Source organism: Pongo pygmaeus, chromosome 18 (genome assembly GCF_028885625.2).
Source record: "Pongo pygmaeus isolate AG05252 chromosome 18, NHGRI_mPonPyg2-v2.0_pri, whole genome shotgun sequence".
Lineage (NCBI taxonomy): Eukaryota > Metazoa > Chordata > Mammalia > Primates > Hominidae > Pongo > Pongo pygmaeus.
The window spans coordinates 14,003,329-14,470,843 of NC_072391.2; the positions used below are offsets into that span (position 1 = coordinate 14,003,329).

Consider the following 467,515-nt stretch of genomic DNA (forward strand, 5'->3'; position numbering starts at 1 on the left):
CATACCTGCGTGGTTGACTAGTGCAGTCATGTCTGTGCATCTGAGAGGTTATTTTCTTCTCTGGACCATTATTAACCATTAGAGCTAGCATTTGTACCCAGGTCCCAGGCACTGTGCAAGTCTTCACCTACATTATCCTACTACCTCATAAGATAGTTTGGATGCATGTTCCCTCCAAACCTCATGTTGAAATGTGACCCCCAATGTTGGAGGCGGGGCTTGGCGAGAGGTATTTTGGTCATGGGAGCAGATCCCTCATGAATAGCTTGGTGCCCTCCCTGAGTAATGAGTGAGCTCTCACTCTTAGTTCATGGCGAGGTCTGATTGTTAAAAAAGTGTTTGGCACCCCTCCTGTCTCTCTCTATCACCCCCTTCTCACCATGTGACACATCTGCTCCCCTTTCACCCTCCACAATGAGGAAAAGCTTCCTGAGGTCTCACCAGAAGCAGATGCTGGCATCATGCTTCTTGTACAGCCTGCAGAACCGTGAGCTAAACAAACCTCTTCTCTTATAAATTACCCACCCTCAAGTATTCCTTTATAGCAACGCAAAACAGGCTAAGACACCTCAATGGACTAATACATAACAGCCCCATAAGGTGAGTGCCACCATCTCCCCCACCTTACAGATCAGGAAACAGGGGCTCTGAAAAACTGTGGCTCACTCAAGGTCATACCGCTTGTTAAGTGCAGAGATAGGATTCCGACTCAGAGGCATCTGGCTCAAGAACCCACGTGTCTGTGTTTCAGGTTGCAATGCTGAGGTTAAACAAGAGGATGTGTGCTAGGAGCCTCAGCACACCACAGGGGCTGGGACACATTATTGCATCGAGTTTGAGTCCAACACACGGTCTTATTCCTCTCTCGTCACCCACCACTCAGCCTAGAAAAAGGGTCAGAAGGTTGACTCCACTTTCAGAAGCTTGCCAGCTCCAGCCAGTCAGCCAGAGTGAAGCTGACAAGAGCAATGAGGGAAATACGGAAAGATAAATCCAGATGTGGACAATGAGACCGTGTCCCCTGAGAACTGTGGTGGAGAATCGCTTGAACTTGGGAGGCTGAGGTTGCAGTGAGCCAACATCACAACACTGCACTCCAGCCTGGGTGACAGAGTGAGACTCTGTCTCAAAATAAATAAAAATAAAAGAATTAGAAAATAATGCTCATATTTTTTACCACCCTCTGTTTCAATCAGAAACTATAATTATCTCCTTGGGCTTGGTGGGGTGGCTCACACCTGTAATACCAGCACTTTGAGAAGCCGAGGTGGGTGGATTATTTGATGTCAGGAGTTCCAGACCAGTCTGGCCAAAATGGTGAAACCCCATCTCTACTAAAAATACAAAAAAAATTAACCAGGCATGGCTGGGTGTGGTGGCTCATGCCTGTAATCCCAGCACTTTGGGAGGCCGAGGCGGGCGGATCACCTGAGGTCAGGAGTTCAAGACCAGCCTGGCCAACATGGTAAAACTCCATCTCTACAAAAGTACAAAAATTAGCCTGCATGATGGCAGGTGCCTATAATCCCAGCTACTCGGGGGGCTGAGGCGGAAGAATCACTTCAACCCCAGTGGCGGAAGTGGCAGTGAGCCGATTGTGCCATTGCACTTCAGCCTGGGAGAGTGCGACTGTCTCAAAAAGAAAAAAAAATTTAGCCAGGCATGGTGGTGCTGTAGTAGGAGAGCCTCAGATAAAACCTCTCAGACACCAAGTTGTAGAAGGAAGGACTTTATTCAGCTGGGAGCATTGGCAAGCTACTGCCCTAAAATCCGAGCTCCTTGAGTGCACAATTTCTGTCCCTTTTAAGGGCTCACAACACTAAAGATTTCACATGAAAGGGTCGTGATTGATTGAGCAATCTAGGGGATACGTAACACGGGTTTCACGCATCGGTAGTCAGAGTGAAACAGAACAGGGCAGGGAGTTTCACAATGTTCTTCTATATAATGTCTTGAATATATGAATAACATCAGTTTCTAAGTTATGAGTTGATTTTTAACTACTAGGTCTAGGCCAGGCAGGCCCAGGCCTGGTTTCAGGCCTGCTGCTGGGTTGCCTGTCTTTGATTTCACTTCCTTGTTTTTTTTCTTAAAACAGGTACTGAGTATAAAACAATATGAGATGGTCTCTCTCTTCCCTCCGTGCATGCCTGTACTCCCAGCTACTCCAGAGCCTGAGGCAGGAGAATCGCTTGAACCCAGGAGGCAAAGATTGCAGTGAGAGGAGATTGTGACACTGCACTCCAGCCTGGGTGACAGAGTGAGACTCCCTCTCAAAAAAAGAAAAGAAACTATAATTATCTCCTCATTTGGTTTTATCTGATACTAGTTTGATACAAGAGCCACTTCTAAATGAAGTCTATTTCTCAGCTATTGCATTGGATCTCAAAGTGTAGTCCCAAAGCAGCAGCAGCAGCAGCAGCACCTGGGAACATGCTAGAAATGTAAATTACAAAGTCCCACCCAGAATGCCTGAATCCAAAACTCAAGATTAGCGGTCAGCCTTGGGTTTTTGTTGTTTGCTTTTGTTTTGTTTGAGATGAGTCTCCCTTTGTCACCCAGACTGGAGTGCAGTGGTGTGATCTCGGCTCACTGCAAACTCTGCCTCCCAGGTTCAAGCAATTCTCCTGCCTCAGCCACCTGGGTAGCTGGGATTACAGGCATCCACCACCACACCTGGCTAATTTTTGTATTTTTAGTAGAGACGGGATTTCACCATGTTGGTCAGGCTGGTCTTGAACTCCGACCTCAAACAATCTGTCTGCCTCGGCCTCCCAAATTGCTGGAATTACAGGTGTGAGCCACTGCACCCGGCCAGCCCTGTTTTAATAAGCATTTTAATACATGCTAGAGTTTGAGAACCACTGAGCTACTGCAGTACTTTACATCTAGGGCTGTCAGGTTAAATACAGACTACTCAGATAAAACACTGAATACTTTTTTAGTATAATTGGAACCCAAATACTGTCTGAGATATGCTTATACTTTAAAAATTCAGTGTTTATCTCAAATTTAAATTTAAGTGGGCACACTATATTTTTATTTGCTAAATATGGTAGTGCTATTTAAACCTTTCTCGTGTAGCTTTTAAATTTAGACTTATAAGAACATAGGATGAATCCATCCTTTTTTAGGTTAACTTTTTTCTTTTTTGTTGAGATGGAGTCTCACTATGTCACCCTGGCTGGAGTGCACTGGCGCAATCTCAGGTCACTGCAACCTCCACCTCCTGAGTTCAAGTGATTCTCCCACTTCAGCCTCTGGAGTAGCTTGGATTATAGGCATGCACCACTATGCCTGGCTAATTTTTTTGTATTTTTAGTAGAGACGGTTTCACCATGTTGGCCACGCTAGTCTCGAACTCCTGACCTCTAATGATCCACCCCTCTTGGCCTCCCAAAGTACTAGGATTACAGGCATGAGCCACCGTGCCTGGCCTGTATTTTTCTTTACACAAGTAATTTCATAAAGAAAATCTGAAGAAGATGACTAAGTTGATTTTTTTTTTTTTTTAAAGAACACTCTATTCACTGAAAAACCAGTATGGGCCGGGTGCAGTGGCTCATGTCTGTAATCTCAGCTCTTTGGGAGGCCGGGCAGGTGGATTGCTTGAGGTAAGGAATTCAAGACCAGCCTGACCAACATGGTGAAACCCTCCTCCACTAAAAGTACAAAAATTAGCCGGGCATAGTGGTGGGTACCTGTAGTCTCACCCACTTGGGAGGCTGAGGCAGGAGACTCCTTTGAACCCAGGAGGCAGAGGTTGCAGTGAGCTGAGATCGCACCACTGCACTCCCGCCTGGGTGACAGAGCCTGACTAGGTCTCAAAAAAAAAAAAAAAGGCTGTGTGATAAAATACACCAAAATGTTCACAATGTTTTGCATGGCAGAATGGTATCATGAATAACATTGATTTATAAACTCCGCCAGGATGAATGGCAGGGCAGATTTTTTTCACTTTCTCAGGCTGAGCTAATTTTTACTTTCTGAACCTAATTTTATCTATGTGATATGTCATGGGTTTAGGAAAGTAAATTAGTTCCTACTACTATTTTGATTTCTTAAGAAGTCTTTTTAAAAAGTTAAAACCAATTTATTACAGTGTAATTTTCATAGAATCATATATACCTATTTTAAGTGTACGATGAGTTTTGTCAAATGTATGTATTTGTGACACTACCACAACAGTCAAGATACAGAATATCCCATACCCCAAAACATTCCCCTTTATATACTTGGGTTTGTTTCTGGACTGTCTCTTCTGTTTTTCTTTTTTTCTTTTTTTTTTTTTTTTTTTTGAGACATGCTCTCTGTCACCCAGACTGGAGTGCCTTGGGGCAATCTCAGCTCACTGTAATCTCTGCCTCCCGGGCTCAAGCGATCATCCCACCTCAGCTTCCCAAGTAGCTGGGACTACAGTCATGTGCCACCAAGCCCAGCTAATTTTTGTCTTTTTTGCAGAGGCAGGGTTTCACCATGTTGCCCAGGCTGGTCTTAAACACCTGAGCTCAAGCAATCTACCTGCCTCTGCCTCCTGAAGTGCTGGGATTACAGGCGTGAGCCACAACACCAGGTCAAGCCACTGCACCCGGCCTCTTTTTTTTTTTGAGATGGAGTCTCACTCTGTTGCCCAGGCTGGAGTGGTATACAGTGATATGATCTCAGCTTACTGCAACCTCCATTTCCTGGGTTCAAGCAATACTCCTGTGTCGGCTTCCCAGTAACTGGGATTACAGGTGCATGCTACCATGCCCAGCTAATTTTTGTATTTTAGTAAAGACTGGGTTTCACCATGTTAGCCAGGCTGGTCTTGAGCTCGTGACGTCAGGTGCTCCACCCACCTCAGCTTCCCAGAGTGCTGGGATTACAGGCTTGAGCCACCACACCCAGCCAGGACATACTTTTGTTGCTTGAAATACCTACTCTTGGAACAGTCTTTCCTAACCCACTTGCTAGGCCCAACAGAGCACAGGAGGAACCAAAGAGTGTTTATATTTGACCCCAACACCTCTGAAGGTCCTTCAGTGGAGCCTGAATAAAGGTGGAAACCAACGTCTTGCGCATCTCCTTTTCTGCTGGTTACAGGGTAGTTGCAGGATCCTGAGAAGGAAGAATATCTTATACATAGGACTCAAGTCATCTTTTTAAAATAAGATTAAAATATCTAAACTCTTTTTTTGTTTTCGGCTTCTATAACAGAATACCACACACTGGGTGATTTATAAAGAATAGAAGTTTAATTGGCTCACGGTTCTGGAGGGTGAGAAGTCTAAGATCAAGGGACCAGCCGGTCACGGTGGCTCACGCCTGTAATCCCAGCACTTTGGGAGGCTGAGGTGGGTGGATCACAAGGTCAGGAGATCGAGACCATCCTGGCCAACATGGTGAAACCCCATTTCTACTAAAAATATAAAAAAAATTAGCCGGGCACGGCGGCACACACCTGTAGTCCCAGCTACTCAGGAGGCTGAGGCAGGAGAATCGCTTGAACCCAGGAGGCAGAGGCTGCAGTGAGCTGAGATTGTTCCACTACATTCTAGCCTGGGCAACAGATGGAGACCGTGTCTCAAAAAAAAAAGTGGGGGGCCAAAGCTTGTGAGGGCCTTCTTGCAGTGCCATACCATGGCAGACAGGCAAACAAGCACAAGACACAGAGAGTGGATGGAAACTGAACTTATCCTTTTATCAGAAGCCCACTCCCTGGATAATGTAACTGGCTCTCGAGATACCAGTGTTAATCCATTCATGAAGGCAGAAGCCCCGTGTCCTAATCACCTGTTAAGGGTCCCACCTCTTTTTTTTTTTTTTTGAGACGGAGTCTCACTCTGTCGCCCAGGCTGGGGTGCAGTGGCACGATCTCTGCTCACTGCAAGCTCTGCCTCCCAGGTTCACGCCATTCTTCTGCCTCAGCCTCCCAAGTATCTGGGACTACGGGCGCCTGCCACCACGCCCAGCTAATTTTTTGTGTTTTTAGCAGAGACAGGGTTTTATTGTGTTAGCCAGGATGGTCTCGATCTCCTGACCTCATGATCTGCCCACCTCAGCCTCCCAAAGTGCTGGGATTACAGGCATGAGCCACCACACCTGGCCTGGTAGAACCTATTCTTAAGCATGGTACACTTTGGATTTTTTATCACTTTAAATTGCTTTATAGGATGTGATTAGAGAAATGTGCCAAGTTATAGATTATTTTATTTTGCTTTGTTTTCTCATCGATTTATTTAGAGACAGAGCCTTGCTCTGTCACCCAGGCTTGAGTGCAGTGGCATGATCTCAGCTCACTACAACCAGTTCAAGTGATTCTCGTGCCTCAGCCTCCCAAGTAACTGGGACTACAGGTGTGCACCACCACGCCTGGATGATTTTTCTATTTTTAGTAGTGTTGGGGTTTCACCATGTTGGCCAAGCTGGTCTCCTCTGCTCAAGTGATCCACCTGCCTCAGTCTCCCAAAGTGCTAGGATTACAGGCATGAGCTACTGCAGCCAGCCTCATGTCATAGTCTATTAATCACTTATTCTAAGAAAAAAATTGGCCAGGCACGGTGGCTCACTCCTGTAATCCCAGCCCTTTGGGAGGCCAAGGTGGCTGGATCACCTGAGGTCTGGAGTTTGAGACCAGCCTGGCCAACATGGTGAAACCCCGTCTCTACTAAAAATATAAAAAAATTAGCTGGATGTGGTGGCACATGCCTGTAATCTCAGCTACTTGGGAGGCTGAGGCAGGAGAATCACTTGAACCCAGGAGGCAGAGGTTGCAGTGAGCCGAGATTGCACCACTGCCCTCCAGCCTGGGTGACAGAGTGAGACTCTGTCTCAAAAAAAAAAAAAGATTCATTAAGCTTTCTCAATTATAAATATTCCCTTTGTATAGAAATCTCTCTATAGGTAATGGTACATACCTGTAGACCCAGCACTTTGAGAGGCCAAGGCAGGAGGATTGCTAGAGGCCAGGAGTTTCGAGACTAGCCTGGGGAACAAAGCGAGAACCCACCTCTAGGAAAAATAAAATAAGAAATTAATTGGGCATGGTGGTAGCCACCTATAGTACAAGCTACTCAGGAGGCTGAGATCAGAGGATCACTTGAGCCCAGCAGTTCAAGGCTGAGTGAGCTATGATTGAGCCACTTCCCTCCAGCTTGGGTGACAGGGTGAGACCCTGTCTCAAAAAAAAAAAAAAAGTCAAAGTCCGGGTGAGAATGGAAACACCACCCATACACCTCCCCCACCTCCACACACACACACACACACACACACGCGCGCTAAACGTCCTCATTTCTTCCTGCCTATGGGTTTGATGCCTTCTCTGTGGAGAGGTGCTCTCAGCGGGACATCTCTGCAGGTTCCATGGGGCTCATCCTAAGGCACTTGCTGGAAGGCAGAATGCCAATGTGCTTGCACACAGGCCCACAGGGGCAGGTGAGGCAGCCAGAGAGGGATCAGCTATGCGTCAGAAAGGGCTGGGGAAATGGAGAGGAAAACCTCACAGCTTTTTCCCTCCCTCCCCAGGGAAGATGCACACAATGCCGGGAGCCCAGAGCAACCTGGGGTGACTCCCCAGGCTCTCCTGGACCTCCTACAGTTCACAAGGGAGGAGGGCACCCAGGGCCGGCCTTGGGCCCTCCCTGTCACTATGTCCTACTTAGATCTCCACCAGGAAAGGATGAGGCCTCGAACTGATTGGAAGAGGAGCAACAAAGGGTCAAAATAAGACCTGGTTCTAGAAAAAAGCTCTACTCTGGCAGGAGGGAGGTCAGGCGAGACCTGGAAATACAGTGGCTGGGGTGGCAGACGGTACAACTCTGAGAACAGAGCAGGGAAAGGAAACCGATCCCCAGAAAGCAAGCAGCCTCTGTATGGAAAACTGCCCTTCCCCCTCACTGCTTCCACAGGGTTTGACCTCCTGGACACTGCATAGGGAGACCTGGTGATCCCAGAAGACTGTAGGGAAAGCATCCTGATTCCTGGCCTCGTGGAGAGAAGCCTATCACTAGCTTTGCTGATTTTATAGGAGGCCGACGATGATGATTTTTTTTTTTTTTTCTGAGACAAGAGTCTCTCTCTCCCAGGCTGGAGTGCAGTGGCAGCCATCTCTGCTCATAGCAACCTCCACCTCCCGGGTTCAAGTGATCCTCCTGCCCCAGCCTCCCGAGTAGCTAGGATTATAGGCACCTGCCACTACGGCTGGCTAATTTTGTATTTTTAGTACAGACACGGTTTTGCCATGTTGCCCAGGCTGGCCTCGAACTCCAGACCTCAAGTGATCCGCCCACCTTGGTTGCCCAAAGTGTGGGGATTATAGGCGTGAGCCACCGCGCGCCGGGCCTATTATTATTTTTATATGGAACGCTTCACATATTTGCGTGCCATCCTTGCACAGGGGCCTGCTAATCTTCTCTGTATCGTTCGAGTTTCAGTATATGTGCTGCCGAAGCGAGCACAACTAGCTTTGCTGATTTTGAGCAGCCTTTCCTGTTGGCCAATGGAAATTGGACTGTTGGATGCACCGGCCTCAACCAGCGCTCCTCCTGCAGTCATGCTGTGCTCAAGGTGAAGGTGAGGCCGTTGACAGGGCTTAGGACCTGGGAAAGCCCTGGAGCCTAAGCCAAGCACGAGACCGTTGCTCTTACTCCCAGGTGGACCAGCAGGAATGTTTGGCCACATCTTGCCAGTGGGAGAGAAACCTCTATCTGATTGACTAGTCTGATGCAGAGGAAGCCAGCGCACAGGCAACAAGGGCCTTGGGCTAAAGACAGTGGAGCCATCTCCACCTCCCGCTTTGTGGTGGGCAAGGCAGTGGATGTGCTGAACCAGGACCTCCCTCATGTGCTTCCCCTGGACAACAAGCTCACTCGCCTGTTGCAGGTCAAGCCCACCCGTGTCAGGGCAAATTGGCTGGAGAAGGATGTTCTCAAGCCTGCTCAAGGTGGGGTGTGGGGAAGAGCAGCTGAGGCACAAGCAGGCTGGACTTCTTTTTTTTTTGAGACGGATTATAGGAATGTGCTATGTCATAGCTTATTTTATTTTGTTTTTTTTTTAATTAATTAATATTATTATTAGTTTTGAAACTGAATCTCGCTCTGTCACCCAGCCTGGAGTGCAGTGCGCATAGGACACCCGAGTGAAGTAGGTGAAGTCCCAGAGGACACGCGAGTGGTAGAGGTGTCTGTGGTTTCAGAAAATCATCAGCTAGAGGAGATGGTAGAGGTCCCAGAGTACACTCGAGTAAAACAGGTGGTTGAGATCCCAGGGGACAGGCGACTGGTGGAGCTGGAGAAGGTGGTAGAGGTACCAGAAGACACTCGAGGGAAGGTGTCTTTGGTCTTAGAAAATCATCAACTGGGAGATCCGTGTTTCTACCAAGATGGTGGCGCTGGGCTCGGGGTGACTACAGGAGCCGACAGGGCCTTTTCCCTTTGCCACCGGTCACTCGCTGGCGCACCCCTCTGCCACGAAGCCATCCGCCAGCTGGGGCGCCCGCCATCCGCCGCCTACTTACTTCACCTCTGCCCACAGGCGCGCTGGGCTGCGGGTGGCGGCGCCTCCTTTGGCTCCTCCTCGGAGTAGCTCGCGGCCTGTAGCCGCTGCCAGGAGGGCCTGGCAGCACCCCCGTGTGGCCATGCAGGGACGGCCGGGAACGAAAGCCGGGATTTCGGGGCGGCTCCGGCGCCCCCTTTCCCCGCCTCGGTTTCCGGAAAAGGAAGCGCGGGTCCCGCATGAACCCTGCGGAGGGCGGAAGCGAAAGGGAACCAGGCGGTGGCGGGCAGAGGCGGAGGGCGAGGGCGACGATGACCAGTGAGGCGGCCCCGCGGCCCAGGCGCGGGGGAGACGACAGAGGGGAGGTATGGTGTCAAGAAAACACAGTCACCATTATTATCAAAATTAAAATATGGAAGAGATGATCCCTACCATCAACCAGCTTACAACTAGAGGCACTGACAAATGTATACAGATAGCTGTAATGTTAACAATCTCTAAGAGCCTGATTTTAGAATTCACCAGCTCCTCAGAAGTTTGGCGAAATATGAGTTGTTGAGCTTACGCTCAGATCAAGGTAGCAGCTAGACTGGTGTGACAACCTGTTTTTAATCAAAGCTGTGATCACCCCGATGTCACCGAATGGCCACAGTTTGTAAAAGATCACCAGGAGAACCTCATTCTGACAATATCGAAGCTAGATGAATGAAGCGAGCAGCTGCAAAGCATCAAATAGAATGCTACTACCAGTTAACTGAGGGCTGTGGAAATGAGGCCTGCACAAGTGAGTTTTGTGCTTCCTGTCCAACTTTTCCTTGTATGGATAATAATGTAGCAGTTATTAAACCCTTCGAGCTTTATAACATTAATGCAAAACTCTGTGGTCCTCATCCCTCCAAGAAAGGAGCAATCTCAGCTTACCTTGAGAACTCGAAAGATGCCCCGAACAACTCCTGCTCTGAGATAAAAATGAACAAGAAAGGCGCTAGAATTGCTTTTAAAGATGTGACTTACTTAACAGAAGAGAAGGTATATGAAATTCTTGAATTGCGTAGAGAAAGAGAGGATTATTCCCCTTTAATCCATGTTATTGGAGGAGTTTTTTTCTAGTGCTGAGGCATTGGTACAGAGCTTCCGGAAAGTTAAACAACACACCAAGGAAGAACTGAAATCTCTTTAAGCAAAGGATGAAGAAAAGGATGAAGATGAAAAGGAAAAAGCTGCATGTTCTGCTGCTGCTATGGAAGAAGACTCAGAAGCATCTTCCTCAAGGATAGGTGATCGCTCACAGGGAGACAACAATTTGCAAAAATTAGGCCCTGATGATGTGTCTGGGGATATTGATGCCATTAGAAGGTTCTACACCAGATTGCTCTCTAATGAAAAAATTGAAACTGCCTTTCTCAATGCACTTGTATATTTGTCACCTAACGTGGAATGTGACTTGACATATTACAACGAATACTCTCCAGATGCTAATTATCTGAATTTGTTCATTATTGTAATGGAGAATAGAAATCTCCACAGTCCTGAATATCTGGAAATGGCTTTGCCATTATTTTGCAAAGCAATGAGCAGGCTACCCCTTGCAGCCCAAGGAAAACTGATCAGACTGTGGTCTATATACAATGCAGACCAGATTCGGAGAATGATGGAGCCATTTCAGCAACTTATTACAAAGTCATAAGCAATGAATTTAACAGTCAAAATCTAGTGAATGATGATGATGCCATTGTTGCTGCTTTGAAGTGCTTGAAAATGGTTTACTATGCAAATGCAGTGGGAGGGGAAGTGGACACAAATCACAGTGAAGAAGATGATGAGGAGCCCATCCCTGAGTCTAGTGAGCTGACACTTCAGGAGCTTTTGGGAGAAGAAAGAAGAAATAAGAAAGGTCCTCGAGTGGACCCCCTGGAAACTGAACTTGGTGTTAAAACCCTGGATTGTCAAAAACCACTTATCCCTTTTGAAGAGTTTATTAATTAACCACTGAATGAGGTTCTATAAATGGATAAAGATTATACTTTTTTCAAAGTAGAAACAGAGAACAAGTTCTTTTATGACATGTCCCTTTATATTGAATGCTGTCACAAAGAATTTGGGATTATATTATGACAATAGAATTCACATGTACAGTGAATGAAGACTCAGTATTCTCTACAGCTTAGTTCAAGGACAGCAGTTGAATCCATATTTGAGACTCAAAGTTAGACGTGACCCTATCATAGATGATGCACTTGTCTGGCTAGAGCTGATCGTGATGGAAAATCCTGCAGACTGGAAGAAGCAGTTGTATGTGGAATTTGAATGAGAACAAGGAGTTGATGAGGGAGGTGTTTCCAAAGAATTTTTTCAGCTGATTTTGGAGGAAATCTTCAATCCAGATACTAGTATGTTCACATATGATGAATCTACAGAATTGTTTTGGTTTAATCCATCTTCTCTTGAAACTGAGGGTCAGTTTACTCTGATTGGCGTAGTACTGGGTCTGGCTATTTACAATAACTGTATACTGGATGTACATTTTCCCATGGTTGTCTACAAGAAGCTAATGGGGAAAGAAGGAACTTTTCATGACTTGGGAGACTCTCACCCAGTTCTATATCAGAGTTTTAAAGATTTATTGGATTATGAAGGGAATGTGGAAGATGACATGATGAGCACTTTCCAGATATCACAGACAGTTTTGGTAACCCAATGACGTATGACCAAAGGAAAATGGTGATAAAATTCCAATGACAAATGAAAACAGGAAGGAATTTGCTAATCTTTATTCTGACTACATTCTCAATAAATCAGTAGAAAAACAGTTCAAGGCTTTTCGGAGAGGTTTTCATATGGTGACCAGTGAATCTCTCTTAAAGTACTTACTCAGAACAGAAGAAATTGAATTGTTTATATGTGGAGACCGGAATCTACATTTCCAAGCACTAGAAGAAACTACAGAATATGACGGTGTCTATACCAGGGACTCTGATCTGATTAGGAAGCTCTGGGAAATTGTTAATTCATTTACAGACAAACATAAAAGACTCTTCTTGCAGTTTAAAATGGGCACAGACAGAGCACCTGTGGGAGGACTAGGAAAATTAAAGATGATTATACCCAAAAATGGCCCAGACAAGAAAGGTTACCTACATCTCATACTTGCTTTAATGTGCTTTTACTTCCGGAATATTCAAGGAAGGAAAAACTTAAAGAGAGATTGTTGAAGGCCATCACATATGCCAAAGGATTTGGCACGCTGTAAAACAAAACAAAATGAAAAAAAAAAAGGAAGAAAAAAATTTAAAACCTTTAAAAAATATAAAAACGGGGATAAATTTTTGGTGGAGATAAGTGTCCCAGTACAAAAAGGCTGTAAGATAGAGAACCACAGTAGTCACCTGTGTCTGTGCCTCCCTTCTTTACTGGGGACATGAGGATTGGAACAGCACATTTCAGCTACATATATGAACAAATCCTTTATTATTATTATAATATTTTTTGTGTGAAAGCGTTACAAATTTTTTCACTTGTACGTACAGAGAGGTTTTTCTGAATATTTATTTTAAGGGTAAAATCACTTTTGCTTGAGTTTATTACTGCTTGAGGTTGAGCCTTTTGAGCATTTAAAAAATATATGCCAAGAGAACTACTCTCCCAAGGAAAATATTGCCACAATTTGTAGACAATGTAACCTTCAAGCATGTGCTACTTTTTTGTCCCTGTATCTAAATCAAATCAGGAACTGTGTATATATTTTTTAAAGATTTGCTTTTGAAACTTGAAGTCTTTAAAACAGTGTGATGCAATTACTGCTGTTCTAGCCCCCAAAGAGTTTTCTGTGCAAAACCTTGAGAATCAATAAAGACGGAAGGGAGAAATTGGAATGTTTTAACTGCAGCCCTCAGAACTTTAGTAACAGCATAACAAATTAAAAATAACTCATGCCACAGTATGTCGTCTTCGTGTGTCTTGCAATGAACTGTTTCAGTGGCCAGTCCTCTTTCTTAGTATGTGAAAGGACAAGGATTTTTGTTCTTGTTGTTATTTTAAGTTTACTGGGGAAAGTGCATTTGGCAAAATGAAATGGTAGTCAAGCCTATTGCAACAAAATTAGGAAGTTTGTTGTTTATTATAAACAGAAAGTATGTGAAAGTACACTTAAGATACAGTTTTTATTAATTACTTATTGCCTAGATTTTCAATAGACAATCCAAAGTCTCCCCTTCGTGTTGCCATCATCTTGTTAAATCAGCCATTTTAGAGAGGCACGTGATGAGTGTTGCAACATAATGACCAGATGGCTACTGTGCCTTGTGTTAATGAATCATACAGTAATCTAACCTGGAAATGAATGAAACTATTACTCCTGAGAATTACATTGTATAGCCCCACAGGTAAAATTTAATTCAAAACATGTTAAACATTACTTTCATGTACTATGGACAAGTACAAATAGGTTTACATTACTGGATTTTCAGAAGTAAGTAGTTTCCCTTTTCCTAGTCTTCTGTGCATGTGATGATAATTTCTTCTACTGCATTATGAAATAAAAGAATTATGTATTTTAACTAAAACAAAACAATAAAAACAACAACAACAAAATAGAGAGAAAATAATCAACTAGAGAAAATGGTACAGGTCCCAGGGGACATGAGACTGGAAATGTCAGTCCTCTCAAAAAATCATCAACTAGAGAGGAAGAAAAGGTACCAGAAGACACTTGAGGGGAGGTGTCTGTGATGCCAGAAAATCATCAGCTTGAGAAAATGGTAGGGGTCCCAAGGGAAAGTCAACTGCAGGTGTCTGTGGTCTCAGAAAATCATCCGCTGGAGACGGTGGCTGAGGTGCCAGAAGACACTCGAGGGGACATGTCTGTGGTCTTAGAAAATCATCAACTGGAGAAGGTGGAAGAGGAACCAAAGACACTTGAGAAGTGTCTTGAGTCTGAGAAAATCATCAGCTGGAGAAAATGGTACCGGTCCTAGGCGACACTCGATAGGAGGTGTCTGTGGTCCCAGAAAATCATCACCTGGAGAAGGTGGAAAAGGTATGAGAAGATGCTCAGGAGGTGTCTGCAATCTCAGAAAATCATCAGCTGGAGAAAATGATCGTGGTCCCAGGGGACAGTTGATGGGAGGTGTCTATGCTCTCAGAAAATCATCAACTGGAGAAGGTGGAAGAGGTACCAGAAGACACTCGGGAGGTGTCTGCACTCTCAGAAATTCATCAACTGAAAAAAATGGTACAGGTCCCAGGTGACACTCGATGGGAGGTGTCTGTGGTCTCAGAAAAACATCAACTGGAGAAGGTGGAAGATGTACCAGAAGACACTGGAGGGGAGGTGTCTGTGGTCTTAGAAAATCCTCAGCTGGAGAAGGTGGTTGAGCGACCAGAAGACACTTGAGGCAAAGTGCCTGTTGTCTCAGAATATCATAACCTGGAGAAAATCATCATGGTCATAGGGGACACTCAATGGGAGGTGTCTCTGGTCTGAGAAAATCATCAACTGGAGAAGGTGAAAGAGGTACCAAAAGACACTCGAGGGGAAGTGTGTGTGGTATCAGAAAATCAACAGTTGGAGAAAACCTTTGAGGTCCCAGGGGACACTCTACAGGAGGTGTTTGTGGTCCCAGAAAATCATCAACTGGAGAAGGTGGAAGAGGTACCAGAAGACACTTGGGAGGTGTCTGCAGTACCAGAAAATCATCAGCTGGAGAAAATGGTACAGGTCCCAGGCTACAATAGACGGGAGGTGTAGGTGGTCTCAGAAAATTATCAAATGGAGAAGGTGGAAAAGCTACCAGAAGACAGCGGAGGGGAGGCGTCTGTGGTCTTAGAAAATCATCAGCTAGAGAAGATGGTTGAGGAAAGAGAAGACACTCGAGGCAAAGTGTCTGTCGTCTGATAAAATCTTCAGCAGCAGAAAAAGGTCACCGTCCCAGTGGACACTCGACCGGAGGTGTCTGTGGTCTCAGAAAATCATCAACTGGAGAAGGTGGAAGAGGTATAAAAAGACACTCGGGAGGAGTCTCTAGTCTCAGAAAATAATTAGATTGAGAAAATGGTCCAGGTCCCAGGTGACACTCGATGGGAGGTGTCTGTGGTCTCACAAAATAATCAACTGGAGAAGGTGGAAAAGGTACCAGAAGACACTCGGGAGGTGTGTGCAGTCTCAGAAAATCATCAACTGGAGAAGTTGGAAGAGGAACCAGAAGACACTCAGGGGGTGTCTTGAGGCTGAGAAAAACATCAGCTGGAGAAAACGGTACAGGTCCCAGGTGACACACGATGGGTGGTGTCTGCAGTCTCAGAAAATCACCAACTGGAGAAGGTGGAAGAGGTACCACAACACACTTGGGAGCTGTCTCTAGTCTCAGAAAATCATAAACTGGAAAAGGTGGAAGAGGTACCAGAACACACTCGGGAAGTGTCTGCAGTCTCAGAAAATCATCATCTGGAGAAGGTGGAAGAGGTACAAAAAGACACTCGGGAGGTGTCTTGAGTCTTGGAAAATCATCAGCTTGAGAAAATGGTCCAGGTCCCAGGCGACACTTGACGGGAGTTGTCTGTGGTGTCAGAATATCATCTACTGGAGAAGGTGGAAGAGGTACCAGAAGACACTCGGGAGGTGTCTTGAGGCTCAGAGAATCATCAACTGGAGAAGGTGGAAGACATACGAAAAGACACTCGGGAGGGGTCTTGAGTCTCGGAAAATCATCACCTTGAGAAAATGGTCCAGGTCGCAGGCGACAGTGGACGGGATGTGTCTGTGGTCTGAGAAAATCATCAACTGGAGAAGGTGGAAGAGGTACCAGAAGACACTCGGGAGGTGTCTTGAGGCTGAGAGAATCATCAACTGGAGAAGGTGGAAGAGGTATGAAAAGACACTCGGTGGGGGTGTCTTCAGTCTTGGAAAATCATCAGCTTGAGAAAACGGACCAGGTCCCAGGCGACAGTGGATGGGACGTGTCTGTGGTCTGAAAATATCATCAACTGGAGAAGGTGGAAGAGGTACCAGAAGACACTCGAGAGGTATCTTGAGGCTCAGAGAATCATCAACTGGAGAAGGTGGAAGAGGTACAAAAAGACACACAGGAGGTGTCTTGAGTCTCCTAAAATCATCAGCTTGAGAAAATGGTCCAGGTCACAGGTGACAGTGGATGGGAGGTGTCTGTGGTCTCACAAAATCATAAACTGGAGAAGGTGGAAGACGTACCAGGAGACACTAGGGCGGTGTCTTGAGGGTCAGAGAATCATCAACTGGAGAAGGTGGAAGAGACAACAAAAGACACTCGGGAGGTGTCTTGAGTCTCGGAAAATCATCAGCTTGAGAAAATGGTCCAGGTCCCAGGCGACAGTGGACGGGACGTGTCTGTGGTCTGAGAAAATCATCAAATGGAGAAGTTGGAAGAGGTACCAGAAGACACTCGGGAGGTGTCTTGAGGCTCAGAGAATCATCAACTGGAGAAGGTGGAAGAGGTATGAAAAGACACTCGGGGGTGTCTTCAGTCTCGGAAAATCATCAGCTTGAGAAAATGGACCAGGTCCCAGGTGAGAGTTGACAGGACGTGTTTGTGGTCTGAGAATATCATCAACTGGAGAAGGTGGAAGAGGTAGCAGAAGACACTCGGGAGGTGTCTTGAGGCTCAGAGAATCATCAACTGGAGAAGGTGGAAGAGGTACGAAAAAACAGTCGGGAGGTATCTTGTTTCAACTAAAATCATCAGCTCAAGGAAATGGTACAGGTCCCAGGTGACAGTGGATGGGAGGAGTCTGTGGTGTCAGTAAATCATCAACTGGAGAAGGTGGAAGAGGTACCAGAGGACACTCAGGAGGTGTCCTGAGGCTCACAGAATCCACTGGAGAAGGTGGAAGAGGTACGGAAAACACTCGGGAGGTGTCTTGAGTCTCGGAAAATGATCAGATTGAGAAAATGGTCCAGGTCCCAGGTGAGAGTGGACAGGAGGTATTGGTGCTGTCAGAAAATCAACTGGAGAAGGCGGAAGAGGTACCAGAAGACACTCGAGAGGTATCTTGAGGCTCAGAGAATTATCAACTGGAGGAGGTGGAAGAGGTACGAAACGACAGTCGGGAGGAGTCTTGAGTCTCCGAATATCATGAGCTTTAGAAAATGGTCCAGGTCGCAGGCGAGAGTGGACGGGAGCTGTCTGTGGTCTCACAAAGTCATCAACTGGAGAAGGTGGAAGAGGTGCCAGAAGACACTCAGGCGCTGTCTGGAGGCTCAGAGAATCATCTACTGGAGAAGATGGAAGAGGTAAGAAAAAACAGTCGGGAGGTGTCTTGAGTCTCCTAAAATCATCAGCTCGAGGAAATGGTAGAGGTCCCAGGCGACACTCGACCGGAGGTGTCTGTGGTATCAGAAAATCATCAACTGGAGAAGGTGGAAGAGGTACCAGAAGACACTCGGGAGGTGTCTTCAGGCTCAGAGAATCATCAACTGGAGAAGGTGGAAGGGGTGCGAAAAAACACTCGGGAGGTTCCTTGGGTCTCCTAAAATCATCAGCTCGAGGAAATGCTACAGGTCCCAGGCGACGCTCGATGGGAGGTGCCTGTGGTGTGAGAAAATCATCAACTGGAGAAGGTGGAAGGGGTACCAGAAGACACTCGGGAGGTGTCTTCAGGCTCAGAGAATCATCAACTGGAGAAGGTGGAAGGGGTGCGAAAAAACAGTCAGGAGGTTTCTTGAGTCTCCTAATATCATCAGCTCGAAATGGTACAGGTCTCAGGTGACACTGTAGTTGAGGTGTTTTTGGTGTGAGAAAATCATCAACTGCAGAAGGTGGAAGAGGTACCAGAAGACACTCGGGAGGTGTCTTCAGGCTCAGAGAATCATCAACTGGAGAAGGTGGAAGGGGTGCAAAAAAACAGTCAGGAGCTCCCTCTCCCTCTCACTCTCCCCCTCCCCCTCACTCTCCCCCTCCCCCTCCCCCTCTCCCCTTCCCCCTCCCCCTCCCCCTCCCCTTTCTTCGGTCTCCCTCTGTTGCCAAAGCTTGACTGTACTGCCGTAATCTCGGCTCACTGCAACCTCCCTGCCTCGGCCTGCCCAGTGCCTGGGATTGCAGGCACGCACCACCACGTCTGACTGGTTTTTGTGTTTTTGGTGGAGACGGAGTTTCGCTGTGTTGACCCGGCTGGTCTCCAGCTCCTGGCCTGGAGTGATCTGCCCACCTCGGCCTCCCGAGGTGCTGGGATTGTAGACGGAGTCTCGCTCACTCAATGCTCAATGTTGCTCAGGCTGGAGTGCAGTGGCGTGATCTTGGCTCGCTACAACCTCCACCTCACAGCCGCCTGCCTTGGCCTCCTAAAGTGCTAAGACTACAGCCTCTGCCCCACCGCCACCCAGTCTAGGAAGTGAGGAGAGTCTCTGCCTGGCCGCCCATTGTCTGGGATGTGAGGAGCCCCTCTGCCCGGCTGCCCCATCTGCGAAGTGAGGAGCGCCTCTGCCTGGCCGCCATCCCGTATAGGAAGTGAGGAGCGTCTCTGCCCGGCTGCACATCATCTGGGATGTGAGGAGCGCCTCTGCCCGGCTGCCCTGTCTGGGAAGTGAGGAGCACCTCTGCCCAGCCGCCCCGTCTGGGAGGTGAGGAGCGCCTCTACCCGGCCGCCACCCCATCTGGGAGGAAGTGAGTAGCACCTCTGCCCGGCCGCCCCGTCTGGGAAGTGAGGAGCGCCTCTACCTGGTCACCCTGTCTGGAAAGTGAGGAGCGCTTATGCCCGGCTGCCTCGTCTGGGAAGTGAGGAGCACCTCTGCCCGGCCGCCCCATCGGGGAGAAGAGGAGCGCCTCTGCCTGGCCACCCAACGTCTGGGAAGTGAGGAGCGCCTCTGCCCGGCTGCCCCATCTGGGAGATGAGGAGCACCTCTGTCCGGCCGCCCCATCTGGGAGGTGAGGAGCACCTCTGCCAGGCCGCCACCCCTTCTGGGAGGAAGTGAGGAGCACCTCTGCCCGGCCGCCCCGTCTGGGAAGTGAGGAGCGCCTCTACCTGGCCACCCTGTCTGGAAAGTGAGGAGCACTTCTGTCCGGCCGCCCCGTCTGGGAGATGAGGAGCACCTCTGTCCGGCCGCCCCATCTGGGAGGTGAGGAGCGCCTCTGCCTGGCCGCCCAACGTCTGGGAAGTGAGGAGCGCCTCTGCCCGGCTGCCCCATCTGGGAGATGAGGAGCACCTCTGTCCGGCCGCCCCATCTGGGAGGTGAGGAGCACCTCTGCCAGGCCGCCACCCCTTCTGGGAGGAAGTGAGGAGCATCTCTGCCTGGCAGCCCCATCTGGGAGGCGAGGAGCGCCTCTGCCCGGCCTCCCCGTCTGGGAGGGGAGGAGAGCCTCTACTCGGCCACCCATCATCTGGGATGTGAGGAGCGCCTCTGCCCGGCCACCCTGTCTGGGATGTGAGGAGCACCTCTACCCGGCCACCCATCGTCTGGGATGTGAGGAACGCCTCTGCCCGGCCGCCCCGTCTGGGAAGTGAGGAGCACCTCTGCCCGGCCTCCCTATCTGGGAAGTGAGGAATGCCTCTGCCCAGCCGCCCTGTCTGGGAGGTGTACCCAACAGCTCCAAAGAGACAGCGACCATCGGGAGCAGCCCATGAGGATGATGGCAGCTTTGTTGAAGAGAAGAGGGGGAAGTGTGGGGAAAGGAAGGAGAGATCAGATTGTTGCTGTGTCTGTGTAGAAAGAGGTGGGCATAGGAGACTCCATTTTGTTCTGACTAGGAGAAATTCTTCTGCCTTGGGATGCTGTTGATCTATGGCCTTTCCCCCAGCCCCCTGCTCTCTGAAACATGTGCTGTGGCAACTCAGGGTTAAATGGATTAAGGGCGGTGCAAGATGTGCTTTGTTAAACAGATGCTTGAAGGCAGCATGCTCTTTAAGAGTCATCACCACTCCCTAATCTCAAGTACCCAGGGACACAAACACTGCAGAAGGCCGCAGGGACCTCTGCCTAGGAAAACCAGAGACCTTTGTTCATGTGTTTATCTCCTGACCTTCCCTCCACTGTTATCCTATGACCCTCCCATATCCCCCTCTCCGAGAAACACCCAAGAATCATCATAAATACTTCATAAAAAAAAAAAATTTCTGGAATTCACATTTTAAAAATAAAAAACCAAACAGGTGAATTTAACTTTTATTTAACTCAATATATCTAAAATACCAAATATCATTTCAATATATAATAAATATAAAATTACTAGACTCTTTTACAGTTTCTGGTCTTATGGCTTTGACATGTGGTGTGTAATTTAAGCTTATAGCACATCTCAATTTAGACTATCGCATTTCAAGTCTCGGTAGTCACCTGTCATTAATGGCTACTGTAATGGGCATTAAAAGTCTAAGAACTTGTCTTCTGTAGTTTTCCTACATAGGGAGATAATTTCTGGGCAGTCTGTTGTCAGTATATGGCCCTTTGAAAATGATGCCTAGTTGTTATTGAAACAGAATAAATTGGCCATTGGGCATTTGGTACCAAAAAAAAAAAAAAAAAAGAGCTTACTCTATACAGGCATTGGGGGCTAAGCAGTGAAAAAAATCTAAGCACCTACACTCAAGGAGTTTATAGTCAAAGTGACTGAAATACAAATAAACTAGCAGTTCTAAAAGTGAGAAAAGCTTAGGGTTCTGGGAGTGGGGGAGTGATGAAAAAATGCTTATCATATGATAGGTGCACAATCAATACTTAAATGAATTTATGTGTTGCAAAAATGATGAATAAATAGAATCAACAACATAACAGACGCCTTCCTCCAACACAATAAAAATAAAACAAAAAACAAACACAAAAGCAAACAAAACAAAAAACGGTCAAAACAGTCAGGAGGTTTCTTGAGTCTCCTGATATCATCAGCTCGATGAAATGGTACAGGTCTCAGGTGACACTGGACGGGAGGTGTTTGTGGTCTCAGAAAATCATCAACTGGAGAAGGTGGAACAGGTACCAGAAGACACTCGGGAGGTGTCTTCAGGCTCACAGAATCATCAACTGGAGAAGGTGGAAGGGGTGCGATAAAACACTCGGGAGGTTCCTTGGGTCTCCTAAAATCATCAGCTCGAGGAAATGCTACAGGTCCCAGGCGACGCTCGATGGGAGGTGCCTGTGGTGTGAGAAAATCATCAACTGGAGAAGGTGGAAGGGGTACCAGAAGACACTCGGGAGGTGTCTTCAGGCTCACAGAATCATCAACTGCAGAAGGTGGAAGGGGTGCGAAAAAACACTCGGGAGGTTCCTTGGGTCTCCTAAAATCATCAGCTCGAGGAAATGCTACAGGTCCCAGGCGACGCTCGATGGGAGGTGCCTGTGGTGTGAGAAAATCATCAACTGGAGAAGGTGGAAGGGGTACCAGAAGACACTCGGGAGGTGTCTTCAGGCTCAGAGAATCATCAACTGGAGAAGGTGGAAGGGGTGCAAAAAAACAGTCAGGAGGTTTCTTGAGTCTCCTAATATCATCAGCTCGATGAAATGGTACAGGTCTCAGGTGACACTGTAGTTGAGGTGTTTTTGGTGTGAGAAAATCATCAACTGCAGAAGGTGGAAGAGGTACCACAAGACACTTGGGAGGTTTCTTCAGGCTCAGAGAATCATCAACTGGAGAAGGTGGAAGGGGTGCAGAAAAACAGTCAGGAGGTTTCTTGAGTCTCCTGATATCATCAGCTCGAGGAAATGCTACAGGTCCCAGGCGACAACGCTTGATGGGAGGTTCCTGTGATGTGAGAAAATCATCAACTGGAGAAGGTGGAAGGGGTAAGAAAAAACAGTCGGGAGGTTCCTTGGGTCTCCTAAAATCATCAGCTTGAGGAAATGCTACAGGTCCCAGGTGACGACGCTTGATGGGAGGTGCCGGTGGTGTGAGAAAATCATCTACTGGAGAAGGTGGAAGGGGTACCAGAAGACACTCGGGAGGTGTCTTCAGGCTCAGAGAATCATCAACTGGAGAAGGTGGAAGGGGTGCGAAAAAACAGTCAGGAGGTTTCTTGAGTCTCCTGATATCATCAGCTCGAGGAAATGCTACAGGTCCCAGGCGACAACGCTTGATGGGAGGTTCCTCTGATGTGAGAAAATCATCAACTGGAGAAGGTGGAAGGGGTAAGAAAAAACAGTCGGGAGGTTCCTTGGGTCTCCTAAAATCCTCAGCTTGAGGAAATGCTACAGGTCCCAGGTGATGACGCTTGATGGGAGGTGCTGGTGGTGTGAGAAAATCATCAACTGGAGAAGGTGGAAGGGGTACCAGAAGACACTCGGGAGGTGTCTTCAGGCTCAGAGAATCATCAACTGGAGAAGGTGCAAGGGGTGCAAAAAAAAAGTCAGGAGGTTTCTTGAGTCTCCTGATATCATCACCTCGAGGAAATGCTACAGGTCCCAGGCGACAACGCTTGATGGGAGGTTCCTCTGATGTGAGAAAATCATCAACTGGAGAAGGTGGAAGGGGTAAGAAAAAACAGTCGGGAGGTTCCTTGGGTCTCCTAAAATCCTCAGCTTGAGGAAATGCTACAGGTCCCAGGTGATGACGCTTGATGGGAGGTGCTGGTGGTGTGAGAAAATCATCAACTGGAGAAGGTGGAAGGGGTACCAGAAGACACTCAGGAGGTGTCTTCAGGCTCAGAGAATCATCAACTGGAGAAGGTGCAAGGGGTGCAAAAAAAAAGTCAGGAGGTTTCTTGAGTCTCCTGATATCATCAGCTCGAGGAAATGCTACAGGTCCCAGGCGACAACGCTTGATGGGAGGTTCCTCTGATGTGAGAAAATCATCAACTGGAGAAGGTGGAAGGGGTAGCAGAAGACACTCGGGAGGTGTCTTCAGGCTCAGAGAATCATCAACTGGAGAAGGTGGAAGTGATAAGAAAAAACAGTTGGGAGGTTCCTTGGGTCTCCTAAAATCATCAGCTCGAGGAAATGCTACAGGTCCCAGGTGATGACGCTTGATGGGAGGTGCCTGTGGTGTGAGAAAATCATCAACTGGAGAAGGTGGAAGGGGTACCAGAAGACACTCGGGAGGTGTCTTCAGGCTCACAGAATCATCAACTGGAGAAGGAGGAAGGGGTGCAAAAAAACAGTCAGGAGGTTTCTTGAGTCTCTGGATATCATCAGCTCGATGAAATGGTACAGGTCTCAGGTGACACTGGACGGGAGGTGTTTGTGGTCTCAGAAAATCATCAACTGGAGAAGGTGGAAGGGGTACCAGAAGACACTCGGGAGGTGTCTTGAGGCTCAGAGAATCATCAACTGCAGAAGGTGGAAGTGGTGTGAAAAAACAGTCGGGAGGTTCCTTGGGTCTCCTAAAATCATCAGCTTGAGGAAATGCTACAGGTCCCAGGCGACGACGCTCGATGGGAGGTGCCTGTGGTGTGAGAAAATCATCAACTGGAGAAGGTGGAAGGCATACCAGAAGACACTTGGGAGGTGTCTTCAGGCTCACAGAATCATCAACTGGAGAACGTGGAAGGGGTGCGAAAAAGCACTCGGGAGGTTCCTTGGGTCTCCTAAAATCATCAGCTCGAGGAAATGCTACAGGTCCCAGGCGACGCTCGATGGGAGGTGCCTGTGGTGTGAGAAAATCATCAACTGGAGAAGGTGGAAGGGGTACCAGAAGACACTCAGGAGGTGTCTGCAGCCTCAGAGAATCATCAACTGGAGAAGGTGGAAGGGGTGTGAAAAAACAGTCAGGAGGTTTCTTGAGTCTCCTAATATCATCAGCTCGATGAAATGGTACAGGTCTCAGGTGACACTGTAGTTGAGGTGTTTTTGGTGTGAGAAAATCATCAACTGCAGAAGGTGGAAGAGGTACCACAAGACACTCGGGAGGTGTCTTCAGGCTCAGAGAATCATCAACTGGAGAAGGTGGAAGGGGTGTGAAAAAACAGTCAGGAGGTTTCTTGAGTCTCCTGATATCATCAGCTTGATGAAATGGTACAGGTCTCAGGTGACACTGGACGGGAGGTGTTTGTGGTCTCAGAAAATCATCAACTGGAGAAGGTGGAAGGGGTACCAGAAGACACTCGGGAGGTGTCTTCAGGCTCAGAGAATCATCAACTGGAAAAGGGGAAATTGGTATGAAAAGACCCTCGGGAGGTGTCTTGAGTCTCGGAAAATCATCAGCTCGAGGAAGTGGTTCAGGTCCCAGGGCACACTCGTCTTGAGGTGTCTCTCTTCTCAGAAAATCATCAGTTGTTGAATGTGGTTGAGGTCCTAGTAGACACTGTAGTCGAGAAAGAGTCAGCAGTCTCAGACACCCTTTAACTGATGGATGTGGTTGACCTCTCAGATCACACTGAGGTGGAGGAGTTGGCTTGTGGCCCATCCTTTTTCTTAAAGTTTCAGCCATGAGGTAGGGCCAGTAGGGCAACCCTGAGGAATGATGGTGCTCCACTGCCGCCATCCTGACCTGTAGGGCCGAAGGAGGAAATGTTTTCACACATATTCATTTGATGGACAAAATTACCGCCACCAACACAGGCTGCACCTTCTGTTGCTGGTGATAGATTTTTGCACCTTTCCCTCCTCCAGGTTTCAAAATAGCAGTATCAGTGTCATAATATCACCCTTCCACTGAGTACTGCCCACAGCTGGGGAGTAAAGAAAAGTCACTGGGACACACTGTTGTCTCCACATGCCACTGTGTCTGTTTGCAAATGGAGGCAGGCTGGGGTCCTGCCCCAGGGAAGACAGAGTAATAACAGGGTAATAAAGAAGCATGTTTGAGACACAGGAGTGTCTATGTCTATCCTCTTTCCTCCCTCACAGCCAGCACCAGAGCACGTTTCTTGCACCAGGTCAACAGAGAGTAAGAGAGGCATGAAAAGCCCATTGTCCACACATGTTGCAGCTTCTTTTTGGAGAATGTTTTCCAGGCCTTTTATGTTCTGTCTCTGATTCTCAGAACTCTGCAAGGTCAGTGTGACCACCCTGCTCCAAATCGAAGAAAACAGAGGTTTCCAGAGGAAGGAGAAATTGTGCCCAGGGTCACACAGCTTGCAAGAGGCAGAGTGGAAGTTGATTCCAGCTCTGCCTGCGGGACCCTCTCATTTCCCCTCTGTTTCCCTTCTGGACAAAGGATCTTCTTCACTCTGGAGGTGCCACCCATGAGAACAAAGAGCTCTGGAGAGATGTGGATTCCTGAAGAGCTTCAGGGGAACTGGGAGAGGGATTTCTGACAGAACAATCTTATCTCAAGAAGTCAGTTAGACATGGCTGTAATATTTCTTTTCACTCCCAGGTAATACCAAATTGTAAGTGCACTACGACATAAAGAATACCCCATGGAAAAATGAGGTGGGAGTTCTAAAGAAAGCAAGTTTTAAAACTGTGTTTCACTTCAAGTGTACAAGTCCCATCATGTGTAATCATAGGACTCGGCAGCTTTTGAAGGTACAGAGGCCACACAAGAATCAGCTTAGCTGAGCATCATTTAAGGCCTTCATTTGGAATTGTCCCTGTAGGTAATAAGTTACATTCACTCTTCACTAATTTACAGTCAGGGCCTATTTGCTATTACAAATATGGAACCTCTGACACTTAGAATATTAGATCAGGGGCCCCACTGGGTGGGTATGAAGGTGTTTTTGCACAACATGGTTACCAACAGGGATGGGACTGTGACGAACTATGGAATTGGCCTTGTCAAAGAGCATTCAAAATTGCACAAAGCACAAATTAATGTTAGATTAATGCGTTTTCACTATTTTCACTTCTGGGAATACAGCAGATATTTCAAACGTTAATCACCTACATTACGGCAGAATGCAAACAAAATCACAGCAAAAGAAAATCCCACATATTTCGGAAATGAGACCCCACAACATCTTGGGTAAGGTGGATCAGTCAGAGTTCACCGCGCCATGAGACCTACAGTACTGGAGGTCAGTGGTGCCTCCTCGTGTTATTTCTGGAAACAGAACAGTAAAAGCCCTTCAGCCCTCGGTCCCTGAGCTTTTATGGATTCTGGAGGTGCCACCAACGATGATCAGCTGGGAACGGAGAAGCCTGAAAGCTCATGGAGAAGATTTTGCTTCTCAAGAAGTCGAGACAGAAAAGGCACCACAGAACCTACAGAGCAGAGGCCAGGCCAGGAGAGGGCATTGTCGGAAAAGACCAAAGCGTCCTGATATAGGAAGAGTGAAAACGTCCCCAGCATTTACCTTTGTCTTCTCTGTGTTTTCAGCTGGGACGCCGCTGCTGTTCCTCATGGGAACCCAATGAGGTCCTGAATCTGCTAAGGGCCAGAGAAGGGAATGGGGCTAAATCTGGCTTGCATGTTCTGTGCAGAATAAGAAACCCTCCACACCCTCCGATGCCATCTCACTCTCTGCCACACAGGTCCCTTACCAGAGGCACAGGGTTTATTGACCACATGCCTCAGAGGACTCTGGAGCCCTCTGGACCCTCGTCCTTGAGGAAGATACCACAGAGCCCTGGTCCAGGGGTATTCTTAACTCTCAACAGGCTGTGAACAGGTCAGGCTCTAACCAGCTGGAAATGAGCTCTAAATCAGTACATATCAGAGGAAATCACTCATCATGTGAGCACAGACTCAAAATTAAAATAGGAACAGCCATGGTTGGAAGAATATCAATAAACCCTGGACAGGAACAGCACTGCTCCTCTTCTTCAAGCCATAGGGACATTTAAAATTCTGTGGATTCATAGTTAATCTAACTTTCATACCTGGCCAGGTATTATCAATACTTATTAACAGAAATGGACATAAAGAGATGAACAGTCATGAGAAAAGGTAAGAGCTACAGAAATTAACTGGAAAGTTTTAGGGTTACACTTCAAATGTTAGAGGAGTAGGATTACATAGAAATCTAACTTACTAATGGAGTTATATAGTTGACAATAAACAACTTAAACAAAAAGAATGAAGGAAGTTCCAAAAAGTGTAAATAAATGCTTCTTTTCTTAAAGCAGATCTCAAGCTACAATATTGATCCATGAAGACATGGCCAGAAAATCTGTGCTCTCATCAGCCCATGTGGCTCCCATTCTAAAGTGTTATTATTGTTTTCTCAAGTGAAAGAAAAATAAATCCTTCACACTGAGTGAAGGTGGAAAGGGGAGCTGGCCCACCTGCCTTCTAGGCTCAATTCCTCAGTTAAAAGTAACCAAGACATCAGGGTGGGGCAACGTCCACAGTCAGTGGAGCGGCCTGAGCTCCACCATTCACAGGGGACTAGCCAAGAGCCATTCAGCTCGGGCACCTGAGAAAAATAGTGTCCTGCCACCCAGCGAAACAACTGTTCTCTTTATAAGTGCTTGGAATTGTTTCCAGGAAACATAACAATCACCCCACCCGAGCCCTCATCCCCAAAAGGAGAAGCAAGGTGTGTGGATTGTGCAGCACCAATTAAGCGGCTGCCTTCACAGCAAGCTCCTACCCCTCCAGAAAGGGTTCTCTAGGCCCGGTCGTCCCTGGACTGGCTCCTGACTCATGTGTCTCTCTGGCACTCTCTGCTTTTGCCTCATTTCACACCTAGAAGACATAGAAAGAATTGACTTGAAGAATTAAAACACCAAGTTCTTTACTAGATGCTCAAAGCTGTATCTCAAAACAAAAACATCCTTTAAAATGTCCATCACAATGACCTACCTGTGCCGCTTGTAGGCAGCCTTCCTCTCTGCCATCCACCTTTGCAAGGCTTGAGCACAGAGGTGTGGGGAGAAAAATACATCCATGTCCTGACCTGGCAGACTATGTCCAAAAGCAAGGAAAACAAACAAACTTCCCGAGTTGGCAAGAGGCTTTCTTGCAGAAGCGGTGATCTGAAAAAGCCAACACATGAGAAATTGAATGTTGAGAGAGTCTAAGGGCAGTGGCATCATCTGCATCAGCACTGAACTATCCTGCAACTGCGGGGAGGAAGCTCCTTACTTTGCATCTGTAGTAGTCCTCTTCCCACCGCTGCAACTCTTGCGTGCGTTGAAACGGTTGCCTATGGATTACAATCACTTTCATCAGATAAAGCACCACTTTCAGGATGACTTTAAATAATCTGCCATGTTTCTGTTATCCTCACAACTGTACCCTTACACAATCTATCTATACCTAGAAAACGTATTTCAGATGGCTGTAAGAGTACAGTCTGAGCCGGTCGCGGTGGCTGACGCCTGTAATCCCAGCACTCTGGGAGGCCGAGGCGGGTGGATCACGAGGTCAGGAGATTGAGAACATCGTGGCTAATACGGTGAAACCCCATCTCTACTAAAAATACAAAGAATTAGCCGGGCGTGGTGGCAGGCACCTGTAATCCCAGCTACTTGGGAGGCTGAGGCAGGGGAATCACTTGAACCTAGGAGGCGGAGGTTACAGTGAGCCAAGATCACGTCATTGCACTCCAGGCTGGGTGACAGAGTGAGACTCCACCTCAGAAAAAAATAACAAAAACAAAAACAAAAACAGTACAGTCTGATCCAAACTGTTGCTGTATTGATTCCTCCTCTTTTGCTTATTGCCTGCTGACTTCTGAGTTGACAATTTCCTTCCCCATTCTCAGTATATCCCTAATTCATCCTTCATTGAGCATCTTTTATCATAAAGCTCTATTCTCTTTGTATTAATATCCTTTCCGTGTTTCACAGGGCAGAAACAGCTGGGCTTATAAACAGGCATAGTCCTTTTGAAGGATGTGGTTGATCCTACAACAACACACTTTCCTAAGGATGACAACAACTCACTCCACCCCTAGAATAGCTGGTAACTGAGTTTCCACACAGTCTAGCTGGCAATGGGGTCAGGAGACGTTTTGCTACTTCACATCTTTTGGTCACTGGTAAATCTTAAGGTACTTTGTTTTCTGTTTTGTCAACTCTCTCTCTCTCTCTCTGGATATGTCTTCTGACCATTTGTTTCTATTTCTGCATTGACTGGGTCTAAACATTGTACAAAGGTTAAAAACAACATTCCAATGGGGGTTTCCTAAGAGGGTGGGGTTCAGTTTCTCAACTCACAGTTGGGTGTGTATTTCTTTCATATCCAATTTCCCATTCTCCTCTGCCTCTGATAGCTGCCTCTCATTTTCTGCTTGCTCACATTCTTTCATGTTTTGTTTCCTGAGATTGGAAGGGAGGGAAATGCACACACATGATCCACCAGCCCGTGTGGGATTCCCTCTGCCCTTCTGGCATCTGAAGGCTGTGATTCAAAGATCCCCCCTGCAACCTTCCCATAAATGAACCAACTGATTCTCACAACCAAAGGGAGAATTGACCCCTCTCATTGAGGGACAAAGAAATATCACACTCTGGCCTGCTGGCAAGTCACCTGTCATTTCTAGCTCATCTTCATAGTTCTATAGTTAGTCCTATTCTTTAGTAAATATAAAGACTATTAAAAGCTTCTATGAGGTGCACTATGTGTGTCTCTGGGGTCAGTCTTGTGCTTGACACAGCGAAAGCTCATTTTAGTTCAGTGTGAAAAACCAGACCTCACCAACTCATCACAACTAACTCCATCGGAAGCAGAGGATTGCTCCTCATCTGCCTCCTCCTGTGGGAGACCTGATTCTCAGTCAGAGGCTGATGCCGGAACTGAGACCATCAGCCATAGAGAGATCCTTCCAGAATATGGTGTCATTAACCCTGCAGTTCACTACTGCACTTTGCCATGATTCAGGACTGGAACTCTTGTCATCGACTTTAAAGATCCTGGTTGAGAGAAAAGGCAATCTGAATGCTGGGCGCATCTATTGAATTAGAAATGATCGGAATGGCTCCTAAGTCAGGGTGTTATGTCCTGAAAATAGATGACAACTGCAAACCCTCCACCCTGGTGTTGACTGACTTTAACAAGGTTCAGTTCACAGAGAGTGAGGGCAGAAAAAGGAAATGGCCTAAAAAGGTAAGTGTGCTGTGTTGCCCTCACACCACTTGATTCATGCTCCTGATCCTAAGGACCTCACCTGATACTTGGTTTTATAAGAAGGATGTGTAAAATTCCCAGAATGCTACGAAACAGGGACAAAAACACTTCAAAGAGAAAGTTAATGAACTTGTTTCTGACCACAGGGCATCCTTCAGCACATGCTGTCTGGAGTGGCCTCAAATAAGGAGTGTGTGGTGAGGTGCTGAGAATGCAATGGGAGCAGGGTCCTGTCCCCACGCTAAATGAGCTCACAGATTAATGCAAATGAGAAGCCAGTGAGGACCTCACTACTCCTGCTGTGCACTTGGGAACTACAAACACAAAACCTGATTCTGGAAGGAAGCTAAGGAAGCATTCTAATCTTGAGTTGACATAAGTGCATCTGAAGCTTCCGATCTCCGATGAGAACGATGGGGGACACCAAACAGAATATAAAACCCATGATTGAATACATCAAATTGCTAACATGGCAGTAAACAGACATGAGGTCAAGATGGAGAAGAAGGAAACCCAGGACGAAAGTCAGCCTTGCATTTGGAACCCATTTCCCTGAGTTTCATTGCTGAATTCCAGAAGGGACTACTGAGATGCAAAGAAGCAGAGCAGCTTTTGTACACATGCATGCGATTAGATGAAAAACAAGTGGATTGAGAGTCTGCCAATGAAAGCGACCCGTACTGAAGTCCACTGGCTCTGGTTGAGACCCAGAAGAGTCACACATCAGAACAGAGGTGGATAGGAAATACCCTGGTCTTTGTAGGGACTAAGCCTGCACTGACGACCTCAATTGCAGCCTGTATGGAGGACCCCGACCATCCCCCAGAAGTAGACTCCCATCTCTTCTGCAACAAGATAACATGCTACTAGGCCTCAATTCATTGCTAAATATTTTTTAACAAGTATCTCACATTTAACAAAAAAAGATCAGTCATATGGCAGCAAAATACAATGTAATACGACCAAAACGTGAAAGACTGAAAATGAATCTGGAGGTGAGCCAAGCATTGAATTCAACAATCCAGGCTGGGAGCAGTGGCTCACGCTGGGAGGCAGACGCAGGCGGATCACCTGAGGTCATGAGTTCAAGACTAGCCTGGCCAACATGGTGAACCCCGGTCTTTACTAAAAATACAAAAATTGGGCTGGGCACAGTGGCTCACGCCTGTAATCCCAGCACATTGGGAGGCCAAGGTGTGCAGATCATGATGTCAGGAGTTCTAGACCAGCCTGGCCAATATGGTGAAACCCCACCTCTACTAAAAATACAAAAATTATCCGGGCATGGTGGCATATGCCTGTAGTCCCAGCTACTCAAGAGGCTGAGGGATAAGAATCACTTGAACCTGGGAGGCGGAGGTTGCAGTGAGCCAAGATCACACCACTGCACTCTAGCCTGGGTGACAGAGTGAGACTCTGTCTCAAAAAAAAAAAAAAAAAAAAAAATTGGCTGACTGTGGTGGCACACACCTGTAATCCAAGCTACTCGGGAGGCTGAGGCAGAATTGCTTCAACCTGGGAGGCAGAGGTTGCAGTGAGCCAATATTGGGCCATAGCACTCCAGCCTGGCGACAGAGTGAGACTCTATCTCAAAATTTAAAAAAAAAAAAAGGCTGGGTATGGTGGCTCACACCTCTAATCCAGCACTTTGGGAGCCTGAGGCGGGTGGATCACCTGAGGTCAGAAGTTCGAGACCAGCCTGGACAACATGGCAAAACCCCATCTCTAGTAAAAATACAAAAATTAGCTGGGCATGGTGGTGGGCACCTGTAATCCCAGCTACTTGGGAGGCTGAGGCAGGAGAATTGCTTGAACCCAAAAGGCAGTGAGTCGAGATTCTGCCATTGCACTACAGCCTGGGCAACAAGAGCAAAGCTCCATCTCAGGAAAAAAAAAAGAGAAAGGAAAACCAATGCCAGTACTAGCACCTCCTCTTCCCCCGAAAAAATTACAAACAAGAATGTAGGAAAGGAAAGGAATTATGCGGATTAAACTAATCAAGCAGAAAGGACAAACTCAATTTTGAACCCACTGAATTTGCCACAAATATTGTAGAAAATATTCTCAAGGACTTTACAGTTGTCTACTTTGATTGGCACGTGGTTCATAACAACAGTATTTGTGTCAAGGCACATCTTACTCTTCCTCGGCAGTCTTCCTCTGTCCATTGATTTTGTAATGACTGTTGACCTTCCTTGTCACCTTACGGACTTCAGCTGGAACTTTGGCTTCCATATGTCTCCATGAAGTAAAGAGGTCTTCCCGGCCAAATTTAATTCCTGGAAAGGAAGAAACCCTTTTCTTTGTGTGCATACAAATGGACCTCGGCCCTTGGTGAGGGTGAGGAGAGGAGAAGGTGAGAAACCTGAGGGCAAGAAGCTGTTCTTTCCCTTTCCAGGGCAAACTCATTTCCACACTATGGGGACTCCAACAGAGCCATACCTTCCCGGCTACGGCTATTGGACCTCCAGGCTTTCCGCTGTACATCCTTGGATCCGTCATGTACATTTTGTGACTTTAAGACAGTCTTGAGGAAAGACACCTAGGAAATAATAATTTAAGAATGACGGCTGGGCACGCTGGCTCATGCCTATAATCCCAGCACTTTGGGAGGCCGAGGTGGGTGGATCACGGGGTCAGGAGTTCAAGACCAGCTGGCCAAGATGGTGAAACCCCGTCTCTACTAAAAATACAAAAATTAGCCGGGCATGGCTGCGGGCACCTGTAATCCGAGCTACTCGGGAGGCTGAGGCAAAGAACCATTTGAAGCCGGGAGGCGGAAGTTGCAGTGAGCCAAGATCACCGGGAGGTGGTGCATGCCTGTAATCCCAACTACTCGGGAGGCTGAGGCAGGAGAATCACTTGAACCCAGGAGGAAAATGTTGTAGTGAGCTGAGATTGTGCCATTGCACTCCAACCTGGGCAACAAGATTGAAACTCTGTCTCAAAAAAAAAAAAAAAATAGGCCAGGTGCGGTAGCTCACGCCTGTAATCCCAGCACTTTGGGAGGCTGAGGCAGGTGAATCACAAGGTCAAGAGACGGAGACCATCCTGGCCAACATGGTGAAACCCCGTCTCTACTAAAAATGCAAAAATTAGCTGAGCATGGTGGCGCACGCCTGTAGTCCCAGCTACTCGGGAGGCTGAGGCAGGAGAACTGCTTGAACCCGGGAGGCAGAGGTTGCAGTGAGCCGAGATCACACCACTGCACTCCAGCCTGGTGACAGAGACTCCATCTCAAAAAAAAAAAAAAAAAAAAAAAAACAAAAAAAAAAACATGAATATACTTCACACAACTGAACTGTACACTTCAACACGGTTAGATGGTAATTATCATGTTATAAGTATTTTACCACAGGTTAACATGTTTCACAACTTGAAAAGGAAGTAATTACCTTCAGCTCTCCGAGTTCTAGAATTTCTAACATTTCACCCCCTGCTCCTTCCTGGTCTGCACTGGAGCATCTTCCTTCTATCCCTGCTCTACTCAGAGTCCACTTTCCCTTCCCTCACATCAGCTTCATTGAGGCTGGTTTGAACCTAACGCAAAACATTCTCACTAACGACTGAATTCCCACCAAGATTTCCATATTATCACAGTATGCTTTTAATCTTCTAAGATATTAAATATTTGTTCTCATCATAGCTAAAATGCAATGCAAATCCCATCTCAGAAATGGGTCAGATACCTATGAATCTCCTGAGGTAGTTATTGAAATAACTTTTTTTTTTTTTTTGAGATGGAGTGTCACTCTCACCCATGCTGAAGTGCGGTGGCGCTACCTTGGCTCACGGCAACCTCCACCTCCCAGATTCAAGCGATTCTTGTGCCTCAGCCTCCCAAGTAGCTGGGATTACGGGTGCCCGCTACCATGCCTGGCTAATTTTTGTCTTTTTAGTAGAGATGGGGTTGCACCATGTTGGCCCATCTGGTCTTGAACTCCTGACCTCAAGTGATCCACCTGCCTCAGCCTCCCAAAGTGCTGGGATTACAGGCATGAGCCACCACACCTGGCCTGAAATAATATCTTTCAAATTCTTTGCAGAATTTGTTCTTTTCTGATTTCTGCACATAGGATAAAAAACAAAACATGTACTAGGATTTTGAGAGAAGCACGGGTAATCTAAAAAGATGAAAGAGCAACCACATCTATCCCACAGCTACTGCTAGATTTCATAGGAAAGGTAGCTGGCCCAGTTTGGAGCTAGGAGGAATGTCAAACACATGAAGAAATCAGAAGCAAGGAAATGCCATCATGCATGAATGCTTCATGGCACCCATGATGTCCCTGCTTAGGAGGTAGTGGTATAGATGACTAGATGATAAGGACAAAGATGAGAAGGTGTGAAGTTGTCCAAGTCCAACAGCTCAACTGAACTTTCCTCAATGGAATTTTTAAAAAGCGGTAAATTTAAAAACTTCCCCCGGCTCACGTGGGAATCATGCTTGTAATCCCAGCTCACGCTTGTAATCCCAGCACTTTGGGAGGCTGAGGCAGGCGGATCATTTGAGGTCGGGTTTTGAGACTAGCCTGGCCAACATGGTAAAACCCCGACTCTACTAAAAATACAAAAATTAGCTGGGCATGGTGGTGGGCACCTGTAATCCCAGCTACTTGAGAGGCTGAGGCAGGGGAATCGCTTGAAGCCAGGAGGTGGAGGTTGCAGTGAGCCAAGATCACACCATTATACTCCAGCCTGGGCAACACAGGGAGACTCATCTCGGGGCTGGGGGAAAAAAAAAAAACTTCCTCCAATTTATACCGAAAATTCTCTCTTCAGGACTAAGTGGCATAGAGAATGTTAAATGTGCCTCGATATCTTCATAACTCATATATTTTCTGTTTTCTACATATCTTGAAAGGCAGTGCCAAATGACGTGTAATTATCTAGGTAGTAAAACTGAAACATACTTCCTCTTCCCTTGAACATAAAAAAGCATTGTGGTATTAGTACTTTTATCTTGGATCATTGTTCAGAAGGAGGTTCAGCCCCCAGACAACCACATTTTTACTGCCATGAATGGCAAGAGAAAATGTAGAGCTCAACTTACCCAATGGAAAAAAGGCTCAAAAGACAAATTATGGCACAACTTAGCAGCCAAATTCTTACCAAGTACAGACTTTTGACATACTGATCTCTCTCCAGTTGCAACTGTGAACATGCACTTTGAATGATGTCATTCAAAATTACCCTGCCCAGACACACTTTTCATTGATTCTCTGGAGGGCAGTTCTAAGAGATTCTCTGGGGCTTTCTCTGCATCATGAGACGCAGTGCAGTTCTGCCCTTCACCTTCTGGCAGTTTGGCACCTCATCCCTATGACCTCAGAGGAACTTTGTCTCAGGCCAATTGTTTGTTCCTTGAGCTCTTCCATTTCCCCTAAAAATCATTTGCTGCCCCTCTAAATGGCCTACATCTCCATCTATCTCCCTCTCCCCTCAGAAGAGGGTGCTCTTTAAGCATCAACCATCCGGCCCTTCTAGCAGTCTCATTTTTCAGCTGGTTCCCATGTTTATGCCTGTTCTATGTTTTTCTTCTCCTGTTAAGCTGTCTGTTGTCAGCTCATTTCTGCAGTGAATCTTCAGAGAGGAGACTGGAAGCTTTCCTTCCACCCATATGCTAGAACTATAAAGCAGAAGAGTTTAGAAACAATTTCCTATTTAAGTGATGAAACCTCATACTCCATTTCTGATAAATAACACTAAGGTTAAAAAAAGTTATTTTTGACCAAAAGCTCTGTTGACATTTTATTAAACAAACACCAACCTATTTAATTTTCATAATGTAAATGGCAAATATTTTCATAATTCTTATGCTAATAAATCATTTCCCTGATTTTTTGGGTAAAACCACATATTCATAATGAAGTCCAGAAACGTGAATTGTTTTAAATAATTTATTCTTATTTGTGATTACAAGTATACCTCTACAGAAAGTTAGTATACTCACACAAAGGCTAGTTTTCCAGAGGAAAATGGCAAGTGTAGAAATTCCCAGAAACACAATAATGATAACTATCCAAGGAATTCCACAAAAGTCAGTCCCAGGATGAAAATCATCAGGCAGAGAATTGATAACCTGGAATAATAATAGTTGAAATAATGAAAAGGTCAATGACACTGACAATATTTCACTCAGAAAGAATCATCCTTAGAAACCGTCAACCTCCTCCAAAAGGTAACCACATCCCTCAGATATCACCGTGGGATTCCACTGCTACAAAAAAGAACAGAAGTTAGAAGTCTCATGTTTTTCAGATGGCTGGTAGTGTTTTTAGGCATTGCAAATGTGGGGTGTCGTCCTTCTTGGTATAAAGCAGGGATATCCAATCTTTTGGCTTCCCTGGCTATATTAAAAGAAGCAAAGTTGTCTTGAGCCACACATAACATACACTAACACTAACAATAGCTGATGATCTAAAAAAAACTCTTTTTTTTTTTTTTTTTTTTTGGAGACAGTGTTCCACTCCGCTCAGTCGTCCAGGCTGGAGTGCAGTGGTGCAATCCTGGCTCACTGCAACCTCCAGCTCCTGGGCTCAAGCCATTCTCCTCCCTCAGCCTCCCGAGTAGCTGAGATTACAGGTCTCTGCCACCATGCCTGACTAATTTTTGTATTTTTAGTAGAGATGAGGTTTCACCATGTTGGCCAGGCTGGTCTCAAACTCCTGACAGGCGATCTGCCTGCCTCGCTCTCCCAAAGTGCTGGGATTACAGGTGTGAGCCACCGTGCCCTGCCATTTTTTTGCTTTTGTTTTTGTTTGTTGTTTGTTTTTGAGATGGGGTCTCACTCTGTCACCCAGGCTGGAGTGCAGTGGCATGCTCTCGGCTCATTGCAACCTCTGCCTCTCAGGTTCAAGTGATTCTCCTGCCTCAGCCTCCTGAGTAGCTGGGAGTATAGGTGCCTGACAGTGCACTCAGCAAATTTTTGTATTTTTTGTGGAGATGGGGTTTTGCCATGTTGGCCAGGGTGGTCTCAAACTCCTGACCTCAGGTAATCTGCCCACCTCAGCCTCCCAAAGTGCTGGGATTAGAGGCAAGAGCCACTGCACCTGGCCAAAATCTCATAATGTTTTAAGAAAGTTTACAAATTTGTGTTGAACTGCATTCAAAACTGTCCTGGGCCACATGCAGCCCATCACTCATGGGTAAGACAAGCTAAGTATAAAGTAATTATCTTATCTTTTCTTTTCTGTTTTGAGACAAAGTCTTGCTCTGTTACCCAGGCTAGATTGCAGTGGCATGATCTCAGGTCACTGCAACCTCTGCCTCCCGGGTTCAAGCGATTCTCCTGCCTCAGCCTACTGAGTAACTGGGATTACAGTTGCCTGCCACCGTGCTCGGCTAAATTTTGTATTTTTAGTAGAGACAGGGTTTCACCATGTTGGCCAGGCTGGTCTCCAACTCCTGACCTCATGATCTACCTGCCTCGGCCTCCCAAAGTGCTGGGAATACAGGTGTGAGCCACCGCGCCTGGCTAGTAGTTATCTTTTCTTTAAAGTTATTTACTTGTTTTTTAAATTGACATGTAACATTGGATGCATTTATTATATATCATATGATAAAAGAATCCCTCTAAATAATACTTCTCTCTTGGATTATGTGAATCTTTGTCATTTAAAGCTCAGCATAAGTAAAAAAAAAAAAAAAAAAAGAAGGGATTACTTCATTCACAAATAAGTATCAAATTTTAGTGCTTAAAAATTAACAAGGTGGGCCGGGCGCGGTGGCTCATGCTTGTAATCCCAGCAATTTGGGAAGCCGTGGTGGCTGGATCACGAGATCAGGAGATTGAGACCATCCTAGCTAACATGGTGAAACCCCATCTCTATTAAAAATACAAAAAATTAGCAGGGCCTGGTGGCACGTGCCTATAGTTCCAGCTACTCGGCAGGCTGAGGCAGAAGAATCACTTGAACCGGGGAGGCAGAGGTTGCAGTGAGCCGAGATTGCACCACTGCACTTCAGCCTGGGTGACAGAGTGAGACCCCGTTTCCAAAAAAAAAAAAAAAAAAAAAAAAAATACCAAGGTGCAGATCATGAAAATGGCATGAAGTGTGTGGGATTTCTCTAAGATTGTTGATATTCATTCCATTAGACTCTTATGTGAGTGAAGACGAAGACTTCCCCTGAGTAAGTTCAGACAGCTTGTGATAGCATTTCTACATCGATTCCTCAGGATTTAACTATATATTTTTGAAAACATCTCAATTTTAAATGTTTCTTTCAAGATGGTGAATTAAACAGAGATAGCCCTTCAACAGGTTGAACTCAGCATATGCTGAGTCTGAAATGCAAATGATGCAGTTAGAGAACCATACAACAAAGGTAATGATTCAGAAACATGGTGTTGAGCAGAAGAAGGCAGACACAAAAGAGTACCTATGGCATGGCATGCATCTGTATACGCGAAATTCCAGAATAAGCAAGCTAACCCATCATAAGAAACAGACTGGCCGGGAAGAGTGAGAGTTCACTATCTGGGGTGATGTAATAGTTAGATCTTCGCTGGGCACCGTGGTTTACGCCTGTAATCCCAATGCTTTGGGAGGCCGAGGCGGGCGGATCACCTGAGGTCGGGAGTTCACAACCAGCCTGACCAACATGGAGAAATCCTATCTCTACTAAAAATACAAAATTAGCTGGGCGTGGTGGCACACGGCTGTAATCCCAGCCACTCAGGAGGCTGAGGCAGGACAATTGCTTGAACCCCGGAAGCGGAGGTTGCAGTGAGCCGAGATCTTGCCACTGCACTCCAGCCTGGGCAACAGAGTGAGACTGTCTTAAAAAAAAAAAAAAAAAGTCGTCAAGCCAGATGACACAAATCAAATGATATTTCACTTTCTTTTGGTCCATTTTGTTTTTTCAAGACAAGAGTGCAGCGGGGGCATCTCGGCTAACTGCAACTTCCAGCTCTTAGGCCCAAGGATCCTTCCACCTCAGCCTCTCCGGTAACTGGGATAACAGGTATGAACCACCAGGCCCGACTAATCTTTTTTGGAATTTTTTGTAGAGATGCGGTTTCGCTATGATGCCCTGGCTAGTCTTCAACTCCTGGACTCAAGTGATCTGCCCACCTCGGCCCCCTAAAGTGCTGGGATTACAGGCCTGAGCTGTGTAATTTCACACCGCGTGACACAGCCCGGGAACAAGGAAGAAACCCCGCGGGTCCAGCGTCTACTCACATAGGTGGGGTGATGGCTGATAAATCCCAGCAGGAGGAGCCAAAAGAGCAGCCACCACACCGGCATGTCCTGGTCCTCTCAGGGCGCCCTGAGGTGGCCAGGACAGAGGTGGGGGTGGCTTAGAGCAGGGGGAGGGAAGGGGATGGGGATGGGGAGGCAGAGGGAAGGGGGAGGGGAGGGCAGGGAAGGGAAGGGAAAGGAGGAGAAGGGGGCTGTTGGGCACTTGGAGGTGGAAGAGGAGGAGGAGGAGGAGGAGGAGAAAGGGGTCTGGGAAAGGATCCGGTTCAAATTAAGTTCTCAAGCGCTGGTGGAAGGTTTAGTTACAGGTCACGGAGAAGTTCAATCAGGGAAGCAACAGGACGCGCAGGGCAAGGGAGCGTGAGGCTTAGAAGCAGTTAGATGGAGACCAAGGTTCTGCTTTCCACCAAACCACCAAACCTTCTTCTGTCTGGGCCCTCTCTTAGCAACCCTGGGATTTTATACTCCCTCTCCATCAATCCCTGATGTCAGTGGTGCCGCCTCACAATGGACGGTCTGCACGCGCCCCGCCATTCCAATGCCCCCTCCCCCATCTCAGCCCCCCATGCTCCTCCCAAGGACAGGTCCTCTCTGGAACCTTCACAAACCTGATTTCTGGTCCTCCCCAACCAGCTCCCTGTCCCTGCTTCTGGGCACTCCTTCCTTCCTGAGCTCCCAGGGTTCCTCAAGGTCAAACATGGAGAAACCCTATCTCTACTAAAAATACAAAATTAACTGGGTGTGGTGGCACACGGCTGTAATCCCAGCCACTCAGGAGGCTGAGGCAGGAGAATTGCTCGAACCTGGGAAGCAGAGGTTGCAGTGACCTGATATTGTACCACTGTACTCCAATGGGCAACAAGGGATATTGTGCCATTGCACTCCAGCCTGGGCAACAAGGGAGAAACCCTGTCTCAAAAAAATAGTAATAATAAAATAAAAATAAAAATAATAAAATTAAAATAATGTAGATCTTGAACGGGGGTTGGGTTATGCTGGTGTACGTACTTTCCAAAGTTAGTAAACTTACACTTAAGGTTATATATTTTGGCCGGGTGTGGTGGCTCACGCCTGTAATCCCAGCACTTTGGGAGACTGAGGCAGGTGGATCACGAGGTCGAGAGATGGAGACTATCCTGGCGAACATGGTGAAACCCCGTCTATACTAAAAATACAAAAATTAGCCAGGCGTGGTGGTCTGCGCTTGTAATCCCAGCTACTCAGGAGGCTGAGGCAGGACAATTGCTTGAACCCTGGAGGCGGAGGTTGCAGTGAGCCGAGATCTTGCCACTGCACTCCAGCCTGGGCAACAGAGTGAGACTGTCTTAAAAAAAAAAAAAAAAAAAAAAAAAAAGTCGTCAAGCCAGATGACACAAATCAAATGATATTTCACTTTCTTTTGGTCCATTTTGTTTTTTCGAGACAAGAGTGCAGCGGGGCCATCTCAGCTAACTGCAACTTCCAGCTCTTAGGCCCAAGGGATCCTTCCACCTCAGCCTCTCCGGTAACTGGGATAACGGGTATGAACCACCAGGCCCAACTAATCTTTTTTGGAATTTTTTGTAGAGATGGGGTTTCGCTATGATGCCCTGGCTAGTCTTCAACTCCTGGACTCAAGTGATCTCCCCACCTCCGCCCCCTAAAGTGCTGGGATTACGGGCCTGAGCTGTGTAATTTCACGCCGCGTGACACAGCCCGGGAACAAGGAAGAAACCCCGCGGGTCCAGCGTCTACTCACATAGGTGGGGTGATGGCTGATAAATCCCAGCAGGAGGAGCCAAAAGAGCAGCCACCACACCGGCATGTCCTGGTCCTCTCAGGGCGCCCTGAGGTGGCCAGGACAGAGGTGGGGGTGGCTTAGAGCAGGGGGAGGGAAGGGGATGGGGATGGGGAGGCAGAGGGAAGGGGGAGGGGAGGGGAGGGAAGGGAAGGGAAAGGAGGAGAAGGGGGCTGTTGGGCACTTGGAGGTGGAAGAGGAGGAGGAGGAGGAGGAGGAGGAGAAAGGGGTCTGGGAAAGGATCCGGTTCAAATTAAGTTCTCAAGCGCTGGTGGAAGGTTTAGCTACAGGTCACGGAGAAGGTCAATCAGGGAAGCAACAGGACGCGCAGGGCAAGGGAGCGTGAGGCTTAGAAGCAGTTAGATGGAGACCAAGGTCCTGCTTTCCACCAAACCACCAAACCTTCTTCTGTCTGGGCCCTCTCTTAGCAACCCTGGGATTTTATACTCCCTCTCCATCAATCCCTGATGTCAGTGGTGCCGCCTCACAATGGACGGTCTGCACGCGCCCCGCCATTCCAATGCCCCCTCCCCCATCTCAGCCCCCCACGCTCCTCCCAAGGACAGGTCCTCTCTGGAACCTTCACAAACCTGATTTCTGGTCCTCCCCAACCAGCTCCCTGTCCCTGCTTCTGGGCACTCCTTCCTTCCTGAGCTCCCAGGGTTCCTCAAGGTCAAACATGGAGAAACCCTATCTCTACTAAAAATACAAAATTAACTGGGTGTGGTGGCACACGGCTGTAATCCCAGCCACTCAGGAGGCTGAGGCAGGAGAATTGCTCGAACCTGGGAAGCAGAGGTTGCGGTGACCTGATATTGTACCACTGTACTCCAATGGGCAACAAGGGATATTGTGCCATTGCACTCCAGCCTGGGCAACAAGGGAGAAACCCTGTCTCAAAAAAATAGTAATAATAAAATAAAAATAAAAATAATAAAAATAAAATAATGTAGATCTTGAACGGGGGTTGGGTTATGCTGGTGTACGTACTTTCCAAAGTTAGTAAACTTACACTTAAGGTTATATATTTTGGCCGGGCGCGGTGGCTCACGCCTGTAATCCCAGCACTTTGGGAGACTGAGGCAGGTGGATCACGAGGTCGAGAGATGGAGACTATCCTGGCGAACATGCTGAAACCCCGTCTATACTAAAAATACAAAAATTAGCCAGGCATGGTGGTCTGTGCTTGTAATCCCAGCTACTCAGGAGGCTGAGGCAGGACAATTGCTTGAACCCCGGAAGCGGAGGTTGCAGTGAGCCGAGATCTTGCCACTGCACTCCAGCCTGGGCAACAGAGTGAGACTGTCTTAAAAAAAAAAAAAAAAGAAAAAAAACTCGTCAAGCCAGATGACACAAATCAAATGATATTTCACTTTCTTTTGGTCCATTTTGTTTTTTCGAGACAAGAGTGCAGCGGGATCATCTCGGCTAACTGCAACTTCCAGCTCTTAGGCCCAAGCGATCCTCCCACCTCAGCCTCTCCAGTAACTGGGATAACAGGTATGAACCACCAGGCCCGACTAATCTTTTTTGGAATTTTTTGTAGAGATGGGGTTTTGCTATGATGCCCTGGCTAGTCTTCAACTCCTGGACTCAAGTGATCTGCCCACCTCCGCCCCCTAAAGTGCTGGGATTACAGGCCTGAGCCGTGTAATTTCACGCCGCGTGACACAGCCCGGGAACAAGGAAGAAACCCCGCGGGTCCAGCTCTACTCACATAGGTGGGGTGATGGCTGATCAATCCCAGCAGGAGGAGCCAAAAGAGCAGCCACCACACCGGCATGTCCTGGTCCTCTCAGGGCGCCCTGAGGCAGCCAGAACAGAGGTGGGGGTGGCTTAGGGCAGGGGGAGGGAAGGGGACGGGGATGGGGAGGCAGAGGGAAGGGGGAGGGGAGGGGAGGGGAGGGAAGGGAAGGGAAAGGAGGAGAAGAGGGCTGTTGGGCACCTGGAGGTGGAAGAGGAGGAGGAGGAGGAGGAGAAAGGGGTCTGGGAAAGGATCCGGTTCAAATTAAGTTCTCAAGCGCTGGTGGAAGGTTTAGCTACAGGTCACGGAGAAGGTCAATCAGGGAAGCAACAGGACGCGCAGGGCAAGGGAGCATGAGGCTTAGGAGCAGTTAGATGGAGACCAAGGTTCTGCTTTCCGCCAAACCGCCAAACCTTCTTTGGTCTGGGCCCTCTCTTAGCAACCCTGGGATTTTATATTCCCTCTCCACCAATCCCTGATGTCAGTGGTGCCACCTCACAGTGGACGGTCCACACGCGCCCCACCATTCCAATGCCCCCTCCCCCATCTCAGCCCCCCATGCTCCTCCCAAGGAGAGGTCCTCTCTGCAACCTTCACAAACCTGATTTCTGGTCCTCCCCAACCAGCTCCCTGTCCCTGCTTCTGGGCACTCCTTCCTTCCTGAGCTCCCAGGATTCCTCAAAGTCACTCTTGGTGACAAAACATAAAAAACGAATGATGGCAGGACGGCAGGAAGAACCTCATACCCAAGCAGAGTGCTAGGTTTTACAGCCCCCGCTCAGCCATTCATATCCTAAGCAACAAAACATCAGCAGGATGCGGAAGGTCCCAATAGTAAACCATCTCCATCACATCCATGTAGCCATCAGGCCATCAACCTGTATCTCAGGGACAAATTTTGTAGGTACACTCATTTTAAGCATGCATGGTACATTTACAAAAATTAACCTGACTTATTTTGTTCCAGCAAATCTCAATATATTTTAGAGCAATCAGATCACACAGCATGTTTCTGATCATATAACTGTGCTAGAAGTCAATGATTAAAAGCTAACTCCAAATTATTATTTGCTTGGAAATTCAAAGTGCCCTTATAAGATATAAACATAAGAAAGAATCCAAAATGAAACAAGATTGCCTTTAAACTCAATGATAAGATCATAACATGGCAAGAAAATGTCTCCCTCTGGCCTGGGAATTCCACTTTGTGGCACAAGGTTGTGTGATCTCACATCACCCCTAACCCACCTAGACATGTTAACATCCGAAACAGAGTGATGATGTCACTTATCTATATCATCTTATTGCCTGTGTGCGTGGACTTTAATTTCTGAACCCAAATAAGGGGGAGAAAACCAGGTTGACTTTCATGATTGACCTTTCAGGGATGTCCAAGAAATCTGTGTTTCAAGAAACAAAGTTCATCAGCTTCTCTCCTAGGGTATTTGGCCACAATACCCAGAGGGCTTGGCAGCATCATGAGTGATGGGTGGGGAGCACCAAGCAGGTGGGCAGGACCCAGGGCCTGGTGACCAGGACAGCCCCCACTATCCATCACCTTTGCAGGCCCTGTCCTCAGCTAAACTTCCCAAAGGCCTTCTTCTGCCCGATCACACAAAGTGTGCCCAAACTCACTCAGGCCTCTGGCAGTTGGACACAATGGCTCATGCCTGTAATCACAGCACTTTGACAGGCCAAGGCGGGTGGATTACGAGGCCAGGAGTTCAAGACCAGCCTGGCCAAGATGGTGAAACCCCGTTTCTACTAAAAATGCAAAATTAGCCAGCGTAGTGACGGACGCCTGTAATTCCAGCTACTCAGGAGGCTGAGAGAGAGAATTGCTTGATCCCAGGAGGCGAAGGTTTCAGTGAGCTGAGATCGTGCCACTACAATCCAGTCTGGGTGACAGAGCAAAACTCAATAAATAAATAAATAAAATAAGGGGCTGAGCACCATGACTCATGCCTATAATCCCAGCAATTTGGGAAGCTGAAGTAGGTGGATCATCTGATGTCAGGAGTTGGAGACCAGCCTGAGAAACAGGGTGAAACCCCGTCTCTACTAAAAAGACAAAAAATAAATCAGGCGTGGTGGTGCACACCTGTAATCCCAGCTACTCGTGAGGCTGAGGCAGGAGAAGCGCTTGAACCTGGGAGGCGGAGGTTGCAGTGAGCTGAGATTGCACCATTGCACCTCAGCCTGGACAACAAGAGCGATCACTTTGGGATTGTGATTTTTGAGATTTTAGATGTGAGGGATTTTGATCTTTCAGGATTTAATGTATTTTACAGTTGAGCAGACTGAGCCACAGAGAGGGGATGTGAACTGCCCAAGGTCTCACAGGTGGTGAATGTTTGTAGCTGGAACCTGAACTAAGGAAGGAGACCGCTACTACTGCTGCCCTCCTCCCACCATCTTGCCTAGTTCACAAGACAGGAGGAAAGAGAGAAAGCAAAAATTTAGAAACAAAAGTGAGATAAATAGCCAGACAACCTTGGCACCACCACCTGCCATAGGAGTTAAAAATAATAATAATGACATCAACCCCTGACCTAAACTACCTGTGTTATCTGTAAATTCCAGACATTGTATGAAAAAGCATTGCAAAACTTTCTGTTCTGTTAGCTGACGCATGTAGCCCCCAGTCACGTTCCCCATGCTTGCTCGATTTATCACGACCCTTTCACATGGATCCTTTAAAGTTGTAAGCCTTTAAAAAGGCCAAGAATTTCTTTTTCGGGGAGCTCGGCTCTTAAGACACAAATCTGCCGATGCTCCCGGCCAAATAAACCTTTTCCTTCTTTAATCCAGTGTCTGAGGAGATTTGTCTGTGGCTTGTCCTGCTAGAGAACCAGGGTCTACCTTGGCAAGGTATTCCACACTGAGTCTCCTCCTGAAAAGCCTGCTCTCAGGGGTTTTGAGGAAATTCATGGTCAGTAAACTGTGTCTCAGGAAATTGTTCCTCTCATGCCATTAGTACCTCTAATGCATCAGTCAGGATAAACAAGATTATGATGCAATAACAAGCAACCTCCATTCTCCCTCTCTTTGTTTTGTTTTGTTTTTTGGAGAGAAGAATCTTGCTCTGTTGCTCAGGCAGGAGGGCAGTGGTGTGACCTTGGCTCACTACAACCTCTACCTCTTGGTTCAAGCAATTTTCCTGCCTCAGCCTCCTGAGTAGCTGGGATTACAGGCATGCCTCACCACACCTGGCTAATTTTTGTATTTTTAGTAGAGATGGGGTTTCACTGTGTTAGCCAGGCTGGTCTTGAACTCCTGGCCTGAAGTGGTCCACCAGCCTTGGGCTCCCAAAGTGCTAGAATTACAGGCATGAGTCATTCTGGCTGGTGCACCCCCCGTTCTCCATCGAGAAATCAACACAAGATATCCACAACAGCCTTGGATTAGTCTGCACTGGAAACATCCAGAGTCCTGTGGCACAAAGAAAAGAGACATGCCTGGCCACTTACTGACTCTGAAAGTTTCTGCTAAATAATGACACGGGTTCAGGCCAGTCGTGGTGGCTCACGCCTGTAATCCCAGCACTTTGGGAGGCCGAGGTGGGCAGATCACGAGATCAGGAGATCGAGATCATCCTGGCTAACACAGTGAAACCCCGTCTCTACTAAAAATACAAAAAATTAGCCAGGCACGGTGGCAGATGCCTGTAGTCCCAGCTACTCAGGAGGCTGAGGCAGGAGAATGGCATGAACCCGGGAGGTAGAGCTTGCAGTGAGCTGAGATCGCGCCACTGCACTCCAGCCTGGGTGACAGAGCAAGACTCCCATCTCCGAAAAAACAGAAACAAAAATTAGCCGGGCGTGTTGGCATGTGCCTGTAGTCCCAGCTACTCGAGAGGCTGAGGCAAGAGAATCGCTTGAACCAGGGGGACAGAGGTTGCAGTGAGCCGAGACTGCGCTACTGCACTTCAGCCTGGGAGACAGAGTGAGACTCCGTCTCAGAAAAAATGCTTTCCTCCAACTTACACAAGCCGGAAGAAGAAAATGTCATTTATTTTCATGGTAGGAGATTTATGCCATGATTTTACACCAGGTGGAGACCTGTACCAGCTCCCTCTGCTCCCATCTCCCAGAGTTCTAGGAATTTACTCTTGCACACTGGCTCTTTCATGTCTCTTGGACTTTGCCTACGGAGGTCTCTCTGCCTAGCACGCCTTCTCTCCATGTCTCACTGTTATCCTCCCGCTTTATTTATTTATTTATTTATTTTATTTTTATTGTTTGAGAAAGTGTCTGACTTTGCCACCCAGGCTGGAGTGCAGTGGCGTGGTCACTGTTGACTGCAGCCTCAAATTCCTGGGCTCAAGAAATCCTCCCATCTCAGCCTCCCAAGTAGGTATGCATCACCACACCCAACTAGTTTTTTAATTTGTGTGTGTGTGTTTGGTAGAGATGGTAGAGATGTTGCCCAGGCTGGTCTCAAACTCCTGGGCTCCACTGATCCTCCCACCTAAGCCGCCCAAAGTGCAGAGATTACAGGTATGAGCCACCACACACACCCAGACTCTCCATCTATTTTGTTTATTTATTTATTTATTTTTGAGACACAGTCTCCCTCTGTGACCCACACTGGTGTGCAGTGGCGCAATCTTGGGTTCACCGCAACTTTTGACTCCCAGGTTCAAGTGATTCTCCTGCCTCAGCTTCCAGAGTAGCTGGGATTACAGGCATGCACCATCACACCCAGCTAATGTTTCTCTTTTTAGTAGAGATGGGGTTTTGCCATGTTGGCCAGGCTGGTCTCAAACTCCTGACCTCAAGGGATGCACCTGCCTCAGCCTCCCAAACTGCTGAGATTAAAGGCCTGAGCCACCATGCCCTGCTACTGCACCCAGCTACTCAAGGCAAATATGGAGCCAACATACTTGACCATCTGCAGGGGTCCACCCAGGGTAGGGGAGATGTGAGCACTGGCGTCGGAGGGAGCCCAGCTTATTGGCCCAACTCGGAGATAGACCCATTTCCCGGTGGGCATAGCACTCCAAGGCTTGTCACTCACAGCCTCTGCAACTCCAAGTCTTGGTATGCCTGAAACCCATACTCCACAAGAGCAAGCCTTCACTGAGCACCTAGGGTGGGACAGATAGGCCAGGGCTGAGCACGCAAGAGGAAGGAGACCCAGACTTTGCCTTGAGGAGATCACATTCAGCCAGGAACAGAATTACTCCAGAGTGTCGCAGACAAAGGGACCAAAGCCTCTGATTTTCTTTTCTTTTTTTTTTCTAATTTTTTTGAGATGGAGTTTCACTCTTGTTTCCCAGGCTGGAGTGCAATGGCATGATCTCGGCTCACTGCAACCTCTGCCTCCTGGGTTCAAGAGATTCTCCTGCCTCAGCCGCCCATGTAGCTGGGATTACAGGCACCCGCCACCACACTCAGCTAATTTTTTGTATTTTGAGTAGAGACAGGGTTTCACCATATTGGCCAGGCTGGTCTCAAATTCCTGACCTCAGGTGATCCACCCACCTAGGCCTCCTAAAGTGCTGGGATCACGGGTGTGAGCCACCGTGCCTAGCCGTCTCCAATAGAAGGAGGCAGAGAGAGGTTTGGCACCCAACAGAAATGAGTTTAAATCTTGGTTCCCCTGGTTCTTGGCTCAAGCTTCTCTGGTGCCCAGTGTCTTCCTATGAAAGGGAATGAGAGGGGTCTGGGGTTGTGACAAAATCATGTTTCTAGTGCTGGGCAAGGTGATATGCACATGTAATATCAGCAACTCAGGAGCCTGACGAGGGAGGATTGCTTGAAGTCAGAAATTCCAGCCCAGGCCGGGCGCAGTGGCACACAACTGTAATCCTAGCACTTTGGGAGGCTGAGGTGGGCAGATTTCCTAAGGTCAGGAGTTTGAGACCAGCCTGGGCAACGTGGTGAAATCCTGCCTCTACTAAACATACAAAAAGTAGCTGGGCATAGTGACAGACAGCTGTAGTCCCAGCTACTCCCAACCTGGGAGGCAGAGGTTGCAGTGAGCCAACATCGTGCCACTGCACTGCAGCCTGGGTGACAAGAGCAAAACTCCATCTCAAAAAATAAAAATAAATAAATAAAATAAAAATAAAAATAAAAATAAATTCAACCTTAGCCTGGGCAACATAGGGAGACCCCATCACAAAAAAAATAAAAGGCCAGGCACGGTGGCTCACACCTGTAATCCCAGCACTTTGGGAAGCCAAGGCGGGTGGATCACCTGAGGTCAGGAGTTCAAGATGAGCCTGGCCAACATGGTAAATTCCTATCTCTACTAAAAATACAAAAACTAGCTGGGCGTGGTGGCACATGCCTGTAGTCCTAGCTACTTGGGAGGCTGAGGCAGGAGAATCGCTTGAACCTGGAGGCAGAGGTTGCAATGAGCTGAGATGACACCACTGCACTCCAGCCTGGGCATCAGAGTGAGACTCTATCTCAAAAAAAAAAAAAAAAAAAGGAGTCAGGAAGAGACATCAACAAAATTTCATGATGAATGGGGTAGCAGTGGCACTGGGGAAACAAAAGGGAACAGATATTTTGCACTGCAATTGTCATCTCGTTCGTTTCTTTTTTTTTTTGAGATGGAGTCTCCTTCTGTTGCCAGGCTGGAATACAGTGGTGTGATCTCAGCTCACTGCAACCTCCACCTGCCGGGTTCAAGTGATTCTCCTGCCTTAGCCTCCCAAATAGCTGAGACTACAAGCACATGCCACCATGCCCAGCTAATTTTTTTATTTTTAGTAGACACAGGGTTTCACCATTTTGGTTAGGATTGTCTTGATCTCTTGAACTTCTGATCTGCCCACTTCATCCTCCCAAAGTGCTGGGATTACAGGTGTGAGCCATCATGCCTGGTCAATTGTCATCTCTTTTCAATATTGAGCACATATGGATATGCTGTAAAGGAAATTTTAAAATCTCAGGATCCCAGCCCCCCATCTTCTTATGCAAAAGAGAAAGTCATTGCAACACCCTTTTCCAAATGAATAGCTGTTCCTAAGATCATGTAACAGCCAGATAGATGTCTACTCAGCAAGGAAAGGCCTCAGGCATCTGGGAAGGGCTGCGCCCCATAGATCATTCATAAGTAAATTATTTGCTGGCCTCCTATAATCATGGACATGCCAATGTTAACGTTAGGTCTACAAACTTTTTTTTTCTTTGAGATGGAGTCTCCCTCTGTCACCTAGGCTGGAGTGTAGTTGTGCAATCTGGGCTCACTGCAACCTCTGCCTCTCAGGCTCGAGCAATTCTCTTGCCTCAGCCACCCGAGTAGCTGGGATTATGGGCGTGTGCCTCCACACTGGACTAATTTTTGTATTTTTAGTACAGATGGGGTTTCACCATGTTGGCCAGGCTGTTTTTGAACTCCTGACCTCAGGTGATCCACCCGCCTTGGCCTCCCAAAGTGCTGGAATTACAGGTGTGAGCCACTGCACCCAGCTGAGTAAATTTCTTGATTGCACAGGATGTGTGGTGATATTGGTGGACTTAAGGACATTGAATTGTTTATCAGGAATAAAGTATTATATGTGTTTTCTGGGGTCCTGGATAATGCTGTAGCATTCAGGGTAGATTGAGTAAAAAAAATGTAGAGATGGTTTCCTAGTTACTTGTTTTTGCTTCTAATTTTCATTCATTTGCTATTTATTCTCTTCTGGCTTTGCTTGTGTATGCATATATATAAAACCATTATTATTATTATTATTTTTAGTTTCTAGTGGAGGGCTTTTATTTGGTTCTGTGAATAGTCATTTTATTTCCTATGTATTTCTAGCAAGTTGTATTCATTCCATTGATCTAGAATTCCTAGGCTGCCTTTGTCGGGCCTGCAGGAATTAATGGAGCATACCAGCTTTTTACTTTTTATATTTATTTTTTGAGACAGAGTCTCACTCTGTCGCCCAGGCTGGAGTGCAGTGGAGCAATCTCAGCTCACTGCAACCTCCTCCTCAGAGGTTCAAGTGATTCTCCTGCCTCAGCCTCTGGAATAGCTGGGACTACGGGCACCCACTACCACACCTGGCTAACTTTTTGTATTTTTAGTGGAGATGGGGTTTCATCATGTTGGCCAAGCTGGTCTCAAACTCCTGATCTCAGGTGATCCGTCTGCCTTGGCCTCCCAAAGTGCTGGGAGTACAGGCATGAGCCACCCCATCCAGCGAGTATACTTTCATAAATAGAATTTGAGTCATATTTCTGTCTCTGCCTAATTTCTCCAAAATTTGTAAACTATTTGTGAATATTCTTAATTCATGACAATGTGTTTGTTGGCATACAGTTGAACAGGGTCCCCAGGGCCGATCAGGGAGAGAGAGCCCAGAAACTTGACATGTTGGCACTACTGTAACTGCTCAAGGGGGTGACGTTGCGCACTGCCTAGACAGAGCCGATTCATGAAGACAGGTGAATTGTAATTGACCAACATGGTGAAATCCTGTCTCTACTAAAAAAATACAAAATTAGCTGAGCATGGTGGCGGGCACCTCTAATCCCAGCTACTTGGGAGCCTGAGGCAGGAGAACCAGTGGAACTCGGGAGGTGGAGATTGTAGTGAGCCAGGATCGTGCCATTGCACTGCAGCCTGGGTGACAGAAATAAAGAAAGAAAGAAAGAAAGAAGAAAGGAAGGAAGGAAAGGGAGAAAGAGAGAAAGAAAGAAAGCTGCTAACCCAAGCGGAACAAAAAATTAATTGAATACCAAAAAAATACTTTGCTAAATTTTTATGTTAAAACAGCTGATACCGAAATTGTTTGGATAAACAGTTTGGTTTTTGTTGTTGTTGTTTGTTTTTGTTATTTGCTTTTTGCTTTTTTGAGATGGAGTCTCAATCTGTCACCCAGGCTGGAGTGCAATGGAGTGATTTTGGCTCACTGCAACCTCTGCCTCCCGGGTTCAAGTGATTCTCGTACCTCAGCCTTCTGAGTAGCTGGGATTACAGGTGCCCACCACTATGCCTGGCTAATTTTTTTGAATTTTTAGTAGAGACGGGGTTTCACCATGTTGGTAAGGCTGGTCTTGAACTCCCAAACTCAGGTGATCCACCCGCCTTGGCCTCCCAAAGTGCTGGGATTACAGGCATGAGCCACCACGCCTTTTTTGTTGTTTTTGAAACAGGGTCTCACTCTGTCGCCCAGGCTGGAGTGCAGTGGAGCAATTTCCCCTCACTGCAACCTCCTCCTCCTGGGTTCAAGGGATTCTCCCATCTCCTCCCAAGTAACTGGGATTACAGGCTTGTGCCACCATGCCCAGCTAATTTTTTGTGGGCTCGCCCAGCCTAGATATACAATTTGAATGAACTCCAAGGTCTAAGTCAAATTACCTATGATAACCCATTAGGTATCAGTGCTATGCACGTAAACTGGAGAAACAACTGATATTCAAGAGCACGTAAGTCTGATGTTAACCATGGACTCATGGAGAATCAAGATGGTCACCTTGTCCTTCCTGACTCCTTAAAGTGTTTGTTATTAAAGGTTCTGCAGTTGGGCGTGGTGGCTCACACCTGTAATCCCAGCACTTTGGGAGGCCGAGGCGGGCGAATCACCTGAGGTCGGGAGTTCGATATCAGCCTCACCAACATGGAGAAACCCCATCTCTACTAAAAATACAAAAAATTAGCCGGGCGTGGTGGCTCATGCCTGTAATCCCAACTACTCAGGAGCCTGAAGCAGGAGAGTCGCTTGAACCCAGGAGGCGTAGGTTGCAGTGAGCCGAGATAGCATCATTGCACTCCAACCTGGGCAACAAGAATGAAACTCTGTCTAAAAACGAAAAACAAAGGGCTCTGCCTTCCACGACTCATCATGGAAAAGATAAAATGATCTAAATTAAGTATGTATTGGTGTGCTGACTTATAAATTGCTAAAATAGTTCACAACCAATGTTTCGTTTGTCAAATCCATGTTCCTGGGAAGACAATCAAAGCTTCAGGTGCATTTGGCTACCTCATGGGCCGTTTGAACATTTCAGTTGTCAATTGTCATTTTCGATGCATGTTTTCTGGTTGCTTTCCCATGCAGGAGGGCTGATATTACAACAGTAGATCATTATGGTACAGAGTATTTTCTCCAGGTATTGAAAGCTTTTTATGGCTCACTGACTGGGGACAATCAATTCCTTCACAATCTAGAACCTGAAGATTGGATCTTCTGAGAACATCAGAGAAAGAATGTCCTTGCCATCCACACTACAGCAAAACTTCAGGACCTTGAACTTTGGGTTCATAATCTCACAAGAGGGAAGTTTTTCGCCGGAAGAAGATGGCATCCTTGATGTGAGCAGCTTTTCCCAAGATCACAGATGAAGACTTCTCTTTTTTTTTTTTGAGACAGAGTCTTTTTTTTTTTTTGAGACAGAGTCTCGGTCTTGTCGCTCAGGTTGGAGTGGAATAGCGCGATCTTGGCTCAATGCAACCTCCGCCTCCTGGGTTCAAATAATTCTGCTGACTCAGCCTCCCGAGTAGCTGGGATTACAGGTGCCCACCACCATGCCCAGCTAATTTTTTTGTATTTTAGTGGAGACAGGGTTTCACCATGTTGGCCAGGCTGGTTTCGAACTCCTGACCTCAGGTGATCCACCTACCTCGGCCTCCCAAAGCGCTAGGATTACAGGCATGAGTCACCGTGCCCGGCCTTGTGATAGTGTCTTACTCTGTCACCCAGGCTGGAGTGCAGTGGTGCAATCTTGGCTCACTGCAACCTTCGCCTCCCAGATTCAAGCGATTCTTGTACCTCAGCCTCCTGAGCCGCTGAGACTACAGGCACGTGCCACCGTGCCTGGTTAATTTTGTGTGTGCATGTGTGTGTGTGTGTGTGTGTGTGTTTGTGTGTGATGGAGTTTTGCTCTTGTTGCCCAGGCTGGAGTGCAGTGGTGCCATCTTCGCTCACTGCAACGTCTGCCTCCCAGGTTCAAGCGATTCTCCTGCTTCGGGCTCCTGAGTAGTTGGGATTATAGGCACCCAACACCATAACCGGGGAATTTTTTGTATTTTTAGTAGAGACGGAGTTTCATCATGTTGGCCAGGCTGGTCTCGAACTCCTGACCTCAGGTGATCCACCCGCCTCGGTGTCCCAAAGTGCTGGGATTACAGGCGTGAGCCCTGTGCCCAGCCTCTGTCTCTCTCTCTCTCTCTCTCTCTCTCTCGACTAGAGAGACTGACTGGGGACAATCAACTCTCTCCAGACTGACAGAGAGAGGGAGAGAGAGAGAGAGAGCGAGAAAGAGACAGAGTCTGGCTCTCACCCAGGCTGGAGTGCAGTGGTGTGATCTTGGCTCACTGCAACCTCCGTTTTCCGTGTTCAAGCGATTCCTGTGTCTCAGCCTCCCAAGTAGCTGGGATTGTAGGTCCACACCACCATGCCCGGCTAATTTTTGTATTTTTAGTAGAGACGGCTTTGCCATATTGGCCAGGCTGGTTTTGAACTCCTGACCTCAGGTGATCCGCCAGCCTTGGCCTTCCAAAGTGCTAGGATTACAGGCGTGAGTCACCGCGCCCGGCCAAATAAAACAAAATGTTAAAGTAAATTCAGAACTACCCCTCCTTCAAGTCTTCTGTCCCCTTTGGGCGCCCACGTGAGCGGGGGAGGGTCGGGGGGAATAATAACATCAAAAGAGCGCCTTTTCCTCCCTTATTCCGAGGAGACTTCCCTGGGGATGACTCCCGGTCCTGTCCTCAGCGCCCCGCGGCCTCTCGAGCCCCTTCAGTGGCCAAGATGCAGAGATCAGGACGCCTTTGCGCCGCCCCAGGTGCCCGCCCCTAGCTGCCTCCGCCTGGGCCCCGACGGAAGGTGAGGTCGGGGGCCGGGCCGGGGCGTGGCAGCCGGGGTGTGTGTCCGCTGGGCTTGGTGCCTCCGGTGGCCCAGCAGCACCGTCCCACCTCTGCCACCCTCCGATGGGGCCGCTACCTGTGTGCCTGCCAATCATGCTGCTCCTGCCGCTGCCGTCGCTGCTGCTGCTGCTTGGACCTGGCCCCGGGACCGGTGAGGGTGAGTGAGGAAGGGGCTTTCCCGGAACTCAGGGGTTCCGGGATTCCTCTAGCCTTTCCTAGGGACCCAGCAGCCCTGCCTCCCATCCTTCTCCAAGTTCCTAGTTGCCCTAGAGCCCCCAGCTCGCTCTTCTAATGCTCACCCACACTGTGCGCCCCAGCCTTCTGCAGGGCCCCCCACTCACTCCTCCCAGGGACCCAGAACTAACCCAGTCCTTCCCCAGGGGCGCAGAGTCCTCTCCTGGCTCCCTCCCCTAACCGGCTGTGACCCTCTCCGGCAGCCCGGGAGCCTCCCGGTTGTCCTGATCTGGGGTCCGCGAACTTATCCTTCATTCCACCTGTCCCTGAGATGTGAGACACCAGAGGGTGGGAGGAGCAGGGGCAGAAAGGCCCGGCTTGGGGGTGGGAGAAGAATATATTGTGCCGCTGTACAAGAAACACCTGTGACAAAAAAAAAAAAAAATAGAACATACTGTCCCTATCTCACTATCCATCCTTTGGGGTCACTGTAGAGAGGTCCCCTGGGTGACTGCCTATTTCTGGGGTGCACAGATACATGTACCCGCAGAGTACTATGCAGACACCGCCAGCACACAGATGCGGAGGCACAGCACCAGCCCCAGACTCACCTGGCCCTCAGGTGTGCAGCTCGCGGTGTGCGGCTCCCGTAGGCTAAAATACTGAGATACCACTAGGGGGACACACGCACACACAGCTCAAGGATACCCGGGACCACACTCAGGACAATTCAGATGAGCCGTGTACACACACACACACACACACACACACACAGAGCCGCACAGACACACGTATGTGCACATAGACCCAGGGGCTCACAGGATGCACAGACAACCCTGGCCCTCCCCGAGGAGGCTGCAGCAGGCAGACAGGGCAAACAGACCCTAGCGTGACCTGCCCCACCTATGTTGGCACAGAGGGAGTGTTTTGCTTGGTTATAAGCACAGTGCTCGATGCCCGCCCCATGCCTAGAACCCTCCCTCTCTAGGGCTGTTGCTAGGGCTCTGAGATACCAGAGAGTGGTCAGGGAGGGTGGCAGGGGAACCTTTGGGGACAGCTTCAGGGTATGGTGTTGGGACTGGGACATTGTCAGGGTGCTCAGAGAGGGCGTGTTCCCTGGGTCTTGATGGATTTAGAGGTCAAGGGACCATTTCTGGAAGCTCACTGTGTGCCAGGGCAGCTTATATCAGAGCTCAGTGTTTTTTTTTTTTTTTTGAGACAGAGTCTCACTGTTGCCCAGGCTGGAGTGCAATGGCATGATTTCAGCTCACTGCAACCTCCACCTCCCGGGTTCAAGAGATTCTCCTGCCTCAGCCTCCTGAGTAGCTGGGACTACAGGCATGTGCCACCACACCTGGCTAATTTTTGTATTTTTAGTAGAGACAGGGTTTCACCATGTTAGCAAGGCTGGTCTCGAACTCCTGACCTCAGGGGATCCACCTGCCTTGGCCTCCGATTGTGCTGAGATTACAGGCATAAGCCACTGCGCTTGGCCAGAGATCTGCTCTGGAAGACCCCCCAGGCCGGAGGGCACTGCCACAAGCAGACAGTATGGCGAGGGTCCATATGGCCACCTGGCAGGCAAGGTGGATTCTGGAGGGAGGTGGCCTGGAAGCAGGCTGAGGATGGGGTGAGGGCATTTGAGCAGCAGACTGTCTGCGTGAGGGGGCATAACTGGAGGAAGAGTAAATGACTCTTGTGTGAGAGGATGAGGGAGGGGTGAGAGGGGCTGACTACCCCCAGGACTTGGGGTGCATTGAGACTCCTTAGCTTTATCCAGACTTGTGGGAGCCATGGAGGTTTGAGGCAGAGGTGTGGGCTGCTGGGAGAGTGACCATCCAGAGAGGAAGACAAAGCTTTCAACTGCAAATGCCATTTTATTTTTGTGTGTTGTTTTTGTTTTTGTTTTTGTTTTTTGAGACGGAGTTTCACTCTTGTTGCCCAGGCTGGAGTGCAACGGCACGATCTCGGCTCACTGCAACCTCTGCCTCCCGGGTTCAAGCAATTCTCCTGCCTCAGCCTCCCAAGTAGCTGGGATTACAGGTGTGCACCACCATGCCTGGCTAATTTTGTATTTTTAGTAGAAACAGGTTTCTCCATGTTGGTCAGGTTGGTCTGGAACTGCTCGCTTCAGGTGATCTGCCTGCCTCAGCCTCCCAAAGTGCTGGGATTAGAGGCGTGAGCCACCGCGCCTGGCCCCAAATGCATTTTACATTTTCTTCCTCTTTGATTCATCTTTGTCCTCCAACATAAATATGCTACTTTTTCTACTGATAAAAAAACAAAATGGAATTTAAATCTGGCCTGGACTTCTCAAAAATTCAGTGTGATGAAAACTGTTCAAGATAAAACAGAAATGAGACTGGGCATAGTGGTTCATGCCTGGAATCCCAGCACCTTGGGAGGCCAAGGCAGGAGAATCACTTGAGGCCAGGAGTTTGTGAACAGCCTGGGCAACATAATGAGACCCCGTATCTACAAAAAATTGAAAAATTAGCTGGGCATGGTGGTGCATGCCCGTATGTCTGGAGGCTGAGGCAGGAGGATCGCTTGAGCCCAGGATTTGGAGGCTGCAGTGAACTATGATTGTGCCACTGCCCTCCAGTGTTGGTGACAAAGTAAGACCCTGTCTCTAAAAAAAAAGAGAGACAAGATGATCAGGATAAGCATAGTGGCTCATGCCTATAATCCTAGCACTTTGGGAGGCCAAAGCAGGCGGATCATTTGAGGTCAGGAGTTTGAGACCAGCCTGGCCAAGATGGTGAAACCCCGTTTCTACTAAAAATACAAAAATTAGCTGGGCATGGTGGTGCACGCCTGTGATCCCAGCTACTTGGGAGGCTAAGGCAGGAGAATTGCTTGAACCTGGGAGGCAGAAGTTGCTGTGAGCAAGATTACACCGCTATGCTCCAGCCTGGGCAACAAGAATGAGACTCTGTCTCAAAAAAAAAAAAAAAAAAAAAAAAAAAAAAAGATGATCAAACACAATGCGTCAACTTCCCGGAGCCATATAAACCCTAACCCTAACCCAGGAAGCAGGCAAGCCTGTGTGTGAGTTTCCACTCTATTGCTGGTACCACTTGGCTCTGGCAACCCCGAAGGCCACCTTCCCCTGTTGTTACTGTGTAAGGAGGAAGAAGCACTGGTTTGCAAGTCAGAAGCCTGGGTTGAAGCCTCTGCTTGAGATCCTGCTGGCTGTGGGAATGTGGGGTTACATTTCCCGGCTGGCCTCCTTTCCTACATGTCCAGTGCAGGGGTTCCAGTCACATGCATTAGGCACCATTACGTGTCCGAGCTGTGCCAAGATCTAGAATAATGGCTGGGCTCAGGCCAAGGGGGCTTCCTGTCTGGCAGTGAAAATAAGAGGAGATACCAAGGGTCCTGAGCCTGAGTCTGGAGGGGAAGTCATGAGCACAGGGCAGTGCCAGGGCCCGGGAGCTGCCACAGAGGAGCCCACCTTGGTGACAGACACCTGTAGGCTCATCCGTGATGCCCAGTGCCCAACACAGGGAACTGGACAAACGTTTCATGCATGACTCTTTTTTCCCTTGTTGGCTACCTTGAGGACCTTGATTATAATAGTTAGCCTTTTTTTTTTCTTTTTTTGAGAGTCTTGCTCTGTCATCCAGGTTGGAATGCAGTGGCAAAATCTTGGCTCACTGCAACCTTCCCCTCTCAGTTTCAAGTGACTCTTCTTCCTCAGCCTCCCTAGTAGCTGGGATTACAGGCGTGCACCACTATGCTAGGCTAATTTTTGTATTTTTACTACAGGTGGGGTTTCACCATGTTGGCCAGGCTGATCTTGAACTCCTGACCTCAGGTGATCTGCCCGCCTGGGCCTCCCAAAATGTTGGGATTACAGGTGTGAGCCACTGAGCCCAGGTGGATTATAATACCCTTTTCATGCACCAGGGGCTTTATACTCATTATCTCATTTCGTTCATATGAGTTGAAGTCAGCTTATCTGCCATTTCACAGACGAGGAAACCAAGGCCCAGAGAGGTTAGGAATTTGTCCAAGGTCACACAGCTAGGAAGTAGGATTCGAACCCAGACAGCCAGGCTGTAACACCTAGGCTCTTCTCAGGCTAATGCCCTTCCCAGGGGTCTGGGAAGCCCTGACCTGCAGCCTGTCACCTTTGTTTACCCCCCAGCCTCCAGGACATTACATGTGCACCGGCGTGGGATCCTGGAACTGGCAGGAACTGTGGGTTGTGTTGGTCCCCGAACCCCCATCGCCTATATGAAATATGGTTGCTTTTGTGGCTTGGGAGGCCATGGCCAGCCCCGTGATGCCATTGACTGGTGAGTGCATGCCTGGGAGGAGGCCGCAAAATCCCTCACACTCTGGGGTAGTCAAAGCTTATGAGGAAGTACCCAAAACTGAAGTTGGGATTTGGTCCAGGGAGATCCCAGTGTGCAGTACTACTTTGCAGGCAGGCAGAGGCCTCTTGGATAACATGGCCAATGAGGCCAGATCTTGGTACCAGCTTCCCCTTACCCTGGACTTGGGCTGATTACATTGCCTTAAAAAATTGGCCAGGAGCGGTGGCTTACTCCTCTAATCCCAGCACTTCGGGAGGCTGAGGCGGGCAGATCACTTGAGGTCAGGAGTTCAAGACCAGCCTTGCCAATATGGTGAAACCCCATCTCTACTAAAAATGCAAAAATTAGCTGTGTGTGGTGGCAGGCATCTGTAATCCCAGCTACTCGGGGGACTGAGGCAGAATTGCTTGAACCCAGGAGGTGGAGTTTGCAGTGAGTTGAGATTGCACCACTGCGTTCCAACCCAGGCGACAGTGCGAGACCCTGTCTCAAAAGAAAAAAATAATAATAATATAAAGTGACCAGGTGTGGTGACTCACACCTGTAATCCCACCACTTTGGGCCGAAGCAGGAGGATCACTGGAGACCACGAGTTTGAAACCAGCCTAGGCAACATAGTGAGACCCTGTCTCTTTATTAAACACACACACACACACACACACACACACACACACAAAGGCAGCCAGACTATGCACTAGGAACTGCCCTGGGAATCCCTTTGCATTCTCACAAGAATCCCATTTCGCAGATGAAGAAACCAAGGCACAGAAATATTAAGTAACGTGTCCAGGTGTGGGGGCTCATACCTGTAATCCCAGTACTTTGGGAGGCTGAGGCAGGCAGATCACGAGGTCAGGAGTTTGAGACCATCCTGGCCAACATGGTGAAACCCTGTCTCTACCAAAAATACAAAAATTAGCTGGGTGTGGTGGCAGGCACCTGTAGTCCCAGCTACTCAGGAAGCTGAGGCAGGAGAATCGCTTGAACCTGGGAGGCGGAGGTTGCAGTAACCTGAAATCACGCCACTGCACTCTAGCCTGGGGTCTCGCTTTTGCCCAGGTTAGAGCGCAGTGGCACAATCATAGTGGCTCACTGCAGCCTCAAATTCTTGGGCTGAAGGGAATCCTCCCACCTCAGCCTCCCAAGTAGCTAGGACTATAGGCATGTGCCATCATGGCGAGCTAATTTTTTGTGTGTTTTTATTTTCTCGAGACAGAGTCTTGCTCTGTTGCTCAGGCTGGAGTGCAATGGTGCAAACTTGGCTCACTGCAACCTCCACCTCCTGGGTTCAAGTGATTCTCCTGCCTCAGCCTCCCGAGTAGCTGGGATTACAGGCATGCACCACCATGCCTGGCGAATTTTGTATTTTTAGTAGAGACAGGATTTTGCCGTGTTGGCCAGGCGGTTCTCGAACTCCTGACCTTGTGATCCACCTGCCTCGGCCTCTCAAAGTGTTGGGATTACAGGCATGAGCCACTGAGCCTGGCCTGGTGAGCTAATTTTTAAATTTGTTATAGAGACAAGAGAGACAAGAGTCTCCTTATGTTGTCCAGGCTGGTCTCGACCCCCTGGCCTCAAGTGATCATCCCACCTCAGCCTCCCAAAGTGCTGGGATTACAGATGGGTGTCACCGCACCTGGCCTCTAAGGAGGGTTTCATTATAAACCTACCCTGAAGGGAGAGAATCTGATTTTACGAGAGGGTATAGCCTGGTGAGGCCTGGATGACCTCTGGAGGTAGGGGCTTGTGCCTGGGCTGAGACCTAAGGGACAAAGGGCAGACATGAAGTTGCCCCAGGCAGAGGGCAAAGTCAGGAAGTGGCAGGGCTTGGATCACTCCAGGAAGAGAGAGGAGTCGTGTCACAGGAGCTCGAGACCCAGACAGTGAGGCAGGCAGGCAGGGACCAAGTTTGGGCACAGCCAGGGAGGCAGGACAGGGCATGGTGGGGCCAATGGAATCATTACCCAAGACGGGGATTTTCAGGGAAACAGCTTAGATAAGGCCAGGCGTACAGTAGCTCCCACCTGTAATCCCAGCATTTGGGGAGGCTGAGGTAGGAGGACTGCTTGGGCCTGGGAGTTCGAGACCAGCCTAGGCAACATAGTGAGACCCCATATCTACAAAAACTTTTAAAAAGGAGTCTGTGTTCCTGTAGTAGCATACTTTGGAGGTTGAGGTGGCAGTATCATTTGAGCCCGGGAGTTCAAGGCTAAAGTGAGATGACTGAGCCATTGCACTCCAGCCTGAGCGGCAGAGAGATATGCTGTCTCAAAGGAAATAGAAATTAAAAATCCAGCTGGGCAGGCTGGCGTGTGCCTGTAGTCTCAGCTACTTGGGACACTGAGGTGGGAGGATCGCTTGAGCCCAGGAGTTCAAGGCTGCCGTGAGCTATGAATGTGCCACTGCACTCCAGCCTGGGTGACAGAGAAAGACCCTGTCCCTTAAAAAAAAAAAAAAAAAAGAAAAAAAGCTTAGATAAGAGGATGCTGTGCCTCCCCGGGGGTCTTCAGTCACCCATGGTCCTGGCAAGAGAGGAGGTCTAGGAGAGAGCTTCACCCACCTGCTGTCCTGCCCATGTGACATCCGCAGGTGCTGCCATGGCCACGACTGTTGTTACACTCGAGCTGAAGAGGCCGGCTGCAGCCCCAAGACAGAGCGCTACTCCTGGCAGTGCGTCAATCAGAGCGTCCTGTGCGGTGAGTCCCCAGCACCACCATGCCACACACCCCGAGTATCCCCTGGGCATCCTGGCATAGCCAGATGACTTCCGTGCCCCTGTTGCAATAACCACTGCTTCCAACTCTCTATAGACCACCCCTTGGGTATATCTAATGTAAGTGACATTTATTTTATTTATTTTTTGAGTCAGAGTCTCGCTCTGTCACCCAGGTTAGAGTGTGGTGGTGTGATCTTGGCTCACTACAACCTCTGCCTCCTGGGTTCAAGCGATTCTCATGCCTCAGCCTCCCAAGTGGCTGGGACTACAGGCATGCACCACCACGCCCAGATAATTTTTGTATTTTTTTCAGTAGAGGTGGGGTTTCACCAAGTTGGCCAGGCTGGTCTCAAACTCCCCACCTCAAGTGGTCTGCCTGCCTCGGCCTCCCAAAGTGCTGGGATTACAGGCGTGAGGCATAGTGTCCGGCCCTAATGTGAGTGATCTCTAACACTGAGCACTTGAAAAAGAAAACCCTGAAGAAACCTAATTCTTTGATGTCCGGACGACAAGGAAGAAGACAGAAATGGCATCAGATAATAAACAATGTAAATGTTTATCAGAAAGGGGCTGGGGGTGGGGACCAGAAGGAGGATCGCTTGAGGCCAGGAGTGCATCTCTACAAAAAAGTTAAAGGATTTTTTAACATTGGCCAGGCGTGGTGGCACGCATCTGTGATCCCAGCTACTTGGGAGGCTGAGGTGGGAGGATCGCTTGAAGCCCAGGAGGTTGAGGCTGCAGTGAGCTGTGATCGAGCCACAGCACTCCAGCCTGTGTAACAGGGCAAAACCAGTCTCAAAAAAAAAAAAATTTACCTAACCAACCACTTCTAAAGATATATAAAAAAAAAACCCTGCAATTAAAAACCTCAGGTCCCTCAGGGCAATCTTACCAGATTTTGAAACAAAGCAATAACATAAGGACTGTAGTGTTTTATGTTTATATTATTTATTTATTGTTTGTTTGTTTTTGGAGTGTGGGTTTTTTTGTTTGTTTGTTTTTTGATATTTTTGTTTGTTTTTTTTGAGACAGAGTTTTACTCCTATTGCCCAGGCTGGAGTGCAATGGCGTGTTCTTGGCTTACTGCAACCTCCGCCTCAGGTTCAAGTGATTCTCCTGCCTCAGCCTCCTGAGTAGCTGAGATTACAGGTGCACGCCACTACACCTGGCTAATATTTTTGTATTTTTAGTAAAGATGAGGTTTCGTCATGTTGGCCAGGCTGGTCTTGTACTCCTGACTTCAAGCAATCCACCCGCCTCAGCCTCTCAAAGTGCTGGAATTACAGTCATGAGCCACTGCATCTGGCCGTGGTATTTATTTTTAAGATTCCATTTTGGGCCGCGTGCTGTGGCTCACACCTACAGTTCCAGCACTTTGGGAGGCCAAGGCAGGTGGATCACTTGAGGCCAGGAGTTTGAGAGCAGCCTCAATGGTGAAACCCCGTCTCTACTAAAAATACAAAATTACCCTGGTATGTTGGTGCATGCTTGTAATCCCAGCTACTCGAGAGTCTGATGCAGGAGAATCACTTGAATCCAGGAGGGACAGGTTGCAGTGAGCCGAGATCGCACCACTGTACTCCAGCCTGGGCAACAGAGTGAGACTCGATATCTCAAACAAAAACAAAAAGAAATAGATTCCATTCTGATGTATGGCATTTTCCATTTATAGTTTCCCTTCAAATAAATAAGAAAGCTAAAACAATGAAAACAACTAGGAAGTGAGTAATGGTACAGGGAGAATGTAGATAAGGCTTGAGTTTCGGCAGCGAGACTCAAAGTTATCTGAAGAGCTAGTCATGATCCAGACCACTAGTTCCATCCCTTTTTTTCTATTTTCTGTTACTTGAAAATAGACATAACAGGCTCGGTGCTGTGGCTCACTCCTGTAATCTCAAGACGGACAGATGGCTTGAGCCTAGGAATTCAAGACCAGCCTGGGCAACATGGTGAAACCCTATCTCTACAAATAATACGAAAACTAGCATGGTGTGGTGGTTTGCACCTGCAGTCTCAGCTACTTGGAAGGCTGAGGTAGGAGGATCACCTGAGCCCAGGGAAGCTGAGGCTGTAGTGAGCCAAGATTGCACCACTGCACTTCAGCCTGGGCAACAGAGTGAGATCCCGTCTCAAAAAAAAAAAAAAAAAAAAGAGTAAAGAAAAAAAGAGGCTGGGCATGGTGGCTCACACCAGTAATCTCAACACTTTGGGAGGCTGAGGTGGGCGGATCACGAGGTCAGGAATTCCAGACCAGCCTGGCCAACATGGTGAAACCATGTCTCTACTAAAATACAGGTGGGTGCTTTTGATCCCAGCTACTCAGAAGGCTGAGGCAGGAGAATTGCTTGAATCCAGGAGGTGGAGGTTGCAGTGAGCCGAGACTGCACCAATGCACTCCAGCCTGGGCGACAGAGTGGGACTCTGTCTCAAAAACAACAACAACAACAAAAAAGAAAATAGACATAACATAAAATTAACTATGTTAAAGTGTATAATTCAGTGATACTTAGTATATTCACAATGTCATCCAACCACCACCTAAACATTTTCATCACTCCGCCTCGAAAAATCCCTTTCCCCTTAAGCAATCTGTTCCCATTCCTCCCTACCACCAACACCTGGTAAACTTACCAGGTTACCAGTTTTCTATCTCTGGATTTACCCTGTCTAGATATTTCATATAAATAGAATCATACACTATGTTTCTAGCTTCTTCACTTAGTATAATATTTTTGAGGTTTGCTCATTTTCTTTCTTTCTTTTTTTTTGACACGAAATCTCGCTCTGTCACCCAGGCTGGAGTGAAGTGGTGCCATCTCAGCTCACTGCAACCTCCGCCTCCCGGGTTCAAGCGATTCTCCTGCCTCAGCCTCCTGAGTAGCTGGGATTACAGATGTGCACCACCATGCCTGGGTAATTTTGGTATTTTTAGCAGAGATGGAGTTTTACCATGTTGGCCAGGCTGGTCTTGAACTCCTGACCTCAAGTGATCCGCCTGCCTCAGCCTCCCAAAGTGCTGCGATTACAGGCGTGAGCCACCACACCCATCCTGTTCATGTTGTATTAATAGCATGTGTCAGTACGTCATTCCTTTTATGGCTGAATAACATCCGCTGCATGTATAGATCACATTTCATTTATCCATTCATTCAACGATGGGCATTTGGGTTGTTTCCACCTTTTGGCTTATGTGAATAGTGCTGCTATGAACATTCATAAACAAATACTTATTTGAGTACCTGGTTTCAGTATTTTGGAGTATATACCTAGGAGTGGAATTGCTGGGTCATACGGTAATCCTGATTTACTTCTCTTGTTGAGACAGGGTCTCACTCTGTCACCCAGGCTGGAGTACAGTGGCATGATCATGGCTCACTGCAGCCTCAAACTCCTGGGCTCAAACTATCCTCTTGGCTCAGCCTCCTGAGTAGCTGGGACTATAGGTGTGTGGCACGATGCTGGGGTAATTTTTTTGAGACAGTCTCACTTTGTCACCCAGGCTGGAGTGCAGTGGCACGATCACGGCTCACTACAACCTCTGCCTCCCAGGTTTTAGCGATTCTCCTGCCTCAGCCTCCTGAGTAGCTGGGATTACAGGTGCCTGCTACCACGCCCAGCTAATTTTTGTATTTTTAGTAGAGGCTGGGTTTCAACCGGTTGGTCAGGCTGGTCTCAAATTCCTGACCTCAAGCAATCCACCCGCCATGGCCTCCCAAAGTGCTGGGATTACAGGCATGAGCCACTGTGCCTGGCCAAGTGCCCAGCTAATTTTTAGCCTTTTTTTTTTTTTTTTTTTTTTTGTCGAGATGGAGTCTCACTCTTTTTGTCCAGTCTGGAGTGCAATGGTGTGATCTCGGCTCACTTCAGCCTCCGCCTCCTGAATTCAAGCGATTCTCCTGTCTCAGGCATGTGCCACCACGCCCGGCTAATTTTTATATATTTTGTAGTAGAGACAGGGTTTCACCATGTTGGCCAGGCTGGTCTCGAACTGCTGACCTCATGATCCATCTGCCTTGGCCTCCCAAAGTGCTGGGATTACAGGTGTGAGCCACCACGCCTGGCCATTTTTCAACTTTTTGTAGAGGTAAGGTCTCCCTATGTTGCCCAGGCTGGTCTCAAAATCTTGGCTTCAAGCAATCCTTCTGCCTCTCTGCCTCTGAAAGTGCTGGGATTACAGGCATGAATCACCATGCCCAGTTAAGAGTTCTTTATATATTGTGGATACTGACTCTTACCAGATATGTGATTTGCAAATATTTTCTCCCATTATGTAAGTTGTCTTTTCTCTTCCTTGATAGTGTCTTTGCACAAAAGTGTTTAAGTTTGATGAAGTTCAATTAATCTGTTGTCTTTTGTTGCTCATGTTTTTGGTGTCCTTAGAATCCACTGCCAAATCCAAAGTTATAAATATTTACCCTTAAGTTTTCTTCTAATAGGTTTATCATATTTAACTCTAATATTTAGGTCATTGATCCATTTTGAGTTAATTTTTGTCTACGGAGTGAGGTCGGAGGTTGAACTTTATTGTTTTGCATGTTGTTATCCAGTTATCTCAGCCCTCTTGGTTGAAGAGACTCTTCCCCATTGAATCATCCTGCTACCTTTGCTGAAAATCACAGCCAGGAGTGGTGGCTCACACCTGTAATCCTAGCATTTTGGGAGGCTGAGGCAGATGGATTGCCTGAACTCAGGAGTTCGAAACTAGCCGGGGCAGCACGGTGAAACCCCATCTCTACAAAATACAAAAAAAAATTAGCCAGGTGTGGCAGCGTGCACCTGTAGTCCCAGCTACTCGGGAGGCTGAGGCAGGAGAATTGCTTGAACCTGGGAGGTGGAGATTGCAGTAAGCAGAGATTGCACCACTGCACTCCAGCCTGGGCAACAGAGCAAGACTCCATCTCAAAAAAAAAAAGAAAGAAAGAAAAAGAAAATCACTTGGCTCTAGATGGAGGAGGGTTTCATCACTTTGAGCTAATAACTTGACTTCTCTTAACCTCAGCTTCCTTACCTGTGAGATAGGTGTTGTGAAGATGAGAAAAGGTTTGTAAGATGAGAAACAGATTTTGTTTTTGTTTTGAGATGGAGTCTTGCTCTGTCGCCCAGGCTGAAATGCAGTGGCGCGATCTCTGCCCACTGCAAACTCTGCCTCCTGGGTTCAAGTGATTATCTTGCCTCAGCCTCCCGAGTAGCTGGGATTACAGGCCCGTGCCACCACACCCAGCTGATTTTGATATTTTTAGTAGAGATGGGGTTTCACCATGTTAGCCTGGCTGGTCTCAAACTCCTAACCTCAGGTGATCTGCCCACCTCGGCCTCCCAAAGTGCTGGGATTACAGGCATGAGCCACCGCGTCCAGCTGAGAAACAGATTGGATGGGAATTTTTCTTCTATCTCCTCCTCCCATCCTTATCTGAACTTCTCTCTGACCCCTGCTAACTCCTAGAGAGAATCAAAGATCTGTTCCAACTCTTGATTAAAACTCCAGGTTCTGCTGACTTGGTCTGCTCTGGTGGCAAAGAGGCTATTGTAAGCGTTATTAGAAGTATGTTTTTATTTTTATTTATTTTTTGAGACAGAGTCTTACTCTGTAGACCAGGCAGGAGTACAGTGGAATGATCTCAACTCACTGCAACCTCTGCCTCCCGGGTTCAAGTGATTCTCATGCCTCAGTCTCCTGAGTAGCTGGGACTAGAGGTGGGGCCACCATGCCCGGCTAATTTTTTTGTATTTTTAGTAGAGACAGGGTTTCACCATGTTAGCCAGGCTGGTCTTGAACTCCTGATCCATCCTCCTCAGCCTCCCAAAGTTTTGGGATTACAGGCACGAGCCACCGCGCCTGGCCTACTTGAAGTATGTTTTTTTAGATCTTCAGCTATATCTTCTTACTACGGATTAGAACTTGGCATAAGATCAAAGCTGAATTAATATGATGATATAATCAATTTTTAGGCCTGAACATGCCCCAGGTATCATCTCATCCAACCCTCTCATTTAGAGTTGGGGAAACTGGCTGGGCATGGTAGCTCATACCTATAATCCCAGCACTTTGAGAGGCCAAGGCAGGAGGATAGCTTGAGCTCAGGAGTTCGAGACCACCCTGGCAGCATAGAGAGACCCCATCTCTACAAAAGACATAAATAAAGGGGAAACTGAGGCTCAGAGAGAGTAAGTGACTTATTCCCAAAACTGCCCCCTTCTGGTGTGGGTGATGAGGAGGTGAAATGAGGCTTCAGTGGGAAGTCTGTTGAAAATCTTTCCTTTCTCCCTTCAACTTGCATATTCTGCTTGCTCCTACCCAGGTGGAAATGATATTTATAAAACGTTGGTGTGTCTGTTGGTAGAGTCTGTGCCTGTTTACAGAACTGTCTTCTCTGAACCAAATGAAAGGAACTAAAATATCTATTATGCATTTTGGACTAAAAATATTATCTTATTCTGTTTGGAGATATTCTGAACATAGTTGTTTATTTAATTACAGGTTTGGCCCATTTTCCATTTATGGGCCTGACTTAAATATATTTAAAAAAATTTAAACCTATAATAATATTTACTAGCAGGCCTTAATTTTAAACTTAACCCTCGGGAGCTATTTTTCCTTTCAAATTTTTATTCTTCTTCAAAACGTGATGCCATCGGGTCCCTGAGGTCATGGAGCAGTGAGGCCAGGTCTTGCTGTTGGAGGAACCTTTGTTGCTCAAGGAGAAAAGTAAGAGGACAAGCAGAGGCGTTGGGTCAGGAGACCCTGGGCTGGAATCCTGGTCCACCCCTTCCCAGTTCTGTGACCTTGGATGAGTTACCGAATTCCTGTAAGCCTCACTTTCCTCATCTCTAAAATGGGAATAACAGACCAGAGTTGCTGGGGTTGTGTGAGCACTGGAGATTGTGTATGGCTTTGCTTTTCTTTTCCCTCCCCTCCCCTCCTCTCTCCCTCTCCACCTCCCTCTCCCCCCTCCCCCTTTTCTTTTCTTTTCTTTTCTCTTTTCTTTTCTTTTCTTTGAGATACAGTCTCACTCTGTTGCCCAGGCTGGAGTGCAATGGTGCTATCTCAGCTCACTGCAACCTCCACCTCCCTGGTTCAAGCCATTCTCCTGCCTCAGCCTCCCAAGTAGCTGGGACTACAGGCACACCACCACACCCAGCTAAATTTTTTTGTATTTTTAGTAGAGACGGGGTTTCATCATGTTGGCCAGGCTGGTCTTGAACTCCTGACCTCAAGTGATCTGCCCACCTCAGCCTCCCAAAGTGCTGGGATTACAGGCATGAGGATGAATGGCTTTTCTAAGGCTTTTCTACGGACTGCCAACCAATATTACTGTGAGTCTACTCTGCCGGGCTCCATGCTAGGTTTTGGGCAAGGCAGAGCCACAAGGTATTGTTTAAAAGGAGGAGACAGGAAGTAGTGTGTGCACCAAGTGCTTTATAACTATTGTGTTGAGAGATAAAGCAGGTGAATTACTATACCTGCTACAACATGGATGAACTTTGAAAATATGATAGGCTGGGTACGATGGCTCCCACCTGTAATCCCAACACTTTGGGAGGCCAAGGCAGGATTATCACTTGAGCCCAGAAATTTGAGACCAGCCTGGGCAACATAGCGAGACCCTGGCATAGTAGCGTATGCCTGTAGTTCCAGCTACTTGGGAGGCTGAGGTGGGAGGATCACTTGAGCTCAGGAGGTCCAGGCTGCAGTGAGCCGTGATCACGCCACTGCATTCCAGGCTGGGTGACAGAGTGAGACCCTGCCTCAACAAAAAAGGCCAGGCAGTGTCTCACGCCTGTAATCCCAGCACTTTGAGAGGCTTAGGCTGGTGAATCACTTGAGGTCAGGAGTTTGAGATCAGCCTCGCCAACATGGTGAAACCCCGTCTCTACTAGAAATATGAAATTAGCCAGTTGTGGTGGCAGGTGCCTGTAATCCCAGCTATTCGGGAGGTTGAGGCAGGAGAATTGCTTGAACCTGGAAGACAGAGAAGTTGCAATGAGTGGAGATCATGCCACTGCCCTCCAGCCTGGGCGACTGAGAGAGACTCTTTCAAAAAAAAAAAAAAAAATGAAAAGCAAAAAGAAAGAAAGAAGAAATACAGCATTGAGTGAACAGAGCCAGACATACGAGGTCACATATATAGGCTTTCTGTTGCTCTGTTAGGAATACAAAAAAGAGGTCACGTATATTGTATGACTTCGTTTATATGAATTGTCCAGAATAGGCAAATCCACAGACATAGAAAGTAGACTAGTGGTTGCTGGGATTGCAGAAGAGTGGGAATGGGGAGCGAATGCTTTAAAAGAGTTGGGTTTCTTCTGCAGTGACCATCTCAATCTGTCACCCAGGCTGGGTGCAGTGGCATGATCACAACTCACTGCAGCCTCAAAATCCTGGAATTAAGGGATTCTTCTGCCTCAGCCTCTCATGTAGCTGGGATTACAGGCATGTGCCACCGTGCTGAGCTAATTTTTGTATTATTATTATTATTATTATTATTATTATTATTATTATTATTTGAGGTTGAGTCTTGCTCTTGTTGCCCAGGCTGGAGTGCAATGGCATGATCTCGGCTCACTGCAACCTCTGCCTCCTGAGTTCAAGTGATTCTCCTGCCTCAGCCTCCCTAGTAGCTGGTATTACAGGCATGTGCCACCACACCTGGCTAATTTTTGTATTTTTAGTAGGGATGGGGTTTCTCCATGTTGGCCAGGCTGTTCTTGAACTCCTGACCTTGTGAACCACCCACCTCGGCCTCCCAAAGTGCTGAGATTACAGGCATGAGCCACCACGCCTGGCCTGTAGTTTTTGTAGAGATGGTGTCTTGCTATGCTGCCTAGGTTTGTCTTGAACTCCTGACCTCAAGCAATCCTCCTGACTCAGCCTCCGAAAGTGTTGAGATTACAGCCCTAAGCCACCGTGCTCAGCCTGGGGTGATAACAGTGTTTTAGTACTAGATAGGTGCCCAGCATTGTGAAGGTACTAAATGCTACTGACTATACACTTTAATATGGTAAATTTTAGGTTGTGAGAATTTTGCCCCAATAACAAAAAGCAGGAGTGCATGGTGAGGATTTCTCTGTTACTGAGAGTGGTTGGGGTGAGAGAAAGTCTCCCAGAGACACCAATGAAGCAGAGACCTGAGGAATAGAGGAGACAGCCATGTGGAGGTGATGGAACAGCTAGTACAAGGGCCCTGGGGTACGCACAAGTGCCTGGGTGGTCTGAGGATCACAAGGAGGGTGGTGAGGCTGGAGCAGAGTCCCCCAGTGACAGAAGTAGGGGATGATGTTGGAGAGTGATAGGGGCTAGATTCCTAGGGCATTGGAGACTGTTCTCTGAGAGAGATGGGGAGCCAAGGAGGGTTTTGAGCAGGGGAGGGACATGACCTGATTTGCAGTTTTGTTTTTTTTTTGAGACAGTCTTGCTCTGTCACCCAGGCTGGAGTGCAGTGGTGTGATCTCGGCTCACTTCAACCTCTGCCTTTTGGGCTCAAGCGATCCTCCCACCTCAGCCTCCTGACTAGCTTGAATCACAGGTGTGTGCCACCATGCCCTGCTAATTTATGTACTTTTAGTAGAGATGGAGTTTGACCATGTTGGCCAGGCTGGTCTCAAAACTTCTGACCTCAGGTGATCCACCTGCCTCAGCCTCCCAAAATGTTGGGATTACAGGCGTGAGCCACCGCACTCGGCCTTGATTTGTATTTTAACCAAACCACTCTGGCTGCCACATGGTACAAACCCAGGAGGGGGAAATGGTGGAAACTGGATGTGGCTATCAGGCTGTTGCAGTGGTCTTGGAGAGAGGTGGCTTGGGCAGGGGGTGGCAGTGGAGATGGTGGAAGGGGCTGGCTTCTGGTCAAATCTGGCAGATGGAACTGCAGGACTTGCCAGTGGATGGCTGAGGGTGTGAGGGGAAGAGGAGCTGGCTGGGGTATTTGTCCCCGTCGCCCTGTAGCTGACCACTCTCCTGTCCTTGGACAGCCGGCCTTCAGCCAGCCCTGTATGCCACCCTGGGGCTATAGCCAGGAAGCTACAGTGGCTCCTTCCTCAAGAGTCCCCTCCCCACTACATCATATTTCTCTGAGGGTTTCTGTTGTGTAGCAGCCCATGGAAAGCTTACAGGCAGGAAGGCTTGTTCCTGCACTGGCTGGTTCTATGACTAATTTTTACACATATTATTTTTATCCATTCATCTGTCTCGCCATCTATTCATCCGTTATCCATTCACCTGTCATCCATCTATCCATCCATCCATCATCCATTCATTCATTCATCCATCTATCCATCCATCCATCCATCCATCCATCCATCCATCCATCCATCCATCACCCATCCATCCAATTTCCATCCATCCATCATCCATCCATCCATCTTGCATCCATCCACCCACCATCCATCTATCCAGCCATCCATTGTCCATCATCCATCATCCATCCATCCATCCATCCACCCATGGGGAGTGCCTGCTTGAGGGGAACGGGGTTTCTTCCAGGGTGATAAAAATGTTCTAGAACTCCGGGCGCAATGGCTCATGCCTGCAATTTAGGAGGCTAAGGTGGGCAGATCACGAGGTCAAGAGATTGAGAGCATCCTGGCTAACATGGTAAAACCTGGTCTCTACTAAAAACACAAAAATTAACTAGGCATGGTGGTGTGCGCCTGTAGTCCCAGCTACTCGGGAGGCTGAGGCAGGAGAATTGCTTGAACCCGGGAGGCGGAGGTTGCAGTGAGCTGAGATCGTGCCACTGCACTCCAGCCTGGCAACAGAGTGAAACTCCGTCTCAAAAAAAAAAAAAAAAAAAAAAAAAAAGAAAAGTTTTAGAACTAGATAGATGCCCAGCATTGTGAATGTACTAAATGTCACTGACTTGTACACTTTGAAATGATACATTTTGTGTTGTGAGAATTTTGCCCTGGTAACAAGAAGCAGGAGTGCATGGTGAGGGATCCATTTATCCCACCATTCATTCAACCATTCATTTACATACTTTTTCTGATTCAAACCCAATACATGTTTGTTATGAAAAATTAAAACATTCCAGAAATATTCTTTTGAAAATTTTTACTTATTTATTTCACTAGCCTTAGGGGTACAAGTGGTTTTTGGTTACATGGATGAATTGTATAGTGGTGAAATCTGAGTTTTCAGTGCACCCATCACCCAAGTAGTCTACATTGTACTCAATACATAGCTTTTTATCCCTCCCCACCTCGGAGTCTCCAATGTGTCCATTATACCACTCTGTATCCCTTTGTGTACCCCCCATAGCTTAGCTCTCACTTATAAGTGATAACGTACAGTATTTGGTTTTCCATTCTTAAGTTTCATCAGTTAGAATAAGTGAAGTAACTTCTTTGCAATCCCTATCAAAATACCAACATCAGTTCATCAAGTTGCTTCATCCAGCTTCATCCAAGTTGCTGCAGAAGACATTTTGTTCTTTTTTATGGCTAAGTAGTATTCCATGGTGTATATGTAACCACATTTTCTTTTCTTTTCCTTTTTTTTTGAGGAGTCTCGCTCTGTCACCCAGGTTGGAGTGCAGTGGCGTGATCTTGGCCCCCTGCAATCTCCACCTCCTGGGTTCAAGTGATTCTCCTGTCCCAGCCTCCCAAGTAGCTGGGATTACAGGCACTGCCACCATGCCTGGCTAATTTTTGTATTTTTAGTAGAGATGGGGTTTCACCATATTGGTGAGGCTGGTCTTGAACTCCTGACCTCGTGATCCACCCACCTCGGCCTCCCAAAGTGCTGGCATTATAGGCATGAGCCACTGCACCCAGCCACCACATTTTATCTGCTCATTGGTTGATGGGCACTTAGGTTAGTTCTATATCTTTATATAGATATCTTTATATCTATATAAAGATATAGGTTGGTTCTGTATCTTTGCAATTGTGACTGTGCTGTGATAAACAAATGCGTGCACGTCTTTTTGATATAATGATTTATTTTCCTTTGGGTAGATACCTAGTAGTGGGATGGCTAGGAAGAATAGTAGATTTACTTTTCGTTCTTTGAGAAATCTCCATACTGTTTTCCATGGAGGTTGTGCTAACTGATCTTAGCACCAGCAGTCTAAAAGCATTCTTTTTTCATCACATTCAGGTCAATGTCTCTTTTGACTTTTCAATAATGGCCATTCTGGCTGGGGTAAGGTAGTATCTCATTGTGGTTTTAATTTGCAGCTCCCCGATGATGAGTGATGTTAAACATTTTTTCATTTGCTGGTCATTTATATATCTTTTGAGAAATGTCTATTCATGTCATGTGCCCACTTTTTTTTTTCTTTTTTTTTTGAGTCTTGCTCTGTCAGCTAGGCTGGAGTGCAGTGGCACAATCTCGACTCACTGCAGCCTCTGCCTCCCGGGTTCAAATGATTCTCCTGCCTCAGCCTCCCAAGTAGCTGGGATTACAGGCATGAGCCACCACACTCGGCTAATTTTTGTATTTTTAGTAGAGACGGGGTTTCACCATGTTGGCCAGGCTGGTCTCGAACTCCTGACCTCATGATCTGCCCACCTTGGCCTCCCAAAGTGCTGGGATTACAGGTGTGAGCCACCGTGCCTGGCCATGTGCCCACTTTTTGATGAGGTTTTTTCTTTTCTTCTTGCTGATTTGAGTTTTTTGTAGATTCAGGATATTAGTCCTTTGTCAGATATGTAGTTTGCAAATATTTTCTCCCATTCTGTGGGTTTTCTGTTGACTCTGATGATTAGTTCTTTTGCTGTGCAGAAGCTTTTTAGTTCAATTAAGTCCCATTTATTTATTTTTGTTTTTGTTTCATTTGCTTTTGGGGTCTTAGTCATAAATTCCTTGCCTAGGTCAATGTCCAGGGGAGTTTATCCCAGGTTTTCTTCTAGAATTCTTATGGTTTCAGGTCTTAGATTTAAGTCTTTAATCCATCTTGAGTTGATGTATATGGTGAGTTTTGTAGATGGTGAGAGATAGGGATCCAGTTTCATTCTTCTACATGTAGCTATCCAGTTTTCCCAGTACTATTTATTGAATAGGGTGTCATTTCCCCAATTTATGTTTTTGAGTGTTTTTTTTTTTTTTTGAGATGGAGTTTCACTCTTGTTGCCCAGGCTGGAGTGCAATGGTGCAATCTCGGCTCACTGCAACCTCCTCCTTCCGGGTTCAAGCGATTCTCCTGCCTCAGCCTACCGAGTAGCTGGGATTACAGGCATGTACCACCACGCCTGGCTGATTTTGTATTTTTAGTAGAGACAAGGTTTCTCCATGTTGGTCAGGCTGGCCTCAAACACTGAACCTCAGGTGATCCGCTCGCCTTGGCCTCCCAAAGTCCTGGGATTACAGGCATGAGCCACTATGCCTGGCCTTGAGTGCTTTGTTGAAGATCAGTTAGTTGTACGTGTTTAGCTTTATTTCTGGGTTTTCTATTCTGTTCTGTTGGTCTATGTATCTACTTTTATATTAGTACCATGCTGTTTTGGTTACTATAGCCTTGTAGTATAATTTGAAGCTTGGTAGTGACGCCTACAGATTTTTTCTTTTTTCTTTTTTTTTTTTAGACGGAGTCTCTCTGTCACCCAGGCTGGAGTACAGGGGGCATGATCTCAGCTCACTGCTACCTCTGCCCCCCAGGTTTAAGCGATTCTCCTGCCTTAGCCTCCTGATCAGCTGGGATTATAGGCGCACACCATCATGCCTGGCTAATTTTTGTATTTTTAGTAGAAATGGGGTTTTACCATGTTGGCCAGGCTGGTCTCGAACTCCTGACCTCAAGTGATTCACCCACCTCAGCCTCTCAATGTGCTGGGATTAGAGGTGTGAGCCACTGTACCTGGCCCGATTTGTTCTTTTTGCTTAACATTACTTTACTTTGGCTATTAGGCTCTTTTTTCTTTGTTTTTTTGTTTTGTTTTGTTTTGTTTTTGTTTTTGTTTTTTTTTTTTTTTTTTTTGAGACAGTCTCATTCTGTCGCCCAGGCTGGAGTGCAGTGGCACAATCTCAGCTCACCACAACCTCTGCCTCCCGGGTTTAAGCGATTCTCCTGCTTCAGCCTCCTAAGTAGCTCGGATTACAGGTGTCTGCCACCACGCCCGGCTAATTTTTGTGTTTTTAGTAGAGACGAGGTTTCACCATGTTAGCCAGGCTGGTCTCGAACTCCTGACCTCAGGTGCTCCACCCACCTTGGCCTCGCAAAGTGCTAGGATTACAGGCATGAGCCACTGTGCCCAGCCTATTTGGCTCTTTTTTAGTTCCATGTAAATTTTAGGATTGTTTCTTCTAATTCTGTGAAAAATGATTTTGGTATTTTGATAGGAATTGCATTGAATCTGTAGATTGCTTTGGGTAGTATAGGCATTTTCATTACATTGATTCTTCCAATCCATGAGCATCGGATGTATTTCCATTTGTTTGTGTCATCTATGATTTCTTTCAGCAGTGTTTTTTAGTTCTCTTTGTAGAGATCTTTCACCTTCCTGCTTAAGTATATTACTAGGTTTGGGGTAGCTATTTTCCTTTTTTTTTTTTTTCCAGCTATTATAAAAGGGACTGAGTTCTTGATTTCATTCTCAGCTTAGTCCTTATTGATGTATAGCAGTGCTACTGGTTTGTAACCTGAGACTTTATTGAATTCATTTGTCAAATCTAGGAGTCTTTTGGAGGAGTCTTTAGGATTTTCTAGGTATACGATCGTATCATGGGCAGAGGTAGTTTGATTTCCTCTTTTCCCATTTGGATGCCCTTTCTTTCTTTCTCTTTCCTGACTGCTCTGGCTAGGACTTCCAGTACTATGCTGAATAGAAGTGGTGAGAGTGGGCATCCTTGTCTTGTTCCAGCTCTTAGGGGGAATGAATGCTTTCAACTCATCCCCATTCAGTATGATGTTGGCTATGGGTTTGTCATCTATCACTTTTATTATTTTGAGGTATGTTCCTTCTATGCCTAGTATATTGAGGAGAAGTATGTTTTTAAAAAAATATATTATTATGGGCTGAGAGTGGTGGCTCGTGCCTGTAATCCCAGCACTTTGGGAGGCTGAGGCGGGTGGATCGCTTGAGCTCAGGAGTTCAAGACCAGCCTGGCAATATGGCAAAACCCCATCTCTACTAAAAATACAAATATTAGCTGGGCATGGTGGTGGGCCTGTAGTCCCAGCCACATGGGAGGCTGAGGTGGGAGAATGGCTTGAGTCCAGGAGGCGGAGGCTGCAGTGAGTCACAACCTTGCCACTACACTCCAGCCTGGGTGACAGAGACAGACCTTATCTCAAAAAATAATTACTATTATTATTTTTAAATAAGGGAATCCCCAAATGAAGTTGTGTAATATCAGGCCAGGCATGGTGGCTCACGCCTGTAATCCCAGCACTTTGGGAGGTCGAGGTAGGTGGATCACCTGAGGTCAGGAGTTCGAGACCATCCTGGCAAACACGACGAAACCCCGTCTCCACTAAAAATACAAAAAAAATTAGCTGGGTGTGGTGGCCTGTGCCTTTAGTCCCAGCTACTTGGGAGGCTGAGGCAGGAGAATCGCTTGAACCCGGGAGGCGGAGGCTTCAGTGAGCTGAGATCATGCCACTGCACTCCACCCTGGGCGACAGAGCAAGCCCCCATCTCGGGAAAAAAAAAAAAAAAAAGAAAAGAAAAGAAAAGAAAAAAGAAATCGGGTAATATCGATGCAGAAGAGCAGTATGGCAGACTTTGGACTCTCCATTTGAAACTTTCAATTTCCTTTTCTGTAAAATGGGGCTGACATCACCTGCTTCCTGGGGAGCCGTGCAGATGGAGATCACGTGGTGAGCTGTCAAGTGTCTCAGAAATGTTATTTATGACCCGTCCTGCCTCTTGCTTTACTGGTTTCCCGTGAGCCTCTCCAGGTCCCTGCTCTAATCTCAGTTTTCCCACTTTTTCCAGGACCGGCAGAGAACAAATGCCAAGAACTCTTGTGCAAGTGTGACCAGGAGATTGCTAACTGCTTAGCCCAAACTGAGTACAACTTAAAGTACCTCTTCTACCCCCAGTTCCTATGTGAGCCGGACTCGCCCAAGTGTGACTGACTACCTTGACTTGAAACGCTCTTTTGCACAAGGAAATAAAGCGTCCTCTCAGTAATGAACAACAGCATTCAGTTATTTGCAGAAGGGAACCGAAGCCAAGTGATAAAGCCACAGCCTTGTGTTTGCTTTCTCTCCCAATCCCAGAACTCAGGACTGGAGCCCATGTGGTTTGCAGTTAAAGGCCAAAAGTCCTGCACCTATTTTTATAAAACTACGACTGTGTTTATCACTGTGTTGGGTTTGGTTCAATTTTTGAGGTTCCATCTTTATGAAAAGATAACCTGTCTTCTAACCTGCTTGGATGGCTGGTAGTCAAATGTGAACGAACACCTACAGTGTGCCTGGCCATGTTCCATGTTCTAGGCTGCAGCAATCAACAAGACGGCCATACAACACCCACCCGGTGAAGTTCAAGTCCAGTAGCTCTGAGCTTAAGAAAGAGTATTCCCTTATCCCACTGCACCTTAAAATGTATTTGCTGTCCTGCAGCATTGGCTCATTTCTGTAAGCCCAGCACAATGATTACAAAAGTGGTACATACTTGTTGCTTTTTTAAAAAATGAAAGTGCAGAGAAATATAGAGCAGAAAGAAAAATCACTCTAATTCCCACAATTCAGAATAATCTGTTAGGATCTATAGTTTTAAAAATGTAGTTCAAGGCCGGGTGCTGTGGCTCATGCCTGTAATCCTAGCACTTTGGGAGGCCGAGGCGGGTGAATCACAAGGTCAGGAGTTTGAGACCAGCCTGACCAACATGGTGAAACCCCGTCTCTACTAAAAATACAAAAATTAGCCAGGCATGGTGGCACGCACCTGTAATCCCAGCTACTCAGGAGGCTGAGGCAGGAGAATCACTTGGACCCAGGAGGTGGAGGTTGCAGTGAGAAGAGATCGTGCCATTGCACTCCAGCCTGGGTGACAGAACGAGACTCCATCTCAAAAAAAAAAAAAAAAAAAAGGGTAGTTCAGATTATACTGTATGATGTTTATAAACTTTTCTCCATGTCATAAAAAATCTTTGGAAACTTCATTTAAAATGTCTGTGTTAGGGTTGGATGAGGTGGCTTATGCCTATAAGCTCAATACTTTGGGAGGCTAAGGAGGGAGGACTACATGAGGCCATGAGTTCAAGACCAGCCTGGGCAACATAGCAAGACTCTATCTGTATAAAACAAAAAAAATTAGTAAGGCGTGGTGGCATGCACCTGTAGTCCCACCTACTCGGGAGGCCGAAGAGGGAAGATAACTTGTGCCTAGGAGTTCAAGGTTGCAGTGAGCTATGATTACATCACTGTACTCCAGTCTGGGCAACAGAACAGGACCTTGACTGAAATAAATAAATAAATAATAAATAAATAAATAAATAAATAAATAAGTGTATTAGATACCATTTTATAGATTGACAGTTTTTGTATATTGGAGCTATTTTCTGTTTCCATTAGTTGCTTGATGAGGATGCTTGTAAACAAATCTTCACCACTCCCATCCCCATAACCTATTCCTTAGCCCAGATTTGCAGAAATCGCATTTTTGGATCAAAGGATCTGAATATTTTTTGAGACAGGGTCTCACTCTATCAACTAGGCTGGAGTGCAGTGGTGCAATCTCAGCTCATTGCAGCCTCGACCTCCTGGGCTCAGGCAAATCTCACTTCAGCCTCCCAGGTAGCTAGGACTACAGGTGCGTGCACTCACATCTGGCTAGTTTATTTTTAGTAGAGATGAGGTTTCAACATGTTGTCTAGGTTGGTCTCGAACTCCTAGGCTCAAGTGATCTGCCCACTTCAGCCTCTCAAAGTGTTAGGATTACAGGTGCGAGCCACCACACCCAGCCAGGTCTGAGTGTTTTATTTTTATTTTGCATTTTTCAGAGACAGAGTCTCACTGTGTCGCCCAGGCTGGAGTGCAGTGGGGCAATCTCGGCTCACTGCAACCTTTGCCTCCTGCGTTCAAGCGATTCTCCTGCCTCAGCCTTCCGAGTAGTTGGGATTACAGGTACTGCCACCACACCCAGCTAATTTTTTGTATTTTTTCCCCCTGAGACGGAGTCCTGCCCTGTCGCCCAGAGCTGGAGTGCAATGGTGTGATATCGGCTCACTGCAACCCCCACCTCCTGGGTTCAAGCAATTCTCCTTCCTCAGCCTCCCAAGTAGCTGGGATTACAGGCACACGCCACCACACCTGGCTAATTTTTGTATTTTTAGTAGAGATGGGGTTTCACCGTGTTGGCCAGGCTGGTCTCGAACTCCTGACCTTGTGATCCACCCCGCCTTGGCCTCCCAAAGTGCTGGGATTACAGGTGTGAGCCACTGTGCCTTGCCAATTTTTTGTATTTTTAGTAGAGATAGGGTTTCACCATGTTGGTCAGGGTGGTCTTGAACTCCTGACCTCAGATAATCTGCCCACCTCAGCCTCCCAAAGTGCTAGGATTATAGGCATGAGCCACTGCGTCCAGCCTGGACTATTTTAGACACCCCCTTTAGATGTACCCATCCTGCTATGATTGGTAAGAAGCGGTAGAGGCAGCCTGTGGCCCCTCATCTGAGTGTGCCCGTCCCTCCTGCTGGTGATAAGGAGTAAGATCCTGCCCAGCCTGTTTGCTCTAGGCCATGGCTTTGCCCCAGTCCCTGAGCAAATCTGGGTATTACTCATCTTTGAAGCAGGGTGTGGGAGCAGGTGGGGACAATGTGAGAGGCCATGGGGTGGAGGTGAGTGGCCCAGGCCCAGCTCTGCCAAAGCCAGCCAGCACCAACTTGGTGACTTTTGCCAGCCAGCCTCCATATTCACCTGTAAAGGATACTGGCAACCCCTGGGTGGCATGAGACCAGGGATATGCAAACACTGCCATGTGAGTGTCCATGGGAGGTCACAAGCATTAAATAGGTAAAGTCAAGCAACCCTGGGGCTTGATGTGCAAACACAAGCAGGAAAAACCCCATTTTCCCTTAGGGTGGCTCCTTGGCTCAGTATCTGCGTCAGGCTGGGGGATTTAAGCATGACTAGATTGACTAGATGATTTTTTTTTTTTTTTTTTTTGAGATGGAATCTTGCTCAGTCACCCAGATGGAGTTCAGTGGCATGATCTTGGCTCAATGCAACTTCTGCCTCCCGGGTTCAAGTGATTCTCTTGCCTCAGCCTCCCAAGTAGCTGGGACTACAGGTGCGCACCACCGGGCCTGGCTAATTTTTGTATTTTCAGTGGAGACAGGGTTTCACCATGTTCGTCAGGCTGGTCTCGAACTCCTGACCTCAAGTGATCCATCTGCCTTGGCCTCCCAAAGTGCCGGGCTTATAGGCGCGAACCACCAAGCTCGGCCCATGGCTAGAAGATTCTATCCGGCAATGCAGAAGTTTTGTGTTTTCTAGACAATTGCTTTTTCTCTACATATAGGTTTTATCTGTATAAAAATCTTTATTTTTATTTCAAGTAATTTATTCAAACTTCCAGATGCAACTTTTGAGTAAAATCTTCACTCAAAGATACAAAGGGTTAATGAATGGTTCATGGAGTCACAAGAGAATATTTTGGATGTAGGCCTATTTCTGCAAGGCCAGTCTTCCGAGATGACATTTCACATCTGCTGTGTTCACACTGGAAGGAAATAAAGGCCATAGTTCACTTCATTCCGCATTTATAACTAGAGCACTTGGTGTAATTATACCTGCTGTATTATACATCAGGATAGGACAATAAAGATTATATCTGTGAGGTCAATTTACAAAATATTTCCTTGAACAAAACGACTATCCTGGAATTTATTTTACAGATGATTTTTTTTTTTTTTTTTTTTTTTAAGACAGAGTCTCGGCCGGGCGCGGTGGCTCACGCCTGTAATCCCAGCACTTTGGGAGGCCGAGACGGGTGGATCACGAGGTCAGGAGATCGAGACCATCTTGGCTAACACCGTGAAACCCCATTTCTACTAAAAATACAAAAAATTAGCCGGGCGTGTTGGCAGGCGCCTGTAGTCCCAGCTACTCGGGAGGCTGAGGCAGGAGAATGGCATGAACCCAGGAGGAGGAGCTTGCAGTGAGCTGAGATCGCGCCACTGCACTCCAACCTGGGGGACACGGCGAGACTCCAAAAAAAAAAAAAAAAAAAGAGTTTTCCTCTGTCACCCAGGTTGAAGTGCAGTGGTGCAGTCTCCCTCCCTGCAACCTCCGCCTCCCGGGTTCAGGCGATTTCCAATTCCAAGTAGCTGGGATTACAGGTGTGTGCCACCACACTTGGCTAATTTTTGTATTTTTAGTAGAGACAAGGTTTCACCATGTTGGCCAAGCTGGTCTCGAAGTCCTGGCCTCAAGTGATCTGCCTGCCTCACCCTCCCAAAGTGCTGGGATTACAGGGGTGAGGCATCACCAAAACAATTTTAAATAACATGGAGGCCACTCAATCTAATGGGAACTGCCTGACATCCCTCTCAATCTCTCCATTCAGAGAAAGAGATCCAGACCTTCAATGATTTCCATAAAGCAAAACAAAAGCCCAGTGACTACAAGTCTAACCATCATTCTAGGCTCAAACTGAATCCTTTGAGTTTTACTCTGAATCCTAGCAACTCTTCAATAAGACAGAATTGTTGATTGAATTTTGGGTTTTCTTCGGTATTTTGTATGTGCAACTCCCTATGCCTATGACAGAATCTTATCCTTGTTTCCCTAAACTTGACTTAGAGGACAGGCCAGGCCCCAGTAAGCCTGGTCTCAGGCTCTGAGATCTGGGATCTTCTGTCAGTCACTGAGGTTGGGGAGGGGACTGATGTGTTGCCCTTCTGATGTCACCCACACCATGTCCACTGAGGACCCTGAGTCTTGCCAGCCATTGGGGACTGAGCCTCCTAGTCCCTGTGAGGAAGGTGGCTGGGTGGGAAGGGCTGCTGCTGTGTCAGCCAAACAGACAATCCTCCCTGCGCGGATGTCAGTCCTTGCTTGTGCCACCCACAGGCCGAGGGGGAGAGGATATGGTTGGAGCATTTGACATACAAAGCAGCACCTTGTTTTACTGGGGGTAGAAAACAGGAAGTCCGCTCCCTGCCTCACCCCTCTTAAGCATCAAAGCTCAGACGTCAGCGGGACTTGAAGAGTCTCAGCCTGGGCAGTGCCAGTCACAACACCTGGGTTTCCAGCCGCCGGAGTTCCTTGACCACAAGATCAATGTTAATAATTGGGTTAAAGTACAGGGCCCAGTAAAACAAACAGTTGCAAACAAACTGAGGGATGAGGGGCCAGAACATGGCCACAAAAAGTCCCTGCGTTGATACTTTCCAGAAATGGCTCCACATCCTCTGAGGCACGGTCCTGAAACAAGAAGAGAAGAGGCTGAATCGGAAGCGCTTCTCATGACCACGCCCAGGAGTCCGCACCCTGGGCCTTTTCTGGGTGCCGGGAAGAGCATGGCTGCCCGTGCTGAATGTCCTTGTCTTCTGTCCCCGGTGCCTGAGACCTCTGCCTACTCAACCCATCTTTTAACTCTCAAGGACATGACCTAGAGGGAGTTTGTTTGCCCCTACACCGGGCAAGGCCTCCCTGTGACAGCCTCAACTTCACCTGCTTCATCACTTTGTTACATTTACATAATTTTTTTTTCTTTTGAGAGAGGGTCTCATTCCTTTGTCCAGCCTGGGAGTGCAGTGGTGCAAATGTGGCTCAACTGCAGCCTTGACCTCCAGGTCTCAAGTGATCCTCCTGAGTAGCTGGGACCACAGGCACACATCACCAAATCTGGCTAATTTTTTTTTTTTTTTTTTAGTAGGGACAAGGTCTCGCTATGTTACCCAGGCTGGTCTCAAACACCTGGACTCAGGTGATCCTCCACCTCAACCTCCTGAGTAGCTGGGACTACAGGTGTGCACCACCAGGCCCAGTTAATTTTTTGTATTTTTAGAGACAGGTTTTGCCACATTGCCCAGGCTGCACTTGAACTCCTGGCCTCAAGCAATCCTCTCGCCTCCCAAAGTGCTGGGATTACCGGCATGAGCCAAGGTGCCTGGCCATCTATTTTTTAACGTACATATTTTCTTTGCTAGGCTGTAGGGCCTCACAGTATAGACTGTCTTCTTTACCAAAAGATCTGCCATGCCCAACAGAGAACCAGGAGTACAGTAGGGGCATAAATATGCATATTGTATATAAATAAGTGAGTTTGTTAAATGGAAAGAAATGAGGGAGATTCTTTTTTATCTTTACCTAGTGAGTCACCATTGGAAAGGTGAGGGAGATTGTTGGGTTCTCAGAACGATTCATAAGGCTGCCAGTCAGAATGTCAAGGTAAAAGGCTGCAAGGGTGGCAGTGTTACTTCTGCCTGTCCCTTTCTTCTGGAAATAGCTTCTAAGTTTTTGGGGGTTTTTTGAGATGGAGTCTCGCTTTGTCGCCCAGGGTGGAGTGCAATGGCGCAATCTTGGCTCACTGCAACCTCCAATTCCCTGGGTTCAAGCGATCCTCCTGCCTCAGCCTCCAGAGTAGCTGGGATTACAGGCACCCACCACCACGCCTGGCTAATTTTTGTATTTTTGGTAGAGATGAGGTTTCACTATGTTGGCCAGGCTGGTCTCGAACTCCTGACCTCAGGTGATCCACCTGCCTTGGCCTCCCAAAGTGCTAGGATTACAGGCATGAGCCACTGCACCCGACAACAGCCTCTAAGTTTTGGGGATTCTCTCTCCTTTGTTCTTTTCCATGTGGTCTGGGTAGGGCTGAAACCAGCCTCTGGTTGTGGGGTGAGCTCATGCCCCAAGCCTGGGTCCATCAGAACAAAGGCATGTGAGCCCTGAGACCTTTTCCAGTGCCACAGGGAAGGAAGTGCTTTCTTTCTGGAGGTTTGTTAAGCTGCACAGATCAAAGTCTGGAGTGGAGAAGCCAAGAGCCCCCACATGAAGAGAGCTGCCTGAGGCAGAAAACACAAGAACAGTGCTGTGAGGGACAGAGAAAGAGTCAGTCCTGGTGACAGCGTTTGGGTCTCAGGGTTCAGTTATGCTTGAAGCCTAAGTTATTATTATCCTAGTTGGTTACAGATCAGGATTAGAACTCATGCCTACAGAATTTCCCATGAGATCTCTTTATGCTCTACCTTACTGCATTTTCTATAAAGCACCCTGTGGAGGCCAAAGCCACTCTATATTGGATGCTAATCCGCCATGTTGACTTCTCACTAACTCTGGTTTGGGGGAAGCCTCTAAGATCTCTGGTTTATCTAATGTTTCTTGTGTAAGAGCACGTACATCATGTAAATCCTGCCCCTTGGTGAAACAGCCTTGATGTTCTCTTACTTACCATAAATCCTGACCCTAAGCAATTGTTCTGCACATCCTTTCTGAAGCATGTATGCCCGTTCCCTATGTATACAAGCCCTGAGTCTGGGGATCCACCATCTTGTCTTGCTACCATCCAAGACACAGATAGGGCTTCTGTTTGCAAGGCCTTATTAAATGTTTCTTTCTGAGAAACTGAATTTGCCAGCTTCTTCCTTCAGCCCCTCAGCTTCCTCTGATTTAGGGGATAGGTTTGCACAGGCCTGCCTACCTTAAAACAGACCCTTTTCTATTCAGTTGCTTATTCCTTGATTATTACAATCCTTTGACCCCCTCCCCCTGAAATTAAATGGTATATTATTGCATAGAGATAAGACATAGAGGAAAATACTTTTAACAATGAGCACCACAACCCCCACCCCCAAAACACAGGTAATTGTCCTATTCACTGCTTAAGCTAGGTTTCTCAAAGCAGAGTCTGAAGGGTCTGGGTGGACGGAGGATTTATTTCAAGTGTGAGAAATAAAAGAGGATCTTTCTCTCACTTGGTATTTCTTTCCCATCCCCTGTTGTGACAACCATTAAAATATACTTACTTCAGTTCACTTCTCGACCAGATTCTCCAAAAGGAGAATAATTCCAGAACTGAGAGTAACATAGCATTGATGATGAGAAACCGTGATGTCCAGTAATGGACCTCCAACCAGTCCCAAGCAAACTCGGCAATCAGCTGGTATGGAAGGAAGGAGTATTTGACCAGGAACTCTCTCCACTGCTTCCACGTAGGCTCCTTAAGATCCTTAAAAAATAACACACAGACACAAAAAGTCATGAGGACTGACTTTTACACAAAATATTGTGATGATCAGGCTAGGCACGGTGGCTCACACCTGTAATCCCACCACTTTGGGAGGCCTAAGTGGGCGGATCACCTGAGGTCAGGAGTTCAAGACCAGGCTGGCTAACATGGTGAAAACCCCACCTCTACTAAAAAAATTCAAAAATTGGCCAGACGTGGTGGTGTGTGCCTGTAATCCCAACTACTCTAGAGGCTGAGGCAAGATAATCACTTGAACCCGGGACGTGGAGGTTGCAGTGAGTTGAGATTGCACCACTGCACTCCACCCTGAGTGACAGGGGGAGACTCTGTCTCAAAAAAAATTGTGATGATCACAGTGAGTTCTACATTGATTACCACACACACACACATCCAACAATCTAAAATGAAATTTCCATCCATCAACTCATCTTGTAATAGTTTGTTTTTTTTTTTTTTTTTGAGACGGAGTCTTGATCTGTTACCCAGGCTGGAATGCAGTGGTGCTATCTCGGCTCACTGCAGCCTCCACCTCCTGGGTTCAAGTGATTCTCCTGTCTCAGCCTCCTGAGTATGTTCTCGTACTTACCATAAATCCTGACCCTAAGCAATTGTTCTGCACATCCCTTCTGAAGCATGTATGCCCCTTCCCTATGTATACAAGCCCTGAGTCTGGGGATCCACTATCTTGTCTTGCTACCATCCAAGACACAGACAGGGCTTCTGGGATTAAAGGTGTACACCACCACGCCCGGCTAATTTTTGTATTTTTAGTAGAGACGAGGTTTTGCCATGTTGGCCAGGCTGGTCTTGAAACTCCTGACCTCAGGTGATTTGCCCGCCTCTGCCTCCCAAAGTGCTTGGATTACAGGTGTGAACCACCGCACCTGGCCATAATTAATCTCAAATTAAGTAAATGTTAGCAAAAAAGTTGAAATGAAATGCTTGTCATATAATTGTGGAAGTTCAGCAAAAAGAAAAAAAAAAGCATGAATTATGAATACATTGAAATAAATTTAAATTAACCAGTGTTTTATTCTCCCATCACTGCACAGGTAGCTTGAACCATTTCCTAAATTCAACATTGGCTATAGTAGAATAATGGTAGTTTCTGGGAAAATTACAAACACTCCCTCCTCCCTCCAAAAAAAGGTAATTTTTTTTGTGGTGGCAGGAGGAGAAGCTTTTTAATTACACATATTAGTAGATAAAAAATTAGCCTGATGATGGCCGGGAGCAGTGGCTCACGCCCGTAATCCCAGCACTTTGGAAGGCCGAGGCGGGCGGATTACGAGGTCAGGAGATCAAGACCATCCTGGCTAACACAGTGAAACCCCATCTCTACTAAAAACACAAAAAATTAGCCGGGTGTGGTGGCAGGTACCTGTAGTCCCAGCTACTCAGGAGGCTGAGGCAGGAGAATGGCATGAACCCGGGAGGTGGAGGTTGCAGTGAGTCAAGATTGCGCCACTGCACTCCAGCCTGGGTGACAGAGCAAGACTCTGTCTCAAAAAAAAAAAAAAAAAAAAAAAATTAGCCTGATGAACAGGCAGAGGCTGTTGGAGTTCGTTAAAATTGAAGGGTTGGGTGCCAGGTGTAGTGGCTCACGCCTATAATCTCAACACTTTGGGAGGGCAAGGTGGGAGTAAGGGAGGAGACCACCCCTCATGTTGTCTTATGCCCAATTTCTGCCTCCAAAGAAAGAAGAAGTAAAAACTAAAAGGCAGAAATGAAATCCACAGGCAGACAGCCCGGCGCTGCGTCCTGGGCCTGGTAGTTAAAGATCGATCCCTGACCTAACCGGTTATGTTATCTATAGATTCCAGACATTGTATGGAAAAGCACTGTAAAAATCCCTGTTGTATTCTCTTCCATTCTGATTACCGGCGCATGCAGCCCCCAGTGACGTATCCCACTGCTTGCTTAATCGATCCCGACCCTCTCACGTGGACTCCCTTAGAGCTGTGAGCCCTTAAAAGGGACAGGAATTGCTCACTCGGGGAGCTCGGCTCTTGAGACAGGAGTCTTGCCGATGCTCCAGGCCAAATAAACCCCTTCCTTCTTTAACTCGGTGTCTGAGGGGTTGTGTCTGCAGCTCTTCCTGCTACAGGAGGATGGTTTGAATTCAGGAGTTCAAGACCAGGCTGCGCAACATGGTGAAACCCTGTCTCTGCAAAAAATGCAACAATTAGCTGGGTGGTGGTGCTCGCCTGTAGTCCCAGCTACTTGGGAGGCTGAGGTGTGAGGATCACTTGAGCCCAGGAGGTCGAGGCTGCAGTGAGCTATGATTGTGCCACTGCACTCCAGCCTGGGAGAAAGGGTGAGACCCCATCTCAAACATTAAATCAATAAATAAAATTAAAGGTCAGGGTCTCTGCACAGCCAGTCTGGTGAGGTAAACAGCAAGTGGAGACTGGGTAATTAGGGGAGGAATGTGCAAGGGAGCTGATTAGCAGGCTTCAGACTATATTCAAGGCTGAAACCAGTTAGCCAGCACTTGATTGTAGTATTTACAAGGGTCTTTGGGGGAAAAAAAGGATCTCTGGAGATTTCAAAATTCTGTTTTTATTATTTATGGGTGTGGATTATACTTGATGATTCCTCTATGCATGTGACTTGATATGAACAGGTCAGAAGGACTGGCCCCAAGAGAAGCAAAGCAAAGGATATTACTCTCAAATGACCTATCAGACATTCTGAAGGAGTTCATGGGTCAAACTGAAGACACATGGCACCCATGGTGGGTAGCAATCTCTGCAAATAACTTGACCGTGGAATAACTTTATTCCAGGCACTGTGCAGACCTACCAGAAGCTTGGTGACAATGTCCTCCCCAGAGCTGTCTTCTTGCAGAGGGCAGATGGTGTGGATGAAAGGTAGGAAGGTGTCGGTGTAGTCAAACAGGTACAGGTAGAGCAGACTCAGCCTGGGGGAGCTCTTGAGGGCGTATAGCAGGAACAAGGACCTGCCTGGGTTCACAGCCTGCAGAGGAGAAGAGTACAGGGCCACATTACAACCATGGTGGCCAGCTACCCACCCACGCTCCTTCCCATCTCTCACTTGTTGCCATCAGCCTTTTTGCATGGTACACACAATGCATGAATAAATGAATGGCAGAAGAGGCCAAGTGATCCACATTTTGGGTTACATTGTATAAAGATCCGATCTTGGTGGAGCATGGTGGCTCACGCCTGTAAATCCCAACACTTGGGGAGGCTGAGGTGGACGGATCACTTGAGGTTAGGGGTTTGAGACCAGCCTGGCCAACATGGTGAAATGCTGTCTGTACTACAAATACAAAAATTAGCTGGGCGTGGTGGCGCATGCCCTGTAGTCCCAGCTACTCAGGAGGCTGAGGCTGCAGAATCGCTTGAACCCGGGAGGTGGAGGTTGCAGTGTGCCGAGATCACACCTCTGCACTCCAGCCTATGCAATAGAGTGAGATTCCAGCTCAAAAAAAAAAAAAGATCCAATCTCTAGCTATAGCTGTGGGGAAGGGTGAAAAGCATACTCTTGCACCCTGCTTGCAGAATATAGCCTTTTTAAAAAGCTATTTTGAAAAAGGTATCAAATAGTCTTAAAATTGTTTAATTCAATCAGTCTGTAAGTAGGCACCACTTAATGCAAATAATCTGAAATACAGACTTTATATACAAGATGTTTAGTACTGCACTGAGTATAACAGTGAAACCAGTGAAATCTATGGTTACAGCAGATACTTAACATGGAATTCACATAGCCATTTTCATTTTCTTCAGTTTTTTAAATCAAATTTTACTACAGTGAATGTTTACTTCCTTATTATAAAAGTAACTGAATAGATGATTCAGGGTAAGCGCGGTGGCTCATGCCTGTAATCCTAACACTTTGGGAGGCAAGAGGGTTGCTTGAGGCCAGGAGTTCAAGACCAGCCTGAGCAACAAAGCAAGACCCAGTCTCTTAATTTTTTTATTTTTTTGAGACAGTCTTGCTCTGTCGCCCAGGCTGGAGTGCAGTGGTGCATTTTTGGCTCACTGCAACATCTACCTCCCAGGTTGAAGCAATTCTCCTGCCTCAGCCTCCCAAGTAGTTGGGATTACAAGTGAGTAATGCCACGCCTGGCTAATTTTTGTATTTTCAGTAGACACTGGGTTTCACTATGTTGGCCAGGCTGGTCTCGAACTCCTGAACTCAGGTGATCCACCTGCCTCGGTCTCCCAAAGTGCTGGGATTACAGGTGTGAGCCACCACGCCTGGCCCAAGACCTCGTTTCTTTAAAAAAAAAAAAAAAAAAAAAAGGCTGGGTGCGGTGGCTCACACCTGTAATCCCAGCACTTTGGAAGGCCAAGGCGGGTGGATCACCTGAGGTCAGGAGTTCGAGACCAGCCTGACCAATATGATGAAACCCTGTCTCTACTAAAAATACAAAAATTAGCTAGGCTTGGTGGCATGCGCCTGTAATCCCACCTACTCGAGAGGCTGAGACAGGACAATCGCTTGAACCCAGGAGGCAGAGGTTGCAGTGAGCCGAGATCTTGCCATTGAAATCCAGCCTGGGCAACAAGGGCAAAACTCCATCTCAAAAAAAAAAAAGATTCAATTTATTTGATTCTTAGTAGCATCAAAATAAAATAAACAGTTTACCACAGAAGATATAAGGATGGCAAATAAGCATGTGAATGCAAATTAAATGAGAAATGCAAATCAAATCCCCAGTGTCCAGTGGAGATCACTGCATCCTTGGAATTGGGAGGGCTGGGAGGGAGGGCTTAACAGGGGCAGGAGGAAACTTCTGGGAGTGATGGAGATGTTCCCCATCTTCATCGTGTGATGGTTTCATGGGTGTGCATATGTCAAAACTTATCACATCATACACTTTAAGTAGGTGTATATCAATTTTACCTCAATAAAAACTGTTAAAACATTCAACTTACCTGATGCTATGAATAACTTACTGTTAGATTTTTAAAAAGTGTGATGATGATTGCATTTTTAAAAAGATTCTTTCTCTTTAGAAACGTATACTATAGAGGCCAGGCGTGGTGGCTCACGCCTGTAATCCCAGCACTTTGGGAGGCTGAGGCAGGCAGATCACCTGAGGTCAGGAGTTCGAGACCAGCCTGGCTAAAATGGTGAAATCCCGTCTCTACTAAAAATACAAAAAATTAGCCAGGCATGGTGGTGGGTGCCTGTAGTCCCAGCTACTCGGGAGGCTGAGGCAGGAGAATGGTGTGAACCCAGGAGGTGGAGCTTGCAGTGAGTGGAGATCGCGCCACTGCACTCCAGCCTGGGCGACAGAGTGAGACTCCATCTCAAAAAAAAAAAAAAAAAAGTATACTATAGAGGCCGTACACGGTGGCTCATGCCCATAATCCCAGCACTTTGGGAGGCTGACACAGGCAGATCGCCTGAGGTCAGGAGTTCGAGACCAGCCTGACCAACATGATGAAACCCTGTCTCAACTAAAAATACAAAAAAAATTAGCCAGTGTGGTGGTGGGCACCTGTAGTCCCAGCTACTTGGGAGGCTGAGGCAGGAGAATCACTTGAACCTGGGAGGTGGAGGTTGCAGTGAGCCAAGATCGTGCCACTGCACTCCATCCTGGAGACAGAGCGAGACTCTGTCTCAAAAAAAAAAAAAAAAAAAAAAATTGCATACTACAGGCTGGGCATGGTGGCTCACGCCTATAATCCCAGCATTTTGGGAGGCTGAGGCAGGTGGATCACCTGAGATCAGCAGTTTGAGATCAGCCTGGCCAACATGGTGAAACCCCGTCCCTACTAAAAATACAAAAAATTAGCTGGGCATGGAGGCGCACACCTGTAGTCCCAGCTACTCAGGAGGCTGAGGCAGGGGAATCGCTTGAACCCGGGAGGCGGAGTTTGCAGTGAGCTGAGATTACGCCATTGCACTCCAGCCTGGGTGACAAGAGCAAAACTCCATCTCAAAAAAAAAAAAAAAAAAATCATAATTACTATTAATTGGTGGAGGGATGTACAATGGTGATACTGTAATTTTGTCTTTTAAAAAGTCCTTACTTTACAAGCAGGACATGGGAGTGATACAGGAGTTAAGAAGAAATTACTTAGGCAGATAGTGAGGGTAAGGGAGTCCTCATTAAGGTTTTCCATTTTTTTTTTTTTTTTTTTTTTGAGATGGAGTCTTGGTCTGCCACCCAGGCTGGAGTGCAGTGGCACGATTTCGGCTCACTGCAAGCTCCGTCTCCCCGGTTCACGGTATTTTCCTGCCTCAGCCTCCCCAGTAGCTGGGACTACAGGCGCCCACCACCACGCCCGGCTAATTTTTTTTTGTATTTTAGTAGAGATGGGGTTTCACCATGTTAGCCAGGATGGAGGTTTTCCTTTTAATGAAAAGCAGCCCCAAATCATTTTCCTTTCTAACAAACAGCAGCCTGTAAAATGGAACTGCGGACACAGATGCCGGCAGTTATGTCAATCATGTTCAAGATAGAGGCTCCATCTTTCCTTCTCTTTGTCAGACACATGTACAGTACAGTAAGGAGCAGACAAGATAGCACCAGCCAAGGGGACAGAAAGTTCCTTTGCATAATAAGATTAGGGTGGGGTGACCACCCTTCCTGTGCACTATGGAAACATCATACCTCATTGAACTAATCTGTGAGCCCTATGTAAATCAGACACCGCCTCCCCAAAACTGACTAAAAAATCCAGCGCATCTGCTGCCTGCCAGTCTTTTCCTCTTGGAAGTCCCCTCTCTCTTGCTAGAGACAAAGCTGTTTTCCTTTCTCTTACTTTTGCCTATTAAACCTCTGCTCAACTCCTCTTGTGTGTCTGTGTCCTAAATTTTCCTGGTGCAAGATGACAAACTCCAGTTCTTCACCCCAGGCAATGTAGCTGCTTCAGTAGCCTGTGCCTGTAGCCCCAGCTACTTGGGAGGTTGAGATGGGAGGATTACTTGACCAGGAATTTGAGACCAGCCTGGGCAACACAGTGAGACTCCGTTTCAAAAAAAAAAATTTTTTTTTTTTTTTAGAGATTAATGCTGAAATATTTACCTATGAAAAATATGGCAGCTTGGCTGGGCACAGTGGCTCACGCCTGTAATCCCAGCACTTTGGGAGGCTGAGGAGGGCAGATCACCTGAGGTCAGGAGTTCAAGACTAGCCTGGCCAACATAGCAAAACTCCGTCTCTACTAAAAATACAAAATTAGCTGGGCATGGTGGCACTTGCATGTATTCCTAGCTACTCTGGAGGCTGAGATATGAGAATCGCTTGAACCTGGAGGGCAGAGGTTGTAGTGAGCTAAGGTCGCACCACTGCACTCCAGTCTGGGAAACAGTGAGACTCTGTCTCAAAAAAACAAAAACAGGTCAGGCGCAGTGGCTCACACCTGTAATCCCAGCACTTTGGGAGGCTGAGGCAGGCAGATCACAAGGTCAGGAGATCCAGACTATCCTGGTTAACACAGTGAAACCTCATCTCTACCAAAAAATACAAAAGATTAGCCGGGCATGGTGGTGGGCGCCTGTAGTCCCAGCTACTTGGGAGACTGAGGCAGGAGAATGGCGTGAACCCAGTAGGCAGAGCTTGCAGTGAGCTGAGATCGTGCCACTGCACTACAGCCTGGGCGACAGAGCGAGACACCCTCTCAAAAAACAAAACAAAACAAAAACAAAAACCAAATAACACAAAAAATAACAAACATTCTATTTCAGGAGCTCCATGCACACTCTTTACAATATTTGAAACTAGTTATTAAAGTAATACATGCACATACTAAAGAAGCATTTTTTTCTTCTCTTTTTTCATTTGAGACAGTGTCTCACTCTGTCACCCAGGCTGGAGTGCAGTGGCACCATCTCAGCTCACTGCAACCTCCGCCTCCTTAGTTCAAGCAATTCTCCTGCCGTAGCATCCTGAGTAGCTGGGATTATAGGCATGCACCACCACACCTGGCTAATTTTTGTGTTTTTAGTAGAGATGGGGTTTCACCATGTTGGTCAGGCTGGTCTGGAACTCCTGGCATCAAGTGATCAGCCTGCCTTGGGCTCCCAAAGTGCTGGGATTACAGGCTTGAGCCCACGCCTAGCACAACATTCCTTATTAACACAAAGTCTTTGTCCCCTTTTCCAGTGGCTGTCTACATGGGTGTGCCTTATTTATTCAACTTGTTCCTAATGAGGGGCACTTAGGTTGTTTTCTACTCCCCGCAATTACCAACAATGCTGCAGTGAATAACTTGTTTAACGACTTTCCATTAATCAAACATTGGAGTCTCACAATGACCCTCTAAGGTTATTTACCCAGGAGGACACAGGCAAGGAGAGGCGCAGGTACTTGCTGGTGTTCCAACAGGTGGTGTGTCTTGGAGGAGCTGGCCCAGGCAGGCTAGTGCCAGGGCCTTACTTTTTTTTTTTTTCTGAAACAGGGTCTCAACTCTCTCGCCCAGGCTGGAGTGCAGTGCTTCAATCATAGTTTAGTGCAGCCTCAGCCTCGCAAATGGCTGGCATCACCACACTCAACTAATTTTTTTTGTGTTTGTACTTTTTGTAGAGATGGGGTCTTGCCATGTTACCCAGGCTAGTCTTGAACTCCTGAGCTCAAGCAATCCTCCCACCTCAGCCTTCCAAAGTACTAGCATTGTAGCTGTAAACCACCATGCCCGCCCACAGCGTTACTCTTTTTGTTTCTGTTCTTTGTTTTTTTTTTTTGAGACGGAGTCTTGCTCTGTCCCCTAGGCTGCTGTGCAGCAGTGTGATCTCGGCTACTGCAGCCTCAACCTCCCAGGTTCAAGCATTTCTCCTGCCTCCAAGGAAATGGACCTACAGGCGTGCGCCACCACACCCAGCTAATTTTTGTGATTTAAGTAGAGACGGGGTTTCACCATGTTGGCCAGGCTGGTCTCAAACTGCTGACCTCAGGTCATCCCCCCACCTTGGCCTCCCAAAGTGCTGGGATTACAGTTGTGAGCCACCGTGCCCAGCCCAGAGCCTCACTCTTGATCACCGTGCTGTGCTGCCTCCATTCCAAGTGCAAAGGAGTGAAATGCTGGCTTAAAGAGCAGATGCGGTTTAAACTGAAATGTTATTGACAAATTGTCCTCCAGTGATATTCCAACAATTCAAGGTCCCCAAAACATGTAAGTGTCTCTTTCATTATTTGTTTGTAAAACAGGCCGGGCGCGGTGGCTCACGCCTGTAATCCCAGCACTTTGGAAGGCTGAGATCAGGAGGCAGGCGGATCACCTGAGGTCAGGAGTTTGAGATCAGCCTGGCCAACATCATGAAACCATCTCTACTAGAAACATAAACATTAGCCTGGCATGGTGGCGGGTGCCTGTAATCCCAGCTGCTGGTGAGGCTGGGGCAGGAGAATCGCTTGAACCTGGGAGGTGGAGGTTGCAGTGAGCCAGAAAAAAGAAAGAAAGAAAGAAAAAATTAGCTGGGTAGGGTAATCCCAGCTACTCTGGAGGCTGAGGTAGGAGAATCACTTGAACCTGGGAGGCAGAGGTTGCACTGAGCTGAGATTGCGCCATTGCACTCCAGCCTGGGTGACAGAACAGGACTCTGTCTCAAAATAAAATAAATAAATAAATAAGTAAACAAACAGTCAAAAATAAAAAAGAAAACCCTGCAATTAAAAAAAATTAACAAAAAATAAAAATAAAAAGTAAAAAAATAATAAAAAATAACTCAAAAAAAAAATTAAGGTGTTCACCTTATATTCCCAGAGATTCTGTGGGGGCTTCACGCCTAATGCTTTGACACGTTCTAGCTCCACGAGGATGGCCCTCCTGTGGCTGCTGTTTTCTATGGTATATGGCGTCTTGGAAAATTCTTCCTCTGTCAAAGTTAAAAGCAACCTGCAGAGGGGCAGGAGGAGATTTATTTTGTGATTATATACTGGAAGCAAACTCTATACTGAGTTCCATCTTACTAATATAAATATTGTAGGCTTGAGGTATGGTGAGACATTTCACATTTAACAACATCAATAGCAGCAAATAATTGAATGCTTACTATTTACCAGTGACAATCTATAAATACTTTCATAAGTCATCACTGATCTGTATAACAATTATTCAGGGTAGGTGGCGTTATGCTGCTTTTGTAGATCAGAAAACTCGCTTTGGCTGGGTGCAGTGGCTCATGCCTATAATCCCAGCTCTTTGGGAAGCTGAGGCAGGCAGATCACTTGAAATCAGGTGTTTAACACCAGCCCAGCCAACATGGTGAAACCACGTCTCTACTAAAAGTACAAAAATTAGCGTGCACCTGTAATCCCAGCTACTTGGGAGGCTGAGGCATGAGAATTGCTTGAAACTGGGAAGTGGAGGTTGCAGTGAGCTAAGATCTCCTCACTGCCCTCCAGCCTCCAGCCCAGGTAACAGAGTGAGACTCCATCTCAAAAAAAAAAAAAAAAAAAAAAAAAGGAAAACTCACTTAGAGAAATAAGGTGACTTTCCCAAGGCATTGCTAGGTCTGTTTTGTTCTTAAGCCTTTGATCTTTCAGTTATACGCTCTGACCTCTCACATATTACTCTATTTTTAAAACTGTGTGTATGTATAGGAAAAATTAGAAGGAAATCCAATAAAACATTACAACATTAAGAATAGTTCGCGCTTTGGGAGGCCGAGGCGGGCGGATCACGAGGTCAGGAGATCGAGACCATCCTGGCTAACACGGTGAAACCCCGTCTTTATTAAAAATACAAAAAAATTAGCCAGGTGTCGTGGCGGGCGCCTATAGTCCCAGCTACTCGGGAGGCTGAGGCAGAAGAATGGCATGAACCCGGGAGGCGGAGCTTGCAGTGAGCCGAGATGGCACCGTTGCACTCCAGCCTGGGTGACAGAGCGAGACTCCGCCTCAAAAAAAAAAAAAAATAGTTCTTAGATGGGCACAGTGGCTTACACCTATAATCCCAGTGCTTTGGTAGGCTGAGGCAGAAGGATCACTTGAGCCCAGGAGTTTGAGACCAGCCTGGGCAACACAGTGAGACCCTGTCTCTCCAAAAAAAGTAGCCAGGCATGGTGGCATGCACCTGTTGTTTTAATTACTTGGGAGGCTGAGACAACAGGATTGCTTGAGCCCAGGACTTTGAGGCTGTAGTGAGCTATGATACTGCTACTGCACTCTAGCCTTGGTGACAGAAAGAGACTCTGTCTCTTGAAGAAAAAAGAGTAGTTGTTTTAAGGTAGGGATTTAATTTAATAAAAATAATTGGAGATCCCGTATCTGCTTTCCTCATCAGAAAACACAAATTCTGGCTGGGGGCGGTGGCTCATGCCTGTAATCCAGCACTTTGGGAGGCTGAGGCAGGTAGATCATCTGAGATCAGGAGTTTGAGACCAGCCTGGCCAACGTGGTGAAACCTCGTCTCTACTAAAAATACAAATTAGGCGGGCGTGGTGGTGTGCGCCTGTAATCCCAGCTACTCGGGAGGCTGAAGCAGGAGAATCGCTTGAACCCAGGAGGTGAAGGTTGCAGTGAGCCAAGATCGCGCCACTGCACTCCAGCCTGGGCAACAAGAGTGAAACTGTCTCAAAAAAATTAAAATAAAATAAAAAAACACAAGAAAACACAAATTCCCCTCCACAGTGATTCGTCATTAAAAACATCACTGTAAGCTGGCCAGAGAGCTATTAACAGGCATATGCAACTACTAGTTGAGTAGTGTAAATTGATGGTTCTTTTATGGGTAATTTGGTGATGCTTATTAAATTTGTACAGATTTACTATCTTTGGCCCAGCAATTCCAGTTCCAGGAATTTGTCCTCTAGAAAACTATGTGAAAATACATTGTATTAACTAGGTAGAAAAATTTTTATACCATAATTTTGCGGGAGGTGAATTTCTATATCAAGCTAATTAAAGTAGGAGCATGCCATTTCCTCAAAACAGAGTCAGTCAACTGTTGAAAACTGCATGGTGAGGAGGGAAAAAGTCAATGGAGTAGGAGGGGTGGCAGTCAGGCAGCCAGGCAGTGGGTGAAGTGGGTGTCTGAAACAAATGAATCAGGGAGAGAGGATGCTCTTATCACTGTGTGATGTTATATGTAACACCCTTAGGGGGTGGATATAGATGTAAATATATATATACATGTATACATACAAACACAGGTCTGTTTAGTACAACCATATTTTCAGTTTAAATTAAAAAACACATTTATATATTTATATCTGTGTAAGTACTGAAACATCTGGAAAGGTGTCTAGCAAGATAAATTGTTTTCTGAAGAGTAGGATTACAAGAGTATGTCACTTCCAATATCACATAGTTCTTTATTATTTTTTTAAAAATAAAAATATACATATGCCAGGTGTGGTGGCTCACACGTGTAATCCTAGCACTTTGGGAGGCCGAGGTGGGTGGATCACCAGAGGTCAGGAGTTTCAGACCAGCCTGGTCAACATGGCGAAACCCCATCTCTACTAAAAACACAAAAGTAGCCAAGCATGATGGCAGATGCCTATAATCCCAGCTACTCGGGAGGCTGAGGCAGGAGGATCACCCAAAACTGGGAGGCGGAGGTTGCAGGGAGCCGAAATCGCTGTCACTGCACTCCAGCCTGGGAGAGAGAGTAAGACTCCATCTCAAAAAAATAAAATAAAAATAAATATGTATTAATGTGGTGTTATATATCGGCTTTCGTCCATAGTTCCCGGCTCATAGCTGCTGTATCCCTTATTCCAATCTGTGTTAAAATGCTGGAGGCCGAGCACAGTGGTTCACGCCTATAATTCCAGCACTTTGGGAGGCCAAGGCGGGTGGATCACCTGAGGTCAGTAGTTCAACACCAGCCTGGTCAACGTGGTAAAACCCCATCTCTACTAAAAATACAAAAATTAGCCAGGCGTGGTGGTGGGCACTTGCAGCGCCAGCTACTCGGGAGGCTGAGGCAGGAGAATCGCTTGAACCCAGGAGGCGGAGGTTGCAGTGAGCCAGGATCACACCACTATACTCCAACCTGAAGGACAGAGCGAGACTCCATCTAAAAAAAAAAAAAAAGTTGGGCATGTCAGGCCTCAGTGCAAGCATCTGACCTCCTGCTCTCCTTTCACTCTAATCTTTTCCTACCTTTCTGATTGTGGGTCTTAAGAATCTTCCATGAGGAGGGTGCAGGGGCTCATGCCTATAATCACAACATTTTGGGAAGCTCAGGCGGGTGGATTGTTTGAGTCCAGGAGTTCAAGGTCAGCCTGGGTGACATGGCAAAACCCTGTCTCTATTAAAAATACAAAAATTAGCTGGGCATGGTGGCATGTGCCTGCAGTCCCAGCTACTTGGGAGGCTGAGGTAGGAGGACTCCTTGAGCCCTAGAGGCAGAGGTTGCAGTGAGTTGAGGTTGTGCCACTGCACTCCAGCCTGGGCTACAGAGTGAAACTCTGTCTGAAAAAACAAAAACAAAAACAAAATACTCAAGGGGACAGGATTCAGTGAGCTTCTGGATAGCTGAGCATGTGAGGTTCCTGGACGGGAGCGCACCCATGGAGAGCATGGAAGCTCTGTGCCCCTTCCCCCATACCTTGCCGTAAGTGTCTCTTTATCTGTATCTTTTGCAATATCCTTTATAATAAACCAGTGAAAGTACGTGTTTCCCTGAGTTCTGTGAGCTGCTCCAGCAAATTAATTGAACCCAAAGAGGGAATCATGGGAACTCCAAGTTGAAGCTGGTGGGTCAGAAATTCTGGAAGCCTGGATTTGTGACTAGAATTAGTCAGGGGCAGTCTTGGGGACAGAGCCCTCACCCTGTGGGATCTCACACTATCTCTGGGTAGACAGTGTAGGAACTGAATTAGAGGACATCCAGCTGGTGTCTGCTGCTGGATGTGTGCGGAAGAACCCCACACATTTGGTCACAAAAGTCTTCTGTGTTGATTCTTGTGATTAGAGAGAATTTTTCCTTACACAATTTGATAATCTGGAAGCAACAAAGAAATTTAAATGTCATGGACATTAAACGGTGTAGCTGCTGTGGAAAATAGTTTGACAGTTAAACATAGAGACCAAATAGAGTTACCATATGACTCAGTCATTCCACTCGAAGACGTATTGAAAATACACGTTCATGCAAGAATCTGCACATTAACGATCATAGCATCATTATTCATAATAGCCAAAAAATGGAATCAGCCCAAATGTCCATCAACCAATGAATGGATAAATAAAATATGGTATACTCTTACAGAATTATTATTCAGCCATAAAACGGAATGAAGTACTGATACATGCTATATCACGGGTAAACCTTGAAAAAGATTATGCTAAGTGAAAAAGCCAGACACAAAATAACACGCATTGTATGAATCCATTTATATCAAATGTCCAGAATAGACAAATCCATAGAGACAAAGTAGAATGGTGTTTGCCAGGGGCTTGGGGTTGGAGAGAAATGAGGATTGACTAAAGGGTAAAAGCTTTCTTTTAGGGTGATGAAAATGTTCTAAAACCAGCTGTGGTGATAATCACACTATTTGTGAACACATTAAAAACCATGGATTGTGCACTTCAAACGTGTGAATTTTATGTGGATTACATCTCTCTCTCTCTTTTTTTGAGATGGATTCTTGCCCTGTTGCCTAACCTAGGCTGGAGTGCAGTGGCATGATCTTGGCTCACTGCAACCTCCACCTCTTGGGTTCAAGTGATTCTCCTGTCTCAGCCTCCCAAATAGATGGGATTACAAGGTGTGCACTACCACGCCCGGTCAATTTTTTTTTTGTATTTTTAGTAGAGATGGGGTTTCATCGTATTGGTCAGGCTGGTCTCGAACTCCCGACCTCAAATGATCCATCCGCCTCGGCCTCCCAAAGTGCTGGGATACAGGTGTGAGCCACCGCGCCTGGCCTGGATTATATCTCAATAAAGCTGTTTTCTAAAATGTCCATGGTGTGTCAGAAGACTTTGCTCCTCACCTTCCATTTACTCGTTCAGATAAAAACCTTTCCCTGTAAAGAGAGGCCCAAGGGCCCAGCTGCTCCAGCCAGAGGACAACTTCTTCCGCCGTCCATTTGGCCACAGCCTTGTGGACCAGGAGGTCGTGTTCAGATTCCCTGCTGCTCCAGTGATAGACAAGCAGGACCACCTGGGGAAAAGTGACAGGGACTTTAAACCATGGAGAGGCAGAGATGCCAGTTTCTAAATATGTGGGTGGGAGGTGGGGAAAGGAAGAGGCTGAGCTCACAGGGAATGATGCGGAGTCCGTACACAGAAGCAGGGCAACGCCACTGCCACAGAGAACTGGGGACCACAGTTCTCCTCAGGTGCCTCTCTCTGCTGATTGCGTGGCAGTGAGGGCACACAGGCGAGAACAGGACTTATCTCAGGCACCTGGGAGCAGGTGGTGCCTTGACTCCATCAACTTGCTCAACATAACTGACTTGTGCCTTTTCTACTGGAAAAACATTTAGATTTTTTATGCACAGAACTTTAAAAGAAAATAGTCTCCATATTGGAAGTTAGTAAACTGGTAGGTTCTTAAGACTGTATTACCAAGGAAGTCCAGACGTGGTGGCTCACGCCTATAATCCCAGCACTTGGGGAGTCTGAGGCGGGCGGATCACTTGAGGTCAGGAGTTCCAGACCATCCTGGCCAACATGGTAAAACCCCATCTCTACTAATCACACAAAAATTAGCCTGTTGCGGTGGCGCATGCCTGTAATCCCAGCTACCTGGGAAGCTGAGGCAGGAGAATCACTTGAACCCGGGAGGTGGAGGTTGCAGTGAGCCGAGATCATGCCACTGCACTCTAGCCTAGGCAACAGGGCAAGACTTCATCTCAATAAAAAAAAAAAAAAAAAAAAAAAAAGAGCGAGAGATGTAATCCACATCATAAAATTCACACATTTGAAGTGCACAATCCATGGTTTTTAATGTGTTCACAAATATGTGTAATCATCACCACAGCTGGTTTTAGTTCATTTTCATCACCCTAAAAGAAAGTTTTTACCTAAATCGCACCACTGCACTCCAGCCTGGGTGACAGATCAAGAGTCCGTCTCAAAAACAAAACGAAACGAAACAAAACAAAAAAAGATTGTATTACCAAGGCAGACATGGTTTTGAATTCCAGTTCTACCACCTTTCTCCATTTACTAGGTACTATGATCTGATCTACCTGAGTAAGCAACATTCCTGAAGAAATCATAGAACCCAGCAGATTTCAATGTACGTAGTAAATTACATGGAGTCACATCATCAATTATTTAAGTGATTTCAACAGAACTGACTTCAATTGAAATCGGGGGTCGGGGGGTGAGGTGTTGGGGGCACAGAGGAACACAGTGATCGACTTACTGCCACTCCAGTTAAAGCTGTGAGCACACCGGAAAAGAATCCCCCTCCTCTCTGCTGATTCGCTGGGCCTGTGTTAGGAGCTAAAGGAATCTGATCATTCCCATATTTCTGAAAGGCTGCAAGGCTTTGGACTATGTCATTATTCTGCTGAATGTCTTCAAATCTCATTCTAATGGCATCAGGAAATAACTTTTCAATGGCATCCCTATGGAGAATATAAAAAAAAATTAAGACAGTTGTTTGACTAAATATTATGCTTAGAGGCCAAAAAAGCCCTGACAGTCAACATCTAATAATATATAGCTACCCTAGGAGAACTGACAAGAAATATATTATAGTCCTGTGGTAAAAGCAAAAAATTTGAAATAATCTATTAGGTTGTTTACCATTACTTTCTCCTTTTGTTTTTTTGAGACGGAGTCTTACTCTGTCGCCCAGGCTAGAGTGCAATGGCGCGATCTTGACTCACCGGTGCACACCACCATACCTGGATAATTTTTTTTTTGCATTTTTAGTAGAGATAGGGTTTCACTATGTTGCCCAGGCTGGTACTGAACTCCTGAGCTCAGGCAATCTGCCCACCTCGGCCTCCCAAAGTGCTAAGATTAGAGGCATGAGCCACTGCACCCAGCCTACCATTACTTTCAATGGTAAAAACCACAATTACTTGTGCACCAACCTGATAATATACATTTACTACTAGGTAAAAGGCTAAATGAAATATGGTATATTCATACAATGAAGTATCACAATTTTAAATGCATTTGCTGTATCACTAAATGTGTCAAGGTGGAGAAATTTAAAATGTATATAGTTGATTTAAAATAATAAACATGCAGAGAGCACATCAATGATGTGAGAAAATACTTGCATTTTCTATTGGCACTTTTTTTTTTTTTTTGAGACAGAGTCTTGCTCTGTCACCCAGGCTGGAGTGTAGTGTCATGATCTCAGCTTACCGCAACCTCCGCGTCCTTCAAGTGATTCTCATGTCTCAGCCTCCTGAGTAGCTGGGATTACGGGCATGCGCCATTACACCAGGCTAATTTTTGTATTTTTGGTCATGTTGGCTAGGCTGGTCTTGAATTCCTGGCCTCATAAGATCTGCCTGCCTCGGCCCTCCCAAGGTACTGGGATTACAGGCATGAGTCACCGTGCCCAGCCTGGCACATGTATGTTTAAAAGTATTTTTAAGCTGGGCGTGGTGGCTCACGCATGTAATCCCAGCACTTCGGGAGGCCGAGGTGGGCAGATCACTTATGGTCAGGAGTTCCAGACCAGCCTGGCCAACATGGTGAAACCCTGTTTCTACTAAAAATACAAAAATCGACCAGGTGTGGTGGTGGGCGCCTGTAATCCAAGCTACTTGGGAGGCTGAGGCAGGAGAATCGCTTAAACCTGGGAGGAGGAGGTTGCAGTGAGCTGAGATAGCACCATTGCACTCCAGCCTGGGCAACAGAGCGAGACTCTGTCTCAAAAAAGAGTATTTTTAAAAATCTGAGGCTGGGTGTAGTGGCTCACGCCTGTAGTCTCAGCAGTGTGGGATGCTGAGGCAGGAGGTTCACTTGAGCTCAGCAGTTGGAGACCAGCCTGGGCAACATAGTGAGACCTCAACTCTACTAAAAAGTTAAAAAAAAAAAGTATTTAAAAAAATCTGAACAAAAGCACAACTAAGTCATAACTGAAATTACTCTGAGGAAAAAGGAAAGGATTCTAAGATGGGAAAATGAGGGGTCAAAGGGATCTTTAGTTTTATCAGTAATTTTCCAATATTTTAAAAAGAGGCTGGGCGTGAGGGCTTATGCCTGTAATCCCAGACTTTGGGAGGCTGAGGCGAGTGGATCACCTGAGGTCGGGAGTAGGAGACCAGCCTGACCAACATGGAGAAACTCTGTCTCTATGAAAAATACAAAATTAGCCAGGAATGGTGGCACATGCCTGTAATCCCAGCTACTTGGGAGGCTGAGGCAGGAGAATTGCTTGAACCTGGGAGACGGAGGTTGCGGTGAGCCGAGATTGTGCACTGCACTCCAGCCTGGGCAACAAGGGTGAAACTCCATCTTAAAAAAAAAAATTTTAGCTGAGCATTTGGCCAGGCACAGTGGCTCACGCCTGTAATCCCAGCACTTTGGGAGGCCAAGACAGGTGGATCACTAGAGGTCAAGAGTTCGAGACCAACCTGGTCAAAATCGTGAAACCCCGTCTCTACTGAAAATACAAACATTCGCCAGGCGCGGTGGCTCATGCCTATAATCCCAGCACTTTGGGAGGCCAAGGCGGGCGGATCATATGAGGTAAGGAGTTTGCGACTAGCCTCACCAACATGGGGAAACCCCGTCTCTACTAAAAATACAAAATTAGCCGGGCATGGTGGCAGGTGCCTGTAATCCCAGCTACTAGGGAAGCTGAGGCAGGAGAACTGCTTGAACCCGGGAGGGAGAGGTTGTGGTAAGTCGAGATCACGCCATTGCACTCCAGCCTAGGAACAAGAGTGAAACTCCGTCTCAAAAAACAAAAAACAAACAAAAAAACCCCAAAATTAGCTGGACGTGGTAGCAGGCTCCTGTAATCCCAGTTACTCCAGAGGCTGAGGCAGAAGAATCACTTGAACCTAGGAGGTGGAGGTTGCAGTGAGCCAAGGTCGCACCACTGCACTCCAGCCTGGGCGACAGAGTGAGACTTTGTCTCAAAGAATATAAACAATGAATATATGTATGTATGTGTGTGTGTGTGTGTGTGTGTGTGTATGTGTATATATATATATGTATCTTATGTTATTAAAATCAGTTTATAAGAAGGGAAAAAAAGCAAAATTCAGTAATAAGAGAAAGACCAACTGTCAGCTTAAATTGTAAGGCTCTTTTTAAATGTTCAGTTATACACAAAGAACCCTCCTTTAATTTAAGATTAAATTTAACCTTCAGCTAAAGCAAGATTGACAGGTAAGAGCAAAGTGTAAACACATCTTTTGTGAAAAAGAAAAGGTTGGGTTCATGGAACTTTCTAGTACTCTGCTGAAATCAAGAAGGGCACACACATTGTTAGACAATAGAAGAGGGGAAGACGATTTAAGCCTCAGAGGCTTCACAGGTACTTTATGAGCCAAAGAAGCAGAAAATAACAAGCTATCTGAAAGGTGGCTTTGGCACTGTGATGCTACACATGAGAAACTCTGTTAATGTGATAACTGGAACTGGGGTTATTTAAAGATTATTAAAATCAGCAACAAACCAGTTATTCACAATTATACAGTTATACCATTTGCTTTCTTTCCTTTTTTTTTTTTTTTGAGACAGGGTCTTGCTCTGTTGCCCAGGCTGGAGTGTAGTGGTGTGAGCTCATTGCAGCCTTGACCTCCCAGGCTCAAGCAATCCTCCCACCTCAGCCACTGGCATAGCCGGGACTATAGGCATGTGCCACCACACCTGGCTAATTTTTAAAACTTTCTGTAGAGATAAGGACTCACCATGTTGCCCAGGCTGGTTCTAAATTCCTGGCGTCAAGCAACGTTCCTACCTCAGCCTCTGAAAGTGTTGGGATTACAGGCATGAGCCATTGGTCTGGCCTTTATATGACAGGATTACCAGCAACGGTCTGCTAACCAGACTTTCTTTCTTTCCTTCATTCATAATAAATAATTTAAAAAGTCATGGTCACCTATGAGGAAGATAATCTGGATTTCCAGTTCCTTGAGCTCTCTGACTCATATTCCAGAATATTCCAGAAGATCCACTCATATTCCAGAAGACCCACCCCCAAGGAGGTGGGCTCCAAGTGTGCGACCTTTCAAACACTGCTGTTCCCGTTAGGAGAAAGCCCATTGGCCAGACATGGGGACTCACACCTGTAATCCCAGCACTTTGGGAGGCTTAAGTGGGAGGATCACTTGAGGTCAGGAGTTTGAGACCAGCCTGGGCAACACAGTGAGACCCCATCTCTGTGGAAAAAAAAAAAAAAAAAAGCAAGAGAGAAACCACATTTTATGGGCTGTCTGTGCTACCAATACAGGCTGAGCATTACCTGAGGAGAATATTGACTTTGGGGAAACCTTCCCATTTTTCTCTGCATTCTGGACATTCTGTTTTCTTTGAAGATGCCCACCATAAAGCAAGGCAGTGACGGCAGAAGCTGTGCCCACAGTTCAAGGTGGTGGGGTTAACCAGGATGTCGTAGCAGCAGTGGCAAGAAAATTCACTAACAGAAATCTGAGGGCCGGTGCTTTTGAGAGGTTCATCTTTCTCAAGGTCCATTGTGTTCAGATAGCTTTTCTGAGGTTCCTCCATCTCTTAGCAAATTCTGGGTTCCAGAGACAAAAAATTTCAGACGTAGAAAACTGCTGCAAAACATCATTAATCTAGGAAAAAAAAAAACAGAGACAAAAATAAGGCACATAGTAGTTGTTTGAAGAGCAGTTAATATAAAAGTATTGACATTCTATTGAAGCGCTAATTTTTTTTTTTTTTTTTTGAGACAGAGTCTTGCTCTCTGGCCCAGGATGGAGTGCAGTGGCGTGATCTCGGCTCACTGCAACCTCCACCTCCTGGGTTCAAGCAATTCTCCTGCCTCAGCCTCCCCAGTAGCTGGGACTACAGGTGCAAGCCACCATACCCAGCTAATTTTTCGTATTTTTTTTCTAGCAGAGATGGGGTTTCACTGTGTTAGCCAGGATGGTCTCGATCTCCTGACCTCGTGATCTGCCTGCCTTGGCCTCCCAAAGTGCTGAGATTACAGGCATGAGCCACTGTGCCCGGCCTGATTTTTTTTTTTTTGGCGGGGGAGTCGGGGAGGCTTTCTGATAAAGACCAGAAAACCTTCTAGACAAATTGTAAAGGAGTTGTAATAATAAAGCTCTAATTTTTATTAATTAATTCATTCATTCTCAACAAGGCTGGAGTCCAGTGGTGCAATCACAGCTCACTGCCGCCTCGACTTCCCAGGCTCAGGTGATCCTCCACCTCACCCTCCTGAGTAGCTGGGACTACAGGTGTGCACTACTACGCCCGGGTAATTTTTTGTATTTTTAGTAGAGATGCAGTTTCGCCACGTTGCCCAAGCTGGAGCTCTAATTTTTTAAAGTGACAAATTTGATTTATTAAAATTCACACACCATAAACCACATAATCAGCATTCAATTTCTTTCTGGCCTATTTGTTATACTTTTCAAAAGTAGTAAAGCAAAATAATATCTGTAGTGGAAGGTTCCATAGACTCGAAGGATGTGGGCAGAGATTTCTGGATCATTCTCTTTCACTAACTTCCTTAGAAAATGAAATTTCCCTGATCTCAGTGTTCTCAATTAAATTTCCTTTTTTTTTTTTTGAGACGAAGTCTCACTCTGTCACCCAGGCTGGAGTGCGGTGGTGTGATCTTGGCTCACATCAACCTCTGCCTGCCAGGTTCAAGCAATTCTGCCTTGGCCTCCCAAGTAGCTGGGATTACAGGTGTGTGCCATTGGGCCCAGCTAATTTTTGTATTTTTAGTAGAGATGGGTTTTCGCCATGTTAGCCAGGCTGGTCTTGAACTCCTGACCTCAGGTGATCCACCCTCTTCAGCCTCCCAAAGTGCTGGGATTACAGGTGTGAGCCGCCACATCTGGCTTTAATTTTTGTATTTTTAGTAGAGGCAGGTTTTCACCAGGTTGGCCAGGCTGGTCTCGAACTCCTGACCTCGAGTGATCTGCCGGTCTTGGCCTATCAAAGTGCTGGGATTACAGGTGTGAGCTACTATGCCTGGCCTCAATTAAATTCCGAAAGACCTTTCCAGGTCTATGATTTTAAATAAACCAGCTTCTTGGCCTAGTAAAATGTTTGGGGTTGGTAACAACAGATATGCTTCCTGTAGATAACACTTTTTGTGCACACAAATCTGCCTTCTCATTAGGCAATCATTATTTTATAAATATTTGACTTCAGAGGCTCTACTGCGAGCAATTCCAAGAAGTGAGTGAAGCCTCATTTTCCAGCTGTGCCAGGCCAAATCTGCCATGGCTCAATATACCCTTTCTCTCCAAATCAACCCAAAAATGCATCTCATGCCCTCCGGATCCAGCCAGCTTGGTGCCACAGAAATGTTAACGTTACTAATATGCAAACAACAAAAGGTACGCAAATGACAAAGGACCATTCTCTTCTCGTTTTCATCTGGGTTTTAGGAGATATTTTTAAAACTTTTTTTTAATTGAGAAGTAGTATGACACAGATCTTGGAGTTAGACTCTTAACTCCCCCAAGTCACTAGCTCTGTGATTGTGCAGAAGTTACTCGAGCTCTCTGATCAAGTTTCCTCAACTGTGAAATGGTGGTCACAGTACACAAACCATCAAGATATCTTGTGAGGATTAGAGACAGTGAAGGAAAGTGGCTCAGAATTTGTATGGTGTAAATACGCACTACAGAAATGATTATTCATACTATTTCTGGTGAGTTTCTCAATCTTGCTATTGTGAAGGAAAAGAATGAAAATTGCTCTCCACCGCCCACACTGGCCACGCAGGGAAGGGCTCATGCTTCATGCTCTGGAGGCACAGTGGTTAGGAACACAGGTCCCACGGCTGGGCTGCCTGGGTTCTCGCCCCACCTCTGCCATTTACCAGTGGTGAGGCTCAGCTTGCTCACCGTATAGATAGATGAGGGACAATGACAGTACTTAACCACAGTGGGAGTTTTGCAGCATTAAAGAAGAGAATTCGAGTCAAGTGCCTAGTACAGAGCCTGGCACATGGTAAGTCTACCATAAATGTTAACAATTCACTTGATTTTTATTTTTATTTTTTTATTTTATCTTTTGAGATAGAGTTTCGCTCTTTTTGCCCAGGCTGGAGCGCAATAGCGCAACCTCAGCTCACTGCAACCTCCGCCTCCTGGGGTTCAAGTGATTCTCCTGCCTCAGCCTCCTGAGTAGCTGGGATTACAGGCATGCGCCACCACATCCGGCTAATTTTGTATTTTTAGTCGAGATGGGGTTTCACCATGTTGGCCAGGTTGGTCTTGAACTCCTGACTGCAGGTGATCCGCCCGCCTTGGCCTCCCAAAGTGCTGGGATTACAGGTGTGAACAACCAAGCCTGGCCCAATTCACTTGATTTTTAAAATACAGTGATCAGAGAATTTTATCATCCTTTATAGGGTACAAAATTTTACATATGACATAAAAACACCATATTTTAAATAAGTTAATCTAGAAATAGAGACCAGAAGATAGTCAGTGGTAGGTGTGTTTAATGGGGGAGGGTTATGAGTGACTTTTTTTGTTTTTTCTTCTGCATTTATCAAGTTGTTTTTTAATGGAAATGTGTGATTTGCATAATAATTGTAAAAAACATAATGCAGTTGTAAAAAAATATATTGTATTACTTGTGGCCAAACATAGTGGGAGAGCTTCAACTCAGGGAAGAAACACAGCTACATTTTATGCCCCATGTTAAGAGTGGAATGGAGGTTACTCATCCAAGCAATAAAAAGATAATTAGGTCAAGATAAGATAAACATAAATTTTAAAAATATAACTAATACATTTATTCACAGTAAAAGATGACTGTAAAGATGGGAGCAATCGGCTGGGTGCGGTGGTTAATGCCTGTAATCCCAGCACTTTGGGAGGCCGAGGTAGGCAGATCACCTGAGGTCAGGAGTTTGAGACTAGCCTGGCAAACATGGTGAAACCCTGTCTCTACTAAAAATACACAAAGTAGCTGAGCATGGTGGCGGGTGCCTGTAATCCCAGATACTTGGGAAACTGATGCAGGAGAATTGCTTGAACCGGTGAGGGGACGGTTGCAGTGAGCAGAGACCTCGTCACTGCACTCCAGTCTGGGTGACAGAGTGAAACTTCAGCTCAAAAAAAAAAAAAAAAAAAAAGGGGGAGCAATCTTCCACATAGTCCCTTCAAAAACCATTCTTTTAGGCTGGGCACAGTGGCTCATGCCTGTAATCCCAGCATATTGGTAGGCTGAGTGGGAGGATCACTTGAGGCCAGAAGTTTGAGACCAGCCTGGGCCACATAGTGAGACTCTGTCTTTATTTATTTTATTATTTTTGAGACAGTCTTGCTCTGTTGCCCAGGCTGGAGTGCAGTGGCGCCATCTAGGCTCACCGCAAACTCCGCCTCCCGGGTTCCCACCATTCTCCTGCCTCAGCCTCCCGAGTAGGTTGGGACTGCAGGCGCCCGCCACCACTCCCGGCTAAGTTTTCATATTTTTAGTAGAGATGGGGTTTCACCGTGTTACCCAGTTTGGTCTCGATCTCCTGACCTCGTGATCCGCCCGCCTCGGCCTCTCAAAGTGCTGGGATTACAGGCGTGAGCCACCACGCCCGGCCGAAGACCCTGTCTTTACAATAAAAATTTTTAAAAAGTTGGCTGGCTGTGGTGGCGCAAGTCTGTAGCCCCATCTACTTGGGAGTACTGCTTGAGCCCAGGAGTTGGAGGTTACAACGAACTATGATTGTACCACTGCACAGCAGCCTGGCCAACAGAGCAAGTCCCCATCTCTAACAAAACAACAAAAAAACGTTCTTTTTCTCTTCATTTTTTTTGAGACAGGGTCTTGCTCTGTCGTCCAGGCTGGAGTGCAGTGGCACGATCTGGGCTCATTGCAACCTCTGCCTCTCAAGTTCAAGTGACTTTCCCATCTCAGCCTCCCTAGTAGCTGGGATTACAGGTGCCTGCCACCATGCCCAGCTCATTTTTGTATTTTTAGTAAAGACAGGGTTTCACATACAAAAAATTAGACAGGCGTGGTGGCAGGTGCCTGTAATCCCAGCTACTTGGGAGGCTGGGGCAGGACGATCGCTTGAACCCGGGAGGCAGAGGTTGCAGTTAACCGAGATCGCACCATTGCACTCCAGCCTGGGTGACAAGAGTGCGACTCCATTAAAAAAAAAAAAAAAAAAAAGACAGGGTTTCGCGATGTTGGTCAGACGGATCTCAAACTCCTGACCTCAAGTGATCTGCTCGCCTCGGGCTCCCAAAGTGCTGGGATTACAGAAAGAAGCCACTACGCCTGGCAAAAAACTGTTTTTTGTTTGTTTTTTGAGACGGAGTCTCGCTCTGTCGCCCAGGCGGGACTGCAGTGGCCTGATCTCGGCTCACTGCAAGCTCCGCCTCCCGGATTCACGCCATTCTCCGGACTCAGCCTCCAGAGTAGCTGGGACTACAGGTGCCCGCCACCACCCCTGGCTAATTTTTTGTATTTTTAGTAGAGACGGGGTTTCACCGTGTTAGCCAGGATGGTCTCGATTTCCTGATCTCGTGATCCGTCTGTCTCGGCCTCCGGAAGTGCGGGGATTACAGGCGTGAGCCACTGCGCCGGTGGCAGTGCCTTTTAAGTGATAAAAGCTAGTTCCAACACCAAAGTTAGAAGCTGTGGTGTTCTGACTTGGGTAAACACACCGTCCTGCACTGGCAATAATTAAAGGCCTCTTTGAGAAGACCTCCAGCTCTTAAGGATGTTTACAGTTGTTCTCTGCACAGGTGGCTAGCTCTCAGCAGCAGGCTGCAGGCATTAGAAGCAGCTCTCAGCTACTCTTCTCTTCACTGTTTTCTCCATCTCAAAGGATCCAAAGACAAGGGGGTAAGGGCAGGATTGCGGGGAGGAGAATCATTCTATTCCCACCCCTGGTGCTCCATTTATATGGATACACTTGTGTTTAGGAAATTATAACTGTTAATTACCCAGTTTAGTTGATCTTAGCCAAAAGGCCGAGAAGCAATAATTACTTAGTTCAAAAACGAATGGGAAGAATGACTGGGTTTGGAAAAATCTACAAAACAGCAAACAAACAAGTTTAAAACCACAGACTGAACACCATAGAACTTAAAAGGACAGCAAAACCTCAGGAGTTCCCATAGGCACTGAGTCACTCTGAAGAGTTGAGGTTTCTGAATAAAAAGTTGGGTCTTCAACTGGAGTCTGGAGAGATGCCTTGGGAAGTCTGAATTCCGTGCCACGCTTGTGTTTGTGTATGGTATATCCATGTTTCTGGAAGGCAGTCTACAGGGTTTATTAGGCTCTCAGAAGGGGTCAACTCTCAGAGGAGGTTAAGAGCTACTGCTGATCTACTGGGATAAGAGGGTGGTAATGTGCGACACACTTCTGCCTCTTGCAGTGGTTATAAGGAAGCAGGTGAGCCTCACCACGGTGATGCACCATTATTATCATGATCATCCATCTTCCGTGTCCTGGAACAGTCTCACCATCAGTAGCCACCGCCCTACAGGGGCAACATCTGGCCTGCAGGGAGGCTTTCCTTCACCTGGTGTTTTTTCTCCCTTTTCAAGTTAAATGAGGTGCCAGCATTTACAAAAAAAAAAATCTGATATGACATAAAAATCTAGATTCCTGGCTTCTCTTGAAAAAAAAAAAACAAAAAAACCCAGAGATCTGGCAACAATGGAATCGTATCATGCATGACAAGATCAGCTCGAGCAGAGGAACTCAGCAGCTATGCCAGCGTCAGCTTGCTACATTCCTCTCCCACCTGTCCATTTCAGTTCTGTTACCTGCCTGACCCCCGAGCTTTCATCCCCTGTCCCATAATGTGATGCCTTCTTCCAAGTGTACTAATGGGTATATATGGTTGTTTCTAGGCAGCTTGGCTTTAGGCTAGTTAGCTTTTGGAGTTCTGTCAGCTTCGAGCTTTCCTCTCTCTCTTCTTCTTTTTTTTTTTTGGAGCTAGGTCTCACTCTGTTGCCCAGGCTGGAGTGCAGTTGTGAGATCATGGCTCACTGTAGCCTCGACCTCCCCAGGCTCAGGTGATCCTCCTGCCTCAGCCTCCTATGTAGCCTGGACTACAGGTGTGTGCCACCACACCTGGCTAATTTTTTGCAGAGATGGGATTTTGCCATGTTGCCCAGGCTGATCTCCAACTCCTAAACTCAAGCAATCTGCCTACCGCAACCTCCTAAAATGCTGGGGTTACAGGTGTGAGTCACTGTGCCTAACCAGAGCTTTCCTCTCTCTTGATTTCACGTCAGGTCGTTACTTATCATTGTTGGCACAACTGACAGGAAACCAATATCATAATCTCTGAGGATTTGGACAATTCCAAGATACATAATCAACATGACCTTCTCTATGTTTTCCTGAAGACATGCCTAACTGACAAAGTATAATTATCTTTAAATCCCTAAAAGAAAAGGAAAGACTGGGAACACACACAATCTCCCAATGATGCATGTAGCTAAAGAACTTGTTTCTGGCCTGGCGTGGTGGCTCACGCCTGTAATCCTAGCACTTTAGGAGGCTCTCTCTCCCAAAATGGAGGTGGGTGGATCACCTGAGGTTAGGAATTCGAGACAAGCCTGGTCAACGTGGTGAAACTCCGTCTCTACTAAAAATACAAAAATTAGCCGGGCATGGTGGTGCACGACTGTAATCCCAGCTACTCAGGAGGCTGAGGCAGGAGAATCATTGGCATCTGGGACGTGGAGGATGCAGTGAGACAAGATTGCACCACTGCACTCCAGCCTGGGTGACAGAGTGAGACTCTGTCTGAAAAAAAAAAAGAACTTATTTCTTAGTTCTGGGATGCTGGGATGAATGTGGCTATTCTTCCCCGGACTTTGGGAGGCTGAGGCGGGTGGACTGCTTGAGTCCAGGAGTTGGAGACCAGCCTGCCAGCCTGGGCAACATGGTAAAACCCGGTCTCTACAAAGGAACTTGTTTTTCTGACTTGGTGAATTTGAATGATCATCTACGGATCTATCCAGAGGGCTATTCTCCAGGAGGCAGTGGCACCCTGTTTGCTTCTTTAGTTGTCCAATTAACACTTAGGAAAGTCAATTAATACAATCAGGCTTACTGAGTTTATTAAAGAGGAATCATTAATTCTGAGTTTAAGAATTTTTCTTTTTTTTTTTCTTTTTGAGACAAGTCTTACTCTGTTGCCTAAGCTAGAGTGCAGTAGTGCAATCTCGGCTCACTGCAACCTCCGCCTCCTGGATTCAAGCAATTCTCATGCCTCAGCCTCCTGAGTAGTTGGGATTACAGGCGCCCACCACCATGCCTGGCTAATTTTTGTATTTTTAATAGAGATGGGGTTTTGCCATGTTGGCCAGACTGGTTTCAAACTCCTGATCTCACGTGATCCACCCATCTTGGCCTCCCAAAGTGTTGGGATTACAGGCGTGAGCCACTGCACCCAGGCTAAGAATTTTTATACCCTTACTTATAAAGATCTTGTGATGTAATGATTGTTAACTCTTTAGAAATTGTAATCTTTATCCAGAATCACAGGGAAAATAAAAAAAGAAATCGTAATTTTTAAACTACTTGGTTCAGCAGTATAAGATCATGGTTGTACCCCTTCACTCAACATACATTTATTATGACCATTGTATACGGCTAATATTTTAAGAATGATACTTTTAAGGGCTAATTTATTGGAAGTCCAGCCTGAAAAATATGATTTCAATCATTTCTTCTTTTTTAGAGACAGGGTCTCACTCTGTTGCCCAGGCTGGAGAGCAGTGGTGCAATCATGGATCACTGCAGGCTTGAACTTTCGGGCTCCAGAGATCCTCCCACCTCAGCCTCCCAAGTAGCTGGGACCACAGGCATGTGCCACCACACCCAGCTAATTAAAATTTTTTTTATATAGACAGGGTCTTGTTAAGTTGTCCATGATGGTCTCGAGTTCCTGGGCTCAAGCAATCATCTGGTCTCGGCTTCCCAAAGGGCTGGGATTATGGCATGAGCCCAGATGACCTCAATTGTTTCTTAGCAAGAAGGTTCAGTGTAAGAATAGAAAGATTTTGGCTTCCATGGGCCTCTGGTTAGGCTAAATTCTCTCGTTATATATTAACTGACAATAGATGACTCTTTACTTCGCAATGATTGCCTGTATTTATCACCTTATTTTTCCAGGGTACAAACTGAAAAACAAAATCAAAGAGAGAAATTAAACTTCTCTAGCAGCAGGGAAAATACAGCATTGGAAATAAAATACATTGTAGGAAAAAAAAAATGACTTCTTTTTTTTTTTTTTTGAGATGGAGTCTTGCTCTGTCACCCAGGCTGGAGTGCAGTGGCACAATTTTGGCTCACCTCAACCTCTGCCTCCTGGGTTCAAGCGATTCTCCTGCCTCAGCCTCCCAAGTAGCTGGGATTACAAGCACGCGCCACCAAGCCTGGCTAAATTTTTCATAGAGACGGGGTTTCACCATGTTGGCCAGGCTGGTCTCAAACTCCTGACCTCAGGTGATCTGCCTGCCGCGGCCTCTCAAAGTGCTGGGATTTACAGGCGTGAGCCATTGCAACCTGTGACAATTATTAATATTTACTGAAGCCTTATAATATTAAGGGCATAACAATCATATGGAATAAGCATTACTACCATGTCCATTTCACAGATGAGAAAATGGAGTTCTAACTAGTAAAGGGCAGAGCCATGTTTTAAATCATGGTCTGGTCCCTGGTTGGAAATCAGGTGGAAACACCAAAAGAAAAAAAAAATCGTGGTCTGACTTAAAGCCTGTCTTCCTAATACGCCATTATCCTGATAAAGTAATCAATAATGGTTATTAGTTCAAAGGACTGATTTACTCCTTTATCATCTAGGCCACATCATAGAGATGCTACTGCACAGCTGAGAAAAACAAACTAGCATTTGACCACACTGCATTTTGGAACATGAACTCTAGCTGGTAGCTGTTAGGGTGAGTATGCAGAGACATTTACAATAGAAATAGGGGTAGGAATGGGTGGGGGAAACCCCTATTTCTGACATTCCAGGTCCATTCCTGGATACATCACTATAACTACCAGCAGAATACTACAGAAATTATTAAATATCTAGAGTGCACACCCATTTATAGTGACTACAAAATTAAAACGTGCTCAAATGTAAGCAAGGCAAGGTTCAGGAACCACAAACAAAACAGAATACAATGTGCACTTCCTGCAGGCAGCAAAAGCCGGCTCTCCCATTAACATAAGAGAAGCATTAGGCCGGGGCAGTGGCTCACGCCTGTAATCCCACCACTTTGGGAGGCCGAGGCGGGTGAATCAAGAGGTCAGGAGTTTGAGACCAGCTTGGCCAATATGGTGAAACCCCGTATCTACTAAAAATATTAAAATTAGCTGGGTGTGGGACTCCATCTTAAAAAAAAAAAAAAGAGAAGCATTTCCAGTCACTTACTGTATAAAACGTTGAGTTTTCAAACTCCAACTAGAATTTTTTTCTGGACAGGGTCAGAAACCAGTAGAGCAAAGGTGACTAGCTCCTCTAGATGCTGACTTGCTGCCTAGACCTTAAAGCCCTGTGATTTATTGCCTTAGGTGGTGTTGGGTAAGACGAAGGTGGGCTGAGAAGTCTATCCTGGCTCTTGCTGGAGCCTGCCCTCTTTGATTTCTCGTGGCATATATTCAAGGACCCACCCTGTACTATACTCTGTAGATGTTCAGTAACTCAGATAGCTATCAAAAACTGTGGGTAGTTACCAAGTCAATAACTCAGATAGCTATCAAAAACTATGGGTAGTTACCAAGTTACCCACACCTTAACTATTGGGGTTTGTTTTCAATCTTTTATGTCTTTGAGACTGAGTCTCACTCTGTCGCCCAGGCTGGAGTGCAGTGGCACACTCTCGGCTCACTGCAACATCTGCCTCCTGGGTTCATGCGATTCTTGTTTCTCAGCCTCCCAAGTAGCTGGAACTTCAGGCACCCACCACCATGCCCAGCTAATTTTTGTATTTTTAGTAGAGATGGGGTTTCACCATGTATCCCAAGCTGATCTTGAACACCTGAGCTCAAGCAATCTGCCCGCCTTGGCCTCCCAAAGTGCAGGGATTACAGGCATGAGCCACAGTGCCTGGCCTTGGACATTTTTCCTTATCCTCACATTGTTCCCTTCATCTGTAACACAACTTCACAACATTGCTGGGTCAAAAGTATCCAACTGGAAAGACCCAAATCAACTGTCACTTGAAAGTCTTTAATGACTAACTCCTCAACACCCAAATTAATCTTTCTTGTCTCTGTGCATTAGCATAACTTTTATTTGTGTACGTTTTCTCATCTCCTGGACTATAATTTCCTTAGGCTGGTAGAGTTGAAACAGTATGGTCTTAGGAGTGACACTGATCTGGGTTCCAAATCGGGTCACGATTTATTCTTCCTAAACTTCCTATTTCCCACTGATCCGTCTAGGATAATCATGTCAACTTCGACGGGCTGTTGGGAAGTTTACTTTAAAAAAAATTTTTAAGAGACAGCGTCTCCCTATGTTGCCTAGGTTGGTCTGGTCTCCTGGGCTCAAGGGATACTCCCACTTCCGCCTCCCAAACTGCTGTGATTACAGGCGTGAGTTGCGGAGCCCCACCCTGCTGTGAGGTTTAGATGACAAACTATCTATAGGTACTCAAAGTTTGCTGTGTGGCTGATCGGCATTATTAACAGAATTAGCAATAGCAGCATTTATTGAGTGATGGCTACCTACTTAGTGGCACTGCCAAAAGCTGGAGCCAAAAAACAAAAAGAACTGCCCTAGAGAAATACAATGTTTCCATCAAGTTTATGGATATAGGGAAATGCAGAGCACACCTGTCAGGATACACCCAGACTGGATGTTGACAAAACAGCAGCCACAAAAACAAACAAAACAACCCCATCAGCACGTGCAGTCCGTGCCGGCTCGGGGGTATGTCCTGGGAAGAGAGTAAAGCTCTTTCCTACTGGCGATTTGGAGCGTGACATCAAGATCACCCCCTTGCAAAGGACCGACCAATGGGCTTCGGCGGGGAGGACCCAACGGCGACAGTTGAGGGCTTAACAGCGTCTAGGCTCTCACTTTCTCTTTTCCGCTAAAGCTGGGATGCTGCCTCCTGCCCCGCCATAGATCCCCATTTAGACACAACCTGACTCTCATTTGTCGCCCCCTCCCGCCGGCTTTTTTAATAAAAGACAATTCTCGGCCGGGCGCGGTGACTCACGCCTGTAAACTCCCCACTTTGGGAGTCCGAGGCGGGTGGATCACTTGAGGCCAGGGGTTCGAGAACACTCTGACCAACATGGTGAAAACCCGTCTCTACTAAAAATACAAACATCAGCCGGGCATGGTTGCGCGTAATCCCAGCTACTCAGAAGGCTGAGGCAAGAGAATCGCTTGAACCCGGGAGGCGGAGGTTGCAGTGAGCCGAGATTGCTCCACTGCACTACAGCCTGGGCGACAGAGCAAGACTCCGTCTCAAAAAAGAAAAAAAAGGAAATTCTCTTTTGCATAAGTTATTTCCAAGTCGCAGAATCAGAAGAGCCGAGTTCTTGCCTGGCCGCAGTGTGACTTTGGGATTTCACTTTCTCCCTTCTGCGCTTCGGTCACCCTACTTTAAAGAATGGGCACAATCGCTCCGCCTTAGGCCAGGAACGTGACTCGACAATTAGACCGTAAACTCAGTGTGGCGACTATCAGGAGCCTCATCAATTCCGGTCCGGCTGTTGCATGGTGCGGCAAGCGCTCCTAGCGGGCAGGCGCCCCGTGGTCCCCCTCTAAGGTGTTTGGAAGCGACCCCTCCTCCTTCCCGCCCTAGGGAGCCCCTGGAGCGAGTGGCTCTGACCCTGACCCCCGAAAGGACGCAGGCGAGGCCCAGCGACCGGCTGTGCGGACGTGGGGCTCTCGGGAAGGGATAGCGCAGTTGGCCAAGCTGGGGTCCGAACCCCGCGGCCAGGAGTGTGGATGCTCAGGACTCGGGCCTGCGTGAGGAGACGCCCCGCGCGCCTCCTACGACCCGGCTGGGGAGGCTCCGCAGAAGGGATTCCCGCTCCGTCTTCCACATCACTCCCCGATATCAAGCCTGAGTCGCCCCCTCAGCACCCCCCAGCCGTGTCGCGGCTTACCATTCCACTCGTCCCGGGCCAACCGGGCCATTATTCTCAGCCCAGACCCCCGCGGGAGCAGAGGAAGAGATAGAGGCTTCGCTACCGGAAGTAAGACACTGCGGGGAGCTTGCCCCGGACCCGTAACCATAGAGGAGAGGCCGCTCTCCTTTCACAAGCCCCCTCAACCCCGCGACCTCCCCGCTGCCTAGAGCGGCCACTCCCAGCCGGAGGAAGTGGGCGCATGCGTAACACCTCCGGTCCCGCCTCTTCCTCTTCACCCACAGACCGAGTACCCCGGCTCGGCAGTCACAGCCCAAGGGGTGACAGATGTGTGTCAGTGTCCGCTCCTCCTGGGCGGCTGTTCTTGTATCCGGAGGATACAAGCTTTGCCTAGAAATTAAAATGATATTACAAGGCCGCACTGTACTCTCTACAGTTATTTTTTGCCTTCACGTTTTATGTAGAAAATCACAGGACTATACGTTCAATTTGCGGTGTTAAGAATCGGAATTAAATGATTTTTATTTCTATTAAAATATTTTTTTCATAGAGATGGGGTCTCGCTGCGTTTTCCAGGCTGATCTTGAACATCTGGCCTCAAGGGATCCTCCTGCCTCAGCCTTACAAAGTGCTGAGATTACAGGCTTGAGCCACCTCGTACAGCTTGAAATGATTTTCTTATCACCACGTTTCGCCCCTTCCCAGCGTCTAGGTCACAGCGTCTACAACTTATGCTGATTATCTGGTTTTGTTTTGTTGTTGTTCTTTGTTTTTGAGACAGAGTCTCACTCTGTCACCCGCCAGGCTGGCGTAGAGTGGCACGATCTTGGCTCTCTGCAACCTCCGCCTCCTGGGTTCAAGCGACTATCCCACCTCAGCCTCCAGAATAGTTGGGAGTACAGGCGTGCACAACCACGGCTGGCTCATTTTAAAATTTCATTTTATTTTTATAGAGACAGGGTCTCGCTCTGTTCCCCAGGCTGGTCTGGAACTCCTGGGCTCAGGTGATTCTCCTGCCTCAGCCCCCGAAAACGCTGGGATTACAGGTGTGAGTCATGGCGCCAAGCCCCCATTAAACAGTTATTTATACAGATTTATTAATACGGTGCTTCCCAGTTCACATTCATTAGCACCACTAAGCCTCAGTACAATCCCAGGAAATTGAGGTTTAGGAAGGTTTAATACATTCCAGAACTAATAAGTTGCTGAGATAGATTTTGGAAATAGGTCTTCTAATCAACTTTCTGTTTGTTTGTTTTGGAGACCGAGTCTCGCTCTGTCGCCCAGGTTGGAGTGCAGTGACACAATCTTGGCTCACTGCAACCTCCGCCTCCCGAGTTCAAGCAATTCTGCCTCAGCCTCCCGAGTAGCTGGGACGGGACTACAGGGGTGCGCCACCACGCCAGGCTAATTCTTTGTATTTTAGTAGAGATGGGGTTTCACTGTGTTGCCCACGCTGGTCTCGAGCTCCTGGCCTCAGGCAATCCGCCTGCCTCGACCTCCCAAAGTGCCAGGATCACAGGCGTGAGCCACTGCACCCGGCACTAACCAACTTTTCATAGTTGGCTTTTGTGAAAGACCAACCTGAATGTATTCATTCAACCCATGCTTATTGAGTGTCTGCTACGTATCAGCCCAGTGCTAGGCATTGGAGAACAGCAACCCCAAACCAACATACAATTCCATTAGGGCCGGGCCTCATATGTTGCACTCGACATAGTATTCCCAGAGGCTAATGCAGTAGCTAAGGGTCTCAGCTTTGCTCTCCGTGATCACCTAAGTAACAACCCCTATTATTCTTTTAATTTAATTAATTTTTTTTTTTTTTGAAAAGAAGTCTCGTTCTGTCACCCAGGCTGGAGTGCAGTGGCGTGATCTCGGTTCACAGCAACCTCCGCCTCCCGGATTCAAGAGATTGTCCTGCCTCACTCTCCCGAGTAGCTGGGATTACAGGTGCACACCACTGCACCCGGCTAATTTTTTGTATTTTTAGTAGAGACAGGGTTTCACCATGTCGGCCAGGCTGCTCTTGAACTCCTGACCTCAGGTAATCCGCTCGCTTTAGCCTCCCAAAGCGCTAGGATTACAGGCGTGAGTCACCAAGCCCAGCCAATTTTTGTATTTTTAGTAGAGACAGGGTTTCACTATGTTTGCCAGGCTGGTCTCGAACTCCTGACTTCATGATCCGCCCGCCTCGGCCTTCCAAAGTGCTGGGATTACAGGCATAAGCCACCGGGTCCGGGCTAATTTTATTTTTTTAAGAGACAGGTCTCACTATGCTGTCCAGGCTGGTCTTGAACTCTTCAGTTCAACGGATCCTCCCGCCTCGGCTTCCCAAAGTGCTAAGCTTACAGGCGTGAGCCACCGCGTGCAGATCCCATTATTTTCTATTACATCGCCCCGCTCTTTTTCTTAATAGCGATTTTCATGTGTTACCAAATGGCAAGTTTGACTCCCGCCTGAATTTCCCCTTACCCCAAGTTTAAGCTAAAATGGGGCAGGGAGCACGTTTTCCTGTTCATCACTGTATCTCCACCCCTGTAAGAGTGGCTAGCATATCATAGAAAGCCAGTAAGTATTTCCTGGTCGACTGGATGTCGAGACACGCACATTTTTTCTACTAAAGTGAATGCCCGCACAAATTAGGCCACGCCTTGGGGACTTCGATAGCCACGCCCCTCCTCTGTCCCTATAAGGAGGGAAAGGAGCCCAGCCTTGGCCCCGCCCCCGCCGCCGGGTAGGCGCTGACGCAAGCGCAGCAGGCGCGCGCTGTTTCCGGAAGTCGCGGCCGGCGTCACCGCTGCTGCTGCCTCAGCTACTGCCGCGGTCGCCGCGGAATTCGGCGAGTAGAACCGCTGAGGCGGGCGCGGGGCCGGGTTTCCGGCCACTCTGCAGAATGGAGATAATCAGGAGCAGTGCGTGTCCGCCGTGCACCTCCCCGCCTCCCCACACCCGGCTGCCCCTGGCCTGCTAGGCCGAGACCATGGCCGGCGTGTTTGGCTGGGCCTGGGGCTGAGGCAGCCAGCCCTTCAGGGCTTTTCCCTCCTTAAGCTGGTGCGCCTCTTGGGGTCTTGTCCCGCTGCGGACCGTGCACCCTAGGGGCCTTGTACTTACTCCTCCAACCCCGGCACCACCCGGGGCCTTGTCCTTCTCCGGGCCGGGCACCCCCCGGGGCTTGTCCCCCCTGGCCCATGCACCCCTCGAGGACTTGATTCCTCTCGCCCCGGTGCACACCTCCGGGACTTTTCCCCTTCCGGCTCTCAGCCTCGGCGCTCCTTCCCTCTCCCCTTAGCAGGAATTCAGGCCACTGGTTCTGAGCCTCTTTTTCGGTTTCTCCGCAGATTTTAAGAGTAATCTTCACAAAGTGTACCAGGCCATAGAGGAGGCCGACTTCTTCGCCATCGATGGGGAGTTTTCAGGTATCCCCCCCCCTTACAAGCTCAGGCTAGCACTTTGCAGTGCGTAGCCAAGGCTCCTTCAATCCCCCAGCCCCCAACTTCTTAATGCTTGGTGGTGGCCTCTTGCTGTTAGTAGCCTTGGGCGGGTTTCACAGGTCTCAGTGTTACCCTTTAAACGTTTCAAAAGCACGAAAGAAATGAAGATACGCCGTAGGTTTGTGATTGGACTCAGGATTTCAGATAGAGATGATGGTTTTGGTGCTGCTTAAAACAGTGCGGCGTGTACATTGCAGAGAGCTTGAGGATTAGGGTCAGAGTTTTTTTTTCTTAATTTTTTTTCTTGATGGTAAAATAGGTGTAACATGAAATTTCCCATTTTAAGTGGCTTTACAGTTAAGTGGCATTAAGTACATTCACACTGCTGTGCAAACATCACCATCCATCTCTAGGACTTCTTCATCTTCACAGTCTGAAACTCTTTACACATTAAACTGGCCATTCCTCCTTTCCCCCAGCCTTTAGCAACCGCCATTTGTCTCTGAACTTGACTGCCCTTGACATCTCATATAAGTGGAATCTTACAATATTTGCCCTTTTGTGACCGGCTAGGGTCAGGTTTTTGCAGATAAATGAGATATTTCTTTATGCGTTAGTGGACGTGTTCATTGCCTGCCTCAACAGGTGTGTATACAAGAAATACTTCACTGACACTTAAAGTTGCAAATTTTTTTTTCCCTTTTTTAGGGGGAGCAAAGACTAGTTTTTAAATTGTTGATGTCAATATGAACGGTTCACTCCCTTTGATATGGACATCCATTTTTGCTGTCTGATTTTCCATGTTTGAATCATGCAGGAATCCATGCAGGGGTAAATAGTATCCTTGGCTTTAAGTAGTGTCTAGTTGGAGTCACTTCCCTAAGAAGCTAAGAGTTTTCACCAGAAATAATTTTCTCTTAACCTTGAAGATACATTCTTTGTATAGATATTAACCACTCCAAACTCTTGACCAAGACTGGAACTCTGGCAATAATATACTTAGGGATTTATTGATGTCTGTTTATACAAGAATCTTTTAAAGTAGCAAAACTTATTCAAGCATAGAGGTTGTTTTCTTACATGATTACTGTGTTTTAAGTCATGTTTTAGACACTGGAACTGCCTATTCTCATGTTGAAACATTCGCATCTCTAAGTTCGTTATTAGAGGGTTTAACCTGGTGGCCACTGAAATTAATGCTTATTTTGAAAAAGTAAGTTAGGGAGTGCTTCCAAGTAACCTTAATTCATGATACGACATTATAGAGGCACTGAATGGTTGACTGGCATTTTTACGTTAGTATTTATTAGTAAGCTAAAAATTTTTATTTCTTAAAATCTAGGAATCAGTGATGGACCTTCAGTCTCTGCATTAACAAATGGTTTTGACACTCCAGAAGAGAGGTATCAGAAGCTTAAAAAGGCAAGTGGATGTGCTAGAAAATCTTTTTCTTTCTCATGTTAGTCTTCCTTATGTTAAATGATAGAGAAATATTGTTACTAAACTTGTGCATTAAGGTTTTGTAAGTGCAGTATTTTCTCCTCAAACCTAGCCATGAAGTGATTTTTTTTTGTTTTGTCTTGTTTTAGAGACAAGGTCTCGCTGTGTCACCCAGGCTGGGGTGCAGTGGCATGATCATTGCTCTGTGGAGTCTTGAACTCCTGGCTCAAGTGATTCTCCTGCCACAGCCTCCCAAGTAGTTGGGACTACAGGCGCAAGCCACTGTGCCCAGCCAATTATTATTTTTTTTAATTTTTACATATTTCTTTTGTGGAGATCGGTCTCACTTTGTTGACCAGTCTGGTCTCGAACTTCTGGTGTCAAATGATCCTCCTACTTTAGCCTCCCAAAGTGCTGGGATTACAGGTGTGAGCCACCACACCTGGCTTTAAAGTGTTATTTTAATGATATTTAAAACAGCAAAAATAATTGTTTGCTGGAAAACATTTTGGGGAAGGTTTAGCATTTTCAGTGTTAATTTGATTCATAGGAAATATGAGGCAGTTATTTTAATCATTTGGAAATAGACCTAATATGATTCTTTGGATGATGGATAAATAGGTCCTTAAATGGGAAAAGTATTATGAAATGTATACAAATTAATAAGGCTTCTGATTCATATGTGTTATCTGTTCTAATTGGAAGTATTCTGCTGAAGTCTCATTGAGTAATTCAGAAAGCCCACCTGTTTGAAAATGCTATGCTCACATGGAATATGCAGCACTTTTGTGACAGATATTTTATTTCCCTTTTCCAGCATTCCATGGACTTTTTGCTATTTCAGTTTGGCCTTTGCACTTTTAAGTATGACTACACAGATTCAAAGTAGGTTGTGTTAACAAACGTTGGGAATTCTGTTTTTGTGGCACAATGTCGCCTCCTAAGTCTCCTTTTATCTTATCCCAGGTATATAACGAAGTCATTTAACTTCTATGTTTTCCCGAAACCCTTCAATAGATCCTCACCAGATGTCAAATTTGTTTGTCAGGTAAGTAGCATAATTGAGATTTTTCTTTTCCGATGGCTGATGAGGCAGCATGGAGATGTGAAATCAGAATTTGGTTCTACTACTAATTTTGGGCTTTGGGGCAAATCATTTCACCTTTGACCTTCAGTTTTAGGGTAATAAATTAATGACCCTGTTATCTCCTCCTTTGCTGTAGAATGAATTAAGGAGGGCCAGGTGTGGCAGCTCATGCCTGTAATTCCAGCACTTTGGGAGGCCCGGGGCGGGCAGATCACGAGGTCAGGAGATCTAGACCATCCTGGCTAACACGGTGAAACCCTGTCTCTACTAAAAGTACAAAAAAAAAAAATTTGCCGAGCGTGGTCATGGGTGCGTGTAATCCCAGCTACTCAGGGAGGCTGAGGCAGGAGAATGGCATGAACCTGGGAGGTGGAGGTTGCAGTGAGCCGAGATCACGCCACTGCACTCCAACCTGGGCAACAGAGCGAGACTCTGGCTCAAAAAAAAAAAAAAAAAGAATGAATTAAGGAATAAGATGCAGAGACAGACAGATATGAGAACATGAGATTTAGTAATTCTAAAGCTGAATTTGATAACATAGCTTCATAACTCCATTTGGGACTTTTATTATCTTACCCCCAAGTTGAACCACCTACACATCAAGACTTTCAGGCTTCTTGGCTGGACATGGTGGTTTACGCCTGTAATCCTAGCAGTTTTGGAGGCCGAGACGGGAGAATCACTTGAGCTCAGGAGTCTGAGACCAGCCTGAGCATAAAATAGTGAAACCTCATCTCTATTTTAAAATAAAAATTAAAATAAAAGACTTGGAGGCTTCTCCTTATCCTTACTCATTCTCCTCGCATCCACTCCGAGGGTGTAGACCTTTATTTTCTGGAAAAGCAGAGTGTGTGTGTATCCTATCCAAAAAGAGAAAGCCCAGAAGAGGTTCAACTATTTATGCTGACTTCCTTTTCTCAAGCTCACTAATTAGGAAAGGGGGGTAGGAAAAAAACTACTGTTTCTCTTGAGAAGAGAGCTTAATTGATGGGTCAATATTAGGGAGGTTCTCCTTCAGGATATGCCCTCTAGAAGTGTTGTAGCTGACCTGGTAGACACTCAGTAAATATCACTTTTTCCTTTTTGCTCTCTTGATTATCTGTTGTAATGGATAAGGAGAATGTGAGTAAGGGGTGTGGGTATGTGGCTATGTGATTAAAGGTAAGTCTTAATCTTTTCTCCCTTAAAATCTTGCATCCTATCTTCTCTCCCACTAACAACATGAATTTATTTGAGTCTTGCCATCTTTCCCTTCTCTTGCAGATTAATGGTAATGCAGTTATGAAAGTCTCGAGGGTAGGCTTCAGAGTGATTGAGTTATGTCAAATTCTTTCTCAAAACTGGCAGTACATAAACAAATGAAATCGAGAGTTAATCATATGCTTGTGGGCAAAAGAGAAAAGGTGAAGGTTAAATTCTGGTCTTACAGACAGTTTCCTAAATTAGCAAGTAAACCAGTTGACATTTTACCTTTACCCTGCAATCAGTTAATAGCTATTTATCAATCACCGTGGTATGGGATACTTAAAGAGTATTTATAAATTTTCTTTTCTTTTTTTTTTTTGAGACGAAGTTTCGCTCTTCTTGCCCAGGCTGGAGTGCAATGGCATGATCTTGGCTCACCGCAACCTCTGCCTCCCGGGTTGAAGCGATTCTCCTGCCTCAGCCTCCCGAGTAGCTGGGATTACAGGCATGCACCAAGATGCTCAGCTAATTTTGTATTTTTAGTAGAGATGGGGCTTCTCCATGTTGATCAGGCTGGTCTCGAACTCTCAACCCCAGGTGATCTGCCCACCTCGGCCTCCCAAAGTGCTGAGATTACAGGCATGAGCCACCGCACCCGGCCTTACAGTTTTTTTTTGGTAAATTTTCATTGAGGGAAAAGTAGGCTCAGTTGGGAAATTTGTGTGGATATAGTTTTCTAGCAGTACCAGCAACACAGAATTATTTAAAATGGGTTCCATGGCTTTGGGTTAATCAAACAAAAGCAGAGGGTGGCAATGGGACACCTTGGGGCTTTGTTCTTTTTTTTTTGTTCTTTGTTTTTTGTTCTTTGTTTTTTTTTGTTCTTTGTTTTGAATGGCACTTTGTTCTTTTTTTTTTTGAGATGGAGTTTCGCTCTTGTTGCCCAGGCTAAAGTGTAAAGGCACAATCTCAGCTCATTGCAACCTCCGCCTCCCGGGTTTAAGTGATTCTCCTGCGTCAGCCTCCTGAGTAGCTGTTACTACAGGCATGCACCATCACGCCGGCTGATTTTATATTTTTAGTAGAGATAGGGTTTTTCCATGTTGGTCAGGCTGGTCTTGAACTCCCGACCTCAGGTGATCCTCCCATCTTGGCCTCCCAAAGTGCTGGGATTACAGGCATGCACCACCACGCCGGCTAATTTTATATTTTTAGTAGAGACGGGGTTTCTCCATGTCGGTCAGGCTGGTCACGAATTCCCGACCTCAGGTGATCCTCCCACTTTGGCCTCCCAAAGTGCTAGGATTACAGGCATAAGCCACCACATCTGGCCGATGGCACTCTGTTCTAAACGATCAAGACAAAACTGGTTATTTTGGGAAATGTATTGGAAACAGATCAGAGGAACTTCACCCACTGTACAAACCATGATTGTACACGTGGAATACTTAATACAGTTGTAGTTGACAGCCACTCTTTTAAAAAAAGCTATCATAGACTTGAAGATAGTCCAGAGAGTAATGTCTAAAACAGATGAATAAAAATGCTGGGATTCTCTAGTGTGGAAAAGCAAAGGCAGAGAAAAGGTTTAGACTCTGTAAATTTGGGAATTGTATGAAAAGGTAAATGTATTTTTCGATTTTCTTTGGTCTCTCATTTAAGGTGTTTGTTTTATTTAAAATTCTATAGTTGTAGCAGAGTTGCATACAAGGGCATTAGGTTCTGGAGTTAGTAAGTAGGGTAAAAATTGGGTCAAAATCTCTCGCAGAAAGCTCTTATCACCCTTAAAGCATACAGGATTTGAGGATGCAACAACTTAATACGTTCTTTAAAAAATAAGACCCTGTGTGCGCAGTGAGATGCTCCCATGTGCTTGTCAAGATGTGGAGGAATGGGCTGACAGAACCACACTCACACCCAGAAGAGTGTGTTTGTAGAATAGTAGGGCAGTCAGCATAGCATGAAATTTACATCATTTTTGTCTTCTCCTTTTTCTTTTCTTCCTCTTTCTTTTTCAGGCTGAAGATCTGTAGTTGAATTCATAGAAGGTATTTTATATATATAGTTGAGAAAAACTGAAACATAACTGCTGTATGTAGAGTAACAGATGTGTTTCTTTTCTTTTCTTTTTTTTTTTTTTTGAGATGGAGTCTTGCTCTGTTGCCCAGGCTGGAGTGCAGTGGTGTGATTTCGGCTCACTGCACCCTCCGCCTCCCAGGTTCAAGCAATTCTCTTGTCTCAGCCTCCTGAGTATCTGGGACTACAGGCACCTGCCACCACGCCCTGCTAATTGTTGTATTTTTAATAGGTACAGCGTTTCACCATATTGGTCAGGCTGGTCTCGAACTCCTGACCTCAGGTGATCCACCCGCCTTGGCCTCCCAGTGTGCTGGGATTACAGACGTTAGCCATTGCGCCTGGCCAGATGTGTTTCTTTTTTTTTTTCTTGTTTTTGTTTTTGAGACGGGGTTTTGCTCTGTTGCCAGGCTGGAGTGCAGTGGTGCGATCTTGGCTCACCACAACCTCCACCTCCTGGGTTCAAGCGATCCTCCTGCCTCAGCCTCCTGAGTAGCTGGGACTACAAACACGTGCTACCACGCCCAGCTAATTTTTGTATTTTTAGTAGAGACGGGGTTTCACCATGTTGGCCAGGATGGTCTCGATCTCTTGACCTCGTGATCTGCCCACCTCGGCCTCCCAAAGTGCTGGGATTACAGGTGTTAGCCACCATGCCTGGCTGTGTTTCCCTTCTTATATCCTTTTCCCATGCCACTTCCTTCCCATTTTACTCCTTTTTTCCTAGCTTTTATGTACATGTATACATATACACATATGCCTAAACACACATACATATTAGCTTTTTTTTTTTTTTTTGGAGACAGAGTCTCTCTGTCACCAAGGCTAGAGTGCAGTGGTGTTGTCATGGCTTACTGCGGCCTTGACCTCACCGGCTCAAGTGATCCTCCTGCCTTAGCCTCCTCAGTAGCTGGAACTATAGGCACATGCCACCATGCCCAGCTAATTTTTGTATTTTTTGTAGAGCCAAGGTTTTACCATGTTGCCTTGGCTTGTCTCGAACTCCTGGGCTCAAGCGATCTGCCCACTTTGGCTTCCCAAAGTGCTGGGATTACAAGAGTGTACCACTGCGCCAGGCTTACATTGTAAAAAATGGGCCAGGCGTGGTGGATCACACCTGTAATCCCAGCACTTTGGGAGGCAGAGGCGGGCGGATCACAAGGTCAGGAGATTGAGACCATCCTGGCCAACGCGGTGAAACCCCGTCTCTACTAAAAATACAAAAAAAATTAGCCAGGCGTGGTGGCAGGCGCCTGTAGTCCCAGCTACTTGGGAGGCTGAGGCAGGAATGGCGTGAACCCGGGAGGCAGAGCTTGCACTGAGCCAAGATCACGCCACTGCACTCCAGCCTGGGTGACAGAGTGAGACTCCGTCTCAAATATATATTTGTGGAATCCTAATCACATTTTATGCAACTCGCATTTGCCAGTCAGCAGAATGTCTTTTATTTCGTAGTATGGATATATATAATTTGTTTAATCAGTTACTTAATTGAAATTTGGAGGCTTTCCAATGGTTATCAGCAATTCTGTAGTCAACTTCTGTGTTCAGTATATCTTTTTGTATATGTAAGAATTTTTTCCTATTATAGATTTCCTAGAAGGGGAGTTGTTGAGACATAGGATATATGCATTTAAAGTTTTGATGGATGTCTCAAATTGTCCTACCAAATATCTGTTCTCATGTCTTGAATCTTTCCATTTTATTTTTTTTTTGAGACGGAGTCTCACTCTGTCACCCAGGCTGGAGTGCAGTGGCATGATCTTGGCTCACTGTAACCTCCGCCTCCCGAGTTGAAGTGGTTCTTCCGCCTCAGCCTCCCAAGTATTTGGGTCTACAGGTGCGTGCCACCATGTCTGGCTAATTTTTGTATTTTTAGTAGAGACAGGGTTTCACCATGTTGGCCAGGCTGGTCACGAATTCCTGACCTCAAGTGATCCACCCGCCTTGGCCTCCCAAAGTGCTGGAATTACAGGCATGAGACACTGCTCCCAGCCTCATCTCTTCAATCATGAACATGTTACATTTATGACAAATCAAAGGTAGTGGCTAGTAAACCCCAAAAGGTTTTGTTAGTTCAAAGGTTTTTTTTTTTTTTGAGATGGAGTCCCTGTCACCTAGGTTGGAGTGCAGTGGCACGATCTTGGCTCACTGCAAGCTCTGCCTCCCGTGTTCACGCCATTCTCCTGCCTCAGCTTCCCAAGTAGCTGGGACTACAGGAGCCGCCACCATGCCCAGCTTATTTTTTGTATTTTTAGTAGAGACAGGGTTTCACCGTATTAGCCAGGATAGTCTTGATCTCTTGACCTCGTGATCTGCCTGCCTCGGCCTCCCAGAGTGCTTGGATTACAGGCGTGAGCCACTGTGTCTGGCCAAGTTCAAAGGTTTTCTTAAAAATTGTGGTAAAATATACATAACATAAATTTTACTATTCTAACCGTATTTAAATGTATAGCTCAGTGGCATTAAGTACATTGACACTATTGTACAACCCAAAGAGTGTTGTTTAGATTAGAAAATAAGCAGCTTCAGAAAAGGCATAGATGACTCTGACTTTGAATTCAGTGGGATAAAGGAAAGTAGGATGTTTTGGTGTCTAGTACTAGAAGGACAAAAATGTCTTCCACAGTTTGTCTTTCAGTGTCTTTGTCAGAGACGGAATGTTTAGGTGGGCAGAGTTATAAGAACACTCCAGCCATGGTAGACAGAAGCCCGCAGACCAAATCAAAATACACTGAGTCTTGGTTCTTGGTTCAGGACAGGATTAGAAAAGAAGTGGGGGTAGGGAAAGATTGCTTGTTGTAAAGTATAAAAGCCTGGCCATGATGGAAGTGATTTGCATGCACTCCCATTTGTTTATGTGTTTTTCTGTGTTCAGATTGTCTTTTTATATCTCACCGTTTTAAAACGATTTGTTTTGGTTATTAAAGATATATATGGTATTTACCTTTCAACATAAGATTAAAAAATTCGTAAATGAAAATTTGAAAGAAAAGAAAAATGATACAATCACTATGGTATGAATAGAACACAGAATTTGTACCAAAGAAAGTGTAATTTGTTTGTCCCTGAGCTTCCTAGCAGCAAAGAAAAGAGGGAAACACAGTCGTTCCGTGGTCCATAGGATTAGGACAATCCAGAACTCAGGATTAATATAGCTTTCCCCAGAATAGAGACCTCAGAACATTTACCCTTGAATTATAAGTAAATGATTACTGTAGAAAACCTGATCTTCAATCACATCTCTGAAGTCAGTACTGTGATGAATTTAATGGAACTGTTTGTTACCATGTCCTTCAATCTAGACTGATGGCATAATGTCAAAGTACAGTGCAGGAAAGGGACCGGATGAAAATGATTCAGATGTGTAGCCTGCTGATGTTCTGACTTGGCCAAGAATAAAATTAGAGTAGCTACAGTAATGCTTATTTCTTAAGTTCATTTGAGTATGAACTCCATAATTTTGCCATGCTTGTGTTTCATCTATAGTATTGTTCACTTAATACAGTGTTTTTTGTTTTTTGTTTTTTGTTTTTGAGATGGAGTCTCGCTCTGTCACCCAGGCTGGAGTGCAGTGGCACAATCTCAGCTCACTGCAAGCTTCACCTCCCTGGTTCACGCCATTCTCCTGCCTCAGCCTCCCGAGTAGCTGGGACTACAGGTGCCCACTACCGCGCCTGGCTAATTTTTTGTATTTTTAGTAGAGACGGGGTTTCACCGTGTTTGCCAGGGTGGTCTCGATCTCCTGACCTTGTAATCCGCCCGCCTGGGCCTCCCAAAGTGCTGGGATTACAGGCATGAGCCACCACGTCCGGCCAATGGTTTTTTTTTTTTTTTTTTGAGACAGAGTCTTGCTCTGTCACCCAGGCTGGAGTGCAGTGGCATGATCTCGGCTCACTGCAACCTCCGCCTCCTGGGTTCACGCCATTCTCCTGCCTCAGCCTCCTGAGTAGCTGGGATTACAGGTGTGTACCACCACGCCTGGCTAATTTTTGTATTTTTAGTAGAGACGGGGTTTCACCATGTTGGTCAGGCTGGCCTCGAACTCCTGACCTCTTGATCCGCCTGCCTCAGCCTCCCAAAGTGCTGGGATTACATGCATGAGCCACCACACTCAGCCTGTTCTTTGTTTTTTTTTTTTTAAGAGACAGAGTCTTGTTCTGTCACCGACGCTGGAGTCCAGCGGTGTGATCACAGCTCACTGCAGACTTGAACTCCTGGGCTGAAATGATTTTCTGATTCTCCCACCTCAGTCTGTGGGATAGTTGGGAGTACAGATGGGAACCACCACACTTGGCTAATTTTTAAATTTTTTGTAGAGATGGGTCTCCCTATGTTACTCAGGCTGGTCTCAAACTCTTGGGCTCAAGCGATCCTCCCACCATCTCCTAAAGTGCTGGGATTACAGGTATGAGCCACTGTACCCAGCCTAATATATACTTATTTTTAAATAATTTTATTATTATTATTTTTAATTGAGATGGGGTCTTGCCATGTTGCCCAGGCTGGTCACACAAACTCCTGGGCTCAAGCGATGCAACCACCTCAGCCTCCCAAAGTGCTGGGATTACAGGTGTGAGCCACCATGTCCAGCCCAGTCTAATGTTTTTATTTAAATCTGGGAACATATTTTGGCTCATGCTGGGTTCGAGATATATTTGTTTCATAAGGCTTATTATTGGGAACTTCTCTTTTGATCTTTTTTTTTTTGAGACAAGGTCTCACTTTGTCACTCAGCCTGGAGTGCAGTGTCATGATGGTAGCCCACTACAGCCTCAACCTCCTGACCTTCCATACTTAAGTGATCCTCCTACCTCAGCCCCTGGGTAGCTGGGACTGCAGGCATGTGCTACCATGCCTGGCTAATTTTTAAATTTTTTGTGGAGATAGGATCTCACTGTTTTGCCCAAGCTGGTCTTTAACTCCTGGGCTCAAGTGATCTTCCTCCCTTGGCCTCCCTAAGTGCTAGGATTACAGGTGCGAGCCACCGTGCCTGGTCTCTCTTTTGATCTTCAACATTGAGAACATTTAATTAAGATTTTGGGTTTTCATTATCTAATTTGAGGTGGATGTCAGTGTCTTATAACCTGTGCATGTGGCTATGTTAAACTTGAACCTGGGACAGGGTAATAAAATACATATTAGTTCTATTTATAGTTTCCTAGTCAGTACTACAGCAGTCAAGCGATCAGGAGCTTTCTGCCTATTGGGAGAATATCTGTTTGCCCAGTGGATTTTTTTTTTTTCTTTTCTTTTTTTTTTTTTTGAGACAGAGTCTTGCTCTGTCACCTGGGCTGGAGTGCAGTGGCTCTCTTGGCTCACTGCAACCTCCACCTCCCAGACTCAAGCAATTTTCCTGCCTCAGCCTCCTGAGTAACTGGGATTGCAGGTGCACACCACCACACCTGGCTAATTTTTTTTTTTTTTGAGACAGAGTCTTGCTCTGTCACCCAGCCTGGAGTGCAGTGGCACGATCTCGGCTCACTGCAAGCTCTGCCTCTCAGGTTTACTCCATTCTCCTGCCTCAGCCTCCCAAGCAGCTGGGACTAGAGGCACACACTGCCTCGCTGGCTAATTTTTTTGTATTTTTAGTAGAGACGGGGTTTGACCATGTTAGCCAGGATGGTCTTGATCTCCTGACCTCGTGATCTACCCGCCTTGGCCTCCCAAAGTGCTGGGATCACAGGTGCGAGCCACCACACCTGGCACACCCGGCTAATTTTTGTATTTTTAGTAGAGACAGGGTTTCACCATGTTGACCAGGCTGTTCTCAAACTTCTGACCGGCCGGTCTCGAACTTCTGACCTCAAGTGATGTGCCCACCTCTGCCTCCCAAAGTGCTGGGATTACAGGCCTGAGCCACTGTGCTGGTCTACCCAGTAGATTTTTTAAAAATATTATGAAGCAGGCTGGGTGTGGTGACTCAACATCTGTAATCCCAGCACTTTGGGGAGCCGAGGCAGGAGGATCGCTTGAGTCCAGAAGTTTGAGACCAGCCTGGGCAACATAGTGAGACCCTGTCTATAAAAAAAAAAAAATTGTGAAACAAAGGATGTTTGTTTTGTAAGCTATAAAGGAGAAGAGCCCAAATGTTTTAAGCAAGTTAATGGATCGTTTGTGGAGTAGAAATTCCTTGTATTGTGACCTTTGGCACATTGCTTCCTTGCCTTATTGTCTTTGTTTTCTTGTTTGAGTTACTTCTCTGCATCTCTTTATATCCTGCCACTAATGTGTTCTGTTTACTCTGTTTCAGAGCTCCAGCATTGACTTTCTAGCAAGCCAGGGATTTGATTTTAATAAAGTTTTTCGAAATGGTAAGATTATGGGTAATCTATCTTTAGAGCTTATAAACCTTCAAAATGTCCTTGGGAAGTAAGTCTGAACTTGGTTGAGAATTATTATTTTGTGCCTGCTGAGACACAATCTCAGAGTTCCAGCATACATGTGTAGCGAGTACACATATGCAGTCTTAGAATTTTTAAAAACTTGCTTACTGTGATTTTTTTTTTTTTTTTTTGAGAGGGGTCTTGCTTGTTGCCCAGGCTGAAGTGCAGTGGCATGATCTCAGCTCACTGCAAGCTCTGCCTCCCAGGTTTACGCCATTCTCCTGCCTCAGCCTCCCTAGTAGCTGGGACTACAGGTGCCCGCCACCACGCCTGGCTGATTTTTTGTATTTTTAGTAGAGACAGCGTTTCACCGTGTCAGCCAGGATGGTCTTGATCTCCTGACCTCATGATCTGCCCACCTCGGCCTCCAAAAATCCTGGGATTACAAGTGTGAGCCACCAAGCCTGGCCTACTGTGATTTTTTTTTTTTTTTTTTAAAAAAAACATAATCAGCCATGAGCTGAACACAATAGATGCTACTTCATTTAACTCTGATAAGGCCTTTGAAACTCCTGTTTTTATTGAGTGCAGTTTATTCTACCACTGGTGTGATATAGTGGCCTAAGTCACCACCTATGGGGAGTGCTTCCTTGTTTTCTTCCAGTGTAACAAGAGGTATGTAGTTTAGAAATGTCCTGTATTCCACTGATGCTATAATGAAAACCTTCTTTTCCAGCTAGTGCATGTTTATGTTTATTTTATTTTTTATGTTTATTTTTTATAACACCTCTGGCTGGCAGGAATTATTTTTAATTTTTTTTTTTTTTTGAGACAGGGTCCCACTCTGTTGCCCAGGCTGAGTGCAGTGGTGCAATCATAGCTCACCGGATCCTTGACCTCCTGGGCCCAAATGATCCTCCCACCTCACCCTCCCAAGTAGCTGGGACTACAGCTGTGCACCAGCATGCCTGGCTGATTTTCGAATTTTTTGTAGAAATGGGATTTTGCCATTGCCCAGGCTGGTCCCAAACTCCTGTCCTCGAACAATCCACCTGCCTTGGCCTCCCAGCCTGCTGGGATTACAGGCATGAGACACCACACCCTGCCTACCTGTTGCTTTTTTAATAGTTGGAGACAGTTTCTTAGTTTCTTATGGGAGAAGAAAAGTGGAGACTGCATGATTGATAATGGCTAACTTGCTAGAGTGATGGCCTGGGGAGCACCTGAGGAAGGGACTGTGTCTGGTTCATTTCACATCCCCTTGCATAGCATGATTTCTCTTCTGTATCAGGGAGGTGACCACTAAATATTTGATGCATAAATGGGTGCATGAGTACTGGACATCAGAGCATTTCAGATTGGTTTTCCTTCCTCTTCATTTGTTTCTCTAAAAGTGTTTGGAAGGACTGTGCTTTTTGCAGTGGTATTAAGTATGCACAAGGTCAATATTTTAATTTAATTGTTTACATAAATTTTGTTTTTTTTCCCCCATGGTGAATGTAGAATTAATGAATGAAAGAGGGAAGGAGGTTTATCCCAACAAAAATAACTGAACTTTTCTCAAAAAATAGTACATGGGCTTCAAATGAATTCCCCTCTTCTCAGCAGAACCTCTTTGCAGGGTGTTTAGTACCCATGCCATATTGGTGTTTTTTTTTTTTTTTTTTGAGACAGAATCTCACTGTGTCGCCCAGGCTGGAGTGCAATGGTGTGATCTCGACTCACCGCAGCCTCCGCCTAACAGGTACAAGCAATACTCATGCCTCAGCCTCCCGAGTAGCTGAGACCACAGGCACATGCCACCACGCACACCTAATTTTTGTATTTTTAGTAGAGACGGGATTTCACTACGTTGGCTGGGCTGGTCTTGAACTCCTGACCTCAAGTGATTCACTCACCTTTGCCTCTTAAAGTGCTGGGATTACAGGCATGAGCCACCGGGCCTGGCCTATATTGTTTTTTAATTGCTTCAGTGGTGCTGTGTCTTAATTTTTACTGATTTTGATCTTTGGAGGTAATAAACTTGTTTTGAGCCAAAACTGCTTCACATAGTGACTGAACCAGCAGAGCAATACAGTTTGGGTATTATAAAGAAATTTTTTTTATTCGTCTCATACTTGACTCTGAAAGCCATTATAAAATAGAAGTTCCAAATGCATTTAGAGCACTGTATTGGACTAGTGGCAGCATCTCTTGAAGGAACCACTTTATCTGGTACTCGTATGGATGCATAGTTCTAACTTGGTTTTTTTTTTTTTCATAAAAGAAGAGGAACAGCCAGGTTAGAATGTGCCTCTTTCTTCTGCTTTATAGTCATGCCCTGGAATATTTTAGTCACGATAGTCAGGACGCCCAGGTCATCCATACTACCAAGCCTCATCCCATGCTGTTGTTGATATGCTCTAAATCTGACTTAGACCCTCATCTCTCTCCATTTTCAAGGCTTTCCATTCAGGCTGTGTAAATGTCAGGCCCTTTACAGCAGTCTTCTCTCAAGTTCCTTTGATTTCCTTGTCTGGAAGGAAACCAGGTGACTCCTTGTTAGTTTCCCCCTGTAGCCTTCTCCATCCCTGGTGGTTTTCCCTCTCACTCTTGTCTTCCTCTGGCCAGGCTGTGCTAGGTGTCCTCCTTGTTTCCCCACGCCACCTTCAGACGCCTGAATTTTCTTTTCTTTTCTTTTTTTTTTTTTTTTTTTTTTTGAGACAGAGTTTCGCTCTCGTTGCCCACGCTGGAGTGCAATGGTGCGATCTCAGCTCACCGCAACCTCTGCCTCCTGGGTTCAAGTAATTCTCCTGCCTCACCCTCCCAAGTAGCTGGGATTACAGGCACGTGTCACCACACCCAGCTAATTTTGTATTTTTAGTAGAGACAGTTTCTCCATGTTGGCCAGGCTGGTCTCCAACTCCCGACCTCAGATGATCCACCTGCCTCGGCCTCCCAAAGTGCTGGGATTACGGGTGTGATCGCCGTGCCCGGCCCCTGAATTTTCTTTTGTACAGGAGCCACCATTCTCAGGCTGTCACCAGCTCTGCCGCCCCTCTATGCTGACTCCTGTAGGCACAGCGTGCTTCGTAGCCTTGGCTTTGGTGTGTTATCATTCTGTCCACTCCTGCCCCTCTCTGGGTGACTTTAGTATCCTCAAGGATAACCAGCAAATGCTCTGGTCTGTTTCTTGACCAGGTGGTCAGCATCTTTCTATCTCTCTTTAGTCCTCTATACCAATGGCAGCGTCATGGGTCTTAGGGTCAAAAACTGCACCTCTCATTTACTCTTCTTTTTTTTTTTTTTTCCATTTTTGAGACAGGGTGTTGCTTTGTCACCAGGCTGGAGTGCACTGGCACATTCATGACTCACTGCAACGTTGACCTCCTGGGCCCAAGTGATTCTCCCACCTCAGCCTTCCGTGTAGCTGGAACCATAGGTGCACACCATCGTGCGCAGCTAATTTTTACGTTTTTTATAGAGGCAGGGTCTCACTATATTGTCCAGGCTGGTCTCAAACTCCTGGGTTCAAGCAGTATTCCTGCCGCCACCCCCTAAAGCTCTGGGATTATAGGAATGACCTGTTGTGCATGGTCTCATTTATTGTTTTTAGTGTTTTTACTGTTTCTTTTTTTGAGAGTACTACTTCTTGTGCTTCTAATTCACTTGCTCTGGTACCTATTTCAGCAATCTGTTGACTTTCATTGCTTTTTCACTATCTGTTGCCTTCCCCGCTTCTCCTCTCTGTGTTCTTCTCCGTGTATCATACCAGGAGGCACATGATATCATTTGTCCCATTACTGGTGATGTTAACTTGGACCACTTTTTTTGCCAGTTAGTTTTAGCATCTATTGATAGTTCTTGCTTTAAGCAATTATCGTTGAGTGATGGTGGTTTTCTACGTTCATTGTTCTTTCTACAAATTCCTTAGTGTCCCATGGCTTTGTTGTTATTGTTGTTTTGAGATAGTCTCACCCTGTCATCCAGGCTGGAGTGCAGTGGCGTGATCTTGGCTCACTGCAACCTCCACCTCCCAGATTCAAGTGATTCTCCCACCTCAGCCTCCTGAGTACCTGGGACTACAGGTGCGTGCCACCATGCGTGGCAAATTTTTGTATTTTTTGGTAGAGAGAGGATTTTACCATATTGAACAGGCTGGTCTTAAACTCTTGATCTTAAGTGATCTGCCCTCCTCAGCCTCCCAAAGTGGTGGGATTATAGGCATGAGCCAGGTGCCTGGCCTCCCATGGTGTTTTTGTTTTTTTTTTTTTGAGATGGAGTTTCGCCCTTGTTGCCCAGGCTGGAGTGGAATGGCGCAATCTTGACTCACCGCAACCTCTGCCTCCCAGGTTCAAGCGATTCTCCTGCCTCAGCCTCCTGAGTAGTTGGGATTACAGGCATGTGCCACCACGCCCGGCTAATTTTGTATTTTTAGTAGAGACAGGGTTTCTCCATGTTGGTCAGGCTGGTCTCGAACTCACGACCTCAGGTGATCTGCCCGCCTTGGCCTCCCAAAGTTCTGGGATTACAGGCGTGAGCAACTGTGCCCGGTCCCCATGGCTTTTAATACCACCCATGTCCCAATGATAAATAAATGTATATCTCAACACCTTTCTCTTGAGCTATAGGCTTGTAACTGCAACTTTTAATTTGTGTATACCCTTAGATGATTTAACATGTCCGTGGCCGGGCGTGGTGGCTCACGCCTGTAATCTCAGCACTTTTAGAGGCTGAGATGGGCAGAGCACCTGAGGTCAGGAGTGCAAGACCAGCCTGGCCAACATGTTGAAACCTTGTCTCTACTAAAATACAAAAATTAGCTGGGTATGGTGGCGGATGCCTGTAATCCCAGCAACTTGGGAGGCTGAGGCAGGAGAATTGCTTGAACCCAAGAGGTGGCGGTTGCAGTGAGCCGAGATCATGCCGTTGCACTCTAGCCTGGGTGACAGAGCAAGACTTTGTCTTAAAAAGAAAAAAAAGAAAAAAAAATAGTATGTCCAAAAGGTAGCTTTTGATTTTCACTCCTTGGACCCCAATACCTATTTTTCCCCTCATTGTCTTCACATCTGTTAGTGGCCCTACCATCTTCCAAATTGCTTGAACCAAATAGCAAGGTGTTTATTTTTATTTTTATTTTTATTTTTATTTTTTTTGAGACAGAGTCTCACACTGTCGCCAGGCTGAAGTGCAGTGGCGCGATCTCGGCTCACTGCAACCTCTGCCTCCTGTGTTCAAGTGATTCTCCTGCCTCAGCTTCCCAAGTAGCTGGGACTACAGGCATGCGCCACCATGCCCAGCTAATTTTTGTATTTTTAGTAGAGACGGGGTTTCACCATGTTGGCCAGGCTGGTCTCCATCTTTTGACCTCGTGATCCGCCTGCCTCGGCCTCTCAAAGTGGTTGGATTATAGGCGTGAGCCACCATACCTGGCCGCAAGGTGTTATTCTTGATTTTGCCTTTCCCTTTATCCTTCATCTCCAGGATATCAGTAAGTGTTACCTCTTATGTCTAGAAAATCACTGTCCCCTTCTACCCTGCCATCTCTACACCAGGGTTACAAACGAGAGCCCACTGCTGGCTCCTTGTTTTGTAAATAAGATTTGTTGGACTACAGCTATGCCCATACATGTACATTTTGTGTATGGCTGCTTTTGTGCCACAACAGCAGGGTTGAGTATTGCAACAGAGACCCCCATTGCCCGCAAGCCTAAAACATTTACTATCGAGCCCTTTAAGAAAAAGTTTGCTGGCCGGGCGTGGTGGCCATGGCTCCCGCCTGTAATCCCAGCACTTTGGGAGGCTGAGGCGGGCAGTGAGGTCTGGAGTTCGAAACCAGCCTGGCCAACATGGCGAAACCCCGTCTCTACCGAAAATACAAAAATTAGCCTGGTGTGATGGTGTACACTTGTAATTCCAGCTACTTGGGAGGCTGAGACAGAAGAATTGCTTGAACCCAGGAGGCAGGGTTTGCAGGGAGCTCAAATTGTGCCATTGCATGCCAGCCTGGGTGACAGAGTAAGACTGTCTCACAACAAAACAAAACAAAGAAAAAGTTTGCTGACCTCTGATCTGAGCTCTTGTCTCTTGCCTGGACAATTGCTCCTGACTTGTTTCCCAACTTCCACTCTCAGAGTAGTCATCATGGCCTTTGAAACATTATGCAGATAAGGTAATTATGTTGCTTAAAATCTTCTAATGTTGTCCAGCCACTGTTAGAATAATGTACATTTCTTAGCCCGGCCTGTGAGGGCCTACAGAATCTTGCTCCATACTCTCTCCAATCTGATGCTGTACCATTCCATTTTTGCTCATGGCATCTGGCCACACCAGCTCCTTGCTGCTCCTGGAATCGTCCAAGCCATTTCCATGTTCTGGGTATCAATACTTGTTTCCCCTACCCGAAAGACTCTTCCCCTAGCTCCTTTCGTATCCGACTTACTCTCATCCTTTGGGTTTTCCCTGACTTTCCTGATTTTCTTGTCAGAAGTAGTTCCCTTCACTACAAAGCAGGATGCATCAGCTTGTCACTGTTCATTCCCCAGTGCCTAATATAATGCTTTGGCACAGCATAAGTGCCAGATAAACGTTTCTTGAAAGAAGACTGAATGAATGGATGAATGATAAACACATTTCAAAATCACTTGCCTTTCTGTTCATTTTTCGAGATGTAGTTAAATATGGTAAATCTTTCCTGAGTAATTTAGACTCTTTGGTTTGTTAAACAAATTTTATGTTAGACAGTTATTTCTGCTAATGCATTCTTTTTAAAATCATGTTTAGGAATTCCATATTTAAATCAGGAAGAAGAAAGACAGTTAAGAGAGCAGTATGATGAAAAACGTTCACAGGCGAATGGTGCAGGAGCTCTATCCTACGCATCTCCTAACACTTCAAAATGTCCTGTCACGATTCCTGAGGATCAAAAGAAGTTTATTGACCAAGTGGTGTAAGTTCCTAAACTAAAACTAAGCATGCATTGTGTGCTATATATTGGGGCATGACAGGCATCTATATCTCAAACCTGTGCTTTACAAACATAGTACACACACAGGTGTGGTGTTGTGAATGGCAGGATATAATTGTGGCATATTAAAAAAATTTTTTTTTTTTTTTTTTTTTTTTGAGACAGTCTTGCTCTGTTGCCCAGGCTGGAGTGCGATGGTGCAATCCTGGCTTACTGCAACCTCTGCCTCCTAGGTTCAAGCAATTCTTTTGCCTCAGCCTCCCGAGTAGCTGGGATTATAAGCGTGCACCACAACACCCGCCTAATTTTTATATTTTCAATAGAGATGAGGTTTCGCCATGTTGGCCATGCTGGTCTCGAACTCCTGGCCTCAAGTGATCCGCCCGCCTCAGCCTCTCAAAGTGTTGAGATTACAGGCATAAGCCAGCATGCCTAGCCAGCATATTCAAATTTGTGTAACAGCAACAAATTGTAAATAGAGTTCCATGTATTGTACTTGGACTTGCTACATGTCACTAGGCAAGGGATTTCAGTACGTGGGCAGACCTGCGTGGATTTTTTATTTTATTTTATTTTTTTAAATAGAGACGTATCTCACTATGTTTCCCAGGCTGGTGTCAAACTCCTGAGCTCAAGGGATCTTCCTGCCTCCGCCTCCCAGAGTGCTGGGATTACAGGCATGAGCCATTGCCCGGCCCCTTTTCTTGTTTTTTAAATGCTAGTCAGCTGACTTCTAAAACTTGCATGGACTGAATACCTGACAGCCACTGTCCAATGTCCTTGAAGGCAGAGGAGTGGATCAGGCTTATCCAGCCTGCAGCATGTCCATGTTCTCTTTGCTTGCAGTAAAGGTGCCGACAAGCAGATGTGATCTTGGACAAGTGTCTGGTCTTGCTCAGCTTAGTTGTTGGTGTAACCATTTTACTGGGAAAGTCAAAAATTAAATCACTTGTATTGATGAGTCCTTGAGAAGTTGTGACTAATAAATAGCAGCAGTAACCCTCTTCCCCCCAAAATATGCCAAATAAAGCTTTTTTATTTTATGTTATTTAGTTTTTGAGACAGGGTCTCGCTCTGTTGCCAAGGCTGGAGTGCAGTGACGGGATCACAGCTCACTGCAGCCTCAACTTCCTGGGCTCAGGCGATCCTCCCACCTCCGCTTCTGGAGTAGCTGGGACCACAGTTACACTGCATCACGCCCAGCTGATTTTTAAGATTTATTTTCTGTAGTGAGGGGCTCTCAGTATATTGCCCAGGCTGGTCGTGAACTCCTGGGCTCAAGTGATCTACCCAGCGTCGACCTCCCAAAGTGCTGGGATTCTATGCCTAGGTCAAAATAAAGTATTTTTTAAAAAGTCTTTAAACTAAAAGTTCTAGGGTAATTTGGTAGAATTACATTGTCACATGTTCTTATATTTAGACTGTTTTTGGTTGTGATTATTTTCTTGGTTGATGACTTCATTCCTTAAAGATACTGATGGTTATGGTCTATTCTAATTCCTCAGAGAGAAAATAGAGGATTTATTACAAAGTGAAGAAAACAAGAACTTGGATTTAGAGCCGTGTACCGGGTTAGTTGTCCTGAACATTTTTGCATGTTCTTTTTTTGGAAAGGTAGATGATTTGTGGCATTTGATGCATCTAGTCTTTTAAAAACAGCTTTATAAAGGGTCTTTTTATTATTGGTATGTTCTCAAGAATTAAACACTAACTTTAGCGTTACACAGTGGGGATGACTGTGTACACTGAGACACTGAATGAATGCTTTGTCCTGTACTTGGAGCGGAGAAAACTGTTGTGCAACCTTGACTTTCAGTTATGCCCAAGAGTGGCATAATTAATTTGGCCTTGAGGAGCGCTTAATACGTGAAGCCTTCAGAAGAAAGAATTCACTTTCAGGCTACTTCCACCCTTCTAATTTCTCTCTGTATTCAAAGAACATTAGCATTTCAAACACTCAGTAACGTGATTGTCTTTTTTTCCTTTTACTTTGTGAGGAGTTTCACAAAAGTATTTCAATGCATCTGTCTACTTTAAACTCTCTTTATGCAGCTGCAGGAAGCACTATTTTGATTAGACAAGAACTTCTACCTCTTCAATAAAAGCAGCATAATATTAAAGAAAATTTTAGAAGACAAGTGATGAGGAATTCCCCCCACCTCAAATAACCTGCGTATTTTTGTTTGCAAATTACCTATCAGTTCTAATGAAGTCACTTTTTAAAGTGAAATCCTTCTCAACAAATGCTTGATCAGTTCGGATTTACTTCTAATGAGCCAAAATCAATACCTTTTCTTTTGTTTTTATAGGTTCCAAAGAAAACTAATTTATCAGACTTTGAGCTGGAAGTAAGTATTTATATTGTATGCAGGAGCTCTGTGGGGGACCCAGGATTTAAAGACTAAATATAATCTCTTAGCTCTCATTTCCTTTTTGAAATTCTGCGGTTCTCAAGTGATTTGACCACATGAAGTTCCCCCTACTTTCTTAAGTTGAATACTCACTTAATTTTCTTTTGTTATTGTTTTTTAACAGATGCTTTAAGGCTTCTTAAAATAATTATCACTTTGGTGCATCCGTTAAGCTATGGCTTGGTAGTGTTTTTGTCCTTTGGGGTATACAATAAATATTTGGTTTTCAGACCTAGGAAATACTCAGATGAATGCTTTTGGTAAAGCAAGAGTTCTTAACTTAGGGTGAGACTATGGATGGGTTTCAGGAGGTCTGTGAATCCCCTGAAATAACATCCAGACTTTTGTGTGTGTATTTTTCCAAGGATGTTTCCCTTGGTTTCCTTATGTTTGCAGGTGGGTCTTCAACTCAGAAACTGAATGTTGACATAGACAGGTGGACATTTCCATTTGACTTTGGGGACCTTGTTCTTCTGTTGGAATCTACCAGTGACATGTATACTGGGAATATACTTTGAACACAATAGGAAAGGGCTGTTTAGTTTGCCCACACTCCTTTCCTGTCATGTCGTCCTTGCAGCCTACTCCACCTGCATTCCAGATCCCTCTCCTCCTTGGCTGATGCAAGCTGTTAATACCATGCAAGACTACAGTAGAGTTGGCCGTCTAAAACCTCCTCTTTATATGCCCCGTGCAATCTAAAAAGACTTTCAGGCTGGGCACGGTGGCTCACTCCTGTAATCCTAGTACTTTGGGAGGCCGAGGTGGGCAGATCACCAGAGGTCAGGAGTTCAAAACCAGCCTGGCCAACATGGTGAAACCCCGTCTCTACTACAAATACAAAATTTAGCTGGACATGGTGGCACATGCCTGTGATCCGAGCTACTTGGGAGGCAAAGGCAGGAGAATCTCTTGAACCCGGGAGGCAAAGGTTGCAGTGAGCCAAGATTGCAGCTTGGCACTCCAGCCTGAGTGGCAGAGTGAGACTCCATCTCAAAAAAATAAATAAATAAATAAAATAAAAAGACTTTCACAATTTCAGTTAGGAAACATTTTTATATTTGGAAGCAAGATTTGACTCTGTGGTAATGAGTTGACTGTATTTTGAGATGTAGGACATTTTAGAAAGTGCCTAAGTCCTGGCCAGGTGCATTGGCTCACACCTGTAATCCTAACACTTTGGGAGGCCCAGGCGGCAGGATCACGAGGTCAGGAGATGGAGACCATCCTGGCTAACATGGTGAAACTCCGTTTCTACTATAAATACAAAAAATTAGCCGGGTGTGGTGGCGGATGCCTGTAGATCCAGCTACTTGGGAAGCTGAGGCAGGAGAATGGCATGAACCAGGGAGGCGGAGCTTGCAGTGAGCCGAGATCGCGCCACTGCCCTCCAGCCTGGGCGACAGAGAGAGACTCTTGTCTCCAAAAAAAAAAAAAAAAAAAAAATACCTAAGTCCTAAAAAAACTAATTTGAAGTCAAATCCGTGTTTATGTGTTTAAGAACAAGGGTAAGGAAACATTTAGCAGCTGAAACGTTATAAAATAAATGTGCTGTAAAGTCTCCATTGTAGTGATAATTATTTCGTAGTTAATAAAACTTACATTACTTAATTTATAGCTGGATAGTTGCTTATAAAATACTTTGGGATTTAGCTGTCATTGACTCATCTACTGATACCATGTTTTTCTTTTCTTTAGGTATCCGAAAGGCATTCATGTTGAGACTTTAGAAACTGAAAAGGTAACCCCAAAAATTATCTAGGGCTAACATGAAACACATCCATTGTTACACTGATGTGGGTTTCTTTTTTTTTCTTTTTTTTTTCCCCTCAGGGTCTTGCTCTGATTACCCAGGCTGGAGTGCAGTGGGCGATCACGGCTCACTGCAGCCTTGACTTCCTGGGCTCAGGTGATCCTCCTACCTCAGCCTCCCAAGCTGGGACTACAGGCTCGTGCCACTATGCCTGGCTAATTTTTTATATTTTTAGTAGAGACAGGGTTTCGCCCTGTTGCCAATGCTAGTCTTGAACTCCTGGGCTCAAACAATTTGCCTGCCTCGGCCTCGCAGAGTGCTGGATTACAGGCCTGAGCCACTGCGCTCAATCCTTAGTGTGCTGAAAGTCAGAATTTGTACCTTGTCTGTGCTTGTTATGAGCTGGGTAACCTAGGGTAAGTCGTTTGACCTCTTCAAGCCTCATTTTCCTTTTCTGTACATTAGGACTGAGCGTGATAACGGTGATCTGTACTTTCTCATAGCTTTTTTATGGTGATACCGTGGGTAAGTGGAAGTGATGCCTTGTAAACTTGAAAGTATACAAATGTTACTTTGTATTCTTAGTATGACAGAAAGCTATGATGGTACATGTGAAGAAATGGCTTCATGTTGCGTGGGCAGATAAAATTAAATTTCAGAATCTGGGTCATAAGCATAGCTATTGTCCTGAGTACACAGGGTACACTGATAGAATTGTGATGGGAAGTGGGTGGCTAGTGGTGGGTTCCTTCTGCAGTGTTTCAATTTTATAATTTGTTGTTGCTCTTAAGTCAGGTATAAAATTGGAGATTAAATAAAGTAGAAAAATAATCTTGGTAGATGATTTATCTTTAGTGGACACAAAATATATATGAGAAAGAAAGTACTAGTTATCTGACACGTTGGCAGAAAATCCAGGGTTTTTTCTTATGGTAATACAACATATAACATATATGTAAGTTTTGTTAATGTTAATACAACATACACATTTTACTTTAAAACTTTTCAGAAATCGATGTTCAAATGCAATATAACTTTTTTAGTATTTGTCATAGGAAATGTCTTATTCTCACAGTCTGTTGATATTTTTAACTGATGTCTGTTGGGTTGAATTAATAAACCGTAGGAAAATGTCATGGAAACACAGAGACAAAATTTGGTTTGTAATGCATCAGCTCAACTTATGTTGGCATTTCAAAGTATTTTCTGTTGTCTTTGGCTCATGAAAGACTACAGTGGCTGGGCATGGTGGCTCAGGCCTGTAATCCCAGCACTTTGAGAGGCTGAGATGAACAGGTCATTTGAGCCCAGGAGTTTGAGACCAGCCTGGACAACATGGTGAAACTCCGTCTCTACTAAAAATATAAAAAGAAATTAGCCAGGCATAGTGGTACATGCCTGTAGTCCCAGCTACTCAGGAGGCTGAGGTGAGAGGATCATCTGAGCCCAGGAATTTGAGGCTGCAGTGAGCTGTGATCATGCCACTGCACTCCAACCTGAGCAATGGGAGTGGTAACCTGTCACACGTACAAAAAGTGTGCAGTTACAAAAATTATAACTTCTGGCTGGGTGTGGTGGCTCATGCCTGTAGTCCCAGCACTTTGGGATGCCAAGGTGGGCAGATCACTTGAGGTCAGGAGTTTGAGACCAGCCTGGGCAACATGATGAAACCCTGTCTCTACTACAAATAAAAAAATTAGCTGGGCATATTGGTGCGCACCTGTAATCTTGGTTACTCTGGAGGCTGAGGCAGGAGAATCGCTTGAATCTGGGAGGCAGAGTTTGCAGTGAGCTGAGGTTGTGCCACTGCACTTCAGCTTGGGTGACAGAGTGAGACTGTCTCAAAAAAAAATTGTAACGGCAGCAGAAATCTGAATTTTTTGGATTAAGTTGCCTCTAGAAAATTGTATATATCTGTGGCCAGGACCGTGGCTCACACCTGTAATCCCAGCACTTTGGGAGACCAAGGCGGGTAGATCACCTGAGGTGGGGGAGTTTGAGACCAGCCTGACCAACATGGAGAAACTCCGTCTCTACTAAAAATACAAAAATTAGCCGGGTGTGGTGGCACAAGCCTGTGATCCCAGCTACTTGGGAGGCTGAGGTAAGATAATCGCTTGAACCCAGGAGGCGGAGGTTGCAGTGAGCCGAGATCGTGCCATTGCACTCCAGCCTGAGCAACAAGAGCGAAACTCTGTCTCAATAAAAAAGAAAGAGAAAAGAAAATCGTATATCTGCTTTATGTCTTTTAGAAGGAGCGATATATAGTTATCAGCAAAGTAGATGAAGAAGAACGCAAAAGAAGAGAGCAGCAGAAACATGCCAAAGAACAGGTAATTGGGCTATGTTAATTCTTGGGGGGTGAGAAATGGCAACATAAATATTGATTTATTCCTGTCTATTTCAGATCATATGTTGGATTCAATTTAATGAATAGTTTTCTTTCATAGAACAATGGAATTGGCAGAAAAACTTGGACTAGAATAAGGGGAAGTTAGGTTTAAGCATGAGACGTAGCTAGCAAAGTGAGTCTGATATCACTGTTGACCAGTGTCTACTTAAGCCAGTCCTGAAGAAAGTACTCTTGATTCTCATTTAGCTTGTGTCACTGAGCGTCACTGTCCTTTAATACTGCAATGTCTAATTTCATGTATAGTTACTACTTTTCCTTAAAGCAAGTTGAGAGCACATGATCTGACAGATGAGGATGACATGCTTAGGTTGTACTGTTGGAACATCACCCTGCTTGCTGTGTGAAGAATGGTTTTGAGTGAGTAAGACTGGAGGCAGGAGACCAGTTAAGCTGTGGAGTAACCTAGCTAGGAGATGTTGGTGACCTGGCGTAGGATAGTGAGTAGCAGTGTAGATGGAATCTGGAGATATTTGGAAGGTAGAATCCATGGAATTTATGACTGAATGTGGGTGGTGGAGGAGGAAGGAGGAAGGAGGAAGATGCTCATGCCAGAGATTTGCACAACGGGGTAGACTGCATTCCATTCACTTGGAGGGGTTGGCTGGAGTGACATTGGTTTGGGGGAAAGGTGGAGGAGAGAGGAGTGGGTTTGCACGTGGATGAATGTCATGCTCATAAGTACATTAGGCAGGGTCACTCCTAATTGACTCAACCACAGTGACCCACTTTGGGAGACAGCATATTACCTACACAGAGAAAGATTAGCAAAATGTGCTGCCTGTGGTCCCTGTCCCACATACTAAAAAGGACAACGCAGAAACAAAAGGTGCCAGTTAGAGGCCACGTGTGGTGGCTCATGACTGTAATCGCAGCACTACTTCAGGAGGCTGAGGTGGGAGGATCACTTTGAGCTCAGTAGTTTGAGACCAGCCTGAGCAACATAGCGAAACCCCATCTCTACAAAAAATACAAAAAAAATTATCCAGGTGTGGTGATGTGCGCCTGTAGTCCTAGCTACTTGGGAGGCTGATGCTGGAGAATTGCTTGAACCCGGGAGGTGGAGGTTGCAGTTGCAGTGAGTTGAGATTATGCCACTGTACTCCAGCTGGGGTGACAGAGTGAGACCTTGTCTTAAAAAAAAAAAAAAGGATGATTGCAGCATGTGTTGTGTGATGTGGCTTCACTGAGGAATGAATTCTAGGCTGCAGCTCAGGGCTTTGATACTCTGCAGCTCTCTTCTGACAGGGGCGAGGCAGAGAGCCCCACACCTCCTCAGAACCCAGGAGGCAGTGAGGAACTGTTTCATGACAGCCTCCCAGGAGTGACAGGGAAGGGGGTGGGAGCTGGCCTCATAGCAGTTCCTTAGAAGCCTCTGCCTCCCACCCTTCCCTCCTGATGTGTTCTGCCAAGATGCAGATGAGTCTGTGGCCAAGACGCAGATTAGCCTTTACCTGCATGGCCTGTTTTGATATATGCAAGGCCACCAGGGCACCATCGCGTCCCGCAGAGTGGAAAAAGATGTTCCATTCTGGTTTTGACCTGATGAGGTTTCGGGTGTTTTTAGGACATGCAAGGGTGGATGTCCTCTCAGCAGGTTTGTCAGTGTTCAGCACAGGAGAGGGGTGAGGGCTAGGCATGATTGTCATTGGCAGAGAGACTGGGACTGGATCAGAGCAACTGCGGAGTACGTGAGGAATGAGAAGAGGACCTGGGGCTGAATCCTGAGGACCAACAGCATTTAAATGATAGGCAGAAGTCGACAAAATGTACCGGGAGATTATTGTGGTACACAGCCAAGGGAAGAGAGAAGAAGGGGCAGTCAGCAATGTCAGCTCCCATGTAGGGGTTAGGATTGAGACATGGCTGTTGGATTCAGCCCTGGCAGTAGTTTTTTTAAACTATAATTGAAGCAATTTTTCCCTATCTCTACTAAAAGTACAAAAAAATTAGCCGGGCACAGTGGCATGCGCCTGCAATCCCAGCTACTCGGGAGCCTGAGGCAGGAGAATTGCTTGAACCCGGGAGGCAGAGGTTGCAGTGAGCCGAGATCACGCCACTGCACTCCAGCCTGGACGACAGAGTGAGACTCTGTCTCAAAAACAAAAAACAAAACCAAAAAAGCAATTTTTGTTTTTGTTTGAAATGGAGCCTTGCTTGCAGTGACATGATCTCGGCTCACTGCAACCTCCACCTCCTGAGTTCAAGCGATTCTCCTGCCTCAGCCTCCCATGTAGCTGGGATTACAGGTGCACGCCACCGCATCCGGCTAATTTTTGTGTTTTTAGTGGAGACGGGGTTTCGCCATGCTGGCCAGGCAGGTCTTGAACTCTTGACCTCAGGCGATCTGCCTGCCTCAGCCTCCCAAAGTGCTGGGATTACCAGTGTGAGCTACCATGCCTGGCCTCCAAAAATAATTTTTAATTGTGGTAAAATACACATAACAAAATTTATCATCTTAACTATTAAATGTATAGTTCAGTGACATCAGGTACTTTAACATTGCTGTGCAATCATCACCACCATCCATCTCCAGAATTCTCTTCATCTTGCAAAACCGAAACTCTCTACTAATCAAGCAACTCTCCATCTCCCACCCCTGACACCCAGCCCCTGGCAACCACTGTTCTACTTTCTGTCATATGAATTTGGTCACTCTGAGTACCTCATATAAGTACAGTATTTGTCCTCCTGTGACTGGCTTATTTTTCTTAGCATAGCATCCTCAAGGTTCCCCATGTTATAGCATGTGTCAGAATTTCCTTCCTTTTTAAGGCTGAATAATATTCCATTGTATGGCTGGACCACATTTTGTTTATCCATTTGTTTGTGGACACCTGGGTTGCTTTTGACTGTTGTGAATAATGCTCTTGTGAACTCAGGTATGCAAATACCTATTTGAGTCCCTGCTTTCAGTTCTTTGGGGTATATACCCAGAAATGGAATTGCTGGGTAATATGGGAATTCTTTTTGGGATGAGCCGCCATACTGTTTTCCTTAGCTGCTGCACTGTTTTAACATTTTCATCAACAGCACACGGGTTCCAGTTTCTCTACATCCTTGCAAATTGTTAGTCTTGGGGTTAGTTTTTTTTTGTTTGTTTGTTTTTTGAGATGCAGTTTCGCTCTTATTGCCCAGGCTGGAGTGCAATGGCGCGATCTCGGCTTACTGCATGCAACCTCCGTCTCCTGGGTTCAAGCGATTCTCCTGCCTCAGCCTCCGGAGTAGCTGGGATTACAGGCATGCACCACCACGTCCGGATGATTTTTTGTTTTTAGTAGAGACAGGGTTTCACCATGTTGGTCAGGCTGGTCTCGAACTCCCGACCTCAAGTGATCCATCTGCCTCTGCCTCCCAAAGTGCTCAGATTACAGGCATGAGCCATTGCGCCCGGCCAGTGTTGGGGTTAGTTTTAAGGAGGTGAGCAATTTCAGTGAGCATGAAGACAGAGGGCTGGGAACACCTGGGAGTTAAACTGGAGAAAGCAAGTTAGCTTTGATGAGACAAGTAGAAGGGGCAGTAGTCTGAGAGAGCTTAGAGGAGGGGAGGGTTTTCAAGATAAGAGAGACACTGAGCCTCTTTCAACACTGCTGGAAAGAATATAGGAGAGAAGAAGGTGGATGGGAGAATTTTGTAAAAATGTATTTTTCAAGGGAAAAAAATCAGGAATTATGAAAATACTTAATTTGAGCAGTTAACTGCCAGATGGATTTCCTCAGAATTGAATGTGTTACTGAGTTTAGCCTGCAACTTGGAAATTTTAAAGAAGTCGGTGAAGTGGTGGATAAACCCTAAGCATTGTTGTTTTAGTAACTAATGAATAATTTTCCATTTGTTCATTCCACTTTCTAAAATAGAAGAAAAGTATGTACGTAGATCATTTTAGATGCAGATGTTTGGGAAGATAGGCACAAAGCACAGGAAACTAAAGCTATCTAACTTGATACAAAATTTCAGTGTCTTTTTTTGGGTAGTTTTTTAATTCATTCACATAAGGAATATTTATACATCAATAATACATATATATATTTTTTTTTTTTAATTAGGAGGAGCTGAATGATGCTGTGGGATTTTCTAGAGTCATTCATGCCATTGCTAATTCGGTAAGTGAGCCAGACTTTTTAGCAAGATTGCAGAACATGCTATTTCAGGTGAAGTATCTAATTATCATTGCAGATTAATAATTTCATCTCATTTAGAATGTTTACCTGGAACATTCTAAGAAGTTAGAACTTCATCAAGATAGACTGTTGTTATAATGCACTTGGTGAGACATAATTGCTAAATTGTATTCAAATCAATTTTCAGAGAGCCTTGCTTGAAAAATGCATAGGAGGGTTACACTATGTTGTCCGTATATGGGTACGTGGAAACCAAGAGTTATCATTCTCAAAACCAGTAAGAAGTCGAAAAAGAAAGTAAGGAATAAGGGGAGAAACAATCAGATATTTGACCGAAGGTGTTTTGTTCCCTAAGTAGAAGAATCTAGAGGGTAAAAATAATGATGTCTTTGTTTAGTGCTACATAAGTGTAATTGAATCTTATTCTTAATAATATTTGATACATTTTAAAAAGATATTGGCCATTTGTGTAAATGTGCTGGGGGCTCTGTGATAGATATGATGGGTGTTTTTCCTTGCTTTGTGAGGCCTTTCTGAAAACAGGTGGCCCGGCATAGTGGCTCATGTCTGTAATCCCAGCACTTTGGGAGGCCGATGAGGGTGGATTGCTTGAGCTCAGGAGTTCGAGACCAGCCTGGGAAATATGGGGAAACCCCATGTCTACCAAAAATAGAAAAATTAGCCAGGTGTGGTGGTATATGCCTGTGGTTCCAGCTACTTGGGAGGCTGAGGTGGGAGGATCGCTGGAGCTCGGGAAGTCAAGGCTGCAGCGAGCTGTGATCACGCCATTGCACCCCAGCCTGGGTGACAGACAGACCCTGTCTCAAAAAAAAAAGAGGAGAAAGAAAACAGGCATCCACATCTTACATAGGTAAACTAGGTCATGCTGCTGGTTCTAGACAGACAACTTGCTTGGATGCTGAATTGCCTGTAGTCTAGGACATTCTCTTCTTTGAGCACTTGGCCCTGGGAGAAGGAATCATCTTGTACCTTAGATGCTGAACTTTGCATCAGGGAAGCTTTAAGGCCATAGAAACCCTCTCAAAGTTTCATGCTGTCTCACTGCCAGCTGCAGGCTTGTAAACACAGGGGCGCTGTAGGGAAGGCCCCTGCTGTCCTCATTCTGGGATAAACAGAGGTTTACAGAGCCTTGTAAAAGAAGAGGGTTGGCTCATGAGGACTTCTCTGGCTCAAGTAAGTGGGGCGATTAAAGTCGAATAGAAAGTTGGAAAGATCCGGAGAGAAACAAAGCTGTGAGCCTCTTCAGCAGTGGCTGAGATTACAGGTATCCAGAAAAGCAGAGTTGAGTTTCTGGTTCCATTTGCTCATGTTGTGCACACCTAGCCAGCAGACTTTAGATAAGTGGTGGTTTTGATTGAGGCGGGCCCTAAAATTCAGAGATATGGAACATCAGTTGGTTTTGAGCTCTTTTGTAGCCGTCGTGATAGTTCAGTCAGCTTTTCCAAGATTGGACATTTGTTTGCCTTATACACATTCGGATACCTTAGCTTGCTGTACCTGTTTTCTCTTCTTTGACATCTTCTACAGAATATTCATAACCTGTTGCTGACCGTTGGTAGTCAACATCCCAAAGCATACACAAAAAAGCCCTGTTTATTAGCGATCTGGACATTTAAAATTTTTGAGTCTTGAATGAAAGTTGACTAAATAAAATAAGATGCGTAAATCCCATACCTTAAATATATATATATATATATTTTTTTTTTTGAGCCGGAGTCTCGCTCTGTTGTCCTGCTGGAGTGCAGTGGCGCAATCCTGGCTCACCACAACCTCCGCCTCTTGGGTTCAAGCAAGTCTCCTGCCTCAGCCTCCCAAGTAGCTGGGATTACAGGCGCCTGCTACCATGCCTGGCTAATTTCTGTATTTTTAGTTGAGACGGGCTTTCACCACGTTGGCCAGGCTGGTCTCGAACTCTTGACCTCAAGTAATCTGCCTCCTTCAGCCTCCCAAGATACTGGGTTTACAGGCGTGAGCCACCATTCCCGGCTGTATAACTTGGATACTTTTGAATGGTATTGATTGCTGTTCTGTCAGAAGTCCCCCAGTTGGAATTTGTCTCACATTTTCTCATGACTGATCTGAGGATATATGGTTTGGCAAGAATACCACAGAAATGATGGTTCATGATGTCGATCAATTTTTTTTTTTTTTGAGTTGGAGTCTTGCTTTGTCGCCCAGGCTGGAGCGCGGTGGCACGATCTTGGTGTACTGCAAGCTCCGCCTCCTGAGTTCACGCCATTCTCCTGCCTCAGCCTCCTGAGTAGCTGGGACTACAGGCACCTGCCACCACACCAGGCTAATTTTTTGGTATTTTTAGTAGAGACGGGGTTTCACCATGTTAGCCAGGATGGTCTCGGTCTCCTGACCTTGTGATCTGCCCGCTTTGGCCTCCCAAAATGCTGGGATTACAGGCATGAGCCACCGTGCCCTGCCCATGATGTTGATCTTGATTGCTTGGTTAAGGTGGTGTCGGCTGGATTTGTGTTCTGTGAAATTAACTTTATAGTTAATAAGTTAACTATATCATTAAATTATAGTTAAATTAACTATATAGTTTATAGTTTATGAATATCTTGGGGGAGATACTTTGAGACCATGAAAATCCTGTTTTCCCTCAAACTTTGCCTACTAATATTATCGTCTATCAACATATCTTGCCTGCAGCAGTTATTACTGTGGTATTCTAATGGCAAGTTTATATTTCCTTCGTCCTTTTTACATTTATTCTTGGAATTCTTCTATAAAGAAAAAATGGGCTGGGCGTGGTGGCTAACACATGTAATCCCAGTACTTTGGGAGGCCGAGGGGGGCAGATCACTGGAGGTCAGGAGTTCGACACCAGCCTAACCAACGTGGTGAAATCCCATCTCTACTGAAAATACAAAAATTAGCTGGGCGTGGTGGCACATACCTGTAATTCCAGCTACTTGGGAGGCTGAGGCAGGAGAATTGCTTGAACCTAGGAGGCGGGGGTTGCAGTAACCTGAGATCGCGTGATTGTACTCTAGCCTGGTCACAAAGTTGAGACCCTGTCTCAAAAAAAAAAAAAAAAGGGAAAGAAAAAAATGTCCTTTTCCCCTGTTTATTTATGTATTTATTTAATTTTGAGACACAGTCTCTGTTCCCCAAGCTGGGAGTACACTGGCTCACTGCAGCCTCCACCTCCCGGGCTCAAGCGATCCTCCCTCCTCCTTAGCCTCCTGAGTAGCTGGGACTACAGGCATGCATTACCACACGCGGATAATTTTATATATATATATATTTTTTGTGGAGACGGGGGTCTTCCTATGTTGTCCAGGCTGGTCTTGAACTCTTAGGCTCAAGCAGTCTCCCCCGCCTCAGCCTCCCAAAGTATTTGGATTATAGGAACGAGCCACCACACCCAGCCCTTTCCCTTGTTTATTTAATTGTTTTTATGTATATGAGTATGGACTCAGGGATATTTTTTTTTATTCTACAGATTATTATCTAGTATTTTTACTGTTTACTTTGTTGCTTAAATTGTACCACCTTTGGCCATTGGAGCTTCTTTAACTTGGCTCCTGTGCCCTCTGAACAAGCCCCCCATCCTTTTCTGAGCACTTCTTTGCTTTCTGGTATTCTTGTAGTTTCTCTGGCTCAGCTATGGAATGAATGACTTCTCCACGGAGCTCTGGTTCCTCTTAATGGGGAATGACGTTTAGAAACCAAGATCTGGCCCTAGGTTACTGCTGTGATATTATTGCTTCTAAGCCCTCTCACTGGACAGAACTAAGAACCATATGTATATAGACCTAGGCATGTACACACACAGCTATATTTCTGTGTCTCTCTGTATATTTATGTGTGTGTGGATCTATATAAATGTGGATGTAGCTGGGCATGGTGGCTCAACCCTGTAATCCCACACTTACGGAGGTCAAGGCAGGAGGACTGCTTCAGGCCAGTAGTTCAAGACCAGCCTGGGCAACATGGGAGACCCCCCCTCTACAAAAAATGTAAAAATTGGCTGGGTGTGGTGGCTCGCTCCTGTAATCCCAGCACTTTGAGAGGCCAAGGCGGGCAGATCACGTGAGGTCAGAAGTTTGAGACCAGCCTGGCCAACATGGTAAAACCCCGTCTCTACTAAAAATCCAAAAATTAGCTGGTGTGGTGGTGCCATCTGCAATCCCAGCTACTCAGGAGGCTGAGGCAGGAGAATCTCTTGAACCTGGAAGGCGGAGGTTGCAGTGAGCTGAGATTGTGCCACCACACTCCAGCCTGGGCAACAGAGCAAGACTGCATTTCAAAAAAAAAAAAAAAAAATTAAAAAATTAGCCAGGAGTGGTGGCACATGCCTGTGGTCCCAGCTGTAGGGGAGGCTGAGGTGGGAGGATTGCTTGAGCATGGGAGTTTGAGGCTGCAGTGAGCCATGATGGTGCCATTGCACTACAGCCTGGGCAACAGAGCGAGACCCTGTCTCTAAATAAATAAGTGTGTGTGTGTGCACATGGGTGTATGCATGCCTTTATACTGATACCTCAGGTTCCAGTACAATACCACATGACTTATTTTTAGCTTCTTCTCTTTTCTTATTTGTGCCTTCTTTCTCAACAGTGAGAAATCCAGTTTCTGTTACTTCCATTATGTTTATTTGTTTAAACCTGGTATACACATAAAGTAGCTTCAGAGCTACTAACCCATGCCTCGCGAGAAGTACATTTATTGATGAAATTCTAACATTTATGATTTATGTGCAATTCCTTTTGTTTTTAGCCTTACAGTATCTAGTCAAGATGCTCTTTTCCAAGTTAGTTTGTTTCTTCTTAACCTTCAGTGTGGTTATGGTAGTCATTTATAATACAGTTTGGTTCATTTCTTAGTGTTTGCATTCCATTTGGGGTTGCCTACACATCTTTTCTGTGGTTTCAATCAATGCTCATTATTTTAGCGTAGCATAGGTATTCAGAACGTACACCAATAATGAGCCAAAAGGACAGCTTCTCTGTTAGATTTGGGAGATTTTGTGTAGGATTATTTCAGATAATTAATGTGTAGTCCCATGAATCAAGCAGTGTTACACTGAAGGTCCTTTGGGACATAGTAAAAGCTCCATCGTGGTAACCTGATTTTTTTTTTTTTTTTTTAAGACAGAGTCTGACTCTGTCGCCCAGGCTGGAGTGCAGTGGTGCGATCTCAGCTCACTGCAACCTCTGCCTCCTGGGTTCAAGCCATGCTTTTGCCTCAGCCTCCCGAGTTGCTGAGATTACAGGCATCTGCCACCACGCCCAGCTAATTTTTTTGTTCTTAGTAGATACAGGGTTTTGCCATGTTGGGCAGGCTGTTCTCAAACTCCTGACCTCAGGTAATCCGCCTGCCTTGGCCTCTCAAAGTGCTGGGATTAACAGGTGTGAGCCACCGCGCCCGGCCCCTGATGTTTTATGTTAAAAATGGTGTCACCTGGCTGGCTAAATCTAAATTTATGTTCCATTTTGGAAATTTAATTTTTATCAAAATGGACTAATTTGTTGTACATATAGCGTGAGACAGACACACTGCCCATTGCACGAAATGGGCTGCCAGCACATATATTGTATTTTGGTTGGCTGAAAGGCAGTGACTTTTAATGGATATGTGTTTAAGAACATGCCCCATGAATTTTGACATAATGATATAGGAAATGCAATTCTGTTTAATATAGCTAGAAATTAGTTATTTTTACCTTTTAGCATTGGTATGAATGTATCTTTTAAAATAAGTGGGTTGTTTTAAAGGATGCAGCCCTAAAATTTGTGTTTAGTTTTTTCCCAAATTATTTGACAGTTTAAGGGAGTCAACGCTTTCAGATTTTCCTTTTTTTTTTTTTTTGAGACGGGGTCTCACTCTGTTGCCCAGGCTGGAGTGCAGTGGTGCAATCTTGGCTCACTGCAGCCTCTGCCTCCCGGGTTCCAGCGATTCTCCTGCCTCAGCCTCCTCGGTAGCTGGGGTTATAGGCATGCACCACCACACCTGGCTAATTTTTCTATTTTTAGTAGAGATGGGATTTCGCCATGTTGGCCAGGCTGGTCTCGAACTACTGACCTCAGGCGATCCACCCGCCTTGACCTCCCAAAGTGCTAGGATAACAGTTGTGAGCCACCGCGCCCAGCCCAGATTTTACTTTTAAAAAAACTTTTCAATCAAAATTTTACTACTTCTGATTCATGAGGGTGGCATAATTAATAAAAATTCAAGAAAAAGATCAGTGACATCAAAGTAATTTGGCACTTTCACTTTGCCTTCTGGATTTAACATTCCAAAATGGAGGAGGAATGAAGCCAGCCCAAATTTGCTTATTTGTACTTTTTTTTTTTTTTTTTTTAGCATGGAAAGCAAGTTTAGTACAAAGTCCTCTTGGAATCTGAACTATACATTCTCAAACCCCAGTATAATTTTGAATGTAGAAGTCTTTTTTCTAACCTTGACTTTCTTTAGGGAAAACTTGTTATTGGACACAATATGCTGTTGGACGTCATGCACACAGTTCATCAGTTCTACTGCCCTCTGCCTGCGGTAAGTGACCTGTCGGTCTGTGTTCAATATTAGCAGGATTCTTTTTATCTGAAAAAATATTATTATGATGCTTTTAACTGAACTGTCCTCTACTTGGGTGCCATTTCCTTGTATGCAGCATTATCCCAGAGAGAATATTATGCACTCAGTTGCACATTTTTTTTTCCTTGAGATGTACTCTCACTCTGTTGCCCAGGAGTGCAGTGGCGCAATCTTGGCTTGCTGCAACCTCCATCTCTCGGGTTCAAGTGAGTCTCCTGCCTCAGCCTCCTGAGTAGCTGGGATTACAGGCACCCGTCACCACGCCCAGCTACTTTTTGTATTTTTAGTAGAGATGGGGTTTCACCATGTTGGCCAGGTTGTTCTCGAACTCCTGACCTCATGATCCACCTGCCTTGGCCTCCCATAGTGCTGGGATTACAGGCCTGAGCTACCGCGCCTGGCCACAAGCTTTTTTATTAAGGGATCTTCAGTCACTGCCATTGCCAGAGGAAGATTAAACATTTGTTTCATCGTCTTAATGCCAGTGGTTTGCTCATTTAGTGCTGGGCAGGGATTCCCAGGCCATAGGTGTGGGCTGCTAGTTTGGTCCTGCTAAAATTAGACATAGCAGGGCCATTGAAGGTAAGTGGTGGCAGCTGAAGTGGGTCCAGTCCTACAGAATTCTCAGTCGCCCTTGCTAGGCTGCTTCCCTTAGATTCTCTGCTGACCTCAGTAGTGCATTTTTCAGTCCTTGAGCCAAGTTGCCTTGGTTGACCAAAGCACAAGCTGCTTTGGTTCCTCTACTGGCTCTCCCTCTTCTGCTCCATACGGTGTGCGTGGCCTCACGTTACTTGTCCCTCGCCACTCTGTGCTCCACTCTTTTATTTCCTCTTCATCTTTTTTGTCTTTTAGTGATCTCACTCACTTTACAGCTTCAGCTGTAGACACCAGCGTCTTTATCCCCAGCTGTGGTCTCTCTTCAGATCCAGGTATACATTTCATGCTGGACTCCAGACATCCCTACCTGGATAGCCCCCAGACTAAGTGTTGTTTTGAATTGACGTGGCTCAAATGAGATATTTAACTTGTACTTCTTTTCTTTCTTACTGTCTCCAAACCACTTCTTTCTCCTCATCCCGTTACTATAAGTGATTCCCAGTTACCAACCCTGTTTTTAGCATCAGTTTTGACTCTTGCTCTGTCTCCAGATCTGGTCATTTCCAAAATTCTGACGATTTTATCTCCATGCCCTCTCTCACATCTGGATTCTTTTTTTTTTTTTTTTGAGATGGAGTCTCACTGTTTCACCAGGCTGGAGTGCAGTGGCATGATCTCGGCTCCCTGCAACGTCCGCCTCCTGGGTTCAAGTGATTCTCCTGCCTCAGCCTCCCGAGTAGCTGGGACTACAGGTGTGTGGCACCATGCCCAGCTAGTTTTTTTGTATTTTTAGTAGAGACACGGTTTCACCGTGTTGGCCATGATGGTCTCAATCTCCTGACCTTGTGATCTGCCCACCTCAGCCTCCCAAACTGCTGGGATTACAGGTGTGAGCCACTATGCCCAGCTGATTCTTTTTCTTTTTGTTGCAAGCGGCCTTATTTCTCATCTTGGAGTTTAGAAATTCCAGGCAGCATTTCCTGGCCCCCTTCAACCTTCAGCCCATCCTTTAAAATAAAAGTTAGCACGTTTTCTATAAAGGGCCAGATAGTAAAATATTTTCAGCTTTCCAGGCTGCATAGTTTCTGTCACAACTCTTAGCTCTGCCATTGTAACCCCCAAATGCCATAGAATACGTAAACAAATTGGCATAGCCATATTGCAATAAAACTTTATTTACAAAATAATTGGTGGGCTGTATTTGGCCTATGGACCATAGTATGCCACTGGACTAATCTTTTTCTTATTTTAAATAGTTTTTTTCCTTATATCTTTTTTTTTTTTTTTTTTTTTTTAGAGATGGAGTCTTCTGTTGCCAGGCTGGAGTGCAGCGGTGCAATCTCAGCTCACTGCAACCTCCGCCTCCCAGGTTCAAGTGTTTCCCCAGCCTCAGCCTCCCGAGTAGCTGGGACTACAGGCGTGCACCACCACGCCCTGCTAATTTTTTTGTATTTTTAGTGGAGATGGGGTTTCACCATGTTGGCCAGGATGGTCTTGATCTCCTGGCCTCATGATCTGCCTGCCTTGGCCTCCCAGAGTGCTCCCAGAGAGCAAGTCCCAGCACTTGCTCTGTGGCCCAGGGTGGAGTGCAGTGGCACGATCTTGGCTCACTGCAACCTCTGCCTACCAGATCCAAGCGATTCTCCTGCCTTAGCCTCCCGAGTAGCTGGGATTACAGGCACCTGCCACCATGCCCAGCTAATTTTTATATTTTCAGTAGAGACGGAGTTTCACCATGTTGGCCAGGCTGGTCTTGAAACCCTGACTTCAGGTGATCCACCTGCTTTGGCCTCCCAATGCTCTGGGATTACAGGTGTGAGCCACCGCACCCAGCCTGTTCATTTGTTTTTTTGAGACAGAGTCTCACTCTGTCGCCAGGCTGGAGTGCAGTGGTGTGATTTTGGCTTACTGCAACCTCCCTCTCCCAGGTTCAAGTGATTCTCATGTCTCAGTCTCCCGAGTAGCTGGGATTACAGGTGTACGCCACCACATCCGACTAATTTTTGTATTTTTTTTAGTGGAGATGGGATTTTACCATGCTTGCCAGGCTGGTCTCGAAATTCCAGCCTCAAGTGATCCACCCGCTTGGCCTTCCAAAGTGCTGGGATTACAGGAATGAGCCACCACACCCAGCCCTTTTTGATCTTTAAAGCAATGAAGTTATCAGCAAGGCAAGAGGCAAATGTATTTAATTCTGTGCTTCTAGGTGTTTTGAATACTGAATAGAGCTTGGCACTAGAAGGCAGAAGGCATTAAATATCGATGTAACAAATGAAGTATCTCCCGATTGCCAGTTTTGTAATCTTCTGATGTATGGCTCCGTTGCTGTCACTGACCCTGCTGTAAATTCTAAATTAATCCCACACTGTTTGTTTTCTAGGCAGTTAACTATTTTTACCCCTGCATAACAGGCTTTCTGTGATCCAGCCCAACCTTTCTGGGTAGTCTAATCCCTTGGTACTCTCCTTTTTCCGAGACTGACTTATTTGTTCCCTAAGAGGTGCTTTGTTTAATTTCTTCCAACTTGAATTTTCTCTTGTTGTTCTCAATGTTTGTTGTTCACAACTTTCCCTTAACTTTCCGCGGTGCAGCTTTTGCCTTCTCCATGAAGTTTTTACTGCCTGCTACCTTGCCCACGAGGTGATCTTTCCTTTCTCTCAACTCCCACAGAACATTGTACATCTCTGTTACATAAATTTTGTCTTGTATTATACAGCATAACCCCCTTCTAGGTGGTTGGCTCCTTGGACAAGGGGTGTAGCCATTTTGTTGTGTAAGTGCGTAACATAACACATTGCGTGTAAGCAGTTAATGAATGGCATAACGTAACACATTGTATGTAAGCAGTTAATGAACGTTAAGTGGAATGAAAATGGTGTTGAATTAAATTCTGGTAGAAAGAGCAAATGATTTGTTGTAGAGTAGTAAGTGGGTTAGGATAAGCAGTTTTATCCTTCACTTAATTACTAAGGCTACCTGGTAAGTTACTTAACTTCTTTATGTTCTGGCATTGTCAGAGAAAGAAAATGTTTTGTTTTGTTTTTTTCCATCTACCTTTAGAAGAAGTGATGAGAAGAAATTAGAAAGCCTAATAAATTAGACGGCTGGGTGTAATGGTGCATACCTGCAGTGCCTGCTACTTGAGAGGCTGTTACAGGAGAATTGCTTGAGTCCGGGAGTTCAAGGCTAGTCTGGGCAACATAGTGAGACCCTGACTTGATAAAAAGGTAGAACTTTTACATGCACTGGTATCAAAATTTGCATTTAAAAGGACACTAAATAATCCACATTTTGGAGTTGCCTTTTAGGGGAGAGTGTTTTCTTATGAACTATCTTGATACCTGAGCATGACCTTTTAGAAGACATTGGTCTAGAACTGTCCTATATGTTGGCCCTGGAGGTGGCTGTAATTCTCCTTGTTCCTTGCTTGTAAAGCTTTCTAGTGGTATTGAGAGATTACAAACATCATTATTGCATTTTTTGACTTTGCATTGAAACCGCCTGTTCATGCTTTGCCCATTAATTTATAGCCATTGAAAAGCTGGTAAATATGTCAGGCTAGCTAAATACAGTCTGTATTTACAGGCTTGAAAAGCTAATTGGAAACAGCAGTTTCCTATGAAGCATGAATAACATTGAAGAGAAGTGTAGTTTACAAAGGGTCAGGAGTATGACTACTCAGTCTAGCATGGCAATTATGTATGTAAATGAGTTAATTCAAAATTAGAGGACTCTCATTTCAGCTGTAGACTTCCTGATCAAAATAAACTTGAGAAATGAATTGTCTAATCTAGGCACTTGCTATTAGTGCCACTTGAGCAATTTTCTGGAGTTGAAACAGGAATCATATGTGTATTGAAAAGCGTGTGTTTCCAAGGCCATTTTTACTAACATTTCAAAGGTGATCTCAGGAAAGGTCTAAGCTAGTTTACAGTATGTCCATTTCCTGTATAAACCATTTAAATTTAAATGATTCTGCTTCTCTCACTGTTACGATAAATTTGTGTGGTAGATCGTAGCCTGTTAGCTATTACTGGAAGTTTTCTGGATTTATTACAGGCCTCTCAAATAGGTAGTTTTTAACATTTTATTGGACCCCCTGCCGCTTCCCAATTTCAACTATTAAATCCTTAAATTTGTTGTTTTGGTTATGCAGAAGTTAGTTTCAGGTTATATGGTTCCCAATGAGTGAGGAAATTGGGAAGGTTTTGGGTTTTTTTTTTGTACTTGTTAACTAGAAATGGGTTTTGTAGTTTAGCTTAAGGGCTCCAACAGCTTGTTTGAGAAGACAGCTATGGAACTTGAGCTGTTTACATGTTTTTTAATACTGCGAGTGTATTAGGAAAATTGTAACAAGTCCTTCTCTTGTTCTTTAGGACTTAAGTGAGTTTAAAGAGATGACAACATGTGTTTTCCCCAGGTAAGCTTTCTTTGAGGATTTGTCTTTCATTTAAAAAAGTCGGCTGTGCACGGCGGCTCACACCTATAATCCCACCACTTTGGGAGACTGAGGTGGGAGGATCACTTGAGCCTAGGGAGTTCAGAACCAGCCTGGGCAACATAGTGAAACCACATCTCTACAAAAAATAAAAAATTAGCTGGGTGTGGTGGGATACCTGTGGTCCAGCTACTCAGGAGGCTGAAGTGGGCGAATTGCTTGAACCCAGGAGGTCCAGGTTGCAGTGAGCCATAATAGTGCTACTATCCAGCCTGGGTGACAGAGTGAGATCCTGTCGCAAAAAAAAAAAAAAAAAAAAAAAAAGTCATTGTGACATACACAATACAAATAGGTATATAGTAATTTGTTAAAACCATTAGATCATGTTCATATAAGCTTGGAACTTATTTAATGTCTCCAATGTTGTGGTGGCTTGTTTTTAAAATTTATGATTGGTTTTGTTGTCAAAAAATCACAGTTTGAACTGAGAGTGAAAGTAGACAGCGACTCCTTTTTTCTTATCCCTCATCTTGCTGTCTGAAGAACTGGTGAAGCCTCCTTGAGATGGCTCTTGTCTGTCTTGCATGTAGGATGTACCTTGTAACTATTGAAGTGTCCAATTGAGAGTGTTCAAGAGTCATTCAAGAACTGTCCGTCTGGCTAGAGATTTTTTTTTTCCATCCACTTCAAGTCAGTGCCTTTTCCTGTTGGTGTTTTCCACAGTTATTATTGCCCCCTTGTTCTGATAGGTCACATGTCACATATCTCTGAGACATCACAGGTCAGCCATGTGGAGCCTACCGAACAAGTGTTTTTGTCTTAGGACCTGTTGAAGAGGGATAGGCGTGGTGTTCGAGCAGTTTCTCTTTCAGCTGGGCTTATTTCTGTCCTGTTACCCACTCTGTTCACATTTATATGAAAAAAAAATAGAGAAATAGAGTTTTCATGTGGGTTTCTCCCCACCCTCCCCTTTTGGTGTTTCTGATCTCTGAAATAGAATAATAAATAAAAACAACAGCATGAAAGTACTGATTGCAGATTTTGGCCCTCCAGAAGAATTTATAGTTTACAAACCTGAGGAGTAGGAGTAGATGGTAGCAGTTTGGGAATGGTAGACCGGCAGCAGTATTTGAACCACATACAACCATGTGAGAGTATTTGACTCACCCTTGAGACTGATGGAGCCCAGGCTCTCTGAGGATCCAGGTGAATCTAGAACTTGTACTCCAAGTGTGGACTCTCCTGCAGTTGCTCAATGAAGTCGCTGATGATGGGACTGAGTACCTACTCCAACGTAGCAGGGATGCTGGTGCTGGGTTCAAAACGGCCGATGTGTTTAATTCCTTTGTCTGTGTTTAAGTATTTTCTGTATTAAATATTTTATGTTTTAAGTATGTTTTTTATGTATTATTTTAAGTAGCTTACATATTTGAGTAAAAGACATTTTAAACATTGATATACATTTTGTTTACCTTGTTAAAAATTCTTTTTAGACTCTTGGATACTAAATTGATGGCCAGCACACAACCTTTTAAGGTATTATTCATTTGCTACTTTATAAAGCGACTGCATATTACCGAATGAAATGAATGCCAGAACAATATAGCCTTCTGGCAGAAGGTTTGGAGGTATTTAATGCATCTGTAAAGATCTTTATTCATTTGGTTATACTTTGTATATTATAAAAATTAAACTAGCTGCTTCTCTTTCACATTGAAAAAAACGAAGACTTCTGTGTTTCTTTGAAGAACACAAGGAGGCAGTACTAGATGCTGTCTTTTTTTTTTTTTTTTGGGTCAGTGAATCTCTTTAATATATTGTACTGAGATGATGAAATCTCATAATTCTTTGCTTCCTGGTTTGCAGGATATCATTAACAACACATCCCTTGCGGAATTGGAAAAGCGGTTAAAAGAGACACCTTTCAGCCCTCCTAAAGTTGGTAAGAATATTAAACAAACCGGAAACCCTCCAAACTGTTTGTAATAATTATTGATGTATATTGTAGAAGAAAAGCAGAATGGCTCTGGAAACCATATTGTTTGTTTATAGGTTTTGGCTGAATTCACTTGGACATGCCGTGTGTTGAATTATTGTTTTTTGAATAAAGATGGTCTTTTAATTCTACATCTATTTTATGTTAATGGAGTTGGGTAGCCATCATTGAGAATTTTAGCAATTAAAGCTTCAAGGCTTTTATTTTCTAATATATGGAATTCTCCTAAAACTTGATGTGCCCTTCTATTCTTTCATACATTATTGAAGCAGAGACAAAGAGCTAGTGATTAATCACCAGGGGTAGAGTAAAAAATACATTTTCCATCTCAGAAAAGCCCGAGAACTGGATTTACAGATGAGATTAAGGCAAGTCCCCACCCTGCCTCCTTTTCAGCTGGTTTAGAGAGTAGAAACAGCAGCACTGAGGAAAACCCGAAGTAGGGAGATGCGATGGAGGTGTTTTGCCACCTCCGGCCACCACCAAGGTATGTGGAGAGCCTTCCAGGTGCTACTTCCTTGGTCCCTGTTAACCTGATTGTGCTGCTGATATGGTGATTAGCGAGCCATTAGCTATAGCCTGAAAACTTCTAAAGACATAGATAATAGGACTAATGGTGTAGAAATTGATAATGCAAGGTATTAAAGCAGCCAAGATTACAGTTATTTGCCTCTTTCTGGGTAATAGTCCAAGAAAGGAATTAAGAAAAGTGGTGGTGGGCCATTGGGGGAGAAAACTTGGACCTTTTCTATAACAATATAATGGAAATATTTTGGAAAGAATGTGTCTCAGTTGATGATGGAGTAGAAGATATTACTTAGCTGGCTACCATGTTAAAAGGCTTTTTTATAGGCATCAAGTCTAATATTTAATACGGAGTTATAGAATTCTTGCTTAAAGAGCATTGTATTGACATAAAAACAGTTACAGCCTTTTCATTGTTAATTTCCATCTATGCTTTTGATTCTGTGTTATAGTAACCTTCCTGACATTCATTTCCAGAATGGTTCTAGGATATAATTATTTATGAGTTATAGTTTTATGTTATTATTTCCATATAAAATAGTGGTATCTAGTAGAGAATTCAGTCTAAAGCAGGTCATTCCTCTTAGAGTTTATCTGGTCACATCTGTATTTATCAGTGTCACAAAAGAACCATATTGTATATAAAGTGGTCTTTGCTGTAAAGTGACTCCATGATCCAAGGCCAGCATTATAGCAAGTTCGATTTATTTTTGGAGTCGGTTATGCTGTCACCTTTCGATCTCTAAGCTTGGGAACATGGTAGAGGACAGTAGTGAGTTGCAGCTGTTGATATTGAATTGCAGTCTTCTCTTTTTTTGGGGGAGGGTTGCCTCAGGTATTGATAGATAACAGTTTTTGAGCACTTACCATGTACCAAGCACTAGGTAAGAGTTTAACTTATATTATCTCATCTGATCCTAACAATAACCTTTTGAAGAAGGTTTGATTATCATCTCCATTTTACAAAACTGGAAGCTTAGGGATGAAGTGACTTTCCCAAGGTCATACAGCAAATAAATGGTGGAGCAGAGATTCGAACTCAGTGTGACTCCAGAGCCCACGCTCTTAATCTTTACTTTCGATCGTCTATTGTGTCCTGATGTGACCATCTTGTATAAGGGAAGAATATCCTTTTCATGGCCTTAGAAAGCAAGCAGAAGAGGAATAATTGTCCTAGAGTGAGTTATGGATGATCATAAATAGCACCCACCAGTGTGGGATGAGAAAGCCCACGGCTGAGTCCTTCATAATGTAATTGAGGCATTTCTGTATCCTAGACCAAAGCCCTCCTTTTCAGTGACTCTGTTATTTTGTATTTTAAGGTTTTATATAGAGAAAATTAAGGAATAGATAGCTTTTTTTCTGCCTATTTAGGGTATTTCTCTAGCATATACTAATGCAATTTGGATTGGTAGGGCAATGTGCTTACTAGTCTTTGTTTTGAGGAAAACTTTTTCCTTTTTTTTCTTAGAAAGTGCCGAAGGTTTTCCAAGTTATGACACAGCCTCTGAACAACTCCACGAGGCAGGCTACGATGCCTACATCACAGGGCTGTGTTTCATCTCCATGGCCAATTACCTGGGTACGCATTACATGTGTTTCAGTCAAACATGCAGTGATCTAGGGTGGATCTTACCTGTCTCCTGGCTTAGGCTGCTGTAGTAAATTACTGTAGACTGTGGGACTTAAACAACAGACATTTATTTCTCATGTTCAGGAGGCTGGAAAGTCCAAGACCCAGTTGCCAGCAGACCTAGTATCTGGTGAGAGCCCACTTCCTGGTTTGCAGATGGCTGCCTTCTTGTGTCCTTACGTGGTGGAGAGCAGAGAGAGCAGAAGCTGTGCCGCCTCTTTTTTAAGAGTCAGGGTCTCACTCTGTCACCCAGGCTGGAAGTACAGTGGTATAGTCGTAGCTTACTGCAACGCTGAACTCCTGGGCTCAAGAGATCCTCCTACCTCAGCCTCCAAAGTAGCTGGGACTACTGGTGTGCATCACTGTGCCCGGCTAACTTTTTAATTTTTTTATAGAGATAGGGTCTTCCTGTGTTAACCAGGCTGATCTAGAATTTCTGGGCTCAAGTGATCCTCCTACCTCAGCCTCCCAAAGTGCTGGAATTACAGGCTTGAGCCACCGCACCCAGCCTCCTGACCCTTCTTATAAGGGTACTAATTCCCTCATGACCTAATTACCTCCCAAAGGTCTCACTTCCAAATACCGTCGTATTGGGGAGGCTTCAACATATGAATTTTAGGGGGACACAAACATTGAACCTATAGCACTACCATTTCCTTGGGATCCACTCACCCAGTTAGAAGTGGGAGGGTTTTGAGGTAGGAGTGGGAGGAGATGAGGGGAGGAGGAAATCTTCAAGAAAACCACTGACACTTCCTGTGGTATGGTACTTGGTCCATAAGAATACCTTTCATAGGCTGGGCGTGGTGGCTCACTCCTGTAATCTCAGCACTTTAGGAGGCTGAGGCGGGCGGATCACCTGAGGTTAGGAGTTTGAGACCAGCCCGACCAACATGGAGAAACCCTGTCTCCACTAAAAATACAAAATTAGCTGGGCATGGTGGCACATGTCTGTAATCCCTGGTCCTCAGGAGGCTGAGGCAGGAGAATCACTTGAATCTGGGAGGTGGAAGTTGCAGTGAACCAAGATTGCGCCATTGCACTCCAGCCTGGGCAACAAGAGTGAAACTCCGACTCAAAAAAAAGAATACCTTTCACCCTTGTTGAACCATGCTGTTAATTTAAATCTGTTTTGGTCTGAACTTTCAGGCTTGGTCTGTGTGACTAGGAATAATAATACCTCTCTTCTTTTCTTCATTAGGTTCTTTTCTCAGCCCTCCAAAAATTCATGTGTCTGCCAGATCAAAACTCATTGAACCTTTTTTTAACAAGTAAGTAATCAGAGAGTTCCAGTTTCCAAGTTCTCTCACTGTGGAACAGCCTCATATCTTGGGATGTCAGTTTGGAGTTATTGGGAGCTATAGCACATTTTTAGATAAAATGTTTTTCATCTCGAGTGACTCACATGTGTTTTGAAAGTAGAAAGTGACCTTTTGGGGAACAAATGTATTAAAAATACAGGCTTAAAAAAAAAAAAAAGAAAACATTGCTAGACGTAGTGCATCTCTTCCAAGAAAAAGAACTGGTAGTTCTGGCATTTAAATTTCCTATGAGGGGCTGGGTGTGGTGGCTCACGCCTGTAATCCCAGCACTTTGGGAGGCTGAGGTGGGCAGAGCGCTTGAGGTGAGGAGTTCGAGGCCAGCCTGGCCAACATGGTAAAACCTCGTCTCTATTAAAAATAAAAAATTAGCCAGGCGTGGTGGCGTGTGCCTGTAATCCCAGCTACTTGGGAGGCTGTAGTGGGAGAATTGCTTCAACCCAGGAGGCAGAGGTTGCAGTGAGCCAAGATTGCACCACTGCACTCCAGCCTGGGCAACACAGCAAAACTCTGTCTGGAAAAAAAAAAAAAAAGAAAGAAAATTTCCTGGCCAGGTGCAGTGGCTCACGCCTGTAATCCCCCCACTTTGGGAGGCTGAGGCAGGCGGATCACGAGGTCAGGAGATTGAGACCATCCTGGCTAACAAAATGAAACCCCGTCTCTACTAAAAATACAAAAAATTAGCTGGCGTGGTGGCGGGCGCCTGTAGAAAACATGATTTTCTTAGCTCGTTTATTTTTTGGGGCAGTGTTTGTCTTTGGAAATGTAGCCTTTGCCGTAGACCATGGAACCTACGGGTGATTGATGTTAAATATAGTTCTTTTTTTTTTTTTTTGAGATGGTGTCTCACTCTGTCACCCAGGCTGGAGTGTGGAGTGCAGTGGCACAATCTCAGCTCACTGCAATGTCTGCCCCCTGGGTTCAAGCAATCCTCCTGCTGCAGCCTCTGGAGTAGCTGGAACTACAGGCATGTACCACCATGCCTGGCTAATTTTTATATTTTTAGTAGAGATGGGGTTTCACCATGCTGAATAGGCTGCTCTCAAACTCCCCAACCTCAGGTTATCTGCCCACCTCAGCCTCCCAAAGTGCTGGGATTACAGGTGTGAACCACTGTGGCCAGCTAAATATAGGTCCAATTATGATTGTTCCCTTACATTTTTATGTACTTGATGTTAAATTCATTGTTCTGCAGTATTTTTCAACTGAGAGATGTTGACTCATTTGTAATTATTATTTTTTTGAGGCACGGTCTTGCTCTTTTTTCCATGCTGGAGTGCAGTGGCATGATCTCGGCTCACTGCAGCCTCCACCCCCTGAGCTCAAGCGATCCTTCCACCTCAGTCTCCTGAGTAGTCATTTGTAAATATTTATGTGGTGTAAATATTAAAACAGTAATCCTGCTTCTCCACTAAAGTCAGCTCCTTATAAAATGAGATGTTGGATACAAACTGGGTTAGAAGTGGGCTGCATCTAGTTCATCAGCCATGTATGTGACCAACATGCAGAGCAATCAAAATAAACTTTGATTAAAAAGCTTAGCTGGGCTGGGTATAGTGGCTCACGCCTGTAATCCCAGCACTTTGGGAGAACGAGGTGGGCAGATCACTTGAGGTCAGGAGTTCGAGACCAGCCTGGCCAGCGTGGTGAAACCTGGTCTGTACTAAAAGTATAAAAATTAGCCTGTATTCCCAGCTACTCGGGAGGCTAAGGCAGGAGAATCGCTTGAAACCAGGAAGCGGAAGCTGCAGTGAGCCAAGATCACACCACTGCACTCCAGCCTGGGCAACAGAGTGAGACTCCCTCTCAAAAAAAAAAAAAGAAAAAAAAAGCTAGCTGAGACTTTCTGTATTTCTAGATCAATCTAATATTGCTAATACTGTGCAGGACTATTATTGAAAAGAACTAGACAGTAAATATATAGCTTTATTTTGAATTGGGACATCTGTCCATTCAGAATTTTTTTGTAAAACCTAGATGCATACCAAGAGTAGTTGAATAGGAGGTGGGATTCGGGAATCCTTCTGTGATTTTTTTTTTTTTGGTCTATTTTTTTCCAATCTGTAAAGGAAGAATATTTTCTTCATCATTGAAGGAAAAATATTCCTGCAAGATTTGAAATACAAAATAAGAACTGGGTTTTTTTTTTTTTTTTCCTGAGATGTTGTTTCGCTCTTGTTGCTTGTTGCCCAGGCTGGAGAGCAATGGCGTGATCTCGGCTCACCACAACCTCTGCCTCCCAGGTTCAAGTGATTCTCCTGCCTTAGCTTCCCGAGTAGCTGGGATTACAGGCAAGTGCCACCATGCCCGGCCATTTTTTTGTATTTTTAGTAGAGATGGGGTTTCTCCATGTTGGTTGGGCTGGTCTCGAACTCCCGACCTCAGGTGATCCACCCGCCTCGGCCTCCCAAAGTGCTGGGGTTACAGGCGTTAGTCACTGCGCCTAGCCAAGAACTGTTTTTCTTACTCTTTTTTTTTTTTTTTTTTTTTGTGAGACAGAGTCTCGCTCTGTCATCTAGGCTGGAGTGCAGTGGCGTGATCTCAGCTCACTGCAACCTCCACCTCCTAGGTTCAAGCGATTCTCCTGCCTCAGTCTCCCGAGTAGCTGGGACTACAGGCTCGTACCACCACGCCCTGCTAAATTTTGTATTTTTAGTAGAGACAGGGTTTCACCATGTTGGCCAGGCTGGTCTCAAACTCCTGATCTCAGGTAATCCACCTGCCTTGGCCTCCCAAAGTGCTGGGATTACAGGCGTGAGCCACCATGCATGGCCTGTTTTTATTATTATTTATTGGAATAAGTTGGTTAAGTATAGGCATTCATTCTTAACCCCCTTAGAAAGTGGGTTTTATGGCCAGATGCGTTGGCCCATGTCTGTAATCCCAGCACTTTGGGAGGCTGAGGCGGGCGGATCACCTGAGGTCAAGAGTTCAAGACCAGCCTGGCCAACATGGCGAAACCGTGTCTCTACTAAAAATACAAAAATTAGCCGGGCATGTTGATGGGTGCCTGTAATCCCAGCTACTGCGGGGGCTGAGGCAGGAGAATTGCTTAAACCCAGGAGGCAGAGGTTGCAGTGAGCCGAGATTGCACCACTGCATTCCAGCCTGGGCAACAAGAGTGAGACTCCATCTCAAAAATAAATAAATAAATGTAACTAAGTAAGTAAAGTGGGTTTTCTGGACCCGGTGCCATGGCTCATGCCTGTAAACCCACCACTTTATGAAGGTGAGGAAGGAGGGTTGCTTGAGCCCAGGAGTTTGAGAGCAGCCTGGACAATGTGGCAAAACCCAGTCTCTACAAAAAACACAAAAATTAGCTGGGTGTAGGGGCACACACCTGTAGTCCCAGCTACTCGGGAGGCTGAGGCAGGAGGATCACTTGAGTGTGGGAACAGGAGACCAAAAAGAAAAAAAAAAGGAAAAACAATTCCTTCTTTTGACATCTCTTTCTATGTTAATACTGACCTTGTTTTTACTTACTTGCAGGTGATTTAGGATATTAAACCTTGATTTTTGTCATTTTTCATGGTTACCCTTGTAGAAAAACATTCGGTAGTTGCCCCCAACATTATCTCAAGCTGATGATTTTAGAAAAATATGCAAGATTTTCTGAAGATTAATTTATTTTGACACCAGTCTTTTCTAAATGTAACCTTTACCAAACATGCATACTCCTAACATAAATTTGGGTGGACATTAAACTGCCCACATATGCAAACAATATTTTATTTTGCTCTCACCAGACTTAACATTTAAAAAGTAAACCTTGAGGGGAAATAAACTTCACTTATTTCTGCATTATTCTAAATTAGCATTTAGTAGCATCACTTATGCCATTTTGGGAAGCTTTACCAAGTCAACTATTGAGGAAATCCTGAGACCACTGTTGTTTAAGCAGTATGCAAAGACTGAATGTGATATGAGGTGTTTTTTTAAGCCATACTGGTCTGGAAGAATGTCCCATGAGGGTTTTGCATGGTGCCATTTTGTCTTTTTCATGGCCTGGGCACCTCCCATAGTTCTCCTTGCTTTTTTGGAATCAGGAGGAAAGTCATGAGAGAATTGAGCCATGGAAATCGGGATCACGCCACTGCTAATGACAGCCTGTGTGGAATGCACTCTGTTTATATTGGAGGCTCTCTCGTCAGGAAATAATGTACCTCCTTTTATAACCTTGGTCAGTTTTAATCAATGCATTGAAAACCAGACTTAATGTTAAGATCCTTTGGTCGAATCCAGATCTAAAATCTAAGAGCTAAAAATACTCTCTGCTTTTGCTTTTTATTGTACAACAGAAAGCACAAAATCAGACGTTTGCCTTATGTTTTGTTAACTGTCTTCGGTATTGTCAAGACACCTTGACCCTTTTATGAAGGTTTTCGGGAAGGTTGTTTTCTGTTTACCTCAGTTCTTAGAAAGAGGAAGAATAAGCAGGTCTCTTTTTTGGCTATTTTCAGTAAGCACTGGAATGCGAAAAGATGAGCTAGATGCCTGCAGTTTACTCTACAGGACTGCTTCCTTGTTTTGAATCTGAACAGGGTTCCGCTGGAAATGTAGGCCTTCCTGGAATGACACTGCTTTATGGTCTTTCTGAGCTACCGATGAGACAAGGAATGATATGCTCTCGGACAAATGTTTTCTCCTCTGTAAAATGGGGATAAAATGATTCACCTTCTGTATTGGTCCATTTTCATGCTGCTAATAAAGACATAACTGAGACAGGGCAATTTACAAAATAAAGAGGTTTATTGGACTTGTAGTTTCACGTGGCTGGGGAGGCCTCACAGTCATGGCAGAAGGTGAAAGCCACATCTCACATGGCAGCAGACAAGAGAAGAGAGCTTGTGCAGGGAAACTCCCATTTTTAAAACCATCAGATCTTGTGAGATTCATTCACTATCATGAGAACAGTGCAGGAAAGACCTGCCCCATAATTCTATCACCTCCCACCGGGTTCCTCCCATGACGTGGGAATTGTGGGAGTTAAAATTCAAGATGAGATTTGGGTGGGGACACAGCCAAACCATATAATTCCACCCTCGGCTCCTCCCAAATCTCATGTCCTCACAATTCGAAACCAGTCATGCCTTCCCAACAGTCCCCCAAAGTCTTATTTCAGCATTAACTTAAAAGTCCACAGTCCAAACTCTCATTTGAGTCAAGGCAAGTCTCCCTTCCGCCTATGAGCCTGTAAAATCACAAGCAAGTTAGTTACTTCCTAGATATAATGGGGGTACAGGCTATGGATAAATACAGCCATTCCAAATGGGAGTAATTGGCTACAGGCTCTTATTACCAGTGTGATCTTGGGCAAGTTACGCAAGTCTGAAATCCAGCAGGGCAGTCAAATCTTAAAGCTCCAAAATGATCTCCTTTGACTCTATGTCTCATGTTCAGATTACGCTGATGCAGGAGGCGAGTTCCCATGGTCTTGGGCAGCTCTGCTCCTGTGGCTTTGCAGGGTTACAGCCTCCCTCCTGGCTCCTTTCATGTGCTGGCGTTGAGTGTCTGTGGCTTTTCCAGATGCATGGTGCAAGCTGTTGGTGGATCTACCATTCTGGGGTCTGAAGGACAGTGGCCCTCTTCTCACAGCTCCACTAGGTGGTGCCCCAGCAGGGACTCTGTGTGGGGGCTCTGACCCCACATTTCCCTTCTGCACTGCCCTAGCAGAAGTTCTCCATGAGGGCCCCACCCCTGCAGCAGACTTCTTCCTGGGCATCCAGGCATGTCCATACATCTTCTGAAATCTAGGTAGAGGTCCCCAAACCTCAATTCTTGACTTCTGTGCGCCCGCAGGCTCAATGCTGCATGGAAGTTGCAAAGGCCTAGGGCTTCCACCCTCTGAAGCAACAGCCTGAGCTATACCTTGGCCACTTCTAGTCACGGCTGGAGCAGCTGGGATGCAGGGCACCAAGTCCCTAGACTGCACACAGCAGAGGGCCCTTGGGCCTGGCCAATGAAACCATTTTTTCCTCCTAAACTTCCGGGCCTGTGAAGGGAGGGCCTGCCTTGAAGACCTCTGACACGCCCTGGAGACATTTTCCCCGTTGTCTTTGGCTCCTCGTTACTTACGCAAATTTCTGCAGCCAGCTTAATTTCTCCTCAGAAAACGGGATTTTCTTTTTTTCTTTCTTTTTTTTTTTTTTTTTTTTTTTTTGAGATGGAGTCTCACTCTGTCGCCCAGGCTGGAGTGCAGTGGCGCAGTCTTGGCTCACTGCAACCTCCACCTCCTGGGTTCAAGTGATTCTCCTGCCTCAGCCTCCTGAGTAGCTGGGATTACAGGCATGCGCCACCATGCCCAGCTAATTTTTGTATTTTTAGTAGAGATGGGATTTCACCATGTTGGTCAGGCTCGTCTCGAACTCCTGACCTCATGATCTGTCCACCTTGGCTTCCCAAACTGCTGGGATTACAGGCATGAGGCACCATGCCCGGCCAGGATTTTCTTTTCTATCACATTGTCAGGTTTCAAATTTTCCAAACTTTTATGCTCTACTTCCCTCATAAAACTGAATGCCTTTAACAGCACTCAGGTCACCTCTTGAATACTTGGCTGCTTAGCAATTTCTTCTGCCAGATACCCTAAATTATTTCTCTCAAGCTCAAAGTTCTACAAATCTCTAGGGCAAGGGCAAAATGCTGCCAGTGTCTGCTAAAACATAACAAGAGTCACCTTTGCTCCAGTTCCCAAAAAGTTCCTCATCTCCATCTGAGACCATCTCAGCTTGGATTTCATTATCCATGTCATTATCAGCATTTTGGTCAAAACCATTCAACAAGTCTCTAGGGAGTTCCAAACTTTCCCACATTTTTCTGTCTTCTTCTGAGCCCTCCAAACTGTTCCAGCCTCTGCCTGTTACCCAGTTTCAAAGTCACTTTCACATTTTTTGATAGCTTTTTGGCACCGCCCCCCCTCCCCCGTACCAATTTACTGTATTAGTCCATTTTCATGCTGCTGATAAAGACATACCTGAGACTGGGCAAGTTACAAAAGAAAGAGGTTTATTGGACTTACAGTTCCATGTGGCTGGGGAGGCCTCACAATCATGATAGAAGATAAAAGGCACATCTCACATGGCAGCAGACAAGAGAGCTTGTGCAGGGAACCTCCCGTTTTTAAAAGCATCAGATCTCATGAGACTCATTCACTATCAAAAGAACAGTACAGGAAAGACCCGCCCCCATAATTCAATCACCTTCCATCACGTTCCTCCCACAACATGTGGGAATTGTGAGAGTTACAATTCAAGATAAGATTTGGATGGGGACATAGCCAAAGCATATCATCTTCCGTCGAGGTTATAAGGATTGTACGAGATGTGAAAGGACTTTGATAGTTCCTAGAACTTAGTAAGTGCCCAGCATATATTCTTTTCCGTTTCTTGAAATATAAGGGGTGCGGAGAGGATTGGGGAGATATTGGTCAAAGGACACAAAATTTCAGTTAGTAGGAATAAGTTCAAGAGATCTGTTATACAGCATGGTGACTGTAGTTACTAACAGTGTATTGTAAACTTGAAAATTACCAGAAGAGTAGGTTTTAAGTGTTTTCACTGCAAAAAGTGAGTATGTTGGGTAATGGATATATTAGTCTAATTTAGCCATCTTACAGTGTATACATATTTCAAAACATGTACATATCAATATATACAATTTTTAGTTGTTAATTGAAAATAAATAAATAAAGTTGGGCATGGTGGCTCATGCCTATAATCCTAGCACTTTGGGAGGCCAGGGAGGTGGACTGCTTGAGGCCAGGAGTTGAGACCAGGCAGGGGAACATAGCGAGACTCCATCTCTTAAAAAAAAATTAGCTGGGAATGGTGGCACATGCCCGTAGTCCCAGCTACTCAGGAGGCTGAGGCAGGAGGATTGCTTCAGCCCAGGAGGTTGAGGCTGCAGTGAGCCATGGTTGCAGCACTGCACTCCAGCTTTGGTGACAGAGCGTGACCCTGTCTCAAAAAAAAAAAAAGAAAAAATACAAGAAGATCTAACACGCTAGGAGATTCAGTAGAGGTAGAGGTGGTAGCAGAATGTGTTTTATGTTTTAGTTTAATGAAAAAGAAACCTTGTTAGCTTGTGGACATAAAATTGGAGTGCAGTAGCAACAAATGTGAAGTGTCTACTTTTGCTTGTACCTCCCCATTAGTGTTTGCTTATGAAAAATCAGATGATGATTGTGTCATGTTGGTATGTAATAGAAGCATGATGGCTTTGGTTTGGAGCATTTTTTAAAGTTTTGTTTTTGAAATGAATATAACGCAGCAGTGTATGGAGGATTGAGTAGGTATACATAACAGCTGTACGTACAGACGGGAGAGGAAGGAAACTATGGTGCCTGAAATAAAAGCACACCAGTATTTTCCCTTTTTCTCCATAGAAAGCAGTTGCATGCTGTTAGCAAATTGGGTTTTTCTTATAATATGCATGTGCTTGACATTTAACATCAGAGAGATTTTAAACTGAAGAATTAAAGATTTCTTCCCAGTGTCAACTTATTTTGGGTGACCAAAAAAAAAAAAAAAGAGTTCTTCCCAGCCCTCTCGCCAGTAATGGACAGAGCAAGGCTTTATTTGCTGCTTACTAGCACAACTGCCATTCGTGCCCAGCAGCATGGCATGCAGGGTCGCAGTGGGTTGTTAAGGGACCCCGTGTGTCAAGCTTGTCTCCCTGGAGGGTGCTGCCTGATCACCTGCAGGGAAGCCCTCGCTTAACCTTCTGCTGTCCAGCCTGTCCCTCCCTCATACAGAGGAGCAGTGTATTAAATTGAGTCTTAGAGTAATTCCGCCTCCCTCCTCCATGGGACTTCAGCTTCCCAACATAAACACGAGTTTTAACATAGCTTTATTGTTGGTAAGCGCATAGCTGTCAGTGTCACAACACTCCACAGGATTCATTTCCATTTGAATTTAAATATTTAAAAAGCCATTTGATTGATTTCTCCAGTAGGATTGCTTCACTTCAGGATATTGTGGAGCGTAGTATAGTACAGTTGAATCCCGGCTCTGCTCCTTATTACCTGTGTGATCTTGGGCAAGTTACTTACCCTCTCTGTACCTCAGCTTCCTCGTCTGTAAATTGAGAATATTAGAACTCGTTTGATAGGGTTGTTGTGAGGATGAAATGAGAGAGTGTGTGTAAAATGCACAGTGCCTGGTACATCATAGGCCTCAGTTAACTTGTCACTGCTGTCACTGCTGTGGTGACATAGTTTGAGACGCTTCTCTGACTAGATGTGGGGAACAGAAGGAGGGCTGTTTGGTTTTCATAGAAGATGTTGTATGATGCACTGTGTACATCCAGTAAACAGGACTTTGTTTTGAATTATTGAGCCTTGACCAGAAAGCAGAGGAGACCCACCCAAAAAACCTACATGTAACTAAATAATATGCAGAGAGAAGATTGAATATGTTACTGTTTTTTGTTTCTCCCCTTTGAATCATATGGTTAGTTCTTACTCTTAGTTCTGTATTGTGTTTTCAGTTTTAGACTTTTTTTTTTTTTTTTTTTTGAGTTGGAATCTTGCTCTGTTGCCCAGGCTGGAGTGCAGTGGTGCAATCTTGGCTCACTGCAGTCTCTGCCTCCGCCTCCTGATAGTTGGGATTACAGGCGCCCGCCACCACTCCTAGCTAATTTTTATATTTTTGGTAGAGATGGGCTTTCACCAAGTTGGCTAGGCTGGTCTTGAACTCCTGACCTCAAGTGAACCACCCACCCTGGCCTCCCAAAGTGTTGGAATTACAGGCATGAGCCACTGCGCCTGGAGTTTTAGACTTTTATTGGGAAAAGGAAGTAAAGAAATATATCTTCTAAGTGAACTATTAGAAGCTGTTTCTTTCCTTTTTTAAATTTTAACTTTAATTCTTTTCTTTTTCTTTCCCTTGAGACAGGGTCTTGCTCTGTCACCCAGGCTGGAGTGCAGAGGCATGATCATGGCTCACTGCACCCTCAACCTTCTGGGCATAAATGGTCCTCCTGCCTCAGCCTCCCAAGTAGCTACCAAAGGCGCATGCCACCATGCCTGGCTAATTTTTTTTTTTTTTTTTTGTAGAGATGGGGGCCTCACTATGTTGCCCTCACTGGTCTTGACCTCCTGGGTTCAAACGATCCTCCAACCTCAGCCTCCCAAAGTTCTGGGATTACAGACGTGACCCACGGTGCCTAGCCTCTTTCCTTTTTCTTTTTTCTTTTTTTTTTTTTTGAGATGGAGTCTCACTCTTTCGCCCAGGCTGGAGTGCAGTGGCATGATCTTGGCTCACTGCAACCTCCACCTCCCAGGTTCAAGGGATCCTCCTACCTCAGCCTCTCAAGTAGCTGAGACTACAAGCACGCGCCACCATGTCTGGCTAATTTTTGTACTTTTAGTATAAGAGACAGGGTTTCACCGTGTTGGGCAGGCTGGTCTCAAACTCTTGACCTCATGATCCGCCCGCCTCGGTCTCCCAAAGTGGTGGGATTACAGGCATGAGCCACAGTGCCCGGCCCTCTTTCCTTTTTTCTTTTCTTTTTTTGAGACAGAGTCTCGCTCTGCCACCTAGGCTGGAGTGCAGTGTGATACCACCTCCCAGATTCAAGCAATTCTTCTGCCCCAGCCTCCTGAGTAGTTGGGATTACAGGCACGCGCCACCGCACCCTGCTAATTTTTGTATTTTTAGTAGAGTCAGGGTTTCACCATGTTGGCCAGGCTGGTCTTGAACTCCTGCCTCGGCCTGCCTCGGCCTCTCAAAGTGCTGGGATTACAGGCGTGAGCCACCGCACCCGGCCTCCTCTTTCCTATTTCAAAACCACTTTATTGAGATATAAATTCATATACCATATAGTTCACTCATTTAAAGTGTATAGTTCATTGGTTTTTGGCATATTACATTATTAATTTTTTAAAATTTGGTAAAATATACAACTTTTGCCATTTAACCATTTAAAATGTACAGTTTGATGGCATTAATTACATTCACAATATTATACAACCATAGCCACTATTTCCAGAACTTTTCATCACCCCAAACAGAAACTCTAACCAGCAAGCCAGTAACTCCCTATCTTCCGCCTCCCCTCAGCTCCTGGTTACCTCTAATCTGTCTATGAATGTATCCTTTTGTGAACTGTTCTTTTTGAGCAACTCGTTGCTTCACTGACATTTTAATTTATTAAAACAATGATATTTTGCATCACCTGGAGCATTTTTCTTTTGTAATTGTATTACTGCCTTATGTTTAGATGACACCTTGGGCACATAAACTTTAAGATACATAGATGTGGATCTGTGCCACATCTCAGCTAGGGTGGCTTATATGTAAGGCAGCAGGAGCATAAGGGAAATAGCTGAGGCTTCAGGGTGGGTCGGTTGGATTGATGCCACCGGAGGGGAGATTTGTCTTGCCAAAGCTAGGTTTCTAGTCTTTCAACTGGAGATCATAATCTCCACCTGGTTGGGTAGCAGCGCTGATAAGGCTGTTTGGTGTTGGGTGTGGCATGTAGTAGGTGTGCAGAAAGGGTGGTTGTTACTGTGACTTACACTGCAGTGAACTTGAAGAAAATAATGGAAATCTTGTTTCTCATTTCATTTCGTTTTTTTAAATTCTTTTTTTTTTTAATTTATATGTATTTTTTGAGACAGTCTCCTCCATCGCCCAGGCTGGAGTGCAGTGGCGTGATCTCGTCTCACTGCAACCTTCACCTTCGAGGCTCTAGCAATTCTCATGCCTCAGCCTCCTGAGTAGCTGGGATTACAGGCTCAAGCCACCATACCCGGCAAATTTTTGTATTTTTAGTAGAGATGGGGTTTAACCATGGTGGCCAGGCTGGTCTCGAACTCTTGGCCTCGAGTGATCCGCCTACCTCAGCCTCTCAAAGCGTTGAGTGCACAGACATGAGCCACTGTCCCCGCATTTTTTTTTAAATTTAATTTAATTTAATGTTTTTTGAGATGGAGACTTGCTCTGTTGCCAGGCTAGAGTGCAGTGGCGTAATCTCGGCTCACTGCAACCTCCGCCTCCCAGGTTCAAGCGATTCCCCTGTCTCAGCCTCCCGAGTAGCTGGGACTACAGGCACGTGCCACCATGCCCTGCTAACTTTTTGTATTTTTAGTAGAGACAGCGTTTCACCATGTTGGACAGGATGGTTTTGATCTCTGCCCGCCTCAGCCTCCCAAAGTGCTGGGATTGCAGATGTGGGCCACCGCGCCCGGCCAGCGCCCGGCATTTTTTTAAATTATTTTTTTAAATTATTTTTTTGAGACAGGGTCTGGTTCTGTCACCCAGGCTGGAGTGCAGTGGAGCAAACATGGCTCATTGCATCCTGGTCCCAAGGGATCCTCCTGCTCCACCCTCCAAATAGCAGGGAGTACAGGTGCATGCTACCACACCCAGCTATCTTTTTTTTTAAAGTTTTTCATACCAGCCTGGCCAATGTGGTGAAACCCCGTCTCTACTGAAAATACAAAAAAATTAGCCGGGCATGGTGGCGGGCACCTTTAGTCCCAGCTACTCGGGAGGCTGAAGCGGGATAATCGCTTGAACCCAGGAGGCAGAGGCTGTGGCGAGCCGAGATCGTGCCACTGCACCCCAGCCTGGGCAACAGGGTGTGAGACTCCATCTCAAAAAAAAAATAAAGGTAAAAAAAAAAAAAAAAAAAGTTTGTCATAGAGATGAGGTCTCGCAATGTTGCCCAGACTGGTCTTGAACTTCTGGACCCAAAAGATTCTCCCGTCTCGGCCTCCCACAGTGCTGGGTAGGTTTTCATTTTATGAAAGAAACACAGCAGGCGGTGTGTTCTGAGCTGAGGACCCTTGGGTGACAGTCTCTCTGTGTTGATAGAAGCAAAGTGGCCCACATACATGTTGCCAACAAAAACTTTTTAATAGAGAATGGCAATTTAGATATCTTCTTAAGAAAACACTTTATAACTGTCTTTGCATCTTAATTTTAAAGGTCTTGCTGCAAAGTTGGGTTGTAAGTGAAAAGAAAATACCTGCCCTGTGTGTTATTTGCACTAATTTGTGTTGAACCTTCTGACGCTGGGGAGGCTGTGTGATTTGTGAGGCATTAGGGTCGAGAACACAGCCTCCTCCATTTGTCTGCCTGTGCCAGGCACATCCCTTCTCATCCCTTTCTCAGAAGCACCTGGTGATGCCAGAACCGAGGTCAGGGAAGGCAGGAAGGAGGCCACTTACAGCAGTGGTGATCATGGGCCCCTTCTTTCTTATTGGCTGGCTTTCCCAAGAACTTGGTAGTAGTTATCCTTTAATTTTATATTAATGTGCTTGCATGAAGGAGTAACAAATCTTTTAAAAGGTGATATCATCTGCCCTGTAGCTTTTACCAAAAATGGATATGAACCTGGACTAGGCAGCACAGCTTATCATAAACTGGCTGCATGTGGACAGTGGTATGATTGTTGATATTACTCTTTAATCATAAAGAGCCCAGGAAATATGTCTTTAAAAAAATGGAGTCCCCATTTTCAGCCTCTTCTGGATTGTGTAAATTTTGGAGTCAGGTGCCATGGAGGAGTGAAATTATAGCACTGCAGATGCTTCAAGCAGCCTCCTAGATTCCAGAAGGCTTGAAGCCTGTTTTTCCCTAGTTCACAAAATATATTTTCCCCTAATACACAAGATGCATTTTTTCTTCCTCACATACTTTAACCAAAGCCATTTATTTTGCCTCAAAGTCTTGTTTATTTCGTTTTTGGCTCCCCAAGTTACCGTGATAAAAAGAATCTCCATGAATTGGCTTGGTTTGATTACCCTCGAAGTTTAATGCACTCACTGATTTTCACAAAGTCAAAAGACAGGGCACATTAAATTACTGTGAAGCCTTGAGTCTGGTTTTTTAAGACTGGAAACAAGTGCTACTTCAGGGAAGGGACTGCTTGCCTCAAGTTGATACTGTCTTATTTAATTTCTGCCTTGTGATCTTGATTGCCACTTCTGTGGCAGCATCAAAAGGCTGCTTTTTAAAGAAACCTTCAGGCCACCCACCCAGCAACCTGTACTTGGTATGCTAGCCCTTCAGCACTGCAGGGGCAGTCCACGTGCTGAGCTCTTCTAGTCTCGTGTTTGCTCTGGTTACTTTAAAGTACATTCCTCTCTGGCTTAATAGCTTGTTTATTATTATAATTTAAAAAGTAACTTGTTGAGGTAAAAGGAGATCAGTCAACCTTTGGATGTATATTTAAGCAGCTTGCCTCCTCTGTAGTAGGGTATTGGATTAGTGTTCTGTGGCTGCTGTGACAAGTTACTACAAGCTTGGTGGCTTAAAATACTAAGTGTTTTAGGTGAATACATCTCTCATGGTTCTGGAGGCCAGAAGTTTCAAATCAAGTCATCAGCATTGCCGAGCTCCCTCCAGAGGCTCTGGGGAAGAATCTGTCCCTTACCTCCTCTGGCTTCCAGTGGCTGCAGGCATTCCTTGGCATCCTTCTGCTTAGGGCCACATCACGCCAGTCTCTGTCCCCATGGTCACATTGCCTCCTCCTCCTCTGTGTGTGTGTCCTGTCTGTCTCTGCCTCTCTCTTATGAGGACACATATGATGGCAGTGAGGCCCCACTTGTATAATCCCAGATAATATCATCTCAGGGTCCTTAATATAATAACATCTGCTAAGACTCCTTTTCCAACTAAGGTAGCACTCAGAGGTTCCAGGGAGTAGAAAGTGGACATATCTTTTTGGAGGCCACCATTCAGCCCACTGTAGGCATGCTAGTGGTAAAGTCAGCATTCTTAGCTATTTCCAGCCTTGCATTGGTCCTGGCTTGGAGCAAGTGGGTAATAGTTATTTCCAAGACTATTTAGCATTTAATTTGCAGTGTTCAAGGATTAGCAGTATACTCTAAGAAATTTGAGCTACCTATCAAATAGCTTATCGATTGAACACCTTCCACTATGCACAGTATGTCACCTGCATTGACTATTTTTTCTAAAGGCAGCCCTCATAGGTAGGGGAAAATGTGCCCATTTTAAAGCCGAGACATCTGCCTAGGGCCCCAGGAGTGGCAGTCAGGGATATCAAGCCTGTGCTCCACTCAGAAGGGATTCTTCCTCCATAGCACACAGTGTCTATAAGGGACAATGCTGTAGTTGGTTGCATATCTTTTTAAGAGACAATGTTAGTCTCTTTGAAAGAAGATTTCCGTTTCTCTCAATGTTTGGCCTGAGCACAGACTCTAAAAGATGTTGACTTAGACTGTTGGATTGTGTGGGGCTTGTTTCCTCTGACACTTTACAGTATGTTGTTTTACAGGCACTGCAGGCATTGCCTTTGTATAATGTTTAATTTAATGTTTTTAGTTGATGTGATTTGATATGCTTCATTTGGAGACTGTTGAAATGAGCTGCTGGTTTTGTTTTTTTCTTCCTTTTTTTTTTTTTTTGCCTTTGTTTCTAGTGTATGTATTTAAGAAAGGACATGAGTTGGCTTCAGGACAAATGTTGAGTAACACTCTATTTGTCAAAACAGCAAGCGGCTAGATTGAAAACTGTATTCCCCCCACCTGAGTGAAATTAAAATAACTGATGCCACAGTCACTCCCATCTAGCCAGTGGTTACCCTTATTTTACACAGGAGCTTTAGTGAGCAAAATGAATGAGCTTATTTTGTGAGAGATGTCTGCATGCTTCCTACCCTGGATGATAAAATTAGTTTTTTATAGCACATAAATATGTATAATGATGAGCCTTGCATACCGGGTTCTTATGAAGTGCTTTTACTGCTCTGCCCTGAAGGAAATACCAAGACCATTTGCAAGTACAGTAGAGCTGCTAGTCGGTTAAGGTTTCAGTTTCTCTTTAGAAGGCTTGGGACTTGGGGTGAGCTGCAAATTAATTCTGTGCTCAATTTGTGTTGAGATGAGATTGTATTCAACATTTCTGTATCCCAGTCTGTAGTGGTAGGAGAGGGGTACAATTTTACTTGGAAATCTCTTTTTTGAGAAATCGGAAGTGTAGTCTTGATGGAAGCAGAAAGCAGATGGACGTGAATGGAAATTTTCACCGGGGAGTGAAAATACTGAGTTCTTAGGAGGAAGGATAAGGAGTTTGGGGGTTGAGGTTTTTCCTTTTGCTAGGAAGAGAGACCAGAATAAACTCTGTTCTTCTTTATTAACACGTCATGACGTTAGAAGTCTGTCTAGATCATCCAGGCCTGTGTGTGTGTCATTATGCAAACTAAACCTCTGTGTCCATACACCTCTGAGGCCTCTCCTCACCCTGAGATGCTGATTCACTCATTTTCCTGATGGTGATCACGGTGTGTGGGAGCAGGTGTGCCTGGCAAGCCCCATGCCCAGGTAGCAGCTTGCTTTGCACTACAGTCGTGGGAAGGTTGTCCTTTTGATCTCCGGCCACATGGCTCTCTTCACTGCCTGTTGTTCCTGTTGCCTTGAAAATTCGCTCTACCGAAAGCTCTTCCTCAGACAGCAACCTCATTTTTTGTATCAGGGCTCCACGCCATCATGTGAAGCTATAATTTAATCAGCCCTTTGAGTATTATAAAAAAATGTTTCTGGGATGTTGTATCCTGAGCACTTGCTTACACTTGCTTCTCTTATATACACAAGGGCTTTGACTAGTGGTTTAGGACGAAAACCCTTGTCCCTAGCTGCTCCCGCTGGTACTCTAGGCTTACCATTTCACAGGGAGGCTGTGGAGACAGCTCAGGTTAAAAGCCACATGGGAGAGAGAGAACAGGGCCTCTGTGTGTAGGGCAGGTAGTGGGAAGCTTAGGGTTGGCCTCCATGGTCGCCAAGGGCAAGTGGCTAAACTTGGAAGAATCTACCTCCCATTCTCAGTACAGGGGGACCGATAACTTCCAGACAGGAGAGGATCAACTGAGGCTGAACAGGCCATAATAAATGTTATTTTAGTTAGGAATTTTTGTACTTAATTTTTTTTTCTTTTTAAAACACAAAAATCCCACTCATAATTCCTCAGCCCAGAAGAAAAAAAGCCGTCCCCTTAGAGAATTTCCTGCTAGTTTGTGTTCTGTGTCTATTTCATTTACTAATTGAGATCAATGTTCTTCATTTACTGATTGAGATTATACTAGTTATATAATTGTATAACTTAAAAAAAAAAAAAAAAGCCAGGTGCGGTGGTGTGCACCTGTCATTCCAGCCATTTATGAGGCTGAGGTGGGAGGATCGCTTGAGACCGAGTTTGAGTCTAGCTTGGGCAACATAGACCCTGTCTTAATTTAAAAGATACATATTTAACCTGCGTGTCCTGCGCATGTATCCCAGAACTTAAAATATTTTTAAAAGAATTATATATATATATACACACACACACAATAAGGAATTTTCAAACACATTAAAACTCATGGTCAGCATCATGTAGACAGCCTTCAGTGGCCTGCCAGCCAAATCTGTCGTGGTACACTCACAACCTTCCTTCGTGGCTGGAGCTCTTGTCAGTACATGCATGCCTTGCACTGCACTGGCTCCAGCACTGGGCATGACCATTTTTTGCTAACTGCTTCTTAAAGTGGCCACCTGTCTGATTCACGCTCCTCCTCTGCCATCAGTTTTAGGACTGGAAAGCCTGCTGCTTCAGGAGCAAAACTAAGTATTTCCTTTCCTTTGTGAATCAAATCTGTGATTTTATAGATAGATTTGGTAATGTAAAATTTGAAAGAACTATAATGATCTTTTCAGTTCTCAGAGGTTTGAGTCTCCATCCAAAGTATTCCTGAATCACCTTTAGGACTGCTTGCATGCATTTTTGAATATCATACTTCGTTTTCTTGAGCATAGCTGCATAAAATGGGTTAATAGCAGCATTGTTTTGCAACCCACTTAATATTCACCAGACTACTAGGGAATGGCTTAGATAAGCCACAGTCCAAGGCAAGCCATTGTGTCATCATAGAATAACCTTTGATCTTCGTGTGCTTGTACTTACATAATCTGTGTCTGAAGCTTTGTGGTAAGGGTGGAAGATTTTGATAATGTTAGAGGTGTCTGATTCTTTTGTATTGTGTGTATTACTCCCTCAAGTGTTTGCTAATCTTTAGTGCTGCATTGGTGGCTAAAGCTTAATTTGTGGCCAATTCACAGAAACAGGTTAGACTTTTGCTAATGAGTTGCCAAGAGAGTAGTTTAATTTTTTTTTTTTTTAAATCTTCTTAAAAACAAGAATGGTAGCTGTCAGCAGTAATTTCACCCAATTTATCTCTTGCAGAGAAGCTAGTTGCATGCTACAATTTGACCTCCTGGTTTCAAGGAGTGGTAGAAGGCTTATGTTACTGCCTTCTGGATTTTGAGGTAGTTGTTGGTATTTAATAGTTTTATGTTTTTCTTTTTTTTATTCATAGTTTCTTTTTTTTTTTTGAGACAGAGTCCCGCTCTGACCCCCAGGCTGGAGTGCAGTGGCTCAGTCTTGGCTCACTGCAACCTCCGCCTCTCAGGCTCAAGGGCTCCTTCTGCCTTAACCTCCCAAGTAGCTCGGACTACAGGCACGTGCCACCACACCTGGCTAATTTTCTGTATTTCTTTGTAGCAGTCATGTTGCCCAGGCTGGCTTCAAACTCTGATCTGCCTGCCTTGGCCTCCCCAGGTGCTGAGATTACAGGCATGAGCCACTATGCTTGGCAGTTTTTTTCTTTTTTAAAATTTTATGTGTCAAAGTTTTGTGTTTTTCTTTTCTTTTCTTTTTTTGAGATGGAGTCTCACTCTGTTCCCCGGGCTGGAGTGCAATGGTGCAACCTCTGCCTCCCGGGTTTAAGTGATTATCCTGCCTCAGCCTCCTGAGTAGTTGGGATTACAGGCGTGCACCACCACCGCTGGCTAATTTTTGTATTTTTAGTAGAGACGGGGTTTTGCCATATTGGCAAGGCCAGTCTCGAACTCCTGACCTCCAGTGATCCACCTACCTCAGCCTCCCAAAGTGCTGGGATTACAGGCGTAAGCCACTGTGGCTGGCCAGTTTTGTGTTTTTCTAAGTATTTTATTTATGTGTTTGTTCATTTAATTATTTATTTATTGTGGAGACAGGGTCTTTCTCTGTTGCCCAGGCTGGAGTGCAGTGGCACGTTATAGCTCATTGCAGCCTCAAATTCATGGAGTCAAGCAATCCTGCTGCCTTAGCCTCCTGAGTAGCTGGGACTACAGGCACGAGCCACCTTGCCCGGCTAATTTACTTTTTGTAGAGACAGGAGTCTCATCATGTTGCTCAGACTGATCTCAAACTCCAGGCCTCAAGTAATTCTCCCACTTCTGCCTCCCGAAGCAGTGGGATTAACAGGGATGAGCCACAGAATGATTTAATATAAACAAATCATTAAGACTAATATCTTTTGGAGAAGTTGGCAGAAGTCATTATCCAGCTGATTGCTGCATCATCTTTAGTGGTAATTAACAACACCACGTTGAATATACTGTTTTCCTGTTAACTTGGTGATTCTCAGTCCAGAGTTTCTGAGTCAGGAGTCTTGGATGGCGCTCAGGAATCTGCATCTCTAACAAGTTCCCAGGTGATGCTGATCCAGTTCGCGGGGAAGCACATTTTGCTAACGGTTCGAGGTTCTATATTCTAGAGTTACATATCTGAAATGAAATTCTTCAGTAACTAATGAGCCTTCTTAGGCAGCCTGGGACACAGTGTCATCCTGCCCTTTTCTTTTCTTTTTTTTTTTGAGATGGAGTTTCGCTCTTATCACTTAAGCTGGAGTGCAGCAGTGCAATCTCGGCTCACTGCAGCCTCCGCCTCCCGGGTTCAAGCGATTCTCCTGCCTCAGCCTCCTGAGTAGCTGGGATTACAGGCACCTGCCACCATACCCAGCTAATTTTTGTATTTTTAAGTAGAGACGAGGTTTCACCACATTGGCTAGGCTGGTCTGGAACTCTTGACCTCAGGTGATCTACCTGCCTCGGCCTCCCAGATTGCTGGGATTATAGGCGTGAGCCACCACGCCCGGCCTATACCGCCTGTTTCACAAAAAAGTTTGGAGGGTGGCTTTTTGTGTCACCCAGCACATGGGTAATGGAGATGAGGTGGTGGCTCTTTGGAGCTAAAGGTATTGTGTAGCGTATGCTGTGTAGCCTGTGAAGAGACTGAGTGGAAGTGACCCATTGTATTGAGCAAAAGATCCTGGTATGCTGTGCTTTACCCTGGAGTCCTTCCAGACTGTTTGAAAGCCAGGACAACCAGCACTGCCAGTGATATACTCGTACAACATTTAAAAAATGACAGATTCCACAAAGGATAAAACTTGCTCTATGGCATCTAGAATGTGAACTTGAGTTACACTGTTTCTTAGGATAGAATTCTTTTGTAAAATGAGCCATTGTATCTAATGGGAATTTTAATTTTAGTGTTTGATAAAGTTAATGTCAGTCCTTTAGAGAATAATTGGGGAAATAATATTTCATCAGAAAGCTTTCAGAAATGTGGCAAGATTCCCGCACTCAGTCTTGGGGTCTTTACCGTGTTACACCCTCTCGGATCTTCACTAAAATAGAAAGAACGTTTCGTGCAAGTGTTAGTCTGAGTATCTTTTTGATATCTGCAGATGAAAGTCCTTCTGGGAGAGATTGTTCTTTAATACAGTTCACAGTGATGGCACGTCCTTTCATGTCTTTATCAGCATTTCTGCTTGCCTAGTGCATTTCCTCATATGCTAGGATGAAAACTGTCAAGTTGGATGATGCATATGTGAATTATTTTATCAAATCATTCCAGGGAGTCAGTGCAGGCCATTTGACAGCCAGCTGGGATGAGGCATGCCTATATTGAAATGTTTTAATTTTACTTCAGAAGGGCAGAGATGTTTCCAGAGCAGTGGCTTCCAAACAGCATGGCATAAGGACGGTGGGAGGCCGTTGGGAGAGTTTACTTTGGTTCAGTTCCGCAGATGCTCAGCCACAGTTTTAGAGTCAGTTTCACAATTGTGTGGCGCTCTCCAGAGCCACAGTCTGCCAAGTCACACAGAGTTGGTTTTCGTGTTCTTCCGGGCTTTGGAGCTATTCAGTTCCCTCTAAACCCCAGATGTGAAGGTGAAGGTATAGGGAAAGAGTGAGAAGTGCTATTAATAATTCATTTGAAAGGGGTTTCTGTGTAAGGTAATGTGGAGTAAACAAACAAGATAGTGTAGGATTGACTACATTAAAAAATAGCTTTTATGGGTACAAAAAATAGGATGAATAAGACCTACTATTTGATAGCACAACAGGGTGACTATAGTCGATAATAACTTAATTGCACATTTTTAAATAGAGTGTTGTTGGATTGTTTGTAACTGAAAGGATAAATGCTTGAGGGGATGGACACCCCATTCTCCATGATGTGCTTATTTCACATTGCATGCCTGTATCCAAACATCTTACGTACCCTACAAATATATACATCTACTGTATACTCATAAAAATTTAAAAAAAAACATATCTTTTGAGTGTTTCAGCTGAGAATAAATTTTTGCTTACTTTAATCAGAGATAATATTGAAAATTCAGGTGAAATATTAGAGAACACATAGTTTATATATTGACAAAAAATATTTTTCAAAAAAATTTTTTAAAAACATCTAAATGGAAAAAAGAAATAAAAGAAAAAGAAAAAACAAAAAACATCTAAATGGTAAGAGAAATTGGGAGAGCCTTCTTTTTCTTTGTTAGTATAATCCTTCCTGGTATTTGTACAACACTGAGTTACCTAAATTTGTTATTGAGGTCCCATGACTTTAGCAATATAACAGAATTGTAAACATAAATACAGGAATTGCAAATTCAAGTTTGTGGTTTTATATTTTTATTTTTGTATTTATAGTTTTCTCCCAGCCAGGTGAGGTAGTGCACAGTATACGAAAGATTAATTCAGGTGGCATTTTCGATTGGCTTTTTCTAAGAAAGTCTCTAGTTATTTTCCCTGGGCTTCTCAGTTCTGGTAGCCTTTAAAGTCTAAAAAATGATCGTAAAAGGAATTTTGAGAAACAAAGCTCAAAGTTTCCCAAAGCTGTTGGTGGGAGAGGGGAGGATATTTTTTATTCTTGGCTTAATGACATAAATATTTTATAAAGGTAAAATCATAGTATAAAATTTTGTGCCTTTTTAAAACTTGAAATTATAAGTTATCCATGTTTTGACATTTTCATAGTTATTTTGGTTGCTTAATATTATATTGAAATTTTGAACTATAATTTACTGACCTCCATGTATTATCAAATCTTGAGGTTGATTTTGATTATTGGCATATTTGATGGTATAGCAGTGAACATTTTGTTGATTCAACTTTTGTTCTTCTCAGTTATTTTTATGGTGCTTGATAAGTTTCATTAACTTTTTTTTTGAGACATTCTTACTCTGTTGCCAGGCTGGAGTCCAATGGCGCAATCTCGAGTCACTGCAACTTCTGCCTCCTAGGTTCAAGTGATTCTCCTGTCTCGGCCTCCCACGTAGCTGGGATTACAGGTGCTTGCCACCACACCCACTAATTTTTTGTATTTTTAGTAGAGACAGGGTTTCACCATGTTGGCCAGGCTGGTCTCAAACTCCTGACCTCAGGTGATCTGCCTGCCTTGGTCTCGTAAAGTGCTGGGATTACAGGCGTGAGCCAGTATGCCCAGCCTTCATTAACTTTTAAAATTAATTTTTTAAAAAATTTGGTGTTTAGAATTGGAGACTATTTCTAAATTTACTAAACGGAGAACTGAAAATTATATGAAGCATGACTAACAATAACAAGAGTTATTCCTAGGTTAGTTAGCTTATCCAACTAACTAGCTCACTAACCTAGGAATAACTTTTGTTATTATTAGGTTCTGGTAGGCGGTAATAATGATAGTTCCAGTGTGTATCGTTTATGCTGGAAAATAATATTTAAGAAAAAATGATAGCTGCCCTCACTGAGAACCCACCATGCTAGGTGCTTTATGTATCTTCTTGTCTTCTGGCATTGCAGGGAGTATTGATTAAATTGGTTAAAACAGCTTACAAAACCAGAATAGTACACTTGAGCCTAAATTAGCGAACTAAAAATAAATTTGGTTTCTTAGCCATAGAATTTGGTTTATTAAATTGTAGGCCATACAACAAATTCTCAAACCAGAGTACTATGACTTCGTTTTTTCTGACATTAACAGAGCAGTATTGTTCATGCTGATGGTTCCATTTGTGAACTAGCTTTTGCCTTGCTTGGCTTTTTTTTTTTTTTTTTTTTTTGAGACAGAGTTTTGCTCTTGTTGCCCAGGCTAGAGTGCAGTGTTGCTATCTCGGTTCACTGCAACCTCCGCCTCCAGGGTTCAAGTGATTCTCCTGCCTTAGCCTCCCGAGTAGCTGGGATTACAGGTGCCCGCCACCACGCCCAGCGAATTTTTGTATTTTTAGTAGAGATGGGATTTCGCCGTGTTGGCCAGGCTGGTCTTGAACTTCTGACCTCAGGTGATCCACCCTCCTTAGCCTCCCAAAGTGCTGGGATTACAGGTGTGAGCCACCGTGCCTGGCCCTGCTTGGCTTTTGAATGCCTGGTAATAATGTTCCTTAACTGTGGGTCCGTGAAGCCAAACTAATTGCTTCTTGGGCACATAGATTGCCTTTTTAATTTGCTGTATAATGTTGTCTCTACCACAAATGCATAATATATTGTTGCCTAAGTAAAACTGATTAAAATAATCTTACACACAACAGAATGCATGGTATTTTGTCCATAATCTTGCAAATAAAAGAAAATTGAATGGCATGACAGAGAGTTGTAATTTACAAGCACTCTTTTATAAGTGCCTTTGTACCCATTTTGGAAGATAAACATAAAATGACTGCTATGATTTATATTAGTGTGATAGTTTTCTTTACCAAGGATTGTTTTGTGTGGTGCTTTTAGTGTGTTTTAAATGATAATAATGATGTGGGCTTTTGAGACAGTCACTTATTTCAGACTGTACAGTTTACCCAGAGAGATTAGCATTTATCCAGTGACTTTGCATTTCATTAAAAAAAAAAGAAACCTGTGTTGTCATTCTCAGCTCACAAATGCCCATTGTAAGGGTTACACTTAGAATTTTTAGGAACACTTGTTCATAGATTGGTAAGATGGGTAATATTTATTTTCTTTCTGTTTACTTGGACTAACACGACAGCTCTGTGGAGGACTTTCCCTTGACTCTTTGATGATTAATTTTGTTCATTTAGCTAATATTTATTGAGCAGCTACTGAGTGCCAGGAACTGTTGGGGATACCAGTTTGTTGCTTGCTTGTTTGTTTTTTCTATTTGTGATAAATATTTGGCCCAGGAGAAAAATCTCTGAAATGAATTTCAGAGGTTTAGAAATGATTTTACATGGCTGGTGCAGTGGCTCATGCCTGTAATTGCAACACTTTGGGAGGCTGAGGCAGGTGGATCACTTGAGGTCAGGAGTTCGAGACAAGCCTGGTCAACATCGGGAAACCCCATCTGTACTAAAAATACAAAAAATTAGCCGGGTGTGGTGGCATGCGCCTGTAGTCCCAGCAACTCGGGAGGCTGAGGCGGGTGAATCGCTGGAACCTGGGAGGCAGAGGTTGCAGTGAGCCGAGATTGTGCCACTGCACTCCAGCCTGGTGACAGAATGAGACTCTGTCTCAAAATAATAATGATAATAATAGTAATAATAATAATAATTATAAAGCCAGGTGTGGTGGCTCATGCCTGTAATCCCAGCACTTTGGGAGGCAGAGGCAGGTAGATACTTGAGGCCAGGAGTTCGAGACCAGCCTGGCCAACATGGTGAAACCCCGTTTGTACTAAAAATACAGAAATTAGAGCTACTCAGGAGGCTGAGGCAGGAGAATCACTTAACTGGGGAGGTAGAAGTCGCAGTGAGCCGAGATTACACCACTGCATGCCAGCCTGGGCAGTAGAGTGAAACTCCATCTAAAAAAAAAATAATAAATAATAGAAATAATTTTACAAATAGAGTGATATCAAGGATCTTCTACTAAAAAATATAATAAATGCCTATTAAAATTTTTTTTTTTTCTAATTCAACCTTAAAAATGTCAAAATGCCTGTCTTTTAAAGGAAATTGCCCATTACTTGTTTGTCTTTTCTTCTTGTAGGTTATTTCTTATGAGGGTCATGGATATCCCCTATCTAAACTTGGAAGGACCAGACTGTAAGTAAATTTTTATTTTCTTATTGCATCTGTGCATTTAAGTGTGTGGTCTGGAAGGGATAACAGGAAAATATTACTAAAGAAAAAGCTTTTTTCACTTAAAATTGGGCAGTGATTTTGTGGTTGATATGAATAGTATGCTTAAGTTAATGGGACTCTTGGGCATTCATTAGTCATCTCTTCATTTATGTTTTCCAGTTTATGCATGAAATGAATTTTAGAAACATGTATCTTTTCTATATATTTCATTTTCACTCAGAATTCTGATTTCGTCATTTTCTATAAGTATTTGTAATAGATTTTTAAGATATGCTAGCTGTCAGTTATCTTGGTAAAATTTCTATTTTCCAGTTACTTGAGTATGTATATATTTGAATTTAGTAGGTTGATTTTTATTTTGTTTTGTTTTTTTTTTTTATTTAAAAAACGTGGAAGGTCTATGGGAGGTGGTTGCTTTTTCTTCTCCTCTGCTTTTTTTCTGCTGTTTCATTGCTCTTTTTTACCTTAATGCATGTCACTGGCAGGTAGAAGTGGATGAACTATACTTGGTGACAATAATTGTTGCAATGATAGTTTGAGGACGTACTGTTGTGTTGCCCTCCATGTTAGACTGATATTTTGGTCTGTCATTCTCACAAGAATTCTGTATGCTAAATATCGCCATTCCCAGTTTATAGTCCAGAGTGGTTAGAGTGGTTAGGTCTCTTGCTTAGAGCCGCACAGATAAGTTCTGGGTTTGGGATTAGAAAGCAAGATTATGACTCAGGATTGCCTTACTTAACAATTAGTCCATTTAATTTGGACAGTGCTTTTTTTTTTTTTTTTTAACTAAGTATATTAAAATGGGAAAGTTAAATGTTTAGTGAAGTGAAACTTCATGAACAGAGCAGCCTTTTTTTTCTTCTAAATAATTTGCACAGTTGGGTGTGGTGGTTCATGCCTGTAATTCCAGCACTTTTGGAGACCGAGGTGGGAGGATCACTTGAGGCCAGGAATTCAAGACCAGCCTGGGCAGCATAGTGAGAACCCCATCTCTACAAAAATAAAATTAAAAAATAAAAAAATTAGCCAGGCATGGTGGCATGCACCCGTAGCCTCAGCTGCTCAGGAGGTTGAGGTGGGAGGATCGCTTGAGCCCAGGAGTTTGAGGCTGCAGTGAGCTATTATTGTGCCACTGTACTCTATCCTGGATGACAAGGCAGAACCTTGTCTCAAAAAAAAAATTAAAAAATAAGCAAATAATTTGCACAGGAACTTCATGAGAAGAGAAGATGCCTTTGCATAGGGTTCAAGTTGTTGTGGGTTCTGTAAAGTATCAGAACCTGAGGTCTAGATTACCATGGCAGAATCCCACCAATCCTAGGCATACTTTTAGGAGTTGTTTGGTAATCATGAGGAATTCATAACAGTTCTCCAAATTAGCTTAGACTTAGTTTCATCAAAGAGTCACTGGTTTATTTGATCACTTTTCACCCATCAATATTTCATCATAAATTTGTCTTGTAGTGCAGCCTAAACGTGATCATGTTCTCCATGTGACATTCCCCAAAGAATGGAAAACCAGCGACCTTTACCAGCTTTTCAGTGCCTTTGGTAAGTCGCAAGTTCAGATGTACTTTTTAGGGTTTTGCTATTCATTTGGTATAGGTGGTCAGAAGTAGAAAGACAGCTTTGGCCTGGGCATAAAAGAATGTTAATATTCAAGGTTTTAATTTCACTCTTTGAATTTTCTGGTTTAGGATACTGTTATCTTTGTGCTAATATCATCTGAGAAACTTTTAATAGCACCTCACAATACAGAGCTATTAATTCGTGGAAAGCAAAACACCGTGATGATGACTGTCCTTACTACTGACCAGAGAAGATAAGCTGTGGCTGAGCATAAATAATTTTTAAGATTAAACTCACAGGGCTTGTGTGTTTCATAATGGCAGGGGAGGTGTTCTCTGCTTTAGATTAATCAAAGTGACAGATGTTTGGGTAGATCAGGATTTGTGATACGTGTATGAGGTAGGGCAGTTCTTCTCTTTCCTTTTTTACCAGGTCATGTGATTAGGTTCGTTTGAGCAGTCTCCTGATAAGTGTTTATGAAGACCATTCTGATTGTAAATCCACAGCAATGCCTCTTATTTTAACAAACGAAGCATTTAAGCTAGTCTCTTTGGAAATTCTTGGATAAAGCGAAGGCCACAAAACCTAAATGTCCAGTAGTAAGAAAGTTTAGTAAATGTTTATGTATCTTCTAGTATGTAGCCATTTAAAAAATATTTGAAGAGTTTATTAAAAGAAGTTAAAGTGCTTGTATTTTAACATTTGGAGTAAAAAGCAGATAGAAAATAGGCCTTCCATATAACTAACACCATTTTTCATCCTTCTTTCTTTTCTTTCTTTCTTTCTTTTTTTTTTTTTTTAAATAGAAATAGGGTCTTGCTGTGTAGCCCAGGCTGGCCTCGAACTCCTGGGCTCAAGTGATCCTCCCGCCTCGGACTCTCAAAGTGCTGGGATTACAGGCATGAGCCCCTGAGCCCGATCTGTTTTTTTCTTATCTTTTTTTTAAATTGATATTTTAGAATAGTAGACTTTCACAGCAGTGCCTCCTGCACTAATAATACAGTACACCATTTCTGAATGTAAATATTTAAAATAAGTCAGAACGAACATTAAGGCATATAAAGTTACTTTAAGTACTAACACTATTATTATTTTTTTTTGAGACAGAGTTTCGCTCTTGTTGCCCAGGCTGGAGTGCAATGGCGCGATCTCAGCTCACCTCAACCTCCGCCTCCCAGGTTCAAGCAATTCTCCTGCCTCAGCCTCCCGAGTAGCTGGGATACAGGCATGCGCCACCATGCCCAGCTAATTTTGTATTTTTAGCAGAGATGGGGTTTCTCCATGTTGGTCAGGCTGGTTTCAAACTCCTGACCTCAGGTGATCCTCCCACCTCGGCCTCCCAAAGTGCTGGGATTATAGGCGTGAGCCACCGCGCCCGGCCTCTAACACTACTTTCAGTAGGATTATGTGTAAGCGTGGTGGCGTGTGCCCGTAGTCCCAGCTACTTGGGACACTGAGGTGGGAGGATTGCTTGACCCAGGAGGCAGAGGTTGCAGTGAGCTGAGATTGTGCCACTGCACTCTAGCTTGGGCAACAGAGTGAGACTCTGTCTCAAGAAAAAAAAAAGAAAGAAATAGTTGTGTTTTTGAACCTATGTGGTCTCTGATTTTTGTTAGTGGTCTTGATAGGAAAATAAGTCCCCAATCCTGGTATTGCACTGAATGATGACAAGCCCCATGGTTTAATCTGGAAGGATCTTTCTATTGTGTTAAATTTCTAATAGCTTCTTTTCCCCCTGCTTTGTCTCTTCTCTTGAAGTTTTAACTTAAATAACTGCTGTGGTAGCCTTTAAACAGGCTAACTCTCTGTAGTGCTGAGATTTTGATCACATTTTAAATAAGCACCTTCTCTCTCTTTAAAGATAGAGTATACTGAAATATGTAAGATACGCACATTAAATCTAATAGCTCTCCACATGGTCAAATGTTCACTTTACTTTTAATTTGCGATTGCAGGTAACATTCAGATATCCTGGATTGATGACACATCAGCATTTGTTTCCCTTAGCCAGCCCGAGCAAGTAAAGATTGGTAAGTGTTTTGGATTTCTGTTTTGTGTATTAAATACAGTGAGAGGTTGCCCTTCCGCTGCCCCCTTAATTTAAAAGCTATGGGCTCAGTCAGCTTACACTCATTGCTGTCTCCTTTGTTTTTGAGATTGTCTCTGAAATAAATGAAATAATTAGTAAGTATCATGTATAGATGAGAAAATAAGACAAATGTCTTTTGATTCATTAGGTATGCTACGTAGTATATTTTTTCATTTACCTCCATTCAGTTCCTTTCTCATTGCACTTTTTCTAAAGTGAGTTGCAGATTTACTTTGAGAATGAGTAGTACCTGTAGTAAATTAATACTTACATTGACCTGTTCATCTCTGTACTTTCCCCCATTTGTTGATACATATTTGAGATTTATTCACTCCATTAAACTTGTATCAAATACTTGTTGTTTTTGTTGTTGTTGTTTTGAGGCATAGTCGCGCTCTTCGCCTAGGCTGGAGTGCAGTGGCGCAATGTCAGCTCACTGAGACCTCTGGTTCTTGGGTTCAAGCACTTCTCCCGTCTCAGCCTCCCGAGTAGCTGGGATTACAGGCGCGCAACATGATACCCAGCTAATTTTTGTATTTTTAGTAGAGATGGGGTTTCACAGTGTTGGCCGGTTTGGTCTCAAACTCCTGACCTCAGGTGATCTGCCTGCCTCGGCCTTTCAAAGTGCTGGGATTACAGGCGTGAGCCACAATGCCCAGCCTTGTTTTACAAACAAATAAACTGAGTATTTTATTTGCTTTTAAAATATGGTTCTAGGCTGGGCACGGTGGCTCACACTTGTAATCCCAGCACTTGGGGAGGCCGAGGCAGGCGGATCATCTGAGGTCAGGAGTTTGAGACCAGCCTGGCCAATAAGGTGAAACCCTATCTCTACTAAATATGCAAAATTTAGCTGGGCGTGATGGCTGAGGCAGGAGAATTGCTTGAACCCGGGAGGCGGAGGTTGCAGTGGGCCAACATCCACACCCACTGCACTCCAGCCTGGGCAACAGAGTGAGACCCTGTCTCAAAAAAAAGGGGGGCGTTCTAAAAAGATGGAGCACCCCATCTCTTGTAGGATCCTAAATAATTTTGATATTTTGATATTAACCATCAATTAAACGTTTTGTTTTCTTAAGATGGGAAGTTTTTGAATAAAATATTGATGAAAATATGTGTTGTTAAGCTGTATATTCAAATAAATTTCAAGTACCATATTGCTTTGATAATGTAAAAGATGTGAAAATTTTAAGTGATATGTTTGTTTTTTACTTTAACAAAATACCGCACGGTAAAACTCTATAATTCTGATAGTAGAACTGGTGAGTAATTATATATGAAAATTTCTGCAAATATACAAATTCAGATCACAGTATTTTGGTATTTTTCTTTCATTATCTGACTGTCGCAGGAATCCAGGCCATGTTGTAGAGGGGAAAAGCTTAGGCTTTTGGAATCATACTGCAGCATCACTTAACAGTTGTGTGACCTTGGGTGCCTTATTTAACCTTGATGAACTTCTGCTTATCTCTGTAAACTGAGCATAATAGTATGGACTTTAGTGTTATTGTAAGGATTCCATGAGATTAAGTAAATGAACCTTGGCATGGCTTTGAGCTTTTACTGTGGTTCTTTAATAGCAGATTTTAGTGCGGAATGTACTCAGGAGCATCAGACACCAGGGATAGTGGTGGATGCACGGTGTGATTGATGTTGCTTGTTAAATACTTTAATTTTTGCATAGAGATTTTTTCCGTGATCCATTTCCCCACTATCCTTAGAAAGATGGTTTAGAGAGAATCCAGAGGGATTGAATTATTAGAAAGCTCAAGATAACTTTAGGTGGGGGTGGGGACCTTGAGGTTACAGTTACAGTGAGGCTTCAGTGTGGCTGCAAGAAGACTGAGTTCAAAGTCCTGACCTGCAGTCTAATCCAGCCTCCTCTGCTCACTGTATACTCTTCAGCTCCTTTGCTAGCCACACTCGGTGACATTGAAGCTGTGCAGCGGGATAAAAGGAGTTTCACAGACTGACACGGGGACTAACTTTGGCTCCACCACTTGTCAGCCATGTGTCTTTGGGCAGGTTATGTAAACCTTCCAAGCCACAGGTTCCGTGTTTGTTTAAGAGGGAGATAATAGTTACTTTGCATGATTGTTGTGAGGATGAAATGAGATCATGGATATTAAGTTTCCAGCAAAGAGCCCCATACTACACAATCAGTGCTTGACCCGTGGTAGGTAATTATTAAAATAGCTGCTTGGCCTCCCTTGCTGTGAACAGTGTGTAAGAGTGCTTTGAAATCTGTAAAACATGAGTTAGTAGCATTTGTTTGAAAATACAAGCATGATTCCTTGTTTATGTGTATGGGATGTCAAAGTTTCTTTTAAAATTCCTGTTATACCACCATATCTGATGTCAAATAACAGTTGCTCTACTGGACAATTCTTAAAACAGTAGCTTTTAAGCTAAGTATTTTATTCCATGGTAACTCTAATCAGGGAGCTACATTTCAGAATCATGTGTAGCCATAAGAAGCACTCTATTGTCTGATTGCTCATTGCGTTGGTTTCCTGAGGGCAGTGTTGGGTCCCTCTTCTTTGGCCCTGAGTCCTCTCTCATACCTGACACACACTGCAGCATGAGGAAATAAATGTGTGTTTGAATAGGGAATATGGGGAATAGGCCAAGATGAAATTGTGATATTTTACCTTTTTTCCTCCTAGGTTAAGTAGATCACTGTTCTCTTGATATATGCAGCTTTGCTAGTAAAGTTTAATTTTCCGCTATAGTCTCTTTTCTTATGCAAAAGACAACTCTTAACAAAATACTTGGCAATTTGAGCATGCTGTGCCTCTGACAACATTTCCTTTGCGAGAAGAAGCCATCTTTTATGCAATCATCACCTCCCACCAGAAACTGACTATGCCCTCCTTCCTGCCTTATCTCAGCTTCAACATCAGTTTCTCCAATGATGTTTCCTTCCCCTCCCCTCCCCACCTTCCCCCCTCTCCCCTCCCCTCTTCTCCCCTCCCCTCTTCGTTTTTTGAGACAGAGTCTTTTCTTTTGCCCAGGCGAGAGTGGGGTGGCACAAACTCGGCTCACTGCAGCCTCCACCTCCTGGGTTCAGGCAATTCTCGTGACTCAGCCTCCCAAATAGCTGAGATTACAAGCCTGCACCACCACACTGGCCAATTTGTGTATTTTTTGTAGAGACAGGGTTTTGCTATGTTGGCCAGGTCGATTTCGAACTCCTGGCCTCAAGTGATCCGCCTATCTCAGCCTCCCAGAGTTCTGGGATTATAGGCATGAGCCACTGTACCCGGCCTCTGATGTTTTCTCTGGCTCTCTTTGTAGGGTATTGAACCTCATTCTCTGTGCTTTCGTAGCATCTTGTATACCTTGTTATATTGTTTTCACAGATAGACTGTAAACTCTTTGAGAGTAGGGACCATGTCTCAGTCACCATTGCGTTTTTAGTGCGTAAAGTGGTAGTGTCTGACATTAGTAAGTAAATGTTGAATATTTATTGAATTGCATAAATGATATTCATGGTATTGTGACTTGGAAATGCCTTTTTGCATGTGATGGATGTAACTAATGTCTCTGCTCTTTTGCTGTGATTTCTAAAATTATGCAGATGTTTCACTGAAAGACAATGTGAAATTTGTTCTTTATAATGGTGATTCTAATGATGAGAAGGACCCAGGGTATCTGATGTGCTGCAAATCCTATTAATTTTTTTTTTTTTTTTTTTTTTTTTTTGAGACGGAGTCTTGCTCTCTCACCCAGGCTGGAGTGCAGTGGTGCGATCTCGGCTCACTGCAACCTCCGCCTCCCAGGTTCAAGCAAGTCTCCTGCCTCAGCCTCCCGAGTAGCTGGGACTACAGGTGCATGCCACCACTCCCGGCTAATTTTTGTTTCGTATTTTTAGTAGAGACAGGGTTTCACTGTGTTAGACAGGATGGATGGTCTCGAACACCTGACCTTGTGATCTGCCTTCCTCGGCCTTCCAAAGTGCTGGGATTACAAGCATGAGCCACCATGCCCGGCCCCTATTAATGTTATCTTAAACAAATTACTTATTCATTTCCGTGGAAACAGAGGGCCTTTTAGGTCAATAATGTAACATTGAGAAAATCATTAAATGCCTGTTTATATAGCAGCTTATAGTGGCTTCTTTGGCTCTGTTACAAACTATTTCTGATTTACATTTAAGGAGTTGCTTTTTAACTGACACCTTTTTTTTCTTTGAGTATTATTAATTTTAATCAAGATTTTTAAAGCCATTTTTGACTTTGTTTGGGAGACTGGGTTTCACTCTGTTGCCCAAGCTGGAGTGTGGCGGCATGATTATAACTCACTGCAACCTCGAACTCCTGGGCTCAAGCAGTCCTCTTGCCTCAGCCTCTTGAGTAGCCAGGACTATAGGTGTGCACTCACCACACCCTGCTAATTTTTTCAAAATTTTCTTGGCCTTGCCATGTTGCTTGGGTGGTCTTGAACTCTTGGCCTCAAGCCGTCCTCTCCCCTTGGGCTCCCAAAGTGCTGGGATTACAAGTGTGAGCCACTGTGCCTGGCCATTTTCGACATTTTGAATATGAAAGTTCTCTTTTATAGGAAACCTTTTTATACTAATTACTAAAACCTGTCTACTGAGTGCCATTCGGTTTCTGTTGCTGTTCATTTGCTGCTGCTGGGAAGCGGTTCCCTGCTGGCTTTGGGGTGTTAGGATACGTGGTAACCCATACAAGCTGTGCATTTAGCATTATTCCCCCTCTGGCTCTTCAGATGAAGCAGTACATGGCCAGTGTGGGACTTGGTGCCATGGAAAGACTACTTATCTTCACTATTTGAGAATTTTTCTCAAAGTAGTCAAGCAGGAAATCTTTTTTTTTTTTTTTTTTTTGAGACAGGGTCTCTCTCTGTTACCCATGCTGAAGTGCAGTCGTGCGATCTTGGCTCACTGCAACCTCTGCCTCCCAGGTTCAAGCAATTCTTTTGCCTCAGCCTCCTGAGTAGCTGGGATTACAGGTGCATGCCACCACACCTGGCTAATTTTTGTATTTTTAGTAGAGACGAGGGTTCACCATGTTGGTCAGGCTGGTCTCAAACTCCTGACCTCGTGATCCGCTTGCCTCCCAAAGTGCTGGCATTACAGGCGTGAGCCACCATGCCTGGCCAGGAAATCATCTTTAATGGGCAAATCTGAATAGCTCGTTTATATTTTGGATTTCTATATTTCTAATGTTTTATTAAATGTGGGGGAAGAGCTCAACAATATTTCAAATGTAGTAGAACTTTCTAGCCATACTCTCAATATTTAGACATTGTTTTGAGTGTCTTTAAATGCGTAGGACATTGTCTCTCTGAATGTAATTTCTGAATATAATTTTTATAGAAATGGCTTTAGAAAAAGAGCTTTTTCACATATTTTGAAAGCTGGAGATTGGAACACACACAGTAGATACTGTAAGAAACTTTTTAAAAGCAGAAATTGATAAAGACACTTTAGAAGAGGCAGGAACTCAACAGTTATTTTGGGTCATAAAAAGTTACCTAGTAATTATAAATAAAATAAAAGCCCAAATTCAGATAGTTGTATGAATTCCTGATACCCTGCCTTAGAAGCTTTTTCAGGATGATTGTTGGGATGAAGGAAGTTACTTGGCTTTGCCTCAGTCTAAATTATTGAGTGTGCTTATGTTAAATTATATTTTTAAAAAGCACATCTTTTGATTATGCTGAACAGATAAATACTAGAATTGTAGAGACAACTGTTTCAGGATGATTGTTCAGCCCTGAATTTGCTAAAAGGCTGCTTATAACTTTGAACTTTACCTGTGCTTTTTATTATCTTTTTGATGTTTGCAGAATCTGTAGTGATAACTGGTTTTTATTCGTGATATTACTCATTTGTGCCTCATTTTTCCTTATTCATTCCAGTCAGCTGTACCATTTTGTCAATCGCTCTCAAGAACGCTTTTGGCTGTGTTCGTTTCTCTGTATTGTTTGACGTCTGTTTTGTTGGTTTCTGTTTTTTTTCTCCTTTTACTTGCTTAGGTTTACTTTGCTCTTCTTTTTTCAGTTTCTTGAGCTAGAACCGTATGTGATTGGTTCTTCTTTTCTTCTTTTTTCTAAAATCTTTTTAAAAAATTTAAGCCTGGCGTCCTCGAGGTTGTTGGTAGGTCAACATATTAATATCTTACTGATTAGCCAGTGATTGGTAAGAGGTGGTGCTGAAACACCTTGAGCCGGTAAAGCTTTAACCCTTTGCCAGCTAAGTTAGGGAACAGACTCAACATTCAGGCAGCTTGCACGTCTGCCCCAATGTTTACTTTTGTCTGGACCTCTGTCCTCTGTGGGCGCACGGGCCTTATGGTCAGCTAGCAGTGTGTACATAGCTAAGACTCTGCAAGTCATTGACTTGAACCATTTTCTTTTTCTAATAGAAGCATTTAAAGCTATAAATTATCCTCTAAGTACTGCTTTAGTTGTATGTTAACTGTTTATTTATACGTATGTTTTCAATATCATTAAGTTGGAAAAGTTTTGTGATTTCTTCTTTGATTCTGGATTATTTAGAAATGTGTTGTTTCATTTCCAAATGCTTAGAATTTCGTTAGATTTCTTGTTACTAATTTATAATTTCATTCTGTTGTGACTAAAGATTTCAATAGGATTTCAGTCCTCTTAAATTTACTAGAATTTCCTTTATAGTCAGGCATAAGGTCTATGTTTTTGAACATACTGTGTGCACTTAAAAAGAACATCAATATTGGTTAGTATTATTCATATATCCTGCATCCTTTTTTTGATGTTTTTCTTTGAGACAGAGTCTGGCTGTGTCACCCAGGCCAGAGTACGGTCTCGGCTCACTGTAACCTCCACCTCCTGGGCTCAAGCCATCCTCCCACTTCAGCTTCCTGAGTAGCTGGGACTACAGACGCACGCTAGGATGCCTGGCTAATTTTTGTATTTTTTTGTAGAGATGGAGTTTCACCATGTTGCCGAGGCTGACCTTGAACTCATGAGCTCAAGCAATCCTCCCACCTCAGCCTCCCAAAGTGCCGGGATTACAGGCATGAGCCACTGTGCCCAGTCTTATTCTATATCTTTACTGACTTTTTTAGATTTAGTTGTTGTATCAGTTTTTGAGAAGGGTTAAAATCGCCTGTGATTGTAGAATTGTCTGTTTACCCTTTTAATCTTGTCAATTTTCATGTCATGTATTTTGTGGCTGTATTATTAGGGGCATACATATTTACAATTGTTTTGTCTTTCTGATAAACTGGCCTCTTTATAAAATGTTCTCCTTTATCTTTTGTAATACTATTATTTTTAAGTCTACCTTATCTGATATTATAATAACTTCATCCTCCTTATGTTTTTTATATTTGCCTGGTGTATTCTTTTATTATTATTTTTCTTTTTGATATAGAGTCTCATTCTGTTGCCCAGGCAGAAGTGCAGTGGTGCGATCTCAGCTTACTGCAACCTCCACCTCCTGGGTTTAAGTGATTCTTCTGCCTCAGCCTCCCGAGTAGCTGAGATTACAGGTGTGTGCCACCATGCCCAGCTAATTTTTGTATTTTTAGTAGAGACAGGGTTTTGCCATGTTGCCCAGGCTGGTCTCGATCTTCTTGCCTCAAGTGACCCACCTGCCTTGACCTTCCAAAGTGCTGAGATTACAGGTGTGAGCCGCCACACCCAGCCAAATTGGTCTTTTCCTTCTATTTATTCTAGACCTATCTGTGTATGCACAAGATGAGTCTCTTGTAGACAGCGTATAGCTGGGTTTTGGTTTTCTTTTTTTTGAGATGGAGTCTTGCTCTGTCACCTAGGCTAGAGTACAATGGCATGATCTTGGCTCACTGCAACCTCCGCCTCCCGGGTTCAAGCGATTCTCCTGCCTCTGCCTCCCAAGTAGCTGGGATTACAGGCATGCACCCCCATGCCTGGCTAATTTTGTATTTTTAGTAGAGACGGTTTCTCCATCTTGGTCAGGCTGGTCTTGAACTCCCAACCTCAGGTGATCTTCCCGCGTCGGCCTTCCAAAGTGCTGGGATTACAGGCGTGAGCCACCGTGCCCGGCCGGGTTTTGCTTTTTTATCTCTTCTGATGACTCTGAAATTTAATTGGAGTATTTAGTCCAATTTAATGTCCTTATTGATATGGTTAGGTCTGTCATTTTAAAATTTGCTTTTTGTTTCCTTTCTCTGTGTTTTGTTCTTCTGTATACTCCCTTTTCTGCCTTCTTTTGGATTATTTGAATTTTTAAAAAGAATTCCGTTTTAATTTCTCTGCTGGCTTTTTTATCTTTTTGCATTATTTTTAGTGGTTGCTTTACAAATTTAAATATCTATCCATAACTTTTAACAGTCTTCTCAGAGTTCATATTATACCATTTCACATAGAATGTAGAGACCTTACAATCATATAGGTTCATTTACAACCATTCCTTGTAGTCTTTTAGGCTTTAACTGGGCATATGTATTACATCTGCATTCATTATAAATCCCACAAAGTGGTGTTACAATTTTACTTTAAACTCTCTATGTATTTTAAGAAATAAGGAGAAAAAAATATTTAGTCAGATATTTGCCATTTTCAGTGTTCCTCATTCATTCCTGAAGATCCAGGTTTCTTTTTTGGTATCCTTTTCTTTCAGCTTTGTGAATTTACTTTAGTATTTCTTGTATTGATGGTTTGGTTGGCAGCTGATTCTCTAATTTTTTCTTTATCTGAAAATGTCTTTATTTTGCCTTTATTCACATAGGATATTTTCACCAGATATAGAATTCTGGGTTTTTCTTTCAGTGTTTTGAAGCTGTAGTTCCACTGTCTTCTGGCCTCCATGGTTTAAGATGAGATGTTTGTGTCATTTGAATTGTCGTTTTCCTGTATATAATGTGTTAATTTTCTCTGGTTATTTTCAAGATTTTCTATTTATGATTGGTTTTAGCAGTTTGAATATAATGCACTTAGGCGTAGCTTTCTTTGCAATTGTCCTGTTGGGGTTGGCTGAACTTATTGAGTCTATAAATTTATAGTTTTTGCTGGATTTGGGAAGTTTTTAGACATTATTCAAATAATCTTTGTGTTCCATATTATCTTGCTTCTCCTCTGAGACTCCAGGTACCCACATGTAGGAGATCTTTTGATGTTTTGGTATTTCCTAATGCTCTGTTCCTTTTTTCTGTGTTCATTTCTTTGTCTTCTTCAGGTTATATATTTTCTATCTATCCACAGGCTCACTGACTCTTTCCTCTGACATCATTTTTCTGCTATTAAGCCCATCCAGTGAATTTTTATTGCATATATTGTATATTTTAGTTATGTATTTTCATTCAATTTATTTTTTCTGTTTCTCTGTAGAGAGTTTCTTTCATTTGGAGCCTATGTTTGTTTTCTTTTCTTTTCTTTTCTTTTTTTTTTTTTTTTTAATTTTTTGAGTTCCTGGCCACTTAGTCTTTATTTCTTTACCTCATTGAACATAGTTATAATAGGTTGTTTAAAGTCCTTGTCTGCTGGCTGTGTTGGTGCACATTTTTATTCCCGGCTACTAGGGAGGCTATGGTGGAAGGATTGCTTGAGCCCAGTTTGAGGCTGTAATGAGCTGTAACTGTACCACTCCACTCCAGCCTGAGAGATACAGCGAGACCCTGTCTCTTAAAAAAGTTAAAAAAAGAAGAAAAAAAAAAAAGCCCAGGTGTGGTGGCTCATGACTGTAATCATGGTACTTGTAGAGGCAAAGGAGGGAAGATGGCTGGAGCTTAGGAGTTTGAGACCAGCCTGGGCAACATAGTGAGAACCTGTCTCTACTAAAAATAAACAAAATTAGTCAGGCATGGTGGCATGTACCTGTAGTCCCAGCTACTTAAGAGGCTGAGGTGAGAGGATCCCCTGAGCTCAGGAGGTCAAGGTTGCATTGAACCAATATCATGGCACTGCACTCCAGCCTGGGTGACAGAGCAAGACCCTGTCTCAAAAAAAAGTCATTGTCTAATAATTCCAACATCTGCATCATCTGAGGGTTGTTGATACCTGTTGTTGGGATGGTTTCCCTTGAGAATGGGTCATGTTTTCCTGGTTCTTTGTGTATTGGGTAATTTGGGATTGAGTAATTTCATTGGTTTCCTGGACATTGTGAATGTTCTCTTGTGGAGACTCTGGATTTAGTTACATTCCTTAGAAGAATGTTGATATTTGTATTTTAATTTCAGCAGGTAATAGGCCTGGTGCAGTGGCTCACGCCTGTAATCCCAGCACTTTGGGAGGCTGAGGAGGGCAGATCACTTGAGGTCAGGAGTTCGAGACCAGCCTGGCCAGCATGGTAGAATCCTGTCTCTACTAAAAAATACAAAAATTATCTGGACATGGTAGCACGTACCTGTAATCCCAGCTACTCGGGCGGCTAAGGCAGGAGAATCACTTGAACCCAGGAGGCAGAGGTTGCAGTGAGCCGAGATCGCACCACTGCACTCCAGCCTGGGCAACAGAGCGAGACTCCATCTCAAAAAATAAATAAATAAAAATGAAAAATAATTTCAGCAGATAATTAACTTTGTTAGACTCAAACTACAAACTTTTTCATGGCTGTGGTGGGTTGTGGCTCAGAACTTAGCTTAGATTGCTCTCAGTTTGCCACATGCATGGTTTAGGGTCAACCAGAGACTTGGGCTGGGTCTATATACCAATATGAGTTTCTTCTTCTTCTCTGGCTCCCTGTTTTCCAGAATTCCTTCCTCACTCTCTGTTGCCCCTCTTTGCCCCTAAGCTTCTTCCATAAGGACTTCCTCACCTTTGATTTTTTAAAAAGTTATTTAGTTTCATGACATACCCTGCATGTAGCATTCAAAACCTGTGCTTTTTAAAAAAAAAAAAAAAAATGATGTTTTGCCATGATGTCCAGGCTGGTCTCAAACCCCTGAGATCAAGCTATCCACTTGCCTCAGCCTCCCGAAGTGCTAGGATTACAGGCATGAGCCACTGTGTTTGGCCAAAATCTGTGCTTTTTAATTATAACCCTTATGGCATCTATTTTTTTGTTTGTTTGCTTTTTCAAGACAGAGTCTTGTTCTGTGGCCCAGGCTGGAGTGCAGTGGCGTGTTCACAGCTCACTGCATCCTCTACCTCCTGGGCTCAAGCAGTCCTCCTGCCTCAGCCTCCTGAGTAGCTGGGACTACAGATGTACACCACCATGCCCAGCTAATTTTTTATTTTATTTAGAGACAAGGATTTGCCATGTTGCCCAGGCTGGTCTTCAATTCCTGGGCTCAAGCCACCTGCCTGCCTCAGCTTCCAGCGATCTGCCTGCCTCAGCCTCCTAAAATCTTGGTATTACAGGTGTGAGTCACCGTGCCTGGCTGGCACCTGTTTTGTGATCCAGACCTTCCTTCCATATCACGTACCATGCTTAAACTACCTCCTTCTGTTTATTTAATAACATTTTCAGAAAATCTAATGTAAATGTATCAAAAAGCATGCCTTTAACTGATTAAAAGTGACTCAAGTTCATTTCCTTTCAGATATATATGTATTATATCTGAAATACAATATATTGATATATATTTGATACGCTGTCAAGACATAGTAGTGTCTTTGCTTCTACCTTTGGTGCCTTTTGTAGTTGGCCAGTATGTTACTGTTTGTTTATTCTTGTCACAGAGGAAATGCACAAAATATTCAATAAACAACCAAAAAATGAATATTTTTCACATGAATGTTAATTTTCCTAATCTTAAACTGTATGTACAATTGGTTTACAGTAGTGATCTTGAATTCTAAATGTGGCAATAGATAAATGAGTCAAACTATGGCATGACTTTTAAAAATAAGATTTCTGTTAAGCTTATTTTGGAGGGGGATATATGATTTTTATGCTGTTAAGTACAGGATCCTGGAAAGCATGTTCAGTTGTCCCTTGGTATCCATGGGGGATTGGTTCCAGGACTCCATGCAGACTTCAAAATCCAGGCATGTTCAAGGCCTTGATATAAAATGCTATAATTTTTGCATATAACCTGTACATATCCTCCTGTATACTTAAAAACATCACTAGATTACTTACATGCCTAACAATGCAAATGCAATGTAAGTAGTTGTTATATTGTATATTGTTTAGGAAAAATGACAAGAAAAAAGTCTATGTGTTCAGTACAGACGCAGTTTTTTCCCCCAAATATTTTCCGTCTGAGTCGGTTAAATCCACAGGTGGGAAACCCACAGATATGGAGGGCTGACAGTATTTCTTTTTTAACAGGCAAGATTTTTACAACAGTGGCTTATAAAATACCTCAGTCTGCTATAGGAGAATCATTATTAGTAAGACATGTGAATGTATGTTTTGTATAGATACCTTCTGATTAGAAAACTTGTAAAAGCAACTGACTTGTTTTTCTCTAAATCACTTAAGTCATCAAAAGCACCATGGAAATGTTAAACAATACTGACTGAGAATCTTACTGTTTTCTGATACCCCTAATGTGTTCAATTTGGAGAATTAGCCGTCTTATGTATCTCTGCTACGAAATGTTCATCAGACAGATTTAAGAGCATGACAATAACTTGGACTCTCCCTATTTAGCATTCTTTAGGGCATTAACTGGTATGAGAATAGAGCAAAAAGCTTTCTGACTGCCAGAGAATGATTCCCAAGTCCTTGATATAATTACAGCATTAAAGCGGCTGTTGTGTCCTGTGGCAGTTAGAATGCAGCCAGGAGAAGGGGAGCACTTGTGCTCTGGAGACCGAAGTTTCATATTCTGTTACATTGTTTCTTATCCATATTACTGGCACTTGATTTTTATGTTTAGGGCAGCGGTCTTTGGCACCAGGGACTGGTTTTGTGAAAGACAGTTTTTCCACAGAGCTAGGCGGGGGTGGGGGTGGGGAATGGTTTTGGGATGATTCAAGCACATTACATTTATTGTGTGTTTTATTTCGGTTATTATTACATTGTAATAATGAAATAATTATACAACTCACCATAATGTAGAATCATTGGGAGCCCTGACCTTGTTTTCCCGCAACTAGACATCTGGTTGTGATGGGAGACAGTGACAGATCATCAGACATTAGATTATGGGAGTGCACAACCTAGATTCCTCATATGTGCAATTTACAATAGGGCTCATGTTCTTATGGGAATCTAACGCTGCCACTGATCTGACAGGACGTGGAGCTCAGGTGGTAATGCAAGCGATGGGGAGTGGCTGTAAAAACAGATGCAGCTTCACTAGCTCACCTGCTGCTCATCTGCTGTGCAGCCTGGTTCGTAATATGCCAGGGAACGTAGATCAGTACAGATTGGGGACTTCTGTTTTAGGGCCTATGTTAGCTGGACCTAAGAATGTTTGCTTTATGGTGCAGTTTCAGAGTATTGAATAAATCTCTCTAATTTAATTGCAATGTCACTTGTGAAAAATTGCTTTCATTATGCTCTCTCACCCCCTTCAAAAATTTGAAGTAAATCAATCTCATTGAAAATGTGAAAAAAAGGCCAGGCGCGGTGGCTGACACCTGTATCCCAGCACTTCGGGAGGCTGAGGCAGGCGTATCACTTGATGCCAGGAGTTTGAGACCAGCCTGGTCAACATGGCAAAACCCTGTCTCTACTAACGGTACAAAAATTAGCTGGGCATGGTGGCGTGCACCTGTAGTCCCAGTTACTTGGGAGGCTGAGGCAGGAGAGTTGCTTGAACCCATGGGGCAAAGGTTGTAGTGAGCCAAGATCATGCCCATGCACTCCAGCCTGGACGACACAATGAAACTGTCTCAAAAAAAAAAAAAGTGAAAAATATTTGAAAATACAAGGAAAACAATTCAGCCGTGATCTTACAACCTAGTAATGAAGTAAAGTTTTGGTATTTCCTGTCTATTGCTTTACTCTGCCTAGATGAGTATTTTCTTATTATTTCCCCTTTAATTTTAGTTGACACATGATAATTGTACGTACATATTTATGGGATTCAGAGTCACATTTCAATATATGTATACAGTATGTAATGATCAAATCATTAGCATATCCATCATGTCAAAGATGTATTATATTTTTGTGTTGTGAACATTCAAACTTCTCTCTTCTAGCTTTTTGAAAATATACAATAAATTTTTATTTAACCACATTCACCACATTCACCCTCCAGTGCTGCCAGAACATCAGAACACATTCCTCTTACCTCACTGTAATTTTGTAGCCATTAACCAACGTCTCTCTATCCTCCTCTTCCCTCTATCCTTCCCCGCCTTTAATACCCGCAATTGTACTCTCTACTTGAGCTCAAAGCTTTTCAGCTCCCTCATACGAATCAGAACATGCATTTGCCTTTCTATGCCTGCCGTATTTTGCTTAACCTAATGTCTTCTAGGCTAATCCGTGTTGCCATAAATGACAGAATTTCATTCTTTTTATGGCTGAATAGTATTACATTGTGATATATACCACATTTTCTTTATCCACTCATCTTTTGATGAACATTTAGGTTGATTCCTTATCTTAGCTATTGTGAATAGTGCTGCAGTAAACATGGGGGTGCAGCGTATGCCTTTGACTTTCTTTCCTTCAGATAAATTTCCACTAGTGGGATTGCTGGATTGTATGGTAGTTCTGTTCCTGATTTTTTGAGGAACTTCCACACTGTCTTTCGTAGTAGCCATCCTAATTTTCCATCCCACCAACAGTGTGTAAGAGTTACCATTTCTCTACATCATCGCCAGTCTTTGTTATTTTTTGTCTTTTTTATAGTAGTCATTCTGACTGGGTTGAGATGGTATCTATCTTACTGTTTTGATTCATGTTTCCCTGATGATTTAGTGATGTTGAACATTTTCTCATGTTTGTTGCCATTTGTATGTCTTCTTTTGAGAAATGCCTTTTCCATTTCTTTGCCTACTTTTTAATTGGATCATGTGGGTTCTTTGCCATTGAATTGTCTGAGTTCTTGTATATTCTGAATATTAGTCCCTTGTTGGATAGTTTGCAAATATTTTCTCCCATTCATCGGGTTGTTTTTCATTCTGTTGATTGTTTCTTTTGCTGTGCAGAAGCATTTCAGTTTAATATAGTCTCATTTTTCTGCTGTTTTGTTGTTGCCTGTGCTTCGAAGTCTTAGCTGTAAAATCTTTGTCTAGACCAATGTCCTTTAGCATTTGTCTAATGTTTTCTTCTAGTAGTTTTATAGTTTTGAGTCTTATGTTTAACATTTTTAATACCAATTGGGCTGAGACTTGAAATGCATTTTTGGATCTGCTTTTTTAATTAACATCATGTCACAAGTGTTTCACATGCCATTTATTTTTGTTAGAAAAATTTAAAACTACATAGAAAAGGAAAAAGTTGTTTAATACCCCTCTCTTTATTAACAAAGATAATTGCAGATTAATATTTGAGATTTACCTTTCAATTGTGTATATAGTATTTAAGTGTACAATATATCTGCAGGATCAAGATCGCACAGCACACTTTAGAAAGCAGGTACCACTGTGCCTTATTTAGTGCCATAGTCATAATTCACTCTCTGGAAATATTTTAGGACTCTGGTGATAAAAGGAAACGCAAAGCAGTGAAATTAATCTGCCAGTTTGCTCTTCGGCCACTGAGAAACTAAATATAAGGATCCTTATTTCTGAGGCTTTTAATGTTTTGTTGTTGTTTTTGTCAGTAGATATAATGAAATGGTTGATTAATATTAGCTGTGCTAGTCTTTACATGTTGACATTGTTTTCTCGTACATGATTCCTGTTCCCTACAACCTCATGGTTTTAAAAAATGAAATCTGATTTTAGCAAATTTAAAATATAAGTGAAATGTATTTGGAGGACTTTGTTATATAAATGGCTAATCCAGAATATAATATTATTTTGTAACTAAAAATGTTACCAATAAATCTCTTCGGGTGATGGAACTATAGATGGATTTTATGTTCTTACATTTTCTTCTATTTTCTGATTTTTCCATAGTGAATAATGTGTAATAAAATTTTTAAATTCAAGACTAAAAAAGCATTATATGCTTTTTTATTTTTTAAATAAGTAAAGGAACACAGCAAAGGTAAGCATCTTGCTTTTAAAACTCTTAATATGGCTAGTAGAGTACAGTAGTCCCTCCTCATCCATGGAGGATACATTCTGAGACTCCAAGTGGATGCCTGAAGCTGGAGATGGTATGAAAGCCTGTATGTACTCTGTTTTTCCTATACATACATACCTATGATAAAGTTAAATTTATAAATTAGGCACAGGAAGAGATTAACAATAATAACCAACAATGAAACAGAACATTTATAACAATATTCTTAACAAAAGCTATGTGTATGTGCTGTCTCTGTTTTTCTCAAAATATCTTGTCATACTCTATTGTAGGAAACTGAAACTTTGGAAAGCAAAATCACAGATAAGGGGGAACTAACTGTAGCCCTTTTTTTATTGCTGACTGTAATTATTTTATGGCATCGTTTTTTCTAATCATGAAATTTATAGCATTAGTTTCTCTGAATTTTCCATTAACTTTTTGGTTTAAATCTGCTATTCTGAAAAAGAATCTATTAAACATTTTTGATTTGTGATGTTTATTGATAATATTTCCACTGTTGAGTATTTGTACAACTTGTCTTTTCTTAGAAAAGATATTATTTATGTATCCTGGAAAGAAGCCCAAACATCACTTTAATAGCAGAGTGAATGTTACTTCATTTTGTTTAGCAAAAACACTAGCAAATGCTAGACCACTGGAGTGTTAGGTAACTTAAAATTGATGGCGGTGGTGACCTGAGCACCTCAGACCAGGGGTTTACCCACATCTCATCTAGTACTCACTAACATCTAGGTTAGTGAGTACTTTCAGGTGGTAAGATTATAAAAAGTAAACATGACTTAAAATAGTTATTTAGCCAGGGTGTGATGGCTCACGCCTGTAATCCCAGCGCTTTGGGAGGCCGAGGTGAGTGGATCACCTGAGGTCGGGAGTTCGAGACCAGCCTGACCAACATGGAGAAACCCTGTCTCTACTAAAAATACAAAATTAGCCGGGCGTGATGGCACATGCCTGTAATTCCAGCTACTTGGGAGGCTGAGGCAGGAGAATCGCTTGGACCCGGGAGGTGGAGGTTGTGGTGAGCCAAGATGGCGCCACTGCACTCCAGCCTGGGCAACAAGAGTGAAACTCTATCTTAAAAAAAAAAGAAAAAAAAAATTTAGGAATGAAACTTTACATTGTGCAGTCCAGCTATTAATAGTAGGAATGCCTTTCATCCTTTCTGCTTGTGAAATGGAGCGATGTGGGGAACTTCACAGAAACTTGTTTTCAAATTGCATCAGAGGCCAAGGAGCAGCTGCTGCTACTCCTATGTAAAGGAACATAGAAAGACACTGTCATATAAAATAAACTGAAAATGAGATTTTTCCCATAAGTCTTTTTTTGATATTATGTAGATAATTTAGAGGGAAGAGAAACAAATGATCGTAGCATATTATATAGGGGGGAAAATGAACTCATTATAGAATATCACTAATTTAAATACTTGTCTATTAATGCCCCAAATAAGTTTGAATTGCTTTTAGTGCACATTGAAGTTCACATTTAGGTATGCACTTTTGTGATTATATTTTAAGATGGAGGGTAAGCCTCTTATTTCTTACTGATTTATCTTTGTGTAGTCTAGATATCATATGTTTATACGCCCAGTGTTCTTTATAGTAACAACAGAATAATTAGGAAGGTATTTTGCAAGATTTTTGAAACAGGGGCTTTCATTTGAAACCTGTGTTAAGTATTGCCGTTTTTGTTTTTTTTTTTCTGAGACAGGGTCTTACTCCAGTTGCCCAGGCTGGAGTGCAGTGGCGCGATCTTGGTTCACAGCAGCCTTGACCTCCCTGGCTCAGATTACCCTCCCACCTCAGCCTTCTGAGTAGTTGGGACTACAGGAGCATGCCACCATGCCTAATTTTTTGTATTTTTAGGAGAGATGGGGTTTCACCGTGTTGCCCAGGCTGGTCTCGAACACGTGGACACAAGCAGTTTGCCTGCCTCAGCCTCCCAAAGTGCTGGGATTACAGGCGTGAGCCACCACGCTTGGCCAGTATTTGCCTTTGTACTGTTGAAGGACTGAGGGACTGAATTTAGATGTGGAAGATGAAATAATCGGCTTTCCATTCAAGGAATCAGTGTCTTGTGGTGCAGCCAGGTGTGTAGACAACCAGTGCATCAGTGGCCACTGAGTGTTGTGATAAAGGGAAGTTCCTGGGGAGAGAGAGCTGGCTCAAACTGGCAGGAAGATGCAGAAGAGGGTCACCAGGGAAGGCTTCCAAGGAGGCGATGGTGATGCCTGTGCTCGCCCTCCAGTCATAAGTTGGAGTTGCCTAGTAGAGGAAGGCTGAGAAACCTGTGGTGGATTGTGGGACCAGCACATCCTTTGGCATGACTGAAACAGAGGGCACGTGGAGTGGAGCAGCTTTGGGGCAGCGGGGAGCTAGAACGTGGAAACATGGGTTTTACTTGATTTGTTAAAAATCAGAGTTTAAATCTTGTCCCTTGTATAAACTTTGCTGTCATGTTGATTGGGAGGATTGATTTATTCTTGGCTAAGGCAAGTTTTATATTTTAATGTAATTTTATTTTTTAAGACAGGATCTCACTCTGACAGGGTACAGAGTACGGAGTACAGCGGTGTGATCATATCTCACTGCAGCCTCGAACTCCTGGGCTGAAGCGATCCTCCTGTCTTACTTAGCCTTCCAAGTAGCTGGGACTATAGGTGCATGCAACCACGCCTGCCTTTTTTTTTTTTTTTTTTTTTTTAAGAAATGGGATCTTGCTGTCTTGGCCAGGTTGAATACAAGTTTTAAAATAAAATATTACATCTAACCAGTTTTCATTGAGAAGTCTGGGGCTTTTGAAAGAATTTCCAAGTATTGAGTATGAAGTTGGTCAACCAAACAGAGCTGCCCTTGGAAAGCCTGGTTGTTGTCTGGGGGGGCACCCTCATGGCACTCTTTCCCATGTGTGTAGGATGGTATGGTAGCACAAAGTCAAAAGTAGATGAAATTGATGGACGTACCCAAACAGTTTCTATGTATTTTTAAGCATGGTAGAAGGTTAGTCTTTGCATGTACTCTAGTTCACAGCCTTTTCTAAGAGGCTGAGGCCAAATTGAATTTATCTGGGAACCTGCCACATCTATAAATGCTACATAGGGTAATAAATGGGCCATTGGCTTCCAAGAATCAGTGACAGTGCACTTTAGTTCCTAATTTAGAGTTAATGAAAATTATCCCTTGACAAACAAGATTGTGAAAAAGGAAACCCTATTAGATGGATTCATCCTTTTTTTTTTTTTTTTTTTGAGATGGAGTCTTGTGCTGTCACTCAGGCTGGAGTGCGGTGGTGTGATCTCACCTCACTGCAACCTCTGCCTCCTGGGTTCTAGCAATTCTGCTGCCTCAGCCTACTGAGTAGCTAGGACTACAGGCACTAACCACCACGCCTGGCTAATTTTTGTATTTTTTGATATAGATGGGGTTTCACTCTGTTGGCCAGGCTGTTCTCGAACTCCAAGTGATCTGCCTGCCTCAGCCTCCCAAAGTGCTGGGATTACAGGCATGAGACACCACGCCTGGCCTGCCTTTTGACAAATGTAAACTTGTTTCCACAATGATGCGGGAGTGAGTCAAGGTGGGGGATGGATGGGTGGATAGGTGGATGGGTGGGTGGGTGGATGGGTGGGTGGATGGGTGGGTGGGTGGGTGGATGGATGGATGGATATAACAAGTGTTTTTGTCTTCGGAGGAAGAGGCAATGTCAGTCTGTCCCACCTAGTAGACTTGGCTTCTTGGCATGGGGGCTACATCTTAGTCATTATTGTATATCCTTGGCATTTGGGATAGTGCTGGCACAGAGCTGGAGAGGGCTTTGAGGAGATGCCCTGGTACAGTCCTTGGGAACGGGCCAATTCTGGGATAGCCGAGAAGAGAGAGGAGCATGGCACCCAAGAGAGTGATGAACGAAGGCGGAAGTTTACGACAGTGTTCACCCAGTGAGGGTTGCACTCCCTCATTGGGTTGTGAAGTCATTTCAATGAATGGTGACCAGCATTTTTAATAAAATGGAAGAAGTTAGAAAATGTCAGTGTGTCTTGTATAATAAAGATAGGTTTTTTTTTTTTTAATGTAACATTTTTTCCCAGGGTTCTGTATGTACAGATGTATGTGTGTGTACTGGGTTATAATGCGCATGGATTTCTTGTTGAGGGTTATGGTAAACAAAGTTTGAACTCAGGCAGTTCAGGAGAAACACAGATTAAAGTCCTCGTTTAAAGAAGAATTATTCTTTTCCAGGTGTGCAAAGCACTGTGGCGGGTGTTGGTGGGGTGGGGGGAAGCAGAGGTAACTGGCAGAGCTCTCCCTCCTCAGGTGCTGCCTCTCTCTAGAGTAGCCTGGGGCTCAGGATTCCTGTGGACAGCTTCAGGAACAAATGCTCATTCCTTCACCCTGTGGTCTCCACAGGTCTGGAGGAGACTTCTGTGCTGCTTACCAAGAGAAGGATGTCGTGATTAAAGCACAGTCCTCTCTCTGTCCACCTTGCTTGGCTCTCCTTGAGGGAGCAGGATGAATAGCTTACCTGATGAGCAGAATCAGGAAGAGTCTGACACCCAAGGGCCATTTGACAAGTAGATGGGGCCACTGCATTGAAGAAGGCAGGCCTGGAAACCAGCTGCTGGGGTCTCTTCTGGAAGCTGAGATTAAGGAATCGTTTAGACTGTAGAGGCCCCTTGCAGCTGTCATGATGGGGTCTCGTGGTCTGGATTTCTGGATTTCTGTAGGGATGGCATCACCTATAGGAGGAAGCCCCATTTGGACCTTACACCCAAGATCCATCTCCAGCACAGTCTACCAAGGAGTCCCATGCTTGAGGGGAACAGGAAGGGGATGCTGAGTCCTCGCGGGCTCCGTAAGAGGGTGATAGTCCTCGTTAGAACCATCAGAGGACGATACTCCCTACCTGCCAACGAGTACCAGTGGGAGTGGTTGTTGGGCCAGTGTCTGATACTTTATTGCTGCGCCATCAAATTTGGACTTTGTGAACAGCAGAGAACCTTTTTGCACAGCCAAGGGGATGGATGGGACTCTGATGACACGATAAGGAATTTCTTGCATAGGGTGCAGTGGGCTTCAATGTCAGAGGGCTGAGAGGCTGGAAGTGGCTGCAGTGTGCCCAGAAGTGGAGCAGTAGCCGGTAGTGACCTACAGTTAAAGTGTTTTCTGTTCCATTACTGATCTGTGAGGGTGTTTAATTGCTACTGACATTGTTCGGATTTTATGGAAACTAGATTTTCAACTTTGCCATCCATCTGGGTTACAAAACTTGAAATGCTCCAGATGTGACTTTGTATCTTAATTCCTTTTCACCAACCAGAAGGTGGTGCTGTCGTGCTGGCAACCAGTCTACCTTTCCAACTCCAAGTAAAACATTGAAATGCTTATTCATGCTAAGTAATGTGGACAGACTTAGCATTCGGATTCAACAGTGTACCTCTCCTGCAGTTGTGGGGAAGCCTTCAGAGTCTGGCACAGGGGCCTTGGTTAGGCACTCGCTTAGGGCCACCTTTGCACTCAGGGTGAAGTGACACTCTTATAGGAGTCAGGGTGAAGGTGTCTGCTGAGCGCTGCTTGATCTGTGTCCAGTCTTCCATGAAACAGTTAAAGAATTATGACTAGAGATGAGAGAAGTCTCTGTAAAGAGAAAACGTTTTTTTCTCTCGTTTCTTGCAGGGAAAGGTCTCTACCTAGAGGAAAACTCATGAATCCAGTTTATAAGAAATACTTACAAAGTAATCATTAGTAATTAGTTAAAGTGATTAATTGAATACTCAACTAGTTGAAGTACCCAATCTCTCGAGTTATTTTAGCCGCTTGAAGGAAATAAAATCGGTGGTGTTGGATGTAACCTGAGTCCTTAGCTCAAGAGGTTAAAGTGGAGAAGAGAAAATTCATTTTACCAGGCTGGGGAGAATTCAGTGAGGTAATGAAGGTAAAGTTCTCAACATAGTGCCTGGCATTAGCTGCTCGGTAAGTGTTCACTTTCCCCCCAACATCAGTCTATTCAGAAATCCAGACAATAAAATATCACAAAGTCAAGTTTGTAAAAAAGATGTATTGCTGCATCATGGAGACTGTGAGTGTGAAGCTCTTGGTGTTTGTATGATCAGCTTGCAAAATGACAGCATGTCCCTTAGGTAGGGCCATGTTTGTTGCTCTAAGTGACTTGCAGGTCTTCTCCTGTCTGTACCTTTTACACAAGAGACAAAAACCTGCTGCCAGAATGATTTTTAGTTGTCTTTCCTTTTCTTTCCCATGGATTCCTACAGTTGGGTTGCCATTCTAATTAATCTCTTATCAGTGCAGTCAGGGGTCTCCTTTGGAGCCTCTTGCGGGGGTCCCACTTCAGTAGTTACTAGAACAGCTTTCTGTTACAGAGGTTAACTTTTGAGTAGGTTCATAAGGAATGTGAGGATTCCACAGGCACAGGAGAAGTTTGCTGTAAGGTGAAGTTGTACTTATTAGGGCTATGGATTGATTCTGACACTCAGTTTGGGCAGCTGGTTTGGGCATGGTTTTAAAAATACAGTCAGTCCTCATTATTCACAGATTCTGTATTTGTGAATTCAGATATTCAATTTTTTGTAACCCACAGTTCAGTTTTCACGTGCTTTTGTCGTCATCCCCAGGGATATGCAGGTTGGGAAAATTTTGTATTGCCCAACGTGTGCTCCCAGCCAAAGCTGAAGGAGACCGCACTCTGCCTTCCAGTTTCTGCTCTTGGGCTGTAAACACGGCTCCTTTTCACAGGCTTTTAGTGCCAGTTTTTTGTTTTGAATTTTTGTCCTTTTCATTAGTGATTTTGCTGTTGAAAATGACCCCAAAGCATAGTGTTGGAGGGATACCCAGTGTTCCTGAATGCAAGAAGGCTGTGAGGTGCCTTACAGAGAAAATATGTGTTAGAAGAGCATTGTTCACACATGAGTTAAAGTGCTCTTGGCCGTGAGTTCAGTGTTAATGAATCAACAATATATTAACTAAGATGTCTTTAAACAGAAACACACATAAAACAAGATACTATATTGATCGGTTGATGAAAATGTGATCAGAGGTTTGTAGGACCCTCATCTTGTTGTATTTCCCTAGAAACAATGACTCAGCATTTGCTAATTCAGCTTTCATGATGTCAAAAAGAAAAAAATTATGACATTTTGTTTAAAAATCATGATTGGCTTTATTTGCAGTTCTAGAATGGGACAACAACTCATTACATAAAATAGAATGAGCGTTCCAATGAGCTGGGCGGAGGAGGTTGGTTTTATAGATAGAGAAGGGTTGAAGAAAGCAGAAACAGAAAACAAAAAGCAGATTGGTCGTTTCATCGTTGCTTTCCTTGTAAAGGTTAAAGCAGAGGGAACTCAATTTATCATGTCAGGTAAAACTGGCTTGTTTGGAGATTCAGCTGTTTACTCTCATTTGGATTCCCCACAAGGTCAGATAGAGAAATTAGTTTCAGCTTGGTGACATGGAACTTTAACACGAGTGACTCCATTTCAGTTTGGTCTGTTGGGCCTAGTGCAGGAGCTCAGTCCGAACCATTGACCTCTATACATTTTATTTAACAATGGAGACTTTATAGAATATAGCTGCAAGACTGGAGTGTTTGTTGTTCTCTGCCTTCCTTTCTTCACCAGGGTGTTTGACCCAAAGCCATTAGGAAGAGGATTTCTGGGCTGTCTACTTTTTATTTGCTTTTAAAGGAGAGGTACTTACCTCAGAGCTTCAGGAGAGTCATTCTGGTTCTTGCCTGACGAGAAATGCTGCAAAAATGGGCTGGCTGCAGGGAGGCCCGGCCACTCCTGGCCCAACTTTAACCCTGGCACGGTGTCCATGGACGGCTCCAAGTACTGGATAGTTAGGTAAATGGAGACATAGGATGGATACAACTGTTGAATTTGACTTTAATTGAAGATGATGTTGCTTTTATTCTTTTCTTGATAGTTTATTTTCTGCAGATGAATTTCCTTATTGTGGATTACAGCCTTGACTTTTCCTTTGTGTGATGAGGTTTGAGAAAACCAGGGATGTATGGTTTACTTTGCCAGCCTGTTCATTTCAGCTGCTTATTAACTTGCATCTTGGCCCCTTTAGAAGGAAGCGGCCTGAGATGGGAGCTGAGTAAAAACAGTGGATGAGGCCGGGCGCGGTGGCTCACGCCTGTAATCCCAGCACTTTGGGAGGCTGAGGCGGGCGGATCACGAGGTCAGGAGATTGAGACCATCCTGGCTAACACGGTGAAACCCCGTCTCTACTAAAAATACAAAAAAATTAGCCAGGCGTGGTGGTGGGCACCTGTAGTCCCAGCTACTCTGGAGGCTGAGGCAGGAGAATGGCGTGAACCCGGGAGGCGGAGCTTGCAGTGAGCCGAGATCGCACCACTGCACTACCGCCTGGGTGACAGAGCGAGACTCAGTCTCAAAAAGAAAAAACAGTGGATGACTTATTTAATTCTTTTGGCAAGTTCTTGGGAAAAGTAACATATAGAAAATTTGGTTATAGGTGGTGGCTCACGCCTGTAATCCCAGCACTTTGGGAGGCTGAGGTGGGCGAATCACTGAAGGTCAGGAGTTTGAGACCAGCCTGGCCAACATGGTGAAACCCCGCCTCTACTAAAAATACAAAAAAAATTAGCCGGGCCTGGTGGTGCACACCTGTAATCCTAGCTACTCGGGAGGCTGAGGTTGGAGGATTGCTTGAACCCAGGAGGTGGAGGTTGCAGTGAGCCAGGATCACACCACTGTACACTCCAGTTTGGGCTCCATCTCAAAAAAAAGAAAAAGAAAATTTGGTTGAAATCATGGTGAGAACACTCAGTGCCCTTCCTATTAGGCAATCTTTCTTTTCACCTCTGTACAAATGACAGTACAGTTTTTTCCTGGTGGAGCCTACAATTAAGGAGAGTGTTGCTTTTTAGGTCTGTTGAGTGAACTGAATTTCTGGATTCACTGAGCGGCTCTGTCATAGGCTTGCAGGGCCCCTTTGCAGGTAGGTGATAATGAAGAGAGGGTGCCATGAACAGGAGGGACAGGCTGAGGGAAGGGTCCTGTGTCCCAGCAGAGCACACAGCCTCCATGCCATTGCCTTCCCTCATCTCCTGGAAGCTTGATTCATGGTCCCCGTTTGCTTGCTGTGCTGACCTTCATTTGAATGGGATGTTTGTGCACCCCACCTTGGTCTGGGAATAATTGGGTTCCCTGCCTTGCCATCATAGAAGGGTTGTCCCTTCTGTGACCGCTGCATTGAGGGTTACAAAATACCACATCAGTATTAAGTGCTGGAAACTGATGAGTCTTGGACAGCTTCAAACTAGGCATCCTGAGTTTTCCAGAGACATCCTTATCTTTCAGATGGGAGGGAGTCATCTGTTTCATTTCTTGGGGGACAGCCTTTATCCGTTGATGCATTTACTTCCTCATCTGTAGAGGGGCACATTTACTAGCTTAAGAACTTAATCCGGATCTTTTTCTTAGAGATCTTCATACTGAAATTCCATTGCAAGATTATCTGTAAGTATTCTGGATAACTTCAGACAAACTGAAACAAGGAAATTTAACACTCCTCATATTTTGTAGTAGTAGTAGTTGTTTCTGTTATAGACTGTTTTAAAATCTGTCATTGTTTAAATCCTTCTCTTTTCTCATGAAATTATATCCCCCTTCCTCCCTATTACATATGCTGGGTTGGACTATAATACTTAAAAGAGAGATTCATCTTGATATACAAAGAAAATAAGAGTTTCATTTTATATGTATGATATTCTGTGTTGTCTGGTAATAGAAAGATTTAATGGATCTGAACAAGGAAAGACACATAAAAACCATGAAGCAGCATCCGAGTGGCACTGATGGCTGTATTTTGCTGATGTTAACTACTTGGAGAAATTTTTACAGGCAGTTGATTATTCAGTTTTCATATTGTTTCTGAGATATTTTAATTGAATAATGTTTGGGAAATTATATTCTAGTGGAGATAAAATATCTTCAGTAACATATTTTAAGTAAATTTAAAGAGTTTCCTTTAAATTATCAGTAGGTTTCTAATTTTAGTTAAAGGAGCTTTTCCCCTCCTTGTCTTTCCCCACTTCGAATGCTTGCAAGCAGTTTGAAAAGTGATTATGTTCAAGCTTGATCTTTGTCTTCTTATCTTGATAAATCGAATACTCCTAATGCTGCAGTTTAGCAGCAGCAGTGAACAGCTGCCCCTGGGAGTAAAGATCTTTTTCATAATTCATGTTTGGACAGGAAAGTGTACCTGGTAATGAATCTTGATGATCTAAACCGCCGCGATGGACCAAGGGTATAATGGCATACTGGTTTGCCTTCACGCCTTGGCTGTTCTTCGAGAGCTTACTGATAAGAAAAAACAAACAAAATAAAGAAGTCATAACCAGGTAGCTGTCTTGGGGAAACAACACTCCATGAAATATTTTAAGTGTCTTAGGCTAAGAAAAGTGAGAATTTTAATACATCACAGGTTAGAATCAACTACAGTCATATGCTACATAATGACATTTCAGTCAGCTATGGACTGGAAATACTACAGTGGCTCCATAAGATTGTAATACCATATTTTTACTGTACCTTTTCTGTGTTTAGATAAACAAATACTTAACCATTGTGTTACAGTTGCCTACCGTATTCAGTACCATGCTGTGCAGATTTGTAGCCTAGGATCAATAGGCTATACTGTATAGCCCAGGCGTGTAGTAGGCTACACCATCTAGTATAAGTGCTCCTTATGGTGTTCACACAACAATGCATTCCTCAGAACATACCCCTTCATTAGGCAACACGTGACTATACTTAGGTTGTTTCAGGACCTCCCTGTCCTCTGAATGACTGAGCCCTTTATGTCCCTAATCCTTCTGTCACTTCTGGGAGGCTCAAAGAGGCAGGCAGGTTTTGTTTTCTTTCGGTTAGCTGTTCTGTCTTTGACATTAAATGTAATAATCATTTCATATTCTGTATAAATCTTTAGACTTTTCTGTATCTGATCTCTCTACATACGTACAGTATTAATTTTAGGTCAGCAGGAGGATAGACTTCTCCGACTGTGTTCAGAGAAATGGGGCAGAAAGCAGAGATTGCTCTAATTTGCATTCTGTCCTGACTGTATTTTCTGATTGTATTGCATTGTGTTAGAGAATGTGGTTAAGACAGTGCGTGCTATTTGTTGAGTCTTGCTTTATGGCCTAGTCAGGTTTTGTAAATGTGCCCAGTTTGTTTCAAAGTACATTTTCTAATTGTTAAGTGTAGGGTTTGTCAGAAATGTCCCAATCTTCTGTATATTTACTAATTATTTTTGTTTGCTTGACATGAGTTTATAATTGGGGGATATATGTATGTATATGTATAGTTTGTGTGTGTGTGTGTGTGTGTGTGTATACTTGTTAGTTTTTCTTTATAATTCTGTCAGTTTTTGCTTTGCATAGTTTAATGCTGTTTTTCTAATTAGTGTTTGTTGTTTGGGGTTTTTTTTGTCCTGAACTCATTTTTGTATGATAACTTTATGTCAAGGTTTTCCTTTTTTGTTTAGTATTTGCCTGATACATCTTTTTCATCCTTTTACTTCTGAATTTCTTTCTGAGTTGCTTTCTGAGTAGCTTTTTGTGTGTCTTTTGTGAAGAGCATCTAGATGTAAATTTGCTTTTCTTTAGTCTGAGAGTCTGTCTTTTAAATGGTGAATTGGGTCCATTTATCTTTACTATTACCAGGTGTTTTCTTTGTTCCTTTTTTCTTAGCACCCACTTGTGGAGCAGGCTTGAGATGAGACTTCTCTTTACAGACCTTTCTTTCCCCACCCCAGGCCATGGACAGGGAGCTTTGGTTGCCATTTCTCTGGGCTGGTTGTTGTTCTTGCCTTCTTCACTTGGAGGGGGCAGCCTTTCTGTGTGCCCAGCTTGATGCAGGGACCTTGTTCCAGCTTCCTGTGCCACACAGGTCTGAGGCCATGTCTGGGTCTATGTGACTTCTGGATATTGTCCCCTGTACCTGGTCTTGTTTTCCCCTTTTTTCCACCAGGGCTGCCCCAGCCCACTCTTTCTCTTAAGCCCTGGCTTTACATTTTCTCTTATTTCTCCCCTTCCTGCTTCCCTCTTATTAAGAGAGCAAGTCTCACTGTGCTGCCCATGCTGGCCTTAAACTCCAGGGCTCAAGCCATTCTCCTGCCTCAGCCTCCCAGGTAGCTAGATTTCAGGCGTATACCACCATGCCCAGCTCTTTTCTCTCTGATTTCTGACACCTGAGATTTGTGCATTTAGGAAAAAAAGTTCTAATTATCCTTTAATACTCCTATACATTCCTAGTGGGAAGAGGCTCTACTTTAGCTCAGCCCACCTCCTCTCCTGCACCCCAATTCTGTTTGGTTCTTGATGTGCAAATGATGTTTGTGGCTAAAGATCTCTCTGTAGTATTGGTGTTTGAGCTTTTCTTGTTTTTATCTGCTGGACTATTTTTACCTTTGACTTAGCTCTTTAGTAATACAGTCATAAGCTTAATAACAGGGGCCACCTTCTGAGAAATGTGTTCTTAGGCATTTTCATTGTGTGAATATCGTTGTGTACTTAAACCTATATGGTACAGCCTACTGCAGTCCTAGACTACAAGGAGTAGCCTGTTGCTTCTAGGCTGCACACCTGTACAGCATGTTACTGTACTGAATACAATAGGCAGTTGTAATGCAATGGTATTTGTATATCTAAACATAGAAAAGATATAGTATCATAATCTTACGGGACCACCATGTATAAGGGGGTCCACTGTTGACTGAAACGTCAATAGGTGGTGGTTACATGTATTTTTTTTTTTTTTTTTGAGATGGAGTTTGTCTCTTGTTGCCCAGGCTGGAGTGCAATCGCGCAATCTTGGCTTACCACAACCTCCACCTCTCGGGTTCAAGCAATTCTCCTGCGTCAGCCTCCCTCCCGTGTAGCTGGGATTACAGGCATGTACCACTACACCCTGCTAATTCTGTATTTTTAGTAGAGACTTGATTTCTTCATGTTGGTCAGGCTGGTCTCAAACTCCCGACGTCAGGTGATCCGCCTGCCGCGGCCTCCCAAAGTGCTGGGATTACAGGCGTGAGCCACCATGCCCGGCCAGTTACATATATTTAACAAATATTCCAAATGGAAAGCAAAAGCGTTCCTGTGGCTGTGAACCGATGTTCAGTGGAGTGGCTCTGTGTGTTTATTTCCTGACATGTGACTTTGCACAGGCTTTACCACATGTCAGAGATTTGCCAGGCTGGAGGATGGGGTGATGCAGGGAACTGCAGGCCATAAAATTTTTTGGCAACCCTGGTTTACTTTCAGAGAACGGCTGCAAGAGGTTGAGTTTGGGGCCTCATCTTCATTATTCTAAAGGGAAAAGAACAGGAAATTCTCTGTTGTCTGTCAAGTACTCTATTTTGCTTTGTTTTTCATATGAAAAAGAAAAGGGAATGTTTAGGTTTGCCAAACTGTACATTATAGCAGCCCTTGATAGAGCTGAAAAGCAGTGAACGTGAAAATGATGTTCTGATAAAAATCTTTTACCTTACTGAAGCTATTTGGAGAAACTAGACTAGAGAATTAAAGGATAAAGCATTGTGTAACCAGAGAGGCCAACACCATGGCTGTGGCAGTGGCCAGTCTCCTCCATGCTCTGAGGGAGAACCTGTTGCACGCACGTTGTTTGTTTGGTTGAACTTTTTATTGTGGAAAAAAATGTCCAAGACACACACACCATAAAGAAGAATATAGTGACAAGTCTGTACTCACCCCCAACCCCTTCAACCACTTATCGTGGCCAGTCCTGTTTCATCTCTACAAACACCTGCTCTCTCACTTTTTATTTTGAAGCATATTTTAGATCCATATCATATTCACCGGGAAATACTCCAGTGTGTCTCTTAAAAACTTTTTTTTTTTTTTTTTTGAGACAGGGTTTCACTCCCATCACCCAGGCTGGAGTGCAGTGGTGCGATCTCCACTCCCTGCAGCCTCCACCTCCCAGGCTCAAGCGGTTCTCCTGCCTCAGCCTCCCTAGTAGCTGGGACTACAGGTGCATATCACTGTACCTGGCTAATTTTTGGTAGAGACGGGGTTTCGATATGTTGCCCAGGCTGGTCTGAAACTCCTAAGCTCAAACAGTCTGCCCACCTTGGCCTCCCAAAGTGCTAAGATTACAGGCATGAGCCACCACGCCTGGCCCACAGATTATTTTTTTAAACATAGGTACAATATTAATATTGCTCCTAAAAAATAAATCATTGATATCTTAATATGATAAACTATTGATAGACTGTTAAAATTTCAAGTTATCTCACAAATGTCATGAGTTTATCTTTTTCCGCTGAAGTCAAGATTCATATAGGGGCCACACATGGTGGTTGTTGAAATGTCTGTGGTGTCTCTTAATCTATCAGTGTGTCTCTCTTCTGCCCTCACCCCCTCATTTGTTGAAGAAGCAAGGTTATTTGTCCTGTAGCATTTCTTACAGTCTGAACTTTACTGATTGTATCCACTCCCCACCTCTCGTATTGTTTTATATATTCTTTTGTCCTCCTTTTTCATATAAGCTTGTTGTTACAGCTAGAAGCTTGATCAGAATAAGAATTGATGTTTTGAGGCTGCAAGACTGCTTCACAGGTGGTGATGTGTTCTTCCATCAGGAAGCACATCTAGTATCTAGTATCTCTCTTTTTGTGTGTGATTTATTGGCCGTGTTAATGCTTAACCTAGATCCATTATTTCATTAGAGACTGCAATATGGTGATACTGTAATTCTAGCATGCCTTTTTCTTTTATTAGTTGGAATATATCTATAAAGAGAAACTTTTACTTGTCTGCTATGTGGTTGGCAATTGGTATAGGAAAAGCAGAATTTATGTTTGATTCTTGCCTAGAAATGGACAATAGTGACCAGTTAGTTTGTTTTAGTATCATCATGGACTTGTGGACATAATGACATGGAGAAATCTATAATATGATTTAGTCAGTCACAGTTTTGACCCTTACTAATGCTCCAGTTCTCCCAGTGTTGCAAATCAGAACCTCTTGAGGTTGGCCGATGAATTCTTTTGACTGGCCCTCTGAGATGACAAGATGTTCCAGGCTCGTCTTGTACATTCGCTTCCCCAGACCTGGAATCAGCACTTCTACAAAGAGCTCTGGTTCCTTTCATGGAAAATGGCATTTCGAGACCTCATTCTGGGTGCTAGAGTGCTCATTGTACTGGGTTGGTTATTGTTTCTGAGCCTTTACAACAGACAGAGCTCAGAAAATGTTCTTCCTCCCCTCCCCTCCCCTCCCCTCCCCTCCACCCTCCACTCACATCCCCTCCCCTCCCCTTCCCTTCCCTCTCCTCCCCTCCCTTCCTCTCTCCTCTCCCCTCCCCTCCACGCCCCTCTCTTTTCTTTCTTTCAGATAAAAATACATCACGAGTTCAAACTGATATTTCTGATACAACATCAGGACTATAGGTTTTCTACTTAATCTTTTTTGTCCTAAATATATACCTTCTTTCTCTCATAGCAAGAATCCTGGTTCTCAATGACACTGGAGATGGTAGAAATAGAATATCATATAATCATTCAGTTGCTTTATTCCATGATACACATGCCATAGCCTCAGAATAACAAAACCAGTGCATTCGCCACCGATTTAATAATCGAGGATGGCTTAAGATTTGTCTTCTGCATTTCTTTCCACCTTAGTGTATCTCTAGGGGTGCAGTCTGATAGCTTCTGGAACATTCCCTCTTTGTGAGCTTATGCCCCCAGTTGGAGACATTGGGTTCATTTGTTTTCTTTTATTTTCATTTCTTAGAGATCACTTTTAAAAATATAACTGTTCTGTAATTATTTAAAATATTGTCGTGGTTCCAAAGTCAAATTTAAAAGATAAGGTGTACTATATTGAGAAAACTCTAGTTTTTAATTCCTGTCTCCTCCATCCTGTTCTCTCCCCACCTTAATGAATAACTATTTAAAAGTAATTTTTGTTTTGCTTCATCCTTCCATTGTTTTTCTTAATATAAAAACATAAGTGTACATATTTGTATTCTTCTGTTTCTTAGGTAAATTGTAATCTGCTATATTTACTTTTTTCTACTTTGCTTTTTTTATTTTACAAGCCATTCAGGAGATTATTGCATGGTAGTACCACAGTAGTAATATGGCATAGTGTGGGATTTTGCTTTGCTAGCCAATCTGAATTTTTTTTTTAATTTTAACGCATAAATTAAGCCCATTTAAATGTATTGGTATAGCCAATATGTTTGGCCTTGGCTCTGTCATTGTTTCATATTACATATGTATGTATGCAAGTCTTTTATATGAGTAGTCTTTTTTTTTTTTTTTTTTTTTTTTTTGAGACAGGGTCTTACTCTGTTGCCTAGGCTGGAGTGTAGTGGTGTGTTCTAAGCTCACTGCAGCCTCGACCTCCTGGGTATATGAAGTAGTCTTTCTCTGTGGTCTGTTTTATTTATTCTCTTTTTTAATTTGTATTATTTGTATTATTTTTGAGAGTTTTTTAAAAAAGAGCAAATTAAATTTTTGTTCTAAGGGCTACATATGCCATTATATAATACCATAGCCACTCCCCATGTTTTTCATTATCGATTATTTTTCTAATAGGAATATTGAAATTAGATAACACCCCCTCAACGTCTGGTTTGAAAATATATCCTTTTGGCCAGGCATGGTGGCTCATGCCTGTAATCTCAGCACTTTGGGAGGCCAAAGTGGATCACTTGAGGCCAGGAGTTTGAGACCAGCCTGGCCAACCCCATCACTACTAAAAATACAAAAAAATTAGCTGGGTGTGGTGGCGCACACCTATAATCCCAGCTACTCAGGAAGCCAAGGCACGAGAGTCACTTGAACCTGGGAGGTAGAGGTTGCAGTGAGCCAAGATTGTGCCATTGCACTCTAGCCTGGGCAACAAGAGCAAAACTCCGTCTCAAAAAAAGAAAAAAGAAAAAATAACCTTTTATTTTCTGTTAACTCATAAGGCAATCTTCAAGCATATTCTGTTTTTTAGCATATAAGTATATGGGCTGTTCACTTATAAGGCAGTCGTCAAGCATATTCTATTTTTCAGATGTCCTCCTCGTTCTAAACCTCATTTTTTGAACACATAATGGTTTAAAACAATACTTGCCTGTTTCCCATAATTCTGTAGGTTGCCTAGGCAGTTCTGGTCTAGGCCAGACTGGCTGGGATTGGATGACCTCAGTCACACTTCTGGCGTCTCAGCTGGGATTTCTGGGACAGTGGGAGCCTCTCCCCATGTGGCCCCTCATCCTGTAGATGGCTAGTCCAGGCTTGTCCACATGGTGACCAAAGGGTTCCCAGCAGCAAGACAGCACAAGCTACTCTGCAAGCCTCAGTTTGCATTATGCTTGTTAATACACCTTCAGCCAAAGCAGGTCTCATGCCAATCTTAAATTCAAGGGGAGCAGTAAATACACCGCACCTCTTGGTGGCAGAAGCAGAAAAGTCACATTGCAAGGGGCATGCATAAAAAGGAAGGATTTTTTTGCCATTTTATAATCTGCCACAAATAACGTTATACAGTACTTCAGTCTTGTCTCTTTTTAGTCATTGTCTATTGGTTCCCTACTATGACCAATATTGAAATTAGCTATAATCTCTTATTTTCCCTGCCTTCCCTCTTCTGTGTCTGATTTAGATAAATACCCTTTACTACCTGTAAGGAAGTCAGCACTCTTATTCTACCTTCTTGTGTGCCCTGTTCATTCTGTCCTTTTCTTTTTAAAATAATTATACCATATCTACATTGTCAGAGGAAACAGCCATTGTGTACTCTATGCTAACGCTTATAACCATCGTTTAGTCTCCGTTTTACAGGTAAGTGTACATTTAATTCTCACTCTCAGTTCCTACGATGATGTTTGTTCCGTGAGTTTGGTCATCTACTACATTTTTTTGGAAGAATCATGGGAAAAATGCTCCCTGAGTTCTTGAATGTTAGTCAGAAGCTTTTGTACTTGAAAGTAGGCTCAGCTAGGTGTAAAATTATATATAAAAGAACCCTTGATTCAAATGTTCTTTCTTTGAGAATCTTAAATATATTCCATTTTATTTTGGCTTGACATGCTTCTCTCAAAGTGTGATGGCAATCTGACTTTTTTTTCTTGACTTACTCTTTTTGACCAGATGCACTGAATTTTTTTTAAGTCTCCTAGTTTTACTGAAATGTATATTTTGACTAGTTGTTTTGGATCCGTTTTCGCAGATGTATATGGTATAGCCTTCCAACATGCAATATTGAGCCTTTTTTGGTTATCTGAGCAAAGTTTTCTTGAGTTGTAATTTTCAGCGTTGTTCTGTTCCCTTGCTTTTGTTTTTGTCTGTGAAAACTTCTATTATAGCTATTTGGATCTTTGCCCATCATCTGTGTCACTTTCTTTCAAATCATTTTTAATTTATTTAATTTCTAATTATTTAATTTAATTCTTTTTTGGTTTTAAAATTTTTTATCTTTTAATTATCTATTTGTCTTAAGGCATGTTGTGTTTTTTTATTCTTGTATTTTTTCTAATTTGGCCCTCGTAAAACAATTTTCCTTTTTATATCTAATTTTTTTTGAGTTTTAATGTTTTCTTGAGTACTGTGACCTCATTTCTGAGATTTCCTAATTCTGATTTAATGTTCATTCTGTCTGTCTGTCTGTCTATCAATTTACTTATTTATTTTTAGCCGAGTATCTATCTGTTAACCTAGGCTGGAGTGCATTTGTGCTATCATAGCTCACTGCAGCCTCAATCTCCTGGCCTCAAGCAATCCTCCTGCTTCAGCCTCCCGAGTAGCTAGGACTACGGGTGTGCACCAGTATGCCTGGCTAATTAAAAAAAAAAAATTAAGACAGAGGGTCTTGCTGTATTGCCCAGGCTAGCCTTGAATCCCTGGGCTCAAATAATCCCCCTGCCTCAGCCTCTCAAGTAGCTAGGATTATGGGTACAAGCCACCATGCCTAGCCTTAATGTTCTTTCATATATTATTATCTTAAATCTTTTAGTTCATTTCAAAATATTAGGTACAGCTTTTCATGTCTTTTTTTTAGGCGTGTCCTTCTGTCATGCATTCATTGGCCATAGGGAGAATTTTTTCTACCGCTGCTTTATGGGATTTAAATGCAGTCCTCTTCACTTACCTCTAGTGGCTGTTTTCCTTTCTTTTTACTGCTGAAATCTCTGAGAAAACATTAAATTGACAATAAAATATTTCCATCTACATATGTTTAAGGTCAGTTGTTAGGCCAGTGAAACCAGTAAAACTGCAACAAAACATACTGTAGAATTTGCTACCTGAGGTGGTATTCATGTTTATATTTGGAACATCTGTTTAAAAAAAGTTAGCAGCCAGGAGTGGTGGCACAAGCTTATAGTCCCAGCTACTCAGGAGACTGAGACAGGAGGATTGTGGAGCCCAGGAGTTCAAGTCCAGCGTGGGCAATATAGCAAGATCCCATCTCAAAGGCTGATCGGTAAGAGACAAAAACAAGTATATGTTCTGGAATTTGGTGAAGAAATGAGTAACCAGCACAGTGACACAGTGACAACGGCAAGTTTGGTTGAGGGGACAATAAGGAACAGGCAAGTGTTGATTCGTAAAGATGTTTGTTCTTTGGGCCACATACTGTGTTACTCCCCACAGAGAAGTTACATGATGGAAACTTAGCTTCACCTTGGCATCTGTGATAATTAACAGCTTGATTTAACGTAGCTTCCCTGTGCAGCCTTATTTATGCCATAGAGTATCTGCTATATGCTTGCTTATTCCAGACCATACTCCACAGGTCCTCAGGTGGCCTTTTCACTCACTACTTCCTCCCTTCTCCCTTGGGAGAAGGGAGCAGGAAGCTGGAAGACAAGCTGGCCACGTGCTATGTAATTCGGCCTTCTGGCCGAATTACAGATTTTGCTCTTAGTGAACTATCTAAAAAATTACTCCAGTTCGTAGCCATAAGGTAACCTTTTGGGCCAGAACTCATAAAATATGGCATGTTTTAAGTATGGTATTTTATATTACAAGTATGGCATATTTCTGAGGAAATATCTTTCCTCAGATATTTAGTGATTCAGTCTCTCTCACCTCACCTCCATCAAATGATTGTTCAGAATTTCTTCATGACGTTGTGCCTTCAACTGCATTTAAAGTGACTCTTGGCCGGGCGCGGTGGCTTATGCCTGTAAGCCCAGCACTTTGGGAGGCTGAGGCGAGGGTGGATCGTGACGTCAGGAGATCGAGATCATCCTGGCTAACACGGTGAAACCCTGCCTCTACTAAAAATACAAAAAAAATTAGCCAGGCATGGTGGCGGGCACCTGTAGTCCCAGCTACTCAGGAGACTGAGGCAGGAGAATGGCGTGAACCTGGGAGGCGGAGGTTGCAGTGAACCGAGATCATGCCACTGCACTCCAGCCTGGGTGACAGAGCAAGACTCCATCTCAAAAAAATAAATTAGTTCATGACATTACATTAAATTAAATAAAGTGACTCTTACATCCCCCCTTCCTTGCTCTCTTGTTTTCTGAAGCACTGATTGTTTCCTTTTGTCCATACCCCCACCATTGTCTTGTTTCCTTGACTAGAATCTGAGGTTCATGGTATGTCCCCTGTGCCTACAACAATCCCTTATGTGCACTAGTGCTCAAATGTTTATTGAATTAATGCATGTGTGCCAGGCACTGACCTGGTCCTGAGGATACTGTGGTGAACAAAACAGATGCCCTGCCCTCATGGAGTTTGCAGTCTAGTGGGAAAGACAGAAATTAGTCCAGTAGAGGGTAGAAAGTGCTTTGAGAGGGCAGAACAGGGTAAACGGACCTCGTCTGCGGCAGTCAGGGCAGGCTTCTCTAAGAAAGAGAGTTTTGCACTAAGAAGTGAAAGAATGGTCAGTGAGAGCTTTGTGACAGTGGCAGGAACGCTCCACAATGATGAAGCGCCTTTTCCAAAGGCTCAGCCACAACAGGGAGAAGGGCCGACAGGTTCCAGGAGTGGCAGAAGGCCAGTGCCAAGCAGTTTTGTGCGGGCAGGGGAGGGAGCAGGAAGCTGGAAGACAGGTAGGCCATGTGCAGAGCCTTCTGGCCCAGTTACAGATTTTGCTCTTAGTGAACTATCTAAAAAGTAGCTCCAGTTCTTAGCCATAAGGTAACCTGTTGGGCCAGAACTCATAAAGTATGGTACATTATGCGTAATGAAGACAGGATTTTATAGGACTCCCAGCATGAAACGCTAATCATTACTGGTAGAATCCATGGGCCATGGCTTCAAAATGGTTTCCTCGTAACAAATTTGAGAGAACAAAGCATAGCTCAGGTAAAATGAATATATATAGTAAATGGTTCATGTTTGTATTATATATGAGCAGTTTATATTATGTTAGTGATTTTGTTTTTGATAATATACTTTATTTGCTGAAGTTTTGAAAATATTTTTGGCCAGGCGCAGTGGCTCATGCCTGTAATCCCAGCACTTTGGGAGGCCGAGGCGGGCAGATCACTTGAGGTCAGGAGTTGGAGACCAGCCTGGCCAACATGGTGAAACCCTATCTCTACTAAAAATACAAAAATTAGTCAGGCATGGTGGCACGCACCTGTAATCCCAGCTACTCAGGAGGCTGAGGTATGAGACTCGCTTGAATCCTGGAGGCAGAGGTTGCAACAGTGAGCCAAGATCACGCCACTGCACTCCAGTTTGGGTGACAGAGCGAGACTCCGTCTCAAAAATAATGATAATATTTTTTAAGTGCTTCTGGTAGAGAAACATTTATTTGAGCTGTAAGATTAAAAAATAAAAACAACAACAAAAACCCCTTAAAAATGTGCAAGATGAGTGCTTGCTTTTATTGCTGATTTTACCTGGACGGTCAAATTCTGTAGAAACGTATGGATAAACATATCAGAGGCAATAAGGCAGAGTGGAAAGAACTCCATTTTTGGAGTCCCATAAGGTCCCACTTGGATTTCTGGGGTCTCATCCTTGATTTCTTATCAAAGGTTTCTGAGCCCAGATGTCCTCCTGAGTAAAACAAAGCTGAAGTAATACTTTGCATGCACATCTGGAGCAAGACAGTGAGCCTCCTCCTCATAGACACACCATTCCCCCTGGTGTCTTTAGAGCAGACCTCACAGGATGGATCAGGATGGGTGAGATGATTTTTTTCTTTTTTTGAGAGAGTCTCACTCTGTTGCCCAGGCTGAAGTACAGTGGTGTGATCTTGGCTCACTGCAACCTCCACCTCCCAGGCTCAAACAATTCTCATGCCTCAGCCTTGGGACTACAGGCGTGCACCACCATATCCAGCTAATTTTTTGTATTTTTAGTAGAGACAGGGTTTCAGCATGTTCGCTAGGCTGGTCTCAAACTCCTGACCTCAAGCGATCTGCCTGCCTCAGCCTCCCAAAATGTTGGGATTACAGGCGTCAACTACAACGCCCGGCCAGGATGATTATTAATACAACACTTAGCACAGTCATGACAAGTCAAGGAGCTCTCAACTAAATGGTAATTCTTAGCTACACAGTCAGTGGAAGATTAAATTCTTTGTCATACTGATTTTTGTACACAGTGCCTTTTTAACTTGTGTCTTCCAGAAGGAAGGAAAAAAGTCACTTTATTTTTAGACCCTAGAGACTTTTCAGAATTACTTATAAAGTAGGTTATAGATGTATTTAATGGCCAGGCCTGGTGACTCACGCCTATAATCCCAGTGCTTTGGGAGGCTGAGGCTGAGGACAGTTCAAGACCAGCGTAGGTAACACAGCAAGACCCTCATCTCTACAAAGAAATTTTAAAAATTAGCTGAGCATGGTGGCACACACCCGTAGTCCCAGGTACTTGGGAGGCTGAGGCAGGAGGATTGCTTGAGGCCAGGAGTTTGAGGCTGCAGTAAGTGAGGATCGTGCCACTCTACTCCAGACTGGGTGACACGGTGAGAGCCTGTGTCTAAAATAACATGATAACATAACATAACATAACATAAAACATAACGTAACGTAACATAACATAACATAACATAACGTAACATAACATAACATAACATAATGGATGCATTTAACCTTTCGGGTATACATGGATCTCTGCTTGAAACTGCTATACCCAATAATTCAGGAGGCAGAGAAGAACCAGACATGTCTCAGTCTCATATTTTTGTCATGATTTGAGCTCATTGAGTCAAGCTTATATTATGTGTGATGTATTGTTGATTAGCTGTTCTTTCTGACTAGTGTAGGAATTTATCTGCTGCCTGAACACTTCCCAAGTAATTTTTTTTTAAATGAGCCATCAAATAGGATGTGGTTTGGGGTTTCTCAGCAGTGGGAATGGATTTGTGTTAATCTGTCTAGACGCTCTTTCCCTGTCCTTTTGTGAACAAACAGTGGCATTCATTTCTGAGCAGGGTGTTGAGGGTATAGCCATGTGTTCATCGAACAAGCCAAGCTATCTCATCCTTGACCTTTAAAAGATAATGGGACCTTGGACTCATCACCCTGTGTCAACTCATGGAGGTAAACAAGCTAGTGCTTAAGGCTTTAAGCTAGCAGTGAATTTTTAATTTTTATTTCTTACATTTTTTTAACAAGCGAAGACTAATGTATAACTTAAAGGAAATATTTTCATAGATGTGATGGTAGAAGAATAAGAACTTATGATCTGATTTTGTGTATTCATGGGGCTCTTTAAAGGAGAAATGATCCAGAAACTACCTTGATTGAGTAATCCCATGGTTGGGTGACATTCAGAACTTTTGACATCGGTGAATATTTTTTCCTCCGTGGCTCAGTTTTTTTCTGAAAAGAAAAATTGCCTCAGAAACATTTTCTGCTGTTTTTATAGATGCCTTTTTTTCCTTTGCCTTGTCTTTCCCCCTCCTGGTTTAGCGTAACAGAAGAGTAAGTTTGGCTAGGTGATAAGCATTGTCTGCATGGCAAAGTCAAAACACCATGTCACATAGATGGGGGTGGCTGGACTTCTGCCCTGGGCCTCTGCTGTTGGCAGCCGAGGACTGGAGCATGGAGATCTAGGCTCAAAACACAGTGCCCTGGCGTGGACTTCAAAAAAGCAGAAGGGTAGATTAAGAAACTAAGTCCAGCTGAAAGTTTGGGTTTCCTTATTTGTCGTTTTAACTAAGTAATTATTTTCTTTCTCTTTGAGTCTCTGAGTTTTTTTCTTTTTTAAATCATAAAGATTAATTTTTCTTCCATACTTGTGGATTAAACAAATTTTTACAAAGTCCTATATAATTTGTGGTTCAGTGTAGGCACTTAATTATTCCTAAGTTTATAGTTTCCCCATTCTTCATTTTTTTCCCCCTAGAATTCTCCAAAATGATAGAAAAATAACAGTACTGGGTACATTGGATATTTTATATGTAATGATTAAAAGAGCCACCTTGATGGCAGTTTACAGTTTAGGAGAATATGTAGCTTTACTCAGTTTTTCAGCAGTTTTTATTGACTTATTTTTTGGGAAAACTGATCACCCCATGCTTTGAAAACGACCCTGACATTTTCCTTTTCTTCACAAATGAACATATTCCCCCAGCCTCTGCTGTTCTTTCCTTTGAGGAGAGTCTCGGGCTGCAAAGATGCCTGAAATGCCCTGGCAGCAACACCCAGTAGATGACAGGAGGAATCTTTAGGTGATCCGGGAATCCTTCTCAACGGGAACATCCTACCAGTTGTTTTTGCCATTGTTCTGTTGGGGTGTTTTTGTTTGTTTGCTCTGGGTGAGGATTTAGCCCTCTCCACCGAAAGATAATTGTTAGGAGTATGTTAGAATCAACTAGGCCCTCACATTTTTGTTTTCCAACTCTGGTGAGTTGTGAAACCCATTTCTGAGGGATCCAAAGCAGTAACAAGGACACTTACCCATTATCTTCCTTTTCTACTAAAGGAAATTCAATGCCAAAGATGTATTCCTTGAAGAACAGAAAAACATGCAAAGCTTTCCAGGGGTTGATGATGTACTGATTATATGAAGCAAGTTTTACACTTTGCCCTAGTACTTGTTTAGTGCAGTTAATATGTAAATAAAAGTATCTTTCAAGTGCTCTTAGAAATTGGTGGATTTGACCAACTGTTAGAGTTTAATATTGGTGGGTAGGCTTTGAATGTTGATGAGAATTGGTCTTCATATTTTGTTATCTGTCTTATGTGATGGATGGGGTTTAGGGCTTAAAATTTGCATCTTCCAAAGGTCCTTTCACATGAAAAAGGACTAGTTATTAAACTGCTTTACCATTTCAATAAAAATTTAAACTGTTAGCCAAAGAAAAAATTACTAAATAATCATGCAGTAAGTCACACTTATTAAATAAAGCCATTTCTTTCCCTTCTCTCCACCTCCAGCCCAGTAGCTCCTAAGTGCGCTGTTTGTTCTTTCTGTGAGCCAGCAGGGACAGCTTAGTGGTGATGTTGCCAAGAGAGTATCTCTGGGTGGGTAGGTGGTGTCTGGATGCCACATCAGGGGCTGATGAGTAAGTCTAACAAACAGCTGGCACGGGGTTTATACTTTTCTTAGGCAACTTCTCAAACAAGCTGTTTACTATAAGCCAAAAACATCTTACCTACTGTAACCTTGTAGGAGAGAGATACCTTTCTCATTGCAAAGGGGCGTCTTTCTTGAGAGTCAGTCTCAGTGGGTGACGTCACCTGAGTTATTTTAATTATTTCAGAATAATTTTATTTATTTGTAATTTAATTGCCTCTTTGGAAATTTTACCTTTTAAAAAATTTTTTTACCTTCTGGATTCTCAGGATAATTTTATTACTCTCAGAACCACTTATTTTGAATAATATACATATATATTTTTTAAATTAAGAGACTGGGTCTTGCTGTGTTCCCCAGGCTGGTCTTGAACTCCTGGCCTCAAGTGATCCTCCCACATCAGCCTCTCAAAGTGCTGGGATTATAGGCGTTAGCCACCATGCCCTGCTCCCTGAGAATAATTTTTAAATTATCTTTTTTTTTTTTCAAGTTTCCACATACAACATTGAATAATTTTAAAATTCTATCAAATGTTGGAAATTGTCAGCCTACAATGTTGATTTGCATACTTTCAGAAATTATAGGGATTTCTATTTAATTTTTGATATATCTGTTAGCCTTAAGCCTATAGTTATTTTAAAGTTTCGTTTTTATAAACTCTCTCTGGTTATTACAGAGTGTCTTACTATGGGAATGTGAGCCTGCATTTCCCCACACTCACTTCTTAGATCCTCTAAATCAGGTCACTATAATAACAAAAATATTATGTTCTGAGTCCAGGAATGCTACACATGTTTTATCTTTTATTTTTATTTATTTTTTGAAAAATTTATTTTACTACTATTATTTTTTATGGTGTAGAGATGAGGGGGGTCTCCCTCTACTGCCCAGGCTGGTCTTGAATTCCTGGCCTCAAGCAGTCCCTCTACCTTGGCCTCTCAAAGTGCTGGGATTACAGATGTGAGTCACCATGCCCAGCCTGCCTGTCTGTCTGTCTGTCTGTCTGTCTGTCTGTCTTCTATCTGCCTGCCTGCCTGCCTATGTTATTTGTTTATTGACCTGCCACTTCAGGATAAAAAAGTATTTATAAAAATAAAACAGGTACATATTTATGACAGAAAATTTGGAAAACACACAATAATGAAACATAATCACCCAGAAATAATTATGATAACATTCTGGCATATTTTCTTACAGTATCATTTTCATTATTTTATGTAGGTGTAATCATACTATAGATGGACTTGAAGATTTGCTTTTCTCATTAACAGTTGAGAAATGTTCTCAAGTTGTTTAAACTCTGTGCAATCATTTTAAATTTTAACTGACTGCATTAGATAAGCCATCAAGTTGATATGCCATAATTTATTTACTCAACAGTATTCTTATTATAGGATCTTTCATTTATTTTTTATTTTTACTACAATTTTTATTACTCTCAAACCTCTTTGGGCATAGGAATTTCGTATGAAAGAAAGAGCTGCAAATGGGAAATTAAAAGTCTCTAGAATTTCACTTGGCCTCTTTTTTTATTCTCCCTCCTGTCACCCAGGCTGGAGTGCAGTGGTGCAATCTCGGCTCACTACAATCTCTGCCTCCCAGGTTCAAGTGATTCTTGCGCCTCAGCCTCCCGAGTAGCTGGGACTACAGACGCACACCACCATGCCTTTTTTGTATTTTTAATAGAGACGGTTTTGCCATGTTGGCCAGGCCGGTCTCATACTCCTGGGCCCAAGCTATCCACCCACCTTGGCCTCCCAAAATGCTGGGATTACAGGTGTGAGCCACCACGCCTGGCCTTCACTTGGCCTCTGTTGATTACATGATAGAGTCAGAGAGCTGCTTTCAACAAAAAGTTTCAGAATCAGAATTTCTTCTTTTTTTTTTTGAGACCGAATTTCCCTCTTGTTGCCCAAGCTGGAGTGCAATGGCACCATCTCAGCTCACCGCAACCTCCACCTCCCAGGTTCAAGTGATTCTCCTGCCTCAGCCTCCCGAGTAGCTGGGATTACGGGCATGCACCACCACGCCCAGCTAATTTTGTATTTTTAGTAGAGACGGGGTTTCTGCATGTTGGTCAGGCTGGTCTTGAACTCCCGACCTTAGGTGATCCGCCTGCCTTGGCCTCCCAAAGTGCTGGGATTATAGGCATGAGCCACCACGGCTGGCCCAGAATTTCTTATAGATTGTCAGATCACCCTCTTTAAAAGGTTATATTAGTTACGCTTCTCCAACATTAAGTATTTTCAAAACCATTCTTACTGGCATTTCTTTGATTACTACTGAGAGAGAATGCATTTTCTTTCCTTTTCTGTTTATTTTTGGAGTTAGACCTCATGCATTTTATTTTTTATTGATATTTTCTCCCCCTCTTTTTCTTTTTTTAAAGGCAGTGAGGTCTCACTATATTGGCCAGGCTGGACTTGAACTCCTGGGCTCAGGCAGTCCTCCTGCCTCAGCCTCTCAAGTAGCTGGAACTAAAGGCTCGTGCCACTGCATTCAGCTTCACTTTTTATTCTGAAAAATTTCAAACCTATAGACAAGTTGGCAATATTCTGTCATATTTGCTCTATCTCCCTCTCTGCAGACACACACATATATACACAAGCATAATATATACATATGTGAACATGTATACATGTATTTGTTTTTTATTGCTAAACTACTTGAGAGTCAGAGACATAACAGTTTGCTTAAAAATATTTTAGTGTATTTCTCTTAAGAACACAGGCTTTTTAAAAATATTGCCCTAATATATTTATCACACTCAGGAAATTTAACACTGATATGATTTTGATGCGATCTGATGTCCATGCTGTAATCAAATTTCCCCAAATGTCCTAATAATGTCCCTTACAGTTTTTCTATTTTTATTTTTGGATCCAAGCTCCAGTCAAAGTCTTGTGTTACTTTTAGTCATCATGGCTCTTTAGTCTTTAGTCTCCTTTAATCTGGAATAGTTCCCCATCCTGTTTCTTATTTTCACAAGATTGACATTTTTCTGAGGAGTTCAAGATCAGTTGTTTTACAGTGTCCTTCAATTTGTATATTTCTGATTGTCTCATGATAAGATTCAGATTAAATGTTTTTGGCAGGAGTACCACGTAGTTGATGTGCTCCTTTCAGTGCATCACACTGAAAGGCACGTGGTTTCAGTTTGTTCCGTTATTGCTGATGTCTGGTTTGACATCATTTAGGTAAATAGTGGTCACAGATTTTTCCATCGTAGCCTTCCTGCTTTGTAATAAATAAGTACTCTGTGAGTAATACTTTGAAACTGTGAAACCCTGTTCCTCAGTAATCTTTCATCCAGCAGCATTAATGTCCATTGATGATTTTTTTAAAAAATGGATTGCTTTTAAAATTTTATGACCTCTTTGTGCAAGGATGTCATTCAAATTTTAGTTCACATGGTGCCAAAGCTGACACTAGAATTATTTTCAGAAGTTTAATTGGTTGTTATTATTTTGTGAATTGTGTGCTTTTCTTGCTGATTTATAAGTATACCTACATCATGATTATTATTTATTACATTTAATGAGCCATTGGTTATTAGGTACAAGACATGGTTCTGAAATCCTTATAATTGTATGAACCATAGATATCTTCCCCCCCCCATTTTATAGGAGAAAATGATGCTTAGATAGATTAATCGTGAGTTTTGTATTTTGCAAATATTTGTCCCAACTTGTTTTAGTTTTGTGTGTGTGTGTGTGTGTGTGTGTGTGTGTGTGTTCTAAGAGACAAGGTCTTGCTTTGTTACCCAGTATTCACAGGTGTGATTATAGCACCCTACAGCTTCAGCCTTTAACTCCTGGGCTCAAGGTCCTCCCACCTCAGCCTCTGGAGGAGCTGGGACTACAGGCATGCACCACTGTGCCCAGCTATTCTTAATCTAGCCTATGTTGCTGTACCAAAGCTTTACATTTTCCATAGTATATCTGTCAGTTTATTCTTTTATAGTTTCTGGCTTTAGTGTCCTGTTCAGAAGCATTAACATTTAATTTATTAGGAATGCGGTTTGTTCACTTGTCTTTCAGTAAGTAAGATTGCCAGATTTCACTTAAAATAGCTGTGTGCCAAATATTGTATGATATACTAAACAGTGATATGTAATTTATTTGAAATTTGGCATCTTGCATTGTTATGTGGTAACTTTATCAGTAAGACTTTCCCTGACCACTTAACTTAAAATCACAACCCACATCTCAGTACTGCCTGCTTTTTGTTTTCTCCATAGCACTGCACATACACTGTATATTTTACTTTTTTGTTTAGTGTCTATATCTCACCACTAGAATGTGAAATCCATAAAGTCAGGCTTTTTATTTTAACTTTTAAATGGAAGCTTAACATACATATAGGAAGATACGCATATGAAACTGTACTGCTCAATGAATTGTCTTAGGAGGGCAAAGATTTTTTTATTCTAAGTTTTTCTCAGTGCTTAAAATAGTAGGTGATCAGCGAATATTTATTGATTGAGTCAACGGTATAACCTATGAGAGAGGCATTCATGTTACTTTTTTCCAAATAGCTAGCCAGATAATTTATTGATTATATATTGTTTGGTTATTATTGCTTTGAAAGCGTGTTTTTTCTCCCCTCTCCGTACTTTCTCCCTCACATAATTTTTATTTATTTTTTTATTTTATTTATTTATTTTTTGAGACGGAGTCTTGCTCTGTCACCCAGGCTGGAGTGCAATGGCACAGTCTCTGCTCCCTGCAGCCTCCACCTCCTGGGTTCAAGCTATTTTCCTGCCTCAGCCTCCCGAGTAGCTGGGATTACAGGCGCATGCCACCATGCCCAGATAATTTTTTGTATTTTTATTAGAGACAGGGTTTCACCATGTTGGCCAGGCTGATCTCCAACTCCTGACCTCGTGATCCACCCGCCTCGGCCTCCAAAAGTGCTAGGATTACAGGTTGTGAGCCACCGTGCCGGCCCCCCTCAACCTCACATAATTTTTAATGAATATGAATAGCATAATTATTTAACTATTCTCCTACTATTAAACATTTGTTTGTGTTTTGAAAACATTTTTAATTTAAAAATTTGCATATCCTTGTGCATTAAAAATTAGTCCTCATTTCAGATTGTTTTCATGGGATGATTTCCTAAAAGAGGAATTACTAGGTCAAAGGATATGATCCTCTGTAAGCCCCTTCTTGTTTAGACAGAACACTCACTGACAGTCAGTAGACCTCTCTGCTGAAGAAGGCACACACAAGGACTGTTGATATCATGTCCTTGGTTCACTGCTTCTAAGAACAACTTACCACCATCTGCTGGCAGAGTAGGTGGTCATTACTTTGTATCTTCCTTGACATCAGTCAGCTCCTTGCAGCATTGTATAATTGAAACATCTTGAATTTGTATTCCAGTTCTCCTTATACCAGCTGCAAGACTATGGACAAGTCATTCAACAGGGTCTTCAGTTTTCTGTATAAAATGAGGGTAACAGCCTAAAGCATTGGCAGCATGTACTATGTGTGATATAATCTCAGGAAATGATAGCTATCACCCTGAGGCAGGTGACCCTGCTTCTCAAAGCCTGCCCAGTCAGTGGTCCAGACCATTTTGGTAGATGCACGGGTGACCACTTCACCTTGGCTAAGAAATACTTGTAGGGCAAATGAGGGCCAGAGCCTGAATTTATAGGACAGAATTCCCACCTTTCTGTTGTGTCCACAGGTAGGCAGGGAAAAGAGCGGTATCATAATCCCTTTCAAACAGGAAATTTATTTGAACACCTTCTTAGCTTAGGCTGCCCTCATCTTTCCTTGCATGACGTATTCATGATACGTGCATTTCTATCACCTTTGCTAAAAGAAATAGATACTGCATTACCCTTTTCTCATATGAGTCAGCTCTTTTCAGAATTGCTTCTAACCACAGAGAACTCCTTACAGCTCCCTGAGTGTTGTTTGTGCACCTAGAATATAAATTGACATGTGGAAACTACCCTCGTGTGGACATTATTCACCTCCTTGCTGCCAAGAAGAGAAGGTGGAAGTCTCTTTTCCTTTCTGGTGTTCTTATTCCCCAGAAAGGAGAATCCATTCAGCTAGTATCAGTGCCTCTGTAGGGGGAGGTTCTTCTGAAACAACACCAAAGCAGAGCGGATAGGAGCGCTCAGGGGCACAGCGGGGTGAGGGGGGCAGAAGGTGAAATTTCTCTACCGTCTTATGTTTTATTTAAACCATTCTCACAATTTAAAAAAATGCTATTCTACAATATGTCCATTTTACTTTAATACTAATTTGTTTTAAATTGCCAGATTAATTATTTAATTTTTCCTCCCTGATCTCTGGTAAAATCCATGCCCTGAGAAGTTAAGCCATGGTTCTTCGGTGGCTTGTAGTAATTGCAAGCCCAGGGCTGTTCGGAAGCAGAGAGAAGTAGCTGTATTAGCTGTTCTCTCCTGGAGAAATATCACTGGAGGTATAGAATAGCTAAAACACCTTCCTTGTCTTCGGAGAACTAGCTTGGGTACATGTGATCAGAGGACAGGCACAGAGGCTTAGATCGTATATTTGCTAGGTACCAAGTAGAGTTACATCATAACGTTTTAAAACTTGTGTGAATTCAAATGTACTTGATGTGGCTAATTATTTTTTAGGGTGTGAGACTGGTTTTGTTTGTCACTCCGCTCAGCAAAAGTATGTATCCTTATCCCAGTCAGTTGGAGGTGAAATGGGAGATGTAGATTCTGCCACTTCCTTGTGAATATCAATTTTCACACTCTTCTTGTAGCAAGCTTCCTGCTGGTTATAAACCATGTGCGTTCACACATGTGTGTACATGTGTGTTTAATAACATGGTGCTCACATGCAAGCCATCATCCTCCTCTGATGTCCTAGAGAAGAACCAGTAGTGTGTTCCGACCCTGGAGGAAAAACCAGCTGTGTTGGCTTCACTGAGAGACGCATGTTCTCCAGCGTGAAGAAAGAAGTTTCAAGGGTAATTTTAACCAAAGGCAAAGTTCAGCTTTAGCGTCCCCACCCCTTTGCCCACGCGTGAATACTCTGTTGTGACTCCAGTCTTAGATGCTTTCCCTGAAGCCAACTGTGGAAAGCATCTCAGTTCAAAGATAAGAAAACAGTTGCCCAGAGAGGCATGTGGCCTTCCAGTAGTAGAGCTGTCTTCCCCAGAGTATACACACTCATTCCATTGTGCCTTCTGCTCATATGATGTTTGTTAACTCTTTTAAATCCTGAACCAGTCAAAACCACATTTTAAAAAAATAAACAGCATTTAGCTAAGGCCTCTAGAGAGCTGAGTGCAAGGTGTGCCTGTGCTCTTTCCAGAAACGGCAGTGATTTATGCCTGCACTCTGGCTTGAGTTGTGACAGAACAGGCTCCAATGGGTGTGTGTTTAGTGCCTTGTCTGTGATTTTCAGGATACATTCAGGTAGCTGCTTCCTAATGCATTCCCCAAAGATCGTGCTTGTGGGCAGAGCATGTGCTGGGGAGGAGGGCCAGCTGTGAGCGGGGGAACAGATGACTCAGCATTCCAGCGGGCTGCCTGCCCAGGAACTCTCACCATGATGGCTTTAATAACATGGTGGCACATTGCCTGGTAACCTGAGAGTTTGGTGGGGTTTGTTTCTAACTACTTTACCAAAAAGCCCTCTATCAGCTGTTGGCCAACCACATCAGGGTGGGGTAAGATATAAACTTGGCTCTGCAAGCTGACTTTCTTTTCTATTTTTCATGCCTCTGCCTACATTTTAACATTGATTCTCTTTTTCTTTCTTTCTTTTTTTTTTTTTTTTTTTTGGACAGTCTTGCTTTGTCCCAGGCTGGAGTGCAGTGGCGCAATCAAGTGATCCTCCCACCTCAGCGTCCCAAGTAGCTGGGACTACAGGCACACACCACCACTCCAGACTAGTTGTTATTATTATTATTGTGTTTTTTTGTTTGTTTGTTTGTTTGTTTGTTTTTGTAAAGATGGGGTCTTACTGTTTTGGCCAGGCTGGTCTCTAACTCCTGGGCAGGCTCAAATAATCCAAAAGTGTTAAGATACAGACGTGAGCCACTGCACCCAACCTGCTCCCTTTTCTCTTCTCATTTATATACGATGTAAAGGTGGAAGCTGGATAGTTGACTTCCATATCATGTCCTCAAGGGAATTAGTTACTGAAAAGATGGTCTTTTTTATATTAGTTAGAATTATTTTGTTTGCAATTCAGACCTCTGGACTATTTCCCTGGGTGCCTCATAGCAGAAGAGTCTGTAGCCATGGACCTCCTTGCCACAGATTTGATTTTGGTGGAACAGAGCTGGATGTATGTAGCCTTAGAAGCAAGCTAGGCTTTTTCTTTTCTGTTGGTAAAGGCCTCTAACTGCTGCCCTAAGCTGGCATAGGGCACAGGGTGCTATCTATGATCTCACTGGAAAAATGTGGTTTGTGGAGCTTTACAGCTGGGTTCCGTGAAAGCTGCTTTCAGGTGCTTTTTTTTTCCTCCATCAAAATCTTAGCATATGCAAAGGCAGTAGAAGCAAATTTATTCATTGGACATGCTTTAAAATGAGGCTTTACTTATGTTAGCGGTATTAGATGTAGCACTTTAGAATTAGAATCTAAAGGGTGGTAATATTTTTTTCTAGGGAAAGAAATGTAGAGAGTACTTTATAAAATCCACAAGTGTAGGCAGACTTGGTGGCACATGCCTGTAGCCCTGGCTGCTTGGGAGGGTTGCTTGAGTCCAGGAGTTTGAGGCTGCGGTGAGCTATGATCACACCTGTGAATAGCCACTGCACTCCAGCCTGGGTAACATAGTGAGACCCTTTGTTTTTTCTTAAAAAAATAAAACAAAACAAAAAAGGTGAAAGATAAAATTTACAGAAACCATTCTAGCCTGGGCATAGTGGCTCATGCCTGTAATCCCAGCACTTTGGGAGGCCGAGGCAGGAGAATTCCTTAAGCCCAGGAGTTCAAGACCAGCCCTGGCAACGTAGCAAGATCCCACCTCTACAAAAAAAATTTTTTAATTACCCGGACATGGTGGCATGCTCCTGTAGTCCCAGTTCCTTGAGAGGCTGAGGTGGGAGGATTGCTTGAGCCTGGCAAGTTGAGGCTGCAGTGAACCGTGGTTGTGCTACTACACTCCAGCCTGAGTGACAGAGTGAGACTGTCTCAAAAAACAAAAAATGAAAAAAGCATTCTGTGTTCTGCTATATGTATACATGACTTTCAGAAGTTGTTTTTCAGTTTCCTAATTTGTGTTGAGTATTTTGACATTGTAGGAAACTCTCAGGTCATTGAGAATTTTAAAATACAATGTTATAAAATATTCAAAAATACTTTTGACATGTGATAATATCACACTTGCCATTGTGTTAATATTGTTTTTATTTAAAAAATTTTTTGGAGACAGGATTCCCTTTGTTTCCCAGGCTGGACTTGAACTCCTGGGCTCAAGTGATCCTCCTGCCTCCTCCTCCTGAGTAGCTGGGATTACAGGCACGTGCCACTGCACCCGGCTTGTTTTAGTTTTTTACATTTCTCTCTTTTGGCTTGACTTTTTTTTATCTAACCAGTTGGTTTTACAATGAATGTTTAAATAAACAAAAAAGCTCTACACTTTTAGAATTTAGAAAGCAAAATGAATATTTAGAACAATTTAGAGATTTAACGACTTGAGCCTGGAAAGCTGAGCAATGTCAATATCACTTTTTAAAAAATCCTATTCTCCTACTGGCAAAGAATTTCACAGATCCTTTTAATGTCCAGGAGTGGTGAAGAACTTGTTACTTCTTTGAATTTTGGGAGTTGCCACCTTCTGTTAATAAAAGCAGTTCCTCAGCAAATGGGAAAAGTTCGCTCTCCCTGATTCTCCTGCAGGCTCACTGTCTCCTTCTGCTTCCTCTCTCTGTCTCTCTCTCTCTCCCTACTTTCTCTTTCTCCCACCCCCCTGTATTACCTGTGTTAGACTCAAGAGTAATGTCACTCAGCATGCTTCCTCTCCTAGCAGCCTGACCTGCTCCAGTTCAGACCTGAATGCTGTCTTTAGGTCTGGTGTCAGCAGCAACAGCCCCCTTAGCAGGGAAGCAGCTTACTTAAGGAAAAAGAAAATAAAGAGCTGGAATAGTCCTCCCAAGATCCCAAATCTACAAGGAAGTGATGTGGTCATTTAAAAGCAGAAACAACAATACAAGTGTAGAATCATTGTGTTAAATGCCCAGGCAGGGTGGGACTTTAAAATCAAAACAATTCTTACTCAGATTTGCGCCACCATTCGGGGACATTTGGTGATCCTCAGGGTTTCAGCGTGTAGGGTCTAGACCAAACTCACCAATGAAATAAATTAGTCATTGAGCACATCATCTCATCGAGGCAAAGCGTAAAATTGATGTGGAAAATAAAAATAACATCCTCATTCTTTATCCATTTCCCTTTTGGAGAAGTGTGACTCTTTTTCGAAGTCAAATATTGCCAGTTACAACAAGTAAATTTCATCGTCCCAAGGCAACCCGTAGTCTGGAGAGAGGATTTCATTCCCTTCCTTTAAAATAAACTGTTCTCTCTCCACAGAGGATGGGAAGCACAGGCACAGGGCTCCATGAAGGCACGGAGGAGCTGGCCTGGTGTTTAAGGAGGTGGTGTTGGCATTTTTTCAAACCTTCTTGGTGGTGACAGATCGTGTGTGATGTGTCCTGGAGCTGCTCTGCATCTGTAGGTGGATTGCAGGGCTAGCGGGTGGGAAGAGGTGAGAGGCAGGCCTAGGAAGAGGACTCATGTTCATAGCGCGGCATCCTGGCACCATCAGGAAAGCACTGAGTGCTTCCAATGCTAGGAGCATGGCAAGGGACGGTTAAAGGGAACCAGAGACAAAATTGTCCCATTTACTATTGATATGGAATTTCTGTGACTCTCTTTAATAGGTTGGGAGAGGCTGCTTTTGGTGACAGACACCGTCCCTCCCAGGGGCCATGACTCACCTCGCAGGTGAGCTAGCTCAGCTCTGCCTGGCTGATGAGGGCCCATCATTCTCTTTCTCTCTCCATTTCCCCTCCTCTCCTCCGGGATTTCACTTGGTTAATGAATAAGCTGAGTCATGAGGTGTAAGTAAATTCTTTTTTTTTTTTTTTTTTTTTGAGATGGAGTCTCCCTCTATTGCCAGGCTGGAGTGCAATGGCACCATCTCGGCTCACTGCAACCTCTGACTCCCTGGTTCAAGCCATTCTCCTGCCTCAGCCTTCTGAGTAGCTGGGATTACAGGCACATGCCACCAAGCCCAGCTCATTTCTGTATTTTTAGTAGAGACAGGGTTTCATCATGTTGGCCAGGATGGTCTCTCGCTCTCATGTCCTCGTGATCCACCTGCCTTGGCCTCCCAAAGTACTGGGATTACAGGCGTGAGCCACCGCACCTGGCCAGTAAATTCTTTTATCAGATGAAAACCACTTCAAAACATCCACAGAGACACATTTAATGACAGTGTAAATAGTGCAGCCCTTAATGAAAGTATAAATAGTGCAGCACAGCAGCTCCTATATTAGCTTATACACAAACAAACTAAGCTTTTCAACCGCTGAAACCTGTAAGCCTTAAAATATGTGCTGCTCTGTCAGGCTGTTTGCGTATGTGGCTATGGGAAGTAGAAGAAACATGAAGCACTGTGCTTTATCACTGTATCACTAATGTTGTGGCAGATTTAATACTTCATAAACAGCCCAACAAGTTGCCAAAGTTAGCTAGGTCCAAAAGTGTTGTCTTGATGCAGGCGGTGTGTATGCCTATTAGGTGTATATTTGTACCTGGCATCTGAAGTTCCTGAGAACTAGTCCAGGTGAAAGGACCCAACTTGAATCTGTAGATGCAGCCACTACCTCCAGCCAGTGCTTCAGTTACACACAGGCTGTGAAGAGATTGTGTCCTAAACGTTCTTTTGTTGATTAACCTTTTAGAACACAAAGCACATTGTCGCATAGAAATGCTGTTTTGAATGGTGGGTGTCAGTGAGCTGTGTTGTGTTATAGAGTTCAGGTCAGGCAGGGCCTGTTTAGTGGGTCAGGAAATCAATGCTGGTAGATACCAGCATTTTAAAAAAAGGGGAGAAAGTCGAAGAAAAGGACGTATGAGAGTGGGTTTCATGTAGTAAAAGTAGGTATTGTTTAGTGATACTGTTGCAATTTAAAACCTATTGCAAGCTGTATGCTGGCATTAAACTGGGAATCCCTCAGGCAGGGGAAGGGGCGTCAACAACGGGTTAAGTACTGGCTGTGCACGGCAGTCCAGCACGGTGACATCAGGCAAGTTATTTTAACATGTCTCAGGCACTGTTCTGTCATAGTCAAAATAAGACTGCTTTACAGGGGTAGGATTAAAGATGGAAGAAAATAGATTAATGTGTTAGGATATAGAATAATGTATTAGGATTAGAGATAGTAAAGAACCTGGTGCTTAGTAACCTCCCTATAAACCATGATTGGTATCTGTTTGTACTTCTTTATGATATGTAATAAGCAGACCTTAAAGATATAGCATTAACTAAGCCGTGTACTATTTAGTCTTCCCTGGAGTGGAATTTATTCGGAGGTCTTGACGTTTAGGATCTGCCATTTCACATGATCTGCAGATCTTTGATTTTACCTTAAATTATTCTTGTGTAGTTGAGACATCAATCTTAATTTTCTCCCATGAAGTGTGAAGAATGTTGTAAATTGCTTAGGTCTTTCAGCTGTCTGTCAGCTTCCTCAAGACTGTTAAGCATGGAATTGCTTCCCAAGTCTATTTTAAGTTGTGTTTCATCTTTTTAAAAAAGAAGGTTTTCTTCTTTTTTTTTTCTTTAAGTAATAGTTCTAAACTTTTTTCCAAACTCCCATCTGCTTCTAGTTGATGCCATCATAAATTCCTTCTTACCTTCTGCACTTCACTACCCACTTTTTAAGTTGCTGTGTCAGCACTTGGGAAAGCCCTTTTTTGTGTTGGGCTGGGTGTGAGCACAGCAGCTTTGTTGACTGCTTTGAGGGGCAGGTTAAAGTTGTCATCAGAAGCATGCGTCAGGGTCAGGGAGCTCGGGCTTCACACCCCAGCCCTGCTGTCAGAATCGCCATCTTCGGCAGGCCACTCAACCTCTCTCAGCCCCTGTTTGCATGGCTGTGGAAGGAGAATTGTTACCCACCTTGTGGGGTGGTTTTGAGGAGAAAAAGAGCATTGGGCAGATTGTTAGCACTAGTTGGAAGGTCACATCTCTGGCAGGGACCTTATCAGGTACAAGCTCCATGGCCTCTTCTGCTCTTCCTGTCTTCCCAGGTTCCAGCCCTGGTGCTTTTGGGAAGATCCCTCCCCTCCCCTGACCTCGACCCCTCTGTGGAGGAAACAGCGAACTTCCAGGTGCGACTTCCTGCCCCCAGATTCACAAAGCTGTTGGCGCACACACCTCCCTCCTTCTGTGCCTCTGTCAGACATGTGTCCCCACCATGTGCTCCAAGTCCCTTCTCAGGGGCCTTGTGCTACATTTTATCCATGCCCACCCATGGGCAGAATCCCTTCCACCTGTTCAAAAGAACTCCCACAACCCCAGCTCCCCTCTTATCCCAAATCTTTCCATCCTTTTCGGAATTCAAGGCGTCTGCAGTCACCACCCTTGCCGTGGTTCCTCGCTCACTCTCCTCTCGCTGTGGTCCCTACACCACTGAGCCTGTTCTTACTGAAGACCCTCTGACCCCTTTGCCACACCCACCAGGCAGTCTTCTCACCTTGCCTGAGTGCTCAGTACTCTGACCTCTGTTTTTTGGAGACAGAGTCTTGCTCTGTGGTCCAGGCTGCAGTGTGGAGTGCAGTGGTGTGGTCATAGCTCACTACAGCCTCAAACTCCTGGGCTCATGATCCTCCTGCACAGCCTCCTGAGTAACTGGGACTATAGGTGCACACCACCATGCCCAGCTAATTTTTTTTTTTAGTGGAAATTGGGGGGTCTGTGTTGCCTAGGCTGGCCTCAAACCCATGAACTCGAGTGATCCTCTCGCCTTGTCCTCCCAAAGTGCTGGCGACTACGGGCGTGAGCCACCATGCCTGGCCTCTTCTTCCTCCTTGAAGCAATGTTTTCTTAAATCCCTAGGTTTGCCCTTCTCCTTTTCAGGCCACAGCTTCCCAGGCTCTCATGCCTGCCCTCCCCATCCATAAGAAGATTAAAGGCCGGTGCTCCTAAGTTCAGTCTGCAGGCTTCTGTGTTTCCTCTGCACCTTCTTCTCAGCAATTCCATCCTTTCTCGGGGCTCAAACCACCTTCATGCCAGTGATTCCCAAATGTATTCTCTCTGCCCATCCCACATTTCCACCGATGTTTCCCAGGTACTTCAAAGCCACCATCTATCTACCCCATTCCTGTGTTCCCACTATCTTGCTCCCTGGTCCCAGATGGTACAACCCTGCACTGCCCAGGCTAGGACTCGGAGGACTGTGTAGTTTCTCTGTGTCCCCACCTCTTCCATCCTAACAAGCCACCGCCCTTTCTCTCCATATTTATTACCCTGGCATCCTGCTGATCTCCCGGAATCTTTGTCAGGAGGAGGAGATCTGACCACAAGGCCCTCCTGACTAAACTCCTCAGTGTGGCGCACCTCTGCGCATCGCTCCGGCTGCACCGCCGGCCCTTCTCCTGCTTCCTCCTTAGGATTCACTATTACGGTCATTCATCCTTAGTCTAGACTGTGTTCCTCTCTCAGATGAGTCATCTCGTATTCCTTCTGCCTGGATCACAATTCCCCACCTCCAGAATTTCTACACTATCTGCTCTCCCAACCCTCTAGTCTCAGGAAAGACCCGAGTGTCTTTTCCTTAGGGAAATTTTCCTGAGCCTTGGGTGTGGTCATTTCCCCATGGGAAACTCCAGAGCAAGCTCCTTTTCTAACCCTCAGCCTATGGGTGATGGTCTGTGCACTCTTTCTCTCCCTGAATACTGGGCTTTGTCTCTCTGATTTCACTCAGCCTCAGTTGCCTAGTTTTAGAAGATAGTTTGTTCATGAATGAGTGGATAGATGAATAAATGAACAAGTGAGATTGAAATATACAGGCGTTCATTAATGTCCACCAGAGATTGGTTCCAGGACCCCTGAGTATACCAAAATTCTCATGTACTCAGGTCCCACAGTCAGTCCTGCAGAACCTGTGGGTATGAGAGGCCCTCCGTGTAGGCGGGTTTCAAATCCCTCAGAGACTGTGTTTTCAAAATGTGTTGGGTTGAAAAATAATCTGCATATAGGTGGACCCATGCAGTTCAAACACACATTGTTCGAGGGTCAACTGTATTTGTTTGGAAAGTAGTTAGCATAGTTCTTTACAAGCATTATAGTAAGTACTTAATAAATGGTGGCTTTAATAATTTTTGACTGACTTTTCAGCCTGTAACCATGAAGAAGAAAAAGAAAAATACCAGGCTGGCTAATCAAAGCAGGGTTCCTTGGTGATATGATTCATTCAATGCTGAGGCAATTGGCTTGGGCCATAGGAACTTACAGCCTAAGCAGTAGCTCTTCCACCTCTCAGTCAGCCTGTTAATAGCTTGTATTTATTGTCGCCTTTTCTGCTGCCCCTGCTCATGTTGAAATTATCATTTCCCACCTAGATTCCTGCCTACTTGGTGTTCCTCTACCAGTCTTTTCGCCTCCTTTACTCTTCCTCCAGATTGCAGGCTTCTTAAGGTCAGGGAATCTCTGCTCCCCACTGCTGCATCCCAGTACCCAGTGCCAGTGTTTATTGAATGAGATGGCTGGGCACAGTGGTTCATGCTTGTAATTTCAGCCCTTTGAGAGGCCAACGCGGGTGGATCGCTTGTGCCCAGGAGTTTGAGAACAGCCTGGACAACACGGCAAAATCTTGTCTTTACAGAAAATACAAAAATCAGCCAGGTGTTGTAGCATGCACCTGTAGTCCCAGCTACTCAGGAGGCTGATGTGGGAGAATTGCTTGAGCCCAGAAGCTCGAGGCTACAGTGAGCCGTGATTGCACCACTGCACTCCAGCCTGGGGAACAGAGCGAGACCCTGTCTCAAAAATAAATAATAAATGAATGAATGAGATGAATGTTTTAACAAGTGGTTTCAGGAGAATTGGGAGAAAATCAATTAACTAATTTTGGTCTCGGAAAATTTTGAAATTTATAGTTCAGACTTTTAAATAATGGTTTCTTTTTTTTTTATTGTTGTTTGAGAATATGCGGAGCAATGGAATGTCTTATATTGGCTTTGGCAAAGTTCTTTTTGTCTGAATTATATATTTGTGATTTAACAGCAGTAACTTTGTTAATTAAGCACCTACTGTGTCTCAGGCCCTGTGATAAAAGCTTTGTAAGGTAGGTGGAGATGTCTGTTTTATGGATAAGGAAAGAGAAGTCCAGGGAGGCAGGTAACTCACCCCAGACAACTTAAGGTTTGGGCAGGATTCTAACCCAGGCCTGTGTGGCCTCAGAGCCTGTGGTTTTCCCATTTGACTTTGTGGCTTCCCTTTGGGTAGGTTTTAAATAATTAAACATCACCATTATCTTCATGTCTAGTTTGTAAAGATTGTTTTCTTTGCTGCTTCCGTGGCCTCAATTGGAGAACTGTAAAGTGAAGTGACACTTGGGAACAGTGGCCAGCGTGCATGCCTGTCCATATTTAATTAAGGGGAAGGATGGGGAGGTAGCAGAGTAGAGGATCTGACTTGTTCTAGGTGACAGAACCAAGATCACACTCTGCCCCGTTCTGCTACATCCTAGTTGGGTGCCGATAGAACTTTCTCTCTTCCTCGTCAGTGAAGCACTAATAACAGCACCTGCCCTCCCCATGGTGAGGGTCCAGGCAGTGGGATCTGTGGAAGCTGTCTGTAGACACCTCGCTGCTCTCTCAGGTTCCTCTGCACTCTGCGTCTCTGTAAGCATGGCCCTCTGAGCCTGCTTCCTTTCCTTGATTCATTTTGTTTCCTTTCCTGAGTGCATCTCATGGGTCAGGCGCTGCCATGGAGGCCTTGTGAAAGCAGAGAGGAAGGAATGCCATCCTTCACTATCTTCACTGGTTCTGTCTGTCCCCTTTATGGGGCTGAGATCTCTTTCACTGCCCTAGTTTCTACTCTTTCAGCTTCAGGACTTTTTCAAAAACATAATTAGCCTTTGTTGGAGAAACACCCACGGTATGAAAGGAAGCATGAAGGACAAGGAATTCCAAGCTCTGGCTCCCAAGGGTGTGAGAAGGCAGGTGGGTTAGCTTCTGCTGTCAGTGACGGTGGCCTGTTTCCTGCCCAGGCAAAGCTGCCCGTTAGAGCCAGAGCCAGGGCCTCCAGTTTCCAGTCCATGCACTTTGCTTTCACATACCAGGCTTCAGCATGGGATTTTTAACTGAAAAATGTATAAGTTTGTATCCTCATTCTGGCTTGTTTTTTCTCTTGAGTAGAGACAGGCTGCCAGCAGACATAAAAGCTGTTTTTATTTATTCATTCATTTATTTATTTACTTATTTATTTTCCTTTTTTTTTTGAGATAGGGTCTTACTCTGTTGCCCAGGCTGGAATATAGTGGTGCAGTCTTGGCTCACTGCAGCCTCAACCTTGCTGGCTCAAGTGATCCTCCCACTTCAGCCTTCTGAGTAGCTGGGACTATAGGTGCGCACCACCACACCCAGCTAATTTATTTTTATTTTTTATGTTGTAGAGATGGGGTCACACTATGTTGTCCAGGCGGGTCTCAAATTCCTGGGCTTAAGCGATCCTCCCACCTGGGCCTCCCAAGGTGCAGGGCATACAGGCATGAGCCACCACGCCTGGCCTGAAGTTTTGTTTCTTCCTTCCTTTCTTCCCATAATCATATGTTGAATTCCTGGAAAACTACTATGATAAACCCCAGGTGCTACAGAAATGAATAATGTATAATCCCTTCTCTCAAAGAGCACCTGGCCCTGTTCAGGAGACAATAGCTAAATGTGGGAAAACAGAATTGAGATGAGAGGGCTGGACAGAGCTGGGTTATTATTGAGGCAAACTTGCTGGTACACCAGTTGGGTGTACCAGCAAATTTGCACTTTATCTTAGATGCCGAAGGGTTTAACAGAATAGAATGGATGATGTCAGCAGGGGAAGGATGGACTAGAGAGGGTGGAAAGGAAGGCTGTCATTTTCTGGGCTTGCCTACCCATTTTTACTTCTTTGGGCATGTTGGAAATACCTTCATTTTACCATGTTTCTGTTAGATCACTGATTCGTGTTTGCAACTTAGTGTCTGCCTAGTTCCTTAGATGGGTTAAGGGGAAATACATCTGAGATCATTTTTCTGAACACAGGAAAATGTTCATAATGACCATTAGGATTGGGTCTTTCTGTTTTCCTTGATTTTTAATATCTTTCTTTAAAGATTTTTAAAGTTTGCCCTTTTGCAAAATCTGATAAAACCCTCCATTCTCTATCTGATAAATTGGAGAGGCTGTCCATCTGTTGTAAATTTAAACTTGATGAAAACTTTATGGAATATGAAAAAACTTTTGTATTTAATATATTCATATTTAAATAAGCAAACAAACACAAAGCAACCTTTAGTGTCATCCAGGCTTGGGGTGACAATCCTGAATGACGGTGTGGTGATTTAGGGCCTCACGCTGGTGGTTGCTTTGAGGGGAATAAGGAGAGGCCATCTTAAAGGGTGTCAGAGAGGGCATCTTTGACATTAAGGCACACACTGGCATTAGAGGAGTAGGATTTGGGCCTGTGACATAGGCAGAGGCCACTCTTGGCACACATCACTTCTGATCGTGGAGTAACCCACCAGGTTATCACACAGGGACTCCTTCCGGCATTTGCACAAAGCTGTTGGGTGGAGAGATGGACACACTCTGCTTCCTTGCAGACAGATGTATGCCTGTGTTAACTCTGCATGACACAAACCGGGTCCCTTCCAATGCATGTGGTGTCGTGGAAAGAATGTAGGCTTTGGTTGAGGTCCCAGCCTACACATGTAATCTTTGGGACCTTGGGCCAGTCCCTTTTTATGAGTCTCAGTGTCCTTATCTATAAAGCCAGGATAATGCTGACAGGATTTTCTGTGCTAACAAAGGAAATAGCCAATAAGTAGTTCTCTTTCTTTGTTTTATTTTTATTTATTTATTTATTTATTTATTTATTTATTTGAGACAGGGTCTCACTTTGTCAACTTGGCTGGAGTGCAATGGCACGATCTCAGCTCACTGCAGCCTCCACATCCCGGGCTCAAACAATCCTCCAACCTCACCCCTCCAAGTATCTGGAACTACAGGCATGCCTGGCTAATCTTTGTATTTTAAGTAGAGACAGGGTTTCACCATGTTACCCAGGCTGGTCTTGAACTGCTGGACTCAAGTGATCCGCCAGCCTTGACCTCCCAAAGTGCTGGGATTAAAGGCATGAGCCACCATGTCCAGCCCTCTTTGTTGTAACCGTTGGATTAATACGAATATAGGCAATTCCCTTAGACATTGAGAACTTGATGTTTGCTGAGAATGGCCATGGCAAAAAACGCAGGACTAATGGTGTGTAACTGCTTCAGCAGTTTCCTAGTACACCCTCCCCACCAGCAAACAGTTGCTACAATAAACTGGTTTCAACCCTCTAAGAAGCAGACTGCAAAAACGCCCTTAGCCGCTGAGCAAGGCTGAAGTCTGGCAGCTGAGCTGCAGTACGCATTTATACCACATGTGTCCCACTCGGGCTCCACTTCCATGGGACCGAAGACATTGAAACAGGAATAAGTTTGAGCTAATCTTAAAGAGACCTTCTCACTTAAGCAGATTGTATTGGAAATGGCCTTTAGTAGTTGGACAGGGTAAAACAATGGAAAAGCTAGAAGTTTTTTTTTTTGTTTGTTTGTTTTTTTTGAGTCTCGCTCTGTTGCCAGGCTGGAGTGCAGTGGCACGATCTCGGCTCACTGCAACCTCTGCCTCCCATGTTCAAGCGATTCTCCTGCCTCAGCGTCCCGAGTAGCTGGGATTACAGGCGTGCTAGAAATTTGTTTGTTTAAAATGTAATGAACATCTGTGAAACCACCACTCAACCAAAGAATTAAAACATTACTAATAAATTACATCTACCTATTGCTCTTTTCCTGATTCCCTTCCAGTACCAGCTATTCTACTGAAGTTTGTGCTGATCATCTTCTTGCTATTTTTTGTTCTCCCTCTGATACACACCCCCGCCATGTGTGTATGTATGTGTGTTGCGGGGCGTGAGGGGGATTGCATTTATCATTCACCATTACATCACTGAGATTCATCCATTTTATTCTGTGTAGCTGTAGTTCACTCATATATTTTCTCTTAGACAATATTCCATTTTGTGAATGTACTGCAGATTTGTCCATTTACCCAAGGATAAGGATTTGGAGCCCTCCCTCTCTTTCTTTTTAGCTATTATGAACAGTTTTGTTTTTTTTTTTTTGGAAACTCTTGTATTGATCTCTTATTATTCATGAGTGAAATTGCAGGGTCATAGGAAGTAAGAATGATCATCTTTAAGTGAGAACACTAACTTGTTTTCCAAAATGGTTGTACAACCACTGGGGATCCTGTTGCTCCACACCTTCCCAATAGTTGTATTATCAATGTTATAATTTTTGTCAACGCAGTAGGTATAGAATCATGTCTCATCATAGTCATGATTTGCCTTTGTCTGCGACTGAGCATCTCTGCATATGTCCACTGGCCTCATACACCTCCCTTCTGTGCAGTGACTGTGTGTGCTTCTCATGCCTTGTGCCCACTTTTCTGCAGTTGTTTCCTTACTAGTTAGTGGCTGTTTTTATGTATTCTAGTGCTAATCCTGTCAGTTGAATGTCTTACAGATATCTTCTCCCAGTTTATAGATTGTCTTTCTTCTCTTTAAAGTGTCTTCTGATGGACAAAGGCTTTAATATTAATGTAGCCAAACTTATTGATCTTTTCTTTTATGCCTGTCCTTTTTTCTATCTTTGTAAATTCTTCCCTACTTCAAGCTCAGAAAGATACTCACTTATATTTCCTTTTCAAGTTCTCAGAGTTTGCTTATGACATTTCAGCTCTTCATCCATCTGGAGTGAATTTTTTGGCATGGTGTGACTAAGAATCCAATTTATTTTTTTTTTTTTCCCTATGGATAAACAATTTTTCCAGCTTTTCCTTTTCCAGGCAGTTTCACAGATGTATACGTGTTTTTCTAGGCTCTTAGAATTCTGTACCGTTGGTCAGTTTATCTCAGCACCATTACTCCACTGTCTCAATTCCTATAGCTTTACGATAAGCTTTTTTACCTAGTAAAGCAAGTTCCCCTTCCCATTCTTTTTTAGAAATGTCCCAGCTATTGTTGGCCCTTTTATTCTAATTTTAGAATTCATCTTTCAGGTTTCCCAGAATAACTGAGGTTTAATTGATGTATAATAAAGTGACTGTCTTTGGTGTACAGTTCTGTGCCTCAGCAAATGCATGCAATAATGTAATCAGCACTGCAATCAGGATATGGAATAGTTCTGTCACCTTCAAAATGCCCTCCCCCTCTTTGTAGTCAACTTCCTCTCCCATTCCAGCCCCAGCACCAGCCCCAGGCTCTCACAACCACTGTTGTTTTCTACTGAGATTTTTTTTTTCTTACTTTTAATTTTTTTCAATATTCAATTAAAATGTTGGAGACCAACTCTGGGCACACTGCCTATGAGTTAGCCCTGTTCCACAGAAGCTGTTTAAAAAATAAAATAAAATGTTGGAATATTTTTCCTGGAGTTGCAGTAAATCTAAAAGTTAATTTAGGAAGGAATCTACATCTTATATTGTCTTCCTCTTCATAAACATAATGCATCAACTTAGTTGGAAAGTCTTTGCTTGACAGTAGTGGAAGGTTCTTTAAAAAACAAAAAAGTCTAAACATTTTAAGTAATTCCTTAATACAGGAAGCATTTTATAAGCTAATTGTCAACCTACATAAACAAAATGCATATAAATACACAGCAGGCATGTGGCAGTATTACATTGTTAAAATGTATATATAAATGCCACATCCTGGTTCCAAGCCAGCTTTGTTGCTTACCTACAAGACCTCAGGCAAGCTATTTAGTTTCTCCGATGCTCAGCCTCTTTATTTGTGTGGTGACTAGAACATCCGAAGATTAAATGCTATGCTGTGTGTGGTGTCAAGAGACAATGGACCAGGCACAGTGAAGCTGGAGTGGTTGAGACTCTTATGTGAGGGAACTGCTCCCACTCACCTCCAGGGAAACAGGGAGGACTCTTAGCACGTTTGGTTCCCCAGTGGCTTTCACAAAGTGGCAAGACCAGTAGATTGCCTTGAATCATTTCCCTGACAAATTTGGAAAAGGTTAGTGTTACCCAGCAGCCTGCTACATTCTGCTTCTGACAGGCAAGCTGGAATAGCTGGAGGACACAGTTGACAGCCAATTCATTTTGCTGATTCATCCATTAGAGGCGTGGCTTCGAGCCAGAACTTGGCTTCTAGATTAAAGGCCGAGAGCTGCAAAGCTGCTGGGACTCGAAGGAATGCTGGTAAATTATTGCCACGTGGAGGCCAGCAGTGAAAAGCGGACTGTTATTTATTTCCCCTTTTAAGTGATCCTAAATTCCAAATGTGCTCAGATAAATTCCCTCGCCATGGTTAGGGAGTTGTTTGTAACATTTGTCTATTAGCTGGGAGCTGAATTATTGAAAACAATCAGATATCATTAAATAGATTAACTCAGCTCGCCTGTGACCCTGTCATCACCTTTGCTTTCGTGGGGAATATTGACCCAAGCCTCCTCTCCTACTTGGTAATCCAAATTAAACTTGAGAGAAGGATTTTTTTTGAGATAGGGTCTTGCTGTGTTGCCCAGGCTGGAGTGAGTACAATGGTGCAATCGTGGCTCACTGCAGACTTGACTTCCTGGGCTTAGTCAATCCTCTCACCTCAGCCTCCCTGATAACTGAGACTATAGTCTGAAGCCACCACATCTGGCTAATTTTTGTGGGGTTTTTTTGTGGAGAACAGGGTTTTGCCCCGTTGTCCAGGCTGTTCTGGAACTCCTGGGCTCAAGCAGTCCTCCTGCCTTGGCCTCCCAGAGTGCTGGGACTCTAGGCATGAGTGACCACACCTGGCAACAGAGGGGTTATTACAGGTGTCATCCCTTTTGGGTGTACTTGCAAAATAAACCTTTTAGATTAAAGAACGCAATAGCCAGGCCAGGCACGGTGGCTCATGCCCATAATCCCAGCACTTTGAGAGGCCGAGGCAGGCGGATCTCTTGAGCCCAGGAGTTCGAGACCAGCCTGGCCAACACAGTGAAACCCTGTCTCTATGAAAATTACAAAAATTAGCCAGGCGTGGTGGCGCACGCCTATAGTTTCAGCTATTCAGGAGGCTGAGGCACGAGAATCACTTGAACCCGGGAGGTGGAGGTTGCAATGAGCCTAGATGGCGCCACTGTACTCCAGCGTAGTTGACAGAGCACGACTCTGTCTCAAATAAATAAATATATTAATAAAAATAAAGAACTTTCTTTAAAAAAGAATGAAATAGAAGAAAATCCAGGAGAATGCTCATTGGTTAACAATTGGTACAGAATAATGATGGTAGAACCAATGGGTTCTCATATATCCACATTGATAGATGAACATATTTTAATCTGTCACAAGCTTATGGAGTGACAAGCTTATGGGGAAATCACCACTACATAAATCTGATATGTGACAGGGTGACCTTTAAGAGAGGGTGGAGATTGTGTCTTGATTTACCAAATACCTGACATAGTTCCTGGGACAAAAACACTCAGTAAGCAGTTAACCACATGGAAGAATGGGTGGACAATGTTTACTGGAGATGAATTGTTGGGAGGCTGGGTAAATGAGTGAAAAATAACAGAAATATGACACATTCAAAGTAAGAAAAATAACTGTTCCAAAGAATAAGATTTTCAGGAAAGGATCCTATGTCTGTGGCTCTCTGATATGAGTAACTTTACTCAATAGCACATCTCCAGAACTGCCTCCTTTCACCGCTTATCTCCTGAGAGAGGCAGAGTGTGCTGTTTTCAGCTGACATTTCAGTAACCCACTCGACTTCTTTGGGAGACATTGTATAATGTGAACATTCTCTAGCACTTTCTTTTTAGAGACGGGGGTCTCACAGTGTTGCCCAGGTTGGTCTTCAACTACATAGGCTCAAGTTATCCTCCTGCCTTGGCCTCCCAAAGTGCTGGGATTACAAGTGTGAGCCACTGTGCCCTGCTTCTCTGATACTTTGAGGGTTTTTTTTTTTCCTTTTTCTCTTTAACTCTTGAGTGAATATTTTAAAAGTACACAAACTTCTTAGTAAAAATTTGTGTTTTCTGAAGAAGTAGAGTTTTTTCCTGTTTTGTTCTGTTTTTTAGATGACTAAATATTTAGGGCATGACATTCCGGAAACCTTTGTTGCACTAAGTTTTAGTGAAATCTGGCCTAGTTGATGATTAAAATGTGTCAGGTGCCGGATGTGGGACATCTGCCTCTCATACAGTTGTCTTTCCCTCTGTTTTAAGGTCCCTGGTAAACTGGAGTCCCTTGTCCAGTGCCGACGTGCCCAAAGTCTGCATGCTCGTCACCAGCACTGCACTCTGCTCTGCATTCAGTCAAATCATTTTTATTGAGAACTATTCCATATCCAGAGGTTTTCTAGGTGCAGGTAGACAGATTCTGTTTCTGATATCATGGCGCTTTGCAGCTACCAGGTACAAAGACTGCCCTGAACAGCGTGGCCAGGCTCTGATGGTCTCACTGCCAGTGTGGGTAATAGTTGTTGGCAGTGATAGTGGGCTAGGAACGCATATGCCCAAACTGGAAGCCAGAAGTAGCAAATGGGCACCAAGAGGCCACCATTGATCCTCACTCCCATGCTGCCATCGTGATCCATCCACAGCAGCCTCAGAAGAGGGGGCAGCATGGGATCAGAACACAACTGACCTGGCCTTAGTCTGAAGCATTAACACCAAGGGGGGATTAAGCCCCAGCTTTCAAGTACCGCTGCCAGCCAGAGGTGCATTACAGAGAATTAGCAGTCTTTAAGGCGGAAGGAGCAGAGGCATGTCCTAAGTATTGTGCAGCTGTCTTAAATTTGCAGAGTGCATGGGAGCTAAGTTATGAGGAAGCAAAGGCATAAGAATGATGTAATGGACTTTGGGACTCCAGGGGAAGGACAGGAGGGGGTGAGGGATAAAAGACTGCACACTGGGTGCAGTGTACACTGCTCAGCTGATGGATGCACCAAAACTCAGAAATCACCACTGAAGAACTTTTCCATGCAACCAAACACCACCTGTTCCCCCAAAAGTATTGAAATAAGATAAATAAAATACCAAAAAATGCATATGTAGTGTAATTCCAGTTATAGGTAGCTCAAGAGAAGGCAAAATTAAGCCCTGATGATAGCAGTGGTGACAGCAAAGTTTTCAAGTTGAGGAAGATAATGCCATAATTGTACTACACATCTGAGGCGCCTTTGTCCAGTGAAGGAGGGGTGGGAGGCTGTCTAAAAACAGGCATGAGGGTGAGGGGGGTGTTCTTTATCTTAATTTGCGTGATGGACGACGTGTGGGTGTACAAATTTGTTTAAAACTCATTGTAACAAAACAGGTAATAAAGCCTGATCATTTAAAAAAATTAATAAAATGAAAATAATAAAGCACTTCCAATAGATGCAGAGTAATAAGAAGGACCCTGGTATTAGGGTTTGAGGAACCTGGTTTTGCATCTTATCCCTGCCATTCACCCAGGGATGGTCTACAGCAAAACCCTGACCTCTGTGACCCTGCTTTCTCCCCAGTAAAAACATTTTCTCCCTTGCAAGCGTACTATGAAGATTAGATATAATGCATGTAAAACGCTGCACACAGACTTACAGGAGATCTTCAGTGTGTGACACAGTAATCGCCACCACTGGCAATATTGCTTTTTGTTGTCATTTTATTTTAGGAAAATAGTGAGGGTTTATAGTTTTCCCGTAGTGGTTTTGTTTATTTTCATTTTGTTACTCTGAAAATGAATAATATCCAAATAGTAGTGTTGGCTGAAAATATTTTGAAAACTAGTATTTTACTTACATCATTACTGGTTCTTTACAGTTTACAAAGCACTTTCACACTGAAAATGAGATTGGGGAGCAATGGCTTTTTTTTCCAGATGAGAAAACTCAGACTTGGAGAGCTTGCAGGTGTACCCAAGGTCATTTGTCTTACAGGTGGCAGAGCCAAGGGTCAGACCTCAGGCCTGATGGGGCTCCTTTGACCACCTTAGGCCACATTTCAAAAGTGTCATCTTTGGGGCTAGGCCAGACTTTTGTAAGCATTTTATTTTTTTTTCTTTTCCTTGTAGCTGTCAATACCAGCAAATATGCAGAAAGCTATCGGATCCAAACCTATGCTGAATATATGGGGAGAAAACAGGAAGAGAAGCAGATCAAAAGAAAGTGGACTGAAGATAGCTGGAAGGAGGCTGACAGCAAACGGTTAAACCCCCAGTGCATACCCTATGCCCTGCAGAATCACTATTACCGCAACAATAGGTAAGAGCTCTCAGCTGTTAATTTAAAAGGCCAGAGTTCTAGCAATGGCTTTTCTTGTTGCTTCTCATAGGTTTGTAAGTACTAAATCTGACTTTTGAGAAAGATGGCCTTTCTAACTTTTCACATCATATCAGAAGTGACTATGACCTGAATTCCCTGTGTTTTAGAGAGTGCTTTATAGACCATAGCCATTTTGGTTAACCCTCACAAAACCTCTTTGAGGTAGACAGGATTTTTTTTTTTTCTTTTGAGACAGGGTCTCATTCTGTTGCCCAGGCTGGAGTGCAGTGGCACAATCACAGCTTGCTGCAGCTTCGACCTCCTGGGCTCAAGTGATCCTCCAACCTCAACCTGAGTAGCTGGCACTACAGGTATGCACCACCACACCTGGCTAATTTTGATTTTTTGTAGAGATGAGGTCTCGCTCTATTGCCCAGGCTGGTCTCAAATTCCTGGATGCAAGTGATGCTCTCGCCTCAGCCTCCCAAAGTGCTGGGATTACAGGTGTGAACCACTGTGCCTAGCCCAGGATATGTCTTATTCCCATTTTAGGGTTGAGGAGATGGAGGCTTTGTGTCTTGTTCACCAGTTCTGTGAGCGAACCAGGATTAGAACTGAACTCATGTGTGTTTGATCCCTTGCTCTTCTCAGTACTGCTGCCTCTGCCTGATCTCCTGCGCTTTCAGGTCCTGTAGATACTGAACCAGGTGCCTACTGTAGAAAGAATGCTTGACTCACACTTCCTTTTACCACCCATAATCCTCCCTGCAGAAGATAAATGCTGGCAACTTTTGGTATCTTTGTGAAACTAGAAAACACAGGTATAGAAAATGGGAAAAATGTATACATACATATGTTCATTATAGAAAATTGTGAAGTTTAGAACAATGTGAATTAACAAGAGAAAAAAATTAGCCATAATCCCGACACCCAGAAGCAATCACTGTTAATATTTCAAATTGCCCTCTATACTTTAAAAATGGTTTTTTAGAGATTAAAAAAATTGAGGTATGATTAAGATAAAATAAAATGCAGAGATCATAAATGTTTAGTTCAAAGAGTTTTAACAGTTGTATACACTCATATAACCTCCAACCAAAGCAAGATATAGAACATTTCTGTTTCCCTTGAATTTCCTTGTGTCTGTTTTCAAACAATCCCAAATTCCCACTACAATTCCCATGACCCTAAGCAACCATTTTTAAATTTTGACCACTCTAAGATTAGTTTCACCTATTCTTGGAATTTATAAAAAATAGAGTTGTTTGGCACTGTGTTTAACTTTTTTGCTTAATATATTTTTTAAATTCATCCTTGCTATTGCATCTCAGCAGTTTTTTTAATCGTTGAGTAGTATTTAATTGTGTAAATATGCAGCATTTATTTTACCCCCATTCTCTTGATGGTGGACATTTGAATTGTTTCTAGTTTGGAGCTATTATCAGTAAGGCTGCTGTGAATGTTTCGGTAAGATAGTTTTTTTGTCTACCTATGTAGGAGTAGAATTATTGATTTTTAGGATAAGTTTGTGTTAAACTTTATAAGAACAAAGCAACAGCTCTTCAAAGTGGATATAGCATTTTATAGTACGAGTTTGATATGCCATTTTATTGTATGAGTTTCAGTTGCTCCGCATCCTTGTCAGCATTTCATGCCATCAATCTTTTATGTTATTTATTTACTTATTTATTTTTTGAGACAGGTCTTGCTCTTTTTCCTAGGCTGGAGTGCAGTGGTGCGATCTTGGCTCACTGCAGCCTCCCTCCTGGGATTAAGCGATTCACGGGCCTCCACTTCCCGAGAAGCTGCAACTACAGATGTGCACCACCACACCCAGTTAATTTTTGTATTTTTAGTAGAGACGATGTTTTGCCGCTTTGGCCAGGCTGGTCTTGAACTCCTGACCTCAAGTGGTCCCCCTGCCTCGGCCTCCCAAAGTGTTGGGATTACAGGCGTGAGCCACTGCACCTGACTGTCAGTCTTTTAACTTTAGTCATCTTAGATGGAATGAGACAGTATTGCATTGTGGTTTTAATTTGCATTTCTCTCTTAATGTTCTTGTTGACCATTGAGGTGGCTTTTTAAGTCTCTTGCCCCTTTTAAAATTGGGTTTGTCTTTTCGCTATTAACTTATAGTTCTTGTATGTAGTCTGGATACGTAGCCTTTGTCAGATATTTGTGCTGCACGTGTATTTTTTCGATTCTGTGGTTTACCTATTCATTTCTTTGTGATGTTTGTAAATGAGCATATATTTTTGATTTGTTCTTCTTTTCTTTTGAGACAGAGTCTTGCTTGTTGTCTAGGCTGGAGTACAGTGGTGCAATCTCAGCTCACTGCAACCTCTGCCTCTCAGGTTCAAGTGGTTCTCATGCCTCAACTTCCTGAGTAGACTGCAGATGTGCGCCACCACGCCTGCGTAATTTTTGTATTTTTAGTAGAGACAGGGTTTCACCATGTTGCCCAGGCTGGCCTCGAACTCCTGGCCTCTAGTGATCCAGCAGCCTCGGCCTCCCAAAGTGCTTGGATTACAGGTGTGAGCCACCACACCCAGCCAGATATTTTTAATTTTCATAAAGCTCTGTTTATTAAGTTTTTTCCCTTTTATTGTTAGTGATTCCCTCCCCCCACCACCCCAAAATCTTTGTCTACCCTAAGGTTGCAGTGATTGTCTCTTTTTTTTTTTTTTTTTGGTAGAAGGTTTGTAATTTTAACTTTTACATTTAGGTCATGACCCATTTCAAATTAATTGTGTATGTGGAGTAAGATATGGAGATCAGGGTTTATTTTTCTCCATATGACTGTCTGATTGTTCCAACAACATTTTAACAATTTGTTTAAAAGAGTTTTCTTCCTTCATTGGTTTGACTTGCTACCTTTGTCAAGAATCAACTGATCATGTATGTCTAGGTCTGTTTGTGCTCTGTTCACTTACAGTCAGTTATGTCTTTCCTTATGCCAGTACCACACTATCTTATTACTGTGGGTTTATAGTGTCTTAAAACCAGAAAGCATATACCCTCTAACATTGTTCTTTTTCAGATTTCTTTGGCCATTCTAGATCTTTTGCATTCTATATAAATTTTAGAATAATCTTGCCAGTTTCTTCAGTAAGCCTATTTTTTAGTTTTTATTGTGGCGATCTTGTATATTTTATGTTAGTTTTCTTCCTAAGTTTGTTTTTTTTTTAATAGAGATGGGGGTCTCACTGTGTCATCCAGGCTAGAGTACAGTAGCATGATCACAGCTCACTGCAGCCTTGACCTCTTGGGCCCTAGGAGTCTCCTGCCTCAGCCACCCAAATAGCTGGGACTACAGCCACTTGCCATCACTCCCAGCTAATTTTTAAAAATTTTTTTGTGGAGACAGGGTCTTACTGTGTTGCCCAAGCTGGTCTCGAACTCCTGGGTTCAAGTCAACCACCCACCTTGGCCTCCTAAAGTGTTAGTATTATAGGTATGAGCCACCAGGCCTGGCCTGGAATTGTTTCTTAAATGTCATTTTCAAACTGTTTGCTGCTTTTGTATAGAAATACAATTCATTGTTGCCGGGCACAGTGGCTCCCGCCTGTAATCCTAGCACTTTGGGAGGCCAAGGCGGGCGGATCACCTGAGTTCAGGAGTTCCAAGACCAGACTGGCCAAACCCTGTCTCTACTTAAAATACGAGAATTAGCTGGCCGTGGTGGCAGGTGCCTATAATCCCAGCTACTCAGGAGGCTGAGGGCAGGAGAATCACTTGAACCCGGGAGGCGGAGGTTGCAGTGAGCCGAGATCACGCCATTGCACTTCAGCCTGGGGGACAAGAGCGAGACTTCATCTCAAAAAAAAAAAAGAAATATAATTCATTGTTATATATTGACTTCATATTTTGCAACCTTTTTAAATTCACTTATTTGTTCTGATAGGATTTTTAAAAATATTCCATAAGGTTTTCTATGTGCAAAATTATGTTGTATGCTATTAACAAGTTTTACATCTTTTCCAGTCTTTATGTCTTTTATTTATTTTTCTTGCCTTATTGCACTGACTAGCACCTTTAGCATATGGTTAAGTAGAAATAGAGAGAGTGGGTATCCCTGCCTTGTTTCCAGTATTAGGGAGGAGAAGTTCAGTGTTTCCCCATTAAGATTTTAGGTTGTTCATATACATTCTTTCTCAGGTTTAGGAAGTTCCTTTCCATTTCTAGTACGTTAAGAAATCATTCAACATCACAAATGGATGTTGACTCTTTTCAGGTGCTCTCTCTGTGTCTTTAAAACTTGTCTTATGGGTTTTGTCTTTTATTTATTTATTTTTAGTATTTCTGAGACAGGGTCTGTTGCCCAGGCTAGAGTGCTGTGGCATAATCATAGCTCACAGCAGCCTTGAACTCCTGGGCTCAAGGGATCATCCCACCTCAGCCTCCTGAGTAGCTGGGACTATAGGTGTGCACCACCACACTTGGCTAATTTTTTTATTTTTGTAGAGACAAGAGTCTCACTGTGTTACTCAGGCTGGTCTTGAACCTTTGACCTCAAGAGATCCTCCCACCTCCCAAAGTGCTGGGTTTACAGGTGGGAGCTGTGCACCTGGCCATCCTTTATTTTGTTAGTATTTTGAATTATACTAATTGATACTTGAATGTTTAATCAGATTTGTATGCCTGAAAGAAATCCCACTTGGCTATGAAGTATTATCCTTTTAATATGTTGTTGGATTTGATTGCTGATAGTGTGTTAAATATTTTTTGCATCTCTGTTCATGAGGAATATTAGACTGTAATTTTCTTTTCTTTTCTTTTCTCTTTTCTTTTCTTTTTCTTTTTTTCTTTTCGAAGGAGTCTCACTCTGTTGCCAGGCTGGAGTGCAGTGGCGCAATCTCGGCTAACTGCAACCTCCAACTCCCTGGTTCAAGCAATTTTCCTGCCTCAGCCTCCCAAGTAGGTGGGATTACAGGCACGCATCACCATGCCCAGCTAATTTTTTTTGTATTTTTAGTAGAGATGAGGTTTCACCATGTTGGCCAGGATGGTCTCGAACTCCTTACCTCGTGATCCACCTGCCTTGGCCTCCCAAAGTGCTGGGATTACAGGTGTGAGCCACCATGCCCAGCCTGTAATTTTCAGTCTTTGTCAAGTTTTGGTATCAGGGTTATGGTTGTTTTTTTTTTTTTTGAGGCAAAGTCTCGCTCTGTTGCCAGGCTGGAGTGCAGTGGTGCAATCTTGGCTCACTGCAACCTCCAATTCCCTGGTTCAGGAGTTGCTCCTGCCTCAGGAGATCCTGGTTCAGGAGATTCTCCTGCCTCAGCCTCCCGAGTAGCTGGGATTACAGGCATGTGCCATCACACTCAGCTAATTTTTTGCATTTTTAGTAGAGACCAGGTTTTGCTCTGTTGGCAAGGCTGGTCTTGAACTCCTGACCTCAAATGATCCACCTGCCTTGACCTCCCAAAGTGCTGGGATTACAGGTATAAGCCACCACACCTTGCCTATTTTCTTATACTTAGTGTTTGCATCGTATGTTTTTGTTCAGTCTTTTACTGGTAACTGGTTTGTCTTTATAATGAAAGTATGTTTCTTATAAATAGCATATAGCTGACTCTTGCTTCTGACAATCTCTGCCATTTATATTGAATTAATGTTGAAGACAGGTCTGCCTCCCATCTTGTGGTTTGTTTCCTGTTTGTCCTATTTGTTCTGTGTCCCTCTGTTCCTCTTATTCTACTGCCTTTTGGTTGAATTATGTATTATTTAGTATTTGCTGATATTTTATCATCCCGTTTTATCTTCTCTATTGACTTTTTGCTTATACCTCTTTGTGTTGTTTTTTAAAGTCGTTGTTCCAGATTGGTGGTTGGTAAACTACAGCTCTCAAACCAAATCCGGCCCACGTGGCTCACATGTTTTTATGAAGTTCTGTTGGAACACAGCCTTGCCCATTCATTTATGTTTTATTTTGTTTTATTTAAATAATTTTTTAATAGAGATGGGGTCTCACTATGTTACCCGGCCTGGTCTTGAATTCTTTGCTTCAAGTGATCCTCCCACCTCCGCCTCTCAAAGTGCTGGGCTTACAGGCACGAGCCACTGTGCCCAGCCACCCGTTCATTTACATATTGCCTGTGGCTACTTTTGAGTTACAATGGCAAAGGTGGGTAGTTATGACAGAGACCTTATGGCCCCCAAAACTCAAAATGTTTACTCTGTGGCCCTTTAGAGAAAAGTTGACCCTTGCTCTGGAATTAGACTGTCCAAGATGGTAGCCATTAACCACATGGCTATTGAGTGCTTGAAATGTTGCTAGTCCAAAATGAGATGGGTTGTGAATATAACTACACACCAGATTTTGAAGAATGTAAACTACATTAGTCATTGTTTACATGCAGATTACATGTTGAAATGATAATATTTTTGATATATGAGGTTAAAAATATTAAATTAATTTGACTTCTTTTTCCTTTTTAAATGGTAGATATTTGAACATTTTTAATTATATACCTGGTTCACATTATATTTCTATTGGCCAAGCACTACTCTAAGATTATAATATGCATCTTTCAAGTATCACAGTCTTTTATTTTTATTTTCTCTTTTTGTTTTTGACTGTCTTCAAGTAAAAAATGTACTACTTCATGAACAGTGTGAGACTCTTAACAGTATATTTCCAATTATTCCCTTCCCCAATCCTTTGCAATCTTTTGTCTTATATTTTATTTCTACATATTGTATAAACCCCATGGATACATTAGTGCTTTTATTCATTTCTTTCTTTTTCTTTAAACAGTTATTAGTCTCTTAAATAAAATAAGGGATTAAAGTATGGGGGAAATGCCATAGATATAAATGTAAAAATTCAGGCATCCATAATTAGAAAGGTACAGTTAAGATTTGGAGGGCGGCACTATGGTCGAGAGGAAGACAGGCACTGCTCTGTGACTCACTTCTATTTGCTTTAGAGAATTGACTCTGAGCCCTTGGCAGAGCTGGTCACAGCAGTCGAGCTTCTACACGTGGCCATTAGCAGTGCTGCTAGAGATGAGCATCCATTTCTTTTGCTGTTTGCACTGGTATTGTAGCAGTGTGCTTCTTTTCTTTCCTGTAATAGATTCAGTGTCCAGAATATTCAGGCATTTTATAGTTAACCGGAAAAAAGAGAGGGCTTGGGTTCTGGAGAAACTGGACGGAACATAGTTTGCTTTGAGAGGGAGGAAGATTTGGTTGGGTGGTATGGGATCTGAAGAAATACAGGGTAGCATAGTGTTTGGAGAATACTCCTCTACAGTGGATGCTGAAACATGTAAGATCTCACTAATAGGTACTTGGTCCCCATAAGCCAACACCAACACTCGCAACATTCCTGAAAGATAGGTGCTATTACTATTCCCATTTTATTAATACTGTAATGTTCTCTAATTAAAGGGAATGATTTTCTAAAGCCACTTTGTGCTGATAGAGATTTTAATCAGTCATGCCCTTTGGTTACTTGCTCTTTGGTTTATCTCAACTGATGGGAAAATCCCATTGGCCGTCTCTTCCCTCTAGCCTTTCCTTTCTATGAGACTAAATTTCAGCCTTCCTTGAAAATTGAGTAGCTCTTGGAATTCCTGCTAGGTAGGAAATGCTAATGCATATATCAAAGCTGTGGTTTTTGGATTCCACATGGTTTTCATCTGCAGCTAGTGGTTTCTGAAAGTAACTGAATATATGTATTACATTAGAAGGTGAGGAAAAAGCCCTTTAGGAAGGAGAATTCTGATTCACCAGATCATATTCCAGGACCCATTGCCTTGTCAAAGTGCTTACACATTTATTCATAAATGGGCTTGTGGAGTAAGTGTTTTCTCCCTTCCTACTGAAAAATCCTTAGAGACATCAGAAGCCATAGGGCAGAGTGGACAGAGAACTGACTTATCAGGCAGCCAGAAGCCAAGGGTTCCAGCTTGGGCTCTGCCACCACCTAGCACCTCGGAAAAGACTCTTCATTCTGTCTTCCCTTCAGTAAATACCCATCAAGAGCCCAGCGTGTGCCTCTGTTTTCTCATCTTAAATGAGGCATTTTGGTGGAAAGAATGCTGAAGTCCCTTCTGGCTCTTAAATTCCAAATGCTTTTATATTGTGTACAGTGTGTAGGGCATGACATGGAAATTGATAAAAACTCGTGAGACCCTTTGATTCTCTCAAATAGCAAATGGCAGTCTCTTCTAAACCTGAAGATTAGAGTTTTGAAAATCCTTATAGTGGAATTTTTAGTTTAGGAACATACAGTAAATCAGTGTCACAGGTGAACCTATGAAAGCTTTTTATGACACTACAATAATAAAGACATGTCAAATAAAAAGATCATTGGCTGAGCACAGTGGCGCATGCCTGTAACCCCAGCACTTTGGGAGGTCAAGGCTGGAGGATTGCTTGAGTTCAGAAGCTCGAGACCAGCCTGGGCAACATGACAAGACCCCATCTCCAAAAAACAAACAAAAATTAGCCAGGCGTGGTGGCGCATGCCTATAGTCCCAGCTACTCAGGAGGTTGAGGTGGTACAATGGCTTGAGCTCAGAAAGTCGAGGCTCCAGTGAGCCATGATCCCACCACTGCACTCCAGCCTGGGTGACAAAATGAGACTCAGAAAAGAAAAAAAAAGAATCATTGGCCCTTTTAGTGGAGACCGCCCTCTAAATTTCCACCTACCAGCTATATACTTGTGAGGTTTTTAGAAGGTCCTTCTCATGGTTTCAACAAAATGGTTGGAAACTACTAGCACTGTGGCAGAAGAATGTGTACTCAGCCCGTTTTGCCCTCTTTGTCTTGGCCCTGTGCTTAGACATTCATCACTTTGAGTGGGTGCCTCTCACCTTGAGACCCACAACTGTCCACTGCTGTTTCAAAATGTGTGTCTACAGTGCAAGCAGTGGCCCCTTTGACCCTGGTGGCAGCTGGCTCTCTCACACAGTCCAGGAAGCTCTGTGTTGACTCTTCCTTGGTGCTTCTCTTTTGCCCTGGGCCTCTTGGGACACCTCCGTTCTGCTCTAACTGCCTCTTCTGTCCCTAGTCTTGCTTTTTCTGGGGAAATTTCCTGTTGTTTAGCTCTTGTTTGCTCTAGGTTCTATAGCTAAGGAGCAGAATTTACATCTCTATCTTTATCTTAACCAAATTATATTTTTACAATTTGCTTATCCCTTGGGATAGAGCCGTAGCTTCTGGAAAGGACTGTAGATTTACCTAGTCTAGCCGCCACAGCAAAATCTCTCTTATATTTGGGCAGAGTAAATGTTGGCAAATTCAATGTAGATCTTATAAGTTAAGTATATTTTAGCAGAGAAAATGTTTCCCATGACACCTTTGAAACCACTGAAATGATAAATGCACATAATTTTAAAAAATTCATGTAGTACAGTAGAGTGTAAAATGAAGGAGGAAAATCTTCATTCCTCACTCGCAGCTTCTCTTCCCAGTGGCAGCTCCTGTTATATTCTTTTGGTGGTTTCTGTTATTCCTTTAAATACCTCCATTTCTTGACTTACCAACTGTGAACAATGTATCCTGATTACTACTATAAAAGATTTGGAATTTAGTATGTATATTCCGCCTTCTGTCTCTTTCTGCCCTCTTCTCACTTTGGTTAGTTATTATTTATAATATTTACTACTTTTTGTATCTATACTTTTGTGCCCTCTTTATAAGTTGATCCCAAGAGATGACAGTCAGGATACAGCATGTATAATGTTATGGTTGTATAAATGTTATCCTCTGTAGAGAAAAAAAGTTGCATAAATGGGACATTGAGAAGAAAGTGTATTCCTATGTCATTAAAACTTTGCAGCCCGGAAGAATCTTTCAGCCATCCCAGCGGTTTTTGTGTGGACTTTTTTGAGGGAAGTAATTTTCTTAAATGTTACATTGTTTTGCATGTATAATGTTGCTGGATGTAGAAGTCTAGATTCAAAAACTGTTTTCTCTCAGAACTTTAAATACATTGCTCTTATTACTAAAATCATTGATTTGCTTTGGGCAGGTGCCATGTTTTTCGTGCCTTCATGTTCTAGCAGCAAATCAAGAGCTCTTCCTGCTGACCCGCCACCACCTTTCCCTCCTCTTTGCCAGTTTTGGCTAGGTCTAGTTGGCTTTTAAAGGGCTATGCTAATTTCAGACTGGAAAAGTGGTAGAGACCTTTAACACCTGTTCTAAATTATTTATTTTAATAAATAAGGAAGAATTTCCACCACCCCCACTCATTCCTCCCTCTGAATTCAGCTACTTTGCACCTTACCAGCTGCACACTTGTAAGAAAGGATCAGCCTGTTCTCAAAAGAGTATTCTAAGATATTCAAGTAAATACTCAGCATAAAACTAGAGTCTGGTTAATGTAAAATGCAGAATTTTAAAGTGTACAGTTACTAATAAAATAGAATGATTAACCAGGAAAATTGATTTTACCATGTAATGTACATAAAGACATAAAACTTGGTTTTTAATAAAGATGTGGTACAGCTCTAACAGATGCCCCCTCTGGCGTATCTGTCTGGTTGCGTATCCAGGAAAGACGAATGAATGTGGTTTGTCTCCTTCCTTTGACATCTCTTGGACCAGTAGGTCAGGACACGGTTGCTTTCTTTGAGAGGGGATAGTTCAACAAGATTCCTTAGAGTAGCATCACATAAAAGAGATGTGGACAACTTGGATAAGCAAAATGTGGCATATGCTTACAGTGGAATATTAATCAGCCTTAAAAAGGAAGGAGATTCTAATAAATGCTTCAATTTGCTTCAAGCAAATTGTAAAAATGTAATTGGGTTAAGATAAAGATATAGATGTAAATTCTGCTCCTTAGCTATAGAAGCACCTTGAGGACATTATACAAAATGAAATAAGCCCATCACAAAAAGACAAAACACCAGATGATTTCACTTACATGTGGTTCTTAGAGTAAGTCAGATTCATAGAGACAGAAAGTAGAGCGGTGATTGCCCCCAGCTGAGGAGAGGTGGGACTGGGGAGTTGTTTAATGTGATTCAGTACTACTGGAGATTGGTTGCCCAGCAGTGTGAGTGGACGTAAAGCTGCAGAACTGTACGTTTAAAATGGTTAAGACACTAAATTTTACGTGTACTTTACCGCAATTTAAAAAAATCTTAAAGGGATTCAGACAACTTGGAATACTATTTTAATAGTAGAATTTTACATGAAACCTTTCTTTTGATGGTTGAGAATGGAGAGAATGCTGATGAGAAACCTAGAATACTTAAAAAATGTAAATAGAGAATTATGAATTATTGATAATTCATGAGTGAATTATCATATAATATGAGTTATCACATTTGAGTTCATAATTTTCAGTTACTGCTTTTCTATTTTATGTTTTATTTATTAAAATGCTTTTTAGATCTGGCCTTTCTCCTCTCACCTGTTGTATGGGCTGTAACACATCTGGCAAATGGATGGATTGATTTTTAGATGAAGGTCTGCTTTAATCGAGCTAGAGTGTAAAATGTCAACTCTGTAGACTTTGACAAAAGCACAGCTGGGGAAGCAGAACAATTGTGTTTATTAAAAATTACTTGTATTGGCTGGGCATGGTAGCTCATACCTGTAATCCTAGCCCTTTGAGAGGATGAGATGGGAGGATTGCTTAAGGACAGCTTAAAGACCAGCCTGGGCAACATAGCAAGATCCCATGTCTAACAACAACAAAAATCAAAAAATTAGTCAGGCATGGTGGCTCATGCCTGTACACCCAGCTACTCAGGAGGCTGAGGTGGGAGGATTGCTTGTGCTAAGGAGTTTGAGGCAGTGGTGAGCCGTGATTATGCCATGGCAACAGAGCAAGACCCTGGGCAACAGAGCAAAAAAATTATCTATATGTATTTTTTAAAAATAATTCAAACTCAGCCAGGCCAGATGGCTCATGCCTATAATCCCAGCCCTTTGGAATGCTGAGATGGGCAGATCACTTGGGCTCAGGAGTTCAAGACCAGCCTGGACAACATGGCGAAACCCTGTCTCTACAAAAATTACAGAAGTTAGCCGGGTGTGTTGGTGTGCCCCTGTAGTCCCAGCTGTGGCGGGAGGCTGAGGTGGGAGGATTACTTGAGCTGAGGAAGTCGAGGCTGCAGTGAGCTGAGATTGTACCACTGCACTCTGGCCGAGGGTGACTGAGTGAGACCGTGTCTCTAGTAATAATAATAATAATAATAATAATAATAATAATAATAATAATAATAATAATCCAAACTCTAAGATTTCTATAGTTTTTTTAAAATTTGTAATTATTTCATTAAAGTTTAGGAGATTTTAGCAATGACTTAGCTTTCTTTAAATTTGAAAACATAGAAGGGTTTGTTAGTGTCTCCAATAAAATTCAGCATTTCCATTTAAAAGCTCCTGTATGCAGAAATTTGGAATTCAGCACTGAAAGCCTGCTTTCACCTCACACATTAAAGCAGTGTGTCATCTGAGGATTTTATTTTAAATAACATGAAGCTAAGTTTAACATCACCTTATACTTATATGACCTTTGTTGTGTTAGAACGCTTTCATGTTTCATAATAGCAGTAATATTTGAAAATTAATGTTTTGTTTCTATACCTTCATGTTATAACCATAATTAAAAGTCTCATTATCATCTATGTTTCTAACAATGTGTTATATTATTGAGTACTTATCTTCATGTAATAGTATAATTTTTTGTGATAGTATAAGGTGCTAATAATTGAAACAAATTGCCCTCAGCACACTTAGATGTTAGGAAAGTGAAATACTATTTTTTCCATGTCTGTTACCTAAATGCAAAACAGATTTTCTGTTTGAGTTGCCCATATCATGTGCATTTAGGATTAGTCCTGTATAATTTATAGTGGTGTTAGCGGAAATAAAGCATTAAATGTATAAATCCTGTATTTTAATTGCCAGATTTAGAAATCCTTAACATTTTCCTCGTAGTTCTTTTTTTTGACACTTTATGCTTTTAAAAAATGCTGCTAGTACATCATAAGCCAGCAGAAACTGCAGCATGTTTGTGTTTATTTAGGGGAGGTTGGTGGATGAATGAAAAACGACTGCTGTGGCCCAAAGCCAAGTTTGTCCTTGTACTGATAGGTGGTTCCGTGTTTAAATACGATCTCCAGAGTTGAGGGGCCTCCTTTTTGGCCATTCAAGAATCTCTGAAGCAAAGATTTTTCATTTCATTCAGCTTGCTGATAGTGCAGAAGCCAAAGGTTTGCAAAATGAGAATATTCTAGAATCTCCCTTTTGTGCCTCTTTTTCCCAAATGCAAAAGGACACAAATCTGTGATGGGTATATGGGTGTTTACTATAGTTTTGTTTGTTTTGATGGAGTTTTGCTTTTGTTGCCCAGGCTGGAGTGCAGTGGTGAGATCTTGGCTTGCTGCAACCTCTGCCTCCTGGTGCGATCTTGGCTCATGGAAACCTCCGCCTCCCGGTTCAAGCGATTCTCCTGCCTCAGCCTCCCAAGTAGCTAGGATTATAGGCATGTGCCACCACATGCCTAATTTTGTATTTTTAGTAGAGACTGGGTTTCACCATGTTGGCCAGGCTGGTCTTGAATTCCTAACCTCAGATGACCCACCCACCTCGACCTCCCAAAGTGCTGGGATTACAGGCGTGAGCCACTGTACCAGACCCGTTTTTTTAGGTTGTTGTTTTTTATGTGTGTTTTTTTGTTTGTTTCTTTGTTTGTTTGTTTTGGTATTTGAATTGTTTTATCTTTATTTTTATTATTTATTTATTTATTTATTTTGTAATGGGATCTTGCTATGTTGCCCCAGCTGGTCTCCTATTCCAGGGCTCAAGCGATCCTCCCGCCTCAGCCTCCCAAGTAGCTAGGATTGCAGGCACACATCACTGTGCCTGTACTGTACAGTTCTTTAAACTTTTCTATATATTTGAAGTTTTCATAATAAAATGTTGGGGAGTAGAACTGTGAAACTAGAAACCTTTGTACATTTCCAATAGGGTAGGGCGGTTGAGGTGGTTCTCGGTGATCCACAGGTTCCAAACAGGCTAATTAGCTTATGCCCATGTGGCTGATGGCTTACCTGCCCATCAGCAAGGCTGCTGGAACACTTTGCTCCTTGCTGCCCAACATTGGGGACCATCCTACACAAGCTATTCTTGCTCCTTGTGCTTCCTTACTGCTCTTCCTTCTCTCTTTTCCTCCTCCTTTTCTGATGTTTTTCATTGGTCTTCTCTCTGAAGACCCACATCAGTGTCTTCTCTAAAAACATGGACCGACCGTCCACCTTTCCCACCATAGGAAAGGGAGGTGACAGAGAAGGCACTGGCATTTACAGAGTCTCTCATGTGCCAGGCACCATAACACGCACTTTTCTATTTTGTTTTGTTTCTTAATCTTCACAGTAACCCATTTTTTAATTGAGGAACTTGCTCAGAGTCACAAAACCAATCAATAAATTCAAGCCCTCATCTCTCTCTTCCCAAATCCCATTCATGCTCTTTCCAAAATGCCCGCTCCCTCCTAAGATATCCATTTATGATCCTTCCCTGCCACTAGAAATGCCTTGTGAGATGCCTTCTGTGCCACCCAGAGTCCTTGGGAATTGTTTGCCTTTGGGACTCTTGTAAGAAGTGAAAAGATAAAGTCAGGGATTGTCGCATATTCTTCTTAGTGTTCCCGCACCTAACAAGTAATGCCTTGTGGCCACTTGGAAAAACGTTTAAATGAATGAGCAGGAGATCCTGTACCACACTTGGAACATGTCTTCGTACTCACCGTCCTGCTCAGAAGGCCATGCAGACTGTTTTCTTTCTTTTAACAGTATAAAGTCATGTTAGGAATGCTTTCAATTGCTTTGCTTACAGTAAGGCAGAGAGGAATGACATTCTTTTGATAATTGCGCCATAATCTACCTTATTTGTGTTGCCTTACCTTTTGTTCAGACTGAAAGAGCCACCTGAAGGTAGGAGTATGTACATACCTTGGAATATTAGGTCTGAAGACTTTTCATACCATTTTTTAAGGGAAAATAATTTAAAAGGTAATCAATATCATGCAATGCCACAGAAATCAGTATTCACACCACTGTTTTCTGAGTATTACATTAGGTGTCATCTATTTGATAAAGAGAATTGGGGAATTCTTGTGAATGACCATGTGGTACATTGGTTCATCTTCGTAAATTAATGACTCTGAATTCTTGGCAGATTAGTTTCTAGTTTGCTATAATTGTAAATTAACCCCGGAAGAGTCTTCACAAACTAAATCAAGGGGCAAGAAGCATGTGGTTTGTTGATGTTACAGCTTTTAGTAGGTGATTCTTTGTTCTGAGGGGGGCTGAAATGACGTTCTCCATGTGATGAGCAGCCTATCAGGTGGGCCCCCCATTTCTTCTCCTTCTGGTAATGCCATCATACCCTGTTCCTTCATCACATTAAATTGTTAGTGCTAATGATGCCTTCATTTGGAATTTGCCTAAAAATCTGACACGAATGTCCATTTAGGATTGCTAAGTTAATGACATAATGAAACTGTGAGAATTTAGAATAGACTTCTCCACATGGTTGATGGCTTTCTCTTATTTCTGGTCATTTGCCTGCAGGGGCATCAGGAAAAGGGTGGTGCACAAGCAGAGAGGAGAGAAGAGTGGGTGGATCCTTCCAGGCACCTACCTCTTTTTTTTGGTCAGTATTTGTGAAGGAGTAGTTTACTTCCAAATTTGACCTTGCCCAGATGCCATTAGGGGATTTTCTTTTCTTCTCAAATTAGAGTTAGTGGGTTTATAGGAAAGCCAGAAGGAACCAAAATTGACAGTTTCCAAAGAGATGGAACATCTTCAGAAACATACAGGGTTAAGATATAAACTTTGTTGTTTAGGTAACTGGCTTTGAATGTTTTCTTTTGTGTCATTTCTATCTGCAAATGTTAATGATTGTGGAATATAGTAACACCACAGTAACTCAGATGGATGGAAGTGAAGGTAGATGGGAGGACATTTTTGAAGAAATGTAATGTATTCTTTTAAGGAATGGGTGGGTGGTATCTAACTGTGTAAGCAAAAATGTTACCTGGTAAACATGGACTTGTGGAGCCAGAAGGAACTTGGAGGTGATCTGGTCCATCCTCTGTCACGTTACAAATTTACAAAAGAGGACTGGAGGCTCAGAGAAGCTGTCATATTCAAGGTTATAAAGCCAATTCGTAACAGAGCTGAGTTCTGTATACCCTTTAAAGACAAGTCATGATTAACCATTGCAGTAGTGATTTTTCACATATTGAGTGAATCTTTGTGAAGCCCTTGACATTTAAAAAAAAAAAAAAAGTATTTTCAATGAAAGCTATGAACATTGTCTTTAAAAGCCAAATAGTACAAAAAAAGTTTATAATAAAAAGTGGCAGTCCTCTGCTACCCTCATCCTGTCCCTCAGAGACAACCACTTTGAATTCTTTCTTTTGATATTTATTTTCTCAAATAATGTACTTACTGCTACTTCTTCATTTTTTTTTTAACTTTTATTTTAGGTTCTGGAGTACATGTGCAGGTTTGTTATATAGGTAAATTTGTGTCACAGAAGTTTGTTGTACAGATTATTTCGTCACCCAGGTACTAATCCTGGTACGCAATAGTTACTTTTTTCTGATCCTCCTCCCACCCTCCACCCTTAAGTAGGCCCTAGTGCCTATCATTCCCAGCTTTATGTCCATTTTAGAGGAACAAAGTGCCTTCTTATAAGTGAAAACATGCAGTATTTGATTTTCTGTTTCTGTGTGAGTTTGCTAAGGATAATGGCCTTTAGCTCCATCCATACTTCTTGATTTTTCTGTTTATCTTTTGACTTACAAATAGGATAGGTAAGGATTCAGCTCTGTTGCTCTCACCCACTCCAGGTCACTTCCTTTCCCCACCCTCAGCCTTCCTCCAACCTTGTTCTCTTTGGTCTTCTTTTTCATAATTGTTTTGGCTATTCTAGATCCTTTGTATTTCCCTATGAACTTCAGTATCAGCTTATAAATTTACATAAAATCATCTGGTAAAATTTTGATTGGGATTGAATTAGGATATGTAATATTTTCTTTTAATCTCTCATAGTCTTCCTTCAGGTTATACCAATTCACGTATAGCGTAAGAACCTTACAGTAATATACTTAAATTTCCCAGCTCCCAACCTTTGTGCTATTAGTGTCATTTACATGTTGTTAACAGCATGCAACATTGTTATATTTCTTATTTAGTTGGTGATTTTCTAAAAGAATTAAGTAATAAGAAATCTTACGCTGGGCGCAGTGGCTCACACCTGTAATCCCAGCACTTTGGGAGGCCACAGTGGGAGGATCACTTGAGCCCAGAGTTCGAGACCAGCCTGGGCAATGTGGAAAGACTCTGTCTCTACAAAAAGCCAAAAAATTAGCCGAGCTTGGTGACACCCGAGCTTAGTGTCACATGCCTGTAGTCCCAGCTACTCGGGAAGCTGAGGCAGGAGGATCCCTTGAGCCCAGGAGGTTGAAGCTGCAGTGAGCTGTGTTCACACCACTGCACTCCAGCCTACGTGACAGAGCAAGATCCTATCTCATTTAAAAAAAAAAAAAAGAAAGAAAAGGAAAAGAAATCTTATCTATTTATCCATGTAAGTATTTCCTCATTCCTTTATGTAGTTCTATACATATTTCTATCTGTTATCATTTTCCTCTTGCGTGAAGGAGTCAACCATGTCTTATGGCAAAGACCTGCTGGTGATGAACTCTTTCAGCATTTTTGTTTGTTTTGTTTCTTTAGAGATGAGGTATCACTATGTTTCCCACACTGGTCTCCAATTCCTGGGCTCAAGTGGTCCTGCCTCAGCCTCCCAAGTTCTTTTGTATGTATAAAAATGTCTTTATTTCACCTTTTTTTTTTTAATTTTTCCAAACAGAATCTTCCTCTGTTGCCCAGGCTGGAGTGCAGTGGCGCAACCTCAGCTCACTGCAACCTCTGCCTCCTGGGTTCAAGCAATTCCCCTGCCTCAGCCTCTCAGTAGCTGGGATTACAGGTGTGCACCACCACGCCTGGCTAATTTTTGTATATTTTAGTAGAGATGGGGTTTTGCCATGTTGGCCAGACTGGTCTTGAACTCCTTACCTCAGGTGATCTGCCTGCTTTGGCCTCCCAAAATGCTGGGATTACAGGCTTGAGCCACCACTCCTGGCCTCACCTTCATTTTTGAAAGATATTTTTGCTGGGTATAGAATTCTAAATGGACAGATTTTTTTTTCTTTCATTCTTTTAAGATACTGCTCCACTTTCTTCTCACTTGCATTGTTTCTCGACAGAAATCTGTTGTCATCCCCATATTTTTTCTTTGTATGTAATACAACTTTTTCTGTGGCTAGTTTTTACAAGTTCTTCTTTATCATGAGTTTTGAGTAATTTGGTTATGATGTGCCCTGGTAATGGTTTCTTCAAGTTTCCAATCAGCTTGGGATTTATTGAGCTTCTTGGATTTCTGGATTTATAGCTTTCATCAAGTTTGGACATGTTGGGCTGGGTGCAGTGGCTCATGCCTGTAATCCTAACACTTTGGGAGGCCGAGGCAAGTGGATCTCTTGAACCCAAGAGTTCACGACCAGCCTGGGCAATATGGTAAAACCCTGTCTCTTCAAAAAAATACACACACACACAAATTAGCTGGACGTGGTGGCACATGCCAGTAGTCCCAGCTACTAGGGGGGCTGAAGTGGGAGGATCACTTGGGCCTGGGGAGGTCAAGGCTGCAGTGAGCTGTGATTGTGTCACAGCACTCCAGCCTGGGTGACAGAGTGAGACCTTGTCCCCCCCACCAAAAAAAAAAAAAAAGTTTGGACATTTTTCAACCATTATTTTGAAAGATTTTTTTTCTTTTTCTTGCTCTCATTTTATCTTTTAGAGACTCCAATTACTCATGTATATTGAGGTCTTGAAGTTGTCCTCTGGGTCACAGATGCTCTCTTTAATTTTTAAAATTCTTTTTCTCTGTGTTTTATTTTGGATAGTTACTATTGCTGGGTTTTTATTTCAGACATTGTACTTTTCATTTCTAGAAGTTCTGTTTGGTTTGTAGCTTATCATTTTCAATATATGGAATGCAGTTATAAATACCCTTCAGTGTCCTACTCTGTTAATTCTAACATCTGTATCAGTTCCACATCACTTTCAGTTCATTGATTACTGTTATTGTGGGTTGTGTTTTTCTGCCTTTTTGCATACCTGATAGTCTTTGTTATTTTACTTTTTTTTTTTTTTTTTAAGCTATCTCCTACAGGAAGGAAACCTGGTAGTCTTTAATGAGATGCCATATATTATAAATTTTACTTTGTGGTGTACTAGATATTTTTGTATTCCTATAAATGTTCTTGAGCTTTGTTTCAAGTATGTCATTGAGATATTTGTTATCAGTTTGATTTTTTCAGGTCTTACTTTTGTAGTTTGCTGGGTCTGGAGCAGTGTTCATTGCCTAAGACCTTCCAAACTATTCTCCCCAGTACTGTGGTGTATGTGTTTTCCCAAGTTAGCTGGTGGGAACAGGCGTTGTTCTCAGCCCTGTGTGAGCACCATGTATTGTTCCCTTGAATCCTTTTGGATGGTTCTTTCCCCAGCCCTGGGGAATTGCTCACCCATTATGTGCTGATCAGTCCTCTGCTGAATCATCAAGGAATTCCTGTGCAGCTGTCCAGGGTTCTCTAACCAGTAAACTGGGGCAGTCATTGGGTTCACCTCGTTAGTTTCCTGTCTCTCAAGGATCACTGTGCTTCCTTGCCCAATGTCCGGTGCCTTTAGAACCATTGTTTCATGTATTTTGTCTGATTCTTTTGGTTGTTTTAGCTGGGTGGGTAAATCAGTCCATGTTATTCCATCTTGGCTGGAATGGAAGTTGCTCCATTGTCTTTGTGTCTTTGCATTCAAACATGCTATCCAGAAATCTAATGTCAGTTTTATTCAAGATCCTTTGTATATAGCCTCTTTTTTCTTTTCTTCTTCTTCCTCTCTCTCTCTGTCTCTCAATCTGGGCCTTTCTGGAATTTTCGAGAATATTCTTTTTTCTCTCCCAGTGTTTTGAAATTCCACAGTAATGGGCCTTGGAAGTGTTATGCTGGGTACTCCCTGTGGGCTGTTACAGGCTGAAGACTTGTGATTTGTGACTTGTGTCTTTTATTTTGGGGGAAATATATTGTTTTATTTCCTTGACAGTTTTTTTCTTTCATTTCTCTCTTCTTTCTTTCTGGAACTCCTGTGGTTAAATGTCAGGTTTCCTGGATTTATCCTCTAATGTTTTTGTCTTTGTTTGTTCCATTCTATTGTCTTTCATCTTTTTGTTCATTTCTTGGACATTTCTCTGACTTTCCCCCTTCAATACTTTCATTGGATTTTTCTTTCTTTCAACTCCTATTTTAATTTCTAAGAATTCTTGTCTTCACAATATTCCTTTGAAAGAATGCATACAGCTCATCCTTCTTGGATGTAGAATTACCTTTTATGTCTATAAGGTCATTAATTTTTCAAGTAATTCTCTGTGCATGGTTCTGATATGCATGGATTTCAGTCGCCATGTTAGTTAAATAACACCAGTCCCCCAATAATATGATTCCAATTTCAGTGACTACGATGTGTTAACTGTGAGTAATTGAATAAAGTATAAACTTCACTACTAGCTCTTCAGTCCACTCATCCCTGTGTAGAAAACAGATGCACATCCTAATCTGTCACCAATCAGGTCACTTCTTTCAGAGTCTGTGTGTCTGCACATTCATTATTCTATTCACTCAGACAGCAAAACATGTCATTATGTTGTCTCCTTGTTTCTCAGTGATAAACCCAGGCAACATTCTTTTCAAATGGATAATCAAAAGAGAGAATTGATCAACCAAGATGAAAGTGTCACAAGGAACCAATAAGTGATAATGTTGGAAGTGAAATTCAAATCAAAACAAGTAGAATTATAAAGAAGAACTAGCTGACCATGGGAATGTTGACACTGCTGCCATTTGAGTTACTGTAAATCTGCAGCCAGAGGAACTTAACGAAGGCAACTTATCAGCATAAATGAGGAAAGTGGTTGTGACAAAAAGGATGAAGATGTCCCAGAAGAAGTGATGCCAGCACAAACTTTCACATTAAAGGAGCTCTCAGAGATATTTCACTACATTGAAAGCGCAAAGGATAACCCATTGGAAGCTGATTCACACTTACAAAGGAGTACAACAGTTCACCCAGGCATAGAAGAAACACTCACTGCATATCATAAGTTATATGGCAAGAAGAAGGCACACACTGTTTAAACTACTCTGAATAAGTTTTTTTGTTTTTAACAAAAGCTCATACTTTATTCACATTTCCTCGGTTTTTACCTAATGTCCTTTTTCTGTTTCAGTTTCAGGATCTCATCTAGGATACCACATTATATTTGGCCATCGTATCTCCATAGGCTTCTTTAGACCACGATGGTTTCTCTGACTTTCCTTGTTTTTGATTACCTTGACAGTTTCAGGATGAAATTGGCCAGCTAATCTATGGAATGTCCTCCAACTTGAGTTTGTCTGATATTTTTCTAGTGGTTAGACTAAGGTTATGGGTTTTGGATGGAAGACCCGTGATGAAGTGCCATCCTCATCACTTCATATCAAGGGAACATGCTGTCAATGTGATTTCTCACTTGGGATGTTAACCTTCATCACCTGGGTTGAGGTGGTGTTTGCCAGATCTCTCCACATGAAGTTACTGCTCTCTCTCTTTCCACACTCTGCTCTTTGAAAGGAAGTCACTGTACACAGCCCAAGTCTTAAGTGGTGGGAAGTTATGTTCCACCTCCTTGGGGGAGGATTGTCTGTAATTCTTCTGAACAAGAGATTTGTCTCTTATTTATTATTTAGTCATTGATCTATGTCATTATATAGACATAAGTTTTATACAAAGAAATAAAACACTTTAATTCTCAGTGGTTTCTGATGCTTTAAATTGCAGTGTACTGAATGTTATGGCTTTACTTTTTGTATGTTTGTTTGTTTCTCTATTTTTAACCCAGAGTCAGAGACTTAGAAATGTTTTGACAAAAGTTTTTAAAGGTCACAGAAAAATCCATGTTTCTCTGATTTCAAGGTGAGTGTAGAACACCTTTAGAGTGCAAAGGATAACCCTTTGGAAGCTGATTCAAACTTACAAAGGAGTACGAGTGTAGAATACTCACCTTTCAGTTGTCCAGATGTTTTTATGATCCTGTACTATGTGCAAAGCAAGGACTGGCTGTAGTTTGTAAAGTTTCCTTCAGCTCCCTACTCTGTGCTTGTTTCCTCAGAGTTCCTTTATTTCTGTCTGTATATTGGTCTGTTTTGGTTTTTGTCTCTCATGTTGGAAGCTTTCTTTAAATATTTGGCTGTTCTTGGCCATCCATTATTTTTTAAGAATGAACTAAAAATTGATGAGAAGCTCTGGGTGTGGAGGCAAATCTTATTGATGGTCTTTCTGTGTAGGATGATGAGGTGAAAAATTGGCTTTATAATTAATATGTCTTTTCTCTGAGGCTGATTGAGTTCCTTTATGGCTTATGCTTCTTATATCTACATAAGAACTCTGCCTAGATAAGGTCACAGAGATTTTCTCTTTTTTTTTTTTAGCAGTTTTTAATTATTCTCATTTTTATATTAGGTATGTGATCTATTTCAAGTTAATTTTTATGTATGGTATGAGGCATGGGTACAAGTTTATTTTTTGCATATAGATATGCAATTATTCCAGCACTATTTTATGAAAAGTAAATTACTGAATTACAACTCCTTAGTCAAAAATCATTTGGTCATATACATGTGGGTCTATTTCTGGACACTGTTCTATTCCATTGATCTATATGTCTGTTCTTTCACCAATACCATTCTGTCTTGATTACTGTAGCTTTGTAGTGAGCCTTGAAATCAAATATTGTACCTTTAATCTTGTCTTTTTTATATAAAAGTTTATTCTATTCACTTTTCCACAAAAGTTTTAGTCAGTTTGTCAGTTTCTACAAAAAGTCTGCTAGCTCTTTGATTGGAATTGTGTTGAACCTGTAAACCATTTCGAGGAGAATTAACATCTTAACTACATTGAGTCTTCCAACCCATGAACGTAGTGTATCTTTTCACTTATTTGGGCTTTCTTTGATTTCTCTCATCAGTGTATTATAGTTTTCAGCATACAAATTTTGCATGTGCTATAACACTAAGGAGTTGTCCCTTAGTGTTTTACCTTTTGATCCATTGTAAGTCATATATTTTTAAAGTTCCACTTCCAGTCATTTATTGCTAATATAAAGAAATATAATAGCTTTTTTATTTTGACCTTGTATTTTTAAACCTTCCTTACTTACTCACTTATCAGTTCTAATAATTTATTATAGAGTATTGGGTATTTTTTGTTTAAGAAATTATATCTACAAATAAAGACATTTGCATTTATCTCCCCAGTACAAATTTTCCCATACACATTTTCTTTCTCTTGCCTTTATTGCTCTGGCTAGGGCCTCTAGTACATTGTTGAATAGAAGTTGTGAGAGCTGACATCTTTGTCTTATTCCTGATCTTAGGAGGAAAGCTTTCAATCTTTCAACATTAAATATGAATTAGCTGTAAGGATTCAGTGTTTTTAGAGATTGATTCTCTGATTTTCATCTTGGGGGATACAAGCCTAACTGCTGTGCTCTGGGTACAAATTGGCAGAAGGGAGCTGGACAGCCTCACTCCTCGGTATGTGGGGGATGGCTACCCCATTTCGTCAGCTCATATTGCCTCACTGTCACTCTTCACCATTGTACCTGGTGCCGCTGAGCCTGCAGAGATCGCTTTCTCCAGAGTCTAAACCTCCTATCTAGCTCCTACTGGCCTGGGGTGATACCAGTCCCCTGGCTTCCCTGGGGTAGGGAATCCTATTACAGCCTTGCTCCCTCCTGACACGGCTCCAGTCCTTACCACCTGCTCGTTTTAGGAATCTAGGGCCTGGTTGTGCTGAGATTTTGCATGGCTTTATTGGGTGAATCTGCCTTTTGTAGAACACTCAGATTTCTGTTTCTGCCTCTATGCAGAGCTCTTTGCCACTCTTCTCTCTGCTTTTCCTCTACAGAGTGCCTGCAAGGTGAGCTGATACCCCATTCTCTGATGCTGCCTCTCCTGTTCTCTTTTCCTCTGTAGGTGTTATCTTCTCTCTGCAGATAAATAATGTGTTCAATCGGTCATGTTTAACTTCCTGGAAATTTTTAAAAAGTAGTTTACTTTCTGAAATAGTTGGCCTTTTGGTATGCCGGGATGATGTTTTGTTTTTCTTATAGCCTTGATTATGTTACTAATTTGATTAGTAAGTCCTTTGATTGAAGTCAAAAGGTAAATTTTAGTACGAAAGTAAATTTCATCCTAGCCTCTGAAAATTTCAGATGTTCTAAATTCAGGTCCAGTAATTGTATATTGATTATATATTTTACATTTAGAAATTATTATTAATGTAATATCTTTCATGTTTGCATCAATCTTTTCTGTGTTAAAGTGAGTTGACAATAGGGGATTGTTTGAAATATTCAAAATAGGTTCTTGTGAAAAGTATTTCTTATTGAATGCTATTGATTCTTCGTAATGTTGAACCAATTTTTTTCTTAAGCCTCGTATTCACAAGTAAGCTTTATGTCTAGGATGGAGCAGGTATACAATGCATTCATGTTTACACACACACACACACAGCAGGTATACAATGCATTAATGTTTACACACACACACACACACACACACACACACACACACACACACACACACACATACACACACACACCCCTACACACACACACACACACACACACACACACACACCCCCATTCCACAAGAGATGTCCTTATTACCAGACAGGTACCGTTCAGACCTTATTTAATGTTAAATTTGTTTTCAGACTCCTTTTTTTTTTGAGACAGAGTCTCACTGTGTCCCCCAGGCTGGAGTACAATGGTGCGATCTTGGCTCACTGCAACCTCCGCCTCCCAGGTTCAAGCAGTTTTCCTGCCTCAGCCTTCCGAATAGCTGGGATTACAGGCATACACCATGATGCCCGGCTGTTTTTTGTATGTTTAGTAGAGACAAGGTTTCACCTTGTTGGCCAGGCTGGTCTCGAACTCCACCTCAAGTGATGTGCCCACCTCGGCCTCCCAAAGTGCAGGGATTACAGGTGTGAGCCACTGCGCCTGGCCCCAAGACTCAAATTCTTTATTAGAAATAAGAATCCTGGTTTATCAGTGATCTCCAAGGGTTTGGCTTCTGAACTGAGCATAGGTTGTCCAACATCCTCCCCTCTCCCACCTAAATTGAGCCCCAAACACGGAAACAGTCATGCTCATGGAATTCGAATTCGCCACGAGAGTTTGTGAACACAATAAAAAGGCATTTCTAGCTCCCACTTACTGGATCTCTCCAGTTCATTTTGCTGTGTGAGGTAGTTTGCACAGTGGGACATTCCCTCAATCCCTTAGCTACATCTAGTAGGGAATGTGCTTTCATTCAGCCTAGCAGGAGAAGCTGCCCATACACTGGAATGTAAACTATGTTCATATTATTTCTAATTCAGGATGAAATAAGCAATTTGTTGTTTGTCACTTGCATTATTGCTTTTAGGGAGGTAGCTTTCACTTACTTCATTTATTTCATCCATTCAGCAAACCTTGGCCAAGGACTTACTCTATGCCAGGCCCTGTGCCAGGAATGGAGAGCACAAGCAATGTAAGAGCCTGCTCTCGTGGAACATACATTCTAGTGGCAGAGAGAGAGAATAGATAAGTAAGGACATAAATAAGAAGCAAGGCAGAGGTGAGTAGGAGGAGGAAAATAAAACAGGGCAGAGGAATGAATGTGACAAGGTAAGTGGCTATTTGGGCTCCTCCGTGGGGATGGTGCGGGGGTCTCTTTTCTGTTGAGACCGGCGCAGTGAGGAGAGCTGGCCCTAGGAAGATGGGAGTTTATAAAGCAGTGCCAAGAACATTGAACTTGGAGTGCAATCTCAGACCCACCTGCCCAGCTGCAGTACCTGGGGGAGGTCATTTACCCTGAAGATGAGGTTTCTTGTCTGCAAAATGGGAGTGTACATGTGTCCAGCTTCAAAGGGTCATATACAGTTACCAAATATGAGAATGTTGTAAACAGCAGCTCTTTAAAATGAAAGGGGACTGTTATTTTATACAGCAGCATGAACGTTCCAGCCAACTAAAGGACTTGCTCTACCTGTCTTTAAGACTTACTGTAGGCCAGGCATCATGGTTCACGCCTGTAATACCGGCACTTTGGGAGACCAGGGAGGGAGGAGCAGTTGAGCCCAGAAGTTTAAAACCAGCCTGAGGCAACATAGCAAGACACCCCCATCCTTACAAAAAAATTAAAAATTAGGTGTGGTAGTGCATGCCTGTAGTCTCAGCTACTCAGGAGGTAGAGGTGGGAGGATCACTTGAGCCTGGGAGGTTGAGGCTGTGGTGAGCTATGATTGCACCACTGCTTTCTAGCCCAGGTGAGACAGCCAGACCCCATCGGTTAAAAAAAAAAAAAAAAAAAAAAAAAACAACTTACTGTAAAACTGTAGTAATACAGTGTGGGGCTGGGTAAGGAAAGACAGATAGTGAAACAAAATAGAATAGAGAGTCCAAGAATACAACCACACATGTGTGATCAGTTGATTTCCCATAGTTTTTCCATGCAAGAATTCCTTCTTGGCATTTAGAGACATTTGTCTCTTATTCCAGATTGTGAGAAAAATGAGTCAAGAAATCAGGAAAAGGAAAAATTCTGCAAGAACTAAAATTTTAACAGCCAACATGGGCAACATGGGCATTACTAGTTTAAAGGAATTATCCAGTTTAAAGGCAAGAGCACAGTCAGCGACACATGGAGTCAGAGATTAAGGTCATCATTTCAGAACCAGGACAGCAACATGTAGGAGAGAAGGGGTCACAGTCCAATCAAGTCATTCTTGCTTGTCACTGTCACCATATTGCAAGTGTATGTTTATGGCTCTGCCTGCTATTAATAGTGAGTCATTTTTCTCAATAAAAATCTATTGAGTTATGCACATGAATATACTTTACAAAATCCTCCAAGTCTTGTTGGACGATGTAAGTTTTGGCAGCAGCCCTTAAGTTGGTAGCTTTGAGGCGTGATTCCTGTGTGGTGCTATTAACCTTGCTAGGATAGCCAAATGTTACATTATCTTCATAGAATCCAATAATGTTCACTGGTGTTTTCCAGTGTTTGAATATTTAATGTAGGCTACAGTTCTTTGTAAATACTTTCACAGGAGAAATGTAAAGAGAAGATGTGTGAATATGATTGTGGAATACTCTTAATATGAAATCAGCTGATATAAAATTTGAATTAGGAAAAGCAGTATCAATTTTAAGAGCAAAATCAAGGCAAGCAGACAAGATATTTTCAACACTAGGAAAGGAAATGGGCTTATATGAAGCCATATATAGTCTAAATCCCAACTGCAATTTGCTTTGGACACACTCTGAAGAGTTTGACCAACTCTTGACCAATGTTCAGCATAACATGAAAGAAGCTTTTCTACATTTGGAATATTTTTCACAAAACAAATATTTATTAATACTTGTGTGTTTTAAAGTATCATTTAAGAATAACTTTTAAATATTTGTGGCATCTTTCAATTTTTAAATGATATTTGGCATTCATTTGGTGCTACTGTGTTCTTAATGTTTTCTGTTAACAAATGTCTATATCAGGTAGAGGTTATTTTTATGTGTTATTGAAATACATGCTTTTCTCACAGTGTATTCATTCATAATAATAACCTGTGCATATATTATTATATCTTACTTTATAGAACTGACCCCTGAAGCTTTCAGTATAAGTGTATCACATAAAAGTGATTTGCTATTTATAACTCATTATTCAACAACATGTAACACAATGCTATGAAAAATGCAGAATATTTTATGATTTGGGAATTCTGAATTTCTCATTTCTGAATCTTGAAGCTAATGACTGTTGAGAATTTGGAAAAAACAAAAATTCCTGACACAGGTGCTGGTAATCCAGTAGGCAAAGGAAGTTTTTGTCAACATACAGTACTCTGAAACAACTGGGTAACTATGCCAGAAACCACATTTCTGTTCTGATGTTACACCACATTTAAAATGAACTTCAAGCGACTCGTAGAACTAAATGGAAGAACTAAAATGATAACCACTGGTAGAAGAAAAAAATGAAAGGAGATCTTAGTATCTTGCATTAGGCAAAGATTTCTTAGATATGACAACAAAAGCATGAGCCATAAAAGAAAAATGTTGATAAACTGGACTTAGTCAAAATTAAATATTCTTTTCTTCAAAAGGTACTATTAAGAAACTGTGAAGAGAAGGCACACACTGTGGAAAAAAATTTATTTTCCTTTTTTTCTTTTAGAGGTGGGGATTCACCATGTTGCCCAGGCTGGTCTTGAACTCCTGAGCTCAAGCGATCCACCCACCTTGGCCTCCCAAAGTGCTAGGATTACAGGCATGAGCCATCATGCCAGGCCAAAAATTTTCAAACTACATATCTAATAATGTAGTTGTATCTACATACAAAATAGTTGTATCATGATCATATATACTCTTATAATATATACTCGGCAATTCAGAAAACAACCCAGTTTTTTGAAAAGGGGGATGAGGTCAAAACATTTCAACAGATTTCTTCAAAAAAGATATACAAATGGCCAATAAATAGTTTGGCAGTTTCCTGTAAAGTTAAACATAAATTGCAAATGTATTTTATATATCACCCAGCAATCCTTCTAGGTATTTATATTTGAAAAATAAAAACTTATGTTTTTAATAATAAAAGCTAGCTTTTACCCAGATGTTCATACCAGCATTATTTATAATGACAAATAGTTGGAAGCAGCCCAAATGTCCATCAACTGGTAAATGAATAAATTGTGATCCAGCCATACTATGAAATAAAGTACTAATACTAACAGCCATATGACTGACTCTCAAAGTATTATGCTAAGTGAAAAGAGTCAAACAAAAGACTAAATATTGTGTGATTTCATTCACATGAACTTCTGGAAAAGGCAAAACTACATAAATAGGACTATAAGCAGATTAATGGTTGCTGCGACAATGTGGATTGAGGGCAGAGTGACATGAGGAATCTTTTTAGGGAAAGGGTATTCTATATCTCAATTGTAGTAATAGTTACATGGTTGTAAGCAATTCCCAAAGTTAACCAAACTGTACATTTAAAATAAGTGAATTCCATTGCATGTAAATAATACCCTAATTTAAAATGGGGAATATGTTCATGTGGCAGCTAGATTTTTGTTATTGCTTCATGGAAAAAGGTATTTGTAGGGGTTTGAAAATACGGCCTTTCTATAAGCAAACATTTCTTTCTACTAAAAGGAAAAAGTTGCTGGAGATGTTCACCCTTGTGGAATTTGATGGATAGTTGACAGCAACTTAGCTTTTAACAAAACACTAATCAAAGTTTAGTGTTCAGTTTTAACATACCAAGTTGTGTCTGTGACATTTTATTTTTTAATGAATCACCACTTCTTACAGTGGATTTAAATGTCCACTCCCTATTCATTATAAACTAGCTCACTTTGTACATTATAAATCTGTATGCAAAATGAGGTCATACAAATGGGAGATTGTTTTGCCTCTCATTTTACCTTTTGACATTTAAAATCAGTTAATAAAAATGCCTCATCAACATGCAGGTATTGAGAGTGCTACACACACGCATGCACATACACACACATGCACAGCAGTACCTTCCAAATATATAAAGAATCACATTTGTAAAGGCAGTGTTACATATATCTGGTTTTTAATGTATAATTAAAACTCTTTTATTTAAAACTGCCGTAGTTAAGTTATATGGGGATATAATCACAGCTTTTATTTTTATTAGAGGATGGCAGGTCTTACATACATATAGATACAGAAACATTAAATGAAATAAACTAATTCCACATATATCTGAGAGCTTTCTCAGGCAGGATGCCCAATAACCGTTGGCCTCTCCTAGGAAGCAAAAGACTTATTTGAGAGCAGAAACTACAGATTAGCAATTAAGAAATATGCTGTAGGGCGGGTGCGCTATGTAATGCTGGGATTACATATGCTGTAGGGCGGGTGCGCTATGTAATGCTGGGATTACAGGGTGCTCACGCCTGTAATCCCAGCACTTTGGGAGGCTGAGGCAGGCGGATCTCCTGAGGTCAGGATTTCAAGACCAGCCTGGCCAACATGGTGAAACCCTGTTTCTACTAAAAATACAAAAATTAGCTGGGAGGCTGAGGCACGAGAATCACTTGAACCAGGGAGATGGAGGTTACAGTGTACCAAGATCACGCCACTACACTCCAGCCTGAGCAACGGAGCAAGACTCCGTCTCTAAATAAATAAATGAAGTTGTAAATTAATTGAGAAACTGTTCAGGAAAATGCTTTGTAAACTTAAATGTTACATAGAAACAAGAACCCTGCAGAACCACATCTGGCAGAGTCCCTGTTGCATAGCAGTCAGTTGTTTATGGAGAGGAGCATTACAGATGCCTGGGTCTTGTTGGCCAAAAATACCATAATCTGTGGTTAGGATACAACCAATGTATTCTAGTAAGTGCCTTCAAAATCATTGCTTGAAGTTAATGCTAAAATTAATCAGTCTCCATGTCCGTAGAATAGCCACATGATGTTGAGATATGAAGTGGTTGTTGTTATTGTTGTTGTTTTTTGAGACAGGGTCTCACTCTGTCACCCAGGCTGGAGTGCAGTGGGATGGTCATGGCTCACTGAAACCTCAAACTCCCAGACTCAAGCAATCCTCCTACCTCAGCCTCCCAAATAGCTGGGACTACAGGCATGCCACCACTGTGCCTGGCTAATTTTTTGTATTTTTTTTTTTTTAGAGACGGGGTTTCTCCACATTGCTCAGGCTGTTCTTGATCCTGGGCTCAAGCAATCCTCCCGCCTTGGCCTCCCTAAGTGTTGGAATTACAAGTGTGAACCACCACACCTGGCCAAGATAGAAGTTTTAACAAAACTATACTCCTATAAAGACACGGGGAATTAACATTACCCCAGAAAGTTCCCTCATTTTCCACCAGTCAGTCCCTACCTACCCTCCCATACCCACCATTCTTCTGAGTTTTTTTCTCTGAAGATTAGTTTAGCCTTTGGAATTTCATGTAAATGGGTTTATAAAATACCCACCCTTTCCTGTGAAGGCTTCATTCACTTAGAATGTTTGAGATTCATCTGTGTTGTTGGAGGTAACAGTAATTCATTTTTTAATTGCTGAATTATATTTCATTGTATGAATATAGCCCAGTTTATCCATTCTTCTGTTGATGCACTGCTCCTAGTTTCAGTTTATTATAAAAAATAAGATGAACGAGTTAAAGTCCTCTTGAGACAGAAAAGCAGAGTGTTATGGGAAGCATGGAAAGGAAAGAACAGTAAACAGGGATTGGGAACATTCCCGGAGGAGAGTGATGTTGAGCAGGAGGAGATGGGCAGTAGGGTCTTAGCATGAATGGTAACATCGAAATGGGCAGTGTGGGTTGTATTTGGGCTGATAAACTTCTGGTGGGATGACGGGCATGTGGGAGAGTACGGACGATGAACTTCATTAGGTAAACCTATATAGTCTCTGCAGCTTGGCTGCCTAGTGAAAGATAGGCCAGGAAAGCAGATTGGGACCCAGATGATAGAGGATCCTGGATGCTGTGCCAATCAGTTTAAATTTATGTTTATAGTGGAGAGTCGGAGTTTTTCTTTCCCTTTCCTTTCCCTGTCTTACGTATTGATGTAGACTCATGGATTACTATTTTTTTTCCAATGATTCAGAATTTATTACTGCCCCCTAATAAATTAGAGGGCACACATTGTCCCAGATTTTCCCAGTGGGAGTCCTTTCAAGCTAGTTCCTATTTCCCTGTGACATGCCTAAAAGTTTTTTACTTCTTGGTATTGCAAAATATTTTAGACTCATTTTATAATTTATCTCCCTTGAGCCTGGAATCAGCCACTTATTTGAGGAGCCCTGGTTCCTTTTAGTAGGGTATTAGAAACTAAGATCTGGACAGTAGATATGCTCATTGCTACTGTGGTGTCTCTGCTTCTACGTGCTTTCTGTAGAGAGAGCTGGGAATTTTGTGCCTGGATAGATACAATTATCTATCCCTGCATAAATATACGTGTGTGTATATATATATATGTGTGTGTGTGTGTATACATAAATGTGAACACATATACTTATTTTAGAAATCACAAGCCCAAACCCATATCTCCAATTTCAGTCTAACCTCAGAGGGTTCTTCCTTATCTTCCCTTATTCTAATATTTTTATGTCTGTCTGCCAGAAACATCAGCACATTTACTGATTTACCCGGTGCTCTCATGCAGCTAAGTGTTTTCAGAATTGCTTCACTCATTCTACTACAGAAGCAAACCTACTAAAGGGTTCAGGATTTGTTTGCAATTCTCTCCCACACCCTACTCAAGATTGGGCATACCAGGTTCATAAGTTGTTCTTTTGTACTTTGCTTTTTGCACATATTTTACTGGAAATCTTTCTATAATCATTTTGAGTTCTTTGAGATCTTCATTCTTTTTGGTAACTGCTTAGTAGTTCATTGATTGTGTGTCCTGTTGTGTATTCAACCAGTTTTTTATGCTTAGACATTTAGGTATTTTGCAGTATTTTGCAATTCCAAATAATGCTGTAATGAATAACTTGTACATACATATTTTTGCATTGTAGGAGGTATATCTTCTAAATTCCTAGAAGTGTATGCAGTTTTGTTAGATATTGCCACATTCCCTCCATAAGAATAAGTCATGCGATTTTGCATTCATACCAGTAATGTGAGAAAGGACCCATTTCCCCAGTCTACTAATGGAGTATATTATCAAGCTTTTGAAGGTTTTTGCCAGTCTAAAATCCTAGTGGGTGAGAAGTGATATTTCAGTGTTGTTTTATTTTGCATTATGAATGGAGTTGAACATCTTTTCATGTGTTTAAGGAGTGTGTGTAATGAGCTGTTTATTCATAGCTTTTTCAGTTTTCTATAGGATTTTTGGTCTTTCTTTTTCTCTTCAAGTTTGAGTTATAATTTGTTAGAGACATTAACCCTTTATCTGTGATACATGTTGCAGATATTTCCTCCTGATTTGTCATTTGTCTTGGCTCACGTTATTTATCGCCCTGCAAAAGATGTTTACATCTATGAGGTCACATTCGTAAATCCTTTATTATGTCTGGATTGTGAGACATGGCAAGAAAACCTTTTTCTACACCTGGATTTTGGAGGCATTCACCCGCGTTTTCTTTTAGTACCTGTAAAGTTGCCTTTTTTGCGTTTAGATATCTAATCCATTAGGCATTTATTCTTTTATATGGTGTGAGGAATGGTTCTAATTTTATCCTTTTCTGCTTGTCCCAACACCATTATTTTAAAGTCCATATATGCCCCAGTATTTAGAGATACCACTGTTGTTATACAGTAGATTTCTATGTACAGTTGGGGCTATTTCTAGACTTTGTATTTCACAGAGTATTTTTAATGCCCGTGGTTCTAGCTGAGTTTTCATTAAACATTTATGTGTGTCTCAGAGGCTACCAGGTTCCTGAATTTGCAATGCAAAGAAATTTTTAGGCCTCTTCCCCTTTTGTAATGGAAGAACCCTTATTATCTTCTTATACTTTCTGAATTTTCTAAATTTTCTGAAGTCACCCGAACTTTTTCTAGTCTTTAGAAAATCTTCTTAAAGGTATTATCAGTTTTTAAACAGGAAACTTTAGCATACCTTTTTAACAGCCACTCCCCCCCCCCCCCCCGCCAAAACATTACCATTAATATCTTTCCTTATAGCCCCTCAATTAGATGTTTCAGAAAGCTGTCTATAATAGAAATGAAAAAGAAGACAAATGAAAGGCTAGCCAGCCAGTCATAGGAGGAAGAGTGCTCCAGCCTCTTCTGCTTCCCATGCCTTAGAGAACCACCGGTAAGGCAGTGTGTTCTTCTCCTCTGTCCCCTGAGTGTACTATCAAGTGCAGTTGGCAGATTCAGGGAAGATGTTGAGTGCAGGAGTAATGTGGAGGAACTTGAATATTTAGGTAGCCAGAGTTTTTTATATGGAACATTTTAAACTATTCACTTCCTGGCTGGGTATGGCGGCTCACACCTGTAATCCCAGCACTTTGGGAGGCCAAGATGGGCAGATCACTTGAGGTCCATTGTTCCAGACCAGCTTGGCCAACATGGTGAAACCTCACCTCTACTAAAAATACAAAAATTAGCAGAGGCTGGGCGTGGTAACTCCAGCCTGTAATCCCAGCGCTTTGGGAGGCCAAGGTGGGTGGATCACGAGGTCAGGAGTTCAAGACCAGCCTGGCCAACATGGTGAAACCCCATCTCTACTAAAAATACAAAAATTAGCCAGACTTCATGGTGCATGCCTGTAATCCTAGCTACTCAGGAGGCTGAGGCAGGAGAATCGCTTGAACCTGGGAGGCGGAGGTTGCAGTGAGCTGAGATTGTGCCACTGCACTCCAGCCTGGGGGACAGAGCAAGACTCTGTCTCAGGAAAAAAAAAAAAAAAATTAGCCAGGCATGGTGGTGGGTGCCTGTAATCCCAGCTACTTGGGAGGCTGAAGCAGGAGAATCACTTGAACCCGGGAGGCGGAGGCTACAGTGAGCCGAGATCACACCACTGCACTCCAGCCTGGGTGACAAAGCAAGACCGTGTCTCAAAAATAATTAAATAGATAGATAGATAGATAGATAGATAGATAGATAGATAGATAGATAGATAGATAAAATGTAAAAGCACCCACCTCCTAGGAAAAGCTGGTAGGATCATTTTATCTCTCTCCCTCCCCACCCTCCCCATGTGCTTGAATGGCCTCTCCTAAATAGAATGCCTTGAATTTATTTGAGGCTTTTCATAACTTGGGGGCTATAACAAAAAAATCTCTAAGACCCATTTAGAGGAGAAAGGACTCACTGGCTATGTGGACGCTGTTTTTATCTAGTTATATTTCAGGGAACATTTTCTTAAGGAAAAATCAGGACACATAATCTGATTTAATTCAATATGTCAAATCCTATAAAGCTTTCAAAATGAAACCAGATTTAATTATACATCTAACAAGTCATCTTTTTGGAAAGGAAGAAGATTACATGAAGATGGGGTATGCTCTGTAACTATATCCAAGTTTTAAGCAGTGGGATAGCAGACTGATTGAAGAATTCTTCAGTTCTTCTGTTTATCCATTAGGCAGTCATGAAGAGAATAATGCTATCTTCTGATTTAATGTAATCAAAACTATTATTTCATTATATTATCTCTACTATTCTACTATTCTGTTACAATTGTTTTATCAAAATAGAGACTACTTTACAGATTTGTTCTTGAGCACTCGGATCAGCTTAAATTTGTATATATCTATTTACAAGCATAATTTAGAGCTTTTTTCTGAATAAGCTTGTTATAGGTAAACTTCCAGACTTCAGTTCATAATAAGGTCTTTAATTTTTACACACAGGCAGCAGCTGCCCATGTTGTTGATGGCTGGCTGAGTGTTAATAGAATTAAGAGTATTAGAATATTTTTATAGACTAGTTTTCCTGTAACTCTCAGCACCTTTTATGTTGTTCCACTTTTTGCATTTCAGTTTTACAGCTCCCAGCACAGTAGGAAAGAGAAATTTGAGTCCTAGTCAAGAGGAAGCTGGCCTAGAGGACGGAGTGTCAGGGGAGATTTCCGACACTGAGCTTGAGCAGACCGATTCCTGTGCAGAGCCCCTCTCAGAGGGAAGGAAAAAGGCCAAGAAATTAAAAAGAATGAAGAAGGAGCTTTCTCCAGCAGGTTTGTATTGGATCTTGCCGAAGTTCTGGGGCCATGGACTATTTAAATGCTCTAGAAACTCCTATTTTGGGGGAGAAATTATAGCAAGGCTTCACTTGGTGGCAAAGCCCGTGTAGTCTTCCACCAGAGCAGATATTTTTAGGATCAATTTAATTTAATTTGAGGAATCCTAAAAAGCTCTGGCTCGGGCAGCATAAGGCCTGGGGGGTCTCCTTGTTAAAGATGGCTAGTCTATTTTGGTAATCTCTCTCTCCTCCGTGGTGTAGAGGTTTTGCTGATGTGTTTAAAGCCGCCTCAATATTTAAAATGTGCATTTAAATGTGCACAGAGGCCCCTCCTACATGTTATTTTCAGTAGCAGAGTTTTCACTGTTTCCAGCAAAACCCCCAGGCAACCTGGATTTCTCTCCTAAGCAGAATTATATAAGAAGCAAAGGAAACAGGAAATTAGCACCTGTTGAGAGCCTACTACATGCTAGATGCTGTAGTAGGAGCCATTTCTTTCCTTATTTCATTTAATTTTCACTGTAGCCCTGAGGTGGGAATCATCATCCTTATTTGATGAAGCAGATGCCTAGGCTCAGGGAGGCTAAGTGTGCAGGGCCATGCTGCACTTAAGAAGCACAGCCGAAAGGCAGACCCAGGTCTGCCTGAGCTGAATCCCATGTCCTCTCCACCCCGCAGACGTGCCTCACTTAGCTCTTCGTGCACACATGCCACACAGGGCCACAGCAAGAGGCCAGAAGGGCGTCTTGTCAGTCAGCACATGGAAAAGGCCGTTCCCTGCTGCTGGGGGCAGTCCAGCAAGGCAGCAGTCACAGTGACAATAATCATGGCCACTGCTTATTGAGTGCTTATTACTGGGGCCAGGAGAATGCTTAATGTGTAACTGAAATTCTTTCATTTAAATCCTTGAGACAGTCATCATTATCCATTTTACAGTTAAGAAAACGGAGGCCCAAAGGGTTATGTGAGTTGCCCAAAGTCCCAGAGCCATTAAGTCTGTCGTACAAGAAAGCTGGTGAGGCCAGGCTCGGTGGCTCACGCCTATACTCCCAGCACTTTGGAAGGCCAAGACGGGTGGATCACTTGAGGTCAGGAGTTCGAGACCAGCATGGCCAACATGGCAAAACCACGTCTCTACTAAAAATACAAAAAATTAGCCAGGTGTGGTGGCGCATGCCGGTAGTCCCAGCTACTTAGGAGACTGAAGTAGGGGGACTGCCTCAGCCCAGGGAGGTCAAGGCTACAGTGAGCCAAGATCGCGCCACTGCACTCCATCCTGGGCAACAGAGTGAGACTCTGTCTCACATACACACACACAAAAGAAAGCGAGTGCTTTTAACCAAGGTTATGTGTTGAGAGACACTGACCCAGACACAATTATAATCATTCGCCTTTGTCTCACATCGTGACAGTTGTCACGGTTAGCAGAACTAACAATCAAATCAAAGGAAAGTAGTAGTCAAGCGGTGGAACTTGATTCATACCCAAGCTATGAATGCACTGTTTTAATTAATCTCCTTTTGCATGTGGCCCGATCTGACTGTGGGGAGTTTTCTGAATCTCATTGATATTAATGAAATCAGACAAGTAGCAAAAATGTCACATATGCTTTTTGTACATTATGCTGAAGCTGAATTTCAACAGAAAACTTAAACTTGTGTTTGAAGCCTGGATTGGATGTTTTAGCTGTCTCTTGACTCTGGGTGTCTCTCTTTACTTACCTCCTCTCCTTTCTCTGAATTAACTATTGGAGGGGGCCAGGCATGGTAGCTCACAACTATAATCCCACCACTCTGGGAAGCTGAAGCAGGAGGATGGCTTGAGCCCAGGAGTTTGAGATCAACCTGGGCAATATAGTGAGACCTTTTCTCTACCAAAAAAAAAAAAAAAAATTTAAATATTAGCTGCGTGGGCCTGTAGTCCCAGGTACTCAGGAGGCTGAATTGGGAGGATGGCTTGAGCCCAGGAGTTTTGACTGCAGTGAGCTATGATCGCATCAATGCACTCCAACCTGGGGGACACAGCGAGACCTTGTCTCAAGAAAAAAAAGAAAGAAAAAGTATTGGAGAAGTTTTTAATCTGTAGCATCCTTAGTCTTCAAATTTCATACCTTTATTACCACTGTCATGTTTCATGTGCTCAACAAATGTTAAAATAATGAATGTCAGCATGATTTCTAGAGATCGTACTGAGCAGGATTTAAAGGGGCACTTGTATTTCTGTCCTTCATATCTCTCTCTTCTGGATTTTTTTAGTTTATTACTTCTCAGGGACAAGCTTTTCGTTTTTCCCCTCTATATCAGCATAATCTGAAAAATATTAAAATTAAAATAACTAATAATAGACTGCATTAATAGATTAGTTCCTTTTATAGCTTTCATCGTTTTAAGTGAAAACTTTCTATAAGTTATTTAGGGTTTTGAATTTATAATACTGTAATTAAAATAAGGGTTTTTGTCCTCCCATTGACAGTAAAGCTGTCACCGCCACAAGATTTGAGCTAAAAAAAAATTGTAGATTTTGTACTTCTTTGTCAGCGCTGCCAAAAAAAAAAAAAAAAAAAAAAGATAGAGAAAGAGACATCTTGACAACTTTTAATTGAATCAGAGAACTTGAGTAAATCGAGCTTTCTTCTGGAGCACCATTCATCGAGCAAGACCCCTGACGGTGCCAGGTGGAAACTTAATGGATCCTTTCCACCTGGTTTGTTTTCAGTGTTTAATCCTATTAGTATCAGCAGGATGTAGGTCAGGATATCAGGTGCGGAACCTGTGGAATCAACCAATTTGGCTTGCTCGTTTACTTTAATAAGGTCCCATAATGAGTGAGAGTACAAAGTTCAAGCCCTGTTAAGGGTCTGCATTAAACTCTCAGAAGTATTTAGAGTGTGCCAGGAGCCGCGAGGGTCTGGTTCGGGTGGTGGCAGGAACTGTATTAGAGTGCTAGGCACAGCGCGACAAAGTCTGTCCAACCCAAAACGGTGCTGAGGCGTTGGGTCTGAGCTCCAGTACTCAGAAAAGCATCTCAGCAGGTACTCAACAGATCCTCGGGGGCTTGGGGGCCCAGCCCTGGCAGTGAGGGCATCAAAGACATAAAAGGGCACTACCTGTGGGTATTTTCTGTTCTCCAAGGAGGAAGTAGCAAAAATTAGGACGCTGTAATATCCTATGTTGTAGCAATCCCAGAACAACTGATGCTCAACAAATACCACACAGAACAAATTTTTTAAAATTTAATCTTGCCGGGTACAGTGGCTGACGCCTATAATCCCAGCACTTCTGGAGGGCGAGGCGGGCAGATCACCTGAGGTCAAGAGTTCAAGACCAGCCTGGCCAACATGGCGAAACCCCGTCTCTACTAAAAATACAAAAATTAGCCTGGCATGGTGGTGCACACCTGTAATCCCAGCTACTCAGGAGGCTGAGGCAGGAGAATCGCTTGAACCAGGGAGGCGGAGGTTGCAGTGAGCTGAGATCGTGCCATTGTACTCCAGCCTGGGTTACAAGAGCGAAACTCTGTCTCAAAAAAAAAAAAAAAAAATGTAATCTCTTTATATCTGTTCTTTTTCTTTTAATTTTTTTTCTTGACCCAAGCACGTGAACTCATAGTATACATTTTGATATCAAAGATACACTAAGAATTAAGTACTAGACCCAATCCCAGATAACTAAATGACATAAATAGTGGAAGAAAGGACTATTTATTGGGTTTATACTGTTAGACAGAGTGCTAGGAACATCCTTTATTGTCTTGTCTAGACCTTTTAAAGATGCAGTAAGGTGCAGATACTCTTTCCCAGTTGTACAGAGGAAACTGAGGCTTAGAGTTGCAGACTTAAAAGTATCTAACTGACATGTGGGAGGTTGGGGAAACTCATCCAGACTTTAGAGGAAATGAAGGATTCATTACACAGGTGAGTGTTTCTTGCAGCTGTTCTAGATCAGAAACAATTACCAATCTTGACTTTCATGTGATAAAGTCATTCGATAGAAATCCAAGCGGGCTGGGCATGGTGGCTCACGCCTGTTATTCCACCACCGTGGGTCAGGAGTTTGAGACCAGCCTGGCCAACATGGCAAAACCCTGTCTCTACTAAAAATACAAAAATTAGCTGGGAATGGTGGTGCTCCCAGCTACTTGGGAGGCTGAGGCAGGAGACTTTCTTGAGCCCGGGAGGCTGAGGTTGCAGTGAGCCCAGATGGCGCCACTGCACTCCAGCCTGGGTGACACAGCAAGACTCCAAGACTCCGTCTCAAGAAAGAAACACAGAGAGAGAGAGGAAGGAGGGAGGGAGGGAAAGCCAAGTAACCACTCTCCTTCAGGGCTTCTAGTTTATATATATACTATGTACTCAGCAAATATTTTTCTCGTAAGTATGGTTATTTCAATCCTATTTTTAGGAGGTGAATGTACAGCGTAAGTCTCCTCCTTTTCTGTTGATATGACTGTGTTGATTGGTAGTGCTAGCCACTTTCCATCCAAGCAGTTCTAGGTACATACTCGGTTGGTACACAAAGGAAAACTACTCTGCATGCCATTAATGCTGGAATAAAATGTCTTTAGGAAGTGTGGCTGTTTTCCCAGGTCATGTTTAATTGAAGGATTTCTGTCACATACTTGTTCTTGTTGATGTGTTCCTGGGGCCTGGAGAAACGCTGCCCACTCCCTCACTTCTCTGGAGAATTTCAGGGCCGCATGGATGGTCTGATGCTGCTTGGGCTGACCATTGTGAAAATACTGCTGGCTGGTCCCTAGCAGCAGGTTCCATCAGCACCTTAGTTAGATGGTGTTTACAGAGGCATGCCCAAAGGAGATACATTGACTATTCCCGGTTATTTTTTGTCCTGTAAATAGAGACATTGTTCAGTCTTTTTTCCCCTAACATTTAAAACAACATGTTAGGCCTTTTAAGTGTTTGCCAAAGAACCTGGAGTTTTATTGGAGTCTCGACTAACCTGCTGAACTTTTCAAGCTGAAACCCTGAGGGTTACAGTATAAAAATTTAGAACCTACTTAGAGCAGCAGTCTCCTCATGCTGTTACTGGTCTCCTTAAAGTCAGAAACAAGATCTACAGCTGCTGCTGTCGGTCACCTGAGAGACCAAGCTGAGGCAGCCGAGCGACCTCCCAAGGAGCCTTTTAATTACTATGTTCAAGTGTGGTTTGCAGTGAACGTGGTGAAGGAGGTGTGGGCTGCTGTGCAGCGAGGCGGAGGCAGGGCACTCAGTGTGCATTTGTGCCCTCCCTATTCCTCCTGGCAACTCCAGGATGTCATCAGCCTTGCAGGGAGGGGGCTCACCTTCTTAGTGTGGGAAACTGGCCCCAGGGCGTACCCCCTTGAGCGTTTCCTAGTTAGAACCTTGTGTGCAGCTTCCCAAAGGACCTTCCTGTGTACGGATGTCCACTCTGTGGAAGAGGATACAATGGGAAGCTTCCAGTGTCCTGTGCAGCTTCTTAGAATCTGTTTGGGATTCACCTGGAAAAAGCAGTGCCTTACCCCTTCAAGTTTCTCCATTTCAACTCCAGTTAGGTAAAGGGGAGAAAAGCAGAAATATTCACCTTTTGTGTTCCCCATCTTTTAATTTTTTGTTGTTTTTGTTAATAAAATAACGTACTCAGCATGAGAATTTGGAAAATGCAGAAAAATAGAAGACAATTAAGCCCCCAGCCCCCCACTTGATGCTGTGGTAACAAGCATTCTTGCTCTGCGGCCAACCTCGTACCCTGTATGCAGCTTGTATCCTGCCTTTTCCCCTTTTAGAAACTCTTGGCCAAATAATCTTAACTATAAGCATAGTATTTCATATTAAAATTTTGTTGGTTTTCTTTTAAAACATTGTTTTTAATATCTTTCGCCAGGTCAGCTTCAATAAGATATAATTGTACCCAATGAAAGTCATCACTTTCAGGTATACAATTTGATGAGTTTTGACATCTGTGTACAGTCATATAACCACCACTATGATCAAGATATAGAACTCCATCACTCCAGAAATTTCCCTCATGCCCCTTTGGAGTTGATCCTTCCCCCAACCCCCACACAGATCCCAGCGGCCATTGGTCTTCTTTCTGTCCCTGCGATTTTGTCTTTTCCAGAATGTCATATACCTGGAATCATGCGATAGTTAGCCTTTTGAGCCTTTCATTTAACTTCTTTCATTTAGCACGATGCATTTGCGATTTGTGGTGGTGCGTGTATCCTCAGTACACTCTGTTTTACTGCTAAGTGGTATTCCACTGTATACAGGTATCACTATTTATCCATCACCCAGGGGAAGGATATTTAGGTTGTTGCCAGTTTTTGTCAATCAAGAATCAAGCTGCTATAAATATTTGTATACAGGTTTTTTGTATGAATTAAGTTTTCATTTTCTTTGGGTAAATATCTAGGAGTGGGATTGCTGGGTCATGTGGTAACTGTATATTTAGCTTCATAAGAAATTGATACACTCTTTTCCAAAGTGGCGTCACCATTTTGGATTTCCCCCAGCAGTATACAAGGCTTCAGCTCACTCTGCACCTTCACCAGTACTTGATATTGATACACACCCCTTTTGCTTGTTTGTTCAGCAGTTCTAATGGGTATGTAGTGGTATCTCATTGTGGCTTTGGTTTTTATTTCCCTAGTGACTAATAAGCATCTTTTCCTGTGATTTTTTGCCATCCAGATTTCTTATTTGGTGAAATATCTTTTCATTTTTTCCCTTTGTTCTAGGGTTGTTTATTTTCTGACTGTATTTTGAGAGTTCTTTATAGATTCTGGTTACAAGTCCTTTTAAGCATTTTACAAATATATTCTTCTAGGTTGGTTTTTCTTTTCATTTTGTTGGTGGTGGTGGTGGTGGGTTGTTGTTGTTGTTGTTGTTGTTGTTGTTGTTTTTGAGACAGTCTTGCTTTGTCGCCCAGGCTGGAGTACAGTGGCACGATCTCGGCTCACTGCAACCTCCGCCTCCCGGGTTCAAGCGATTCTCCTGCCTCAGCCTCCTGAGTAGCTGGGATTACAGGTGCCTGCCACCACGCCCAGCTAATTTTTGTACTTTTTTAGTAGAGACGGGTTTTACCATGTTGGCCAGGCTGGTCTCGAACACCTGACCTCATGATCCACCAGTCTCAGCCTCCCAAAGTGCTGGGATTACAGGCGTGAGCCACCGCAGCCAGCCTCTTTTCATTATTTTAACAGTGTCTTTTGAAGAGTGGTAGTTTTAAATTTTGATGAAGTCCAGTTTATCAGATTTTTCCCCTTGGATTTTGCCTTTGGTGTCATATCTAAAAAATCTTTGCATAACTCTTAAGTTGCAAATATTTTCTTCTATGTTTTCTTCCAGAAGTTTTACAGTTTTATGTTTTACAATTAAAATGTACAATTCAAGTTAATCTTTGTATATAATGCAAGCTATGGATTAAGGTCCACTGTAACAAGAGGCAGATGTTCTTAAGTATCTCCCTCCCTCCCTCCGTCCCTGTCTTCTTTCCTTCCCTCCCTCCCTTTTTTTTTTTTTTTTTTTTTTTTTGAGACAGTTTCACTCTGTCACCCACCCAGGCTGGAATGCAGTAGCACTATCACAGCTCACTGCAGCCTTGATATCCTGGGCTCAAGTGATCCTCCCACCTCAGCCTCCTAGGTAGCTGGGACCACAGGTGTGTGCCACTACACCTGGCAAATTTTTAAATTTTTTGTAGAGGCAGGGTCTCCCTGTGTTGCCCAGGCTGGTCCCAAACTCCCGGACTTAAGCCTTCCCTCATCAGCCTCCTAAAGTACTGGGATTACAGGCATGAGCCACCACACACAGCCAAGTATCTGTTTAAAAAGAAAAGTTGTTCCTAAATGATTCTTTACACTCCAGTAAAACAGGGCTGTGAAAATGAGTTCTGTGGAAAGCTGACCGTAGCTGCTGCTTTTTAAAAACCATACCTTCTTATCCGCCAGTTTTGAGACTGGCCGTTTGTTGATCTACAGCTCTCCCTTTCTAGAAGGTGCTGGAAAGAACACTGTTAGTGGCCTTCATTTCCCCTCTGGTCCGGGTCTCCTGTAGATGGCTCCTACAGTTCTGGCCCCTCTGTACACATCATTCTCGCTCAGCAGCTGCACAGGTAGACAGTGAAAACTAGCATCTTTTTGATTATAGACTGTTGGCTTTCTGGGGAACAGCCATGTTCCATGTTGGGTCAGCTTATTGATAAGGGGAAGAGACCTAGCGTTCATTAAAAACTTACCCAGCAACTTTGCTGTATCACAGAAGTCCTATACAGCATAAAATAGTGTTAGGTCCATCTTAGACGAAGCAGTGAGACCTATTCAAGGTCATCCAGCTAGTAAAATGGTCCAACTTGACTTGCCTTCCTCCAGAACTTTTTGCTTATTCCATTATTTCCTGTTAGCTCTTCATGGAACCACTTCCTGTGTGTCTGATGGCTCACTGTGCACTCACACACACACCCCAACTAATGGCAGGTGCAGATTGGCAGGTGCAGATTACAAGCATTGCAGTGCAGTTGCTTTTAGCAATTTATCTTCCTTTTTCCTCTGAGCTGGATTTAATTTACTTCAGTTCCCCACATTTAGCATTGTAGCTTTTACCTTTAGAATGGCTAATTGGCTACTGCAATATTTCTTTCATATTTGAATTATAAAAGTGCCCTTAATGGATGTTTCTTTTCATACAGTTAGGTGTTTATTGTATCAATGTGTGACGGAAGGCCAGGCTAGCTGCTGGTTATCACAGGCCCCTTGCGGTACTTCACTGGACCCCATGAGTCCTTTTCAGTGGATCATCTCCTGCCCATCTTCACTTCTCCGGAGTGGTCTCGCCATCTTTACCGGGAGTCCCAGAACGTGCCTGTTCAGAGCGATGAGACCCAGAGCAGAAAGATTCCGGTTACCCTTTCCCGGTCTCCTCATCCTAACTCCCCGGATCTTATCACAGTAAATGATCAGAAGTGGAAATTCTCATGTTAGCAGAAATTCTCTTCATGTTTTTTCTTGTGTTTAGACCTCGTTATCTTTAGGCATCCCTGTTACTGATGATAACCACTCTGAACTCAGTGATATGATTCCCTAGTTTGTAAGACACTGCACCCCCTCCGTATTTAAAAGTTATGTCCCATTGGAGGTATCATCAAAGACTTCTCTCCCTTTCTAAAATCTTGGTGTTAGCAGCTAGAAGAGAGACTGCCAGTTTTCCCTGCCAGCCCGACTTTATGACTTAATGCGTGGCACCACTTGTGCAGCTGACGCCTGGTCGGGCCACACTTTGCATTGTGAACATGCTCTTTCCTGACTTCCCTCACATTCATTGAAGTCCAGTCCCAGCTCAGTTGCTGGCCGCGGCTGCTCATGTTGTAGAAAGTGGCATGAATAAAAAAGAAGGGCTTCTGACATTGGGGTGAAACTTTGTCACTGAAGAGATCTTTTCAATCCAAGAAGAGGATCCCAGCCAGCTTCGCCAAAGCTGGAAAAAGCTGCAACCTTCTTTTGCCCCTGTTGAGACATTGGAACCCCACTGGTTGGCTTCCCTCTGCCCTACAGCTGCCCACCTGAGATTTCTCACCTAGGCAGAGCCACAGCACAGCACAGAGAAACTCAGTTTCTGGGTACTTTGGCAGGGATCTTGGTGCTGTGGGAGGATTCAAACCCCATCTCAGCCACTTGCTAGCTCTGTACATCTGGTCATATTACCCACTTCTCTCAATCTGTTCTTGCATCTGTAAAATGGGGTAGTGTTACCATCTTGGTGGGCTTTTAATGAAGATTATATGAATTAAATGCCCGCTGTATTGCCAGCAAAGAATCCAGCATGGTGCTCAGTAAGGAATACTGTGCATGGCTACAGTTTAACTCCTGTGAAATAGATAGATGCTGGAGGCAGGGAGGTGCTTCCTCTGCCCCCCCATGATGTTTCTGTGGTTTCACCTTCCCATGCTGGGCACTGCCCTCCCTAGACAAGACCTGTCTGTGGACTCTTTACAGTGCAGCTGTTTAGCCAGACGCTGGCCCCGTCTGCAGCCGTCACAGGCCCTCTGTATCTCTGCTGGTCGTGCCATGCCCTCCTCAAGGTGCCGTCCTGGTCTTGCTGTTCATATTGTTTCGTTCTTTCCCACCAGGAAGCATCTCGAAGAACAGCCCTGCCACACTCTTTGAAGTTCCTGACACATGGTAACCAAGACCTGAGGGCAGCAAACCGCTGGTGCTGTCGCTGTGAGCAAGAGCCGGCTGGCACATTTGGAAGCCATACTGTATTTAACTTAATCAAATGTGGTATGGGAGGGGTTGGAAACCAAGTTGTCTCCTGGGGGGGAAAAAACAGGTTTTATTTTTGTGGCTGTGGTTTTTTTCCCTTTTTAATCTAACTGCCTGTTGACGTTGACACTCATCATGGTTGTAGGCTGTCATGAATGTGTACGTGCTTAACCAGTGAATTCCGTGTTGCTCCTGTGAGGCCTTTCCTGTCATGACCCATGTGCTTAAGAACCTGCCTGGTGGGGAGTGTCGGCTGTGAAATCCGCAAAAAGAGCTGACGTTCCAGCTGCCGTGATCATGAATTTGTGGGTGTACTGTCCTGCCTGTGCATCTTCTCGCACTGAGATTTTGAGGCAGTTGCAGCCCTCAGTTAGTCTCCCAGTGGAGAAATCGGTTGTGCCTCCCTGCTTCCCACCATAGCTGCCTGAAAACATGATGCTCTCACGCTTGTCCTTCCATCAGGAAGATGTCCACTCACGCCCACCCATGAGGGGGCTTGCCGTATGCCCTGGCCTTTGGGCATATTTATGTAGAGTTCCTTTCTCCTAAGACGTGAGTTTCTTATGGGGGATGTACAAGTAAAAAGGTTAACTTCTGTTCTTATGCGTGCTGCTGTGTTCACTTTCCAGAGTCTCTGTTCGTTTGTTTGGATGGCGGTCTCGGGGTACGGCAGTGTGTGTGCGTACGTGTGTGTGTGTGTGTGTGTGTGTGAAATCGTGCAAATCTACGTGTCCCAGCCCATTCTCCGTTGAAACAGATCACAGCAACGACAAACGCTCATGGCGCTGCTTCGCTCCACCCGCTTCAGATAGATCATTGTTAGATATTTCACATTTTTGTATGGTGGAAATAAAAATGAAAAATGTATTTCCAAAAGATGAAAATTAAAAACATTTTCATAGGACTCTGGTTTTCTCCTCTCTTTTTTTTTAATAAGTGAATGATGTTTTCACTCTCTAGTAATACACAGATAAATTTCACACTCCTAAAAAATCTGGTAAGCCACTAAGGCTGATGTTCATGGATTTTTTTCTTTTTCTTTTTACCCCTAACTGCTGTACCTGCCACGATGGATCAGCTCCTCAGTGCCGAGCTGAGCCCTGGTGGTAAGTGGCCTTGTAGGAGGGTGGGAGGAATGAGGACCCTTAGCCCTCACACTGGAATCCCAGGGTGTTACGTAGATTCCGATCTGTAAGACAGTTTCCCCAATCAAGAGCCTCTGTCACACCTGTAAGCTGAGATGGGAGGATCACTTGAGCCCAGGAGTTCAAGACCAGCATGGACAACACAGTGAGACCCTGTTTCTTTAAAAAAAAAAAAAAAAAAATTTTTTTTTTTTTTTAAAGCATGTTAACTTCTCTTCCCCCTTCCTGCTCCTCTCCCTTCCCCTGGAGTTTTGTAGCCACAAAGTTAGAAACCTAGGCTTGGCCCACCCCTCCTAGAGTAGTCAGCACACACGGCTCGGTGGAAAGTGTGAAGGTGGGATGGAGACAGACAGTAAAGGAGGGTGTATGCAGGAAGGTGTAGAGAGGGCTGCCAGGCTGCCGAGTCAGCAGCACTCACAGGGAGAAATGAGGAGAGTCTGACCCTTCTTTTTGAAAGAAAAAGAGGGGGCCCAGCGCAATGTCTCAATGTCTATAATCCCAACACATCGGGAGGCCAAGACGGGAGGATCACATGAACCCAGGAGTTCGAGACCAGCCTGGGCAACACAGGGAGACCCCATCTCTACAAAAAATACAAAAATTAGCTAGGCATGGTGGCGCGTGCCTGTGGTCCCAGCTACTCGGGACCGCAGGAGAATCGCTTGAACCCGGGAGGTGGAGGTTGCAGTGAGCTGAGATTGTGCTGCTGCACTCCAGCCTGGGCAACAGAGCAAGAATCTGTCTCAAAAACAAAAGGAAAATAAACAACTTCACAGGGTAGTTGTGAGGATTAAATGAAATTACATACAATACCCAGCACGCGCAAGTACACAGTAAATTGTAGTTATATTTAAAGATTATGCTTTTGATCTGAAACCCTTACTGCATTTGCTTCTATCAGTGGGAGCAGACATAGTCACTGGAATTTTACTTAGAATTAAATACCCAGAGGAGCTTTCATACATGCCCAGACCTTTATTTTCTCTGCTGCATCAAGTGACTTAAAACAGGTGAGCTGTGGCTCACGCCTGCAATCCTGCCACTTTGGGAGGTGGAGGCAGGTGGATCGCTTGAGCCAGGAGTTCAAGACCAGCCTGGGCAGCATGACGAAACCCTGTCTCTACAGAAAATTTAAAAATTGGCCGGGTGTGGTGGTGTTCATCTGTTGTCCCGGCTACTCGGGAGGCTGAAGCAGGAGGATTGCTTGAGCCTAGGAGGTTGAAGCTGCAGTGAGCTGTGATTGCACCACTGTGCTTCCAGCCTGGGTGTCAGAGCAAGACCCTGTCAAAAACAAAACAGGTGAGCTGGGCTAACCCACTTCCTCCTCCACACACACACACCAGGCTTTCTTGACATATCTTTTGGGCATAAAATCCTAGGATGGTACTCCTGGCCTTTTGATACTGAGGCCCAGGGGCATATTATGACAACAAGGCTATGGTCTGGGGGCTTCTTGAACATGGTAGCCGGATCTGGAGGCAGGCATCAGAGTGGGAACTTCCATGTTTCCCTGCAAATAGTTCTGTAGTCCTTTGATTTTGGAGCTGGGATGGAGACCAAGCGCTGTGGCTCTGTCCATTTTCATAACTTTTATTTGTCCAGTTTTCCCCTTGAGATTTTATTATGAAGATTTTCAAGCATACACCACCTAGGTCATCATTACCATTTTGTTATACAGTCATGCCTTGCTGTCAACAATGGAGGTCCCATTAGATGATCTTAGAGCTGGGAAATTCCTATCAGCTCCAGTGTATCTGTGTTTTAAGCTAAGTGTTGTTACAAAGGGGTCAAATAGTTGAAAAAAATTTAGAAGTTTATTAAGTAAAGAAGTTACAGTAAGCTAAGGTCATTTTATTCTTGAAAGGAAAATTTTTTCTAAATTCAGGGTAACTGTGAGTCCCAGGCCTTCACATTCACTCTCTATCACTCACCAGAATGCCTTCCAGCCCTGCAAGCTCCATTCATGGTAAGTGCTCTACACAAGTGTATCATTTTTATTTTTTATACTGTATTTTTATTATAGTTTTTCTGTGTTTAGATACACAAATACCATTGGGTTACAGTTGCCTACAGTATTCCATACAGTAACATGTTGTAAAGGTTTGTAGCCCAGGAGTAATAGGCTATACTTTCTAGGTTTAGGTAAGAACACTATGATGTTCATACAATGATAACATTGCAGGCTGGGCATGGTGGCTCACACCTGTAATCCCAGTGTTTTGAGAGGCCAGTGCAGGAGGACTGAGTTCAAGTCTGCAGTGAGCTATGATCACGCCACTGCACTCCAGCCTGGGGACAGAGCGAGATCCTATCTCTAAAAATAATAAAATAAAAATCCTTCTATCCATGTTTGGGAATATTAAATTTTTTTAAATCACCTAATGACGCATTTCTCAGAATGTATCCCCATCATTAAGTGACACATGACTGTATTTGCTTTATTACATATCCTTCCATTCATCAATTTATCTTTTCTTTATTTCTTTCTCTTCTTTTCCTTTCTTTCCTTTCTTTCTTCTTTCTTCCTTTCTTTCCCTTCTTTCTTTCTTTCTTTCTTTTTCTTTCTTTCTTTCTTTTCTTGTCTCTCTCTCTCTCTCTCTTTCTTCAGTCTCATTCTGTTGCCCAGGCTGGAGTGCAGTGGCGCAATCATAGCTCACTGCAGCCTCGAACTCCTGGCCTTGAGCAGTCCTCCCACCTCAGCCTCCCAAAGTGCTGGGATGACAGGTGTGAGCCACGGCACCCAGCCTATGTAATGTTTTTGAGATTCATCAATGTTTTGTAGGAATCAGTAGTTCCTTCCTCTCCATTTCTGAGTATGGCTCAACCACTGCTTATTTATTCAATTAGTGAACACTTAGGCTATTTCCAGTTTGGGGCCATTATGAATAAAGCTGCTGCGAACAGTCTTGTACAAGTCTTTGAGAACAAAATCTTCAATTTGGGGGAGTAAATGCCAAGGAGTGGAACTGTTGGGTCATGGGATAGGTGGTCTATTTAAAAACTGCCAGATCTTTTTCCGAAGTGATCATATAATTTATACTGTCACCAACAATGTATGAGAGTTCTAGTATCTCCCTTAGCAACATTTGGTGGTGTCAGACTTTAATTGAGCCATTTTGATGGGCGTATAGTATATCTCATTGCAGTTTTCATTGTCATTTATCTGATGACTCCTAATGATGTACTTACTAGCCACAGGTATATCTTCCTTTGTGAGTTAGCTGTTCAGTTATCTTGCCCATATTTCATCAGATTGTTTGTCCCCTCATTAAGTTGTAGAAGTTGGCCAGGCGTGGTGGGTCATGCCTGTAATCCCAGCACTTTGGGAGGCTGAGGTGGCAGGAGTTCAAGACTAGCCTGGGTAACACGGTGAAACCCTGTTTCTACTAAAAATACAAAAATTAGTTGGGCATGGTGGCAGGCACCTGCGCCTGTAATCCCAGCTACTTGGGAGGCTGAGGCAGGAAAATCACTTGAACCTGGGAGGCGGAGGTTGCAGTGAGCTGAGATCATGCCACTGCACTCCAGCCTAGGTGACAGAGCAAGACTCTGTCTCAAAAAAAAAAAAAAGTAGCAGTTGATTACATATTTTGGACATCAGTCCTCTGTCAGATAGTTGTTTTGCAAATATTTAGTCCCAACGTATGGCTTGCTTATTTTCTTTTTTTTTTTTTGAGACAGAGTCTCACACTGTTGCCCCAAGCTGGAGTGCAGTGACGCGATCTTGGCTCACTGCAAGCTCTCCCTCCTGGGTTCACACCATTCTCCTGCCTCAGCCTCATGAGTAGCTGGGACTACAGGCACCGGCCATCACGCCTGGCTAATTTTTTTTATTTTTAGTAGAGACAGGGTTTCACTGTGTTAGCCAGGATGGTCTCGATCTCCTGACCTCGTGATCCACCCGCCTTGGCCTCCCAAAGTGCTGGGATTACAGGCTTGAGCCACTGCGCCCAGCTGGCTTGCTTATTTTCTTAACAGTATCTTTTACTGGGCAGAAGTTTTTAATTAGAATGAAGTCTGTGTTATAGACTTTTTCTATGTCCTGCCTGAGAAACCCCCAAGTTATATTCATCCATGTTTCCTTCGAGCTTTCTAGTTTTAGCATTTATGTTTAAATCTATGATCCATCTTGAATTAACTTTTTATGGATGGTACGAGACTAGAGTTGAGATGCCTTCATTCCATATGGATGTCTAGTTATTCCAGAACCATCTGTGGAGAAGACCTTTTTGTTTAATTGTTGTGGTGCTTTGGTCAAAATTCTGTTTACCTAATTTTAAGCATGGATCTTGAGGGGGGTGTGTGTGTTTCATTTTATTTCTTTTCATTGACAAATAATAATTGTACATGTTCATGGAGTACATGGTAATGTTTCTTTTTTTTTTTTTTGGACAGAGTTTCGCTCTGTTACCCAGGCTGTCGTGCAGTGCCCCAATCTTAGCTCACTGCAACCTCTAGCTCCCGGGTTCAAGCAATTCTCCTGCCTCAGCCTACTGAGTAGCTGGGATTTCAGGCATGCATCACCATGCCCAGCTATTTTTTTGTATTTTTAGTAGAGACGGGGTTTCGCCATGTTGGCCAGGCTGGTGTCGAACTCCTGGGCTCAAGTGATTTGCCTGCTTCAACCTCCCAAAGTGCTGGAATTACAGGAGTGAACCACTGCCCCTAGCCAATAGTAATAGTAATTTCTTGTTTGTTTGTTTTTTGAGACAGGGTCTCGCTTTGTTGCCCAGGCTGGAGTGCAGTGGCATGATCTAAGTTCACTGCAGCCTTGACCTCCAAGGCTAAAGCAACCTTTCAACCTCAGCTTCCTGAGTAGCTGGGACCACAGGCATATGCCACCACACCTGGCTAGTTTTTTGTGTTTTGTTTTTGTAGAGATGGGGTTTTACCATGTTGCCCAGGCTGGTCTCAAACTCCTGGGCTCAAGTAATCTGCCCGCCTCAGCCTCCCTCCAGAAGTGCTGGGATTACAGGCATGAGCCACCACGCCTGGCCTGGATCATATGATATGCTATTTGTAGTGTTTTGAGGAGCCTCCATGCTGTTCTCCATAGCGGCTATACTAGTTTACATTCGTGAATGTGTGTTTTTTATTTATTTATTTATTTTGAGACAGAGTCATATTGTAATTACATATGTAATGTAATGAGGTGATGGATATGCTAATTACCCTTATGTAATCATTATACATTATATGTATGGAAACATTACATCCGTGGTTCACCCAGGCTGGAGCGTAGTGGCACAATCTCAGCTCACTGCAGCCTCCGCCTCCCGGGCTCAAGTGATCCTCCCACTTCACCCTCCCAAGTAGCTGGAGTTATAGTCACATGCCACTACACCCAGCTAATTTTTGTTTTGTTTTGTTTTTTGAGATGCAGTCTCACTCTGTTGCCTAGGCTGGAGTGCAGTGGCATGATCTCAGCTCACTGCAACCTCCACTTCCTGGGTTGAAGCAATTCTCCTGCCTCAACCTCCCAAGTAGCTGGGATTACAGGTGTCCGCCACCATGCCCAGCTAATTTTTGTACTTTTTAGAAAAGACGCGGTTTTACTGTGTTGGCCAGGCTGGTCTCGAACTCCCGATCTCAAGTGATCCACCCACCTTGGCCTCCCAAAGTGCTGGGATTACAGGCGTGAGCCACCGCGCCCAGCCCGAGTGTGTGTGTGGTTTTGTTTTGTTGTTTTTTTGTTTGTTTGTTTTTGAGATGGAGTTTCGCTCTATCACCCAGGCTGGAGTGCAGTGGCACAATCTCAGCTCACTGCAACCTCCACCTCCCAGGTTCAAGTGATCTCCTGCCTTAGCCTCCCGAGTAGCTGGGATTACAGGCATGTGCCACCACGCCTGGCTAATTTTTGTATTTTCAGTAGAGACAGGGTTTCACCATATTGGCCAGGCTGGTCTTGAACTCCTGACCTCGTGATCCACCAGCCTTGGCCTCCCAAAGTGCTGGGATTACAGGCGTGAGCCACCGCGCCCGGCCGAGTGCGTGTGTTTTTAAAGTGTGCATCATTATTAGTGAACAGCAGCACCGAGAGAGTCTCATGGTTCCTGTGTGTTCCCACTTGGACTATTTTGCAACACTCCTCTTGACGTTGAAAAGAAAATGCTATGACACTTGGTTACTGCTGAGGCGAGGCCAAGCCACCCTCTCCAGACCTGGGAAACCAGTGAGTATTAAAAATAGTTCAGTCGTTTTCAATGAGAACACATGGACACAGGAAGGGGAACATCACACTTTGGGGACTGTTGTGGGGTGGGGGGAGGGGGGAGGGATAGCATTGAGAGATATACCTAATGCTAGATGACGAGTTGGTGGGAGCAGTGCACTAGCATGGCATATGTATACATATGTAACTTACCTGCACATTGCACACATGTACCATAAAACCTAAAGTATAATAATAATAATAATAATAAAAGATTAAAAAAATAAATAAATAAATAAAATAAAATAAAACAAAGCTCTGCTGCAACTGAAACAACAGAGCATGCACAGCAAATTAATTTAAATAAAGCATGTCAAATATTTGCAAAAAAAAAATAGTTCAATCGTTTTCGCTACTTTTTTAAAAATCTCATGAGTTCAGCTGAAATCTTTTCCCCCCAAATGATTCATGGAGTAAATCAATGCTCTGATTTTTGCCGAGGAGGAGAAATGGGACACCTGAAGGCCAGTTCATGTTTCCCCTGGTTGTGAGCCATCCTCTCCTCCAAGTTGCCTGATCCCTGCAAACAGCAGTTCCGTTTGTCTTCAGCTGCCTGCTTTTTCTAGTCGTGCTGTGAACTTGAGAAAGCTTGATGGGCCTGGTGAAAATGCTACATGTTCAAGTTGAGGGTCTTTTTAAATGGAAATCTTTTAGACTGGCTCACGCCTGTAATCTCAGCACTTTGGGAGGCCAAGGCGGGCAGATCACTTAAGGTCAGGAGTTCGAGACCAGCCTGGCCAACATAGCAAATCTCTGTCTCTACTAAAAACACAAAAATTAGCCAGTCCTGGTGGTGCATGCTTGTAATCCCAGCTACTTCGGAGGCTGAGGCAGGAGAATCACTTGAACCCGGGAGGCGGAGGTTGCAGTGAGCCAAGATCATACCACTGCATTCCAGCCTGGGTGACAAAAAAAAAAAAAAAAAGTTAAAAAAAAAAGTTTTACACAGATAATTCTTGTCAAAAAAGGACAACAAATAAGCACCCTTTTTTTTCTGTTTTAGGGGGTGAGGTGGGGAACTTAAGTATGTTTCATAAGTAAAGAGTGAATCCTCATGGTGATTTTTTTTAAGCTTGAAAACATAGGAAAATGCTAAATCAGAAACTTGAAGCCAGGGAGCCTGGCCTATGTGTGCAAGTGTGGACTTGAGCAAAGGGAAGCCTTAGGCACCTGTGCCAGGCCCATGCAACTTTTCCATGGACACGTCTTCCCATATTTCCAATAACAACCAGAGAACCAGTTACCTGCCTTTTGATGCTGTCCTCTTCCTGCAGGAGGAAGGGTAGGGGGACAGGATTCTTTCACCCAAGTGCCCTTGCAGGTGTCTAAGCCTGGGCGGTGGATTCTTGGTTCCTGGCAGGCCTTGGAGGGCAGGCAACAGCCAGAATGCCAAAAACACCCAATTAGATTGAATGTGGTTCCCTAGTTGTGGCTGTGGGTAGGGAGGAAAGTTAAGTCTCTTTACACATCTCCTCTCTGCGCGCTGTGGTCTAGTTTGCACAGCCTCTTCTTATTCTTAATAACCCAGAATCTGAGAATTTAGAGTCCTTCTTGTTACTTAGGAAGGACTAATCTTCCCCGGCAGGTTGTCCTGCATTTGTTGAATGGGGTAAAAATTGCATAGCATCTTGAGTGCTGTGCCTACAAATTACCTTGATAAATGATTGTGACTCAGCAAAGCTTAGGCTTTTGCCCTAGTTTTGGAGGCTGGGGCTAACTAGAAAAAAATGGAGGGTCTGTTGGGTGTTTCTGCTGTTTTTACAAGGCTTCATAATTCCCCATTGTCTGCGTGTGTGTGAATCAGCAAGTGCTTCGCATCCTGATTGGGTGGTGTGATGGGAGCACCCACCTCGCAGAGCCTCAGAGCCCTCATTGTCTCCCTTTTCCATTTGCTCATTCCTACTTTGGCCAGTGGCACCCTGAAAGAGTTTTCATTAGTAACAGTGTTGAGGAAACCACGCATTAGAGGCAGCGGGGCTACACTGATCAGCATCTGGGCTGGGTGATTGCTCAGATCTGAGCTCAGAGCTTGCTGTGCTGCTCACCAGATGTATGAGCCCGAGGATGCTGTCCCGGCTCTCAGCCTCAGTTTCCTCACCTGTGGGACTAGACGGGACTAAACCAGGGGGAGAACAGAAAGCACCCACGGGTAGTAAGTGCTCACCGAGGCATTTCCCCGGATTCCTGCCATTGTTTACTTACACTGGGAAGCACCCACAACCTCCTCCTGGAAAACACACACCCCCTGCTCTCAAGAACTTTCCATTTTAAAACAAACTTGCCCTCTGGTGTGTCATCCTTGCTTACTGAAAGTGAGTTTTCTTCTCCACGTCACTGTGTGTTTTTTTTCTGATAACAGTAGGGACTATGTATTGGAGCTCACTCTATGGGAAGCGTTTTGTACTCTTGACGTCTAGGCACGATTATCCCCATTTGAAGATAAACTGAGGCTCAGGCGGGTTCAGTAACCTGCACTGGAGGTCAGGGTCAGTGGCAGAGCTGGAATTCAAGCCCCAGGATGTCTGACTGCAACGCCCATGTGCCTAACCACGATTTGATACCGTCATCCAGACGAAGGACATCACGGGGTAGGGAGATAAAGATAGAAGGAGGTGGGGGTGCTCAGCAACTGAGGGTGGCTGGGATCCCTTCATAAACCCTGCTCATCTATGCAGAGCATGGATCCTTCTGGAGTCTGCACCTGGTTGGGGACAGAATCCCCCCCTTCCCACTCTGTCCGTCTATAGCTCTAGAAATAGAGTTACACACATACCTGCAAATTCTGCTTTCTGCATGTCACAGGCAGCCATCACACTTTGTCCATCTCTTAGATTATTCTTAAGAGATAGCTTCCAGGAAGGGGGATTACAGCACCAGGAAGCAGAAACATTTCAAAGGCTCTTGATACATGTGGCCAAACTGTTTTCCAATTTACTCATCAGCCAGAGGACTACAGATCCTGCAATGCAGCATTTAAAACACCCACCTCCCAAGCAAGCCAATCACTTCTTTTTTCTTTTTTTTTTTTTTGAGACGGATTCTCACTCTTGTCACCCAGGCTGGAGTGCAGTGGTGCGATCTCGGCTCACTGCAACCTCCGCCTCCCAGGCTCAAGCGATTCTCTTGCCTCAGCCTCCCTAGTAGCTGGGATTACAGTCACATGCCACCACACTCAGTTAATTTTTGTATTTTTAGTAGAGATGGGGTTTCACCATGTTGGCCAGGCTAGTCTCAAACTTCTAACCTCAGGTGATCCACCTGCCTCAGCCTCCGAAAGTGCTGGGATTATAAGAGTGAGCCACTGGACCCGGCCTCTTTTTTTTTTTTTTTTTTTTTTTTTTAAAGAGATGAGATCTCGCTCTGTTACCTAGGCTGGAGTGCAGTGGCACAATCATAGCTCACTGCAGTCTCGAACTCCCAGGCTCCAACAATCCTCCCTTCTCAACCTCCCAAGTATCTGGGACCACAGGTGCATGCCACCATGCCCAGCTAATTTTTTATTTTTTATTTTTATTTTTTTTGAGACAGCTCTGTTGCCCAGGCTGGAGTGCAGTGGCACGATCTCGGCTCACTGCAAGCTCCGCCTCCCGGATTCAAGCCATTCTCCTGCCTGAGCCTCCCAAGTACCTGGGACTACAGGTGCCCACCACCACGCCAAGCTAATTTTTGTATTTTTAGTAGAGACGGGGTTTCACCATGTTAGCCAGGATGGTCTCGATCTCCTTACCTCGTGATCTGCCTGCCTCGGCCTCCCAAATTGCTGGGATTACAGGCATGAGCCACTGCGCCCGGTCTTTTAATTTTTTTTAATTTTTTATTTTTTGTAACTTTTTTTAATTTTTTTATTTTTTGAGACGGAGTCTCACTCTGTCGCCCAGGCTGGAGTGCAGTGGTGCGATCTCGGCTCACTGCAACTTCTGCCTTCCGGGTTCAAGCAATTCTCTGCCTCAGCCTCCCGAGTGGCTAGGATTACAGGTGCCCACCACCACGCCTGCTAATTTTTTGTTATTTTTAGTAGAGACAGAGTTTCACCATCTTGGCCAGGCTGGTCTTGAACTCCTGACCTTGTGATCCACCCGCCTTGGCCTCCCAAAGTGCTGGGATTACAGGCATGAGCCACTGCACCCGGCCTAATTTTTTAAATTTTCACAGAGACGGGGTCACGCCATATTGCCCAGGCTGGTCTTGAACTCCTGGCCCCAAGTGATCCTCCCACCTTGGCCTCCCAAAGTGTTGAGATTACAGGTGTGAGCCACTGTGCATGGTGAAATATATTTTTATATATTGGGACAAATGAGAATATTAGAATGTGGACAGGCTATTAGATGATACTGAAATTTGTTAATTGTACTTAGGAGTGATATGTCTAATGTCTAACTTATCTTTAACCTCACAGAGTGAGATGAAACAAATACAGAAAATAATAATTACCAAATCTAGGTAGTAGGTAGATAGGTGGGTTTATGGTACACCTGGGATGACAGGTGTGAGTCACCGCACCCGGCCTTAAACATTCAATTACAAGGGGGATATGGGGGCCCACAGCGACAAGCGGTTTCACCCCCAGGAAGAAACAGACATGGAACCTGCTGGCCGGGCTTTGAAACTCCTTGTTCTCAGCATGTGGCCCCAGTGGAGCAGCATCAGCCTTACCTGAGACCTTGCTAGAAATGTGCGTTCTTGGGCCCCACTCAGTCCTACTAAGTCAGGAACTCCAGGGCCAGGGCCCGGCTGTCTGGAAACAAGCCCTCCAGGTGATTCTAGTGCCTGCGCAAGTTTGGGAGCTGCTGGTCTGCAGAAAGCTACGTCAACTGAAAGGGGAAATGTACCACACTTGTTTATAACCAAATCTGTACCAGCTGGGAGCAAGTCCAAGGGAAATGTCACTTCCATCTCTCATTCACATGATGAGTTGGCGCCTCTTAACTCAATAGTGTCTTTAGTTCGGATGATTTGACCACATGGAAAATGTCCCTCTGTCCCTCATGTTAAGGAGTCCAGCCCTCACAAACCGTTGTTCTTCATACCGAGGCCTATGATGGCCTAGGCACGTTATTATTAATATCCCTGTTGTTCCCTCGGGAGGGGAAATGAAGGATTAGAGCAGTTTATTTATTTTTTTTATTTTTTTTCCAAGACGGAGTCTTGCTCTGTTGCCCAGGCTGGAGTACAGTGGTGCAATCTTGGCTCACTGCAATCTCTGCCTCCTAGGTTCAAGCAGTTCTCCTGCCTCAGCCTCCCAAGTAGCTGGGATTACAGGTGCCCACCACCACCCCTGGCTAAATTTTGTATTTTTAGTAGAGACAGGATTTCACAATGTTAGCCAGGCTGGTCTCAAACTCCTGACCTTGTGATCTGCCCACCTCAGCCTCCCAAAGTGCTGGGATTACAGGTGTGAGCCGCCACACCCAGCCCTCAGAGCAGTTTAGAAACAACCCAAGGTCCCACAGCTAGTAAGTGGCAGAACTGAAACTCAAACCAAGTCCATCTGCCAGAGACGGAGCTTTAACGGCCACACAGGCTGAGAGAGTTGAGACACTTACATAAGGTGGGAGCCCTGCAAATGATTGGGTGTGGTGGTGTTCTGGAATCTTCTGAAGCTCTGTATTGAGTGCTGTGAGGCATGGCTTTCCCTTGCCCCTCCTGACACATCAAAGCCAGTCTTGGGCACACATGGCTCTTGCCTGGTTGACAGTCCCCATCAAGCTGGTGAGGTAGTCTTGTCTTTTTTCCCCAACATGTTGTAATTTGACTCTTAGGAATTGTGCCGTGAGCACTGAGACTTGTAGACATCCCATTGTAGGGGTCTTGGTTGTGTATCACTGTGCCCATGGTTCTTAGGGTGACACACACCCAACTCCCAAATCCTGTCCCGAATGACAGGTGGGGTCCAGAGGCACTTAAAAGTCCAGGGAGTCTGAGGGACAGGGATGCTGACAGTGGGCACTGGTGCTTTGTTTGTTTTACTGTTACAGGGGGATGAGCCCACCATATGGAATTCAGACGGGCCTTCTGGCTACCCCAGGGGCCTCCGGCTCAGCTTCCTGGGCATGTCAGAGAGGCATGCCAGGGGCCAGAGCTGAGGAATGAGGCTCGGCTTACTGCCACCCAGGAGGAGTCCCTCTGGAGAGCCTCAGAAAGTACCTGCAATGGCAATACAACAGAAGAGCCTCTAAATATTTCCTTTTGGGGATACGGCAGGAAAGCCAAGGGAAATGTGAAGAGGTGTCTGAACGGCCAGAGGAAACCAGTGGGCCCTTCCAGAAGTTCTATTTGCGGTAAGAAACCTTGGCATGGGGCAGCCAGCTCTCCTGCAAAAATAGACCAATGTGCTGAGAAGCAGCTCAATTCTGGGAGCAATTCCCCTCCATGGGGAAGAGAGCTTGCGCTGGGACTTAGAAGGATCTGCCCCCTCGCTTCTGCTTGTCCCTGGACTCTAGAACCAAAAACAGGGAGAAAAAAAGGCAAACATTTTTTTAAAAAAGAACTCTTGGCCAGGTGGAGTGGCTCACACCTGTAGTCCCAACACTTTGGGAGGCTGAGGCAGGAGGATCACTTGAGGCCAGGAGTTTGGGACCAGCCTGGACAACATGGCAAGACCCTGTCTCTATCAAAAAAATACAAAAATTATCTGGGTGTGGTGGCACATGCCTGTAGTCTCAGCTACTTGGGAGGCTGAGGCAGGAGGATTGCTTGAGCCTGGGAGGTCGAGGCTGCAGTGAGCTATGATCGTGACAGTGTACTCCACCCTGAGTGACAGAATGAGAACCCCAACTCTTAAGAAAACAAGAAACCAGAACTTATGAATGTATCCATGACTTAAATCAAAAATGGGCCAGTGGAAACACAGGGCAAAGGAAGGTTTCAAATAAGCACCTGGACACAAACGGACCCAGGAGCTGACACACAGCATTGAGGATCCACTCCCCATCACTAGGTCCTTTGGCACCAAATGAGTGAGATGACTAAGAAAATAGGGCACCATGTGCAGCAGAAGGGAGGGTGGCTAGACAGAAAATGATGGCCTTGACTGTGATGGTCATCACAGACAGGACCCCTAAGAAAGGTGGCCAAGGGGGTCTGGGGACCCATCTTTAGAATACCGGGCTGACAGCATAACAGAAGTTTGGGACACCACCATGAACGAAGACAATGAAGCCAGGTGCAGTGGCTCACGCCTATAATCCCAGCACTTTGGGAAGCCAAGGTGGGAAGATTGCTTGAGCCCAGGAGTTTGAGACCAGCCTGAGCAACATAGCAAGACTCCCAACTCTACTAAAAATTTAAAAATTAGCCAAGCATGGCTGGGCACGGTGGCTCACGCCTGTAATCCCAACACTTTGGGAAACCGAGGCGGGTGGATTATGAGGTCAGGAATTCGAGACCAGCCTGACCAACACGGTGAAACCCTGTCTCTGCTAAAAATACAAAAATTAGCCAGGTATGGTGGCAGGCTCCTGTAACCCCAGCTACTCAGTAGGCTGAGGCAGGAAAATTGCTTGAACCCAGGAGGTTCAGTAAGCCAAGATCATTCCATTGCACTCCAGCCTGGGTGACAGAGTGAGACTCCATCTCAAAAAAAAAATAAATAAATAAAATTAGCCAAGCACAGTGGCATGTGCCTGTAGTACCAGCTACTTGGGAGGCTGAGTGAGGAGGGAGGCTGAGTGAGGAGGGAGGATTGCTTGAGGCCAGGAGTTGGAGACCAGCCTGGGCAACATAGCGAGACCTCGACTTGGAAGTAAGGAAGGAAAGAAGGGAGGGAAAGAGGGATGAAGGTAGAAAGAAATAAGACAAGATGGACTCCCGAGGCCATCCTAATTCTGGAACACAATACAATGGCCTCTGTATGTTAGGAGGGCTCATTCGGCTTCTCTCTAAGCCAGCGGTCCACATCTTTTTGGCACCAAGGACCAGTTTTGTAGAAGACTATTTTCCACAGATGGGATGGGGGTGGTGGGGGTGCGAGGGGATGGTTTCGGGATGAAACTGTTCCACCTCAGATCATCAGACGTTAGATTCTCATAAGAGGTGCCCAACTTACATCCCTCGCACGTGCAGTCCACAATAGGGTTTGTGCTCCTATGGGAATGTAATGCCACACTGATCTGACAGGAGGCAGGGCTCAGGTAGTAATGCTCACTCACCTGCCGCTCACCTCCTGCTGTGCGGCCAGTTCCCAACAGGCCATGGAATGCTTACTGGTCCACAGCCCTGGAGTTGGGCACCCCTCTTCTAAGGCAGAAACTTCTACTGTCTTAGGAGTGGCGCCCTGGCCTCCACAGCAGGGAGAGAGCAGGAATACCCAGCCACAGATATCGATCAAGATATTGATCAACTTCCTACCATCATGGTGGAGCCAAGCCTGGAGGCCTCTGGGTGGTCATCAGGTAACCCCAGCACATTCTCCTGCCCCGGACTCCCGACCACGCTGAGGTTACTGTGGACAGGCACGATGTGCGGGGTCATGGATGTGCAGCTCAAACTCCTTGACAAGCAGGAGCTTTATTTTATGGCCCAAGCAGTTTGGAGACAAAATCATAAGGTGCTTACCCATCCAGTGTCTCCTCAGCCGGCACTGGGAGGTGTCAAACTGACCAGATTCGACTGCCCCTTCCGCCTGCAGAACATGGGTCTGCGTTTCTCTCTCTTTCCCTCTTGGTGGCCAAGAACTGTCAACATCCAGCTGTGGCTCTGCACTCAGCCGCGGCTCAGCCTGCTGAGGTTGAAAGGTCAAATGTTGTCTGGAATTGGCAGCCCAGCTTACTAGCAGCTCTTCTGTCTTCAGAGTGCAGCGAGAGGAGCTGTCAGAGGGCTGAGGCAAGGACCAGAGAGGGAACTCCTGCGACAGAGAAAGCTCACCCCTGGTTATGTTCTGGAGGGAGCATAGCAGGGTCTGTCCCAGGAACTTTATTAGCTAGCGGTTAAGATCCTCATCCACAGAAAAGCCGGTAGGAATTAGCCGGGTGGTGTGTGCCTATGGTCCCAGCTACTCAGGAGGGTGAGGAGGGAGGATTGCTTGAGCCCAGGAGGTTGAGGCTGCGGCTAGCTATGATTGTGTCACTGTGCTCCAGCCTGGGTGACAAAGCAAGATCCTGACTCAAAAAAAAAAAAAAGGAAGAAAGAAGAAAGAGAGAAAGAACAAAGAAAGGAAAGAAAGAGAGAGAAGGAAGGAAGGAGAAAGGAAAGAAGGAAGGAAGGAAAGGAAGAAAGAATGACAAAGAAAAGAAAGAAAGATGAAAAGAAAAGGAAAGGAAAAGAAAAGAAAAAAGAAAGGAAACAAGAAAAGCAGGAAAGTGAGGGGAGAGGGCCAGGAAGACAGAAGACAGGATGGGCAAGAAGGGTGGGAAGGATTCCCACACCAGATTCAGGAGTGGCTCTGCGTTGGGAAATCCATCTACAACTGCTGGGGACTTGGTTTTGCAAACATGCACAGACAAATCTTCATCCACCTCTGTGCAATGTTGGACTGAAGTAGAAATGAGCCGCTGTTTTCTGGAAGCACCCCATTTCTTTGAGCTGATCTTCTCTAATAATGACTTCTGGTGGAGCCTGCCATTCACAGCACCCTGCCCTCCCATCTGTAGGAGGTGGGCACAGGACCCAGGCCAGTTGATCAGAGCTCCCTTGCCCTGGGATGAGCATGTGACCCAGATGGCTCAATCACGGGGAAGATCCTCTTGCCTGTTGTAGCCACTATGCTGGAAGCACAGGATTTGGGCTTGCTGGCCGCCATCTTCCTCCACGCTGGGAACCCATTTGCAGGAGGAGGGAAGGAGGACAACCCAGTTTGAGGGAGCATATGGACAGCAGCTATAGAAGGCTCCGTATGTGCCCAGTGCTAGATCCACCCCATCCCTTCCTGTTCCATAAATCCATACATCTTCTCCCACTTTTGCTTACCCTAGTTTGAGTTACATTTCTGACACCTGCCACCATAAAAGCTCAAACGATTACAGAGAATATTTGGCTACAGAAAAGACCCTGCAGTCTGTGAAAAAAGAGGCTGCTGGTGCATAGTCATCATAGACCAGTGCAAAGAGTGAAACAGAAACATCCAGCTTAATCTGCAGAAGCCTTTTTGGATCCTTGAGAGGCGCTCATTAACTTACAGCAAATTGATGTGCTGATATTCTTCTTTCATCCAGGTGAGTGCATTAACTAGGTTAATGTTCCTGTCTCAAGGGACTGCTGTAGGTTAGGGTGAATGAATGAAGGAAGCAAGTTTTTAAACAGGAAAAAGGCTGCAGAGAAGTTGAGGTGACAAGCATCGCTTCACCCCCAATGGAAGGTGAGCTTGTCTGTTAGGTCCCAGGGACTGAATTGGAGTTCCGTGGTTAGGGGATGACCCATCTCAACAAGCAACTTCCATCATCTTTCCATGGGGATCTGATTAAGATCTTCTCCAGAAGGAGATGGCCTCATGAATTGGGGCTTTTTAATCTCCCTGTCGCTCCTCTAGAAGGGTATTCCTACTGGCCTTGCCCTGCCAAGTCTTCAGTCTACAACAACACTGCCCCGCTTCAGACACAGCCCAGATCCTTCCCAGACACGCTGTTATTCCGACTTTTTGCCCTTTCAGTCCAGCCTTCCCTATCACTTATGCTGAAATTGGGAACGTTTCCCAAACCAACAATTTCCCAGTCCACAATGTTCCCTTACTAAGTGTCCCCACAGGAGAGACAGGCAGCCTGATAAATAAAACCAGTCATAAAACCTCCCTGCCTTAGCAAAGGGACTGCTTTGCCAGGCTGCTGTCAGATAGCACTCCTGTCTCCTGTTTGACTTCACATAGTGAAAATTGTCTAAAAGATAAGGCAGGAGATCTGGTTGACACCCTCCCCCCGCCATAGATCTCTCTCTAGAAGCATTGGAAGAGGCCGTCTCAAAAAAGAAAAAAAAAATAGAAGCATTGGAGGAAAGATGTGGTTTGTAGTGAAACAAATTGGAAGTCAAGCTCAGCCTCAACCACTTACTTGCTTCTGACCTTGGGTAAGTCCTATGTACCTAGGAACCTCGGTTTTCTTTTTTTTCTTTTCTTTTCCTTTTTTTTTTTTTTTTTTTTTTTTTTGAGATGGAGTCTTGCTCTGTCGCCCAGTCTGGAGTGCAGTGGTGCAATCTCGGCTCGCTGCAACCTCTGCCTCCTGGATTCAAGCGATTCTCGTGCCTCAGCCTCTAGAGTAGCTGGAACTACAGGCGTGCACCACCATGCCCAGCTAAATTTTGTATTTTTAGTAGAAACAGGGTTTTGCCATGTTGATCAGGCTGGTCTCGAACTTCTGATCTCAAATGATCCATCCGCCTCAGCCTCCCAAAGTGCTAGGATTACAGGCACAAGCCACCGCACCTGGCTGGAGCTTCGACTTTCTTCTGTACAATAGAGGAGGGACAGTAATACTGCAATGTTTACAATTAGGTTTAACTGAGAGTAACAGAGGTCTGAATACAGTAGCTGAAATGGGGTGGGCAGATCACTTGAGGCCACGAGTTCAAGACCAGCCTGGGCAACATAGTGGCATACCATCTACAAAAAAATAAAAATTATCCGGGCGTGGTGGCACAGGCCTGTAATTTCAGCTATTCGGGAGGCTGAGATGGGAGGAACACTTGAGCCCAGAAGGTTGAGGCTGCAGTGAGCTGTGATTGCACCACTACATTCCAGCCTTGGTGACAGAGTGAGACCCTGTATCTAAAAAAATAAAAAATAAAACATTTGGCCATGGCTATCTGCAAGAACATCTGGGAAAGGTAGCTGTGGTAGGTAGCCTCAAAAATGGCCCCAATATCACTGGGTGCAGTGGCTCACACTTTGGGAGGCCAAGGCAGGAGGATTACTTGAGCCCAGGAGTTCCAGGCAAGCCTGGGCAACATAGTGAGACCCTGTCACTACAAAAAAATTCAAAATTAGCTGAGCATGGTGGTGCATACCTGTAGTCCCAGATACTTGGGAGGCTGAGGTGGGAGGATCACTTGAGTTCAGGAGTTCAAGGCTACAGTAAGCTATGATCATGCCACTGCATGCCAGCCTGGGTTACAGAGTGAGATCCTGTCTCAAGAAAAAAAAAGGCCCTTCTCCACTCCCCAAAAGTCCCCATTAATCCCTTTATTTCAGCATTTTCCCCCTTGTGAGGAAGGGGGGAAATTTGTATTTGTATTTGTATTTGTATTCCCACTCGCTTTGAGTGTGGCCGGACCTAGTAACTTTCTTCTAAGCAATAGACTATGGCTAGAAGAATAGAATTTAGTCACATAACCATGTCTAGCTGCAATAACATCTGCATTAGTCTGTTTTCATGTGGCTGATAAAGACATACCTGAGACTGGGAAGAAAAAGGGATTTTATTGGACTTACAGTTCCATATGTCTGGAGAGGCCTCAGAATCACGGTGGGAGGCAAAAAGCGCTTCTGTCACGGTGGCAGCCAGGAGAAAAATGAGGAAGAAGCAAAAGCGGAAACCCCTGATAAACCCATCAGATCTCATGAGACTTATTCACTATCACAAGAATAACACGGGAAAGACCGGCCCCCATGATTCAATTACCTCCCCCCGGGTCCCTCCCACAACATGGGGGAATTCTGAGAGAGACCATTCAAGTTCAGATTTGGGTGGGGACACAGCCAAGCCATATCACCATCTATGGTAAAAGTGATGGGATGTCTCTTCTGAGATTAGGTTTCAAAGAGATGGCAGTTCTGTCTTGGGCGTCCTGTCTTGCTCTGAGGAAAACCAGCCACCAGGTGGTGAGGTGCTCTCTGGAAAGGCCCACGTGGTAAGAAACTGACGTCTCTGCCGGGCGCAGTGACTCACGCCTGTAATCCCAGCACTTTGGGAGGCCGAGGCGGGTGGATCACTTGAGGTCAGGAGTTTGAGACCAGCCTGACTAACATGATGAAACCCCGTCTCTACTAAAAATACAAAAATTAGCCAGCATCGTGGTGCGACAGAGCAGGAATCTGTCTCAAAAAAAAAAAAGGAAACTGATGCCTCTGGTCAACAGCTAGCGAGGACCTGAGGCCCTCAGTGCAACAGTCTTATCGTGAGTGAGCTTGGGAAGAAGTTCCTTCCCCAGATTAACCTTCAGATGACGGTGGCCGTTGTGGAAATCTCAATGCAGTCTCACAAGAGACCTGAGCAAGAGGAAGCAAGAGGACCCACTGAAAACATGAGATGCCAAACTTTTTTGTTTTGATTTCAGGAGCTAAGTGTTGTGCTCATTTGTTACACAGCAATAGCTAACTAATACAATAGTTTTCCAGCTAGACACATTTCTAGGATTCTGTTACTAAGAAGGAAGGGAGGGCTGGAGCTTGGGAAGCAGTGAATAGTCACTGTCACCAAAACTGAGGGGTTAATTTGATCAGGTCTGGCTGCCCTGCTTGCTTTGGTCACTTGCTTGTTTTGTTAATCTTTCTTTTTTCTCCTTTTTTCTTTCTCTTCTTTCTCTTGCTTTCTCTCTTTCTTTCTCCTTCCTTCCTTCCTCCCTTCCTTCTCCTTCCTTCCTTCCTTCCTCCTTCCCTCTCTCCCTCCCTTACCTCCCTCCCTCCCTTACCTCCCTCCCTCCTTCCTTTCTTGCCTGCTGTGTCAATTTTTTTTATTATAATAGAGACAAGGTCTCACTATGTTACCCAGGCTGGTCTTAAACTGGGCTCAAGTGATCCTCCCACCTTGGCCTCCCAAAAAACTGGGATTACAGGCACGAGCCACCGTGCCTGTCCTTTTTCTCTTTTTCCTATGAAGCTGAAGATTGTCATAGCTGAATACCATGCATTAAACACTGAAATATACCCTTCACTAGCTTCTTTAGAGATCACATTCACAGGTCACTATGGTAATGTTTGCTTCAGTTGTTTTTCAGGAACTTAGGCCAGCTCCCATCCAGTTCAATCAGATTGGGACCACCAATTCTTCAATGGGCCTGCCCAAATGCCCAAGAAGTGGACTTGTGTTGTCAGAGGGCCAAAGATCCTACCCTCAGATCATGCTAATGCCACCACTTTCTGTACACATGTCCTATGAAATGCCACAAACTCTGACTACTACGCTTGCGCAGAACAAACCTATCAATTAATTTTTCCCTGCTGCCAGTCACCTTTCCCCATGCCTTACACCACCGTGTTTCCCTAACCCATAAATATCCCTAAGCCTTATCTTCAGGACGCAGGATGTGAGAGCTGTTCTACCTCCTTGCTTGGTGGCCTTGCAAATAAATCTTTTCTCTTTTGCAAAACCCACGTCATAGTCACAGTGACTGATTTACTGCATGCGGGCAGGACACACCTGCACCTGGCCAATAACACCACTCGTACCTACCCCAAAGGGCTGTTGTAAGGATGGAATGAGGTAAATCTGTAATGTACCCATATCCAATTTGCCAGCACCCAGAAAGTGACTAAGGAGACATGGTTTTTAAATTATTATTATTATTATATTTTTAGTAGAGATGGGGTTTCCCCATGTTGGTCAGGCTGGTCTCGAACTCCCAACCCCAGGTGATTTGCCCGCCTCGGCCTCCCAAAGTGCTGGGATTACAGGCATGAGCCACCACTCCCGGCCAGAGATGTGGTTTTTTAGTGAAGGGCCACTGTCTAGTGTCTGCTTCCCAAGCTTTTCGTCAAGCTCCTCTAGGAGACAAGGTGAGCTGTGTCTAATATTCAATTTTCCCTGACTTCTTCCCTTTGACAGTTCAGATTCCCCATGTCCTCCAGCCAATTAGTATGATTACTACTTCTTTTTCTTCTTTTTTTCTTTTTCTTTTTCTTTTTCTTTTTTTTTTTTTTTTTTTTTTTTTTTTTTTTGCTCTGTTGCCCAGGCAAGAGTGCAGTGGCATGATCTCGGCTCACTGCAACCGGGTTCAAGTGATTCTTCTTCCTTCTTCCTCAGCCTCCTGAGTAGTCGGGGTTACAGGTGCCTGCCACCGTGCCTGGCTAATTTTTGTATTTTTAGGAGAGATGGGGTTTCACCATGTTGGCCAGGCTGATCTCGAACTCCTGACCTCAGGTGATCTGCCCACCTCGGCCTCCCAAAGTGCTAGGATTACAGGCGTCAGCCACCACACCCAGCGTTACAGTCACGACTTCTGCAAAAATAAAGATCCCCAAGCCCAGTAGGATGGTTCACAGAATGGTAAGATTTCGGAGGGAAAAGGGCTAGAGCCCTTCTAATTCAGTTCCCCCACTCACCATTGTGAACCCAGACACTTCACAAAGTCACAAAGTAATGAGCAGGGGTGGGACCTGGCTCCTCTGGAGAGATGACCTAGCTCTGTGTTCCTCCCTCTCTCCAAACTGCTAATGCTCAGGCAGAGGCTGGTGTATGCAGCATTTTACAAAGTTTCCTATACAAGCACTTTGGGAGGCTGAGGAGGGTGGATCACTTGAGGTTAGGAGTTCGAGACCAGCCTGGCCAAAATGGCAAAACCCTGTCTACTGAAAATACAAAAAAATTAGCCAGGCGTGGTGGCACGCGCCTGTAATCCCAGCTACTCCCAGCTGAGGTGGGAGAATGGCTTGAACCTGGGAGGCAGAGGCTGCAGTGAGCTGAGATTGGGCCACTGCACTCCAGCCTGGACTGTAGAGCGAGACTCCGTCTCAAAACAAACAAACAAACAAACAAACAAACTATAAAGTTTCCTATAGAAAAGAATAAATCTGCACTACTTCAACCCAGTTTTTTCTCCCTGCGAGGAGTTGAGGGCCACTGCACTCCAGCCTGGACTGCAGAGCGGGACTCCGTTTCAAAAAAAAAAATCTATAAAGTTTCCTATAGAAAAAAATAAATGTGCACTAGTTCAACCCAGTTTTTTCTCCCTGCGAGGAGTTGAGGTCAGGTTTATGGGACATGCGGTGCTTTTTGAGTGAATGAGCATCATAAAGGGAAACCTTCTGGTTTCCCTTTAGGCTTTCGGGGGCCCCTCCTCTTGTGTCTTTGGCGTGGCAGGGAGCTGAAGTCCTTGCAGTCACGACCCTGTCCCTCATGGATATAACTGGGAGAAAAGTCTAAAAAGTGCTCCCTGGGGTCCCAGGATAATGTGTCCACCTACCTAAGGCAAGAATGCAATCTATATTATCACCCTTCCCCAAGGGTGCAGGATTTATGTCACCCTGGAAGAATGCGGACTCCCGAATCAGTTCACCTACAATGAAACCCCAGTTTTTTAGAATAGATTGAGACCAAAGCCTTTCAGTGAAAATGAATGTTCTGGGCAGAAAAAAAAATTAATGAAAGTCCTAAGATTTTTTTAAAGTATTAATCTAATAATGGGAGATACAATGTGCCAATCTCCCGGCTGCTTATTTCCGCTAGTGAACTGGGCTATACGGGAACTTAATAAACTATTCATAGAAGGCGGCCAGCAGTGGCTCACGCCTGTAATCCCAACACTTTGGGAGGCCAAGGTGGGCGGATTGCCTGAGGTCGGGAGTTCGAGACCAGCCTGGCCGGCATGGTGAAACCCCATCTCTACTAAAAATACAAAAATTAGCCGGGCGCAGTGGCAGGTGCCTGTAATCCCAGCTACTCGGGAAGCTGAGGCAGGAGAATCACTTGAACCCGGGAGCCGGAGGTTGCAGTGAGCCGAGAGCGTGCCATTGCACTTCAGCCTGGGCAACAGAGAGAGACTCCGTCTCAAAAAAAAAAAAAAAAGAAAGAAAAACAAAACAAAACAAAACAAAAACATTCACAGAAGGCTCAACGGCAATATTTAAAATCTTTACCAGTGGTTGGGTGCGGTGGCTCACACCTGTAATCCCAGCACTTTGGGAGGCCAAGGCGGGTGGATCACCTGAGGTCAGACGTTTGAGACCATCCTGGCCAACATGGAGAAACCCCGTCTCTAGCAAACATTAGCCGGGTGTGGTGGTGCATGCCTGTAATCTCACCTACTCAGGAGGCTGAGAGGGGAGGATGACTTGAACCCGGGAGATGGAGGTTACAGTAAGCCGAGATGGTGCCACTGCACTCCAGCCTGGGCAACAGAGCAAGACTCTGTCTCAAAAAAAAAAAAAAAATTTACCAGTCATTTGTATTTCATAAACAGCAGCAATTTCATTAAAATCAGTGCGTTTGGGGAAAATGGATGCGTAGGTGGTGTCCTATCTTCTTGTTTAATGCTGTGTTAACATATTTTTGCATGTTTAAAAAATTGACATTGATAAATTTTTAGCATGAAGTTGCAGAAGCTGACCTGGGTCCTAACTGTAAAATGCAGAGGAACTCTATCCATGAGGAAGCTTTGTGAAGTCGATTCATTGCTAATGTCCCTGTGAGTACCTCACTTAAAAAGTCCAGTGTAGCCAGGCATGGTGGTGCACACCTGTAATCCCAGTTGCTCGGGAGGCTGAGGCAGGAGGATCACTTGAGGCCAGCAGTTCGAGGTTGTAGAGCATGGTGATTATGCTCGTGAATGGCCACTGTACTCCAGGCCTGGGCAACATAGGGAGATCCTGTCTCTATTAAAAAAAAAAAAAAAAAAAAAAAGTTCAGCAAGAACTGGAGGGCTATGGAGGACTGAGCATTGAGTTTAGAAAGTTGTCACTACAGGGCAGGCATGGTGGCTCATGCCTGTAATCCCAGCACTTTGGGAGGCCGAGGTGGGGTGATCGCTTGAGCCTAGGAGTTTGAGACCAGCCTGGGTGACATGGCAAGACCTCGTCTCTACTAAAAATTTTTAAAATTAGCCAGGCATGCAGGCATGTGCCTGTAGTTCCAGCTACTTGGGAGGCCCAAGTGGGAAGATTAGTTGAGCCCAGGGGTTCGAGTTTCAGTGATCTGAGATCACTCCACTGAATTCCAGCCTGGGCCACAGAATGAGACCCTGCCTCCAAATAAATAAATAAAAAGTAAAAGAAAGTTGTCACAACAAAATGAGGCACATGGAGTTTGAACACCTCTCTTTTTGGGAGAACACACTGAGTAGACAACACTGTGTGTGTGCGTGTGTGCGTGAGTGCATCTGTGAGTGTGTGTGGGGTGCTTTGGATGGGGGAAGAGTGTGAAGGAGGCCATGAATCTATTTATTCTGATAAAGAGCAGGGCCAGGCACAGTGGCTCACACCTGTAATCCCAGCTACTTGGGAGGCTGAGGCAGGAGAATCACTTGAACCCAGGAGGCAGAGGTTGCAGTGAGCCAAGATCGCACCACTGCACTCCAGACTGGGTGACAGAGCATGACTCCATCTCAAAAAAAAAAAAGGAGCAGGAGTATTTATGAAGCAGCCAGGAGCTGGGTATGTGTCCAGCTTGAATCTTTGTGATAAGCATTTGATAACCATTGAGCTTAGCGATAGAGTTATGGAACTGGTACTTAGATGTTTTTCTTTTTCTTTTCTTTTTTTGAAACAGTGTCCTGCTCTGTCATCCAGGATAGAGTGCCATGGTGTGATCATGGCTTCAACCTTCTGGGCTCAAGCCATCCTCCTGCCTCAGCCTCCCAAGTAGCTGGGACCACAGGTGCACAACATCACACCTGGCTAATTTTTAAATTTTTGTAGAGATGGGGGTCTCGCTATGGTGCCCAGGCTGGTCTCAAACTCCTGGCCTCAAGCGATTCTCCCACCTCAGCCTCCCAAAGGGCTGGGATTACAGGTGTGAGCCACCACACCTGGCCTGTGATTGCTTTTCTTAACATGGTACTCTGCCATGGTACTCTGCCATTATATTCTCTATTAGGAATTTTATATGCTCAGAAGATGTAGTGAGTTGCCTGCTTACTAACATCGGGGTCCTTTCAGGTAGTGTCCACCACAGGAAACATTACTATTTGGGTTTTGTGACCCAGGAATCCATATTTACCTGGTGGCAACAACCCAGCCCTCACCTTTCCAGACTTCATCTGGTGGCCTTGTAACCCTGGAGTTGAAGCTGCACGCGCATAAGCAATCAGTCGCAGTGTATCGGGGCAGGGTCCCAACACACTCCAGGATTCATTTCGGGATGGCTTCCCCTCCCTCAGCCGGGTCTCTGGCCCCGTTGCTCTCCATGCATGCCCATCTCTGTCTCCACGGCGATCATGTGTTTTCAGGGAGCCATCAATATCCTCTTCTCTTACGCTTTCTGAATGGGAGAGTCAATCTCAAAGGGAAGCTGGCAGGGACTTGGGTGGACAGGTGTCTCACGCTGGATGGGGGAATCCAGGTGGGAGGGAGGGTGGGCTTGCTCTCATTTGTGGGTGGGTCATGGGATTTGCTATGAAGCTGGAGGGAAAATCTGGACCCCTGAAGAGGGGTCCCTTCCCTTCCTAAGGGAAGGCCTCAGCTTCGAGACTGCAGGAGGAGCTGCAGCCATTGGATATGGCTAACGCACATGAATCATGACCAGTGTGCACTGTTTGGACAGCAAGTCAGTGGCCGAAGGAGAGACAGGTTAGTGATGGGAAGTGTCCTGAGATTCACTGATGCATCTTTATATTTTTCTCTTTAAACATTAGGAGGAGGCTGGGTGCCGTGGCTCACACCTGTAGTGCCAGCGCTTTGGAAGGCTAAGATGGGCAGACTGCTTGAACTCAGGAGTTTGAGACCAGCGTGGGCAACATGTCGAGACCCCATCTCTACAAGAAATTTTAAAATTAGCCAGGCATTGTGGTAGGTGTCTGTGGTTCCAGCTACTCAGGAGGCTGAGGCAGGAGGATTGCTTGAGCCTGAGAAGTCGAGGCTACAGGGAGCTATGATCTCACCACTGCACTCCAGCCTGGGCAACAGAGTGAGACCCTGTCTCAATCAATCAATCAAGAAATATTAGGAGGAGAATTTGTTGATGTCTCTTTTCTGTCATAAGCTCGGCTCTCCAAGAGCCTTTTCTTCCCAGGAGGACATGCTGGTGTTTCATGAATCTAGGACTTCTTGCCTGAAGCTTGTAAAGTGCTAGATGGAATGAAAACAGCAACAGTAAGAGCAGGCTCTTATGCAACATTGCTACACACAAGGCATTGCTCTAAGTGCTTTGCAGGGGTTAAGAGATGCACTTGAATAGCTGAGGACAGTCTAGGAGTGGGGTTTCCAGAGGCTGTCAGGGGAGTGGCCCCCAGCCTTCCGGGTGGAGTCCCTGAGCATTAATCACACACATAAGTTTCACTCCACAAACATGGGTTGTAAAAACATTACAATCTAGCCAGGTGCAGTGGCTCATACCTATAATACCAGTACTTTGGAAGGCCGAGGCAGGAGGATTGCTTGAGGAGCTCTCGACCAGCCTGGGCAACATAGCAAGACCCCATCTCTAACAACAAAAAAAAAAAAGGCAGGGTGTGTTGGTGTGTACCTATAGTCCCAGCTACTTGGGAGGCTGAGGCAGGGAGATTGCTCGAGCCCAGAAGTTCAAGGCTGTGGTGAGCTATGATTACAGTACTGCACTCCAGCCTGAGCAACAGAACAAGTTTCTGGTTTTTTTTTTTAGCCATAATCCATTATTTTTTTCTAAATTAAATGGAATGTGTTGTGAACCACAATCATTTATTTTATTTACTTATTTATTTTTTAGATGGAGTCTTGCTCTGGCGTCCAGGCTGGAGTGCAGTGGCGTGATCACACCTGGCTCACTGCAACGTCTGCCTCCTGGATTCAAGCAATTCTCCTGTCTCAGCCTCCCGAGTAGCTGGGATTACAGCTGTGCACCACCACATCTAATTTTTGTATTTTTAGGAGAGATGGAGTTTCATCACGTTGTCCAGGCTGGTCTCGAACTCCTGGCCTCAAGCGAGCCACCTGCCTCAGCCTCCTAAAGTGCTAGGATTACAGGTGTGAGCCACCATGCTTGGACCTAGCCACAATTATTTAATACCAGGGCTCCCTGCCGTTGCTCCCCAGAGCTGGGAGAAGGTCTCAGGAGCATATTGGGTCAGGTATGTGTGGAAAGGCCCTCCAGGCTCAAGTCCACACTGGGCCTGCTCTGTGCCCTGACTCCAAGCTCCAGGAGCCCTCAAAGGTGGCAGCTCCACTGCTTATGAGCCAAGCTTAGGGACCTGGGCCCTTCCTAGCAGCCAGAAAGAGCCTTTTTTTTTTTTTTTTTTTTTTTTTTTTTTTTTTTTGTAGAGACAGAGTCTGGCTTTGTTGCTCAGGACAGAGTGCACTGTTTCGATCATAGCTCACTGCAACCTCAAACTCCTGGGCACAAGCAATCCTCCCACCTCAGCCTCCTGAGTAGCTGGGACTACAAGCATGCACCATCACCCTGGCTAATTTTTAAATTTTTAAATTTTTAATTTTCTATAAAGACAGGGTCTTGCTATGTTGTCCAGGCTGGTCTCAAACTCCTGGCCTCAAGCGATTCTTCTGCCTTGGCCTCCCAAAGTGCTGGGATTACAGGCATGAGCCACTGTGCCTGGCTCTGTTCTTAGTACCAAGGGCCCTCACACCTGCTGTCTCTTCTTGGGACTCTGCCAAGTCCCAGGCGCCTTCTCAGCCTTGGGGACGGTACCCAAATCAGCACATCCACTTCCATCTCCCCACCTCACCCCAAACCCTTCCCTCTGGCATCTAGAGCCATCCTGAAGTTTCTCTTCTTGAGTCTAGCCCTCCTGGGTATGCTTGGGGACTGAAGTGCTCAAACTGGCCTCACCTCTTGACACTGTAATTGTTCCTTATCTCCCATTAAACAGGAGCCCTGCTTTGTGTAGTTCAGTGCCTGCTGCCAAGTCAGAGCTGTGACCTCAATGAAAGTGGCCCAGCCACACCAAACCTCAGTTTCCATAACAGTCCTGGGATCCAGTGTGGCTTTCACACTACATGTCACTTCACTCTGTTATCTCCGACAGAAAACCAACTCAAACTGGCTTAAGCAAAAAGGGTACTCACTGGGCCATGTAACCAAAAAGTGTAGGCATAGGTGTGGCTTCAGGAATGGCTGGATCCAGGCACTTACATGTGGCATCGGGAGTCCCTCTCCTGGCTGTTGGTTTCAGTTTTCTCTGCAGGGGTTTCATTCAAACACTGGTTCCCTCCTCATAGTGGCCAGGTGGCTGCCCAGGACAAGAGGCTTATAGCCAAGGCCTCAGCTACTTAAGGATAAGTTCCATCAGAAGTCCAAGGTGAGGCCAGGCTTGGTGGCTCACACCTGTAATCCTAGCACTTTGGGTGGCTGAGGTGGGTGGATCACTTGAGGTCAGGAGTTTGAGACCAGCCTGGCCAACACAGTGAAACCCTACCTCTACTAAAAAAAACCCACGAAAATTAGCTGGGCGTGGTGGCACGCGCCTGTAATCCCAGCTACTTGCAAGGCTGAGACAGGAGAATCACTTGAACCTGGCAGTCGGAAGTTGCAGTGAGCCGAGATCACGCCACTGCACTCCAGCCTGGGCAACAGAATGAGACTCTGTTGGCAATGACTGGGTCATCTGTCCATTCCTGAACCTGTCACTGTGTCAGGTAGAAGCATTGTTTGATTGGCCAGGCCTGGGACACACGGCCATCTCCAGACCTAGGAATGGCATCATCTCTACCCAAACCCCGTGAACCAGGAGTTGGGGAGGAGCAAAGCTTCAGATGAAACTCCGGGCCCTGTCATCAAGCAGAGGAGGAAAGGAGGCCACACAGACTGAGACATCAAGTACCCACTGTGCCCTCACCACCAGCTCCCGTCCTGGCCAGTGCACTCCTGGACCATCTCTCCTCCCCGTCTTGTTCACAGTCACCCTCTCACCCCAGCAGAGATCAGGCCAGGGGACTGGTGGCAAGTGAGTGAAGGGTTTCAGCAATGGGGGCCCCTACCTTCCAGGCACAGTGTAAGCGGACCCCCCACACTTGGGGGCTCTCCTGGGTTGCACAGTGTCCTCCCAAAATTCACATCCACCTGGAACCTGCAAATTTGACCTTATTTGGAAATGGAGTCTTTGCAGATGTTGTCAAGATAAGATGAAGTCATACTGTTTTAGGATGGGCCCCATATATGGTACAACTGGGGTTCTTATACGAAGAGGGACCCTGGAACACAGATGCATACAGGGAGAGTGCTGTGTGATGAGAAAGGCAGAGATTGCAGTGATGCTGCCACCAGCCAAGGAGCCACCATCAACCAGGAGACGCGCATGGATCCGATTCTCCCTGCGAACCTCCAGAAGGAGCCAACCCTGCCAACACCTTGGTTTTGGACTTCTGTTCCCTGCAGCTGTGAGACAATACATTCTGTGGTTTTAAGTTTTATGATAATTTGTTACTGTAGCCCTGGGAAAGGAATACAAGGGTAGACAGACACTGATCAAGTAAGCAAACAAATGTGAAATTGCCCTGTGACAAGGGAGGTGCAGGGTGCCTGTGTTGGGGAAGAATTCTCTGAGACTTGAAGTCAGAGAAGGAGTTAGCTAATGGGTCCGAAAGGGGTCTGCACACGCAGCTCACGGCCCAGATCTCGTTGGCCGAGTGTTTTTGCAGGAATTAGGAACTAAGAATGGTTTTGCAAGAAGAACATCCCAGGCCGAGGGGACAGCATGGGCAAAGGCCATGAAGTGGGAGGTGCCCTCTGTGAAACCAACAAGCTTTCAGCCACGTGGGTCTCTCTGACGCCTTGCCTCTGCCACAGAGGGCTTTAAAAAGCCCCGAAACTGGACAGGTGTCACTGCCTGTGGCAGTAGCGGCCATTTGGCGCCTGTGGTTTCAACTCCCCACGTTTCACATGTCTATGTTACCAGACTGGCCCCTGAAGGGGATCTGTGTGCCAGGCCCTGACCTGCCGGGCTTTGGAAACATCCTCGCCAGTGTCCCCTGACTTGCGTCCCGCCTTGTGGAGTGAGGCCTGGTTGCCCAAGATGGCTGGGCTGGGCTGGGCTGTTTGCGGCTTCCAACAAACATAGGAGAGAATGTATTGCCGCTTTTTATTGCCAGTGAGAGCTCCGCGAGGCCTGGCCCGAGATGTGGCTGGAGTGAGGGGTCCCGGACCTGCTGTGCGGGGGACGCACCCAGTTCTGTGGCGCTTGGTCCAGTGAGGACTCGAGCCCCTTGGGAGCGGGGCCTCGGGCTGCAGGGGCGGGGCCCCGAGCCGCCTGGGGGTGGGGCCTCAGGCTGTTTGGGGCGGGGCCTCAAGCTGTCTGGGGATGGGGCTTCGGGGCCGGCTGGGGGCGGGGCCTCATGCTTCAGGGGCGGGACCTCGAGCTGGCTGGGGGTGGGGTCTCAAGCTTCAGGGTCGGGGCCTGGAGCCGCCTAGGGACAGGGCGATCCGTTGGGGAGGAGGTTCTCAAACTGCTGAGGAGGATCACAGTGCTTTTGCTTCCTCTAGGAGACCAGCTGCACAGGCTGGAACATGCCATCTCTATGCCCGTTTTCCCGTCGATAAATCCAGAGACATTACTCTCATCATTTCTTCCTCTGTACACAATATTCATATATGTAACCCCTTGGTAAAGCAGTTGTAAGAATTAAACAAGAGGAATTGCTCTTTGATTCAGCAAATATTTTTTGAGCAGCTACTAGATGCCAGGCACTGTTTTAGAGGCAAGTGATACTTCAGGAAACATAATCAGACAGACAGACAGACAGACATGCCCTCCTGGAACTGACATTGTAGAACAAGGGTCCTCAGCCTGTGGCTCACAGGCCAGATCTGGTTGACCGTCTATTTTTGCGTGGACGTTAAACTAAGAATGATTTTTGCATTTTGATTTTTATTTTATGAAAAAAAAAATTGGGGGCTGGGCACTGTGGCTCACGCCTGTAATCCCAGCACTTTGGGAGGCCAAGGTGGGTGGATCACCTGAGGTCAGGAGTTCAAGACCGCCCTGGCCAACATGGGGAAACCCTGTCTCTACTAAAAATACAAAAATTAGCTGTCATGGTTGTGGGCACCTGTAATCCTGGCTACTTAGGAGGCTGAGGCAGGAGAATCGCTTGAACCCGGGAGGTGGAGGTTGCAGTGAGCCGAGATCACGCCATTGCACTCCAGCCTGGGCAACAAGAGTGAAACTTTGTCTCAAAAATAATAAAATTAAAATAAAATAAAAAAGAGTGGTCTCTGAACCAATAGCTCAGTATCACCTGGACATTTGTTAGAAATCCAGACCTACTGAACCAGAATCTGTATTTTAGCAAGACCCCCAGGTGATCTGTGTGTACAGTAAAGTGTGAGATGTTTTTGTAGCAACACGCATGGAACTGGAGGTCATTATCTTAAGTGAAATAAGCCACATACAGAAAGACAAATATTGCATGTTCTCACTCCCAAGCGGGTGCTAAAAAATGCATACACATGGCTCCACAGAGAGTGGAATAATAAACAATGGAGATTCAGAAGAGTGAATGTGAATTCTGGTGGTTCATCCACCGCTGTGAATCATGAGAAATAGTTTAATGGCTGCGAGGTGAGGTGGCTAACACCTGTAATCTTAGCACTTTGGGAGGCCGAAGCAGGAGGATCACTTGAGCCCAGGAGTTCAAGACCAGCCTAGACAACATGGCAAGACCCCATCTCTACAAAAAATGCAAAATATTAGCTGGGCATGGTGGCACGCACCTGTAGTCCCTGCTACTCAGGAAGCTGAGATGGGAGGATCGTTTGAGCGTGGGAGATAGAGACTGCAGTGAGCCATGATTGCACCACTGTACTTCATCCTAGGTGACAAAGTGAGAACCTGTTTAAAAAAACAAAAATAGGCTGGGTGCGGTGGCCCATGCCTGTAATCCCAGCACTTCAGGAGGCTGAGGCAGGCGGATCACCTGAGGTCAGGGGTTCGAGACCAGCCTGGCCAAAATGGCAAAACCCCGTCTCTACTAAAAGTACAAAAATCAGCCGGGCATGGTGGTGGGCACCTGTAATCCCAGCTACACAGGAGGCTGAGGCAGGAGAATAGCTTGAACCCGGGAGGTGGAGGTTGCAGTCAGCCGAGATCGAGCCTGCACTCCAGCCTGGTGACAGAGGGAGACTCTGTCTCAAAAAAACACAGCAGCAACAACAACAAAAAGAAATCACTGAATGGGTACAATGTATGTTATCAGGATGATGGAGATCCTAAAAGCCCTGACCTGACTATTACACAATCTATGCATGTAATGAAATTGTATTTGTACCCCATAAATTTATGTAAATACAAAATTTTAAAATGTGTGAGATGTGCAGGTCTAAAATGATGCAGAATGCTCAGCACAGGGCCTGACACTTAGCAAGAGCTCCATGACTATTAGCTAATGTGGTGGATGGACTCATGGTCCCCCAAAGAGGTCCACATCCTAATCCCCAGAACCTGTGAAAGTGCTAATTTACATGGTAAAAGGGGCTTTGCAGGTGTGATCAAATTAAGGCTCCTGAGATGAAGGAATTCACCTGGATTATCCCTGAGGGGCCCAATGATGTAATCACAAGGGTCTTTTTTTTTTTTTTTTTTGAGACAGAGTCTCACTGTTGCCCAGGCTGGAGTGCAGGCTCGATCTCGGCTCACTGCAACCTCTGCCTCCTGGGTTCAAGCGATTCTCCTGCCTCAGCCTCCCGAGTAGCTGGAATTACAGGCGTGCACCACCATGCCCAGCTACTTTTTGTATTTTTAGTAGAGATGGGGTTTCACCATGTTGCCCAGGCTGGTCTCGATCTTCTGATCTCAGGTGGCCTCGGCCTCTCAAAGTGCTGGGATTACAGGCATGAGTCACCACACCTGGCCCACAATGGTTCTTATAAGAGGTGGTGGGCGGGGCAAGAAGAAACGTGAGATGTGAGGCTGGAAGCAGAGGGTGAAATGCATGCTTTGAAGGTGGAGGCACCTGCTTTGTAGGGGGCCTGTAGAATCTGGAAAAGACTAGGACTCAGATTCTCCCTCAGAACCCCCCAGAGGAACCAAGCTCTGCTGACACCTTGATTTTGACGTCGGACCTCCGGAACGGTAAGAGAATAAATGTATCTTATTTTAAGTCACTAAGTTCGTGGAAGCTTGTTAGAGCAGCAATACAGAATGAATATAGCTGCCATTCTTACTGTTATCCTGTTTGTTGTAGGCTGGCTCTGCCATCTTCCCATTCAGTTGTTTCAGGCAAGTTATTGAGTCTCTCTGAGCTTGAGTTTTCTGCTCTGCAAAATGGAGACAAGAAGTTTTCCTACTTCTGGTCAAATGAGATAATGCACGTAAAGTGACTCCAGCTGTCATGATTGTTGTTGCTCTTGTTTAAGTAAAGGCAGTGGCCATGACTGGCTCTGTGTGACCTTGGGAAAGTTATGTGACTTCTCTGAACTTTAGTTTCCCTGCCTACAAAGTGGGGGTCATGACAGCATCTACCTCCTGAGGCTGTCGTGAAGCTGGAAGGAGACCCTAAGCATAATTTCTGGGCCCATGCCTCGCTTGAGGACGCAGGTGTAATTCTGGCCGAATTGGAGAATGTGATCTCTAAACTGGGTGGGCCCCTCTAAGCTGTCCTGACTCGGGTCCTCTGTGCTGGATCACAGCCTCAGCCTGGCTGGCAGGGGAGTAGATCATTCCTATTCCCTTTGCCTCCCCAGCTCTTCCCAAGTGGACACCACAACCCCATTGCTTTTTTTAGAGACGGAGTCTCCCTCTCTCACCCAGTCTGGAGTGCAGTGGTGTGATCCCGGCTCACTGCAACCTCCGCCTCCTGGGTCCAAGCGATTCTCCTGCCTCTGAGTAGCTGGGATTACAGGTGCGTGCCACCACTGCCGGTTAATTTTTGTATTTTTAGTAGAGATAGGGTTTCACCATGTTGGCCAGGCTGGTCTCAAACTCCTGACCTCAAGTGATATGCCTGCCTCAACCTCAAAGTGCTGGGATTACAGGCGTGAACCACCGCGCCTGGCCCCCATTACCTTTTGTTGTGACTGCAGCAGACTCACTGGGGGACTTCTGTCCCCAGAGGGCGGGGAGCTCAAGTTAGTTCATTGAGGAGGGGCAGGGGCCGTTGGGCTGGGGCGGGGCCTGGACATCCTGACACGAGGGTCCTTCCTGTGCTGAGATTCCAGACTGAGGCGGGAGTCAGTCTGAGGCCTGGCCGTGGGGCTTGGCGTCTATCCAGGCTGTAGTTGGCAGGATTTGTGCTGTGGTGCTGGACTTGGCTCCCTTGAGGTGTGTGTCTCACTGGATTGGATCTGTCTGTGTCTTGGGGGTGTTCTTTAAAGGGAAGAAACTGACAGACTTCACACTGCAGTGCCCCGTTCAGGGCCTGGCACACAGAAAATATCTATTGGACCAGTGAATGGATAACCCAAGGGACTGAACGTCCCCAGTGCAAACAAGAAGGGAGTTTGTGTCAGTGGGGAGTTTCCCAGGCCCCAGTAAAGGCTGGCTGACCAGGTCCTCCCTAAGCTCTGGGTGTTGCTGAAGTGGCCTTGCTGCTCTGAAAACAACTGTGTGCATCTCAGCCTCGCCTCTCCCGGAGGAGGGCCTCTCACTTCCTACGAGACCAGGACTGCAGCCTCAGAGAGGTTTGAGGGTGCACCCAGGGCTACACACTTAGAGTGAGTTTGGGGCGTGAGGGAAGGATTTGTGGGTTGGCTGCCCGGCTAAGCACCTGGACAGTGTTCTGTAGGAAAAGAGAGCTGTTAAAGAATTTGTTTCTACCTCTTTTTCTTCTTGGTTTTGTTACTTTCCCCTAACATTTTATTAAGAAAATTTTGAAACAGCAACATCAACTCACTAACATTTTACTAGATTTGAGTGATCACATATCCATCCCTCTATCCTTCCATCTATCCAAAATTTGGGTGCATTGTCTCTTTACTTTTACTTTTTCTTTTCTTTTTTTTTTTTTTTTTGAGACGGAGTCTCACTCTGTTGCCCAGGCTGGAGTGCAGTGGCACGGTCTCAGCTCACTGCAACCTCCACCTGCCGGGTTCAAGAGATCCTCCCACCTTGGCCTCCCCAGTAGCTGGGACTACAGGTGCCCGCCAACATGCCTGGCTCATTTTTGTATCTTTTAGTAGAGATGGGGTTTTGCCATGTTGGCCAGGCTGGTCTCAAACTCCTGACCTCAGGTGATCCGCCCACCTCGGCCTCCCAAAGTGCTGGGATTACAGGCATAAGCCACCACGTCTGGCCCACCTCAGTTATTTTTTTATCCAAGCACCCTGTTCTTATCCTTCATAGGATGATTACAATTAGATACACACTATTTGTTTCCTTTTGGGTGGGGCTAGGTCTGTCTTGTTCCCTCCTGTGTTCCCCAGTCTGGCACAGGTTGCATGTTCTGTAAGTATCTGCTGAACGAACAGATGAATGAGGGAGACGTTACTGGTCTTTGCTCCTCCAATGCTGCCCCCCACCCCCCGTGTCATGTCTTGATATGTCTGATTTCCTGAGAGTGGCTTACGTGCCTGGCATGGTACTGAGCCTTCTGTGAAGCAGCCCTCTGAGGGAGGGATCCCTAGATCGTACATTCACAGATGTGGCAGCTGAGGCTCAGAGAGGTGAAGCGACAGGCCCCGGGTCACACAGCATCGAGGGGGCAAGTCAGGATGTGATTACAGTTGCTCCGACCCCAGGCCCGTGCCCTGAGTCTCTGCACAGCCATCCTGAGATTCCGGAGTGGGTCCCTATCATGTCCCGGCTCTCCCCACTTGAGAAGCAGGACCTCAAAAATTTCAAGGGACCCCAGATACCCCCCCGGTTGGCGTCCTGACTCAGGGCAGACCTGCCTCCCAGGCTCCGCGTTATGTTCCGCTCTTTCTCATTGCCTCCCAAATTAGTTCCACGTTCAGCCCGGGGCCTGTGGATTCCACTTGTTTTCTGTAACTGGAGCTCCCCCAGTGCTTGGCACCAAGCTCGGTGACTCGGCGTCGGCTCAGGTTCCTGATTTCCTTGGACAATTTCAAATGATTTCACTGGCAGGGAAAAGCCCAGCCGGGGGTCAGTGAACAGATCACTCCCCTTTCCCGTAATCAGGTAGAAAAGGATCACAGATGATGAGCAGTGCCTCCCAAGACACACAGGCTGTAGGAACAGGCCTCCTTTTCTATTTTCACCCTGGAAACCACCTTGCAGGATGGGCCTTATGATCCCCACTTCACAGATGGGGAAGCGAGGGCTCAGAGAGTTTGGGTGTTTGCTGACAGTTGCACAGCAAATGAGTGGCAGGGCAGGGTCTGTCCCCTAGTCTGCTGGCGCCAACACCCAACCTCTTCCTGCCAGATTCCTTTCCGGCTCCAGGCTGCAGCAGGAACCTGGCCCTGGAGACTGAGAGTGGCGAAAACCCAGACCTTGCCCACAAAGACCTCAAAGTCAAGCAGAAAAAGACTAGATTGAGCGCAAACGGTGATCAAACAGCACCCGCCAACATGAGACAATATGTATTTTTAGACAGTGAGTCAGTCCTGATGATTCACAGGCCTGGCTAGGCTTGCAGGGCAGCCCCAGGACACCAAGGGCAGGGCAGGAGATGAGCTACTCGGGGGCCAGGAGACCAGAAAGGGGTCCAGGGCTGCGCCTCCTTATTCTCCATTGTGTTGTCAAGGGCTGGAGGTGGGGCTGGACACCTTCCCACTTGATCAGAAGATGCATTTTCGAATAAGTACTTAACTAGCTCACGGTCACAGAATTAGAATGTGATACAAGCAGCCTCCCATCACTTTATAAGCATCTGCTCTGGACTGGGCACTGTGACGGGTGCTCGGGAGATGGCAGAGCATGAAACCGACAAAGTTCTAACCTCATGCAACTGATCTTCCAGAACAGGTGTGGGCACACACTCTCCATAAAGGGCCACATAGTAAATATTTTAAGCCTCGTGGGCCATGACAACTCTTAAGGCTGCAGTTGTAGCTGGAAGGCAGCCATATGCAATATGTAAATGAGGAGGTATGGCTGTGTGCCAATAAAACTTTATTTACAAAATCAGGCCGGGTGCGGTGGCTCACGCCTGTAATCCCAGCACTTTGGGAGGCCGAGGCGGGCGGATCACAAGGTCAGGAGATCAAGACCATCCTGGCTAACATAGTGAAACCCCATCTCTACTAAAAATACAAATAATTAGCTGGGCGTGGTAGTGGGCACCTGTAGTCCCAGCTACTTGGGAGGCTGAGGCAGGAGAATGGCGTGAACCCAGGAGGCGGAGCTTGCAGTGAGTGGAGACTGCGCCACTGCACCCCAGCCTGGGTGACAGAGCGAGACTCTGTCTCAAAAAAAAAAAAAAAAAAAAATCTAGGAGCAGCTAGATTTGGCCTGTGGGCTATAATTTGCTGACCCCTCTTCTAGAAGATGCCTTCTCCACACCCTGGTTCCCCTCATTTGCCCTCTGCTATGTGACTTTGGGACCCCTGATGGCCCTATGGACTGTGGCCTCCAAGGCAATGTGCTGGTTCTGCCGGTGAAACTGCTACAGTGCTGTGTTCCTTGAAGATGTGTTTGCATTTGGCCTCACAAGCCCCCACATGTAGCTCTTTCTGAGTCATGTTGTACTGTTACCTTTTGGGCACCAACATCCGTGTGTCACTTGGTTCAACCTAGTGTTTGGTCCATAGCGGGTGATGGATAAATGTTTGTAGAATCTGCAGAATGAACAGACCCAAGGCTGTGCCTAGTCCTATGTATCTTCACCTTAGTGAGAAACTGGCAATAGAGGGGGGGTTGTGACAGAGACCAGGGCCCCCTCTGGTCTTCCTCCTTGTCCTCCAGGGGTCTAGGTACCCCGCTGTCTCACCCCCACCCCATGCTCACACGACAGTCCAGGAGGAAGGTGCAGGGCAGTGGGGGAGGGCCTGGCTTGTTGTGGGCACCAGCACTGGGCCCTGGCTTCCTGATCTGTGAAATGGACGGGGATGAGGCTCACGTCTCTCACAGAGGTTGCTCATGGGCTCAAGTAAATCCCTGTGCCAGCTCAACCACCAAAATTCAAGATGAACTCTCTTAGGTGTGCCTCTTGGCTCTTCTAAGAGGTGGAGTTAGGCCGGGCGCGGTGGCTCACGCCTGTAATCCCAGCACTTTCGGAGGTCAAGAGATCAAGAGCATCATGGCCAACATGGTGAAACGCTGTCTCTACTAAAAATACAAAAATTAGCTGGGCATGGTGGCGGGCACCTGTAATCCCAGCTACTCAGGAGGCTAAGGCAGGAGAATCACTTGAATCCCAGAGGCAGAGGTTGCAGTGACCTGAGATTGCGCCACTGCACTCCACCCTGGGTGACAGAGTGAGACTCCATCTCAAAAAAACAAACAAAAAAAGAGGTGGAGTTAGCACCACTATCACAGATAAGTTAACAGAGACTGGGGCATCCAGGGACTTGCTTGAGGTCACAGCTAGCAGGTGCAGGGTAGGGTTCAGACTCTACCCTCCGTGCCTCCCTTGACCAAGAGTCACCCTCTGTAATCAGCAACAGGGTGACCAGAAACCTGCTGGGCTCTTTTCCACCCCTGTATCTCTAGCAGATGGTCTTGGATAAGGTGGTCTTATCTCATACCTGCCTGCCCCTCTACCCATGTCCCTGCCTTCTGCCTGCACCTGTTCAGTGGCCAGGTCAGGGGACGGACAAGGCTCCTTACTGCCGTGTGGGTGTTTGGAGAGTGGGGCAGGCAGCCCGGCAGAGCTGTTAAGCAGCAACCCCACCACCAGTGCTTCCGGATGCCTGGACTCTGGGGCAGGAGCTGTGGAACTATCATTCTCAGATTCTGGCTCAAGTCCTGTGTTGGAGGACAGCTAGCCTTGTGACCTTGGAAAGCCATGGAAGTCTTCCAAGCCTGTTTCTCACCTGCGTAATAGGAATGGTAGATGACACGCATTACACATAGTGGATTCTTATTTGTGGTAAAGTCCCTGCAAACACTGAATTAGCAGATCTAGAGCCATTGCTCCTAGGGAGAAATACAGGTTAAGTTCTTACAAGCCTCTGGTAACATTTTCATCAACCGATCAATACCTAACGTGGTTTTATGTGTTTCTCTGTAGACACTTTATTTAATATATAAGTGATTCATTAACATCAAACATGTTGGCTGGGTGCAGTGGCTCATGCCTGTAATCCCAGTATTTTGGGAGGCTGAGGTGGGCAGATGGCTTGAGCTCAGAAGTTTGAGACCAGCCTGGCCAACACAGTGAAAACTCATCTCTACTAAAAATACAAAAATTAGCTGGGAGTGGTGGCACATGCCTGTAATCCTAGCTACTCGGGAGGCTGAGGCACGATAATCGCTTGAACCTGGGAGGCAGAGGTTGCAGTGAGCCGAGATTGTACTGCTGCACTCCAGCCTGGTGACAGAGTGAGACTCTGTCAGAAAGAAAAATAGGCCGGGCACGGTGGCTCACGCCTGTAATCCCAGCACTTTGGGAGGCTGAGGCGGGCAGATCACGAGGTCAGGAGATCGAGACCGTCCTGGCTAACACAGTGAAACCCCGTCTCTACTAAAAATACAAAAAATTAGCTGGGCATGGTGGCGGGCGCCTGTAGTCCCAGCTACTCTAGAGGCCGAGGCAGGAGAATGGCGTGAACCCGGGAGGCGGAGCTTGCAGTGAGCCGAGATCGCGCCACTGCACTCCAGGCTGGGCAACAGAGTGAGACTCTGTCTCAAAAAAAAAAAAAGAAAAGAAAAGAAAAGAAAAATAATTAAACACATACGTGTCCATAGGCAACAGCACTAACGCATGCCTGAACAAACCCTCTCTAACACATGTGTTTTCTCTGTAACGTAGTCACTCCTGCCTTGCTCTCACTGCACATGGGGGTCATTCTAAACATCGACACGACCGCAGAAAGCACAAAAATGGGAAAAATTTGGCCCTAAGTAGACCGTGAAAAGGATACTTGTTTGCGATGTGAGAGCTGAGATCAGAAGGCAGTGTGAGATCTTCTGAAACCTCAGCTGGGAACATGCCCCTCAGACAGTGGAAAGTTTTTGCCACTTGCACACGTCTGTGAATGACCTTGAAAGCACCTCGAGTGTTGATTTTTGAGGTTACAAATACGTTCTAATAAGTAGGTGAACTTGCAAATACAGAATCCACAAATAATGGGGACTGAGTCTGTGTCTGTAAAAATTTGTGCTCAGTCATTAGCTGAAAGCACCCTATGGAAAGCTGATTTGGATTTTTTCTACATATAAAAAAAATCTTTTTTTTTTTTTGAGATGGAGTTTTGTTCTTGTCGTTCAGGCTGGAGTGCAATGGCGCAGTCCTGGCTCACTGCAACCTCTGCATTCCAGATTCAAGCGATTCTCCTGCCTCAGCCTCCCAAGTAGCTGGGATTACAGGCAGCCGCCACCACACCTGGCTAATTTTTTTTTGCATTTTTAGTAGAGATGGGGTTTTACCATGTTGGCTAGGCTCGTCTCGAACTCCTGACCTCAGGTGATCTGCCGGCCTCGGCCTCCTAAAGTGCTGGGATTACAGGCGTGAGCCACTGTGCCGGCCCAGATAAGAAAACTCTAAGGCCGGGCGCAGTGGCTCACGCATGTAATCCCAGCATTTTGGGAGGCCAAGGCAGGTGGATCACGAGGTTAGGAGATCGAGATCATCCTGGCTAACACAGCGAAACCCCGTCTGTACTAAAAATAATAAAAAAATTAGCCGGGCATGGTGGCGGGCGCCTGTAGTCCCAGCTATTCGGGAGTCTGAGGCAGGAGAATGGCATGAACCTGGGAGGCGGAGCTTGCAGTGAGCCGAGATCATGCCACTGTACTCCAGCCTGGGCAACAGAGTGAGACTCCATCTCAAAAAAAAAAAAAATGAAAAATCTATGTCACTTTTGAGAATTTGCTTTGTGCCTGTCTGAGCTAAGCTCTTCAAGGCCTTATCTCACTTAATTCTCACAAGGGTCCTGGGAGTTTGGTACTGTTTTTATCTCTGTGTTACAGATAAGACACAGAGAGGTTAAGTAACCTGCCTATCATCACACAGCCAGCACATAAAACTCAAACCTGGGCAACCAGACACCACGCACACAACACCCCTCGTTCGGGCCTGGCATAGAGTGTTGTTAATGGGCTGGTGTATTTTGAGCAGTGATTGGACCCAGGCCTGTGTGGATTCAAAGCCCACCACACCATGGAAGATGACTGTGGGGGAGAGTTTTTGTTTTGTTTCATTTTGTCTTTTTTTTTTTTTTTTTTATAGATAGTCTCTATCACCCAGGCTGAACTGCTGCGGCATGATCTAGCTCACTGCAGCCCTGAACATGTGGGCTCAAGCAATCCTCCCATCTCGGCCTCCCAGGTAACTGGGACTATAGACATGTACCACCATGCCCAGCTAGTTTTTGTTTGTTTGTTTGTTTGTTTGTGGTTTTGTTTTGTTTTTAAGATGGAGTCTCACTCTGTCACCCAGGCTGGAGTGCAGTGACGCGATCTCGTCCCATTGCAACCTCTGTCTCCTGGGTTCAAGCAATTCTCCTGCCTCAGCCTCCCGAGTAGCTGGGACTACAGGCGCCTACCACCACGCTCGGCTAATTTTTGTATTTTTAATGGAGATGGGGTTTCACCATGTCAGCCGGGCTGGTCTTGAACTGCTGACCTCAGATGATCTGCTCGCCCCGGCCTCCCGAAGTGCTGGGATGATAGGTGTGAGCCACCGCACCTGGCTCCCTGATAGTTTTTAAATTGTTTTGTAGAGATGGGGTCTTGCTATGTTGCCCAGGCTGGTCTTAAACTCCTGGCCTCAAGCCATCGTCCCGAGACTACAGGCATGAGCCACTGCACCCAGCACATACATTTATTAGTGTGCATGGAAGACACTCCATAAAGAGTGGTTTTAGCCTGGCCAACCGGCTGTAGGATGTTGGAGCTCAAAGAGACCTCAGATTTCTCATCTGTCAGCCCAAAAGAGAAGGGGACTTCTTTATTTTTCTGAGACACAGTTTTATGCTGTTGCCCAGGCTGGAGTGCAGTGGCACAATGTTGGCTTGCTGCAACTGCCACCTCCCGGGTTCAAGTGATTCTTGTGCCTCAGCCTCTTGAGTAGCTGGGATTACAGGTGCCCGCCACCATGCCCAGCTAATTTTTGTATTTTTAGTAGAGATTGGGTTTCACCATGTTGGCCAGGGTGGTTTCCAACTCCTGACCTCAAGTGATCCACCCACCACGACCTCCCAAAGTTCTGGGATTACAGGTGTGAGTCACTGCACCTGGCTGAGAAGGAGACTTCTTTAGATCATTCACTTGTTCATTTATTCAGTTAATCTGTGATCTGAGTACCTTCTGTGTGCCAGATCCAGGACTAGGGACATGGAGGAGAATGTACAAGCAGGTCCTGCCCTCAAGGGGCTCCTAGTCCACAGGAGACAAACACCAAACAACTGCAGGTCCACATAAAGACCAGATTGCAGCTGTGATGAGTGCTACCAAGAAGGGAGGAAGCACATGTGCCCAGCTCCAGGGGCCACGTCACGAGGGTTCTGGCCCCATCGTGGCAATCCCTTTCCCTTTCCTGGACATTAGTATCTCAGCTTCTCTTGTAGTTAGAAGTGGTTGGCCGGGCACAGTGGCTCACACCTGTAATCCCAGCACTTTGGGAGGCCGAGGCGGGTGGATCACGAGGTCAGGAGATCAAGACCATCCTGACTAACACAGTGAAACCCCATCTCTACTAAAAATACAAAAAATTAGCCGGGCGTGGTGGCGGGCACCTGTAGTCCCAGCTACTCAGGAGGCCGAGGCAGGAGAATGGCGTGAACCCGGGAGGCGGAGTTTGCAGTCAGCCGAGATCGCACCACTGCACTCCAGCCTGGGCACCAGAGCGAGAGTCCATCTCAAAAAAAAAAAAAAAAAAAAGAAGTGGCCGTGTGGGCTAGGCATCGTGGCTCACACCTGTAATTCCAGCGCTTTGGGAGGCCGAGGTGGGCAGAGCATTTGAGGTCAGGAGTTTGAGACCAGCCTGAGCAACATGGTGAAACCGTGTCTCTACCCCAAAAAAAAAAAAAAAAATTAGTCAGGTGTGGTGGCACATGCCTATAATCCCAACTACTCAGGAGGCTGAGGCAGGAGAATTGCTTGAACTCAGGAGGCAGAGGTTGGAGTGAGCTGAGCTCGTGCCACTGTACTCCAGCCTGGGTAACAGAGGGAGACCCTGTCTCAAAAGAGAGGTGGCCGTGTGATCCAGCTCTGGCCAATGCAAGGGATAGACACTTCTTCCGTCTCTTTTTGCCTTGAACTAGGATGTGACAGCACAAAGGCTGGAGATGGAAAGCAAACACATAAGGGTGGCAGACTGAGAAGACAGGAGGAACCCGGATGCTTTTAAAAAAAATTTATTTTTGTGGAGACAGGATCTTGCTATGTTGCCCAGGGTGGTCTTGAACTCCTGGGCTTAAGGGAGCCTCTCACCTTGGCTTGCCAAGGTGTTGGGATTACAGGTGTGAGCCACTGCGCAGCCAGAACTTGGATCCTTGATGCCAAAGAGCTGCAGTGCTAACCTCCAACCTTCTTGTCAAATATGGCCACTGTCTGCAGCTTTAAGTCACTGCCAGGTGGATTTCCTGTGACTTGTGGCCGCAGGCACTCCTGACTCAGTCAGCCGCCCTGAGGACCAGCTGTTGAGGCTGGGGCCTGTACCATGGGGAGTTCACCAGGGCCCAGAATGGGATCCCACAGCCTCTGACTCCTCATTCAGAATTTGCTCTGCTTTGCCCACTGGTTCCCAAAGCTTGGGCCTTAGTTAAGCTGGGTTCTGCTTCTGTATGTGAACACTGCTGCCTCGCCCCTCAGTTACGGGGATTCCAAACCGCAGTCCCTCCTCAGCCTCCTGCACCACCATGTCCCCACCATAGGTGCTGCGTGCTCTCCTTTCAGCTGACCCCCGACCCCATTCTTCTTACAGTAAACTTGTTTACAGAGGAGGCTTTCCATCACCATCAGTGACAAGCCAGTATCACTTGCCATAAAACGAGGCCATTGTTCCATTTTCCCCCCTCTGAAATGGGGATTATAATATTTTGCTGTGTTTGGTGTATGAAAATGCTTAGAACAGTGTATAGCTTTTAGTAAGTGCTCAATAAAGGTTTGTTGTCACTGTTACTCCTGAATAAGAAGGTCATTGTAAATACAAAGAAATACACACATGTAAACAAATACTATGGTGGACCATATGAAATCATCATCTGACCGTTTTCAAGCTATAATCACAGCAATTGTATTTGGTTTCACTATGTATATGTACATATAAAGTATAATAGCTGAGTTCAATGGCTCACACCTGTAATCCTAGCACTTTGGGAGGCCAAGGCAGGAGGATTGCTTGAGTCCAGGAGTTCAAGACCAGCCTGTGCAACATAGTGAGACATGATCTCTATAAAAAATTTTTTTTTTAATTATCCGGGGATGGTGGTGTGCACCTACAGTCCCAGCTACTTGGGAGGCTGAAGTGGGAGAATTGCTTGAGCCCGGGAGCTCGAGGCTGTAGTGAGCTATGATTGCACCGCTGTACTCTAGCCTGGGCAACAGAGCAAGACCCTGTCTCAAGAAAATAAATAACAAAGGCTGAGCTTGGTGGCTCATGCCTGTAATCTCAACACTTTGGGAGGCCAAGGCGGATGGATCACCTGAGGTCAGGAGTCCAAGACCAGTCTGGCTAAAATGGTGAAACCCTATCGCTACTAAAAATACAAAAATTAGCCAGGCGTGGTCACGAGCGCCTGTAATCCCACCTACTTGGGAGGCCGAGGCAGCGGAATCGCTTGAACCCGGGAGGTGGAGGTTGCAGTGAGCTGAGATCGCACCACTGCAGTCCAGCCTGGGCAAAAACAGCGAGACTCCGTCTCAAAAATAAATAAATAAATAAGTAAAGTGCAAGTCCTGGTGTGTGTCTGTCTGTCTCTCCCTCCCCCTGCCTCCTTTTTCTCTCTCTCCCACCTTCTCTTTGTCTCTCCCCAGCACAGTATAATATATGTATATATCTAAATATATAATAAATAGATATTCTAAATGAAAAAGCCCTGGTCTGTGAACCACAGAAAATGGTCTCGCTCCCACTTTGGTTGCACTCTGCCCTGTGGGGACCCCTGACTGGAGGAGGGCAGCTGAGAGCTGGTTAAAGGCTTCACAGTCACATGGAATAGGGTTGGAATTATGGCTATGTCACATTCTGGTAATCGGACAGGGGACAGCCTCTCAGGTACCCCGTATGTCAGTATCTCCCTGCCCAGGTGGTATGTGTGTTAAATGATGTCAAGAATGTAAGTGCTTAACCCAGGCTGGGTGCAGTGGCTCATGCCTGTAATCCCAGCACTTTAGGAGGCCGAGGTGGGTGGATCACCTGAGGTCGGGAGTTCGAGAACAGCCTGGCCAGCGTGGTGAAGCTCCATCTCTACTAAAAATATAAAGATTACCCAGGCGAGGTGGCACATACCTGTAATCCCAGCTACTCAGGAGGCTGAGGCCAGAGAACCACCTGAACCTGGGAGGCGGAGGTTGCAGTGAGCCGAAATAGCACCGTTGCCCTCCAGCCTGGGTGACAAGAGTGAAACTCCATCTCATAAATGAATGAATGAATGAATGAATGAATGAATGAATGTACCTAACCCAGAGCCCAGCAAGTGATGAGCATGCAATCAATGGCGTTTCTGTTTCTCCTTTTCCTTCTTTCCATTATTAGAATGTTTAATTGTTAATATCATGTACTAGTCAATTAAAAGCATCTGCCAAGGAGTACAGACAGACAGAGTTCCAGGAGGACTTGCTCTGCACAAGTGGTGGGGAGGGCAGAGCCCCCTCTCCTGCCTCCCAACCTCATAGCACTTGTTCCCCCTCCCTGCTTCCCAGTCTCCCCGACGCAGTGTCTCAGTGTCCTGCCAAGCCAGCCTTCCCTCAGCTCCACTCTTGTGGACTGGCCCCTTGGTAAGCACTGTCCTTCCTGTTGCCTGCCTGCCCTTCATTGAGTCATTCATTTATTCAAGAAACTTTCTTGATCGCCTGGGCCATACCAGGCCACCTGCCAGCCCCTGAGGTCACAAAATGAGCCAGGAGGGCCCTGGCTGCCCAGACAGCACAGTCCAGAGATGGAGACAGACTCAGAACCAAACCCACAGGGCCTCCCCAAGTGTGAGGCTCTGGCTCAAGAAAAACAAGTTGGTCCTCTCTTTAGAAAAAGCCTGAAGCAGCTGGGTGTGGTGGCTCACACCTGTAGTCCTAATATTTTGGGAGGCTGAGGCAGGTGGATCACCTGAGGTCAGGAGTTCAAGACCAGCCTGGCCAACATGATGAAATCCCGTCTCTACTAAAAATACAAAAATGACCCAGGCATGGTGGTGGGCACCTGTAATCCCAGCTACTCGGGAGGCTGAGGCAGAAGAATTGCTTGAATCTGGGAGGCAGAGGTTGCAGTGAGCTGAGATTATGCCATTGCACTCCAGCCTGGGCGACAAGAGCGAAACTCCATCTCAAAAAAAGAGAAAAGAAAAAAAAGCCTGAAGCTCTGCACATTTCTGATCATTGGCTTCCATGGCCCATCTCCCTACCTCCTGCCTTTGCACACCCCTTGGTCCAGCCAGAATAAGACATTTATAATCTTCCAAAGGCAGGAGCAGGGACTAAGAGTGTAGGCTCTGTGCCTGTGTCCCCATCTCAGCCCTGTGACCTTGGGTGAGTGACAGACACCTCTGGTCAGTAAAAATAGATGCTATAGCCAGACATGGTGGCTCACATCAATAATCCCAGCACTTTGGGAAGCCAAGGTGAGAGGATTGCTTGAGGCCAGGAGTTTGAGACCAGCCTGGGCAACATAGTAAGACCCCATCTTTAAAAAATAAAAAGCCAGGTATGATGGCATGTGCCTATAGTCCCAGCTACCCAGGAGGCTGAGGCAGGAGGCTCACTTGAGCTCAGGAGTTGGAGGCTGTGGTGAGCTGCGATTGTACCACTGCACTCCAGTCTGGGCCACAGAGCAAGACCCTGTCTCAAGACAAAAGGATGCTAAGCACCTACCTGGAGCAGTCGGTGCCTCAAGTGAGTGAATGATGGTGTTACCAGGCAGGTGCAGGGGCCAGCATCAGCTCCCTCCTTTCTCCTCCTCTTGGCCAGCACCTCCTGGGGTCTAGGAGCCATATCAGGAATGATTCTAATTTCCACAAGTCATTCAAGGTGCTGATTCTCAGCCCTGGCTGCATGGGAGAGTCACCTGGGAGCTTTAAAAGGTGTATGTCTGGATCCCACATCAGCCCAATTAAATCAGACCTGTGGGTGCCAAGCACAGATATTGTTTTTTGGTTTTTGTGAAAGCTTCCCCCATGGTTCTGAAGCAAAGCCAAGGCTAAGAACTTCTATATTAAAATAAAGTTAAATAAAATTAAATAAAAATTACATCTAAAATTAGTGAAGAGAATTTTAGATTTTTCTTAGGCCATTCTCCAACTTGTTTTTGTGAATATTTTTATACAGACAAAAACCTTGGAGGAAAAATAGTACATAAACCCACCTATCTACCCACTACCTTGATTCGGTAATTATTTTCTGTATTTGTTTTATCTCACTCTGTGGAGGTTAAAGATAAGTGAGACCTTAAACACATCACCCCTAAGTACAATTAACAAATTTCAACATCATCTAATAGCCTGCCCACATTCAAATATTCTCAGTTGTCCCAATAGGTAAAATACATTTCGCTATGCACAGTAGCTCACACCTGTAATCTCAACAGTTTAGGAGGTCAAGGTGGGAGGATCACTTGAGCCCAGGAGTTCAAGAGCAGCCTGGGCAACATGATGAGACCCTGTCTCTACAAAAAATACAAAAACTAGCCATGCACAGTGGTGTATTCCTGTAGTCCCAGCTACTCAGGAGCCTGAGGTGGGAGAATAACTTGAGCCCTGGAAGTTGATGCTGCAGTGAGCCATGACTGCATCACTGCACTCCAGCCTGGGCAACAGAGCAAGATGTCATCTCAAAAACAAACAATAAAAAAACACATTTTATAGTCAAGTGTGGTGTCAGGCACCCGTGATCCCACCTACTTGGGAGGCTGAGGCAGGAGGATCGCTTGAACCTGGGAGGTAGAGGTTGCAGTGAGCCAAGATTGTGCCACTGCACTCCAGCCTTGGCGACAGAGCGAGACTCCATCTCAAAATAAAGAAAGAATATATTTTATACTTGATTTTGATAAATAATTATAATAATTTATTATATGTCATCAATATATCATGGGCTCAAGTGATCCTCCCCCCTCAGCCTCCCAAGTAGCTAGGATTACAGGCGCGTGCTACCATGCCCAGCTGATTTTTCTATTTTTAGTGGAGATCAGGTTTCACTATGTTGCTCAGGCTGGTCTCAAACTCCTGAGCTCAAGCAGTCTGCCTGCTTTGGGCGCCCAAAAATAGTGGGATTACAGGCGTGAGCCACCGAGCCCAGACACGTTTTAGATTTTAAACCAGGATCCTATCACGCATGCGTTGCACGTTGCATTTGGTTACATTGTTTCAATCTTTGGGTCTATTTTTTTGTCCTGCCATTTCCCCCTACCCATGACACTGACTTCTAGAAGAGTCTAGGTTCTTTTTGTATTGTAGGTTATCTTAAATTCTGTACAGCATTCCCCCTTTGTCCAAAGGGAGTACACTCCAATAACCCCACTGATGCCTAAAACTGTGGCTAGTACCGAGCCCTATATATATTAATACTATGTATCTTTCTGTAGATAGAGACCTATGACAAAGTTTAATTTATAAATTAGGCACAGTAAGAGATCAGCGACAAGGACTCGATAAAATGGCACAATTATAACAATATACTGTAATGAGTTTTATGAATGTGGGCTCTCTGTCAATATCCTGTTACACTGTAGTCACCTCTTTTCATTTCTTTTTGAGATGGAGCTTCGCTCTTGTCACCCAGGCTGGAGTGCAATGGTGCACTATCAACTCACGGCAACCTCCGCCTCCCGGGTTCAAGCGATTCTCCTGCCTCAGCCTCCTGAGTAGGTGAGATTACAGGACTGTGCCACCATGGCTGGATAATTTTTTGTATTTTTAGTAGAGACAGGGTTTCCCTACGTTGGCCAGGCTGGTCTCGAGCTCCTGACCTCAGGTGATCCACCTGCCTTGAGCTCCCAAAGTGCTAGGATTATAGGCATGAGTCACCACACCTGGCCAATCACCTGTTTTCCAACCACAGTTGACAGTGGGTAACGGAAACGTGGGAAAGTGACATTGAGGATAAGGGAAAACTACTGTATTGGTGTAATTTTTTTTTTTTTTTTTGAGATAGAGTCTTGCGCTGTTGCCCAGGCTGCAGTGTAGTGGCACAGTCTTGGCTCACTGCTACAACCTCCGCCTCCTGGGTTCAAGCAATTCTTGTGCTCTCAAACTCCTGATCTCAAGTGATCTGCCCACCTTGGCCTCCCAAAGTGCTAGGATTACAGGAGTGAGCCACTGTGTCTGGCCTGTATTGGTCTAATTCTTTCCTCGTGAAGCTGTTCAACTTGTTCATCTGTCTCACGTATTTCCCGCACCCTGGAAAGTTAGGCCTAGGTGAAAGATTTTTTTTTTTTTTTTTTGAGACGGGGTCTCACTCTGTCGCCAGGCTGGAGTGCAATGGCGCAATCTCGGCTCACTGCAACCTCCGCCTCCTGGGTTCAAGTGGTTCTCCTGCCTCAGCCTCCCGAGTAGCTGGGACTACAGGCGCGTGCCACCATGCCCGGCTAATTTTTTGTATTTTTAGTAGAGACGGGGTTTCACCATGTTAGCCAGGATGGTCTCGATCTCCTGACCTTGTGATCCGCCTGCCTCGGCCTCCCAAAGTGCTGGGATTACAGGGGTGAGCCACCGTGCCTGGCGAGATGAAAGATTTTAGCGCCCCATGGGTAATGTGATGTTGTGTCACATCATGGGGGCACCTGCCAGCAGACTGTACCGCTCAGGGGTCCTGAGCTTATTGCTTCATTTACATGTTCACTGCTTGATGTCCCCATTGTCAAGTCGTTGTCCCTGTGCCATAGGTAATCTGTGGGGTGCTGTCCTGGCACCGGGTGAGTAGCGTGCTCCCCAGTGACCTTTCACCCAGCACGTTGGCATCTCATCATGACTCTAGCCTGAATCGACAATTGCACTGGGGTTTGCAAAACTGTGATGTTGCTAACTCCATCATAACTGCTACCTTTGAACTGGTAATCTTCTACAGAAAAGAACTTTTCTGGCTGGGCGTGGTGGGTCATTCCTGTAATCCCAACACTTTGGGAGGCTGGGGCAGGAGGATCACTTGAGCCCAAAAGTTTGGGACCAGCCAGGGCAACATATTGGAGACCTCGTTTCTACAAAACATTTAAAAATTAGCTGAGTGTGGTGGCATGCACTTGTGGGGCTATTTGGGAGGCTGAGGCAAGAGGATCGCTTGAGCCCAGGAATTGGAGGCTACAGTGAGCTGTGATTGCATCACTACGTTCCAGCCTGGGTGACGCAGTGAGACCCTGTCTCAAAAAGAAAAAAAAATGCTTTTCCCCACTTTTATTTTTTAAGTTCAGTGAATTCTTATTAGAGTGAGTTATGTTTTTTAAAGTTGCCACAGCAAACATTGAATTAAGGGATGCTGAACCCTTGCTTCTAGGGGAAATATAGGTTTAGTTCCTGTAAGCCTCTGGTCATGTTGTCAACTGATGAATACATAACCTGGTTTTATCTGTGTTTCTGTTTGAAGATGCCTTATTTAATATATATGGTTGGTTCGTTAACATTGAACTAAAAGTTAGCAGCACTACAACTTGTCTCTGAATGAAGCTTATCTGACATACGCATTTTCTCTGTGAGGCTCATCACAGCTTTCCTTGCTTAGAAACATTTGACACTAAGGCTGGGCACAGTGGCTCACGCCTGTAATCCCAGCACTTTGGGAGGCTGAGGCAGGAGGATCACATGAGGTCAGGAGTTCAAGACCAGTCTGACCCACATAGTAGAACCCCATCTCTACTAAAAATACAAAAATTAGCTGGGTGTGATGGCACTCACCTGTAATCCCAGCTACTTGAGAGGCTGAGGCAGGAGGATCACTTGAACCCAGGAGGCGGCGGTTGCAGTGAGCCGAGATTGCACCACTGCATCCCAGCTTGGGCAACAGAGCGAAACTCCGGTCTCAGGAAAAAAAAAAAAAAAAAAAAAAAAAAAAAAAAGCTGGCCTGGTGGCTCACACCTGTAATCCCAGCACTTTGGGAGGCTGTGGTGGGCGGATCACCTGAGGTCAGGAGTTCGAGACCAGCCTGGCCAACATGGCGAAACTCTGTCTCTACTAAAAATACAAAAATTAGCCAGGCGTGGTGGTGCATGTCTGTAATCCCAGCTACTCAGGAGGCTGAGGCAGGAGAATCGCTTGAACCCAGGAGGTGGAGGCTGCAGTGAGCCAAGATCGCGCCAGTGCATTGCAGCTTGGGCAACAGAGTGAAACTCTGTCTCAAAAAAAGAAAAAAAAAGAAAAAAAAGAAACATTGGACATCACATTAGCAGTACACGGGGACAATTTTAAGTGATAAAATCACCCACAAAAATACAAAAAACATGGCACATCCGGTTAAATCGACTACAAAAAGGCTGCTTGTTTACAGTATGGGAACTGAAAGGAGGCAGAGCGTCACCTTGTTTGACCTCCCCTGGGAGCACGTGCGTCAGGGGATAAAGATTTTTTTCCCTGCTTTGCCTTTATCTGTGATTAACAATGAAAGTGTTGCAAGTGCTGTTGATTTGGGGGTTACAAATAAATTATAGTGAGTAGACATACCTGCAAATATCAGATCCTCGAATAAGGAGGATAACTGTCCATATGGACACATGGATTTTTATTCATCCAATTTATTATTCAATATGTTATACTTCATTATAGTCATTATTCTTCTAGATGTCTAAAAGTCCCAGTGTGGCCAACGGCTGTCCCTTCAACCTGACTTCTCTGTCCCTTTGATGTGATTCTTTTTGTCTTTGATAGCCTTCTCAATTTTCTATACAAGATATCGTAAGCTCAGCTGGAATCAGCCATTTCTCCAAAGAGCCTCAGTTCTTAGTTAAGAGGAAATGGTGTTTAGAATCCTAGACCTGGGTGTTAGATGTGCTCATTGCTGCTGGGGTGTCATTACCCCTAGGCTATTTCAGTGGACAGAGATATAAAATGTATTTTAAAAAAATTATGCATGGGTTGGACATGGTGGCTCATACCTATAAATCTCAGCACTTTAGGAGGCTGAGGTGGGCAGATGGCTGGAGCCCTGGAGTTCAAGACCAGCCTGGGCAATATGGTGAAACCCTATCTGTACAAAGAATACAAAAATTAGCTGGGCTTGGTGGCACGCACCTGTGGTCCCAGTTACTTTGGAGGCTGAGGTGGGAGGATCACTTGAGCCTGGGAGGCAGAGGCTGCAGTGAGCTAAGATCTTGCCATTGCACCCTAGCCTGGGTGATAGAGCAAGACAAGACCTTTTCTCAAAAAACAACAACAACAACAAAAAACTCATGCATGAATACTGATAAATCTTATATGTATACATATAAACTTGAAACCTTGGAAAGTGAAACAAAGGATAAGGGGGATATCAACAGAGGATACTGATAGTTCCAATGTAAACGTCACATGTCAAGAGTGTTTTCATAACTATTTTTTATTGTTTTTAAAATATACATAACATAAATTGACCTTCTTAACTTTTCTTTTTTATTGAGATGGAGTCTCACTCTGTCACCCAGGCTGGAGTGTAGTGGTGTAATCTTGGCTCACTGCAACCCCCGCCTCCCATGTTCAAGCCATCCTCCTGCCTCAACCTCCCGAGTAGCTGGGATTACAGGCGTGTGTCACTATGCCCAGCTAATTTTCATATTTTTAGTAGAGATGGGGTTTCACCATGTTGGCCAGGCTGGTGATCTCCTTACCTCAGGTGATCCGCCCACCTCGGCCTCCCAAAGTGCTGAGATTACAGGTGTGAGCCACTGCACCTGGCCCGACCTTCTTAACTTTTTAAGTTCAATGACATTAAGTGCATTCATATTATTGGGCAGCCCTCGCCACCATCCACCTCCTTCATTTTCCCAGACCACGATTCAGTATCCATTAAATACAAACTCCTCATCCCCCTTCCCAGCCCCCGGTAACACTATTCTATTTTCTGTCTCTATAAATCTGACTACTCTAGGAACCTCATATGTGGAATCACACACTATCTGTCCTGCCATGACTATCTGCTTTTACAAAGCATAATGTTTTTGACAACCATCTGTATTATAGCCTATGTCAGAATTGTCTTCTTTTTTTTTTTTTTTGACAGCGTCTTGCTCCGTCACCTAGGCTGGAGTGTAGTAGTGCGATTTCAGCTCACTGCAACCTCTGCCTCCCAGGTTGAAACAATTCTCCTGCCTCAGCCTTCCAAGTAGCTGAGACTACAGGTGCCCACCCCCCATGCCCAGCTAATTTTTTGTATTTTTAGTAAAGACGGGGTTTCACCATGTTGTCAGGGTGGTCTCGATCTCCTGACCTCGTGATTGATCCACCCGCCTCGGCCTCCCAAAGTGCTGGGATTACAGGCGTAAGCCACCGCATCCAGCCAATTTCCTTCCTTTTGTGAGGCTAAACAATATTCTGTTGTCTTTATATACTATATTTTGTTTATCATTCATCTGATAATAGACACAGGTGTTATTTCTACCTTTTGACTTATTGTGAATGATGTTCTTATGAATATTGGTATAAAAATGGCTGTTCATCCTGACTGCACTTATTTTTATTATTTTTTGAGATAGGGTCTCACTCTGTTGCCCAGGCTAGAGTGCATTGGCACAATCACAGCTCACTGCAGCCTCTACCTGGGCTCAGGAGATCCTCCCACCTCAGCCTCCCAACTCAGGAGATCCTCCCACCTCAGCCTCCCAACTCAGGAGATCCTCCCACCTCAGCCTCCCAAGTAGCTGGGACTACAGGTGTGCACTACCGTGCCTGTTTTTTTTTTTGTAGAGACTAGGTTTTACTGTGTTGCCTGGACTGGTTTCAAAGTCCTGGGCTCAAGTGATCCTTCCACCTCAGCCTCCCAAACTGCAGGGATTATAGGCATGAGCCACCACGCCTGGCCTCATCATAACTACTTTTATATTTATATCTGTTTCTTCACACACTGAAAATCTAGGTCCCTAAAAACATTAGTATTTATCCTACACTAAGTATACAATTATTCAAAAATTGTAATAGCAACAACCTCTAAAAGATAGAAAGCAGATTGGTGGTTTTCAGGGCCTGGGAGAAGGGTGGAGTAAGGAATGGCTGATTCATGGGGACGAGGTGTTCTTTTGAGGCAATAAAAAGTTTCAGATAGTGATGATAGATAGTGGTGATAGCTGCACAACATCTTGAATGTCCTAAATGCCACTGAGTTGTAAACTTTAAAACTTTAATTAATTTCATGTGAATTTCACCTCAATTAAAAAAAAAGAACACAGGCTGGGCGCGGTGGCTCACGCCTGTAATCCCAGCACTTTGGGAGGCTGAGGCGGGTGGATCACAAGGCCAAGAGATCGAGACCATCCTGGCTAACATGGTGAAACCCCATCTCTACTAAAAATACAAAAATTAGCTGGACGTGGTGGCCCATGCCTATAGTCCCAGATACTCGGGAGGCTGAGGCAGGAGAATCGCTTGAACCCAGGAGGTGGAGGTTGCAGCGAGCCAAGGTCGCACCACTGCGCTCCAGGCTGGGTGACAGAGCAAGATTCCGTCTCAAAACACACACATGCGTGCGTGCGCGTGCACACACACACACACAAACATGGGGGCTATTTAAGATGCCTATGTCATTCTTTTTGTCCTTAAAATATGTCACTTTGAATATATATCACCCTGAGGAGGTACAGTAAGATCACTGTGTTCAACAGGTATTATTAACAGAAATAAGTTTTCATCTGGGCACAGTGGCTCACTCCTGTAATCTCAGCGCTTTGGAAGCCGAGGTGGGTGGATTATTTGAGGTCAGGAGTTCAAGACCAACCTGGCCAATGTGGTGAAACCCTGTCTCTATGAAAAACACAAAAATTAACCAGGCGTGGTGGCAGGCACCTGTAATCCCAGCTACTCGGGAGGCTGAGGCAGGAGAATCGCTTGAACCTGGGAGGTGAAGGCCGCAGTGAGCCGAGATTGTGCCACTACACTCCAGTCTGGGCCATAGAGTGAGACTCTATCTCAAAAAATAAATAAATAAATAAGTTTTCTCATTTTGGTTATGTTATCAATTTGACATGCAATTAGTTTACTTGTTTCTGTATCGTATTCATCTTTGGGATTTGCTTTTTATCTTTTTATTATTATTATTATTTTTTTTTTTTGAGATGGAGTTTCACTCTTGTTGCCCAGGCTGGAGTGCAATGGTGCAATCTCAGCTCAGTGCAACCTCTACCTCTCGGGTTGAAGCATTTCTCCTGCCTCAGCCTCCTGAGTAGCTGGGATTACAGGTGCGTGGCACCACACCTGGCTAATTTTGTATTTTTAGTAGAAATGGGGTTTCTCCATGTTGGTCAGGCTGGTCTCAAATTCCCGACCTCAGGTGATCCGCCTGTCTCAGCCTCCCAAAGTACTAGGATTACAGACGTGAGCCGCCGCATCTGGCCTATTTTTATTTGAGATGAGGGTCTCATTCTGTTGCCCAGGCTGGAGCGCAGTGGTACAATCTCAACAGACTGCAACCTTTACTTCCTGGGCTCAAGAGATCCTCCTCCCTCAGTATGGGACTACATCACATCTTGAATGTACTAAATGTCACTGAATAGTAAACTTTAAAACAACTTATTTCATGTCTGAGTTTCACCTTAATTAAAAAAAAAAAAAACTACAAATATGGGTGATATTTAAGATGCCTATGTACTTATTTTTGTCCTTAAAATAGGCCACCGTGCCTGGCTAATTTTTGTATTTTTTTTTGTTTGTTTTTTGTTTTGTTTTGTTTTGAAATGGAGTCTCACTCTGTCACCCAGGCTATAGTATAGTGGCTCCATCTCAGCTCACAGCAACCTCTGCCTCCTGGGTTCAAGCAATTCTCCTACCTCAGCCTCCTGAGTAGCTGGGACTACAGGTGTGCCCACCACGCCTGGCTAATTTTTGTATTTTTAGTAGAGACAGGGTTTCACCATGTTGGCCAGGCTGGTCTTGAACTCCTGACCTCAAGTGATCCTCCCACCTCAGCCTCCCAAAGCGCTGGGATTACAGGCGCTAGCCACCATGCCTGGTCTTTTCCATTTTAAATGATAAGAAATGATAACACTTTATCAAATGTTATAAATATATTTTTTTAATTTGTCCTTTTCCTTTCATTTTTGAACACAGCCTTAAAAAGAACAGGAATGTGAGATTCATATGTGGCCCATTTTACCATAAGGGAGCTTCATGGTTTCTTGTTTCTGGTGCTGTGTGCTTTTTCTTTTTGCTTTTCTGGTGTCTTTGCGTTGAAACATTTAACCATTGGCCTTTGTTTCCAGGTGAAGTAGGAATCAAACTCTGCTCATTTTCCAAATCGCTGGCCATTTTGAATGACAGGTCCTTTGCCGCCTGCTTTGGTATGCTGTCTTTACTGCAGACTGAGTTCTCGTGGAGGCTTAGGTCTCTTTCTGGACTCTCTTCCAGTCTATCCCTCTGCCATTCACGTTGTTATAGTTCCCGCCCAGTCTCCACTGTAGAATCTCTAAATTCCCCCAGACTGGAGAGTTGGGAGGTTGGACCAACCCCCTTTGTAAGGGTTTAGTTCAAGGCAAATCCCGTGGCCCAGCCGTTCAGAAGAGGCATTCGGGTGATACCTTCTGCCCAGGTACTGTTTTCAGTGCCAAAAATAGAAAGATGATAAAGGCTCGGTCCCTAAGGCTCTCAAGGGTGACTGCTGCAGTGTTGGAGTTGAGTTTTGAAGGCTGGACAGAATTTTCCGGGCAGAGGAGAAAGGGCAGTGGGGGAACAGAACGTGGCAAACCTAGGAGGCATCATGACGGGGCTCAGGGCCAGCTCCCTATGGCTGGAGCAAGGATGGGAGTGAAGGAGTGTCCCAGCTTTGGTCTTGGGGAGGGAGGCAGGGCTGGGCCTCTTTCCCAATGCCGGGCACTGGAGAGCCACTGAAGGTTTTATATTAACAGAAGAAGAGTAGCCTGGTTGGCTCTGGTTTGGTAAGATGGGCTGGGGGTTGGGTGGGGAGGCAGCTATTTAGAGGGATAGTGAGGGTCTGTCTGAGAGGTCCTCCCCATTCTCCCCCAAGTCCCTCTGGACTTAGATTCAGAGCCAAGGGTAACTCTGATATGTTTGGAGGCCTGTCCCTCTCATCCTGACCCTGCCTTGGCCCTGGATAGATGCATTAGGCGGTGTCTCCTCCCTGTGGCCCAAGGTCTTCCCTCTCCTCCTCCCTCCCAGGATCTCCAGAAAGACTCAGGCTTGCCTGTAATGCCAGCACTTTGGGAGGTTGAGGGCAGATCACTTAAGGTCAGGAGTTCAAGATCAGCCCGGCCAACGTGGTAAAACCCCGTCTCTACTAAAAATACAAAAAAATTAGCCAGGCATGGTGGCAGGTGCCTGGCACCTACTCGGGAGGCTGAGGCAGGAAAATCGCTTGAACCCAGGAACTCAGGAGGCAGAGGTTGCAGGGAGCTGGGATTGCGCCACTATGCTCCAGCCCGGATGACAGAGTGAGAGTCCATCTCAAAAAAAGATATCCAGGCTCAATTCAAAGATGCCCGCTTGCTTTGAGCTCACATTTTCTTCTCACTCCTTGGCCGTGGCCTTGGCGTGTGTCCTGGGATGGAGATGTTGGGGTGGGGACCGGGTAACTCTGGTCCCTTGTGGCGCTGAGGGAGCATGACAGGAGAGCTGTCCAACCCCACTGCACATTCTTGAGGGCTCCTTCCGATGGCCCAGGAGGCTTACTGGGCAGGCGTGGGGACTGAGCCTGGGGACTTGCCCAGGACTTGGGAGAAGAAGTGCAGAGACAAGATTGCCCCCAGGCCTCTGAGTGGCTTCAAGGAGGGGAGTGGACAGGAAAGGTGGGGTGTCATGGGGCTGGCTACCAGGAAGGAGCTGGGTCCGGGAAGGAAAGGGGCCCCCAATCCCATGAGTTGTTGTAAAAACTCCCAGAAGGCCTGGGGCAGGTGGAGAGGGCTAGGGGACTCCGCGTGGGTTCACCAAGCCTTGTGACTCACTGTCCTGCCACTGTGTTTCTCAACTTAACCAGCTCAGTGCAGGAATCCCCAGGGGTGCGGAGCCCTTTCTGAGTCAACCTTTCCCTCAATGGGCCACTCATCGTCTGGGACCACATGAACCCAGTTGCACCCAAAGCTGTGTCCTGCCTGCCCTGTGGCCTCAGCCAGGTGGGCCCGTGTACCCCTTCCCATCCCTTCCACTGCAAAATGGGGGGATTGTGCGGCGTGCCTGGTACCCGGTCCATCTTCAATACACAGTGATGGGGATGGTCTCACGTCTCCCTCCTCCTCCTTGGTCTTGGCAAAGATGAAGGACCTCGGGCTTCTAGAAGGATCAGCGTGCAGACCAGGGCTTCTGCATAAAGCTCCCCTGATACTCAGCCAAGAGACAGGCCGTTCTGTTTCCCCAGCTCCTCCCGCCCAGGGTAAGCCCAGCTCTGGTCAACCACACCCTTTCTTCAAGCGATCAGGTAACAGGAAATCCGAGTGACACGGGGCAAATCTCTTCCCCTTCCACCCTCAGTAAGCTCATCTCCGGGGCCAGAGTGGAACCCTGTTAGACTTTCCCATGTCCAAATTCCAGGATCCCTTTTATTTCTTCTTCATATGAATGGGATCAAACAACATGTGACTATTGTGTCTGGTATCTTGCACTTAGCATAATGTTTTCGAGGCTCATTCCTGTTTTAGTGTGAGTATCAGCACTACCCTTTTTTTTTCCTGCCAGATGTACATTCATAAGTACTTAATTTTTTTTTTTTTTTTTTTTTTTGAGACAGAGTTTTGCTCTTTTTGCCCAGGCTGGAATGCAGTGGCATAATCACAGCTCACTGCAACCTCCACCTCCCTGGTTCAAGGGACTTTCCTGCCTCAGCCTCCTCAGTAGCTGAGATTACAGGCATGCGCCACCACACCTGGCTAATTTTTTGTATTTTTAGTAGAGACAGAGTTTCACCATGTTGACCAGGCTGGTCTCAAACTCCTGACCTCAAGTGATCAGCCCACCTCGGCCTCCCAAAGTGCTGGGATTACAGGCGTGAGCCACCGCACCGGGCCTAGGACTTCATTTGTTAATGGCTGAGTAATATTCCATTGTGTGGACAGATCAGTTACTTCTCTGGACATCTGGGTTGTTGCCCCTCTTTGGCTGTTATCAGTCATGCTGCTGTGAACTCTCATGAGTAAGTTTTTGTGTAGACAGATGTTTTCAATTCTGCTGGGCATATGTCTGGGAGTGGAATTGCTGGGTCACAGGGTGACTCTAAGTTTGTTTGTTTGAGGGACCTCAGGCTGTCTTCCATTGATGCCGCATGTTGAACATGAGGGCCCTTTCTGAATTCTCTATATTTACTTCCCTGTTAGGGGAAATCTCAGGGTTTTAGAAAAAAGCTGCAACAAAAGAAGTGGCCGCCCGTCCAGCCATGAAGCCTAACGAATTGCTCGGGACCTGTTGGCCCCTTTACCCTGGAGATCGACCCTCTGAGCTCTGCCACGTGCCAGTTCCACCATCAGGAGGAGCTCAGAAGGATGATGAGGATCCCAGAAAGTTCCATGCCCATTGCTTTCATCCTGGCTGTAGCCTGCCAGGAGGGCACTGTTTTATTATGGCCACTTTTTTGGATAAGAAAGTGAGGGCTCAGACATTATAAGACTTGCTTGGGCCTGTAATCCCAGCACTTTGGGAGGTCGAGGCAGGCGGATCACGAGGTCAGGAGTTCGAGACCATCCTGGCCAACATGGTGAAACCCCTGTCTCTACTAAAAATACAAAAATTAGCCAGGCATGGTGGCGGTGCGTGTAATCCCAGCTACTCAGGAGGCTGAGGCAGGAGAATTGCTTGAAGCTGGGAGGCAGAGGTTGCACTGAGCTGAGATTGTGCCACTGCACTGCAACCTGGGCAACAGAGCAAGACTCCATCTCAAAAAAAAAAGAAAAAAGAAAAAAGAAAGACTTGCTGGGGCCGGGCTTCGTGGCTTGGCACTTTGGGAGGTCAAGGCAGGTGAATCACTAGCGGGCAGGAGTTTGAGACCAGCCTGGCCAACATGTCAAAACCCTGTCTCTACTAAAAGAACAAAAATTACCCAGGTATGGTGGTGCACACCTATAATCCCAGCTACTCCGGGGGCTGAGGCAGGAGAATCGCTTGAACCTGGGAGGTGGAGGCTGCAGTGAGTCAAGATCACACCACTGCACTCCAGCCTGGGCTACAGAGCAAGACTCTCTCAACAACAAGAAAAACACTTGATGGATGTCACACAGCCTCATAGTGACCCACCTGGGATCTGAAGCCAGGCGGCCTGACTCTAGGCTCTGTGACTGCAACCATGAATCTGCACTGCCAATGCCCCTTGTCCCCGAGCTGGTGGGGGCCTCAGGTGCAGGTGGCACTCTCTGCCCTCTGATATTTCAGTAGTAGAGAGGTCTGCCTCAGTTTGAAGAACCTGGGGGTGGAGATTCCGTGTTGATGGCAAGAGGCCTCCTTTCTCTGATCCCAGGGGAGAAAAAAAGTGGGAAGGGGGCATACTGCCAGTTGCCCGGCCCCCCTGCCCTGTGCCCCTCACACAGCTGGCACCAACGTCAGTTCATGTTGCCCAAGCCATCTGGCTGATTAACCACGGCTGTCATCCCCGGGAGGCTCCCGGAGCATCAGAATGAGCTGATTACTCAAACGACAGGGCCCCTTCCCTCCTTGGCACTCTTGCCTGCCTCCCTCTGGGGACCTGTCCTCAGAGGGACTGGTGGGGAGGGAGGAACAGCTGGGCAAAGTCCTGCCCATGGCTGCCCCAAGAAGAGGGTACCTACAGCTTTAGGACAAGGACATATAGGAAGGCCCCCTGGCCAGGTCATGTGCTCAGGCAGGGTCTGTCTGCCTAGAAGACCCTTTTTTTTTTTTTTTTTTTGAGAGGAAGTCTCGTTCTGCTGAAGTGCAAAAGCTCGCTGCAACCTTCGCCTCCCGGGTTCAAGAGATTCTCCTGCCTCAGCCTCCCGAGTAGCTGGGATTACAGGCACGTGCCATCACACCCGGCTAATTTTTGTATTTTTAGTAGAGATGAGGTTTCACCATGTTGGCCAGCCTGGTCTTGAACTTCTGACCCCAAGTGATCCTCCTGCCTCGGCCTCCCAAAGTGCTGGGATTACAGACGTGAGCCAACACACCAGGCTGGGAGTCTTTATTTTTAATTTTTTTTTCTGTTTCTAATTTTTAATGCATTTCAAACCAGGGGGTCTTTATTTTTCTGTCTTTTTTAAATTATAAAGAAACAGGGTCTTGCTATGTTGCCCAGAGCGGTCTTGAACTCTTCAAGTCAAGCAATCCTCCCATCTTGGCCTCCCAAAATGCTGGGATTACAGGTGTGAGGCACCGCAGCTGGCAAAACCAGAGTCTTTAGATACCTCTCTGGACCCTGGGAGGCTGCCTTCATTTAAACAGCTTTAGTGAAATGTACTTTACATACCATACAATTCCCTCATCTGAAGTGTTCAATCCTATGAGTTTTAGTAAATCTATGTCATTTTGCAACCATCACCCCAAACTAATCTTACACATTTCCATCGCTCCAAAAAGAAACCGTGTACCTGGCCAGGCGCAGTGACTCACGCCTGTAATTCCAGCAGTTTGGGAGGCCAAGGAAGAGCAAAGTCATATCTTATGTGGCGGCGGGCACGAGAGAGCGTGTGTGTGGGAACTCCCCTTTATAAAAGCATCAGATCTCATGAGACTTATTCACTCTCATGAGAACAGCAGGGGAAAGACCCACCCCCGTGATTCAGTTACCTCCCGCTGGGTTATGGGAGCTACAATTCAAGATGGGATTTGGGTGGAGACACTGCCAAACTGTATCATAGGTTCATGTCCAACCACAGAGAGCCTCAGGCTAGGAGCCATCAGATCTCCAGGGCCTCCTTCCCTCCACGACCCCAACCCACCCTAATTCCAGCCATCGAGCCTGAGCTGCTGCTCTGATGATCCCAGTGTGAGCCCAGAGGCAGCCAGCCCCTGTTTCCGACTAGTGGGAGAACCCCAGGGCTGCTGTCTATGCCTCCTGCTTTGGGCTTGGGTCCTGTGAACTTGTGACCTCTGCTGGAGAAAATCTCCCAGCAGAAGGGGTTTACTGGGGCCTGAGCAGGAGGCCTGACATTGGCTCTGGTGCCTGATGTGAGTTGGCTGAGAGTGACAGGAGGCTCACTGGACAGAAGAAACAGTCATTTCCCAAAGTGCTTTCTGGGCATGATGGAGTCGGAAGCCCTGGGTTCAAATCCCCTCCCTGGTCCTCGATAGGCGTTGCTGTTATCTCTCTGCATCTGTTTCCTCTTCTGCAAAATGGGATGTAATCCATCTCAAAGCATTAGCTGTGGTTAAAGAGAATCAGGCGAGAATCAGGGTGTCACCTCCTCCAGGTCGGGAGAGAATGCTCTCGTATGGATTTATGCAGCCCCTGTGTGTGGCTGGGGTCCCAGCACTGGTCACACAAGGCTGTCCTTTTCCGTCTCCCCTGGCTGACTTGGCTCCTTGGGAACAGAGGGTGTGCCATATTCACCTCTGTCCCCAGCTCCTCCTTGGGCCTAGTGCAGAGTGGGCGGCAGGGACTGAATAGCTGAAATGACAGTCCCTCCTAGGCTGGGCGTGGTGGCTCATGTCTGTAATCCCAACACTCTGGGAAGCCGAGGAGGGAGGATTGCTTGAGGCTTGAGCCCAGGAGTTCAAGACCAGCCTGGGCAATACAGCCAGATCATATCTCTACAAAAATTAGCCGGGTGGGGTTGTACGTGCCTGTAGTCCCATCTCCTCTGGGTGCTGCGGTGGGAGGGTGACTGGAGCCCAGGAGTTCGAGGCTACAGTGAGCTTTGATCACGCCACTGCACTCCAGCCTGGGCCACAGAGCGAGACCCTGTCTCTGACATATTTAAAAGAAAAAAAATTTCTCCTCCCGCAGTAGCTCCGGGTTTGAGGATTCGGAAAGCTGGGCCTGGGGTCTCAGGACGGGTGGGCTTCTTCCTTGTCTTAGGTGGCCAAGGACAGCACCAGGCTAGGCTCAGGGTTCACGGGGGAAGGCAGGGAGCTGTTGGATGTGAACAGAGTGAGAGGGCTCCGTGCCCAGCTCCTTGCTCTGCTGCCCCTTTTGGGCGTGGTCCTGGAGCCGGCGTTCACTAGGTTCTGGAACAAGGCCAGCCAGTGCCTGACCCTCATTTTCACTGCCTGCTATCCTGGCTTGTCCTGGCTTCCCCAGGCGTGGCTCTCACCCACCCCAGCCCTGGGTGGCCCATGTCCCTTCCTTGTCAGATACGGTCCCCAGTGGAGCGCTGCCCCACCCCATGGGATTTGATGCCATGGCCCTTTCATGCTTAAAAGGAGCAAAATCTGGTGGAACAGGGGCCAGCTCAGTGTGTATGTCCTAAGCCTGGCTGTCCATCTCAAGGAGCTGCAGGTGGCCCAGCCGCCTGTTCTTCTCCCGCACTCAATGGGTGTCATGGTGCCATCCTACTCTGTGTTGCCTGACTTGTAAAGTTTAGGTTAGACACATTAACCGCTAGCAGTCAATCTCCTGCTCCCCAACTCCACACCGGCCTGTGGCAAGATGACAGCTGTGGAACCTTCCAGAAGGGCAGTGTGTGGCCAAGGAGCTGTCCCCCCTGGAGCAGAGCTCTGGCTTCCGGTCCAGCCTCACAGTTGCCAAGTGGCTCTTAGCCTTAGCATCTTGTCTGTCCTGCTTTCTTGTGAAGATGCGAAAACATGTGGACTTTTTTTCTTTTTTTTCTTTTTTGAGACAGAGTCTTGCTTTGTTGCCCAGGCTGGAGTGCAGTGGCACGATCTCGGCTCACTGCAACCTCCGCCTCCCGGTTCAAGCAAGTAGCTTGGATTATAGGCGCGCGCCACTATGCCAATCTAATTTTTGTATTTTTAGTAGAGATGAGATTTTACCATGTGGCCCAGGCTGGTCTCGAACTCCTGACCTTAAGTGATCTGCCCCTGCTCGACCTCCCAAATTGTTGGCATTACAGGCGTGAGCCACCATGCCCAGCCAAAAACATGTGTACTTAAAGCACACTTAGGGCAGTGCCTGGCCCACAGGGGCTCAGTCAGTAAGTGGAGCTGCCTGCAGGCAGGGGAGGGGGGACCCAGGGGAGCCATCGCCCTCCAAGCCAGCCTTGCATTTCCTTTGTGTGGGGCTGCTGCCGTCAGCTGCAGCCCTCTGGATGTGGGGTGGCAGCGGATGGGAGCAGGACCGCCTGCTTCTTGCTGGAGGCCCTGGGGTACAGGTGGGAGAGGGTTTCTTTCCATAATTGGCTGAGGAGAATCCCAAGTAGGATTGCCAGATAAAATGTAAGACACGAAGTTATCTAGGTAAACAATGAGTAATGTATGCTAAAAAAAGTTACTTGTTATTGATCTGAAATTCAAACCTACCTGGGCATCTTGTGTTTTTATTTGTGAAATCTGGCAACGCTAGCTCTAAGCTTTGTCCTGATTGGCCAGCCCTGGGCTGAATGACAGGCCTGGGCCACTATGTGGGGGAGCTGGGACTGGTCTAAGCCATCAGGTTAATCCTGTGGGAGGGGTGGGGTAATGGGTGTCAACTCCTCCTCCCAACCACTGGACTGAAGTGCTGAGGGGTGCCGGGGAGACCACCCTGGTCCCCCATCATTGGGAAGGTACCAGCTATTGTGTGTCCTTCTCCTGCCCACCCTGGAAGACTTTGACTGGAACGCAGAGTCCATAGGCCCAGGCAACAACTGACTCTGTCTCTCCTCATCCCTATTTAACCAGGGGTCTCACTCATTTTGCATATGGAGGGACTGAGGCAGGGAACCTGGGAAAAAAAGGTGGCTAGCCACTGAGCAGCCCATTATGCAGCAGCACCTATTTGGCATCTCTCTCTCTCTCTTTTTTTTTTTTTTTTGAAGACGGAGTCTCACTCGGTGACCTGGAAATGGGTACGTGGTTTCTTTTTTCTTTTTTTTTTTTTTTTGAAATGCAGTCTCCCTCTGTCGCCCAGGCTGGAGTACAGTGGTGTAATCTTGGCTTACTGGAAACTCCACCTCTTGGCTTCAAGCAATTCTCCTGCCTCAGCCTCCTGAGTAGCTGGGATTACAGGCACGTGCCACCATGCTTGGCTAATTTTTTGTATTTTTAGTAGAGACAGGGTTTCACCATGTTGGCCAGGCTGGTCTCGAACTCCTGACTTCAGGTGAACCGCCCACCTTGGCCTTCCAAAGTGCTGGGATTACAGGCCTGAGCCACTGCACCCGGCCTATTTGGCATCTCTTAATCTGTTTATGCCTGAGATTTTTACAGGGTGGGAACACTGCTGTCACACCCACCAACCAGGAGGTACGGTCGCCCGGTTGCCTATCACTTGTCTTGGTTGTGAGGCATTGTTGCTCTTTATCTGGGGCCCAGGGTGTGCTGGCAGCTAAATCCCATTAGGGAGGGTCACTCCTGGTCTCACAGAGGCCCAGGCTGCGGAAATGACTGGCCCAGGTGACTTGGTGACTTAGCAGGCAGGCTGAGCTCCAACCTAGGGCTACTGGCTTCTGATCTCAGAGGGGCTCTTTCTACCCACACCAGCCCAGCTGAACTTGACTTTCGAGGTCTCTTCCCAGGGAAGATATGGGGACTTTCAGCTTTATAACCCCACCCCTGGTACTTACTACACTCAAGCTCAAGGGAATGCACCAGAACCTGCTCCCCTGCCCCCAACTTTTTTAAAAGACAGGGTCTTGCTATGTTGCCCAGGCGGATCTTGAACTCCTGGGCTCAAGCAGTTCTCCCACTTCAGTCTCCCGAGTAGCTGAAACTACAGGCATGTGCCACCACACCCAGCATGCCCCTGTTTTGTGAAAGCCTGGAAGGGGGACCTCCTGGGTCTGGGGGTTAGGGAGTGACACCCTGAGGCCCCCCGCTTCTCAGAAGCTGGACAGGATGAGGCACTGGTACTCCTGGCCAAATGCATGATGATTCTAGGTGGTACACTGGTGAGCCAGGTTTTATTTTTGTGGTTATTTACTTTCTGTAAAGCCTTTGGGGGAAAAAGTATAAGTAGCCCATCAAACTTGGCTTCACCCGGTCGTGGTAGAGTACTTTCATTTCCAATGAATAATGAATATTTGTTTGTGCGGCCCTCTTGTAAGACTTGTAAGACAGCTATTAGGTAAGTAAAGGTGAAGATAAAATGCGTGGAGATGGCAAATCCTCAGGGATCTGGGAGCCTGGGATGAAATTTGGCAAATGTGGCCTCCGTGGAAGCCGCTGGAAGCCAGAGCCCACAGTTTCCTCCACCCTGAGCTTCCTGGTTGCAGCCGCAGCCAAGCTCTGCTGATGTGTTGGAAAGAGTGACTCCCAGCTGGCCTGCGTCGGAGGTCAGAGTGACCGGGAGCGGGTGCCATGCCTGCTGCTTGGCGCGCCACGCCCAGCCTGGTCAGCAGCTCCCATGGCCCTTGGTGCCCCATCCCTGTGGCCTGCACATGGATCAGGGGCTGGAGCTCTCCTCCCCAGACCAGGAGCTCCCAGGCTCTGGCTCACTCCGTCTGCCAACATCTGAGAAACCCCCAAAGCCAGGTCTGCAACACCCCTCCCCTGAGTCCTCCCCCACTGCCCTGCCACAGCTTCTTGGCGGGACTCTAGGGGGTGAGGGGGTGCAACTGGACACCCATTTCACAGATGCCCCCCCAGCCAACTGGTACATCTAATGTAGCACAGAGCTCAGACCACCAAGACTGGGACCCCAGCTCTGCCACCTCCCCTCCATATCTCACTGAAGCCTTGTGCAGACTGAACAAGCTAAAATAGAAATGCGCTTGGAGCAGGTTGCGGCATACAGGAAGCGCCATGTAAGTGCATGTTCCTGCCGCTGCTGTGGTTAAGCCTCTGGGCTCTCGACCACCATCATTCCTCATTCTTCATTGACTTGCTTTTGGGAGCATCTCTACTCCAGGTCTAAGGCTTTTTTCTTTTGAGAGAGGGTCACGTCACTGTCAGACTGGAGTTCAGTAGCACGATCATAGCTCACTGCAGCCTCGAACTCCTGGCCTCAAGCAATTCTCTCACAGCCTCCCGAGGAGCTAGGATTACAGGTGCACCACCACGCCCAGCTAATTTTTAATTTTTTGGTGGAAATGGGGTCTTGCTATGTTGGGAAGGCTGGTCTTGAACTCCTGGCCGCAAATGATCCTCCTGCCTCAGCTTCCCAAAGTGCTGGGATTACAGGCATGAGCCACCATGCCTGGTCATGTCAGGCTTTGGATGTGTGGAGAGAGCAGGCACTGTCTGCAGAGGACACAGGCAGGTGGCAGGATGATGTTTCCACCCATCCTCAGCTCCTTCCTCACTCTGGCCTGTGCCTAGCGAGGGTGATGGGGTGGGGTGTCCACGAGCCCAAGAAATGGGATGGAGACCTTTGCATCAAGCATGTCTGAAAGGAGAATCTGCCCTGGCTGCGAGATGGGAGTCACTCTTGTTAGTGCTTCACTCTGAGGCACCTCTTCTACGGGACAGGTCCCCAGGTAAGGGCCAGGAGGAGAGTCTGGGACACGTGAAGGCCTGGCAGGTCACCCTTGCACCCTGCAAAATGTGCTATCCTTTCACTGTGAGAATTTTTTGAGACAGGATCCTGCTCTATCACCCAGGCTGGAGTGCAGTGGCGTGATCTTAGCTCACTGCAACTTCCGCCTACCGGGTTCAAAAGATTCTTGTGCCTCAGCCTCCTAAGTAGCTGGGACTGTAGGTGCTCACCAACATGCCAGGCTAATTTTTGTATTTTTAGTAGGGATGGGGTTTCACCACGTTAGCCAGGCTGGTCTCAAACTCCTGACCTCAAGTGATCCTCCTGCCTCAACCTCCCAAACTGCTAGGATTACAGGCATGAGCCACTGTGCCCAGCGAGAATCTCTTCTTGATAGCTAATAAGCCTGACCCCTTTCAAGCATCAGGGCCATGGCCAAGTGTGCGCAGCTGAATGGGTTCCAGTTTTAGAGGGGCCGGGATAGAACTGCCCCTGGGTCCTAGGGGCTCATTCTTCCAGGGGAGAAGGAATGGAAAGGGGCCAGGGAAAGTTTCAGGGAGAAAATGTTTGCAAAGGAGTTCAGTGTTGGGACAAAGCAGAGAAGGTGTCCCAGGAGGGGGGAGCTGGCTGTGCAAAGGCCCTGGGGCATGAAGGAGCCTGTGATACTAGCTCAACTGGGTGGCTTGAAGCCCATCAAGCTCTTATTCTTTACAGATGGGGTAAGGCTGGGGTCAGCTCAGAGACGAGTGAGCTGCCCTGTTGGAGCCCTGGGCACTGTACCTCCCCCCACCCCCACCACCCCAGCTCAAGCCTGGAACACCCCGGTTTCTGTATGAAGTGTCTCAGTGCCTCACTTTATCTGTAAGGAATGTTATCATCTGGGGGATACACAAGAAGAAAAGACAAAGCGTCTTAGGGATTCCTATGTTCGGAGCCCAGCTAGAAGGGCAGCTCTTCCCCAGGTCTGGGGGTGAAGGTCCCATCCCCTAGAGGCTGGCTCCTGTGAGCAGAGCTGCCCTCATGCCAGCCTCTGCTGAACCCCTGCCTGCGTATGTTCCCCTGGGCAGGCGCATCTCTGGGGCCACCCCAGCAGGGCCATGGGCTGCCCATTTGTCCCTTGAGTACCACCACCCTTTTGTTCTTGTGGGGTGTGGCTACCTTTTTACTTCTCTGTGAAGAGATGGTGCTTCAGGGAAGGGAAGGAAAGTCAGGGGTGACCGTGACATGTGGGCACTGGCCAGTTCTCACAGCCGCCTGGGTGGCAGGCCTGGCCAGCCCCACGGTATGGAGGAAACTGAGGCTGAGTCACATCGGGTTGAGTGAGTTGGCATTGCTTCTGAATTTGGTGACTGAGAGTCATCCCCTCTGCCCTGGAGCCCCTGCTGCCATCCCCTGGCACTGGAGCCCCTTGTGACATTTGATGCTCAGAGGGCCAGGAGCTGTGGTAGGCTGGGCTGGGCACTACCGGCTTGGCTGGGGCTCCCTCCCTGCTCCCCACGCTCCCAGCTTGCTGGGTCCAACTGGCCGTTTTTGGTGGGAGCTGTTGTCCTTGGAGGCAAGGGGGTCAGGGGCGGGAGTACCTGGGTTCTTCCAGTCCCTGTCTTTCCTCCAGGAAATCTTTAAATCTGCAGGTAAAGCACTTAGTTCAAAGCCACCCCCAGAAAGTGTTATTTTTAATTGTAAAGTATGTTCAGGCCAGGTGCAGTGGTGTGTGCCTGTCATCCCAACGTTTTGGGCAGCTGAGGCGGGAGCACAGCTTGAGGCCAGGTGTTTGAGATAAGCCTGGGCAGCATTGTGAGATCCCATCTCTACAAAAAATTTTAAAAGTTAGTCACATGTGGTGGCATCTGCCTGTAGACTCAGCTGGTAAGTCTGGTAGCAGGTCTTTAAGTGGAAACAGTTGTTTTCTTTTCTTCTTCTTCTTTTTTTTTTTTTTTTTTTTTTTTTTGAGACAGAGTTTCACTCTTGTTGCCAGGCTGGAGTGCAATGGTGCGATCTCGGCTCACTGCAAACTCTGCCTCGTGGGTTCAAGTGATTCTCCTGCCTCAGCCTCCCAAGTAGCTGGGACTACAGGCACCCGCCACCATGCCCAGCTAATTTTTTGTATTTTTAATGGAGACAGCGGGGTTTCACCATGTTGACCAGGCTGATCTCGAACTGCTGACTTCAGGTGATCCACCCTCCTCAGCCTCCCAAAGTGCTGGGATTACAGGCGTGAGCCATGGTGCCTTACTTTTTTTTTTACTTTTTGAGACAGAGTCTCACTCTGTTGCCCGGGCTGCAGTACAGTGGTACAATAATGGCTCACTGCAGCCTTGAACTCCTGGGCTCAAGTGATCCTCCCACCTCAGCCTCCCAGGTAGCTGAGACTACAGGTACGCACCACCGTGTCCAGCTAATTTTTAATTTTTTGTAGAGATAGGGTTCTGTCATGTTGCCCAGGCTGGTCTCAAACTCCTGGTCTTAAGCAATTTGCCTGCCTCAGCCTCCCAAAGTGTTGAGATTGCAGGCACGAGCCACCGTGCCCGGCCCAGATAGCCATTTTCTACCCTGTGTTTCCATCCCAGCAAGTGTTCAAGCTATAAACATGCTTTGGGTTTTTTTGCTTGTTTGTTTTTTATTTATTTATTTTTTTTTGAGATGGAGTTTTGCTCTTGTTGGCCAGGCTGGAGTGCAATGGCATGATCTCAGCTCACTGCAACCTCTGCCTCCCAGGTTCAAGCGATTCTCGTGCCTCAGCCTCCCAAGTAGCTGGGTGCCCATCACCACGTCCAGCTAATTTCATATTTTTAGTAGAGACGGGGTTTCACCATGTTGGCCAGGCTGGTGTAATCTCAGCACTTTGGGAGGCCAAGGTGGGCGGATCACGAGGTTAGGAGATCGAGACCATCCTAACTAACATGGTGAAACCATGCCTCTACTAAAAATACAAAAAATTAGCCGGGCGTGGTGGCGGGCGCCTGTAGTCCCAGCTACTCAGGAGGCTAAGGCAGGAGAATGGCGTGAGCTCAGGAGGCGGAGCTTGCAGTGAGCCGAGATTGCGCCACTGCACTCCAGCCTGGGCAACAGAGCGAGACTCCGTCTCAAAAAAAAAAGAAACAACTCCTGACCTAAGGTGATCCACCCGCATTGGCCTCCCAAAGTGCTGGGATTACAGGCATGAGCCACCGCGCCCAGCCTTGTTTTTTTTTAAATAAAGAGACAGGGTCTTGCTCTGTCACCCAGGCTGGAATGCAGTGACGTGATCACAGCTCACTATACCCTCAAACTCCTGGGCTTGAGCCATCCTCCTCCCTCAGCCTCCCGAGAAACTGAGTCTGTAGGCAGATGCTACCACATGTGGCTAATTTTTAAAATTTGTTTGTAGAGACAGGATCTCATGATGTTGCCCAGGCTTATCTCAAACTCCTCGCCTCAAGCCATGTTCCCACCTCAGCTGCCCAAAATGTTGGGATGACAGGCATGCGCCACTGCACCTGGCCTGAACATACTTTAAACTTTAAAAGAACACTTTCTGGGGGCGGGTTTGAACTAAGTGCTTTACCTGCAGATGTAAATGGCAGCTCCTCAACCTAATGACTGTGTAACCTTGGGAAAGTTTATCAATCTCTCTGAGCCTTAGTTTCTCATCTGGCAAATGAGGGTAGTAACAGCATCATATATTGAAGGATTTAATGCACCTAGAGCCCTTAGCGCAGAGCCTGGCACCAAGTCGGCCCTGGGCACGGCCATAGCCACTTCGCTTGACCGTCAAGGCAACCCTGTGAGATTCGTGTTGTCATCAGGCCCATTTTCTAGTTGACAAAACTGAAGCCCCAAAGCAAGTAAGTGCTTCCCCCGAGGTCAAGTCATCATTTAAAAATCCTGAAATAATGGCGCCGTCAAGGGGGTCAGGTGGAGTGAACCAGCACAGCCCCTCCCGTCCCCTCACCACGCTGAGGGCTCTCGGCCCCCCTGCAGTGACATCACCACTCCCAGCCTTCCCTGGCCCAGGAGCCAACTCCTCTCCAGCCCCCGACTCTGGGGCAGCCCAGGGAGCCTGTGTTGCCAATGCCACCTCTTCTTGGGAGCTTTCCCCTCCCTAAGACCCTGTCCCATTGGGAGCCATCATAGTGATTACCCAACTCCACCCCACCCAGTTTCCAGGAAGCCCCAAGCAGCCCTGGACCCCTTTCCGCCCTGCCCTGCAGGTGTCCTGACACACATGTGACCTGGCGCGGCCAGATTCCACGAGGGTGTTTAAGCGTTATTTATTTGCTTTACCGCACATGTGGACACACAGCCGTCTGCAAGAATTCCCGGGCTGAGCAGCGTGAGTCAGCGCTCCGGTGCACGCCTGCGTGCGGGTGTCTGGGTGTACGTGAGCCCACCCATGCATATCGGCTTGGTAGAGTTACATCTTCATTATGGAAAATTTCAAAAATGCACAGTGGAGAAGACCGAGCCGTCATTCTGGCATCCCCGCCCTTGCTTCGGCAGCAGAAGCATTTTGCCAATCTAGTTTCACCTCCTTGCGGGCTCCCTCTCCGGCCTCTTCCCTTTCTTGGCTGGAGTATTTCAAAGCGAATTGCCGACATCATACCATGCATGTCATTTTTTAAAACTTTAAATTTTGAAATCATAATAGATCCACAGGAATTGCAGAGATTACCCAGTGGCCCTGTGTACCCCTCACCTATTTCCCCCCAATGGCTACACCTCACATGATCTACAATATCCAATGTCCAATATCATTATCTGTCATATCAAAACTTGGCAATTGACATTGGTATTAATAGAATGCGCATGTATAGTTTTTGATTTTTATTATTTTGAGACAGAGTCTCTCTCTGTCGCCCAGGCTGGAGTACAGTGGTGCAATCTCCTCTCACTGCAAACCTCTGCCTCCTGGATTCAAGCAATTCTCATGCCTCAGCCTCCGGAGTAGCTGGGATTACAGGCGCCCACAACTACAACCAGCTCATTTTTGTATTTTTTTTTTTTTTTTTTGGACAGAGTCTTGCTCTGTCACCCAGGCTGGAGTGCAGTGGCACGACCTTGGCTCACTGCAAGCTCCGCCTCCCGGGTTCATGCCATTCTCCTGCCTCAGCCTCCCTAGTAGCTGGGACTACAGGCACCTGCCACCACGCCTGGCTAATTTTTTTGTATTTTTAGTAGAGACGGGGTTTTACCGTGTTAGCCAGGATGGTCTTGATCTCCTGACCTTGTGATCTGCCCGCCTCAGCCTCCCAAAGTGCTGGGATTACAGGCGTGAGCCACCACACCTGGCCTCATTTTTATATTTTTAATAGAGATGGGGTTTCACCATGTTGGCCAGGCTGGCCTTGAACTCCTGGCCTCAAGTGCTCTGCTCACTTTGGCCTCCCAACGTGCTGGGATTACAGGCGTGAGCCACCGCCCCAACCTGCATGTATAGTTTTATGCTATTTTGTCTGTGTAGATTCACACAGCCACCATTGCAACAAAAAACAGAATCACCCTATCACCACCAAGATCCCCAGGCAGTCACACTCACCCCATTCCCCCACTGTCCCTGCCCCCCAGCAGCCATTAATCTGGTCTCCATCTCTGTAACTTTGTCATTTGAGAATGCTATAGAAACAGAATCACCCAGGATGTGACTTTTGAGGTTGGCTTTTTTCCCCAGGCAGCATAAACACCCTTGAGATCATCCAAGCTGTGGCGAGTATCAGCCGCTCATTTGTCTTATTGCTCAGTGGTATTCCGCGGTGTGGAGGGGCCATGGTTTGCTGAACCGGTCGACTATTGAGAGGCATCTGCACTGTTTCCAATTTGGAGCTGTTATGAATAAAGCTGCTACAGGTTTCCATGTGGACATCAGCTTTCATTTGTCTGGGATAAATGCCCAGGAGTGTGATTGTATAAATGTCTAAGTTTATATTAAGTTTTCAGGAAACAGACAAGCTCTTCTCCAGAGCGGCTGTGCAGGCGGATCATTGTGGGGGGGAAAGTGAAGCATTTGTTGCTGGGGGCCCAAAGAGCTGGCCCCGGTGACCCTGAGCAGTCCGTGTTCGGCTCACACTACCCAGCACTCACCGTGCCCTGGGTGCTATGCTGTTACAGGATGTGACCCCTGTTACAGGATGTTTAGTCCCCACTTTACAGAAGAGAAAACTAAAGTTAGCAGGCTGAGCAACTGGCCCCAAGCCACTCAAACTCAAAGTAGGAGCATCAGAATTCAAATCCAGGTCGGGCTCAGTGGCTCACGCCTGTAATCCCCCCACTTTGGGAGGCCGAGGCAGGCGGATCACCTGAGGTCAGGAGTTCAAGACCAGCCTGGCCAACATGGCGAAACTCCGTCTCTACTAAAAATACCAAAATTAGCCAGACGTGGTGGCAGGCGCCTGTAATCCCAGCTACTCAGGAGGCTGAGGCACGAGAATTGCTTGGACCTAGGAGGCGGAGGTTGCAGTGAGCCGAGATCTTGCCACTGCATTCCAGAGTATGCAATTCAGGCTTGGTGCAGTGGCTCACGCCTATAATCCGAGCACTTTGGGAGGCCAAGACAGGCAGATCACTGGAGGTCAGGAGTTGGAGACCAGCCCGGGCAACATAGTGAAACCCCATCTCTACTAAAAATACAAAAATTAGCCGGGCATGGTGATGCAAACCTGTAGTCCCAGCTACTCAGGAGGCTGAGTCACGAGAATGGCTTGAACCTGGGAGGCAGAGGCTGCAGTGAGTTGAAATTGCACCACTGCACTCCAGCCTGGACGACAGAGCGCAACCCTGTCTCAAAAAACAGAATTCAAATATAGCCCCATTGGGGTTGATACTCAACCTCGTTGGGTGGCAAGAATTGGTGCTGAATGTTTTGGGGGGACAGTGGGTAGACCTGGGGAGTTGGGGGGAAGTCCCTGGCAGGAGGAATACAGACCCCACTGGCAGAAGGGGTGAAGGGGGCCTGGCTTCCTCTCTCTCCTGGCGAGGCTGACCTGGCTCCTGCCCCCTGATCTTTGCCTTACGTCCCTCCTCTCTCCGTCACAGGGGAAGCTGTTGTTCTGTTGCTCCTGGGTCCCCTTGGTCTCGACAGGTGCATCTGTCTTCCCTGGCACTCAGTCCTGTGGGGGAGAATCCTTACCCAGCCCCGTCTGCACCTAGAACCTCCAGCATCCCCGTCGTAACACAGGGGTAACACAGAAAACTTACTCTTTGTTCTTCGTCCTACTCTGCAGCAAGCTCTGAGTCTGCACCCTCTTTGTGGGGTTTTGGTGTGGTGAGGGGCTATCGGTGGTGAGGGGCTATTGGTGGTGAGGATGGCGATGCCTACCCTCTGCTGGGCTCAGTGGCTGGCGCTTGAGTATATGATCTCACGTGACTGGCATGACTGCCCTGCAGCAGGTGTTATTACCGCTGCTTTAGAGACACACAGCAGGGGTCTCAGCTAGATGAGGCTCATCCAGCTCGCAAGTGACAGAGCTGGGATTTGAAACCATGTCCGTCTGACCCCAAAATCTGAGCTAAGCAGTTAGCAGTTAGGAAGGGTGTTTGTTTGTTTGTCTCCCTCTGTTGCCTAGGCCAGTGCACAGTGGTGCAATCTCAGCTCACTGCCTCCCAGGTTCAAGTGATTCTCCTGCCTCAGCTTCCTGAGTACCTGCGATTATAGGCATGCATCACCACACATGGCTAATTTTTTGTATTTTTAGTAGAGACAGGGTTTTACCATGTTGGCTGGTCTTGAACTCCTGACCTCAAGTGAGCTGCCTGCCTTGGCCTCCCAAAGTGCTGGGATTATAGGCGTGAGCCACTGTGCCCGGCCCTGGAAGGGTGTCTTGTCAATGCTGCTGGAGAAGGCTTGTCTTTCATGCCCAGGATGGGGCAGCCTGGGACTCTGTGGTATCTGGACTCAGGCACAAGTTGCCCAGCTACCTGGATGTGAGTCCTCAGGGATCCAGGTGCCCTTCCACAGGGACCTCACTCTGCTCAGGAGCCACTGGAGCAGCTCAGTGTGAACCCCGTGTTTCTGCTCTGCTCCGCCCACGGCTCTTGGGTGAAGCCTCCACTCTGGCCTGAGGTCCCAGGCCTGCCCTTAAGTCACATCTCACCTTCCTAGCTGTGTGAGCCCAGGCAGGCGGCTCAGGCTCTCTCAGCCTCCTCACCTCTTCCAGGGGGGGAAATTAGTCTCTCCCATTTCAGGAAGTCCCAGCCGTGGATACTCTGCTGACCCGAAAGACACTCAGTGGTCAGAAGGGGGATGTTGAGCCTGGTGGGTGAGGTCCCTGCACCCCTGGCCCCAGCCCTGGTCCCTACTACACACAGTGTGACCCAGAACAAGTGGCTTTAGCTCTGGGCTTCCTTTCCCACTTAGCAAAGATGGCCCTTCTGACAGGTTTGCATAGCTGGCTCAGGAGGTGGCTCTTTGTGAATCATGAGGTGCTACACATGTGTGAAGCTTTTCTGGTTCATCAAGCTACAAGCTTGGGACTGTGTATTTTTTATTTGAGTCTGCTTCTTTTTTGTGGCTCTGATTTTTGTTGTTGTTTATTTAATTTTTCTGTAGAGCTGGGTTCTCAACTATGTTGCTCAGGCTGGTCTCAAATTCCTGGGCTCAAATGATCTGCCTGCCTCTGCCTCCCAAAGTTCTGGGATTACAGGTGGGAGCCACTACATCCAGCCTGATCTTTTTTTTTTTTTTAGACGGAGTCTCACTCTGTCACCAAGGCTGGAGTGCAGTGGCATGATCTCGGTTCGCTGCAACCTCTGCCTCCTGGGTTCCAGCGATTTTCTTGCCTCAGCCTCCTGAGTAGCTGGGACTACAGACACCTGCCACTATGCCTGACTGATTTTTAATAGAGACAGGGTTTCACCATATTGGCCAGGCTGGTCTCAAACTCCTGACCTTGTGATCTGTCCACCTCAGCCTCCCAAAGTGCTGGGATTACAGGCGTAAGCCACTGTGCCTGGCCCTGATTTTGTTTTTTAAGGCTTAGCTGGGCAAGTGTATTTCTAGTCAAATTATAGTATCTGTACAGCTGGGGGTGTGGGGAACAGGATCCCTTCCTCCATTCACTTGCTTTGGTTTGATGTTTCCTGAGCATCTGTTGTGTGCCAGGCCCAGTGCTGGGATGGAGAAAGAAGCCAGGCAGGGCGTCAGCCCTAGAGGTGCCCATGGTCCACTGGGGTATCAGGAGTAAACAGCCCATCCAATCCAGGGTGATATGCATAGCAAATGAGGGGTGTTGCAGGAGGGAACCTGACCACCCTCCAACACCAGGCTAGGTGGAAGAGGGCTGATCAGGGAACTTCCTGGAGGCAGAGGAACCCCAGATGAGTTGTAAGAGATTGAGGGGATCTGGGTAGGCAGAGAAGTGGAGAGGGGACCTTCCAAGCAGAAGGAACAGCATGAGCAAAGGCTGGGGGTGTGAATTGCAGGCGTGTGAATTACCCAAATCCCCTCCCCAGGGCTCTTCCTGCTGGATGATGAGGTTCACCTTAATACTGGGCTGCTCCTACCACACCCAGTTTGCACCTTGGACCAGTGAGTTGTCCTTCTCTGTCCTAAAGTTTTCCAAAACCATCCAGCCGTTTGTCTGGCTATCTATTTTCTATTCATTGATCTATTCACCCATCCATCTATTAATTCGTTTATCTATGCATGTATTCATCTGTCTCTTCATTTGTCATCCATCCATCCACTTATTCATCCATATAATCCAGCCATTTATTTATAAAGCATTCATCCATCTATCCATTCATCTATCCATCCATGCATCCACCTGTGTATCCATCTAATCATCTGTTTCTCCATGTCTCTGCTTGCCTGTCCATCCATCCATCCATCCATCTGTCTGTCCATCCACCTATTTATCCAGCCAGCCACACATCCAACAAACATCTGTTGAGTGCTGACGATGTGCCAAGATCTGCTGGGCAGAGCCTTGCTGGGGAGGTGCAGGGGAAGTGATGAGCAGATGTGGGCTGAGGTTTGCCTCACTCCCTGCCAGGGCCCTGCCCAAAATGGGCACAGACTTGCCACCGGGGTTCCTCCCCATCCTGGGCTGCCTGGTCTTGTTAGGAGGGAGGCAGCCCTCACCTCTGGGCTTGGGAAAATGTCCCTGGCATTCTACTCTTGAGAGTGTCACTGTATTAGTCCGTTTTCCTACTGTTGTAAGAACTGCCTGGGACTGGGTAATTTATAAAGGAAAAAGGTTTAATTGACTCATAGTTCAGCATGTCTGGGGAGGCCTCGGGAAACTTACAATCATGACGGAAGGCAAAGGGGAAGCAAGCACCTTCTTCACAAGGTGGCAGGAAGAACTGCCAAGTGATGGGGGAAAGAGTCCCTTATAAAACCATCAAATCTGATGAGAACTCACTATTCTAACAGTACCGGGAAATTGCCCCCATGATCCGATTACCTCCACCTGGTCTCTCCCTTGACGTGTGGGGATTACAATTCAAGATGAGATTTGAGTGGGGACACCAATTCAAGATGAGATTTGAGTGGGGACACCAATTCAAGATGAGATTTGAGTGGGGACACCAATTCAAGATGAGATTTGAGTGGGGACACCAATTCAAGATGAGATTTGAGTGGGGACACCAATTCAAGATGAGATTTGAGTGGGGACACAAAGCCAAACCATATTGGTCACCTCCACAGACGGTGGGTGAGAAAATGCACCCAGACCGCAGAAGGCCACACATTCCCCAGGTCACCTGCCTCCCTCCTGCTCCAGCCTCAAACATCACCCCTTGCTGCCTTTCTAGGGACAGATGTGAACTCTGGGCCGTCCTCAGTCACTGCTGCTGATCTGTTCAGCTCTTCTTCCTCATCCCAGGTCTTTGGGTTTCCAGACAAGATGCCAAATATTTGTGCTGCCCCCTGAGCATTTTTTTCACAAGATGGGATCTTTCTATGTTGGCCTTGAACTCCTGGTCCCTCCCCCCACCTTGGCCTCCCAAAGTGCTGGGATTACAGGCATGAGCCACAGTGCCCAGCCCCACCGATCTTCTTGGTAGCCCATTCTCAGCTAGTCCCAGAGCCTCAAAGCAGCCTTTTTAGCTCTTGGGAAAGCCAAAGTTATTGCTAACCTCACTGTGGAGCCCTTCTCGTGTCCCTGAACCAGCAGACTTATGACCTGGGCTTATATCTGTTCACTTAGGATGTGAAAATACCAACCCCCTGCCTCTCAGGTTCAGAGGGTTCCAGGGTGCAGATGGGGCTGGGTTGGGGTGCCCCCCACTGCAGGACCAAGGTGCCAGGAAAGGCAGAGCCACCCATTGGGGCCAAGGGGACCCAGCCAGCACTAGAGCAATGGCTCTACCTGTGATGGACAGAGGAGGAGCCTGGGGCAAAGACTGGGAGGCAGGACTGGGTCAGCCTGGCCAGGAAATAGCAGGAGCCAGGCCCCTTCCCCTGCTCCTGTCAGTGGAGTCTTTGCTCCCCCTCCCAGCCCGTCCCTCCCAAAACCCATGGTCTGCTCACTGTCCCCGAGGCCACAGGGCATTGTGCAGAGCTGACATCATTCAATGTGTCTGCAGCGGTCACCAGCTGTGCAAGATGACATTTTTAGATCACTCCAGGAGCTGGTACGTGTGTCCAGGTAAGAGGTGAACTTGGTGACTTTCATAATCAGGAAAAAATATTAAGCTGCCTGTACCTACGCATTTCAGTTTCCTAGGGGTGTTGTAAAAAAATCACCACAAACAGGGTGGCTTAAAACAACAGAAATGGGTTTTCTCAGAGCTCTGTAGACCAGAAGACAGAAATCAAGTTGCCCAGCAGGGCCACTGGGTACACTCACAGGTAGCTGGGGTGAGGATTTCAACATATCTTTTTGGGGAATATAATTGGGCTCACAGCACCATAGGGCCCTGGTTTTGTTTAAAAACCACATTGGTGGCTGGGTGGAGTGACTCATGCCTGTAATCTCAGCACTTTGGGAGGCCGAGGCGGGAGATCCTCTTGAGCCCAGGGGTTCAAAACCAGCCTAGGCAACATAGCCAGACCCTGTCTCTACAAAAAATTTAAAAATTAACCAGGCGTGGTGGTGTGCACCTGTAGTACCAGCTCCTTGGGAGGCTAAATGAGGAGGATCACTTGAGCCCAGGAGGTGGAGGCTGCAGTGAGCCATAATCGTGCCACTGCACTCCAGCCTGGGCCACAGAGTGAGACCCTGTTTCTAAAAAACTTTTTTAATTTGAAAGACAAAAAAACACACACTTTCATATCATGTTCTGTTTCTTGATCCAGATGCTTGTTACATGGGAGTTTTTGCCCGAAAAATCCATCAAGCTATACACTTATGATCCATGCATTTTTCTGCACATATGTTATATTTCAATCAACGTATTCTAAAGCACACACGTGCTGAAAACAGCCGACCTACCATGGGGTTAACAGAGGCCTCCCCTGGGGGGTAGGTTTATGGATTTCATTTTCTCCGTTATGTTCCAAGTTGTCTGCAATAAGCCTGCATTCACTTTGTGGAATAAAAAATACATGTATGTTATTAAAAAAGTGCTAGAGATGGCACATTCCCTCTCAGATCCTTCCCTGCCCCCGAAACTATTGTAAAACGAGGTGAGGATTCGAATGGAAATTTGGCTGCCTCAAGATTCTTTCCAAATTAATATTTTTAGTGCCATTACGCACCGCTTCAAATGTCCTGCTAATGATATGTTGTCCTGATTATCCAAACTGTCTTTCTGCAGAGTGATTTGTGTGGCTCCAGCAGGAATCTCACCTGTGTCCTCTTCCGGAGGGCGAGGTAATAATAGGACTGACCTCATGGGTGGCCAGGAGGCTTAGTTGGGATAACGCACATGAAACCCCATGCACAGGGCTCTGGCACAGGGGACCGGTTGCCGCAAGTACCCTCCTGATTAGGGAATGCCCAGAGAGCGGCCCAGGTGCCTCAGGGTCCTCGGTTCGTGGCTCAGTTTATTTGGGGAAGTCTGAGACCCTCCCCTGTTCCACGTTTTCATCCCTGAGGGATGGACAGGGATGCTGGGGGCTGCCCTTCTCCGGCATGTTTTCCCTTTTTGCTCCCCCACTTTTTAAATTTAAATTTAAATTTTTATTTATTTTGTTTTTTTGAGACGGAGTCTCACTCTGTCACCCAGGCTGGAGTGCAGTGGTGCCATCTCAGCTCACTGCAACCTCTGCCTCCTGGGCTCAAGTGATTCTCTTGCCTCAGCCTCTCAAGTATCTGGGACTACATGTGCCTGCCACCATGCCTGGCTACTTTTTGTATTTTTAGTAGAGATGGGATTTCACCATGTTGGCCAGGCTGGTCTTGAACTCCTGATCTCAAGTGATCTGTCCACCTCAGCCTCCCAAAGTACTGAGATTACAGGCGTGAGCCGCTGCGCCCGGCCCAGCTTTGCCCCCTTTTAATGAATCTTGGTGCCCTTTTCCTTCTGTCTTCCTCACTTGTTAGGGTTGTGTGCTATTTCATCTTGTGCGTTTAAGACGTGCGGTCGTGACTGTTCTGTGATCACGGGAAAGCTCAAAGGAAGCTGACAGCGGTGAGATGGTGGCAGGACTGGAGGAGACAGAGAGGGGACGTGTGTGCTTCTGTCTCCTGGGTCTCCTCTGCCACCCAACCCCCCGCCCATGGCTTTGGAATTTGGGCTGAGTTGTATATGAAACTGGTCTCCTTGGCCAATATCTGTCCAAATTACCAATGCAGAAATCCTCTGTCCCAGCTGGTCTGCAGCCCAGCAGTAATCCTACAGATAAACTGGGGTTTGTGAGACCTTATTTACCTCTGAGGTTATTTTTTGCAACATTGTAAAAGTGAAAGATTGAAACAACCTAAACCCTCTTCCGTAGGGCACTAGTTAAAAATAAATGGCACCATCTGTATAACTGAATATGCTATGCAGCTGTGAAAAACCAGGGTGGAACCATTTCCAAGCTTTATTAGGTAAGAGAAGCAAGTATGCACAAAGCAAGTATACCTCTTTGTGTAGAAAGGGGAGGACGTGAGAATATATTCGTGTGAGCTTACATTGCATAAACTGTAGCTACTCACTGAATGGTGAAATGTTACTTGTGGAGGTGGAAGTGAAACTTCGTGGTTAGGGGACTTGGGGTTGAGAGCAAGACACAGATTTGTTCATTGCCTTTTGGTGAGCATGTACACGCACAACTTTTCAAAATCTTAAACTTAGAAAAATGTAACATCGTTAAAGCATAGCATGTTTTGAGTGTAGCGGTTTGGGTTTGAATGTCACACTGGATCTTGTTTCAGCCTGTCAGCTGTGTGACCTTGGGTAAGTTACTCAACTGCTCTGTTTCCCCATCAACAGAATGCAGTTCCAACCTTGGGCTACTCAGATGAGTAAATGAAATAAACTACTCCCTCCTCCCCTCCTCCCCTCCTCCCCTCCTCCCCTCCTCCCCTCCTCCCCTCCTCCTCTCCTCCTCTCCTCCTCTCCTCCTCTCCTCCTCTCCTCCCCTCCTCCTCTCCTCCCGCTCTTCTCCTCTCCCCCCGCTCTTCTCCTCTCCCCCCGCTCTTCTCCTCTCCCCCCGCTCTTCTCCTCTCCCCCTGCTCTTCTCCTCTCCCTCTTCTCCTCTCCTCCTCTCTTCCCCTCCTCCCCCTCTTCTCCTCTCCTCCTCTCCTCCCCCTCTTCTCCTCTCCTCCCCCTCCTCCCCATCCTCCTCTCCTCCTCTGCTCCTCCTCCTCTCCTCCCCTCCCCCTCTCCCCTCCCTCCTCCTTCTCCCCCTCCTCCTCCCCCTCCTCCTCCCCCATCCCCTCCTCTTCCCTCTCTGCTCTGCCTCCTCCTCCCTCTCCCCTCCTCCTCCCCACCCCTCCTCCTCCCTCTCCCCTCCTCCTCCCCACCCCTCCTCCTCCCTCTCCCCTCCTCCTCCCTCTCCCCACCCCTCCTCCTCCCTTTCCCCTCCCCTCTTCTCCCCGTCCCTCTCCTGTCCTCCCCTCCTCCCCTCCCCTCCCCTCCTCTCCCCTCCTCCCCTCCCCTCCTCCCCCTCCCCTCCTCCCCCTCCGCTCCTCCCCCTCCGCTCCTCCCCCTCCTCCCCCTCCTCCCCTCCTCCCCCTCCTCCCCTCCTCCCCCTCCTCCCCCTCCTCCCCCTCCTCCCCTCCTCCCCCTCCTCCCCTCCTCCCCCCTCCCCTCCCCTCATCCCCTCCCCTCATCCCCCTCCTCCCCTCCTCCCCTCCCCCCTCCTCCCCTCCCCTCCTCCCCTCCTCCCCTCCTCCCCTCCCCTCCTCCCCTCCTCCCCTCCCCTCCTCCCCTCCTCCCCTCCCCCTCCCCTCCTCCCCTCCCCCCTCCCCTCCCCCCTCCCCTCCTCCCCCTCCTCCCTTCCTCCCCTCCTTCTCCCCTCCCCTCCTCCTCCTCCCCTCCCCTCATCCCCTCCCCTCATCCCCCTCCTCCCCCTCCTTCCCCATTCCCCTCCCCTCCTCCCCTCCCCTCCTCCTCCCTTCCCCCTCCCCCCTTCCCCCTCCTCCTTCCCCTCCTTCCTCTACCTCTCCCCTCTTCCCCCTCTTTTCCTCTTCCCCCTCTTTTCCTCTTCCCCCTCCTTCCTCTACCTCTCCCCTCTTCCCCCTTTTTTCCTCTTCCCCTCCCCTCCTTTTCCTCCTTCCCTCCTCCCTCTGCCCCTCCCCCTCTTCCCCTCCTCCCATATCTTCCCCTTCCCCCCTCCCCTCTCTGCCCTCCACCTCGCCTTCATCCCCATCCCCCTTCCTCCTTCCCTCCCCCTCCTCCCCTTTCTTTCCCTCCCCCTCCTCCCCTTTCTTTCCCTCCCCCTCCTCCCCTTTCTTTCCCTCCCCCTCCTCCCCTTTCTTTCCCTCCCCCTCCTCCCCTTTCTTTCCCTCCCCCTCCTCCCCTTTCTTTCCCTCCCCTTCCTCCCCTTTCTTTCCCTCCTCTCCCTACTTTCCCCCTCCTCTCCCCACTTTCCACTCCTCTTCTTCCTCCCCCTCCTTTCCTCCCTCCCCCTTCCTCCCTCCCCCTTCCTCCCTCCCCCTTTCTCCCTCCCCCTTCTACTACTCTCCCCTCTGTCCCTCCTGCTTTCCTCCCTGCCTTCCCTGCCATGCCTTTTCCCCTTCTACCTTCCCTCCCTCCTGCCTCCCACCACCTTCCCCTGCCTCCCCCCCATCCCTCTTCCCCTGCCTCCCCCGCCTTTCCCTGTATATATTTTGGTTAATATCCAAAATATATAAAGAACTCCTACAACCCAACAGCAAAAAACCAAATAACTCCAAAAATGGGCAAAGGACCTGAACAGACTCTTCCCCAAAGAAAACAAATGAATGGTCAAGAGGCATATGAAAAGGTGCTTGATGTCACTCAGCAGGGAAATGCAAATCCAAAGAACAGTAGGGTATGGCCTCACACCTATTAGGGTGGCCATTCTCAAACAGAAGGTGGCCAGGCGCGGTCGCTCACGCCTGTAATCTCAGCACTTTGGGAGGCTGAGGCAGGTGGATCACTAGGTCAGGAGTTCAAGACCAACCTGGCCAACATGGTGAAACCCCGTCTCTACTAAAAATACAAAAATTAGCCGGGCATTGTGGCGGACGCCTGTAATCCCAGCTACTCAGGAGGCTGAGGCAGGAGAATCGCTTGAACCCAGAAGGCGGAGGTTGCATGAGCCGAGATTGGGCCATTGCATTCCAGCCTGGGTGACAAGAGTGAAACTCCATCTCAAAAAAAAAATAAAAAATAAAAACCCAGAAGGCAACAAATGTTGGCAACATTGGGCAGAAAAAGGAACCCTTGTGTACTGTGGTGGGAATGTAAGATGGTGTAGCCACGATAGAAAACAGCATGGAGTTGTCTCAAAAAATGAAACAGAACCACCACATGATCCAGCAGTCCCACTTCTGGGTGTGGATCCAAGAGAATCAAAATCAGGATCTGAAAAAGAGATTTGCATATCCGTTGCAGCACTACTCACAATAGCCAAGATACAGAAGCGACTCAGATGTCCATAAGCTGATGAGTGGATAAAGAAAACATGGTATAGTGATACAGTGGAATATTATTCACTCTTAAAAAGGAACAGGCCAGGCGTGGTGGCTCACGCCTGTAATCCCAGCACTTTGGAGGCCGAGGCAGGTGAATCACCTGAGCTCTGGAGTTCTAGACCAGCCTGGCCAACGTGGTGAAAACTCATCTCTACTAAAAATACAAAAAATTAGCTGGGCGTGGTGGTGGGTGCCTGTGACCCCAGCTACGTGGGAGGTGAGGAATGAGAACTGCTTGAACCCAGCAGGCAGAGGTTGCAGTGACCCAAGGTCTTGCCACTGTACTCCAGCCTGGGCAAGAGTGAGACTCGCTCTCAAAAAAAACAAAAAGAAGAAGAAGAAAACTATTTATTTATTTTATTTTTTATATTTATTTATTTATTTATTTATTTAGAGACGGAGTCTCACTCTGTCACCAGACTGGAGTGCAGTGGTGCAATCTCAGCTCATTGCAACCTCTGCCTCCCGGGTTCAAGCAATTCTCCTGCCTCAGCCTCCTGAGTAGCTGGGACTACAGGTGCACGCCACTGCGTGCAGCTAATTTTTGTACTTTTAGTAAAGACAGGGTTTCACCGTGTTGGCCACGATGGTCTTGATTTCCTGACCTCGTGATCCACCCGCCTCGGCCCCCCAAAGTGCTGGGATTACAGGCATGAGCCACTGCACCCAGCCGAAATCTCATAAAGTTTTTAAAAATTTTTATTTATTTTGAGACAGGGTCTCATTCTGTTGCCCAGGCTGGAGTGCAGTGGTCGAATCACTGCTCACTGCAGGCTTGACCTCCCGGGCTCAAGCGATCCTCCCACTTCAGCCTCCCAAGTAGCTGGGACTACAGGCTTGCGGCACCACACCTGGTATTTTTTAAAATTGATTTTTGTGGAGATAGGGGTCTTACTATGTTGCCTAGGCTGATCTTGAATTCCTGGGCTCAAATGATCCTCCCACCTTTGCCTCCCAAAGTGCTAGGATGACAGGCATGAGCTAGCGCAACTGGCCAGAGAAGGAAGCTCCACATGTGCGTGACGTGAATGAAGCTGGAGGACATTATGCTGAAAGGGAAAGAAGCCAGTCCACAGAAAGACAAATACCGCAGGATTCCACTCATACGAGGCATCTACGATAGTCGAACTCACAAAAACAGAGTAGAATGGTGGTTGCCAGGGGTGAGGGGTGAGGTAAATGGGGAGTTGCTATTCCACAGGTATAAAATTTCAGTTATGAAAGATTAACACCTTTTTTTTTCCCCAGACAGAGTCTCGCTCTGTCACCCAGGCTGGAGGGCAGTGGTGCCATCTTGGCTCACTGCAACCTCCACCTCCTGGGTTCAAGCAATTCTCCTGCCTCAGCCTCCCAACTAGCTGGGATTACAGGCACACGCCACCATGCCCAGCTAATTTTTGTATTTTTAGTAGAGACGGTGTTTTACCATGTTGGCCAGGCTGGTCTCAAATTCCTGACCTTGTGATCCACCTGCCTCGGCCTCCCAAAGTGCTGGGATTACAGGCGTGAGCCACTGTGCCCAGCCAAGATGAATACATTCTAAGGCCGGTCACAGTGGCTCACACCTATAATCCCAGCACTTTGGGAGGCCGAGGTGGGAGGATTGCTTCAAGCCAGGAGTTTGAGACCAGCTGAGGAACAGCACGAGATCCTGTCTCTACACAGCAGTTTAAAAAATTATCCTGGCACTGTGGCATGTGCCTGCAGTCCCAAGTACCTGGAAGGCTGAGATGAGAGGATCACTTGAGGCCAGGAGTTCGAGGCTTCAGTGAGCCACAATTGCACCACTGCACTCCATCCTGGGTGACAGAGCAAAACTCTGTCTCAAAAAAATAAATAAATAAAAAGTTCTAGAGATCTGCTGTATAACATAGTGCCTGTAATTAACAGAATTGCATTGTACACTTAGAAATCTGTGAAAAGGGTAGACCTCAAGTTAATTGTTCTTACCAGAATTTTTTTTTAAGTCAGTGGTGAAGGGCCAGGCACAGTGGGTCATGCCTGTAATCCCAGCACTCTGGGAGGCCGAGGTGGGCGGATCATCTGAGGTCAGGAGTTTGAGACTAGCCTGGCCAACATGGCAAAACTCCACCTCTACTAAAAATACAAAAATCAGCCAAGCATGGTGTAATCCCAGCTACTCAGGAGGCTGAGGCAGAAGAATCGCTTGAACCCGCGTGGTGGAGGTTGCCGTGAGATGAGATTACATCACTGCACTCCAGCCTGGGTAGCAGAGGAAGACTCAGTCTCAAAAAGGAGAGTCAGTGGTGGGATTTGGCTTGCAGAATATAGGTGCCAACTCCTTATCTAGGGTTTCAGAAACCAAAGCCACAAACGGTGTTGGTGCTGCCTACTCGTTGCCCCTCTCCCTGAAGGCAGTGAGTAGGAGCAGCAGGCTCTTTGCTTAGAAAGAAGGAAAAAGAGAAAATGACTAGAGGATTAAAAAAAAAAAAAATGAGAGTTTCATGCTGAAACACCGGCTTATTTGTGAATAGTTTTGCAAGTCAAATATCACTCTCTGATTTACCTTTGAGGGGGGATATATTTTCCTACACTGATTTGCCTAAAGCTACCAGTGCCTGATGCTCCCGGGATCATCAGATTCTCGAAAGTTCTTTCATGCCCAACCTGAACATCTCTGCATCTGAGCGCTCCAGGTGTGTGGCTAAGGCCTCTTGCTTAGGGGTCTGGCCAGTCTGGATTGGAGTCATGGTCCTGCCGTTTTCTGCCTGTGTGACCTTGGGCAGGATACCTTGCCTTTCTGTAGCTCAGTTGCCTTCTTTGTAAACCCTGAGAAAACACACATCTTCTGTGCTAAGGGTTGTCAGAAGACTCAATGAGACAGTGTTTATAAGATGCTCAGCACTGGGCCCACTAGAGGTGGGCGTGCAGCAAATGGAAACTGACTACCCAGCGTCACACTCTGATTATCTTGGGGAGAGACTTGGGGCAACTGATTGGAAAGATGATAAAAAGGTAGAAGAAAGCCAGGCATGGTGGGAAGTGCCTGTAGTCCCAGCTGCTGGGGTGGCTGAGGCAGGAGGATTGCTTGTGCCCAGGAGTTTGAGTCCAGTCTGGATAACATAGTGAAATCCTGTATCTTAAAAAAAAAAAAAAAAAAAAAAAAAAAGCCAGGCGCAGTGGCTCACGCCTGTAATTCCAGCACTTTGGGAGGCCGAGGCGGGCAGATCACCTGAGGTCAGGAGTTTGAGGTCAGGAGTTTGAGACCAGCTTGGCCAACATGGCGAAACCTCGTCGCTACTAAAAATAAAAAATTAGCCAGGCCCGGTGGCACGCGTCTATAGTCCCAGCTACTCGGGAGGCTGAGGCAGGAGAGTTGCTTGAACCCGGGAAGCGGAGGTTGCAGTGAGCCGAGATCATGCCACTGCACTCCAGCCTGGGCAACAAGAGCGAAATTCTGTCTCAAAAAAAATCAAACCTTGGGCATGGTGGCACATGCCTGGAGTCCCAGCTACTCAGGAGACTGAGGTGGGAGGATAGATTGAGCCCCTAGGGACAGAATCTCATTCAGGGCTGGTTTTGAACTCCTGGGCTCAAGTGATCCTCCGCCTCAGCCTCCCAGAGTGGGGATTAGAGGCATAAGCCACTGCACCCAGCCCAGTGGTTTTAGAAGAAAAATATTAAGCAAAGAAAGTGAACAGGAGGAAAAATGATACTGACTCAAGTTTGGTAAGCTCTGGGGTTGAATGACGATTGGAGTTCTGGAATAGAGAACCAGTGGCATGGTGGGGTACTTGGGAGCAGTGAGATAGGAACCAGGTATTTTTGAAGGGGTGCTCGATGCTCCTGCAGTTACTTAATATCTCTGGGCCTCAGTTTCCTCACCTGCAAAATGGGGCAGGTGATGATTGTGAGAATTCAGTGAGATCAAGCAGGTGACACGCTTGGCACAGGGACAGGTACATCCTAACACTCACGGTTTCATTTTTAGGTTGTAGGGGGAGCTAAATGCATTGTGGTGCCCTGGATCAGGCCCTAAAACAGAAAAAGGGCATTGGGGGAAAACGAGGGAAATCTGAATACATCCAGAGGGCAGTTCACAGTCATGACCTAGGTTAGTATCTGTCTGGGCATGGTCAGGTAAGATGCTGGCATTTGGGGAAGCTGGGTGAAGGGACACAGGACCTCTCTGTACCATCTTTGCGACTCTTCTGTGAATCTAAAATTCTTCTTGGCCGGGTGCGGTGGCTCACGCCTGTAATCCCAGCGCTTTGGGAGGCCTAGATGGGCGGATCACTTGAGGTCAGGAGTTTGAGAGCAGCCTGGCCAACATGGTGAAACCCCACCTCTACTTTAAAAAAAAAAAAAAAATTAGCCTGGTATGGTGGCAAGTGCCTGAAGTCCCAGCTACTCGGGAGGCTGAGGCAGAAGAATTGCTTGAGCCTGGGAGGAGGAGGTTGCAGTGAGACGAGATCACACCACTGTACTCCAGCCTGGGCCACAGAGCAAGACTCCGTTTCAAAAATAAAAGAAAAAACTGCTCTTCTATTTCTTTTTGTAGAGACAGGGTCTTGTAATGTTGCCCAGGCTGGTCTCGACCTCCTGGCCTCAAGTGATGCTCCCACTTCGGCTTCCCAAAGTGCTGGGGTTAAGGCATGGGCCACCATGCCCGGCTACTAAATCTAAAATTATTCTAAAACAAAATGTTTATTTAGAAACATTCAAAGGGATGAGGGCAGAGTGTTATAGGTCCTCAGGGAAGGGAGGTGCTGAAACCAGCTTGGGAGATTAAAGGCTTCCTACAGGAGACGGAAGGCTGAGTTTTGGAGGAGCGCAGGCACTGCTTACAGAAGGATGGGGTGCGGAGTCAGGCCCTTCCTCGCCACCTCCCAGGAACCTGGCCCAAAGCAAGTGTCAGTCCACAGAGAGAGATCTCCCAGCCCCAGGCTAGGTCCTGTCATTGTCACACACCCCTCCCTATTTTCTTCTTGGCCTGATCTCAGCACTGTAATCAACTAGTTCCTGGCAGAAGTCAGGGCCGGCTTGATGGGTATGTCCTGTGCTCAGGAGGGCCCAGGGCAGGGGTTGGTGGCTCATACCTGTAATCGCAGCATTTTGGGAGAATTGCTTGAATTCACGAGTTTGAGGTTGGCCCGGGCAACATAGCAAGACCTTGTCTCTGCTAGAAGAGAAAAAAAAAGCCCGGCGTGGTGGCATGTCCCTGTAGTCCCAGCTACTTGGGAGGCTGATGCAGGAGGATCACTTGAACCAAGAGGTTGAGGCTGCAGTGAGCCATGATTGCACCACTGCAGTCCAGTCTGGGGAACAGAACCAGACTCTGCCTCAAACAAGGGCCTGGTGCTTGGCTGAATGCTCTGCTGTTGCTGTTTTGAAACTCATGATAACTTATTTTTTTTTCTTTCTTGAGACGGAGTCTCACTCTGGCCTAGGCTGGAGTGCAGTGGTGCCATCTTGGCTCACTGCAACATCCGCGTCCCAGGTTCAAGTGATTCTCCTGCCCCGACCTCCCAAGTAGCTGGCATTACAGGCATACACTACCACTCCTGGCTAGTTTTTGTATTTTTAGTAGAGATGAGATTTCATGATGTTGCTCAGGCTGGTCTCGAACCCCTGACCTCAAATGATCCACCCGCCTCGGCCTCCCAAAGTGCTGGGATTACAGGTTTGAGCCACTGTGCCCGGCTGCTGCTAATTTTTGAACAAAGGAAACTGCATTTTCATTTTCATCTGGGCCCCCCAACAAATTATGTGGCCAGTCCTGTGAGATGTGTAGGCTGTCTCCCCTGCCAGACCATCACATTAGTTTCCTATGGCTGCTGTGGTGAATTTCCACAATCAGCAGCTTAAAACAACTCACATTTGTTATCTTACAGTTCTGGAGGTCAGAAGTCTAAATTAGGTCCAAAAGGCATCATTCTTTCTGTTTATTTTGGGTTCTTTTGTTTGCTTTTTTTTAGAGACAGGGTCTCACTCTGTTACCCAGGCTGGAGTGCAGTGATGTGATCACCACTCACAGCGAGGGATCTCCCAGCCCCAGGCTGGGGCCTGTCGTTGTCACACACTCGGGATCCCTTCCCCATTTTCTTCTTGGCCTGATCGCACAGAAGTGCTGGTGCTGCCAGCACAGAACAATTAAATTTTTTTTTTCATAAGAACAGGGTCTCACTATGTTGCCCAGGCTGGTCTTGAACTCCTGGCCTCCAGCAGTCCTCTCACCTCAGCATCCCGAAGTGCTGGGATTACAGGTGTGAGCCACTATGCCCAGCTGCTGCATTATTTCTGGAGGCTCAGGAGAATCTGCTCCCATGCCCTTTTCAGCTTCCAGAGGCTACCTGCTCTCCTTGGCTTGTGGCCCCTTCCACTGTTTTCAAAGCCAGTGATGTACTAATAGCATCTTCTCTTCTCTCTGACCTCTGCTTCAATCCCTACCTCTTCTGACTCTGACCCTCTTGCCTCCCTGCTGTAAGAACTCTGTGATTATTTTGGGTGCACTTGAATAATCTAGTATAATCTCCTCGTCTGAAAATGTCTTATTTAATCTCCTCTGCCAAGTCCCTTGTGCTACATATGGTGACATATTCATAGGTTCCTAAGATTAGGATGTGCGCATCGTTGGGGACCGTTGTTCAGCCAGCTACAACCACAACCACGATAGCTAGGAGTGCAGAGTTTCATCTGCTCACCACTGCATCTCCTGACCTGGCATGGTGGCTGGCATATAGTAGATGCTCAATAAATAATTGTGTGCTAAGTAAATGCGTGCGCTGAGGAATTGTGTATGGCTGGAGCACCTGGTGTGGGGACGAGGGAGGGCATGGGACTGGCTTGGGCAGGGCCTGGACAGTTGCTTTTCTGGGTTGGAGCTCAACTTATGGGTGGTGGGCAGTGGTCAGTGAGAAGCTGACCTTAAATGACAGAAACCCGGAGAGGTGCCAGCTCCTGGCCTTGGTGCCCCTTGGCCTTTCCAAGTCTGCCCAGCTGGTGTTGAATGTCCTGGCTTCCTGAGGCAAGGGCACACGGGCCTTCCTCCCCATGCCATCAGCTCCTCTGCCTTTGGGGATTGGGGGCGGAAAAAGTGAAACAACCTGGATATTGCAATCCACGCTCTGAGATGTGCTGCAAAGGGAGTTGTGTCATCGCAGTGGGGACACGGTGACCCAGTGATCTGGAGGTCATGCCCTAAGCCCCTGGCTCTGTCCTCAAACCGGCTGTGGGATGGTTTCTCTTTTGGTTGTGGCAAATGCTGAGCACCGATTGTGTACTAGGCACCATGCATGCTAGGCACTGTGCCAAGTCTGGGGATAGGGCAATGACAAGAGACAAGGGGAGTGAGGGCCCTCGGTACTAAGAACAGGGCTGGGTGCGGTGGCTCACGCTTATAATCCCAACACTTTGGGAGACCAAGGTAGGAGGACTGCTTGAGGCCAGGAGTTCAAGACCAGCTTGGGCAACATGGCGAGATCCCTGTCTCTACAAAAAATACAGATTAAAAAAGCCCAATGTGGTGGCGCGAACCTATAGTGCCAGTTACTTGGAAGACTGAGGTGGGAGGGTTGCTTGAACCCAGGGGTTCAAGGCTGCAGTAAGCCACGATCACACCACTGCATTCCAGCCTGGGCTCATGGCTCACTGCAGCCTCAGCCTCTTGGTTCAAGTGATCTCCTGCATCAGCCTCCCAAGTAGCTGGGACTACAGGGACATGCCACCACACCAGGCATTTTTTTTTTTTCTGGCAGAGACAAGGTCTTGCTATGTTGCCCGGGCCAACCTCAAACTCGTGAGTTCAAGCTGAGGCACCTCCCAGCACTTCGGGATGCTGAGGTGAGAGGACTGCTGGAGGCCAGGAGTTCGAACCCAGAGGTTGAACCCAGGGGTTCAAGGCTGCAGTAAGCCACGATCACACCACTGCATTCCAGCCTGGGCAAGACAGTGAGACCCTGTTTCTAAAAAGCAGACACACAAATGGAAACCGTGCCCTTTGACCCAATAATCATGCCTTGGGCATCTTTCCATAGACACGAGGAGATAGGTCAAAGCACCACTGGTTGAGTGAAGGGCTGGAAACAGTCTGCGTATCCATCACTGGAAAAGGGGCCAGTGCCTTAAAAGACATTGAGGGTCATTGCCAATGAGTAATATTAGCAAGCTGCTAGAAAGAACGAGATTGATCTTTCCACATTGTATTAGCCTGGGACGATGTGTATGGAATTTGCCCATTTCTGTAAAAATGCAAAAAGCACATATATGCAGGTGGATGACTGTGCAGAGAGAAAGGTGTGAAAGGAAAAATGGGCACTGGTTACCTCCTCTGGGGAATGTGGGGGTGGGGAAGGGGTCTGGAGGTTGCGAGGTTAATGAGAAGGGAAAGAAAGAGACCTGGCTTTTTCTTTGTTCACCTCTCTGCTGTGTGGCTTGTTTCAAGGAACATACATTGCTTCTGTAGCTCAGAAGGAAAATCCAATAAAACATATTTTTAGAAAGGTACTGAGCTAGGCTTTGTGCTAAGAGTGTGCTGGCTGTGCTTGGAGCTGCTCTCAGTTCTTACAGACCCTCTGTGAGCACCATGCGGTGGATGCTTTCATCACCTTGATTTTTTGAATGGGAAACTGAGGCTCAGAGAGGTTGAGTGACTTGCCCAAGGAAGCACAGCTGGCAAGCATCACAACTGGTGCCTGGGGACAGGGAAGGGGAAGGTGGAGTCCTACATCACAGTATCCAGTTACAGGTTGGGGTGGGGAGCAGCACAGAGGGCTGGTGATGAAGGAACAGCCTCAGCTGGCGGGGGTTGAGTGGCAGCACCTCCGCTTGTGATGTGTGCCGAGTGAGTGTAGAGGCTCCCACCCACGGAGGGAAGGGAACGGCCAGCTGTTCATGTTTGATTGGGGCTTAACTTTCCCCAGCCTTCCCTTTCAATGTAGCGGGTGCGGTGACTCACGCCTGTAATCCCAGCACTTTGGGAGGCTGAGGCGGGAGGATTGCTTGAGCCTAGGAGTTCAAGACCAGCCTGGGCAACACAGTGAGACTCCCATCTCTACCAAAAAAAAAAAAAAAAAAAAATTAGCTGGGCGTGGTGGCATGTGCCTGCTGTCCCAGCTACTCAGGAGGCTGAGGTGGGAGCATCGCTTGAGCACAGGAGGTCAGGGCTGCAGTGAGCTGTGATCGTGCCACTGCACTTCAGCCTGGGTGACAGAGGGACTGTCTCAAAAAAAAAAAAAAAAAAAAAGAAGGCTTGTGGGTCTGGCTTCCCTCCCTCCTCCCCCACCTTAACTCAGCCACAGGGTCCCAGTGCCTCCGGTCTGTCCAAGAGGGCCACACCACAGATGTGCAACTTCTGGCCGGGCAGCGAGGGGGGCTCAGCTCCAGTGATGGCCATCAGGTTCAATTTCTCTCTAGAGCCTCAGCAAACGACATTGGACGTTTCCAGCACTAAGGGGACTGAGATCACGCATGAGAACCATGCCAACAGGCTTACCTCCAGATGGGACAAAATCGGAACCTGGCTAACATTGAGCATGGCTGGAAACATGTAGCTATGGTTAGAAACCCTGTGGGCAAGTAAGGTTTTGTCACAAATACAGTCATTCATTCAACAGATGTTTTGTGAGCTCCTGCTATGCCTCAGACGTGTTGGAGACACTGCCCGTGGTGTGTGGAGGTGAATGAGAGTAGAGTCTCTGGATCATGGGGCTTCTGTTCTGGGGTTGGAGGTGAGGGCAGGAAAAAACCACCATGGAAATAAAGAAATGAGGATGTTGGCTTTTGAGTTGAGCTAGAAATGACCAGCAGGAATCAATCCTGCAGGGACCTGGGAGAGATGATGTTCCAGGCAGAAGGAATAGCGTGTGCGAAGGACTAGGGGCAGGAAAGAGCTTGATGTTTTTGAGGAATCAATAGGGCGCCAGCGTGGGGGCTCTGTGAGCTGGAGGAAAATGGCGGGGTTGGGCTTGGAGATGCGGTCAGGGCAGGGGTTTGCGTACCTGGGACCAGGGTGAGAGCTTCAGTGTTCCCGTAGTTTTCCAAGGGACACCCATTGAGGGATGTAAGCAGAGGAATGATGTAGTCTGATTTTACCATAAAAGATCACTTTGGCTTCTGGACTGAGGTAGAATCAGGGCAGGGAATTAAGATGTGGTTGGGGTGAGGAGGGAAATGGAAGCAGAGAAACTTGGTTGAACTCAGAATATTTCAGAGGTGGAGTCAATAGAATTGGATGTTGGGGTGTGAGAAAGAGAAGAATTTTGTGGATGACTCCTGGGTTTTTGGTCTAGAACAGTTGAGTGGAAGTAGAGTCATTGACTGGGAGAGGAGGGGGTGTTGGGGCTGAGTGTCAGAAATCATACATTTTAGGCCAGGTGTAGTGGCTAATCCCAGCACTTTGGGAAGCCAAGGTGGGCGGATCACCTGAGGTCAGGAGTTTGAGACCAGCCTGGCCAACATGATGAAACCCCATCCCTACTAAAAAGACAAAAATTAGCCGGGCGTGGTGGCAGGCACCTGTAATCCCAGCCACTTGGAAAGCTGAGGTAGGAGAATCGCTTGAACCTGGGAGGCGAAGGATGCAGTGAGCCGAGATTGAGCCATTGGCACTCCAGCCTGGGCGACAAGAGCGAAAATTAGCCAGGCATGGTGGCAGGCGCCTGTAATCCCAGCTATTTGGGACCTGAGGCAGGAGAATCACTTGAACACAGAGGCAGAGGTTGCGGTGAGCTGAGATTGCACCATCGCACTCCAGCCTGGGTGACAGAGTGAGACCCCATCTCAAAAAAAAGAAAAAAAATAGTCTAGTAACAGAAGGGCTGAGATGGGAGAAGAGAGAGCCACTAAAGTAAAGGAAAGATGTCATGGAGGACTCCATGAATGTAGAACTTACTTATTGGCTGCGTATGGTGGTTCATGTCTGTAATCTCAGCACTTTGGGAGGCTGAGGTGGGAGAATTGCTTGAGGCCAGGAGTTCCAGACTACCCTGGAAAACATGGTGAGACCCCATCTTTATTATTTTTTAAAGGTAAAAAAAAGCTTTCACTTGCTCAAACCCGGAATTCATGAGTCATTGCTAATGGTGGCAGGCATTGTTGGTGACCAAGATGTATCCCATCAACCTGTCCCTGGCCTGGCTTCCAACTTTGGCCCTTGCATTTCTTTGCCCGAGGACATCTTCTGGCTTCTGGAGCCCATTCAACCCTTTCGCGTAGCAGGAGAGAATACTGACACTGATATAATTTGGCTGTGTCCCCACCCAGATCTTACCTTGAATTCCCATTGGTTGTGGGTGGAACCCACTGGGAGGTAATTGAATCATGTGGGCTAGTCTTTCTTGTCCTGTTCTCATGATAGTGAATAAGTCTCATGAGATCTAATGGTTTTATAAAGAGGAGTTCCCTTGCATAAGCTCTCCCTTTGCCTGCTGCCATCCATGTAAGATATGACTTGCTCCTCCTTGCCTTCCACCATGATTGTGAGGCTTCCCCAGCCACATGGAACTGTAAGTCCATTAAATCTCTTTTTTTTTTTTTTTTTGGTAAATTACCCAGTCTCAGGTATGTCTTTATCAGCAGTGTGAAAATGGACTAATACAGGCATATTAACACTCCCTGGGAGCAGATTTCAACCAATGACTGGCAAGGTCTAGAGGATAAATACCCCAGCTCTCTTGCCTCTCAGATGAGAACAGTGTATGTTCAACATTATCTCCCAAAGTTCCTGAGTGAGACTGAACTGCAGTTGCCCACAGAGGTAACTCATTTCATAACACACCCCTGTGGGTGGGCTTCCTTTCTTGACTCTCTTCCCCACTTCCTACCCATGCTTCCTCAAGTCCCTTTTTTTGTGTGCGTGTGACACGGAGTTTCGCTCTTTCCCAGACTGGAGTGCAATGGTGCAATGTCAGCTCACTGCAATCTCCATTTCCCGGGTTCAAACAATTCTCCTGCTTCAGCCTCTCAAGTAGCTGGGATTATGGGCGCATGCCACCATGCCTGGCTAATTTTTTATATTTAGTAGAGATGGGATTTCACCATGTCGGTCAGGCTGATCTCAAACTCCTGCCCTCAGGTGATCCACCCACTTCAGCCTCCCAAAGTGCTGGGATTACAGACATGAGCCACTGCGCCCAGCCCTCAAGTCCCTTCTTATGTAAATGATTTCTATCACTCAAGTGCTTGTCTTATAGTCCACTTCTGGGAGAGGTCAAGCTAATTTCTAATACCTCTTTTCACCCTCCAATCCAATCTCTAAGTCCTATCAATTCTTCCAAAATGCATTTCAAATTAATGTGTTTCTCAACTCCACAGCCATTGCCCTGGCCCAAGCTACCACCATCTTTGACCTAGGTAACTGCACCAACAGCTTGATTAATGTCCCTCCTTTCATTCTTGCCTCTCTTTGATCTGTTGTCCATACGGCAGAGGTATCTGTTAAAATCTAAGTAAAATAGGCCAGGTATGGTGGCTCACACCTGTAATCCCAGCCCTTTGGGAGACCAAGGCAGGAGGATCACTTGAGGCCCGGAGTTTAAGACCAGCCTGGGCAACATAGTAAGTAAGACCCTGTCTCTAAAAAAAGTTAGCCGGGCATGGTGACATACACTTGTAGTTGCAGCTACTCGGAAGGCTGAAGTGGGAGGATCCTTTGAGCTCAGGTGTTTGAGGCTGCAGTGAGCTATGATTGTACTACTGCACTCCATCCAATTAATTGAACCCACTCAATCAAAAATTAATTTAAAAAGTAAAAAGTAAATACAAATAAAAATAAAGAAAATAAATGAAAAAGAAAACCATGTTACTCTTCTGGTCAAAACTTCCCATTAATTTCCCAGCACACTAGGAGAAAATTCCCAACCCTTTCATGTAGCCTCCAAGGCTGGCATGATCTGGCCTGGCCCACACTTCCTTCCATCTTTGTCTTAACTCACTTTCCTCCCGACTCGCTCTGCTGCAGCCAGACCTAGAAATCTCAGGCTCTGTTCTTCCTTGGGGACATGGCCTGTGCAGTTCCTTTTACCCAGATATTTTTCCTGCAACTCTTGGTATGTTTCATTCTTGTAGACCCAGCTTAAACATTGTCTTCTTAGAGCAATCTTTCCTGATCACATGATCTAAAGTTATTCTACTCATAATTTTCTCTCCTCAGTACCTATTGGTTTCTTTCTCAATACTCTGTGTATTTTGTAATTGTTTGGGTTATTGATTTACTTTTGTCTGTCTTATTCCTGAAATGTCAAGCTTCATGAGATCACAGACCATGTCTGTTGCTTACTGCCACATGCATCACACCTTGTATGGTGGCTGTCATATGGTAGGTGTGCAGCAATTGATTGTTGTATAAATAAAACATTGACGTTAATGTCTAGGGAACCCACCCCGGGACATACCTCTCTTCACATGGATGACTTGGAAGGGTAATTGTTGGTAATCAGGGACACCGTCCTCTTCATCTCTGTGACCACAGTCTCTGCCTCTGAGAGGCCCAGATCCTAGGATGGGAGACCTGGGTTAAAATCCTGGCTTGGCCTCTTATAATGTGTTTCTTCATCTTTGCTGCATAACAAACAATCCCCAAAATGTAGTGACTTAAAAGAATAACTTACTTTTCTACAAAAGTTAGCTGGGCATGGTAGTGGGTGCCTGTAATCCCAGCTACTCGGGAGGCTGAGGCAGGAGAATCACTTCAACCCAGGAGGCAGAGGTTGCAGTGAGCCAAGATCGCGCCACAGCACTCCAGCCTGGGTGACAGAGTGAGACTCTGTCTCAAAAAAAAAAAAAGAATATATTTTTCAGGCTGGCTGCTTCCTCTGACTTCACTTATGGCCTGCAGTCAGCTGGGGGTTACTGGGCTAGAGGGTCCAAGATGGCCTCCCTCACATGTGTGGCCGTTGGCTCTGGCTGTTGGCTGGGTTGCCTCAGTTCTCCTTCATGTGACCTCTCGCCTTCCAACAGGAAAGACCCGCTTCCTTACATGGAAGCCTTGGGTAAGCATTCCAAGTCAGTTCACAAAGAAGCTTCGAGGCTTCCTGAAGCCTGTTCTCAGGACTTGCACAACACTACCTCTGGCATATTCTATCAGTTGAAGTAAGTCAAGAGGACAGCCTGTATTTAGGGGAATGGAGAAATAGACTTCACCTCCTTGTGAGAGGAGCCACAGGGAATTTCTGGCCATATTTAATCTGCCACAGTAGGCTGTGAAGTCTGGGGCCAGCCACTTACCCTCTTGGTGCCTTACTTTCTTCTGTAAACTGGGTCTTTTGGCATCTATTTCATAGAATTGTTTGTGAAAATTAAACAGATGATGTTTCCAAAGTGCTTAGTGTAGAAACCTGTTTCTTAGAAAATACCTAGTGGATAGGAACCACTGTTGTTATTGCTGTTATTAATGTTACTGTCATAATTATATTGAGAACTTAGCAAATTGATGGATGGATAGATGGGTGGGTAGACAGGTAGATGGATGGATAGGTTGGGTGGATGGATGGATGAGTAGGGAGGTGGGTGGATGGATGGGTGGGTTTAGGGGCAGATGGATGAATGGATAGGTGGGTGGAAGGGTGGATGGATGGATGGGTTTGGGGGTTGATGGATGGATGAATGGATAGGTGGGTAGACGGGTAGATGGATGGATGGATAGGTGGGTGGATGGATGGATGGATAGGTGGGTGGGTGGATGGATGGGTAGGTGGATGGGTGGATGGATGGGTAGGTGGACGGGTAGATGGATGGGTAGGTGGATGGGTGGATGGATGGGTAGATGGGTGGATGGATGAATGGACAGGTGGGTGGATGGATGGGTAGATGGATGGATGGGTAGGTGGGTGGATGGATGGGTAGATGGGTGGATGGATGAATGGACAGGTGGGTGGATGGATGGGTAGATGGATGGATGGGTAGGTGGGTGGATGGATGGATGGGTAGGTGGGTGGATGGGGTAGATGGATGGATGGATAGGTGAGTGGATGGATGGATGGGTAGGTGGATTGATGAATGGGTAGGTGGATGAATGGGTAGGTGGATGGGTAGATAAATGGATGGATGGATAGGTGGAGAAATGGATGCGTGGATTGACAAATGGCTTTTGATGTTCAAACAACATGTAGCCCCACTGACTTATCTGTTAATGATAAGTCATCTTATTTCATGGGGTTTAGAATAAACAGTAGCTCTTTGCTGTTGAGTTCAAGCACCCTTGATTTCTAAAGAGACCTGACCTCTCACTTAGTTTACTTTTTCATCACCTGTGTTTGTGTGGGAAGAGGGGTGGCGGGGGCGGCGGTGGGGGTGAGTGTCAGGCAATTCTACTGCAGGCTTTGTGTTTGGGAAATATGCGAGCTTATGCGAGCACCCCTCTCACTCACACATGCACTCTCCTCCACAGCCTTAGTTAAACGTCACCAGACTCTAACCGTGAAAAACAGCCAAGCTTGCCACTGCAGAGTTCAGCAGCAAAAGGAGTTTGCTGATACACATCCCTACGGGCTGGGGCCAAGTGCGGCCAGTGTGGGCAGCTGTGAGGGGCAGCCCTGCTGGCTCCTGCACAGTAGAGGCCACCTTCTCCCGGGTCCGGAGGCACAGAGCCCAGGCCTGGCATGCAGCACACACACTATGAGCATGTGCACTTTTTGCTACTCTTGTCGTCTCTGTATCCCCAGCATAGGGAACAGTGCCTGGGAGACACTAGTAAATATTTTCAGAATAAACGATGGCATGGCTGAGCATGCAGGGAGCTGTGTCCTCCCCAGCTCTCGGGCTTGAAGACTTTGTGTCCGAAAGCTGGGTGGGACTAAGGGGTTGACGGCAGGATTCTCAAACATCCCCAGAGGCAAATGTGTGCCTTCATATCCTAAAACCCAACCAGGCAGGGCACAGTGGCTCATGCCTGTAATCCCAACAATTTGGGAGGTAAAGGCGGGAGGATCGCTTGAGGTCAGGAGTTTGAGACCAGCCTGGGCAGCAGAGCAAGATCTTGTCTTTACAAAAATAAAAATAAAAAATTAGCTGGGCGTAGTGGCACATGCCTGTGGTCTGAGCTACTCAGGAAGCTGAGGCAGGAGGATCGCTTGAGCCCAGGAGGTTGAGGCTGCAGTGAGCTATGACTGTGCCATTCCATTCCAGCCTAGGTGACAAAATGAGACTCTGTCTCAAAAAATAATAATAGGCCGGGTGCGGTGGCTCATGCCTGTAATCCCAGCACTTTGGGAAGCCGAGGCGGGCGGATCACAAGGTCAGGAGATCGAGACCATCCCGGCTAACACGGTGAAACCCCGTCTCTACGAAAAATTAGCTGGGCGTGGTGGTGGGCGCCTGTAGTCCCAGCTACTCGGGAGGCTGAGGCAGGAGAATGGCGTGAACCCGGGAGGTGGAGCTTGCAGTGAGCTGAGATTGCGCCGCTGCATTCTAGCCTGGGCGACAGAGCGAGACTCCGTCTCAAAAAAATAAATAAATATATAAATAAATAAATAATAATAATAATAAAACCCAACCTGTCCCAGCAAGGCAGTGTGATCAGATTTACATTTTGAAACAGTTCCTCTGGGTGCGGTGGGGAGCTAGATTGGAGGAGAGGGGCAAGAGTGGCTATAGGTGAACCAGGAGAGATGCACTTCTAGAAGGCCAGGGAGAAGTGAGGGCGGCCTGGTTATGGGTGCGGACATGGATGGGACGGGGAGAGAAGCTGCTGCGAGGGCCGCCAAAGACATTGATGGGCAGGACTTAGTGAGACTGGGATGTGGGAGAGAGGGAACCTGGAGGGGTCAGAGATGGTACCTGGTTTCTTCTTTTTTTTTTTTTTTTTTTTTTTTTTTTTTAGGAGGAGTCTCACTCTGTCACCCAGGCTGGAATGCAATGGCATGGTCTCGGCTCACTGCAACCCTTGCCTCCCATGTTCAAGCGATTCTCCCACCTCAGACTCTCAAGTAGCTGGGACTACAGGCGCGTGCCACCACACCCAGCTAATTTTTGTATTTTTAGTAGAGATGGGGTTATATCATGGGAGGCCCGCCTCGGCTTCCCAAAGTGCTGGGATTACAGGCGTGAGCCACCGTGCCCGGCCGGTACCTGGTTTCTAGTTAGCATCTCTAGAGTGGCAGATGAGGGACCTCAGAGGGAAATCAGTGTCGGGGGAGGCTCTTGAATTCAGTTTTGGACAAGTTGAATTTGAGGAGCCGCAAAGACACTAAAGAATGAGCCCAGGTTTGAACTCCTGAGAACACAGTGACCATGTTACCTGGACAAACCTCTCTCACCCTTCTGAGCCTCAGTTTCCCCATGTGCAAAATGGAGTGCCTCACCAGGTAATTGTGAAGACCCTATGCAGGAATATAAGCAAACTGCCTGCCTTAAAGCCAAGGCACCATGCAGAGAAGCGATGTAACCCCATTACTTAGCACTCTTCAGCGAGAAGCAACAGACACAAAGGTAAACTGGCTTAAGCAGTAAAAGAATTTACTATTCCTGTAACTGTCAAATCCAGGAAGTAGATCTGGCTTCCTCTACAGGTGCATCTGAGGCTCAAGCATTGTCATAGGGACTGCATATCTTTGGGGGCTTCTTATATTTCTCAGGCACCTTCCATGTGTGTTCCCAGTGGGCACCAGCTCAGCAACGGTAGGGTTGGGGATTCTTTTCCTATCTGGCAGAAAAGTCTCAAGGAAGATTCTGATTGGCCCAGCTTGGTCATGTGCTCATCACAGAGCCAATCACAGTAGCCAGGCCCGGGTCACATGACTTTCTGCTCCTAGAAGATGGCAGCAGGTAAGTGGAACCAACAGTGCAGCAGCTGTTAGGTTCCCAGCCGGTCCAGTGGGAGTTTTAGGATGGGAACAGATGAGAATGTGGTTTGTGGTGTACAGTAGAAACTCAGTTCATAGTGATGGTTTTCATTACGATTCTGAAGGTAGATCACCAAATGGCCCTCCATTTGGGTGTTTTAAAGTCCTTTACAAATAGGACCTTCACCCCTAAAATCCTAAGTTCAGAGGTATCCTCAGCCTGCTCCAGATAGTCGGTCACCATGCTTGGGAGATGGATGTGAGAGGTCAGTCCTGGGGGGCTTGCGGCACCCTTTCTGCAGCAGTGTTGGGGATCACATTGTCTGTGGTGAGCCATGAATGGGCTCGAGCATCCCTGTCACTGACCCTAACCAGGAGACCCAGGGACTCCCCACGCCTCCTAGGGAAATTCCAAGGCGTCTGGTGTCCCCCAACAGCCAAATCAGGAAAACAGGTTCTGCAGAGTTAGGCAAAGACCTTTGCGGTTCATAACGTCAGCGAGAAAATTCCAAAACCTCTGAGCGAGCTGTAGTGTGGACGCTCCTTTCAACAACCTGGTTCTGATTGGAGCTGCCTGGTAACTCCCTGCCAATTAGCAGCCATGCTGCGGAAACCTGGAACTTTATAGCTTAGCAACGAGAAATCTGGAAGAACTCTGGAATTAATTTAAGGAAAGGGGAAGGAAAACATCAAGAAGTGAATTAGGAGCCAAATAATCAGGCTGTGCGTTTGTATTATTACCTTTGCTGCCAAGATAAGTATTGGAACTTTTCAGCGTTAATTACCAGCAAAGAGGGAACCAGTGAGATATCTTGTCTCAAACTCTGGGGCTAATGTTTGTTTTTGTTTTGTTGTCCTAAGCTACTATTGAAGTAGGGATGTGAGCAGAGCTAAGAAAATGTGGTCAGAACAGGTACAGTAATTAAAAACCACACCAATCCTGCCTTCCATGTCCTCCTCCAGGAGCCTCTCCCTTTGCCAGTCTTTTTCTGGGATCATTTTCCATCCTGTGACATCATGGATAGCAGCCTGGGAAGTGGAGACCCTGGTGGCTATGGAGGGTTTCTGTGATTTCAGATGGAGGCCCAGTTGGAGGTGATAGCAGTCTTTGCTAGGGTCATTCAATGACTTTATTTTTTTTTCCTTTTTTTTTTTAGACACAGTCTCGCTCTGTCACCCAAGCTGGAGTGCAATGGCATGATCTAGGCTCGCTGCAACCTCCGCCTCCCGGGTTCAAGCAATTCTTATGCCTCAGCCTCCCGAGTAGCTGGGACTACAGGCGTGGACCACCACGCCCGGCTACTTTTTTGTATTTTTAGTGGAGATGGGGTTTCACCATGTTGGCCAGGCTGGTCTTGAACTCATGACCTCAAGTGATCCAACTGCCTTGGCCTCCCAAAGTGCTGGGATCACCGTGCCCAGCCATTTTATTATTATTATTATTTTTTTGAGATGGAGTCTCGCTGTGTCCCCCAGGCTGGAGTGCAGTGATGTGATCTTGGCTCACTGCAACCTCCACCTCCCAGGTCCAAGCAATTCTCCTGCCTCAGTCTCCCGAGTAGCTGGGACTATACAGGCGCATGTAACCACACCCAGCTAATTGTTGTAATTTTTAGTAGAGATGGGGTTTCGCCATGTTGGTCAGGATGGTCTCGAACTCATGACCTTAGGCATTCTGCCCACCTCGGCCTCCCAAAGTGCTGGGATTGTGAGCCACATGTCTGGCCCATTCAATGACTTTTGAGTGTCATTCATGTGTCTCCACTGAGTCAGGCTGTAAAACAGTGAACATCACACACCCACCCCCGCCCCTGTGGGCTGACAGTCTAGCCAGGGGTGGGGGAGGCTAGATATTAATAATCAGCTAATTATACAAATAGCTGTGTAATTACAATTGCACTGATGTCATGCAAGAAAAGGGTAGGATGCTAAGATAAAGGTTACGTGGGTGAGGGGAGGGTGCAGTGAGAAGTCTTTGGTTATCCTGTCCTTGCTTGGAATTTTGTAGGGGTGAGGTGGGGTGGGTTGCAGAGAGAGGCTGCACCAGGTGGACAGAGGCAAGCCCACCAAGGGTCTCCTGGGCCAGCAAAGTTTATAGTTTGTCCTAAGGCAATGGGGGGAAAATGAGAAACCATTTAGGTTTGCATACTGGGACATGGGGCAATTAGGTTTAGGATTTAGAGCACTTTAGCTATTTGGGGGCAGAATAGGATGCCAACCATGGGCCCCTGCGGAGGCCACTGGGTTAACACACAGGTGGAATCTCCAGGGTATCATAGACATAAAACCCTAGTCTTTCAACGAGGTCTTGATGGTTCTTGTCAGCCAGCTCCATCCCAAAGCCTCATTTCCTGGAAATAACCATTTAGACACCTTACTGTCTATGGGACGGAATGTCCAGCTCATCCCAATTGGCCCAGAGCTTTCCTGGTTTTAGCACCTAATGTTTTTGGAGTCCCAAAAACCTCCTAGTCCTAGGCACGCTGGGATGGCTGGCCACCGTGCTTTAGGACAGGATTACATGGTGGCAGTAAGAGTTGGCTTCCCTCACTGAATAGGGCTTCCCTGCACCATCTCCCTAAGCAGTGTGAACACAGGCTCAGCCACCCATTTGCTATGTGACCCCAGTCAAGTTACTTGGCTTCTCTGGGCCACTGTTTCTTCATTTGGAAAATGATCTGGAGAGCTTTTCAGTCTTCCGGCAGCACTGATTTCCTGGCCCTACTGTGGCATTTCAAAGCTTCATCAATGCACAGAGGGCTGAGCACAGAAGACAGGGACACAGAAAGCCACACCAGTAGTGTGGCCTTCGGCAAGGTATCTCACCTCTCTGTGCCTAAGCTTCTTCCTCCACAGGACGGGAATACCGTGACTTAGCTCATAGAAATGTGAGCACTAGGCCAGGTGCAGTGGCCCACACCTGTAACCCAGCACTTTGGGAGGGGGAGGCGGGTGGATCACTTGAGGCCAGGAGTTCAAGACCAGCCTGGCCGACATGGTGAAACCCCATCTCTACTAAAAATACAAAAGTTAGCTGGGCATCATGGTGCGTGCCTTTAATCCCAGCTACTCAGGAGGCTGAGGCAGGAGAATCACTTGAACCCGGGAGGCAAACGTTGCAGTGAGTCGAGATCACGCCACTGCACTCCAGCCTGGGCAACAGAGCGAGACTCCATCTCAATAAATTAAATACATTAAATAAATAAAAAATGTGAGCACTAAATTAAATGAAATGATCTTGTGTGTTTGCCATAGCTAGATACTCATAGTTGAAAAGTATAGATGTTCTGGTTAATGAAAAGTATGACTAGGAGTTGCGACTGCTAATTTTTTAAAAAGTGGGATGTGAGGCCAGGCGCAGTGGCCTATGGAGATTGCCTCTCACCTCTGAGTAGAGTTCCATGAGTTGGAGACTAGATCCTTTTTTGTCACTGTCCATTCATAGTAAAGATGTGTTGAGCAACTAACTCAACAAAGGTCACATTATACCAGCTTTATATATTTTATTATTATTTTATTTTGAGACAGGGTCTCGTTCTGTCCTCCAGGCTGGAGTGCTTGGTGCAGTCACAGCTCACTGCAGCCTCGACCTCCAGGGTTCAGGTGATCCTCCCACCTTAGTCTCCCGAGTAACTTGGGACACAGGCGTGTCCCCCCATGCCCTGCTAGTTTTTGTGTTTTTAGTAGAGACGAGGTTTTGCCATGTTGCCCAGGCTGGTTTTGAACTCCTGAGCTTAAGCAATCTGCCCACCTCAGCCTCCTAAAGTGCTGGGGTTACAAGCATGAGTCACCGTGCCTGGCCTATTTTTTAAAATTTTTGTAGAGTTGAGGTCTCACTATATTGCCCAGGCTGGTCTAAAACTCCTGGGCTCAAGTGATCTTTCTGCCTCAGGCTCCCAAAGTGCTGACATTACAGGCATGAGCCATGCCCAGTCGTGCCCCCTGCCTTTTTTAAACATTAAATAAAACTGTATGCCCATTTTATAGATGAAAAAAATGAGGCTCAGGGAGGTTTCCGATCCTGCCATTAAGTGGTGAAGTCAGAATTTGAACCTGGATCTGATTCAGAGTCCTGTTCTCTCCATTGACTGGCCCCTACTTCTTCGGGGGCACACAGGGAGGGCCAGAGGGATGGGGAATGGGTGCAGGGAGGCAGTTCTGGTGGGAATTCTCCCGAGGGAGCAGCAACACAGGGCCTGCCATGACACTGGTGGCCTGGCCTCACCCCTGTGGGGACCAGAACTTTGTGGATGCAGCTTTCCCTCCCCACTGGTTGCCATGGAGACGGGGGTGGGATGCGTGAAGATCTATCTCAAGCCTGCTACCCAGGCTTGTCCCAGAGATGCCAGCAGTGGGTGGACACACTAAGCATTGAGAGAAAGGAAGGAAAAGGCTGGTCTTTACCTCTTTTTTCTTTTTATTGTGAAAAGCTTCAAGCACACATAGGAAAGGAGCGTGTGGTACAATAAGCCTGGCTTCAGCAGTCAAGTCTCAGCCAACCTTATTCCATCCACGCCCTCTTCCCCTTCCCTCATCCCATATTACTCTGAAGCAAATTTCAGACGTCAGTCATTTCTTTTACAAACATTTCAATGTATAACTCCAAAAAAATTTTTTTGGCCACCTTCACTCCTCCGAAAACTATTTAATAACAGTAATGCTTTTACTATCAGCAAATACCCAGTTAGTATTCAAATTTCTTTGGTTATCTCATAAAGCGTTTCTTTTTTTTTTTTTTTTTTCCTGAGACGGAGTCTTGCTCTGTCACCCAGGCTAGAGTGCGGTGGCATGATCTCAGCTCACTGCAACCTCCGCCTCCTGGGTTTAAGAGATTCTCCTGCCTCAGCCTCCTGAGTAGCTGAGATTACAGGTGCACGCCACTGCACCTGGCTAATTTTTGTATTTTTAGTAGACATGGGGTTTCACCATCTTGGCCAGGCTGGTCTTGAACTCCTGACCTTGTGATCCACCTGCCTTGGCGTCCCAAAGTGCTGGGATTACAGGCATGAGCCACCGCTCCCAGCCAAAGGGTTTCTTTAGCTAGTTAAAATCAGGATCCAAATAAAGTTCGAATGTTGCCATCGGTTGGGATTGCTTTTGTATCTCTCCTAGCTTGTAGGTTGTCTCCCCTTGTCTTTTTCTTCCCTTACGATTTATTTCTTGAAGAAACTGGCTTGTTTGTTCTGTAGTTTCCTGTCGTCTGAATTTTGGTTATAGCATCTCCATAGAAGTGTCATGTGCTCCTCTTTCCACTGTATGTCTTAGAAATTGGTAGTTAGGCCTAGGAGCTCACTTAGATTGATGTTTGATTTTTTTTTTTTTTTTGTATGAGTACTTCCTATTGGTGGTTTTGTACTTCCCATTCAAAGGCACATACTATCTGGTTGTTCCTCTTTGCAATGTTAGCAGCTATTGTTGATGATCATTGTCTAGATCCACAATTTCTTCTTTTTTTTTTTTTTTTTTTTTTTGAGGGGTCTTGCTCTGTCACGTAGGTTAGAGTGCAGTGGTGCAATCATAGCTGACTGCAGCCTTGACCTCCTGGGCTCAAGGGATCCTCCCACCTGAGCCTTCCAAACAGCTGGGACTACAGGCACATGTCCAAACCTGGCTAATTTTTTTTTTTTGTAGAGACAGGATCTTGTTGCATAGACAGGTCTATGTTGCCCACGGTGGTCTTGAACTCCTGGCCTCAAACAATCTTCCCATCTCGGCCTCCGAAAGTGTTGGGATTACAGGGATGAGCCACTACACCTGGCCCATTATTTCATTAGATATTACAACATGGTGGCATACTGATTCTATGATTCTGTCTTTGGTAGTGGACATATGTCTATAAAAGGTATCAATTTATCAACTATTTGGCTACCAAAAAGTATGGTTTGTACCAAAAAGGATAGATGCTTCTTTCCCTTTCTTTGACAGTTTTCAAAATGAGTTGGGTTTTCCAATATCCTCCCGTGGTGATAAATGAATTTTTCTTTTTCTACTTTTTTTTTTTTAAGTATTGTCAACTCATAGATTTGGACATATATGACATGTTTCAATCCATTAAAGTCATTATTCCTTTTTTTTTTTTTTTTTTTTTTGAGATGGGCATCTTGTTCTGTCACCTAGGCTGGAGTGTAGTGGCACAATCTTGGCTCACTGCAACTTCTGCCTCCTGGGTTCAAGCGATTCTTCTGCCTCAGCCTCCCAAGTAGCTGGGATTACATGTGTACGCCACCACACCCAGCTAATTTTTTATATTTTTGGTAGAGATGGGGTTTCACCATGTTGGCCGGGCTGGTCTCGAACTCCTGACCTCAAGTGATCTGCCCACCTTGGCCTCCCAAAGTGCTGGGATTACAGGCATGAGCCACCGTACCTGGCCTATAGTCATTATTATTATTATTATTATTATTATTATTATTATTATTTTTGAGACGGAGTCTCGCTCTGTCACCCAGGCTGGAATGCAGTGGCCCGATCTCGGCTTACTGCAAGCTCCGCCTCCCGGGTTCATGCCATTCTCCTGCCTCGGCCTCCCGAGTAGCTGGGACTACAGGTGCCCCACCACCACACCTGGCTAATCAAGGAAGCAAGGAATGACCAGAGATGTTCCAGACTCATCTTGAATTTTTTTTCTGGCCTCAGACCTGGAATTGGTCATTTCTCCATGCCCTCGTTTCTAGTTGGAAGTAGCGTTTAGACACCATAACCTGGGTGCTGGGGTGTTCACTGCTACTGGATGGCTCATTATTTCTAAACTTTATGGTGGACAGAGCTAGCAAACACCTGCTTTACTTCGTAAGACAAAAATATAGCACGAATTCATACCGATGCTTCCAATTCCAATTTGGGGCTACAGGTTTTTCGCCTTGTCTCTGTGATCTTACGTGGGCATCTCGTTTCTTCCATGATGATGTGACAAAGCCTGTTTGGAAAAGCAAAGCTCCCTACTGTGATTCTCATCAAGCTGGAAGCGTGTGAGAAAGCACTTAAGTTTTTTCCCTTGGATATGAACCTGAGCTCTCTGATGAGGTGGTTTAGAAGTGGCCCTGGGAGAAGCCCACTTCTTGGTCACAAGATACTGCATTCTCCTGGCAGATGAACCAGCTGCTTCCAGCATCCTCTGTGTGGGTCCTCACACCTAGCTGCTCTACATACTGGCTGCACAGTGCATCACATGGGGAAGTAGAAAAACCTCTGATGCCTGTCGCCACCCAGCTTAATCACAGTGAAGTCAGATTATCTGGGCCTGGGACCCTACCATCATTTTTTTTAAAGAATTGCAGGGGCCAGGCGCGGCGGCTCACAGGCCGGGCGCAGTGGCTCACGCCTGTAATCCCAGCACTTTGGGAAGCTGAGGTGGTAGGATCACAAGGTCAGGAGATTGAGACCATCCTGGCTAACACAGTGAAACCCTGTCTCTACTAAAAATACAAAAAATTAGCTGGGCGTGGTGATGGGCGCCTGTAGTCCCAGCTACTCGGGAGGCTGAGGCAGGAGAATGACATGAACCCGGGATGTAGAGCTTGCAGTGAGCTGAGATCGCGCCACTGCACTCCAGCCTGGGAGACATCGGGACTCCGTCTCAAAAAAAAAAGAATTGCAGGTAGGCCGGGTGCAGTGGCTCATGCCTGTAATCCCAACACCTTTGGGAGGTTGAGGAGGGTGGATCACCTGATGTCAGGAGTTCAAGACCAGCCTGGCCAACATGGCAAAATCCCATCTCCACTAAAGATACAAAAATTAGCTGGGTGTTGTGGCGTGTGCCTATAATCCCAGCTACTTGGAAGGCTGAGACAGGAGAATTGCTTGAACTTGGGAGGCAGAGGTTGCAGTGAGCCAAGATCACACCACTGTACTCCAGCCTGGGTGACAGAGCGAGACTCCATCTCAAAAAAAAAAAAAAAGAATTGCTGGGAATTCTAATGTGTAGCCAGGGGTTAGAATCACTGCTCTGTTCCTTGCTTCTCAGCAGGGGAAGAAAAAGAAGCAACACGGCTGGCAGATGAACTCTGCCTTCAATGCCCATTAGCTTCGGCTTGAATTCTGGCACTGCCAGGTTCTAGCTATGAAATCTGAACCTGGCCGGGCGTGGTGGCTCATGCCTGTAATCCCAGCACTTTGAGAAGCTGAGGCAGGTGGATCCGCTTAGGTCAGGAGTTCGAGACCAGCCTGGCCAGTGAAACCCCATCTCTATTAAAAATACAAAAATTAGCTGGGCATGGCGGCATGTACCTGTAGTCCCAGCTACTCAGGAGGCTGGGGCAGAAGAATCACTTGAACCCAGGAGGCGGAGGTTGCAGTGAGCCGAGACTGCACCATTGCACTCCAACCTGGACAACAGAGCGAGTCTCCATCTCAAAAAGAAAAAAAAAAAAAGGAAATCTGAGTCAGTGCTGATCAATAGCACTCATGCAACCTTCAAATGGTCTATATCTACACTGTCAAATGTGGTAGCCATCAGCCACACAGGGCTGCTGGGCACTTGAACTCATTGTTAGTGCAACCTAGGGAGTAAATGTTAAAATTTATTTAATTTTAACTAATTTACACATCAATAGCCACAAGGAGCCATCATAGCTACTGTCTTGGACAGCACCACTCTAGAAAATGACCGAAAGTCTCGTGGCTTCACATCCGTAAAATAGGGAATAATAGGGGTTATTTCATGGGATATTGTCAGGATTAGTGTCAGGATTAGATATAATGTATATAAAGTTCCTGGTTCCCACAAAACACTCAGTAAAATGCTGCTTACTTATTAACATCAGCCTAATACTCAAGAAAAAAAATTGCCTGGAAAACAAATGTTCAGAAGCACCCTACCACAGAGGCTAAAAATTCAGAGCCGTTCCAGAGAAACTCAGAAAATATTCCTTAATTGTAGAAGTTCAATTGCAACAGGAGGTTATCAGTTACAAGGGCTGTATTTCATTACAGATCCAGCCACAGCTCAACAAATTAAGCAATCACTCAGAATAACATGTTGCTTTAATCCCCTCTCTTGGAGCGGTTCCAAGTTGTTTGGTTTTATACGCACTCAGCCCTGAAAGGGGACTCATACTGGGCTCATTTCTTTCCCCTCAATTCATCAGCCCCTCTCTGGAAACATCTTTGCATCTCCCAACCAGCAGGAGAGAGGATTCCAAGCCAAGCAGGCCTCCTTTTATCAAAACTGGAGCCTTTTCCATCCTCTGGCCTTGACGTGTTCCACGTTTCATTTGCTGAAATTACTGGCAGGTTTATCTGCAATGAAAAAAAAGACACCTCTTAGCAGCCCAGTTCTGGGCATGTAGAGAGAGCTAACTCTCGGTGGCTTTTCCATTCTCATCTTCTCTCGAGTGGTTTATAATCTCACAGTAGAATTTTGTTTCCCCTAGAAACTTGGCACGGGAGGTGTCAGCCTGGGAACATATTTGTTTGTGTAAATTAAACGAAGAATATGTTTTGACCATATTTAAGTTCTAACTGCACTAAAGAAATAAATACCGACTTGCACAACGCTTCTCGCTGCCACACGGTTCTGGCTCACCTCCCCAAACTCTGCCTTTGTTAATAAAACCCACCCTAACAAGAGCTCTTAATAGCTTATCTCCTCAGATAGCTACAGGGACAACCTCAGAGGCCATGTCTGCCCCGACCCAGGCCCCCATAGAAAATCCACTTACCTCATTTGGGATTTGCTTCTCCTGACACACCGCATTCTTGCTGGGGTAGAAAAAGGTATCAGAAACAGCACCCTCACCAATGTAGGTTTTTTTTTTTTTTTGGTGGAGGAGGGAGAGGGTCTTACTTTGTCACCCAGGCTGGGGTATAGCAGTACAATCACAGCTCACTGCAGCCTTGACCTCCCGGGCTCAAGCGATCCTCCTGCATCAGCCCCCCAAGTAGATGAGACTACAGGTATGCGCCACTATGCCTGGCTAATATTTGTATTTTTTATAGAGACAGGGTTTTGCCATGTTGCTCAGGCTGGTCTTGAACTCCTGAGCTCAAGCCATCCTCCAGCCTCAGCCTCTTAAAGTGCTGGGATTACAGGCGTGAGCCACCAAGCCCAGCCTCTACAGGTATACCCTTGATGTGCACGTGAATGATAACCTTTTGAAGGCCCTGGGCAATAGCTGTAGAAATTTACAATGCACACCTCTTGGCTGGGAGCAGGGGCTCACATCTGTAATCCTAGCACTTTGGGAGGCTGAAGGATGGCTTGAGCTCAGGAGTTCAAGACCACCCTAAGCAACATGGTAAGACCCTGTCTCTACTAAAAAATACAAAAAAAAAAATTAACTGGGTGTGGTAGTGCAGGCCTGTAGTCCCAGCTATTTAGGAGGCTGAGGCGGGAGGATCACTTGAGCCCAGGAGGTGGAGGCTGCCGTGAGTCGAGATTGTGCCACTGCATGCCAGCCTGGGCAACAGTGCAAGACTGTCTCAAAAAAACAAAACAAAACAAAAAAAACACATCTCCTCTGACTGAGAAATTCCACTTCTAGGAATTTATCCTACAAGTATTCTTGGCCACATGCCAAAGATTATAGATGTTATAAAGGCAAAATCCTCGAGTTAACTGAAATGTTGGCCAGTAGAAGACAGGTTAAGTATGATGAGATGCTAGAAGTCATTAGAAAGAATGACTTCTTTCTAATGTCGGGATATATTGTATATCCCCAACTTTCTTACCACTATGAGCCAAAAAAAGTGCATGCTTTCAAAATTTATAAAGATTGTGCAAACTGCCCACAGTGGTTATGTCTTATAAAGTGAGGTTGGAGTTAAAGAAAAATTGCAGGGCAGGTGTGGTGGCTCAAGCCTATAGTCCCAGCACGTTGGGAGGATGAGGTGGGAGGATTACTTGAGGCCAGGAGTACGAGACTGGCCTGGGCAACGTAGTGAGACCCTGTCTCTACAAATAGTAATAAAAATAATTAAATAAAAATGGTGGCATGAGTCGGTAGTCCCAGCTACTCTGGAGGCTGAGGCGGGAGGATTGCTTGAGTCCAGGAGTTCATGGCTGCAGTGAGCTATGATCACACCACTGCATTCCAGCCTGGGTGACAGACTGAGACCCTGTCTCTAAACACAATAAATGAAAAAAGGCAAATCGCCCCTTTATTTCCACCTTATTCTCTTTTGTATTTTTTCTTACTATAGGCATAGTTTCATTTTTAAAATTTGGGATAATTAAAGAACATACAATGGTGTTTAAAAAATCATTTCCACACTCTGAGCTGTAGTAATAATAATAATACCGCAATGATATGCTCTTTATTGCATGCCTGCTAGGACAATGGAGTTGGGAGGAGGTGAGAATCTCTGCTTTTCTGATTTATTTATGCAGATAACCTGCAGTAGGCGAAATGGCAGCCCCCAGAGAGGTAGTAAGTATGTCTGCTTTCAAACTGAATCACCGGAAAAAGACTGATTAAGGATCTTGAGAGGAGGCATTTGTTCTGAATTATCCAGATGGGAACTAAATGCAATCCATGTATCCTTAAAAGAGAGAAGCAGAGACCAGCACAGAGAGAAGAGGAAGGTAAGAAGACGGAGGCAGAGACTGGAGTGATGCAGCCACAAGCCAAGGAACGCCAGAGCTACTAGAAGGTGGAAGAGACAAGACACACATCTTCCCTAGTGTGCCTGGAGGGAGTGCAGCCCTGCTAGATTTACAACTTCTGGCCACCAGAACTTTGAAATGAATCTGCTGTGTTAAGCCCTGTAGTCTGTGATAATTTGTTATAGCAGTCCCAGGAAAAAAAGATAAAACCAGACTTCCCTTATACCTATTAGAAGCATGAAATGCACAGGTACATGAGAAAACAAGTTTGGTAGACCTGTGTATGTTGGCAAACACAAATAATCCATTCATTCCAGATACTTACTGAGCATCTATTAGGTGACAGACAGTTCTAGGTGCTGAGGATACAGTCAGCAGAGAACACACCAAAGATGCGTGCCCACCTGGAGCTGACATTTCAATGAAGGAGAAATCAACAAAATAAATAGAACACGGAGGAGGGTGGATGGTGGTAGAAGGTGCTAAAGAGAGTGAGAAAGCAGAAAAGAGGGACCCGGGGGTCAAGGAAGGGGTACTGGAGTAGACTGGAGTAGAGGCTTGAAGGTGGTGAGGGCATGAGGTGTGTGTCTACCTGAGGGCAGAAAGGTAGAAAAAGGAAAATAGGGACTGGGCACGGTGGCTTACGCCTGTAATCCCAGCACTTTGGGAGGCCAAGGTGGGTGGATCACTTGAGGTCAGGAGTTCGAGACCAGCCTGATCACCATGGTGAAACCCATCTGTAGTAAAAAAAAAAAAAAAATATATATATATATATATATATATAACATATATAATATATAAAATATATATATACACACACAGAGACACACAAAATTAGCTGGGTATAGCGGCGCACGCCTGTAATCCCAGCTACTGGGGAGGCTGAGGCAGGAGAATTGCGTGAACCCAGGAGGCGGAGGTTGCAGTCAGCTGAGAACGCGCCATTGCACTCCAGCCTGGACAACAAGAGAGAAACTCCATTAAAAAAAAAAAAAGGAAAACAGGTAGACAGGTATAGGGAACGAATACAGAACTTGAGCCTATGAGTGACACATTGATTGGACTAGAGAAAAAATAGGAAGGAACTCCCTTTTTCCCCCCTTCTTCCTCCCCCACCTCCTTCCCATACTTGCTACCTGCCTGCTGTGTACTAGGGCCTGGGGTACGGAGATGAATGAGGCCTCTTCCTCAAGCTCGATGCCTTCCCTAGCAGGGGGACAGTCATAAACAAATCATTATAAATATAATGTGGTAGGCGTCACAGCAGAGGCCGGGGCAGGCTGCACGCGCAGGCCAGCGTGGGAAGGTGCGTGTGGGTTGGGGTTAAGGTTGGGGAGGTGGGAGTAAATTGATTAGGGCAGGACTTGAAATCCCAGCACATGCGTTGAGCTGCAGTTCAGCGGGAAATTAACAGGAGGGGCGGTGGTGAACATGGAGATGGGTCTGGGATTCTTTTATTTTTAAGTACAGCTGGCACATCGGGACGAGAGTATAAGTTCTGAGAATGACGTATCCCTTTCAGTTCTACACAATCCATGAAAAGGAAAACAGTTCCCAAGCCCTGAATTGGGACACTGTGGGTTGCAAACAACAGGCACTGAAGTTGATCTGAATGAGGTAGAACGAGGGATTTATTCACTTGGTAGCTACGATGAGGAATGGGAAGAGGCTGTATTGCTCTCTAGGATCCAGGGACTGGAAGCTCTGGGTTCTCTTCCTGCCCTATCCCCCTCACCTCATCTTTCATTTCTCCTCCTCTCTGCTTATTGGCCTTATTGTCTGAGGCCACCGGTAGTGCCAAGTCCACCTCTTTAAGGCCTGGATGCCAGAGAGGAGGAGGGAGAGAAAGAAACATCCTTCCCACAAGCTCTGCAGACAATCCTGAATTTGCCCTGCTTGAGTCACATGACTATACCTGGTACAATAGCTGTGCCCCAGCTCAGAAGTGGGCTGCTATGATTGGTCATGATGGGTCACATGTCTACACATGGACCAATTATTGTAGCCGAGGAACAAGTACCGTGGGCGGCCATTTTTGGCCATCTTCCCGTGGTATCAGTGGGGGAGAGAGTGCTGGCAGGAACAGAGAGAGCCACCTGCCTCCCTCAGGGCCTTCTGACTGTGTTACTGCTCCATTCATTCTGCTGGGAATTGTCTCAATCTTGAGCCAGACTCTGCTTTAAGATTCCACTCTGGGAATCTTAAAGTGCTCACGCCTGTAATCCCAGCACTTTGGGAGGCCGAGGCAGGCGGATCACGAGGTCAGGAGATCGAGACCATCCTGGCTAATAGTGTGAAACCCCGTCTCTACTAAAAAATAGAAAAAATTAGCCAGGCGTGGCGGCGGGTGCCTGTAGTCCCAGCTACTCGGGAGGCTGAGGCAGGAGAATGGCGTGAACCCGGGAGGCAGAACTTGCAGTGAGCCAAGATCACACCACTGCACTCCAGCCTGGGCGACAGAGCGAGACTCTGTCTCAAAAAAAAAAAAAAAAAAAAAAAAAAAAAAAAAAAAATCCTACTCTGGTTGTCTACAAACCCCAGAGCTGCCGGATGGAATTTACTCAGACCTGTTGCTGTAGTTCTTTTTTGTCATTATGCTATTTTGATCAGATTTAAAATGGTTTTTTAGTCATTGGTTTACGGTTGCCTCTGCCCATAAGCGTCAGAACCTCATCTGTCTTGATTACGATACAGCTCATGCTCAGTCCCCAGCGCCTATGTACAGTAGGTACACAGTTAGTGAAATGAATGAACATCCTCCAGAGAACAGGAGGAGCTGCACAGTTCTCATCTGTTCTCAATAAGTCCCTTTAGTCCCTTTCTGCCACCTTCTCCGCTCCTTTCCCAGTCACCCTATACCCCTTCATGACAAGGCTCTGTTAGTATAAGTACACCTTGGGTCCTGTTAGTATAAGTCCCTGGATGTCAACCCAACACACACTGGAGGTTCCGAATCTCTGGGTGTTTTGAGTAAAGATGATCCTTTGGCAAAGCTAATGGAGTTCTGTTTGAGCTCAGAGGGATTGGGCGCCGTGACTGGCTTGAATCTTGTCCCACATGCCAGGGAAGACCCAACTGTCCTTGGACTCTTTCCAGGGATTGGAGGTGAGGGGTGCGCTTCTGTCTCACCCAGACACCTAAGGCTCTATAAATTCCTGCGACCCCTTAATCAGTTCTGCTTGGGCACCTTTTTGCTGGTCTCAGAAGGCTAGCCGTCATAGCCATCAGAGGCATGGAACGTGTGCGGTGACACAAGCCCACGCTGTTGCTGTCTTCAACTTTATAGCAATTTTTGAACAAAGCGCTTCCCGTTTTCATTTTGCCCTGGGTCCTGCAAATTAGGTAGCCAGGCCTGTCCCACTCAGGGGCTGTTCCCTTCCTTCCCCACATTGATTCTGCCCGTTTGTCCATTCTCCCCAAATCCCATCCCACACAAGGATGTGGGTGTAGGAGACCTGGAAGCTTTGGGACAAAAGAAAATGTTGAGCTCTCAGACAAAGAAACAACATCAAGTGCAATGCTGCCTCTAAAATACTCAGTGGGAAACAACACAGGCAAAAGCTGAGAAGTGTCGAAACTGGATGATGAATACTGGATGCTTGTTACATACCACATACTACTTTCAGGTATGGTGGGAAATTTCCATAATATAAAGTGGTGGGGTTTTATTTATTTATTTATTTATTTATTTTTGAGATGGAGTCCTGCTCTGTCACCCAGGCTGGAGTGCAGTGGCGCGATCTCGGCTCACTGCAAGCTCCGTCTTCCGGGTTCACGCCATTGTCCGGACTCAGCCTCCCGAGTAGCTGGGACTACAGGCGCCCGCTACCACACCCGGCTAATTTTTTTGTGGAGAGGGGGTTTCACCGTGTTAGCCAGGATGGTCTCCATCTTCTGACCTCGTGATCTGCCCGACTTGGCCTCCCAAATTACTGGGATTACAGGTGTGAGCCACCGCACCCAGCCTATTTATTTATTTATTTATTTATTTATTTACAGACAGGGTTTGGCTCTGTTGCCCAGGCTGGAGTACAGTAATGTGATCATAGCTGAGTGTAGTCCCAACTTCTTGGGCTCAACTGATCCTCTGGCCTTGGCCTCCCAAAGTGTTGGGATTACAGGTGGGAGCCATCACTCACAATTTAAACTCTATAATACAAAGTTTAAAAAGGAAATAAAGCCGGGCACGGTGGCTCACGCCTGTAATGCCAGCACTTTGGGAGGCCGAGGCAGGCAGATCACAAGGTCAGGAGATCGAGACCATCCTGGCTAACATGGTGAAACCCCGTTACTACTAAAAATACCAAAAATTAGCTGGGCGTTATGGTGGGCGCTTGTAGTCCCAGCTGCTTGGGAGGCTGAGGCAGTAGAATGGCGTGAACCTGGGAGGCGGAGCTTGCAGTGAGCTGAGATGGCGCCACTGCACCCCAGCCTGGGCGACAGTGCTTTTTTTTGAGAGTCCATCTCAAAAAAAAAAAAAAAAAAAAAAAAGGCAATAAAGGCCAGGCACAGTGGCTCATGCCTCTAATCCCAACACTTTGGGAGGCTGAAGTGGAAGGATCACTTGAGCCTAGGAATTCAAGACCAGCTGGCAACATGGCAAGACCTCATCGTTACAAAAGATAAAAAATTAGCCAGGCGTAGTGGCATGTGCCTGTGGTTCCAGCTACTCGGGAGGCGGAGGCAGGCAGATGGCCTGAGCTCAGGAGTTCAAGGCTGTGGTGAGCTGTGATCGCGCCACTGCACTCCAGCCTGAGTGACAGAGCCAGATCCCGTTTCAAGAAAATACAAAAATTAAAAATAAAAAGGCAATATATTAAGACTTGCCCCTGGCAGTTCCTCAAAATGTTAAACATAGGGTTGCCTTATGGCCAAGCAATTCTGCTCTGACCTGTATGCCTAAGAGAAATCATCTGTTTACACAAAGACTAACACATGAATGTTCATTGCTGCATTATTCATAGCAGCCAAAAAGTGTAAACAACCCACCCATATGTCCATCACTGACAGTGGATAAACAAAATGGTGGCCCATCCATAAAATAGAATATGATTCAGCTGTAAGAAGGAATGAAGTTCTGATCCATGCTACAGTGTGGCTGAACCTTGAGAACGTCCTGCTAAGTAAAAGGATCCAGTCACAAAGGACCGCATTAATTGTGTGACTCCATTTATAGGAAATGTGCAGAATAAACAAATCTACAGGGGCAGAAAGTAGATTCGTGATTGCTCAGGGTTGGGGGCATTGGAGGATTAGGATGTGGGAGGGTTCTGGGTTTTTTTTTTTTTTTTTTTTTTTGAGATGGAGTCTCACTCTGTTACCCAGGCTGGAGTGCAATGGTATGATCTCGGCTCACTGCAAGCTCCGCCTCCTGAGTTCAAGCGATTCTCCTGCCTCAGCCTTCTGAGTAGCTGGGATTACAGGTACACGCCACCACGTCTGGCTAATTTTTGTACTTTTGGTAGAGACGGGGTTTCACCATGTTGGCCAGGCTGGTCTCAAACTCCTGACCTCAGATGATCCGCCCGCCTTGGCCTCCCAAAGTGCTGAGATTACAGGTGTGAGCCACCACGCCTGGCCCAGGGTTTCTTTTTGAGTTGATAGTGTTCTAACATTGATTGTGATGGTTGCACAACTCTGTGTATACACTCAAAGACATTGAATCATACATGTTAAATGGGTGAAGTGTACGTTAAGTGAATAATCTCTCAATAAAGCTGTTTAAAAAAAGAAGTCACACCTTCCTCTCAGACCCTCCTGCTAGGAATCCTTTGGCTCCAGCTGACTGCCCTCTTGGGAAATTCCCTTTCTCTTCTCCACCCTCTCCCTACACACACACACACACCCCTGCCATTCTGTCTTAAGCTATTTTCAGCCGGGCATGGTGGCTTATGCCTGCAATTCCAGCTCTCTGTGAGGCTGATGTAGGAGGATCACTTGAAGCCAGGAGTTCAAGACCAGCCTGGGCAATGTAGTGAGACCCCGGCTCTATAAAAGAATAAAAAAATTAGCCGAGAGTGGCCAGGCGCAGTGACTCATGCCTGTAATCCCGGCACTTTGGCAAGCTGAGGTCAGGAGATCGAGACCATCCTGGCTAACACAGTGAAACCCCGTCTCTACTGAAAATACAAAAAAAAAAAAAAAAAAAAAGCCGGACGTGGTGGTGGGTGCCTGTAGTCCCAGCTACTCAGGAGGCTGAGGCAGGAGAACGACGTGAACCCGGGAGGCAGAGCTTGCAGTGAGCCGAGATTATGCCACTGCACTCCAGCGTGGGCGACAGAGCGAGACTCTGTCTCAAAAAAAAAAAAAAAAAGCCAAGAGTGATGTTCGTCTGTAGTCTCAGCTACTCAGGAGGCTGAGGCAGGAGGATCACCTGAGCTCAGGAGTTTAAGGCTGCAGTGAGCTATAATGGCACCAGTGCACTCCAGCTTGGGCAACAGAGCAAGACCCTGATTCTAAAAAAAAAGATTTTTATTCTCAGTTTAAAGAAGTGGCTTCCACAGGCAAAGTGAACCACTGAGGTATTTTTCTAAACTACAACACTTTCTTTCCTCTTTAAAAGTTACTCAGTTGACAACTACTAAAATTACAATGTTGAAATCCCCAGGGTATTCTATTGTGGCTGTCACTAAGAAATCCTAATAGATCTAATTTCCAAGAGCTGCAGAATTCCCTCACAGAAGGAGGAGCCAACCTAACCTCTCCAGAGACAGTGGTCATCTGTTCTGAAACCTAACTCTGTCACCTCACAGGTGGGGAGAAAAGAACATTGCCAGGGCCAAGTTCATGATGTTCTAACTGAAGGATAAGCTTTTGCTCTGGAACAGGAGTCAGGAAATATGGCCTGTGGGCCAAGTTTGGCCCACTCCTTGTTTTTGTAAATAAAGTTTTATTGCAACACACAGCCACATCCATTCGTTTGTGTACTATCTGCGGCTACTTTTGAGTTAAAATGCCAGAGTTGGTCGGGTGCGGTGGCTCACGCCTGTAATCCCAGCACGTTGGGAGGCCGAGGGGGGTGGATCACGAGGTCAGGAGATCGAGACCAGCCTGGCCAACATGCTGAAACCCCTATCTCTACTAAAAATACAAAAATTAGCTGGGCGTTGTACCCTAGAACTTAAAGTATAATAATAAAAAAATAAAACACTGAGACAAAAACAAAATTAGCTGGGCATGGTGGCGGGCACCTGTAATCTCAGCTACTCGGGAGGCTGAGGCAGGAGGATCACTTGAATCAGGGAATCAGAGGTTGCAGTGAGCCGAGATTGCGCCACCACACGCCAGCCTGGGCAACAGAGCAAGATTCTGTCCCTCCCATCCAAAAAAAAAAAAAAAAAAGGCAGAGTTGAGCAGCTGCAACAGAGACTGTATTGCCTGCAAAGGCTAAAATCTTCACAATGTGGCCTTTTACAGAAATGGGCTGCTGATCCTTGGAATGGAAGATCCAGGCCTCAGCCCCAGTTCCTCACATGCCAGGTGTGTGGCCTTGGACAAGTCAGTGCATCTCTCTTTCCTCATCAGTAAGCTGGAGATACCAACAATCCCTATTTATGTGTTGCTTATGCAACTGAAATGACTTCATGCAGGTGCAGTGCCTAGTACATACAAAGCATTCAATACGTATCGATGGTTATGATGTTATTTAGAACGTGAGGACAGCTTCTGCTTCACAGCATTATTTGAAACAATGGATCATGCCTGTGCGAACAGCTGGCAAAGAACAGTATAAATATATATTGGCCAGGTGTGGTGGCTCACGCCTGTAAACCCAGCACTCTGGGAGGCTGAGGCGGGCCAGATCACTTGAGGTCAGGAGTTTGAGACCAGCCTGGCCAACATGGTGAAACCCCATCTCTACTAAAAATACACAAATTAGCTGGGCGCAGTGGTGTGTGCCTATAATCCCAGCTACTGAGGCTGAGGTGGGAGAATCACTTGAACCCTGGAGGCAGAGGTTGCAGTGAGCTGAGATGGCACCACTGCACTCTAGCCTGGGCAACAGAGTGAGACACTGTCTCAAAAAAAAAGTTTTGCTATAAATATCTTCTAGGCTTTTGAAACCATTCTGTGCTTCTTAGTACCATTTAGGAGTTTTGAGTGTCAATAAACTTCCAACTTCAGAGGAAAAGGGATCTTTCCTTCAAACCCTCTCGTTAACCAATTCAGGAGACCATAACCCCTGACCCCTGGCTGGGTCTTGAACCTGCCTGAACTAACATCCAAGTATTCTTTGGGTTGTACTCTGCCTCTTCCCCACTATAGGCACTCGAGAAGCCAAGCCCATATGCCTTTATTTTTAATTTATTTATTTTGAGATGGAGTCTCACTGTCACCCAGGCTGGAGTACAGTGGTGAGATCTTGGCTCACTGCAACCTCCGCCACCAGGTTCAAGCGATTCTCATGCCTCAGCCTCCTGAGTAGCTGGGATTACAGGCGCATGCCACCACGCCCGGCTAATTTTCGTATTTTTACTAGAGACGGGGTTTTGCCATGTTGGCCAGGCTGGTCTCAAACTCCTGACCTCAGATGATCCACCTGTCTTGGCCTCCCAAAGTGCTGGGATTACAGGTGTGAGCCACCACGCCTGGCCTCCATATGCCTTTAAATACTTGTGTTGCCTTTGAACCCCCGACCAGAGCCGGTTAAGCAGGAATCTACTCCAAGGTGTGGGCACACAGGTTTGGGGCAGGGGGAGGGTCTAAGGGGACCCTCAGGGGCTGTCCGGAAGCCTACTGGGGGATGGGGGGTGGTGATCGGGATGACTGACATCTGACACTGCACCACTGACTTGCTTCCCTGGAAAGTGTCATTTAAGTAGGTTGGGTCCGGGGAGATACAGCAGTCTCCGATTCACTGGCTTCATGTTAAAACCATTAACTGAACATCTAACACAGACCAGGCCCTGAGGATACAGCAATGAAGGAGTGATGCCCTCTGCCCTTAGCAACTGCCCCTGCCCCTGCCTGCCTTTTAATGGCAGCAATTCAGCCCCGTAAGGAGTCTTCATATTCTCCCAGGATCTCAGTTCTACTACAAAACACCATGCTGATGACTTGGAAGATGACTGTGGGCCTGGCTGTGTGATATATGGCTGGTAGGAGTTAAGAGTGACAGCTCTGGAGTACCTTAGATCAGGGCAGGACTGGCTACATAATTTGCAAAATGAAAATTTGAGGCCCCTTGTTCCAAAGTTACTAAGGCTGGAGCAAAATTATTAAAGTGGCACTATCACAGCTCACTGCAGCCTGGACCTCCTGGGCTCAAGCCAGCCTCCCCCCTCAGCCTCCTGAGTAGCTGGGACTACCGGGGCGTGCCACCATGCCTGGGTCATTTTTTTGTTTTTGTTTTTAAAGAAATGAGAGTGTGGCTATGTTGCCCAAGCTGGTCTCCAACCCCTGGTCTCAAGGCATGAGGCCATGCCTTGGCCTCAGAGCAGTCAACTAAGCGTGGGTCCCGGCCCATGGAAACCAGCCCTGCATCTGAGGTCACACTGCTTGCCCACTGGTTAACCTTAAATACCTCTCTTCACCGGCCTGAGCCTCAGTTTCCCCAGCCTCAGATGTCAGTTATGCTCACCTGCAGGTTGGTTGTGGCCATTAGGTGAGATGAGGCCTGTAAAGCGTTTCGCACAGAGGACAGGCTCGGCCACATTACTGATGTTCCTGGCCTGCTGTGGCTGGCGCATTTCATCTTACAATAATAGTTCACATTTATTATTCTTATATAATAGCTAAGACTTATATAGTACATCGTCAATGTCAGGCGCCGTGCTTAGTTCTTTACAGACGTTCATGCATTTCATCCTCACCACATCCCTATGCTGTGCCCTAATATTCTAGTAACTGTAGATGGGGGAACTGAGGCACAAAGAGGGCAAGTATCTTGGCAGAGGTCACCCGACCACTCAGTAGAAGAGTCAAGTTCAAACACAGGACAGCTGGCTCCCGGGTCTCTATTCTTAACCCTGCCTATTGTTGGGGCTCAGAAAAGGATACCCCAAAATATGGCTCTTTGAGGTGCTGAACTGAAGCAGCCTCAAGGTCTCTCCAACACCACCACCCCCGCCCCCGCCCCCAGTCCTGTTTCTCCATCCTCTGTCGGTCCCAAAGCATAGGAGGAGCCTGCTGTCTGGAGTTCCCTTATCTACCTGGAAACCACACCCGCCAAAGAGGAACACACTTGCCTTCGACTCCTTCCCTGAAATTTCATTAACCAGAGATGAAAACTCATATCACAGAGGAAGAGAATGAAATGAAATACCACACCTGGATAGCAGACGGACTTCATCCCAAACTATCATCTGTCCTCCGATCCCATTCGACTCCCTAAAGGAATTATTCACTGATCGTTGTCCCAGCATCAGACCCATTCATTCCTCCTAAAAATCATTTACTACCCCTGAGAGTGGCCGCATTTCCCCCATCTCCCTTCTATGACGGAGGCATTTATTTATATTTTTATATTTTTTTGAGACAAGGTCTCAGTTACCCAGGCTGGAGTGCAGCGGCGTGATCTCGGCTCACTACAACCTCTGCTTCCAGGGCTCAAGTGATCCTCCTACCTCAGCCTGCCGAGTAGCTGGGACCACAGGTGTGCACCACCAAGCTTGGCTAATTTTTTTTTTTTTTTGTATTTCTGGTACAGACAGGGTTTCACCATGTTGCCCAGGCTGGTCTCAAACTAGTGAGCTCAAGCAATCCACCTGCCTCGGCCTCCCAGAGCCAGGATTACAGGTGTGAGCCACTGCGCCCAGCAATGGACTTCACTGGGTTATTGGATAATCATTCTCCCACGTTTATGCATGGTGAAAAAATTCATATGCCTTTTTCTTTTTTTTTTTTTGTTTTTGAGATGGAGTCTTGCTCTTGTCGTCCAGGCTGGAGTGCAGTGAGGCGATCTCGGCTCACTGCAAGCTCCGCCCTCCCGGGTTCAGACCATTCCCCTGCCTCAGCCTCCCGAGCTGGGACTACAGGCGTGTGCCACCTCGCCCGGCTAATTTTTGTATTTTTAGTAGAGACGGGGTTTCACCCTGTTAGCCAGGATGGTCTCGATTTCCTGACCTCGTGATCCTCACGCCTGGGCCTCCCAAAGTGCTGGCATTACAGGCATGAGCCACCATGCCCGGCTCATATACCTTTTTCTCCTATTAATCCACTTGTTGTCAGTCATTTCTTTGGTAAAAATTTTTAAAAAATAAATATAAAATAGGGACAAGGTCTCACTATGTTGCCCAGGAAGATTTTGAACTCCTGAGCTCAAGTGATCTTCCCACCTCGGCCTCCCAAAGTGCTAGGATTACTGGCGTGAGCCACCATGCCTGGCCTGTCAGTTATTTTTAGCAAACTTTTAGAGGGTGAAGGGGCAGCCTTCCCTTGCCTCCTATGCTATGTGTTCTGGGAGTTGACTCATGACAGACATGTATGCATGATCCCTTCCTGAGATCCTTACACCAAGTATTCAGCTTGAAATTTTCATCGTAACGTGGGATTATTTCTTTTTTTTTCTTTCTTTTTTTTTTCTGAGACGGAGTCTCGCTCTGTCGCCCAGGCTGGAGTGCAGTGGTGCAATCTCGGTTCACTGCAAGCTCCGCCTCCCGGGTTCACGCCATTCTCCTGCCTCAGCCTCCCGAGTAGCTGGGACTACAGGCACCCACCACCACGTGCGGCTAACTTTTTTGCATTTTTAGTAGAGACGGGGTTTCACCGTGTTAGCCAGGATGGTCTCGATCCCCTGACCTCGTGATCCACCTGCCTTGGCCTCCCAAAGTGCTGGGATTACAGGCGTGAGCCACCGTGCCCGGCTGCATTATTTCTTTGATTCTTTTGTCTGTCTCCCCTGACTCAACTGTGAGCCCCATGCGGGCAGGGGCTGTCTGGCTCCCTGCTGTACCTCCAGCACCTGGCACCCAGCTCAGCACACAGTAGGGCCTCAGCAGCCATCTGTCCAGGGAAAGAAGGGCAGAAGCAGTGTCTAGCCACAGCAATCCGACCCAGAAGCAACAGCCACAGCTCTCTTGAGTTTCTAGCCTGCGTGATTTACAAGCTTGTTTTGGGCAGGACTCAGTGGCATGCACCTGTAGGCCAACCACTTTGGGAGGCCGAGGCAGGATGATCGCTTGGGCTCAGGAGTTCAAGGCTGCAGTGAGCTATGACTGCACCACTGCAATCCAGCCTGGGTGACAAAGAGAGACCCTGTCTCAATTTTTTTTTTTAAAAAAAGGTTGTTTTGGGGGAATCTCCAACAGCTCAGGAAACCATCTCATCGGCTCCAGGCTTTTCTCACTTGAGGTCCCCCGACACTGTGCAGGTGGAGAGATTTAAGGGGCTCCTGAGAGCCCAGCCCCCATCCTGGCAGGCTGCAGGGGGTGGGTGGGGGGTGCGTTCTGGCAGCAGGGCTGGCAGCTGTCTGCAGGCCTCTCAGTGCCTGCTCTAGCTGGCCAGCGGGGGCCCGCTGCCACCCCCCACCCCATGACGCAGCAGAAAGTGAAACCGCAGTTGGCCCCTGCCGGCTGGGACTGATCACCCACTGTTTCCCTGCAAAACCACAGTCCCAGGGGGCTGGTAGGCAGCTGGCGCCCAGGTCCGGCACAGTGAGGCCTGTCAGGCAAGTGCCCCTAGAGGCCAAGGGAGGTGCCCTGGCCAGAAAGGAGAGTGCTGAGTCATCGTGACCCTAAAATGAGAGAGAAATCTGAGCTATGGATCAATGCAGGGGTGGGGGGTGAGGGGTCCCAGTGGTGTCGGTGAGCAGGGAAGGGTGGTTTCCCGACCCCCAAAAGGAAGATGTGTGACACCCAGTTTTGTCAAGCTGGAGCCCTCTACAGATCTGAATTGGCAACTCCCTCATCTCCCCCCACTCTTCCCCACACCAACTACAGGAGTGCGGAAAATCCCTGAGATAAACAAGAGTTCTTTAAAAGTGGACCTCTGAAACTTTACACACGACTTTCTTGATTTCTGTCCCATCCTCAGGGCACCTGTAGTTGCTTAATATTTTTCTTCCAAAAAACCCACTCTTTTTTGTTTAACTGACATCAATTAATGGAAAAAAAAAAAAAAAGGGCCCCTGTCTCCCGACCCTAAATGGAAAACCAACCAATTGCCTGAAGTAGAAATCAGTGGTGCAAAGAATACCTACTAGAATAATTTTCACCTTTAGCCGGCGCCACTTAAAATCAGAGATGTGCAAATCAGACTTGGGAGACATCTATTCCAAGTTACAGGTTTCATGCCTGAGGAGCTGGTGGCTCAGAGAGACTGACTCACTTGTCCAGGGTGACACAGCAAGAGAGGTGCAGAGCTCGGGCTGGAATGCAGGCCTGGCTGATCCCAGAAACCCAGGCTCAGTGCTGGGCTGCCGTCTCCCCACCTATGAATTCCTCTGCATGTATTCATATTATTACCTTCCATGTTTAATGCGTGGACTCCCCGATTTTCAAAGCACCTTCAGAGCTTATACAACATTAGAGCTTATTATATATAACATTGGATACATCCAAGAACCCTTTGAAGCCAGAGCAGGGGGTGCTGCCCCTCCCTTGGTGTATGGGGAAGCTGAGGCAGCGAGCAGGGAAAGTGTTCTGTCTCAGGGAGCTAGCAGGAAAGCCAGGACTGCCCAGGGCCCCCTGCCAAGGCGATGATCCCGGAGGCCCTGGCTGCAAGGACCAGGCCTCGTCAAACAGGTAACACTTGTTTCTTTCCGCTTTCCCTACCTCCCCCTACAACCCCCCAGAGCAAACGCTGACGCTGATGGGGAGCCACAGCTGTACTCCTTCCCAGGCCGGATCTCAGCGTCTGCCCCTGGAGGGCAAAAGCACATTTAGCAACCAGTGTCTGCGCATGGCGTCTTTCCATTTTTCACAGTGATAACCGGTTTTGAGCACAAGAAGGCATCTACCAGGGACCCAGAAGGCGCTACAGCGCAAGTGTTTGGGGAACAGCTTTCTCTCTTCTTTGAGTTGCTGGAGGAACTCTGAGCTGATGTCTTTCTGGCCCAGGGACCCCCGAGGAATACTGCAAGAGCAATAAGGATTTTTAGGGGCATTATGATAGTGGAATGGAAACACATCTGCCCCCAAAAGTCCCTCATTTTCCCTGCGGTAACGAACCAGCTGGCAGGAAGTGGTAGCTCTCAGAGCACCAAGAGCCAAAACTAAAAAGGAAAAAATGTACAAAGTTAGAGCAAACTTTAAACAAGTGAGCGCTTTCATGGTGTACGGCGGCTCCGTGCAGACTCACGAAAGGGACCTCATCTTCTCAATAATTGGCTAAATAGGTCTCAGTGCAGCAGCTTCCATACAGACGTGCTCAGAAAACCACAGATCTGGAATCCCAGAGCAGGTTCCCAAAATGGATACAAGGATTATTCCCTAAAGCCAGGCGCATCATAGGAGACACGACGTTTCCCCCAAACTTCGAATGACTGTTCCAGACCCTCATTAATGATCTAAGTGAACAACAAATCCTTCAACACTCCTCCTCTGGAATGGGAGAAACTTAATCCCCTTGGAAATGCTGATGAAAATATCTGGTTTCCACAACACGGACAGAAGGGCTAGGGCTTGGGTAGGGGAGTTGAGTGGTTATCGCTGGTGGGGCAAAAGGGGCAAACTGGCTGGGCGTGGGGGCTCACGCCTGTAATCCCTGCACTTTGGGAGGCCAAAGTGGGAGGATTGCTTGAGGCCAGGAGTTTGAAAACAGCCTGGGCAACACAGTGAGACCCCCCCCAGTCTCTGCAAAAAATAGCCAGGCGTGGTGGTGTGTGCTTGTAGTCCCAGCTACTCAGGAGGATGAGGCTTGAGCCCAGGAAGTTCAGGCTGCAGTGAGCTGTGCTCACCACTGCACTCCAGCCTAGGCAACAGAGTGAGACACTGTCTCAAAAAACAAGGGGACGGGTTTTACTGCTAAGGTCCCGGGTGCCATCTCTTGGTTCAGCCACTGAGGTCTGAGGACTAAGGAGTTCAGGGTGTCTTCCCCAGGGCATATGACCTTTGAGGCCCTGCAGGTGGGTGCCCCCCTGTGCCAGCCAGCACCCTCAGAGCCGGGAAAGGGTTAACCCCTCCACATGGCTGACGCCGGAGGAGGAGCTTACTACGCAGGCTGGGATATCACACTGGGCCATCTCAGAGAGGAGAGGGCTTGCAAACACCCTCTGTGAGTTCTGTGAATGGAAGTGGATTCACTGCCTTCAGATTGAAAACGGGGTGAAAAGGCATCCCTATACAGAACTGACGCCCCAGTCGCTAGCTGGCTCCTTGGCACCCGTCGCGTGGCCCCGAAGCTCTGGCAGGGACTCCGGGCATCTGTACCAGTGAGCACCCGGCCATCTCGGCCAGGCCTGTAAGGGAGCGATTCCACCATTGCCGTCTGACAGCCGGCAACTAGGGCCCAGATCTCTTCTTTCAAGTAGCACCTAAAATATTCTCCGGGTGAACCTAGGGCTAAATACAGCATGGCCTACAAGTGCCGGGTCTGGACCTTTTAACGCCATTCTAAGATACGATCGAGAACCCACGAGGCCTTTGGTGGCCTGGAGTCCAGTTACTGGGGCCAAATGGGAGTCCCACGGGTTTGGCTGACTCAGGGCTGGGTGCAACTTCCTGGAGCAGGCAGGTGCCAGGGCAGAGAGGCTGCAGACAGTTTTCTTGTGTGTTTGAGCCCAGAATGCCAGCCCAGTTCTCACTCTGGGCTGACCCCCAAGGTGGCTTAGTTGGTGGCCCCTTTTTCTGTCCACCTAGCCCACTTCTTTCCACTTCCAGCCTGCAGCCCTGCCCCTCCTGGCCTGGGTTTTCCTCCCAGGCTGATCAAAGCAAAAGGCTCAGCTCCCAGGTGAGAGGCCTCATGGAGCTGGAGAAGAGACCAGCAAACACATGCACAGTAACTCTGATGTGTTATGTGTTGTCTTGCTGGCTGGGAGCTACGCCTCCTAGGCCCACCCCAAGTCGAAGGATCACAGTCCTAGAGCGAGGGCTTGGGGCTGGGCTGCAAAAGCTCAGCTTTGCCTCTGAATCTTCTAGAGCCACGTTTGCACTCACACAGGACAGATTTGCTCTGAGCCTGTGGGATAGCCTCATCTGTTCCCCTTTGAGCATTTGGAAAGCAAAGTGGGGTTCTGCCCTCGCCAGAGCCCACAGGGTCACCAGGCTATTAAACCCTGCAGAGTCTCTGGGGAGGCTGCCTTTGAGAGCCAAATACCCCATCTTCTGGCTGAACTGCTGCAGGCTTCGTCCCGGGAGGAAAGACCCCCAGGCACCTGTCTGGACTTGTCTGGGCACCATTAGTGGCTCTGAGGCCACATCTGGGCCTCGGCTGGCAGAGGTCTGGGCTGTCTTGGGCACAAATGCCAATGCCAACAGGCCCAGCACTGATCTCACACGATTCCAGCAAGAGAGCCTAGATTTTTGCACATCTCTGAGAAAACTGTCATACCACACCGCACAGCTAACCTTAGGTGCAACCAGCCACTAACTCCTCTCCCTGCCCAGGCGAAGTCCCCTTTGCTGCAGTGGTGCAGCATTTCCGGGACATGGAGAAAGAAGTTTGCTTTGTGGTTCCGTAAACTCAGATGGATGATGTAAATTCAGAAACCTTATTTTAAAGCTTGGTAAATATGTGCATATGTCCCCTACAACTGGGGACACTGGAAAGGTAGCATCTGAACACTGGCTTCTTTGAAAAGAGGTCATGAGAAGGGCAGAAGGGGTCAGCTGGGCATGGGGTGATGGAGGGAACCCCAAGTCCACTCCTAAATTCTTTCAACGTCCATCTCTTTCCCTGAAAAGTCGGCTTGGCTACTAGGCCTGAAAAGTATGTTGTTTATATCATGTTTGTGAGCGTCAGGGTTTATTTTCACCTGCTCCAGATACAAGAAGCAAAAAGAACTCTACATTTTTCTGTGTTTGGGGTGCTCAGGCGAGAAAGAAAATGCCTGCTTAAAGTAATTGATCAGCAATGTTTTGTTTGTACACGCACTTTATTCTGGTGAGTGATTTTAAGTACCAAGTTTGTCTTACTTTTCACTGCACTCATTTTTATCCTCATGGCTAAAATAGCTGTATTTGCTCCACAATCTAAATTAAAGGAGGGTGAGCTGATCGACTTTTAGGAGGCTATAGTTGATCTGGCAAGAATTTCCATCTTTCTGTTCATAACGTTAAGTTGGGGGGTTGCTGGGAAGGGAAAGAGAGAGAGTGTTCCCTTGGAGGGACTTTTCCAACTTTCATTGGTTTGAGTCACCAACGCATATTTTATTTTTAAGGAAGTATCATATTCATTGCAGAACCACCTCTAAATATTTTACTCCTGGCCATACCGTATTCTTTTCTATTGGAATATCTTTTTTGCCTCTCTGAGATCAGCTATGGCTTGGGGATTGCTAAGAACAAAATTCAAAGTTGCTTGTTTTTTTTTTTTTTTTTCTTAAATCCACACTTCTTTGGGGGTTAGCGGGGGTGGGGAGGGAACAGCAACTGCTTAATGAAGTTTCTCACACAGAGGCAAAAAGAGAAAAGCCAAAATATATTCAGTGTATCCAGCAGTTCCATGTTGAATTTTTTTTTTCCTTATTGGTTGAGGGGGGTGTGTAGGAGGGTGGTGGGAAGGATCTGAAAAGAAGCTGTGATTCTTTGCTGAATTAATGATGACTTCTCACTGCAAAATGCTGATTTATAATCTCTTCACCATACTAGACTGTTTCCAGACTCAGAGGGGGGTTAAAGTTTGCTAAATGTATTCATAATTACATGCACAGTTTCAGACGGCTGAATATAAGTAATGCCTGTGCTGTTGCGAACGCTCACCATTAAAGCAGAAATTGTTTCACATTTAGCACTAAATTCTGTCTGATTTTGCACACTTAACAATTCAGTAATTTTAACATTCGGCTTCGTCGCCTCCATTATAGCTCAGTATCTTGGAGAAACAGTCAGTGTTCCGGCCTCGTTAATTCATGTAAAACACCCTATTTGTAGAAGTATCATTAAAGGCTAATTTGATGAGATATCCTTATTTAGCAAAGCAAATAGGATTTGACAGTCAGCTCCGGGTGGCGATTTAGCAAAGCACAAACACAATTCACAACGTGACAATTTCCCATCCACGCGCCTCGCTGGAATTGTGGACTGCTGAAAATTGTGCTGTTTCATCGTGTCCCATACTAAAGAGAAAGAACTCTGGAAGTAAAGAACTGTTTTTGCCAAGGCAGCACAAATGTCATCTGTGTGTACATGTGCCATGTCTTTCAAATCCTAAATCTTGTATCAAGAACGCTGTGTTCAAAGGTTTTTTCCAGGTACAGCTCACTTTTCTATTCCCTGCTATGTAGACTTAATTTAAATCTAGACTTGCAAATAACTTAGGATGTGTGAAAGTCTATATAGGTTACAACTATATAGGGGGTGTGTGTGTGTGTGTATGTGTGTGTGTGTGTACACACAACTGAAGGTTAATGTTCTGCGAAGGGGATTTATACCCACTACCCTTGCTTTAGAGACTTCCCCTGAACGTATTATCCAGCCCTCTGTAAAACGTCTGGCTGGGTGCAGTGGCTCACGCCTGTAATCCCAACACTTTGGGAGGCTGAGGTGGGCGGATCACGAGGTCAGGAGATCGAGACCATCCTGGCTAACACGGTGAAACCCTATCTCTACTAAAAATACAAAAAATTAGCCAGGCGTGGTGGCACGCGCCTGTAATCCCAGCTACTCGGGAGGCTGAGGCAGGAGAATCGCCTGAACCCGGGAAGCAGAGGTTGCAGTAAGCCAAGATCGCGCCACTGCACTCCAGCCTGGTTGACAGAGCGAGATTCCGTCCCAAAAAACAAAAAACAAAAAACAAAAAGAACCGCTTCAACAGCAAAGTAGCAAAGAGTTGCAAAAAAATGTTGCCATTCCAGGTGGAAGCAAACAGCTGGTTTCTCCTAATTTAACAAACGTAAAGACAATTCTAACGTCATTACAATTTATCATTTCAGGAGCGCCTTATTTGGGGGCTTCAACCACTTTGCCACAACTGACATCCTACTAATTCCTTTCCAATCCAATCCTGTCCCTTAAACCACCGTGGGGGGTGGTCAGGGGGGATGTACTTTCTCCTCCTTGCATCGTTTTTCGGCCTCCCAAGGAGAAGCCCTTGGAAAACACAGTAGGTTCGGCAAACTGACAACACACACTTATAAGAATACCGCCCTCGAAGGGACCTTTTAGTTTTATGGAAAGTAGCAAACCTGCCCCTCTTTCCCCGCCCCCCCCGCTAGCCGGGTTTTAGACGCGCTCCCTGGGGGTGGTAGCTCTCTGCCCTCACCCTCCCGGGACTGCCGGGGCCTGAGTCCCTCGCTGTCCAGAATGACCCCAAAAGCGGGACTTTGAGGGCCAGTTGGATAAAACATAAACTCATCTCGCCCTCAAAACCCCGATTCTGAGACCACAACCTCCAAAAGCCTCTTTTCCCAAGAAGTGAGTCCCCATTCACGGCTGACAGCACCGGGGCAGGCCGCCTTTGAGGCAAGAGTTTGGAGAACACCCATCACTGAAGGAATCGTTACTGGGTGTTCCCTCGGGGCGGCGGTTCATCTCACCAAAATGCCAAGGGGTCGCTGTGGGAGGAGGGGACATTTGCCCACACCATGGCTGAGGGCAAGAGAATCGCTTGATCCCGGGGTGTCTCTTCCCTTCCGGAGCAATCACCAATCTCGCCCAGCAAACAGGCCTGAAAGCTTCCCGGACAACACGAGGGGTGCCCCAAACGTCCCTTAGCAGCGGATAAATCGGGTGTCCGAGGTGCCTCGTACAGTTCCCCCCACCCCATCTCCAGCTAAATAAAGTTTGGTTATTTGTGTCCTTAATCGTCTCTCATTAGAGTCAAATTTGCTGCGCGCCCAAGTTGGGGGAAATGATTTCCATTTTAATAGCTCAATTAGCCTCTAGGTTCTGGAAAGGCCACTCCCCCACGCACCTTTTCTCCTCATTTTAACCCCCCTCCCTTTTTCACAACTTCTCCTAAAAATAAGTTATAAATATGGATGTGTCCTCAGAGGACATAAGCGGCGCATTCCAACGCTCCGCTTGGTGGGGATTGGAAGCAAAGAGAAACCAGAAACGCCACTCCCCCCACCCCCAAATCAAAATGCCTTTTTCTTTTTTTTTTCTAACTTCTTTTTCCTAACTTGGTGTTGTCTCGGGCACAGACACCCCGCTCCGCACCCCGGAACCTAGTTTTTTTGCCCCCGTCCTGCAGAAGCTAAAGCCAACGCGCCAGGGCTGCCTGCTTCTCGGGGGGAGGGAGCAGACAACTTTAGGGGGCGGCGGTAACTCTCTGGGGACGGTGGTTCCCGGCTGGTCCGGAATCCCCGGGGCCCGGCCCCCGCAGGCGCCGCCGCCCATGCCAGCGGGGCCCGGGCGCACGTGGAGCGGCGGGCGCGGCCGGCCTGCTCCGCGCGCGGCATTGAGATCGGGGTCACGCAGCGAGTCAGTTTCCCGAGCGGGCTTCCCGGGGTGGGGGCAGGGACGCGGACGCTCCACCGCCTCGTCAATTTCCAAGCCCAGGCACTAGGGAGGCTGGGGGCGGCCTCGCCCCCTGCCTACCTCCCGGCTTCACACGCCCCTCTGGGGAGAGGGGGAGGGGTCCGAGGGGGAGCCGGGGCGGCGGCAGCGGCGGCGATCGCAGCCCAGACAAGCGTCTCGCGCCGAGTCCCGAGAGAACCGCGCGCTCCCCCGCCGCCACCTCCCCGCTCCCGTTCCCACCCACCCCGCAGACAGCCGCCCCACACCCCTTCGGCCCTGGGGGCCTGGGCACCCACCTGCCGCGATCCCTGCCCTGGCTGGCGGAAGGTGCCAGGCGGGAAGAAGGGGAGCACTCACCGCCGCTGCCGCCTCCGGGGGTGCACGGGCCCCCCCACCCAAGGCTGCGCCTTCCCGGGCTCCGGGCAGGCGTGCGCCGGGCGGGGGGCGCCCCGCGGGCCCTGCAGCCTCCGCCTCGATTGGAGCCCAGCCTTAAATCCTCCACCGTGGAGAAGAAGGGTACTTCCAGAAAGAAAATCCGCCCCTCCCCAGACGAGATCCAAGTGATGGGCGGGGAGCGTAGAAAATCCTTTTCTGCAGAGAGCGCGCAGCCGACGGGGCTGCACCCGGCCTCCACCGTCCGCTGCCGCCACAAAGCCGCGCCCCCGCCCCCCCGCAACCCCCCCAGCGCCCTATGGCCGGCCCGGGGCGGGGGCTGGGCCAGCCCGGGGTTGGCCGCGCTGGGGAGGCGGCGGCGGCAGCGGCCCAGGCGGCGGGGCGGCTCCTCCCCGGCCAGGCAGAGAGGGCGAGAGCCTGGAAGCCGAGCGCGTCCGCCTGGGTGGGGGTGGGGGTGGGGGTGGGGGTGGGGGCGGGGGCGGGGGCGGGGGCCGGGGTAGGGGGGCGCCTTCCTAGAAACCCTCGCCAAATATAGTCAGCGGATAGGGGCATTCCTAGAAATGCGGCGGCGACGTCAGCCTCGACCTGGGGGCGGGGGGCAGAGCCCGGGGTGCTTCAAACAGGGGGCACGGAGGAAGGGGAAAGAGTCCCCACTTCTAGTACCACCGCAGCCTAGAGACGGAACCGAGGCCGGGCTTCCCTCCCGAGGGGTGTGCGGGAGTCCTCCAAAGGCGCTTGAGGTATCCGGGAGCTAGGGGCGCATCCACTGAAGATTCAGACCCGGTCTGCCCCCCTCTTTCGGGAACACCCAGTGCCAGTGCCAGCTGGCGCTTTTGGCCCTTCCCCCAATTTTCAGCACCCCCGCCCCCCCCCCGCGCCGCACAAACACACACAACCCCAGTGAACAAACAGTAAAAGTAGGAGCAGCATCAGGCAGGTTCTCCAAGCCTCTTACACCCACCCCATGACGGTCTCTCACCTCCTCTGGGATGGCTGGAGTCCCCTGGATCCCCAGGGTTGAAACTGCACAGACACACTGTGTTCCCAAGAACTCCCCCAAATACCAACCCAGCTTCGGGCCAGAAAATAAAGTTGTGCTTCCTCCTCCCCAGTCCAATGTCACTTTGTTGCTGCTTCCGGGGCTAAGGGCTCTTGGAGAGGTGCTGGAACTTGGGGGTAGGGCATAAGGGTGTCCCCTCCACCTGGCAAAGATCTGGCCTCTGGTGCTGACACTCTCACTAGCCATAGCTGTAATACTTTTCATTTCCCGCAGTAAGGGAGACGCCCCCCACCCCCCAGCGGCTCATCCCCTTCCTAAAATCTGCCCCCCACACCCCTGCCCAGGGACCCCCAAATCCATTGCAGAAGTGGCCCCTCTTTCGCAAAGAGAATCCACATAACTGAGACATGACTTGTCCCTCTCCACCGCCCAGCCTCTCTGCGCGAAAACGTGACTGGCCTGAACCTCCCAGGATCATAAAAAATGTATTTTGCTGTCCTCTGTTGGCCAACACGGGTCACATTCATAAAACACACCACCCAACCTAGCGGGCAGTCCTGATGCCACAGAGGAGGCCCCAGGGACCCCAGCCAGGGGGAGTGAGCTGGACTGCACTCCTTCTGCCCGTGGTGTCCCTGCCCTCTCCATCGTCTTTCTTTCTTTTTCTTTTTTGAGACAGAGTTTTGCTCCTCTTGCCCACACTGGAGTGCAGTGGTGCGATCTCGGCTCACTGCAACCTCTACCTCCCAGGTGTAGGCGATTCTCCTGCCTCAGCCTCCTGAGTAGCTGGGATTATAGGCATGCGCCACCATGCCCAGCTAATTTGTGTATTTTTAGTAGAGACGGGGTTTCACCATGTTGGCCAGGCTGGTCTCGAACTCCCGACCTCAGGTGATCCTCCCGCCTCGGCCTCCCAAAATGCTGAGATTATGGGTCATCTTTCTTATCTTGCAGCCGATGCACAGGACTTGCTCATGTCCCCTTTTCCTCATTGGGCCTTAATTCCAGAAATCTAGAGGGATTTCTTCCTTGCTCTAGGGTAGGCAAGGAAGTCTGTGTTCACTCTGGACCCGGGGTGGGGGGGCACGGGGACCTTAGGATGGTTTTTCCAATAGCAACTTGGAGAGGAAATGTAGCAAAAAAGGCAACAGCTGATCACTGATAATAACAGTCCCCATTCCCCCCACTCCCCCCAAGACCTAAGCACGTGAAGAATAGTAACTTACTGAACTTACCCATTTTCCAGATGAAAAGACTGAGGCTAGGCCAGGCACCATGGCTCATGCCTGCAATCCCAGCACTTTGGGAGGCTGAGGCGGGTGGATCATTTGAGGTCAGAAGTTTGAGACCAGCCTGGACAACATGGTGAAACCCCATCTCTACTAAAAATACAAAAAAGTTAGCGGGGCATGGTGGTGAGCACCTGTGGTCCCAGCTACTTGGGAAGCTGAGGCAGGAGAATGGCTTGATCCCGGGAGGCAAAGGCTGCACAGTGAGCCAAGATTGTGCCACTGCACTCCAGCCTGGGCGACAAAGCGAGACTCTGTCTCAAAAATAAAAATGAAAAATAAAAGACTGAAGCTTAGAGGTCAGTTGTTCATGGAACCAACACCTGCTGGCCCTCTGTGTGCCAGGCACAGAGCTGCTGCTAGAGCCCCTAGAGCTAAGGTGGTAAACAGCACAGGTCCCTGCCCTTGAGGAACTAGATGTCTCAGGGAAAGACTTGAGTCAACAGGTGAGCACTTCACTGCCATTATGGTCCAGGGCACCGCGACAGAGCGAGGCTGGGCTGGGGGTGTCCTACCCTGGCCCTTCCTGCAGCGGTTGTCTCCATCCAGCCTGCAGTATCCTCGCCGGCTCTTCTTGCAAGCTGCATTGAAAGAGAGCGGCTGTGTCTCTCCCCTGCTGCGTGTCGCCAGCTCGGGGGACCCTGGGCACTGCTTCGCCTCTCTGGGCCTCTGTTTCCTCCTTGGTAAAGTAGGAGTCACAAGGCCTGCCTTATAGGACTTTTAGGGGGATTGCCTGAGACAGACAACCTGTAGGAGTACACGGCAACAGTGATTGGTGAGCTTGGTGCTGTCACCTGGAGGAGGGGATGTCTGAGCTGAAACTGTGAAAAAGGAGAACACTGGGGCCAGGCGCAGTGGCTCACACCTGTGATCCCAGCACTTTGGGAGGCCAAGGATCACCTGAGGTCAGGAGTTGGAGACCAGCCTGGCCAACATGGTGAAACCCCGTCTCTACTAAAAATACAAAACTTAGCCAGGCGTGGTGGCACGTGCCTGTAATCCCAGCTATGCCAGAAACCGAGGTGGGAGAATCGCTTGAACCCGGAAGGTAGAGGTTGCAGTGAGCCGAGATCGCACCATTGCACTCCGGCCTGGGCAACAGAGCGAGACTCTGTCTCAAAAAAAGAATACACAAGGCTGGTGGGAGGGATCGAGTCAGGGCAGCAGGCACCGCATGTGCAAAGGCCCGGCCCCTCTGGGGAACTAAAATAGCTGCAGCAGTGCTGGCTCGGGGGCCTCCAAGTGCTGCCCCCACCCACATCTGTGCCCTGAGCCACAAGATTCTGGAAGCTCACCTCGTCTCTCCAGTTCAGGCCCTGCCTGGGCTCTGGGACACCTGGATCAGGTGCAGAAGGAAAAACCAGGCCACCAAAGGCAGCCAGGGCCCGACCTTTATCTTGCAATTGAAATCCCCTTCAGAGATGCCCCCTGGATCCTTCTGAGGCCTGCCCTTGCCAGGCCTGGCTTGGCTTCCCCGTGACTCAAGCGAGTGGCGGCCTGAAATCCAGTTCAGCAGTGGAAGCGCCGCCAGACTCCGGAAAACAGCCCTCTCTTGGGCCGGAAGCCCCGGAGGCCCACCCTGGCCTTCTCCCATGAAGGAGCCCCACCCGCATCCAGGTTTCTGACCCCAGGGCGATGCCAAGGCCCCAGCCAGAACTAGGGAGCGGCCACACCAGGCAGAAGGAGCCCTGGAGGGCCGCAGCCGTGCTCAGCCTCTGGGAAAGTCTTGGACTCCGGGCTCCCAGGCCCGCACAGGGAGGGTGGGCGCAGGCCTTGCCCTGCCCGCCTGTGGGCGCTTTCCTTGGGGCCTGGGGAAGGAGGACAGGAGGGTACCAGCGCCCAGTTACTGCCACCTCCTGAGCCTCCCAAAATACCCACGGTGAGAAACTTCCCGAGCAAACATACAGAATGTATTGTACAATTGGTTTTATTTTTATTTCATTTTATTTTATTTATTTATTTATTTATTTAGAGACGGAATCTCACTGTCGCCCAGGCTGGAGTGCAGTGGCACAATCTCGGCTCACTACAAGCTCCGCCTCTTAGGTTCACGCTATTCTCCTGCCTCAGCCTCCAAAGTAGCTGGGACTATAGGCGCCCACCACCACGCCCGGCTAATTTTTTTGTATTTTTTAGTGGAGACGGGGTTTCACTGTATTAGCCAGGATGGCCTGGATCTCCTGACCTTGTGATCCGCCCGCCTCAGCCTCCCAAAGTGCTGGGATTACAGGCGTGAGCCAACCCACCTGGCCTGTACAATAGGTTTTAAATGCTTGGATTGAACAAATGTAGGCTTGTAAAAAACAGACACACAAGTCCATAGCCACGCGGTGATGCTAGCCATGGGACAATGACGGAATATAGGTGCTTCCAGAGGGATCCTTGGAACAGTTTGGTTTTTTTGGTGGTTATTTATTTATTTATTTATTTATTTATTTTTGAGTTTCGCTCTTGTTGCCCAGGCTGGAGTGCAGTGGCCTGAACTCAGCTCACTGCAACCTCTGCCTCCTGGGTTCAAGCAATTCTCCTGCCTCAGCCTCCCAAGTAGCTGGGATTAGAGGCATGCACCACCATGCCCGGCTAATTTTTTTTGGTATTTTTAGTAGAGACGGGGTTTCGCCATGTTGGTGAGGTTGGTCTTAAACTCCTGACCCCAAGTGATCCGCCCACCTTGGCCTCTCAAAGTGCTGGGATTACAGGCGTGAGCCACTGCTCCCAGTTTGGGACACCATTTGAAGTGGTGTGATGGCTGACTTTCTCATTCAACCCCATCAGAAGGAGGCTGTGCACACCCTGTGATACCTTCTGGAGAGAACGTTAAGAAACGAATCTAGGCCTGATGCAGTGGCTCACGCCCATGATGGTGGAAATTCAGGCATTGGTGGAAGGAGGACCACTTGAAGCCAAGAGCTCAAGATCAGCCTGGGAAACATGGTGAGACCCCTATGTTGAAAGGGAGAAAGAGAGAGAGAGAGAGAGGAGGGGAGGGAGGGAGGGAGGGAAGGAAGGAAACGAAAGAAGGAAAAGAAAGAAGGAAGGAAAGAAGGAAGGAAAAGAAAGAAGGAAAAGAAGGAAGGAAAGAAGGAAGGAAAGAAAGAGAGAAAGAAAGGAAGCAAAGGAAGGAAGGAAGGAGGGAAGGTAGGAGGGAAGGAAGGAAGGAGAGAGAGAGAGAAAGAAAAGAAAAGGAAAGAGAAGAAAAGAGGAAAGCAAGCAAGCCCGGTGTGCAGGTGGGCACCTGTAGTCCCAGCTACTTGTGAGGCTGAGGCTGGAGAATCACTTGAACCCAGGAGTTTGAGATTGCAGTGAGCTATGATCATGCCACTGCACTCCAGCCTGGGTGACAGAGCAATATCTTGTCTCTAAAAAAAGGAATCTAGTCTAAAAATCTTTGTGAATACAAGATTTCAGGTCAAGTGGCTCTTACAAGATAGATGTAAAACTACCTAGAAACCAGAAGTGTCTTCACCCACCTCAGCCTCGGACCCTTGTCAGGGGGCGACGGGAAGGCCCTTCATTGTGCCCTTGCCCGCCTGCCTTGATGGTATTTGCCCCTCTGCAATTAACAGCAGAAATTGGGGTCAAGGGCGGTGAAGTAAAACCAACTTTCTGTGGCCCAGGACCTCGGAGCTGAGATGTCAGATGACAAGAGTTGCCTTACCCTTCCTTAAAGCTATCCGGGGCCTTATACAAATATTCCAGAGGCTAGGCACGGTGGCTCATGCCTGTAATCCCAGCACTTTGGGAGACCGAGGTGGGCGGATCATGAGGTTGGGAGTTCGAGACCAGCCTGACCAATATGGTGAAACCCCGCCTCTACTAAAAATACAAAAATTAGCCGGGCATGGTGGTGGGTGCCTGTAATCCCAGCTACTCAGGAGGCTGAGACAGGAGAATCGCTTGAACCCGGGAGGCGGAGGTTGCAGTGAGCCGAGTTCGTGCCACTGCACTCCAGCCTGGGCAATAGAGAGAGACTCAGTTTAAAAAAAAAAAAAAAAATTCCAGGCCGGGTACAGTGGCTCACGCCTATAATCCCAGCACTTTGGGAGGCTCAAAGCAGGTGGATTGCTTGAGCCCAGGAGTTCAAGACCAGCCTAGGCAACGTAGTGAGACCCTGTCTCTACAAAAATAAAAACAACTAGCCGGGTTTGGTGGCACATGCCTGTAGTCCCAGCTACTCGGGAGACTGAGGCAGGAGGATCACTTGAGCCCTGGAGGTCGAGCCTGCAGCAAGCTGATAGCGCCACTGCACTCCAGCCTGGGCAGCAGAGTGAGACCCTATCTCAAAAAAAAAAATCAGATATACAGAGTCACCAGTTCCTTAAAATAAGAAAGATAATAATAATAGAATAAAATAAAATTCCAGGTCCCTGTGGACCTCAGCTTCACTTTTCTTTGTGGAATGAAAAACACAGGGAAAGTCAGAGCTGTAGATGCTTCTGCTCTGTGTTGGCCTTCGGGGCAGAGCCTATGATAGTGCCAAGATTTTATCATGTCCTGACTCTGTGCTCGGCATTTTCTACACCTGAGACCACTTCCCCATCAAAGCAACTCTACAAAGCAGGAACTGTCATTTAGTCCCATTTGACAGGTGAGGAAACTGAGGCCACAGCAGTGCAGTCACTTGCCCAGGCTCCTCAGTCCAGAAACTGCTAGAAGGATGCTGGGAGGCTGAGTGCGAGCTGCCAGCCCCCTCATCCTCAGCCCCATGGGTAGTGTTGACAGCTCCCTGGGGGATCCTAATAGCTTCCAAAGGCAGAGAAGACAAAGACAGGAAGTGACTTGCACAAGGTCCCCCTTTGGGTACCCCCATGTTTTTTTGTTTTGTTTTGTTTTTTTGAGACAGAGTCTTGCTATGTCGGCCAGGCTGGAGTGCAGTGGCACGATCTCGGCTCACTGCAACCTCCGTCTCCTGGGCTCAAGCAATTCTCCTGCCTCAGCCTCCCAAGTAGCTGAGATTACAGGTGTGTGCCACCATGCCTGGCTAATTTTCGTATTTTTAGTAGATAAAGGGTTTCACCATCTTGGCCAGGCTGGTCTTGAACTCCTGACCTCAGGTAATCCACCTGCCTTGGCCTCCCAAAGTGCTGGGATTACAGGCATGAGCCACCGCGCTTGGCCCGGGTACCCCCACTTTTAAACAGATGCCTCTATGTCTTTGATGCTAGGGTCTATGCTGGAGCATCTTCTGCTAGCCCCCTGACCCCACCCCCCAGGCATCTCCTCCACGCCTTCCAAGCCCCACCAGGAGCTTTGGTTAGGTGAGTGCTATCTCTGCTCACGCCCATGTGCGTCTGTCCTTTTCTTTTCTTTTTTTGAGACAGGGTCTCACTCCCATCGCCCAGGCTGGAGTGTGGTTGTGCGATCTCACCTCACTGCAGTTTCAACTTCCCAGGCTCAGGTGATCCTCCCACCTCAGCCTCCCTAGCAGCTGGGACTCCAGACACGTGCCACCACCAGCTAATTTTTTCATTTTTAGTAGACAGAGGTCTCACTCTGTTGCCCAGGCTGGTCTTGAATTCCTGGCCTCCTGCCTTGGCCTCCTGCCTTGGCCTCCTGAAGTGCTGGGATTATAGGCTCAAGCCACTGCTCCCGGCCTGTGTCTGTCCTTTTCTTCTCATATCACATTAGTGCCCTGCCATTTGTCTGTGAATCCACTGGGGGAGGCAACCCATCTCTTGTGACCAGCAGCCCTGGCACCATGCCAGGTCTAGCACATGGTGGGGCATGATGAAGATGTGTTAGAAAATGAATGACAGGCCAGGCACAGTGGCTCATGCCTGTAATCCCAGCACTTTGGGAGGCCAAGGTGGGCGGATCATCTGAGGTCAGGAGTTTGAAACCAGCCTGGCCAACATTGTGAAACCCCATTTCTACTAAAAACATAAAAATTAGCTGGGTGTGGTAGCACACACCTGTAATCCCAGCTTTTTGGGAGGCTGAGGCAGGAGAATCGCTTGAACCTGGGAGGCAGAGGCTGCAGTGAGCCGAGATCATGCCACTGCACTCCAGCCTCCATCTCAAAAAAAAAAAAAAAAAAAAGAATAAAAGAAGAAGCCTGGTGCAGTGGCTCACGCCTGTAACCCTAACACTTTGGGAGGTTGAGGTGGGTGGATCACTTGAGGTCGGGAGTTGGAAACCAGCCTGGCGACATGGTGAAACCCTGTCTCTACTAAAAAATACCAAAAAATTAGGCGTGCGTGGTGGTGGGTGCCTGTAATCCCAGCTACTTGGGAGGCTGTGGCAGGAGAATCGCTTGAACCCAGGAGGTGGAGGTTGCAGTGAGCCGAGATCGTGCCACTGCACTCCAGCCTGGGCTAGAGGGCAAGACTCTGTCTCTCTCTCTCTCTCTCACACACACACACACACACACACACACACACACAAAAGAAGGGAGGGAGGGAATGGGATTGGGATTGCAGTACTTTCCCCCTGTGATGACAGCAGGGCTCCCAGGAGGCCGAGAGCTCCAGGCCCTGGGTGGACAGAAAGACAAACTGCCCCAGATCTACAAAAGGGTCCATGGTTCCTGGTGGGCTGGGAAAAAGATCCTCGCTGGCTTAGGCGGTGATGCCACAGTCACTCCAGAGGCTGGTTCAGAACCTGACTTCACCATGAAAAGAGGTACCAGAAATGCAGCCATGACTCGGGATCAATTCTTAGCCGTTTTGAGTTTCAGATCCTTAGGTAGCAATGATGGGGAAGTGAAAGGGTTAAGCTGCATGGTACCCATCACTGCGTGTATGGTCTGGCGTGTACTAAGCACTCAATAAATTCCAGCAATTATCATTTGCTATTAAATGTGGTGATAAACGGTTGTGCCTGCATAGGCTATGAGTAGATTTAGAAATGCCAGGAGTGCTCTCTTCTCTCCTTTAAGACATAGTTGGTTGTCCCTGATTTCAGCTTCATCCTTGCTACTCAGTCCACTGAAATCAAAGTGGAGGAGGCACTGGTCTGGGTGAGTGGGCCAGCCTGGGCCAGCCTGGCCTGGCTGGACCTGGTCACCCAGGGAGGAAAAGTTAGCCTCAGAGTTTTGGCAGAGTGGCCAAAGTGTGTTAAGAAACTAGAGGAAGGCCAGGCACGGTAGCTCATGCCTGTAATCCCAGCACTTTGGGAGGCCAACGTAGGAGGATCGCTTGAGTGCAGGAGTTCAAGACCAGTCTGGGCAACATAGTAAGACCTAGTCTTTACTAAAAAAAAAAAAAATTTTTAAGTAGCTGGGCCTGGTGGCATGTGCCTGTGGTCCCAGCTACTTGAGAGGGAGAGGCTGAGGCAGGAGTATTGCTTGAGCCCAGGAGTTTGAGGCTGCAGTGAGCTATGATCATACCACTGCACTGCAGCCTGGGTGACAGAGGGAGACTCTGTCTAAAAAAACAAAACAAAAAACACTAACGTAATTCTAACCCAAGTGGAAATGAAAGAATTGATCAACTTCCCTATCGGCATAGAACTTTTCTCTGGAACCCACATGACTAGGGTTGCGGCACCGACTCTCAGACCAACACCAACTTGAAAATAAATGCTGCTGCATTTGAAGTGTTTTGACCAGAGGTTGCACTTGGCAGCCTGCAGGCCAAGTTGAGCCCACAGATGTGTTTCATTTGGCCTGTGGAGCATTTAAAATAATAAATTTGACTTAGTGGCCAACATTTTTAAATCAGGAAATTTCATATTTTAAAAATCCAGATTTCTGGCCGCTTCTGAAAAAATGGATGATCCAAAAGATTTGGCAGCAGAGAGCCTGTGTTCCCACAGGACCACAGTTGCTTGGGGCCAAATGGTGGTATATTTGTTGTTGGGGTATGCTAGCTGCTGTTACAGACAACCCCAGTCTTTCAGTGGCTTAGCACAATACGTGTTTATTTCTTGCTCATATCACTGTCCAAGGAATAGAGGACGGGCATGATTCTCAGAAGACAGGGATAACTTTGGGGGGCATCCTAGAGTCTATTTACCATACTTCTCAAAGGAAGATGAGGGGCTTGTTATTTGCGTGTTTCGAGAATTGCTACAGGTTTTGCATTTAGCAAGGCCTAAGTTTGGGGGTTCTTTTTTACCTACAGCAAGTAAAAATCAGCTTGCTCACCTGAATTAGAAGGGCAGAGTGGAAGCAAAAAAAAAAAAAAAAAAAAAAAAAAAAAACCCCGGAATGGTGGGAAACGTTCGTTGTGCGCCAGCCTGGTGATTTGCTCAGCAAAACTCAAGTTGATGTGATATAAACAACGTCTGCTGCTTCCAGGGGCCTGCCACAATATTTTCTTTTAAGTGCTACTCACGCCTGAAATACACTTCTGGTTTTGAAATGTGGTTCTCAGCCCATGTACGTCTACAAACCACCCGCTCCCTTATTAAGAGTTCCATTTTTAATTCTTGAATGTAGGTTTCCTAAGCACGTGATGTCAGCCCAGATGGGAAACCTGACAGGGCAGGGGGACTGGAGGCCTCCCCTTGGAGAGGTCAGCGTGATGACAGGACAGGGCTTTTGCACTGGGAACTTAGCATCATCTCCGTGCAAGTGGCCACTCCGTGTTAACGCCTCTGCTCCCCAGAGCCCAGAGATCTGATTACTCTTTATATTTTCTCTTTTTTCTGTTAACTTTGTATGTTTTGCTGCAAAAATAGTGAATCCAAAAGCCATATAGCATCTCTTTGCCAAGGCCATGATATTACGAAAAAACTTGGAATTTTCTCTGCGATTTCCTCTCCACCTCTCACCCCACCTGGAGATATTATCAACAGCATGAGGTGTGGCAAAACCTTCGCAGGGGTATGGACTTTCTCTACATTCTAAGAAACCAAAACCAACACACATATATACATATATGTAATGATAAATGTGTATTTATCTTTACAAAAACGAGATACCAAAAATTAATTATACAAGACGAATAAGTTTGAGATCTGCTGTACGTAGCTAACAGTAGGATATAGTACACATAAACATTTGTTAAGAGGGTAGATCCCATGTTAAATATTCTTACACCATACACAAAAGGACACATGGAAAGTTTTGGAGGTGATAGATATGTTTATTACTTTTTTTTTTGAGAAGAGTCTTGCTGTTTCTCAGGTTGGAATGCAGTGGCGTCGTCTCAGCTCACTGCAACCTCCACCTCCTGGGTTCAAGTGATTCTTATGCCTTAGCCTCCTGAGTAGCTGGGACTTCGGGCGCACGCCACCATACCTGGGTAATTTTTGTATTTTTAGTAGAGATGGGGTTTCACCATTTCAGCCAGGCTGGTCTTGAACTCCTTGCCTCAAGTGATCAGCCTGCCTTGGCCTCCCTAAGTGCTGGGATTACAAGGTAATACTTGATTCTTGATTGTGGTGAGACTATCAGCAGATGTACGCATATGTCCAAATGTGTCAAATTATACACATTAAATATGTGCAGTTTTCTGGTATATCAATTATACCTGCAGACATCTGTAAAACAAAACAAAACAAAACAAAAAAACAGAAAAACCAGACTATCAACTTTTCTCACTTAACTATATTCATTATCATGTCAGATCAATCCATCAATCATTCCTTTAAATGGCTTCCTACCATATCATGATATGGATGGGTCAGCATTTACTGAACCGTCCTGGCTGGCGGATGTTTAAAATATTGTCATCAGAAGAACTCCATGACAGAGGAAGCGAGTGAATGTGTGTCATTCCGAATTTACAACGGGAGAAACTGAGGCACGGAGCCGTTAAAGTGGCTAGTCCGAGGCTTCCACCAGTTCCCGAGAGATGTAGGGGCAGAGCGGAGTCTAGCACTGCTCTTGCTTCATGCCTCCACAAGGTGTCACTGTTGAACTTGCTCCCGCACAGCCTCTGTTGACAAACTGCCCCTCCTTGCTAAAGCTAGGATCCTCACAGGAACCTGGCTTCCCTTCTCTTGCATCAGAAGTCCTGTTAGGCTGGGCGTGGTGGTGCACACCTGTAGTCACAGCTACTTGGAAAGCTCAGGCAGGAGGATCGTTTGAACCCAGGAGTTTGAGGCTGCAGTGAGCTACGATTGTGCTACTGAACTCCAGTCTGGGCAACAGAGCAAGACTGAATCTCTACAAAATAAATAAATGAAAAGTTCTGTTAAACCCTATTCTGCCACCAATTAACTGTGAATAACAGGAAGGTGGGTTGGAAGAGTTTAATTCCTTCTTTCCCAGAAAGCCACGGACTCCTTATGCAAATCTACCTCTTCCCTCCCGCATGGTCATTTTGCATGCTGGGATCCCTAAGTGTCTCTAGGCTCTGTCTTACCTGCCTCTCTTTCCTCCCCAACCCCAGCATCAGAGCCCTTCTTATCTTCCCCTTTACACGTCCAACAGAGACGAGGGATTGAATCTGCAAAGAACAAAGAGTTGACTTCAAGGTGACTTTCAGACATGAAATTCATACAGAAGTTACAGAAATCCAAACATGGCTTTATAGATTCATGAACACAAGTGGTTTAAATGAACACAACACGTCTTGCTTATTCAGAAACATGATCAGCTTCGCCCGTTTCAGTCTAAACAGAACCTGCTTCAAGGATTTAGCTCACTAGTTTCCGATACTACAGAGCGTGCCAAAGTGCTTTTGCAGCTCTGGCACCCCAGATTTCAAGCATAAGTTACAGTTTTGAGACCTATGTGTCATCTTTCAGTCTTGAAAATAAAAAACAAAACAAAACAGCAAGCACTTCTTCATACACAAATATATATATATCCTTAGTCATTTTGTGCACACTTTTTTGCATAAATGGTATCTACAGTATTGTAAATTGTGTTTTTCTAATACATTCTCCACCTGATACAGACAGGCTGTGGTCGGGATGGATGAGAATGGGCTCTCTCCCCGGGTGATGTCACAGAGAAGGAGTGCTGGTCTACTCTGTGGATGGGGACAGAAAGACAAGGACAGGAAATCTAGGTGGACAATTCCATGCTCTTCACAGATATTGGCCTACCTGCCCAGGAGCAGTGTTTTTTTGTTTTGTTTTGTTTTTAGATGGAGTTTCACTCCTGTCACCCAGGCTGGAGTGCAATAGCACAATCTTGGCTCACTGCAACCTCTGCCTCCTGAGTTCAAGTGATTCTCCTGCCTCAGCCTCCCGAGTAGCCAGGACTACAGGCACCCACCACCATGCCCGACTAATTTTTTTATTTTTGGTAGAGATGGGGTTTCACCATGTTGGCCAGGCTGGTCTTGAACTCCTGACCTCAGGTGATCCACCTGCCTTAGCCTCCCAAAGTGCTAGGATTACAGGCATGAGCCACCGTGTCTGGCCCATACATGATCTTTTGTGGCACCTATTCAAAAAGAAATGAATGGGCCAGGCACAGTGGCTCATGCCTGTAATCCCAGCACTTTGGGAGGCTGAGGCAGGAGGCTGAGGTGGGAGGATCATTTGAGCCCAGGAGTTTGAGACCAGCCTGAGCAACATAAGGAGACACCAATCTCGACCCAAAAAAAAAAAAAAGCCAGGTGTGGTTCTAGCACCTGTAGTCCTGGCTACTTGAAAGGCTGAGTTGGGAGGATTGCTTGAGCCCAGGAGTTTGAGGCTGCAGTGAGCTATGACAGCACCATTGCACTCCAGCCTGGGCAAAAGAGCGAGACCCTGTCTCCAAAAAAGAAAGTAAAATAAAAAGAAATGAATAGATGCTCCAGTGGAGACAAGAGAACATTCAACATTTATTCGCTTTAATTCTGAATTGTTCTAATTTGCCTGTGTCCCAAAAGGTTATTGTGTTTGGGTAGGAGTTTTGAGTGATGGGGTGATTCTGGAAAAATTTGCACATGTAATACAAAGAAATCATCTTGAAGAAAACCCAAACAATGTAGAGCACACGTTTACCCGTTAAGAAGTGAAGGAGCCCTTTCAACAGCTTTCCTAGTCTACTTCCCTCCCAGGGGATGATGCTATTTTGGCGTGTACTCTTCCACTCCTTGTGTACCGCTTCTGGGGACCAGCAGCACCAGCATCACCCCAAGACACTTCTTAGAAATGCAGCGTCTCAGGCCCCACTCCAGACCTACTGAGTCACAACCTGCTTCTTAGCAAGATTTCCCCAAGTGGAAGTGTAAGAAGCACTGGTATTTTCTATTTTTATATCATTAACTTACCTATTTATATACATGCCTACACACAGGCTCCTTCCTGGGTTTAGAATATGGCTGTCGTGGCCGAGTATGGGGGCTCAGGCCTGTAATCCCAGCACTTTGTGAAGCCCAGGTGGGTGGATCACTTGAGGTCAGGAGTTTGAGACCAGCCTGGCCAACATGGTGAAGCCCTGTCTCTACTAAAAATACAAAAATCAGCCGGGTGTGGTGGCACACGCCTGTAATCCCAGCTACTCGGAAGGCTGAGGCAGGAGGATTGCTTGAACCCGGGAGGCGGAGATCTCGGAGTGAGCCGAGATCATGCCACTGCACTCCAGCCTGGGTAACTGAGCTAGACTCGTCTCAAAAAAAAAAAAAAAGAAAAGAAAAAGGAAAAAAGAATATGGCTTTCGTTTGAACAGTGGTCCTCGAGGTGCGGTCCAACATCAGCTTCTCCTGGGAGCTCGTTAGAAATGCGAATGACCTGGGCCCAGCCTTGAGCTGCTGAATGCGGAAGCCCTGGGCTGGGGCCCAGCAATCTATGTTTAACAAGCCCTCTAGGGGAGGCTGATCCACGCTCACAAGCGTGGAACCCCTGCTGTAGAAGGGGGACACTTACCCCCGGGAGCTCCTGCTCCCTCCCTCTCTCCCTGTCACCTCCCGAGAGCCCGTTCTGGCCTGGCCAGTTCACCGAGGGACGCCCAGAATCCAGTTCCACCAGGCACACACGAGGCGCTCCACGAATGCCTCCTCCAGTTAGGAATCTCAGACTGATACAGCCTTCCCCAAATTCGCTCAAGCTGGTTTTCAGAGTGCACGATGCGGCGGTCCTGGATGTTGGGGTCATTGCATAACGTCTTCAAAGGCATTCCAGCAGCCCCTTGGTGCATCCTTCGCGATGCAAAGAAAACCTGTGCGATCTGACTGGAGCTCCGTCTACGTAGGCCGCCTCCACAGCAGCCTCTCCTGGCAGCTGCTTCACAAGCGCCCATTTTACAGAGGGGCAAGCGGAGGCTCAGAGTCGGAGGTTTCAGATTTGCGTGTCAGAATTGCTCCAAGCCTGGACAGGGCTGCTTCTCTTTCGAACGCAATGCCTACAGTGGATTTCCTTTCAAAAATAGCAAGCCAGACAGACACCAGCTGACTCTGGGTGTGGGCTCTATATCAGGCAACGGCAGGGCTTTTGTTAGAGCGGACAAAATTGGATATTCCTGTGCAGCAGAATGTGGCGGGGCCCTTAAGCCAAACTACAGCAGCTGCAGGTCTCCTTGCCCCAAGCGTGTTGGGGCTTCCCTGAGGCCATGATCTGCAGGGGACCCTTTGAGTTTGCGAGCCCTGCCCCACCCCCAGAGCCCTCTATCTTCTCCCAGGGGATGAAGCGCCCCAGGGGTAGCTGTGTGTACGGGCCGATCGCCGGGGCCGGCCAAATTTGCGGACCATACGCGCCGCCGAGGCTGGACCACCCAGACTTCCACCTTCTGCGAGGGAAGGATGGGAGCTTGAACCCAAACCCTTGAAGGAAAACAGTTGGCCGGCTCTGCAGTCCAGGGGGAAGGATCTACTCGCAGAGTGCGGCAGGAGTCGACCACTCCTAAAAATTCTCCCCCCTACAGGGGAAGGCTGGATGTCAGGCACGGACGGGGTTCGAACCCGTGATCTTCGGTTTACGAGACCGACGCCTTACCACTTGGCCACCGCGCCTGCGTTGCAATGGCGGCCTCGCGAACCTCTATCCTGGCGCCGCTCCCGTGCGCCCGCCCGGCGAGCACGAGCTCGCACCGTCCCCTTCCCTGTTGCGGCCGGCGGGGCGGGGCTTCAACGGGCGCGCGCCGGCGGGCTCGGGGGCTCGGGGGGCTCGGGGGCTCGGGGGACTCGGGGGCGCAGCCTGCGGGGTTCTGTCGCCCGCAGCGGGCTGGGGAAGCTCTGGAGCCGGGGCGCGGCTGGAGCGGTGTCCCGAGGGTCCCGCGGGCGGGGCACCGTCCGATATCTGAGAAGCCGGGTTCGAATCCGAGCCCCGCCAGCGATGTAGCGCTTCAGGGCGGCTCGACTCGGAGCCTCAGTTTCCCCTCTAGAGTGAGGCACCCAGGAAGCCAAGGAATGGTAGCAGGTTTCCTTGTCGGCCCGACTGCGGGCCGTCCATCGCCGCCTTGCAGGGAGCCCACGCCCACCCAGGGTTGCTGAATGGAGGCGTGAGATTTAGAAAATAAAAGCTCCTGGAAGCTCCGCGCTTTGGGAGGCCCGGGGGGAAGGATCGCTTGAGCCCAGGAGATCGGGGCTGCAGGGAGCCGAGATCGCACCACTGCACACCAGCCTGGGCGACAGAGGGAGACCTTGTCTCAAAGAAAAGAAAAAAAATAAAAACAAACAAACAAAAAAAGCCTAACGTTTCTTCTTCCCCCAGTTTACCTGTTTAGCCTGGATGTGTCCCTGGTCCCAAGACCAGCAGCAGCACCTGGGATTTTGTGAGAAATGCAACTTCTCTCCCGCCCGGACCTGCTGACTTGCCGGCTAAGTCAGCCCCAAGGCACCCGACAGTTTAATGTGTACGCTCATATTTATAGATTCAAACATGCCCTTCGATTTCCACACAAACGGACTGATTTACTGTTCTCTGCACTTTGAGTTTTCATGAATTAATGTATGATGTGTTAATTCAATGGCTCTTGGTAGGTAATACAGTTTAATCAAAATTAATAGCATTGTTTGAGAAATATAACAATTTCTATTATTCATGAATGTGTTGTGTAATATTAACCCAATACAGCAAATCACATATACTAAAGTATATACTATAATTAATGGGATTATTATGCATGGGTGGGTTACCTTAGTCTCTAGTAACTACATGGTTTTCCACTGAGTGGCTGTGCTACAATTGATTTAATCTGTTGCTGGGAGCTGGGCATTAGGTTGACTGGAGGATTTGTTTTGCTCACAGAACATTCTGTTACGTGTGTCTCTGCCTCCTGGTACCAGTGATGCGGTAGGGTATATAGGGGCCTATACTAAGAACGTCCACAGCCTGCCATGCAGGTGTATAGGCAAATAGGAAGCTGAAAAATACCAGAGAGATGCTTTAAATGTCAAGGTTTGGGCAGATAAGTGGGAAATGCATAATTTTCTCTCCAGGCATCAGGACTGGAACCCTGAGGCCTTGCACCTGGAGTGCTGTGGCGCTCTAAGTGCAGATCACCTGGTAGCTCCCCAATTAAAAGAAAGAACGACTTGGAGAACATTTTCAGAAAACGTGCATTACCAAGCATTGCTTCTGAATGGCAGATGATAATACTGGCTCCACTATCCCCATCCTTTTTTTTGGTGGGGAGGGGAGGTGTTTATTGGGTTGTTGGACTTACTGTGCAGAAGTGGCAGAGGCTTATGAAAAGAAATTAGCAAATGAAGGAAAATCACATGAGGGCTGAGTCCAAAACTGGCAGGTGGAATGGAAATTGGATTTTAACAGGTACTTTAAAAATCTTTGTCTTCTGAGGGAAGGGAGGCAGTTGAAAGCCTCAGGTGTCCCAGGCACATGAAAAGGGGTGTATGCACCTCGATGGGCAGGTGGGATGCCCTTTGTATCCTCAGGGCCTAGGGGGCCCTCTGACCCTATGTGAGCCCTAAAATAGCGCACACAGGTGGCAGGTGTTGGGCTGATAAGCCCACTTATCTGGCAGGTGAAAAGGAGACCCGAGGAGCCCCGGATCACAGATACCTGGAGGGTGGAGGTGTCTGTCCTGGCCCTGGCGTCTGCACGAGGTATGTCCTCAACAAGTATTGTCCAAGGTACCAACATGTGAGATTCCCTTCCACATGGTTCTGGGGACTCTCCAACCACTGTACCAACAAATGTCCCAGTGCTGAACTTTCAGTAAGGCTTTTGGTGATCAAGCCAAAACCTTCCATTTCTCGGTCATGAGGAATTGGCCATCGTTCGCTCTTACTGAGAAACTTAAATCTAGGCAAACATTCCCTGTGCCCTGACAGGGTCTGTGGTCCAGGTGAGGTCCTGATGTCACACAACTGTGACCCAATCCCAGGCCTCCCAAATGCTAGGGCGAGAAACCAGGGTTGGCTGAAGCAGACAGTGGTTTCAAGGGAGTAGAAAGGCGGTGTTTTAAGTGAGAAAATGTCAGAATTTATCTGGTGACAAAGCCAAGTGCCATGATGGAATACTTTTGATCTTTTTGTTTCTTCTGTATAATTAGGTTGCCTAGATCTGAATAATTTATAAGCATCCACTTTTCCTTTGTGTTGAAACTTAGGCACTATTTTCTATTTTAGAAACAAACAAAATAAATACATACATAGGTCTTTAATCTTTTTTGGCTTTTTCTGGCACCTCTATTTCCCTGTGCCTGTCTGCAAAGTAGAGATTCTTAGGCCGGGTGCGGTGGCTCATGCCTGTAATCCTAGAACTTTGGGAGGCCGAGTTGGGTAGACTGAGCTCAGGAGTTCAAGACCAGCCTGGGCAACATGGTGAAACCAAGTCTCTACTAAAATACAAAAAGTTAGTTGGGTATGGTGGCACATGCCTATAGTCCTAGCTGCCCCGGAGGCTGAGGCAGGAGAATCACTTGAACCCAGGAAGCGGAAGTTGCAGTGAGCAGAGATGGAGTGAGACTGTCTCAAAAATTTCTTAACCTGAGCCCATGCATGCACTCAAGCCCAGGAAACGTGTGAATTCCCCAAAAGTATATATAAAGTGCGTATATAGTTTTCCTGGAAAAGGGATGTCACAATTTATCGGGGCTTTTGTTTTCTTTTTGAGACAGAGTCTCGCTCTGTCACCCAGGCTGGAGTGCAGTGGTGCAATCTCAGCTCGCTGCAACCTCCGCCTCCCGGGTTCAAGCGATTCTCCT

The 467,515-nt window shown here is 45.7% G+C and overlaps 4 protein-coding genes, 3 non-coding genes and 1 pseudogene across 26 annotated transcripts; 3 read left to right on the forward strand and 5 right to left on the reverse strand.

The window, feature by feature from the left end:
- Positions 1-8,332: 8,332 nt before the first annotated feature.
- LOC129016460 (U6 spliceosomal RNA) lies at positions 8,333-8,438 on the reverse strand. Its single transcript, XR_008494848.1, has one exon. It is a non-coding gene; the product is annotated as a U6 spliceosomal RNA (small nuclear RNA).
- Positions 8,439-10,116: 1,678 nt separating this feature from the next.
- Positions 10,117-12,724, forward strand: LOC129016239 (ubiquitin-protein ligase E3A-like; annotated as a pseudogene).
- Positions 12,222-43,475, reverse strand: LOC129016240 (nuclear pore complex-interacting protein family member A5-like). Of its 11 annotated transcripts, XM_063654678.1 has the most exons (11): positions 43,252-43,473; positions 41,268-41,355; positions 36,280-36,408; positions 32,769-32,868; positions 32,467-32,605; positions 29,417-29,518; positions 28,341-28,401; positions 28,059-28,231; positions 27,847-27,941; positions 26,608-26,678; positions 20,576-24,854 (listed from the first exon to the last, which is right to left on the reverse strand). In XM_063654678.1, exons 2-11 carry the CDS (start codon positions 41,331-41,333, stop codon positions 21,165-21,167), a joined length of 4,626 nt encoding a protein of 1,541 aa, XP_063510748.1. In that variant the 5' UTR covers positions 41,334-41,355; positions 43,252-43,473; the 3' UTR covers positions 20,576-21,164. The 11 variants fall into 11 exon arrangements, with proteins under 11 accessions (XP_063510752.1, XP_063510748.1, XP_063510745.1 ...); XM_063654682.1 differs by lacking the exons at positions 20,576-24,854; positions 41,268-41,355; positions 43,252-43,473 and adding exons at positions 12,222-14,491; positions 39,512-39,587 and having other exon boundaries at positions 26,608-26,681; XM_063654675.1 differs by lacking the exon at positions 41,268-41,355 and having other exon boundaries at positions 43,024-43,475.
- Positions 43,476-54,848: 11,373 nt separating this feature from the next.
- Positions 54,849-78,160, forward strand: PLA2G10 (phospholipase A2 group X). Its single transcript, XM_054454175.2, has 4 exons — positions 54,849-55,021; positions 59,192-59,342; positions 61,953-62,059; positions 77,959-78,160. The coding sequence occupies exons 1-4, from the start codon at positions 54,928-54,930 to the stop codon at positions 78,099-78,101; spliced, it is 495 nt and encodes a 164-aa protein (XP_054310150.1). The 5' UTR covers positions 54,849-54,927; the 3' UTR covers positions 78,102-78,160.
- Positions 78,161-81,493: 3,333 nt separating this feature from the next.
- On the reverse strand, positions 81,494-119,483 carry BFAR (bifunctional apoptosis regulator). Of its 3 annotated transcripts, XM_054454913.2 has the most exons (8): positions 119,255-119,483; positions 106,446-106,779; positions 102,426-102,630; positions 101,044-101,213; positions 95,846-95,990; positions 88,975-89,148; positions 85,946-86,148; positions 81,494-83,399 (listed from the first exon to the last, which is right to left on the reverse strand). In XM_054454913.2, the coding sequence occupies exons 2-8, from the start codon at positions 106,706-106,708 to the stop codon at positions 83,207-83,209; spliced, it is 1,353 nt and encodes a 450-aa protein (XP_054310888.1). In that variant the 5' UTR covers positions 106,709-106,779; positions 119,255-119,483; the 3' UTR covers positions 81,494-83,206. The 3 variants fall into 3 exon arrangements, with proteins under 3 accessions (XP_054310888.1, XP_054310890.1, XP_054310889.1); XM_054454915.2 differs by lacking the exon at positions 102,426-102,630 and having other exon boundaries at positions 119,255-119,475; XM_054454914.2 differs by lacking the exons at positions 101,044-101,213; positions 102,426-102,630 and having other exon boundaries at positions 119,255-119,457.
- On the reverse strand, positions 107,209-107,270 carry LOC129016382 (U7 small nuclear RNA). Its single transcript, XR_008494788.1, has one exon. It is a non-coding gene; the product is annotated as a U7 small nuclear RNA (small nuclear RNA).
- A 2,476-nt stretch (positions 119,484-121,959) lies between the features above and the next one.
- On the forward strand, positions 121,960-313,292 carry PARN (poly(A)-specific ribonuclease). Of its 8 annotated transcripts, none has more exons than XM_054454916.2 (24): positions 121,960-122,151; positions 122,578-122,655; positions 124,013-124,092; positions 124,928-124,995; positions 125,077-125,158; positions 134,712-134,772; positions 141,547-141,712; positions 143,236-143,301; positions 144,040-144,078; positions 145,840-145,882; positions 148,147-148,227; positions 152,351-152,407; positions 158,879-158,956; positions 163,972-164,015; positions 165,527-165,569; positions 165,900-165,975; positions 168,026-168,136; positions 169,389-169,458; positions 194,534-194,589; positions 196,096-196,182; positions 198,156-198,230; positions 266,133-266,322; positions 301,954-302,147; positions 312,253-313,292. In XM_054454916.2, exons 1-24 carry the CDS (start codon positions 122,133-122,135, stop codon positions 312,306-312,308), a joined length of 1,920 nt encoding a protein of 639 aa, XP_054310891.1. In that variant the 5' UTR covers positions 121,960-122,132; the 3' UTR covers positions 312,309-313,292. The 8 variants fall into 8 exon arrangements, with proteins under 8 accessions (XP_054310891.1, XP_063510754.1, XP_054310893.1 ...); XM_054454919.2 differs by having other exon boundaries at positions 122,002-122,078; XM_054454920.2 differs by lacking the exon at positions 121,960-122,151 and adding an exon at positions 122,180-122,290.
- Positions 313,293-464,285: 150,993 nt separating this feature from the next.
- Positions 464,286-464,357, reverse strand: TRNAT-CGU (transfer RNA threonine (anticodon CGU)). The gene has a single exon. It is a non-coding gene; the product is annotated as a tRNA-Thr (tRNA).
- Positions 464,358-467,515: the final 3,158 nt, after the last annotated feature.

Excerpts from the sequence above, each read along its gene's own strand:
- LOC129016240 (XM_063654673.1), bottom strand. The coding sequence starts at position 43,089 with ATGCCGGTGTGGTGGCTGCTCTTTTGGCTCCTCCTGCTGGGATTGATC. Across the intron at positions 28,402-29,416 it reads AAAGAAATACACACCCAACT|GCAACCGTTTCAACGCACGC; the intron begins GTGAGTTGAGAA and ends TGTAATCCATAG. Across the intron at positions 27,942-28,058 it reads GCTGCCTACAAGCGGCACAG|GTGTGAAATGAGGCAAAAGC; the intron begins GTAGGTCATTGT and ends TATGTCTTCTAG.
- PLA2G10 (XM_054454175.2), top strand. The coding sequence starts at position 54,928 with ATGGGGCCGCTACCTGTGTGCCTGCCAATCATGCTGCTCCTGCCGCTG. Across the intron at positions 59,343-61,952 it reads CCCCGTGATGCCATTGACTG|GTGCTGCCATGGCCACGACT; the intron begins GTGAGTGCATGC and ends TGACATCCGCAG. Across the intron at positions 62,060-77,958 it reads CAATCAGAGCGTCCTGTGCG|GACCGGCAGAGAACAAATGC; the intron begins GTGAGTCCCCAG and ends CACTTTTTCCAG.
- BFAR (XM_054454913.2), bottom strand. The coding sequence starts at position 106,708 with ATGGAGGAACCTCAGAAAAGCTATCTGAACACAATGGACCTTGAGAAA. Across the intron at positions 89,149-95,845 it reads AGAATCTCTGGGAATATAAG|GCTGTGAACCCAGGCAGGTC; the intron begins GTGAACACCTTA and ends TCTCCTCTGCAG. Across the intron at positions 86,149-88,974 it reads ACATTGTCACCAAGCTTCTG|GATCTTAAGGAGCCTACGTG; the intron begins GTAGGTCTGCAC and ends TTATTTTTTAAG.
- PARN (XM_063654684.1), top strand. Across the intron at positions 125,159-134,711 it reads ATGTCAAATTTGTTTGTCAG|AGCTCCAGCATTGACTTTCT; the intron begins GTAAGTAGCATA and ends ACTCTGTTTCAG. Across the intron at positions 169,459-194,533 it reads ATTGAACCTTTTTTTAACAA|GTTATTTCTTATGAGGGTCA; the intron begins GTAAGTAATCAG and ends TTCTTCTTGTAG.